Source organism: Oncorhynchus mykiss, chromosome 28 (genome assembly GCF_013265735.2).
Source record: "Oncorhynchus mykiss isolate Arlee chromosome 28, USDA_OmykA_1.1, whole genome shotgun sequence".
Classification (NCBI taxonomy): Eukaryota; Metazoa; Chordata; class Actinopteri; order Salmoniformes; family Salmonidae; genus Oncorhynchus; species Oncorhynchus mykiss.
The window spans coordinates 24547612-25114595 of NC_048592.1; the positions used below are offsets into that span (position 1 = coordinate 24547612).

The window sequence follows — 566984 nt, forward strand, 5'->3', positions numbered from 1 at the left end:
CAAAATGATCCTATTTACACTTTGCAGTCAATTTCGACACCAGAATAAATGCTTCTGACTCGTATTTATTTGTTAACCTTTATTTAACCAGGTTGGCAAGTTGAGAACAACTTCTCATTTACAACTGCCACCTTGGCCAAGATAAAGCAAAGCAGTGCGACAAAAACTACAACAGAGTTGCACATGGGATAAACAAACGTACAGTCAATAACACAATAGAAAAATCTGTATAATTACAATTTAGCAATTAACACTGGAGTGATAGATGTGCAGATGAGGATGTGCAAGTAAAAATACTGGTGTGCAAAAGAGTAGAAAAACAAAAACAAATAAGGGATGAGGTAGGTAGTTGGTTGGATGGGGTATTTTCAGATGGGCTGTGTACAGCTTCAGCGATTGGTAAACTGCTCTGACAGCTGATGCTTAAAGTTAGTGAGGGAGATATTGATGCCACTTAGGCCGTTTTGAAAGGAATTTGTTGTTTTTTAGGGGCAGTCAATCTTTAAAAAGCATTCAGATTTAATTTGCAACATTTCATTTTACCTCCCAAAATGGCACTTACAGCTGAATAATAGTTATTCAGTGATTAATATAGTTTAAAACAAATACCATGATCTGCATCCCAAATGGCACCCTATTCCTTATATGGTGCACAACTTTTGACCAGGGCCTACGATGCACCCATAGGTGTAGGGAAAAGGGTGCCATTTGGGACGTAACCACCATGTTTTTGAGGAATTAAAAAGGGTATAATATACACCTGTGTTTAGTCAGGAATTCATCCGCTGGGTTGTTTTCCCGGCTCACGCTGGCATTTTAGTCACATTCTTGGCAGCAGTACCACAACAGACAGACAGCTGCCTAGCTAGCTAGAGCAGACTGTACACCAGGATGGACTGAAACCTGCCCAGACATCTATCTAGATTACGTCCCAAATGGCACCTTATTCCATATACAGTAGAGTGCACTACTTTTGACCATGGCCCAACTGGTACAATATATATATAGAGAGAATAGGGTGACATTAGTGCCCTTTATAGGGAATAGAGTGCCATTTGGGATGCAAACTATTACCTTCAACAGAGATTGAAGACCTGACTTCAACCCAGCAGAGGCAAAACTCTCTGTCTGTCTGTATACTTTGCAACATATCATTCCCATGACACCTGGCATGATAGGGAGGTTCATGCTTAATCTGCCTCCGCAGCCACTTCATCTAGCATCAGGATTCATTTCAATACAATGTGACTGACAGACAGAGGCGTGTGCTCAAACACGTACACACACACGTTGACAGACACACACACACACACACACACGTTGACAGACAGACACAGACAAAATCATAGATGAGAGCAGTAGACTTCTTTCTTTGCAAACCTTAGATGATAATGACCTCTTCTGACCACGATAGTACACCTACAATATTCAGTTGGACCTGGGAACATTTTCAGATATATTATTATGACACAATTTTAAGATTCCACATCTAACACTTTCCAACAGCTCAGGAAAGTTTAGTTAATTATATGTTGTTTTCCCTGAACTGGTTTCCACCCTGGGCAAATGTACAATGGCTGGGATCAGTAGCAGGACAGAACTCAGCCTCCAGCCCAGAGGGACCACATTACTTGGTGTTCTGGCTAGCATACAGTATAAGAAGATAAGTGTTAAATTGAAGCAACTTTTCTCTTAGAGATTTAACGACCCCTGGTTAAACTAAATAATCCAATGCTGATCTATCGGCTTGGGCCGATGCTGGTGGCGGTGCATTCAGAAGGTCTATGTGAATATGTCTCCTGCACAAGGCATTGTCTGCACCCTATTTCCTATGTAGTGCACAAAAGTAGTGCACTGTATAGGGAATAGGGATTCATTTGGGACTTGTGGAGCCCACTGTTAAAGACTGGATACAGATGGTGACATCATGCCCTGAGGTGAATTGGTTACACACACTTCACTCTCCACTGCCAACAATTAAGACCATGTGGCTTCTGTCGTCAGGTAACAGATGAATGGTTGTTCTAGTCGTGGCACGCTCCTGCCAACTCTGAGGGAGGACTATATTCAGTGTGCATGTGTGCGTGTGTGTCTGCGTCCATGTGTGTCTGCTTATGGTTGCATCCATGGTGAAGCTATGTGTTTTTGTTTCTATGTTTGCCACATAAAGACATAATCTACTGTCAATGTGCCATGGAACCATTGCCAAGGACAAGGGAAAGGAAACCCTAAACAGCAGTACTGTTAAGGCACATATGGTAATTCCGTATCAAATGCCTCTTTCTCTAAACAGTAGAGTGAGTTAGCCTATTATATGTGATGCTGACATGTCAAGGTAACTCTAAAAGTAATATACTTCCAGGGACTGTCCAGTCCAGGACTGCATGGGCTATTGGGTTACTCCTCGGCAGACTAACGTGCAATATCCTCTGAGTGTATTTAATTTCCATTTCCCATTTCACCAGCAGTGTGATTAGGGAGAGGGGGTGGGCATGTAGCCAAGGGTTACCAGTTTCACAGCAGACAGACAGAGGCTGGAATACAGCTGCTCTGCAATACGGTAGGTGAGAAAAGTGCCAAAGCAGTTTCACTGAGGAGCCGTCTCAAATGGCACCCTAATGCCTATGTATAGTGCACTACATTTGACGTTTCCACGTATTTATCCAGGGATTATTGGAGGCTGTTGAATTAAATTAATTCGGTATTCAATATTTTTTGCATGCAGGCAGGTGCTGTATGCACGTGGATTTTTCTTATGGCAGTGTGTTAGGGAAAGGGGGATACCTAGTCAGTTGTACAACTGAATTATTCAACTGAAATCTGTCTTCCGCATTTAACCCAACCCCTCTGCCTTAATCGACATACACGTCACGTGCCCGGGGAACAGTGGGTTAACTGCCTTGCTCAGGGGCAGAATGACAGATTTGTACCTTGTCAGCTCGGGGATTCGATCCAGCAACCTTTTGGTTACTAGCCCAACGCTCCTAACTGCCAGGCTACCTGCCGCCCCTGTTAGTAGTCTCACTGCTGTTTGGGTTTGTACATGCATTAAATACACATGAAATGATGTGAATATTATCTAGTTAGTGCTCATGTTGATGTTTGGGCTTTATCGTGGATACTCTCTCAACAATCATTAGGTCAGCGATGGACTGGGAATACAGATATGCATATGTTAGTCACAGACACCTTAAAAAAACAAGTAGGGGCATGGATCAGAAAACCAGTCAGTATATGGTGTGACAACCATTTGCCTCCTGCAGCGCGACACATCTCCTTCGCATAGAGTTGATCAGGCTCTTGATTGTGTCTTGTGGAATGGTGTCCCACTCCTCTTCAATGGATGTGTGAAGTTGCTAGATATTTGTGGGAACTGTCATACACTTTGATCCAGAGCATCCCAAACATGCTCAATGGGTGACATGTTTCGTGAGTATGCAGGCCATGGAAGAACTAGGACATTTTCAGCTTCCAGGAATTGCTACAGATCCTTGCGACATGGTGCTGTGCATTATCATGCTGAAACATGAGGTGATGGTGGAGAATGAATGGCACAACAATGGGCTTCAGGATCTCGTCACAGTATCTCTGTACATTCAAATTTCCATCGATAAAATGTAATTGTGTTCGTTGTTCATAGCTTATGCCCGCCCATACCATAACCCCACCGCGAGGCACTCCAATCACAACGTTGACATCAGCAAACCGCTCGACAACATGACTGCCATCTGTCCAGGTACAGTTGAAACCGGGATTCATCCGTGAAGAGCACACTACTCCAGTGTGCCAGTGGCCATCGAAGATGAGCATTTGCCCACTGAAGTCGGTTACGATGCCGAGGATGCAGGTGAGCTTCCCTGAGATGGTTTCCGACAGTTTGTGTAGAAATTATTTGCTTGTACAAACCCACAGTTTCATCAGATGTCTGGGTGGCTGGTCTCAGACGATCCCGCAGGTGAAGAAGCCGGATGTTGAGGTCCTTGGCTGTCGTGGTTACACCTGGTCTGCGGTTGTGAGGCCGGTTGGACATACTGCCAAGTTCTCTAAAACGATGTTGGCTGTGGCTTATGGTAGAGAAATTCTCTGGAAAAAGCTCTGTGGACATTCCTGTAGTTAGCATGCCAATTGCAACTCCCTCAAAACTTGAGACATCTGTGGAATTGTGTTGTGTGACAAAACTACACATTTTAGAGTGGACTGTTATTGTCCCCTACAATGTGTGTAATAATGATCATGCTGTTTAACCTCTACGGGATGGGTGTCCACCCCACGGGACTGTAGAGCGAATGTGCGCTAATGTGATTAGCATGAGGTTGTAAGTAACAAGAACATTTCCCAGGACATAGACATATCTGATATGGGCAAAAAGTTGAAATTCTTGTTAATCTAACTGCATTGTCCAATTTACAGTAGTTTTTACAGTGAAAGAATACCATGCTATTGTTTGAGGAGAGTGCACAGTTATGCACTTGAAAATGTATTAATAAACCAATTAGGCACTTTTGGGCAGACTTGATACATTTTGAACAGAAATACAATGGTTCATTGGATCAGTCTAAAACGTTGCACATACACTACTGCCATCTAGTGGCCAAAATCTAAATTGCGAGTAAACTGGAATAATACACTGCCGACTTTCTCCTGCATTTCAAAGATGATTAAAAATAATCTTTAAAAATTAATGTTTTATCTTTGTATTATCTTTTACCAGATCTAATGTGTTATATTCTCCTACATTAATTTCACATTTCCACAAACTTCAAAGTGTTTCCTTTCGAAATTGTATCAAGAATATGCATATCCTTGCTTCAGGTACTGAGCTACAGGCAGTTAGATTTGGATATGTCATTTTAGGACAACATTTTAAAAAAAGGGTCTGATCCTTAAAAGGTTTTAATAAGCTTCTTGATATGCCACACCTGTCAGGTGGATGGATTATCTTGCTAAATGAAAAAGTTCACTAACAGGGATGTAAATGCATTTGTGCATCAAATTTGAGAGCAATAATATATTTGTGAGTATTGGAAAATTTCTGGGATCTTTTATTTCAGAAACATGGGACCAACACTTTACATGTTGCGTTTATATTTTTGTTAAGTGTATTTTTGTGATTCACTCAAGTAGGACACACCAAACTCGATAGCATGGCAATGGCAACTGAAAAAGAAAGTCCCGAATATGGAAGGATGGAGGGTGAGATGGACTTGACGAACAGACTGGAGACTTCACATAAGCCTTTCCTCCAGCAGTTCTCAGTTAACTTTCATCCTTTCTTTCTTTTCAGATGCTTTTACAGTGACGCTGTGAAAGCAGTCTTTGTTGCCACGGTCTGCAGCATATGAAAGGAGCTCGAACAAAACCCCAAGTGTACTGAGCCCCCAAGACTGGACCTGAATTAAATTCTCTGCTCAGCCACACAATGAGAAAACACTCATTTTTTTGTCAGCTTGCACTAATGAATAAGACAATATTTTCCAGAAGGGTGGGGTGGGACATGGGCAGGAGTTCACACTCATTTGCATTTACGCAGTGTGAATCTATTTGTTTCCAAAAATACACAAAAATAAAAGAACGCTTCAGTTGCACCTCAAGTGTTGGCCTGTTTTATTTTCCATTCCATTCTAAATGTGTTATCTCTTCTCTATTCAATCAATTCTCAGATTACTTAAGCTCGGTCAGACTGAGAAAACTAGAGCTATTTGAAGATACATATCTCAATATCAGTGCCATGCAGGTGCACTCTTCAGATGGAAGACAAATTGTGTTTTATACAAGTGCACCAGGTGTTGTTTACTTCATGCAACATTTGTTTGATGGAATTGTTTATGTCTTGCAGCTACTGATAGTATACAACATGGCCTCCTGTGTGGCCTTATCCCATTTCACCATAAAAAAAAGTAAAACTAGTCTCTCAGGTAGGACCCTTCACAGCTGCCATGTCAAGACACATTTTTTTAATTTACCAAATTAATCTAAAACTTTTTCACTTTCAGGAAAAGCCTCAGGCTAAAATTCCTCTTGCTCATGAGTGAGATCAATGCTCAGCTGCTTTAATGGAAAGAGCTTTGACTGAAAAGGGATCTGATGGTGTTGGTGGAGGCCATCCCCATACAGAGTGATAAACATCAAATCTAGTATAGACATCTTTCCACAATATCATTTTCTTAAATTGGATGTTATAGGTTCCTAATAACACTCTGATAATTATCAGGGTGCTGCTTATAAATGTAGCCATGTGTATGGATCGTCACCATAGAAATCACTTCAAATGCAAATCTGTCATGACTGAACTGCAGACTTGTATGCCTAGTCAATGCATCAAATGAACTAAACATGAAAGCTGCAGATAACAGTATTAAAATGAATTGAAGCTGTTGCTAGTCAAAAGTGTATTCACCTTCTAATGCTAAAGAGTGACTGGAGCACAAGAAAAGTTTCAATTGCTACTTTTTGTCATTGTGTTTTAGATGATGATCGGGAAAATGCTTATTATTAGTAACACATTTTCCAAGGTGGTAGCTGCTGTTTTTGTCATTGATTAAAAAAATGTCTGATACTCAGTATGTGCCTGCTTTTAATGGAAGAGATGAAGCATGTTTCTTCTTGTGTGGATATGTATGATATAGACATTCTTCAAGAACCTGTGTGGTTGTATGTATGTATGTATGTATGTATGTATGTATGTATGTATGTATGTATGTATGTATGTATGTATGTATGTATGTATGTATGTATGTATGTATGTATGTATGTATGTGTGTGTGTGTGTGTGTGTGTGTGTGTGTGTGTGTGTGTGTGTGTGTGTGTGTGTGTGTGTGTGTGTGTGTGTGTGTGCAGTTGTTCATTACAGCAACTACATCTATCCCATCTGTATTCTATCTCCAATCGGTTGCTCAACCCCTCCCGTAATAGTTTATCACTGGAAAATTCATGAATAAATAATTTTGCAGCTTAGCTCAAGTTCCCATTTGAAAAGAGCAACCAGTCAGTCATATTTTCAAATAGATGTGTGTCAAACCTGAGCCTTGCAACCCTGGAAAACACATTCACCCACAGAGAAAAAAAGGTACTTTTAGTAGAAGTAGCTATGTACATCTCTGCTGCATATCCACTCCCCTGCCGTTTCACTGTAGCTTGCAGAATATAAACTTAACTGAATGGAATGTTCTGTCTGTTCTCTATGTTCAGAACCACGCTGATGTGTCTATATATTTCAATACTCTGTGTGTTGTTGTGTTGCCCTGTATGTTTTGCCTATAGATACTGGAAAGTGGGAAGTGAAATATCATTCTTATCTGACATTTTCACAGAACTCTATGTCACGAGTCCGACCGAGGGTGGCTTCCCTTCCCGGTCGGGTGGCGCTCGGCGGTCGTCGTCGCCGGCCTATTAGCTGCCACTGATTGTCTTTCCTCCCCCTCCTTGTATGTTTATTGTTAGCACCTGTTAGGGAATCATTAGTTGGGCTTTATTAGACAGCCGGCCCGCCTGTTCCTTTGTGAGGGATTAATTATTGTGACCTTCGGTTAGGTAGTAGAGGAACGTGTTTGTTCCTGGTCGTGTATTCTGCTATACTATTTTCATCCCCTGTGTTTGGGGCATTTTGGTTTTGAGCACCCAGTGTTGCGTTAGTGCATTAAAGAGCACAGTATTGCACTCTCTGTTTCCTGCGTCTGACTCCACACCCACGACACCCGGAGCGTTACACTCTAACTGTCCAGGATCTCTGGGGTCAAGACTCAAAAGCTTAGATAATCAGCAATGTAAAGACACTGTTCCCTAGAAAGGGGGGGAATCTAGAAATGACATGGTCTATGCATTTTCATCCTTATATACTGGAGCAGCAGGTTGCCTAGTAGTTAAGTATCGGGACAGTAACCGAAAGGTTGCTATATCGAATCCTCGAGCTGACAAGGTAAAAATCTGTCGTTCTGCCCCTGAACATGGCAGTTAACCCACTGTTCCCTGGTAGGCCGTCATTGTAAATAGAATTTGTTCTTAACTGACTTGCCTAGTTAAATAAATAAATAAACATACATGGTTTGAACCTGAGAGATTATGCCTACTGTGTTGGCTTTTCATTGTCTCTCAATGTATACCATGATAACTATCAATGTACAAAAATTAAGAGCTAAATTCTAGTCTCTGTGGTTGTCAATGACTAGAAGACGATGCCTTTAATTTTCTGATATAAAGTAATGGTACATGACATGTAACAAAAGATACAGACCTCAAAACACCAGTCATACACAGAGACAGACAGAAGCCTAGTCTGTGTAGTGTGTATTTGCTTTCAGAACAATACCACAGACACACAAACACACACACACACGCTTTACATGTCACTCCTTTAATTACGTAATGGTTTGTTTGACTCTGTAATTGAGGAGGACTTTGGGTGGTCTAGTCTGAGTGACTCTCTGCAGCATAATCATAGTCTGCTTCTCAAATTGCATCCAATTCCCTATATAGTGCACTTATTTTGACCCTGGGCCCTGGTCAAAAGTAGTGCACTACGTAGGGAATAGGGTGCCATTTGGGACACATACATAATCAACCAGAACAGAGACCTGGGACGTGAGTCACTCCAGTTAACATTCCAATCTAAAGAGCAAGTATCTGTTCTCTATACTGAAGAACAAACATGTCACCTGCAAAATCTCTCCTATGATCATTGACACATTAGACATAGTCAAATCTTTCAAATGAAATGTCTTTATATATAGTATATGATTGGAGACCTATGGGCATCTTTGTCCATTTCAGTGAGGTTACACATGTTACAATTAATAGTAATGGGCCATGTCCAAGTATATAGTTACCCCTTCAAATGAGTGGATTCGGCTATTCCACCCTCACCCTTTGCTGACAGGTGTATAAAATCGAGCACACTGCCATGCACTCTCCATAGACAAACATTGGCAGTAGAATGGCCTTACTGAAGAGCTCAGTGACTTTCAACGTGGCATCATCATAGGATGGCACTTTTCCAACAAGTCAGATCGTCAAATTTCTGCCCTGCTAGAGCTGCCCCGGTCACTTGTAAGTGCTGTTATTGTGAAGTGAAATGTCTAGGAGCAACAACGGCTCAGCCACAAAGTGGTAGGCCACACAAGCTCACAGAACGGTACCGCCGTCTGTCCTTGGTTGCAACACTCACTTCTGAGATCCAAACTACCTCTGGAAGCAACGTCAGCACAATAACTGTTTGTCGGGAACCTAATGAAATGGGTTTCCATGGCCGAGCAGCCGCACACAAGCCTAAGATAACCATGCACATTGCAAGCGTCGGCTGAAGTGGTGTAAAGCTCGCCAGCTTTGGACTCTGGAGCAGTGGAAACGCATTTTCTGGATTGATGAATCATACTTCACCCTCTTGCAGTCGGATGAACTAATCTAGGTTTGGCGGATGCCAGGAGAACACTTCCTGCCTGAATGCATAGTGCCAACTGTAAAGTTTGGTGGATGAGGAATAATGGTCTTGGGCAGTTTGGGCTAGGCCCCTTAGTTCCATACAGAAATGGTTTGTTGAGATCGGTGTGGAAGAACTTGATTGACTGAGCCCTGACCTCAAACCTATCGAACACCTTTGGGATGAATTGGAACGCCGACTGCGAGCCATGCCTAATTGCCAAACATCATTGACCGACCTCACTAATGCTCGTGGCTGAATGGAAGCAAATCCCTGCAGTAATGTTCCAACATCTAGAAGAAATCCTTCCCTGAAGAGTGGAGACTGTTATAGCAGGAATGTTATTGCCAATGATTTTGGAATGAGATGTTCAACGAGCAGGTGTCTTTTGGTCACCTAGTGTATGTAGTATGATCAGTTCATACACACCATGTCATTTTAGTAAGAAGTAGTCAAGACATATTTCAGACACAGCTATTTTGTTTAGGTTACAGGGAGAAAGAGCTAGTGAGTGGAGGTCACACAACTAGGTGGACAAAACCCTGGTGGACAGATAAACTTCATTACCTGCATTTTCCACTGATACCAAATATTTATTCAAAGTGATACGACATGATGTCAAAACGATTTCACCCCTGGTCTATCAGACAAGCATGCCAAATAACCAACCAGCACCTTTCCCATTGGCTCCAGATATCAGGCCACTGTCAAACCAGACATTCCCTTCCCTCTCTTCTTGTGTAGGAGATTGAGCCAGCAGAACCAGTCACAGTGAATGAATGTTAGCGTCACCACTACACTACGCAACCCTAGAGTCCTTCTCTGAGGGAGAGAGGCGGTTCTCTTCCCCTCACTCCTCTGGTGCTTTGACTCCTGCCTGACTCTAGGCTGGCTAGTGTGGTGCAACATTCCTGGGCCTGCCTGCATCAAGACAGGCAGACAGAAGTCTTCCTCTTCTACACACACACACACACACACACTCTCTCATGCATGCACGCACACACACACACACATGCGTAGACACAGATACCACACACACACACACACACAAACACACTCCTCTATACAGCCTCACATCTGATTGGTCTTGCACAGGCCAGATAGTCAGACTACATGCCCTGGAGGGAAGTGGCAGGCCATACCACTCACCACGCCTCACTGGCATTCTGCTCATGGACTGAATACTGATTTATATGTAACAGGGGTGATATTAGAAAGTATATATGTTCTATCTAACCAATGGCTTTCTGTAGGTCACCAAAATATAATGTGTCAACCATGACTTGGTTGGTTGGCCGGTAGTAGTTGTTGTTCATGTTGTTTGTCAGTAGGGGATGCTATACACTTCTTAACACAATATTCTTCAAAAGAACAGCACAATATCCTTCAAACGAACAGCACATATTTTGACATAACGTTGCATTTCAGCTATCCTTCCAGCTGTAGAAAGACGCATCACATTTACCAGGATTGTATTCATCAACAGTGGTGATTTTAGCATGTATCTCTTGGTGGTACAAAACAAATAATGTTAGATGCCAGTAAAGCCACTACACAACACTAAACAATACATTAATTGCACTATAATGGTGACAAACGGTGCCCACAAACTGTTAGGGCCCACATAAAGCTGTCCCAACAGCAGAGCTTTCTTTTCAGCACCACTGCTACACCTGGCTATAAGCAGAGCCTTATCTGGCAGCGAAACAGATTAAACAAATGTGTTTTTTACTGACAGTTGAGATGTACAAACTATGGCATAAGGGGATGACAAGCAGATAAGAGGCAATCCGTAATTTCGATAAAGACATTAATGAGCGAGCGAGGATGGACGTAGTCAATGTAACTATTTGTTCAGCACTTTTGAAATGTGCAGCGACAGAATTCAGAAAATGGACCGTTCTTACAGTATGCTCCCTGTACAAGTCAGAACCATAGGATAAATAAAGGGGGCATATAAGCAGACAATGAAAGCTCTTACAATATTTGATTATGACATTTCTCTAAAACATGCTATAGGCTACATTTGCACCACCAAGTCAAAACAGTAGGCTAAGTTATGAGATGGAAGGGGACCAAATTATTAGGGTGAGGCACATGGCCTACTAACAGATTACTACACAGCATACAGTTAGTATTACTTTCTTAGCTAGAGTATACATATCTCCATGGCATATTACATAATTTATGCAGCAGCATACAATATATTTTTGGACTCACCTTGTTGTGCTGTGCTCACTTGAACAGGAAGGTGGCGTGGCGTTCCTTCTTGTGGGTAAACTTTGTCATCAAAGTCTGGCATTCTCTGGATTTATTGTGCTTTCAAGACAACTGGGAACTCCGAAAAACACAAGATTGAATCATGATGTCAGTGATCTTCAAGTCGGAGCTCTAGAAAGAGGCCAGAGTTCCCAACTTGGAATTCCGAGTTGGATGACCGTTCAAAACATAATTTCCCAGTCGGAGCTCATTTTTTTTCGGGTTCCCAGTTGTATTGAACTCACTGAAGTCTGATATTTCCCAGTTCAGAGTTTCCAGTTGTTTTGAACTCAGCAGAAGTTATGCTGGATTGACAGCATGGCCAATGCATTCAATATTTTCTGGCCCATGGTGTTGCATGTGAATCTTTATCCTTTTAAGCTTGGAAAAGAGACCCCTAAACCCAGACTTGGACCACATACCCACCCCACTGAACAGCAGGCTAGTGATTGCTTTACAATGCTTGCAGTTAGCTACTGATTCCTTCAAAACCACTCATTGTTGAATTTGCGATTTCCAACTTGTTGTGTAATGTTTAGAATGAGCACTGATACATTCAATCTATATTTTCTATTCATATGACAAGGATTGAAAAGGATTTGCCAGTAGATTGTCGACTTGATTGATGATGATGAGTGCTTGTCTAGCTTGCTAGCTAAGATTTTGAAAGTATGATGTTGACATGATTAGCACATTCAAAGCTACGGTAGATATAACGTGATTTGGCGTCATTTTATCTGTTGCCAATGGCCTTGAGCCTTCATGGATGGGCATTTCTAATGTACAGTGCATTCGGAAAGTACTCAGACCCCTTGACTTTTTCCATATTTTGTTACGTTACAGCCTTGTTCTAAAATGTATTAAAAAATATATATTCTCATCAATCTACACACAATACCCCATAATGACAAAGTGAACACAGGTTTTTAGAAATGTTTTCAAATTTATTAAAAATAAAAAACAGAAATAACTTATTGACATAAGTATTCAGATAAAATAGCGCCAGAGAAGAACGCAAACGTTTTACATGCCCCCAACCGATTTTGTTTTTTTGTTTTTTTTATTTCCGTTGCTTGTAACTTATTTTGTACATAATGTTGCCGCTACCATCTCTTATGGCCGAAAATAACTTCTGGACATCGGGACTGTGTTTACTCACCACTGACTGGTAGAATCCTTCTTTTCCTTTAATGAGTCTGACTGTCATGTATTGTCATGTTGTGTCTTGTTTCTGTCCTTTCCCTTCACCCTGTCTCCCTCTGCTGGTCGTTATTAGGTTACCTTTTCTCCCCCTCTTTCCCCCAGCTGTTCCTTGTCTCCTCCTAACTACCTCGTCACCCCTTTTCCCACCTGTTCCCTTTTTCCCTCTGATTAGTCCTCTATATCTCTCTCTGTTTTTGTTCCTGTCTTTGTCGGATTCTTGTTTGTGTTTTTCATGCCTGAACCAGACTATCGTCATGTTTGCTGCAACCTTGTCCTGTCCTGTCGGAATCTGCCGGTCCATCTGAGCCTACCTATGTTTTGTTATTAAAGAAGTTCTGTTTACGTTAATTCGCTTTTGGGTCCTCATTCACGCACCGTAACAGAAGAATCCGACCAAGAATGGACCCAGCGACTTCGGATCCTCTCCACTCAGCCGTCGAGATCCAGGGAGCGATGCTAGGCAGACACGAGCAGGAATTGTCTGCTGCTCGACATGCCGTTGAGACCCTGGCCACCCAAGTCTCCAACCTCACAGAACAGGTTCACCATCTCCGCCTCGATCCACCGGCCACTTCCAGGGCTTTCGAATCTCCGGAGCCCAGAATCAATAACCCGCCGTGTTACTCTGGGGAGCCCACTGAATGCCGCTCGTTCCTCACCCAGTGTGATATTGTGTTTTCTCTCCAGCCCAACACTTACTCCAGGAGCACTGCTCGTGTCGCCTACGTCATATCTCTCCTTACTGGACGGGCTCGTGAGTGGGGCACGGCAATCTGGGAGGCAAGGGCTGAGTGTACTAACCAGTATCAGGACTTTAAGGAGGAGATGATACGGGTTTTTGATCGATCTGTTTTTGGGGAGGAGGCTTCCAGGGCCCTGTCTTCCCTATGTCAAGGTAATCGATCCACAACAGACTACTCTATTGAGTTTCGCACTCTTGCTGCCTCCAGTGGCTGGAACGAGCCGGCTTTGCTCGCTCGTTTTCTGGAGGGTCTCCGCGCAGAGGTAAAGGATGAGATTCTCTCCCGGGAGGTTCCTTCCAGCGTGGATTCCTTGATTGAACTCGCTATTCGCATTGAGCGACGGGTTGATCTTCGTCACCGAGCTCGTGGAAAGGAGCTCGCGTTCTCCGTTGCCCCCCTCTCCGCATCACTACCATCTTCCTCTGCCGGCTCGGGTGCTGAGCCTATGCAGCTGGGAGGTATCCGCATCTCGACTAAGGAGAGGGAACGGAGAATCACCAACCGCCTCTGTCTCTATTGCGGTTCTGCTGGTCATTTTGTCACTTCATGTCCAGTAAAAGCCAGAGCTCATCAGTAAGCGGAGGGCTACTGGTGAGCGCTACTACTCCTGTCTCTCCTTCAAGATCCTGCACTACCTTGTCGGTCCATCTACGCTGGACCGGTTCGTCAGCTTCCTGCAGTGCCTTAATAGACTCTGGGGCGGAGGGCTGTTTTATGGACGAGACCTGGGCTCGGGAACATGACATTCCTCTCAGACAGTTAAGGGAGTCCACGGCCTTGTTCGCCCTGGATGGTAGTCCTCTCCCCAGGATTCAGCGTGAGACGCTACCTTTAACCCTCACTGTTTCTGGTAATCATAGCGAAACCATTTCTTTTTTAATTTTTCGTTCACCTTTTACACCTGTTGTTTTGGGCCATCCCTGGCTAGTTTGTCATAATCCTTCCATTAATTGGTCTAGTAATTCTATCCTCTCCTGGAACGTCTCTTGTCATGTGAAATGTTTAATGTCTGCTATCCCTCCTGTTTCCTCTGTCTCTTCTTCACAGGAGGAGCCTGGTGATTTGACAGGGGTGCCGGAGGAATATCACGATCTGCGCACGGTGTTCAGTCGGTCCAGGGCCACCTCTCTTCCCCCACACCGGTCGTATGATTGTAGTATTGATCTCCTTCCGGGAACCACTCCCCCCCGGGGTAGACTATACTCTCTGTCGGCTCCCGAACGTAAGGCTCTCGAAGATTATTTGTCTGTAGCTCTTGCCGCCGGTACCATAGTCCCCTCCTCCTCTCCCGCCGGAGCGGGGTTTTTTTTTGTTAAGAAAAAGGACGGGTCCCTGCGCCCCTGCATAGATTATCGAGGGCTGAATGACATAACAGTGAAGAATCGTTATCCGCTTCCTCTTATGTCTTCAGCCTTCGAGATCCTGCAGGGAGCCAGGTTTTTCACTAAGTTGGACCTTCGTAACGCTTACCATCTCGTGCGCATCAGGGAGGGGGACGAGTGGAAGACGGCGTTTAACACTCCGTTAGGGCACTTTGAATACCGGGTTCTTCCTTTCGGCCTCGCTAACGCTCCAGCTGTCTTTCAGGCATTAGTCAATGATGTCCTGAGAGACATGCTGAACATCTTTGTTTTCGTTTACCTTGACGATATCCTGATTTTTTCACCGTCACTCCAGATTCATGTTCAGCACGTTCGACGTGTCCTCCAGCGCCTTTTAGAGAATTGTCTTTTTGTGAAGGCTGAGAAGTGCTCTTTTCATGCCTCCTCCGTCACATTTCTCGGTTCTGTTATTTCCGCTGAAGGCATTAAGATGGATCCCGCTAAGGTCCAAGCTGTCATTGATTGGCCCGTCCCTAAGTCACGCGTCGAGCTGCAGCGCTTTCTCGGCTTCGCGAACTTCTATCGTCGTTTCATCCGTAATTTCGGTCAGGTGGCAGCTCCTCTCACAGCCCTTACTTCTGTCAAGACGTGCTTTAAGTGGTCCGTTTCCGCCCAGGGAGCTTTTGATCTCCTCAAGAATCGTTTTACATCCGCACCTATCCTTGTTACACCTGACGTCACTAGACAGTTCGTTGTCGAGGTTGACGCGTCAGAGGTGGGCGTGGGAGCCATTCTTTCTCAGCGCTCCCTCTCTGACGACAAGGTCCACCCTTGCGCGTATTTTTCTCATCGCCTGTCGCCGTCGGAACGTAACTATGATGTGGGAAACCGCGAACTGCTCGCCATCCGCTTAGCCCTAGGCGAATGGCGACAGTGGTTGGAGGGGGCGACCGTTCCTTTTGTCGTTTGGACTGACCATAGGAACCTTGAGTACATCCGTTCTGCCAAACGACTTAATGCGCGTCAGGCGCGCTGGGCGCTGTTTTTCGCTCGTTTCGAGTTCGTGATTTCTTATCGTCCGGGCTCTAAGAACACCAAGCCTGATGCTTTATCTCGTCTCTTCAGTTCTTCAGTAGCCTCCACTGACCCCGAGGGGATTCTCCCTGAGGGGCGTGTTGTCGGATTGACTGTCTGGGGAATTGAGAGGCAGGTAAAGCAAGCACTCACTCAAACTCCGTCGCCGCGCGCTTGTCCTAGGAACCTTCTTTTCGTTCCCGTTCCTACTCGTCTGGCCGTTCTTCAGTGGGCTCACTCTGCCAAGTTAGCCGGCCATCCTGGCGTTCGGGGTACGCTTGCTTCCATTCGCCAGCGTTTTTGGTGGCCCACCCGGGAGCATGACACGCGTCGCTTCGTGGCTGCTTGTTCGGTCTGCGCGCAGACTAAGTCCGGTAACTCCCCTCCTGCCGGCCGTCTCAGGCCGCTTCCCATTCCCTCTCGACCGTGGTCTCACATCGCCTTAGATTTTGTCACCGGACTGCCTTCGTCAGCGGGGAAGACTGTTATTCTTACGGTTGTCGACAGGTTCTCTAAGGCGGCTCATTTTATTCCCCTTGCTAAGCTTCCTTCTGCTAAAGAGACGGCACAAATCATCATCGAGAATGTTTTCAGAATTCATGGCCTTCCGTCAGACGTCGTTTCGGACAGAGGTCCGCAATTCACGTCTCAATTTTGGAGGGAGTTTTGCCGTTTGATTGGGGCTTCCGTCAGTCTCTCTTCCGGCTTTCACCCCCAGTCTAACGGTCAAGCAGAACGGGCCAATCAGACTATTGGTCGCATCTTACGCAGTCTTTCTTTTCGCAACCCTGCGTCTTGGTCAGAACAGCTCCCCTGGGCAGAATACGCCCACAACTCGCTTCCTTCGTCTGCGACCGGGCTATCTCCTTTTCAGAGTAGCCTCGGGTACCAGCCTCCGCTGTTCTCATCTCAGTTCGCCGAGTCCAGCGTCCCCTCCGCTCAGGCTTTTGTCCAACGTTGCGAGCGCACCTGGAAGAGGGTCAGGTCTGCACTTTGCCGTTATAGGGCGCAGACTGTGAGAGCTGCTAATAAGCGTAGAACTAAGAGTCCTAGATATTGTCGCGGTCAGAGAGTTTGGCTCTCCACTCAGAACCTTCCCCTTAAGACCGCTTCTCGCAAGCTGACCCCGCGGTTCATTGGTCCGTTCCGTATTTCTCGGATCATTAATCCTGTCGCAGTGCGACTTCTTCTTCCGCGATATCTTCGTCGCGTCCACCCGGTCTTCCATGTCTCCTGTGTCAAGCCCGTTCTTCGCGCCCCCGCTCGTCTTCCCCCCCCCCCCCCCATCCTTGTCGAGGGCGCACCCATCTACAGGGTCCGTAGGATTTTGGACATGCGTCCTCGGGGCCGTGGTCATCAGTACCTAGTAGATTGGGAGGGGTACGGTCCTGAGGAGAGGAGTTGGGTTCCCTCTCGGGACGTGCTGGACCGTGCGCTGATCGATGATTTCCTCCGTTGCCGCCAGGTTTCCTCCTCGAGTGCGCCAGGAGGCGCTCGGTGAGTGGGGGGGTACTGTCATGTATTGTCATGTTGTGTCTTGTTTCTGTCCTTTCCCTTCACCCTGTCTCCCTCTGCTGGTCGTTATTAGGTTACCTTTTCTCCCCCTCTTTCCCCCAGCTGTTCCTTGTCTCCTCCTAACTACCTCGTCACCCCTTTTCCCACCTGTTCCCTTTTTCCCTCTGATTAGTCCTCTATATCTCTCTCTGTTTTTGTTCCTGTCTTTGTCGGATTCTTGTTTGTGTTTTTCATGCCTGAACCAGACTATCGTCATGTTTGCTGCAACCTTGTCCTGTCCTGTCGGAATCTGCCGGTCCATCTGAGCCTACCTATGTTTTGTTATTAAAGAAGTTCTGTTTACGTTAATTCACTTTTGGGTCCTCATTCACGCACCGTAACACTGACGAGCCCGACGCAAACGTAATACTGCTTTTTCGGGAACAGGCCCAGATCCCCGTGATTTGCGTGAAGAGGAGGTGGAGAAAAAGGGGCCGGAGGATGGGCTGCATTCTGAGAATTCGTAGGCGATCGAATAAACCCCCACTTAATTCCATTCTGCCAGCAAACGTGCAATCTTTAGATAATAAAATACATTACCAACGTGGAAGATTAAACTACCAACAGGACATTCAAAACTGTAATATCTTATGCTTCACGGAGTCGTGGCTGAATGACAACATTATCAACATACAGCTGTCTGGTTATACGCTGCACCGACAGGATAGAACAGCGGCGTCTGGGAAGACAAGGGGCAGCGGACTATGTATTTTTGTAAATAACAGCTGGTGCACGATATCAAAGAGATCTTCTGTTGAATCTGACAATTAATCTTAATGTTTGTACAGTCGTCTCAAATAAAACTGAAGGACCTCGGCGTTACTCTGGACCCTGATCTCTCTTTTGAAGAACATATCAAGACTGTTTCAAGGACAGCTTTTTTCCATCTACGTAACATTGCAAAAATCAGAAACTTTCTGTCCAAAAATGATGCAGAAAAATGAATCCATGCTTTTGTCACTTCTAGGTTAGACTACTGCAATGCTCTACTTTCCGGCTACCCAGATAAAGCACTAAATAAACTTCAGTTAGTGCTAAATACGGCTGCTAGAATCCTGACTAGAACCATAAAATTTGATCATATTACTCCAGTGCTAGCCTCCCTACACTGGCTTCCTGTCAAGGCAAGGGCTGATTTAAAGGTTTTACTGCTAACCTACAAAGCATTACATGGGCTTGCTCTTACCCATCTCTCTGATTTGGTCCTACCGTACATACCTACACGTACGCTACGGTCACAAGACGCAGGCCTCCTAATTGTCCCTAGAATTTCTAAGCAAACAGCTGGAGGCAGGGCTTTCTCCTATAGAGCTCCATTTTTATGGAATGGTCTACCTACCCATGTGAGAGACGCAAACTCGGTCTCAACCTTTAAGTCTTTACTGAAGACTCATCTATTCAGTGGGTCATATGATTGAGTGTAGTCTGGCCCAGGAGTGTGAAGGTGAACGGAAAGGCTCTGGCGCAATGAAACCCCTTGCTGTCTCTGCCTGGCCGGTTCCCCTCTTTCCACTGGGATTCTCTGCCTCTAACCCTATTACAGGGGCTGAGTCACTGGCTTACTAGGGCTCTTTCATACCGTCCCTAGGAGGGGTGCGTCACTTGAGTGGGTTGAGTCACTGATGTGATCTTCCTATCTGGGTTGGCGCCCCCCCCCCTTGGGTTGTGCCGTGGCGGAGATCTTTGTGGGCTATACTCGGCCTTGTCTCAGGATGGTAAGTTGCTGGTTGAAGATATCCCTCTAGTGGTGTGGGGGCTGTGCTTTGGCAAAGTGGGGGGGTTATATCCTTCCTGTTTGGCCCTGTCCGGGGGTGTCATCGGAGGGGGCCACAGTGTCACCTGACCCCTCCTGTCTCAGCCTCCAGTATTTATGCTGCAGTAGTTTATGTGTCGGGGGGCTAGGGTCAGTTTGTTATATCTGGAGTACTTCTCCTGTCCTATTCGGTGTCCTGTGTGAATTTAAGTATGCTCTCTCTAATTCTCTCTTTCTCTCTTTCTTTCTCTCTCTCAGAGGACCTGAGCCCTTGGACCATGCCTCAGGACTACCTGACATGATGACTCCTTGCTGTCCCCAGTCCCCCTGGCCGTGCTGCAGCTCCAGTTTCAACTGTTCTGCCTGTGATTATTATTATTTGACCATGCTGGTCATTTATGAACATTTGAACATCTTGGCCATGTTCTGTTATAATCTCCACCCGGCACAGCCAGAAGCGGACTGGCCACCCCACATAGCCTGGTTCCTCTATAGGTTTCTTCCTAGGTTTTGGCCTTTCTAGGGAGGTTTTCCTAGCCACCGTGCTTCTACACCTGCATTGCTTTCTGTTTGGGGTTTTAGGCTGGGTTTCTGTACAGCACTTTGAGATATCAGCTGATGTACGAAGGGCTATATAAAATATATTTGAATTTATCTAAGCAAGTCTCAAGCTATTGCTCGCCTGAGGTAGAGTATCTCATGATAAGCTGTAGACCACACTATCTACCTAGATAGTTTCCCTCTTTATACAGCATTAAATGAGCTGTATTCCGCCATAAGCAACCAAGAAAATACTCACCCAGAGGCGGCGCTCCTAGTAGCCAGGGACTTTAATGCAGGGAAACTTAAATCCATTTTACCAAATTTCTTTCAGCATGTTAAATGTTCAACCAGAGGAAAATAACTCTGGATAACCTTTACTCCACACACAGAGATGCATACAAAGCTCTCCCCTGCCCTCCATTTGGCAAATCTGACCATAATTCTATCCTCCTGATTCCTGCTTACAAGCAAAAATGAAAGCAGGAAGCACTAGTGAATATATCAATAAAAAAGTGGTCAGATGAAGCAGATGCTGTTTTGCTAGCACAGACTGGAATATATTCCGGGATTCCTCCAATGGCATTGAGGAGTAAACCACATCAGTCATTGGCTTCATCAATAAATGTATCGATGATGTCGACCCATAGCACTCACGTCTGTAGCTGGTTGGTTATGGCTCATTATTATCCCAGAAACCCTGGACCCACTCCAATTTGCATACCGCCCCAACAGATCCACAGATGACGCAATCTCTATTGCACACTGCCCTTTCCCATCTGGAAAAAAGGAACACCTATGTGAGAATGCTATTCATTGACTACAGCTCCGCGTTCAACACCATAGTGACCTCAAAGCTCATCAATAAACTAAGGACCCTGGGACTAAACACCTCCCTCTGCAACTGGATCCTGGACTTCCTGATGGGCTGCCCCCAGGTGGTAAGGGAAGGTTACAACACACCCGCCATGCTGATCCTCAACACAGGGGCCCCTCAGTCCCTTCCTGTACTCCCTGTTCACTCAGACTGCACGGCCAGCACGACTCCAACATCATAAAGTTTGTCGATGACACAACAATTGTAGGCCTGATCACCAACAGCGACGAGACAGCCTATAGGGAGGAGGTCAGAGACCTGGCTGTGTGGTGCCAGGACAACAACCTCTCTCTCAACGTGATCAAGACAAAGAAGATGATTGTGGACAACAGAAAAAAGAGGACCGAGCATGCCTCCATTCTCGTCGATGGGGCTGCAGTGGAGCAGGTTGAGAGCTTCAAATTCCTTTGAGTCCACATTACCAACAAACTAACATGGTCCAAGCACACCAAGACAGTCGTGAAGAGGGCACGACAAAACCTATTCCCCCTCAGGAGACTGAAAAGATTTGGCATGGGTCCTCAGATCCTCAAAAGGTTCTAAAGCTGTTGCAACACTGCCTGGTGTGGCAACTGCTCAGCCTCCGACCACAAGGCACTACAGAGGGTAGTGCAAACGGCCCAGTACATCACTGGAGCCAAGCTTCCTGCCATCCAGGACTTCTATACCAGCCGGTGTCAGAGGAAGACCCTAAAAATTGTCAACGACTCTAGCCACCCTAGTCATAGACTGTTCTCTCTGCACGGCAAGCGGTACCAGAGCGCCAAATCTAGGTTCAAGAAGCTTCTAAACAGCTTGTACCCACAAGCCATAAGACTCCTGAACACCTAATCTTATGGCTACCAGACTATTTGCATCCCCCCCCCCCTTTTTTACACCACTGCTACTCTCTGTTGTTATCATCTACGCATAGTCACTTTAATAACTCTGCCTTCATGTACATATTACCTCAACTAACCGGTGCCCCCGCACATTGACTCTGTACCAGTAGCTCCCTGTATATAGTCTCACTATTGTTATTTTACTGCTGCTCTGAATTTACTTGTTGCTTTTATTTCTTATTCTTATCCGTATTTTTAAATGCATTTTTAAATGCATGGTCGGTTAGGGGCTCGTAAGTAAGCATTTCACTGTAAGGTCTACAACTGTTGTAGTTGGCGCGTGTGACTAATAACATTTGATTTTATTTGACCCGTTGCTATGAGACTCGAAATTGAGATCAGGTGCATCCTGTTTCCATTGACCATCCATGAGATGTTTCTACAACTTGGAGTCCACCTGTGGTAAATTCAATTGATTGGACATGATTTGGAAATGCTCACCTGTCTATATAAGGTCCCACAGTTGACAGTGCATGTCAGAGCAAAAACCAAGTCGTGAGGTCGAAGGAATTGTCCATAGTGCTCCAAGACAGGATTGTGCTGGGGAAGGGTACCAAAAAATGTCTGCAGCATTGAAGGTCCCCAAGAAGAGAGTGGCCTCCATCATTCTTAAATGGAAGAAGTTTGGAACCACCAAGACTCTTCCTGGAGCTGGCTGCCCAGACAAACTGAGCAATCAGGGGAGAAGGGCATTGGTCAGGGAGATGACCAAGAACCCGATGGTCACTCTGACAGAGCTCCAGAGTTCCTCTGTGGAGATGGGAGAACCTTCCAGAAGGACAACCATCTCTGCAGCACTCCACCAATCAGGCCTTTACGGTAGAGAGGCCAGACGGAAGCCACTCCTCAGTAAAAGGCACATGACAGCCCGCTTGGTGTTTTCCAAAAGGCACCTAAAGACTCTCAGACAATGAGAAACAAGATTATCTTGTCTGATGAAACCAAGATCGAACTCCTTGGCCTGAATACCAATCGTCACAGCTGGAGGAAACCTGGCAACATTCCTATGGTGAAGCATTGTGATGGCAGTATCATGCTGTGGGGATGTTTTTCAGCGGCAGAGACTGGGAGACTAGTCAGGATCGAGGGAAAGATGAACAGAGCAAAGTATGGAGAGATCCTTGATGAAAACCTGCTCCAGAGTGCTCAAGACCTCAGACTGGGGTGAAAGCTCACCTTCCAACAGGACAACGACCCTAATCACACAGCCAAGATACGTCCCATCGTGCTCTAGCAACTCCTTTTGGCGGGCCGGGCACCTGCAAGCTGACCCTGGTCGCCAGCTGGACAGTCTTTCCTCAGACACATTGGTGCGGCTGGCTTCCGGGTTAAGCGAGCAGTGTGTCAAGAAGCAGTGCGGCTTGGCAGGGTCGTGTTTCAGAGGACGCATGGTTCTCGACCTTCACCTCTCTCGAGTCCATAGGGGAGTTGCAGCGATGGGACAAGATTGTAACAGCCAATTGGATTTAACAAAATTGGTGAGAAAAAGGCATTCCCAATAGATTTTGCAGTGACGTAGGTTCCCCATGAGTGACAGAACACTGAGCCAATCACGGCGCAAGTAAAGAACATTACCAACCGTATTTTCCGCTGGCAGCCCCACCACCTCAGAAAGCACTGAGCTAGGCTGAAACACCTGCATTTTGAAACAGCCTTACTAAAGAAAGCAAAAGAAGAGACCATGTTTGTCTGCATCTTTATCAACTCAATAATTATTATTTTTATATTGTTTGCAAACTGATATGTGACACATATTAATGCCAAAATAACATGCAAAACAGGCAACAACAAAAAAATAATATATATATATATATATACACACAGTGGGGAGAACAAGTATTTGATACACTGCCAATTAATGCAGGTTTTCCTACTTACAAAGCATGTAGGGGTCTGTAATTTGTATCATAGGTACACTTCAAATGTGAGAGATGGAATCTAAAACAAAAATCCAGAAAATCACATTGTATGATTTTTAAGTAATTAATTTGCATTTTATTGCATGACATAAGTATTTGATACATCAGAAAAGCAGAACTTAATATTTGGTACAGAAACCTTTGCTTGCAATTACAGAGATCATACGTTTCCTGTAGTTCTTGACCATGTTTGCCCACACTGCAGCAGGGATTTTGGCCCACAACTCCATACAGACCTTCTCCAGATCCTTCAGGTTTCGGGGCTGTCGCTGGACAATACGGACGTTCAGCTCCCTCCAAAGATTTTCTTTTGGGTTCAGGTCTGGAGACTGGCTAGGCTACTCCAGGACCTTGAGATGCTTCTTACGGAGCCACTCCTTAGTTGCCCTGGCTGTGTGTTTCGGGTCGTTGTCATGCTGGAAGACCCAGCCACGACCCATCTTCAATGCTCTTACTGATGGAAGGAGGTTGTTGGCCAAGATCTTGCGATACATGGCCCCATCCATCCTCCCCTCAATACGGTGCAGTCGTCCTGTCCCCTTTGCAGAAAAGCATCCCCAAAGAAGGATGTTTCCACCTGCATGCTTCTCGGTTGGGATGGTGTTCTTGGGGTTGTACTCATCCTTCTTCTTCCTCCAAACATGGCGAGTGGAGTTTAGACCAAAAATATATATTTTTGTCTCATCAGACCACATGACCTTCTCCCATTCCTCCTCTGGATTATCCAGATGGTCATTGGCAAACTTCAGACGGGCGCTGGCTTGAGCAGGGGGACCTTGAGTGCTCTGCAGGATTTTAATCCATGACGGCGTAGTGTGTTACTAATGGTTTTCTTTGAGACTGTGGTCCCAGCTATCTTCAGGTCATTGACCAGGTCCTGTCCTGTGTAGTTCTGGGCTGATCCCTCACCTTCCTCATGATCATTGATGCCCCACGAGGTGAAATCTTGCATGGAGCCCCAGACCGAGGGTGATTGACCGTCATCTTGAACTTCTTCCATGTTCTAATAATTGCGCCAACAGTTGTTGCCTTCTCACCAAGCTGCTTGCCTATTGTCCTGTAGCCCATCCCAGCCTTGTGCAGGTCTACAATTTTATCCCTGATGTCCTTACACAGCTCTCTGGTCTTGGCCATTGTGGAGAAGTTGGAGTCTGTTTGATTGAGTGTGTGGACTTGTGTCTTTTATACAGGTAACGAGTTCAAACAGGTGCAGTTAATACAGGTAATGAGTGGAGAACAGGAGGGCTTCTTAAAGAAAAACTAACAGGTCTGTGAGAGCCGGAATTCTTACTGGTTGGTAGGTGATCAAATACTTATGCCATGCAATAAAATGCAAATGATTTACTTAAAAATCATAGAATGTGATTTTCTGGATTTTTGTTTTAGATTCTGTTTCTCACAGTTGAAGTGTACCTATGATAAAAATTACAGACCTCTACATGCTTTGTAAGTAGGGAAACCTGCAAAATAGGCAGTGTATCAAATACTTGTTCTTCCCACTGATATATATATATATATATATACAGTTGAAGTCGGAAGATTACAAACACTTAGGCTGGAGTCATTAAAACTAGTTTTTCAACCACTCCACACATTTCTTGTTAACAAACTATAGTTTTGGCAAGTCGGTCAGCACATCTACTTTGTGCATGACGCAAGTAATTTTTCCAACAATTGCTTTTAGCCAGATTATTTCACTTATAATTCACTGTATCACAATTCCAGTGGGTCAGAAGTTTACATACACTATGTTGACTGTTCCTTTTAAACAGCTTGGAAAATTCCAGAAAATGATGTCATGGCTTTAGAAGCTTCTGATAGGCTAATTTACATCATTTGAGTCAATTGGAGGTGTACCTGTGGATGTATTTCAAGGCCTACCTTCAAACTCAGTGCCTCTTTGCTTGACATAATGGGAAAATCTAAATAAATCAGCCAAGAACTCAGAAAAAAAATTGTAGACCTGCACAAGTCTGGTTCATCATTGGGAGCATTTTCCAAACACCTGAAGGTACCACGTTCATCTGTACGTGAAATAATCTTTCTGTAAACAATTGTTGGAAAAATTACTTGTTTCATGCACAAAGTAGATGTCCTAACTGACTTGCCAAAGCTATTTGTTAACAAGAAATTTGTGGAGTGGTTGAAAAATGAGTTTTATTGACTCCAACCTAAGTGTATGTAAACTTCCGACTTCAGCTGTATATTATTACCCCACCTGCCCTGAATGACGGGTCGCCACTGTTCATTAGGCACCCAATGGAAGAAAACAGACTGAAACTGGGAGGGACTACCTGAGCTCCAATAAGAAACACTTGTTTTAATATTCCATTGCAAGACATATTGTTTACGGTTTGCAGATACTACATACAGTAACTAAGGCAATACATAAGGTGACGGCCTACAGGGAGGAGGTGAGGGCCCTCGGAGTGTGGTGTCAGGAAAATAACCTCACACTCAACATCAACAAAACTAAGGAGATGATTGTGGACTTCAGGAAACAGCAGAGGGAGCACCCCCCTATCCACATCGATGGGACAGTAGTGGAGAGGGTAGTAAGTTCCTCGGCGTACACATCACAGACAAACTGAATTGGTCCACCCACACAGACAGCATTGTGAAGAAGGTGCAGCAGCGCCTCTTCAACCTCAGGAAGCTGAAGAAATTTGGCTTGTCACCAAAAACACTCACAAACTTCTACAGATGCACAGTCGTGAGAATCCTGTCGGGCTGTATCACCGCCTGGTACGGCAACTGCTCCGCCCACAACCGTAAGGCTCTCCAGAGGGTAGTGAAGTCTGCACAACGCATCACCGGGGGCAAACTACCTGCCCTCCAGGACACCTACACCACCCGATGTCACAGGAAGGCCATAAAGATCATCAAGGACAACAACCACCTGAGCACTGCCTGTTCACCCCGCTATCATCCAGAAGGCGAGGTCAGTACAGGTGCATCAAAGCTGGGACAGAGAGACTGAAAAACAGCTTCTATCTCAAGGCCATCAGACTGTTAAACAGCCACCACTAACATTGAGTGGCTGCTGCCAACACACTGACTCAACTCCAGCCACTTTAATAATGGGAATTGATGGAAATTGATGTAAAATATATCCCTAGCCACTTTAAACAATGCTACTTAATATAATGTTTACATACCCTACATTATTCATCTCATATGTATATGTATATACTGTACTCTATCATCTACTGCATCTTTATGTAATACATGTATCACTAGCCACTTTAAACTATGCCACTTTGTTTACATACCCTACATTACTCATCTCATATGTATATACTGTACTCGATACCATCTACTGCATCTTGCCTATGCCGTTCTGTACCATCACTCATTCATATATCTTTATGTACATATTCTTTATCTCTTTACACTTGTGTGTATGAGTTAGTAGTTTTGGAATTGTTAGGTTAGATTACTCGTTGGTTATTACTGCATTGTCGGAACTAGAAGCACAAGCATTTCGCTACACTCGCATTAACATCTGCTAACCATGTGTATGTAACAAATAAATGTGATTTGATTTGACATAACACATTTAAAGAAATATGTTTGGCTCTGTTCCATCACATGTAATCACATTTTCAATAATATCACTAAGCAATATAATGGCAATATAACCAAACTGTTTGTTTCCTTTACAATCTCTATAATGTAATTGAATACAGCGGCTTTAAGCGGGGGGAGTTGGAGCTTCCTTAAGTTTGCCTATTTGTTCAGGGGCTTGGAGGAATAGTATTCAGTGTGAATGGGAAGTCAGAGAGAATCTGCTTACATTGGGGTCAATTAACAAGACAATGGGGAGGATTGTAAAGAATCAATGAGGCTATTTGTCAGCACACATCTGATTTGTGTAAATTAGCTCCCAAACTATAATTATCACCGACAATTAGTGGGAGGAAATGTATGTTTAGATTGTTGACAAAACCGATTAACTGGTGAATTCTCCTCCAGTGCCACCCAAAGACTAACCGCTCTGTCTCCTGCAGCAAAGACCTAGTCTGTGTTCACAATGGCACCCTATTCCCTATATCAGGGCTCTCTAGCCCTGTTCCTGTATGTTATCTAGCACACCTGATTCTGATAATTAGCTGGTTGATAAGCTGAATCAGGTTAGTTACAACTGGGGTTGGAGCGGAAACCTACAGGAAGGTAACATGGTTGGAGAGCCTTACCCTATAAAGTACACTACTTTTTCTCAAAAGAAGTATGAAGGGAATAGGATGCCATTTGGGACACAGAGCAAGAGTAGTCACTACTGCCCCTGCAATACACAGCCAGCCTTAAAGACTGCAGTAATACAGTGCCAACTCTTCGATTCAATTCAAAAACACATGAGGACGAAAGGAAAAGCTGTAATGTCATATCGAATAGGTTACAATACATCATGCAATTATGCTCTACAATAACATACAGTTGAAGTCGGAAGTTTACATTCACTTAGGTTGGAGTCATTAACTCGTTTTTCAACCACTCCACAAATTTCATGTTAACAAACTATAGTTTTGGCAAGTCATTTGGGACATCTACATTGTGCATGATGCAAGTTATTTTTTCCAACAATTGTTTACAGACAGATTAGTTCACTTATAATTCAATGTATCACAATTCCAGTGGGTCAGAAGTTTACATACACTAAGTTGACTGTGCCTTTAAACAGCTTGGAAAATGACAGAAAATGATGTCATGGCTTTAGAAGCTTCTGATAGGCTAATTGACATAATTTGAGTCAATTGGAGGTGTACCTGTGGATGTATTTCAAGGCCTACCTTCAAACTCAGTGCCTCTGCTTGACATCATGGGAAAATCAAAAGAAATCAGCCAAGACCTAAGAAAAAAAATGGTAGACCTCCACAAGTCTGGCTCATCCTTGAGAGCATTTTCCAAACGCCTGAAGGTACCACGTTCATCTGTACAAACAATGGGACGCAAGTATAAACAACATGGGACCACGCGGCTGTCATACCGCTCAAGAAGGAGACGCGTTCTGTCTCCTAGAGATGAACGTACTTTGGTGCGAAAAGTGGAAACCAATCCCAGAACAACAGCAAAGGACCTTGTGAAGATGCTGGAGGAAACAGGTACAAAAGTATCTATATCCACAGTAAAACAAGTCTTATATCAACATGAAAGGCCGCTCAGCAGGGAAGAAGCCACTGCTCCAAAACTGCAATAAAAATGCCAGACTACGGTTTGCAACTGCACATGGGGACAAAGATCGCACTTTTTGGAGAAATGTCCTCTGGTCTGATGAAACAAAAACATAACTGTTTGGTCATAATGACCATCGTTATGTTTGGAGGAAAAAGGGGAATGCTTGCAAGCCGAAGAACACCATCCCAACCGTGAAGCACGGAGGTGGCAGCATCATGTTGTGGGGGTGCTATGCTGCATATGAGGGACTGGTGCACTTCACAAAATAGATGGCATCATGAGGTAGGGAAATTATAGGGATATATTGAAGCAACATCTCAAGACATTAGTCAGGAAGATAAAGCTTGGTCGCAAATGGGTCTTCCAAATGGACAATGACCCCAAGCATACCTCCAAATTTGTGGCAAAATGGCTTAAGGACAACAAAGTCAAGTTATTGAAGTGACCATCACAAAGCCCTGACCTCAAACCTATTGAACATTTGTGGGCAGAACTGAAAAAGCGTGTGCGAGCAAGGAGGCATACAAACCTGACTCAGTTACACTAGCTCTGTCAGGAAGAATGGGCCAAAATTCGCATAACTTATTGTGGGAAGCTTGTGGAAGCCTACCCGAAACGTTTGACCCAAGTTAAACAATTTAAAGGCAATGCTACCAAATACTAATTGAGTGTATGTAAACTTCTGACCCACTGGGAATGTAATGAAATAAATAAAAGCTGAAATAAATCATTCCCTCTATTATTCTGACATTTCACATTCTTAAAATAAAGTGGTGATCCTAACTGACCTAACACAGGGAATTTTACTAGGATTAAATGTCAGGAATTGTGAAAAACTGAGTTTAAATTTATTTGGCTATGGTGTATGTAAACTTCCGACTTAAACTGTACATCGGTAGTTGGCTGACGACAAGAGAAATCAAGAGGAAAAACTAGAAAATTAGATACACTTTGCTGAAATCATCATAAGCTTCATGCACTTTTCATGCACAGAAACAAAGTCAATTCCAGTGGTTACCCAAACCTGGGAGTGGACTAAAGAAACCCCAGGGCTAGTCAATGGCTCACAGGCTGTGTACCAAATGGCACCCTATTCCCTATATAGTGCATTACTTTTGACCAGAGCCCTATGGGCCATATGGTCAAAAGTACTGCACTACATATGGAATAGGGTGCCATTTGAGATGGAAGCACAGGACTACCTCAAAGCCTCTGCTTTGCAAGTGGGTCTTGGCTCTACTCTCAATATAAACCACTGAGCTCAGCTGGGTAAAAACATGGCAATGAAATGAGAGAGTATGAATACACAACCTTTCCAAGCAGAAGATGCCGATCAAAATCTGCTCCTAAATGGCAATGTGGTAAACAGCATGGCAGAGTTGGATAGAGAGGGGAATAGAAAACTGATCTCATTTCACTTATCTTCCCTTTAGTTCCTCTGGTGTATCTTCGCAATATTTCTCAAATTCAGAAATGAAAAACCTTGAAATAAGAAAATATCAACCAAAACTGAATGTGAACCCTCCAACAAAGCCAGAATAAACAACTAGCTCTTTGAATGGAATAGTGGAGGGTAAAAGGCTAAATGAATTGGTATTATAAGACTGTAGATAGACATTTATAAATACTATGAAACCCAAATAGATGTCTCAATAGAGTAAATTAGATTTGAGTTATTTACAAATGTTGTTAATTTTATGGATTAACACGCTACTGTAAAACAAGCAGATAATGGGAATAATCTATATTTATTTAACACTAAGTTATCATATATTCATAATCATATTTTAGTTTTAATAAATTCCAGATACTAAACTAACCTAAACCTACTCATTCCAGGGTTTTTCTTTATTTTGACTGTTTTCTACATTGTACAATTATAGTGAAGACATCAAAACTATGAAATAACACATATGGAATCATGTAGTAACCAAACAAGTCAAACCAATCAAATAAATATTTAAGATTTTAGATTCTGCAATGTAGCCACCCTTGGCATTCTCTCAACCAGCTTCATGAGGTAGTCACCTGGAATGCATGTCAAATAACAGGTGTGGCCTTGTTAAAAGGTCATTTGTGGAATTTCTTTCCATCCTAACGCATTTGAGCCAATCAGTTGTGTTGTGACAATGTAGGGGTGGTATACAGAAGACAGCCCTATTTAGTAAAAGACCAAGTGCATATTATTGGCAAGAACATCTCAAATAAACAAAGAGAAACGACAGTCCATCATTACTTTAAAACATGAAGGTCAGTCAATGCGGAACAGTTCAAGAAAAGGAAGACCCAGAGTTACCTCTGCTGCAGAGGATAAGTTCATTAGAGTTAACTGCACCTCAAATTGCAGCCCAAATAAATGCTTCAACAGACACATCACAACATTAACTGTTCAGAGGAGACTGCGTGAGACTGCGTGGCTTTCATGGTCAAATTGCTACAAAGAAACCACTACTAAAGGACGCCAATAATAAGAAGAAACTTGCTTAGGCCAAGAAACACGAGTAATGGACATCAGATTTTTGGTTCCAACCGCCGTGTCTTTGTGAGACGCAGAGTAGGTGAACGGATGATTTCCGCATGTGTGGTTCCCACCGTGAAGCATGGAGGAGGAGGTGTGATGGTGTGGGGGGGCTTTTCTGGTGACACTGTCTATGATTTAATTAGAATTCAAGGCACGCGTAACCATCATGGCTACCAAAGCATTCTGCAACTACACGCCATCCCATCTGGTGTGGACTTAGTGGAAACATAATTTGTTTTTCAATAGGACAATGACCCAAAGCACACCTCCTCCAGGCTGTGTTAGGGCTATTTGACCAAGGAGAGTGATGGAGTGCTGCATCAGATAACCTGGCCTCCACAGTCACCAGACCTCAACCCAGTTGAGATGGTTTGGGATGAGTTGGACCACAGAGTGAAGGATAAGCAGCCAACAAGTGCTCAGCATATGTGGAAACTCCTTCAAGACTGTTGGAAAAGCATTCCTCGTGAAGCTGGTTGAGAGAATGCCAAGAGTGTGCAAAGCTGTCATCAAGCAAAGGGTGGCTACTTTAAGAATCTCAAATATAAAATATATTTTGATTTGTTTAACACTTTTTTGGTTACTACATGATTCAATATGTGTTATTTCATCGTTTTGATGTCTTCACTATTATTGTACAATGTATAAAATCGTTAAAAAAATAAGAAAAACCCTTGAATAAGTAGGTGTGTCCAAACTTTTGACTGGTATTATATCTATATGGGGTGTGAAGGCTGTGTGACTGCTACATCACTAGAAAGAGGGAAGGCATGGTTTTGTGGATAGGCATAATTTGATGGAACAGCTATGCTGATCAAAACAGTAATTTAGCCGGAGAGATAAAATAGACAGATGTTGCAATTAATGAACGTGCCAATATAACAACATATATTGAACAAGGTTAGAAGAGTACACCAAAGACAATCACCAAAATAATGACAAATGAACAAATAACCGATGCACTGAAAACAAATATAACGCATTTTATTTACCAGCTACTAATGAGGGGGTCTTTGTGAAGACACATTCAAAGATACACGTTGTTAAGACATGGTAGGAAGTTTGACTAAGGCTCTTTAAGTCCACATCTCTCCATCTAATGGCTCTTAAATGGAGGCACCCACCACCCAACACCCGTCCCCACCATGTCTCTATACACATTCCTTGTGTTTTCGACAATGGCAACACTTCCTTTTTGGCCTAATGGGCAGGGAGCCCCAGCCATTTTGGTCTGATTAAGCTGGCCCATTCCAGGCTCAGCCTCTCTAATTGCTGTGGCTTTGTGTGGCTCCGCTACTGTAAGAATGAATGAGACACAATTAATCACCCTACAAGTCCTGGGCCTCAGCAAATCCCTGAGTACCCCCATGAAGAGTGGAGAGTAGAGGGAGAGAAATGAGAGGAGGGGAGAGAGAGAGGAGAAAGAGGAGCGCAGACAGGAGAGAGGAGGGGAGTTGGGAGGAGAGAGAGGAGGGGAGAGGAGGGGAGAAAAGAGGGGACAGACGAGGGGAGAGTAGGAGGGGATATGAGGGGAGAGAAGAGAAGAGGATATGGGAGAGAGTAGGAGGGGAGAGGACGGGAGAGAGGGGAGAGGGGAGGGGGGGAAGGGAGAAGCTCAGACCTATTGTCCAAAAAAGGGCTGTGCTGTATTCTTTCTTAGTAATATAGGTGTTTTTACTCAAAGTCGCTCATAATTAGGCGCACGAGAGAGGAAGAGAAAAGGGGGTGAAAGGAGAAGAGGAGGGAGGGATAGGGGTGTTCAATAGGCAATTGCAAAAGGCCTGTAGGTACAAAGGCAAAAGAATGACATGTCAGATGACTGGAGGAGAGAAATGAAGAGAGAGAGTGGTGGAGGAATGAGAGGTAGAGAGGACAGGGAAGAAAGGGGACAAATAGATAGAGAGGTGAAAACACACAGCTAGCCAAAAGGAATAAAACCCTGACAGGACCTTTTCCTCTTTCTGAGCCCATTAGGATATGGGAATGCGCTGACATTGAGTGATGTGTATTCTGAGAGTGAAAGAAAGGCTGAAGTAGACAGCATGTTAAAGGGACCTTTGAGACCAGCCCATAGTCTGACTCAAGAGGGAAATGTTCCTGTGTTCTCCAGGCAGGAGCACGGTGTGGGAAGCAAGCTAGGCTGGTGCTGAGGAGGAGTTGGAGCATTGCTTCCAAATGGCACTCTATTCCCTATTTAGTGCACTACTTTTGACCAGGGCACATAGGGATCTGGTCAAAAGTAGTGTCCTAGGGAATAGAGTGCCATGTAGAACACACTCACATCTTTACAGAGGAGCTCTTGACTAGGACAACTCACAGCATTGTTCCCCTGGCTGAAGTTATAACGTTATTTTTCCGTGTCATTCAAGACTGGCGATTCTGAACAGTTATTGTGTGAAATATACATAGCCCTTCCACTGTCTGGTGGCAGACTGAGACTCCTGAGAATGACACCTGTCCTTGTTAGACTTTCTGTCTATCAAATGGTATGTAAAATGCCTCTCTGCTTGACACATATCCAGTGTCACATGCATTCTTAATCTACGTAAACAGCAAATCTAAATAATATATACAGTGGGTATCAGAAGTATTCACCCCTTGGATTTCTTCACATTTTATTGTGTTACAAAGTGGGATTAAAATTGATTTAATTGTCATTTTTTGTCAACGATCTACACAAAATAATCTAATGTCAAAGTAGAAGAAAAATCTAAATAAAACACCTAATCTAATACCTTGATTAGATAACTATTAGCCCCCCTGAGTCAATACATGTTAGGAACAGCTTTGGCAGCTATTATAGCTGTGAATCTTCTTGGGTAAGTCTCTAAGAGCTTTGCACATCTGGATTGTGAAATATTTTCCCATTATTCTTTTCAAAATTCTTCAAGCTCTGTCAAGATGTTGGGGGATCATGGCTGGACGGCACTTTTCAAGTCTTGCCATAGATTTTCAAACATATTTAAGTCAAAACTGTAATTCGGCACATCAGGAACATTCACGGTCTTCTTGGTAAGCAAGTCCAGTGTAGATTTGGCGTTGTGCTGTAGGTTATTGTCCTGCTGTCCTGTCTGGAACCAAAAGGACCCTGAACAGCTTCTAACCCCAAGCCATAAGACTGCTAAATAGTTAGTTAAACAGTTAACCAATAGCCATCCGGACTATCTGCATTGACCCTTTTTGCATTAACTCTTTTGACTCATCACATACGCTGCTGTTACTGATTATTGTCTATCCTGTTATCTAGCCACTTTATCTCTACCTATATGTACATATCAAACTCAATTACCTCGTAGCCTGCACATAAAGCAGTTTGAAGCAGGTTTTCCTCAAGGATTTTCCCTGTGCTTAGCTCCATCTCGTTTCTTTTTATCATGAAAAACTCCCAGGTCTTTGCCGATGTCAAGCATACCCATACCTTGATGCAGCCACCACCATGCTTGAAAATAGGAAGGCATTCACTCAGTGATGTTTTGTGTTGGATTTTCCCTAAACATAAGGCTTTGCATTTAAGACAAAAAAATGTATTCCTTTGCTGTGTTTTTTTGTAGTATTAAATCAAATCAAATATTTGTCACATACACATGGTTAGCAGATGTTAATGCGAGTGCAGCGAAATGCTTGTGCTTCTAGTTCCGACCATGCAGTAATATCTAACAAATAATCTTACCTAACAATTTCACAACAACTACCTAACAACACACAAGTGTAAAGGAATGAATAAGAATATGTACATAAAAACATATGGATGAGTGATGGCCGAACGGCATAGGCAAGATGCAGTAGATGGTATAGAGTACACTATATACATATGAGATGGGTAATGTAGGGTATGTAAACATTATATAAAGTGGCAGTGTTTAAAGTGGCTAGTGATACATTTATTACATACATTTTTCCATTATTAAAGTGGCTAGAGTCGAGTCAGTATGCTGGCAGCAGCCACTCAATGTTAGTGATGGCTGTTTAACAGTCTGATGGCCTTGAGATAGAAGCTGTTTTTCAGTCTCTAGGTCCCCGCTTTGATGCACCTGTACTGACCTTGCCTTCTGGATGATAGCGGGGTGAACAGGCAGTGGCTCGGGTGGTTGTTGTCCTTGATGATCTTTATGGCCTTCCTGTGACATCGGGTGGTGTAGGTGTCCTGGAGGGCAGGTAGTTTGCCCCCGGTGAGGCGTTGTGCAGACCTCACTACCCTCTGGAGAGCTTTACGGTTGTGGGAGGAGCAGTTGCCGTACTAGGCGGTAATACAACCCGACAGGATGCTCTCGACTGTGCATCTGTAAAAATGTGTGAGTGTTTTTGGTGACAAGCCAAATTTCTTCAGCCTCCTGAGGTTGAAGAGGCGCTACTGCGCTTTCTTCACCACGCTGTCTGTGTGACTGGACCATTACAGTTTGTCCGTGATGTGTATGCCGATGAACTTAAAACTTTCCACCCTCTCCACTACTGTCCCGTCGATGTGGATAGGGGGCTGTTCCCTCTGCTGTTTCCTGACGTTCACGATCATCTCCTTTGTTTTGTTTACATTGAGTGTGAGGTTATTTTCCTGACACCACACTCCGAGGGCCCTCACCTCTTCCCTGTAGGCCGTCTCGTTGTTGTTGGTAATCAAGCCAACCACTGTAGTGTCGTCTGCAAACTTGATTATTGAGTTGGAGGCGTGCATGACCATGTAGTCATGGGTGAAAAGGGAGTACAGGAGAGGGCTGAGAACGCACCCTTGTGGGGCCCCAGTGTTGAGGATAAGCGGGGTGGAGATGTTGTTACCTACCCTCACCACCTGGGGTCGGCCCGTCAGGAAGTCCAGGACCCAGTTGCACAGGGCGGGGTCGAGACCCAGGGTCTCGAGCTTGATGACGAGTTTGGAGGGTACTATGGTATTAAATGCTTAGCTGTAGTCGATGAACAGCATTCTTACATAGGTATTCCTCTTGTCCAGATGGGTTAGGGCAGTGTGCAGTGTGATTGCGTCGTCTGTGGACCTATTGGGGCGGGTAAGCAAATTGGAGTGGGTCTAGGGTGTCAGGTAGGATGGAGGTGATATGGTCCTTGACTAGTCTCTCAAAGCACTTCATGATGACGGAAGTGAGTGCTCCAGGGCGGTAGTCATTTAGCTCAGTTACCTTAGCTTTCTTGGGAACAGGAACAATGGTGGCCCTCTTGAAGCATGTGGGAACAGCAGACTGGAATAAGGATTGATTGAATATGTCCGTAAACACACCAGCCAGCTGGTCTGCGCATGCTCTGAGGACGCGGCTGGGGATGCCGTCTGGGCATGCAGCCTTGCGAGGGTTAACACGTTTAAATGTTTTACTCACTTGGCTGAGGTGAAGGAGAGCCCACAGGTTTTGATAGCGGGCTGTGTCAGTGGCACTGTATTGTCCTCAAAGTGAGCAAAGAAGTTGTTTAGTTTGTCTGGGAGCAAGACATTGTGGTCCGCGATGGGGCTGTTTTTTCTTTTGTTGTCGTGATTGACTGCAGACCCTGCCACATACCTCTCGTGTCTGAGCCGTTGAATTGCGAGTCTACTTTGTCTCTATACTGACGCTTAGCTTGTTTGATTGCCTTGCGGAGGGAATAGCTACACTGTTTGTATTCGGTCATGTTTCCGGTCACCTTGCCCTGATTAAAAGCAGTGGTTCGCGCTTTCAGTGTTGCGTGAATGCTACCATCAATCCACGGTTTCTGGTTGGGGAATGTTTTAAGAGACACTGTGGATACAACATCACCAATTCACTTGCTAATAAACTCGCTCACCGAATCAGCGTATTCATCAATGTTGTTGTTCGGTCCACCAGCCACTGTGGGATGTATACTGAACAAAAATATAAACGCAACATGCCACAATTTCAACAATTTTACTGAGTTACAGTTCTTATAAGGGAATAAGTCAATTGTACTGTTAAATTCTCTAAAATGACGTTGGAGGCAGCTTATGGTAGAAAAATTAACATTAAATTATCTGGCAACACCTCTGGTGGACATTCCTGAAGTTAGAATGCCAATTGCACGCTCCCTCAGAACTTGAGGCATCTGTGGCATTGTGTTGTGTGACAAAACTGCACATTTTAGAGTGGCCTTTAATTGTCCCCGGCACAAGGTGCACCTATGTAATGATCATGATGTTTAATCAGCTTTTTGATATGCCACACCTGTCAGGTGGATGGATTATCTTGTCAAAGGAGAAATGCTTACTAACAGGGATGTAAACAAATAACCTTTTTGTGTGTACGGAACATTTCAAGGATCTTTTATTTCAGCTCATGGGACCAACACTTTACATGTTGCATTTACATTTTTGTTCATTGTAGATTTTTTAAAAATCTACCAGCCAAAATCTCCCAGAATCTCAGTTAAAATATTACATAAAAAAAAACAGAAGACCACGCTTTGGAATGTTTCTAAAACAAGAAATGTATTTGTAAGAAGTAATGTGGTATATTTAAGCAATAAGGCCCGGGGGGGTGTCGTATATGGCGAATATACCACGGCTAAGGGCTGTTCTCATGCATGACGCAACGCCGAGTGCCTGGACACAGCCCTTAGCTATGGTATATTGGTCATATACCACAAACCCCCAAGGCTACCAACGTAATTAGAGCAGTAAAAATAAATGTTTTGTCATACCCGTGGTAAATGGTCTGATATACCACGGCTGTCAGCCGATCAGCATTCAGCATTTCCTTTAACCAAAATATCAGAGAGAAAATGTTCAGCTGCCCCTTTAAGAGTGGGAGGTTACCATGGTAACGGAGCCACTCGGGTCATGTCATGGTGTGTCTGTCTGTGTGAGATTTTGGATCTGACTAGTAGACAGTGTCTCTTCGCTATCAGTTGAAGAAGCAGCAGACTCAAACTAACATTGAAAAACAACAGAGCTGTGAACAAAACACGAAGACAAAGTCTTACTGTTGACTTTTGAGTAAATTAGGCCAAACTTTTAAGCCTGTGCGCAGCGCAGATTCCTTGTGATTATGTTCTTTGTTAAGCCAAATGTTACCTCTGAACTAATTTAAGCTTGCCTAAACAAAGGGAGTTAATACTTATGCAACAACTATATTTTAGTTAGGTGCCATTTAATTTGATTAATTTTATATATGAAAAAAATATTTTGACTTTGACATTATGAGTAGGCTATTTTGTGTAGATCAATGAAATCCAAGGGGTGTGAATACATATGATACCCACTGTGCCTATATGGGTAATGGGTAATGATGGGTAATGATGGCAAAATATACTTATGATAGGTATCAGTATGAAATCAATCCAGATTCTCCTCAATAAGCCTCTCCGTTCAACTACTGTCCTTTATTTAATCATGAATTACCACAGGATATATTAGATTAGAACTATTTTAGAATTACTAATGATAACTGAAGTGAGGAGCTGAAGGATTTCAGGGTGGTGTTTTTTTAATAGCTTGGCAATGCAGTAAAGTAGAGTCATTTATTATTTTGTGTGATAATCCCAAACCAAGCAGGAAAGTAATTTCAGTCTTCTGGCTGTTATTTTATCTCAAACCCTCTCAGTCACATCTCTTTCCTTTGGCTGATCGCAACAGCGAACAAGACAACGATCTCAGTGAAAGTTCAGTCTGTCTGCACACTGGTCCCTCACACACCTTTGTGTGCATCCCAAATGGCACCCTATTCCCTATATAGTGCATTACTTTTGACCAGAGCCTGGGGGGCCTTATGGAGCCTTGTCAAAAGTAATGCACTAAATAGGGAATACGGTGCCATTTGAGATGTACCTTAGTGCCTGGCCAAGTTCTTTTAGTGAGTGCTGCCTCTCAACTCCTGACTGAACCCCCTTTGTTTCTCCTGTGACCCTCTTTAGCACAGGTTGCAGCCTGCAGCAATTCCACTTTGGATTTGGACCCTATCATGTATCACATTGCTAAGTAGACCAGGCCTGGGCCTCACTCCATTCAGCCAGCCAGGATGGCCAGTCAGGGCTATTAGTCTGTCCTGTCCTCCCCATACCTGTCCAAACGGAAGGGAACACTACCACTACCTCGCTCTCCAGTCAAGGTGAATTAAATGAGGATAAAACTGTGAAGAGGAAATTCAGCAACTCTTGGAGGGCAGTGGAAGTGGATAAATGTGTATCTTTATTGTTAAATGTTTTAACAATAAAGAAGCTGTTTAATCCACTGCTCTGTCTCCCCTGTCTCCCCTGTCTGCCAGCCTGCCCTGTCTCCCCTGTCTCCCCTGTCTCCCCTGTCTGCCAGCCTGACCTGTCTCCCCTGTCTCCCCTGTCTGCCAGCCTGCCCTGTCTCCCCTGTCTCCCCTGTCTGCCAGCCTGCCCTGTCTCCCCTGTCTCCCCTGTCTGCCAGCCTGCCCTGTCTCCCCTGTCTCCCCAGTCTGCCAGCCTGACCTGTCCCCCCTGTCTGTCCTGTCTGCCCTGTCTTCCCTGTCTGCCCTGTCTGCCAGCCTGCCCTGTCTGCCCTGTCTGCCAGCCTGCCCTGTCTGCCCTGTCTGCCAGCCTGCCCTGTCTCCCCTGTCTTCCCTGTCTGCCCTGCCTCCCCTGCCTCCCCTGTCTGCCTTGTCTCCCCTGTCCCCCATGTCTGCCTGCCTGCTTGTCCTTACTCCCCTGTCTCCCCTGTCTGCCTGCCTGCTTGCCCTTACTCCCCTGTCTGCCCTGTCTCCCCTGTCTGCCAGCCTTCCCTGTCTCCCCTGTCTGTCCTGTCTCCCCTGTCTGCCTTGTCTGCCCTGTCTCCCCAGTCTGCCCTGTCTCGCCAGTCTGCCCTGTCTCGCCAGTCTGCCCTGTCTCGCCAGTCTGCCCTGTCTGCCCAGTCTGCCTGCCTGCTTGCCCTTACTCCCCTGTCTCCCCTGTCTTCCCTGTCTCCATTGTCTCCCCTATCTGCCTTGTCTCCCCTGTCCCCCATGTCTGCCTGCCTGCTTGTCCTTACTCCCCTGTCTCCCCTGTCTGCCTGCCTGCTTGCCCTTACTCCCCTGTCTGCCCTGTCTCCCCTGTCTGTCAGCCTGCCCTGTCTCTCCTGTCTGTCCTGTGTCCCCTGTCTTCCTTGTCTGCCTGCCTGTCCTGTCTCCCCTGTCTGCCAGCCTGCCCTGTCTCCCCTGTCTGCCCTGTCTCCCCTGTCTGCCAGCCTGCCCTGTCTCCCCTGTCTTCCTTGTCTGCCAGCCTGCCCTGTCTCCCCTGTCTTCCTTGTCTGCCAGCCTGCCCTGTCTCCCGTCTGCCAGTCTGCCCTGTCTTCTTTGTCTGCCCTGTCTCCCCTGTCTGCCGTCTGCCTGTCTGCCCTGTCTGCCAGGTCTGCCCTGTCTCCCCTGTCTCCCCTGTCTGCCCTGTCTCCCCTGTCTGCCCTGTCTGCCTTGTCTCCCCTGTCCCCCATGTCTGCCTGCCTGCTTGTCCTTACTCCCCTGTCTCCCCTGTCTGCCTGCCTGCTTGCCCTTACTCCCCTGTCTGCCCTGTCTCCCCTGTCTGCCAGCCTTCCCTGTCTCCCCTGTCTGTCCTGTCTCCCCTGTCTGCCTTGTCTGCCCTGTCTCCCCAGTCTGCCCTGTCTCGCCAGTCTGCCCTGTCTCGCCAGTCTGCCCTGTCTGCCCAGTCTGCTCAGTCTGCCTGCCTGCTTGCCCTTACTCCCCTGTCTCCCCTGTCTTCCTTGTCTGCCTGTCCTGTCTCCCGTCTTCCTGTCCTGTCTCCCCCGTCTTCTTTGTCTGCCTGCCTGTCATGACTACCCTGTCTGCCAGCCTGCCCTGTCTCCCCTGTCTGCCCTGTCTGCCAGCCTGCCCTGTCTCCCCTGTCTTCCTTGTCTGCCAGCCTGCCCTGTCTCCCCTGTCTTCCTTGTCTGCCAGTCTGCCCTGTCTCCCCTGTCTGCCAGTCTGCCCTGTCTTCTTTGTCTGCCCTGTCTCCCCTGTCTGCCAGCCTGCCCTGTCTGCCCTGTCTCCCCTGTCTGCCAGTCTGCCAGTCTGCCCTGTCTCCCCAGTCTGCCCAGTCTCCCCAGTCTGCCCTGTCTGCCCTGTCTGCCTGTCTCCCCAGTCTGCCAGTCTGCCAGTCTCCCCATTCTCCCCAGTCTGCCCTGGCTCCCCAGTCTGCCCTGTCTCCCCTGTCTGCCAGTCTGCCCTGTCTGCCCCGTCTCCCGTCTGCCCCGTCTCCCCTGTCTGCCCCGTCTCCCCTGTCTGCCAGCCTGTCCTGTCTGCCCTGTCTCCCCAGTCTCCCCAGTCTGTCCCGTCTGTCCCGTCTGTCCCGTCTGCCCCGTCTCCCCTGTCTGCCCCGTCTCTCCTGTCTGTCTGCCCCGTCTCTCCTGTCTGCCCCGTCTCCCCTGTCTGCCAGCCTGTCCTGTCTGCCAGCCTGCCCTGTCTCCCCTGTCTTCCTTGTCTGCCAGTCTGCCCTGTCTCCCCTGTCTGCCAGTCTGCCCTGTCTTCTTTGTCTGCCCTGTCTCCCCTGTCGTCCTTGTCTGCCAGTCTGCCCTGTCTTCCTTGTCTGCCAGTCTGCCCTGTCTCCCTTGTCTGCCCTGTCTCCCCTGTCTGCCAGTCTGCCCTGTCTCCCCTGTCTGCCCTGTCTTCCTTGTCTGCCAGTCTGCCCTGTTCCCCTGTCTGCCAGTCTGCCCTGTCTGCCAGTCTGCCCTGTCTCCCGTCTGCCCTGTCTCCCGTCTGCCCTGTCTCCCGTCTGCCCTGTCTGCCAGTCTGCCCTGTCTCCCCTGTCTGCCAATCTGCCTGCCTGTCCTGTCTGCAACACATGGCTCTCTGTGTCTCTCGGTGTCCTAGTGAAGGGCCATCAATTTCTCCTAGTTATAATGTTTGAATAGTACTATTGCTTTGCTACAGTTGTGTGTCTCTTTGCATTTATCCTAGTTATATTGTTTGGTTGATACCTATTGCTTTATAGTTGTGTCTTTTTGCATTTCTGCATGGAGGGCAAAGTGTTATTCGTCACATGGTCTCTCCTCTGTTATAGGCAACTATGATACAACAACAGTGTAGTAAATATGGCCATAAAACATCATGGCTTTTATACGTGTGAAATGATAAGCATGCCACGCTGCATAATGGTGTAACCATTAACTAAAATAACAATATACTCTGTTGTTCAAGTGCATGGATATGTCATCTGTCACTTTCCCTGGCTGACAATGATGTCACATTTAAAAAGGTGTTAACATTTACTGTTCTGTTGTTGCTTCCTACAAATCAGGACTGCATCCCAAATTGCACCGTATATAGTGCACTACTTTTGACCAGTGCCCTATGAGCTCTGGTGAAAAGTAGTGCACTAAAAAGGGAGCCATTTAGGACGCAAAGCCAGTTGGTGATAAAAATAGTAGATTTACATTATGACGCACATGCATCAGAATCCAGCCACTCTATTGGACATAGAGATTTATTGCAGTTTCTGGAATTTTTAATAAAGAATTTCTTCATGGTTTTATTAGCATGTATTTCATATCTTTATATCCTTTATGCAAAGTGTTGTAAAGTTTGAAGAGCTCAACGGGTCAATCTCTATAACAAAGTGTATTGTACAAAACCTCCCTCAAAATACCATGTGTTTTCACTGCATGGAAATATTTTTGCATGTGTCTGACTGCAGGAGATGCCCATCAAGTAAAACATGGACTCTCAACAGAAGCACGCGTGGACACTTAGCAAGGCAGCCACAGACGGTCATGTGCAGGACTTTTACAGGCGTACCTTCCAGACAGGCCCAGAGGGTCCTCTTTGTGGCTGAACAACATGGGCAATAAGAACGGAGTTTAGTTCTTACTACTGGCTCAAAGGTCCTTCTATAAATGCCATAAACCAAAATGACATCCACTTAATCACGGCGTGGTGTTGTTTACAATCCCTCAACTGTAAATCTATATTGAAATATATCACACCACATAAACCACATTTAGATGTTTTAAAGACATGCTGAAGTGTGACTGCTGAAATGGGAAATGCCTCATAATTGGGCGTTAAGTAAAAATCAGTGTGACACTAAAAATATCTATGACATCTCGCAGAGGACCACAGGGAGTAATTGCATAGTTAATGTATGTTTCAACCACAGGCAGTCCAAGTCAATAGGTGTTTCTATCAGATGCCAGAAAAGTTATTCCCTACAGGTTTTCCCTTTCTCTCTCCCTCCCCCTTCATATCTATTTAGTCCATTTTGAATTCAGCCTGTATCAACAAAATGTGGAATAAGTCGAGGTGTGTGAATACTTTCTGAATACTATGTGTTGATAGGTTCATGGACAGTGCATTATATTTAGCCTATGTGGGACCAGCAATAGTACGAACAACATATGACCGAATTGATTCTCTCCCATTCACAATGGGCAACGAGCCTCTGTCACTTTCAGAGTGAACGTCAAACATATGTATCTATTTCCTGGACAGTAAACACCACGTTACATCCTTATGTCAAGGATAAATATAGCACCTACTATAGAATAACAGAAACAATATCTCCATGGTAACGAAACACAGGATAGAAGCAATACAGGGCTTCTCTGATTAGTAGGTACAGGCAGTCTGGAATCAGACTGGACTGTGTAACTTTGCAATATAATAGTTGATGGTACAGTACCAGTCAAAAGTTTGGACACGCCTACTTAGTCCAATTTAAAAATATATATTTTCTACATTGTAGAATAATAGTGAAGACATCAAAACTATGAAATAACTAATAAGGAATCATCTAGTAACCAAAAATGTGTTTTATATTTGAGATTCTTCAAAGAAGCCACCCTTTTCCTTCAAGTGCAGTCGCAAGTACACACTTAAAAAGAATCTGTCGCAATACTCCTGACCTTTGACCTAGTCTTGGGAACACCCTCCTCATACCTTGTCTTAATGCCTGTATTGTAGGCCTACAGCCATCTCCTTCTCTCTTCGTTAGCCTATGACAACACTAATGTTATCTCACTAATGCAGGTTCTGGCATCAGAGGAAACTGCGCCCTTTATTGACACTTTAACACAGCGATAGTAAGGCCTATTCTGTGGTGAGATAGCTTTAACGACTGAGCTAATGAACGCTGGACGTGTACTTAGTCATTCATAGACTGACAGACACCTCTCTCTCACACACACTGCTCTGTGTTGGCTTTTCTAAAACACTAATTCTGTCACACTGGTTTTCATTTATCCCCTCTCCTCTGCTCCCTCTCTCTCTGCTTATGCTCCTGTTCCAGCCACTAGAGCCTCAGCCGTGCTGTCTCAGGCTGGTTAAGCAGGTATACAGAACTACAACTTTTTCCAGTTTATATTAACACTTTATGATAGGCTTTCCCTCTTTTTCTCTCTCCCCCAGTTCTCCCTCTCTCCCCCAGTCCTCCCTCTCTCCTCATGCTCGTCTGGGGAGGCTGGTTCTGGAGCTCTCGGTTCAATGTGAAGCTGCCAGTGTGTTAGTCCGTGGTTGTGTCCCAAATAACACCCCATTCCCTATATAGTGCACTAAATTTGGCAAATATAGTGCACTCTATAGGGAATAGGGTGCCATTTGGGACTCAACCAGTGTGTCAGGATTATTTCTCCCGTGGACCAAGGGGCTTGGCCCACAGCCGGGGCTGCCCGGTGCCGTCTGGCCTGGTCGGCTTGTCACGGCTGTGTGGAATGTGTCGAGTGGGTTCAACCCATAGGTCCCTGCACCGAGTACATGCTGAAGTAGGGCTGCTGTTAGGCTGCTGTTTGGACCCTGACATGGGCAAACATAGCAGGGCATCGCTGAAGGTTAAGCTGGTCGGTCAACACCCTGGACTGCACTACCGGGGTGGGGCGTTTGTGTGCGTGCGTGCGTGCGTGCGTTCGTGTATGCGCACGTTTGTGTCTAGGTCAGGTGTTTTCAACTCTTATCAGAGCCTGCTGGTTTTCTGTTCTACGTGATAATTAATTCTACACACCTGGTGTTCCAGGTATAAATTGTTCCCTGATTAGAGGGAAACAATGAAAAAATGCAGTGGAACTGGCTTCGAGGTCCAGAGTTGGGGTTGAGGGGTCTAGGTGTTCCAAGATAATGAGGAAACATGCCTATTTAAAAGTACAAGAAAATAACATGCTGAGCATTTTGGTTTGCAATCTTCTCTCATGTTGTTACATATGATCTGATAACCATCTTGAATGAGTTTTCCAGCCCTGCAGCATTGGAAACCAGGGCCTGCGTCCGTAATGGCACACTATTGCCTATTTAGTGCACTACATTTTACGTAGTGCACTAAATAGGGTATTGGGTTTCATTTAGGACTCAGCCCAGAGGTAAAGGGGGCAACAGGTTCACTAGTGGTAAAAACCCACAGTCTACACAGAGGGCATGATGCCAACTCCCCACTTGCCTGAGAGGATGAGGGCAAGGCTTTTTTAGTTCTAAAGTGATGGGATGCTACAAATCTCCTCTTTAACCATAAAACAAAATGGCTTCCGGAGTATAAAGAGTATAAGAGAGTATAAAGATTTTCCAATAGCAGTATTTACTAGTACTAACTCCATTTATCAGAAATATGCTGTAATACATCACATTGACTTTAGAGACTGAGGGGGCACATTATCCCAGAGGTCACTACTGTTAAATCAGGACAATATATACTGTAGCTTAGGATCCCATTATTACTGAGCTCCTAGTCTCTCATGGCCATCCTTCCAAGTCTTGCTTCATTGACTCGACAATTTTGAACAGAACGTGAGAAGCCAGGGATTTCCGAGGTAACTGAAATGTAACCCTGCATAGACATTGTGTGACACAACTGTATCATGTCCAGAAGATTTTAGTTCGATTCCAAGCTGGCTGAAATCTCTACCATGCTGGGAAAAGGGAAAAGTTATATTACAAAATGTCTTCCTTTTCCACAGTGGCTTTGTCTAATTACTCAGAGAAATTATCTCGGTGAGCAGTCGGACTGCCTCCAAAATGTGACCCTATTCGCTATATAGTGCACTACTTTTTACCAGAGCCCACCCTATTCGCTATATAGTGCACTACTTTTTACCAGAGCCCACCCTATTCACTATATAGTGCACTACTTTTTACCAGAGCCCACCCTATTCACTAGATAGTGCATTACTTTTTACCAGAGCCCACCCTATTCACTATATAGTGCACTACTTTTTACCAGAGCCCACCCTATTCACTATATAGTGCACTACTTTTTACCAGAGCCCACCCTATTCACTATATAGTACACTATTTTTTACCAGAGCCCACCCTATTCACTATATAGTGCACTACTTTTTACCAGAGCCCACCCTATTCACTATATAGTGCACTACTTTTTACCAGAGCCCACCCTATTCACTATATAGTGCACTACTTTTTACCAGAGCCCACCCTATTCGCTATATAGTGCACTACTTTTTACCAGAGCCCACCCTATTCACTATATAGTGCACTACTTTTTACCAGAGCCCACCCTATTCACTATATAGTGCACTACTTTTTACCAGAGCCCACCCTATTCGCTATATAGTGCACTACTTTTTACCAGAGCCCACCCTATTCACTATTTAGTGCACTACTTTTTACCAGAGCCCACCCTATTCACTATATAGTGCACTACTTTTTACCAGAGCCCAGCCTATTCACTATATAGTGCACTACATTTTACCAGAGCCCACCCTATTCACTAGATAGTGCATTACTTTTTACCAGAGCCCAGCCTATTCACTATATAGTGCACTACATTTTACCAGAGCCCAGCCTATTCACTCTATATCATCTACTGCATCTTTATGTAATACATGTATCACTAGCCACTTTAACTATGCCACTTTGTTTACATACTCATCTCATATGTATATACTGCACTCAATACCATCTACTGTATCTTGCCTATGCCGCTCTGTACCATCACTCATTCATACATCTTTATGTACATATTCTTTATCCCCTTACACTTGTGTCTATAAGGTAGTAGTTTTGGAATTGTTAGCTAGATTACTTGTTGGTTATTACTGCATTGTTGGAACTAGAAGCACAAGCATTTCGCTGCACTCGCATTAACATCTGCTAACCATGTGTATGTGACAAATACATTTCTTTTTTTTAAATTTGATATATAGTGCACTACTTTTTACCAGAGCCCACCCTATTCACTATATAGTGCACTACTTTTTACCAGAGCCCACCCTATTCACTATATAGTACACTACTTTTTACCAGAGCCCACCCTATTCACTATATAGTGCACTACTTTTTACCAGAGCCCACCCTATTCACTAGATAGTGCACTACTTTTTACCAGAGCCCACCCTATTCACTAGATAGTGCACTACTTTTTACCAGAGCCCACCCTATTCACTATATAGTGCACTACTTTTTACCAGAGCCCACCCTATTCACTATATAGTGCACTACTTTTTACCAGAGCCCACCCTATTCACTATATAGTGCACTACTTTTTACCAGAGCCCACCCTATTCACTAGATAGTGCATTACTTTTTACCAGAGCCCACCCTATTCACTATATAGTGCACTACTTTTTACCAGAGCCCACCCTATTCACTAGATAGTGCACTACTTTTTACCAGAGCCCACCCTATTCACTAGATAGTGCACTACTTTTTACCAGAGCCCACCCTATTCACTATATAGTGCACTACTTTTTACCAGAGCCCACCCTATTCACTATATAGTGCACTACTTTTTACCAGAGCCCACCCTATTCACTAGATAGTGCACTACTTTTTACCAGAGCCCACCCTATTCACTATATAGTGCACTACTTTTTACCAGAGCCCACCCTATTCACTATATAGTGCACTACTTTTTACCAGAGCCCACCCTATTCACTATATAGTGCACTACTTTTTACCAGAGCCCACCCTATTCACTAGATAGTGCATTACTTTTTACCAGAGCCCACCCTATTCACTATATAGTACATTACTTTTTACCAGAGCCCACCCTATTCACTATATAGTACACTATTTTTTACCAGAGCCCACCCTATTCACTATATAGTGCACTACTTTTTACCAGAGCCCACCCTATTCACTATATAGTACACTATTTTTTACCAGAGCCCACCCTATTCACTAGATAGTGCATTACTTTTTACCAGAGCCCACCCTATTCACTATATAGTACACTATTTTTTACCAGAGCCCACCCTATTCACTATATAGTGCACTACTTTTTACCAGAGCCCACCCTATTCACTATATAGTGCACTACTTTTTACCAGAGCCCACCCTATTCACTAGATAGTGCATTACTTTTTACCAGAGCCCACCCTATTCACTATATAGTGCACTACTTTTTACCAGAGCCCACCCTATTCACTATATAGTACACTACTTTTTACCAGAGCCCACCCTATTCACTATATAGTGCACTACTTTTTACCAGAGCCCACCCTATTCACTAGATAGTGCACTACTTTTTACCAGAGCCCACCCTATTCACTAGATAGTGCACTACTTTTTACCAGAGCCCACCCTATTCACTATATAGTGCACTACTTTTTACCAGAGCCCACCCTATTCACTATATAGTGCACTACTTTTTACCAGAGCCCACCCTATTCACTATATAGTACACTACTTTTTACCAGAGCCCACCCTATTCACTATATAGTGCACTACTTTTTACCAGAGCCCACCCTATTCACTAGATAGTGCACTACTTTTTACCAGAGCCCACCCTATTCACTAGATAGTGCACTACTTTTTACCAGAGCCCACCCTATTCACTATATAGTGCACTACTTTTTACCAGAGCCCACCCTATTCACTATATAGTGCACTACTTTTTACCAGAGCCCACCCTATTCACTATATAGTGCACTACTTTTTACCAGAGCCCACCCTATTCACTAGATAGTGCATTACTTTTTACCAGAGCCCACCCTATTCACTATATAGTGCACTACTTTTTACCAGAGCCCACCCTATTCACTAGATAGTGCACTACTTTTTACCAGAGCCCACCCTATTCACTAGATAGTGCACTACTTTTTACCAGAGCCCACCCTATTCACTATATAGTGCACTACTTTTTACCAGAGCCCACCCTATTCACTATATAGTGCACTACTTTTTACCAGAGCCCACCCTATTCACTAGATAGTGCACTACTTTTTACCAGAGCCCACCCTATTCACTATATAGTGCACTACTTTTTACCAGAGCCCACCCTATTCACTATATAGTGCACTACTTTTTACCAGAGCCCACCCTATTCACTATATAGTGCACTACGTTTTACCAGAGCCCACCCTATTCACTAGATAGTGCATTACTTTTTACCAGAGCCCACCCTATTCACTATATAGTACATTACTTTTTACCAGAGCCCACCCTATTCACTATATAGTACACTATTTTTTACCAGAGCCCACCCTATTCACTATATAGTGCACTACTTTTTACCAGAGCCCACCCTATTCACTATATAGTACACTATTTTTTACCAGAGCCCACCCTATTCACTAGATAGTGCATTACTTTTTACCAGAGCCCACCCTATTCACTATATAGTACACTATTTTTTACCAGAGCCCACCCTATTCACTATATAGTGCACTACTTTTTACCAGAGCCCACCCTATTCACTATATAGTGCACTACTTTTTACCAGAGCCCACCCTATTCACTAGATAGTGCATTACTTTTTACCAGAGCCCACCCTATTCACTATATAGTACACTATTTTTTACCAGAGCCCACCCTATTCACTATATAGTGCACTACTTTTTACCAGAGCCCACCCTATTCACTATATAGTACACTATTTTTTACCAGAGCCCACCCTATTCACTATATAGTGCACTACTTTTTACCAGAACCCACCCTATTCACTATATAGTGCACTACTTTTGACCAGGGCTCTGGTGAAAAGTAGTAGTGCACTATATAGTGAAATAGGGTGTGTTTTGGGACTGAGGGCCACTGAGTAGTCTAGCCCAGGCATTCCCTCAGATGAGAGGTTAGCAATAAACCATCATGAATAGCTCAAAGTGCACTAGCTAGTAGGATTCCAGCTTGTCGTCACAGTTCTGATGAATCCCTGGTTGTGTGAAGCCAGAACGGCCCTGTTTCCCTTACTGAGGACGTCATAGCAGCAGAAGAAAGAGTATAATTATAAACATGGCATAAATGTTTCCAGTTCTTCCCTTTAAAATAGCCCCATGCTTCAGGGTTTATTGACGTTTAGAGAAGTGTTCATTTAGAAGGGAACACATGGCACCCTAGGTGTGTTGGGCTCACACGTTACTAAATTAACTATGTAGACTAGGAACATGTTCTCTATTTTTTTCTCAGAGATCCATCATTCGCTTTCCAATGGATTTGTTTATTAGCTATTATTGATGTACCTGTTACAGTATGTTTTTCATTATCATGTTTACCAGCCAGGTACTTTCAGAGACTACATTCACAACAATCCCATCTTTGTAAAGGCAATGCATGCTGGCCAGCTCTCATACTATCCAACGATGTGAGTGAGCGCTAGGCCTAATCAGCAGATTACTGTGTTCACTGACCTGCTCTGCTCTGCTCCTCTCAGCAGCAGACTGATTGGAGGGGTGGGCCTTCTTTGTTAAGGTAACAAGCTGGAGGTATGCTCATTCAATAGATACAACCTTTGTCACCTCAGGGCTACTGGGGAGGGAAGTGTGTGTGTGTGTGTGCGTGTAGTTGGGGGCCCAGATACACCTAAAATAAAATACTATTTTATTTGTCACATGGACATGCACCAAACACAATACAGTGAAATGCTTTACTCACAGGCCTTTCCCCAACGAGGCAGAGTTAAAGAAGAAAAATAGAAAACACACGAGAAATCAAACTGATTAGCAGCAAATCTCTGGGTATACAAAACAGACAGGGGTCTGCTACAACTACAGGTTGGGGAGTGAATCAGCACTTGGAAAGTGTTGGTATTGGGGGTGTAGGGTGATGTTGACCTTAGACACTGATCTTGGGTCAGTATAGCATTTTCCCCACTAATGGTTAAGGTTTTGGGGGAGGGAAAGCTGATCCTAGATCTGTACCTAGGAAGAACTTCACCCTGAAGCGAGGTGGGCAGTACTGAGAGGCACAGCTCGGCTATGTTTGTAAATTGGTTATTCATTGGGTGCTAAGAACTCAGCAACAGTGTCACACCCTGACCATAGTTTGCTTTGTATGTTTCTATGTTTTGGTTGGTCAGGGTGTGAGCTGGGTGGGCATTCTATGTTACATGTCTAGTTTGTCTAGTTCTATGTTTGGCCTGACATGGTTCTCAATCAGAGGCAGGTGTTCGTCATTGTCTCTGATTGGGAACCATATTTAGGTAGCCTGTTTGGTGTTGGGTTTTGAGGGTGATTGTCCTTAGTGTCCTTTTTCTGTTGTGTGTATGTGCACCAGTATTTGGCTGTTTGGTGTTGGGTTTTGTGGGTGATTGTCCTTAGTGTCCTTATGTCCTTTCCCTGTCGTGTGTATGTGCACCAGTATTAGGCTGTTTGGTGTTGGGTTTTGTGGGTGATTGTCCTTAGTGTCCTTATGTCCTTTTTCTGTCGTGTGTATGTGCACCAGTATTTGGCTGTTTGGTGTTGGGTTTTGTGGGTGATTGTCCTTAGTGTCGTGATGTCCTTGTTCTGTGTGTATGTGCACCAGTATTAGGCTGTTTGGTGTTGGGTTTTGTGGGTCCTTAGTGTCCTTATGTCCTTTTCCTGTCGTGTGTATGTGCACTAGTATTAGGCTGTTTGGTGTTGGGTTTTGTGGGTGATTGTCCTTAGTGTCCTTATGTCCTTTCCCTGTCGTGTGTATGTGCACCAGTATTAGGCTGTTTGGTGTTGGGTTTTGTGGGTGATTGTCCTTAGTGTCCTTATGTCCTTTTTCTGTCGTGTGTATGTGCACCAGTATTAGGCTGTTTGGTGTTGGGTTTTGTGGGTGATTGTCCTTAGTGTCCTTATGTCCTTTTTCTGTCGTGTGTATGTGCACCAGTATTTGGCTGTTTGGTGTTGGGTTTTGTGGGTCCTTAGTGTCCTTATGTCCTTGTTCTGTGTGTATGTGCACCAGTATTAGGCTGTTTGGTGTTGGGTTTTGTGGGTCCTTAGTGTCCTTATGTCCTTTTCCTGTCGTGTGTATGTGCACCAGTATTTGGCTGTTGGGTTTTGTGGGTGATTGTCCTTAGTGTCGTGATGTCCTTGTTCTGTGTGTATGTGCACCAGTATTAGGCTGTTTGGTGTTGGGTTTTGTGGGTCCTTAGTGTCCTTATGTCCTTTTTCTGTCGTGTGTATGTGCACCAGTGTTTGGTGTTGGGTTTTGTGGGTGATTGTCCTTATGTCCTTTTTCTGTCGTGTGTATGTGCACCAGTATTTGGCTGTTTGGTGTTGGGTTTTGTGGGTGATTGTCCTTAGTGTCGTGATGTCCTTTTTCTGTCGTGTGTATGTGCACCAGTATTAGGCTGTTTGGTGTTGGGTTATGTGGGTCCTTAGTGTCGTGATGTCCTTGTTCTGTGTGTATGTGCACCAGTATTAGGCTGTTTGGTGTTGGGTTATGTGGGTCCTTAGTGTCGTGATGTCCTTGTTCTGTGTATATGTGCACCAGTATTAGGCTGTTTGGTGTTGGGTTATGTGGGTCCTTAGTGTCGTGATGTCCTTGTTCTGTGTGTATGTGCACCAGTATTAGGCTGTTTGGTGTTGGGTTATGTGGGTCCTTAGTGTCGTGATGTCCTTGTTCTGTGTATATGTGCACCAGTATTTGGCTGTTTGGTGTTGGGTTATGTGGGTCCTTAGTGTCGTGATGTCCTTGTTCTGTGTATATGTGCACCAGTATTTGGCTGTTTGGTGTTGGGTTATGTGGGTCCTTAGTGTCGTGATGTCCTTGTTCTGTGTGTATGTGCACTAGTATTAGGCTGTTTGGTGTTGGGTTATGTGGGTCCTTAGTGTCTTGATGTCCTTGTTCTGTGTGTATGTGCACCAGTATTAGGCTGTTTGGTGTTGGGTTATGTGGGTCCTTAGTGTCGTGATGTCCTTGTTCTGTGTGTATGTGCACCAGTATTAGGCTGTTTGGTGTTGGGTTATGTGGGTCCTTAGTGTCGTGATGTCCTTGGTCTGTGTGTATGTGCACTAGTATTTGGCTGTTTGGTGTTGGGTTATGTGGGTCCTTAGTGTCGTGATGTCCTTGGTCTGTGTATATGTGCACCAGTATTAGGCTGTTTGGTGTTGGGTTATGTGGGTCCTTAGTGTCTTGATGTCCTTGGTCTGTGTGTATGTGCACCAGTATTAGGCTGTTTGGTGTTGGGTTATGTGGGTCCTTAGTGTCTTGATGTCCTTGGTCTGTGTGTATGTGCACCAGTATTAGGCTGTTTGGTGTTGGGTTATGTGGGTCCTTAGTGTCTTGATGTCCTTGTTCTGTGTGTATGTGCACCAGTATTAGGCTGTTTGGTGTTGGGTTATGTGGGTCCTTAGTGTCGTGATGTCCTTGTTCTGTGTATATGTGCACCAGTATTTGGCTGTTTGGTGTTGGGTTATGTGGGTCCTTAGTGTCGTGATGTCCTTGTTCTGTGTGTATGTGCACCAGTATTAGGCTGTTTGGTGTTGGGTTATGTGGGTCCTTAGTGTCTTGATGTCCTTGTTCTGTGTGTATGTGCACCAGTATTAGGCTGTTTGGTGTTGGGTTATGTGGGTCCTTAGTGTCGTGATGTCCTTGTTCTGTGTGTATGTGCACCAGTATTAGGCTGTTTGGTGTTGGGTTATGTGGGTCCTTAGTGTCGTGATGTCCTTGTTCTGTGTGTATGTGCACCAGTATTAGGCTGTTTGGTGTTGGGTTATGTGGGTCCTTAGTGTCTTGATGTCCTTGTTCTGTGTGTATGTGCACCAGTATTAGGCTGTTTGGTGTTGGGTTTTGTGGGTCCTTAGTGTCGTGATGTCCTTGTTCTGTGTGTATGTGCACCAGTATTAGGCTGTTTGGTGTTGGGTTTTGTGGGTCCTTAGTGTCCTTATGTCCTTTTCCTGTCGTGTGTATGTGCACCAGTATTTGGCTGTTTGGTGTTGGGTTTTGTGGGTGATTGTCCTTAGTGTCCTTATGTCCTTTTTCTGTCGTGTGTATGTGCACCAGTATTTGGCTGTTTGGTGTTGGGTTTTGTGGGTGATTGTCCTTAGTGTCCTTATGTCCTTTTTCTGTCGTGTGTATGTGCACCAGTATTAGGCTGTTTGGTGTTGGGTTATGTGGGTCCTTAGTGTCGTGATGTCCTTGTTCTGTGTGTATGTGCACCAGTATTAGGCTGTTTGGTGTTGGGTTATGTGGGTCCTTAGTGTCGTGATGTCCTTGTTCTGTGTATATGTGCACCAGTATTAGGCTGTTTGGTGTTGGGTTATGTGGGTCCTTAGTGTCGTGATGTCCTTGTTCTGTGTGTATGTGCACCAGTATTAGGCTGTTTGGTGTTGGGTTATGTGGGTCCTTAGTGTCGTGATGTCCTTGTTCTGTGTATATGTGCACCAGTATTTGGCTGTTTGGTGTTGGGTTATGTGGGTCCTTAGTGTCGTGATGTCCTTGTTCTGTGTATATGTGCACCAGTATTTGGCTGTTTGGTGTTGGGTTATGTGGGTCCTTAGTGTCGTGATGTCCTTGTTCTGTGTGTATGTGCACTAGTATTAGGCTGTTTGGTGTTGGGTTATGTGGGTCCTTAGTGTCTTGATGTCCTTGTTCTGTGTGTATGTGCACCAGTATTAGGCTGTTTGGTGTTGGGTTATGTGGGTCCTTAGTGTCGTGATGTCCTTGTTCTGTGTGTATGTGCACCAGTATTAGGCTGTTTGGTGTTGGGTTATGTGGGTCCTTAGTGTCGTGATGTCCTTGGTCTGTGTGTATGTGCACTAGTATTTGGCTGTTTGGTGTTGGGTTATGTGGGTCCTTAGTGTCGTGATGTCCTTGGTCTGTGTATATGTGCACCAGTATTAGGCTGTTTGGTGTTGGGTTATGTGGGTCCTTAGTGTCTTGATGTCCTTGTTCTGTGTGTATGTGCACCAGTATTAGGCTGTTTGGTGTTGGGTTATGTGGGTCCTTAGTGTCGTGATGTCCTTGTTCTGTGTATATGTGCACCAGTATTTGGCTGTTTGGTGTTGGGTTATGTGGGTCCTTAGTGTCGTGATGTCCTTGTTCTGTGTGTATGTGCACCAGTATTAGGCTGTTTGGTGTTGGGTTATGTGGGTCCTTAGTGTCTTGATGTCCTTGTTCTGTGTGTATGTGCACCAGTATTAGGCTGTTTGGTGTTGGGTTATGTGGGTCCTTAGTGTCGTGATGTCCTTGTTCTGTGTGTATGTGCACCAGTATTAGGCTGTTTGGTGTTGGGTTATGTGGGTCCTTAGTGTCGTGATGTCCTTGTTCTGTGTGTATGTGCACCAGTATTAGGCTGTTTGGTGTTGGGTTATGTGGGTCCTTAGTGTCTTGATGTCCTTGTTCTGTGTGTATGTGCACCAGTATTAGGCTGTTTGGTGTTGGGTTTTGTGGGTCCTTAGTGTCGTGATGTCCTTGTTCTGTGTGTATGTGCACCAGTATTAGGCTGTTTGGTGTTGGGTTATGTGGGTCCTTAGTGTCGTGATGTCCTTGTTCTGTGTGTATGTGCACCAGTATTAGGCTGTTTGGTGTTGGGTTTTGTGGGTCCTTAGTGTCGTGATGTCCTTGTTCTGTGTGTATGTGCACCAGTATTAGGCTGTTTGGTGTTGGGTTATGTGGGTCCTTAGTATCGTGATGTCCTTGTTCTGTGTGTATGTGCACCAGTATTAGGCTGTTTGGTGTTGGGTTTTGTGGGTCCTTAGTGTCGTGATGTCCTTGTTCTGTGTGTATGTGCACCAGTATTAGGCTGTTTGGTGTTGGGTTTTGTGGGTCCTTAGTGTCGTGATGTCCTTGTTCTGTGTGTATGTGCACCAGTATTAGGCTGTTTGGTGTTGGGTTATGTGGGTCCTTAGTGTCGTGATGTCCTTGTTCTGTGTGTATGTGCACCAGTATTAGGCTGTTTGGTGTTGGGTTATGTGGGTCCTTGTTCTGTGTGTATGTGCACCAGTATTAGGCTGTTTGGTGTTGGGTTTTGTGGGTCCTTAGTGTCGTGATGTCCTTGTTCTGTGTGTATGTGCACCAGTATTAGGCTGTTTGGTGTTGGGTTATGTGGGTCCTTAGTGTCGTGATGTCCTTGTTCTGTGTGTATGTGCACCAGTATTAGGCTGTTTGGTGTTGGGTTATGTGGGTCCTTAGTGTCGTGATGTCCTTGTTCTGTGTATATGTGCACCAGTATTAGGCTGTTTGGTGTTGGGTTATGTGGGTCCTTAGTATCGTGATGTCCTTGTTCTGTGTGTATGTGCACCAGTATTAGGCTGTTTGGTGTTGGGTTATGTGGGTCCTTAGTGTCGTGATGTCCTTGTTCTGTGTGTATGTGCACCAGTATTAGGCTGTTTGGTGTTGGGTTATGTGGGTCCTTAGTGTCGTGATGTCCTTGTTCTGTGTATATGTGCACCAGTATTTGGCTGTTTGGGTTTTCCTTACGTTTTGTAGTTTTTGTATTGGATTCGTGTTGCTTCAGTTTCATTAAACATGGATCACAATAGCCACGCCGCATTTTGGTCTGACTCTCTTTCACGTACAGAAAACCGTGACAAACAGGGCAGTATCCCATCAGAGATGAAGGGTGGCATCCTAAAGACTGTGTTCAAACTAAAGTAAACATTGTTTTGAGAGAGAGGAGGCCCAATCTCTTTTCAGTCCTAAATGAGATCTAGTTACTGTCAGCCCACTTTCCTAATACACATATGATTCCGCTTTACCTTAGGACCAAAATTACATGTTTATTTACTTTTTCCAGACTTCAAAAGATATTCTGAAACCTGATTTAGTTAGCAAAATAGGCCAGGATGCTCAGTTGAAAAATCCAGAGGAAATGCTAGACTAAGTGCTACAGAAATCAATCGTAAATTGTGTATTTATAAATTATTTGTAACACAACAATCGCAAACAAGTATCATCCTTGTAAAATGGTCCAAATATCCAATATGTTACAAATAACTGAGTAGGTTTACATGCACAGTAATAATTCAATATAAAACGGATGATGGCCGTGGGCAGATTATGCAATAGTCATGTAAACACAATAGTAAGCATACACCATTAAAACACCTGGTTTCATGAGCAATCTTTACAATTATTAGGACATGTAAACACCTTAATCTGAGTTCCAGTTGTGTATTTGATATGCGCTGGTGATACCACTATCTGAGCGAGCCTCCCTCTTTAGCCCGACTTTGGAACAACTGACTGTATGTCTTAGAAGTGGTTTTCGCATAGAAACTTTATGTCTGAACTCAGAATCAAATACGCGTCCCAAAAAGAACATGGTCGCTGTGGTTCAACGTCTATGTGTCTCAAATTAGTCTTCCTCTCTCCCTCTTTCTCCTCTCTCTCCTCCACTTCTCTCTCGCTCTCTGTGTCTCTCCCTCTCCCCCCTCCTCTCTCTCTCCTCCACCCCGCTCTCTGTCTCTCCCTCACTACTCCACCCTTCTCTCTATCCCTCTCCCTCCACCCCCGTCTCTCTCTTTCCATGTGTGTCTCTCCCTCTCCCTCTACCCCCCCCCCCCCCCTCTCTCTCTCTCTCAAATCAAATCAATTTGCTTTATTGGCATGACGTAACAATGTACATATTGCCAAAGCTTATTTTGGAGATTTACAATATTAAAATAAGAATCAAAATTGTCAATGGGACAACAGTAACAAAAATAACCAAAGGTCTAAATAACCATACATTGAACAATAACAATAAGCATACAGTAGAGGACATGTGCAGGTTGATTGGTCTGTCAGACACTGTCCCTCATCTTATGGCAGGCAGCAATGTAGTGCGCTGCCAACCCACAGCTCTCTGCATCCTCCCTCAACAGGACGGGTAGCCTACTCTCATCAGAGAGATCTTTGAAATCTTTGAATAATGGCTTCAAATTTAGGGAAATGACACTAATTGTTTTAGATTTTTTTACATTTTGTCATGAAATGCAGCTCTGTCTCAGGTTCTGCTGTTGTGCAGTGGTTGCACAGCCTTTCCTCTACAGGGAGCCAGGTTTTCCTGTGTCTACCTTTCTCAATGGAAAGGCTGTGCTCACTGAGCCTGTACTTTGTCAAGGTTTTTCTAAGGTTTTGATCAATAACCATACTCAAATAGTTAGCCATGTTGTACTGTCGATTTAGGGCCAGATGCACTGCATTTAGCTTTGTGCTTGTTTTTCCCAATAAGTAATGTAGTTTTGTTTTGACTGTGTTGTAATTTGTTTTATTCTGATTGATTGGATGTTCTGGTCCTGAGGCTTCAGTGTGTTAGTAGAACAGGTTTGTGAACTCAGCCCCAGGACCAGCTGGATGGGGGGACTCTTTTCTTTGCCCTAATTCTGCCCTGCATGCATTGTTTGTAGTTTTCCTCTGGACGTTTAGGAGAATCTTACAGAACTCTGCATGCAGGGTTTCAATGGGGTGTATGTCCCATTTGGTGAAATCTTGTTTTGCAAATGGATCCCACACCTCGCTGGCATAAAGTGCAATTGGTTCAATAACATATTTAATGGAGAAGAATGCCCTGCGTGCTTTCTCTCTCAGTTCATTCACTACATCATTAAGGTGTCCAGTTGAGCTTATTTTTAAACCTAAGTATATGTAGTGTGTGCAGTACGCTATATATTTTGTACCAATTGAAAACGTTGGTCTAATTCCCTGAGATCTGGATCTTCTCTGGAAAAATATTATTTTTGCATTTTTGGGGTTTACTGCCAGGGCCCTCTTGCTCTCTCTCAACCCCCCCCCCCCCCTCTCTCTCTCTCTCTATGTGTCTCTCCCTCCACCTCTCTCTCCTTTTTTCTATGTCTCTCTGTCTCTGTCTCTCCCTCCATCTCTCTCTCTGTGTCTCTTTCTCTCACTATAATTTCTCTCTCTCTCTGTCTTCCACCTTTCTCTCTCTCTGTGTCTCTTCCTCTCTCTTTCTCCTCCACCTCTCTCTCTCTTTCTATGTGTCTCTCCCTCTCCCCCACCCCTCTCTCTTTCTATGTGTCTCTCCCTCTCCCCTCTCTCTTTCTGTGTCTCTCCCTCTCCCCTCTCTCTTTCTGTGTCTCTCCCTCTCCCCACTCTCTTTCTATGTGTCTCTCCCCTCTCTCTTTCTATGTGTCTCTCCCTCTCCCCCACCCCTCTCTATATGTGTCTCTCCCACTCTCCCCACCCCTCTCTCTCTCTCCTCCACCCCTCTCTCGCTCTCCCTTTCTCTAGTTCTTTCTCTCCTCTCTCTCTCTCCCTGGCATCATGAACTGTTAGAGCCCTGGGAGAACAGGCCAGAGAACAGAGTAGAAATTGAGTTTTAAACAGATGCAGTAATTCAATTTCCACCCTTTTAAATTTGGAATGCAGGGGGCCATATGTAACCCAACACTTGCTATCGCAGTTACAAACAGGGGCAGTGTTTCAACAGTTGGTGGCTGGACTGCACCTCTATCTGTCTTTTAATCAATACAGGGCCCTATGACTCTAATATACACAGGTTGCATCCCAAATAGCACCCTATTCCCTATTTAGTGCTCTACTTTTGGGTGCCATTTGGCATGCAAACACAATCAGGGTAACTGATGCTGATCCTCATCTGATAGTCTCCATTATGTTGGCCTTTGGTCCTGAGACTGGACACCTGTTATGTTCTGCAGCTTTCACCTCCAGTTCACAGCTTGTGTGCATCCTAAATCGCACCCTATTCCCCATATAGTGCACTACTTTTGACCAATGCCCATAGGGCTCTGGTTAAAAGTAGTGCACTATGTAGAGATTTGGGTGCCATTTGGGACACAAACCCTTGTAATGGGGGCAGGGAAGGAGGTGAAGCACTCAGAGAAATCTATGTCAATGCAGAGTAGCCAGTGGCAGGTGTTGGAAGCACGGCTCTGCCAGCTTTCCTTGAAACAAAATGCATGAAGACCACATAAGCACCATACCTCAATGTTTTAAATGATGTGCCTGTCCTCCTCCATTCTATGATGATCGTAGCCTATTGGAGAATGGTGGTGAAAGAGAGGAAATATGTAGATAAGACCAGGAGACTTGGGCAGTTGGTCACTGTAGTAAAATAACATTATGACTTTGCTTGAGATTACCCTAACCAATTAGTGCACCAACAGAATCACGTTAATGACAGCCGTCACATATATATCCAATCTATCAGCTTTGTTCATCTATTTCCCCATAATCCATCTACTTAGACTATTGACACATATCCTCAGGAAGTTTGTTGGGCGTTGACAGGCATTTCGGTAATCACCTCCTCAGCATGGGGCCTATACAAGCACTAAATTAAACATTGGCACCACAATTAAGACCTCTTTCTTTAGTTTTGGACAACGCCCTGGGGACTCCTAACTCTCCCACATTAACCCCCACTGTCTCCACACTGCCCCAAAGTGCGATGAAATGTGTTCCTTGGGTCTATACAGAGCACAGTGTTAAAGGTTTCCAGTTAATGTGTTACATTTAAAACCATGATATGCCCCACGTCATGAATATCTCTATATTTCTCAAATTGCATCCATGATTGACTGAAATGTAACTATCCTTTTGAATGTGTAAAGGCGTCAACATGCTCCAGTTGGGCTGGCGCCTAGCTGAACCCAGCTAGCAGAACCGAACAAGTGTGCTGGCATACTCTCTTAAAAGACATTTGCTAGTTTTTCAAGCGAATGTATTTTCAGGGAGTATGCGAGCACACTCGTTTGGTTGGGCTAGGCGCCAGCCCAACTGGAGCATGCTGACGCCTTTAGGTGTGCCTCGTGCAGTGTTTCCCTGATTTGAACATGGGGTTACAGAGAAACTCTGGGTTATGTCAGTAACATCCAGAGAGGTTTCTGATTTCTTCCTACAAATGTGGCTCTATCTTTTGAATGGTTTAAGCTACAAAATATTATGACCCCATCACTGACCCCATCACTGACCCCATCACTGAAAGATACGACTCTCAGGAACACGTATGTGTCTTTTGTTTTCTTCTACAATGCCCACATTAGAACAGAGTGGACAAGACCAGGCACTAAATGTGATGGGGGAAAATAACACCATCTCAATGATGTTCTTTTCTACACAGAAAATCATACAACATTATTGCCTGATGATCTTCTGAACTTCCCAATACCTTTCTGATGCATTTCAGTCACTTCAAACCATACTTCCTTCGGACAAATACTGTCAAAAGTACTGACAGAAGGATTTGCAATCATCATAGCCCCAATTAAAAAAGTACATTGACCATTGATTACATCACTTTTTTTACATGGTGGGTCGTGATTTTTTTATTTTATACATTTTGTCGCGGGTCAAAAGAGTTTCTGAACCCCTGGCCTAGTGCATGATTACACTGTGACCTAAAAAGGACCCTGTGAAATAGGCCTTCATTTACCTAACAATTATTGCAATGCAACAAATCAGTCAGCAAAAATGTTTCTATTTCGGAAGCTTAGGCCTGTGTTAATTTACCCATAACACAAGCTCATGTAAAGGTACAATTCAATTCACTGTATAACGAGAAGAATAAACAAAGACGAAGTCATTAAAAAAATATTATTCTATGGAGGGGAACATGTAAACAAACACCTTTGAGAAACACTTGATTGATTTACGCTGGTTCCCCGCCCCCGTCGCTCTGTGATTAGGCGCTCCAATAGAGGGAGTGACTTCGCCTCCCTCCATATATATCCCATTCAATGCATCCGCCAACAACAGAGCATGCAGAGCGATCAAAAACAATGGTGCCATTTACGAACACGGGGAGAAACCGAATGGTATCGGCGCGTAAATCATAGTCTGGCAGTCAATAGCAGACGGAGAAGAGTGGTCGATTTTTACAGAATAACGTCAAATCAATATATAATAAATCGGTGTGCTGTGTGGATTCCCTACCATTTTATCAGACAGACGAGACACCCACAGGCTACTCCCCAAGAACACTGTCTGCGCCAAGGATGAGTTTATCAGCCTCTCTTGATTAATCGGACTTCACAACCTACTTGCAAGCGCTAATTCGTTGGCACTTGGAAGCAGACGAATTCAACAGTGAGTGATGATGGAGTGTAACTTGCTGGGTTTGGGGTGGTGCATGTTTTTTGCACTCGTTCTACACAGGTCGAGCTGCGCCGCGGCGAAGGAGCTACAATGCCAGGAGATATCCGTGCCCTTATGCAAAGGAATCGGATACAACTACACCTACATGCCCAACCAGTTCAACCACGACACACAGGACGAGGCAGGGCTGGAGGTGCACCAGTTTTGGCCCCTGGTGGAAATCAAGTGTTCTCCGGACCTGAAGTTCTTTCTCTGTAGCATGTACACTCCTATTTGCCTGGAGGACTACAAGAAGCCCCTGCCGCCTTGTCGGAGTGTCTGTGAGAGAGCCAAGGCAGGCTGTGCGCCTCTGATGAGACAGTACGGGTTCCCGTGGCCAGACAGAATGAGATGCGATTTATTACCAGTGCAAGGTAACCAAGATACACTATGCATGGACTACAACAGAAGTACAACGACTGTTTCTCCAGTGGTTGCAAAGCCCACACATCGGCCTGTTAAACCAGTAAACCCACGAAAGAAAAATGGACAAGGCCGTTCTAACGACCCCAGTAAACACAAACCTCCGAGTTCTCCATGCGAACCCCAGTGTCACTGCCGCGCTCCCATGGTTCCAGTTAGCAACAGTAATCCTCTATATAACAGAGTTAAAACAGGACAGATACTCAACTGTGCCATGCCTTGCCACAACCCTTACTTCTCCCAAGACGAAAGGACATTTACTGCATTCTGGATAGGACTATGGTCCGTGTTATGTTTTATCTCTACTTTTGCAACAGTGGCAACTTTTTTAATCGACATGGATCGTTTCAAATACCCGGAGCGACCCATTATATTCCTCTCTGCTTGTTACATGTTTGTCTCGGTCGGCTACATTGTCAGACTAATTGCTGGACATGAACAAGTGGCTTGTAACATGGAGCATGATACCGAACACATCCACTACGAGACCACTGGGCCTGCGCTTTGTACCATTGTTTTTCTACTTATCTACTTTTTCGGCATGGCAAGTTCTATTTGGTGGGTCATTCTGTCTCTTACCTGGTTCCTGGCTGCGGGGATGAAGTGGGGGAATGAGGCCATAGCCAGTTACTCCCAGTATTTTCATTTAGCTGCCTGGCTGATACCCAGCATGAAATCAATAGCTGTGTTGGCGTTGAGTTCAGTGGATGGTGACCCTGTGGCAGGAATATGCTACGTTGGCAATCAGAATTTGGATAATCTCCGGGGCTTTGTTTTGGCGCCTTTGGTTATCTATCTTTTCATTGGAACTATGTTCCTCCTGGCTGGGTTTGTGTCACTGTTCCGGATCCGGAGTGTTATAAAGCAAGGAGGGACGAAAACCGACAAGTTGGAGAGACTGATGATCAGGATCGGTATTTTTACAGTGCTTTACACTGTCCCAGCCACGATTATAGTAGCATGTTACTTCTATGAGCAGCACAACAGACAGACTTGGGAAATAACCCACAACTGTTCATGCTTGTCGGAGCATGAAATGCAGAAGCCGGACTATGCTGTGTTCATGCTGAAATATTTAATGTGCCTTTTAGTTGGCATCACGTCCGGCGCGTGGGTCTGGTCGGGGAAAACTCTAGAATCCTGGAGGACTTTTTGTACCCGCTGCTGCTGGGGCAGCAAGGCCACGAGCGGGTCAATGTACAGTGACGTTAGCACGGGATTGACGTGGAGGTCCGGTACTGTGAGCTCTGTCTCTTGTCCCAAACAGATGCCATTGTCACGGGTTTGAAAAGGAAGAATGGACCACTAATTGCGTTGGGATTGACCATCAGCGTGTTCCAATTAGCACATTAACGAGCACCTAATGATTTTTCTTGCACAATGAGACCCGCATCCAGATTAGAACCATATAATCAGAAGAATTAGAGGCTTTGCCTAATTTTTACCTATAAAATGAACTTTTCACCTGCAAAATGAGCTTTTCAAAGATGATTTGAAGTAGGCTATGCCTTAATGTCATACGGGTTTCGTTGGTGCTTAATGTATTTATATAATTATTAATGTACAAACATTGTAAATTTGTATATACAATTTATACGAGATTGAATATATGTATAATTCACTTTGATAGAAGATCTTTATTTTGGTAATAAAAGTCATTTTATTACATTTTTACCTGTGCGTCTTGATAGTCATTCTGCGCCAAAGCTGCGCACCACTTCTATATTTTGCAAATGTAATTTTTGCTTTTCTGTCTTCATGCCGTGATACGATATTTTTGGATAAGTAGAACCCCCTATTCATATTTGTCAAATAGTGATCTAATTATTAATTCACATAAATGTAATAGGCCTACACAACAGTTGGTTGTTGGGTTCTTTTTGGGTAGCATTGTGGAAAAAATTACGCCACACACGAGCAGAGGTGGTTTGGCTGTTGCGTTCCTTTTTGTTATGGTGGGTATCACTGTTAGGTATTCTAGATGCAACCACAAGCAGTGGGGTACGAGGAGGATTCATAGAAACGTTGAAATGGCAGTGAAAGCCCTACATGTGGTCTGTTCAAGTAATCCTCTCTTTAGGGAACCCCTCTGTGCAACAATTATGTTACAACGCTGCGTAATCTGCCCCCAATTAATACTGATGACCCAGTGAAACATGTCACACACTGACCTGCATATGAATATGAAATCAAAGGGATTCTACTACTATTCCTATTAAGGTTTGTGTGGGGCAGAGTTCTGGATACTCACCATTCTTACTGTCAAGATGTCATAGGCCTTATAATTAAGATGTCAGACAGTGAGGGAGGGAAGACTGGTATGAATCCCAAATGACACCCTGTTCCCTATATAGTGCACTACTTTTGACCTGAGCCACATGGGCTCTGGTCAAAAGTAGTGCACTATATGGGGAATAGGGTGCCATTTGCGACTCAACCCACACTCAATAGGTGACCCTATGTTTTCCCAGTCTGGTCTCATAGATTATTCATAGTGCACGTAAATCCGGGACACTCAAAATAGTATGATTTGTTACATTTGGTATGGTTTTATTTAACAAGGCAAGTCAGTTAGGAACAAATTCTTATTTAGAATGACAGCCTACCCCAGCCAAACCCTCCCTGAACCCGGACGACGCTGGGCCAATTGTGCGCCGCTCTATGGGACTCCCAATCACGGCCGGTTGTGATACAGCCCGGGATTGAACCAAGCTCTATAGTGACGCCTCTAGCACTGTGATATAGCGCCTTAGACCCCTGTGCCACTTTTGAGTGATTATGGTTACATAAGACAGATGGTTACTTGTCCGGGTGGTTGGGTAGGTGTATAGCGCGAATGTCTAGTAACCCAAAGGTCGTGAGTTCAAATCTCATCACGGAAAACTTTAGTATTTTCGCTAAGTAAGAACTATTCAACTACTTTTTAGCCACTTTGCAACTACTTAGCATGTTAGCTAAACCTTCCCCCAACCATAACCTTAACCCTTTTAGCTAAACTTTACCCTAACCTTAAGTCTTTAACATAACTCTTAACCCTAATGTTTAGCCTAGCTAACTTTAGAATTCATAACATATTATACGTTTTTCAAATTTGTAAGATATTGTACATTTTGCTAGTATTTCTAATTGGTACAGAATAATGCAATGCTCTGGGACCAGGCTGCAGCTCATGGTTAAAAGGTCATTAAGACTCTGTGTGTGGTCGGTTTACTGTGTATCTGACCATAACAGCGCTTAAACAGCTGGATTATCTTCTTAACAAGCATAAAGAAACTATTACATTTGAAAACTGCAAATAGCACCACTGCCTGGTGCGAACACACTTGTGTTTTAGAGGCCCAAGCCTTCAAAATGAGGCCTCTGTTTACTTTATCAAAGTTAAACAGTGTGTTTACTGTTTAGCCAATACCCAGATATATAATAATATGAAATAAAAATGTATTTATAAATCAATTAAAATGTTCTTATCCATTTGGAGATTTAGAAGAGGTCATGTCCATCACAGATCGTTGGCTTACCTCTTAAAACTGTCCAACCAAACAGCATGATGTTGTTGGGAGCCAGTTGTAATTGCTCTCATCCTAGTTCATAAACTGCAATCCTGACTTAATTTGACATTTATTTAAAAGATAGACTGTATCAACTTGGCTACTGCAGTCAGTGATACCATACTGCCACCCTGTGGACAAAGAATATCCCCATGAGTTACAAGCTTTCAACAAACCTGTAACAAGCACTTAATGAACATTATTTCAAAATAATACAAATGTATTAAATATGCACAATATCACATCAATTGAATACATTTAATTATTTTGTTTTTTAAATACCTTTAAGTAATTGACGTTCCAATAAAATATAAAACAATTTGTAGGCCTATGCTATTTTAACAATATATAGGGAACAAACAGGTGGCTACAACTATGCTTCAGCTCAGAGACAAACTCATATGTTGCTTCCAAAATGGCACCATATTTCCTATATAGTGCACTACTTTTGACCAGCCCTAGTCATTTGGGACGTAGCCAGAGATTCTTCCAATCCAATGCAGAGAGGTCAGGGCATGCGCACGTGTGTGTGTGTGTGTGTGTGTGTGTGTGCAGGTCAGGCTGTGTACACTCTAGGCTAAAATCAACAGAGGAAATGAGATTATGGAGGTCACGCCAGATCCACCTCCTGCCAAGATAAACAGGAAGTTCACTAGTGGGTACAGGAAGGGACCATCACTTAGAGGCCATCCATAGCATGTGTCCCAAATGGCCCAGGTCAAAAGCAATGCACTTCATAGGGAATAGGGTGCCATTTATTAATAAGGGCACATTGAATGGTGTCTTTGTCTACTGACTGATTGAGAAACATCTGTTGAAATTGAATAAGATGGTGCCACAGTTAAAAAGGCCACATAACTGTGACAGAAAATCCAAACGTATACAGAATATTGTACATCAACGTATACAGTACATTGGCTAACATCGAGACAATTCCATAAGGATTCTGCAAGGAAAACATCAAAGCGAGTATTTTATTCAGTTTTAGATGAACTGACTACTGATTTCAGCCAGAGGGACTGCTGGCCACCCCTCGGGTTTTACTAGGATCTGTGTCCCAAATAAAATAAAATTATATTTGTCACATGTAAACAACAGGTGTAGACTAAGAGTGAAATGCTTACATATGGGCCCTTCCCAACAACGCAGAAAAAAATATATATAAGAAAAATGACAACAGAAGGAATAAATACACAATAAGTAACAATAACTTGGCTACAGACACGGGGTACCAGTACCGAGTCAAACCGCAGGGGTACGAGGTAGTATATGTACATATACAGTACAGAGTCAAACCGCAGGGGTACGAGGTAGTATATGTACATATACAGTACCGAGTCAAACCGCAGGGGTACGAGGTAATTGAGGTAGGCAGATATATGTACATATACAGTACCAGTCAAACCGCAGGGGTACGAGGTAATTTCGGTAGGCAGATATATGTACATATACAGTACCAGTCAAACCGCAGGGGTACGAGGTAATTTAGGTAGGCAGATATATGTACATATACAGTACCAGTCAAACCGCAGGGGTACGAGGTAATTGAGGTAGGCAGATATATGTACATATACAGTACCAGTCAAACCGCAGGGGTACGAGGTAATTGAGGTAGGCAGATATATGTACATATACAGTACCAGTCAAAAGTTTGGACACACCAACAGATTCAAGGGTTTTTCTTAATGTTTTACTATTTTCTAGCTTGTAGAATAATAGTGAAGACATCAAAACTATGAAATAGCACATATGGAATCATGTAGTAACCAAAAAAGTGTTAAACAAATCAAAACATTAAAAATGTTAGATTCTTCAAAGTAGCCCCCCTTGCCTTAATGATAGCTTTGCACACTCTTGGCTTTCTCTCAACCAGCTCCATGAGGAATGTTTTTCCAACAGTCTTGAAGGAATTCCCACATATGCTGTGCACTTGTTGGCTGCTTTTCCTTCACTCTGAAGTCCAACTCATCCCAAACCATCTCAATTGGATTGAGGTCAGGTGATTGTGGAGGCCAGGTCATCTGATGCAACACTCCATCACTCTCCTTCTTGGACAAATAGCCCTTACACAGCCTGGAGTTGTGTTGGGTCATTGTCCTAGTGTGGCAAATTATAGTCCAACTAAGTGCAAACCAGATGGGATGGTGTATTGCTGCAGAATGCTGTGGTAGCCATGCTGGTTAAGTGTGCCTTGAATTCTAAATAAATCACTGACAGTGTCACCAGAAAAGCCCCCCACACCATCACACCTCCTCCTCCATGCTTCACGGTGGGAACCACACATGCAGACATCATCCATTCACGAACTCTGCGTCTCACACGGTTGGACACACGGTTGGAACCAAAAATCTCAAATGTGGACAGACCAAATGACAGGTTTCCAATGGTCTAATTGCTTGTGTGTCTTGGCCCAAGCAAGTCTCTTCCTCTTATTGGTGTCCTTCAGTAGTTGTTTCTTTGCAGAAATTCAACCATGAAGGCCTGATTCACACAGTCTTCTCTGAACAGTTGATGTTGAGATGTGTCTGTTACTTGAACTCTGCAATTTCTGAGGCTGGTAACTCTAATGAACTTATCCTATGCAGCAGAGGTAACTCTGGGTCTGGATTGACTGACCTTCATGTCTTAAAGTAATGATGGACTGTCATTTCTCTTTGCTTATTTGAGCTGTTCTTGCCATAATATGGACTTGGTCTTTTACCAAATAGGGCTATATTCTGTATACCAACCTTACCTTGTCACAACACAACTGATTGGCTCAAACGCATTGAGAAGGAAAGAAATTCCACAAATGAACTCATAACAAGGCACACCTGTTAATTGAAATGCATTCCAACTTATCCTCTGCAGCAGAGGTAACTTGGGGTCTTCCTTTCCTGTGGCAGTCCTCATGAGAGACAGTTTCGTCGTTGCACTTGATGGTTTTTGCAACTGCACTTGATTCACTGAACCTCATCTCTTAAAGTAATGATGGACTGTCATGTCTTTGTTTATTTGAATGGTTTTTGCCATAATATGGACTTGGTCTTTTACCAAATAGGGCTACCTTCTGTTTACCACCCCTACCTTGTCACAACACAACTGATTTTCTCAAATGCATTAAGAAGGAAATAAATTCCACCAATGAACTTTTAACAAGGCACCCCTGTTAATTGAAATGCATTCCAGGTGACTACCTCATGAAGCTGGTTGAGAGAATGCCAAGCGTGTGCAAAGCTGTCATCAAGGCAAAGGGTGGCTACTTTGAAGCATCTAAAATATCAAATATGTTTTGATTTGTTTAACACCTTTTTGGTTACTACATGATTCCTTGTGTTATTTCATAGTTTTGATGTCTTAAACTATTATTCTACAATGTTGAAAATAGTAAAAAATAAACCTTGAATGAGTAAGTGTGTCCAAACTTTTGACTGGTACTGTGGGTAAGGATAAAGTGACTAGGAAACTGGATAGATTATAAACAGTAACAGCAGCGTATGTGATGAGTCAAAAGAGTTAGTGCAAAGCGGGTCAATGCAGATATTCCAGGTAGCTATTGCGGTGATGCAGCCAGTCAAGATGCTCTCAATGGTGCAGCTGTAGAACTTTGAGGATCTGAGGGCCCATGTCAAATCTTTTCAGCCTCCTGCGGGGGAAGAGGCATTGTCGTGCCCTCTTCACGACTGTGTTGGTGTGTGTGGACCATGATAATCTTAACACCGAGGATCTTGAAGCTCTCGATCTGCTCTACTACAGCCCCATTGATGTGGATCGGGGCGTGCTCGTCCCTCCGATTCCAGTCCTACCACCATCGTGTCGTCAGCAAACTTAACAATGGTGTTGGAGTTGTGCGCGGCCACGTAGTCGTGGGTGAACAGGGGTTACAGGAGGGGACTAAGCACGCACCCCCGTGTTGAGGGTCAGCGTGTCGAATGTGTCGTTGCCTATCCTCACCACCTGGGGGAGGGCAGTCAGTAAATCCATTGATTGTGGCCTGTGGAATATTGTCCCATTCCTCTTTACTGGCTGTGCGAAGTTGCTGGATATTGGCGGGAACTGGAACATGCTGTTGTACAAGTCGATCCAGAGCATCCCAAATATGTTCAATGGGTGTCTGGTGAGTATGCAGGTCATGGAAGAACTGGGACATTTTCAGCTTCCAGGAATTGTGTACAGATCCTTACGACATTGGGGCCGTGCATTTTGCTGAAACATGAGGTGATGGCGGCAGATGAATGGCACGACAATGGGCTTCAGGTATCCTTCACGGTATCCCTGTGCATTCAAATTGCCATTGATAAAATGCAATTGTGTTCATCGTCCGTAGCTTATGCCTGCCCATACCATAACCCCACCACCACCATGGGGCACTCTATTCTCGATGTGATGTTGACATCAGCAAACAGCTCGCCCACACAACGCCATACAGGCGTCTGACATCTGCATGGTACAGTTGAAATCGGGATTCATCCGTGAAGAGCACACTTCTCCAGCATGCCAGTGGCCATCGAAGATGAGCATTTGCCCATTTAAGTTGGTTACGAAACTGAACTATAGTCGGGTCAAGACCCTGGCGAGGACGGAGACGGTTTCTGACAGTTTGTGCAGAAATTCTTGGCGTGTGCAAACCTACAGTTTCATCAGCTATCCAGGTGGCTGGTCTAAGATGATCCCGAAGGTGCTGTACAAATCTTTTTGCCCATGCTGGCGCTTCAGACTGCTATATCAGTCTGCTAATACATGACTATTAAAGGCCCAGTGCACTATCTTTGTGAGAAATGTTTTTTCTATTAATATATATATATTTTCTTCTAATTTTCCAGGGGGTGCTGCAGAACCCTCTGCACCCATACTTCTCATGGCTATGGCCACACCTGTCAGGTGGATGGATTATGTTGGCAAAGGAGAAATTATCACCAACAAGGATGTAAACAATTTGTGCACAAAGTTTGAGAAAAATGTTTTTTGTGCGTATGGAACATTTCCGGGAACTTTTATTTCACATAATAAAACATGGGACCAAAACTTTACATGTTGTGTTTAAATGTTTGTTCAGTGTATGTTCAGTGTTTGTTCAGTGTATGTTCAGTGAAGCAGGCTCTCTAATTCCTTTACTACTATATCTTCAGACAGGGTTGTACATCGTTCATTAATCACTCAAAATTAGACTAGAGGTGAGGGTTGCAAAGGTCAACGGTTATGGCTATTTCCGTCAGTCCATGTTCGTGAAAGTGTGTATGTATGTGTTTGTGAGTAAGTCAATGTATGCATGACATTTCCATTTCCATATACAGGAAAAACAAAAATGTTGCATATCTATTCTATGTTGCCTCTAATTTTCTAATTCTTCAATACACAGAGAACACTAATAGCCTGTATACTGTCTCTCCACTTATTTACATTACACAACAGAGTCATATTCACTAGGCCCCAAACAAAGAAAACATACTAAAACAGCAAGGGACATCCTGACTTTGTCCTGTAAGAAATGCTCGTTTTCGTTTTCTGTTGCAAAACAGTTTTCTACGTTTTGATACGGTTCGCAATAATGAATGCAACCCTGTAGGCTTGCTGGGAATCGTCCATTGTATGTAGTGATTTCTACATTTACTCCGACATCAACATCCAAGGAGTGAGAATGGATTTTTCTGTCACCAAGGACAACAAACATATAATCCTACTGAATTCTCTTCGCAACATGCAATCTGGTCTCAGAGAAAGACTTATAATACTATACGTCCTCCAAGATGTATTATAAGTTACAACATCCAATTCGTATGCTATTTATTGTATGATCAGGTAAAACATACAGTGCCTTGCGAAAGTATTCGGCCCCCTTGAACTTTGCGACCTTTTGCCACATTTCAGGCTTCAAACATAAAGATATAAAACTGTATTTTTTTGTGAAGAATCAACAACAAGTGGGACACAATCATGAAGTGGAACGACATTTATTGGATATTTCAAACTTTTTTAACAAATCAAAAACTGAAAAATTGGGCGTGCAAAATTATTCAGCCCCTTTACTTTCAGTGCAGCAAACTCTCTCCAGAAGTTCAGTGAGGATCTCTGAATGATCCAATGTTGACCTAAATGACTAATGATGATAAATACAATCCACCTGTGTGTAATCAAGTCTCCGTATAAATGCACCTGCACTGTGATTGTCTCAGAGGTCCGTTAAAAGCGCAGAGAGCATCATGAAGAACAAGGAACACACCATGCAGGTCCGAGATACTGTTGTGAAGAAGTTTAAAGCCGGATTTGGATACAAAAAGATTTCCCAAGCTTTAAACATCCCAAGGAGCACTGTGCAAGCGATAATATTGAAATGGAAGGCGTATCAGACCACTGCAAATCTACAGAGACTGGCCGTCCCTCTAAACTTTCAGCTCATACAAGGAGAAGACTGATCAGAGATGCAGCCAAGAGGCCCATGATCACTCTGGATGAACTGCAGAGATCTACAGCTGAGGTGGGAGACTCTGTCCATAGGACAACAATCAGTCGTATATTGCACAAATCTGGCCTTTATGGAAGAGTGGCAAGAAGAAAGCCATTTCTTAAAGATATCCATAAAAAGTGTTGTTTAAAGTTTGCCACAAGCCATCTGGGAGACACACCAAACATGTGGAAGAAGGTGCTCTGGTCAGATGAAACCAAAATTGAACTTTTTGGCAACAATGCAAAACGTTATGTTTGGCGTAAAAGCAACACAGCTGAACACACCATCCCCACTGTCAAACATGGTGGTGGCAGCATCATGGTTTGGGCCTGCTTTTCTTCAGCAGGGACAGGGAAGATGGTTAAAATTGATGGGAAGATGGATGGAGCCAAATACAGGACCATTCTGGAAGAAAACCTGATGGAGTCTGTAAAAGACCTGAGACTGGGACGGAGATTTGTCTTCCAACAAGACAATGATCCAAAACATAAAGCAAAATCTACAATGGAATGGTTCAAAAATAAACATATCCAGGTGTTAGAATGGCCAAGTCAAAGTCCAGACCTGAATCCAATCGAGAATCTGTGGAAAGAACTGAAAACTGCTGTTCACAAATGCTCTCCATCCAACCTCACTGAGCTCGAGCTGTTTTGCAAGGAGGAATGGGAAAAAATGTCAGTCTCTCGATGTGCAAAACTGATAGAGACATACCCCAAGCGACTTACAGCTGTAATCGCACCAAAAGGTGGCGCTACAAAGTATTAACTTAAGGGGTCTGAATAATTTTGCACGCCCAATTTTTCAGTTTTTGATTTGTTAAAAAAGTTTGAAATATCCAATAAATGTCGTTCCACTTCATGATTGTGTCCCACTTGTTGTTGATACTTCACAAAAAAATACAGTTTTATATCTTTATGTTTGAAGCCTGAAATGTGGCAAAAGGTCGCAAAGTTCAAGGGGGCCGAATACTTTCGTAAGGCACTGTATACTCTACATCCTCTCATTCCTATGATATTGTACAACTGCTATTCCATTCATAATGTAACGTAATGTATCATACTAAATTAAGGAGAACGGAGTTTCTTACCAAATCTTACATGTTGATATTTTCTATATATTTTTGATGTTCTCTTATGCTCAATGCTGAATTCTCTGCCTAAATTAATCTATCACTAGTTCCTGTCAACCATGAGATCTGAGTACTGTACCAACAGCATATAGGACCAGTGAGGGTTGGATAATTTTCAGATGAACATGGCTCTGGTCAAAAGTAGTGCACTATTTAGGGATAGGGTGCCATTTGGGATGCATATGAACAGTGGATCAATAAGGTTGACTCACTGTTGTGGTTTTCCCATGTGAACACCAAACATCATGCTTGCAAAACAAATTCAGAAAATAAAAATGATTTCAAATATAAAAATAATTAAGTTACAATTTACAGTTAAGGAAAAATACCTACATACAGTATGTATAGGTATTTTAAAATGGATTAAGAATTTGGCAGTGGTTCTTTCTTGTATCTGCACTTTCATTTATCTACCAGTGGAGGGCAGTAAAGACAATGGCATACACTTATTCAGATGTTACGCCCCCCTGTTGTTTCATGGACTTTGAATTTTTATTTATTTAAATAGGCAAGTCAGAACAAATTCCTATTTACAATGACAGCCTACCCCGGCCAAACCCTACCCAAACGACGCTGGGCCAATTGTGTGCCGCCCTATGGGACTCCCAATCACAGCTGGTTGTGATACAGCCTGGAATTGAACCAGGGTCTGTAGTGACGCCTCTAGCACTGAGCTGCACCACTCGGGAGCCCTAAAACAAACAAGGTAATGATTATGGCAGCCCCATGTGTACATACATGTTTAATAGTCTGTACAATTACTTAAAAAACAAATTATATAAATGCAGAGAACTTGCCTACGAATTGAACAACGAAACAACATCTCTGTCCCAGACAACTATATCTGAATATAGGCATACATTTAAGATGCATATACCACAACCCCATTCCTTTAATTAACCTTTGACCTACCAGCATCATCACCCACTTACCCGGAGTAAGTTGTTCCAAGAGACCACTTTCTCTGGAAAAGATACACTACTAAAGTATGTGGACGTTCTTTACACCACTCCAGCCGACGCTTGGCATTGCCATGGTGATCTTAGGCTTGTGTGCAGCTTCTCGGCCATGGAAACCCATTTCATGAAGTTCTCGACAAACAGTTATTGTGCTGACGTTGCTTCCAGAGGCAGGTTGGAACTCAGTAATGAGTGTTGCAATGGAGGACAGATGATTTTTACCTGCTACGCTCTTCTGCATTCGGCGGTCCCATCCTGTGAGCTTACGTGGTCTACCACTTCGCGGCTGGGCCGTTTTTTGCCGTATTCACAATAACAGCACTTACTGGCGCAGCTCTAGCAGGGCAGAAATTTGACCAACTGACTTGTTGAAAAGATAGCATCCTTTGTAGCTTAGTTGGTAGAGCATGGTGATTTCAATATCAGGGTTATGGGTTTGATTCCCACGGGGGACCAGTATGAAAATGTCTGCACTCACTACTTACTGTAAGTTGCCCTGGATAAGAGCATCTGCTAAATTACTAAAATGTCAATCCTATGGCGGTGCCATGTTGAAAGTCACTGAGCACTTCAGCCAATCTACTGCCAATGTGTGTCTATAGAGATTGCATGACTGTGTGCTTGATTTTATACAGCAACGGTGTGGCTGAAATAGCCAAATCCACTCATTTGAAGGGGTCCACATACTTTTGTAAATATAGTGTATGTTTTCAAAACTGTTTTTTAAATTATTTACTGGGATGCACAACATACTGAAATATATGTAAATATCTTTGTTAGAAAGAAAAGTATATTTCCCTTGAAGGGGTGATGCTGAATGTAACAAATGGCTTTCCCCTACACTCAAAACCACACGAAGGCTTCGGCCAGGATTGAATCCAAGGCACGTTGTAGAGCAGCATATTGTGTTTGACTTTTAAATGTCATTTACACTTGAGCTGACATCCACAGCATTGTTGACAGTAGGTTGGCTTGCATCCACCACAACTTTTCCATCACTGGCCTCCTGTAAAGCCTCTCCTGACATTTACAATGTATTAATTTAGCAGACACTGTTATTCAGAGTGACATACAGGAGCAATTAGGGTTAAGTGCCTTGCTCAAGGGCACATCAACATATTCTTCACCTAGTCGGCTCAGGGATTCGACCTGACGGTTACTGGCCCAACGCTCTTAACCACTAGGCAACCTGCCACCCTGGTAGAGGAGTAATGTTCCTTTGTTTCCCTCAGTTCTCCAAGTGGTCTTAGCTTCTGATGAGTCAGGGCATGTCAGTCTTGTCTGACTGTTGTTTGGGAACCCAATGAAAGACCGTGTGAGCTGAACAACAGCGGAGTGCGGCCATCATTGCTCTTGAAGGTCAACTAACTGGCATTAATTGGATCACCCATTATAATTCTGTTAGCTAACACATACAGTGAACACATTCTGTTTGTAGAGCTGAAAGTGTGAAGTCACAACAACAAAATGCAATGTAGCCTATTATTACAATTTGGGGAAAAATGAATTTAAGTGTATGTAATGAGTAAATCATCAGAGTTGTTGAACTAAAAAACACAGCTCTCCCATTGTTGTGTTGCTGCCTTGCATAGAATTACATAGGTCTAAATAAAACAATCTACTTTACTGAGCATCTGATGAGGAAGAAGAATCACTGGAAGAGCTTGAGGAGCCCCTTACTTCCTGCAGGTTGACGTCGTCTAGGAGCCTATCACGGGATTCTGCACTATCATGATGCTGCTCCAGGAGTGTTGCGTCTACCATGGTGGACTGGCCATGCCTCCGACCACTGTACATTTGTGAGGGTGTAAATTGGCGTGACACTACTACTGGGTCTCTCTCTAACTGCTGGGAGAGAGGGACGGAAGATGAACGGGAGATGTGGTTGGGATGAACGAAGTGCCCGCTCCATGGAGCCCCCATAGGAATGGGGTGAAATGGCGGTTCAATCTTTGCATCCCTCCGCGGCAGCCTGCTCCCCTGCAGTGGTTGGGCAGCCACCCTAACGCGAGTCTCATCATTTATTCTGACTCTTCTGTGTGAAAGGTCACCGTTTGGGTTACAGTTAGAGGTTGGTTTGTCCATGTGACTTTGTCCTCTCTTGACAGTTTTGGGGGTCTTGTGGTTCTGGTTGTACAGGACTTCCATGTCCTCCCCAACCCCACCTTTCATCAACCGTCTGCCCTTTCTCCTGGTCCTCTGTGTCACCATCCATTGCACAGAGCACACAAGATCTGCCAAGTTCAATAGCAGAGACAGGGAGGCAGCCGCCAGCATGAAGTTGAGCATGATGGTCTTCTCTGTGGGGCTGGAAATGTAGCACTCCACCATGGACGTACAGGGAAATTCATAACACTGGAAGCTCCTGGGGACAGAGAAGCCATAGAGGTAGTACTGGCCGGCACTGAACGCTGCCTCCAGCAGAATCCGCAGTATCACATCCAGAAGATAGGCACTTACAAAGTTAGGTGTTCCTTTTGGTAGAGCGTGTAGAGGGGTGCACAGAGTGCCTGCTCCGGTCTGAATTCTGCTCCCAGAGAAATAGTTCCCTCTGATACGGAGAGTTGACAATACTTTGTGGATGATATAAGAGATGAACATCAGGTGAGGGAGACAGAGCATGATCAGTTGGAACAGCCAGAAGCGGAAGAGGGAGAGGGGAGCAAAACTGTCGAAGCAGACGTTGGTGCAGCCCGGCTGGATGGTGTTGCACACAAAGTGCTCCTGCTCGTCCCGGAAGAGGGGATAGCCAGAGAACAGGAGGATGAGTAACCTCAGGACCACCATCAAGATCAACCATGTCTTCCCTGCAGTAACAGCAAATCAATTAAATATTCACTCACACACATTTAAACATTTTGGTAATTTAGCAGATGCTCTTATCCAGAGCAGCTTCCAGTCAGTGCATTCAACTAAGGTAGGTAAGACAACCACATATCACAGTCATTGCAAGTACAACAAAGATTATTTTAGTGTTAGATACTCTTGAAAAAAATCTTCATGTCAGTAACATGAACTATCCCATACATACAGCATCTACAGGCTCATCTACATACAGTACAGTATGTCCACGTGGCGGAAAGGAAAACCTACCCAGAAAAGTGACGTTGTGATTGAAAGTAATGAAGAGTATTTCCATTAGGCCCGTCTTCTCCATGATAAAAACAACAAGCAGCTCACCCCATAGAGATCCTGTCTGTATACCTTGATCCAATCCAGATTACTCAGCAAGGGTCCATTTCAGTCCAATCAATCCAGTTCAGTTCAACTCAATCAATTCACTTCAATTCAAATCAGTCCAATTCAAATCCAAGTACCTCATTTGGTTGTAGAGAAGTGGCTCCAGAGTAAGTTGTCAGTTCCCCAGAGTGTATGTCTACTAGACTATAGATCTCTCTCAAGTGTTATAAACAGCTCAGTGGTGCCAGGCAGGGTCCTCTCTCTGCTATTATTATCACATCCAAATCATGTTACCATCAAAGCATTGCTAGGATATTTCAACAAAATACACTGATCTAAGACAACTGGACGGGTCTACATAAAAGAAGCATCGTGATTATAGAATGTTATTCGAATTGAGGTGACCAGGTTAAAGGTTATAGGACAATAATGAGAATTGTAGCTTTGTGCCCAAATGGTGGCGATCTTGGCCTCCTGTCCATTAACCTCAATACACAGGCTTCCTCACATTCGTTCGGAAATAGCAGTGATTAATGATACTTGGGTGTGCATCCCAAATGGCACGCTATTTCCTATATAGTGCACTGCTTTTTTACCCGAGCCGTATGGGCCCTAGTCAAAAGTAGTGGACTACATAGGGATTGGGTGCTATTAGGATGCATTTTTGGGGATATGGTAACGCGAGACTACATCTCCATGAAGACATTTTAATGGTCATGTCAAGACGACAGCTGCTACATGTTGGATATGTAACAGTATGGCTTCTGTCCCTCTTCTAACACACAGCCAACTAGCTCGCAATTCCACATTGGCTACAAATAGACTGCTAATAGGGGGATTTAATGATTAGCATACACACGTGATCTAACAAGTTCTCCACATATAAACATAAATGAATACAACAGTCAGACAAACGCTTTGGAAATAAGTGTATTTTACACTTTCATGTGTTGTCCTCTTGGATTTCTAAACTGTACAAATAGTTTTCACCCAAAAATAAATGAATCAAAATCAAAAGACATTTTCTTTTATTACAAACATGGATCAACGGCTTCATATAAATATTTCAAAATTAAGTTAATGATCGCATCATCACTTTAATACTTGATTATACACTGTACAGTTTATTTTCAAAATAATTCATACAATTGTAGTGCTTCAGTTGTCAGTAGGGTCTTCTTGACAAATGAAAAAACACAAATAAAAGTTGATCATGAATATAACAATATTAATATATTTATTAGACAAAATCAAACTGTATAACGTTTGGAGGAGCTATGTTATATAGAAGTTGGCTCAGTGTTCAGGTTTTTGTTCTTAAACAAATAAAGAAACATTGTAGGTTAAAACATCGAGTTCTAAAACAAAAAACACAAGTCATGCTTCACACGGTGTATCAAGTATGATAACCCATTTCTATCCTTTCATTGGTCACCTTCTTGTCAATATAACCTACTTTGAATCCTGTGGATGACACATTCACAGTAGCTAAATAGTCACATTTACACTACATGGCCAAAGGTATGTGGACACATATTAATCATGGGCATTAATGTTGGTCCCCGATTTGCTGCTATAACAGCCTCCACTCTTCTTGAATAGGCCTGGCTCTCAGTCGGCGTCCCAATTCATCCCAAAGGTGTTCGATGAGGTTGAGGTCAGGGCTCTGTGCAAGCCAGTCAAGTTCTTCCACACTGATCTCGACAAACCATTTCTGTATGGACCTCGCTTTGTACACGGGAGCATTGTTATTCTGAAACAGGAAAGGACCTTCTCCAAACTGTTGCCACAAAGTTAGAAGCACAGAATCGTCTAGAATGTCATTGTATGCTGTAGCGTTAAGATTTCCCTTCACTGGAACTAAGGGGCCTAGCCTAAACCATGAAAAACAGCCCAAGACCATTATTATTCCTCCTCCACCAAACTTAACAGTTGGCACTATGCATTCGGGCAGGTAGTGTTTTCCTGGCATTCGCCAAACCCAGATTCGTCCGTTGGACTGCCAGATGGTGAAATGTGATTAATTCCTCAGGAGAACACATTTCCACTGCTCCACTGAGTCCAATGGCGGTGAGCTTTACACCCCTGCAGCCGACGCTTGGCATTGCGCATGGTGAGGCTTGTTTGCGGATGCTCGGCCATGGAAACCCATTTCATGAAGCTCCCGACGAGTTCTTGTGCTGACGTTCTTCCAGAGGCAGTTTGGAAATCAGTAGTGAATGTTACAACCGAGGACAGACTATTTTTACGAGTTACGCGCTTCAGCGGTCCCTTTCTGTGAGGTTGTGTGGCCTACCACTTTGTGGATGAGCCATTGTTGCTCCTTGATGTTTCCACTTCACAATAACAGCACTTAAAGTTGCCCAAGGAAGCTCTAACAGGGCAGAAATTTGACGAACTGAATTGTTGGAAAGGTGGCTTCTTATGACGGTGCCACATTGAAAGTCACTGAGCTTTTCAGTAAGGCCATTCTACTGCCAATGTTTGTCTGTGTGCTCAATTCTATACACCTGTCATCAAGAGATGTGTCTGAAATAGCCGAATCCACGAATTTGAAGGGGTGTCCACATACATTTGGCCATGTAGTAAAGCATTGATGAATTTAGCTGCAGATCTGAATATAACATTCTGAGTATTGGGATGTACAGTAACTAGGGAGATATACTAGTGGAAAGGTACCCACTGGGCACAGACGTCAGTTCAACGTCTATTTCTTATTTACATAAAAAGTTTAGGTTAAAAGTTCAGTGAAAAAAATACTTTTTTCAAATCCAATCAGTTTTCCACATTGATTCAACGTCATCACATTGAATTGTTTCGTTGAAATGATGTGGAAACCATGTTGATTCAACGTCATCACATTGAATTGTTTCGTTGAAATGATGTGGAAACCATGTTGATTCAACGTCATCACATTGAATTGTTTAGTTGAAATGATGTGGAAACCATGTTGATTCAACGTCATCACATTGAATTGTTTCGTTGAAATGATGTGGAAACCATGTTGATTCAACGTCATCACATTGAATTGTTTCGTTGAAATGATGTGGAAACCATGTTGATTCAACGTCATCACATTGAATTGTTTCGTTGAAATGATGTGGAAACCATGTTGATTCAACGTCATCACATTGAATTGTTTCGTTGAAATGATGTGGAAACCATGTTGATTCAACGTCATCACATTGAATTGTTTCGTTGAAATGATGTGGAAACCATGTTGATTCAACGTCATCACATTGAATTGTTTCGTTGAAATGATGTGGAAACCATGTTGATTCAACGTCATCACATTGAATTGTTTCGTTGAAATGATGTGGAAACCATGTTGATTCAACGTCATCACATTGAATTGTTTCGTTGAAATGATGTGGAAACCATGTTGATTCAACGTCATCACATTGAATTGTTTTGTTGAAATGATGTGGAAACCATGTTAATTCAACGTCATCACATTGAATTGTTTCGTTGAAATGATGTGGAAACCATGTTGATTCAACCAGTTTTTGCCCAGTGGGTAGTAAAGTAATATGGTCAATTTGTTTGAACATGAACAAAATAATTGTGTTCATTAAGAACTAAATGTTTCTGGAATTTGAATGTAGATCCCCAGTAGAAACGCCTGCACAGCTAGAATGCTGTTTTCCCTGATCAAATGATGTCTGCAGGTACTTGGGTTTGGTCGGCTATAGCAGTAGGCAGTGAAAACAACCTTATGAACACAAAATGAATATAAACCCTTTCACCAAAAGTTACAGAACCATCTCCAAAGGCAACCAACTGTCCGTCGTGCCACGCCAGCTTGGACAGTCTAGGACCCACGATCCTATTCATTAGTGCACGCCATAGCAAAACCTTTTCAACGGAAACCGTTTCTTAATGGACAAGTTCAGTTCATCCAACCGTTTCAGTCCTTTTTCTTTCGTTTGGTACGACCCAGGAAAAGAGGTCAAATGACACTGAAATGTTGTTTTCTGACAACTTCTCTGTTGGTTTGCTGCTACAACGCATAAAGCTAATGTTTCCACAGTGATGGTTGGCTGGCTACTTCTGATGGTCTTGATGGTCACCTGGCTGCTTCTGTCCACAGAAAACTGTGATGTCATGAGATCTCTTAACAGTCATCTTTATGTTGTATCACAAAGAAGCTTTCATTTGTCTTACTCTTAACAGTCAGTGAACTACCAGTCCTATTGAGAACTCTTCCCTGTGTTACAGGAGCGGAGGCACTGTGAAGGCATCTATCTGTGACAAGGTCGGTCTGTCTATCCAGGTTCGGGTTGCAGAATTCGGGTAACTTTTCCAAAATTCCCCAGGAATCCAGATTGGATGATTCCCGGAAACAGCAGGAAATCGGGAATCCTCCAATCAGGTATTCTGGAAAACCTGGGAATTTTGGGAATTTTACCATGCTGGTCTCTATCCCAGCCTCAGGCCTAGTCTCAGGCCCAGTCTCAGGCCCAGTCTCAGGCCCAGTCTCAGGCCCAGTCTCAGGCCCAGTCTCAGGTGTGGTCTACGTTCCTGGTTGTTAGGAAAGGATGGCAGGGACCCATCGCACCCCGACCAGATTGTCCACGCTCGCTGAGCGCTTCTTGGCAGCTCTCCTGGCATCCTTGTACTTGTCGTCACATAACCTTGAGATCGCCTGCAGGAGCAACAAACATGATGAATCGATAAACAAACTCGCTTGAACAGAACTGTTACTGCCCTTCAGGCATAGACTAAAAGATGTAGTTAAAGTGTTAAACCAAGACTATTCAGAGGATCAGCTGCCATCAACACAAGCCATTTTCAGATCAGCCGTTGACACAAAGTGCTCTATAGTAACCCAGCCTACCCTCTACTGCATAGCCTCTGCTTCTCTTGAGGTCTTGGCCGGGCTACTGTAAAATCACCTTGTGACAGCTGCTAATGTAAAAAGGGCTTTCTAAATAAATCTAGTTATTGATAAACAGCTAAATTGAGCAGTGGCTCACCTCTAGTCTCTGGGCTTTGTCCCGGCTCAGGAGCTCCAGAGGGAAGCTCAGGTTGTTGGTCTCTGACAGTGAGCGCAGGTCAAAGTAATACTTGGCATAAACACTTGATGGAACGTTGATGTTGAACTGCAAAAGCTCCAGAAACTGACGCTCCAGCTCGTTCCTGTTGAGAAAAATTTTAGAATATATGTTTTTCACAACAAATGATGGCACTCAGCTCACTGTCCTAGAGATCGACACCAACATATTAGGGGCACATATCCAAAACATCAGTGTAAAAAACGAATTGCTGAATGTACAGTACATGGTTTTGATTTCACAATGTGGTCCAGTGTCAGACCTACAGTAAGTCAGTCAAGTCTGAGCTTTCCAGAAACACTTTGTACACACTAAATGTGAGCAGCAAAACAGGGCAGCTGAAATTAGCCAGCAGAAGTCCCTGATTTATTTTCTTCTTACATGTCCTCCACGGTGATGTCTTTGAGGATCTGGCAGTAGTCTACGTTCCAAACAGCCTGGTCATCCCAGACCTTAGAGGCCAGCAGAATGGCTCCCAGTACCATACGCTTCCAGTTCTCTGGGCCAATGTCTATCTCTGCATACGTCAGCAGCCTTTCAACGTACACCTGAAAAACACAGTGGGAAAATGAATACTAAAGTTATGAGGTAATTGAGGCAACTAACTTTGTGATATTGGCTGCTTCCCATATAACACCGTATTGCCTAAATAGTATGTTCATCTCCTGATAATGCGTGGCACACGCAGAGCCATATTACAAATCTGACCCGTATCTGAAGCTTGATTCATACAGTAACCTCCTGTGAAATCCCTCTTAACCCACCTCTTCTCACCCGAGGCACACCACCCCCCATCCCTCCTCCATCCCTCACCCCTACTCCCATACAGCCCCCTATCCCTCCCTCCCTCTCCTCACTCCCACATAGCCCCCCTCAGCTCCCCCCTATTCACACACAGCCCGCCCATCCCTCCTCCCTCCCCCTAATCACACACATCCCCCTGATCCCTCATCCATCCCACCTACTCCCACACAGCCCCCCTCAGTCCCCAGGGCCATCCTCCCTCCCTCCCCCTACTCCCCCTCAGCCCCCAGGGCCCTCTCAGGATGACCTCCTGAGAGAAGACAAGGATGTGTGTAAATTGAAGACAAGGCCACAACGTTGGTGCATCGAAATGTCACTTGGTGTGTGGAGAATGTGCTTCTGTGATGCTGACGTTAACTCTGCTCTGGCTGCAGACCATCTGTGTGTTCCTCTGGCAGTAGAGTAGTAGACCCAGGCCTTTTACTGTACATTTGTGCAGTAGAGGACAGAGTGGCTAACTGGCTTTGGCCCCTGGCGGTTGGCCTAATTTTCCTCCACTGCTGCTCATGTCAGTGAATATCACTGGCTCTGACACTGGCTGCCAGCCGCCCACAGACACAGGCTAGTTAGGAGGCTTCTTCTGACAGAATTGGCCTGCATCCCAATTCCCTATATAGGCCTTGGTCAAAAGAAGTGCACTAAATAGGGAAAAGGGTGACATTTGGGAAGCAACCACAGGCTAGTTAGCAGCCTCTGACAGACTGACTGACATGATGATCAGCCTGAGACAGGAACACTCCAAGCCCGAGTCTGACCAAGGATAGACATACAGGCAGTAACCAACAAGACACCAGTTGATCAAACATAAAATGCTGTAGCTAAAGGGGAGAGAATAACTTGGTGGAGAGTTCTGTCTGCCCTGTCTGAGAAGGTGTCAGACGAGTTGAGAATTAACTTTTCTAAAAATATATACAGTGCCTTGCGAAAGTATTCGGCCCCCTTGATTTTTGCGACCTTTTGCCACATTTCAGGCTTCAAACATAAAGATATAAAACTGTATTTTTTTTGTGAAGAATCAACAACAAGTGGGACACAATCATGAAGTGGAACAACATTTATTGGATATTTCAAACTTTTTTAACAAATCAAAAACTGAAAAATTGGGCGTGCAAAATTATTCAGCCCCTTTACTTTCAGTGCAGCAAACTCTCTCCAGAAGTTCAGTGAGGATCTCTGAATGATCCAATGTTGACCTAAATGACTAATGATGATAAATACAATCCACCTGTGTGTAATCAAGTCTCCGTATAAATGCACCTGCACTGTGATAGTCTCAGAGGTCCGTTAAAAGCGCAGAGAGCATCATGAAGAAGAAGGAACACAACAGGCAGGTCCGAGATACTGTTGTGAAGAAGTTTAAAGCCGGATTTGGATACAAAAAGATTTCCCAAGCTTTAAACATCCCAAGGAGCACTGTGCAAGCGATAATATTGAAATGGAAGGAGTATCAGACCACTGCAAATCTACCAAGACCTGGCCGTCCCTCTAAACTTTCAGCTCATACAAGGAGAAGACTGATCAGAGATGCAGCCAAGAGGCCCATGATCACTCTGGATGAACTGCAGAGATCTACAGCTGAGGTGGGAGACTCTGTCCATAGGACAACAATCAGTCGTATATTGCACAAGTCTGGCCTTTATGGAAGAGTGGCAAGAAGAAAGCCATTTCTTAAAGATATCCATAAAAAGTGTTGTTTAAAGTTTGCCAAAAGACACCTGGGAGACACACCAAACATGTGGAAGAAGGTGCTCTGGTCAGATGAAACCAAAATTGAACTTTTTGGCAACAATGCAAAAAGTTATGTTTGGCGTAAAAGCAACACAGCTGAACACACCATCCCCACTGTCAAACATGGTGGTGGCAGCATCATGGTTTGGGCCTGCTTTTCTTCAGCAGGGACAGGGAAGATGGTTAAAATTGATGGGAAGATGGATGGAGCCAAATACAGGACCATTCTGGAAGAAAACCTGATGGAGTCTGCAAAAGACCTGAGACTGGGACGGAGATTTGTCTTCCAACAAGACAATTATCCAAAACATAAAACAAAATCTACAATGGAATGATTAAAAAATAAACATATCCAGGTGTTAGATTGGCCAAGTCAAAGTCCAGACCTGAATCCAATCGAGAATCTGTGGAAAGAACTGAAAACTGCTGTTCACAAATGCTCTCCATCCAACCTCACTGAGCTCGAGCTGTTTTGCAAGGAGGAATGGGAAAAAATGTCAGTCTCTCGATGTGCAAAACTGATAGAGACATACCCCAAGCGACTTACAGCTGTAATCGCAGCAAAAGGTGGTGCTACAAAGTATTAACTTAAAGGGGCTGAATAATTTTGCACGCCCAATTTTTCAGTTTTTGATTTGTTAAAAAAGTTTGAAATATCCAATATATGTCGTTCCACTTCATGATTGTGTCCCACTTGTTGTTGATTCTTCACAAAAAAATACAGTTTTATATCTTTATGTTTGAAGCCTGAAATGTGGCAAAAGGTCGCAAAGTTCAAGGGGGCCGAATACTTTTGCAAGGCACTGTAGGTCTAATTTATGACACCTCTGATGAAACAAGTGTCCCATTGGTAAGCTACCTGGTCAAAAGTAGTGCACTATGTAGGGTATAGGGTCAGGTGCCATTTGGGACGCAAACAATGGAGTCAACCAGTCCCCCTCCTTTACCAGTGTAACAATGGCACATTCTGCAGTGAGCTGAGCAGCGCTGAACAGCGTCCGGACGAAGCGGTAGATCTGCTTCTGCTCGGGGTCGTGTTTGTCATAGTCAGACGGCACTTCAGATTTCTGAGAGAGTAGAAGAACATGAAGGCAATACGAACATGGTCACTGTATAAAACTAAATGTATAGATTCATACATAAAGGCACACACACACACACACACACACACACAGTGGGTCAATATGAATACAGGAACGGATTGCATTGGCTGTTACCGAGAGAGGGTGAAGCTTCTCGTCAAAAATGTCTTGCCGCATTCCTCCATCTGTGTCCCTGAAACAGGTCATTCAGGAACGCTCAAAGGTCAAATGTTTTACTGGACTGTTACACTAGCTAACCAAACTCTCCATTCAAGGCATTGCTTGCTCACAGTGATAGAGTATTCTTACCTATTCTTGATATGGTAATATATTGCAAGAGATACACTGTAAAGAAAGAAGGGTAGCTGTTAAAGCATTTGTCACAACCAGTACTTTCTGTCTGTCCCATAGGTCAACCCATGTAAACGGAACTGGGACATACACTCACCATTTAATGGTGAATTTAAGATTGGGCTGACTGACTGTGTTGTCATCCAGGAAGATGGTGGAACAGGAGCTGTGTTTTCTTCTAGTTGATCCATGCTATAAAAATGAAATAGAATTACAAATACACATCTCTACATTGCTGCAATTATAGAAGTTGACCATTAGTCGAGGGCATTTTGTTACTCTACTGAGGCTACCTCCTCAAATGTAGCATGCGATGGACATGCGTGGCAAATTAAGACATAATTGTGTATTCACTATTTAAAGATTGCTAATCATTGTCAATCATGCAGAGGGTCCTTCACCCCTAACATGTTACCATGAATGATGCAAGTCAGCCCTAACTATATGAATTTAACATGATGTCACATGAGTAGCAATGAAATGGATCCATGGAGGACACACATAAATAATGTTGTACCTTACCTTTGACTCGTCAATGTGTGTTAACTTGTAAAACAATATAAAGAATTACCATGGGCAATTCATACATTATTATGAGTCCGTTACAAAGACTAACTGTCCAATATAAGGAAATAATATATTAGCCTGAATCTATATTTAATACGTATTTAATACTCACATGATTGATGAAGAGGCTCTTTCTTTTTTCACGCACTAAACAGAGATAAGAAGAGAAAGATTGAGAAAGGCTCTTATCCTTTGTTATCAGCATTGTCCTAGAGCAGCGGTATTCAATGCCGGGGTCACGAACTGCAGTGGGGTCGCCAAAATGATGATATTTAGTTTTTACAAAACATGAAGAGTACAGGTTATTTTCTGGGACAATATACAAATGTTTTTGAGAAAGATACATTTTGAAAAATAAAATGTTATTGAGTAAATATATTTATTGGTTGATTAGAGATGAAAATGTAATGAGTTGAAGGTTATTTGTTGATGTAAAAATCTAAATGTACAGATTTTAAGGTTTTGTCATTAGATTTGGGATGGGGTGGGTTTGCGAGAAATTCGTGGCCAAAAAAATGTGGTTAGAAAAAAGCACAATGGCAGATGAGAGTTTCAGCATGTTCAGCAAGACATTCTGCACTGAAACAGCAACGCTTCTATGGACCCTACATGCGTTATTTGCAACATACTGTACAGCGAGAAGCGTAACCAAGTGTGCACAAAGAGGACAAAGTGGTTAATATCACACTATCAGAGATGATTCATTATGGTTAGGGCTGGTGACTGGTTATGAACAGAGAGTATTAGAGGCAGACATTACTCCACAGCTAGGGGGAAACAGAAGCACTCAGTATTACTGTACCTATACACTACTCACCACTTTTGCTGGACAACTCCACTGAAAAACAAACCAAAAGCCATCTACTTAATTTACCGGTTCAACTCAAACACACATCTATCCCTGGCTCTCACTTTAATACAATAGTATGTATCGAATGTAGCTTCTATCCTGGACAATTGTGTCACTTAACCTGCTATGCTAATACTGTCTTGTTACAGTATAACATAGCTAAGCATGACTCAAAGTTTCTAGAATCACTGTGTTGTTCTAAAATCCTCCTAGTAAAATGGAAAGATTTATCAGTGAAAAACAGTGTGATAGGATGAGAATCCCAGAGGCTGTAGATACTGTAGTACTTCTAGGGAAACACCCCAGGGCAAGGCATACATTACCACACAGAGCTGAGCTGGCTGTGTTCACTGGAAGCAGTCTTGTGATCTGGGAATATCCTACTTTATAACATATTACAGAGGTTATACTGTATTGACAGTATCCATGAGTTTTCCCTGATAAACCTGTGTGTTTTCTTGGTCAGGTCACATGGTTAGGAAGAAACCCTGATACGTCCCCAATGGCACCCTGTTCCCTATATAGAATAGAGTGCCATTTGGGACGCAATCCTGGTTTTAGCTAAAGTCCTGAACGTGGAGTACAGGGCCTACCAGTATGTCCAAGTTAAATGCACCCGTTGAGTGACGTCAAAGATTCATAATTTTTTATTGATTGACTGAGAGCCACTCACCATCCGTCTGAGATTTGCTGAGGAATATTGTGCTGGCCCGAGGATGGTCAGAGGGGTTGTACTCCATGTTCAGCTCTGAGAAAACAAAGACAATCACTCTGTCAGTTACTGAATATAACACCCTATTCCCTTCACTTTAGGGCCCCGGTACAGGGAATAGGGTGCTATTTGAGACACAACCTAAATATTAACCTGTCGGATCAGATGTGTGGAGTTCCTCAAGTTACAACACAAATGTTTTGCAAGAGACAGAAAAACACCCTCTTGTTGAATATGAAAACATTTCATTGTAGACAAACACATGCAACTTACAACTGACCGCCAAAATGTAGGGGTGAGATGACATCATTTCAAAGGTTACATTTATACCCAAAGTTTCTCTCTCATCCATGCATTGGCCTCGTTGTTAACTCATTCAGCCAGTATATGACATCAGACAGAACATAGCCACATGCCTATTTCACACAATAGGGCCAAACCGAGCCAAACCAAGCTGAGCTGTACTGGGCTGGCCTGATTACACATCACGATAGTTGCTGGAAGCGTACTGGAAAGGACAATGTGAAAAGAAAATATCCAAACCAGCACAGTACAGTTCAGATGGACTCCATAGACAGACAGGATATGTGTCATACATATAGAGCTGTTGTGAAGGAAGTTGTCAAGGAGATGAGCCTGTGTTTATCCAGGACCTCCTGCCCTCACCTACCATCAACCAATCATGTCAATGTGGAGCTATACGGAGCCCTCTGCATTGTTACACATTTTGAGAGACACACGGTAGTGCGGTATGAAGCTCAATTTGGCCTCTGCATGCCTCCGGAGGCTTCGCAATTGCGTCACACCATCAACACGGAGCCTCCGACCACATTATCGGATCAAGTAAATTGGCTCTTACCTGCCGACGGTCATAAATAATAATAATATAATTAAAATACTAATTAATAGCTTTTCTGAAAAACACAGGCTATAGGAAATGAAAGAGTGAGCTGCCTTAACAGTGAAGCGCCATAGGATGCGTCCCGAATGACAGCCTATTCCCTATTCCATAGTGCACTACTTTTGACCAGAGCCCTGTGTGTTGTTTGTGTTATCTGCTGTCCCCTCTAGTACTCATATATAAATTGTTGTTTGTTTCTCTTCACTCTCACAGAGACATTGAAGAATGATTCATGCTTTGCGATTCAGGGCATTATCTACATCACGGCCTGGGTACAGTGAGACAAAAAAGTATTTAGTCAGCCACCAATTGTGCAAATTCTCCCACTTAAAAAGATGAGAGAGGCCTGTAATTTTCATCATAGGTACACTTCAACTATGACAGACTAAATGAGAAAAAACAATCCAGAAAATCACATTGTAGGATTTTTAATGAATTTATTTGCAAATTATGGTGGAAAATAAGTATTTGGTCACCTACAAACAAGCAAGATTTCTGGCTCTCACAGACCTGTAACTTCTTCTTTAAGAGGCTCCTCTGTCCTCCACTCGTTACCTGTATTAATGTCACCTGTTTGAACTTGTTATCAGTATAAAAGACACCTGTCCACAACCTCAAACAGTCACACTCCAAACTCCACTATGGCCAAGACCAAAGAGCTGTCAAAGGACACCAGAAACAAAATTGTAGACCTGCACCAGGCTGGGAAGAATGAATCTGCAATAGGTAAGCAGCTTGGTTTGAAGAAATCAACTGTGGGAGCAATTATTAGGAAATGGAAGACATACAAGACCACTGATAATCTCCCTTGATCTGGGGCTCCACGCAAGATCTCACCCTGTGGGGTAAAAATGATCACAAGAACGGTGAGCAAAAATCCCAGAACCACATGCAGGGACCTAGTGAATGACCTGCAGAGAGCTGGGACCAAAGTAATAAAGCCTACCATCAGTAACACACTACGCCGCCAGGGACTCAAATCCTGCAGTGCCAGACGTGTCCCCCTGCTTAAGCCAGTACAAGTCCAGGCCCGTCTGAAGTTTGCTAGAGAGCATTTGGATGATCCAGAAGAAGATTGGGAGAATGTCATATGGTCAGATGAAACCAAAATAGAACTTTTTGGTAAAAACTCAACTCGTCGTGTTTGGAGGACAAAGAATGCTGAGTTGCATCCAAAGAACACCATACCTACTGTGAAGCATTGGGGTGGAAACATCATGCTTTGGGGCTGTTTTTCTGCAAAAGGACGAGGACGACTGATCCGTGTAAATGACAGAATGAATGGGGCCATGTATCGTGAGATTTTGAGTGAAAACCTCCTTCCATCAATCAGCAAGGGCATTGAAGATGAAACGTGGCTGTGTCTTTCAGCATGACAATGATCCCAAACACACCACCCGGGCAACGAAGGAGTGGCTTCGTAAGAAGCATTTCAAGGTCATGGAGTGGCCTAGCCAGTCTCCAGATCTCAACCCCATAGAAAATCTTTGGAGGGAGTTGAAAGTCTGTGGTGCCCAGCAACAGCCCCAAAACATCACTGCTCTAGAGGAGATATGCATGGAGGAATGGGCCAAAATACCAGCAACAGTGTGTGAAAACTTTGTGAAGACTTACAGAAAACATTTGACCTCTGTCATTGCCAACAAAGGGTATATAACAAAGTATTGAGTTAAACTTTTGTAATTGACCAAATACTTATTATCCACCATAATTTGCAAATAAATTCATTAAAAATCCTACAATGTGATTTTCTGGATTTTGTTTTCTCATTTTGTCTGTCATAGTTGAAGTGTACCTATGATGAAAATTACAGGCCTCTCTCATCTTTTTAAGTGTGAGAACTTGCACAATTGGTGGCTGACTAAATACTTTTTTGCCCCACTGTATATGAGCTACGGATGGGCGTTCATGTCTCACATCAAACAAATAGTTACACTCATATGCTATACATATGCTATAGTATGGTAAATTACCCTAATGGAGAAAAAGGTACTGAAGGATACTAATAAGCCACTATAGCTACCATTCATTTGGACTGTGTATAATGAAGTCTCCATGATAATGTCTGCAATGTGTCAAAATATACATTTGATACCATTGAACGCTACTCTAGCCCTCACAGAGTTACTTTTCCAGAGGCAACAGCACCTCAACAACACCAACACCTCAACAACACCACAACAACAACACCACAACAACAACACCTCAACAACACCTCAAAAACAACACCTCAACAACAGCTCAACAACAACAGCTCAATAACACCTCAACAACAACACCTCAACAACAGCTCAACAACAACAACACCTCAATAACAACACCTCAATAACAACACCTCAACAACAGCTCAACAACAACAGCTCAATAACACCTCAACAACAACACCTCAACAACAGCTCAACAACAACACCTCCACAACAACACCTCAACAACACCTCAACAACACCTCAACAACAACACTTCAACAACAGCTCAACAACAACAGCTCAATAACACCTCAACAGCACCACAACAACAACAACACCTCAACAGCACCAGGAAATGGGGGTTTCATGCTCAAACAACAGGACTATTGGTACTACCTTAAATAATTGAATAGAATAAACTCAAACCACAAAGCTAGGCCAACTTCATACTCAAGAGTGAGAAAAGTCCCTTGAAGATAGCCTTGTACTGAAATGAGTACCTTGAAGAGCCTTTTTTGTCAATTCTGAATAAAGAACTGCCAGGAATGCAGGGAGGTCCTCTAACTCCTACAGTGGCCCAAACAGCACCCTATATAGTGCACTATTGGGCCCTGGTTAAAAGTAGTGCACTTTAAAGGGAATAGGGTGCCATTTGGTATGCACACAGCTCTACTGTATCCCTTCCCCTGGCAGGCAGACCCAGCCAGTAGATTACAGAACAATATACCACAGAACTGAACAGTCAATGACAAGCTGCAAAGGAGTTGCTATGAGGGGTGTTAAAAGGAAAAATATGCTTTCTGCCTTGTGTCATTTATTCATTGTTTTTTCTTATCATCTTGTTTCAATACAACAAATGGCTACTGTGATGGGTGGAGAGACCTGGGGGTGCTGTTGCTGCTGATGAAGAGGTCTGAGGTGTTAGTCAGCAGCAGAGGGATATGACCTGGCGGCAACCCAGACAGAGAGCATGCTGGGCTGGCTGTAGGCCAACTGACCCGGAGGGGTGTGCCAGAGCTGAGAGAGGCCCTTTTGGTTATAATTTTCGTTAGCTCGCTGAGACGTGGGGCAACTCTAAATGGGCTGACAGTGTGGATTAGTCTTGCATAAAACACAGCCATTCCGTCAATTTAGCACACTTATGCAACAGAAACCCAGGTTGTGTCTGAAATGGAATCCTATTCACTGTATATTGGACTACTTTTGACCAGGGCTAACAGGGCTTAGGTCAAAAGTAGTGCACTAAATAGGGAATAGGGTCCCATTTCGGACACAGACCCATAGTATTACACTGAGAGACGTTTCAACACATTCAGAAATTAGAACCAGGAGGTATTCAGAGGCAGAGGTCACTTGAACACAATTAGCGAAAGGGGGTCAGGCAATCCTCTGACAGAAACAAAACCCTGCAGTTCTGCACCATGGACAAGGAGGCAGGGTAGCCTAGTGGTTAGAGTGTTGGACTAGTAACCTGAAGGTTGCAAGTTCAAATCTCTGAGCTGACAAGGTACAAATCTGTTGTTCTGCCCCTGAACAGGCAGTTAACCCACTAGGCCGTCATTGAAAATAAGAATTTGTTCTTAACTGAGACTTGCCTAGTTAAAGGTAAAATAAATAAAGGTACCAACATAAGTCTCTTTTCTGTAGAGCAAAACTGTTTTTAAATAGATTCAAGTACACAATACGGTAAATCCATTAACCTTAATGGAACCTCATTTTATATGCAATCAATCAACTTCATTTTCCCCTTTCACTTTGCAGTACACAGTGGGTTGCATCGCAAATCCCTAGTGCACTACTTTTGACCAGAGCCCTAGGTGCCATTTTGGACACATTCCAGTGTAGATGAATTGGCATCATCCCTGACAGCATGCAGACAGGAAGGATATGAGAGTTTAGCATTTTATTCCATGCCTGTTGATGCCCACTCACAGCACCACCACAGAGTATAGACCCGATCTGGGACTCGAGCGGGTCCGGATCCAGAATTCTAAATAATGTCACAGGTCTGATCTGATCGGATTGTCACGGGTCTCGGGTATGTGTAATTTTAACAGACTTGTCCGGAAGGGACCATACAGATCAGAACGAGACTGCTGCAGTGTGTAAAGAAAGAGATATTTGATCATTTATGCTGCTCCTCTTGCTTTTCACGAGAGTGGAGCGTGGCGCGTGTAGTTTGTTGATTGCCAATCATGAGTCATCAAAGAGGTAATAGGCTACGGTCATAGAGCCTCGCTCAGTGTGTGGCAAATATGAGGAGATATCTAATCAATGGAAGATGGTTAGTTAATGGAGGCTACAACTACCAGGAGCCAACAGGCAGCCTGCTACTTAATATTCTGAATGGAGTTGTTGTTATTTGTAACTGTAGGATGAGAAAGCACATGCACTGGAGACCTGATGCGTGGGACCGGTACAGGTGACACCAGGCTGATGACACGCACCTCAGCACGCCCGCTCTGCAGCGTTCTCAACGCCAGCACCTCTCTCCGGAATCTTGCATCGAGCTCCTCACTCGACTCCCTGACTGGCTCCATGTGCTCCCCTCAAAAAATTATTGGGGTTTCTGTGAGCTTCCACCCCGACGTTGTTGCTGTCCTCTCATGCTCCTAGGCGACTCCCGCCAAGGAAGGCAATCCTGTCCGCCAGGATTTCCTCCCAAGTCCAGGATCTCTTCCCATCCAGGATCTCTTCCCAAGTCCAGGATACTTCCTCCTCCTGGGCACACTGCTTGGTCCTTTGTTGGTGGGATCTTCTGTCACGTTTGTAGTAATGAGTAGACCAAGGCGCAGCGTGAGTAGAGTTCCACATATTTTAATAAACTGAAACTCACCCAAAAAACAAAACAATAAAGCACAAACGAAACATGAAGCTACTGGTGTGCACTCAAGCAACTAAATGTAGACAAGATCCCACTAATAACCATGGGGAAATGGCTACCTAAATATGATCCCCAATCATATTTAAACAGCTGCCTCTGATTGGGCACCATATCAGGCCACCATAGACATACAAATTCACCTAGATGACCCACCCAAGTCACAATCACGCCCCAACCAACACAGAGAATAAACAGCTTACTATGGTCAGGGTGTGACACCCACATTCTGGGTAGGCTGTTTTCCGGTGGATTTAGGACCGTACAGTCACCATAGAGCTTGCAGACAGGCTGTGTGAAGGCAAAGCTTCTGAAAGGCTGGCGTATAGGACCAGCTCGGGAGAGAGGAACAGAGGCAGCTGCTGTCTGTGTTGTGCTTTTTCTCTGAGTTGTAAAAGCCAGCCGAGCAGAAAATGGCCACTCTTTAGTTCACTAATCTAGCGGGCAAAGTAACTGCTGTTTGACAGAAGAAGAAAAAATATTCCTAGTTCTGAGCTAGTAAAGTAAACTCACATAACCTCGTACATCGCCTTGGTCCGTACAATTGCCTTTATTTTAGCGCACCAAAAACATAATACTTCCAGATCAACTGTAATGTCAATACCATTGCAAAGCACAATTTCTCCCCTTTCCAACATAATCAATTACATGACCTAAACACGGCCCGTTTCTGCATAATTCAAGCAGGCAATGAGCCCCGTCGGGTCTTTTTAAAAATGGCGGGTGGGGAAACGACCCCCCACCCCCGTCACTGTCCATTTCTTGTTTTTAAAGGATGAGCGAAGTGCTACCCCTGGTGGAGAGAGATTGTAAGACAGAAATAGATGCTTTATGCGTGCTGTACGTTACATCGTGGCGTGTCATATTGTAACGGAGGTTCCGTTTTTTCTACTTTTCTCCAATACTACAGAGCCATTACCATGTCGATCAACGCTTGAATAGAAACCTAGTTCACACCCCAGATTTTGAAGTCAACACAGTCGCTACAGTCCAATTAGTTTTCTTTGTAGCCTCGTTTGAATGTTGCGGTTGCGCACATTTGTACGGAATGGGGTTGGTCCGTACAATTTTGCATTATATTATAACAATCAGTGAATGGATACTAAGTTCCATCTTGAGTTGATGGGTAGACTACAGTCTGAGATCTGGGAATAATGGTCATTTCAATTGTTGAACCATTGATTCTATTCATGGATAATACAATGTATAAATGTACACCAATGTAATTATTTGTCATGCCTCATCTGAGCAGGATCAGATGGTGACAGGGGTCTCATCGGGGTCAGGCAGCCAGGGAAGACCAGTCTGAGTGAGATGGGGTGAATTTTTGCAGACACAACACTATTTTCTCTGTGCAGCAAACACTGGACAAGCAAAAAGATTGAAAATATTGTAAGACAGTCTGACAAACCTCTAAAGTTGAGGATGATAAAGGCTTTTCCCGATGACACAAAACATGTAAAACTAAAATGTGAGGAAGACCTGGGAGACGCTATGCTATATTCATGACGACGAATGAATGTTACGTTAGAATGCCCAGTCATGTTCATATAATCTCAGACATAAATTACTGCAGTTTAAGACCATCAATAGAGCAACTACAGTTGAAGTCGAAAGTTTACACTTAGGTTGGAGTCATTAAAACTAGTTTTTCAACCACTCCACAAATTTCTTGTTAACAAACTATAGTTTTGGCAAGTAGGTTAGGACATCTACTTTGTGCATGACACAAGTAATTCTTCCAACAATTGTTTGCGGACAGATTATTTCACTTAGAATTCACTATATAACAATTCCAGTGGGTCAGAAGTTTACATACACTAAGTTGACTGTGCCTTTAAACAGCTTGGAAAATTCCAGAAAATTATGTCATAGCTTTAGAAGCTTCTCATAGGCTAATTGACATAATTTGAGTCAATTGGAGGTGTACCTGTGGATGTATTTCAAGGCCTACCTTCCAACTCAGTGCCTCTTTGCTTGACATCAATGGAAAATCAAAAGAAATCAACCAAGACCGCAGAAAAAAACGTAGACCTCCACAAGTCTGGTTCATCCCTGGGAGCAATTTCCAAACATCTGAAGGTACCACGTTCATCTGTACAAACAATAGTATGCAATATAAACACCATGGGACCACGCAGCCGTCATACCGTTCAGGAAGGAGACGCGTTCTGTCTCCTAGAGATGAACGTATTCTGGTGTGAAAAGTGCACATCGATCCCAGAACAACAGCAATATACCTTGTGAAGATGCTGGAGGAAACAGGTACAAAAGTATCTATATCCACAGTAAAACAAGTCCTATATCAACATAACCTGAAAGGCCACTCGGCAAGGAAGAAGCCACTGCTCCAAAACCGTCATAAAAAAGACAGACTACGGTTTGCAACTGCACATGGGGACAAAGATTGTACTTTTTGGAGAAATGTCCTCTGGTCTGATGAAACAAAAATAGAACTGTTGGGCAGCATCATGTTGTGAAGGTGCTTTGCTGCAGGAGGGACTGGTGAAGTTCACAAAATAGATGGCAACACGAGGCAGGAAAATTTTCTCTCAGCATGTCTACAGATTTTTCCCAGTTTTTTTTGTTTATTGGAAATGTTGATACTGAGACTGTTAACAGAAGAAACAGTGTAACCTAGCATTTATAGGGGCTATAAAATGCATTGCAATTAATAGAAAGGTTGGCTCTCCTCCCACAATGGATGGTAGAAATGTCAAATGATGTATCACTAGATTATATTTATTACAAAGCCTTACAGTGCATTTGGAAAGTATTCAGACCCCTTGACCTTTTCCACATTTTGTTACTTTCCAGCCGTATTCTAAAATTGATTAAATTGTGTTTTCCCCTCATAAATCTACACACAATACTCCATAATGACAAAGCAAAACAGATTTGTAGAAATCTTTGCAAATGTATAAAATAAAATAAACTTAAATATCACATTTACATAAGTATTCAGACCCTTTACTCAGTAGTTTGTTGAAGCACCTTTAGCAGTGATTACAGCCTCAAGTCTTATTGGGTATGACGCTACAAGCTTGGCACAGCTGTATTTGGGGAGTAACTCATTCTTCCCTGCAGATCCTCTCAAGCGCTGTCAGGTTAGATGGGGAGCGTTGTTGCACAGATATTTTCAGGTCTCTCCAGAGATATTAAATCGGTTTCAAGTCCAGGCTCTGGCTGGGCCACTCAAGGACATTCAGAGACTTGTCCCAAAGCCACTCCCGTGTTGTCTTGGCTGTGTGCTTTGGGTAGTTGTCCTGTTGGAAGGAGAACTTTTGCCCCAGTCTGAGGTCCTAAGCGCTCTGGAGTAGGTTTTCATCAAGGTGCTCTCTGTACTTTGCACCGTTCATCCTTCCCTCGATCCTGACTAGTCTCCCAGTCCCTGCCACTGAAAAACATCCTCACAGCATAATGCTGCCATCACCATGCTTCACCGTAGGGATGGTGCCAGGTTTCCTCCAGATGTGAAGGTATTCAGGCCAAATCTTGGTTTCATCAGACCAGAGAATCTTGTTTCTCATGGTCTGAGAGTCCTTTAGGTGTCTTTTGGCAAACTCTGGCTGTCATGTGCCTTTTACTAAGGAGTGGCTTCTGTCTGGCCACTCTACCATAAAGGCCTGATCGGTGGAGTGCTGCAGATATGGTTATACTTCTGGAAGGTTGTCCGATCTCCACAGAGGAACTCTGGTGGTCTGTCAGAGTGACCATCGGGTTCTTGGTCACCTCCTTGACCAAGGCCCTTCTCCCCCGATTGCTCAGTTTGGCCGGGCGGCCAGCTCTAGGAAGAGTCTTGGTGGTTCAAACTTCTTCCATTTAAGAATGATGGGGGCCACTGTGTTCTTAGGGACCTTCAATGCTGCAGACATTTTTTGGTGCCCTTCCCTAGATCTGTGACTCGACACAATGCTGTTGTGTCGAGTCAGGGCTCTAGGGCTCTACGGACAATTCCTTCGACCTCATGGCTTGGTTTTTGCTCTGACGTGCACTGTCAACTGGGGGACCTTATATAGACAGGAGTGTGCCTTTCCAAATCATGTCCAGTCAATTGAATTTACCACAGGTGGACTCCAATAAAGTTGTAGAAACATCTCAATGATGATCAACCAAAATAGGATGCACCCGAGCTCAATTTTGAGTCTCATATCAAAGGGTCTGAACACTTATTTACATAAGGTGAGTGAGCACGCGTGTTCAATGTAAGGACTAGTTGTGAAGTATTTTTGGCAAAGACTGAGAGGTGCAATACAATTATTCATTACAGGGCGAACCACTGTAAAAGCTTCATTACATTTCTGGTTGTCTTTAATTGATTTATATGGTAAAATATAAATAGTAGGTCATTGAGGAAATGCATTTGACTGTGGAAGAGTAGTATGAATATCAGGAATGTAACGTTCATGGCCCAGGCATTAGTAGAGTATCTGAAAGTAGCTAAACTCCTGACAAAGATTAAGCCTAGTTCTGGACTAAGAAAAACTTTCAATGGAAAATGTATGTCTGGGAAATCAGCCCTGAGAGTGTTGACAATTAGTCCATGTTATTACTCAAAACAAGTATTATGACACAAAAAAAAATTGGTTGGCCTGAATAGTATGGTTCAACTGGTTTCAGTTATGTTCTCTTTATGAGATAGAGCGGTGTAAACCAAGGTGCTTTAAGCCAGTCAGTTACCCTGTGTTTTCTTTGACATTCCATTCATTCATAAAACACATGTACAGTGACCACAAGCTTACTGTACAGCTTAATGTAAACATGGTGTGTTTAGGTAAATTCATCACCTTGGTTAAAGGTGACACAGATACAGTATATTATAGAACATGTATGTATTTGGGACTTGTGGTGAACTGCAGCACACTTATCGGGAGTCAACTGTGGAACATTAATGGAATTCATAGACAGCACTGCTGGTAAACTTTAACAAAGATTTAGGGGCACCCTATTCCCTTTATAGTGCACTACTTTTGACTAGAGCCCTTATGACCAAGACCCATAGGGCTCTAGTCAAAAGTAGAGCATTATGCAGAGTTTCCCACCTGAGAATTACCCCAGTGTGACTTTTCTGTTTCTATCTCCACGGACCGGCACACACGGACCGGCACACATGTCGCACTGGGTCATGGCCTCGGTGGACCTGCACTGACTTGGGGGTCAAGCAACTGGACCTGGCAACTGGACCTGGCAACTGGTACTTTTCAGCTTTTATTTACATAACAATGGCTCACTGTGAACATGGGTTAACACCTTTCTAGAACTAAAACATCACAAAGCAACTATCTTGATGATGCAGGGGTTGTTTATTCTGCTCTTTGCAAATCGCCAGTAGTTTATTCTTCCCCAAGTCTTTAGTGTCCCACTCCTGATGGAAACAAAATAACACTAGAGCTAACATTAACATAAACACTGGTGACACACTGGTGCTGGGTAAATCTCAGGTGGAAAATCACCAAATATTATGTAGGGAATATGGTGCCATTTGGGATGCAGCCCGTGTAAGTGAAGGCTATCGCCTGTAGCGTAGGCCTGCTGTTCTCTGATAGGCTTTATGAATTAAGAATGGGACCGTTAAACAGTCCTGTGAACAGAGAGAGAGAGAGAGAGAGAGAGAGAGAGAGAGAGACAGAGAGCGAGAGAGAGAGGCAGAGAGAGAGAGAGAGACAGAGAGCGAGAGAGAGACAGAGAGAGAGAGAGAGACAGAGAGAGAGAGAGAGACAGACAGAGAGAGAGAGGCAGAGAGAGAGAGAGAGGCAGAGAGAGAGAGAGAGGCAGAGAGAGAGAGAGGCAGAGAGAGAGAGAGGCAGAGAGAGAGAGAGAGAGACAGAGAGAGAGGCAGAGAGCGAGGCATAAAGGAGGAAAGAACAGAGGCTGGGGCTACCACAACGCAGGCCACATATCACAGTCACATGTTTGTTTGGAAACATTGGATGCCTGCGGCTGACTAGTGACAGGTGACTGGGGCAGGCAGGAGGGAGGGGGCCATTTTTGTTGTTGTTTCTGTTAGACTTAACAACAGGGATTGAATAGATTTAAGGATTCAATACAGCAACAACACATTTAGATTTGGTCCAAAACAATAGAGTTTTCAGTTTGAGAATATCGGTATGAAGATAATGGGAGAATGATAGAGTAGTCAATTTAAAAAAATAAGCTGTAAAATACTTCCATATAATTTGCGAAAGGTCTTAAGTGTAAGGCAACCCTAGAAAATCCCTGAAGAAATAACAACACTTGTTTCCTCTGCTCTCTGTCTCTGTTGATACTTTACAAGAGGACTCCTCCTAAGGATCTAGTCCAGTAATGTCAACATGAGTATTTACAGTGTTGACCAGATGACTACTGGCTGCCATTCTTTTGTGTGGCTCTCACTACGCTAAAAGGATTCTCTTAATATTACTGACTGATAGTTGCTGCAAATACTTTGCACATAAATGCATCTTTGTGTCAACTGAACAGAATGACACTTCCTTTATAAACTCCTAACCCAAAGCAAAACATGCAAATGTCAGAAGGGATAGAATTAACAAAAACAGCTACTACTACCAAACGACTGTCTGTATCATCCATCCTGTCACTTAGCAAACACAGCCTGTGTCCAAAATAGCATCTTATCCCTTATATAGTGCACTACATTTGACCAGAGCCCTATGGGTGACAAAAGTAGCACTGACAGGGCCAGACTAAGGCCAGAGCACCATTAGTCTTGTCAATCATATATGTAACTAATTGCTTCAGTCTTCCCCTGAGAAGACTATTTCTCTGCAACTAAAGAATCCAAGAATCTTACTCAACACCAGACAACTCAGATTTGTATAATTGCATTATTTGCATAATGGCAAGTGAAAATCAGATTGGCAGTAAATGATTTCCTCTGAGCACGTTATTGAAGGCCAATGACACCAATGCTTCTAAATGGGTTATTCATGTGATGAGATGCTCACTGATGGGAATAAATGACTCTCCTTTTACTGGTCAATAAATCAACTAACCACCTCTCATACTCCTGCCAAGGCTTAATCTGCTAGAAATGATTAATTAGCAGTAAGCGGGAATTTAACTTCTCTCCTTCCTGCAAACTTTAGACATTTCTTTTTGGACAGACACATTCAATGGTTTAAGGCACACTAATTCCAGGTATAGAGATGATTGGTTTGTGATTACAGTCAAAAGGTTATGTAAAAATGCTTACCTTTTCCTCTCTTCAAAACCACCAGTTTTAACAGAATATTAAAAGTATTAAAAGGAAATAGGACAGCGTCTAAGCATCTCTACATTTGCATAATTTCAGATGAGGCCGGTGTCTACAGACAGAGAAGTAGGAAGGAGGAGACAGGAGGGGAGGAATAGGGAGCGAGTGATGAAGAGAAGAAGAAACAGAAATGGAGTTGAAAGTGGTGGAAAATGTATGAAAGAACAGTGAGATTGTCTGTCCCCCGTTTCTCCTACTGTGTCAAACTGTACCATAACAGCTAACTTGTACAGTTGAAGTCAAAAGTTTACATACACTTAGGTTGGAGTCATTAAAACACGTTTTTCAACCACTCCACAAATGTCTTGTTAACAAACTATAGTTTTGGCAAGTCGGTCTACTTTGTGCATGACACAAGTCATTTTTCCAACAATTGTTTACAGACAGATTATTTCATTTATAATCACTACTTATAATTCACTGTATCACAATTCCAGGGGGTCAGAGGTTTACATACACTAAGTTGACTGTGCCTTCAAACAGCTAGAAAAATTCCAGAAAATGATGGCATGGCTTTAGAAGCTTCTGATAGGCTAATTGACATAATTTGAGTCTATAGGAGGTGTACCTGTGGATGAATTTCAAGTCCTACCTTCAAACTCAGTGCCTCTTTGCTTGACATCATGGGAAAATCAAAAGAAATCAGCCAAGACCTCCGAAAAAGAATTGTAGACCTCCACAAGTCTGGTTTATCCTTGGGAGCAATTTACAAATACCTGAAGGTACCACGTCCATCTGTACAAACAATAGTACGCAAGTATAAACACCATGGGACCACGCATCCGTCATAATGCTCAGGAAGGAGACGCATTCTGTCTCCTAGAGATGAACGTACTTTGGTGCGAAAAGTGCAAATCAATTCCAGAACAACAGCAAAGGACCTTGTGAAGATGCTGGAGGAAACAGGTACAAAAGTATCTATATCCACAGTAAAACAAGTCCTATATCGACATTACCTGAAAGGCCACTCAGCAAGGAAGAAGCCACTGCTCCAAAACTGCCATAAAAAAGCCAGACTACGGTTTGCAACTGCACATGGGGACAAAGATTGTACTTTTTGGAGAAATGTCCTCTGGTCTGATGAAACAAAAATAGAACTGTTTGGCCATTATGACCATTGTTATGTTTGGAGGAAAAAGGGGGAGGCTTGCAAGAAGAACACCATCCCAACTGTGAAGCACGGGGGTGGCAGCATAATGTTGTGGGGGTGCTTTGCTGCAGGAGGGACTGGTGCACTTTACAAAATATATGGCATCATGAGGGAGGAAAATTATGTGGATATATTGAAGCAACATCTCAAGACATCAGTCAGGAAGTTAAAGCTTGGTCTCAAATGGGTCTTCCAAATGGACAATGACCCCAAGCGTACTTCCAAAGTTGTGGTCAAATGGCTTAAGGACAACAAAGTCAAGGTATCGGAGTGGCCATCACCTCAATCCTATAGAAAATGTGTGAGCACAACTGAAAAAGCATGTGCGAGCAAGGAGGCCTACAAACCTGACTCAGTTACACCAGCTCTGTCAGGAGGAATGGGCAAAAATTCACCCATCTTTTTGTGGGAAGCTTGTGGAAGGCTACCCAAAACGTTTGACCCAAGTTAAACAATTTAAAGGCAATGCTACCAAATTCTAATTGAGAGTATGTAAACTTCTGACCCACTAGGAATGTGATGAAAGAAATAAAAGCTGAAATAAATAATTATCTCTACCATTATTCTGACATTTAAAATGAAATGTGAAAGAAAGTGGTGATCCTAACTGACCTAAAACAGGAAATTATTACTAGGATTAAATGTCAGGAATTGTGAAAAACCTGAGTTTAAATGTATTTGGCTAAGGTGTATGTAAACTCCCGACTTCAACTGTATATCTCAACAGGCCTGAAGCACACAGAGCTTGTGATACATTACAAGACGTTTTCTTCAAGGCATGAGCAGTGAGCACCATCTTATATCTGATAATAAACCAGTCTATTTGACATATATAGGCAGTGATAAATGTAAGAGAGAATAAAGACAGTTGAGGAAAGGGTTTCTAGTTTTAAAAATGCTGCATCTCACTTCCTGTTGACTACTCCACGTACAATGCACACGCTAGTCACATGGGGGGAGAGAATAACATGGCAAGGGACTCATGCAGAGTCATAATAATATATAGACCGTTTCTGACCATATAATCAATAAAGGATGTTCCTTCTGCACCAAATAATTAGTGCAATGAATGGAATCTAGCCACTACATTGATAAATACAAAGGAGAGGGCATGTTTAGAACACCTCCAGAAGGCTACAGGAGTTCTTCCCCATTACATTCAAGATGATAGAAACCCTTTCCTCACCCTTTCATCATCAATTACTTCCAAGTAATGAGCTATAAGTCGACTTCAAAGCACCCAGCATGTTAGGTCAGTGCGTCCCAAATGGCACCCTATTCCCTATATATTGTGCTACATTTGACCAGAGCCCTATGGGGAATAGGGTTCCATTTGGGACGCAAGCCGTGTCTTAGCTCACCCAACCCTGAGAGCCCATTATGGACTTAATAACAAGATACCATTACACAAACCCCACAGAGAGAAGAGAGGAGAGACTCCCTGCATCTATAAACTTAAATAGGAGCGTCAGCTGATGCCTGCCTGGCGCCCTGGTCTGCAGAATGAGCAATCATCTTAAGGCAGGATTCAGGAACACAGTAAGCTTTGTGTGACAGAGAGAACATAAGACTGCGTTGTCCCCCCCCCACCCCCCCTCTGAGAGTGTCTATTTCTTTGTGACCATCTCTCTCTCTCCCTACCTCTTTCTCTCTCTCTTTCTCTACAAAATAAGTTTTCGCTCAAAGATATTATTCAAATTTTAACTAGAGAGAAATTATATTTATTCTAGGATATTTCCTGAATATAGGACACAGGATCGTTGGTATTGAACATGTTGTCTTCTATACTCAGGTAATGAGAAAAAATGGCCTTGCCAGTCGGCACCATTCTCAACAGAATAATTGTGTCCCAAATGGCATCCTATTCTCTATACATTGAACTACTTTTGACCAGAGCCCAGACACTTGTGAAAGGTAGTGCACTGTAAGGGGTGCGTACTGGTGGCAGAGAAGTCAGGCGCAGGAGAGCAAAAACTGTTACAACGGTGCAGTATAAAAATCACCGTAAACAGAACAATCAATACAATAAGTACAAAACCCGTCGCACACCAGAATAACGCGCACAAACACTTACAATAAACAATTCCGGACAAGGACATGGGGGGAACAGAGGGTTAAATACACAACATGTAATGATGGTATTGAAACCAGGTGTGTGGGAAGACAAGACAAATGGAAAATGAAAAGTGGATCGATGATGGCTAGAAGACCGGCGACGCCGACCGCCAAATGCCGCCCGAACAAGGAGAGGAACCAACTTCGGCGGAAGTCTTGACAGCACTATAAAGGGAATGGGGTACCATTTGTCATGTGCATATGTGAGGCAGATCCACCCAGGAGTCATCTCTGGACAAAGTAAGACATGCTCTGAATTTCTTCAAAAGCAGCCTGCCTGCCTGGCCCGTCAGTCTGAAATCTAATCTTAGTATCAGCCAAGAGATCAGTTCATACAGGGCAAGCATGGGGTTTGAAATAGTGTCGTGATGACCCCTGCTTAAAAACACAGGATGGAGAGAGTCACTTTAGGACAGGGCCACAAAGCCATAAATGGGATGTGACATAACCCAGGCTGCCTGGGTCAGACATAACATAACCCAGACTGCCCGAGACTGCCAGTGTCTGTGATATTATAAGTAAATATGTGCAGCACCAATATTAAATAAAACAATGATGTTATACTAAATTAAGTTGACTAATTATACCACATGGAAATTCAATGAATCAATTGATTTAAATCAAATTAATTTTGTCTTCTTTTTTTTTTACACACTTAACGCCAACATTTCTTCAAGTTGTTACCATCATTGCAAAACCCTAGTTATGTTATTGCTTTGACAGTCATTTCTGAAGATAATTATTTATTTAATATTATTAGTGAATAATTTACATCTGTCCCTCATTTTAAGGTCAACCCTGTTATGTGAACAGAACTCTCGTTTTATTATGGTGAAACTATTCCATTTTAAATGATTTTTTGAAATAATTTTTTAAATAATAATAATGTAGAAGCTGGTTCTACTACTTTGAGCCATTTTCTGGTGTTTGAGCTGAGCGAGTCGAGCATAACACATCAACCCTGTTACCCATAGTTAGGCTAGAAATATTTTAACAATGTCATTTTTGGGGTGAAGCTTACATTCAATTGCTACTCCCGGTTGCCACAACAAGCATCCATCTCCCCCGTCACAAGGAGATTTATGGCTGATTATGATGAAAACCTCAACCCTGTTACCATCAACCCTGTTAAGTTCAAACCTGTTACGTTCAACCCTGTTAAGTTCAAACCTGTTACGTTCAACCCTGTTACGGTCAACCCTGTTACGGTCAACCCTGTTACTTTATTGGCACTTACTATTGTCACTTTTTTTTATTCAACCCCCGGAGATGGGAAAACATGTTTTTTATGAAGTTGAACATGTGCTCATTACATCAGAATGTCATGTTTTTTTACCAAGTTACACAACACAAAATGTACTCTATTCGTGGAACGACCCTGTAGGTCTTTTAAAAGAGGGACCCAGAACTATTTTGACAAGAGTATTCTAATAACAAATACTGAGATTTAGTCCATGAGAGTCTTGGGGTTAACAGTCCATCCTTTCAGAAGTGAATAACCCTCTTTATAGTGTCTCATAAGACTCCCCATCTCTAAATGAAGGCATTAGTTTGTCTCTCTCAGTAGTGATTTGTCCCGCTGGGCATGTAATTTGCATCTACAGGCTTCAGCTGCTGCTGTGGTAAGACAGCTACAGATAACACACACACAACTGCTGTGGTAGGACAGCGACAGACAGCCCCCTGATCAGTCTGCTGTTCAGAAGCACATCGCCATCCTGTCTGTGACCTCACTCGCAGACCTCGTCCCAAATAGCACCCTATTCCCTATATATAGTACACTACTTTTGACCAGGGCTCTGGATGCTGTCTGACAGACACCCAACATTGTATAAGCCGCCTTAATTTAGCTGGACCCCAGGAAGAAGAGCTGCTGCTTTGGCAGCAGCTAATGGGGATCCATAATAAATACAAACACATTCACCAATATGCTCCTTTCAAATCACGAAATGAGCAGTCCCCAGTATCTCTCTCTCTGTCAGTCTCTCTTTAATCTCCCTCCCTCTATTTTTTTCCTCACCATCCATATGTGTAGTAGAGGGATACTCTGTGTCACATTGCTCTCGTCTTCAAGCTAAATCTCAAAAGCAGAGGTGTTATTGGTGGTGTTTCTAGGGACTCGCAAGGCTGCTCCAGAATAACATCCTGGGTGCATTAAACCCACACCACCAGATTATGGGTTTGCTGTTCTGTCCATTCCAGCTCTCAGAAGTAAGAGCCAAGGCAGAGTGAGACAGCCTATAATTAAAACTGTACAGACAGTCACAGCTTCTATCCACCACTGTAGGTTCACTGTGGCTTGGACATACCCCGTGTTTGAATTGGACCGGTACACACCGGTACCACCACCTCAAAATATTCTACTGCTTGAGTAACAGAATATCTTATAGAATATTGGATCAAATATTGTGGAGTACTGTCACCTAAATATATACAATACTGGGCTGGACACAAAGTGAGTACCGGCCTATATTTAAATCCACTTTAAGCACTGGACATAAGAATTACTGATGAATCTTCAGTGGCCTGATGTCGTGACAGGGAATGGAGGAAACCCCAATAGCAGTTGATGTCAAATGTGCAGACTTTGCAGTTCATGGATTTTCAGACATGCGTGTTGCAGAGCAGACCTTACAATATTTAACTTCAGAGAATGTAATCTCTACATGAGTCGGTCCAGCTTGAGTAGGTTATACCCATTTACACTTTGAGAGTAAATGTATACATTTTTAATATATGTTTCTATAAAGAGTGCTATACCATGCCACCGTTGGTGTGTCTTTCATGCTCCAAGTGAAAACAAAGAGAAGCATTTATGAACAGGATGTTGTCTGCTCTGGTGCACCAAGGCTGTCCCCCAAATGGCACACTATTCCCTATAGTGCACCACTTTTGACCAGGACCTATAAAGGCTCAGTCTACGGTCAAAAGTAGTGCTCTTTAATGGGAATAGGGTGCTATTTGGGACAACCCATATTTCAACATGTCACATGGGACTGAGAGGCAGTCTGGATGCCCATGCTGCCTGCCCCCATGTATAGAAATACCTATGTAATAATATATGTAACAACATACATTCAGATAATCTGGCTGGCCTAATATATACATTAAGTCAATCACATAGATCCATTGCCAGGGGGAGGAGAAATCCTTGCTGATAGGACTATGCATATATTATACATTACCAATAAAGGTCCCACACTAGTAAATGTTGCCGACATGCAGCCTGGTCTCATACACTAGATGTAACATAGTAAATATAAATCCTGGATACTAAAATTAGTATGGTATGTTACATGTGGTATGGTTATATAAGACAGCTGGTTATTTAAGGCAAAAAAAATAAATAGGGTGGTTGATCAGGCATATAACACTAACGTCTAGCAACCCAAAGGTTGCGAGTTCAAATCTCATCAGTCAACTTTAGCATTTTTGCTAATTATCCAACCTTTCAACTACATACTACTTTTTAGCTACTTTGCAACTACTTACTGTGTTAGCTAACCCTTCCCCTAACATGAACCCTTTTAACTAACCCCTCAAATAACCCTAATCTTAACCCTTTAGCTAAACCTTCTCCTAACCTAGCTAACGTTAGCCACCTAGCCAGAATTCCTAACATATCATACGAAATGGGTGATGGACATCTACAAATTAATGCATACCTTATGAAACTTAAAATACATTAAATGGAGTGTCTTGGTTTCCGTACAGAATAATACTGTAATGAAACAAGCAGGGAGCAAGTCTCGAACCCTCGACCTTCGAGCCCGAGGTCCGGCGCGCGATCGACTGTGCCGCGAGGCAGAGTCCATTTCCCCGCTTATAAACCCAGTGTATTATAAACCCAGGGTCGTTACAATACGAAATACTCTGAGACCAGGTTGCAGAGACATGTTATATTTATAGCCTATTTGGCAAGCCAAACCAATAAAACATTCAGTGTGAACTTCAAAATGTTGAGTCGTGTTTCAAAACACTCACCACCATCACACGAGAACATTAAACATTAATAGGTCTACATTAGGCAATTATTTTATACTTTACCGTCGACATTCTCTCGGTCGCTGATGTGCTGCAGGTTGCAGCCCGTATCCTCCCTACTCAACTCCGGCTCGGTGTTGTACGACTCCAGCCTCGAATGAGCATTTCTTCGGAGCTTCGGACTTGAAGACACACAGCAAGAGGTCGTGCTCCCCATCTTTCCAATGCGTTACAATGTTGCAATTACCTATTGGAAGAATGACACCGGTAGTTCAAATCGCTACTGAAGCGGGGAGGAGGATCAAAGCAACGAGGGTGAAACCACCGCCGCGACCAGCACATGAATACACTGTCAATGATAAATCCTCCAACAACATCTGCAACTAAGCAGATAAATGATTCGCATTTTACACTGTAAACTGTTTTTAGCCAGCCTACCTTCTTCTAAGTAAATCAATTAAGCTTCCACAGTCGGCCAAGACCACGCATTAAGCACGCTTTTGAACATGACTAACGTTCATTTTTAAATCATCCATGCTTGATGAGGAGGAGACATCGTCGTTTTTATCAGTTGTGTAAAGGGAATGTAAATGAAGCTCTGCGATACACATGATCGTGAAGGCAACACAGTTGTAGCTTGAAAAGGTTCCGGTTCAAGTGGGTGGTTACAATTTAGCTCAGAACCTCCTGTCGGGATCACATCAGAGACACATATTCCCAGATCGCACAGACCCACAAAGAATTCTATAAACTCCCATATCTTTTAGGCGAAATACAGCCATGTGTAATCACAGCAGCAACATTTGTGGCACGTTGCCATGAGAAAAGGGCAACCAATGGAGCACAAACAACATCGTAAATACCACCAATATCTTTCTGTTAATTTAATTCAATTCAAAAGGCTTTATTGGCATGGGAAACGTGTTTACATTGCAAAAGCAAGTGAAATAGATCATAAACCAAAGTGAAACAAATAATATAAAAATGAATAGTAAATATACTCAAAAGTTCCAAAGGAATAGACATTTCAAATGTCATATTATATTATACTGTGTTGTAACGATGTGCAATTAGTTAAAGTACAAAAGGCAAAATAAATAAACATAAACATTATTTATCTTTCCCCACTATTCTTACTACAATTATTTACACATTGCTAAAACACTGCACATAGCTAATATTATAAACTGTGTGGTTCAAGCCCTGAATGCTGATTTGCTGACAGCTGTGGTATATCAGACCTTATACCAGGGGAATGGCAAAACATGTAATTTTACTGCTCTAATTATGTTGGTAACCAGTTTATAATAGCAATAAGGCACCCCGGGGGTCTGTGGTGTATGGACAATATACCATGGCTAAGGGTTGACTCCTTGCTGTCCCCAGCCCACCTGGCCGTGCTGCTGCTCCAGTTTCAACTGTTCTGCCTGTGATTATTATTATTTGACCATGCTGGTCATTTATGAACATTTGAACATCTTGGCCATGTTCTGTTATAATCTCCACCCGGCACAGCCAGAAGAGGACTGGCCACCCCACATAGCCTGGTTCCTCTCTAGGTTTCTTCCTAGGTTTTGGCCTTTCTTGTCACGTTCTGACCTTAGTTCCTTTGTTTTGTCTTTTGTTTTAGTATGGTCAGGGCGTGAGTTGGGTGGGTTGTCTCTGTTAGTTTTTCTATGATTTTCTATTTCTGTGTTTGGCCTGATTGAGAACCATATTTAGGTAGCCTGTTTTCAATTGTGTTTTGTGGGTGGTTATTTTCAGTCTTTGTGTGTCTGCACCGGACAGAACTATTTCAGTTGTTTCTTTGTTGTTTTTGTTATTCAGTGTTCAGTTTTGATTTATTAAATAAGATGAACACTAACCACGCTGCGTTTTGGTCCTCTCCTTCTTCCACCCAAGACAGCCGTTACATTTCTAGGGAGTTTTTCCGAGCCACCGTGCTTCTACACCTGCATTGCTTGCTGTTTGGGGTTTTAGGCTGGGTTTCTGTACAGCACTTTGAGATATCAGCTGATGTACGAAGGGCTATATAAATACATTGGATTTGATTTGATTGCTTAAATATAACACTTGAAATGTCTGTTTTTATGGAATGGATAGATGAGGTGAGCATTGGCTCCACAGAAATCTGTCTTGTAAATCATGAACTCACTGCCATGAAGCTCGGGAACTTAAAAATATACCCATGCACAGATAAGGATTAGACAAAAGGAACCTTATACATTTGAAGTCGGAAGTTTACATACACTTAGGTTGGAGTCATTAAAACTTTTTTTTTAACCACTCCACACTTTTCTTGTTAACAAACTATAGTTTTGGCAAGTCGGGTAAGACATCTACTTTGTGCATGACACAAGTAATTTTTCCAACAATTGTTTAGACAATTGGGAAAATCAAAAGAAATCAGCCAAGACCTCAGAAAAAAAGTGTAGACCTCCACAAGTCTGGTTCATCCTTGAAGGTGAAGGTACCACGTTCATCTGTACAAACAACAGTACGCAAGTATAAACACCATGGGACCACGCAGTCGTCATACCGCTCAGTAAGGAGATGCATTCTGTCTCCTAGAGATGAACGTACTTTGGTGCGAAAAGTGCAAATCAATCCCAGAACAACAGCAAACGACCTTGTGAAGATGCTAGAAGAAACAGGTACAAAAGTATCTATAGCCACAGTAAAACGAGTCCTATATCGACACAACCTGAAAGGCCGCTCAGAAAGGAATCAATCAAATGTATTTATAAAGCCCTTCTTACATCAACTGATGTCACAAAGTGCTGGACAGAAACCCAGCCTAAAACCCAAAACAGCAAGCAATGGAGGTGTAGAAGCACGGTGGCTAGGAAAAACTCCCTAGAAAGAAACCTAGAGAGGAGCCAGGCTATGAGGGGTGGCCAGTCCTCTTCTGGCTGTGCCGGGTGGAGATTAAAACAGAACATGGCCAAGATGTTCAAATGTTCATAGATGACCAGCAGGGTCCAAAAATAATAATCAGAGTGGTTGTCAAGGGTGAAACAGGTCAGCACCTCACGAGTAAATGTCAGTTGGCTTTTCATAGCCGATCATTCAGAGTATCTCTACCGCTCCTGCTTTCTCTAGAGAGTTGAAAACAGCAGGTCTGGGACAGGTAGCACGTCCGGTGAACAGTTCAGGGTTTCATAGCCGCAGGCAGATAAGTTGAAACTGGAGCAGCAGCACGGCCAGGGGAACTGGGGACAGCAAGGAGTCATCAGGCCACGTAGTCCTGAGGCATAGTCCTAGGGCTCAGGTCCTCCGAGAGAGAGAAAGAAAGAAAGAGAGAAAGAAAGAAAGAAAGAAAGAAAGAAAGAAAGAGAAAGAATTAGAGAGAGCATACTTAAATTCACACGGGACACCGGACAAGACAAGAGAAATGCTCCAGATATAACAGACTGACCCTAGCCCCCCAACACATAAACTACTGCAGCAAAAATACTGGAGGCTGAGACAGCAAAGCACCCCCACAACATGATGCCTCCACCTCCGTGCTTCACGGTTGGGATGGTTGGGAAGGAAGAAACCACTGCTCCAAAACCACCATTAAAAAGCCAGACTACGGTTAGCAACTGCAAATGGGGACAAAGATCGTACTTTTTGAAGAAATGTCCTCTGGTCTGATGAAACAAAAATAGAACTGTTTGGCCATCATGACCATCGTTATGTTTGGAGGAAAAATGGGTAAGCTTGTAAGCTGACGAACACCATCCCAACCATGAAGCACGGAGGTGGCAGCATCATGTTGTGGGGGTGCTTTGCTGCAAGAGGGACTGGTGCACTTCACAAAATAGACGGCATCATGAGGTAGGAAAATTATGTGGGTATATTGAAGCAACATCTCAAGACATCAGTCAGGAAGTTAAAGCTTGTTCGCAAATGGGTCTTCCAAATGGACAATGACCCCAAGCGTACTTCCAAAGTTGTGGTCAAATGGCTTAAGGACAACAAAGTCAAGGTATTGGAGTGGCCATCACAAAGCCCTGACCTCAATTCTATAGAAAATGTGTGGGGAGAACTGAAAAAGCATGTGCGAGCAAGGATGCCTACAAACCTGACTTAGTTACACCAACTCTGTGAGGAGGAATGGGCCAAAATTCGCCCAACTTATTGTGGGAAGCTTGTGGAAGGCTACCCGAAATGTTTGACCCAAGTTTAACAATTTAAAAGCAATGCTACCAAATACTAATTGAGTGTATGTAAACTTCTAACCCACTAGGAATGTGATGAAAGAAATAAAAGCTGAAATAAATAATTCTCTCTACTATTATTCTGACATTTCACATTCTTAAAATAACGTGGTGATCCTAACTGACCTAAGACAGGGAATTTCTACTAGGATTAAATGTCAGGAATTGTGAAAAACTGAGTTTAAATGTATTTGACTAAGGTGTATGTAAACTTCCGACTTCAATGTACGTTTCCATACGAAAGTATGAACGTGATAGAGAAGTGCAGGTGTTCCCTCATTTACAGACAGAATGTCATTCGATGCAATCAAATATAGATACAATATCTGTTTTAAGTTGTGACATATCTCAACCAGAGATGTTTTATTGTCATGTATGTTACAGCCCTTGTAAGTAGTTTTGGCTCAACTACATTTAAGTTATTTAAGATCTTTGATGTAATAATACCCTCTGTCCACAAGAGGCCAGTGTGGATCAACTATCAGTGAAGGTAGTGGCTTCAGGATTGACCACTGGAGAGCGCAATTTCCTGTAGTGGAAATTTCCACTTCAACCAGACAGTATGAACTTCAGTAAGATGTTGCAATGCTGCTAATAAAATATTAAACATACACCCACCTCAAGTTGTTCAACTTCTCAGTTTTGATAGGTCCTATCTGACGGGTGCAATCCTCATATAGTAAGCATTGTAGGCAAGCTGCTAAATATACAGTACCGGTAGTTGATTTTCCGTATGACAATGAAACCCTCATCTACGCTCGTTCATTCACTCTTCAAATGGGCACTTTCTGTGTAAGTGAGAATTGGACATAAATTCTGAAAGAATCTATTCACATATAATCCTCTTTAAAATAACCGACCTCTTTAAAGTGAACTCTTTGGTAAAAATATAAATGTGAGAACTCAGTTCTCTTTGTATTCACACTGCCCTTGGCTTTGAATGAGGACTCAACTCTTATGCAGGTTCACTTCACCTATTTTGTGGTCGGAGTTCTCTTTGCGTTCACATTGCTATGTTCAGAAAGGAACCAAGATTTTTTTCCAGTAGAATACCTCGTACTGAAGAGCTCAGTGACTTTCAACGTGGCGCTGTCATTGGATGCCACCTCTCCGACAAGTCAGTTTGTCAAATTTCTACCCTGTTAGAGCTTCCCCGGTCAACTGTAAGTGCTGTTATTGTGAAGTGGAATGGGACCGCCGAGTGCTGAAGCCATAAAAATAGTCTGTCCTCAGTTGCAACACTCACTACTGAGTTCCAAACTGCCTCTGGAAGCAACATCAGCACAATAATTGTTCGTCGGGAGCTTCATGAAATGGGTTTCCATGGCCGAATAGCTGCACACAAGCCTAAGATCACCATGCACAATGCCAAGCGTCGGCTGGAGTGGTGTAAAGCTCACTGCCATTGGGGCAATGGAAATACGTTCTCTGGAGTGATGAATCACGCTTCACCATCTGGCTGTCTGGACAAATCTCTGTTTGGTGGATTCCAGGAGAACGCTACCCGCCCCAATGCATAGGACTGTTTTTCATGGTTCGGGCTAGGGCCCTCAGTTCCAGTGAGGATAAATCTTAACGCTACAGCATACAATGACAGTCTAGACAATTCTGTGCTTCCAAGTTTGTGGCAACAGTTTCCTGTTTCAGCATGACAATGCCCCATGCACAAAGCGAGGTCCATACAAAAATGGTTTGTCGAGATTGGTGTGGAAGAACTTGACTGGCCTGTACAGAGCCCTGACCTTAACCCCATCGAACACCTTTGTGGTGAATTGGAACACCGACTGAGAGCCAGGCCTAATCGTCCAACATCCGTGCCCAACCTCACTAATGCTCTTGTGGCTGAATGGAAGCAAGTCCCCGCAGCAAATGTTCCAACATCTAGTGGAACGACTTCCCAGAAGTGTGGAGGCTATTATAGCATCAAAAGGGGGGGGGGGGGGGGGGGGGGGGGAACCAACTCCATATTAATGCCCATGATTTTTGGAATGAGATTTTTGACGTGCAGGTATCCACATACTTTTGGTCATGTATGTTGTCATTCTCACACTATTCAAACCCCACAATCATTAAACAGCTTATGAAGCTCTCTTAGCCTATAGATCTGTGCATCCTTGACAATCGCTAATCAATATCCAAAAACAGCACACATTTTTTTCAGCGAACCTACACATGTTCATCTTCTCGTGGCACCAATGTGAGGGGTTATGTCAGGGGAAACGCTGTTGCAGTAGTCTAGTGTGTGGTGCGGAAATAATGACAAGCAAACCTGGGGAGCTTTGTGTTCACATTGCCTTAGAAAAGGGAACCGAACCAAGGATTTCAAGTGAACTGAACTCAGACCACCTCTCGATTTGGTCAGTTCGGTTCACTTCAGAGGCTCTTTTGAGGGGTCTAAGTTCCTTTGGAGTGTTCACACTGGACAGAAAAACACACGGAGTTCACAAACATTTGCTGAAAGGGACCAAGTGTGAAAACACCTTAGCACATTGTACTAGATAGACACTTGTATATTGTGTTGACATCACAGAATATAGTGGAGGGTCACAGATTGGCTTTACAACAACAGAACAGTGAGGAAAAACAGAAGTTGTTTTAAGGTTTCATTCCAACGCCCCTGTTCACAGGTCCAGCCCATCCACTCTGCAGTGTCCACAGACCTGAACAGGAGAGAATATTGTACTACACCTTCACACTAATACTTCCAGAGATGAGAAATTCAAGGCTTAAAAATAACAAGAACCTTGAGGGCAGTTAGTAGAGCAGAAACAAGGTATAAAACAGTATTGTTTCCTAGCTACACTATAAAGCAATACACTGTTCTTGTACTTGAGATAGTCTGTATCAAGGCACAAGGCGAGACCCAGATGCAGATGGTTGGAGTCTTACTCTGTTTAATAATCCAAAGGTGTAGGCAAGAGAATGGTCGTGGACAGGCAAAAGTTCAAAACCAGATCAGAGTCCAGGAGGTACAGAGTGGCAGACAAGCTCATGGTCAAGGCAGGCAGAATGGTCAAGCAGGCGGGTAGAGTCCAGAAACAGGCAAGGGTCAAAACCGGGAAGACTAGAAAAAACAGCAAAAAAGAATACAGGAAAAAACCGCTGGTTGACTTAAATACACTGGGGAAAATAAGCCACACCTGGAGGGGGTGGAGACAATCATAGAAACAGGTGAAACAGATCAGGGTGTGACAGTATGTGTGATATAATGGTATAACGATGATATTCCTTCGGGACTCTAGGGGAGAAAATCTATTTCTTATATGCATTTCTGATGCCTGGAGTATCATAATGAATTATGTTAGAGCATCATGAAGATGTAAATTGTCTGGTGTAACACTTCTGTTGTGAAATGTTGTGATGTCAGAGTTAAAGGTATCTGAGGTGAAGAGAAATTATGTTGGTTAGTATTTGTTCATCCTTGTGCTTGTTATTTCAGAGGTGAGCCCAAAGGCATTGTGTGGTACAGACTTCAGTCCATACAGTGTGTAGTTTACTGAATGAGGATTAATCTAACACATCATTTCAGTGTAATTCATACTGTGGTATGGACATTTTATTAGAAATAGTATATTTTGACAATATTCAAACATAAGAGGGATCAATACACATGAGGTGAACATCTGGTTTTAAGAGCTAACCTGTTTGACATACTTTTCAATTCTATCCAAAACATTTACTGAGATCAAATTTATTTTACATCTCACCTGAATTGTATAACTACTGGCCTGACAACAAACATACAAAGGACATATACATGTAAACAGAAAGGTTATCAGGAAATTCAAAGCAAGCGGGAGGCTGCAAAATCACTGCAAGCAGAACTGGTATGAGGAAAGAATAACAAAGCTACATCATTATCATCATCATCTTCATAGTCAGGTCTGTGCTCTCATGGACATACCTTTCAAACAGAGCAGTCATGAACTCTATTTTTACATGCCAACTGGCACACTATTACCTATTTAGTGCACTAATTTTGACCTGGGCCCATAGAACTCAGGTCAAAAGTAGTGCACTATAAAGAAAATAGTGGGCCATTTGGGCCATATCTTATATGTTATGATCAACTAATTCACATAAAACGCTTATAATGAGTATCAAAATACCCAAACGTCAGCTTATCAGCACTTTCAGTGCTTCTTTTGTACAGTACACTGGCACAGCACAGTACTGTTCCGAGACAGACAGACAAAGGGGACAATGACTGGTGAGAGATTCAGTGAACATCAAATGTAGCAATTTTGTGTGGTAAAGCAGTAGTCATTTCAAGATGGTCTTGGTGAGATAAGATTCCTCCAATGGCTAGAAATATATAATTATTTTAGATACACTAATCCGAGGGCCACGCCATGTTAATTTGACATTTTAAATTGAACTGTGTTGTTTGAAGAGACCAAGTGAAAGGCGTATACTCACATCCTCGACACTGGGTTTTACACATTGATTCAGGTAACACGTGAAGTCATTAGACAACCCCGATTGACAGTCAAAAGGACAAATATAGAATTTCAAAACTAAAATAATTTCGGAAAGTGTATTTACTCATCACACTGTCCTGAAAGAAGAGGTCCACCTGATTTAACAAAGGTATGTTGACAACAGCCAAGGTGAGCAGAGAAGTACAGTAATATAAGGAGAACAACTGTAGCTAGCAGTGACAAGTAAAGATATATAGGTTTAGCCTGGTCCCAGATCTGGTTGTACTCTTGCCAACTCAAATGCTTTCATTGTCAAGCCAAATGTGATAAAAAAGTAACAAGGAGTTGGCATGACAGCACAAACAGTCCGGCTGTGGTAGGTTGACTTGCTGGTGAGTCTGCGTGCACTTAATGTGAACTTGCTGGCTGATAGTGAGGCTCTTTCGCAGCTTCTGCTTTTCAAATGCGGTGAGCCAGTGGTGGTGAGCGGTGTGCCTTCAGGAAGCATATCTACTTCCTCTTCCTCTGCAGGCTAGCATCTCATTGGCTACCTCCCTGCAAACAGCAGAAGCAAACGCGGCTGGGCGTCACTTGTGTATTCACATACAAGCGCAAGGACAGACAGGGGTCCTGTCCGGAGCAGGACTTGACTTCAGCCCGGAGAGCACAAGCCTACGGCCACCTAACAACCTCCGGTGCAGCATCAAATTGACTGGGCCCAAACAAGCGGAGTAAACGAGAAACAAAGACAGTGAAAGTAGTTTTCGTCCCAGAGTCTTTTTTTTACAGCAGTCAATCTGTAAACTCCACTCTGTGCATTCTCAGTAGGATCTCTCTCTCTCTCCTGGCACAAGGCTGAGAGCAGCTACTCAGCTACTCATTCTTGTGGCAGTAAATATCCTTTAGCGCTTTGAGTTCCTCAATGAGGGTCTTGTTTTGGTTTTCCAGCACGGCCACACGGTTCTCCAGACACTTGACATACTCTTTCTTTTTCTTGCGGCACTCCCTTGCAGCCTCCCTAGAGAAGACAGAGTAAAAGAGACAGCGGGAGAAATCCCAGCTCTAAGCACCAATCAAAAACACTTTAGAGACTTCCCATAACATCCAGTCAACCTTTATAGATAATCAATTATCAAAGGGGTGCTTTAAAATCTACAGGAAACTGAGAATGAGGACCATGAATGATTTAGAAATCTGTTCCCCTTTTGCAGTTGTTGACCAAATTCAGAGCAACAGAGTAAAACTAGTATGTGTCCCAAAAGGCACCCTATATAGTTCACTACTTTTGATCAGGGCTTCTGGGAAAAAGTAGTGCACCATAAAGGGAAGAGGATGCCAATTTGGGACGCAACCTGTGTCTGTCTCACCTGTTCTTCATGAGGCGGACCTCCCTTTTGCGTGTTACCTCCTCAGTGTGCACCGGGGGATTGTGCATGGACAGGGAGCCTGGGGACGCAGCCATCACCAGACCCTGGGGCAGGCCCGACGAGGTGGGCGAACGGAGCTGGTATGCCGGCATATCTCCAGTGGCAGCTAGGGGACACAGACAGAACACCAGGGTTCATTTTAATAGTACTTCTTTTAACCAAGTTTATCACTTGCACAGACAGACAGGACATCAGAATTGGAAGTGATTACGTCATTTATTCAAGCAAGGTGGTCACTGGAGAACAAATTCTCGCTTGCATTGACCACTTACCTATATTTAGCTCACTGGGGCAAAAACTAAGTGCTGTATTTTTTTACTCCAGTCCTTCAATCACACAGATTTCTCATCTTCTATCTCCTTAGAGGATAAGCGACCATAAATTAGACATAAACGCTGAACACAAATCATGTAGATGGGTCCATTTCACAACAACTAACAACAACTGACCACTTGTTTAATGTTTTTTCAGTTAAAACAACCAGACAAGACCAGATTCCAACAGACATTTAAATGTTATTTTTCTACAGACAGATTTAAGATCACAGCACAGGTGCCAAATTAGGGAGAGTAGGCCTAAGCACAGATCTAGCTTTGTGTGGTTTGAGTACCCACATGAACAAATACTACAGTTTACTATAGAATACTACAGTACTTACTAATGAATTCTGTAGTATACTGTAGAATGCTATACTACACACTAAACTATCCCTTGATCATGTGTAGTACTTTCTATAGAATGTTGTGGTATACTGTCCGGGGTGGGGTGTTACTACAACTACCTCCTTGACATGTCTTTGTCAGACTATGTTAAGACAATCGTCTTTCTGGTAGCTGGGTGGATAACTGCCATCCAAGTGAAAGAGAAAAGACAGTAGCACTGGCTGTAGCCTATGTTTCAGCCTACAATATTTGGTGATGATTCACTACTGATTCATTCATTTTGGGGTCAAACAAATGTTGTACTGTAAAATTGAGTAGTGTACAAAGTAGTCCAAAGCAGCGATGTGATCCTCCATTCCCCCACTCACTTTCCGTACTGTACCCCTCTTATCCATCTCCCAATCTACATTTCTGACTACTATCGGTCAATAAAAAAACTAGAAGAACACAATAGATGTATAAAAAACCCAGAAGAGAACACATGAAAGTATTTCCAATGTGCTCCTTGGTGTAGGAATGTGGTTCTGATCTGACCACTAGTATGTTGATAAATGTCTCTCTGACATTTCCTGATACTCGAGAAAACTATCATCCTTATATGGCAAAAATAAACACTTATTCAAAACAACTATATTTTCACAACAAAACATTTGACAATTTTTTCCATTTATGAATTTATAATAGCCCAAATGCCACCACTGCCCCCGTGTTTTAACGCAAGAGTGAGCAAGTAACAGCTTGCAGATCTAAAGGGATAAACAAGGCTGAATTCTTCTCTCTCCTGTCGTTATCGAAGTGGATGACTAAGCTGGTAGCGCTGAAGCTGTGATCACTGCTCTTTCACTGCTCCCACAGAGGGCTCTGTTCTGTCTGGAATCACAGTATGACTCCCAGCTGACGTCAATGTGAGTCTCACTCGACAGTTAGCATTCTCATTTCCCTGGCCCCATCTGGTTCCAGGAAACCGGAGTGACGTCAACGCCACCCCTCCCCCCTCCCTGGCTGCTCCAGAGAAGCGTTCTGTTTGAGTGTTTTAGGGGGCATTCAGACAGACAGGAACTGGGTTGAGCAAGCTAACTAAACACTTACTACCATGTTCGGTCAACATAATGTCTAGCTTTTCACTATGGGAATGTTGAATGGTAATTATACAGTACTCTTGTAATGTTTTCAAGTCTCAGAGAGAGAACTGTGGGCAGGATGCCTCTGTAGTAGATCTCTATTAACCTGAATTAGTTAGTCAGTGCACATCAGTTTGCTAATACTCTGAAACACAGTTGAGGCTTCCAACTGAGCCAACTGCTATGACTTAATAACTATGGTAGACTACACACACACTTTTGAATACATTTTAAAAGTTATGTAAAGACACTTAACAATCCAAACTTTAAAGTAATTACTCACAAAAAAAAACATGTATTTAGTCCTCTAAATACAGAAACAATGCAAGTAAATCTCTGAATTGAACAACAATGCAGGTATACATTGTTTATCACTGCCAGCATGATACATTTAACTTGCTATAAAAATTAAACTGAGAAATACTGAGAAAGGAAAACAGACAAAGATAGTTACATACCTGATTCAGTCTCATCTCCAGTAACAGCCATATCTTCTACTCTCTAACAATCTGGGATCCACAGTATTACACACTTTCTCTCTTTTTATCTAGCTGACTGTGTGTCTTTCTCTCTCCCTGCCTGCCTGCTCTCTACATGGAGTGGACACCCATCAACTTTGCACAAAATTAAAATTAAGGACACTGACATCACAATGACATCATTGGACCTGCTGAAGTCAATAAGACACTCTGCCTCTAGGCCCCTCCCCTGCTCTGCTCCTGGATCAAATGCTAAAGTGGAGCAACACAATGCAGCAAGATAGGGGAGGGAGGGTTAGCTGGTTATTTTTAGACCCTATGACGCAACTAGGCGATGTAGAACAAACATTAGAATATTGTGCCCAAGTGACAGCAGCCGTACTAATGTGAGCACCCTGATTGAAGCACTCCCAGGCGATTCACTTTTAATACTTGTTATTAATATATGATTATTAAGCTTTTCATTCATTTCTCTGAAAAACAAGGTAAATAAGTTCAGCCTAATAAAGAAGTAGCCTAACAGAAAGGTTTTAAAATAATAAAAAGTGGGAAATGTTCCAGTTGTTGGATTGATAAAAATACTGACGTTTTACTGAAACCCCTCAGGGGGAAAAAGCGTACATTACTCTGGTGGACATTACTTCAACTAACATCATTTGAATCTATTCTACTGTTAAATCATAACACTGGTTCCATAGTAACATTACGGGGTCAACCAGCCAAACTTTACACTTTTTAGAGACAAACTAGTCAAGCTCCAGCCATTTCAAGAGCTTCCTTTTGTTCATTTACCAAATTAATGCAAATCTATAAGTTGATGAATCACACTTTTCCCTACATAGTGCACTACTTTTGAGTTCATTTAGGTATAGGTGTTCCTACCTTGTATCACCACCTGGCCACCTTGTACAGAGAAGAACTGCTGTCCTGAGTCCCCTGCCTGGGTTGCATACTGCAGGATCTGGGGTGTACCAGAGTTGGACATGGCCAGAGTCTGTACGCCCTGCAGACCCTCACTGCCTGGGCTGGTTATCTGGATGGCTCCCCCCTGGGTGATGGCAACTGAGGAGGGACACACATTTTTAGAAGTGATGGGTTACTCAGAGGTATATTGTGAATGTTTGTGTGAATCTTATTAAAACTTATCTGACCAAAATATAGATAGTAAATGTGCAGAGCTAAAATGGAGTGTGCATTTCTGACCACTGCTACAAATAGCTGATTATCAGCTGCTTCTAAGCAAGATGTTTTGGTCCATTAGATTAGATGTTTTGGTCCATTAGATTAGATGTTTTGGTCCATTAGATTAGATGTTTTGGTCCATTAGATTAGATGTTTTGGTCCATTAGATTAGATGTTTTGGTCCATTAGATTAGATGTTTTCCTTGAAATAAAGGAAAGTACTGTACGTTATGGAAGGTCACTGGCTTATTGATGCACAACTGTAACCTGGAGAATTTGGCCTCCACAATGAATCTTCCGTTTAAGATCTCTTACACAATAACACAAACTGGATATAGAAATGAATGTCAGGGTTCTCCCCAGGATAATTTCAGAAGGTGGTGCTGTGGAGTACGGCACGGGGGAGGCCCTGAAAAGGGCCAGTGTCCCGTTTTGGACTCAAATGTATGTGGACATCCCTTCAAATTAGTGGATTTGGCTATTTCAGCCACACCTGTTTCTCTAAGAACGGGATCGGCTAGTGCTGAAAAATCGTCTGTTCTCGGTTGCAACACTCCGAGTTCCAAAATCAGCACAAGAACTGCTCGTTGGGAGCTTCATGAAATGTGTTTTCATGGCCGAGCAGCCGCACACAAGCCTAAGATCACTATGCGCAATGCCAAGCATCGGCTGGAGTGGTGTAAAGCTCGCCACTGGACTCTGGAGCAGTGGAAACGCATTCTCTGGAGTGATGAATCACGCTTCACCAACTGGCAGTCCGACAGACAAATCTGAGTTTGGCAGATGCCAGGAGAACACTACCTGCCTGAATGCATAGTGACAACTGTGAAGTTTGGTGGAGGAAGAATAATGGTCTGGGGCTGTTTATGGTTTGGGCTATGCCACTTAGTTCCAGTGAAGGGAAATATTAATGCTACAGCATACAATGACATTCTAGACAATTTTGTGCTTCCAACTTTGTGGCAACAGTTTGGGGAAAGCCCCTTCCTGTTTCAGCATGACAATGCCCTCGTGCACAAAGTGAAGTCCATAGAGAAATGGTTTGTCGAGATCGGTGTGGAACAACATGACTGGCCTGCACAGAGCCCTGACCTCAACATCTTTGGGATGAATTGGAATGCCGACAGCGAGCCAGGCATAATCGTCCATCATCAGTGCCCGACCTCACTAATGTTCTTGTGGCTGAATGGAAGCAAGGCCCCGCAGCAATGTTCCAACATGTAGTGGAAAGCCTTCCCAGAAGAGTGGAGGCTGTTATAGCAGCAAAAGGGGGGACCAACTCCATATTAATGCCCATGATTTTGGAATGAGATGTTTGACGAGCATCACATAGTGTATATACACTACCGTTCAAAAGTTTGGGGTCACTTAGAAATTCCCCTTGTTTTTGAAAGAAAAGCACATGTTTTGTCCATTAAAATAACATCAAATTGATCAGAAATACGGTGTAGACATTGTTAATGTCGTAAATGACTATTTTAGCTGGAAACAGCTGTATTTTATGGAATATCTACATAGGCGTACAGAGGCCCATTATCAGCAACCATCACTCCTGTGTTTCAATGGCATGTTGTGTTAGCTAATCCAAGTTTATCATTTTAAAAGGCTAATTGATCATTAGAAAACCCTTTTGCAATTATGTTAGCACAGCTGAAAACGGTTGTTCTAATTAAAGAAGCAATAAAACTAGCCTTCTTTAGACTAGTTGAGTATCTGGAGCCTCAGCATTTGTGGGTTCGATTACAGGCTCAAAATGGTCAGAAACAAATAACTTTCTTCTGGAACTCGTCAGTCTATACTTCGTCTGAGAAATGAAGGCTATTCCATGCGAGAAATTGCCAAGAAACTGAAGATTTCGTACAAAGCTGTGTACTACTCCCTTCACAGAACAACGCAAACTGGCTATAACCAGAATAGAAAGAGGAGTGGGAGGCCCCGGTGCACAACTGAGCAAGAGGACAAGTACATTAGAGTGTCCAGTTTGAGAAACAGATGCCTCACAAGTCCTCAAAAGGCAGCTTCCTTAAATAGTACCCGCAAAACACCAGTCTCAACGTCAACAGTGAAGAGGCAACTCCGGGATGCTGGCCTGTGTTCTTTTGCCCATCTTAATCTTTTCTTTTTATTGGCCAGTCTGAGAAATGGCTTTTTCCTTGCAACTCTGCCTAGAAGGCGAGCATCCCGAAGTTGCCTCTTCGCTGTTGACGTTGAGACTGGTGTTTTGCAGTTACTATTTAATGAAGCTGCCAGTTGAGGACTTGTGAGGTGTCTTGTCTATAATTAGATACATGCATTAGCATTCTCTCAAGATGCTGAAAGAAAGAAATCCAATTTTTTCACTCCTGTTTTCAAGTCAACATTTAGCCTTCATTTGGATTATAATTTTACTGCAAGAAATGCTTAATTCTGCAGGAATTATTATAAAGGCTATGTGAGAGGTTATAGACCTACAGTCAGTGTCCAGATTTCAGTTTCCATTCAACCCATCTAAACAGTAGGTTACAGTTCCCTTGATGTGCTATATGCCTATTTGAAGTCCTGTCTTATGACTATCGAATTTGTATAGCGCCTCACAATCATCACACATAACATAGCCTGCTATCATCCTCTTTTACCACTTCACCTAATCTTTCCCAAACATTACTTTTCTGGTCCCCCCTTCTCTTAATGTTCAACTCTTCATTTTGCTGCTTTTCTCTTATTTAATTAAATGTCAATATTGTCCTATTTGCATCTGTGGATCGGCGTTAACATTTTCTGCAATGGTAACGTTTTCTGCCTGTTCCTAAAAGCATTAGGTGATAGGCGTGCAGTCTATTTGGTACGTGTCCAGTTTGGCCCTAAAGGTTAGGCTTACGCACTAATACCAGATAGCCTAAAATAATTTAAGAAAACCCTAAATTTAGCCTATAGATATAATTTGCACACAAATTATACATTTATGTATTTTTTAAGGTATTGTTTTCACTTTATTCAACCACACAATATTTAATAACCCTAAACCCGCCCAGCTCTCAGATATAACTGTGGTTATGAGTCAACCCGTGCATCACCAACTCTTACATTATTTGGGGAGAACCCCCAATGTCACAATAGTGAGTGCACGTCAACATTTTGACCATAGTTGCGTCCTAACTATGGCAACCTATTCCCTGTATGGTGCACTAATTTTGACAAGAGCCTAATGAAACTCACTGTATTGGCCGCTGCTGGTCTGATAGATTGAAGTTGGCACTTGAACTGCAGGCACACTGGAGGATGGAACCTCATCTTCGGGTTTCTCTTCCTCGATTCTCGGAATTGAGGAGGAATCTGATGATAGTTCATTGAGGATTTTTCTGAAAGAAAGAGGAAAGCACATAATAAACTACTCTGCTTCGATTGCTTTGAAATGTCATTGCTTGTTTATCAAATTACATCTTGCTCCCTTTATAGTGCACTACTTTTTGTTTGTTTCATATTTGCAACGTTTTTATGTCTACCAACCGATAAGATGGGCGTCTTGAGAGAATCTCTCTTCTTTTCTGTGTGTCTGTGGCTGTTGACTCCCCATCTTCAAGCCCAGCTATGGAGGTTATCTGGAGCAAAGAAAAACACTATGAAGTCTGAAAGTAATGCATAGATATGATCCCTGTGTACGGTCACCTCCCTCCATTTAAAATACCTTACTGAATACTGAAAAATAAAAGTCATTCCCAGTGCTGAAAACAAATTTGTACAATAGTAGAAACCTCAGGGTGTTTCCGAAATGACACACTATTCCCCCACAGGGCTCTGGTCAAAAGTAGTACACTATATAGGGAATAGAATGCCATTTGGGACAGATTCTCTGTAATTTAGAGAATAAAGGACAACTAGGGTGACATCACGTGCTGATTTGTCTAATGAAAGCAGACAGTGTGTTGTCTTAGAGACAGTCAGACACAATACAACATTCTGTGTACATGAAGGTTAAACTTTGTGCTTTTGCTAACTTCAATGGTGTCATTGTCAAGCCAAGCATGTTTGGAATGATAAAGAGTGACAAGAATTTTGCATGATGGGACAAACAGACTGGCACTCAAGCTAAGAAACTATAGCTACAAGTACGCAAAACCATTCTTTGGTTTTTCTATGGGGAAAAATAACTACTCAGTAAAATAACACAATGCAGATTTGACTGAATTTAGCCAAGAAGACTATAGTGACAAGAGTCTGTATCCCAAATGGCACATATTCCCTATATAGAGCACTGGTCAAAAGCAATGCACTATATAGGAATAGGGAAGGAGCTACCTGTACATTCTGCATCTGTGGTGACTGGATGACAGAGGCCTGAGGAGCCTGGATGACACCCTGAACATGAAGTGTCTGCCCACTAGGTAACTGCACCACTGTCATGCCAGCGGAGTCTCCTGAAACCTAGAGGAAGACGAGAGATGTTCAATTATTTTACAAGCAATTTAAACAATATTTGAGAAATATTTGAGGAAATGCAAACGCCTTGTCATTTATTGTCATATTTGTCTTGACAATGAGTAATGGGAGTTGGCAAAAACATAGACAGAACTGGGACCAGGCTATTTAGACCCCGATACACATCTGAATTATAAGAGTGATGATGAGTGACATTGGCCACAACACACACTTCACAAAGTATCTACCTGAGTGATTACTGCAGTGGGTGAGTTGGATTCACTCTGACTTGGATCCTCATCAGACAGAGAGTCATCAAAACGTCCCTCCTGCTTTGACGACACAACCTCTGTGTCCATGGTCATCGGACTGGAAATGTCAGGAAATTAGGCAAAGTACAATTAAAGTCTACTTAGCTTGGTTTCTTTAAGTTTAAGGTTATTTTAAAATCCATAATTATTGGGACAGTGACCATTTCGTTTTTTTTTACTCTGTGCTCCAGCACTTTGGATTTGAAATTATACAATGACTATGAGGTTAAAAGTCAGCTTTAATTATTTGAGGGTATTTTCATCCATACCGGGTGAACAGTTTAGAAATTACAGCACTTTTGGTACATAGTCCCAATATTTTAGAAGACAAAAAGTATTGGGACAAATTCACTTGTTTTTTTATTTAACTAGGCAAAGAACATTCTTATTTGCGCTGCCCTATGGTACTCCCAATCACGGCCGGATGTGATACAGCCGGGGGCTGTAGTGACACCTCTCGCACTGAGATGCAGTGGCTTAGACCTCTGCACCACTCAGGAGCCTGACTTATATGTGTAAAGTAGTCTAGTACTTGGTTTAGTACTTGGTCCCAAAGTTAGGTCTTCTCCTGTGCTGTAACCATACTAATTAAACAGGGATACACGTGTTTTAAATAGATGCAAGGAATGCTTTTGTGTCTTCGCTTGTTGGAATACATATGCAACAGAGGAGGCTGGTGGGAGGACGTGTAGGAGGACGGGCTCATTATAATGGTTGAAATGGAACAGAATCAAATGTGGTTTCCATTTATTTGATACTGTTCCATAGAATCCATTCCGGCCATTACAATAACCCTGTCCTCCTATAGCTCCTCCCCCCAGCCTCCTCTGATATGCCATCAAAGTTCCAAGAGCTCTTCATAAAGTTTAAGTCAAGTGGCCTTCAAGTCAAGCATTACAAGAACACAGTTCAACCAGAAGGTTGATGTGATTGTGAATCAAATGAATGTATTCAATGCAATGTAGTGTTAAATATGACAGTTGCTATTGCTTGGACCTTGGTTCATATTTTCATTTAACTTCCCCCCCATGGAGCAAACATGCGCCTGTCTGAATTCGAAATGGGAGGAGTCTTGTTTCTAAACTGGTTAGTTTGTACCTGTAGCGAGGTTGTTACATATGAAACTTGCTGCTACATCTGTAGCCATATTCAGCACCTAAAGAAGATACATTTGGTACATTTATTAAAAGGTATTGCTGACAACCACAATGTATTTTCTTCAGTAGCTGGCTAACGTTAGCTTTTCAAAAAGAGAAGAAGAAGAGAACGAGAATGGAGTTGCGTCGTTTAGCTATGCAGCTGTTCGATAGAAATTGCGACTCGCACCGAAAAGCATTAAGGGTGGTAACGTTAGCTTTAGATAATGTAACTAGCAGCTAACTAGTAGCAGGGAGTTACAAAAAAAAGTTAAGTAATAATATACGGTCACTGGTTGGCAAGCCAATTGTCACTGTATACCATGTCAGCTAGCAAGCCAAACACTATTGCATTTGTTTCTGTGCATGAAGTTGTTCAGCTGGCTAGCAAGCAGGAAGTAGATTCGACTGCGAATCGAAAGTTTGTCCATGCGTCATTGTAAACCGTGAACGTTCTGTCTTGTCGCTCCTTTTTTTCTGGGCTTGTGCCGCGAGTAGGCTACAGTGTAATAACTTACCAAAGTTATAAATTACGTAGTCAGACTCGTCACTAATTATGGTAGGAGTGGATGGCTCGAGCCACGTAGTCCCCACGTCAGTCCTGATGATGCAGCGCTAAAATGTCGACCAAGCACTCGTCCCCTCCAACTGAACCCTACAGAAAAACACTACACGTGGGAGGAGCTTCACAGATTACTGTACTCTGCTACTGTAGACTGAGGGCAAATCATTCTGTTCATGTTTAACGTTAGACAACAATGCACTGGATACACTAATAATAATAATCTTAGAATTAACCTTTGACACTGTATATTACTAGCAATACTGTGAGTTAAAAATAGTATAATAGTGTTTAGACCTACTCTTTGAAATTTAAAGAGTTAGCCTAAACATTGTAATTATATTTTACTTCTATCACATGTGCACAGTGAACACTTAACATTGATCGTATTTTTTTCAGATCATGTTGTAACTTGTAATGTAAGCCAAGAGTTGCCTGGCTGCACAAACTTCAGTTGGAGTAGTCAGGCAAAGTTTACAGTATTTCAATTTTATCTGGATGTGCCATCTAGTGGTTGTAAATGGGAAAACAACTCTGGTTTGAAATGTATACATTTTTTATTGATTTAACCTTTATTTCGACAGGGAGTCATGCTGAGAGCAAGGTCTCTTTCTCGAATGAGCCCTGCATACACATAAAACACATCAGTACACCCAGAGAAAAACAATAATAGAAAACACATTCTTAAGGAAAAAAAAATATATATATATTTGAGCTCAGCAGACTTGAAATTTGCTCAGTGCTGAAAATATTGAGAGAACATTGCATATGGCTATTTAAAAAAAATATATATTTAACCAGGCAAGTCATTCTTATTTACAATGACGGTCTAGCCGACGCTGGGCCAATTGTGCACCGCCCTGTGGGACTCCCAATCACAGCCGGATGTGATGCAGCCTGGATTCGAACCAGGTACTGTAGTGATGCCTCTTACACTGAGATGCAGTGTCTTAGACCACTGCACTCTTTTTCCTATATAGTTCACTACTAACCCTAACCCTAACCCACTACCAGGACCGATATGTTACCTACCCTTTTCTGTGGAAAGATACTTTTTGTCATTGGCCCCCCAGGGCCACCATATGGTGGCATTTATGCCAGGTCAGGTCATACTGTTTCTACACCAAGCCAGCTAATGTTAAAGAACGAAGTCATTACAGTAGCACCCTTATGTTGACATATTGAATATGTTAGGCTACGGCACATAAAATGATTAAATAGTTGGGCAAAGTATTGCCTGCCAGGTCCCTTCAAGTGTGTGTATGTGCGTGTGTTTATGTGAGTAACGGTGCTTGTGTTGTGTTGGGCATTGGCTTCCCAAACCACAGTTACAAAATTCCTAAATAAAACACTGACCATAGCTTGGCTTCTGTCCCCTCCTCCACCTTTACCACTCCCTTCCTGTCTCGGAAGATGTACCTGTGTATGGCCCAGATGGCACCCTATTCCCTAAATAGTGCACTACTTTTGACCAGAGGCCTATGGGTCCTGGTTAAAAGTAGTGCACTATATAGGGAATATGGTGCCATTTGGGATGCAATTATGGAGGGCAGTGTCCAGATGGTGAGGCAACAGCAAGGGGACAACAGGAGGTACAAAGAGCGGCAGCAGGGGGTAACACAACCCTCAATCGACAGCTCTGATCAGGAAATTATTATATTAAACAATTTACATTATTTAACATTACATTGACATTTTAGTAATTCAGCAGTTTGTCTTATCCAGAGCAACTTACAGTCAAGGAAAAACAACCACATTTCACAGTTATTGCAAGTAGACCTTAATCAAAATATCTGCTATCAACAGAATCAGTGGCAGGAAAGTTGTCCTTCTGCTGGCCTCATTTACACTATCCTTTCTTAATCTGGTTCTGGCAAAAGGCAAGTTTCCTCAGTACATTGTTCATTGCAACGTCATCTCACCGAGTCGACCTCTACACAAAAAAATGTAACTTGTGAAAGTACAACAGTAACATAACACTCACAGGAATGAACTGTTTTACATTTTGCACATAGATAACAATAAAATACTTCAAATGTTTTACGAAATATCCTTACATAAGGTCATTTTGTACTTTGTCTCTAGAAATATATTGGTACATTTTGTGTAGCGGCATATCTCAAAATACTAGTAAATCAAACAGTACAGTATAAATACAGTATAATGGGCCTATATTTATAAAGGCTACCATTCAATACATAGCTATACAAATAATATGGGTATTGAATGAAAGTTTTTGTCAAATGGCAACGTTTTTTTTATAATCATTTTCCAAACGTACTTAGATCTGCATTTCAGCCAAAGCAGAACTGCAATTATCAACTATCTGATTATTAGGTGGAACTGTTGAAATAAAAGAAATGGATGAAAAATCCAAAACATCTAAAATATATAGAATGCATACAGTTGCAGTCGGAAGTTTACATATATTTAGGTTGGAGTCATTAAAACTCGTTTTTCAACCACTCCACAAATTTCTTGTTAACGAACTATAGTTTTGGCAAGTCGGTTAGGACATCTACTTTGTGCATGACACAAGTAATTTTTCCAACAATTGTTTACAGACAGATTATTTCACTTATAACTCAATGTATCATAATTCCAGTGGGTCAGAAGTTTACATACAGTGGGGCAAAAAAGTATTTAGTCAGCCACCAATTGTGCAAGTTCTCCCACTTAAAAAGATGAGAGAGGCCTGTAATTTTCATCATAGGTACACTTCAACTATGACAGACAAAATGAGAAAAAAAATCCAGAAAACCACATTGAAGGATTTTTAATGAATTTATTTGCAAATTATGGTGGAAAATAAGTATTTGGTCAATAACAAAAGTTTATCTCAACACTTTGTTAAATACCCTTTGTTGGCAATGACAGAGGTCAAACGTTTTCTGTAAGTCTTCACAAGGTTTTCACACACTGTTGCTGGTATTTTGGCCCATTCCTCCATGCAGATCTCCTCTAGAGCAGTGATGTTTTGGGGCTGTTGCTGGGCAACACGGACTTTCAACTCCCTCCAAAGATTTTCTATGGGGTTGAGATCTGGAGACTGGCTAGGCCTCTCCAGGCCCTTGAAATGCTTCTTACGAAGCCACTCCTTCGTTGCCCGGGTGGTGTGTTTGGGATCATTGTCATGCTGAAAGACCCAGCCACGTTTCATCTTCAATGCCCTTGCTGATGGAAGGAGGTTTTCACTCAAAATCTCATGATACATGGCCCCATTCATTCTTTCCTTTACACGGATCAGTCGTCCTGGTCCCTTTGCAGAAAAACAGCCCCAAAGCATGATGTTTCCACCCCCATGCTTCACAGTAGGTATGGTGTTCTTTGGATGCAACTCAGCATTCTTTGTCCTCCAAACACGACGAATTGAGTTTTTACCAAAAAAGTTATATTTTGGTTTCATCTGACCATATGACATTCTCCCAATCTTCTTCTGGATCATCCAAATGCTCTCTAGCAAACTTCAGACGGGCCTGGACATGTCCTGGCTTAAGCAGGGGGACACGTCTGGCACTGCAGGATATGAGTCCCTGGCGGCGTAGTGTGTTACTGATGGTAGGCTTTGTTACTTTGGTCCCAGCTCTCTGCAGGTCATTCACTAGGTCCCCCCGTGTGGTTCTGGGATTTTTGCTCACAATTTTGTTTCTGGTGTCCTTTGACAGCTCTTTGGTCTTGGCCATAGTGGAGTTTGGAGTGTGACTGTTTGAGGTTGTGGACAGGTGTCTTTTATACTGATAACAAGTTCAAACAGGTGCAATTAATACAGGTAACGAGTGGTGGACAGAGGAGACTCTTAAAGAAGAAGTTACAGGTCTGTGAGAGCCAGAAATCTTGCTTGTTTGTAGGTGACCAAATACTTATTTTCCACCATAATTTGCAAATAAATAAATAAAAAATCCTACAATGTGATTTTCTGGATTGTTTTTTCTCATTTAGTCTGCTCAGCAAGGAAGAAGCCACTCCTCCAAAAAAAATAAAAAAGCCATAAAAAAGTCAGACTACGGTTTGCAACTGTACAAGATCGTACTTTTTTGAGAAATATCCTCTTGTCTGATGAAACAAAAATTGAACTGTTTTGGCAATAATGACCATCGTTATATTTGGAGGAAAAAGGGGGAGGCTTGCAAGCCGAAGAAAACCATCCCAACTGTGAAGCACGGGGGTGGCAGCATCATGTTGTGGGAGTGCTTTGCTGCAGGAGGGACTGGTGCACTTCACAAACTAGATGGCATCTTTAGGGAGGAAAATTATGTGGATATATTGAAGCAACATCTCAAGACATCAGTCAGGAAGTTAAAGCTTGGTTGCAAGTGGGTCTTCAAAATGGATAATGACCCCAAGCATACTTCCAAAGTTGTGGCAAAATGGCCTAAGGACAACAAAGTCAAGGCATTGGAGTGGCCATCACAAAGCCCTGACCTCAATCCTATAGAAAATGTGTGCCCAGAACTGAAAAAGTGTGTGCGAGCAAGGAGGCCTACAAACCTGACTCCGTTACACCAGCTCTGTGAGGAGGAATGGGCCAAAATTCACCCAACTTATTGTGGGAAGCTTGTGGAAGGCGACCTGAAATGTTTGACCCAAGTTAAACAATTTAAAGACAGTGCTACCAAATACTAATTGAGTATATGTAAACTTCTGACCCACTGGGAATGTGATGAACGAAGTAAAAGCTGAAATGATTAATTCTCTCTACTATTATTCTGACATTTCACATTCTTAAAATAAAGTGGTGATCCTAATTGACCTAAGACAGGGAATTTTTATTAGGATTAAATGTCAGGAATTGTGAAAAACTGAGTATTTGGCTAAGGTGTATGTAAACCTCCGACTTCAGCTATATATTTGATTTAAAGTGGAACGCAAATTAATCTTTATCTCACCCTGATCGATCTGTAGAGGCTCGGGTAGACTGCTGTGCCCCACGCAACATGAGTAGTTGTGTTTAGTACCAGAGATGAAGATGGTTTTATGCAGTTGGTAAGTCAAATCATGATTAGGTTTGATGTCTGTTGCCACATGTAGAGAGGTTGGCTTCCCATCCAGCTCCCACTTAACAGAGATGTCCTTGACCCGGTCTTCTCCAGTTCTAGGTCTAATGACCACTTCAGGACGAACTGTCAAGGACAGAACATTACAATACAAAATCCCATGCACTCTACAAGACAAAGTGAACTTCCAAATCCTTTATTTCTACAATCATCAGTTTTGTACACTAACCAATGCCCACCTACTTATAATTGTGGGTACAATACAGTACTAAAGTATACAGTATTGTACTATACAAATCAGGAATTAACTTCAAATTTTGCCTAAATATCCTCATTCACATACAACAGATATACAACAAATACAATAAATAAGATAAGTAAGAGATATTGCAGTGTGGATGCACAGGTTGCCAATGCTGCCAAACGGGTCATACAAGATAGTTATTTGTTCCTACGTTGTTCCAGTGTCATTCCAGTGAAATGTGGTTGGACCATCATACGTTGGTATGTCTCAGATTATTTGATTAGCATCATACAGTACAGTTTGTTTGAATGCCATTAGACAACAGTTGGTATAATTAGGCCTATAATCGACGATGGGCACAGATACATCCAACGTGTCTTGTTACAAAATACCCTAAAGACCAACATATCAAAATAAACTACAAAATACTGGTTCCAAAAAAATATTATGCAGGAAATACATTTATAAAAACAACCTGTCTATGACCCTTGGCTAACTGGCTGAACACTACCAATAGCCTAGACAATTGGCACAGTTCATAGTGTTTTGTGGCCCCTATTACTCGAGATTTGCTGCATTGGTGTTAGAATTGTAAAAAATAACTCAGCCCTTTTAAAATGCAAAATGACAAAATACAAAAAAGTTAGTATAGTAAGTATTTCAAATACATCTAACAGAAAAACTGCCCCTATCTGATCAAGCCAAAACTAGATCATATCTGTATGTGAAGCCTTGCTGAACTCTTATAGCAATGTACAATAACTCTATATATTAATATCATGCAACTAATATTAAAAGTTGATAGCTGTAAGAGGATTTTTATATATATATGTTTTACAAATCTATATCAATTGAACCAATGCATGGTCAGAGCCATAACATTTAATAAGTGATTTTACCTTTTCTGTTGATGGCCATCTTACTGTGTGTAAACGTTCTTCAATCTTGGAACACAATCACGTTTCACATAGGGCAAATTACTTTGGTTGTAAAGTTTATACCCATCCAGAATGGTCTTGCTAATGCCATTGCATGGGGAACTGAGTGGCTCCAGAGCATGGTGTCATCATCCAAAGAAAGATAATGTATTTCCCATTGACAGAGAACTTGTACAGTCCCCTCTGGATTCCATCATGGTCTAATTCACAACCATATATTAACTGAATAAGTGGACCTTAAGAAAACAAATGTACGTACATACTACATAACAATAACCTTTCATACATGACACATAGGCTGCATGTTACATTCCTGAGTCATCCGTTTATGTTCTTACTGTGACAAAAATACAATATAATATGCCCATACAATGTGCAGTATATGTAATCAGATAATTATTGTCAATCTACCATTTAGTAAGGCGATGGATTGGGGCTAAGGCCCTGCAGCCGAGTAATGTCCTGTCCAGGGAGTGTACTTGTACATCAAGCTGCCTCACGCTACAGAGGCCCTATGGGCTGTTCCGGCTCAGACAAGGCTTACTTGTCCAAGGCTTACTTACTTACCATTAAATCCTAGAGTGGCATTTGCATGTCTTGTGAAGGATTGAAAGTAGCCAGGTTTAAAACGAGTGCAGTCCTGAGTGTCTCAGGGGACTGGAAAAGTCTCTTACATTGCTTTTATAACTAAACACTCTTTGGTCATCGAGCATTTCAGAAGAGCAGTACTCTGGTAAATGTCCGTGTGCAAACATCCAATATATAATCAAACTATGGTTTCCTAGATGAGAAGGGTGAACATGTTTGTCATCAATATGCCAGGTTCGTGGTAGCACAATATGGTCTGTCAATGCACTAGCAGGATCATGCCGTTAGTCAAGATTAACGGACAGGCAAATTGCTTCATGCTTTTTTGTATGTAATTTAAATAAGTGCTCTCCAGTGTACAACTACAAAACCAACCTGAATAGTTATTCATCTCTACAATGGGGAACAGGCACATGCTAATGCCTAACGTTACCTGTTGGTTTCACAGAACAACAGCTTATTAATAACCACTTTATGATTGTTCTCAACAGAATTTCTCTAAATATAGAAGTTTCATAATGGTTATGTTGTTAAAAATGCACTGATATGGGGTTCCTGAGTGGCACAGGGTATAAGGCACTGCATCTCAGTGCTAGAGGCGTCACTACAAAAACACTGGTTCGATTCCAGGCTGGTCGATTCCAGGCAAGTCAGTTAAGAACAAATTCTTATTTACAATGACGGCCTACCCCGGACAAAGCTGGGACAATTGTCCTCCCAATCACAGCCAGATGTGATATAGCCTGGATTTTAACCAGGGACTGTAGCGACACCTCTTGCACTGAGATGAAGTGCCTTAGATTGATGTGCCACTCTGGAGCCGAAACTTTATATTGGAGTTGTGCCTAATGGATATAACCCATTTTAGCATGTACGTTGAGTGCTACCACAATTTTAAAGTAGGCCTAGTCAACTGGGTGGGTATTCCTATTAGTTGGGAGCAATCATCCAATGAAGAAGAAGACGCCATGATGGCACAGATACTGTACCAACTCCAATTCACATACCGCCCCAAAAGATCCACAAATGGCACAATCTCTATTGCACTCCACACTGCCCTTTCCCATCTGGACAAAAGGAACACCTTCATTGACTACAGCTCAGTGTTCAACAGCATAGTGCCCTCCAAGCTCATCACTAAGTTAAGGGCCGTTGGAATGAACTCCTCCCTTTGCAACTGGATCCTTGACTTCCTGACGGGCCGCCCAAAGGTGGTGAGGGTAGGCTACAACATATTCGCCACGCTGACCCTCAACACGCAGGCCCCTCAGAGTTGCTTGCTTAGTCCCCTTCTGCCCTCCCTGTTCGCCCGTGACTGCGTTGCCGAGCACAACTCCAACATCATCATTAAGTTTGCCGTCAACACGACGGTGGTAGGCCTGATCACCGACGATGATGAGACAGGCTATAGGGAGGAGGTCAGAGAGCCAGGACAACAACCCCCTGTCAAAGTCAGCAAGTCAAAGGAGCTTATTGTGGACTGCAGGAAATGAGGGCCTAGCATGCCTCCATTCACATCAACTAGGCTGCAGTGGAGCGGGATGATAGCGTCAAGTTCCTCTGGGTCCACATCCTTAAGGACCTATCATGGGCCAAACACACCAACACAGTCGTGAAGAGGGCATGACAACATCTCTTCCCTCCCTGGAGGCTTAAAAGTTTTGGCATAGGCCCTCAGATCCTCAAAAGGTTCTACAGCTGCACCATTGAGAGCATCTTGACTGGCTGATTCACTGCTTGGTATGGCAACTGCTTGACATTTGACTGTAAGGCGCTACAGAGGGTAGTGCATACAGCCCAGTACATCACTGGAGCCGAGCTCCCTGCCATCCAGGACCTCTATACCAGGTAATGTCGGAGGAAAGCTCTTAAACTGTTCTCTCTGCTACTGCATGGCAAGTGTACCGGAGCGCCAAGTCCGGGACCAAAAGCCTCCTGAACAGCTTCTACCACCAAGCCATATGACTGCTGAACAGTTAAACAAATGGCTACCCTGACAATTTGCATTGAACCCATGTATTTGCACTGACTCTCTTGTATAGCCGAGGGACATATAATCCCTAATCTTACTACATTTACACACACTGTATATAGACTTTTCTATTGTGTTATTGACTGTACGTTTGTTTATCCCATGTGTAACTCTGTGTTGTTTGTGTCGCACTACTTTGCTTTATCTTGGCCAGGTCGCAGTTGTAAATGAGAACTTGGTCTCAACTAGCCTACCTGGTTAAATAAAGGCGAAACAAAAAAAAAGAAAAACAATTCTAAATACACACAAAACACACATGCCTATTGACGCTACACACATTCACAAATAGAGACACTCTTTCACACTGCTGCTGCCTTGTTTACTATCTATCCTGATTACCTAGCCACTTTTATCCCTACCTACATGTACATATTATTCTGTAACAACCAGGGGGTGGCGTATTAGCATACCTCTTGTACTATCTGATCACATGAACACTTACAAAAAAAAATACTTCTACATGCTGTATAGGAATAAGGCTACATGATGAAATAAGTTATATTGATTGTGCATTGTTACACAATGAAAAATTAATAAAACATTACAAATCAAATCAAATCAAATTTATTTGTCACATACACATTGTTAGCAGATGTTAATGCGAGTGTAGCGAAATGCTTGTGAAATGCGAAATAGCGAATGTAAGACACACACAAAAAGATGCCTTAGTACAGAGGCTAGGATTCAGCGCTTTTAGACTTCTCAGCTTGAAATGCCTCCACCTGTGGCATCAAATGTTTATCTTCTTGGTGGAGCAGTTGTCAAGAGGGCAGCCACCTATGTTTGCGAGATAGGATCCAATATTGAATACCAGAGTGGGCTGGTGAGGAAGGAAACAGTACTTTTATTAAGCAAGCTGTGGGCTATGTGTTACATTTGATTGCCCATAAAGATGTTCATTTGTGTCTGACTGTCAGGATTAAGCCTTAAATGGTGACATGATGAGTTGTGTTGCCCAGGGCCCTGGCTGGCTCAGTTATGGATGTATCTTAAATGGCACCCTATTCCTTATGTAGTGCACTACTTTTAACCAGGGTACCCGGCTCTGGTCAAAAGTAGTGCACTATATAGGGAATGTGGTGCATTCTGGGACACAGGCAGTGTTATGAGTTTGTTGTGATGGAGAAGCCAAGTTTCTATACAGCCCACCAGACCCTCTGGCACTGGGAGAGAATCCTGGGATGAGCCAGGCTGCTGTTTGAACATGCCAAGAGATGGCATATGCCTTCATATTGAGATGTCATCCCAAACTGATGAGAGAGAGGCCGCAACTGGAAAAACTTTCCCTGAACTTAGTGAGAGGACATTCGTCAATGGCCTATGCTTCTTACAGGTCAAGTAAGCCAAGTGCAGTACGTAAACATTCCACAAGGTGTCGCCCAAAACTTGCATGTTGACATTGCAATAAAAACAGTAAAAAACGGAACATTCAAGATGTGACGAGTTCATTGACCCAGTTACAGTTATTACTACAATTCTGTCAGGCAAACAGTATTGAGTAAATGTATAACATCCCATTAAGAAATAAATAAATACAATATTTAAAGGTCATTTTAAAGCATTTGCACCAGCTGGCTTTGGTCAAGATCTTCTTTCAGGTGGTCAATGTTGAAATATTGATAATTGACCCAATTGTTCACGCACACATGGGTGCAATTGCTCGCGAGCGCCATATACCACCTTCGACAGTTCCAGTCTTGACCGGCGTGTGGAGGCCGTTCCCCAATCGAATCCTGATGGAGCTGTTGCTCCCTGCACTAGTCTGGGAACGTGGAAACACAAGGAGAAGGACTAAACAGGTGGTCAGAAACACACAGCTAACAATGTCGTCCCTGGATAAAATGTGAAAGATATTTTGGTCTCATCTCTTTTTAAGGATACAAGATTCAATAACCAAAGATAATTCATGTTTCGGCTGACTTTCAAAGGGATAATTTATCCTCGGTTTTCCTCCGAATCTGGGCAAGATCTATCGGATATTAAACTATGAAAGTGACTGTGTGTTTTGGAAGGACTAGGGTGGTGGTACCGTGCGGAGATGGAAATATCAAAATCCATATTCTCATCCTGCAAGCCGTCATGAGATACAAAAAAGCAATTGCAAAGGTAAGTCGCGTTTACTTTGAATGGCGTGTTTGTTTCCAATGTTCCATTTACAGCATTGGGTCTGGAAACAATGTTGCAATGCCTGGACTGGACGTGAGGCTCGCGCAAATATGGCGCAAATTTGTAAGAGATGAGCTAAAAATGACCAAATTATTCAACATGCCTTTCGTTTTATCCTGCTGACTAAAACAAACAACGCATGTTAGGCTGAGTTGATACATCACCATAGTTGGCAAAGTCCTGTGTAAATCCACGAAAACTTCATTTGGGATTTCACCCTTTCCCAACTGAAGTGCATGGAAAGATGGCACATAACGCTAACTTAAGTAGTTAACTAGCTAACTAACTAGGATATAATATGCAAACCTATTTAGTTCTAGAAGTAAAATGATAATGATATCTACCAATTCGAGATTTGACTCCTTGGAAGCTGCTAGCTGGATGCTTGCTAGTTAGCTGACTTTTATAGCTAGCTAGTTAGCATCAGCAAGCTGCAGGATGGCATTGTTTTTGAAATGGGGATACTGCCTAACTTAATTAAAACATGTCATTTTTAAAAAGCGTAAAATTTCCTATCGATGTCATGCCGATTGTACCTTTTTTATTATTGTTATGCTACCAAGATGTCTATACTACATTTTCACTGGCACCCGAGTTTCTCTTGACTTTGTTACCCCTAGCTAATTAGCCTATTATGTTGTTGGCATAGCTAGCTAGCTAAGAAGCGGTAGCTAGCTTGCTAGCTGGGTCATTCCTAAATATGGGGTGCCTTTTCTGTTCCCAGGAAAAATCACTTATTTAGTGTAAAATGTAGATTCCAAAATGCTTTAAATATAAAACCATTTATCATTTTACCTTAAAAACAAAAATATGGACCTTGAAGTGGAATTCTATGCATTTTTAACACTTTTTGTCTTCTCCTCAGTGGATGTAGGCGTTTTATGCTATGTCCGCCGGTGTTATTCATCCACTTCCACGATAAATATGAATACATTTAATGTCCCATGTCAGTCTCACACTCATAAATGTCCACTCTGTTAGGCTAAATTATTGAGAAAATTAACCAAATTTCAAAATGTTTGATAGAAGTTAAAATCCGATTCAAGTGTTCACCTTTATGCTAGCTCAATCTTGGAAACTCACAGAGCTGTCTAAATTAGGCTCCAGATTTCCACACTGTTAGGTTCCATCCTGTTAGGATTATGCAACTAACAGGTTGGGAAATGCACCTAAAAAAATAATTGCTTAGCTTGACCAATGTGTGTTTTAAAAAAAACTCAATGATGCCCTTTTTTCTGATAGAAATACAATTTAAAATTATACCCAGCTAGGCTAGTATCAATCAAGGAAGAGGGCTTCAAACAAAGATTGTATCTCGAGTCTGTCTCACTTCTACTCACATCCCAAATTCAAATCAAATTTCTAGAATGATGCATGGTGGAACGTCAGAATGTTTCCCAACATGGTTTGTTTCCATTCTGTCTCAATTGTTTGAACTGGAAGTGGGGAAGAATCTTTCTTGAGCCACATGCTTCCTGAGAGCAATTTGCCCTTGAGGAAAGAGGGAAACAGCATGTGCCCTGCATTTTTAAGAGTCGACTGAGGACAGGAGAACCTTCATTGATATTTGTTTGAAGATAAACTTCCATGTCAGGATAAATGGTTCAGCTGACTATAATGATATTGTGCAATTTCTTAGCATATGATGGTTGTACTGGCATGCCTGGACAGCTGAGAACTAGATAATTTGATTACTCAGTTTTGGAGATGCCAAATTGATGCAGTAGCTGGTTATTTGATTCACTTCCACAGAATGCTAATTTCCCTCATACAGGAGACAAGCATAAACTGTTTTTGTATGTGGGTGCAGACCATATTGCAACCTATAAAGCTGCACAATGCAGAAATCGATCCTTCATTTCCTGGTTTCTAAAATTCGAATAATTTGCCTAATATCAGTTTGTGACAAAGCAAGCACATATAGTGTAGTCATTGAACCATTTATACTGCTTTGAAATAGCTTTTCCATAACAAAACAATTTTATTTTCAGCTGTTTGAAGCTGGTGTACAAAAAAAAGATACAAGAACAAAACTTAAGGAAGCATAAAATCGGCACACACATAACATATCTACCGCTTCTTAGACCTGCTTTGAATGCAAATGACAGACTTGAAACTCACATTTCTGTGAAATTGTTTGGGTGTCCCAAAAAGTTAATATGTAACTTTAAATATATATATATATATATATATGGTCATTGATGACAAACTTGATTACATTGATATTAGATCTAGCCATGTATGTAGGATCCAGGAACATGAGGATTCTATAATTAAATCATGCATGGCACAGCGTTGTGTGGCAGAGCAGTCTCATTTGTTTCAATGTTAGTAACCCAGATGACATGGTGCAGTGAGTGCATGTCCTTTCAATAATTCAATGATGTCTGACAGTGAAGCGCTGGAGAAGAATGGGCCTATTTCTATCGTGAGGCTGTGACTGGGAGGCAGACTGGTGGAGCATATCTGGGGGACTTACACTTGGCCTTATCTATATCAATACAATCCTGCATATACTTTGAGTGTTTGGCTGTGTGCTGTCAGTATAGTTTACACTTTGGTAGAAGTTTTTCTTTGCCCTCCGATAGAAATTGTGGTCATTGGGTTTTTTTCCAAGCTGACTTTCTAATGCAATTGGAATGTAACGTATGATAATTGTAACAGACTTCTATCATGGAAGAAGGAGAAGTGTGGAAATACTGAATATTCTCAAGCTGAGAGTGAATTGGTCTTCTAAGCAGTAGTGGTGCATGGGTACAATCACTGGGGAAGCCAGGCCAGAAAAACTAAGCCATATTGCCACCTGTGTTGTGATACTTGTTTGTTCTATAACCTGTAATGGACAGTTTATACTTGGTCTGTCTGTAGGCAATTAGAATGCGATGTGTCGCTGGTCAAAATGTTTCATATATATACCCCTGGGGAATGTCTAGATTGTCGCTTCAACTGTCTGTTTCCTTGTCACACAGACATGGAACAAAGTTTACGTCTCCATTGTCGTGGTTACCGGACTGCCACAGCAACTAGACCAATGATGCAGGAGGTCTAAAATTCTCAGATAGAATGACCTACTTTTATTTGGTCACGCAGTGGCGTTAAGCTTGACATTGCCTTGTAAATAATGATGTTGTGGGTTTATGTAACAGTTTTACTTCAGTCCGTCCCCTCGCCCCGACCCAGGATCGAACCAGGGACCCTCTGCACACATCAACAACTGCCTCCCACGAAGCATCGTTACCCATCGCTCCACAAAAGCGTCGGCCCTTGCTGAGCAAGGGGAGCAAGGGGAACAACTACTTCAGGTCTCAGAGCGAGTGACGTCACCGATTGAAACGCTATTAGCGTGCACCACTGCTAACTAGCTAGCCATTTCACATCGGTTAAATTTATATTTAATTCAAAAGTAGCCAACGTTTTAAGAGACGTTGTCAGGTATACAGTCGTGGCCAAAAGTTTTGAGAATGACACATTCATTTCCACAAAGTTTGCTGCTTCGGGGTCTTTAGATATTTTGTCAGATGTTACTATGGAATAATGAAGTACTATTACAAGCATTTCATAAGTGTCAATGGCTTTTATTGACAATTTACATGAAGTTGATGCAAATAGTCAATATTTGCAGTGTTGGCCCTTCTTTTTTAAGACCTCTGCAATCCGCCCTGTCATGCTGTCAATTAGCATCCGCCAACTCCTGGACAGTCTGGTGCAACGTGGCGTTGGTGGGTGGAGCGAGACATGATGTCCCAGATGTGCTCAATTGGATTCAGGTCTGGGGAATGGGTGGGCCAGTCCATAGCATCAATGCCTTCCTCTTGCAGGAACTGCTGACACACTCCAGCCACATGAGGTCTAGCATTGTCTTGCAGTAGGAGGAACCCAGGGCCAACCACACCAGCATATGGTCTCACAAGGGGTCTGAGGATCTCATCTCGGTACCTAATGGCAGTCAGGCTACCTCTGGCGAGCACATGGAGGCCCCCCAAAGAAATGCCACCCCAAGACTGACCCACTTCCAAACCGGTCATGCTGGAGGATGTTGCAGGCAGCAGAACGTTCTCCACGGCGTCTCCAGACTGTCACGTCTGTCACATGTGCTCAGTGTGAACCTGCTTTCATCTGTGAAGAGCAGAGGGCGCCAGTGGCGAATTTGCCAATCTTGGTGTTCTCTGGCAAATGCCAAACGTCCTGCACAGTGTTGGGCTGTAAGCACAACCCCCAGCTGTAGACGTCGGACCCTCATACCACCCTCATGGAGTCTGTTTCTGACTGTTTGAGCAGACACATGCGCATTTGTGGCCTGCTGGAGGTCATTTTGCAGGGCCCTGGCAGTGCTCCTCCTTGCACAAAGGCGGAGGTAGCTGTCCTGCTGCTGGGTTGTTGCCCTCCTACGGCCTCCTCCACGTCTCCTGATGTACTGGCCTGTCTCCTGGTAGTGCCTCCATGCTCTGGACACTACGCTGACAGACACAGCAAACCTTCTTGCCACATCTCGCATTGATGTGCCATCCTGGATGAGCTGCACTACCTGAGCCACTTGTGTGGGTTTTAGACTCCGTCTCATGCTACCACTAGAGTGAAAGTACCGCCAGCATTCAAAAGTGACCAAAACATCAGCCAGGAAGCATAGGAACTGAGAAGTGGTCTGTGGTTCCCACCTGCAGAACCACTCCTTTATTGGGGGTGTCTTGCTAAATGCCTATAATTTCCACCAGATGTCTATTCCATTTGCACAACAGCATGTGAAATTTATTGTCAATCAGTGTTGCTTCCTAAGTGGACAGTTTGATTTCACAGAAGTGTGATTGACTTGGAGTTACATTGTGTTGTTTAAGTGTTCCCTTTATTTTTTTGAGCTATATATCTCTATATCTAAACAAACAAACACAAGACACCTGTGTTTTTCACGCCCATCTCAGTGAAGTATTCCATTGTGGCAGCTGTGGGCATGGCATACTCCAAGAGGAAGGGGAGTGTGGCACAATGCGTTCTCATTGTGTATCTATAACACCAGACACCTGTCTTTTCCACACCCATCTCAGTGAACTAATCCATTGTGGCGGCAGTGGGCATGGCATACTCCAAGAAGAAGGGGAGTGTGGCTAAAATGCACAATGCACGTCTCTCTCCAGAATGCTCTTTCTCCCTCCAATTTGGGCACATTCTTTATTCATAATTAATTGTGAATTGTTTGCTTGTTAGTCTATCAATTCCCCATTTACATATATAACCAGTAGTACATTTACCATTAATTCCAATTATTTCAAATCTACAATTTTTTGGGGGTTACTGTAATTTCCGTTAATGCAGTCTATTATTCCCGTCTTTACCGTTCTCATTGTCGGAGTGGACACATTGTTTGCAGGGTGGACAACTTATGCTACACTTGTTTCTCACAAGTTTGTTTAAAAAAAAAAAAAAATCCATTTACGAGTTTTGTTAATTTAGTAATTGTCTTTTGTTTGGACGCTCCTGTCAATTTTGAGTAAGGACACCTGATTACGCCTAGAAGTAGGCATATAAGCTTTGGATACCGGCCTATGCACAAGTGTAGGCATATAAATGTGCCCATTTGGGGATCTGATAGTATTTCTGATAGTCTTAACGCACCACCAGTAATGAGCTGTGGAGCTTCTCAAAGTAAAGTTTTCTTCACCTCAAACAGCAAGCAAAGTATTTTTTTTCTATCCATTGAGAATGATAATAGTTACTCAATGTATTTGACAAATATTTCAGTCTCTCTCCCTTTCGATAACCACTCAGCGTGAAATTGAAAAAATGTAATGCTCCTGAAATTGAGAAATGTAATCCTCTGGTCCAGTGGAACCTCATAAAATAGGCCTACCTGATTACTTCTTATTCCTTGCGCAAATAGCTAGCCTACAGCTGTCTGTCCTGAGATCACTGGCACAGGGAAACTCTTGAGGGCCCAGAATATCTTATACAATGTTTCAAGTTTGTTGTAGACTGGCCATGCGTAGCCAATGTGATTTATAGGATATTTATTTTTTTCAGGATATTTTCTACCTGCAGGCTGCAATGTTTTTATTTGTTGGCATTGTAGGCTATTTTCACAGTTGACATGGCAATATAAGTTACTTTTTACTTTGATCATTTATTTGGATAGAATTTTGATTAAGTACATGACAACGATTTTTAGATACGAAGACGTTATAAGTGTGCATGTGAAAACCATAACTGTCACGCAGATCGGTAGTAAGATAAGTTCACATTCCACATGAAAGGTTGCTGACTCCTCTGTAGCCTATACCAGCAACTTCAGGAGAGTAAACAAACGCAGAATCTGCCATTGAGTCATTTTGTCTTATTTCAACAAACAGTGCGCTAAAAGCATCAGACAAGCTCAATGCATGAAGTTGATTTTATTAAAAGCGTGTCTATATATGGAAAAATACACGTTTAAAAAGATGACTTTCGGTCAACCAATTAAAAAAAAAAAAAAATAAAATCCCCTTCGCACAGTCCTATTTCCTATATAGAGTCCAAGTCTAGCAGGTGAAGTGGGAGATTTCTAATGAATGCAAAATTGAATTCAAATGACGGAATTAAGTTGTCTAAATGAGAAAGGGTAGGCTACGATCAACCAACTGGTGTTCTGTCAACACCATTTTTTTCCCTCTCTTTTAGTGGTGGTCATTTTAAATATTTCAGTATTTGACAAAAAAAATTTCCCCCCGATATGTTTTAACGATGTTTTGTTTGAGTGGTGATTTGAATGACCGCATAGACTCTGCTCACCAGAAGTTAAGTGGTGCTGAGCAGTATCCCTGCACCATACTAATGACCATAGCATCAACGCTTTCTTCTCACATGCCCATCCTGAGGCATTGCAGATCAGATCAAAGGCAGTTTCACATTAATCAAAATAGTAATTTGTGTAATAAAATTAAATATACCTGGACAAGACCATCACTTTTGGTGGTTGAAATAATTACCCTGTCATCAGTTTAACTAAAAATAAATCCGAATTGAGATCACCATTGTAAATACCAAGTAGGCCTATGTATGTTATTAATCACAAAACATTCCAAGTTGTTTTCCTCAGGGTCCTTAATCCATCCTTTTCTATCTGAACTTAAGTAACCAGAATTGTCAGCAACTAACATCAGCAATCACTCAGATGAATATGGTCAGAGCACTTTTCCTGTACCTTATCTGGATATTGGGAACAAATATCATATTATTCGAATACTGAAATGCTTTCCCTAAAAGAGAATGGTGTTGACAGAATGCCATTGAGAAGACCACTTAGGCCTACATGCTTGTCTTGAACAAGATCCTCAAACGTGGTGTTCAGATGGAATATTACATTTCGATTTTAGTCCTTTAGCAGATGCTCTTATCAAGAGCAATTATTATTATTATTAAGTGCCTTGCTCAAGGGCACATTAACAATTTTATTTTTTAACCTAGTCTGCTCAGGGATTTAAACCAGCAACCTTTTTATTAACCTTTTTATTAATTGTTTTCCTCAGGGTCCTTAATCAATCCTTTTCTATCTGAACTTAAAGTATCCAGAATTGTCAGTAACACCAACAATTCATATCCAACAGCAACCACTCAGATGAATATGCAGCAAAGTGGCCTGGCTGCTAGCTGCTGTCTGGTGTGAGCTCTGGAGCTTGGCCACCTGAGGTCCCAGGGGAGGACGTCATTCATCCTTTAACACCCGTTACAGACAATGAAAAAGATACGCGGTCGACAAGTGGTTGGAGCGTTTTCCTGTACTTTAATATTAAGCCTACATGTCACATCAGGATTTTTAAAATGTATTTAACTAGGCAAGTCGGTTAAGAACAAATTCTTATTTACAATGGCGGCCTACCAAAAGGCCTCCTGTGGGGGCTGGGATAAAAAAAAAAATAGAACACACACATCACGACAAGAGACAACACAACATAAAGAGAGACCTAAGACAACAACATAGCAAGGCAGCAACACATGACAACACAGCATGGTAGCAACATGGTAGCAGCACAAAACATGGTACAAACATTGGGCACAGACGAGCACAAAGGGAAAGAAGGTAGAGACAACAATACATCATGGAAAGCAGCCACAACCGTCAGTAAGATTGTCCATGATTGAGTCTTTGAGATTAAACTGTCCAGTTTGAGTGTGTGTTGCAGCTCGTTCCAGTCGCTAGCTGCAGCGAACTGAAAAGACGAGCGACCTAGGGATGTGTGTGCTTTGGGGACCTTTAACAGAATGTGACTGGCAGAACATGTGTTGTATGTGAGGATGAGTGCTGCAGTATATATCTCAGATAGGGGGGAGTGAGGCCTAAAAGGGTTTTATAAATATGCATCAACCATTGGATCTAGCATGGGTAGGATGGTCATCTGAATCAGGGTAGGATTGGCAGCTGGAGTGAAAGAGGAGCGATTTACTAGAGGAAACCAAGTCTAGATTTAACTTTAGCCAGCAGCTTTGATATGTATTGAGAGAATGACAGTGTACCAACTAGCCATACTCCCAAGTACTTTGTATGACGTGACTACCTCAAGCTCTAAACCATCAGAGGTAGTAGTCACACCTGTGGGGAGAGGGGCATTCTTCTTACCAAACCATATGACCTTTGTTTTGGAGGTGTTCAGAACAAGGGTAGAGAGAGCTTGTTGGACACCAAGAAAGCTTTGTTGTTGAGCATTTAACACAAAATCCTGGGATGGGCCAGCTGAGTATGAGACTGTATAATTAGCATATAAATGAATGAGAGAGCTTCTTACCGCCTGAGCCATGTTGTTGATGTAAATTGAGAAGAGCGTGGGGCTTAAGATTGAGCCTTAGGGTACTCCCCTGGCGACAGGCAGTGGCTGAGACAGCAGATTTTCTGACTTAATACACTGCACTCTGAGGTAGTTAGCAAACCAGGCCAAAGACACCAATACTCCTTAGCTGACCCACAAGAATGGAATGGTCTACTGTATCACAAGCTTTGGCCAAGTCAATAAAAATAGCAGCACAACATTGCTTAGAATCAAGGTCAATGGTGACATCATTGAGGACCTTTAAGGTTGCAGTGACATCCGTACCCTGAGCGGAAACAGATGTCTATAGTATTCTCTCTGGTATGCCATCAAGAAATTCAGTCAGTTGATTATTGACAAGATTTTCCAACACTTGATAAACAGGGCAAAATAGAAATAGGCCTATAACAGTTAAGACCAGCTTGATCTTTCCCTTTAAATAAAGGAATCATGGCTGCCTTCCAAGCAATGGGAACCTACCCAGAAAGGAGAGAGATGCTTGGCGATGATAGGGGCAGCAACCTTAAAGAAGGAAGGGTCTAAACCATCTGACCCAGATGTTTTTTTTGGGGTCAAGTTTCAGGAGACCTTCTGGCACCTCGGACTCAGTGACTGCCTGCAGGGAGAAACTTTGTAGTGTGGCAGGGGAAAAAAGGGAGAAGCATTGGGGATAGTCGCATTAGAAAGGGTAGAGGATGAGGAAATGTTGGACAGGCAAGGAGGCATGGCTGAGTCAAATAGGAAACCTGACTTAAGTGGTGATTAGAGCTCAGGCATGTGCTTCTTCATTAACAACCACATCAATTTTAAGGGACTTGGGCAGCTGTGAGGAGGAGAGTTTATTCTTCAGGTCTTTAAGTGTTTTGCAGAACTTCTTGAGTTGAGACCAATTAACGCGCAAAATAAATGGGGATATAAAAAAGGAGTTTATCGAACAAAAGGACCGTTTGTGAAGTTTCTGGGACATATTGGAGTGCCAACAGAAGATCTTCAAAGGTAAGGTGTGAATTATATCGTTATTTCTGAGTCGTGTCACACCTGCTTGGGTGAAATATGATTTTCCTGTGTTTGTATGGCTTTTGCCGCAACGCCTTTTTGAAATCTGACACGGTGGCTGGATTAACAAGAATTTAAGCTTTATTTTGGTGTATTGCACTTGTGATTTTATGAAAGTTAAATATTTCTAATAGTTTAATTTGAATTTCGCGCTCTGCAATTTCACCGGATGTTGCAGAACTAGGCGTAACAGGTTAAAGTAACTAACTTTGGCCTTCCGGATAGCCTGAGTACACCTATTTCTCATTTGCCTGAATGAGAGCCAGTCAGCCTGAGTGTGCGTGTGCCGAGCCTTTTGCCAAATGCAATTCTTGAGGTGGATTAACTGCAAGATCATAGTCGAACCAGGGGCTGAACCTGTTCATAATTCTCATTTTTTTATGGTGGTGTGTTTGTTAACAATACCACTGAAAATATCAAATAAGGTCCAATCGTATTTGACAGAGGGGATCAAGCGGATTCTATACCATTTTACAGAGGCCAGTTCATGAAGGAAGGCTTACTCATGAAAGTTTTTAGCAAGCGTCTATAACAAATCAGGAGAGGTTGTTTCACTGAGCAGCCATTACGGACACAGGCTGTAAAACAGTGATCACTAATGTTTCAGTCTGGTGTTTTCTGTAATGACCTATCAGGATTATTTGTGAGGATAACATCAAGAAGAGTAGCCTTTTCTGGGTGTTTGGATTCATACCTTGTGGAATTGGTAATAATCTGAGAGAGATTTTTCATATTGCTTTAGGACTTGGTGGGTTAAGCATGTCCCAGTTTAGGTGACCTAGCAGGACAAATTCAGACTTGGTGTAATGGGCCAGGAGAGCGCAGAGGGCAGGTAGGGTACAGGCCGGTGCTGATGGAGGATAATAGCTCTTTGTTGACTGTTGCTGGGTGCTATTTGAAAGTTTAATACTTAAAACCACCAAGTCTAATTGTTTGGGGAGAGACTTGGAGACAACTGAGCACTGAAGGTGATCCTTGGTAAAGATTGCCACTCTGAACCCACACTTTCAATTGATCCATTTTAGATAATAAGCTTCTAGTGTTAACGTGCCGAAAACCCAGGCTTTTACGAGATCAGAAATTAGTGAAGCAGATATCAGAGCAGAAGTCTTGGGGCTAGCAACAGTAGATGGGCCAGGGTGTACATGCATATTTCCAGATATCATCAACAGTAATACAATCAAGGCACAGCATAGGACAGGGAGAGCTCTGCAGTGCTGATTTTATGACATCTGAATGTGCATCAGATGGCAACAAGATCATATTTTTCAGTAATTTCATCAGTTAACATGAATACAAAGCCGGCCGAGAGGTGGTTAGAATGGGATGCAGGCCAAAAATCTGTGTAACCAATAGAGTCCGAGTCCCGAGAGTGGGAACAGTCTTTCCCACGGTTGGGTAAAGAAAGTTTGTAGTCAACAAAGCATGCAGAAGTCATGAGACAAATAGCGAAATAGCAAACTGCACAAGAAAAACAAAATGTAATATATAACGACTTGGGGCTAGCCATTGTAAGTTCAGAGTCACTTACCCCACCAGTGCCTGTGTGCTGGACGTGAGTGAAAGCTCGGGGGGGGGGGGGGGGGGGGGGGGGGGGGGGGGGGGGGGGGGGTATTCCTGTACCAGTACCAGACGGGGAGACAGGCCAGGGCAGACGGTGAACAGATCACCAGGTGGAATCCAAGCAGCAGTGCAGCAGGCAACGGGAGTAGGTGTCACACCCACTTGGGAGAAGCTTTAATTTCTGTAGGCAGATTTATTGTAGAAAAGCCCTGAACAGCAGGAGGGGGCTTCCAGGCCTCTGGATTTGGGTGGGGTAGCCTGCCATTTGTTGAGCTCAAAGGCTTCGACACCTCTCGCTGAAACAATTGAATCAAAAGTTCTAAATCCATGGATTTCATAGGCTACTCAATCATTAGTCTTGTCATAAGCAATCATGTTCGGCAGGTATAGGAGGGCAGGTGGCCAAGCGGTAAAGATGGTTGGGCCAGTAATGAAGGTTGCTGGTTTAAATCCCCGAGCAGACTAGGTTAAAAAAGAAAATGTCAATGTGCCCTTGAGCAAGGCACTTTAATTATAATTGCTCTTGATAAGAGCATCTGCTAAATGACTAAAATGGAAATTTAATATTCCATCTGAACACCATCAATGGCATTCTGTCAACACCATTCTCTTTTAGGGAAAGCATTTGAAATTATTTCAGTATTTGAATAATATGATATTTGTTCCCAATATCCAGATAAGGTACAGGAAAAGTGCTCTGACCATATTCATCTGAGTGATTGCTGATGTTAGTTGCTGACAATTCTGGTTACTTAAGTTCAGATAGAAAAGGATGGATTAAGGACCCTGAGGAAAACAACTTGGAATGTTTTGTGATTAATAACATACATAGGCCTACTTGGTATTTACAATGGTGATCTCAATTCTGTTTTATTTTTAGTTAAACTGATGACACCAAAAGGGATGGTCTTGCCCAGGTATATTTTATTTCATTACACAAATTACTATTTTAATGTGAAACTGCCTTTGATCTGATCTGCAATGCCTCAGGATGGGCATGTGAGAAGAAAGTGTTGATGCTATGGTCATTAGTATGGTGCAGTGCATCACACGTGCGAGCTACTGCTCAGCACCACTTTTAAAAGTTCTTGTGAGCAGAGTCTATGCAGTCATTCCAATCACCACTCAAACAAGACTTTCCAAGGAAATGGCTCAGTTATGGACTTGTCCATTTTCTTGTTATGTTCGAAAGGACTATCTGAATACAATAGACACTATGGTCTTCACTTCCTACAGTACACGCAGAATGTAATCATAGAATGAGTCCATAGAATGTTGCTAGCCTTGGTACCAGTCTGTTTGTTATCATGCTATTTGCCATGCCAAACAAACATGCAAGGAGTGGCATGATGGCACTAACACTGGTAACCAGGCTATAATATTGCACCTTTTGCTGCTGAACGGTGTTTGATCCTGTCACAGGGCTGTGTGAGACAGTGGTTTGGCTTCGTGCTCCAATGCTGGATTAAACGCTAATTTGATAATGTTTGTTGATCCCTGGGCAATGATTGGGACCCTGGCTGAGTCCAAAATGGCACCACATTCACTATCTTGTGCACTGCTTTTGACCAGAGCCCTTTTGGGGTTTTGCATCCATACTGATTTACACCGTTTCCCAGCTGCATGTAACAGCCTTGCATAAGCCGTCAGATTTGATTTTCCAGCGTTGACATCTTAATGAAGGGGATACCTAGTCAGTTGCACAACTGAATGCATTCAACAGAAATGTGTCTTGCAGCTTTAACCCAACCCCTCTGAATCAGAGAGGTGTGGGGGCCTCCCTTAATTGACACCCACTACCTTGAATAAATGTGTTCTGGTGCAGCCAAAATCATAAAACATCTGGAGTGCTGAGCTAGGATCATGTTTCCATTCTTATTCATTATGATTTAAAATGCAAAACTCATCCTAGATCAGCACACTGAGACGATTTATGAATACAGGCCCTGATTTTAAACCATTTCTAACTGCATGTTACAGGAAGTGACACAGTAGTAGGGATAAGTAGCTCTACTCCAGGGGATGGCATCTCTAAGGGCAGCACTAGTGGCCTCTTGGAACAGAGTTAACGGGAAGTTAAATCATAACACTTCATGACATGGAGTGCTTAAGTGGTTTATAGAGTGCTATGCAAACAGATTACATGCACCCTGGCAAAGATCCAGTCAGCTGAGTGTTGCCTACATACTGTATTTCACTATATATTGATGCATGGACAGGTTTGGGTTTTTACTTGGCCTTGTATAGCAGTATTTCAGTGTTTGTTAAATGTTATGCCACTCCGCCGCGTGTAATGTCAGTTTAAAAAATAATTCTTTACTCCGTTTGCTGCTTGTCGTCTCTCTCCTTCCACACAGCCCCGCCCACTGTCACTCAGAGAGCAGTTTTTGGGCTCTACCACGAGTCACAACCACTTGGAGTCTGCATGGTCAATGTTGCAGATGCAACAAGATGTTGGTGACAACTATGCTGCTTCTTTATAGAAATCTTGTGGATTTATATTAACACTATCTTACTGTCTGTGAAACCGGGGCTATACAGCACCGCTGTAACTCTGCGTTGTGTGTGGTTGATTGAGAATAAAGACGTGGACTTTGGAGATCAGGTAGTTTTAATCAAGCAGAACTCACTTTCTGCATCCTGCATCCAAAAGGAAACAAAACATTTGTAGAGCACATGTTCTGAGAATCGTCGCCTCTTTCTCTCTGTGCATCAATGATTTTCTAATACAAAAATTAATACTCCTTATTATACATAACATATTTTACATAGATAAAACCACATACCTGCATCCAAAAGGAAACAACATTTGTAGAGCACATATGTTCTGAGAATCGCCACCTCTTTCTACAACAGATGCACAATAGGAGGGACTGGGATCATTCGAGGAGCTAGCCATCGTTCACACATACCATAGCTAGCTATTAACCACATGTTGATATCATCCAAAAAAAGTACAATTACAAGAGCATCTTAACAATACCACCCAGTTATGAGTAACCTCTAAATATACATCATTATTCATGAACAAAACACTGTGTGTATGACTTTGTACTTAAAATAATCAAACTTTTCTGAAGACAGAAAAAGCGTGCCTACCTCTCTCAGTGCATCAAAATGATTTGAGCACGAGCATGCAGGGCAAAACGTAAGTACACACTCCCCTTCTCCCAGGATGCAGGCATGCATAATAACAAATCAACACTTGACATAATAATGAACCTGGTGAAATTCAAATAGTACTTTAACAACCGTTACATCTGCAAACATTTAGCATGTTGTGGCTAAAATAAATTGTGTTATCGACTAATGCTAATCGCGAGTTAGCTGGCAAGCTAGCTAGGTAAATGTTCTTAGTCAGAGAAAACGTTGCTAGCTAATACAGCCTGATACCAGTGCTGCTGTAAGCCTAGATCAGAATGAGTTTTTTTTGTGTGTGCAATGGCATATTCTAAATCATAAAGGAATAGGTGATGCATGAATATTTTAACTACTTCAAGGCCGCTTTTCAAACTCAAAGCAGACAGCCTCCTAAACACTCACACCTTGAATTACGTTTTATATCGTCACATCCAGGTGTACCTTAAATGCCCCTTGCCCAAGCGAGGGGGAATGATGATCGGAGAGGCGATGTCCTTGGTGGAAATCTTGCAGTTCAGCTTAAAAACAACCAACCTAAAGCTATTAATGTACCTAGTAAGCTAACATATCTAGCACTCCTGCCAGGTAGCTTGAAGTCTCATTTTTGCATCTGCTGAGAAGCTCTAGCTTTAGGTCTTCTTCCATAAACTGAGGAAGCGCCTGCATATAAACTGGTCATGACGGGGTGAGGCAGCTTTTAATATATATTTTTTTAGCTTTTATATCCGCTCCCTGCTTTGCATGCCTTTGTCCACCTTTGTCAGCCTGCAGAACTTTCTTATACGTGGTTGGGTTGCACAGCCTCAGAGGCTCTGACCTGAGTTTATTTATAAATAAGGTTCTTCGGTTGCCTCCACAGAAGTGTGTGGTAAGTCATGGGCGTTTTCCTGAAGCTGGTGGTCTGTTTGGCCTAACCCTGGCAAGCAGAATATGGCCATATTTGGCTTCCCTGCAGGGTTATTTGGTCTCCTGCATAAGCAGTGGTGTTTTTTCTAGTGTTCTTATTTCTTTATCAATATCTAGGACTGGCCATTGGTGTTGGAGCCGGTCTCCTTGCTGACAGAAGTCTCCATTTTGAGGTTATAAGAAATGTAACCTTAGTTTGAGTTTGTTAATAGAGGATCATTGTGGTTTATGCCTCATGAATATTCAAATTGTTCTGGAACAGTTATTTATTCTGAGGTAGCCACGTATAACTGGATAGCAGCAGCATAGTGCAATGTGTAGGGAACAGGGTGCCATTTGGGATTAACAGTTTTTCCATAATTCACCAGAAACTTGGTTAAATATCGTATCAATGAGACCATTCTTATGAACAATGCACACGGTTGGACTCTACTTGTATCTGGGGTAACATTGAGCCAGTTTACTCTAATTAAACCAGGTGTCAATTAGGACCCTCATGAACATGTATATTGAAGACCACATTTGAAACGAGCCTCTGGTCTTTGTGTGTAATCCTCCATAATGTTAAAGGCTGCGCCACACTAAGAGTACTATGCAGGCTCATTTTAATGATCTAATAAATTGAATCAAATTTGAACCGTTTCATTCTCCATCTCTGGTTTTGTTCCCCAGCTCCATGACTGTGTTCCAATGGCACCCTATTCCCTATATATTGCACTTCTTTTGACTATCGTCCTATGGGCCCTGGTCAAAAGTAGTACAATATGTATAGGGAATAGGATGGCATTTGGGATGGAACCCATCTTTGGTTTTGTTTCCCCAGCTCCATAAATGTGTTCTTGTCCTCAGAAGCACGTTTCTGTGGGGAGGCTGGCCTGTTCAGAGCTCTCCATAACTGAACACTTTGAAATGTCAAGGCCTGTGTGTGGAACACTGAGCACAGGGAGAGGATTGTTTCAGAGGAATGTCTGGCCATTAAATAAACATCTTTCCGTGGCTCAGATGTACTGTACGAACGACTCCACTCTGCAAAAATGCATTGACTCATGATATTTAACTGTTTCATTTCAAGACCCTTTGCACAGACATCACGTGTTTTTACTTCTTGCACAGACATCACGTGTTTTTACTTCTTGCACAGACATCACATGTTTTTACTTCTTGCACAGACATCACGTGTTTTTACTTCTTGCACAGACATCACGTGTTTTTACTTCTTGCACAGACATCACGTCTTTTTTCTTCTTGCACAGACATCACGTCTTTTTACTTCTTGTACAGACATCACGTCTTTTTACTTCTTGCACAGACATCACGTCTTTTTTTCTTCTTGCACAGACATCACATCTTTTTACTTCTTGCACAGACATCACGTCTTTTTACTTCTTGCACAGACATCACGTCTTTTTACTTCTTGCACAGACATCACGTCTTTTTACTTCTTGCACAGACATCACGTCTTTTTACTTCTTGCACAGACATCACGTCTTTTTACTTCTTGCACAGACATCACGTCTTTTTACTTCTTGCACAGACATCTTTATTCTTGCACCGTTCAGGCTGGTGCCGTTTGTTTGAGCAATGCTAGGCTACCATCAACATTCCACAACCAGTTAAGTGTGGTCTGTGTTGTGTGAAATGTGGTGCTTTAGTGATACAATAAGAAACCAGTGCTTGAGCTAGCCTGTAGGTCCTACCACTACCAAAAATCTTCAACCAGCACGGTCTTAAATCTACTTTCTTTGCAAAGTCATTTTAATGAGTAATAAATAATTATGCCCTTTGAAATTGATGTCACTGCTCAGGCTGATGAGACCATGTTTGCGTAACAAATGGCTCCCTATATGCTGCACTGCTTTAGACAAGAACCTTATGGATCCTGGTTAAAATTAGTGCACTGAATAGGGTGCCATTTGGGACGTGCACAATATTTATCTGCTATATATAGCAGGAGATCCTTTTTTTTTTTATATAAAGAGAGCTCCTCTGACAGACTTGATTATTAGCCTATTAAAGGGAATAGGGTGCAATTTGAGATGCAGACATGTAGATTTGAGATTCGTTACCCTGGTGACTGCACCTCCTAAGTTTGAGTTAAGACTGCAGTAAAGCATCACCTAACCCAGACATCTGTACAAAACCACAAGTGCATGTTGATATCTGCAGAATGGTTTTCAGTGACGGGTTGTTAAGTATTAAATCTGGTGTCAGGCTCTCTGAGCTAGTGAGTGCAGAACAGGGCACATTCACAAAGCGTCTAGGATCTGGTCCACCCTTATCCATATAATCTCATTCCTTACGATTTAAAAGGTAAAACAGACCCTAAATCAGCCCTCCTGCTGTGAGATGGTTGACATACAGCCTTGATGTCCTCACCAGTGAGAGTGTACCACAGAACAGAGCTCTAGTACTGGTTGGCCTCAGATGGGAAATGCTATGTATAGCATATATTCAAATCACATTTTATTGGCTCAATACACGTGTTTAGTAGATGTTATTGCGGGAGTAGTGAAAAGCTGCTCCCTTACTGTTTGACCATGAGATGATGCAATGACACATTTCCAATGAGGATTTACCTAGGTGTTTTACCCAAAGCCTCAGACGTTTCTGTTTCCATCTACTCAGGCCGGCACCAGTGTTTCATTGGGCCATGGCTCCGGCAGACCTGCTCTAACTTGGAGCCCAGGCAAGACCCTGGGTAGTTTTCAGCTTGCATTTACAAAACAATGACTAACTGAATTGTAACACGTGCTCACAAAACAACAGTCTTGAATGATGCAGAGGTTGTTGATTTTGCACACCACAAGTCTGTCCATCCAGAATCACAACAACACACGGCCTTCTGCCCCATTTGAAGTGCATGCATTGTTTTCGTGAAGTTGTCAGAAGGGACAAAAACAGTATTTTATTTATTTTTATATATATCAACAAAAAAAAAATCTCAAGGTAAAAATGAATCCATGAAGCAGTTAAACTCTGTAGTCCTTGAAAAACCTGTTATATGTATATATAAAAAATATGTATATATAAAAAAAAAAATATATATATATTTTTTATATATATATATTTTATATATATATTTTATATATACATATATTGTGCACTGTAGCTTGGAAATTAAAGTGACTCTGGATGACAGCATAATGTTTGTTTCCAACATTAGGGCGGTTTTCCTAAAGAAGTTAAGTTTTTGTTTCCTTGCCATGATACTAAGGAGTATTGCAATACTACTATTGTCCTGGCTCTAGTTGTCAGCCAACCAGTCTGTCTATACATAACCACACTAACGATAGTTGAAGGTGCGTTCTGAGCAAAGGAGAGACTGAGTCTAGACACTAGAATGTTCTGTTAAAAGGCATGCGAGTATATTTTCATACAACTCTCCAATGGACAGTTTCACATATGGCCACCTATGTCACTGATGGTCATAATATATTTATTATATGGCAACTTATCTTTATAAATATTTAGTTTGTATTCGGAACTGACTCAAGTTCGCCAGTCATGAATATTTTGACCACCTGCCCCCTGGAAGGTCTGTGCATGGCCCTGAGCAAGGGACAAATTGAGCTCTCTGTATTAGCAATCCCTGGAGTGCTGTTGAGTCCGTGCTGAGGAAATGCTCTATCGCAGCTGGGGAATCAAAGCTGTGCCCCTTAGCCACCAGCCCTCAGCCCTGGCCTGTGTTAACCCAGCCTCTGACTCCTGCCTGCCTCTCCTCTCTTCCTGACAAGATAATGACCGGTTAATAGGAGCTGTTTAACCTTGTGTGGGTGGAAGGAGGACTGTCAAACAAGAAACACAGAGGAAAATGCTTGTTTGGAGGAAGAGTCCTTTTTTCAGAATATGAATAGTTTAGTTGAAGTTTAAGCTGCAGTAGTGATTTGTTTTATTTGATTGAAACTATCTTACTGTGCTGTTTTATAATAGAGGCATGTTGAGTGCAATGCAAAGTGAAATGTGGGAAGGACATTGGAGTTGTTGTTGTGTTAAGAGGAACATATTTAGCAGTGTAGAGGTGTCACCAGCCCAGACTGGGAAATGATTCCTAGTCTGTCCTTGAAGCTCCTACAGATCCTTGTCCTAAATTGATTATACAAATACAATCTAAGTGTATGGGTTGCGTACACAGATGTGCAGATGTTATAGTCGATGCAGCTAAATGCTTAATGTTACTAGCTCCAGCAGTGCAGGAGGTACATATATGACAATGTCACCTCCAATCATTCAGCCAGGGCTATTGGTGCCCTCTGAAACTCTGCATCTATAATGAGACCCGCATAGATGTTTTTATTTCACCTCTAAATTCAACCCACTCACTATTACGTACATGCACACTGTTATAGTCTACCGTCAGTGTATTTCACAAGCCTGTTCAATAGTCTCTGTACTACAATCTCTCAAAACACCATGCTTGTTGTAACAATATTCATAGCATGTAAATACTGTCTTGGCCACCAAAAAGAACAAGGTAACAGTGCACAGTGCTGGGGTTTGACCTCTGGTTTGTCTTTCTGTAAACGCCTTCTAGAAAGCCCCGCAGCTACCGCTGTAGTCGTGAAACCATTAGCATCTCTTGACTAAATAATTCCTATATTGTCAAATTCTGCCATGTGTTCACTGACTGAACAGTCTTCTTAGAAAATAGAAAGGCCCTTATTTATATACAGTATTTCTATTAATTGGCCTGGTCAATTTGAAATGGAAATCCTAAGAACTGTGATGTTAAAAGTGAGATGATGTGTTTGGTTGGAGTTGGACAGCCCAGTTATCAGTCAACATTTTACAGATGTCCTCCGAGGCTGTTTGACAGGCTTTGTATTGCGATGTTGTAGTAAGAACACTGTCCTTTTTCTACCCAGGCTGCCTTTACAGGGATGGGAAAATGGCACATTCATGCCAGTGAATGCAAGACCTAGCTGTCTTACTACAGCTGGCATTAAATACACCGCACATACAGGCCCAGTGTTGTTTTTTTGCTCCCGCTATTTTTATTTTTGGTGAGGATTACGCAAACTCCAGAAAAAAACTGCCGCTTTGTCAAATTTGACATGGCCATAGTATAGGCCTAGTACATTGTTGACATCTCTAGTTGTGGCCTTGATTTCCATGTAATTAACCATTTATGCCTCACATATGATTATATAAAGGTTTGGCCTCAGATATGAGCAGCCTCTTTAGTTCCAGGCCAGTTTTCCATATGGTTTTTATGATACATCTCAAGGTGAAATTGTAGGTGACACCACCAAATGAAACTTTGGCAACAGTAGGCCTATGTCTTTTTTGGTCATGAGAAAAATATCCTTACACCTCGGGTTATTTTCAAACCAAACTACAGTTTGCTATTGGACCTGACAGTGTGGGAGACATAAAGAAGACTGGTCTGTGTAGCTAACATCCTCTGCTGACTGGGGGCAGTATCACTCATGAATGTTAATCATCATTCTCCATCTCCCCTCTCTTCTTCCTACACTACTCCATCTCCCCTCTCTCTTCTTCCTACACTACTCCACCTCCCCTCTCTCTTCTTCCTACACTACTCCATCTCCCCTCTCTCTTCTTCCTACACTACTCCATCTCCCCTCTCTCTTCTTCCTACACTACTCCATCTCCCCTCTCTTCTTCCTACACTACTCCATCTCCCCTCTCTCTTCTTCCTACACTACTCCATCTCCCCTCTCTCTTCTTCCTACACTACTCCATCTCTCTTCTTCCTACACTACTCCATCTCCCCTCTCTCTTCTTCCTACACTACTCCATCTCCCCCCTCTCTTCTTCCTACACTACTCCATCTCCCCCTCTCTTCTTCCTACACTACTCCATCTCCCCTCTCTCTTCTTCCTACACTACTCCATCTCCCCCTCTCTTCTTCCTACACTACTCCATCTCCCTCTTCTTCTTCCTACACTACTCCATCGTCCACCCTCTTCTTCTTCCTATACTACTCCATCTCCTTCTTCTTCCTACACTACTCCATCTCCCCTCTCTTCTTCCTACACTACTCCATCTCCCCCCTCTCTTCTTCCTACACTACTCCATCTCCCCCCTCTCTTCTTCCTACACTACTCCATCTCCCCCCTCTCTTCTTCCTACACTACTCCATCTCCCCCCTCTCTTCTTCCTACACTACTCCATCTCCCCCCTCTCTTCTTCCTACACTACTCCATCTCCCCCCTCTCTTCTTCCTACACTACTCCATCTCCCCCCTCTCTTCTTCCTACACTACTCCATCTCCCCCCTCTCTTCTTCCTACACTACTCCATCTCCCCCCTCTCTTCTTCCTACACTACTCCATCTCCCCCCTCTCTTCTTCCTACACTACTCCATCTCCCCCCTCTCTTCTTCCTACACTACTCCATCTCCCCCCTCTCTTCTTCCTACACTACTCCATCTCCCCTCTCTCTTCTTCCTACACTACTCCATCTCCCCCCTCTCTTCTTCCTACACTACTCCATCTCCCCCCTCTTCTTCTTCCTACACTACTCCATCTCCCCCCTCTCTTCTTCCTACACTACTCCATCTCCCCCCTCTCTTCTTCCTACACTACTCCATCTCCCCTCTCTCTTCTTCCTACACTACTCCATCTCCCCCCTCTCTTCTTCCTACACTACTCCATCGCCCCCCTCTTCTTCTTCCTACACTACTCCATCGCCCCCCCTCTTCTTCTTCCTACACTACTCCATCTCTCTTCTTCCTACACTACTCCATCTCCCCCCTCTCTTCTTCCTACACTACTCCATCTCCCCCCTCTCTTCTTCCTACACTACTCCATCTCCCCCCTCTCTTCTTCCTACACTACTCCATCTCCCCCCTCTCTTCTTCCTACACTACTCCATCTCCATATATATATATATATAAAAAAAAAAAAAAAAAAAAAAAAAAAAAAAAAAAAAAAAAAAAAAAAAAAATATTACGGTACATTGTATCTTTTTTTTTACATTTTATTTTTATTTTTTATATAAAATAATGCAATAATATTTTTGTGGTAGTTGGCTGTACCTGCACCAAAAATCCTGTACTTTTCCTTCATGTCTTGTTCTCAATATTTTTAAACAGGGAGACAATTTGTTTACAGCACTTCTATTTCCATGACTGATCAAAACAACGTGTTTTCTCTTGTCCTTCTGCAGCAGATATATGTGAGCAATGGAGCCTTAATAAAATCAGTTTTGAATCACAATACATAGAATCGTGACAATCGCAAAGTGAAAGTGCATAGATAATAATAAACAGCCAGTAGCAACAGTGTACAAAATAAATGAATTGTGCAGTCTTATGGCTTGGGGGTAGAAGCTGTTAAGGGGCCTTTTGGTCCTAGACTTGGCACTCTGAGTCTGACAATTTTTTGGAGCCTTCTGACACCGCCTAGTACACAACACCTAAGTAAGGCTGGATTGTGATATTGTTTGAGGTACCTGGAAATAGACAGGCAGTAGGGCTGGGTGTCTACTTTATAGTTTGGATTTGGTTAGTTCTCATAGGATCGTATAAAAAAAATATGTAGCTCCATTATCGGTTTTACATACTTTATCTGGTTTTATTCGTTTAAGTTTACACTGAGTGAGGGCAAATGTACGTGTACTTTTTGTGGGCCTGAAAGGAAGCAGAGTGTAGATTAGAGCAGTTGTCAAAGTAAGTACATTGGCCTGTATGTAACGTCTCAGATTAGGAGTGCTAATTTATGATCAGTTTGGCCTTTGTGATCATACTGGATAAGATTACATACAGGGGGGACCTGATCCTAGAACAGCAATCCTACTGATATTCGCAGCCTGGGCTTTTAAAGGAAACTCTGCCAGGACGGAGGAGTAAGCAGCAGCACACAGCAGAATCTGAAGCACGGCTGGACCTAGCTGTCTGTCAGTGACTGTACGTCTGCTTGTCCAAACCGGTCTGTGTGTACGTCTGTCTCTACATGCTCTACAGTCACTCTCCTGAATGATGCCGGCACCTGGGTCCACACCTTAGTGCTAATATTCAAAGTCTTGAGAAGAAAAACAACTTCTACAGGGAGGGCAAGCCTCCAGTACTCTGGCACAGGGATGTTACCACTGCTAATATCGAGTTATTGTTTTGGCAAGTCATCCCCTCTGTTATTGGTTATTTTTTAAAGCCCGTCTCAGTTGTCATAAACATGTCAGTTAATATTCACTTGACCATGATGTTTTTTTTTAGTTAGTTTAGTTAGTTTATTTTTTATTTTTACAGGGACAGTAAAAGTGCCGGTTTTAGCCAGCCGGCTAATTTTCAACCGCAGTCCCTGGGCAGGTTATTAAAAACAATTACAATATAGACAATAGCAGCATAGAACAAGCAAGACATAGCATACAGACAGAGCAACATAGGACAAGCAAGACGCAGCATACAGACAGAGCAACATAAAACAAAAAGCAGCAAGACAAATACATATGTACAATGGTAGTTCTGGATTGAGTATTGAGCTGCATGTAAAGGCTGTAAAATAAACCTATTATTAACATGTTTTCATTTAAAGATGACTAACCTTTAAAATTCTCAGGCTGATGTTCATAGAATTACCCTGAACTGAATATAAAGGCTCAGGCTGAGATAAAACCTAACCTAACTCATTTGTTAGGATAGCCTATTTCTAGCTTTAGTATGATATAAGAATGTGATGTTCCTGACAACCAGCACTTTCGGCAGCAAAAAACTGTTCCGCTTCGTCACTAATCCTCACACAATTGCATCCCAAATGCCACCCAATTCCCCATGTAGTGCACTACTTTTGACTAAGGCCCATAGTGAATAGGGTGCCATTTGAGACATGGACAACATAACTGCATCCTCTGGTTATAATATGCTGTAGATTATGGGTGATATGGACAATGTAACTGCATCCTCTGGTTATAATCTGCTGTAGATTGTGAGTGATATGGACAATGTAACTGCATCCTCTGGTTATAATCTGCTGTAGATTGTGAGTGATATGGACAATGTAACTGCATCCTCTGGTTATAATATGCTGTAGATTGTGGGTGATATGGACAATGTAACTGCATCCTCTGGTTATAATCTGCTGTAGATTGTGGGTGATATGGACAATGTAACTGCATCCTCTGGTTATAATATGCTGTAGATTGTGGGTGATATGGACAATGTAACTGCATCCTCTGGTTATAATCTGCTGTAGATTGTGGGTGATATGGACAATGTAACTGCATCCTCTGGTTATAATATGCTGTAGATTGTGGGTGATATGGACAAATGTAACTGCATCCTCTGGTTATAATATGCTGTAGATTGTGGGTGATATGGACAATGTAACTGCATCCTCTGGTTATAATCTGCTGTAGATTGTGAGTGATATGGACAATGTAACTGCATCCTCTGGTTATAATCTGCTGTAGATTGTGAGTGATATGGACAATGTAACTGCATCCTCTGGTTATAATATGCTGTAGATTGTGGGTGATATGGACAATGTAACTGCATCCTCTGGTTATAATCTGCTGTAGATTGTGGGTGATATGGACAATGTAACTGCATCCTCTGGTTATAATCTGCTGTAGATTGTGGGTGATATGGACAATGTAACTGCATCCTCTGGTTATAATATGCTGTAGATTGTGGGTGATATGGACAATGTAACTGCATCCTCTGGTTATAATATGCTGTAGATTGTGGGTGATATGGACAAATGTAACTGCATCCTCTGGTTATAATCTGCTGTAGATTGTGGGTGATATGGACAATGTAACTGCATCCTCTGGTTATAATCTGCTGTAGATTGTGGGTGATATGGACAATGTAACTGCATCCTCTGGTTATAATATGCTGTAGATTGTGGGTGATATGGACAATGTAACTGCATCCTCTGGTTATAATATGCTGTAGATTGTGGGTGATATGGACAATGTAACTGCATCCTCTGGTTATAATCTGCTGTAGATTGTGGGTGATATGGACAATGTAACTGCATCCTCTGGTTATAATATGCTGTAGATTGTGAGTGATATGGACAATGTAACTGCATCCTCTGGTTATAATATGCTGTAGATTGTGGGTGATATGGACAATGTAACTGCATCCTCTGGTTATAATCTGCTGTAGATTGTGAGTGATATGGACAATGTAACTGCATCCTCTGGTTATAATATGCTGTAGATTGTGAGTGATATGGACAATGTAACTGCATCCTCTTGTTATAATCTGCTGTAGATTGTGGGTGATATGGACAAATGTAACTGCATCCTCTTGTTATAATCTGCTGTAGATTGTGAGTGATATGGACAATGTAACTGCATCCTCTGGTTATAATCTGCTGTAGATTGTGAGTGATATGGACAATGTAACTGCATCCTCTGGTTATAATATGCTGTAGATTGTGGGTGATATGGACAATGTAACTGCATCCTCTGGTTATAATATGCTGTAGATTGTGGGTGATATGGACAATGTAACTGCATCCTCTGGTTATAATATGCTGTAGATTGTGAGTGATATGGACAATGTAACTGCATCCTCTGGTTATAATATGCTGTAGATTGTGGGTGATGACGCATTGGGACCAGTTGAGTAGAGATTTTCTCAATTGGCCCCCTATTCCCTATATAGTGCACTAGCTTTGATCAGAGCCATATGGACCCTGGTTAAAAGTAATGCACTATATAGGGGGCCATTTAGATGTACACGTTCATTCTGACCTGAGATATACACATTCATTCTGACCTGACATGTACAACCTCCCATCCAGCAGTGTGAAGGAGGAGGAAGCTGTAAGGTGTTGGGATATGGACTGTCTGCAGCACCACCTCAGCACTCAATGAAATGAATTGTGACATCTCTCCACTTCCCAATGACCTTTTCAATGGTGAAATATTGTAGTTTGAGTCGGTCTGAGTGGATGGAGCTTGTCCGGGGGGAATATAGTGTACTATATCGGGAATAGCGTGCCATTTGGGACACCTCCCCAGTTGACTCTCCATACTAACATCCTGGCCCTGGGCCCAGGCACTCACTAAGGGAAATCACGGCCAGCGTCCTTAGGATCCAGTCTCAACACGATCTTAGATCTGTTACAGGCGCTGGCGTTTCTCACTACATTATATATCAATGTCCTCAATGGCACCCTATTCCCTATATAGTGCACTGCTTTTGACCAGGGCCTTAAATCTCTGTCAAAAAATAGTGCACTATGTAGGGAATACGATGCCGTTTGCGGTGCACTCTCTTCCTCAGTGGTAAGATTTGAACTTTGATCCTTGGGAGAACCTTGTCAACCGCTAACATGTTTAGCTTTGCCTGTCACCGCAGCAAAATATTCCTAGTTTAGGCTACTCTTAACAGAATGATCGGTTGCTCTTATGAGTCTGCAAACATGGAAATGGGCTGTGTTTGCTCAGCTGCAACTGAAGAACTGATTTTCGCGTTTTTCTATTTTGGGGAGTGGCACCATGTATTCCCCTGTTCCAGTCCTGTTGTTTTGACTTTACTTTGTTTGAGGGGAATAGATTAAACAGAGTGAGCTCATCAGATACACGCCTGGAGCACCTTTGGGAGGCTCTGCACTCTCTTCACTGGAGGGAGGTGGGGGAGAGAGGAGGGAACCCACCAAGAAAATGTCCCAAATGCCACTACTGTCCCTATATAGTGCACTACTTTTGACCATAGCCCTATAGGCCCTGATCAAAAGTAGTGCACTATAAAAACAAAACCCAAGCCTCTGCATAATCAGCTCAACACAAGTTAAATGACACCAGCTGTGGTCCGGGGCTCAATGCTGTTATTCTCTGGTCTGTGTCCCCCAAATGGCACCCTATTCCCTATGCAGTGCACTGCTTTTGAATAGAGACCTATGAGCCCTGGTCAAAAGCAGTACACTGCAGGGAAGTCTAATTCAGACAACTGTCATCACCTCAGCCACCTCCCTGAAGAGCAGAAGGAAGCAGCATTTCCACAAAGGGATAGTTACCCAAATGACAAAATGACTTTGATTTCCTTGCCCTCTAAGCAGTCTATGGACAAGGTTTGACAGAAATTCATGATTTGGTTTAGTTTCCCCGGCACTGTGAGAAGATGAGACTCACAAACTCGACGGTGCTCTACACACACACACACACACACACACACACACACAAGCGTCTTGGGACTCAGTACAGCCCATCTGCCAACTTCTGTCTGTCTGAACAGTTTCGGCTACACACTAATATGACCCCTCTGTGGAGGTGTATTTGTTCGTAAGAAATTCATGTTGGTTGCTAGGACATCCACAAGCCACTCCTCTGAAGACCCCCCCCCCCCCCCCCCCCCCCCCGGTAGCAGTAAAAAATAAAAAAATAATGGAAGTATACGCCGCTGTTCAAACGTTTGGGGTCACTTAGAAATTCCCCTTGTTTTTGAAAGAAAAGCACTTTTTGCCCATTTTTAAAATAACATAAAAATGATCAGAAATAGTGTAGACATTGTTAATGTTGTAAATGACTATTGTAGCTGGAAACGGCTGTATTTTATGGAATATCTACATAGGTGTACAGAGGCCCATTATCAGCAACCATCACTCCTGTGTTCCAATGGCACGTTGTGTTAGCTAATCCACGTTTTCATTTTAAAAGGCTAATTGATCATTAGAAAACCCTTTTTCAATTATGTTAGCACAGCTGAAAACGGTTGTTCTGATTTAAAGAAGCAATAAAACTGGTCTTCTTTAGACTAGTTGAGTATCTGGAGCCTCAGCATTTGTGCGTTCGATTACAGGCTCAAAATGGTCAGAAACAAATAACTTTCTTCTGAAACTCGTCAGTCTATTCTTGTTCTGAGAAATTGCCAAGAAATGGAAGATCTCGTACAATGCTGTGTACTACTTTCAGAGAACAGCGCGAACTGTCTCTAACCAGAATAGAAAGAGGAGTGGGAGGCCCCGGTTCCCAACTGAGCAAGAGGACAAGTACATTAGTGACTAGTTTGAGAAACAGACGCATCAGAAGTCCTCAACTGGCAGCTTCATTAAATTGTACCCGCAAAACACCAGTCTCAATGTCAACAGTAAAGAGGCGACTCCGGGATGCTGGCCTTCAAGACCGAGTTCCTCTGTCCAGTGTCGTGTTCTTTTGCCCATCTTAATCTTTTATTTTTATTGGCCAGTCTGAGAGATGGCCTTTTCTTTACAACATTAACAATGTCTACACTGTATTTCTGATCAATGTTCTTTCAAAAATAAGGACATTTCTAAGTGACCCCAATCTTTTGAATGTAATTTCTTTCATTGATCTTTCTTATCGCTCAGATATAGGACAGACACTTCAGAACAAACTTATTTTAGATTTTTTGGGGGGGACTGTTCCATGTAGTGAATCTGTTATTCAATGCGCTTGTATGGGCTAGTAGCAGTAAGGCCAAATAAAAAAATGTTAGTAAATTTAATATTTTTTGTTGATACTTCAAGGGGTCTTAATTCAAAATCAAATAGCTAAATCATCCTTGGTAGGACCTTCTTGTTGGTAATGACGATTAACCGAAGCCATCACCCAATAGACTTTGCTTGCTCATAAGAAATTATTGTCTTGGTGTAGGATCTCTGATCAGATTTACTGATTTGAACTATTATGTGTAGAAAATGGGACCCTATTCCCTAATATTGGACACTTTTGACCAGGACCCATGGAGTTAGGGAATAGGGTGCCATTTGGGACACAGCCCTTGACCACCTGAAGTCACTGGAGATCAGTCATTATGAAGTGGCAGCCTTATGAAATAGAGGGTTAAGAATCCAGGATGAAACCTGAAGAGGCCCAGAATGAAACGGTGCCGGGCTGGCACCGAACCCCTCCAAAGCTGATCTCAGGTCTGCCAATGCTTTGAGCTGCTGCCTCTTGAGCCTCACTTTGCTGAAGGTCTATAAATGTAATCCAGTTCATTGACCTAGCAGCCAGCTATGTGTGTGTATGAAAGCCATACTTGCTCTCTCTCCTCTCAGCTCTGTTTGTACTTTCTTCCTGACGTTCTTCCCAATCGCTTCCATTGCTTTGTATTCTGCTCTTTCAAGTCAGTCTTTCAGGTATTTTTCTTTGGTGCATCTAGTTTGTTTAATGTGCTGCTATGTTGCTGCAAACTGTATCAATAACCAATGAGACTGGTGATATGATACACTCTATCTAATGTAGCAAGAAGATGGGGGGATTCTCAAGTTGCAGTGTGTGGCCTCATTCAGAACCTCGGGCTACACCCCCCCCCCCCCCCCCCTCAATAGTAACATAACCCATGTCCCAGGAGAGCACGACATCAGCAGACAGCAGGTGTACTGTGTGTAGAATAACAGCAGGTTAATGGGCTGTGGAAGCACCACTGTGCCCTGAAGAGGGTGGAGACATGTCGGGCCTACCAGGTAGTAGTCGGTCTGTCCTTCCCCCAAATGGCACACTGAGCCCTGTTTTTTAAAAGTTGTGGTCAAAATAGGGATAGGGTGACTTTTGGGACACTGTGTGGCACTAACTTTTTTAGTCTGTTTTGCTTGATTTCTTGTATTTTTCAAAAACAATCTGACATAATAAGAATTATTTTTTAAAAGCATGATTAAATGCTTTAATCTTGAACAACTCAGTCCTGGGGTGAAGACGGGCGTGTATCTGAAGATCTAGCCTGGCTTTTCTAGTCTGTTTATTGTAAGCTCTGTAAAGTTGTGTGCAGAACAGATTGGCCTAAAAGACACTGAATTCCTTTTTGTGCACCTTAATTTTTTTTTATAAAAAAAAAATGTTTAGTGTTCTCTGCACTCTAGTCTACAGTACACACACGCATTTGCAAGGGCAATCTTCATTTCCAGTGGATCAGGACTTTGTCTGTTCCTCTCTCTACTTTTACACTGAGCAGACTGTGAGCTCTGCTCGCCTGTTACTCGTCAGAGGTTCTGTCGGCGGCGACAACACGCTCACCAAGGATTATGTTCCCTGTTGAACTCCACATGACTCAATTCAGAGTGCGAATTATATAGTGCTGTTCGGGTAGGGATGGGCGACGTATATAGACTTAATTTAAATGTATGTTTTAGCGCGATGTTCCAAATGCCTGTATCGCAAGAATCAAGGTGTTCATATATTTGTATTTTCATGAGCGTTGTCTCGTCTCCTTCACTCCTGTGCTGTGTGTACTGTGCACCTTCCCACTCACTCACACACCAAGCCCATTCCCCTGCCACTCACAACAACAGACGCAATATAACTACTTCCTCTCTGACACCAAGCAGTTTAAACTCGCTATTTGCATGTTTAAGGCACGTTCACGCAAATGAGCAGGGACCCTGGGCTTCTTTGGTGATTTTCAGAGTCAGTAGAAAGGCTTCTTTAGGGTCCTAAGTTTTCATAACTGTGACCTTAATTGCCTATTGTCTGTAAGCTGTTAGTGTCTTAATGACCGTTCCACAGGTGCATGTTCATTAATAATTTATGCTTCATTGAACAAGCATGGGAATCAGTGTTTAAACTTTTTACAATGAAGATCTATGAAGTAAATGTATAAAAATCAAAATATCTTTGAAAGACTGGGTCCTGAAAAAGGGACGTTTCTTTTTTCAAAAAGAAATGTCAAAAGTTTTGCACTGTATAAGGAAACGGGTCACAGATGCCCTATGGTACACAGCCCTGTTCTGCCTGTTGTTTCCTATCATCTCATGCTAGGACATGTCCCCCTAGCCCAACAGGCTTCCAGACAGACAAATGAATCCATATAGAAGTGATATGGTCTCAAATTGTTATCCATTCAAAATGGCCTAATCCCCTTGACAGAAGAGTGCCTAAAGAATAAAGGATTTGTTTGGGTTATCACTAAAGCACTCCCAAGTCTGCTTTCCTCTTGTTTGGACTTCCTCTCCATTCAGTTAGGATAACGCTCTCTACCTCTTATCCCCAATTTGTGAAGTTCCACTGGATTCATTTGTGTGGGGGAACTTTTCCTATTTATTGAACTGCCATTCAGGCTTATGAGTGTTTGCTGAATTCTGGGCTCTGGCAAACCCCTTTCTCAATTCTGGGATAGTTTGTCTTCCACTAAGACTTCAATCTTCTTTTATTCGCCAACATCAAGCGGTCTAAGTAAGGGGTAGTGTTGGCAGTGTGACAGCCAGTGTAACTGAAGACTCTGACGTGTGTCTTCGGTTTCCCTCCCATTTCTCTCTAATGGACTGACCTTAAATAGAAATTCCAATTGGCTGTATTTTTTTTCTCTGCTCCACTCTGCTTTTTTTTGCTGTCTGCGAAAAATGTTTACATTTGAACTTTAATTTTTCTGTACTTGAAAGGCGATTGCAGACTTGTCGTTGTTTGGAAGGTACTCGTTGCATATTAGTTTTGGCGTGGTTAAATGAATAGCGGTAGGAGGAAACCTGATTTTTCCCTGCTGAAAGGCACTGTGCTGAAATGTTGCTTTAACAGTCACGGTGTCTATACAAATCTTGGAGTATAATACTGTACATTCCCTATCAATTTCTCAATGCTTGCGTTTCCTGAAAAGCAGAAATGTTTGCCCACAGGATGTTTTCTGCCTCCATGCTATTCCACAATATGCTTTTGGATTGGCTGCTTCATTTAGGGGATCGGAAGGCCATTTAATTCCGTCCCAAATGGCACCCTATTCGCGATATTAAAAGTATTGCACCATATAAGGAAGGGAATAGGGTGCCATTTTGGATGCGCATTTATTACAATGAGCTGTTGGCTGTGTTATCTTTCAGAGTAGGCGTAATGGAATGAAAATGTCTAACGTTGACTTAATTCATGAACATTATTGTGATTTAGATTTGTTCTCTTTTGCTCATTTGCTTTAATTGCTGTTTTTTCCAGCTGAAATACCATAGACTTGTATATAATGGTGAAATACCAAACTGCAACTTGAATTTTAATACTAGAATCCTGGTAGGTGCAGATGGCTTACAACTAGTTTTTGTATGCCTACTTGAATTGCGTCATTAACAACTTTAGCTGCCGCAAGGAGCAAAATGGCCAATTTGTGAATGGCGTTTGGGTTACGGCGGGTTGTGGTCAAAGTATGTGCTTGCGTGCCTGTGTAGTGCTTACGCTGACCTGCACAGATGAGGGTCTAATGGATGAATGAGCCACTCTGTGATTGTGGATGGTGTCTTTTTACACACTGGCCCTAGCCTGCCGTCTGAGCTGGGTGTCCTGTGACACCACCTGGCCAGCTCTCTTTCACCCACACCAGAACCTGGGTACAGATACTATTTTAAATCTTTCAAATACTTTGAGCATTTGCACTAGCCTGCCTGGAGTTCCACTCAATGGGCTGCGTTTGGGTCTATTCTTTAAGCCAGGAAAGTTCAGTCGAGCACAAAGTGTGAAATTATTTCAAATCGCATTTAAAACAAGGTCTGACCCACACTGGCTCAACTAGAGAAAGGAATCAGTGAGAAAGATGCCCGTCCCTCCTCCCTCCTCGTTAACACTGAGTTCCCTGTGTCCTCGCTAGGCCTCTAGGGAACACTCCTAATCTCCTCAACACCCATACGAGGGGAGAGAATACTTACGTCTCTCTGTGGCTCACTCTGTGGCTCTCTCTGTGGCTCTCTCTGTGGCTCTCTCTGTGGCTCTCTCTGTGGCTCTCTCTGTGGCTCTCTCTGTGGCTCTCTCTGTCTGCACTAGAGGTCAACCGATTAATCGGAATGGCCGATTTAATTAGGGCCGATTTCAAGTTTTCATAACAATCGAAATCTGTATTTTTGGACACCGATTTGGCCCCTTTTTTTACACCGTTATTTAATCTTTATTTAACTAGGCAAGTCAGTTAAGAACACATTCTTATTTTCAATGACTGCTCAGGAACGGTGGGTTAACTGCCTCGTTCAGGGGCAGAAGGACAGATTTTTACCTTGTCAGCTCGGGGGATTCAATCTTGCAACCTTACAGTTAACTAGTCCAACGCTCTAACCACCTGATTACATTGCACTCCACAAGGAAACTGCCTGTTACGCGGATGCAGTAGAAGCCGAGGTAAGTTGCTAGCTAGCATTAAACTTATCTTATAATAAAACAATCAATCAACCATAATCACTAGTTAACTACACTTGGTTGATGATATTACTAGTTTATCTAGCGTGTCCTGCGTTGCATATAACCGATGCGGTGCGTATCGTTGCTCCAATGTGTACCTAACCATGAACATCAATGCCTTTCTTAAAATCAATACACAGAAGTATGCATTTTTAAACCTGCATATTTAGCTAAAAGAAATCCAGGTTACCAGGCAATATTAACCAGGTGAAATTGTCACTTCTCTTGTGTTCATTGCACGCAGAGTCAGGGTATATGCAACAGTTTGGGCCGCCTAATTTGCCAGAATGTTACGTAATTTTGACATAAAGTTGAAGGTTGTGCAATGTAACAGGAATATTTAGACTTAGGGATGCCACCCGTTAGATAAAATACGGAACAGTTCCGTAATTCACTGAAAGAATAAACGTCTTGTTTTCGAGATGATAGTTTCCGGATTCGACCATAGTAATGACCAAAGGCTAGTATTTGTGTTTTTTATTATATTTGAATTAAGTCTGATTTGATATAGCAGTCTGAGCAGTGGTAGGCAGCAGCAGGCTCGTAAGCATTAATTCAAACAGCACTTTTGTGCGTTTGCCAGCAGCTCTTCGCTGTGCTTCAAGCATTGAGCAGTTTATGACTTCAAGCCTATCAACTCTCGAGATTAGACTGGTGTAACCAATGTGAAATGGCCAGCTAGTTAGCAGGGTGCGCGCTTATAGCGTTTCAAATCGGTGACGCAACTCGCTCTGAGACTTGGAGTAGTTATTCCCCTTGCTTTGCATGGGTAACTCTGCTTGGCTGTTGTCGTTGTGTTCCTGGTTCGAGCCCAGGTAGGGGTGAGGAGAGGGACGGAAGCTATACTGTTACACTGGCAATACTAAAGTGCCTGTAAGAACATCCAATAGTCAAAGGTTAATGAAATACAAATGGTATAGAGAGAAATAGTCCTATAATTCCTATAATAACTACAACCTAAAACTTCTTACCTGGGGATATTGACGTCTCATGTTAAAAGGAACCGCTAGCTTTCATATGTTTTCATGTTCTGAGCAAGGAACTTAAACGTTAGCTTTCTTACATGGCACATATTGCACTTTTACTTTCTTCTCCAACACTTTGTTTTTGCATTATTTAACCTCTTGAACCTCTGGGGGCAGTATTTCATTTTTGGATGAAAAACGTTCCCGTTTTAAACAAGATATTTTGTCACGAAAAGATGCTCGACTATGCATATAATTGACAGCTTTGGAAAGAAAACACTGACGTTTCCAAAACTGCAAAGATATTGTCTGTGAGTGCCACAGAACTAATGCTACAGGCGAAACCAATATGAAATTTCATACAGGAAGTGAGGAAGTTTGCCATGTTTCTGTCGATTATTATGGAGTTAATTTGGAAAAAAGTTCAGTAATGACTGAATTTTCTGTTTTTTTTCTTAGCCAAACGTGATGAACAAAACGGAGCGATTTCTCCTACACAAATAATATTTTTGGAAAAACTGAACATTTGCTATCTGAGTCTCCTCATTGAAAGTTCTTCAAAGGTAAATTATTTTATTTGAATGCTTTTCTTGTTTTTGTGAAAATGTTGCCTGCTGAATGCTAGGCTTAATGCTATGATAGCTATCAATACTCTTACACAAATGCTTGTGTAGCTATGGTTGAAAAGCATTTTTTGAAAATCTGAGATGACAGTGTTGTTAACAAAAGGCTAAGCTTGTGAGCCAATATATTTATTTCATTTCATTTGCGATTTTCATGAATAGTTAATGTTGCGTTATGGTAATGAGCTTGAGGCTATAATTACGCTCCCGGATACGGGATTGCTCGTCGCAACAGGTTAAACCAAATTGAACATGTTTCATTTTTTATTTGAGGCTAAATTGATTTTGATGTATTATATTAAGTTAAAATAAGTGTTAATTCAGTATTGTTGTAATTGTCATTATTACAAATAAATAAATAAAATCCGCCAATTAATCGGTATCGGATTGAAAAATCATAGCATTGAAAAATCATAATCGGTCGACCTCTGGTCTACACCTCCTTTGCTCTCACATCGTGGTGTTGAGAAAAGGCCTCTGCTGTGAAGTGCTGTGTTTTCTCCACTGGTTGACAGTGAATTGATTTAGCGTTCCAGGTTAGTCCCCCTGAAGGTCGTCGTGGCAGTGTGTGCTGCTCTCCAAGTCCTGTTCATCTAAAAAGCTTTTCATGTGGCCTGGTTAAGCAGATTATTTCTTTAGGTGGATTGAGATCAAATGGGGCGACAGAGGTAGACCTAGCTACTCCTCATTGCCAAGCCTCTCTTCCCCCCCAGTTCAAACTCAGCAAAACCTTGCCACTAATATAGGTCAAACTATTCCAACCTTATGTGAAACGGGGTCCTACTAAGTGCTTTGAGGGGCTCTGCTCGACCCTAACGATTGAAGTAACGAGCAAACATCCAGTCTAAGTAATTACAGATATTTGTAGAATCTACTCTGCCTCCTGTTTTTAATCTTTTCATTCTTGATTGGATCAGAGACCCACAACTGCACTTAATAAATCTGAATGTAACATTGTGTGTTGAGTGGGACCCCTTCCAGGAAGGGTATGCTTGGCCCTGTGGCCGGGAGCTCACGAGGGAGGGGGGGGGGGGGGGGGTAGGGTTGGACTTGAGGGGCTAGCTCCTGGCTGTATGTCATGTGGAAGAGGAAGCCTCTGAGATATTGAGTCCTGTCTGATGGGGTTCTGAGGTTACATTCCAAATGGCACCCTTTTCCCTACATAGCAGTGCACTATATAAGGATTAGGGTGCTATTTGGGAGACATTGTCTGCGGGCTGACTGGCCTGGTACCGAGGTGACGAAATAGGGGTGTTTGAGAGAGAGATGGGTTTGGAGGACAGAGTTCTATAGCTGAGAACTATAGCTAGCTCAACTGGTTCATTGTGGCTGTGTTTTTGTGCTGTGTCATTGTGATTTAAAACGAGACATTACCGTTCCTCTTAACCCCCTTTCTCCGTTTCCTCAGATCAGTCTAACAGGAGTTATTGCTGACTACAGTCTCTCTATCACACAGTGTAACACTGGAAAAGGGCGGCCTGGTTGTAAATTGAGTGAATAAGTAGTAGTTCCCACTGAGGACCTGTACTTAAGATTCCGGATGAGCTCCGCACGCGCACACACAGAGGAATGTAACGCACTTGACTTCAGGACTAAGCACAAAGCCATGCCTGCAGAGAGTAATGAACGTAGGCTAGGTAATAGGCATATCTTGTTACTGACACAGGCCCTGGCTATGTCCCAAATGGTAGCCTATATAGTGCACTACTTTTGACCAGCCTCTATGGGCCCTTGTCAAAACTAGTGCACTATATAGGGAATAGGGTGCCATTTGCGGGACACAGTTGGCCCCTCTGCCTGTCATTATTTATCTCCATTTCAAATGGCACCCTATTCCCTATATAGTGCAGTACTTTTGACCAGAGCCCTATGTAGGGAGTAGGGTTGCTATTTAGGACACAAGCATGTGCATGGTGTACGTGACCTTGTGTGGTCGCCGATTTCATAATATATGAACTTGACTTTAGATAGCTACCCAAATTTGTAGCGAGATTTGTCAAAATGGATTTGTGGGTAATTTTTGAGTCATGACACAACGTTGTTCTAATGTTAATTTGTGTTGTGCAGCTCCATTGCTTCACATCTCTGCAGTGTCTGGAAGGCTCTGTTCCCTCACACCACCATGTTTCTCAATCCCAGTTTACACACAGGGTGTTTTACACTACCAAAATATGAAGTAAGATCTTCTTCTACATCTGTTTACATTATTGGAGGTAGTGTGGGCCATGGCCAAAGCTTTATGTGTGTCTAGCTAATAGTCTACCTCACCGGTTGAGTTGTCAGCCTTCTGATCAGATAAACAGTAAAGGCGAGCATAGACTGGTCAAAATGAAAAAGCGTGCCATTTGGGACACAACCTGTTGGAGGGCAGGTACGGTAGAGTGAACGAGTCCTCCAGAATCAACCATGCTAGAGTTGTTCTCGCCAAAGAAATGGTACCTCAGAGAGTTCTATTGTCATGAAGGTCTCTGCTGTTTGTCTTGGCCTAGATGAGACTGGCTGTGCTCAGTTAGCTATTTCTAGACCATGATCAGTTTACTGGAGCCTGGTCCAATCCCAAACTCTTTCACCCCCTAGCAGACTCCTCAGATACCTCCCAAATGGCACCCTATTCCATATATAGCCTAGTGCACAACTTTCGACGAGGCTCCATAGGGCGCATGTTAAAAGTATTGCACTATATAGGGTGCAATGGGGAATCCTTTGTACATTACAGTAGGGTTGGCGTGCTGCTAGTACAGGAGAAAGAAGTATGTAAGGGGATTTCTCTGGATTGTATTATGTTGTAATGTTTGTTAATCTCCCCCCAGATAGTTGCAGTAGCTTTGTCTTCATTTTGTCAGCTCCCAGCCACGTTGCCTAAGTAACTTACTGTCCTCCATCTGTCAACGCAACACACGGAGAGGCTCTCCCTCCATGCTTAATCCTAAATCTACAGTCACTTAATTATGCTCTCAGATGTGTGTGTGTACACGCACGTGTTTCCCCCTCCAATTTGTTCTCTGCATGAATTCAGACCAGAAAGAGAGCACTGCAGCAAAACTAGTTCTCAGGGCTATACTAAAACCTCATGGCAGTGCAAGTTTTTGTCAGTCATACAGTAAACTACATGCAAATGAGCCTACATGACCGAGGAAGGAGGGGAATGGGTTTGGCTACTAAACCTGCCTTTGGTGTTCTTCGCTGTAGGGATAGGGAGAGATTTGAAGATGGATGAGTTTGGCTCTTAAACCTGCATTGGGGCTGCTGAGAAACTGTGTTGTGAGGATGACTTCTGCTGAGCAGAACAAATGCAGCATCAGTACTTTAATATTAATGAAGTATAAATATACAGTGCCTTCATGAAGTATTCATACCTCTTAACTTATTCCACATTTTGTTGTTGCAGCCTGAATTCAAAATTTATTAAATAAGATACAAAATCTCACCCATCTACACACAATAGCTCATAATGACAAAGTGAGAACATGTTTTTAGAAATGTTTGCAAATGTATTGAAAATGAAATACAGGAATATCATTAAATGAGTATTCACACTCCTGAGTCAATACATGTTAGAATCACCTTTGGCAGCGATTACAGCTGAGAGTCTTTCTGGGTATATCTCTTAAGAGCTTTGCACACCTGGATTGTACAATTTTTGCATATTTATTCTTAAACCTCTGTCAAGTTGTTGATCATGGCTATACAGCCATCTTCAAGTCTTGCCATAGTCTTGAAAATCTAAGTCAACTGTAACTCAGCCACCCAAGACCATTCAATGTCATCTTGGTAAGCAACTCCAGTGTGTATTTTTGGGCTTGCATATTAGGTTGTCTTTCAGTGTCTGGTGGAAATCAGACTGAACCAGGTTTTCCTCTAGGATTATGCCTGTGCTTAGCTCTATTCTGTTTATTTTAAGCCTAAAATCCCTAGTCCTTGCTGATGACAAGCATACCCATAACATGATGCAACCACCACCATGCTTGAAAATATGAGGAGTGGTACTCAGTGACATGTTGGATTTGCCCCAAACATGCTTTGTATTCAGGACATAAAGTTAATGTCTTTGCCAAGTATTTTTGCAGTTTTACTTTAGTGCCTTAATGCAAACAGGATGCATGTTTTAGAATATTTGTGTTCTGTACAGGCTTGCTTCTTTTCACTCTGTCATTTTAGGTTAGTATTGTGGAGTAACATCAAATAGGGCTGGGTAATATATCAAATTAGTTTAATTCTAATGTGTGTTTTAACACAATGTTCAAAATGCCTGTATCGCAAGAATCAACGTTTTATATATAGTTTTCGTACTTATGAACATTTTTGGTCTCCTTCACTCCTTCTGTGCTGTGTGCACTGTGTACCTTCCCACTCACACACAGACACCAAGCCCATTCCCCTGCCACTCACAACAACGACAAAAGATAACTTCTTCCTCTCTGACAAGCGGTTTAAACTCGCTATTTGCATTTCAGGTTTGGTCCAACCGAATCGGTCATATGGACACAAACGCCTAGAGACATTTATTTGACTGTAATAGAGGAGAACTCTGCCTTTCTAACGATGCCCTTTTCATGTCTCAACTCCCAAAATGTAGAACAGAGCAGACCCTACTAAAATGAGAGTATCAATGAACTTGATTGTGGAAAATTAATGCTCAGTTTGTCAAGTGTGGCATTGCGGTACCACGTACTCGCTAGCAACATTTTAGCCAGACTTATGTGCTAGCTGTCTAGTTTGTTTTATTAATGTGCAATGAGCATAAGACAAATTTATATAAAGAATTGGCAACTGGTTGTCATTCTGAGAAATAAGCAGCATCTTATCCAGTTAGGCCACTTGATTTCAACATCTAAAAGTGAACAGGTTGTGTTTCAAACAGTTGGAGATGGGAAGGAGGGTGTGTTTATAAATTCCATTGTTTTACTTTGTTAGCAAGCAAATAGATCCACGTTGGCTAGACTTCATATTTAACGTTCAGCTGACTACTCACTGGCACGTGGGCTTGTGCTTCAGAGATTGAGACCTGTGTTAATGTTCTATAATGCTACCAGAAGTTAGTCATTATTAGTGAATGTGCCTTATGCATGTTTCTGGTTTAACTAAAAGGGCATTTTCATAGACTCGAAATTGATTTACTGCAAAAAAGCAGGTTAAACCATTTTGATAAAATAATGAATTTATTAGTGGGTCTTATGGTTGTGGAAGGCTTATATTTAGCCTAGGTATAAGGTTTTGACCTTTTTTTTTTTCATTGAGCAAAAAGCTTATTTTAAAGGTTAAAACATTTTGAGATGTATCGTGAATTGCCCATAAATTTGAAAAAAATATAGATTTTTAGGCCATATTGCCCAGCCCTAACTATGTCGTAGATCCATCTTCAGTTTTCTCCTATCACACTCATCAAACTGTAACCATTTTAAAGTCACCATTAGCCTCATGGTGAAATCCCTGAGCGGTTTCCTTCCTCTCTGTTAACTGTTAGGAAGGATGCCTGTCTCTTCTGTTGTGACTGGGTGTATTGATACATCATTCAAAGTTAAATTAATTACTTCACAATGGTGAAAGGGATATTCAATGTCTACTTTTTTAAATGTTTTAACCCATCTACCAATAGGTGCCCTTCTTTGCGAACCATTGGAAAACCTCAAATCTGTGTTTTTTGAAATTCACTGCTCGACTGAGGGACCTTGCATATAATTCTGCGTGGGGTACAGATATGAGGTAGTCATTTAAGTCATGTTAAACACTATATTGCTCACAGTGAGCCCATGCAACCTATTATGTGACTTGTTAAGCACATTTTTACTCCTGAACTTATTTAGGCTTGCCATAACAAAGGGGTTGAATACTTATTGACTGAAGACATTTTAGCTTTTCCTTTTTTTTATTAATCTGTTAACATTTCTAAAAAAACGAAGTTCCATGTTGATATCATGGGCCATTGTGTGTAGATCAGTGACACAATCTCAATTTAATCCATTTTAAATTCAGGCTGTAACAAAATGTGGAAGTTCTGAAAGAGGGGAGAGTGAGATGCTGGCAGCCAGAAATGTTGGCAGCCAGAAATGCTGGGAGCCAGCAAGGCAGCCAGAGATGCTGAGAGAGGGGAAAAGCGGTATGCTTACTTAGCCTTGTCACACAGTCCATCCTCCCTCCAGCCAGCCTGTTCCTTCAGTACAGCACTGGTCTTTGCATACTGCCCTTAGTGCTCAGCAGTGCATGGCGATGCAGCACACGTCATTGACAGAGTGGCCTATCTGTGCACTGAGCTAGAACCTCCACTGCCTGTTTGGACTGTGCCCAGAACCCATGGTGCTCTGCATTATCCCAGGGAGAGTGTGTATTTTAATTTTATTATATTTATTTATTAATTTGATTTATTTGTAATAATGACAACTTTTTTATTTTAACTTAGTATAATACATCAATAAAATCAATTTAGCCTCATAAATAATGAAACCGGTTCAATTTGGTTTAAATAATGCAAAAACAAAGTGTTGGAGTAGAAAGTAAAAGTGCAATATGTGCCATGTAAAAAAGCTAACGTTTAAGTTCCTTGCTCAGAACATGAGAACATATGAAAGCTGGTGGTTCCTTTTAACATGAGACTTTAATATTCCAAGGTAAGAGGTTTTAGGTTGAAGTTAATATAGTATTTATAGGACTGTTTCTCTCTGCCATTTGTATTTAATATACCGTTGACTGTTGGATGTTCTTATAGGCACTTTAGTATTGCTAGTGTAGCAGTATACAGTGCCTTGCGAAAGTATTCGGCCCCCTTGAACTTTGCGACCTTTTGCCACATTTCAGGCTTCAAACATAAAGATATAAAACTGTATTTTTTTGTGAAGAATCAACAACAAGTGGGACACAATCATGAAGTGGAACGACATTTATTGGATATTTCAAACTTTTTTAACAAATCATAAACTGAAAAATTGGGCGTGCAAAATTATTCAGCCCCCTTAAGGTAATACTTTGTAGCGCCACCTTTTGCTGCGATTACAGCTGTAAGTCGCTTGGGGTATGTCTCTATCAGTTTTGCACATCGAGAGACTGACATTTTTTCCCATTCCTCCTTGCAAAACAGCTCGAGCTCAGTGAGGTTGGATGGAGAGCATTTGTGAACAGCAGTTTTCAGTTCTTTCCACAGATTCTCGATTGGATTCAGGTCTGGACTTTGACTTGGCCATTCTAACACCTGGATATGTTTATTTTTGAACCATTCCATTGTAGATTTTGCTTTATGTTTTGGATCATTGTCTTGTTGGAAGACAAATCTCCGTCCCAGTCTCAGGTCTTTTGCAGACTCCATCAGATTTTCTTCCAGAATGGTCCTGTATTTGGCTCCATCCATCTTCCCATCAATTTTAAACATCTTCCCTGTCCCTGCTGAAGAAAAGCATGCCCAAACCATGATGCTGCCACCACCATGTTTGACAGTGGGGATGGTGTGTTCAGCTGTGTTGCTTTTACGCCAAACATAACGTTTTGCATTGTTGCCAAAAAGTTCAATTTTGGTTTCATCTGACCAGAGCACCTTCTTCCACATGTTTGGTGTGTCTCCCAGGTGGCTTGTGGCAAACTTTAAACGACACTTTTTATGGATATCTTTAAGAAATGGCTTTCTTCTTGCCACTCTTCCATAAAGGCCAGATTTGTGCAATATACGACTGATTGTTGTCCTATGGACAGAGTCTCCCACCTCAGCTGTAGATCTCTGCAGTTCATCCAGAGTGATCATGGGCCTCTTGGCTGCATCTCTGATCAGTCTTCTCCTTGTATGACCTGAAAGTTTAGAGGGACGGCCAGGTCTTGGTAGATTTGCAGTGGTCTGATACTCCTTCCATTTCAATATTATTGCTTGCACAGTGCTCCTTGGGATGTTTAAAGCTTGGGAAATCTTTTTGTATCCAAATCCGGCTTTAAACTTCTTCACAACAGTATCTCGGGCCTGCCTGGTGTGTTCCTTGTTCTTCATGATGCTCTCTGCGCTTTTAACGGACCTCTGAGACTATCACAGTGCAGGTGCATTTATACGGAGACTTGATTACACACAGGTGGATTGTATTTATCATCATTAGTCATTTAGGTCAACATTGGATCATTCAGAGATCCTCACTGAACGTCTGGAGAGAGTTTGCTGCACTGAAAGTAAAGGGGCTGAATAATTTTGCACGCCCAATTTTTCAGTTTTTGATTTGTTAAAAAAGTTTGAAATATCCAATAAATGTCGTTACACTTCATGATTGTGTCCCACTTGTTGTTGATTCTTCACAAAAAATACAGTTTTATATCTTTATGTTTGAAGCCTGAAATGTGGCAAAAGGTTGCAAAGTTCAAGGGGGCCGAATACTTTCGCAAGGCACTGTAGCTTCCGTTCCTCTCCTCGCCCCTACCTGGGCTCGAACCAAGAACACACCGACAACAGCTACCCATCGCTCCACAAAAGCCGCCGCGGCCCTTGCAGAGCAAGGGAAACGACTACTTCAAGGTCTCAGAGCGAGTTGCGTCACCGATTGAAGCGCTATTAGCGTGCACCCTGCTAACTAGCTGTTCATTTCACATTGGTTACACCAGCCTATTCTCGAGAGTTGATAGGCTTGAAGTCATAAACTGCTCAATGCTTGAAGCACAGCAAAGAGCTGCTGGCAAACGCATGAAAGTGCTGTTTGAATGAATGCTTATGAGCCTGCTGCTGCCTACCACTGCTCAGACTGCTCTATCAAATATCAAATCAAACTTATTTCTAATACACTGCTCAAAAAAATAAAGGGAACACTTAAACAACACAATGTAACGCCAAGTCAATCACACTTCTGTGAAATCAAACTGTCCACTTAGGAAGCAACACTGATTGACAATAACTTTCACATGCTGTTGTGCAAATGGAATAGACAACAGGTGAAAATTATAGGCAATTAGCAAGACACCCCCAATAAAGGAGTGGTTCTGCAGGTGGTGACCACAGACCACTTCTCAGTTCCTATGCTTCCTGGCTGATGTTTTGGTCACTTTTGAATGCTGGCGGTGCTTTCACTCTAGTGGTAGCATGAGACGGAGTCTACAACCCACACAAGTGGCTCAGGTAGTGCAGCTCATCCAGGATGACACATCAATGCGAGCTGTGGCAAGAAGGTTTGCTGTGTCTGTCAGCGTAGTGTCCAGAGCATGGAGGCACTACCAGGAGACATGCCAGTACATCAGGAGACGTGGAGGAGGCCGTAGGAGGGCAACAACCCAGCAGCAGGACCGCTACCTCCGCCTTTGTGCAAGGAGGAGCACTGCCAGAGCCCTGCAAAATTACCTCCAGCAGGCCACAAATGTGCATGTGTCTGCTCAAACGGTCAGAAACAGACGCCATGAGGGTGGTATGAGGGCCTGACGTCCACAGGTGGGGGTTGTGCTTACAGCCCAACACCGTGCAGGACTTTTGGCATTTGCCAGAGAACACCAAGATTTGCAAATTCGCTACTGGCACCCTGTGCTCTTCACAGATGAAAGCAGGTTCACACTGAGCACATGGGACAGATGTGACAGAGTCTGGAGACGCCGTGGAGAACGTTCTGCTGCCTGCAACATCCGCCAGCATGACCGGTTTGGCGGTGGATCAGTCATGGTGTGGGGTGGCATTTCTTTGGGGGGCCGCACAGCCCTCCATGTGCTCGCCAGAGGTAGCCTGACTGCCATTAGGTACCGAGATGAGATCCTCAGACCCCTTGTGAGACCATATGCTGGTGCGGCTGGCCCTGGGTTCCTCCTAATGCAAGACAATGCTAGACCTCATGTGGCTGGAGTGTGTCAGCAGTTCCTGCAAGAGGAAGGCATTGATGCTATGGACTGGCCCGCCCGTTCCCCAGACCTGAATCCAATTGAGCACATCTGGGACATCATGTCTCGCTCCATCCACCAACGCCACGTTGCACCACAAACTGTCCAGGAGTTGGCGGATGCTTTAGTCCAGGTCTGGGAGGAGATCCCTCAGGAGACCATCTGCCACCTCATCAGGAGCATGCCCAGGCGTTGTAGGGAGGTCATAGAGGCACGTGGAGGCCACACACACTACTGAGCCTCATTTTGACTTGTTTTAAGGACATTACCTAAGTAATGTCCTTAAATTATCGAAGTTGGATTAGCCTGTAGTGTGGGTTTCCACTTTAATTTTGAGTGTGACTCCAAATCCAGACCTCCATGGGTTGATAAATTTGATTTCCATTGATAATTTTTGCGTGATTTTTGTTGTCAGCACATTCAACTATGTAAAGAAATTATTTAAGAAGAATATTTCATTAATTCAGATCTAGGATGTGTTATTTTAGTGTTCCCTTTATTTTTTTGAGCAGTGTATAATAAAACACACAAATACTAGCCTTTGGTCATTAATATGGTCAAATCCAGAAACTGTCATTTCGAAAACAAAACGTTTATTCTTTCAGTGAAATACGGAACCGTTCCGTATTTTATCTGATGGGAGGCATCCTTAAGTCCAAATATTCCTGTTACATTGCACAACCTTCAATGTTATGTCATAATAGTTGGCATATTAGTTCTCAACGAGCCAGGCAGCCCAAACTGTTGCATATACCCTGACTCTGCGTGCAATGAACGTAAGAGAAGTGACACAATTTCCCTAGTTTAATATTGCCTGCTAACCTGGATTTCTTAACTAAAAATGCAGGTTTAAAAATCTGTAATTCTGTGTATTGATTTTAAGAAAGGCATTAATGTTTATGGTTAGGTACATTCGTGCAACGATTGTGCTTTTTACGCAAATGCACTTTTGTTAAGTCATCCCCCGTTTAGCGAAGTCGGTCTTCACACAGTTTGCAACGAGCCTGGCGGCCCAAACTGCTGCATATAGCCTGACTCTGTTGCACAGAATGCGAGAGAAGTGACACAATTTCCCTAGTTAAAATAAATTCATGTTAGCAGGCAATTATGAATTAAATATGCAGGTTTAAAATGATATACTTGTGCATTGATTTTAAGAATGGCATTGATGTTTATGGTTAGGTACACAGTGGTGCAATGACAGTACTTTTTCCGCGAATGCGCTTGTTAAATAACCGTTTGGCGAAGTAGGCTGTGATTCAATGATAATTTATCAGGCACCGCATCGATTATATGCAACGCAGGACACGCTAGATAGTGATTATATTGTGTTTTTTCTAAGATACGTTTAATGCTAGCTAGCACCTTACCTTGGCTCCTGGCTGCACTCGCATAACAGGTTGTCAGCCTGCCACGCAGTCTCTTCATGGAGTGCAATGTAATCGGCCATGATCGGTGTCCAATAATGCTGATTACCGACTGCTATAACAACTTGAAATCGGCCCTAATTAATCGGCCATTCCGATTAATCGGTCGACCTCTAATCCCAGAACACATCCTCGTGGAGAAGGGCCTTAAAACTGGATATGGATATCTTTAAGAAATGGCTTTCTTCTTGCCACTTACATAAAGGCCAGATTTGTGCAATATACGAGTGATTGTTGTCCTATGGACAGAGTCTCCCACCTCAGCTGTAGATCTCTGCAGTTCATCCAGAGTGATCATGGGCCTCTTGGCTGCATCTCTGATCAGTCTTCTCCTTGTATGAGCTGAAAGTTTAGAGGGACGGCCAGGTCTTGGTAGATTTGCAGTGGTCTGATACTCCTTCCATTTCAATATTATCGCTTGCACAGTGCTCCTTGGGATGTTTAAAGCTTGGGAAATATTTTTGTATCCAAATCCGGCTTTAAACTTCACAACAGTATCTCGGACCTGCCTGGTGTGTTCCTTGTTCTTCATGATGCTCTCTGCGCTTTTAACGGACCTCTGAGACTATCACAGTGCAGGTGCATTTATACAGAGACTTGATTACACACAGGTGGATTGTATTTATCATTAGTCATTTAGGTCAACATTGGATCATTCAGAGATCCTTACTGAACTTCTGGAGAGAGTTTGCTGCACTGAAAGTAAAGGGGCTGAATAATTTTGCACGCCCAATTTTTCAGTTTTTGATTTGTTAAAAAAGTTTGAAATATCCAATAAATGTCGTTCCACTTCATGATTGTGTCCCACTTGTTGTTGATTCTTCACAAAAAAATACAGTTTTATATATTTATGTTTGAAGCCTGAAATGTGGCAGAAGGTCGCAAAGTTCCAGGGGGCCGAATACTTTCGCAAGGCACTGTATATGCGTAACATTACTTTCTGTACATGTTTGAGACCAGAAGGGTGTTCCTGCAGCATTCTGACTCCAGGCCTGTTGCTGCAAGAGTCGGTTGATGAGGACAGAGCCTGTCTGAGATGTTCCCACCGTGTGTGTTGAAATAAGATGCATTTTGATTCAAGCGACTAATTGTCTAATTGGAGAACAAACTATGAATAAAAAATACTGCTGTTTTGGTGCCCGTACAGCTAACAAGCGCAACAATTCTATTGGGATTTTGTCAACGACACGATATATCAACAAAAACAAAAAAATCCAAAATGTAACTGTTGTTTTCCCCCTCCCCCCATCACTAAAGGCTATGGGGTTGATCATTTATGTAATGTGTGTCTGAAGGTGGGGTGTTTAGTAAGGCCAGAAGCTGTGCCGAAATGGAAGAAAACGGACAAACATGGAGTGAACTAGCCTAACCTGAACCTGCTTGTTTTTCGTTGCAAAACTGTTTGTTGCCAAACGATTTGCTACGTGTGCACTAATGAATAGGATCCGGGTTTCCAGCATGCTACACCACCACAACTGTCCTTGTTTACTCCAGATCCAGAAATCCACTGGGACATGTGGTGTGTTATTTACACTTGGCTGTTTTTACTGGACGGACTGGGGCTTCTAGGAATGCATTTTACACACTGCTCTCTGATGTGGCTGACCCTGTTTAAGCAAAAAAGATAGTATCCCCTCAACAGACTACTACACAGAACACGTGCTTGAGGCTAAGCCCCCCAATATTCACTGAAAATCACTGACTGCTCTGGTTCAACCAGGATATGACTGCTCTGAAGCTGTGTATACTGTATATAGGTGTTCTTGTAAGCAACTTAATGGCCACAGAAAGGGAAATAGTAGCCTTTTTAATACTTCAACCTTTTTAATACTTCAGCCTTTTTTAATACTTCAGCCTTGAACAGACCATAAAAGGCCATACCATTGCAGTGTTGAAGTGAGAGGCTGACGAGTGTTGTAGAAGGGGTCAAAGTGGCCTACTCACCTCTGGGCCAGTGTGCTTACTGTGGATCATAGATCAACCTGTCTGTCTGTGTCGGTCTCACGCTCGCTCTAAAATCGTGAGAATAGATCAACATCAATCCAGTTTGTACACTCAGTGTTTTAGAAAATAAATGGGCCACTTGGCCACCCACCACCTCACTCACTCCCCCATTGTGATTTGTTTTGTGTACACTCTGTTTGCACCCTACCCTGAGCCATCTGACCACTAAGGGACTGGCTCTTTAAGGATGCACCGAGTAGGTCCAGTTTGTCAATTTAACTGGTTATGTTAAGGAATCCATTGGTGTAAAATTTGTGCTCTGCTCTCCACTTTTTCCTGTAGTCCACTCCCTCTATCCCCCTGACAGACTGTCATTCTGGCTGCACCCTCATTTGGAGTTACCAAGGTCGTGTTCATTAGGCACCAAATGGAACCAAACAGACAAACAGGGCGGGATGATCTGGTCCAATAAGAAACACACATTCCAAACACTCAGTTTACCGTTGTATGCCCTAAGGAACAAATCTATGTTTTATTGCCATCTGAGACAGGTCCTCTTAATATGTAATTGATTGAACCAAAACCGTTCCTTCAATGGGGTATCAGTGGAGAGGTGCCTCCCCCTCCCCTCCACACTTTCCCCAGGTCTGATGTGAGGGGGTGGGGGCGAGAGGAGTGAGGCTATCAGAATAGGAATGAAGATCTAGGATCAGTTTAGCCTTTTAACTCCATAATGAATAAATAGCTGTCCTGATCTTACAGCACTGCTACTTTGAGACGCTATATGAATACTGGCCCAGATGGTATCTCCAGGGGTCCAGTACTGCCTAAATGTGGTGAGTGACTTGTCTGTCAGAGTCGTAATGATCTTAATGCTATGCGTTAGCTCCACAAGGTCTCCGCCATTGTCCCTCACTGTCAGGGTTTAACACCATGGGGACACATCAGTCACGGTTACAGAATGCAGAATATATTACAGTGCCAGCCAGCCATATTCATCACTCTCTGTATGTCTGCTCTCTCCTCTGTCTCTCTGTGTAGGCCTACCTCTTGGTTCTTCTCACTCTTTCTCTCAATTTCTCAGTCTCCTCTCTTGATGTTTCCCAACACTCTTATTGTTGAATCTGTGGACATGTTGACAGTTGATCTGTGTCTGCTGTGTTACTTGTAAGTGGAACCGATTGTAATGCGGGTCATTCTCCCAGTATTGTGAAAGATTGTCAGTCTATACAGTATAAATGATATGATGTGTCTACCCTCAGGGCTGTCTTCACGTCGCTGTGCTCTTAAACCGTCTCAACCCTGTCAAGACTGTCCCTAAACATCTCTCCCTTCTTTCTCTCCTCTCCCCCCTCCCACTCGCTCAGGCCGTCTCTGTCCTCTCCATGTGTTGTATGGGTATGTTTACCAGAGACAATGGGATATGTAAAATACCCATTTCTCTTGCTCATGCAGTAAATGGACAATGCATGAATCTTCTCCTTCTTCCCCTAGGATGCCAGCTACTGGTTACATGTGCACCGGTTGGAGCATGGGGACGGAGGTATCCTGGACCTGGATGACGTGCTGTGTGATGTGGCTGATGACAAAGACCGGGTAAGGGAACTGAAGCATGGGGTGTTCTAGTGGTTTAAGACAGTGAGAGAGTGGGTTTGAGTCCAACCTGCTGTTTTCTAGCACTTTCTCCTGCCTGTCCTGTCAGGCGTTCACTGTCCTATAGTAAACACGTGGTTGGAAATGCTACTTCAAGCAAGGGCCATGTGTCATCATGCATAAAGGATGACATGAGAGCAAAAACTCAGGGCATAAGTAGGTTTTGCCTACACTGTATGTGAACAACCCTTTTGGCAACAACACTGGCTATCTGGTTATTGCTTGGCATTTGTTGTTTGATACAGGGAGCTAGGTTGCTGCCAAAATAATGGAAATGCATGTTCTGGGGTTCATCCATTGGCATTCAGGAGTATACCACCTCAGTCACTGGCTTCATCAATAAATGCATCAATAATGTCGCCGTCCCCACAGTGACTGTTCGTACATATCCAGTACATCACTGGGACCAAGCTTACTGCAATCCAGGACCTTTATACTAGGCGGTGTCAGAAGAAAGCCCATAAAATTGTCAGGGACTCCAGTCACCCACGTCATAGACTGTTCTCTCTGCTACCGCACGGCAAGCGGTACTGGAGCGACAAGTCTAGGTCCAAAAGGCTCCTTAACAGCTTCTATCCCCAAGCCCTTCTTTGGACACTGTGTTAACAAACTTCCAAACAAGCTTCAATGCCATCCAACTCTCCTTCTGTGGCCTCCAACTGCTCTTAAACGCTAGTAAAACTAAATGCATGCCTTTCAACTGATCGCTGCCTGCCCGACTAGCATTCTGACTTAGAATATTTGGACAACTACAAATACCTAGGTGTTTGGCTAGACTGTAAACTCTCCTTCCAGACTCATATTAACCATCTCCAATCAAAAATACCACCATATACTACCCACCACTGCGACCTGTATGCTCTCGTCGACTGGCCCTCGCGACATATTCGTCGCCAGACCCACTGGCTCCAGGTCATCTTTAAGTCTTTGCTAGGTAAAGCCCCGCCTTATGTCAGCTGGTCACAATAACAACACCCACCCGTAGCACGCGCTCCAGCAGGTGTATCTCACTGGTCATCCCCAAAGCCAACACCTCCTTTGGCCGCCTTTCCTTCCAGTTCTCTGCTGCCAGTGACTGGAACGAATTGCAAACATCTCCCTCACTGACTTTAAGCATCAGCTATCTGAGCAGCTTACCGATCGCTGCAGCTGTACACAGCCCATCTGTAAATAAGCCCATCCAATCTACCTACCTCATCCCCATATTGTTTTTAACTTTTTTGCTCTTTTGCACACCAGTATTTCTACTTGCATATCTATCACTCCAGTGTTAATTTGCTAAATTGTTATTACTTGCTATTATGGCCTATTTATTGCCTTACCACCTCCCGCCATTTGCACACACTGTATATAGACCTTTTCTATTGTGTTGACTGTACGTTTGTTTATTCCATGTGTAACTCTGTTTGTGTCACACTGCTTTGCTGCTTTGCAGTAATTGTCATTCGTTAATCAGTGGTCCCTGATTAGTTTAATGAGCATGAAAATGATTTAAGCCGTATGCCATGGCCGTCTGTCACCTGATCTCAACCAAATTAAAGACTTGTGGGAGATTCTGGAGAATCTATGCCAAGGTGCATTGAAGCTGTTCTGGTTCGTAGTGCCCCAACGCCCTATTAAGACTGTTGGTGTTTCCTTTATTTTGTTTGTTTTTCATCAATAACATAGATGCATAAATAGATCAGGCAATCAGTAAACTGTCTGTCTACTTAAAGGCTTGGGCTACTTCACTCACCCCTCTCCACAGAATAGACTATGACCGCACCCAACCCTATTCCCTATATGATGTACTACTTTAGACCAGGGACCATATGGCTCTCTCTAGGGAAATGAGTCTGATGGAGAGTGAATCCTCTGAGTGATGAACAGCAGAGGTCATCAAGGGGTCACCTTCTCAGCTGGGTCTGCTGTGCGCCAAGGGCACCGGGCTATATCAGAATCCATGTTACCGCAATACACGGGACGGAATGTGACCAACGTAATGTTAACATTAGGATGCTGTAATGAGTTGCAGCTGGGATTTAATATGGGAATCCATGTGGGAAACCTCCACCAGATGTAGGCTTGGTACAGTGTGTATTGCATATACAAGTGAGTAAATTTTAGACTAACGTTCTTCTTACACAGTGGATGTAGCAATCCTGCTTAATGTGAGTGACTCTTACCCGAGTTTACAGCCTGATTCGGGCTCTATCCAGACCATGGTGTGGGTTTGTTTGAGAGTGTATGCATGTTTCCAATCCAATTGGAGACGATTTTCATGCAAATATTCTCAAAAATGCATAAAAGTAGTATGCGCTTTTCCCCACCAGAGATGTTACTATCAAATTGACTTGAGGATAAAAGGCTGTGTGTGATGACAGTGCACATAAAAATACCTTTTGCAGTTAATTTCCTATGTACAGTGGGGCAAAAAAGTATTTAGTCAGCCACCAATTGTGCAAGTTCTCCCACTTAAAAAGAGGAGGCCTCATTGTAGGTACACTTCAACTATGACAGACAAAATGAGGAAAACAAATCCAGAAAATCATATTGTAGGATTTGTTATGAATTTAGTTGCAAATTATGGGGGAAAATAAGTATTTGGTCACCTACAAACAAGCAAGATTTCTGGCTCTCACAGACCTGTAAGAGGCTCTTCTGTCCTCCACTTGTTATCTGTATTAATGGCACCTGTTTGAACTTGTTATCAGTATAAAAGACACCTGTCCACAACCTCAAACAGTCACACTCCAAACTCCACTATGGCCAAGCCCAAAGAGCTGTCAAAGGACACCAGAAACAAAATTGTAGACCTGCACCAGGCTGGGATGACTGAATCTGCAATAGGTAAGCAGCTTGGTTTGAAGAAATCAACTGTGGGAGCAATTATTAGGAAATGGAAGACATACAAGACCACTGATAATCTCTCTCAATCTGGGGCTCCACGCAAGATCTCACCCCGTGGGGTCAAAATGATCACAAGAACGGTGAGCAAAAATCCCAGAACAACACGGGAGGACCTAGTGAATGACCTGCAGAGAGCTGGGACCAAAGTAACAAAGCCTACCATCAGTAACACACTACGCCGCCAGGGACTCAAATCCTGCAGTGCCAGACGTGTCCCCCTGCTTAAGCCAGTACATGTCCAGGCCCGTCTGAAGTTTGCTAGAGAGCATTTGGATGATCCAGAAGAAGATTGGGAGAATGTCATATGGTCAGATGAAACCAAAATATAACTTTTTGGTAAAAACTCAACTCGTCGTGTTTGGAGGACAAAGAATGCTGAGTTGCATCCAAAGAACACCATACCTACTGTGAAGCATGGGGGTGGAAACATCATGCTTTGGGAATGTTTTTCTGCAAAGGGACCAGGACGACTGATCCGTGTAAAGGAAAGAATGAATGGGGCCATGTATCGTGAGATTTTGAGTGAAAACCTCCTTCCATCAGCAAGGGCATTGAAGATGAAACGTGGTTGGGGCTTTCAGCATGACAATGATCCCAAACACACCGCCCGGGCAATGAAGGAGTGGCTTCGTAAGAAGCATTTCAAGGTCCTGGAGTGGCCTAGCCAGTCTCCAGATCTCAACCTCATAGAAAATCTTTGGAGGGATTTGAAAGTCTGTGTTGCCCAGCAACAGCCCCAAAACATCTCTGCTCTAGAGGAGATCTGCATGGAGGAATGGGCCAAAATACCAGCAACAGTGTGTGAAAACATGTCATCGTTGAAGTGTACCTATGATGAAAATTACAGGCCTCATCTTTTTAAGTGGGAGAACTTGCACAATTGGTGGCTGACTAAATACTTTTTTGCCCCACTGTACCTAATAAAAAAAATACTGCCACGCAGTCTCCTCATGGATTGCAATGTAATCGGCGTCCAAAAAGGCAGATTACCAATTTGTTATGAACACTTGAAATCGGCCCTAATTAATCAGCCAACTTGTCTAGCTTGTTTTGTGAACATTTTAAAAGTTTACCGAAAATGTTCTGTTTCCATCAGGCCTGTCGTGAATATATTTAGCTGACATGTACTTTACTTGCATAAAAAGGGTGAATGGAAACTTGGAAAGGGGGATACCTAGTCAGTTGTACAACTGAATGCCTTCAACTGAAGTGTCTTCAGTATTTAACCCCTCTGAATCAGAGGTGCTGGGGGCTGCCTTCATCGACATCCACATCTTCGGCACCCGGGGAACAGTGGGTTAACTGCCTCGCTGTGGTCTATTAGATTAGGGCCCATGTCCGAGTTTTTTTTATTTTTATTTTTTTAAAGCCTGTGATTCTATTCAAGGGGGATGGATGATGAATGAGACTGGGATTGAAAGTGACTGACGGCTTGAATTAATCTGTAGAGGGAGATGGGCGGGGGGAGAGAGCAGCTTCGTTCAGTTATGGGTGTAGTTAGTAAGCATAGTGGCTGACGGAAGCTTCTCTCCACAGTAAATGATTAGTTAGTGGATCAGCATCTCTACAATAAAGGGGGTAAGTGAATGCCGTGACCTTAGTGCTGGCACAATTACCGTATAGCTGTGTAACTGACGGTTATGGATGAAGACAGTCATGAAAATAAAATAATCGTCTCAACCATAAATTAAACTTCAATTCAAATGAACAGCTGACTGAATGACCACAATGCTGCTGCATCAGCAGCAAACGTAGAGGAAGAGAATGAATATAACAGGCTTGGAACCTCTAACCCGGGCAATTTGACTGGTAAACTCACGGGTACACTCATGGGTCGCCTAGGATTGTTATGCAATAATTCCATGGTAATGTCACACGTTCATTCAAGTCATGTTAACCCTTTAGACCCCAATATAATTCTGGAATGCTGCTGTAGACTTCCAAAAACAAAGAACTTGTAATTGTCATTCGTTAACTTAGTTTTAAAGAGCACAACCTCTTCTTTAATGACACCACATTCATGTCGATATGAATAACACTCATCGTCTTCCATTGTGTAGACACTCATTATTAACACAACAATAAACAAGAGTATTTAAATTGTAGTACATTTTGAGTGAGTAATTTAGTCAAATTTACTAAGTATAATCTATTATACTTCTAAATATGTGAAAATGTAACCGGAGGACAATATTCAGGAAGTATTTCAAAACCCACACAAAGTAGGCTATTTGATTGACAACAATTCTTACTTCTGTAACAATGTAAAAATACAAACATCCATTCAGACTATTTCAAAATATAGACACCCTCAATAAGGATTAGTACAGACCATGCCTGAAACCAAATGTAGAAGTAGTAGCCTACTTTGACAACAATTCAGTGAATGCAGACAGATTTCAGAGAAGTACAATTCTAAAAAGTACACAATTTCCCTAATACGATTTGGAGGACAAATTAATATTTCACCCTGCCATTTGAGTGTTTGCATTTAGCCTACAACATGTCATGGATCTTCTGGAAGCACGGCCCCATCCTGCAAAGTGGCACAGAACACGTAGAGCACTCAGAGGAAGTTACTAGATATCTCCCACTCTTTGCCCTGCGTCCACTCTGGATACACACCACACACTGTCTCCTACGCCCTTTAAACTTCACCAGGGAGTGGCCTGCTTTCAAATGATGAGTAACAACTCAGTCCACGCCCCCGGGTGACACACTCTTGTCTCCCCGCTTCCTGCCACTGTAGCCAAGTGAATGCACAAGCTGCATTTTGAATGCCTTCAGGGATGAGCGCATGCGGTTTCTGGGAAGGGGCCTTTGCAGGGTCCCCACACTGGTCTACTGTCGCCGCCCTCAGGACGCCCTAGATGGGTAGCAATATGACACGCCGCCGCTTTGAGCAGCTATGTAGGTACATGCACTTTTCAGATCCCAATTCAACAAATGAGACAGACAAATTGCACAAAGTAAGCGGTGTGCTACAAAGGTGAATGTTGAGATTTGGGGCAGACACATTCCATGGAAACACAGTCTCCCGTTTCTGGTGTCCTTCCTACTCCTCTCCATGTTCCTCTTCCTTGCCATGTCTCCATCGCACACTATTCCCTGTGGGCACCGGTGAAAAGTAGTACGCTATATAGGATACCATTTGGGACACACATTATGTCTGTATATATTGTTGTCAGTCAGTTTAGTCTGATACTCTACAGCCATAGAAATGTAATAGGTAGACTTGAAATGAAGAGTTGATTGTGGATTCCCGTTCTACTCATTCCACTTCTGTGGCTACAGCAGTTCTGACCTGGAGTTAATTACATAGCTGTATGATGCCATAATCGGCTACTAGCCCAATAACCACTCCACTAAACATGACCACTCTCCTGGCAACTCACTCTGCATCTCTGACATGTGTGAGATGCTTTTTAAAGACTGTGGAGAAGGAATGTGTGGCCTGGTGAGCGATGTGGCTTTTTATTGGGTTACAGCATGTCATCGCTGCTGCCAGGAATGGTGGCAGACAGCTCAGGGATTCACTGAGTGTTTTTTCAGATGCTGTGTATCTTTCTGTCTGTCCCTCCCTCCATGAGTTCTCCTTTGGCCCACAGTCCAGCCTTGAGCCTTGATGGTATTCCCGTCTTTAACGGTCAGTCAATGTCCACCCTGCCTAGTAATAATTACCCAGAGATGGAGGATAGGACATTCAACACACACACAACCTTGGTGCCAGGTGACTGGCGTGTCCCAGCACCCTCCTGAGGTCATGAACATTTCAGGGCTATGCTGTTTCAACCCCACATTCTCCATGTGTCTGGGAAGGACACGCGTGCACGCACACACACACACACACACAGTGGAATCCGTGTGTCTGGGCAGGGCAGACAGCTGCACGGGCCATCTCCACTTAATCACTTCTTGACAGACACGCACTTCTGTGTAAATACATTTAAATTCACATACACAATCCATGTCTCAAGACTTAAAAATCCTTCTTTAACCGGTTTCTACCCCTTCATCTACACTGATTGAAGTGGATTTACCAGGTGACATCAATAAGGGATCATAGTTTTCATCTGGATTCACTCGGTCAGTCTGTTATTGAAAGAGCAAGTGCTCTTAATGGTTTGTACACTGTGTGTAGTGCACTACTTTTGACCAGGGCCTATAAGGATAGTCATTTAGGACACACCCCAGCAAGTCAAACCACTCATTGGACACAGTGAAACCACTGTCAAGTGTTTCTATGACTGTAAACCCTGTCTGAATGTTACATACTGATTCCCCCTCTATGGCATGCTGGTCTGGATGGAATGGGGTAGGACTGACTCACTACTGCCCTGTCCTGAATTACAGGACACCTCTAGTTTGAATGCAGGGGCTTGGCTTCAGTATTATTAACTTATTGAGACTGATGTGGAAATGAGCAGGGGGACAGTGGGGTAGGGAGATGCTGAGGTAGCGGTGGCGCCAGGATACGTACCCACGTTGAGGGGTGACCTATCAGGCCAATGTGCTGCATCGGGTGGTGTTACCTGCTATACCAGACTCAGGGTTTGGGCTCAATTGTACACCTGCTGAAAGTGAGACGATGTGGGCTTGTGCTCCATAGAGAACAAGGATGGCGAGGTAACAGCCATTTGTGAAATCAAACAAATCCACTTTTATCGACAAACCCTGCTGTGTTCCCCTTTGGGAGGGTGCTGTTCAATTGTGTTATATCCACGAAAACATAAATGTTTACATGTATTGATTTTGGGGCCTCTATATTTAGCCTGCTTGTTTGTCCACCAAGTGCATTGATTTTTGGAGCACATGTTTTATGATGCTTTAAAAATGAGTATTGACCCCATTATAATACATACTGGTACTTATGAGGAATGTCTTATGTATTCTAAAGCATTCAATATAAATACAGTTGTGTGGAAAGAAAAACACATAAAAAACATGGTTCAAACTGGTGATGAGTTGACTTAGACCATGCCTCTGGGCTGCTTTTATCACTTTCATTAAATCTTCTCTGAAGCCATAGAGAGAGCAGAGATGCCCTCGAGCAGGGATTGGCAACTGGCGGCACGCCAATTTATGAAATAAATAAAAATGTTTAAAAAAAATATATATATTTGAAGTCGGTCGGGGTCTCAACTTACTGTTGAGGGTTGGAATAATAGAATACACAAGGTGCAATTTCCAAATTTGGTTGTGCATCAGTCACTCAATTAGTCTGTCAGCAATTTTTATTTAGATTTGTAAGTTAGCGACTAGCTTTCTAAACTTGTAGTAAGCATGGCTGAATTACCGACCGGGGTAGGGCCCATTTCTTCATCAGTTATCATATTAAAAACGGCAAACGTTTGCCCCCCCATGGCAAAATGTGTAGAATTGAAGGAAATTAAATTTAAAATGTACATTGTTTTTTGTCTTCACTGTCACAAGGGGGGGGGCACTAAAATACTTTGCGCGCACTGTTGGGTGGTGAATGTATGTGGGTATGCAGAACCACGAGCCACTGCGGCCCCTCGTGACGACTTGTTTTTTTGTGGCCTCCACCCCCATCAAATAGTAGGTATACCTGTCTCCACCCATCACTACATAACCTAGTGGTGACCTGTGTGTGTGATATCCTTCATCTGCCTCTCCATCAAATACCTCCTTCAGAGAAGAGCTGCTAACTAATGACCTTCTATTCCACACACCTCCTGCGTCCCGCCCTAATAGGAACAGCATGGTGTCTATTGGACTCTGCTAAGATGTGGTTGATAGAAAGGTCTATAGATGAGGTTAACACACACTAAGGTACCATGCTTTTCATATCCGTGGTGCTGGGTCTTACTGCCCGCGCGCGCACACCATTTTTACCTCAGCACGTGGATTTGACGACTTTCGCTGCAAGACCTTTTTGAAGACTGGGTAGAAAGGTCTCTGTTTGAGCCTCTGTAGTGGTAGACCAGATAGTCTACTGGCTAAGACCAAGTCAGGAACATGATTCATATGATATGTTGGTAGCTGCTGCTAAACACAAGTGGCCATTTCAACACTCAAACACTTGAAGGGGATTTAAACTGAATGGAAGCGGAAAACTCAATATTAATGATGGTTAAATGCTTCTAATGAGGTTAGAGTGGAAAGTTGTGAAAGGAAGCTGTCACTGGGTATTCATCATTTGGGCACTACGCATTAATGATCCCGGGCGGCCAAACTTGCACAAAGGCGGAGGTAGCGGTCCTGCTGCTGGGTTGTTGCCCTCCTACGGCCTCCTCCACGTCTCCTGATGTACTGGCCTGTCTCCTGGTAGTGCCTCCATGCTCTGGACACTACGTTGACAGACACAGCAAACCTTCTTGCCACAGCTCGCATTGATGTGCCATCCTGGATGAGCTGCACTACCTGAGCCACTTGTGTGGGTTGTAGACTCCGTCTCATGCTACCACTAAAGTGAAAGCACCGCCAGCATTCAAACGTGACCAAAACATCAGCCAGGAAGCATAGGAACTGAGAAGTGGTCTGTGGTCCCCACCTGCAGAACCACTCCTTTATTGGGGGTGTCTTGCTAATTGCCTATAATTTCCACCTGTTGTCTATACCATTTGCACAACAGCATGTGAAATGTATTGTCAATCAGTGTTGCTTCCTAAGTGGACAGTTTGATTTCACAAAAGTGTGATTGACTTGGAGTTACATTGTGTTGTTTAAGTGTTCCCTTTATTTTTTTGAGCAGTGTATATTGGGTTTCCTTCTGTAAAGACTGAATATACCTTGTATTTTACAAGCCACATGTTGTACTTCCCAAAAAGTGGGTGTAGTTGGCGAGTTAATGAAAGCCTTATGGGAAATACCTTGCCAGTGCTCTGTGGCTCAATGGTAGCCTTCCTTGTTAGCCTAGGTTTCCATGGAGCTATGATGAACCACATAAAGCAGTGTATGTAGCAATGGTGTGTGTAGGCTACCGTTAAGTCTCACCTTCATTCAGCCCATCCCCCATGAGAGGAACACACCCACGTTTACATGAGTGAGTCATAGATAGTCATACAGCCAGGGAGATGGGGAGCAGTTGCAGGACTGTAGAGAGCGAATGAGCGACGCCTTTGATCTGCTTTGTTGTGATGAGGCTTTTGGTTGGCTCTCCTGCTCTGTCATGGGTCTGTGGCCAGGACCGATAATGTAACAAGCCTTTTTAGGTGCAAACTCTGAGACGAGTGGGGATCTGTACATGGAGGCAAGATACAGTAAGTCAGAGAATGGCTTTACCTCTCTGGGATATGTGGGACGGTAGTGTTCCACCTCGCCAACAGCCAGTGAAATTGCATGGCGCCAAATTCAAAACAGAAATATCATGATTAAAATTCCTCAAACATACAAGTATTTTATACCATTTTAGAGAGAAACTTCTTGTAAATCCAGCCACATTGTCCAATTTCAAATGGGCTCTACAGTGAAAGCTCACCAAACGGTTGTTAGGTCAGCACCTAGTCACAGAAAACCTTAGACATTTTCCATCCAAGGCGTGGGCTCACAAAAATCAGAAATAGCCATTAAATTAATCACTAACCTTTGATCTTCATCAGATGACACTCATAGGACTTAATGTTACACAATACATTTATGTTTTGTTCGATAAAGTTCATATTTATATCCAGAAATCTGTTTACTTTGGCGCGTTATGTTCAGTAGTTCCAAAACTACTGAGAGCCACATCAATTTACGGAAATACTCATAATAAACATTGCTAAAAGATACAAGTGGTATGCATGGAATTTTAGATCCACTTCTCCTTAATGCAACCGCTGTGTTAGATTTAAAAAAAAACTTTACGGAAAAAGCACACCATGCAATAATCTGAGTACAGTGCTCAGACGCAAAAACAAGCCATACAGATACCCGCCATGTTGTGGAGTCAACAGAAGTCAGCATTATAGCATTATAAATATTCACTTACCTTTGATCTTCATCAGAATGCACTCCCAGGAATCCCAGTTCCACAATAAATGTTTGTTTTGTTTGATAAAGTCCATAATCTATGTCCAAATACCTCCCTTTTTGTTCGTGTTTAGCCCAGTAATCCAAATTCATGAGGCGCGATCACTAGGTCCAGACGAAAAGTCTAAAAGTTCCGTTAATGTTTTTAACATAAATCTTCAATAATGTTCCAACCGGAGAATTCCTTTGTCTTTAGAAATGAAAAGGAACGCAGTTAACTCTCACGGGAGCGCGTGAGACTGAGCTCATGGCACTCTGCCAGACACCTGGTTGAAACCGCTCTCATTCCCTCCTCCTTCATAGTAGAAGCCCCAAACAAGGTTCTAAAGATTGTTGATATCTAGTGGAAGCCATTGGAAGTGCAATATGACCCCATAGACACTATATTTGATAGGTAATGACTTGAAAAACTACAAACCTCAGATTTCCCACTTCCTGGTTGGATTTTTTCTCATGTTTTTGCCTGCCATATGAGTTCTGTTATACTCACAGACATCATTCAAACAGTTTTAGAAACGTCAATGTTGTCTATCCAAATCTACTAATTATATGCATATTCTAGCTTTTAGGCCTGGGTAGCAGGCAGTTTACTCTGGGCACCTTTTTATCCAAGCTACTCAATACTGCCCCCCAGTCCCAAAGAAGTTAAGACACAAGCTTTTTCTTTTGCTCCCTCTTTAAAGCTGGGATCCAAGGTGAAACAGCGCCCCAGTCACACTTGTTTTTGTTTTGTTTTTAACTGGAGGAGATGAGCATCTAGCATAATATGTGATGTCCAAAGGAAAATAGTCTTTGTGGTTTGAAGTAACATCTTTGTAATATCGCAAGCGGACGTGGCAGTTTCACCGCTAAGGATTCCATCTTTAAGGTAACATTTGTGTCCCTTTCTTTTACAGCCTGCTCGAGTAGGCTACGCCTAATTTGTAATCAGGAATTGAAAATGATTTAAATTGAGAATGTGTCACTGATCTACACACACACAATGTCAAAGTAGAATTATGTTTTTAGAAATTTTTAGTTTTTATGGCTGTGATAGAACTGAGGATGGATCAAAATTGTAGTTACTACACAATACTAACAAATTACAGTGAAAAGGAAGTCTGTACAGAATAAACATATTCCAAAAGGTGCTTCCAGTTTGCAATAAGGCACTAAAGTTATACTGTAAAAAAAATTGGCGAAAATGTACTTTCTGTCCTAGATACAAAGTGTTATGTTTGGGGCAAATCCAAGACATCACCAGGGATTGTGTTAATGGAGGATTTTGCCATTTTCATGCAGAAAGGGAAAGATAAAACGTAGAAAAAGTATCTTGCTTGGTTTAGTAAATGCAGATCTAAAATGCTTCTTATTGTAAATTCTACTCGGCTTCAGCCACGGTCAAAATCATGAATGTAAAAGGCCAATTTCCTGCTTCAGTTGTACTTCACCACTTGGATGAAATATCTTTGCTCCCGTCATTGGATCACCAGACCTAGTTCTGACACTATCTGATGTGTGGGCAACTTTTCTCCGGTACTTTCCTCCAGTGTAGTTTTTCTTAAGACTGCAATTTAAAATGCAAGTTTAACTTCAAGCAAAACATTAGGGAATTTTGCTGGCTGCATTCTCTGACAATAATGCCTTGCTTTTTCATTGTAAGCTAATGTACCTAGCTATTTGTGGCTGCTAGCCAAATGGCGTTGCACATCTGTTATCATCTGAAAAAATTTCTGCTGAATGTGTTGCACACCTCTTACACTTGTTACAGGTTTAGGATTTTCCATTTGTGTTTTGAGGTTGGACTTTAGCACGTAAAGCTTGTCAGCAGGTCGGGCTCACCGTGTACGTCGGTATGTATTACACATTCGGGTGTCATTAGTGGGAAGGTGTTTCACCTGTGCTGACCCAGGTGCTATTTAAGAGTAGCTGGCTCAGTGCTCCAATTGTTTTGATAGATGCGGAGGGTTAACTCGGCTGAGAGTCAGACTCGGCCGACGTAATGTATTACTAATGTCTACGATGTGGGAATTGGGCTCGGGACGATTCCAGTGTGAGTTATCTGGCCCAAATGTATATATTACTTGGGGTTCAGGCCGATTCCGGTGTGAGTTATCTGGGCCAAAGGTATTGCTTGGGGTTTGGGCCGAGGCTACTCTGGCAGATGATGACACGAGCTGCTTTATATAATTAACATTTCATTATTTATTTTCTCATTGTTTCTGTGATCAAAAAAATACAATTAACATTTAAATTAAATTATTTAAGAGCCCTGTGTAGTATTTTAGTTTTCTGATACTTTGTGCAAGGCAATTGATAAGCATTAACTTTGCATGGAGCCTCCTGAGTGGCTAAGACACTGCCTCGCAGTGCAAACTGCATTGCTACAGATGCTGGTTCGAGACCCGTGCCGGCCGAGACCAGGAGACTCGTGAGGCGACGCACAATCGGCCCAGCGTCATCCGTGTGAGGGGAGGGTTTGGCCGCCCGGGATGTCCTTGTCCCATTGCGCTGTGGTCACCAGGCGTATGGTGTTTCCTCTGATTTTGTGGATGGGTATAATTTGTACGTATAAAATGTATGATAGTAATATTTAAAATTACTAAAACAGATAATTCCGGTAGACTGAAACGGCCCGACATACTTGAGCCGATTCTGGGCAGTCATTCATTTTGATTTCGGGCCGAGTCCATCAGTTGTGCTGCTTCTGGGCCTACTCCTCATTGCTAGCTGGGGTGTAATGGTTTAAAACACCAATTTATTTTCAAGATACAGTATATTAGTGTTTTCCATACATTCTAATGTTTTTGTGAATTATTCTTCTACTTTGACATTAGAGTATTTTGTGTATATTGACAAAAAACAAACACTTAAATCCTTTTTAATCCCCCTTTTGTAACACAACAAAATGTGGAGAAAGTTAAGGGGTGTGAGTACTTTCTCCCAGACTGTGGGTTTTTGTCTGCTGTATGAGGCCACAGGGAAAATCTGATTATTTGTGTGTGAAGTCCACAGGAGTCCATATTAAACAGGGTGCACCATAAAGGGAATTTGGTCCCTTTTGGGACACATCCGGGCTGTAAAAGATGAAGAGCAGATGTTAATCAGATTGGAACCTCCCTTCTGTCCATCTCCCAGCTGAATGTTTTTTTTATGCTCTGAGGGAATTTGGGGTAAAGGACAAACTTTTCTCCTGTGTTTCCTGAAATTGAAGACTGGTTTCTTAGCAAACTCTTCAACATAATCTATTTGACATACCAGTAGTAACAATAAAACCACAATTTTTTTTTTTTTTTTTTTTTTGTGTGTGCTTGTCAAGTTGACATAGCGTCACTACAAACACATCCTTAGCCAGCATGTAGTAAGTCCAGGGTCAGTACGGAGGAACAACGCTGCCCTCCTGAGGTGTACATCTGTAAGTGCAACATGTCTTTCCTTTTCCCCCTCCACTGCTTCATCTCAACTATGGCTGAATGCGCATTTTTCTTCTGGCTGACTGCAATTCTCACCCTGGCTGACTGTAATATCTTAAGCTTTTCAGTGATAATCTGTTGCCTTTTGAAAGCGGTAATAGTACTGCGTGGAAGATTATTCATATTTCTCACCTTTTGTTAAACGTTTGTGTGAATGAAAGATTGAAAAAGTGTTTTATGCTGTTTTCTTAACGTAATAATAAGTGATTATTGGCACCCAAAGACCTTGACTACTGAGACTTCTGTTTTTTTTAAGAGCAGCCACAATGAGCTGTTATTGGCCTATATGTTTTTGGAGCCACGACCACAACTACCCAGCAACACAACACAGATACGCCAACACACAATACAGCCATGGAGATGGGCAAACACTTCTTCTCCAATAGAAGTCTCTGATCACACTTGTAGGCAATGTCATGGTTACGTTGGCTAGTTAAGTTCATGCGCAGAAACACTTAATCGGGTCTAACGGTCGTTTCATGCCGAACTACGCATGTGCAAGGCCGTCAAATCAAATGCATTCTTTAGATTTAGTTTTTGACTAAAATGAAAACGTGTCAGTTTGTCACTCTCAAGGTTGTAGTAATATCATGTTTGACTACTTAAGACATTAGCTCAAATCTAGGTTGTCCCTTTAGATTTGGAGAAAATTAACTAAGGAAGAATTTTTCACTTCTCTCATTGACTTCTCAAACCCTAAACGCCGGCCTGGTCTTCTTGGTCTATTTCACAAGAGGTGCCGGAAGTCGTGATTTTTGCAGCTGTGGGTTTAGAAACTCTGTGATAGCACTTTGTGTTCTGTTCTCAGCTGGGTCCTCATCTCAGATATGGCTTAGTTACATATGAACTGTGGAATGTTTTGTTACATGTTCTGTAGCCTCGCCTCCAATCGAAGGAGGTGTGTGAGAGAATAGTAAACTAACCATCAAAATCAGACTGGGGACATTTCGTTCGTCCCCACAAGGAAAAATGCTGTTTCTGTGGTTTAGGATTAGGGTTTGGGGATAAAGGCTAGGAGTTAGGGTTAGGTTTCCTGTGTGTGAGAGATGTCTGTCACTTCGAGACACATACTGTGTCGTTGATGCTGTTTTAGGTAGAGGTGCCATCCTTGTACCTGTCTGATCGATCCAAGTTAAAGTAATAAATCCTTTGAATGTTCAGGTCCATTCATGAGATTAAGGTCTGTATTCATAAAGCATTTCAGAGTAGGCGTCCTGCTCTAGGATCAGTTTAGTCTTTTAGATCAGAAGGAATAAGATCATATGGACAGGGAGGGGACCTGGTCATAGGTCAACACTGTAATACTGCCCAGTTTTGTGTTCTCTGTTCTCTCTCTGTCAGGACAGTCTAACTTTGACCAACAGAGGTCTCCCTTGGTACATAGTCATTGAGATTGTCCTGCTCTGACATTGCTAGACTAATGTAGTCATTAGTGGGAGAATGTGTACACGCTTTCATCGTTACATGTAACAGCTCATTGAAACGTCTCGCCTAGTAAAACAGGAAACCACTAACTGGGGTTTGGCTCTGTTTCCCACACTTGGCCAGTACTTGTCTGCATCACAAATGGCACCCTATTCCCTAGTATAGTGCAGTTTTTTCTGACCAGAGTTCTATGGGCCCGGTCTAAACTAGTATAGGGAATAGGGTGCCATTTGGGACACATACATGGTTTTATGACAGAGCAAACACTGGACCCTCCATGTTAATCCCAAGAGGCTGTCCTGCCCAGAGAGAAGAGGGCTTGTTACACACACACACACACACACACACACACACACACACACACAGTGCCGTCTAGCCACCGGGTTCCCACAGTGAGTCACCAGTGCCAGCCAGCTGTGGTTTGTTTGTGGGAAGAAATGGCTTGTCGCTGCAGTGAGGATTCAGGAAGTGGTAGCTAGGCCTACATGGCACACAATAAAATCAAGTCCTAATTAAAAATGTATTTGTCACATGCTTGGTAAACAACAGGTATACACTGAGTGTACAAAACATTAAGAACATCTGCTCTTTCCTTGACAGACTGACCGAGTGAATCCAGATAAACTATGATCCCTTATTGATGTCACCTGGTAAATCCATCTCAATCAGTGTAGATGAAGGGGTAGAAACCGGTTAAAGAAGGATTTTTAAGTCTTGAGACATGGATTGTGTATGTGACATTCAGAGGTTGAATGAACAAGACAAAATATCTAAGTGCCTTTGAACGGGGTTGTTGTAGGTGCCAGGCGCACCAGTTTGAGTGTGTCATGAACTGCTCGGTTTTTCACGATCAACAAGTTTCCTGTGTGTATCAAGAATGGTCTACCACCCAAAGGACATCCAGCTAACTTGACACAACTGTGGGAAGCACTTGAGTCAACATTTCGACACCCACCGTGTAGATTCCATGCCCTGACGATTGAGGCTGTTTTGAGGGCAAAAGGGGGTGCAACTCAATATTAGGAATGTGTTCCTAATGTTTTGTACACTCAGTGTAGACTAACAGTGAAATGCTTACTTACGGGCTATTCCCAGCAATGCAGAGAGAACATAAAGGAAACAAATAATGAGGAATAAATACACAATAAGGAATGATAACTTTGCTACTGTACATACACAAGGTTACCAGTACCAAGTCGATGTGCAGGGGTACGTGGCAATTGAGGTAGATATGTTCATAAAGTCACTAGGTAACAGGATAAGCAATAAACAGTAGCAGGAGTGTAGGTGATGAGTCCGGTAGCTAACTATCACGCTGTGGCAGCACGTTCAGTTCACACACCCACACACTGAGACGTGTGGGTATTCTCTTCTGTCTATTACTGTACCCTAGAGGGGACATAGTTAGCCCTCAATTGCCTATTGTGACAACATATCACATTGAGGAATTGTGATAGAAATCTCTTTTGTCATACGACATTTCGTTGGTTCATTCATATGACGGTTCATTCGTTCTCTCCCCACCTGCTTTGTCTCTGTACTCCTGATGGAATGCATCTCACAATGTGGAAGTGTTTGTGTGCTGCTTGCCCAAGCCTTCCTTGAATAGGCATAGGTTTTGCCCATTGTTGATGCTGGGGACACACACACACACACACACACACACACACACACACACACACACACACACACAATGAATATTCTTAACTTCCAGAAGGGGACACTGTGGTGTTAGCATTGAGATGGTGCCGGCCCTTTCTCTTCTCTGGGGGGAGAGCACAGACTCTAAACCCCCATAGACTTGCATCATGTCTTGTGTCTGCTGTGCAGGACAATAGAATACAGGTAGTCAAGCCATTGTTATGCTGCGCTTGCCTGTCCAGTCATCCAAACAGTAGCAGTGTTGTGGTCTTGCCTGTCCGGTCATCCAAACAGTAGCAGTGTTGTGGTCTTGCCTGTCCGGTCATCCAAACAGTAGCAGTGTTGTGGTCTTGCCTGTCCGGTCATCCAAACAGTAGCAGTGTTGTGGTCTTGCCTGTCCGGTCATCCAAACAGTAGCAGTGTTGTGGTCTTGCCTGTGCCTCCCTGCGACGATGACTTCCTGCATTTTCCCCTGTCACTGCAGAAATGCCTTGGACGGGAAGGGATAGAGCAGGAAGTGTATACACGCAGGTCAACAGGATGTGGTGATGTGATGGAGGCAGAGTCAGTCAGAAGTGCGGACTTGATTCCAGAAGAGGTTCCTTCCACTCTAATGACTGGGAAGTCTTTAGAATGGGTCAGAATGGAATTTCCGCCCGGGTCAGAAAACGGAGCCTCTCGTGTCAGCCTTTCGAACTGTCATGGTGGAACTTATAGTGTTTTTAAATGCAGGACCTGAACGCCGGTGTAAAAAATAACAATTTGTGAGATGGGTCTGAACCCAGTGGTGAAACCTAATCAGAGTTAGAGAGGAGCTCCAGACCGGTCTGTCCTTTTTAAGGATAACCTTTTATTTAACTAGGCAAGTCAGTTAAGGACAAATTCTTATTTACAATGACGGCAAAATCTGGCTGACACTGGGCCAATTGTGCGCTGGATTTGAACCAGGTACTGCAGTGACGCCTCCTGCACTGGGATGCCTTGTCTTAGACCACTGCACCACACGGGAGCCCAGGATTAGGATCTCATTAGCTCCATCTAAACAGCATCCCCCCAGCCAGAGAGGAAAGACCACCACTTACCCAATCACACCAAGGAAATCTCGTTTAGCCTACACACAGCCTGAGGAGGAACAGGAGAGGAGAGAGGCACGATGAACTAACCCAATACTGTACCTCCTCAACCTCCACCCACCAACTGCTGGGGACCTTTCATCTTCATTAGGCTGCCAAGAGGAAGCCCAGCTCTGAAGTACACAACAACCCTCTAAGATGTTTTCTGGTGTTGTGATGTTAGCTAGTAGCTACAGTAATATTGCTAGCTGCTCATAGCATTTCACTGTAAGGTCTGTTACAACTACCTGTTGTAGTCAGCGCATGTGACAAACAAAATTAGATTTGATAGTTCACCACCATCACATGTTAATCCCATACAAACAGGGAGATAAAACATGCATCACTGCTCTTAAGATGCTGACCTCAACACAGGCTGCAGCTGCATTGGTGAGAGCTGGGACAAGAGCGTTGGTTGGTAATGGGGTCAATGGAGAGGAGAAGCCAGCCAGCAACCATGGCTGTGTGGCGTGAGCTACGTACTCACAACATCCCCATCTAATTTAACTGTATTTCATGTCTTAGACTTTCTTACCATCTAGGCCAGTCATATAGACTAGTGTCCTGTCCAGGGGGTGTACTTGTACATAAAGCTTCCTCACGCTACATAAACAGGAGATGGCTTCTTGCACTATGGTCCATTCTGGCTCAGACAAGGCTTACTTAGTCATATAGACCCATATTTATGTTTTTATGAGTCCTGGTTTTGATCTGACAACACAGGCATGGGCAGTGTTTTGGCTAATAGTCAATCTGCTGCTTGTTTTAAGGATTGTGAGAAGTGGACAGTTTCTCTGCTTTGTGGGGGAGAAGAAAAACAAACCCACACTTAACAGACAGACAGCGCCAGAGATCCTGGCATGGACTGATTTAGGTCGAATGGTTTTAACATGGGAAGACCAAGTCAGGTGCACAACCAGCCAACTACTAATCACTGCTCTCACCACCCAATGGGACTAAATGGGTCTGTATCTGTGCTCTCTATCTGTGCCCCTCAATGGACTGCAGGCTACTCGCAGATGGATAGGATCGCTGGCTGAGTCTGTCTCTCTACCATGCTGTGTCGCGCTGTGTGCATTAGCCAGTCTATGTAAAAGAGGGAATTACTGGAACAGACCACAGATAGCCAATTTGATCATTACGTCTGGTGTTTTGATGGTGATGGGCATCTTGTCTGGGAAACCTCTTAATCCGCTTCCTTACTGTAAGTGTGTACTGAGACTACATTTGGTCCAGTCTACTGTAGACTAGGCCCTATCATATGAAGCATATTCAATGCCTTGATGATAATCAAAAAGTAAGTAATGACTATAATGCTGAAGTGATGATCATGCAATCTTTTCAATAGGAGATTGATTGGGTCTCTTCTCTGGCAGGCTATCAAAAGTGTGGCACTCATTTTGGTCACAAGGGTTGTCAGCGATTTGCTGTGCGTGGATACTGCTCTTGATACATTTTCTTAGAAGAGAATAAGGTAATTTCACTTTGAAAATCAGAAGCCTTGCGTCAAGGAGAAGCAAATTGCCTGTATAGCATGTCAGCCTTTCATTAAGAGTTGGAGTGTCCGTGAGAGAAAATTTGAGATTTAGGAGGGGGTCAACTGGCTGGGGTGTTGGGCAGACCAGGGCAAGTTTGACCCTTAACATAGAGGGTGTGGATACGGACCTCTGTGGTCCCCATGGTTATATTTGAGCTTGCTGTCAGTATCACTTATTGCAGAGTGAGTCAAGGTACCTCTAAACATTCCCTCTCCTTTCTCTCTGGCTGTTTGGTGTTGGAAGCTAGAAATTGAGGTTTCCAAGGAATTCAAGAAATGAAGAGAAATAATTTTAAGACATTCTAGAGCAAATATGGACTGTTCAGTTTCAGACGAGCTAATAATTTAAAACTGTTTTCCTCAACCCATGTTAACGGTATCGTACATCTTTTATTTGTTTCATCTCTGTAATAATATCACTGAAGGACAGAACTATTTCCTCTGTTTCGAGATCCCCTTTGGAACTGTAAATCGCAACACCATCATGATTGGTCCTGGACTCAATTGAAAGGATTTCTTGGAGCAATTTAAAGTAATATTTGTCTGTCTCAAAAACCTGTATTACAAAACTGCACCCATAATGACCCATTTCTGTCAGCTTATGTCCAATTTCTGACAGGAAATTTTTTTAGAAGCCAGAGACCTTAAGTCTTAATGGGCTTGAGAGTAATTTCTCAGACTTTCAAGAATAGTTGTCTTCTGCAGATAGTGACCCATATGAACAGTACTATGAATGGCAATCTATTCCCTTTTATAGTGCACTACTACTTTTGAACAGAGCCTGGTCAAACAGTGCACTATACAGTGTATTTGTAAAGTATTCAGACCCTTTTGACCTTTTCCACATTTTGTTACGTTACCACCTTATTGTAAAATGGATTCAATTGTCCCCCCCCCCCAATCTACACACAATACCCAATAATGACAAAGGAAAAACAGGTTTCTAGAAATGTTTGCAAATATATAAAATATTAAAACTTTAACACATTTACATAAGTATTCAGACCCTTCACTCAGTACTTTGCTGAAGCACCTATGGCAGCGATTACAGCCTTGAGTCTTCTTGGGTATGACGCTACAAGCTTGGCACACCTGTATTTGGGTAGTTTCTCTCATTGTCTGCAGATCCTCTCAAGCTCTGTCAGATTGGATGGGGAGCATTGCTGTACAGCTTTTTTCAGGTCTCTCCAGAGATGTTCGGTCGGGTTCAAGTCTGGGCTCTGGCTGGGCTACTCAAGGACATTCAGAGACTTGTCCCGAAGCCACTCCTGCATTGTCTTGGCTGTGTGCTTAGTGTCGTTGTCCTGTTGGAAGGTGAACCTTTGCCCCAGTCTGAGGTCCTGAGTGCTCTGGAGCAGGTTTTTATTAAGGAGATCTCTGTACTTTGTTCCGTTCATCTTTGCCTCGATCCTGACTAGTCCCTGCTGCTGAAAAACATCCCCACAGCATGATGCTGCCCCCACCATGCTTCACAGTTGGGATGGTGCCAGGTTTCCTCGAGACATGACGATTGGTATTCAGGCCAAAGAGTTCAATCTTGGTTTCATCAGACCAGAGAATCTTGTTTCTCATAGTCTGAGAGTCATTTAGGTGCCGTTTGGCAAACTCCAAATGGGATGTCATGTGCCTTTTACTGAAGAGTGGCTTCTGTCTGGCCACTCTACAATAAAGGCCCGATTGGTGCTGCAGAGATGGTTGTCCTTCTGGAAGGTTCTCCCATCTCCACAGAGGAGCTCTGTCAGTGACCATCAGGTTCTTGGTCACCTCCCTGACCAAGGCCCTTCTCCCCCCGATTGCTCAGTTTGGCCGGGCGGCCAGCTCTAGGAAGAGTCTTGGTGGTTCCAATCTTCTTCCATTTAAGAATGATGGAGGCTGCTTTGTTCTTGGACCTTCAATGCTGCATAATGTTTTTGTACCCTTCCCAAGATCTGTGCCTCGACACAGTCCTGTCCCGGAGCTCTACGGACAATTCCTTTGACCTCATTGCTTGGTTCTTGCTCTGATATGCACTGTCAACTGTGGGACCTTATATAGACTGGTGTGTGCCTTTCCAAATCATGTCCAATCAATTGAATTTATCACAGGTGGACTCCAAGTTGTAGAACATCTCAATCATGATCAATGGAAACAGGATGCACCTGAGCTCAATTTCAAGTCTCATAGCAAAGGGTCTGAATACCTTTTTTATTTTTTTATATACATTTGCAAAAAAATCGAAACTGATTTTGCTAAGTCATTATGGTGTATTGTGTGTAGATTTGAGGGGGGGAATTATTGAATCTATTTTAGAATAAGGCTGTAACGTAGAAAAAGGGAAGGGATCTGAATACTTTCCCGAGTGCACTGTATATGGAATAGAGTCCCATTTTAGGACACAAACTATTCCTGTCTGTCGTGATAGATCTGTTGGCTGTAGCTCTCTCTGGTCGGGAGGGACAGTCTGCCTGTCATTTATTTATGTGTATAGGGACATCATACACCCATGTTGAGTTTATTATGTCCATGTGTTTGGAGTCAGACTGAGAAATGTACTGAAGCTATGGCCCAGTATGAAAATAGTAAAATACTGTAGGCCTGGTGATTTCTTGCTCAGTCATAGGCCTATTAACTGTGCTTGCTATGCCACTCTAGTCCAAAGCAGTAGTACGGATGAGCATCTACATGCTTGTTATTGAGTGAAAGGATGTAAAAATCATTTATTTTTGTGTACAACATGTATATGCATTGTAAAGCAGGACTTGGAGATGTTTACTTGTGAATGTGCTGTAATATTTCATGTTGTACAGCATTTACACAGGCATCCTTTGTCACTGCAAATTAGCTAGCTTCCTTTTCTCAAGTTTTTCCACAGCTTGTTCTATTCTTTGGGACAATGTGTATTGTATCGTTAGGATTTTCTGCTGTCTTTGCTATACGTAAAAGTGCTTATTTCATGCAGTACAAGGCCAGCCTTGTGTGCTGCTGTGTTCCTCTTCCTCCCCAGACACCGAATAAAGTATACATTTCCTCTTAATATACACGTCTCCATGGGCAAGCCTGAATTCCACTTCTACTCCCTATTTTTCATTTGGTAATTGGCAATAGTCTCTAGTTTAGGCTGTATAGCGTTTCTACTTCCGCTGTTGTAGTACGGTAGTAGTGCCGCGGTAGTACTCTCTGTGGTCTTGTAAGGGAGCAGATAGTGATTGTGTTCAATTTGGGTGCAACGTATTGGCATTCCTTGTTAGTCTGTGTGTGTGCATGTAGTATTAATAATATTAGCAGCATTTTGCTTTAAACATCTTTTGACTTAAGTCTCCTCCCGGTCTTTGTGTTTGGGTGTGGCTATTTTCTCTGGGATCTGATGTGACCATGCAGGCAAGTAATTTCCCAGTCCTTAGTCAGGACTGGGAAGTCAGGCTGTCAGACTGGCAGTCAGTCTCTTATACGTTTCCACAGGCTCCACTTTACTCCAACTGCATCGCATTTGGACTGTATTGTGCTCCAAACAAGTTTCACATGTCCATTGTGGGTACTGCACTGACCTAGAAAGTTCTGTCAATATTGAACTACGGTAGCAACCTGTACTTGAAATTAAAAAAATAAATTAAAAAAAGTACAAATTGAATTTGGACAGTGTCTGACTTTGGCACGGTGGTGGTGATCAGCATCTAGGAACACACTGGGAACTGACCACCTTGTTGAATTACTTGATTTGGGTCAGGGCATCTATGGTACTGTAAATAGCAGAAGATCACATATAATTAAAGTCATAAGTCATTGTCATAAGGACATGCTAAAATGTGAACCGGGACATTATGCCCTTAGTTCTAGCAAAATAGCAAAGTGGGAACTGATTTGTCCCTGTGTGCCACAGTCAGTTTTGTGTCGTCATGCCCCTTCCCCAGTGTCGTCGCGCCCCTTCCCCAGTGTCGTCGCGCCCCTTCCCCAGTGTCGTCGCGCCCCTTCCCCAGTGTCGTCGCGCCCCTTCCCCAGTGTCGTCGCGCCCCTTCCCCAGTGCCGTCGCGCCCCTTCCCCAGTGCCGTCGCGCCCCTTCCCCAGTGTCGTCGCGCCCCTTCCCCAGTGCCGTCGCGCCCCTTCCCCAGTGCCGTCGCGCCCCTTCCCCAGTGCCGTCGCGCCCCTTCCCCAGTGCTAGAACAGCAGACTTTGCCCAGGCAGATGATGATGACTCCTGTGAAAACCATGTATTGCGTTACGCCAGTGTTACCGGGGAGTCTTCAGGTCTCAAACTTTGTCCCAAATTACACCCTATTCCCTACATAGTGTGCTACTTTAGACCAGTGCTGGATAGGGCACTATATAGGGGAGAAGGGTGTCATTTGGGATGCTGCCGGTCTGTCCATCTTATTTTGATTTGTGCCAAACTCCCAAAGACATGACTTTGATTTGACAGTTTAATTTGTGCTTATTGGAGTTTAATTAGGTTTTGTGGCTTAGCTCTGGGAGGTTAGGATGGTGAAAGGAAGAGCGATGTGATTAAGTACGTTGAGGGCTCTCATTGCTCCTAGTGGTCTTCTAGCAGAGAGAAGGAAGAAAACAGAGAATCAAGACAACCTTTGGCAGAGAGAGACAGACTGAAGAAATAGAGCAGGAAAATGAGCTTTTGCAGAGAAAATGTTTTTTTGGGGGGGGTCACATTTGAGTCAGAACCCAGTGCAAAATTAAATGGAGAATTTGCTGAGCAGTCTGAAGTGGACAATATGGAGTTGGTCCTCTCTTGGAACCTCTTGATAACCTAATGCATTTATCATGGTTTGTCAAGACCTTTAATGAGCGCTAATCTCCACTGAGATCTCTATGTATTTGAAGTGTAGTATTTTCTAATCCAAATCCTGCCCAATGTAATGAATCCAAGGGGATAAGTATACTTATCAAACTGAAGTAGGACGGTGTCCTATTTCTGACGGCATCAGCAGAACTATAATTTCTCATTAACAAACTGTCACTCCACCCCCTCAAATGTGCACTCGTCCTCCAATTACAGATAAGGGTGTTTTTACACTTGGTCCCTTTCAGCCAATTTTTGTGAACTCAGTGCGGTTCTCTTAATTTTGTGTTCAGTGTGAACACTCCAAAGGAACTTGGACTACTCAAGAGCCCCTAAGCGAACCGAACTGAGACCATTCGGTTTGATTGAATTCCGGGGTCCGTTTCCCTTTTTTAGGACAATGTGAACGTAAAGCTCCCCGGGTTCACTTGTCATTGGTGTAGGAATACACACTAGACTAGACTACTGCAACACTGTTTCCCCTGACATAACCCCTCACATTGGTGCCAAAAGAGACAAGATGATGTGCAGGTTTGCAGAAGAAAAGGTGTGGTGTTTTTGAATAGGCCTATTGATTAGCGATTTTCAAGGATGCATAAAAATTCCAAAACGTGTGTTTTTAGTTAAGATTATTTGTTTGCAATGTGATCTATAGGCTAAGAGCGCTTCATACGCTGTTTATTTGATTGTGGGGTTTGAATAGTGTGAAAACAACATATTTGGTGAGAAGTACAGTACAAAATCAATACTAGCTCTTAAGCATGAGACACACCAAGAATCTCACTGCCGATAGACTGCCAAATAGATACTGATCACAGTGGGAGGCCTTTCTTTCTTTTGCTATAACATAAGCGGTACCTGCTGCGTGCCGACCTGGTAGCGACTAACCAATTGCAATGCTCGTCAGTGGCCAACAACTTGACTTTGCGCCAATCAGAGAGCACGAACCTCCACGTGGGGGAGCCAACAATGTTTAAAAAAAGTTTTTCTCCGTACATCCACAGATGAGACAGTCACATTTCATATGCCATGTAGGCTATGGGATGGTAAGTGCACAGATGCAATGCACACAACACTAAATACTTCCTCCAAGCTAGCTAACCACTATAGCTAGTATTGTATATAATTAAATCACAATGGATTAGCGAGTTTCCATGAAACAGCTGCCTGTGTTAGCTGCTGAGTTAGTGCAGTGTCTTTAACCAGCTAGTTAGCTACCTACAGTACCAGTCAAAAGTTTCGACACACCTACTCATTCAAGGGTTTTTCTTTATTTGTCCTTTCTACATTGTAGAATAATAGTGAAGGCAACCAAAAAAGTGTTAAACAAATCAATATATATTTGAGATTCTTCAAAGTAGCCACCCTTTGTCTTGACAGCTTTGCACACACTTGGCATTCTCTCAACCTGCTTCACCTGGAATGCTTTTCCAACCGTCTTGAAGGAGAGAATTAGCTCAACTAATTAAATGACTATCTCACCACAGAATAGGCCTTACTATCGCTGTGCTAGTGTCATTTAAGGGTGCCTCTGAGCCTGTATTAGTGAACATTAATGTTGTCAAAGGCTAACCAAGAGAACGGGAGATGGCTGCCAACCTACAATACATGCTTTGAGACAAGGTATGAGGAGGCTGTTTCCAAGACGGGGTCAAAGGTCAGGGGCGTTGCGACAGCTTCTTTTTAAGAAGTGTGTACTTGTACACTTCCTGCCATGGATGAACAAGCATTGGATTGCTGTAAGCATTGGCTAGCAAGAGAAGAGTTTCCGCCATCGTTAACTCCATGATCGGGAAAAGGGTGGAGAATCAGGTTGTAGACTTATGAGAAACTCTTTTAACTCCCTCAGTTAGCATGGAGCCAATGCATAATTCTATATACAGTACCAATCAAACGTTTGGACACTTTTATTTTTAGTATTTTCTACGTTGTAGAATAATAGTGAAGACATCAACTATGGAATCATGAAGTAACCCAAAGTGTTACTAACCAAATCAAAATATATTTTAGATTCTTCAAAGTTGCCACCCTTTGCCTTGATGACAGCTCTGCACACTCTTGGCATTCTCTCAACCAGCTTCACCTGGAATGCTTTTCCAACAGTCTTGAAGGAGTTCCCACATATGCTGAGCACTTGTTTGCTGCTTTTCCTGCAGTCCAATTCATCCCAAACCATCTCAATTGGGTTGAGGTCCGGTGATTGTCGAGGCTTGGTCATCTGATGCAGCACTCATCACTCAAATAGCTCTAACACAGCCTGGAGGTGTGTTGGGTCATTGTCCTATTGAAAAACAAATGATAGTCCCACTAAGCGCAAAACAGATGGGATTGGATATCGCTGCAGAATGCTGTGGTAGCCATGCTGGTTAAGTGTGCCTTGATTTCTAAATAAATCACTTGACAGTGTCACCAGCAAAGCACCCCCACACCATAAGACCACCTCCTCCATGCTTTACGGTGAGAAATACACATGCGGAGATCATCTGCTTCTCACAGACACGGCGGTTGGAATACAAATCTCAAATCTGGACTCATCAGACCAAAGGACAGATTTCCACCGGTCTAATGTCCATTTCTCGTGTTTCTTGGCCCAAGCAACTCTCTTCTTATTATTGGTGTCCTTTAGTAGTGGTTTCTTGCAGCAATTTGACCATGAAGGCCTGATTCACACAGTCTCCTCTGAACAGTTGATGTTGAGATGTGTGTTACTTGAACTCTGAAGCATTTATTTGGGTAACTCTGGGTCCTTTCCTGTGGCGGTACTTATGAGAGCCAGTTTCATCATAGTGCTTGGTGGTTTTTCTGACTGCACTTGAAGGAACATTCAAAGTTCTTGAAATGTTCCGCATTGACTGACCTTTATGTGTTAAAGTAATGAGGGACCGTTTCTCTTTGCTTATTTGAGCTGTTCTTGCCATATGGACTTTGGTCTTTTACCAAATAGGGTAATCTGCCGTATACCCAACCCTACCATGTCACAACACAACTGATTGGCTCAAACACATTAAGAAGGAAAGAAATTCCAATAATTAACTTTTAACAAGGTACACCTGTTAATTTAAATGCATTCCAGGTGACTACCTCATGAAGCTGGTTGAGAGAATGCCAAGAGTGCAAAGCTGTCATCAATGAAAGGGTGGCTACTTTGAAGAATCTCATATCAAATATGTTTTGATTTGTTACTACATGATTCCACGTGTTATTTCATAGTTTTGAGGTCTTCACTATTATTCAATTTTATAGAAAATTGTCAAATTAAAGAAAACCCCTTTGCTATGGGCTGGCACTGGCAGGATTATGGGTCAATTCGAGTCAATTAAATTGTTTCTTCATCTTGCTAGGTAGTTATCCAGCTGTGGCCATCTAGCTAGTAACAAGGGCTTTCTACAAAATAGCCACATTAGAGCAGATAGCTTGGAATCTAGACCGTAAGCAATACGTACGGATATTCATTGCCGAACAACGCTACTGTCACCTGGTTTGGAGTATTTTAAAAGGGCTGAGTGGCTGATGACATCCAAGGTCTTTGCTGTGTGAACACAAAAGAGAGTACGAAACAATTACAGAATAATTTAATCTGCAGTTATTCTTCAGCTATTTATTTTCTTACTATTAACATGCACAAATTATTGGTGTCTTCTGATTTACAATGATTATGGAATGGCTGGTCCTGCACTTTGTCAAAACCCAGAATGCATTGAGTGAATGTTAGGAAAAATATATTGTTTCCTTTCTAAACATAGCAATGTGAACGCAAAGAGGACTCAGACCCCAAAATAAGTGAACCTGCATAAGAGTTGAGTCCTCATTCAACGGCAAGGGCAGTGTGAATACAAAGAGAACTGAGTTCTTTTGTTTTGTTTTACCCCAGAGGACTGAGATTGATTCTTTTAAAGAGGACTGTGAAAAGTCCAATTCCCCAACAAGTCCCCATGGAGTGCCAGTCTCAGACCCCCCATTTTGACCTGTTGACGGGGTTAAGTGTTGGCGCTCACCGTCAGCACTCATCAATAACACAGCGTTGATCTCTTCCAGATGCATCGTGGGTCAGGACGGGGACTTATTCATCTGCTCGAACAATGACCATTAGCTGTTGTCAGCTCACTTATAATAGGTTACGTCCCAAATGGCACCATATTCCCTACATAATGCACCATAGGGCTCTGGTCGAAAAGTAGTGCACTATGTAGGAAATAGGGTGCCAAATTGACTTTTGTAGCTTAGTTGGCTTATGGTGTTACTCTTTAAACCATAGCTCTAGCTGATTCTTCTTCATTAAGTGCGTACTGGTGTAGGCCTTGGCCTTATCAGGGGCCCTGTTACTGCATGAGTTGAGAAAAGCAGAGCTGTTGAGAGGTCGAGAGGGGCTCTGAAGTCATCCCAAATGGCACTCTGCTCCCTTATTGTTCCACTTCTTTTGACCAGGTTCCATAAGGCTCTAGTCAAAAGTAATGCACTACATGGGAAATAGCGTGCCATTTGGGTCAAAGCCCTTCTTTACTGGGGGAAACGCTGACCTGGCCTCACAGGGTGGGAGGTATTGGACACCCGGGACTCTTCCAGACGCTGTATGATGAAACATTTCTGCTTCAGTCCTTTTTCACGCTGATCACTTTTAATTGTACAAATTTATTGCGATAAGCAAAGGAGCTCTTGTTTTCTTTCCTGAGTAGCCTAGTGGCAGGTAGCCTGGTGGTTAGAGCGTTGGGCCAGTAACCGAAAGGTTGCTGGATCGAATCCCCGAACTGACAAGGTAAAAATTTGTCGTTCTGCCCCTGAACATGGCAGTTAACCCACTGTTCCCTGGTAGGCCATCATTGTAAATAAGAATTTGTATTTAACTGACTTGCCTAGTTAAATAAAGGTTACATTTAAGAAAATAAGTTCCGCATTTTGGCTCGTTGCGTTGTGAAACACAATATAATTGCTCAACATTGACAAAGTTGAGCTTAGCCAGCTGTATCGCAATGAATGATGCAACTTCCCTTCTACTCAGCTGGCCAGGCCAGTGAATACAGTACAGTCAGAAGGCATCTGACTCCCACTTGGAGGAAGTGTTATGTTCTCTGGCCAGACAGACACTATGGAGAAAGACTTCATTTATTACTGTAGGTTTTGCAAACTTTCTCTCGACATCGAGAGGAGGGAGCTCAGGATGTCTCAAGCTCCTTTTTGGAAGATGTCCCTTTTTCCAAGGAGCTGGCTGGAAAGGGCAGTCACACACATGGCATTTACCGCACTGCAGGAAAAGCAATCGCCTTTCCTACAGTCCAGGATAGATGTTGCACCACATACAAAGAAGTGCCATGTTCTGCTGGCAGGTTCTCTCTCAAATGGCTACAACTAAGGCCCAGTGTCTCTTTGTACAGGAAAACAAGCTACTCAGACAGAATGTGTGTTGATTAACGATCCGAGGGTAGCGCAGACACCACCTCATAAAAATGTTGTGGACTCACCGTGACTTTTATGAGGGGAATTGAAAAGCTATTGCTGTCGAGAATCGCCTAGCAACATGATGGTAATGGCAGCACCTGCATACTCAAAGATCTGTCTCTAAGCTCTGTTCTCTTCTTGAACCATAGAAATAGAATGTGTAGTGTTCTGTGTCTAGAACACCTTGGCCCATGCTGGGAGTGTGAAGTAGCAAACTGTCTCCATGTCCTCTGCTCTCTTGGGACTCCATAAACCTAGTTAATAACCAAACACCCACCAAAGACCTGGAGAAACCATACACTGCCGCTCTACAGTCACCATGTAAACCTAACTCAAGTTATTTACTGACGTTTCCTTCTTCCTGTGTCTGCCAAGTGGACCGTATTATCAGCCAAGCTCCGTGGGTTCTACTGGATCTGTTTTGATGTAAGAGTTGGGTGAGATACTGTATTTTTAACAAACATCTCCATAGTGCAGTGGAAAGCACGCCAGGATGCCATTCTGACATTCGGCCATAGGTGTTGTCATTGAGCCTTTTAATACAGCCTCCTTTAAGCGCATCCTTCTCTGCCGCAACGCGAGACAAATTGTTCCCAGCTAATTGAACACCCGCATTGTAAAATATGCCCATGATGTCTGATTAAGTGTTGATTGGCTTGAGAAGCTGTTATTGCAGTCCAAACAGGAAAAATGTACCTCCAATGTGATTAAGGGTGATACTGTGTGATGCATGATTCTCATTAACTGTTCTCCCAGCAGGCTTAGGAAGTTAGTTGCTCCTAATTCTTCAGACTATACTGAGGTGCTTAATTGGGTGGTGTTCTGTTGAATTAACCAGTAGGCCTAAAGCAATACACATGGCATAGCTCTTCATTTTTTTTTGTCTACTTCGAACATTTTTCTTAACCAACAGTGCGGTTCTAGAAGAATTAACGGCTTGTAAGTAAGCATTTCATGGTAAAGTCTACTCTTGTTGTATTCGGTACATGTGACCGTTTGATTTAAGTAGGCCTATTGTTTGTGGAGCCTGTTGTTTTGTCTCCGTTCTCCAAGTCTTCTATGTGAGAATGTTAACACAAGCAGCACATGTACAGTAGTTCATGTGAGAACAAACCTTTTCAGGTCTCACGTATCTGAAAGATGTGGACTGTAGTTGAGGTTTACGTTTTAGTTTCAATTTCCTACAGCTTACGTGTAATTTCACTTTGCTATAAATGAAAGCTGTAACATAACCTTTGTCTAGCCTTTTTTTTTTTTTTTTTCCATTTGCATTAGTATAGCTCTGTCCCCTATTACGATTCCATTATCTCTGTAATTTAATGTACACTATATACACAAGTATGTGGACACCCCTTCAAATTAGTGGATTCGGCTATTTTAGCCACATCCGTTGCTGACAGGCGCGTAAAATTGAGCACATAGCCATGCATTCTCTATAGACAAGCATTGGCAGTAGAAGGGCCTTACTGAAGAGCTTAGTGACTTTCAACATGGTACCGTCATATGATTGCTTCCTTTCCAATAAGTCAGTTTGTCCAATTTCTGCCCTGCTAGAGCTGCCCCGGTAAACTTGAAGTGATGTTATTGTGAAGTGGAAACATCTAGGAGCAACAACGGCTCAGCCGCAAAGTAGTAGGCCACACAAGCTCACAGAACGGGATCGCCGAGTGCTGAAGAGCGTAAAAATCGCCTGTCCTCGGTTGCAACACTCACTACTGAGTTCCAACCTGCCTCTGGAAGCAACGTCAGCACAATAACTGTTCGTCAGGAGCTTCATGCTATGGGTTTCCAAGGCTGAGCAGCGGCACACAAGCCTAAGATCACCATGTGCAATGCCAAGCGTCGGCTGGAGTGGTGTTAACGCGTCGCCGTTGGACTCTGGAGCAGTGGAAACACGTTCTCTGGAATGATGAATCACACTTCACCATCTGGCAGTCTGATGGACAAATCTGGGTTTGGCAGATACCAGGAGAAAGCTACCTGCCATAATGCATAGTGCCAACTGTAAGGTTTGGTGGTGGAGGAATAATGGTATGGGTCTGTTTTTTGTGATTTGTCTAGGCCCCTTAGTTCCAGTAAAGGGATATCCTAACAGGATACAATGACATTCTAGATGATTCTGTGTTTCCAATTTTGTGGCAACAGTTTGGGAAAGGCCCTTTCCTGTTTCAGCATGACAATGCCCCTGTGCACAAAGGGAGGTCCGTACAGAAATACTTTTTTGAGATTGGTGTGGAAGAACTTGACTGACCTGCACAGAGCCCTGACCTCAACCCCATCGAACACCTTTGACGAATTGGAACTCGAACTGCGAGCCAGGTCTAATCGCCCAACATCAGTGCTGACCTCACTAATGCGCTTGTGGCTGAAGCAATATTCCAACATCTAGTGGAAAAGCCTTCCCAGAAGAGTGGAGGCTGTTAGTCCCCCCTTTGCTGTTCTAACTCCATATTAATGCCCATCATTTTGGAATGAGATGTTTGACGAGCATGTGTCCACATACTTTTGGTCCACATACTTTTGGCGCAGGTCTTATTCAGATGCACCTTTTCCCCCAGATATTTTCTGTAGTTTCCATTAAGTGAAATGGATAGGGGGTTATTACAGTCAAACTGCTTCTTCCATTCTAGTCACAATTGTTCTACACTTGAACATGATTCTACATTTCGAGTGGGTTGTATGCTCGCTCTCTGACGTGCGTGTGTAAGATTTGCGTCAAGTGTGATTGTACTGTACGTCTACATTTACAAGCCATCTGTCAAGACACTGTGATTTAATGGGCGGATTGGATCGAATTGATGCCTGACTGCTTGTGTGATGTTGACCATATCTTATAATAAAAGTCTATAAACAAGTCATCTCGCCCCTATCATGCCACAAATCAAACAAAACTCATCAAATGGGCTCAGCACCGTATGTATCTCTCCAGTGTCCGCTACTGACCCTCGTGGGTTGTTTTCACCACATCATGATTTGAGTCTTGTTATAAGCAATTTATTTTCCTTGTCTGTAGACAGTGTTTAATCAGCTACTTATGAGGATATTATTGGCCTGGTTGGGGCTCATACATATTGGGTGTTGTGGATGTTGGCTTTAGACCCAGCTGAGCATTGGGTGTTTTGGTTTGTAGATGTTGGCTGTAGACACGGTGATGATTGGTGTTTTGGGTTGTAGATGTTGGCTGTAGACACGGCGATGGTTGGTGTTATGGGTTGTAGATGTTGGCTATGACAGAGACATGGCGTTTAGTGCTGGTTGTTGACCGCTATGTAGGCCAAGGATCTGGGCCATTCCCTCCACTCGCTGACAGCTCTGCTATCTCGCCTCTAGTATTTACCTGGCATACAGTGTCTAGCCAGACAGGTCCTACTTCTGCGGGCAAAGTGTGACATCTGCCTGCTCCCAGTTAGTCAAAGAACACTGTGGACTGCTCTAAGAGAAGTGGACATCCCCTGTTTGGGTTGGTTTCATTTGCCATGTCTACTGAGGCTATGTAAGTAAGTCTTGTTCATGCCAGGACAGCCCATAGGGCAGGAACACGTGTCTGTAGCATGAGGCAGTTTAATGTACAAGTAGACCCCGTGGACCCTGTATTTCAGATGGAGATGAGAGGTTATTAACTTGATGTTTATGGTATGATTTTAATGAGTGTGTCCCAAATGTCACCCTATTCCCCGACCTAGTGCGCTACTTTTGACCACAACCCTATGGGCATTGTTCAAAAGTAATGCACTACATAGGGAAAAGGGTGCCATTTGGTTTGTAACCAATAAATCACAGGGGTAGATCATGAGGCATTGGGCAACTCACTAGAACATGACATTGAAGGATGAAGTATATTGTAATCGAATGAGTGAAATATGATAGACATTGTTATAAAGCACTCCATATGCCTCTATCCATATGTGATTTAGTAGACAGAGTTGAGGACGGTTATAAAGATTTTTTGCGAGTTCATTGCTATGGCCATTGTGTCCATTGTGGTGTTCGCTATCCTTTAGGGAGGTGTAAAACCTGTGTTCAAACTGGGTAACAGAGAATTACACACACACATGCATGCACACTAGCGACGGGATGATACCAGTATCACAATATTTCTTCCATGGCAAAAATAAATAAACACGATGCAGATTTTTTGGTCCTATAAAAATCTGCTCTGTGTAAAATTGTGTGCTATATATTTATTTATTTTACCTTTATTTAACTAGACAAGTGGTTAAGAACAAATTCTTATTTTCAATGACAGGAAAAGCTAACTGCCTCGTTCAGGGACTGAACAACAGATTTTTACCTTGTCAGCTCGGGGATTCGATCTAGCAACCTTTCGGTTACCAGTCCAACACCCTAACCACTAGGTTACCTGCCACCCCTATAGTTTGGAAAATCAATAAATGTGACTCTTGATGACGACAATGATAGTTCCTGACAACACGGTTGTTTACATAAAGCAGTGAAGAGGTGCTTAATGTTTTGTTTCCTTGCCATGATACTAACAAGTAGAGGTCGACCGATTTAATCGTAATGGCCCGATTTAATTAGGGGCGATTTCAAGTTTTCATAACAATCGGAAATCGGTATTTTTGGGTGCCGATTTAAAATAATAATAATTTAATAAAAATAAAATAATATTATAATTTTTTTATACCTTTTATTTAACTAGGCAAGTCAGTTAAGAACACATTGTTATTTTCAACAACGGCCTAGGAACGGTGGGTTAACTGCCTCGTTCAGGGGCAGAAAGACAGATTTTCACCTGTCGGCTCTGGGGATCCAATCTTGCAACCTTACTGTTAACTAGTCCAACACAATAACGACCTGCCTCTCTCTCGTTGCACTCCACAAGGAGACTGCCTGTTACGCGAATGCATCCTGCCAAGGTAAGTTGCTAGCTAACATTAAACTTATCTAATAAAAAAAAAAATAATCATAATCACTAGTTAATTACACATGGTTGATATTATCTAGCGTGTCCTGCGTTGCATATAATCTGACTGAGCATACAAGCATCTAAGTATCTGACTGAGCGGTGGTAGGCAGAAGCAGGCGAATAAACATTCATTCAAACAGCACTTTCGTGCGTTTTGCCAACAGTATAACACTGTTGTACATATACATATACAACATATACTGTTGTAACAGTATAACTTTACGTCCGTCCCCTCGCCCCGACCTGGGCGTGAACCAGGGACGCTCTGTACACGTCAAGTCACCCTCGAAGCATCGTTACCCATCGCTCCACAAAAGCCGTGGCCCTTGCAGAGCAAGGGGAACCACTACTTCAAGATCTCAAAGCGAGTGACGTCGCCGATTTGAAACACTATTAGCGCGCACCACTGCTAACTAGCTAGCCATTTCACATCGGTTACACTCACCCCCCTTTTGACCTCTTCCGCAGCAACCAGTGATCCGGGTCAACAACATCAATGTCACAGTATAGACTCTACGTCCGTCCCCTCGCCCCGACACTGGCAATACTAAAGTGCCTATAAGAACATCCAATAGTCAAAGGTTAATGAAATACAAATGGTATAGAGAGAAATAGTCCTATAATTCCTATAATAACTACAACCTAAAACTTCTTACCTGGGGATATTGAGGAACCACCAGCTTTCATATATTCTCATGTTCTGGGCAAGGAACTTAAACGTTAGCTTTCTTACATGGCACATGTTGCACTTTACTTTCTTCTCCAACACTTTGTTTTTGCATTATTTAAACCAAATTGAACATGTTTCATTATTTACTTGAGACTAAATTGATTTTATTGATGTATTAGATTAAGTTAAAATAAGTGTTCAATCAGTAGTGTTGTAATTGTCATTATTACAAAAAAATACAAAATAAATTGGCCGATTTTAATCGGTAGCGTCTTTTTTGATCCTCCAATAATCGGTATCGGCGTTGAAAAATCATAATCGGTCGACCTCTACGAACAAGTATTACGATACTGGTACCTTCTTGTCACACGCAGACACACATGCACGACATAGCAGACACACACACACACGCATGCATGACATATCAATCATGTAAGTGTGTGCAGAAACACACGTATACAGTCTCTCAGGGCAATCAACACACATTTGAAGTTGAACAGTTATTTTGTAGTCATCCTCAGGGAAAGACCACCCCTGTTGATTGTGTGTGTGTGCGCGCATGTGAATGAGTTATCTTGTGGTGGGGCCAAGTATGTGCTTGTCAACAAATGTAGCAATTAGTACTGAGGAGGGGGAGTTTCCTGCTGTGTAGATTGCTTCACCACACACTCGTGTGAAGTCGCCAAATACCCTGCTGCAGTTTACTGGAGTATTTTAACCATTCTATTACCAAGTTGAGGCCAGGAAAGCGCAACTCCGTTCTCTGATATCGAGGCGGAGTTGCATATTAATAAGTGGTCGCACGATTTGCTAGCAACAAAATGGAGTCATCAGTCGACACTAACAATATTCCGCGGGGTGCTGAAATAAATACTTTTAATAAACTTTTAGCGAATACAACCACCAATTGAATCTCAACTGGCATGTAGAACGGAGTTGAGCGTTCCTCAGCTATCCATTGACCACAAGCATGTAGAACGGAGTTGAGCGTTCCTCAGCTATCCATTGACCACAAGCATGTAGAACGGAGTTGCGCGTTCCTCAGCTCTCCATTGACCACAAGCATGTAGAACGGAGTTGAGCGTTCCTCAGCTCTCCATTGACCACAAGCATGTAGAACGGAGTTGAGCGTTCCTCAGCTATCCATTGACCACAAGATTGTAGTCTCTCACATTCTGGGCACTCCACATAGGGCTGGCACAATGCAGCAGCACACATAGCAATATAAATAATAGATCGGGCTTGGAACCTCTAACCCTGGCAATTTGACTGGTAAACTCATAGATGTGGTAAAGAGGTCAATCGAACTCGACCAAAACAATGGAATTGCCATTTAGTGGGGGAAAGATTGCGAGTCTCCTCATTGCCCCCAGCAAAATTAACATACATTTAGATTATGGTTTATATGTATTTCACAATATGTTGAGGTCAAAATCTGAGTATAATGCTTGTATGGATGTTAAGCCCAACACATGTTAGTCATCGTTACCAATCAACAGCATTACAGTTAAAATGTACTTTGACTCCCACCCACAATTACCGTATGCTTGCTATGCTAACCAGTTTGTTCAAACGGGACTTGAAAAGGGACAAACTGAAAAGGGACCATTTCTACATGTTATGCAGCATAAACTGCCAAATATATCCAAATCGGACTTAAGTAATTACCTTTAAAGCTTTTAAGAAAGCCATTGCACTGTACTTGTGCATGTGACGACATTTAAACCTTGAAACTTGTGGTCCTGTTACAATACATAAATCATGACGGATTTGACGAATATCCACTTTGTTAGATTTGTTGAATATGCCCAAACTCCTTTACCACATCTATGGGTACACTCGCAATGGCTGCCTGGTATTGTATGTTCATTCTAATTATGTTAATTTATTTGGCTCATGCTAGGTTGAAGAAATGTAGGTTAAGACAACGTGGTCACTAATCTGGGACCAGTGCCGCTGCCAACTAGCATAGCTGTTCCCATTGTTGCAAAGTTATATGATATTAGAATCATGTTGTCTTAACTTTTTAGTTTTCTTTAAATTAGGGCTCATGCATTGGCATGTGTTTTCTGTAATGTCAGTTGAGTCGAATCAACAAATCACAGCACATCTTGAGTACACTTCCTGTTTTTACTTCCTGCTTTGCTCCTATGAAGACACTCGCAATGGCCGCCAGTCCACCCAACCATGCCATCATTAACTTGAATGGGGACATGTTCTATTCATTTTATTTTGTTGGCAACGCATGCAGTCAGGAGCATAGCGTTTGCTATTTGAACAGTTATTACGGAGACCGAGGTCATTCGGCTGGCCAATTACCACCATCCAAAATTCAATGACAGTCACCCTAGCTCTGCACACTCAACACTAGTAGTCCCCTACCTGGAGATACAGTGAATGTGATAAGAGTGAAATGCAATTCAAACAACCTGAGAGACAGTGTTGTGATGTAGTGATTAGTATGTTAGTGCATCATTCTCATCCTTACCATGGGATGTAACTTACCAGTAGATATTAACACAGATCCTTTATCATAGGCTTGAGAGTGACACATTCTGGAGACTGGTCAAAAGAAGTGCACTTTACATTGAATAGTGTGCCATTTGGGAAAAAGACCGTATACCTCCAGTGGACAGATACCGGTAGTGTTATTGTGCCCTCAAACTCTGCCTGACTCTGTCTCTGTGGCCAGTACGGGAGTCAGAGACGGACAACAGTTGGTTGCCTTTGGGCCTCTGCTGTACTGCATGGTGAATAAGATCCGTTTCTAATGTGGCTGTCTGCCTGTGTGACTGTGACTGTACTGTTATTGGCCTTTTGAACTATTTTGATCCTTCCTCTCTGCACCGAACCAATAACGCAAGCCAGCTGAACACACGTGGACGTCTTAGTGACGGCTTGAATGTCATATTCAATTAACTGCAGGGGTTCTTGTCCTTGGAAGTAATAAGGCCTCCGTACGATAGGAAGCCTGAATCATACAGTAGATACAATCATTGGTGGGATCCATATCGATTAGAGTCAGACGTCAACTTGAATTCTTAAGTCGTGTTTCTTTTTCCTCCTATCTCTCTTTCTCTCTCCTTCTTTTTCTCTTTGTCTCACACATTTTTCTTGCTCATATTCCCTCCCATCTCTCTCGCTTCTTCCCGACTTTCTATTACTCCTTCACACCACACACTAAGCTTTTCACTATTCTATACAGTACCAGTCAGTCTGGACACCTACTCATTCAAGGGTTTCTCTTTATTTTTACTATTCTACGTTGTAGAATAATAGTGAAGACTTAACTATGAAATAACACATGGTATCATGTAGTAACCAAACCCTTGAACGAGTAGGTGTCAACTTTTGACTGGTACTGTATGTCTTGCTCCCAGATACAGTATATGATTTACAAAAGATACATGTCTGTTGATAATGTAATGATTCCAGGAAGAGTAGCTGCCACTTCTGCATATGTAATACATGTAAATGGTCAATAAAGTAATCAACTTTTTCCCTCTTTCCGGCAGCTGGTGGCGGTGTATGATGAACAGGAACCTCACCATGGTGGTGACGGCACCAGCGCCAGCTCAACGGGCACCCAAAGTCCCGACCTGTTTGCCACCGAGCTCAACACAAGCAGCGTGTCTGCTTTCCAGCCCTACCAGGCCGCCAGCGAGATAGAAGTCACTCCGTCCGCACTCCGAACTAGTAAGTTCACAAATCAAACACCCGGGTTACGTAAAATGAGCATGCTTCCGACATGTACACCAAGGAATCATGTCTGCATGGATTTTGTCTGCAACGTTCGACAACGTTTTGCATCAGAACGTTGCACTGGGTCGAAGGAGCATTAACCATTGATGGGAATTATGTAGCATACAGATACAGTGCCTTGCGAAAGTATTCGGCCCCCTTGAACTTTGCGACCTTTTTGCCACATTTCAGGCTTCAAACATAAAGATATAAAACTGTATTTTTTTGTGAAAAATCAACAAGTGGGACACAATCATGAAGTGGAACGACATTTATTGGATATTTCAAACTTTTTTTAACAAATCAAAAACTGAAAAAATTGGGCGTGCAAAATTATTCAGCCCCAAACTCTCTCCAGAAGTTCAGTGAGGATCTCGGAATGATCCAATGTTGACGTAAATAAATACAATCCACCTGTGTGTAATCAAGTCTCCGTATAAATGCACCTGTACTGTGATAGTCTCAGAGGTCCGTTAAAAGCGCAGAGAGCATCATGAAGAACAAGGAACACACCAGGCAGGTCCGAGATACTGTTGTGAAGAAGTTTAAAGCCGGATTTGGATACAAAGATTTCCCAAGCTTTAAACATCCCAAGGAGCACTGTGTAAGCGATAATATTGAAATGGAAGGAGTATCAGACCACTGCAAATCTACCAAGACCTGGCCGTCCCTCTAAACTTTCAGCTCATACAAGGAGAAGACTGATCAGAGATGCAGCCAAGTGGCCCATGATCACTCTGGATGAACTGCAGAAATCTACAGCTGAATTGGGAGACTCTGTCCATAGGACAACAATCAGTCGTATGGCCTTTATGGAAGAGTGGCAAGAAGAAAGCCATTTCTTAAAGATATCCATAAAAAGTGTCGTTTAAAGTTTGCCACAAGCCACCTGGGAGACACACCATGTGGAAGAAGGTGCTCTGGTCAGATGAAACCAAAATTGAACTTTTTGGCAACAATGCAAAACGTTATGTTTGGCGTAAAAGCAACACAGCTCATCACCCTGAACACACCATCCCCACTGTCAAACATGGTGGTGGCAGCATCATGGTTTGGGCCTGCTTTTCTTCAGCAGGGACAGGGAAGATGGTTAAAATTGATGGGAAGATGGATGGAGCCAAATACAGGACCATTCTGGAAGAAAACCTGATGGAGTCTGCAAAAGACCTGAGACTGGGACGGAGATTTGTCTTCCAACAAGACAATGATCCAAAACATAAAGCAAAATATACAATGGAATGGTTCAAAAATAAACATATCCAGGTGTTAGAATGGCCAAGTCAAAGTCCAGACCTGAATCCAATCGAGAATCTGTGGAAAGAACTGAAAACTGCTGTTCACAAATGCTCTCCATCCAACCTCACTGAGCTCGAGCTGTTTTGCAAGGAGGAATGGGAAAACATTTCAGTCTCTCGATGTGCAAAACTGATAGAGACATACCCCAAGCGACTTACAGCTGTAATCGCAGCAAAAGGTGGCGCTACAAAGTATTAACTTAAGGGGGCTGAATAATTTTGCACGCCCAATTTTTAAGTTTTTGATTTGTTAAAAAAGTTTGAAATATCCAATAAATGTCGTTCCACTTCATGATTGTGTCCCACTTGTTGTTGATTCTTCACAAAAAAATACAGTTTTATATCTTTATGTTTGAAGCCTGAAATGTGGCAAAAGGTCGCAAAGTTCAAGGGGGCCGAATACTTTCGCAAGGCACTGTATATCTACTGTGGCTATGCAGATATTTTCCTGTGGGAGGAATCTAGGGCAGTCAGTTCTTTAGCCACATAAAATTATCACATTAAATGTTTTGGCCCGCTGGTCTTGAGTGGTTACAGAACATCAGGAAGATGCCATTAACTAACATTAGTCTAAGTGGGCTTTTGGTTGGAAACTGTTTTTGAATGGGAGTTCTGTAACAGAATAGCAGTATGTCATCAACAGCAAACAAGACTATGCTACAGTATATACAAACATTTAGTTGTTGTGTGCAGCACAAAAAGAAAATCAACAAAGTTAAGCTCCATTCATTTTCAGCGTTCTTCTCCAAACTATGTCAGAAATCCCAACGGCTTATTTGCTGCTCCACTGGGTCCAATAAATGGACCACAACAGAGAGCAGAACCCTGGAAAATCTGTAGCTAAGACACTGTTTTCATAAAATACCTCTCCAAGGCTTTTGAAGACACCAAGTGTCACATCACCATGTTCTGACTCATGGGAACGTCTCCACTATGCTGCGGCTCCTCAGTGCTACTTCCAATGGCTCCTCTCCCCTGCATGTCTCCCAGAACATTCAGTGACACATCACCATAGAGTTCTGTTTATGACTAGCTCCTTCATCCAAACTGGAACACTGGAACACCGAGCAGGAGTCCCATGACGCTGTGAAAGCGGGCGTCTGTTCACCAGGAGCGTGAGAGACGTGTTCAGAACTATGGTGTCTCTGTCTTAGTCATGGGACAGAGCATTACAGGGAGGGAGGAGAGAACTCCGTCCTAACAGGTCTGACCATCCAGACTCAAACTCCGAGGCCTCTCTGTCGGCCTCTCTAGCTGCCTACTGGAATCAAATTGCTGAAGACAGCATTCCATTAATTGTCAAGATTATAATTAGGAATATGATCAGAAAAACTATTAGAAATATAAGTGTTTACTCATTTTATTCAGTCCCTCCGCTATCCAGTCTTGTTAGCTGTGTATTCTTTACTCTTTGGTCAAGAGCCAATTGTCCAAATTATTCTACTGGCAAAATGTCATCTTCCATTAAAAACTGTTCCAATTTACATAGAGGACCCTGTGTAGATTCATTCAATTTATACCAGTTTTGCAAGATATAGTAATATAAAGTTAGGCCCTGTTAAAAAATATATATATATATACCGCCAGTTAAAACTTCTTAGGGCTGAAATCCCGTTAATGGGATCGATATGACAACAGCCAGTGAAAGTGCAGGGCGCCAAATTCAAAACAGAAATCTCATAATTACAATTCCTCAAACATACAAGTATCTTATACCATTTTAAATGTAATCTTGTTGTTAATCCTACCATAGTGTCCAATTTCAAATAGGCTTAACAGCGAAAACACCACAAACGATTGTTAGGTCAGAGCCAAGTCACAGAAAAACACAGCCATTATTCCAGCCACTGAGTGGAGTCACAAAAATCAGAAATAGAGAGTTAATCACTAACCTTTGATGATCTTCATCAGATGACACTCATAGTGTGTTACTCATGTTACACAATACATGTATGTTTTGTTCAATAAAGTTCATATTTATATCAAAAAAATCTCAGTATACATTGGCGCGTTATGTTCAGTAGTTCCAAAAACATCCGGTGATTTTGCAGAGCCACATCAATTTACAGAAATACTCATTATAAATGTTGATGTTACAAGTGTTATACATGGAAATATAGATAAACTTCTCCTTAATGCAACCGCTGTGTCAGATTTCAAAAAAGCTTTACGGAAAAAGTAAACCCTGCAATAATCTGAGTACGGCGCTCAGAGACCCAACAAGCCAAAAAGATATCCGCCATATTGTGCAGTCAACAGATGTCAAAAATAACATAATACATATTCACTTACCTTTGATGATCTTCATCAGAATGCACTCCCAGGACTCTCAGTTCCACAATAAATGTTTGATTTGTTCAATAATGTCTATAATTTATGTCCAAATAGCTACTTTTGTTAGTGCGTTTGGTAAACAAATCAAAACTCACGAAGCGCGTTCACTAGTTGCAGACGAAATATCAAAAAGTTATGTTACAGTCCGTAGAAACATGTCAAACGATGTATAGAATCAATCTTTAGGGTGTTTTTAACATAAATCTTCAATAATGTTCCAACCGGAGAATTCCTTTGTCTTCAGAAAAGCAAATGGAACGGGAGCTACCTCATGTGAATGCGTGTGACCAGCTCGTGGCTGCTGGCAGACCTCTGACTCATTCCCCTCTCATTCAGCCCCCTTTCACAGTAGAAGCCTTTAACACGTTTCTAAAGACTATTGACATCTAGTCGAAGCCTTAGGAAGTGCAACATGACCAATATCCCACTGTATCTTCAATAGGGGCTGAGTTGAAAATCGACCAACTGCAGATTTCACTTCCTGGTTGTATTTTCTTTCTCAGGTTTTTGCCTGCCATATGAGTTCTGTTTTACTCACAGACATCATTCAAACAGTTTTAGAAGCTTCAGATTGTTTTCTATCCAAATATACTAATAATATGCATATATTAGCAATGGGACTGAGGAGCAGGCAGTTTACTCTGGGCACCTCTGGGCACCTTATTCATCCAAGCTACTCAATACTGCCCCCAGCCATAATAAGTTATTAACTATAGTTAGATGAGGTTAGAAAGTATATTGCTCTAAAAGGTTATAAATTAGGAACCTGCTTGGTCTGATTATGCCGAAAATTTGTCATTATAGCATATTCACATCTAATCTCAAAAATCCAATTTAGTTGACTGACCTGTTTAGTACAATCTAATGTGAAAGCCCTCCGAAGCTACTCAATCAATCACTAACCCAGGGTTTCCCAAACTAGCGGCCACGGCGCCGTGTGCGGTCGCCTGATTTTAAAATGGGGTTGCGAGAGAATTTGCCCTTGTTTCACAAAACTTACGCTAGATGCCGTTGTAATAAAGAAGTTTATTATGACCCCATCACCGAAAAATGACTGTCAGGTACATAATGTTTCCCTCTACTATGCCCACAACCCGTTAGAACCGAGTGGACAAGACAAGGCACTAAATTAGACTGGGGGAAAAAGAACATCAATGTTATTTTCTACACAGAATATAATACACTATTGCCTGATGATCTTCTGAACTTCCCAATACCTTTCTGATGCATTTCAGTCACTTCAAACCATACTTCCTTCAGATTGAAATACTGTGGGTCTGATATGTAATGTCAAAGTAAACATTGGCCGTTGATTACATACCTTTTTTTTACATAGTGGGGTAACAGATGTTTTTTGTATGAAAATGGGGTCGTGGGCCAAAGGTTTTGGAACCCCTGCTCAATATTTTTTATGCAACCTTTATTTAACTAGGCAAGTCAGCCTACACCAACCTCCGATAATTACTGAGCATAGACATAATAGTGGGCTCCAGAACACCAATTTACAGCTGATAGTGGTGAACTCTAAATTCAAATTTTTATTTCTATTGCTGATTTGTGTATTGACGCAGGACTGGGAACCCAGACTGTAATGGCTTTATAAGAGAGAATCACCCACACTGCTCTGGTTCACATTAAGAATGGACTAATTACTACTGTGAGAAGGGAATTGGCAAGAACTGCTGCTGAGCATCATAGTCTGTTTGGGTGTGTTGTAGTCCAAATCAAACATGTGTCCTTGCTGAAACTAAGGTCCTGATTAGGACCAATACACAAACCTAATAAAGTGATATAAAGCAGACATCAATATGGAGGAGCCTAGAGAGAAGGTCAACTGAATGAAACCCAGCTGTTTGCTGGAGCGATGGGTCAAAGTAAGGAAGTACATACTTTCCCAAATAAACTCATTTTGACCTTCTCTGCTGTCTCTCCCTCCTCTCTGTCGTTCACCATCTCGCACGGTCTCTTGTTCTCCTCCAGATATGCCCCTCCATGTGCGTCGCAGCAGTGATCCAGCACTGGCGACGGTCAACGGGCCATTCAGCGACCCCCGTGTGACCCTGCCGCCAGAGGAGCCGTCCAGGAAGAACCCCACCCGCTGGTCCACCACAGCTGGTTTCCTCAAACCACGACACTCTGTTGGAGACACCAGCACTGAAGCCAACAGCCTGGAGAGAAAGGTTGACAACGATCATACAACTCCCCTGTACACTATCAAAGCAGGGGTGGGCAAACTATGGCCATTCAATCTGACCCGCACTCCAGGCCAATAAATTGCCCACTCCTGATCTACAGTGTATGACATTAGCTACTTGTGTCCTCTCAAATGCTCTCCCCTAAGTGTACTGTATGTAGACGTACTTAGCAAGGGCCCCCCACGCTAACAGTGTTTATAGCCTTTGTCTTTAAAGGGAAACTTTGGGATTATGTAAATGAAACCCTTTATCTACCTCCCCAGAGTCAGTTTGAAGGAAGTTGTGTGCAGTTTGAAGGAAGTCACTTACTAGCTCTAGCGCAATTGCTAGCTAGCGTTAACACAGTGACTGGAGGTCTATGGTATCTGCTACCTCCCTTCATACTGGACATACAAATAAAGTGATATGCACAAGTTCATCTTACACTGGGGAAATACATAAAGGGCCTCTTACACTGGGGAAGTACATAAATGGCCTCATTGCCAAAATCCTGAAGTATCCCCTTAAGGGATGGTTTCCCAGACCCAGATTAAGCCTAGCGTATAGTACGACTAGGGATAATCTGTGTCTGGGAAACCAGCCCTAAGATTCTTGTTTGTTCCTTTGTCTATCCAGGGTAAGGTTGTGGACACGTACCGTAGTCTCCCCCGTGACTCAGGGACCTGGGCAAACCAGAGAGAGTTCCAGAGAGAGACGGCCCGCTCCTCCCTGAGCGCCAACCACCCCATGGTAGACCGCTGGCTGGAGAGACAGGAGCAGGTAGCACCACACACTGTACTGTACATGCAAACCTGGTCACATTAACATTATGTATATTTGAGTCATTTAGAAGACTGTATTATCCAGAGTGTGGGGGCCCTTGCTAAGTACGTCCCGCGCTCTCTGCGCCCTCGCTCTCTGCGCCATCTGCGTCCTCGCTCTCTGCGCCTTCGCCCACTGTGCCCCTTGTCCTCTGTGCCCCTTGCCCTCTGCGCCCCTTGCCCTCTGCGCCCCTTGCCCTCTGCGCCCCTTGTCTCTGCGCCCTCGCTGCTTCGCTCCCTCTCCTCCATGTAAACCATGGCATTAGCTGACAGAATGAGTTCAGATGTTCATCTGTCTGTGGGCGCTGGGCCGACTGAGCTGCTCTGCTGTGGAGAAGCCACATTGACGACAACTGGTGGGTCTGTATCCAAAATGGCACCCTATTCCATATAATGGACTTATTTTGACCAGCTCTGGTTGAAAGTAATGCACTATGTAGTGACTAGGGTGCTATTAAGGACACAAGCCGGAAGTTCATAGCCTAGGATGTTTCTCATAATAGTGATCGTCATATAACTTCTTTCTTCCGACCGTTCATTTATTTTGTCAGCGCCATGAGATATGAGCTGATTTTAAAAGGACATGTGGAGCCATGAACGATTTAGTCACTCCATTAATCAGACTGGACTGGAGAGGCATCTTCCAACAGATGTCTGTATTCTATAGGGCTGTAGCCATCACCGTGAAGGGTGTCAGTGGTTGTATCACAAATAATACCCTATGCCCTATTTCATGCACTTCTTTTGACCAGAGCCTTATGGGCCCTGTCTAAAGTAGTGCACTATATAGGGAATAGACTGCCATTTGGGAAGAATCAAGTGGCGCTGCTTTCTCACTGCTGTAAGTGTTTGTTCAGATTTTTTTCAGAGGGGAAGGATGGAGAGATGTTGAAAGTTGGGAGAAATGTCTTGTTTGTCCAGTGATGGAACTCCGTGAAAGTCATTGAGGTTCTGAGAATGCTCTGAAAACTCAAACTGAGTTTGTGATGTGAATCCTGAAATGTTATCTCCTTCATCCGCTCTGGCAACAGGTACTGTTGCTGTGGCAACATGAGAGCGCAGAGATCTGTGTGTGTGTTCATAAATCTGTCATGTGTTTTAATGAGCCACAGCTGGCAGTGCAGGAGCAGGGTGTAATGACCACTTCTCTTGCCAATCTGAAGAAGGACTACATGGGCGACAGTGTGTAAAAAAAACACTTTGTAGGGTCTGTTTTTGTATGCTTGAATACACTTCTTGGTAATGACCGACCACTTCTCACAGCAGACAGAGTATCTCACAGCCAATCTGATGGGGGATCACTTGGATGACAGTGTGGAGAAAACACTATGGTTGTGTCCTAAATGACACCCTATTCTCTCTATAGTGCACTACTTCTGACCAGGACCCAAAGGGGATTCAATACACTTTTTGGTGTGCTTGAATACACTTACTATCTATAAAGTATGGGTGCATATACATTATTGCGTGTGAGTGTCTGGCTCAACATAGATAGCAGAGCTTGAGACTTTCAATTCAATAAAAAAAAATCTATTGAACACCATCATGCAATGTGAACTGTCTCTTTGGCCGGAGTATTGCAGTAACAGCCAGTCCACACACACACACACACACACCCCCAGATGAAAGAGGAGATGCCTGTACAATACCCAATGCCCACCCATATCTTGTTCGCTGCTGTAATTGGAATTCTTTAGAAATGAATATTTATAAGAAATGGGCTTTGGCTTCTCACTTGTATCAGTATTGGCTGAGGTTAGCGTGGATGTGCTTGGTTGCCCCTGGCTGTATACGCTTCATGCAGCTCCTGAATGAATGTTACACATGCAATCCATGTCAGGCGAAAAAAGATACCACCACCGTTCCATGGATTTACCTAATCATCATTCTGTCCGGTTTGTCCTTGTCCATTAGGCCATTGTGTGTATCCATGTCCTTTGTCATGGTTGGACTTGGTTTAGTGATCGGTGCATTAGTTAACCACAGGGGAGATGAGAAGCCTGTTTCACACAGCCGTACAAACAGTAGGTTAATCATCACTGCTGGCTAACTACATGCAGTAGAAACTGCTAGCTAGGGTCCCTCCAGCACTCCCTGATGTCCTGCACACTACAACAAAGATGGGGAAGTCCCTCAGGTGGCACTGGTGCAGAACAGAAGCCTACAGTCACCTGGTTTGTTATGATAAATCATGTGAAGCTAGGCCGTGGAGCCATAAATCATGGCTAATGGAGCTGCTTCAGGAGGATGTGCTGCTGGCTTCCTGGTAGCTAGCGGTGGAGGTGTTTGTATGAGGCTTAATAAGACAGTTGAGGGTGATTGGTCGACTTCTTGTCTTGGCCACTGGGGACCACAGCTCCATAAGCCCATACAGATACTAGAGAGGTACTAGAGTTCTTCTCCGTACGCCCATAGAGCCCAGGGCTCTTCTCCGTACGCCCATAGAGCCCGGGGCTCTTCTCCGTACCAGTAGGTGCTGCTGTGGCCTCAGGATTGTGGAGTACTTAATGGGGGAGTGGTATTATTTGTTCTAGGTTACTCTCACTCTGACTCTCTCTTTTTCCTTCTTATGCTCTTGCTCTCTATACTGTCTCTCTCTCCCCTCCGTGCTGCATCTCAACCCTTGCTTTTCTCTGAGAACCTCTCATTTGCTTGCTCCTCTTCCCCTCTCCTACCTCACCTCATCTCTCTCTGGTCTCCATGGCTGCACCGACCGTACTAGTATCTCGCCGTCGTTCTCTCATCTTTCTCCTCTCCCTGTGAGCTTTGTTCTCTTTTGTTTTAATGTGACACCCCCGCTGAGCAAGATGGGAGTTCCAAGGCTGGTCTCTCCCTGAGGGTCCACTTCTAGCAGAGAAAGACACCTGGGAATTTCTCCCTCCCAGAGGCATTGTGCATATTGTCGCGGCATTCAACCCCACAACACGCTAATTACAACACTAATTAAACCCCCTAGCAATCAATACACTGTTAATGATTTCCAGAAACCATTCTTCAGATTTGTGATTGTCAATACCTGAATGAGAGGAGAACAGGACACTGTTAAATGTGAACAGGGGAACGAGAGCAGGAGAGCAGGACACTGTTAAATGTGAACAGGGGAACGAGAGCAGGAGAACATGACACTTAAATGTGAACAGGGGAACGAGAGCAGGAGAACAGGACACTGTTAAATGTGAACAGGGGAACGAGAGCAGGAGAACATGACACTTAAATGTGAACAGGGGAACGAGAGCAGGAGAACAGGACACTGTTAAATGTGAACAGGGGAACGAGAGCAGGAGAACAGGACACTGTTAAATGTGAACAGGGGAACGAGAGCAGGAGAACAGGACACTGTTAAATGTGAACAGGGGAACGAGAGCAGGAGAACAGGACACTGTTAAATGTGAACCGGGGAACGAGAGCAGGAGAACAGGACACTGTTAAATGTGAACCGGGGAACGAGAGCAGGAGAACAGGACACTGTTAAATGTGAACAGGGGAACGAGAGCAGGAGAACAGGACACTTAAATGTGAACAGGGGAACGAGAGATGTCCTTTATCCTTTTGTGTTTTATAATTGGTTTAAACAGGAGTAGTACTATCAAAGGTAGCGCCAAAATGCCATCTATATCATTAGAACTAATACTCACTTTGACACGATGCAGTGCCCTGGCATGATACCACTTAGTATGGGCCCCTGACTGTGTAACACAAATATAAAAACAGTGCTTGCCGTTCTGTCCTTCTGATTTCCATTCTTACAAGAGCATTACCAGTCGTCAGACCGTGTCTCCCCACAGACGGGACGAGCCCAGTGATATCTGTATCCAGCCCAAATTCAATCCGCAAATGCTGGTTTGTATCCCAAATGGCACCCTATTCCCTTTAGAGTGCACTACTTTTGACCAGGACTCATAGGGCTATGGAGGGGTAGATGTCTGAGAGGGGTGCTGAGGTTGAAGAGCTGCTGTCGTACCTTCACCACGGTCTATTGAAGGCCGAGGTGTAGTCAATAAACAGCATCCTTCTTGTCCTGGTTGAGGGCAGTGTGCAGTGAGTGCGTTGGCAATTGCGTTGTCTGGATCTGACGGGCGGTAGGTGAATTGGAGAGGGTTGAGTGTGTCAGGGAGGATGGAGGTAATGTGGTCTTTGACTAGCCTCTTGAAGTACTTCATGATGAACGAAGTGATGCTACAGGTCGGTAGTCGTACAGTTACTTCTTGGGCACAGGGATGATGGTAATCATTTTGAAGCAGGTGGAGACAACGGCCTGTGCTAGAGAGATTGAAAATGTCCCAAATCACAATACCTAACTGGTCTGCACATCTTCCAAGGGCGCGGCTAGGGATGCCGTCTGGGCCAGCAGGCTTGCGAGGGTTAAGATGCTTGAACGACTTCCATACGTTCTCCGTGGAGACCGTAAGGACGTAGCCCTCATTGTCTTCAGGGGCTCTCCTCGGCAGATCAGTCGTTGTTGTTCGAAGCGTGAGAAAAAGGTGCTTCGCTCGTCTAGTAGGGTGGCATTGATGTCCACGGCGTGACTAGCTTTCTTTTTGTAGTCGTTAGAAGATCATTAGAAGCCTTGCCACATATGCTGAATTGTCTTGGAGTAGGAGTGCTGATCAAGGATCCGAGCCCCCCTGTCTGTATTTGCTACAATCTAAAAGGCACGTCTGATCCTGAATCCTTGCACTCTGAGTCTTTATGGACTGCTTGACGCTATAGCTGAACAGAACCAACTCTATTGAAAAGTGGGGAGCCACAAAGGTGAAATTCCTTCACTTTTAAAGAAAGAAGTTGGTACCATTATAAGCATACTATCATAACCTAGGATAAATGTGACTCCACCAGCCTTTTCTCTAATGAGGAAAAAAGCTGTAGTTTCTCTATCTTCTGCTAGCTCCAAGACTGCCATGCGTCTTCCCTGCTAGCTCCAAGACTGCCATGCGTCTTCCCTGCTAGCTCCAAGACTGCCATGCGTCTTCCCTGCTAGCTCCAAGACTGCCATCTCACAGGACTAGTTGTGTGGGTAATAGGCCTCTTGTGAAATTTGTTTGCTTTTTCTTTCTTGCGATCTCCCCCCCAGCTTTCAGTTGTCACCATTTTTGTAAGTCTCTTATTAGCCTGACATTTTTTGTTTTATGGAACATTTTGTTTAACAAGTCAGTTAAGAACAAAGTCTTATTTACAATGACGGCCTAACCCGGACGACACTGGCCCAATTGTGCACCTCCTTATGGGACTCCCCAATCACGGCCGGTTGTGGTACAGCCTGGATTGAACCAGGGTCTGTAGTGATGCCTCTAGCACTGAGATGCAGTGCCTTAGACCGCTGTGTCACTCGGGAGCTTGTTCCTGCCTGTAACACAATGTTACTCTGATATACCACTGCAATCGAACTTTAGCAAGTGCTTTATGTTAACCAACTAACACTGAAGTGACCTTTGTTGCTTTACGGCTAATCTGTAGATTAATTTCTTAAATATGCAGGGGCCATTTCTGTTGCAGAAATCAACTAGATTCAGCCACGGGACATTTTCTTTCTTGAGCGGACTGTCGGGGGGCCGGAACATAATTACAAATCATTTGTAGACTGCAAATTGACCACAAGAAGCCCAAACAGTAATGTTTGACCTAAACCTTGTTTACATTTCTGTATGATCATGCGTGTGTCTAATATCTGTGGGAATACTTGGCAACAGATTTCTTGAATTTAAGTGACTTGGAGCTGATTTCCTGGTGTTTTTACGGAATTGTGTGTCCAACAATGAATATTTGGAAAAAAAGCAGAACTTGGGCCAAATAAAGGCCCATGGGCAGCCAGTTGGGGAACCCTGTTCTATTGTCACCTCAGTGTAGCGTGTGTATTCTGCTTACGTATATATTTATTCCTCCTCCCCATTGTGTGAAACTATGCATTCATTGTTCTGTTTCATCTTCACCTTGGCTGGCACACACAAGCCTGTTAATTCCTGTTCAGTGTTGTCAGTGTTCGATGTGCTCAGTGGAGTGAGAAATGGCTCCCTCCATGCAAACAGTCTCACACCAGCTTCATTACCACAGTAGAGACACTGTATGTGTCCCAAATGGCACCCTAATCCCTTTATTGTTCACTTCTTTTGCGTAGAACCCTACAGGCCTGGTCAAAATTTGTGCACTGAATACAGAATAGTGTGCCATTTGGGACAGAGGCACAGCGGACTCGGAGACCGTAAACACTTCTGGAATTCACACATTAACAGGTGGAAACAATGCAATATACTACATTTAGTCAGGTTGAAATCAATACAGCTCCAAATGTAAACACATGATTATGCTATTTATTTGTACTGCGCATATATAACTACAGAGAGCCATGATTACATGGAACTCTATTCCACATCAAGTAACTCATGCCAGCGGTAAAATTAAAATAGTTAAAGTAGATTTTATGGAACAGTGGGGATTGTCAAGCAACACAAACAGGCACAAACGCACAGACGATAACATATGCACTATACACACACGTACACATGTATTTTGTGTTGTAGAATAGGGGCCTGATGGCACACACTTAATGTGAATGTATTGTATAACAGCCTTAACAAATACAAATGTGTGTGTGATCCCACCCAACTTTCAGAGATGATCAGGAAGCTCTTATGAAGGATCCCACCTTCTCAGACTCATTAGTTGTGTGTGTGTGTGTGTGTGTGTGTGTGTGTGTGTGTGTGCATTCCAGCTCCTGCAGTGCCTCGTGTCTCATATGTTTCCAATTACGCTGTGTCCTGTACCCCCCAAACACAACATAAACCGCTGCTATGTGTTGGACCATGTTGATTGTTGTAAAAAATAAGCAATGCAGGTATCAGGGAAGGAGTATACTTATAGCAGGGCTGTCCTGTGGTAGTCAGTCTGTCAGAGGAAACCGTTAAAATGGGTTTATGTATAAACCAGCTCTCTCTACAAGGAACTTGCAGTGTTTTCTTGTTGCAGTGTTTTCTACTTTCTACGTCCATTAAAACAGCATTTAACATTTAATTGTATTTGTCACATGCTCTGAATACCGTGAAATGCTTACTTTTACAAGCCCTTAACCAACAAAGCCATTTGAAGAAAATAGAGTTAAGAAAATATTTACTAAATAAGCTAAAGTAAAAAATAAAACATTTTTAATAAGTATCACAATACAATAATGAGGCTATATACAGGGGTATTGCTATGCAGATTCATATCCGGTGTGTCATGTTGGTATTTAGTCCGTAACCTCCTCTCCCCTTGCTCCGTCGGTGATCGTATGGATATCTCCTCTCCCCTTGCTCTGTCGGTGATCGTATGGATATCTCCTCTCCCCTTGCTCTGTCGGTGATCGTATGGATATCTCCTCTCCCCTTGCTCTGTCGGTGATCGTATGGATATCTCCTCTCCCCTTGCTCCGTTGGTGATCGTATGGATATCTCCTCTCCCCTTGCTCCGTCGGTGATCGTATGGATATCTCCACTCCCCTTGCTCCGTCGGTGATCGTATGGATATCTCCACTCCCCTTGCTCCGTCGGTGATCGTATGGATATCTCCTCTCCCCTTGTTCTGTCGGTGATCGTATGGATATCTCCACTCCCCTTGCTCTGTCGGTGATCGTATGGATATCTCCTCTCCCCTTGCTCCGTCGGTGATCGTATGGATATCTCCACTCCCCTTGCTCCGTCGGTGATCGTATGGATATCTCCACTCCCCTTGCTCCGTCGGTGATCGTATGGATATCTCCACTCCCCTTGCTCCGTCGGTGATCGTATGGATATCTCCACTCCCCTTGCTCTGTCGGTGATCGTATGGATATCTCCTCTCCCCTTGCTCTGTCGGTGATCGTATGGATATCTCCTCTCCCCTTGCTCTGTCGGTGATCGTATGGATATCTCCTCTCCCCTTGCTCTGTCGGTGATCGTATGGATATCTCCTCTCCCCTTGCTCTGTCGGTGATCGTATGGATATCTCCTCTCCCCTTGCTCTGTCGGTGATCGTATGGATATCTCCTCTCCCCTTGCTCTGTCGGTGATCGTATGGATATCTCCACTCCCCTTGCTCTGTCGGTGATCGTATGGATATCTCCTCTCCCCTTGCTCTGTCGGTGATCGTATGGATATCTCCTCTCCCCTTGCTCTGTCGGTGATCGTATGGATATCTCCTCTCCCCTTGCTCTGTCGGTGATCGTATGGATATCTCCTCTCCCCTTGCTCTGTCGGTGATCGTATGGATATCTCCTCTCCCCTTGCTCTGTCGGTGATTGTATGGATATCTCCTCTCCCCTTGCTCTGTCGGTGATCGTATGGATATCTCCACTCCCCTTGCTCTGTCGGTGATCGTATGGATATCTCCTCTCCCCTTGCTCCGTCGGTGATCGTATGGATATCTCCACTCCCCTTGCTCCGTCGGTGATCGTATGGATATCTCCTCTCCCCTTGCTCTGTCGGTGATCGTATGGATATCTCCTCTCCCCTTGCTCTGTCGGTGATCGTATGGATATCTCCTCTCCCCTTGCTCTGTCGGTGATCGTATGGATATCTCCTCTCCCCTTGCTCTGTCGGTGATCGTATGGATATCTCCTCTCCCCTTGCTCTGTCGGTGATCGTATGGATATCTCCTCTCCCCTTGCTCTGTCGGTGATCGTATGGATATCTCCACTCCCCTTGCTCCGTCGGTGATCGTATGGATATCGCCTCTCCCCTTGCTCTGTCGGTGATCGTATGGATATCTCCACTCCCCTTGCTCCGTCGGTGATCGTATGGATATCTCCACTCCCCTTGCTCCGTCGGTGATCGTATGGATATCTCCTCTCCCTTTACTCTGTCAGTGATCGTATGGATATCTGAAATGGATGCTCATGAATTAAGTGGATTTACCGACAGAGCTCATTGTAATTTTGAGAGTAGAGAAATCTAATGTTGCGCCTCCGTATTGTTATTGCTCTGCTGCTGTTGCTCTGAAAAAGGCTTAGCTGGATGTTTTATCTTTTGGCTTTTTCTCCACTCTCATTGCCTGTTTTATATACAGACAGTACACCAGGCAGTCCTTAGCTTTACACTACCTCAGACTGGGTGGGGGGGGGGGGGGGGCATTGTCATGTCAGCCTCAGCAGTTTCACCCATCCACCAGGAAAGTGGTTACATGCCTTGCATACTGGTAAGAGCCACTTAACAAAACCGCAACGATGAGGCCTATCTCAGATAATCGCAATGACTTGAGTTGACACTGACAGTCCTACTACACTTAGACTGCGTATCTTAAATCTATCCCCTCTCAATTCTTAGACCGTTTATGAGAATAATTGAATGACGTGATGGGTGTAGTTGAATGTCGTGGCAGGTGTATTTGAATGTCGTGGTAGGGGTAGTTGAATGTCGTGGCAGGGGTAGTTGAATGTCGTGGCAGGGGTAGTTGAATGTCGTGGCAGGGGTAGTTGAATGTCGTGGCAGGTGTAGTTGAATGTCGTGGTAGTTGAATGACGTGGTATAGGGCTCCTATATGATCCTGTGGGAACCTGGAACTCTGTGTATACATATCACATTTCCCAGAAATGGACCCTGAGGGGTTTCCTGAGAGGGGTCACCCAGTCACTGACCCAGAACCTGTTTGTCCAGTGTGTCTCTGTCAAGACTCTGATTGTGGATGAGGAGCATTGTGCTCGCCCAGTGTTTCCTCCTGTTATGAAAACATGGCAGCGAGGCAGGATGGACATATGTGACTCTGGACAGGACAGAAGATGTAGTGGGGTTAAGTGTAAAGGACATTCAGGATAGTCACCTGGGCTAAGAGCATATGTCCAAGTTCCACGTTTACTCCATGTCCTGTGGGTAATGTATGTGTGTTGTGTTTCTTTCTTGTGTCTGTGTCCGTAAACAATCAGCTGTCCATTTCCAGCGGGAGCACACTTCATTAAAGTGCACTTTGGCCGTCTGCTACACGGTCCACTTCATTCACACTGAGATGGATTTTACTATTAAAATGTAATGAGCCCACAGGCCCGAGTGCCATTGTGGCCAAGACACTCGCACTAAGATGAGGAAACAAACAATGACTCAGCTGAAAAATAAAATATGTCCTGTCCTGTGGCTTTCTCAAATGGCCCCCTATTCCCTATATAGTGCACTACTTTTAACTAGAGCCCTAGGAGCTGTCTAAAGCAGTGCACTATAATGGGAATAGGGTGCCATTTGGGCCACGACCTTGCCCTACCTACCCGCCTGTAGCCTGTCTTCCCAGTAGCCATTAACTCCAAGCCCAGCCCTGAATTATAGATGTGATGATCTAACCACTTGGTTAGAATGGGAGGATATGTACAACCTGATGTCACAGGAGGGGCTAGTGCCATAGTGCAGTTAAGTGACTTTTGAACAGTTATTTGGTTGATGTTGTATTAATCAAATGTGAGATCTTCAAAGCACATCTTGTACTGTAGCTGTCTGTGTTGTAGGGGCATTTTTTAATGTGTTTTAGTGCAAACAAAACCATTTGATTCACTCAAGTCACTCCAAACCAACATGAGCTAGTATAGGCAGTTTGTTTGTCATGAGGCCCTATACCCCCGAGCCAGTCGTTTACTGATGGAAAACTGCCACTGTCCCCTCAACATTTTCTGTCACCTCAGTGTCCCTGCGCCTTACCTGGGGGGAGAGACACTGATGCATCCCAAATGGCACCCTAGTCCCTTTAGAGTGCACTTTCTTTTGACCAGGGTCCAGCCGGCCCTGGTCTAAAGTAGTGCACTATAAAAGGAATAAGGGGCCATTTGGGACTCAGCCTGTGATGTTGGAGAGCCAAGTCGAACCCCACTGTGCAATTCAGGAAATGGAATTGTCACTCGATGAATAAAACAAAAGTCCATCGAAGGAGCTACTATTGAAATGTGGCCGTGTGACTTTCCTCCTGTATCTGTGGTGATGAATGTGATTCACATGCTCTTCAAGGAGCATAGTGTTGTCTTGGGGAATAGAATGACCTTTTCATAAATATCTCCCTTTCTATGTCTACACCATGCAAGAATTGTCATGTACGTGTAACCCACAGTGTCCCAAACCGTTTTCCTCTTGTTTAGAAACTCATTCACAACCTGTTAAGTATAGGACACGACTCCTATGAGACATGCTCTGTAGCCACTGTGATCCTGTTGTGAAGGAGACCAATAGGACTGGATTACCGGTGTACTGCAGCCCTCCACTGTACGTCGTCGCCCCCCCCTCGCAGCAGCAAACAGTGCACTGTCATGGCAACCGTACAGGGAACTGTGGCGATGTGTTCATTTTCATACTGATGAGGCGAGCTGTTGCTGCCGTTGCCGCGGCTCCTCTGCCTTCTCCAGTATCACCATGAAATTTTAATGACCCTGTCTAGTCCACCATCTCTCTTTCTCTCTCTTACTCCTTGTTCTCTCACTCTCTCTCTCGCTCTCACAATAGGAATCAGTCCTGAACATTTGTTCAGGTTTTAATAGTGGCATAGGCTGTAATGGGTGCTCATATGCAGGTTACCCGTCTTATGTCATGTTGTCTGCGTACCATTTTTTTGTGACTCATTTCAGCCAGTGTGGAATGGACCATCTTTCAATGTCTGTGCCAATGAGACTCGGGAGGCTTGGTTTGATAAGATGCTCATGTTGCAATCAGAGATCCATAGAATTACATGACTTCTAGGTTGTTGTCTTGTTTTGCAGGAGGAGGGGGGGCACGGGGAGGAAGAGAACGGCAGGATCCAGCCGGTTGGCCGAGCTGACTCCTGTATGGCCCACACCCCTGTGAGGTCACTGGAGTAAGTTGTCCAATTACAGATAGAGGACTACGTCCCAAGTGGCACCCTTTTCCCTTTATAGTGCACTACTTTTGACCAGAGCCTTGTGGATCCTGGTCAGAAGTAGTGCACTATATAGGGAATAAGGTGTCATTTGGGATTCATCCAGAGCTTCTGTCTCAACGTAACCACCTCTCTGATCACCTGACATTGATCCCTAACAAGTACAGGAATAACATTAATCTGTAGCAGTGGAATGAGTACCAGTTAACTACCTACCTCTAAGCTGAACCTAACACTTCTGATCTTATATTGTATTCTCCATGTAATCATTTATTGTCAAGAGTCTTAGATTTAGGCCAATAAATATTGCATTCCACAAGTTTGGAGATAATCTTTTTAAACCCCTGGCTAATGTTCTTTTAAGGAACTTGAGCATAAACCAAATGTCATCATAACCATAAAAGGTACCATGTACTGATCCATTGTCATGGTGATAGTAATAACACTCGTTTTCTAACTGTCATCTCTTTCATGCCATCAGTCTAATCTTCAGGTACAGTATGTTATTGATATTATTTCGCCCAAAAAGGAAGGCGTCCTCGCCTCCTAATAGAATACAACTATATTTTTATGCAAATAACCTTTGTCCTAAAGGTAATAGAAACACAGCTACTAAGCACCAATCTATGGAAACTCGAGGGGTTAGAGGTCAAAGAATACAAGTACAACACTATTTTTTTTAAAGGAATTTGATAGTTTACTTGTCTCAGATTTCCCTATAAAAATCCTATGTGATAGACTGTCTGAAGGTCAAGACATAAGATATGATATGTATATGTAGTGTGTATGGAAACCTCCCTTGACGCTCCTTAGAACTGGGTTCTGAATGATGCGTTTCTGTCACCTGGGATGTTGGGAGAAACCAAAACCTGGCGTAATGCTCATCCCTAGTGGTTTATTCATTTCTTCCTGCTCTATTTGTTGTTGTTTTTCTCCCCTTCCTGATTTCCATGTGGTTTCACCCCTCCCCATCCTCATTGTCTCACAGTGACATTGTAAAGCTGGTAGAAGTGTCCAATGACGGTGGGCCCTTGGGAATCCATGTAGTGCCTTTCAGTGCCCAGGACCGCAGGTAAAGCCCTCCCACTACAGCCACCACTGGATAGGCAGGCAGCAGGCTACTTACGCTACGCAGGCATAACACTGTCACGATTAAGGAGGGGGGAGAGAGAGTGAGAGGGAAGGAGGGGGGAGTGAGAGGGAAGGAGGGGGGAGAGAGAGAGAGCGCGAGCTTAGTCTGCTATGGCACCTGCATCCTCATGTGACCCAGTAAAACAAACACTCTCTCACACACACACACACACACACACACACACACACACACACACACACACTCCCCCTACACATGGACCTACGCAACATGCATGTCATGCTCACATCATGAAGTGATTAGCTAGTTTACAGTGATCAATCAGGATTGTTCAGTGCTTGCAGGTGACTGTCATGTTCCTCCGTCACTCCTGTCTGAAGTATTTCCTTGATGTAAAGGTTGTACTCAGCAGTCCTATACACATTTACAGTCCACACACGTCTCTGTTAGAAGATGTAATGGAATAATTGATTTAATGGTCCAGCTCTTTCACATATGTCCACTAGCACAGAGCTAGGTTTACAATTCCTAGCCTGGTCCCAGATCTGATTGTGCTGTCATGTCAACTCCTTGTCATGCCAAACATGACAAGGTGTGGCAAGGATTGGCATGATGGCACAAACACGGGTACCCAGGCTAGCTTATTCGCTACTGATTCAGAGGAACTTCCAACTAGAAGTTCTGGAAAACATATTTTGTTATAATGAATCTGTGTTTAAACATACCTGTGAACAATAAGTATTATTTTAATAGTTCTAGCACTTTATGGTAATTTGTATGATTTTGGATGACCTACTCTGTATGTTTAGTGAAGTCAGCATTGTATAGCAGTCAGGAAGCCCGAGGCATCTTGCTACTGTATGGAGGGTTACTGGTTTCTCTGACAGCTGTCACAGCTGAAGACTTCCCAAACTCACATGTGATGGAGCAGCATTTCTCTAATTCCTACATGTTACTGTAGATTTAACTGTTTTCTCTGTCAGAACGCTAATGGTCTATTTGTTTTGCATAAGGCAGCTCAGTCAGGAGCAAAACTTTGCATTCAGGTAGAGAGAACGGGCACACCTAGCTACAGTAACTAGACCTATGCTGTTTTAGACGGGCACTTTCATCTAGACACCAAAATTACTACTGACAAACATAACGCCACCAACTTAATAATAATTTATTTGAATTTATGTAACGCTTTTCTACCAACTGAGGTACTCAAAGCGCTTTACATAGTAGGGAGAATTTCACCTCATCCACCCCCAAAGTGAGGCACCCACCTCAGTGATTCATGGCCACCATTTCTGTGCCAGAACGCTCACCACACATCAGCTATCAGGTGGAGAGATGAGGAGTGACATGCCGATTAGGAACGAGGGGGATGACTAGGTGGCCAGAATGGAATGTGACCAGGTTGGGAATCTAGCCAAGACAGTGTCTCATATCTCACTTCCACTTTACACTTTGCATGAATTAAAACCTTACACCAATCAGTGTTAGCCTGTAAACTAAGTAAGGATGCAGATGACATGGAGGACATGTTGCTTATCTCTTCGTTATGAGCCTATGCATGTATCCAAAATGGCTCTAGTGCACTACATAGGGAATAGAGTGCCATTTGCAACACACCTTATTCATGTAGAGCCTAGGTGTTTGCTGGAGCTTCAGTAGTCCTCCCCTTTCCAGGCCTGCTCTGTCTACCCCAACAACCATATTGAACCCTAAGGCCTCCTCCACAGCTGCCAGCCGCATTACACCAACGTCTGCTTCTGAATGTTTCCAGGACTCTCGGCTTGTTGGTCAAGCGCCTGGAGAGGGGAGGCAAGGCGGAGCAACATTGTCTGTTCCAGGAGAATGACTGCATCGTACGCATTAATAATGGAGACCTGCGAAACATCCGCTTCGAACAGTAAGACGCCTGTACCTACCGACCGGGACCACCGGTCCTGAGCCCCCCTCCACTCCCTGCCAGCCCTCCCCTGCTCCTCTCCCTTACTCTCCACTGCCATGTCTTCTAACCAAAGCATGGCCTCTGCTGCTTTCTGTTGCTAAGCTAACCCCATTCCTGTTTGATGATTCCTAAGTCGTTCCTACTGTAGGATCTTGGTAATATGGAGGCTGCCTGCCATTCCTCTCAGCCTCTGTCCTCTCCATACTTGCAATCCTTTCTATATGTATTTAGCAGCTCCATCTGTTGCTACTGGATGCTAACATCTTCCTATTAGACTCCTAGATCAAACCTACCTCTGCTCTACTTGCTTGGCTTCTGACTTTCAGGGCATCCCCGGCTTTGATCGGTCTCTCTCCCTCAGCTCCTCAGTCTGAGCAGATCTTAACGGCCTAGCTAACTGCTGCTGCCTCCCATTGTTCTCTGCTGCAGATACTGTTCCATAGAAATAGAATGATGGCTTCCTGCTTCATTCCTATTTTGTACAGTCAAAATGGCTGCCAGGCCACCCATTATGCTGTCATTGACTTGAATGGGGGAGGCCATTCTATTCATTCTAGTTCTGTTGTACGCTGCTTGCATGCCATTCTAGAATCCAGCTAAAGCTTTTGAATGCAATGTTACATTACATTCCTCATCATGCTTTATGTAATGTGCTTTTCTGAAGCATAAGCACTGGTGTACTGTGAAAAAACAGCTGTCATTTGTTTTGTGTGCACACTTACACACTCACAATAACCTATAGCTATAGTGTAGCCTAGTGGTTGAACAGGATTCCCATGTGATTCTGGGAGGAATGGGAGTGAAGTTCTAGAGTCCAGTTCAGGACAGGAACAACAGGCTACAGCCCTCAAACGCAACTCTGGACCTCAGTCAGTTCCACAGCATTTTTTCCCTTTGTTCCCCTCTAATCAGGGACTGATTTTAGACCTGGGACACCAGGTGGGTGCAATGAATTATCAGGTAGAGCAGAAAACCAGCAGGCTCTGGATGTCTTAGGGTAAGAGTTGAGTACCCCTGGTCTACAAGAATAGTTAAAAACTGAGTTTTATTATATATTTTTTGGGGCGGAAATGTCATGTGGAGTGTTGCACGAAAACGACTGTAGGCTAGGCCTAATATGGTTTATGTAATAAAAAAGAAATGGTCATTTCCCACCTCCCCCTTCCGCCGGGGTCACTCCCGTAGTATTACATTTGTTGTATAAAATGCGGTTTAATCAAATAGGCTACCAGCTGGAGAGTGGGACAAGCAGCATTGCTGCTCTACTCACTTTACCATCAAGCCCAATTGTTTACGTATTTAACTATACCCGTGCCATCTGAGGTGAAGAGTGACATAAAAATAGATCACCTGAGTGGCAGTACTGCATAAGTCTATGTTCAAATGGCCACATTGGGAATTTTCATGTGTGCAGTGCTCAGTTGTAGGCTACAGATTTGTGCTGTTATGTGCAAACCATACCTGCTGGGGGGTCTGCCCTCATCCTTCAGCCTTAATCAATATACATTTAGGTCATTTAGAATACGTTCTTATCCAGAGCAACTTAGGCCTACAGTCAAATCAAACTGTATTTGTCACATGCTCCGAATATAACAAGTGTAGACCTTACCGTGAAATGCTTACTTACAAGCCCTCAACCAACAGTGCAGTTCAAGATTAGTTACAAAATATTTACCAAATAAACTAAAGTAAAACATTTAAAAAAGTAACACAATAACATAACAATACCGAGGCAATATACAGGGGGTACCGAGTCAGTGTGGGGGGGGGTACAGGTTAGTTGAGGTAATTTGTACATGTAGGTAGGGTTGAAGTGACTATGCATAGATAATAAACAGCGAGAAGCAGCAGTGTACAAAACAAATGGGGGGGTGGGGGTGTTGTTGTCAACTTAATAGTCCGGTGGCCTTTTTTATTAATTGTTTAGCAGTCTTATGGCTATGAGGTAGAAGCTGTTCAGGAGTGTTTTGGTCCTAGTCTTGGCGCTCCGGTACCGCTTGCCGTGCGGTAGCAGAGTTAACAGTCTGACTTTGGTGTCTGAAGTCTGCCAATTTTATGGGCTTTCCTCTGACACCGCCTGGTATAGAGGTTCTGGATGGCAAGAAGCTTGGTCCCAGTGATGTACTGGGCCTTACGCACTACCCTCTAGCGCCTTATGGTCAGATGCCGAGCAGTTGCCATACCAGGTGGTGATGCAACCGGTCAGGATGCTCTCGATGGTGCAGCTGTAGAACTTTTTGAGAATCTGGGGACCCATGCCAAATGTTTTCAGTCTCCTGAGGGGGGAAAGGTTTTGTTGTGCCTTCTTCACGACTGTCTTGGTGTGTTTGGACCATGATAGTTTGTTGGTGACGGGGACACAAAGGAACTTGAAACTCTTTACCCGCTCCACTCCAGCCCCGTCGATGTTAATGGGGGGGGGGGGGGGGGGGGGCGCAGATCTGTTGTTGCTACGCTTACCACCTTGGGCAGACTGTCAGGAAGTCCAGGATCCAGTTGCAGAGGGAGGTGTTTAGTCCCAGGGTCCTTAGCTTAGTGATGGGCTTTGTGGGCACTATGGTGTTGAACACTGACCTGTGTTCCCTCAGGGAGACACAAATGTCGGTGACGACACCAGTTGGGCCTGGCAACCGATATCGCGGCGCTACTTCCCAATTTCAGGCTATATCAATTTCCAGACAGGATGTAATAGGTTTCCCAGCACAGGTTACTTACTGCTGTTGAATTAAATATATCAAAACAGACAGGGTTTTCACACATGCTAAATGTCAGAAAAGCTTCTCCATTATATTTTTGAGGAACTTGTGGGAGGGCTACATCATTAGAGGTTGACATGGGAGTGAACATTCATTATTGTTCTGTCATTGTTGGTAATGGGCTTATAAGTACGCATTGTATTCGGAGCTTGTGGCAAATCACATTTGATTTGGGAATATTATTAGTGGCTGGGCATTTTGGCAAGGAATTGCACGGTCGTTGGGAGTGAGGTAATGATGTCTGTTAATCTGTTTTGAGAAAGGAGTTGCCTGTGTGCATCCCATATGGCAACCTATTCCCAATGTAGCACTCATTTTGATCAGAGCCCTAAAGTCCCTGGTAAAAAGTAGAGCACTATATTGGGAATAGGGTGGCATTTGGGACATATCCGAGATGTCTAGCAAAGTCAGCTTTAATCTACTGTAACAGGTGTGGCTAACAAGACTACTGCTATGGCAAGATTACACTAAATAGATGGTTTCAGTTCATATCTACACTACCTAATGTTGAAGGGGTTTAAAATGATTTTTCTCCAAACGTGCTTCAGAAACCCCATTCCTTTCATCTGAGCCATATGAGGGATTACATGATGAAACTGGCAAGCCTATTCTAAAGCTATACATTCTTACTCTCTACAAGCTTTAATCACTGTGCTGTGCAGGTGCCCTACCAGTAGGGTTGATAACCACAACTAATGTAGTGTGTAATGTGTGCTTGAGTCATAAATTGGCACCAAATAATTTTTATTGAGCACTACTTTCAACGAGGCATTCAGGACACTCCTCTTGAGCCATTTGAGATGCAGACTATGTCGGATCCAACATCTGTGTTGAGTTGTTTTGCTTCTCCCTCCTTCCTGTCCTCAGAGCCCAGAACATGTTCCGCCAGGCCATGCGTTCACCAGTCATCATGTTCCATGTGGTTCCCAACCTGATGAAGGCCCAGTACGAGCAGCTGTCACACAGCGAGAGGAACCCCAACGTGGCCTACTCCTCTGGAAGCTTCAGCCCTGACTCCCTAGCCAGCGAGAGAGGCAGCACAACCTCAGGCCTGGACCACACCCCACAGGTCTCTCTACGTTTTGTATATTGTCTGTCGAGTGTCCAGAGTGCTGCAGCGGTCTAAGGCGGAGCATCTCAGTGCTACAGGCGTCACTACAGACCCTGGTTTGATCCGGGGCTTTATCACAGCCGTCCGTGATCGAAAACCCATAGGGCGGTGCACAATTGGCCCAGCGCCGTCCGGGTTACGAGGGTCTGTCGTTGCGTTTATGATGCAAGGCAAATTTCTTTTAAAACTGATAATGAAATGCTGTCTTATCTTATATCACAGAGGATGTCCCGTGGTCCCCACCCTCACCAGCACCCCGAGCAGGGTGACGCCTACACCTCTCTACCTCACCCCCATGGGCTTGCCCATGGGGGCTCCATGGGCAAGCCCCCATTAGGCCACGCCCCTCCAGGCCGCACCCCCTCCCCTCACAGGGTGCTAAACTCCACCCCCACGGCGGGCTTCACCAAAAAGGTCGGCAGGAGACTGAACATCCAGCTGAAAAAAGGTCAGACGACACACATACACACCTAAAAAATATGTGATTGGACCTCACAGAGAAAGCATTAATCTAATCCTCTCCAGCACATCTAATCCTGGCCAGGGGTCTAAGATAAATTGTCTTAAGGCGTCAGCATGCTTCAGTTCGGCTGGCGCCTAGCCGAACTCGGCTTGTAGACTACCGTAAAAGACCATCGCTTGAAAAAAAAGCGGCAATAGTATGCACTTCCTCAAAATAGTCCGAAATAATCTAAGACAACTCAAGATGTCTATTAATTTTGATGTTTTTGCCTTAGAAATATTAGTCGCGCAATTTTACTTCTAGCAAATGTTTGGTACAGTATTTTTCAATAAAAAATGTGCATGAGTTGTCTCGTTGAATGACAAAGATTTTATTGAAGAATCCCCCCTGTTGACCAATCACCGACGAAGGGACTTAGACGTTGGCTCCAAACTTCGGCTTCGCCTCCAGAAAATGTGTGTGCCCGAACAACTGAAAAACCTTGCTTAACTCCAAAACTAACAAAAACACTGCACCAAATACCCTAGTTTCAGACTCTTAATTATCCTTACACCTCTGAAGACTCTTGCCACTTCCATGCCAGGCAGAATAACTTTTGTTTCATCTCCGAACACTCAAACTTGTTTCTCCACCGACTGTTGGATAAGAGGAACCATGGGGTGTTCAGATCCTGACTGCACCTTTGTCCATCCTGAGACATACCATGTGGTTAACCTGACACTCACACCTCACCATTGTTACAGCCCCCCCCCCCCCCCCCCCCCCGCATTTGTTTGTCCAAAAATAACAGGTGTTCAACGGTCAAATTATAAAATGCAACATCTCTAATGAAATGAAACATTAGAAAGAGTGTAAAGATAAGCCAAGACCTACATTAAAAAAAAATCCAAAATTCCCCCAAATAATTAATGAAATAAGCTAAATTTAAATACCCTCCAAAAAAGAACGAATGGCGGAATTAAGTGCAGTTTGCCACGACTACAAAGACTGTAATTGTGGTAGTACCCGTTTCAAGTAGGCTGATTTTTAGGCATTAGGCTACTTGAAGGTGAAACTATGAGAAATCAAGGGGCCTACTGTAGCATTTGGAATTTGACAAAGCTTTAGTTACTTTCTTAAATTATAGCAGGTAAAATGGTTTAATTATTCATTGTTTGTATCATGCTTATATTTATAAGTACTTTGCGTCGTACTGTGAAACTGCTTGAGGTGTTAGGATCCCTTTAATCAATGACGCCTTTGTTTTGGTTATTTTATTAAGTGTGTTATTTTAAATACACTTCAAATAAAGTTTGAATTGAAGTTTGATATTGGGTCTTTAATTGACAATTGTATGAGTATAGACTCTATAAACTAAATAGACTGTCGTTCTTAAGACATTTTTAGAACTCTGTTATATGCCTATTAAATAAATGTTTGGCATAGGTTACCTACTGAGCTGAACTGGGCCGTGATATGAGGACAATAGACAAGGTGTAGGGGCTATTAGTGTAAATATTTAGTGTAACGATCCATGACCTTCCAGAGCCAACTAATCAAGACTGGTCAAGCTCTGATTCAATACTGAGCTTCTACTTCTTATCATTACAGGTATTCTGACTGACTTGTACACGCTTGGAAACAGGCCATTTTACTCAGTGTTACTTTCCCTCAGTCTAAGAATTTAGCCTCTTAGATTCTACAAATAAAATGCTGTGTTTAGGTCTGTGTGATGAGGTTGGATAAATAAATACTTGTTCTGTTAAGGAGGAACGCAGCAAAGGGTTTGGGTGGAAATATATAATTATTACAGTAGCTTCCAAATAAACATATGCCAGTCTCATCTCATTGATTCATGAAGAGATGCACACTTCAGAATCATTCGATCTAGCCATAGACTTGTATAAAGATGGCCAAACAGCTTCACACTTTTGCCTGAAATGGTGGACAGAAAATGTGTTACAGATTGAGCCATAAATTCCTAATGAAACACACTTCAGGGGTGTATGCAGTGACTGACAGCTGGACAGAGTTGGCACGGCACAGGCCTCTGCCATAGGAGACACACACATACCGGTCTCTGCCATAAGGACCAGGTGTGTGTGTGTGTGTTCCTGCCAGGTGTGGTGGGCAAGAGGGCTTGTTGCTAAGCAGCCACTCTGTCTGTGTAGTGTGCACTGTGTCAAATGCAATGTTGAAGATAGAAGGGCCCAGTCCATATGGCACACCAGCACTGTGTTGGGATGTCTCCACTGTCCTGGACTCCTGGCCTGGAACCAAGCCAGAGTACTGAAAGGCCTAGGCCAGAAATCAGGGATGCATCACAACTTTCACTCTATTCGCTATATTATAGTGGACTGGTCAAAATGAGTGCACTATATAAGGAGTACTGTAGGGTGCCATTTGAAAAGCAGCCCGTAACTCCCAACCTGGTTGATTCCTGTTAATAAGATCCCCACTGACCACATCCAGGTGTCTATCGTTCCATTTAGTAGGAGGACAACGTAAACGTAGCTCTGTTATCATCCACCAAGTTCTGGAAGACATTCCTCCTTCCATTCCTTGTTTGCTTTGGTTGAACGAGTACAGTAGTTGCAGATTAAGATTAATTTATGAGACTTTGCCTGGCTTGTTATGTGTCGAGTGCAGACTAAACCTTATTTGGATGATAGATTTACTTGGTTAGTTTGCTTGGTAACTCCAACTCACTGGCCTCTTCACAAAACCCAAGCTGTAACACAATCAATCTGGAATTAGAGCACGTCTTTCCTAATCAAGCTAATGTGTCTTCAAAGATCCTGTGTACCATGTGAAGCATAGCGATGGTTAAGCCATTTACTGGTAAGTGTAATACGTGCCCATACTGTGGTGGGAAGTTGATTGGCTTATTGACATGGAAGGGATTTAGAGTGTTCTGAAACAGAATCCTCTGAGCATTCTGGAATCCTCTGTTTGCGTTCTGCCTTGCTTGCATTACCGTACACAGCTCAGACAGTCAGACAGAGGGATTAGGCTGGGCAGACATTCTGAGACATTCTGAATGTGGTGCCGTCTGGGAGAGAAGCGGTCCGATCCCCATCCTCTACACTCTGAGTTGGTCTCATTAGGGCGGGAGGGTTCTGCAGGTTCAACACTGCGTCTTGTCTCAACATTCCCTACTAGTCCTCCAGATTCCTTCCCATGTTCCATTTTCCTCTTGGAATGCCTGTTTTGGTTTTCTATGGCCATTTGGACTATATGTTTTATTGCTGTGTACGTCCTAGTGTACCTGTGATATGAAGGCAAGTTCAAATATAGGCCATCTCACACTTTTTCTCACACTTCCCTCAGGTCCGGAGGGTCTGGGTTTCAGCATCACATCGCGTGACGTCCCCATCGGCGGCTCGGCGCCCATCTACGTGAAGAACATCCTGCCCCGAGGAGCTGCCATCCAGGACGGACACCTCAAGGCTGGAGACAGGCTGCTGGAGGTGAGACCCGAGATGAAAGGAATAGCGCTCACTGCCTGATCACCCTTCCTGTTTGCGTTGGTTTATGTTATGTTGGCATCATACAGTCTGCCACATAGACATGTTTAGGCTGTAAGGATCATATTAGTGATCTCAGTGGCGTTTAGCGGTCTCAAAATGAATGTGAATCTGTATGTTACTAATGGCCATTTGCCTTCCAGGTGAACGGAGTGGACCTGGTTGGGTTGACCCAGGAGGAGGTGGTCTGTCTGCTGAGGGCCACGCCCATGGGAGGGGCTGTGGGGCTTGTGGTGTTACGACAGGAGGAGACCTTCCTGCCCAGAGAAGTGGTATGTCTCTCTGCTCCCATATCACAGCAAACCCTACTTCCCTCCACTCTAGGACCCTTAGAAAGTAGAGTCCCCATTTGTCATATGTCCCCTACTCTCAGGAAAGTATGTGTGTGTTAGTTTGTATGTATGTTGTTAGGTCCTGTGGTTGTATGTATGTTGTTAGGTCCTGTGGTTGTATGTATGTTGTTAGGTCCTGTGGTTGTATGTATGTTGTTAGGTCCTGTGGTTGTATGTATGTTGTTAGGTCCTGTGGTTGTATGAATGTTGTTAGGTCCTGTGGTTGTATGTATGTTGTTAGGTCCTGTGGTTGTATGTATGTTGTTAGGTCCTGTGGTTGTATGAATGTTGTTAGGTCCTGTGGTTGTATGTATGTTGTTAGGTCCTGTGGTTGTATGTGTGTTGTTAGGTCCTGTGGTTGTATGTGTGTTGTTAGGTCCTGTGGTTGTATGTGTGTTGTTAGGTCCTGTGGTTGTATGTGTGTTGTTAGGTCCTGTGGTTGTATGTGTGTTGTTAGGTCCTGTGGTTGTATGTGTGTTGTTAGGTCCTGTGGTTGTATGTGTGTTGTTAGGTCCTGTCGTTGTATGTGTGTTGTTAGGTCCTGTCGTTGTATGTGTGTTGTTAGGTCCTGTCGTTGTATGTGTGTTGTTAGGTCCTGTCGTTGTATGTGTGTTGTTAGGTCCTGTCGTTGTATGTGTGTTGTTAGGTCCTGTGGTTGTATGTGGGTTGTTAGGCCACGTGGTTGTATGTGTTAGTATGTTGTTTGTGTGTCTTATACCCTGTCACAGATCTAGTTCATCTCCCAGTTCTCCAGTAAGTCTTGTTCTCCTAACACATGACCGTTCAGCGTGTTGATTGATTGTGCTGCTCTTTATCCTGGTGAGTCCCAAATGACACCATATTCCCTGCATAGTGCACTACTTTTGACCAAAGCCCAAAAATCTTGGTCAAAAGTAGTGTGCTATAGGGAACAGGGTGCCAGTAGGCTGCCATTCGGGACGAAACCCCTGATCCAGTTATTCTCAGTGGGAACCTGTAGCGCTCAGCTCCCTCAGAACAGATTAGATGGATGGATGGATGGATAGATGAGGGAACAGTCAGGCCTGGGACAGACTGAGAAATGCACATTGTGTGGATTATCAATCAGATTGAGCAAGCAGCACCAACACACTCCAAACCAGTAGACCTGGGAGTAATGTTTCAGTGACATGAAATACCTCCCAAATGGACCCCTATGCCCTATGCTGCACTACTTTAGACCAGAGCCCAATGACACAGCCACGGTATTGTCTAGAGGGTGACGACACTGTTTGAGATTGACTCATGTAAACATTAACAGTCAAATGTAATGTACATATCATATACATATATTGTGTGTACATAGACGTTCAAGGGGTTAATTTTTTTTACATTGAAAGGTTTTATTGTTTCTTAAATAATACAATAATACAACACATTTGGACTTTTATTAGTGTCTGACAAGCAGGGCGGCAGCGTAGCCCAGTGGTTAGAGCGTTGGACTAGTAACCGGAAGGTTGCAAGATCGAATCCCCGAGCTGACAAGGTAAAAATCTGTCGTTCTGCCCCTGAACAAGGCAATAAGATTTTGTTCTTAACTGACTTGCCTAGTTAAATAAAGGTAAAAAAAAAAAAGTGTTAATGCTGGAGTTATTTATGAGGACTAAGTCAGTTTATACGTCTCAAATGGCACCGTATTCCCTACATAGTGCACTACTTTTAACCAGAGGCACTATAAAGAGAATAGATTATCAATGGCTCCTATATTATGTCCCAACTCAACCGCCAGTGTCCTTAAACACCTGTCGAGTACTGAGCTGAGTTATTCCCCCTGTTGTCATAATAATGGGAAGTGGTTTTCTCCTCTCCATTAGTGGAGCCCAGTCTTCACCACCACCCAACAGCAGGTTCAATCAACCTCACCACCCCCTGTCGATGAGTTATTACAACTGAAGACTCGCACACCATATTGGCTGGCTGTCACTCTGGGTCTATGGCTTTTCATCAGAGCCTTATCGAGATCAATACTCATCCTCTGAATAGACCAGGTTTCTTTCACTCAATATGTATCCCAAATGCCACCCTATTCCCTATGTAGGTGCACTACTTTTTACCTGGGCCCATAGTGCTCTGGTCAAAAGTAGTACACTATATAGGGAATAGGGTGCCCTTTTGGAACGCAGGCTCAATCTATTCATCTGTCTGCTGCCGTCTCATCTGACACATGAAAGGAGAACCTCTTCTACCCCCAGGGTTAGGGTTAGTTAAATTACACATGAAAGGAGAGAACCTCTTCTACCCCCAGGGTTAGGGTTAGTTAAATTACACATGAAAGGAGAGAACCTCTTCTACCCCCAGGGTTAGGGTTAGTTAAATTACACATGAAAGGAGAGAACCGCTTCTACCCCCAGGGTTAGGGTTAGTTAAATTACACATGAAAGGAGAGAACCTCTTCTATCCCCAGGCTTAGGGTTAGTTAAATTACACATGAAAGGAGAGAACCTCTTCTATCCCCAGGCTTAGGGTTAGTTAAATTACACATGGGAAAGAGAACCTCTTCTACCCCCAGGCTTAGGGTTAGTTAAATTACACATGGGAGAGAGAACCTCTTCTACCCCCAGGGTTAGGGTTAGTTAAATTACACTGGGGAAAGAGAACCTCTTCTACCCCCAGGGTTAGGGTTAGTTAAATTACACTGGGGAAAGAGAACCTCTTCTATCCCCAGGCTTAGGGTTAGTTAAATTACACATGGGAAAGAGAACCTCTTCTACCCCCAGGGTTAGGGTTAGTTAAATTACACATGAAAGGAGAGAACCTCTTCTATCCCCAGGCTTAGGGTTAGTTAAATTACACATGAAAGGAGAGAACCTCTTCTATCCCCAGGCTTAGGGTTAGTTAAATTACACATGGGAAAGAGAACCTCTTCTACCCCCAGGGTTATGGTTAGTTAAATTACACATGGGAGAGAGAACCTCTTCTACCCCCAGGGTTAGGGTTAGTTCAATTACACATGAAAGGAGAGAACCTCTTCTACCCCCAGGGTTAGGGTTAGTTAAATTACACATGAAAGGAGAGAACCTCTTCTACCCCCAGGTTTAGGGTTAGTTAAATTACACATGAAAGGAGAGAACCTCTTCTACCCCCAGGGTTAGGGTTAGTTAAATTACACATGAAAGGAGAGAACCTCTTCTACCCCCAGGGTTAGGGTTAGTTAAATTACACATGGGAAAGAGAACCTCTTCTACCCCCAGGGTTAGGGTTAGTTAAATTACACATGGGAGAGAGAACCTCTTCTACCCCCAGGGTTAGGGTTAGTTAAATTACACTGGGGAAAGAGAACCTCTTCTACCCCAGGGTTAGGGTTAGTTAAATTACACATGAAAGGAGAGAACCGCTTCTACCCCCAGGGTTAGGGTTAGTTAAATTACACTGGGGAAAGAGAACCTCTTCTATCCCCAGGCTTAGGGTTAGTTAAATTACACTGGGGAAAGAGAACCTCTTCTATCCCCAGGGTTAGGGTTAGTTAAATTACACATGGGAGAGAGAACCTCTTCTACCCCCAGGGTTAGGGTTAGTTAAATTACACTGGGGAAAGAGAACCTCTTCTACCCCCAGGGTTAGGGTTAGTTAAATTACACGTTGGAGAGAGAACCGCTTCTACCCCCAGGGTTAGGGTTAGTTAAATTACACATGAAAGGAGAGAACCGCTTCTACCCCCAGGGTTAGGGTTAGTTAAATTACACTGGGGAAAGAGAACCTCTTCTACCCCCAGGGTTAGGGTTAGTTAAATTACACGTTGGAGAGAGAACCTCTTCTACCTCCAGGGTGAACATAGGCCTGGTTCTTCTTACTCTGTTGTTGTGGGATAGAGCGCTGGAGCAGGACATTCCTCACCCTAGGCAATGATTACTGATATAATGATATCTATAGAGGGCCTGTAGTGGTGCGTATAGGTGTGCAGTTTGGTAAAGAAATGCTTTCTCTATTGGTATGTGAAACACTTGTTACTGGTACCACTGTACAGTGTACAGTCCAGATAAATGCATGTTACTGAAGATACATGGATCATTATTAGACATTTTAGTTTTCATTGCTGTTCATTTTCTCCAGTGGTATTCATATGAGCCTGGAGGTCCAGAACACTGCTGCTTTTCTCTTCTACCTGATGTTTAATTCCACCCACCTGGTGTCCCAGGTCTAAACCAGTCGTTGATTAGAGAGGAAGAATGAAACTCAGCAGTGGAACTGGCTTCAAGGTCCAGATAGGAGTTTGCCTGATGTACACTGTAGATGCTCCTCCCTCAGTTAGATTTGATGTACAGCGTTGCTGCAAACATCTGTCATTGACTACAGTTCTTCTATCCCCTGTCTCCCCTAGAATGCAGAACCCCAGATGCAAAGCCCCAGAGATTTGGTAAGTCACCTAAACCTGTAGCCTACACTACACAGTGGAGGCTGGTGAGGGTAGGACGGCTCATAATAATGGCTGGAATGGCATCAAACATTTTATTCTGTTCCAGCCATTACAATGAACCAGTCCTCTGATTTAAAGTGTTACCACTGTCCCGGGCCCACCCACCCCTGGCTGCCGCTGCTCAGCACCTTGCCTGGGTCCTGCAGCATGTTAGGAGCTAGCCTGCAACACTGCCAATTAGGGCTGCACGATTATCCACATTTTTATTGGAGTTGGGATGCACAATGTCCATATCGGAAGAGGCTGTGATATTTTGAACCGCCATTGTAACGCACTTTCCATTCTTTTCTTTTTCAGTTTTGATTTATTACTCAAGTTGACAGTGTTCTCTACTCAGTCTTTCCTCTTTAGGCAGCTTCACAATCCCCCTGCCCCCTGTCACTCATGCAGGCAGTTCCTCATGCTCCAGATTCACTCAGCATGCATTGACCAAAAAGCAGCATGCAGTCAATAGATTCCTAACTTGAACTATGCAGCTTTCCACTTTGCTTCTTAATATAAATCCACATTTTCTACATGATACAATTTGTTTGTGTATTTTGCTCTCTGCCAAACTCTAGATCATTCTATTTCTATGATTCCAACAGGTGTTTTGATCTATGATCACAAATAAAATCGCCATATTTGGTACAAAAATTGTAATAATATTTTTTGCCGATATCACGCAGCCCTACTACCAATGTTTGAGTAAAGGGGCACCCAGTACATCACTGGGGCTGAGCTCCCTGCCATCCAGGACCTCTATACCAAGCAGTGTCAGACTCCAGCCATCCAAGTCAAAGACTGTTCTCTTTGCTACTGTACGGGAAGTGGTACCGATGCGCTAAGTCTAGAACCTTCTACCCCCAAGTCATAAGACTGTTAAATAGTTCATCCTGGTGGCTATTGGTTAAGTATTTAACTATCTGCATTGACCCTTTTTGAACTAACTCTTTGTCTCATCACAAACTGCTGTTACTGTTTATTATCTATCCTGTTGCCTAGTCACTTTATCCCTACCTATATGTACATATCTACCTTAATTACCTCATACCCCTGCACATCGACTCGTACTAGTACCCTGTGTATATAGCCAAGTTATTGTTGCTCATTAGCTGTGTTTGAATACCCATACTAACATACTGCGCTCTGGATAACATACAGTATATACTCCATTTCCGTCACAAATAGAATGGTTAGTATGAGTGTATCTGAACACAGCTATTGAGTATTTATTCCTTATTATTTCTCTATTTTTCTCTTTGCATTGTTGAGAAGAACTCATAAGTTGTTGTTTACGAAGCATGTGGAAAATACTGATTTATTGGTTTCGAACCCATTCAATGTTACTGGGGTAACACCTACCTATCCCATGTCAAAGAAAGGCTTAACATGCTGCCGATGCTCATCTGAATTAGAGGGGTAGCCCTAGAATAGAGGGATACTTTGGTATTTTGAGATAGAGGGATACTTTTTACTATTCCTTCATCTACTTCCCCAGAGTCAGAAGAACCCATGGATACCATTTTTGTGTCTCTGCGTTCAGTTTGAGGGAAGTTAGAGGTAGTTTGAGCCAATGCTAACTAGCATTAGGCTTCCAGTCATTGCGCTATGTTGGTCCTCCCTTTGCTGCTATAACAGCCTCCACTCTTCTGGGTAGGCTTTCCAATAGATGCTGGAACATTGCTGCGGTGACTTGCTTCCGTTCAGCCATGAAAATTAGTGAGGTCAGGCACTGATGTTGGGCAATTAGGCCTGGCTCGCAGTCAGCGTTCCATTTCATCAGAAAGGTTTTCGTTGGGGTTGAGGTCAGGGCTCTGTGCAGGCCAGCCAAGTTCTTCCACGCTGATCTCGACAAACTACTTCTGTATGAACCCCGTTTTGTGCACAGGGGCATTGTCATGCTGAAACCAGAAAGAGCCTTCCCCAAACTGTTGCCACAAAGTTGGAAGCACAGAATTGTCTAGATTCTAGAATGTCATTGTATGCTGTAGCATTCAGATTTCCCTTCACTGGAACTAAGGGGCCTAGCCCGAACTATGAAAAAACAGCCCCAGACCATTATTCCTCCTCCACCAAACGTTACAGTTGGCACTATGCGTTAGGGCAGGTAGCGTTTTCATGGCATCCGCCAAACCCAGATTTGTCTGTCAGACTGCCAGGTGGTGAAGCGTGATTCATCACTCCAGAGAATGCGTTTCCACTGCTCCAGAGTCCAATGGCGGCGAGCTTTACACCACTCCAACCGACGCATGGTTATCTAAGGCTTGTGTGCGGCTGCTTGGCCATGGAAACCCATTTCATGAAGCTCACGGCAAACTTTTCTTGTGCTGACATTGCTTCCAGAGGTGGGTTGGGTGTTGCAACCGAGGACAGATGATTTTTACGTGCTTCAGCGGTCTCGTTCTGTGTGCTTGTGTGGCCTACCACTTTTTGACTGAGCCATTGTTTCTCCTAGACGTTTCCACTTCATAATAACAGCACTTACAGTTGACCGGGACAGCTCTAGCAGGGTAAAAATTTGACGAAGTTACTTGTTGGAAAGGTGGCATCCTATGACGTTGGTGCCACATTGAAAGTCACTGAGCTCTTCAGTAAAGGCCATTGTACAGCCAATATTTGTTTATGGCGATTGCATGGCTGTGTGCTCTATTTTATACACCTGTCAGCAACGGTGTGGCTGAAGTAGCTGAATCCGTTTGTGTGTACACACACACACACACACCTACTAGCGTACCATAGAGTCTAGTCATTGCGCTAATACTAGTTAGCATCTTCCTTCAAAATGAACACAGAGACAAACATTTTTTCTCCCAAGACTATACACATCACTTCTTGTCCAGTTCAGATTGTCCTCTGCTTTGCTGTTAGTGACGTGGTTGGTAGTGTCAGGTTTGTAAATATTGAGTCAACCATTGTCAACATTTTATTATTGATGATGGTATGCAATGCAGCCCACAGACAAATGCAATTAACTTTATTGCACGATGTCCATAAATTCTCCATGTCCTCCAATTGTGCACTGATTGATTTAAAAAAAAATAATAATTCAAGAGTTCAGTAGGGTTCTATAGAGGGGGATGTATTTTCACTACTTAAATAATTGGCTCAGTGAATGAAATGATTCAGTGGCATTAACAACCTGGCCAACTCGTCATTTTACCAATCTGGGAGGCAAAGTCATTAAAGAATTCAATAATTCAGCAGTGTATTTCAGATGGAATCAATGCATTAGAATATACTTTGTTTTGAAATAGATCCATGATTAACTATACTGTATCAGTCAGCCATTCAGTAGCGTTATTTATACATTTGGTGCTTCTGTGACCATATCAGTTCGTTCCTCAATCCATACGCCTTGGTTGGAGAGCGAGGTAGCAGTCTAGAGTGGTAGTTCCATGTTCCCTGTGCTCCTGTGATACCTGACCGCTGCCTGCATTCATGGTTCTTATCGCAAGCGTGGTCTGTGGCCAAATGGAGAACAGTCTTGGTTATGATCCCCGCTGGCATATCGAACCAATCTTGCCTTCATCTGACTGATAATCTAAGTATAGGTTTAGTTCAGGGTGGTCCTTCTCCAGTAAACCTGTCATACCAGGACCAGGAGATGTGTAACCAAGAGATGTAGAATTTTCTTATGTGGAAACGGCCCAGTTGTGTGATTTTCCTCAGTAACATTTTACTTGAAGTTATCGTGGTGCCTAGATGAGACCCAATCCAGAGTGGGAGGCACCTTGGATCTCAAAGCAATCTCTTTCCTGTGGGATTTTAAAAGCCCTCGTCAAGCCCTCGTCAATGAATCCCCTTCTCTCCTTCCTGGCATGTTCCTACCACAATGTGAACCTACGCGTTATACACCTTGGACTCATAGCAAGCTCTCTTTCGCTCTCTTTCTCGCTCGTTCTCTCTTCTCTTTCTCAGTTTCTCTTTCCCTCTACTTCCCGAAATATAACCTCCATCTATTTCTCTCTCTCGCTCCCCTTCCCGACATATTGCATTACCATTTCATTCTCTTTTTCTCTTTTTCTCTCTATCTACTTCTCTTTTTCCTGCTCTTTCTCCTTCCGACATACTGTATGACCTTCATCTTATTTTCTCTCGCTTTTTCTCCTTTCTTCCTTTCTCTCTCCTTCCCAACATTCTCTCATCACTATTTCTCTTTCTTTTGATCTCTCGCTCTCTCCTTCCCAACATATTCTCTCCATCTTTCTTTCTATATATTTTTCTCTCTCCTTCCCAACATATTCTCTCTTCTTTCTATATATTTTTATTTCTATCTCTCCTTCCCAACATATTCTCTCCATCTTTCTTTCATTCTATATATTTTTCTTTTTCTCTGTCTCTCCTTCCTGACATATTTATTATCTCCATTTCATTCTTTCAATCTCTCCTTTTTCTATCTTTTCACTCTCTTTCCTTCCCAACATTCCCTCCATCTCTCTTTCTCGACTCTTTTTCTCTTTTCTCACTCTCTCTTTCGCTCTCCTTCCCGAAGTTCTCTTTCTATATTTCTCTCTCTCCTTCCCGACAGAGTTAACTCCATCTCATTCTCTCTCCATTTCTATTTTTCTCTCTCTCCTTCCTGACATATTACCATCTCATTCTCTTTCTATTTTTCTCTCTCTCCTTCCTGACATATTACCTCCATCTCATTCTCTTTCTATTTTTCTCTCTCTCCTTCCTGACATATTACCTCCATCTCATTCTCTTTCTATTTTTCTTTCTCTCTCCTTCCCAACACGTTCCCTTCATCTCTCTCTCGTGTATGAATTTACAAGCCTTGCCAATGAATCCTTTTCTTCTCTCCTTCCCAGCATATTCCCTCCATAATGGGCTCAATTATAAACAGCAGATGTTATCTATTGTTTGAGGCTTTGTTCCACATGACTCTCAACAACACATGAACTTGACTGTTCTGTTGTGGTGCCAGGCAAGACAGCAAGCAGCACTAAGGTTCTTATACCAGTACAGCCAGAATATCTTTGTGAGTCTCAAATGGCACCACGGTATCTATATAAAGCACTACTTATGGTCAGAAGCAGTGCACTCAGGGCTCTGAATTAGAACATGTCATTGGTAGTACTGGTGCATTACATAGGGAACAGGTCAAACACTCAGACAACAGGAAACATCACATAGACCCTCCACAACAAGTGAATCAGAACTTTGCCAATGTTAATCATTAATCATTGTGTAATTGTTGGTAGTAGGTTATTTATCTTTGAGGCAGGAAGGGTGTTAGCCTGAGGACACAATGGGGACAGTTGTCACACATGGAATGTGTTGCAAATGGCACCCTATTTCCTAGAGAATATGCTGGCATTTGGTACTGGGCCTTGGTTTACAGTTGACTTGATGCTGCTGCACTTCTAACATGTTTGGCGCTGTTGCTTGATGGGCATTGGCAGTACCATGGCATATTGGGCCTGTGGTGATCTCTGGGAGGTGTATGGGATGTAACCGTGGGTATTACCGAGTGACGCTGGAGGAAGGGAACAGTGAGGGAGGCCATTGTGGCCGACTGAGGTAACCGCCCCCAACAGTGTCTGTCCCAAATGGAACCCTATTCCCTTTAAAGTCCATTACTTTTGACCAGGGCATAGTTCTCTGGTCTAAAATAGTGCACTATAAAGGGAATAGGGTGCCATTTGGGGGACAGTCTAGGTCAAGCTGGTACCACGAAGCAATCAAGTAACACTGTTTGGCCTGTTGTGCAGACTGAGTGAAGGTCGATTGAGCAGTTTATTGGGAATGCCTAAGTAACAGTAAAGTGAGTAGCTATGTGACCCTGAGTACAGATTACAGGTCACATTACCGTCTGTCACTCTGTACTGATGATTGATGAAGTTACTGCCTTTCACCTACCATCGCAGAGCAACACAACGTAAGTATTTAATATACATGAACTCAACAAAAAAATAAACGTCCCTTTTTCAGGACCCTGTCTTTCAAAGATAATTTGTGAAAATCCAAATAACTTCACAGATCTTCATTGTAAAGGGTTTAAACACTCTTTCCCATGCTTGTTCAATGAATCATAAACAATTAATGAACATGCACCTGTGGAACGGTCATTTAAGACACTAACAGTTTACAGATTAAATTAAGGTCAGTTAAGGTCACAGTTGTGAAAATTTAAGACACTAAGAGGCCTTTCGACTGACTCTGAAAACACCAAAATAAAGATGCCCAGGGTCCCTGCTCATCGGTGCAGGTGCCTTGGTGGAAGAGTGGGGCAACATCTCGCAGCAAGAACTGACAAATCTGGTGCAGTCCAAGAGGAGGAGATGCACTGCAGTACTTAATGCACCAGATAATGTTACTTTTGATTTTGCCCCCCCCCCCCCCTTGTTCAGGGACACATTATTCCATTTATGTTAGTCACATGTCTGTGGGACTTGTTCAGTTTGTTTCTCAGTTGTTGAATCTTATGTTCCTACAAATATGTACACGTTAAGTTTGCTGAAAATAAACGCAGTTGACAGCTAGAGGACATTTCTTTTTTTGCTGAGTTTATATACTGTATATGCCATTAAGCAAATGCTTTTATCCAAAGTGACTTAGTCATGCATGCATACATTTTTGCGTTGGGTGGCCCCAGCAGGAATCTAACCCACCACCCTTGGCATTCCAAGTGCCATGCTCTACCAACTGAGCCACACAGGACCACTGATCTCATACAGTACAGTAGTACCAATCCATCGCTTATTATATCCATAGTGGTTTATATTGTCGCAAACTTCGTTACAGAAAATTACAACAAGTTGAAATTGAAAAACCATCAGTGGCAGTTACCATGTCATGGCAAGCCACATTGATCTATGATCACACACACATTCCCTCTCCCTCGACTCAGTAAGTCATCTCTGATAAAGCATTAACAATAGAATGCAGTTCAGTGCAATTAATTACTGGTGTGGCTCTTTCCGTCTTTCCCTCTCTCACTCACACACAGTGCTATTTGTTCCTATTTGTGCAGATGCGGCTGCATTCATGTTTCTCGTGTGTGAATGTATGTGTTTCAGAGGGCCCAGTGAATGTAGAACATAACAAGCCCTTGCCTTAAAGTGATGTTTCAAGATGACACCTGTTCCTACACATAAAGCACACCGTGACTGCATCAGCTGCTAGTACAGGGGGGAATGGCAGTACGGGGGGGTGTATGGATTAGAGGTCGACCGATTAATCGGAACGGCCGATTAATTAGGGCCGATTTCAAGTTTTCATAACAATCGGAAATCCGTTTTTTTTAAAATCTTTATTTAACTAGGCAAGTCTAGGCAAGTCAGTTAAGTTTTCAATGACGGCCTTGTCATTTACAAAATAGCCTCCAATACCCTACTCAACAAATTGGATGCAGTCTATCACAGTGCAATCCGTTTTGTCACCAAAGCCCCATATACTACCCACCATTGCGACCTGTACGCTCTCGTTGGCTGGCCCTCGCTTCATACTCGTCGCCAAACCCACTGGCTCCATGTCATCTACAAGACCCTGCTAGGTAAAGTCCCCCCTTATCTCAGCTCGCTGGTCACCATAGCATCACCCACCTGTAGCACGCGCTCCAGCTGGTATATCTCTCTGGTCACCCCCAAAACCAATTCTTTCTTTGCCCGCCTCTCCTTCCAGTTCTCTGCTGCCAATGACTGGAACGAACTACAAAAATCTCTGAAACTGGAAACACTTATCTCCCTCACTAGCTTTAAGCACCAACTGTCAGAGCAGCTCACAGATTACTGCACCTGTACATAGCCCACCTATAATTTAGCCCAAACAACTACCTCTTTCCCTACTGTATTTATTTTATTTATTTATTTATTTATCTGCTCCTTTGCACCCCATTATTTTTATTTCTACTTTGCACATTCTTCCACTGCAAATCTACCATTCCAGTGTTTTACTTGCTATATTGTATTTACTTTGCCACCATGGCCTTTTTTTGCCTTTACCTCCCTTATCTCACCTCATTTGCTCACATCGTATATAGACTTGTTTATACTGTATTATTGACTGTATGTTTGTTTTACTCCATGTGTAACTCTGTGTCGTATGTGTCAAACTGCTTTGCTTTATCTTGGCCAGGTCACAATTGTAAATTAGATCTTGTTCACAACTTGCTTACCTGGTTAAATAAAGGTGAAATAAAATCAAAATAAATAAAAAGGAACAGTGGGTTAACTGCCTTGCAACCTTACGGTTAACTAGTCCAACTCTCTAACCAACTGCCTCACGAGGAGCCCGTCTGTTACGCAAATGCAGTAAGAAGCCAAGGTAAGTTGCTAGCTAGCATTAAACTTAATCATAATCACTAGTTATAACTACACATGGTTGATGATATTACTAGTTTATCTAGCATGTCCTGCGTTGCATATAATCGATGCAGTGCACATTCGCGAAAAAGGACTGTCGTTGCTCCAACGTGTACCTAACCATAAACATCAATGCCTTTCTTAAAATCAATACACAGAAGTATATATTTTTAAACCTGCATATTTAGCTAAAAGAAATCCAGGTTAGCAGGCAATATTAACCAGGTGAAATTGTGTCACTTCTCTTGCGTTCATTGCACGCAGAGTCAGGGTATATGCAACAGTTTGGGCCGCATGGCTCATTGCGAACTAATTTGCCAGAATTTGAAGGAATTATGACATAACATTGAAGGTTGTGTAATGTAACAGGAATCTTTAGACTGATGGATGCCACCCGTTAGATAAAATACGGAACGGTTCCGTATTTCACTGAAAGAATAAACGTCTTGTTTTCGAGATGATAGTTTCCGGATTCGACCATATTAATGAATAATATGAAGGCTCGTATTTCTGTGTGTTATTATGTTATAATTAAGTCTATGATTTGATAGAGCAGTCTGACTGAGCGATGGTGGGCACCAGCAGGCTCATGAGCATTCATTCAAACAGCACTTTCGTGATTTTTGCCAGCAGCTCTGCTGTTTATGAATTCAAGCCTTTCAACCCCCAAGATTAGGCTGGTGTAACAATGTGATGTGAAATGGCAAGCTAGTTAGCGGGGTGCGCGCTAATAGCGTTTCAAACGTCACTCGCTCTGAGACATGGAGTAGTTGTTCTCCTTGCTCTGAATGGGTAACGCTGCTTCGAGGGGTGGCTGTTTTCATTTCGAGCCCAGGTAGGAGCGAGGAGAGGGACGAAAGCTATACTGTTACACTGGCAATACTAAAGTGCCTATAAGAACATCCAATAGTCAAAGGTTAATGAAATACAAATGTTATAGAGAAAAATAGTCCTATAATTCCTATAATAACTAACCTAAAACTTCTTACCTGGGAATATTGAAGACTCATGTTAAAAGGAGCCACCAGCTTTCATATGTTCTCATGTTCTGAGCAAGGAACTGAAACGTTAGCTTTCTTACATGGCACATATTACACTTTTACTTTCTTCTCCAACACTTTGTTTTTGCATTATTTAAACCAAATTGAACATGTTTCATTATTTATTTGAGGCTAAATTGATTTTATTGATGTATTATTATTACGTTAAAATAAGTGTTCATTCAGTATTGTTGTAATTGTCATTATTACAAATACATTTTAAAAATCGGCAGATTAATCGGTATCGGCGTTGAAAAATCATAATCGGTCGACCTCTAGTATGGATGGCTGTGGAGTTTCATTCTAATCTCAAATAATTCTAATCTCGTGGACCAACTTTTTAGGCCAACTGGTGTGTGTAATGCACCATCTGAGAGGTGGTGTGTGTGTTTAGGAGGATTTGGTAGGGACAGTTGCTATTTGTGAATATGCCTTAAAGATGGAAATATTAAAAGATACGTTACCTGCATGTTAGCATCACATAATTCATTGAGAGGTGCTCCTTGTCTTTGCTCACAGTTCCACTGTGTTTAATCACTCACTGGCCCGCTCCATGTGGAGTCTGACTTTGACTTCACTCCTGTGTAAGTGAGTGTGTGCAGTTTGCACTCCATGCTGTGAGTTTCTCTTAGTGCGCACGCATGCAGGCACACGCCTCCATGTCAGTCTGCCTGGACTCCTGTCTGTCTATTATCCCAGGTGTTTGATATTCATGCTCTATCAGCGTCCAGTCTCAGGCAGAGAAAGAGAGAGCTGCTTTAAAAAGGGCAGCCAACAGTGCTCTCCACGCATGGGTTCGCTCCAGCAATTACATCCTCCAGCGCCTTCTCTCCTCGCTGCGCTTTTAATTTGTTTCCAAGTGACTTTACAATGTCATCAAATAGACAGGTTTGTGGGAAAGTTGAGAGCACCTCTCTAATAGCTTCAGGTGATGCTGTTCAGAGCGACCAGGGGTGAGGCCAGGGGTGTAGCGGGGGGGGGGGGGGGGTAGTATTCTCCCCCTGCTTAAGGTTGATTCACCCTGTGGAATACAAAGCAGCATGCAGTCTTGGAGAGGGGGGAAGAAGAGGGGAGGAGAGGCAATTCTGCTGTTGTTCCACCTGAATTCATTCTCACTCCTTCTCCTCTTTCTCTTCTCTTGCGTTCTTCCCTCGCCCGCTCTCTCCACAAAGTAATCCGATCTCTCTCTGCAAACAATGGAAGCTAATGAATGTCTGACACTGAGCTTGATTATGACTGCATTCATTACACATGCACATAATTTCCAGTAGTTAAGTGTGCAGATTTATTCAAAGGACAGCTGTCAATTGACAAGGCAGAGAGAATAGCTTTTTTGTTCAATGAGGTTCAAGCACCTGTTGCATTTTGTGATATAGTGTCTGTTTCTGTGTAGGAAATTCTGTGTTTCTAATAGTAGATTGCACAGTAGCAACAATGACCAGTAACACAGTCCTTCCTCCCTCTCTGTTCTAGAAGATTGAGGAGGATGACCTGGTGTTGACCCCGGATGGTACCAGGGAGTTCCTGACCTTTGAGATCCCTCTGAGTGACTCCGGGTCGGCGGGGTTAGGGGTCAGCGTCAAGGGCAACCGCTCCAAGGAGAACCACTCTGACCTGGGCATCTTCGTCAAGTCCATCATCAACGGGGGAGCTGCCTGCAAGGTGAGTCTCATCTCTCACCTTTCATTTGAACTAATGTGCAAGTTTTCATGCTCATACAAGTAATCAATAATATGGTATTTTTGGGATAATAGTGGCCGATATTGCCACTCCTATTTGCCATATCGTTAATCTAAGCTGACTAGAAAGTATGTGTCTGCAGGGAAGCTAAAGTAATTCCCCTACCCAAGAATAGTGAACCGTCCTTTACTGGCTCAAATAACCAACCAATCAGCCTGTTACCAACCCTTAGTACTATTTTACTGTAAACATATTGCCAAGATACTTTCAGCACACGTATAGGGAAGAATGTTCAACAAGCATGCACTTACTCAAATGACTGATTGGCTGAGAGAAATTGATGATAAAAAGATTGGGGGAGCTGTTTTGTTAGACTTCAGTGCAGCTTTTGACATTATCGGTCATAGTCTGCTGATGGAAAAACTTGTTATGGCTTTACACCCCCTGCTATATAGTGAATAATGAGTTACCTCTCTAACAGAACACAGAGGGTGTTCTTTAATGGAAACCTCTCCAACATAATCCAGGTAGAATCAGGAATTCCCCAGGGCCGCTGCCTAGGCCCATTTTACTTTTTTCAATCTTTACTAATAACATGGCACTGGCTTTGAGTAAAGACTGTGTGTCTATGTATGCGGATGACTCAACATAATACACGTCAGTTACTACAGTGAGTGAAATCACAGCAACACTTAGTTGCAGTTTTTTTTTTAAAGAGTTGCAGTTCGTTTTTGAATGGGAGGCAAGGAATAAGTTAGTCCTAAATATTTCAAATTAAAAGCATTGTATTTGGGACAAATCATTCTCTAGACTTAAAAATAATAATGTGGAAATTGAGGAAGTTGAGGAGAATAAACTGCTTGGAGTAACCCTGGATTGTGAACTGTCATGTTCAAAATATGTTAATACAACAGTAGCTAAGATGGGGAGAAGTCTGTTCATATTGAAGCGCTGCTCTGCCTCCTTAACATTATCATTAAGGCAAGTTCTACAGGCCCTAGTTTTGTCGCACCTGGATTACTGTTCAGGTGCCACAAAGAGGGACCTCGGGAAAATAAAAATTGGCTCAGAACAGGGCAGCACAGCTAGCCCTTGAATATACTCTGAGATTTAAAATGAATAATATGTACGTACATTTCTCAAGGCTCAATGGAGGAGAGATTGACTTCATCACTACTTGTTTTTATAAGAAGTTTAAACTACTAGCACACAGCTCAGACAGCCTTGCATACCGCACAAGACATGCCACCAGTGTCTTCACGATCCCCAAGTCCAGAACAGTCTATGGGAGGCACACCTTATGGAACAGTGGGTACTGTGAAGAGACACACACACACACACACACACACACAGGCACATACCCATAAGACACACATACACATGTATTGTAGAGTAGTGGCCTGAGGGCACACGCTTAATGTGTTGTGAAATGTCACGTCATGTAATATTTGAAATAGTATTAAACTGCCTTAATGTTTCTGGACCCCAGGAAGAGTAGCTGCAGCCTTGGTATCAGCTAATAGGGATCCTTAATAAATACAAATATACCAGACTAACCATCCTATTAGCATCTTATGTCTAGCAGTTCTGATAGCTGTTCTGTCTAATTTGACAGAGATACAACTTCATTGCTTTTTCTGCTATTCATTATTGTACTGCCAGTACAGTTGCCTGTGTCTGAGCTCTTGCCAACTCCTTATGGAATTAAGTGACCTGGGCGTCATTTGTTGCTTGGTGTGACAAGGAGTTGGCAAGAACACAAACAGATCTGGGACCAGGCTAACATTATAGTGCTAATGCATTGAACAGCCTGATTGTGCGTGTTGACTGATTCTCATCCTACCTGTCATATCCTGCGTGAACAGGATGGAAGGCTGCGGGTCAACGACCAGCTGATAGCGGTGAACGGGGAGTCGTTGCTAGGCAAGACCAACCAGGAAGCCATGGAGACGCTAAGGAAGTCCATGTCGGTAGAGGGCAACAAGCGGGGGATGATTCAGCTGATTGTGGCCAGGAGGGTCACTAAACGCAACGAGGTAGGCCTGACCATCTCTTAAAGCTGTGGAGATTATACGACTAACACCAGCCGTGGGTGGGCTCATAGTAATTGCTGGAACAGAATGAATGGAAAGGTGTCAAACGCATAAGAACATGCATTCCTTTCCAACCATTACTATGAGCCGTCCTCCTCTCACCAGCCTCCACTGACTAACATGCTTGTATGCTGAAATCTGTTTTTTAACCCACAGGGTGTCTATGTGTGATGTTAGGCTTGTTGGAGGCTTTGGAGGCAGCGTCTGAGAGCAGTGTGGCTCCATTCTTCTTTCCTCAGTCACTGCCATTGCTAATGTATTGTTTGTTTTTTCTCGTTCAATTGTCAAATTAAAGATTCATGAATTCTGTTTTCTATATGCAATTCTTTAGCAGAAAATGGTGTCATTTTTATTAAAATGCACAATATTCCTGAATAAGATAAAGACCACCCGTTACTCTGTCATGATACCTTTTGACATTTCTCTCAAGACTGGTCTTTTAAAATTTTTTTTTTTTTTTTTTTTAAACCTTTTCAAAAACACTTGATAGTTGTTCAGTTACCATTAACACGCACCCTCCCACATGTATTCTCCGTGTTAAATTCCAAAGCCACTATTCTGGACTAGAGAGCTATGTTAGGAATATGATGAAAGATCAGCTAGTCCGGTTGGGTCACAGCAGTTCACATGACATGAACTGCATCCCAAAATGGCTCCCTATTTAATGCAATAATGTTAAACATGATCGATAGGGCTCTGGTCAAGAAAAGTACTACAGTGCCGTGCGAAAGTATTCGGCCCCCTTGAACTTTGCAACCTTTTGCCACATTTCAGGCTTCAAACATAAAGATATAAAACTGTATTTTTTTGTGAAGAATCAACAAGTGGGACACAATCATGAAGTGAAACGACATTTATTGGATATTTCTTTTTTAACAAATCAAAAACTGAAAAATTGGGCGTGCAAAATTATTCAGCCCCTTTACTTTCAGTGCAGCAAACTCTCTCCAGAAGTTCAGTGAGGATCTCTGAATGATCCAATGTTGACCTAAATGACTAATGATGATAAATACAATCCACCTGTGTGTAATCAAGTCTCTGTATAAATGCACCTGCACTGTGATAGTCTCAGAGGTCCGTTAAAAGCGCAGAGAGCATCATGAAGAACAAGGAACACACCAGGCAGGTCCGAGATACTGTTGTGAAGAAGTTTAAAGCCGGATTTGGATACAAAAAGATTTCCCAAGCTTTAAACATCCCAAGGAGCACTGTGCAAGCGATAATATTGAAATGGAAGGAGTATCAGACCACTGCAAATCTACCAAGACCTGGCCGTCCCTCTAAACTTTCAGCTCATACAAGGAGAAGACTGATCAGAGATGCAGCCAAGAGGCCCATGATCACTCTGGATGAACTGCAGAGATCTACAGCTGAGGTGGGAGACTCTGTCCATAGGACAACAATCAGTCATATATTGCACAAATCTGGCCTTTATGGAAGAGTGGCAAGAAGAAAGCCATTTCTTAAAGATATCCATAAAAAGTGTCGTTTAAAGCTTGCCACAAGCCACCTGGGAGACACACCAAACATGTGGAAGAAGGTGCTCTGGTCAGATGAAACCAAAATGGAACTTTTTGGCAACAATGCAAAACGTTATGTTTGGCGTAAAAGCAACACAGCTGAACACACCATCCCCACTGTCAAACATGGTGGTGGCAGCATCATGGTTTGGGCCTGCTTTTCTTCAGCAGGGACAGGGAAGATGGTTAAAATTGATGGGAAGATGGATGGAGCCAAATACAGGACCATTCTGGAAGAAAACCTGATGGAGTCTGCAAAAGACCTGAGACTGGGACGGAGATTTGTCTTCCAACAAGACAATGATCCAAAACATAAAGCAAAATATACAATGGAATGGTTCAAAAATAAACATATCTAGGTGTTAGTATGGCCAAGTCAAAGTCCAGACCTGAATCCAATCGAGAATCTGTGGAAAGAACTGAAAACTGCTGTTCACAAATGCTCTCCATCCAACCTCACTGAGCTCGAGCTGTTTTGCAAGGAGGAATGGGAAAACATTTCAGTCTCTCGATGTGCAAAACTGATAGAGACATACCCCAAGCGACTTACAGCTGTAATCGCAGCAAAAGGTGGCGCTACAAAGTATTAACTTAAGGGGGCTGAATAATTTTGCACGCCCAATTTTTCAGTTTTTGATTTGTTAAAGTTTGAAATATCCAATAAATGTCGTTCCACTTCATGATTGTGTCCCACTTGTTGTTGATTCTTCACAAAAAAATACAGTTTTATATCTTTATGTTTGAAGACTGAAATGTGGCAAAAGGTCGCAAAGTTCAAGGGGGCCGAATACTTTCGCAAGGCACTGTATGTATTGCAGTGTTTCCCAATTCCAGTCCTCCAGTACCCCCAACAGTACACGTTGTCGAAGCCCCGGACAAGCACACCTCATTCAACTTGCCAAATAATCATCAATCCCTCAATAAGTTGAATCTGCTGTTTTTGTCCCGGGTTAAAACAACAATGTGTGTTGTAGGACTGGAGGTGGGAAACACTGAGCGAGTGAATAGGGTGCAATTTGGGAGGCAGTCTTGCTCTCCTCTTAGCCTCCATGTCCCGAGGCATGCTGGGGGAATTAGTGACGACTGGCCATCCAAGTTACACATGACTTTTTTTCATTTAAATGTTATGTTGATACGCTGCAGACTCACTCTGTCCCTTGCTCGCTCCCTCTCTCTTTCTCTCTACCGCCTTCCCTCTCCACATTTCAATGTCATAATATTTCTGCATACTCCATCCTGGCTTGATCACTTATCTATTGGAGGGCTGTGTCTACTCTGCAACGGTGGATTTGGTTGTTGTAGTGTGTACTGTGTGCCTCTTGCTACAGTACATGTCAGACCTGTGATTTCCCATGGTGCAGCTGGTAATTGGAAGCAGAGCGGGGGCTAAGTGCTAAGCCATGCGCTGCCGTCAGGTTGCAGGCTGTGCTGTGGAGAAGCCAAGGGTGAGAGCAGAGCAGAGAACACTGGCTATGAGGTACACACACACAGGAAGACTCATCAATATCTGCATCATGGGTACAGCTGTGGGGATGGCTTAGACTAGAGCATTATGGTTCTAGGTGTCTATATAGAAGGATGCTTTATTGATACATTTTTCTTGCAGTCCACAGAATGTGTGACGTATTTGAGCCATAGTGGAACTCGACCAAGGTCCTAGACATTCATGTGGCACAGCTTGATGGAAAGGTTGTACTCCTGTCTCCCATCAACTCACACCATCCCTCTCTTTCTGACTTATCCTCCTAACTTGACCTCTTCAGGGTAATAATCAGTGGCAAACTATTTTGAATCTGAACTGCTATTTCCTCAGTACTAAACCCCCACGCAGGGCTATTCTATTCAGACAAATGCCTTAATCACATTTCTGACCCAATAGAGTTCAGCCTAGCACCAGTTTAATTATAGGATGGACTATGCAATGAGTAGAGCAGTGATTTGTTGACAGGCACACATGTACAAACGATATGCCCACTCTGCAGCTGGTTTCATTAACCATCTAATTTAAAGTAAAGACAGGCTGACTTCCAACAGTCTGTAGGCATTTGACCTCTCTAGAAATAATTTTCCAGATCTCCACCCCCAGTCATTTGGTTCTACACCCGTTTTTACTCCTACTTCTACACCTGTTTTTACTCCTACTTCTACACCTGTTTTTACTCCTACTTCTACACCTGTTTTTCTCCTACTTCTACACATGTTTTTCTCCTACTTCTACACATGTTTTTACTCCTACTTCTACACCTGTTTTTACTCCTACTTCTACACATGTTTTTACTCCTACTTCTACACCTGTTTTTCTCCTACTTCTACGCCTGTTTTTACTTCTAAGCCTGTTTTTACTTCTAAGCCTGTTTTTACTTCTAAGCCTGTTTTTACTCCTACGCCTGTTTTTACTCCTACGCCTGTTTTTACTCCTACACCTGTTTTTTCTCCTGCGCCTGTTTTTACTCCTACGCCTGTTTTTACTCCTACGCCTGTTTTTACTCCTACGCCTGTTTTTACTCCTACGCCTGATTTTACTCCTACGCCTGTTTTTACTCCTACGCCTGTTTTTACTCCTACGCCTGTTTTTACTCCACCTGTTTTTACTCCTACACCTGTTTTTACTCCTACGCCTGTTTTTACTCCTACACCTGTTTTTACTCCTACACCTGTTTTTACTCCTACACCTGTTTTTACTCCACCTGTTTTTACTCCTACACCTGTTTTTACTCCACCTGTTTTTACTCCTACACCTGTTTTTACTCCACCTGTTTTTACTCCACCTGTTTTTACTCCTACACCTGTTTTTACTCCTACACCTGTTTTTACTCTCATTTTACTAGCTGAGGGAGCAGCCAGGTCTGCTTGGTGAATGTTGAGCAGTTTCTGCATTAAATGAACTGAACCTGCCTGTATCACACCTGTCTCTGTTATCAGCACGTTTATCAAACGTAGGAAATGAAGGCGCTATGGGTTGATTATTCACTGATGACATTTCCTCTTGTTGTGATGCACATCAGTCTTCATGCTAATAAGTCATTTTCTTCACCTTGAGCCATGAATACAGAAACCGTTGCACTTCAATGGCTGGTTTCCCAAACTCATTAAACTAGTCCTGGACTAGGAAGTTCTTTAAATTAAGTCTCTCCACTGTGAATGCGTTTTACACTTGGACTAGGCTTAATATGTGTCAGGATATCAGCGTGTATAGTTAAAATCTGTGAGAGAGGAGATTCTAAGTGCAAACAGTGAGGGCATCCTCACCATAGAGATTCTATTGATTCCATGTAATTCTATGGTCCACACACATTCAACCCCACTTCCTCCCCAGCTCCTCAGTCATGTGTGTTTAAAAGTGTCCAAGGCAGTAAATGACCTATTTGGCCAATAAACAGTGGTGTGTCAGATAGCCCCTTGAGGAAAGTGGCACCTTGCTGCTCTCCTGTGGGGGAATGTTCTTCTCAGCAGGCATCTTAACAGCTATTGAAAATCCATAGTCATTTATCAAGCTATCCTAACCATGGTCGTGGTGGTGTTGTGGATAATATTAGCATGAACCTGCCTGCCTAACCTGCCTCTACAGGTCTGTCATTTATCTATATAGCCTAGCTGTGGTGGTGCTGGGCCTATGTAGCATGAACCTAGCCTGCCTCTGCAGGTCTGTCATTTATCTAGCTAGCCTAGCTGTGGTGGTGCTGGGGCTATGTAGCATGAACCTAACCTGCCTCTACAGGTCTGTCATTTATCTAGCTAGCCTAGCTGTGGTGGTGCTGGGCCTATGTAGCATGAACCTAGCCTGCCTCTGCATGTCTGTCATTTATCTAGCTAGCCTAGCTGTGGTGGTGCTGGGCCTATGTAGCATGAACCTAGCCTGCCTCTGCATGTCTGTCATTTATCTAGCTAGCCTAGCTGTGGTGGTGCTGGGGCTATGTAGCATGAACCTAACCTGCCTCTACAGGTCTGTCATTTATCTAGCTAGCCTAGCTGTGGTGGTGCTGGGGCTATGTAGCATGAACCTAGCCTGCCTCTGCAGGTCTGTCATTTATCTAGCTAGCCTAGCTGTGGTGGTGCTGGGGCTATGTAGCATGAACCTAACCTGCCTCTACAGGTCTGTCATTTATCTAGCTAGCCTAGCTGTGGTGGTGCTGGGGCTATGTAGCATGAACCTAGCCTGTGTCTACCGGTGCAACCGGTCCCTCACAGACGGGGTGATGGATCATCTCTAGGTTTAGCTGTAGTCGCTGCTGCAATCCCACAGTGAGTGAAATAGCCATAATAGGGTTGTGGCTTTGAGCTAGAATGACAAAACACGAGCTCAAATATCAAGATTTAATCCAAATGTACTTAAGGGAGAATTTCTGTCTCATACTGCACATTTCCAGTATAATAAGGATTCCTTCATACAATGTATTGATTGTGCCGGTCTTCCCAATGCCTCTGTATGTGTAGATGGAGGCCTCTGGGAGCCCCCTGGGACCGGAGCAGACCCTCAACTCCACCCTGCTGGACGACAGGGAGCGGCGGATCTCCCACTCCCTGTACGGAGGCATAGAGGGCCTGGACGACAACCTGATGCCACGGCAGACACTAATGGGCCGAATGATGGGTGAGTCAGGTCCCCCCAATAGCTTCTCACAGCCTTACTGCTGGGTTAGCACCAGCTCTTCTCACAGCCTTACTGCTGGGTTAGCACCAGCTCCTCTCACAGCCTTACTGCTGAGTTAGCACCAGCTCTTCTCACAGCCTTACTGCTGGGTTAGCACCAGCTCTTCTCACAGCCTTACTGCTGGGTTAGCACCAGATCCTCTCATAGCCCTACTGCTGGATTAGCACCAGATCTTCTCATAGCCCTACTGCTGGGTTAGCACCAGATCCTCTCATAGCCTTACTGCTGGGTTAGCACCAGATCCTCTTACAGCCGTACTGCTGGGTTAATGCCAGCTCTTGTCATTCACACATCACACTCTACAAACTGTAAACTAACAGGGTTGATAAGAGCCAATTTACACCTGAGCCAAGCTGAGATGTGTGTTACTTAAAAAAAAAAAAGCCCTATTAATTAAAACAGAACTAATAGGACACAGTTTGATTATTCATACGGCTAAAAAAGTATTCACGTCTAACCATGCGTAATATTAGAAGGCAGTTCCATGGTAACAGTGACATTGACTCAGATCTTTGACTTTAAAATGTATGTCAAACAATAACCAATGATTCCAAAGTTAAACAAACCATACAGCTCTATGCACAAGGACTAGTTTGAACAATTTCCACAGAAAATTGCAACGTTTGCAAACAGAATGGCGGTTTGTGCTGTTTGTGCCTTCATTCTGTTACCAAACTGGGTGGACTGGAATAGGTGCAGCACTATCTTCTGTTGTAACACCTGGCCTAGCTGTTGGTTGGCTGGCTGGTATCTAAAACCTGTGATTGATTGAATCTCTGTGGCGCAGTTGTGACCGAACCATTTAAAAGCTGTCCTCCCATCAAACTGCCTGCTGTTCTGTCTGTCTGTCAGCCCAAGGCCCTCACACACACACACACACACAGTATGGACACACACACAGTTTGGTTACACAAACAGTACTGTTCCTCTCTTTCAGGGTCAGCCTGAGGAGCTGACAGAACAGGCAGACTCCAAACAGAGAGCTCAGGGATTCACAGAGCACACAAACCACTGAATCAATCAGAAGGTCTGCACTACACCATACAAGGGCCCTGAGCTGTAAATTGTCTGACCTTTTCCCGTACATTTTCCGAGACATTAAGATCTACTGAAAGTTGAACTCCTAGCACAGTCAGTTACTCCATTTCCTGTGTTGGCAAACCAGGTGGTCGCAGATCATTTAATCTACTGTAAACACACACATTGGGGTCCGCAGGGGAATGTACTACTTTCTCTATTGGAGTAGCCCTAAACTCATTTTCTTAAAGGAAAGGTTCACCCATTTTGAATGTTATATAGTTTTTGTGCATCTCTGAGTGATGTACTATCAATTTTCTGGGTAATTCAATGTGTATCTGAGTTGTTGGCCTTCAAGCAGGGAGAAATCCGTCCTGTATGACGTAGCACCGTGATAGTCGCTCTCACCATACTGGCAGTTAATAGGAATACCACTTTTAGATTGCGAAAACGTCCATCATAGATTTCAATACTGACTGATGTCATAACTTGGGAGGATGTCTTCTATTGAATGAGCTATTGATCATATTTGTCTCAACTTTTTCCCGTTTTGTCTGCCTCTTTAGTCCAGGATGCATTGCATGGTGCCGATGCCAGAGATCCTTTCTAGGGAGTTTTTCCTAGCCACCGTGCTTCTATACCTGCATTGCTTGCTGTTTGGGGTCTTAGGCTGGGTTTCTGTACAGCACTTTGAGATATCAGCTGATGTAAGAAGGGCTTTATAAATCAATTTGATTTGATTATAGAAAAGAGCTAGGAATCCAATGAATGAAGGAACCTATAACGCCCCACCCAGTAGACTGTCGATGAATTGTGTTCACGTTGGCATGCTGCGTCACGTGGTTGCTAATCGTTACTCAATCCCTTCTCAAAGTCAGTGTATATGTCAAGAAAAGTGCCTATTTTCCTTTAAAGTACGTAATGTCATGATAGCAAGTTAATTATTGGACATCTTGGGAAAGATTTGTAATGTTTAACTTCTTGTTGATGTAATTTGTGCTAATGTTTTGTCTGAGCTAGTGCTCAATAGACTCCCATTCACTCCTTGAAGGAGACTGCTCCTTGTATCAGAATCACCTAGAATGCACCGTACAGCCCATTGATGGACAACATTTCCCATCTCCTCAAAAGTATAGATATTCATCTCGGTTGTGTGCCTCACTTGTGGGCCTTATATTCAAGTCATTCTGGTTAGAAAAGCAAATGTTTTAACTTTGACTTTGATTCATAGCGATGCTTATTTAGCGAAGCTTATTTCTCCATATGTCTTGGCAGGCCTAGAGTTAGGAATTGCCAGTGAGGCTTTGTGTTAATGTCAGATTGAAAGTGGTTGGAATAGAGTTAAAGCCCTTTATAAGCCAGAAGATGTTTGTCTCAAATGGTACCTTATTCCCCACAGTAGTTCAGTAGTAGTCTATGGGCCAGGATAGACTGTGCTGCGTTCAGATTACAGTCAGACCAGGCAGCAGGAATACCTGTGGACTAGCTAGTTTAAAAAAACAGTGCGTCCAAAATTCTAAACTGAATAAATACATATCACTTTGTACCTCAACACTTCTATGCTCGACTTGATGATGTTGCTAAATATATCCTGAGAATACAATGGCATAATGAGTTAGTTGTATTGTTTTAGTTAAGACTTAACACCCGGTTTGGCTTCGCCTGATTTCTCTGATCATTTTCCTATTGTTGTGCAGGCCTACCCCACTGCTATGACAATTAGAGGATTAGATGTTTCTTGAGTTAATTATTCTCATCTTTAGGCAACGGCTCGTTCTTCAAGAAGTGGACCGAAGGCAATTTCCCTGCTTATGTGAATTATGCAGATGGACTTGGACAGTAGCAAAATAAAACCCTCCTTTTCCTGCATCCCTCGCCCAATTATTCTCACCTCCAGACTCTATCTCCCATTTAATCTGGCCTGGCATTCCTCTCGGCTATTAAATCCTGCTTCTCTTCAGTATTCACCGGCATGTTGCCACATAAAGTATCTGATAATTGCTTTTACTGAAGACGAGACAATTCTGTAAAAACGCTGCAACTATTGTTCCTTTGTCGCGATGTCTATTTTTATTAGGGCTACTGTAAACTGTAATGAAAGTGTAATAAATAAATCCCACCGAGTCAGGTGCTTTGAGTTCTGCTCACCATTGTTGGTAAAATAGTGACCTTGGATTGGTCTACAAAAGACTTTGTAAGTCTCAAACGCCACCCTATTTCCCATATAGTGCACTACTTTTGACCAGGGCCCATAGAGTAGTAGTGTACTATAAAGGGAATGGGGTGCCATTTGGGACCCATAATAACATTCTTAGGTATGGATGGATGCCTGCCAAAAAAGTTGATTGCTTCTAGAAAAAAGCATGAACAGAAGTAGATTTATTCATTGGTCTACTCGGTGCCTGCCACCTTCATTCCTACTCACCTACAGTCGTGTTTCATTACAGAGCCATTGAGCCTTGTCAACTAATCATCAAGCCCTTGACTAGGTGAATCAGGTGAGCTAGTTCAGGGCTACAACAAAGTTGTGGAACGTCTGGGGGTCCGCGAGGAGAACGTCTGGGGGGGTCCACGAGGAGAGGTTTTAGACCAACTGCCTTAGAAGACCAATGTACACTGCTTTAGGGCTCACACACACCAGAGTTCCCCGAAAAGACACACACACACACACACAGCAGGGATAGAGACGACAGGAACAACACTCTAAATTTACGCAAGCATGCACGCACAAACACACACACACAGTCCCTCTGCTCTATTTACATTGTAGTCATTTAGCAGACGCTCTTATCCACAGTGACTTACAGTAGCAATTAGGTTTCAGTGCCTTGCTCAAGGGCACATCGACAGATTTTTCACGTAGTATGATCGTGGATTCAAACCAGCGACCTTTTGGTTGCTATTGAGACTGGTGAGTCTGTGAACTTTCAGCACACCACGATTCATCAATCCAGCCATGCTAGCTGGCCGGGCAGTGTGGAACTATGGTTATATTTAGTACCACACAGATTCTCAGTGTGAAAGGATATGAGAAACAAACACTAACCCTGGCGCAAGGCCTCACGTCCCGGGTGGAAAGTCCTGTATTCCTGCCATGAGACCCAAGCAGATTTCTAACACAAACTTTTCTCTCCGTCATTGTGGAGTGCTATTATACAGCATTGAAACCACCCTTCTTCAGATGCTCAGTTACCGCCAAAGACAGGATAGCGTCATGCATTGCATAGCAATGTGTTTTTAAATCCCTCTATTGGACACAAAGAAAGGGGAAGGTTTTTTGCCTTGCTCGGTGAGCGTGCCAAAGTCAATAGTTTTCCGTTTTTCACAATGCCACAGCTTGCATTAAGCACACTATAATGACACTTGACAATGTCATGCCAGATGCTGCCAAACACAGCATGGTGATTTAAATAGGAACTGATTGAGAATTTCACTCTGGGTCTGCTTTTAAATGAAAGCATGTATTGTGGTAAATTAGTTACGTGTTATATCAAAGGATCAAATGTCCAATGAATATCAAATGAACGCTTTAAATGTGTTTATTGTGTGATGTATATCAAAGCCTTCTCCAATCATGCTTCTCTGTTTTGTCCTATAGGTAACTACCAGCTCTCCCCTACAGTCAACATGCCCCAGGACGACACAGTCATCATCGAAGACGATAGGCTGCCAGTACTTCCTACCCATCTCTCTGACCAATCGTCTTCCAGCTCACATGACGATGTGGGGGTCCCTCCCCCCTGGGCCAAAGAGATTCAAATTCAGAATGAGAGGTGAGAGGACAAAGTCCCAAATGGCTCCCTACATAGTGGCCTATGGTCCCTGGTCAAAAGTAGTGCACTACGTAGGGAGTAGGGTGCCATTTAGGACTTATTTCAGCACTGGCTCATTACCTTCTGTTACCTCAGTCAAACACACGACACACATTTCATCTCCACGAACACCGCTTAGGGTTTCTGTGTATATCAGCTGTTAGTGTGTCACGCGTAACATTTGTTTTGATAATCGGGACCATGTTTTGCTAAGGTTTCGCAATGGAATGCTAGTATTATTTCAGTTGTACTAATTTAGACCTAGTACTGTGTGTTCAAAATATTCCACTGTTTCTTTCTACGCTGAAATACACTGTAGGTATATATTTTTCTTTATACTGTATGTTGAAACATAAGGTCAATGTGTCTCCTATGTTTGCTGAAGCATCTGATTTTGAAAGGAAACCTGCTACCCACTTAACTGGGACTGCATCCCAAATGACACCCTTTTCCCTATATAGTGCACTACTAGAGCCCAATGACCCTGGTCAAAAGTAGTCCTGTAAATACGAATAGGGTGTCATTTGGGTAGTAGCCTGGACGTGAAGGGCTTTTGCCACCATGTGATGAGGAGGCCCAGTCAGTTCCCATCAGTGGGGCTGGGATGGTCTGAGTGGGTGGTGATTGTAACTGGGCCAGCCCAGTCAAATTAGTCTCTGCTGTAATCAGTGGCTCCTCAGGTATGGTCCTGACTCGAAGAGCTGCAGTGGCTTGATTTGATGATTGGAAGACATTGATGATGACTGTTTGATTTGCACGAGAGTAATCTCATCCTGTCCTTCTCTTCTCTCTCTTTCTCTATCCTTTATCCTCTCACTCACTTTCACTTACTTTGTCTGTCGTTGTCTCTCTCCATCACTGCCTTCCCCCCTCTCCTCCTGTAGCCCTCTGAGCCCTGATGACACCGACCCAGACGGAGCCTTTCAGAGGGAGGGCTTCGGCAGACAGAGCATGTCTGAGAAACGGACAAAGCAGTTTGGAGATGCCGGTCAGCTGGAGATCATCAAGACACGCAAGTCCAAGAGCATGGATCTAGGTACTAACCCAAACATCCACCCATGTCCCTTTCCTACCTCTCATTGACACTCTATAGGTCAGCTCCTCCTGGAACCAATGGCACAATGTTTTAGGTCGGTTTACCAGAGAGATTAAGCCCTAGTCCTCTGTCTGTGAATACCCAAATTAGGCACATACATTACATGACCAAAAGTATGTGGACACCTGTTTGTCGAACATCTCATTCCAAAGTCATGGACATTAATATGGAGTTGGCCCCCCTTTTCTGCTATAACAGCCTTCACTCTTCAAGGAAGGCTTTCCACTAGATGTTGGAACATTGCTGCGTGAACTTGCTTCCATTCAGCCACAAAAGCATTATTGCGGTCAGGCACTGATGTTTGGAGATTTGGCCTGCCTCTCAGTTGGTGTTCCAATTCATCACAAAGGTGTTTGAGGGGGTTGAGGTCAGGGTTCTGTACAGGCCAGTCAAGGTCTTCTACACTAATCATGACAAACCGTTTCTGTATGGACCTCGCTTTGTGCACGGAGGCATTGTCATGCTGAAACAGGAAAGGGCCTTCCCCAAACTGCTTGAAGCACAGAATCGTCTAGAATGTCATTGTATGCTGTAGCTTTCAGATTTCCCTTCACTGGAACTAAGGGGCCAAGCCCGAACTATGAAAAATAGCCACAGACCATTATTCCTTCTCCACCAAACGTTAGTTGGCACTATGCATTGGGGCAGGTAGTTTTCTCCTGGCATCCGCCAAACCCATTTGGCAGATGGTGAAGCGCGATTCATCACTCCAGTTCAATGGCGGGGAACTTTACACCACTCCAGCAGATGCTTGGCATTGCGCATGGTGATCTTAGGCTTGTGTGCGGCTCAGCCGTGAAAACCCATTTCATGAAGCTCCCAACAAACAGTTATTGTGCTGACGTTGTTTCCAGAGGCAGTTTGGAACTCGGTAGTGAGTGTCGCATCCGAGGACAGACTATATTTACGCTCTACGTGCAGCACTCGGCAGTCCTGTTCTGTGGACTTGTGTGGCCTACCACTTCGACAGAGCTGTTGTTGCTCCTAGATGTTTCCACTTCACAATAACAGCACTTACAGTTAACTCGGGACAGCTCCAGCAGGGCAGAAATGTTACATACTGACTTGTAGGAAAAGTGTCATCCTATGACGGTGCCATGTTGAATGTCACTGAGCTCTTCAATAAGACATTGGCAGTAGAATGGCCTGTCTATGGAGATTGCTTGGCTGTGTGCTTGATTTTAACGGCCATGGCGTAAACTGCAGAATCTACTCATTTGAAGGGGTGTCCACATACTTTTGTATATTTACTGTAAATACAGTGCCTTCGGAAGCATTGACTTTTTCCACATTGTTACGTTACAGCCTTATTATAAAATTCATTAAATAAATGAAAATCCTCAATCTACACACACTACCACATAATGATACGTGAAAACAGGGTTTTAGACATTTTTTGCACATTTATAAAAACATAAATACCTTATTTACATAAGCATTCAGACCCTTTACTATGAGACACAAAATTGAGGTCAGGTGCATCCTGTTTCCATTGAATATCCTTGATGGTTCTACAACTTTATTGGAGTCTACCCTGTGGTATATTAAATTGTGGCCTCCATCATTCTTAAATGGAAGAAGTTTGGAACCACCAAGACTCTTCCTAGGGCTGGCCGCCTGGCCAAACTGAGCAATCGGGGGAGGTGACCAAGAAAACCTGACGGTCACTCTGATAGAGCTCTAGAGTTACTCTGTGGAGATGGGAGAACCTTACAAAAGGAAAACCATCTCTGCGGCACTCCACCAATCAGGCCTTTATGGTAGAGTGGCCAGACGGAAGCCACTTCTCAGTAAAAGGCACATGACAGCCCGCTTGGAGTTTGCCAAAAGGCACCTAAAGACTCTCAGACCATGAGAAACAAGAGTCTCTGGTTTGATGAAACCAAGATTGAACTCTTTGGCCTGAATGCCAAGCATCACGTCTGGAGGAAACCTGGCACCATCCTTACGGTGAAGCATGGTGGTGGCATCATCATGCTGTGAGGATGTCTTTCAGCGGCAGGGACTGGGAGACTAGTCAGGATTGAGGCAAAGATGAACGGAGCAAAGTACAGAGAGATCCTAAAGATGTCATATTTTAGTTCATAATGACAAAGCAAAAAAATGTTTTTCCTTTGTCATTATGGGGTATGGTGTCTAGATTGAAGGAAAAAAACAATCCATTTTAGCATAAGGCTGTAAGGTAACAAAATGGGGAAATAGTCAAGTGTTCTGAGAACTTTCCGAAGAACCTACATACCCACTCATTGTTAATTGCATCTGTAAGACTTGTATTGCACACCCTGATATTTGTGGCTTTTACTCTATGTAATCCACGTGTGATGCATTTCTGCCTTTTTTTATGTGACATCAAACAGGCTGCACACCTCAGAATAAGGTTTCAGCTCACTTCAGATGACATTAAACCTTCCTGATCGCTTTGGCTGACAGTCTTCCACCCCACCCACACTGTGCCTGCGTCCCAAATGGCACCCTGTTATATGTGTGTGTGGTGCACTACTTTTGACCAGTAATGCCCTATCAAGAGATTAGGGTGCCATTTGGGACACAGGCTATATCTAATCTGCTTCTGATCCCCACTGAATTATTGTAGTCCTGCACTGTTTATATCACAATAGCTCTGATTGCTATCCTAAACCCCTCCATTTCCCTGTCTTTCTGTCTGTGTCTCGCATGGTATCTGATTGCCCTTGAAGTTGCCCAAAGATGTGATGTACGCACTGTACAGTAACATTGCTGGAATGTTTGCATGTGGAATGTGCTCACTAACCAATCCTAAATGTGTATTGCCCCCCTTTAACAGTAGCCGACGAGATTAACCTCACCCCTCGCAAAGAGAACACACCAGGTAAGGAGTGACATGTCACTGAGGGAGAACGGACACCTCATCCATTCCAGTTGCTACCCACATTCCATCCTGCAAATCCAGACCTGCTTTAGAATCTACCACCTCACTATGAGAAGAGAATAGAATACAAAGAACCTTGAGACAGTTTGAGGTCATTGCGGTGGAATTGTGGGTGGGTGAATATGGACTTGGCAGTGATTTTTCTTAAGACACGGTAGCACTGCTAATTGTTCTGTGGATGGGGATGTGAGGAGGGGGAGAGACTGAGCGCGATAGATTGAGAGAGAGCAAGAGAAAGAGAACGCTCTGTCCTTGGCTGGGCTGCAAACTGACAGCAAGTCATCCGTCATTGTCAGCTGTGTGTTTTCACAGCCACCTCTAAATAGAAGTTCCTTCGAAGGATGGGATTTAGCTGAATGGCACAGTGAAAGCAAGAGAAAGAATTGGATTTAGCAGAATGTACGCCACAGTGAAGCAGGAAAAATGAAGGGAACCATCAGGAAATAGAAGCAGTCTGGTAGAACTACTGTACACATGAACGAGACTAAATATGTCATTAATGTCCCTTGTTTTCTCCAAATATTGTCTGAGCAGTCACTTGCAAGAGAGATACCTGGTATATGTCCCAAATGGCACCCTATTTCGAATTTAGTGCACTGCTTTTGACCAGAGCCCTATGAGTCCTATTTCGGGAATAGGGTTCCATTTGGGAAGCTGCCCCACACTTCAATGTGGGTGGCCGTGGATATTGTGGCTGCTTGGCTGGGAGTGAGAAGTGGAGCGAAGGTGGAAGGCGGTAAATTGAATACATTGCAGCCTGAACAAGCAGGGCTGGTGCCTATTCATTTTCATCAGGCTGTCCTGTCCTCTTAACGTCTCACTGAAGCAGCGGCTGATGGGCTTTCATGCATCAAACCACATTCATTTGGTTTTAGCCTTCAGTCAGCAGCCGCACTGCACGCTTCCCAGTCACACCTCTGTGGTAGTCTTAAAAATGACATGAATTCAGACCTCTGACAGACGGCGTGAGTCAAGAACATCATGCAGCGGTTTGTTTGAGAAGGAGTTTCAGATAGTCAGACCTGGCAACCTCCAGCCTTCTACATATCTGTACTAGGCGTATTTATACAGACCGCCACCCTATTCAAACTGAAGATAACGTGGGTCGTACAGAGATCGGTGGTGCTCCCTTATGATAATAAATACAGGTATCAATCACCCTGCAGTCAGGAGGAATGTCAAACAGGGAATACCCTGGAAGAGTCCCAAATAGCACCCTAAACCTTATAGTGCACTACTTTTGACCAGGTCCCATGGAACTCTGGTCAAAAGTAGTGCACTATGTAGGGAATAGGGTGCCATTTGAGAATCCCTGTGTGACTATAGGACCCACTGGAGTTGCACATGTAGGCACGTAATCGACTGGAAACGTCTTGGAAAGTTTGAAGGAATAACTGTTGCTATTGGCCATTAGGGAGCCCTATAACAGTGGGCAAACACCTCTCCATTGCCCTCTACTAACCTAGTGGACAAACATGTGGATACAGTCTGTGTCAAAAATGTCCTATAGCCAATCAGTGGAGGAGTATGGCCCTCTGGCCCAGGCTATTGTGTCCCACCTCTCGCAGGCTATGCTATGTCTATTCCCTATAGTGCACTACTTTTGACCAGAACTCTATGGGACGTCACTCCCTCTCCCAGGCTGTCACTGTGATCATTTTCCCAGGATTTGGGATTTGTTTTGGGCCTGCTAAATGGACCATGCCTCATTGCTGCTTTAGCTCGGAGTGAATGTGTAGATTAAAGGAGGAGAGTGTAGCACAGGGGCCGGGCAGACAAAATAACCATTGAAATGCTTAAGAAAATAGCCTGAAATCTATTAGCCTATAATAATAGTTATTAGGGTGAAATTACATTCCCACAATTTAAATTGTAATTGAGTGGTTATCGTGCAATGTATTTTTCCGATGAACAGAAATCGTGTTTTACAAATATTTAGTGGATGTAGTCTTGAACTGGAGGCTAGAAACAACAGGCCTGCGTCACAAATGGCACCCTATTCCCTATAGAAAGCACTACTAGTATTAGCTCCCCGGGCCTCTTGTTTACCCAGTTCCAGTAGCTCTGCTACAGTATACTCTGTGGATTAGAGGGCTGTAGAGTCAGCTGGGCTGTTCCCCTGAGGTAATCCATCCCACTCTCTGGTTGCAATGCACATAGCACCCTATTCTGAGTATAGTACACTACTTTTATAAGGGTCCTGGTCAAAAGTAATGCACTACATAGGGTGCCATTTGAGACACATCCTCTCCACGCCTCCATACCACTCTATATTTTATTTATCTACAATACCCCCTCAACCTGTGAGTGATGGACAAGAGATGTACTGTAGACCTACAGGGGTACTCAACCCTACGAGGCCCGAAGCATGCTGGTTTTCTGTTCTACCTGATAATTAATTGCACCCACTTGGTGTCTCAGGTCTAAATCAGTCCTTGATTAGAGAGGAAAAATATAAGGTCCAGATTTGCATTTGTGGGACTTACTCTTATCTAGGCTTTAGCCAAAACACTATCAGTTGTAAAAGTTATTCCACTTTTTTCTCAATGCAACACAACCTGTTTTGGTTACATGTTAGTGTGAGCTCCATTCAAGTTTTCATTTCAACTCACGGGTAATCAAGTAAAATCTCAAGGTGCTTTAGTTGAACACAGCCCTGCATTAACAAAATACAATCTCCTTTAGTTCCCTCACAGCTTAATCAAATAAGTAAGTTTTGATACTGTTGCTCCTCCCCAGGGTCTTCCACCAGGGACGTGGGTCCTTTCTTAGGCCTCAAGAAGTCCAGCTCTCTAGAGAGTTTACAGACAGCCGTTGCCGAGGTAACGCTGAACGGTGACATGCCCTTCCACAGGCCACGCCCACGCATCATCAGGGGGCGGGGCTGCAATGAGAGCTTCCGGGCTGCCATCGACAAGTCATACGACAGGCCAGCCGCTACAGAGGATGACGATGAGGACATGGAGACATGTAAGAGACTTCTGTTGGACATACACTACCGTTCAAAAGTTTGGGGTCACTTAGAAAAGTCATCGTTTTTGATTTTTTTTAATCATTTTGTCCATTAAAATAACATCAAATTGATCAGAAATACAGTGTAGGCATTGTTCATGTTGTAAATGACTATTGTTGCTAGAAACGTCAGATTTTTTTTTTTTAACAATTGTTTAATGGAATATCTACATTTTAAAAGGATAATTGATAATTAATAAACCCACAAATGCTGATGCTCCAGATACTCAACTAGTCTAAAGAAGGCCAGTTTTATTGCTTCTTTAAACAGAACAACAGATTTCAGCTGTGCTAACATAATTGCAAAAGGGCTTTCTAATGATCAATTAGCCTTTTTAAAATGATAAACTATTTAGCTAACACAACATGCCATTGGAACACAGGAGTGATGGTTGCTGATAATGGGCCTCTGTACACCTATGTAGATATTCCATTAAAAATCTGCCGTTTCCAGCTACAATAGTCATTTACAACATTAACAATGTCTACACTGTATTTCTGATCAATTTGATGTTATTTTAATGGACAAAAAATGTGCTTTTCTTTCAAAAACAAGGACATTTCTAAGTGACCCCAAACTTTTGAATAGTAGTGTACCTGTAAGATAGACATCTATTGGACAGATCTTAGTTCAGGAGACATGTAAGATTTAATTATATTGGATAGAAATATTAGCTAACCAAAAGCCAAATACTTTCACACATACTCTATCTTCCATTGATATCTACACACAATTAATGCTAAAGTTCAAGTTACCTGTGTGTATTAAAAGTAAGGATTCAAGATCAAAGATTCAAAGACCATTTCTTCTTTAAAGATTCCAGCAATATAAAACGTTCTGTTACTGTCTGTCCAGTGGAGGAGGACACCGAGGGGAGCTCTCGGTCCGGGCGCGACTCTGTGTCCACCGTGGCAGATCTGACGCCACTGCCTAACACCGAGAGACCGCTGGTCAACGGCAACCGCACCGATGAAGACGAGAAGGACAAGGGAGGGAATGACAAAAAGAAACAGAAGGACAAAGAGAAGGACAGCAAGAACAAGGCTAAGAAAGGCATGCTGAAAGGCCTGGGAGACATGTTCAGGTAGGACGCGTACGCACACATACACTCTCTCCATTCTCCTCTACCAGTCTTTTACCCACCATTATAAGTGGGTCATGCCTTTCATCTGATTGTCTGAGATGGTCTCTGAGATGCCAATGATGCATACATTATTTATTCCTAGTGGTTTTGACGGAGGTTATGTCCCAAATAGCACCCTATTCGCTATATATAGTGCACTACTTATTTAGTAAAAGTAGTGTACAAAAGTGGTTCTGACAGAGAATGCCGATAGTGTAAAATAATAAGGAGCTCCTGTCAGACATGCAGATCAGATGTGTTTTGCTTTAAGGTTTCTGGAAGCTTGAATTGTTTGGCTGCTAGAATTGCAGGGAAAATTAGAATCATTATTGACCTGAGCACTGTCAGTAGTTACACACACACACACTTTAATCAAGCCCAGATAAAGTATTTGAAGTAACTTTGAATAACACAGGTCTGGTTGGAGTGTGTTGTTAGTCGCTCTCTAAACAGAGACACCAGACAGAGGCTAGTCAGAGCTGACCCTCTCAGTTCTCTGGGCTCCACGCACTTACACACACACTGCAGCCCAATCAAAGCCTCATTACCATCGGACCACAGCATCCTCCCTCTCCTACTCTACACCAATCAACACTTGGACTCAAAGCAACACCCAATCTGCTCGCTTTGCAGCCTCCTCAAAATGGCCACTGCCCAGACACACACACACACACACACACGTGTGGATTTGTCAATATAGTTGGTTTTTCAATGCTACGGTGTAGTAAAGTGAAGAACTGTAACTCATGAAAGGTTTCGAGCTGTGCTATAGTCAGACTGTCAAGCCAGACCTTATCACATCAAGATTAATTTGAAATGCGTCTTATGTGATTGCAATGCATTCTGTCTGTCCATCTCATATCTCTGTCGTTTGATGTTAAACTGCCGTGGCTCATCGTTATCTTCTCATGGACATTCTTTATCTGAGAAAATAACTTGACCGCAAATATATAAAGCAATGCAGTCTCTCTCCCTTTCTCTCGCTCTCTTTCTCTCTGTTGACTCAGAGCCGTTGAACTTGAAGTCTCAAGTCGCCTGCTTCTTTAGTTCAAATATCTCTTGTAAATTCCCATCTTATCAGTGGTGTTGAACTCGTGAACAGAGAAGTGATAAGGGTTCTGTGCGCAGAATATTAAGAATATTAAATGCCCTTCTGTCATGATGAATGTCCTCATCTCAAAGTTTCAGTAGTGCCTACTGTCATAAATCTCCAGTGTCCCAAATGGCACCCTATTCCCTAGATACATAGGGGCTCTGGTTGAAAGTAGTGCACTATAAGGGGAACAGGGTACCATTTTGGAGTCCCAATTAATATTGGGACGTGGCTGGTGTTTAAGGAGACTTAATGGAAGCCACTGGCGTGGAAAGAGAAACTGTCACGCGCTGTCTCTGTGATAGATAGGACAATTCTCAATATTAACACCTACACATCACTGTCAACCACTTTATGCTACATTTGAGGCCATTTGTTGATCAATTAATCAGGCAATAGACCTCCCCCTGCTGTATTTCGCTCCGCTCTGTTTCTCACTCTCTGAGACTCTGCAGGCCAATTTCCCTCTGAGTTAGCCTAGGAAAACTCAGTCAAGTAGAATGTAAAAGTTGAGAGCTAAACATTTGGCGTTTTTATCAGAAGTAAGTTGGAGAGAGTGGCAGAGTTGATCACCATTAGTAGTTTACTAGTTATTATCTCTGGGGGAACTGTTTGAATGTGTCCCAAATGGCAATATATTCTATATTCCCTATAAAGTGTACTACTTTTAACCAGATCCAATAGGGCTCTGGTTAAAAGGAGTGTGTTAGGGGTGCCATTTGGGATGCACACATAGAAATACCCAAATCGAAGCCATTTCGGTAAAATTGTCTGCTGAATCCATTTATGTTTCAGGTTTGGTAAACATCGCAAGGACGGAGAGAAAATTGAGCGTAAAGGGTCAAGCAAGTGGAGGCCGGAAGAGCTGCAAGCCTCAGAGGAAGAAACACTGAGGATGAGACTGGAGCAGGAGAGGTCAGTGTCTGTCTACACACACGAGGACACCAGGACACGAGCTCAACTCAGTCTAATGAAGGATAGGGCAGGAGGGCAATGTGCCAGTCATTTGGGCACCAGGTTGTAAATGCCAAAGCTTATTACTGAACATACATACATACATTTGAAGTCAGAAATTTACGTACACTTAGGTAGGAGTCATGAAAACTCGTTTTTCAACCGCTCCACAAATGTCTTGTTAACAAACTATAGTTTTGGGAAGTCGGTTAGGACATCTACTTTGTGCATGACACAAGTAACTTTTCCAACAATTGTTTACAGACAGATTATTTCACTTATAATTCACTGTATCACAATTCCAGTGGGTCAGAAGTTGACTGTGCCTTTAAACAGCTTGGAAAATTCCATAAAATTATGTCATGGCTTTAAAAGCTTCTGATAGGCTAATTGACATAATATGAGTCAATTGGAGGTGTACCTGTGGATGTATTTCAATGCCTACCTACAAACTCAGTGCCTCTTTGCGTGACATCATGGGAATATCAAAATAAATCAGCCAAGACCTCAGAAAATAAATGGTAGACCTCCACAAGTCTGGTTTATCCTTGGGAGCAATTTCCAAACGCCTGAAGGTACCATGTTCATCTGTACAAACAATAGTACGCAAGAATAAATACCATGGGACCACGCAGCCGTCATACCGCTCAGGAAGGAGACGCATTCTGTCTCCTAGAGAAGAACGTACTTCGGTGCAAAAAGTGCAAATCCGTCCCAGAACAACAGTGAAGGACCTTGTGAAGATGCTGGAGGAAACGGGTACAAAAGTATCTATATCCACAGTAAAACCAGTCCTATATCGACATAACCTGAAAGGCCGCTGAGCAATGAAGAAGCCACTGCTCCAAAACCACCATATTAAAGCCAGACTACGGTTTGCAACTGCACATGGGGACAAAGATCGTACTTCTTGGAGAAATGTCCAAAGAACACCATCCCAACTTTGACGCACGCGGTTGACAGCATCATGTTGTGGGGGTGCTTTGCTGCAGGAGGGACTGGTGCACTTCACAAAATAGATGACATCATGAGGTAGGAAAATTATGTGGATATATTGAAGCAACATCTCAAGACATCAGTCAGGAAGTTAAAGCTTGGCCGCAAATGGGTCTTCCAAATGGACAATGACACCAAGCATACTTCTAAAGTTGTGGAAACATGGTTTAAGGACAACAAAGTCAAGTTATTGGAGTGGCCATCACAAAGCCCTGACCTCAATCCTATAGAAAATTTGTGGTGAGAACTGAAAAAGCGCGTGCGAGCAAGAAGGCCTACAAACCTGACTCAGTTACACCAGCTCTGTCCGGAGGAATGGGCCAAAATTCACCAAACTTATTGTGGGAAGCTTGTGGAAGGAAATGTTTGACCCAAGTTTAACAATTTATAGGCAATGCTACCAAATACTAATTGAGTGTGTGTAAACTTCTGACCCACTGGGAATGTGATGAAAGAAATAAAAGCTGATATTAATCACACTCTACTATTATTCTGACATTTCACATTCTTAAAATAAAGTGATGATCCTAACTGACTGAAGACAGGGATTTTTTACTTGGATTAAATATCAGGAATGGTGAAAAACTGAGTTTAAATGTATTTGGCAAAGCTGTATGTAAACTTCCAACTTCAATCACTGCCCCTAAAACATGGTATTTAACACTTGTATTTCACATTATTAGAAAGTTCAGATATCAGTTTTGAGGGTGATTATTCACATTGTGATAACACCCTATAATGTTGAGTAATAACTGGTTTGGCAAAATGCAACTGAATATTGTGATGTTCTCACCTATTTATGACATGTTCTTGTGTACTTACGCTTCTTCCTCTCCTCTCCAACTACTGCATTTGGGACACAACCGTGGATTACTCAAAATTAAAATGGTGTTTAAGTACTACTTAGTTATACAGGCATCATACAGTAAATTATACTACTTAAGGTCAAATAGGATATTGCACAAGACATGGCTGTCTCTGAAATGTACCATTGATGCAAAACTCAACTAAAGCCATTAACAGGGCTTTCTGGTCGCTCACATCGTCTTTTCTATTTCTACCAGGAACCAAAGAAAGTTCAAGGGTCAACATATTGGGAAGCCTCACTGAAAGAGCCTGCTCTGTCTTCGTTCCCCGGCCTGTCTTACTTGCCCCTGTCTCAATGACTACATCCTTTTCTGTGATCCCACAAGTCAACTAAAAGCTACATTCACACATACGCTAGAGACAGGGTGAGAGTCCCAAGTGGCACCCTATTCCCTATATAGTTGCCCTGGTCTAAAGTAGTGCACTATATTGGGAATAGGGTGCTATTTGGGATGCAACTAAAACATAGAGAGAGGGAGTGTGTTGTTGGTGCTTGATGTACACCACCCTACTGCAGCACTGAGTGTTTCCTTTGATTTACCCTCTATTAAAGGACTGAAAGTTTTGGGGGCAATCATTGACATGAGAGATTCTTTTGAAGCCCAGATATTTAGTGCGCTGGCTGTGGGTGATAATGATCACACTCATCACAACACTTCCATTTCTACGTACCATGTCATTACAGTGCTGATGTACAGCCAATCACTTGGACATGGAGACCAAATCAAAGGGACTGCCATTATAAATTCACATCAACAAAATAGCTCCCTCTGCTTTGGGCTCTCGGCTAATAAGTGTTGCAAATTATGGATTCAGAAGGAAATATACTGCAAGGTGAATCAATGCACAATTTATTTAGATCACAAGCCATTGCTATACATATGTTAATGATCTTGTCATGAAATACCGAGAGTTGAGACACCCAGAAATCATTATGATCAGACCTATAGGAAATAGGATAAATCTGAATAAATCTGACGTGACTTACTGTAGATACAAAAGTATGTGGATACCCCTTCAAATTAGTGGATTTGGATATTTCAGACACACCCGTTGCTGACAGGTGTAGAAAATCGAGCACACGGCATGCAATCTCCATAGATAAACATTGGCAATAGAAAGGCCTTACTGAAGAGCTCTGTGACTTTCAACATGGCACCGTCATAGGAGAAAATAAGTCAGTTCAAATTTCTGCCTTGCTAGAGCTGCTCCGGCCAACTGTAAGTGCTGTTATTGTGAAGTGGAAAAGTCTCGGAGCAACAACAGCTCAGCCGCGAAGTGGTAGGCCACACGAGCTCATAGAACGGGACCACTGAGTGCTGAAGCGTGTAGCATAAAAAAATCATTGTCCTCGGTTGCAACACTGATTACCGAGTTCCAAACTGCCTCTGGAAGCAACGTCAGCACAATAACTGTTCGTCGGGAGCTTCATGAAATGGGTTTCCATGGCGGGGCCGCCGCACTCCACCATGCGCAATGCCAAGTGTCAGCTGGACTGGTGTAAAGCTTGCCGCCATTGGACGGGAGTGATAAATCACGCTTCACCATCTGGCAAATCTGGGTTACCTACCTGCCCGAATGCGTAGTGCTAATTGTAAAGTTTGGTAGAGGAGGAATAATGGTCTGGGGCTGTTTTCCATGGTTCGGACTAGGCCCCTTAGTTCCGGTGGAGGAAAATCGTAACGCACAGCATACAATGACATTTTAGACAATTCTGTGTTTCCAACTTTGTGGCAACAGTTTGGGGAAGGCCTTTTCTTGTTTCAGCAAGACAATGCCCCTGTGCACATAGCGAGGTCCAGACAAAAGTGGTTTGTAGAAATCGGTGTGGAAGAACTTGACTGGCCTGCACAGAGCCCTGACCTCAACCCCATCCAACACTTTTGGAATTAATTGGAACGCCAACTGTGAGCCATGCCTAATCGCCCAACATCACTAATGCTAGTGTGGCTGAATGGAAGCTAGTCCCCACAGCAATGTTCCAACATTTAGTGGAAAGCCTTCCTTGAAGAGTGGAGGCTGTTATGGCAGCAAACGGGGAAAAAACTTGTTATTAATGCCCATGATTTTGGAATAAAGATGTTCGACAAGCAGGTATACATACTTTTGGTCTTGGAGTATATATCTGCATCTCTGTGGTACATAGGTCTCTGCATTAAACACAAAATGTCCTCTGTACATTTTTGATCACATTCAATACTAATCTCTAGATGGATCTCAAGTTACAGTAAGTCAGTGTGGGTGTATCATCAATCATGCTTCATTTCTTATCCAGATGAAACACTTGTGTTCTCAGTGTGCTATCTACCTGCTCCTCCACCCCTCTCCCTACAGACCATTCCGTGGTGAACAGCTAAGGTATTCATTTTAAGTGCAAGGAGGGAGTACCTCAACGAGCACATAATTACAGCTACGCCAATTATCAACCTTTAAACTAGCAATTATCATCCCCTTGCTTCTCTCTGGGCCTCTTTACTGCTGGGGAACGAGGGAAAGAGAAAGGAGGACAGACAGGTTTGCCTCATCTAGCACTCAACAGGGAAATCTAAATAATTATGCCTCAAGAAATATGCATAATGAAATGGTAAGTCAAAGAAAAGGGTTTTCCATTTAACTGTGAAATAAAATAGTCATTATACGGGACAATATTTCTCCATAAAGGCAGTAATATTTCCCAGATGAGCTCGAAAAGAGCTCATCACATATTCTAGGCAGTCGCTGAGATGAATAGACTAAGCAATCTTTTGAATAATATTATGTTTAGGATTTGTTTTGGAAACAAAGTCCTCTTATAACACATTAGCACTGTAGCCTGCCCTGAGTGAAGACACTCTAAAGCTTGTTTGTAGACTCAGCGAATATCTACATTACCAGAAGGAAACGGGCCCTTGAGAGATCTTTCTTTAAACCTGGAGAAAACAAGGTTTGTGTTGCGAGTGTAGTAAGCTAGTGATGGGAAACACTGTGCTGCTGATGAGGGCAGACATGGCAATCTGCTCCCTCAGAAGCCTTTCCGTGGAAGGGAGGTAAAGGGGTCACCAATGCTATGTTCTAATCAGGCTAGCTAGACCGACGGAATGAATTTGTCTCCTTACAACAGCAGCTGCCTTGACATGAAAGCCTGTACAATCTCAATCCCTACATCTTCTGAAAGAACCACTACAGCTGAATCATCTTCCTCAAATTCAAGCTCTGTTTACCTTGTACCACAAAAATGCTAATTGTTCCCCAATCCATTCAAATGAGATATTCTATCTTGAGAATAGCAAGTGCCAACACATGTCATAATCCTGAGCCTCTATCCAAGTGGGCCAGCCAGAAAGAAGGACTGAGTTATCCGTAGGACCAAACAATGGCCTCAGCCCTGACATGTTTCTGTGAGGAAACCCTCCCAGGTCTTAATGATTGGCCCTGATGAGAGATGGAAATATCTCTACTTGGCAAAGAGTAGGTGGCTAGGAGCTATAATGGGTTCTACACTAGGGAAGGAGGGGGTAGTAGATGGCATAAGAACCAGGGTTGGTGAGAGACCTTTCCTCATTTTCCACACAGAACAATGTTCCATTGTGTTCACTGTGTAACAATAATGTGATGTCCCTTGGTGACAGTAGTGGAAAAAGTACCCAATTGGCGTACTTGAGGAAAAGTAAACATACTTGAGTCATTTTCTATAAAAAAGTAAGTCACCTAGTAAAATACTACTTAAGTAAAAGTATTAGGATTTAAATATACCTAGTTGCGCTTAGTAGAAATAGTTCTGCCATATTCTGGTTACTAGAACTCTAATAGTTAGCTAATTTTCAGTTTGTTACAAAATAAGATAGTATAGTGTGGAGAATCATTGTACCATCAATCACTGTGAAATATATTTTCAATAACCAAAAATGTTGTTGTTTTAGCTGTTTTGAAGCTGGTGTACAAAACCAAAAGTAAAATACGCAAAACTAAAGAACGGGAAGCATAGAAATAGTGCATATAGAAAAGATCTACCCTTTCTTAGACTTGTTTTCAAGTAGTGAACAATCTATAACTCACATTGCTCTGTGAATTTTGTCTGATCGCCCAAAAAGTTGCATATTGATTTAAGTATCAAATGTGAACGTCATTGCTAAAATATACTTCAGTATAAAAAAAAATGTCAAATTCCTTATTAACCAAACCAGACGGCACTTTTATTTTAATTTTTGATTTAAGGATAGCCAGGGGCACACTCCAACACTGCCATAATTTCTAAACAAAGCATGTGTGTTTAGTGAGTTCGTCAGATCAGAGGACGTACAGGTGATCAGGGATGTGTGAATTGGACCGTTTTCCTGTCCTGCCAAGTGTTCAAAATGTAACGAGGACTTTGGGTGTCAGGAAAAATGTATGGACAAAAAGTATATTTTCTTTAGGAATTTAGTGAAGTAAAAGTTGTCAAATATAAATAGTCAAGTTCAGATACTCCCCAAAAATAGCTTAAGTAGTATTTTTACTTAAGTACTTTACACCCTTGCTTGGTGGTAAAAACTACACAATAATGATAAAACATACTGAATGAAAGGAAAGTGGGATTAGATGTATACATAATATATTCCGGACAGTTGATTCACCAGACAGAAGCTTGTCGGTGTCCCAAATGGTACCGTATTCCCTATATTGTGCACTACTGTTGACCAGGCCTAGTGCACTATATGGGGAATATGGTGCCGTTTAGGATGCACTAAACAATTCTGTTTTTCTGTCTAGCTGTGAAGAGAAGGCCCTGACCCTCACCTGAGGAGTAAATTCATACAGACAGTCAATTAGAGGTGGATTTTCTCTAGCCTCTGGCCTTGACCAATCAATATGTGTTTTACCGGCGGATTTGCAAATCCCAACTGATCCTTGGGAAAGGAACTGCCATTACAGATCAGACATTGATTAGGTTAAAGTTTCTGCTTCTCCACCCTTCCCAAGGTAGCCTACTCAGACCGCCACAGAATTTCTAACTATTTCACTGCAGCAGTGGAAAGTTTACACGAGGGTTTAAAAATACATAAGTGTTATAGAAAGAAGGTGCAGCCGCCTTTTACAATAAGGATGTAAAAATGTTTGTCTCAAATGCACCCTATTCACTGTATAGGGCTCTGGTCAAAAGCTGTACACTAGATAGGGAAGCCTACCAGACGAGCTAAATTCCTTCAATGCTCGCTTTGAGGCAAGCAACACTAAACCATGCATAAGAGCACTAGCTGTTCCGGATGACTGTGATCACACTCTCCGTAGCCGATAGAGCGTAAGACCTTTAAACAGGTTAACATTCATAAGGCCGCAGAGCCAGACTGATTACCAGGACTGCGTACTCAGAGCATACGCCGACCAGCTGGCAAATTACATTTTCAACCTCTCACTGACCCAGTCTGTAATACCTACATATTTCAAGCAGACCACCATAGTCCCTCTACCCAAGAATGCCAAGGTAGCCGGTCTAAGTACTATCTCCCCGTAGCACTCATATCTATAGCCATGAAATGCTTTGAAAGGCAGGTCCTGGCTCACATCAACACCATCATCCCAGACACGCTTGAACCACTCCAATTTGCATACCACCCCAACAGATACACAGATTACGCAATCGCTATTGCACTCCACACTGCCCTTTGCCACCCGGACAAAAGGAACAACTTTGTAAGAATGCTGGTCATTGACTACAGCTCAACAACATAGTGCCCTCCAAGCTCATCACTAAGCTAAGAATTTAACACCTCCCTCTGTAACTGGATCCTGGACTTCCTGATGGGCCATTTGGTGAGGGTAGGCAACAGTGCTTCTGCCACGCTGACCCTCAACACAGGGGCTCCTCAGGGATGTGTGCCTAGTCCCCTCCTGTACTCCTTGTTTACCCACGACCGCGTGGCCAACGACACAACAGTGGTAGGCCTGATCCACAACGACGATGAGACCTGGAAGTGTGGTGCCACGAAAACAATCTCTCCCTCAATGTCAGTAAGACGAGAGATGAACGTGGACTACAGGAAATTAGGTCTGAGCACGCCCCCACTCACATTGACAGCGCTGTAGTGGAGCGGGTCGAGTGTCCAAATCACAAAGGCCCCATCATGGTCCAAACACACCAACGCAGTCATGAAGAAGGCATGACAATGCTTCTTCCCCCTCGAGGCTGAAAAGATTTGGCATGGGCCCTCAGATCCTCAAAGTTATACAGCTGCACAATTGAGAGTATCTTGACTGGCTGCATCACCGCTTGATATTGCGACTGCTTGGCATCCGACCGCAAGGCGCTACATAGGTTAGTGTGTACGGCCAAGTACATCACTGGGGCCGAGCTCCCTGCCACCCAGGACCTATATACCAGGCGGTGTCAGAGGAAGGCCCTAAAAATTGTCAGACTCCAGCCACCAAAGTCATAGACTTTTCTTTTATGATGCAGCTCGGCAAACGCTACCAGAGCGCCAAGTCTGGGACAAAAAAGGCTCCTGAACAGCTTCTACCCCCAAGCCATAAGACCACTGAACAGCTAATCAAATGGCTTCCCGGACTATTTGCATATATTCTATATTTTTTGCACTGGCTCTATGCACTCTCACTGGACTCTACCCACACAGTCACACATTCTACAGTCACACAGTCTACATAGATACTGCATATGCTTACACACACAAAACATACACATGCATATTGACTCCACACAGACACACTTTTAAACTCTTTCACACTGTTTACACATGCTGCTGCAACTCTTTATTTGTTTATAATCTTCTATCATGATTGCCTCGTCACTTTTACCCCTACCTACATGTACATATTACCTCAATTACCTCAGCTACCTTGTACCCCAGCACATTGACTGTACTGGAAGTCCTTGTACACTGAGTATATAATAAAAATGAAGAACTGCTCTTGCCATGACATATAGACTGATCAGGTGAAAGCTTTGGTCCCTTGTTGGTGTAGATGAAGGGGAGGAGACAGGTTAAAGAAGGATTTTAAGGCCTTGAGACAATTGACATATGTGTGCCATTCAGAGGGTGAATGGGTAAGACAAAAGAGCCTTTTAAAGGGGTATTGTAGTAGGTGACAGGCGTACCGGTTTGTGTCAAGAACTGCAATGCTTCTGGGTTTTTCATGCTCAACAGTTTCCCGTGTGTTTCAAGAATGGTCCACTACCCAAAGGACATTCAGCCCACTTGACACAACTGTGGCAAGTATTGAAGTTGAGGCTGTTCTGAGGGCAAAAGGGGGGTGCAAATGTTTGGTATACTCTGTATATAGCCTCATTATTTTATTGTTACTATTTCCTTTTGTGCAAATGTTCTTTTTAATTTAGCATTGTCTGGAAAGGGCCCGTAAGTAAGCATTTCACAGTAAAGTCTACGCCTGTTGCTTTCAGTGCATGTGTCAATTACATTTGATTTCAATAGGGTGTCATCCACTGTTTTCCTTTTGAATCCATGAAGAAACATTCCGTGTCTCCTTTCCTCCAGGATCCAGCTTAAGACCCGGGAGCTGCGGGAGCGGCAGGCACGGGAGAGGGACTACGCTGAGATCCTGGACATCAACCTGAGCCGAGATGAGGAGCACCCCTATGCCGGCATCGGGCCCCTGGACATGTCCCTGGGCAGCGGACACAGCCGTCCCCAGAGCCCCCGAGACAACGACCACCACCACCAAGATTCCTCCCTCTACACACAAGTCGGCAAGGCCCGCAACGCAAACGGACGCCCTCCCTCCGCCGACAGGTAGGGGGCCGAGGGTCGGTCCTACGCTATGAGGGGCAGAACTGGGTTTAAATACTTTGGCCATTTGCTCAATCCTGCCAGGAGTGGCATATGGGCAGTGTTTGTCTTTGAACCCGGGGCTGATGAAGAGAGGTAGTAAAAACACTATAAATACCACTATCAAGAATTACTATTAACTAGCACTTCTGCCTGGTACACTGTTTTTATGGACCAATTCATCATGCTAAAGACCATCATTCAAGCCCTGGTGATGTTGAAGAACTCATTCCTTTATAGGTAAAATAGTATCTTGCTGTGCCTAGGTAACGCTAGGCCAAACACTGTTGCACTGAAGTGTCTTAGTCCAGTCAACACACCTCACCCCAGGAAAATAACCACAGGAATGAAAGGCAGTTAAATATCACCACTCTACTGACAGGGACTCACTGGTGATTACCTTGGTCCGGGGGGGAAAGGGAGGCAACATTTCTACATTTTCACTTACTCACTCCTGTTGCATGATCATAAAATGCATCCCAAATGGCACCCTATTTCCTACATAGCTGCGCTTTTACTTTTATAGGCCCTGGTCAAAAGTAGTGCACTATATAGGGAATATAGTGCTGGTTTAGGACTGTAGATAAACCGTTTGTGACTCAGAATCGAAGTCTGGTCCTCAGGCTGATTCGGTTTACTTTCCTTTAGGATTGGCATCTGTCAATCATCTCACACCATTCCCTAGACTTGTGGAATGGAAGATATATTTTCATTTTACCAACTTCAACTTAATTGTCCCAGATTGGTTTTACAACAATACTCCAACATCATCGTACATCAATGATCTGTATTCCTACCATGTATTCATTCATACTCAATGTACCAGTGACAGTACTGTACATCACACATGAAGCTATGAGAAACCATAAGCCTGTGTGCCCTCTGTCAACAGCAGTAGTCCGTGGCTGCGTCCCAAATGGTACCCTATTCCCTATTGTGCAGAGCTTTTGTGCACTACATCGGGAATATGATACCATTTGGGACGCTGACCCAATATTACAGTGCCATTTGGGACGCAGAACCAGTATTAAATTGTAAGTCTGTATGGCCTGAAGCGTATTACAGAATGAATTATGTGATTTCTCTAGCCAAAGAGAATACAGGGTGTTATTTCACATGTTCCTATACTCACAGCAGTGTGTATATTATTAATACTGTCTGTAGTATTGATTTGTAAATTATTGTGCTGCCACAGTGTTAGTGTTCTGTTATACAGGTAAATGCCAAAATAAAGGAAACAGTGTCAACATAGTGTCTTAATTGGGTGTTGAGCCAGAACAGTTTCAATACACCTTGGCATAGATTCTACAAGTGTCTGGAACTCTTATTGGAGGGATGCGACACCATTCTTCCATGAGAAAACGCTGTCTCAGGCACCGCTCCAGAATCTCCTATAAGTGTTCAGTTGGGTTGAGATCAGGTGACAGACGGCTATGGCATATGGTTTACATCATTTTCATGCTAATTAAACCATTCAGTGATCACTTGTGGATGGGGGCATTGTCATCCTATGGGGGCATAGCCATGGTACCCAAAATAATGGCCTACCCAGTATTTTATACATGACCCTAAGCATGATGGGATGTTAATTACCTTAGGAATCACAGCTGTGTGGAAGCACCTGCTTTCAATATATTTTGTATCCCTCATTTACTCAAGTGTTTCCTTTATTTTGGCAGTTACCTGTAGTTCTAGTGCGAGGATGTGTGAAGAAGTGAATAGCATTACCATGCACTGCTGCTGTTGAACGAGACTAGCAATATCATAGAGCACTTGTTCAATAAACAGTCAAGGACTTCATGTTTGTGTTCATGATGCACCACAACGATTCAGCTCCATGGAGAAAGGTGTAGAATTCCGGGAAATTCTCTACACCGCCAATGTGGGGGCCTCTAAAAATGTTATCTGAAATTACACCGGGCCGACCGCGCCCATTGCCACGCCCACTAAGCCCTTTTTTGATAGAGTAAAAAACCCTGACTTCTACTATGTAGTTCAGGGCTAATGCTAGGATTGAGAGACTGATTTAATTATTGATATGTGACCCACAATATAATATCTACTCATGTCCATGGCACTAACACCTACGGTATGTGTTAATATGATAATGGTTGACATTGGACAGTCATACCCTGTATGTGAGGGGTGATGTGCTTTCTAAACTGCCCTTGTTTGTCTCCGAATGTGAAAGCCAGAATAGTGCCGTTTGGGGACTAGTCTCCTCCCACTTTCATTCCTCTTAGAGCTGGAACATCACCCATTGCCCTTTTTGTCTGCTTGGCAGAGAAGGAAAACCAACCTGCAGCTGCATAAACATGCAGTGGAATTCATTTTCTAATTGCCTACAGTAGTTGCTTGCAAAACTGCGGACCATCAGAACTTTCAATTTAACTGTGCAGCGTAAAATGAGTCTGCCGGGAGCTTCATGAAACCCAGAGGAGAAGTCAGCCATTTCCTCCACCCTGAGAACCATGACTGACTTCTGTCAGCTCAATCATATTGTTGTGACAGACAGAGTCTTAAATGGCACCCTATTTCCTATATAGTGCACTACTTCTGACCCGGGCCTGGTCAACAGTAGTGCACTATATAGGGAATATGGTTCCATTTGAGACACAACCATACTGGTGCAACAGCATAGAGCTTTTTGTGGAGTTCATAGGCATTGGTACTGTGTATTAGCCTACAGTATGGAACTATAACATGGCTGGGCTAGTATGGGCTGCCTGGTAAAGGATTTATAGAGTTAGTGAAAGAAAATAATTTATGTTGAAATTACTCTGTTTGTTGTGCAGTAATTGTTATTTTGGTAGGGGTCCTATATTTATTGTATTGGTGGTACCGTAGCTGTAAGTTAAGAATATTCTCTCTCTGTGAGCTAGTCCTTCATGGTCCTCTGCCAAATTGCATAACCTCTCCTGGATATTGTGGTTGGTCCTACTTGCCCCCTCCGTCTGCCAAAAAAAATATTGTGCAAAGCCCAAACTTATCTCAGTAACCTTTTCCCACAATTACTGTGTATATTTCACAAGGTCTTGAGTTCAAATTTGACATCTGGTAACATTTGTCATAACCTTGTAAGTCCTAAGCCCCCAAATAGACTGAAAATGCAATTATGTACTTGGCAACAACTGTGTTGGCCATAACAATGTAGTCTACTTTAGTGAGAAGCACAGAGCACTGGGAGAATTCTGGGATTTAAACAGCAACAAAGCGGTCACCCAACACTTTTTTGGTAAACAGCTGAGGAACTGGGCTGAAGTAATGTAACAACTCTCAAATTCATAGACCATCCATGAGATCAAAAATACCCCCTGTCCAAAAAAGGATGTTCCAATCCCTGTTTGCCCCTTTAATGTGTTCAAGAGAGGTGGGCTTTCATTGGTGTATATATCGTGAATGCCTGAAATGCAGTGTTCCATCACATGATGGAGTTTAAACTAGTGAATTATCTCCTGTGTCTGTATTGTCTCATCCCCCTCCAGGAGAATAGAGACCCTGGTTGAATGCTCCCTCTGGGATCTTATGTGATTTGATTCTCCTCTGTGGCTGTTATTATTGAATCTGCTATATTGTGTTCAGTTAGGCCTGTAAGAAAACTCCCTCGGAGCAAAGCGACATACAGGAGTGGTCACATCGAGTCACACACACACCCGAAGCATTATATGAAACAGCTAGCCAAGCAGCATCTGAGAGGCAGTCACAAACACACCCGAAGCATTATATGAAACAGCTAGCCAAGCAGCATCTGAGAGGCAGTCACAAATGGCACCCTATTCCCTATATAGTGTCTGGTCTAAAGTAGTGCACTAGTGACATTTGGGATGTATAATGAGGTTCTGGGAGCCTGATAAGGCCCTAGAGTGAGTAACATCACACCACGGGGGGTCACTTCAACCTTGATCCATCTTCTCAGCTTTGCAGATGAATAGAAAAGGCAGTTGAATGTGGGACCACTCGGGGGTGGGGCTGTGTGCGCGTGCGTCCGAGGGCAATTAATTCCCACATAAAACGTGGGTAAACACACGGGTAATCCCCCTTTATTCAGACAGAGGGCTTTCAGATACCCAACAGGAGTCCCTCGAGTCTCTCTCTCACACACACACACATACAGATTCTACCACCTACGATGATGGGGAAAGAATGGGTGTTGTGGAAAACCAAACTGTTAAGAGAAACCGTGAAATCGGTAAGAATGTGTTGAGAGAAAGTCACTGTGGTTGAAATAGTGTTACTAAAACAGCAGGCTGAATAAGCTGTAGACACTACACACAAACCTCATCTCTCATTTAAAATTATACGTTCATTTGATAAACTATAATCCACCTCTTGATAATGTCTTTATCTGCTGATTATCTATCGATCGTGTATATAGGAACGTTCCAAATGGCACCCTTTTTCCAATATAGTGCACTACTTTTGCCGTGCCCTATGGGGTCTGGTTAAAAGTAGGGCAATATATTTGAAGTACTAGTGGCATTTGGGACGCAGTCAGAATGTATAGCTGATGTACTCTTGGACCCGTTACTGTAATTAACGGTTTATTACAGAGTCGTTACTCTTTACTCAGTAAACCATCGTGTGCTGTATTTGGTAATATCAGTGACTGTTTAAATATGTGGCTGTAGAATTTAACGATCAGCTACTGTCATCTCCCATCTGAACTTCTGTGACAGAGTCATCCCTTAGTTAATCTATAGGGGAGACATGCCTTTCTGTTTTCTGCCTAATCCAGGGATCCTTCTTGGCCAACAACCTCTGGGGAGGCAGGACTGGACACTATGGTTCTATAGAAATCCTGTCTAGCTTTGCAAAATCCCGCTTACTTTCCCAAAATATCTAGGTTTCCCAGAAATCCTGGTTAGAGGGTTTTGGATTTCCTGCTGATTCTCTCCTGATTACCATTTAGAGAGAACCTGTGAATTTGGGAAAAGTTACTGGAATTGTGCAGCTCTAATCCTGTCTGAATGTGGGAGAGTATACCTCCGTGGCCATTGTCTTTGTCTTCACTGTTCTGGCTAGGTTGTTGGTGTTTTATACAGCTTAGTTCCAGTCCTAAAAAGGTTTTGAAGCTCTTATTTACCTTGACAACGCCAAGGTTTCAAGCTGAAAAGAAGGTTGTGTGAATGTGAGTGGGATGGGTGACAATGTCAGTAGGTTGAATAAGTGCGATTTGTGGCAAATGGCACACTATTCCCTATACAGTGCACTACTTTTGACCAGTAGTGGCACTATATAGGGAGTAGGGTGCTATTTAGGATGCTACCTGCATCTCCTATCCTTCCCTACTAACATATGATAAGCCTCAAATCTGTTTACTGTATCTGTGTCTGTCTGTTTTCATGCTGGATCAGAATTACTCCTGTTTCTATCACACACACAGTAATGTACAGTAAATCAGGTTCGAGCCCTCCAATATGCTGCTGTTTAGTCAACCCTGAGGTGTTTATTTTAGGATGATCATGTTATAGGACTGGTGCTTTCAGTAATAGCCAGCAAAATTAGGACATCGCAGACAGCAATCTTTTGTATTATGTATTTAATTTAGACTTTATTGAAATGTATGGAATACTGAGATGAGTATAGTTTACCTAAATTATTTTATTATTATTATATTATACTATTTTATAAGCCCCACTGAAACAAAATGGTGGAATACCATTACAGTATGTATTCCCTCAAAGTGCCCATGGATTTTCTATCTTGTCATTTCAATTGAAGGCTGCTCCCTTTGTGAATAATGTGGCTTACTGTTCAGTGCAGGACCCTACCCAGAGAGACAGAACTCCTCTGGGGGTTGGATAATGCATCTGAACCCAACAGACATCTGATTATCAAAGAACCTTTGGCTCAGTGTGGCATGTACACACACACACACACACACACACACACACACACACAGCACAGAATACGTTCTGGTCATTCAGGGACAGTTAGATGGCCATCTGTGCTGCCCAGTGTTGACCCTGTCTGATGTCTGACAGAAAGATGTAATCATCTTTCCTCTCATATCTGGCTCCAGGCGGACGGAGTCCTTATTCGTGCAATAATAGGGGCTTCCCTCTGGGGTCACTGTCTGAAGGCCTATTCCACTGACACGCTAGGCTGGTGGAACAACAGCAATTTTATTACACTACTATGTTCATGGTTTTATGTGTTTGAATCCACTTGTTTTTGATCCATCCTAAAAAACAATCCTTTAAGTGGCTTCAACATTTGCATTTCCAACGTCCTAGCTGTTGTATCTGCTTCATACACACCTTTCTTTCATGCCACTGGCCTCATCATGTACTTCTGACATGATTTCCTCTTGGCTCCATCACTTCTGTATCCATCCAGCTAAAAACACATTTGGTTTGAGTTCTCCTGTGGACTGCCTAGGTTCACTTCACACACCACCACTGACCATGTAACACTGAAGCCTGCCGACCCACATTTACACCAATCACCAGTCGTTGGTGTTTGGATGCTTTTTCTATCAATGTCTGCACCAAATGGTACCCTATTCCCTACTCCTCACCCTATTCCCTATATAGGGCACTGGTCAAAAGTAGTGCCCTATATAGGGAATAGGGTGCCAATTGAGATGCAACCTCTGTGGCTAGACAATCTGGACCCTCTCTTTCTAAAATTATCTGCCGAAATTGTTGCAACCCCTATTACTAGCCTGTTCAACCTCTCCTTCGTATCGTCTGAGATTCCGAAAGATTGGAAAGCTGCCGCGGTCAACTCCCTCTTCAAAGGGGGTGACACTCTAGACCCAAACTGCTACAGACCTATATCTATCCTACCCTGTCTTTCTAAGGTCTTCGAAAGCCAAGTTAACAAACAGATTACTGACCATTTCGAATCCCACCATACCTTCTCTGCTATGCAATCTATTTTCAGAGCTGGTCATGGGTGCACCTCAGCCACGCTCAAGGTTCTAAACGACATCATAACCGCCATCGATAAGAGACGTTACTGTGCAGCCGTATTCATCGACCTGGCCAAGGCTTTCGACGCTGTCAATCACAACATTCTTATTGGCAGACTCAACAGCCTTGATTTCTCAAATGATTGCCTCGCCTGGTTTACCAACTACCAACTTTGTCACCAAAGCCCCATACACTACCCACCATTGCGACCTGTACGCTCTCGTTGGTTGGCCCTCGCTTCATACTCGTCGCCAAACCCACTGGCTACAGGTTATCTACAAGTCTCTGCTAGGTAAAGCCCTGCCTTATCTCAGCTCACTGGTCATCATAGCAGCACCCACTCGCAGCATGCGCTCCTGCAGGTATATCTCACTGGTCACCCCCAAAGCCAATTCCTCCTTTGGTCGTCTTTCCTTCCAGTTCTCTGCTGCCCATGACTGGAACGAATTGCAAAAATCTCTGAAGCTGGAGACTCACATCTCCCTCACTAGCTTTAAGCACCAGCTGTCAGAGCATTTTACAGATCACTGCACCTGTACTTAGCCTATCTGTAAACAGCCCATCTATCTACCTACCTCATCCCCATACTGGTATATATATTTTTTTTCACCCCAGTATCTCTACCTGCACATTCATCTTCTGCCGATCTACCGTTCCAGTGTTTAATTGCTATATTGTAATTACTTCGCCACCGTGGCCTATTTATTTCCTTAACTTACCTCATTTGCACTCACTGTATATAGACTGTTTTCTTTTGTTCTACTGTATTATTGACTGCATGTTTTATTTATTCCATGTGTAACTCTGTTGTTGTATGTGTCAAATTGCTACACTTTATCTTGGCCAGGTCGCAGTTGCAAATGAGAACTTGTTCTCAACTAGCCTACAGTGCCTTGCGAAAGTATTCGGCCCCCTTGAACTTTGCGACCTTTTGCCACATTTCAGGCTTCAAACATAAAGATATAAAACTGCATTTTTTGTGAAGAATCAACAACAAGTGGGACACAATCATGAAGTGGAACGACATTTATTGGATATTTCAAACTTTTTTAACAAATCAAAAACTGATAAATTGGGCGTGCAAAATTATTCAGCCCCTTTACTTTCAGTGCAGCAAACTCTCTCCAGAAGTTCAGTGAGGATCTCTGAATGATCCAATGTTGACCTAAATGACTAATGATGATAAATATAATTTGATTTGATTTGAAATACAATCCACCTGTGTGTAATCAAGTCTCCGTATAAATGCACCTGCACTGTGATAGTCTCAGAGGTCCGTCAAAAGCGCAGAGAGCATCATGAAGAACAAGGAACACACCAGGCAGGTCCGAGATACTGTTGTGAAGAAGTTTAAAGCCGGATTTGGATACAAAAATATTTCCCAAGCTTTAAACATCCCAAGGAGCACTGTGCAAGCGATAATATTGAAATGGAAGGAGTATCAGACCACTGCAAATCTACCAAGACCTGGCCGTCCCTCTAAACTTTCAGCTCATACAAGGAGAAGACTGATCAGAGATGCAGCCAAGAGGCCCATGATCACTCTGGATGAACTGCAGAGATCGACAGCTGAGGTGGGAGACTCTGTCCATAGGACAACAATCAGTCGTATATTGCACAAATCTGGCCTTTATGGAAGAGTGGCAAGAAGAAAGCCATTTCTTAAAGATATCCATAAAAAGTGTCGTTTAAAGTTTGCCACAAGCCACCTGGGAAACACACCAAACATGTGGAAGAAGGTGCTCTGGTCAGATGAAACCAAAATGGAACTTTTTGGCAACAATGCAAAACGTTATGTTTGGTGTAAAAGCAACACAGCTGAACACACCATACCCACTGTCAAACATGGTGGTGGCAGCATAATGGTTTGGGCCTGCTTTTCTTCAGCAGGGACAGGGAAGATGGTTAAAATTGATGGGAAGATGGATGGAGCCAAATACAGGACCATTCTGGAAGAAAACCTGATGGAGTCTGCAAAAGACCTGAGACTGGGACGGAGATTTGTCTTCCAACAAGACAATGATCCAAAACATAAAGCAAAATCTACAATGGAATGGTTCAAAAATAAACATATCCAGGTGTTAGTATGGCCAAGTCAAAGTCCAGACCTGAATCCAATCGAGAATCTGTGGAAAGAACTGAAAACTGCTGTTCACAAATGCTCTCCATCCAACCTCACTGAGCTCGAGCTGTTTTGCAAGGAGGAATGGGAAAAAATGTCAGTCTCTCGATGTGCAAAACTGATAGAGACATACCCCAAGCGACTTACAGCTGTAATCGCAGCAAAAGGTGGCGCTACAAAGTATTAACTTAAGGGGGCTGAATAATTTTGCACGCCCAATTTTTCAGTTTTTGATTTGTTAAAAAAGTTTGAAATATCCAATAAATGTCGTTCCACTTCATGATTGTGTCCCACTTGTTGTTGATTCTTCACAAAAAAATACAGTTGTATATCTTTATGTTTGAAGCCTGAAATGTGGCAAAAGGTCGCAAAGTTCAAGGGGGCCGAATACTTTCGCAAGGCACTGTACCTGGTTAAATAAAGGTGTTCTCAACTAGCCCACCTGGTTAAATAAAGGTGTTCTCAACTAGCCTACCTGGTTAAATAAAGGTGTTCTCAACTAGCCCACCTGGTTAAATAAAGGTGTTCTCAACTAGCCCACCTGGTTAAATAAAGGTGTTCTCAACTAGCCCACCTGGTTAAATAAAGGTGTTCTCAACTAGCCCACCTGGTTAAATAAAGGTGTTCTCAACTAGCCCACCTGGTTAAATAAAGGTGTTCTCAACTAGCCCACCTGGTTAAATAAAGGTGTTCTCAACTAGCCCACCTGGTTAAATAAAGGTGTTCTCAACTAGCCCACCTGGTTAAATAAAGGTCAAATGAATAAAAATCAAAAAAAGAATCCACCGCTGGAGGTTCACTGCCCTGCCCTCTCCTCCAGAGCGTTAACTCTCCCTAAACTGGGCCGTATTATGACATTAACACGTTGAGGAAGGGAATTATAAACTATTTGACTGAAGACCTTTGAACTGTAGACTCCCGTTGCTAGACAACACTGCACATCAGAGAGGACAGGGCATACAGGGCTGTGGCTCATCTCTACTCATAAAGCCCCAGCTCTCTTCCAGACCTGAATTCATATACTATTTGAGATATTTCAAGTACTTTAGCCCTGTTTATTGAGCTTGTCTGGAGAAATTAAACTAATTTAAAGAGCAATCCCTGCTCAACTGACACTCTAGGCAGGCTAAAGCAAACCCTCAAACTATGTAATAGATTTCAAATACTATTTGAACCCAGGTCTGCTCTCTCCTCTGGCTAGATGTCTGGGTCTGATCATAGGGAGAGAGGAGGAGGAGGTTGTGAAGAGTTTTTGATGGTGACACAGTGGTATTTACCTATTTGGGTATGCTGCAATAGAGATGAAGAATCCAAGGAGAGGGACCCTCCCTACACAATCCAGATTTGAATCCTATTGAGAGGAGAGGGATGCTGATATGTAGAGAGAGAGGCTACTGCCTGGCTTTTAAGATGGCTTGGTCTTTGTTAGAATCATTGATCCCATGAAGGCCTGGGCTGTATCACAAATGGCATCATATTCCCTATATAGTGCGCTAGAGCCATATGGACCCTGGTCAAAGCCGTGCTCTATATAGGCAATAGGGTCGCAGCCATAGTGTGAGTCTAAACTTTGGAGCATGGACAGACAGCCCTTGGATGAGCACTGTTCTGAAGGTCATCCTAACAAGATTATAGATTAAATTGTCCAAATGGACAAGTATTTAAAAATCATGCAAAAATCACTATCAAACAATTAGGCTACGCCGTTCAGAATTGGATCAAAGTGTCCTCCGGATGCGATGTGCTGCACACTGTCCCACCAATCTCTGCAGAGTGCATTGTGTAACAACCAATGCTGCAAACTATGATTGTAAACCGTCTCTCAAGCTCTCAAAATTTGCTAGGATTTTCCTCTATTCAATACTAGCTATGTAATTCTGACAAAGTAAAAACAAATATTATTAGATTCCTAACTCCTGTGCTGTCAATATCTCCCTGGCCATCCACCAGGAGATGGGTGTGCAGGCTTTTGCTCCAGCCCTGCTCGAACTCACCACATTGTAAAAAATCAGCTGCTCAACAGGGCCTTGATAAGCTGACTAGTGTGTTTGAGCAGGGTTAGGTCAAGAGCCTGCACACCCAGTAGCTCTCCAGAGGGTTGACAGATCACATGTGTTTTATACAGTAGCCTATTCGTGCAGTATTTTACATTATGGTGGGTTAAGTGCCTTGCTCAAGGCCACACCGGCAGGAGATATAATGCGTGGGATCAGAGACCAGCAGCCTTACATTGTCAATACCAGTGATAATAATGCATGTTATTTTGTGGTTTCTTGCATCATAAAACACAATTTTCAGTCACCTTTTTGGCCCATGGTGTTACAGACCATTACTTTTTTTGGGGACAACTACCTTGAGCTTTTGGACAAGTGAAGAAAAAAAAAAAAAAAGCTGTCCTAAGGACAAGTGGCTAAAAAAGTTAATGTCAAGCCCTGCATTGTTTGCTTTTCCCTGCCACCCGCCCAGCCGTCAACGACACTCTGAATGTGTTATTTGTGGTTGTTTTCCCTCTTCTCTCCAACGTGCTGCGTAATCTTTCAAATGTTCTCAGTTTCCAACCGAGATACCTGGAGCGACAGGGAATTAGAAATCTTGCTCGATTAAATCACTGGCTGACAGGCAGGCGGTGACAGTTTTGAAAGATCACCAGTGAGAGATACCATTATTATGTCGTTCCTGCCTTGGCAGGAATCCCCCTTCATTCTCAATGCTTCTGGGACCATGGGAAATTAAAGAACACAACCAAATCTGAGTATGAAACTCCAACTTTCATCAGCTACTGTTATCAGCCATTCCCTTTCAACTGGATGTGTTACCATGTTGGTATTCCCTCAGGAACGCAGGTAGGGAATTCTGAAGCAAGGAAGTTCTGTGGTAGTTTCACTCAACTCATCTTTTCATGTTTTTGTATTCAAACCTTCTGGTCTATACGTCAAAAGCAGTACAAATGTTTGTTACTTTCCCACCAAAAAACAATATAAAAAATGTATCTACTACACTTTTAATACCGCTAGTCTGTGACATTTATTTATGGATTGAAGTGTGTTCATTAGTACAGTAGCTTCCGGGCTATTCAAATAAATACAATTTATCTCTGAGGTGTTCTGAGGAAATGATCACTGACCCCATCTCGTTAATCATTAATGATAGGGTCCCTTTGAATGAACAGCCCACCGAGTGTTCCCTCTCTCTCCCTCCACAACATGTGATGTCTTCTGCTGCCCCAGGTAGATAATACCAGCTGTGCCATGATGCCTCACTCTGGGATGGGAAAGCGTCTTTGTAAGATAAGAGTTGGCGACATTAGTAGCCCACATTGTATATCTTTTTTAAATGGGACTGACCCGTATTTAATCACACCCAACTAGAGTATTGCATTGTTTTCTGCCACCTGTATTTTACCCACTGGCTTGAATCCATACAATGCCTCCAATTTGCAGTGACACAACAGGAAACATTCATTTCCTGCACTGTAGGTTAACTCTGTCAGGATCTTTTGACTGATGTTCAGATTCAATGCTCAAGAATACACTTTGCCCAATCTGATTATGGAGCTGTAATTCTGAATTCTATCGTCAGTATTTCTGGGCGTGCTGCAACAATGATTGGCACACTGCTTGTACCAGTGATGTGTATTATGTCGTGTGCTGGACGCTGGCACACAACATAATACACAACACTGGTACAAGCAGTGTGCCAATCATTGGTCAGGTGACATAAGTGAAGCTGGGCAGCCAGAGTGAGATGGAGAGGAGCGCGATCTCAATTAGTCTTTCCACAATTCCTTACATCTGCCTTCTCAACCCTATTGGAAGACTGCAGCCTAAAAAGCATTTTTATCGACTTCCACTGTCCTCCAAGACTGTCTGAGTTTCCTCTTCACATCAGCAGTCAGAAAGCCAGCCCTGCGTCTGGACCACACATTTAATTCACCCTCATCTTCCCAACTCCTGGCTGTGACAAGAGAGGGAGAACAGTTTGATGGCATCAGTCTGGATATTACTCACTGGTTGAGGAGAGATGTGTCCCGTATCTCTGCCCCAGAACCAAATCAGCTAACACTGTCACAACTCCCTAAACCACATTACATTTTGAAAAGTGCTTTGTATTTGTAAAATGTTCCCCCATTACCTTGGTCCCCAGTAAAAATTCAAATTCTGCTTTTTGACTCGGACTCATTTGAATATTAATAGTTGAGGAAAATATTGGCTCTGAAGATATTATCTATCTTATTATAATTCACTGATTATTTAGTTTAAAAAAAAGAAATCAGCTTAATGAAAACTCCCTCCCAAAGCAGACTCTGTGCTATTTGGTGTATTTCACTCACCACGGCAGAGCTGTGCAAAGCAATCAAGTCGAACATGTGAAATTAGTTTTCAGGTTTACGCAGTGGAGATAATTCACATCAAGTTTTCTTCCAAATTGAAGTGTTTACGTGCGTGTGTCACTTTTCATCCAAACTGTATTGAAATGAAATGGCCCTGGTGGTCGTTTGCATTCACAGAGCCCTCCTCTAATGAAAATAAGGTAGCATCCCAAATGGCACCCTATTCCCTATATAGTGCACTGGGGTGCCATTTGTGATGTAGCTGAAACTGTTGTGGGCTTAGGGGACCACCGTTTCACCCACTCACTTCAGAGCAATTACTTCTGTTGCCCACACAAGTTCCCTCAAAAAGTTAGTACAAAAAGTCCCCTCTTTATTTAATTAAATGAGATGATTTAACTGAAAAGGCAATTTGGTTAATTTGGAACTGAAGTCAAAGGATCTAAGGCCCAGTGGGTTTTCATTCACAAGATTGAATACATAAAAGAAGTGCATCTGGCGTAGCAAGCGGGTTTTGGATTTTGACTTGAATGTTTGACTTGAATTTCCATGTATTGATATCTGACAATCTAGTGCTTTCTTTTTGTGAGGCCATAGAAATTAGTTAGCACACGGTCTTATGAAACTAGCGTCTGCTGTTTGGAGATTGCAGAGGCAATAACTGTATAGAGCACAACCCAATCACTCCTTTCGAAACCAATCATTTGCTATTCTAATCTGGTATTGTATAAAGTACAGTGCCTTCAGAAAGTATTCATACCCCTTGACATCCACATTTTGTTAGAGCCTCAATTGAAATTAATTAGTAGGGTTTTTTTCTAACTCATTTACACAAATACCTCATAATGACGAAGTGAAAACATGTTTTTATTTTTACTATTTTCTACATTGTAGAGTAGTAATGAAGACATCAAAAAAGTGTTATTCAAATAGCCACCCCTTGATGACAGCTTTGCACACTCTTGGCATTCTCTCAACCAGCTTCATGAGGTAGTCACCTGGAATGCATTTCAATTAACAGGTATGCCTTGTGAAAAGTTGTGGAATTTCTTTCCTTGATACGTTTGAGTCAAACAGTTGTTGTGACAAGGTGTGGGGGGTATACAGAAGATAGCCCTATTTGGTAAAAGTCCATATTTTGGCAAGGACAGCTCAAACAAGCAACGAGAAACGACCGTCCATCATTACTTGAAGACATGAAGGTCAGTCAATACGGAAAATTTCAAGAACTTTGAATGTTTCTTCAAGTACAGTCGCAAAAACAATCGAGTGCTATGTGGACCGCAACAGGAATGGAAGAACCAGCGTTACCTCTGCTGCAGAGGAGAAGTTCGTTAGAGTTACCAGCCTCAGAAATTGCATCTCAAATAAATGCTTCACAGAGTTCAAGTAACAGATGCATCTCAACATCAACTGTTCAGAGGAGACCTTGTGAATGAGGCCTTCATGATCGAATTGCTGCAAAGAAACCATTCCTAAGTGACACCAATAATAAGAAGTCCAATTTGGAGATTTTAGGTTCCAACTGCCGTGTCTTTGAGTGACCTGTTGTGGGTGAACGGATGATCTCCACATGTGTATTTCTCACTGTAAAGGAGGAGGAGGTGTTATGTTGTGGGGGTGCTTTACTGTTGACACTGTCTGATTTATTTAGAATTCAAGGCACACTTAACCAGTATGGCTACCACAGCATTCTGCAGCGATACGCCATCCCATCTGGTTTGAGTTTAGTGGGAATATAATTTGTTTTTCAACAGGACAATGACCCAACACACCTCCAGGCTTTGTAAGGGCTATTTGCCCAAGGAGAGACCTGGCCTCCACAATCCCCTGACCTCAACAATATTGAGATGGTTTGGGATGAGTCGGACCGCAGAGTGAAGGAAAAGCAGCCAAGTGCTCAGCATATGTGGGAACTCGTTCAAGACTGTTGGAAAAGCATTCCAGGTGAAGCCTGGAAAGACCAGCTCATTATTCTACAATGTAGAAAATAGTTTTAAAAAATAAATAAACCCTTGAATGAGTAAGTGTTCTAAAACATTTGACCTGTAGTGTATGGAACCATTTTAAAGTAACTGTTGGCTTCATGGTGAAATCCCTGAGTGGTTTCTTTCCTCTCTGGCAACTGAGTTAGGAAGGATGCCTGTATCTTTGTAGTGACTGTGTATTGGTATTTTATTAGGATCCTCATTTGCTTGTTGCAAAAGCTGCAACTACTCTTCCTGTGGTCCACACAAAACATGAAACATAATACAGAACATCAATAGACAAGAACAGCTCAAGGACAGAACTACATACATTTTTTGAAAAGGCACAAGTAGCCTACATATCAGTGCATACACACAAACTATCTAGGTTATATAGGGGAGAGGCATTGCTTTATCTGTTTTTTGAAACCAGATTTGCTGTTTATTTGAGCAATGTGAGATGGAAGGAAGTTCTATGCAATAAGGGCTCTATATACGCAATACTGTACGCTGTGAATAGACCCCTGGTGGCATGTCTGGTGGGATAAGTGTAAGTGTGTAAGTTTACTATGCAAACAATTTTCAAAACATTGTTTCTTTTTTTATCTTCTTTTTTTTGCAGTCAGTCTCTCCTCAACACTGAGCCAATAGAGACTGGCATGCATAGTATTTATCAGCCCTCTGATTACAATTTAGAACAAAACGTGCCCCTCTGTTCTGGGCCAGCTACAGCGTAACTAGGTCTTTCCTTGTCGACACGACTGGATAATAATCAAGATTAGACAAACTAGAGCTTGCAGAGCTTGCTTTTCGCAGTGTGGTGTCAAAAAACAGCATCTCTTTATTACTGCTAGACCTCTCCCCATCTTTACAACCATTGAATCATTTTTTGTATTTTTTTAATTTCACCTTTATTTAACCAGGTAGGCCAGTTGAGAACAAGTTCTCATTTACAACTGCGACCTGGCCAAGATAAGGCAAAGCAGTGCAACACAAACAACAACAGAGTTACACATGGGATAAACAAATGCACAGTCAATAACACAATAGAAAAGTCTATATAGAGTGTGTGCAAATGAGGTAAGATTAGGGAGGTAAGGCAACAAATAGGCCGTAGTGGCAAAGTAATTACAATTTAACAATTAACACGGGGGTGATAGATGTGCAGAAGATGAATGTGCAAGTAGAGATACTGGGGTGCAAAGGAGCAAAAAAACAACAAACAAACAATATGGGGCTGAGGTAGTTGGATGTTGGAATGTGTAGAGGGGCTGTGTACAGGTGCAATGATCTGTAAGCTGCTCTGACAGCTAATGCTTAAAGTTGGTGAGGGAGATATAAGACTCCAGGTTCAGTGATTTTTGCAATTCGTTCCAGTCATTGGCAGCAGAGAACTGGAAGGAAAGGCGGCCAAAGGAGGAATTGGCTTTGGGGGTGACCAGTGAAATATACCTGCTGGAGTGCGTGCTATGGGTGGGTGCTGCTATGGTGACCAGTGAGCTGAGATAAGGTGGTGCTTTACCTAGCAAAGACTTATAGATGACCTGGAGCCAGTGGGTTTGGTGACGGATATGAAGCGAGGGCCAGCCAACGAGAGCATACAGGTCGCAGTGGTGGGTAGTATATGGGGCTTTGGTGACAAAGCGGATGGCACTGTGATAGACTGCATCCAATTTGCTTAGAGTGTTGGAGGATATTTTGTAAATGATAGTAGGATAGGATAGTCAGATTTATGAGGGTATGTTTGGCAGCATGAGTGAAGGATGCTTTGTTGCGAAATAGGAAGCTGATTCTAGATTTAACTTTGGATTGGAGATGCTTAATTAATGTGAGTCTGGAAGGAGAGTTTACAGTCTAACCAGACACCTAGATATTTGTAGTTGTCCATATATTCTAAGTCAGAACCGTCCAGAGTAGTGATGCTAGACGGGCGGGCAGGTGCAGTCAGCGATTGTTTGAAGAGCATGCATTTATTTTTACTTGCATTTAAGAGCAGTTGGAGGCCACGGAAGGAGAGTTGTATGTCATTGAAGCTCGTCTGGAGGTTAGTTAACAGTGTCCAAAGAAGGGCCAGATGTATACAGAATGGTGTCATCTGAGTAGAGGTGGATCAGAGAATCACCAGCAACAAGAGCGACATCATTAATATATACAGAGAAAAGAGTCTGCCCTAGAATTGAACCCTGTGGCACCCCCATAGACTGCCAGAGGTCCGGACAACAGGCCCTCCGATTTAACACACTGAACTCTATCTGAGAAGTAGTTGGTGAACCAGGCGCGGCAGTCATTTGAGAAACCAAGGTTGTTGAGTCTGCCCATAAGAATGTGGTGATTGACAGAGTCGAAAGCCGAAAGCCAGTATTGTCTTTTATCGATGGCGGTTATGATATCGTTTAGGACCTTGAGCGTGGCTGAGGTGCACCCATGACCAGCTCGGAAACCAGATTGCATAGCGGAGAAGGTATGGTGGGATTCGAAATGGTCGGTGATCTGTTTGTTAACTTGGCTTTCGAAGACATTAGAAAGGTAGGGTAGGATAGATATAGGTCTGTAACAGTTTGGGTCCAGTGTCTCCCCCTTTGAAGAGGGGGATGACCGTGGCAGCTTTTCAATCTTCGGTGATCTCAGACGATACGAAAGGGAGGTTGAACAGGCTAGTAATGCCAAGTAATTTCGTCTCCTCAAATTGTTCAACAGACATTCATTACCAGATTCAGCTGAGGTCTACAACTTAAGGAATGATTTGTACCAAATACAATGCTCTTAGTTTTAGAGATGTTCAGGGCCAGTTTATTACTGGCCACCCATTCCAAAACAGACCAACTCTTTGTTAAGGGTTTCAGTGACTTCATTATCTGTGATTGCTGATGCTTATATGTTTGAATCATCAGCATACATGGACACACATGCTTTGTTTAATGCCAGTAATGGGTCATTGGTAAAAATAGAAAAGAGTAGCATGTTTGACATTAGAGAAGCTTCCATTAAAGATAACCCTCTGAGTTGTATTAGAAAGCTCTGGATCATTTTTTTTTCAACAACATGTTATGGTCAATAATATCAATCTTCTTATTATCAATTTATTTCAACAAGTCTGTTAATTTGTTTACAGGGAAATAGCATTGTATTTGGTCAAACACAATTTTTTCCAACAGTTTGCGAAGAGCTGGCACCAAGCTTATAAGTCTGCTGTTAGAACCAGTAAAGGCAGGTTTACCACTCTTGAGTAGAGGAATTACTTTGGCTTCCCTCCAGGCCTGAGGACAAAGACTCGAGGTTCAGATTAAAATTATGACAGATAGGAGTGGCTGTAGTCAGCTATCATCCTCAGTAGCTTTCCATCTAAGTTGTCAATGCCAGGAGGTTTGTCATTATTGGTCAATGATAATAATTTTTCCACCTCTCCCACACTAACTTGACAAAATGCAAACTTGCACTGGTTTTCTTTGATTTGTGTTTTTATGCATGAATACAATTGCTCACTGTTCGTTGTTGGCATTTCCTGCCTAAGTTTGCCCACTTGGCCAATGAAATAATCATAAAAATAATTGGCAACATCAAACTATTTTATGATGAATAAGCATCTGATTCGATGAAAGATGTAGTTGAATTTGTCTTTCTGCCCATAATTTCATTTAAAGAACAAGTTATTTATATCATTGATCTTGGCTTTGTAATAGTTTCTTCTTTTCGTTGAGTTTAGTCACATAATTTCTCAATTTGCAGTAAGTAAGCCAGTCAGATGTGCAGCTCCTGCTCCTTATTAGCCACTCCTTTTGCCCCATCTTTCAACCATAGTTTTTCAATTCCTCATCAATCCATGGAGCCTAAACAGTTTGAAAAGTCAGATATGCCAACTGAAGTGTAATTAATAACTTCACCATGCTCAAATGGATATTCAATGTCTGCTTTTTTTTTAAGTGCTCTTTGCGAGGCATTGGAAAACTCCCAGGTCTTTGTCGTTAAATCTGTGCTCCACTGAGGGACCTTACAATTATCTGTATGTGTGGGGTACAGAGATAATCATGTTAAACACTATTATTGCACACAGAGTGAGTGCATATTTTTACTCCTGAACTTTAGGCTTGTCATAACAAAGGGGTTTAATACTTAATTACTGAAGCTTTTCATTTTTAATTAATTTGTACAAAATTCTAAAATCATAATTCCACTTTGACATGATGGGGTATTGTGTGTAGGCTAGTGACACGATCTCAATTTTATCAATTTAAATTTCAGGCTGTAACAGAACAAAATGTTGACAAAGCCAAGGGGTGTGAATACTTTCTGAAGGCACTGTATCTGACTAGTTCAGTCTGTTTAAGGAACCTTTTTTTACATTGAAACATTAAATTAATATAACCATGACAAAGTCGGTGACACAACTGTTAAGCTGTGTGTCGAGTCGCTTGTAGTTTTCACAATGTCAACAGCACAAAAACAGATTTTTGAGAAACAGAACTATTATGACCTTGGAGAAACGCCACGAAAGGAATATGTGCACTGTGACCACTATCTGTTAGTGGTTATTCTACCACAGATTGAGTCTAGCTCAGCAGTCACTGTCATACCCCAGCAGTTCCACAAAGGAAACCTAACATTAAAGGAATCATAATTAGTATTTCATTTCCAAGGTCTCTCAGATTGTGGGGCTGTTAAGATGAATATCCATTTCCCTACTCACTGTTGAGAAGATCCAGAACCAGAACTGTCAGTTTTCACTGTAGAGGTCTGACTGGTGCTGTCACAGGCAGGTGTGCGTCCCAAATGGAACCATGTCACTTGTGTAGTACACTAGTTTTGACCAGAGCTCAGTGACTCGGGTGCCATTTAGGAGGCATCCCAGATCTCCTTCCACTGTGTTGTGTGTGTGTGTGTGTGTGTGTGAGGGTGTGTGTGTATGAGGGTGACTGACTGGTTGAAGACGGGCCCCCTGGTTCCCTGGTCCATTTCAGAGCAGACTACAGAGGTCCTATGATCGGTGGTTGGAAGAATTGAGAGCCCATGAGGGGAGAGCAGGGCCAGTGGTGATAGTTCTATCGGTTGTAGTCCAGGGTATTTTCCTGTGTGTGTGCGCGCGCCTCTATGTGCACATGTGTTTAGTTGCAGGTTGTAGCATGGTTTTCCCCTTTTTCTCTTTGATCTGTGATCACTGACACACAGGTTGGTGTAGGGGCATCAGTAGCTAAGAGGTACGGATGCTGATGTTGCGTTCCTTTACAGAAGGATTTGTTGGGAAGAAAAAACAGGACCTGACATACTTGAGGAAGCAAGTCTTTGATCCATCTGTAGCATGTACAGTAAGGGATGCGTTCTGAATTTCACCCTAGTCCTTATGTCATGCACTACTTTTGACCAGGGCCCATCAGGTTGCCATCTGGGATGCTATTTAGATGTTCCAGGGGTGGTTGTAGGAGAATGTATAACAGATGGCTCGTTGTCATGGTGTATGTTTATGGATGGAGCCATTTAACTCCTTTGACAGTCAGCTTAAGGTTACAGAGCCACATCTAAGGACCGTAACATCTCTTAGAACAGAACTGAACCCCTCTGGCTTTGTAAAAACTGCCAAGCCTTGGTCACTTTTTCTTAACCTATCCCTGATGAGAGGAGAAGAAGTGTGTGTGTGCGACAAAAGATGTATGGCCAGACCTATCCTCGATATTGGCTGTTTTGAAATGCAGGCTATTCCTTTTGGGCCCTGGTTAAAAGTAGTGCCCTATTTAGGGAATAGGGTGCCATTTGGAACGCAGACCCAGACGTATTGATTTTGTTTTTTTCCCCCCTTGAGTAATGGATGGCCACTGGCCCCCACCCCTGTTCTGTTAGCACAAATAATGACTAATCAATATGTACTGGAGTCCTGGTGATCATCCTTTTAACACATGATTTATACCACACCAGCACAGGGCAGTTAGTCACTCTACTACCAGCCAATCAATTTAGCCAATCAACTAAGGGGCCCTTCATCATATCCTTTACTTAAGATGCTCCGTGGGTTTTTATTGGTCCATTCGCGATTCCCTGGCTCGTATCCGGGCAGATGTGACCTCAGAGACACCTTCTGATTAGGGCATATTATTTCTCTATTCTCCTATATGATATGTGTGCTTATTGAATATTAATAGCTCACTGTAGTCAGAAAGAGACTGCTAGAGACAGAGTGGTGTATCAATGTGTCCTTTTTCTGCTAAGTACCCACCAGTCACTGTCTGTTTATCTGTGTCTGAGTGATGCTGCAAATTGGACTGTATATGTATTCTCCCTCAGTCAGAGGCATATTATAGAGTGGGTGTGAGGGGGGTGACTTCATCTCAGTCCCAAATGGCACCCTATTTCCTGTATAGTGCACTACCCTATGGGCCCTGGTCAAAAGGAGTGCACTACATAGGGAATAGGGTTTCATTTGAGACTCAATATCTGAGTGAATGAAGGGGATATGATACCTCTCCAGAGGGGTATCCCGTTGACTGTATTAGCCTGCTCAAAGGGAACGGGGTCAGGCAGAGCTACTGGAGGCTACCCGGGCCTTCCCCTCTGGGCTCTGGTTCCATAGGCATATACAGGAAACCGCCATTAAAACCAACCATTTGGAAGTCGCCTCTGTGTGAATTGCCCAATTTTTCCCCAGATGAAATGTTATGTGTCTACGAAATGGAACCTACAACAGTGACTACTAATAGTTCAGTAAAACTTTGACAACGGAAAGAAGCTTCAACAGAGCTTTGGTTGGTTTAGTTCTGTAGTTGTGTGTTATTGTGCAAAAACGTTTTTTTATATCTCTTTAAATTAACTCCATGTTTCTCATAGGCTGCGTTTACACAAGCAGCTCAATTCTGATCATTTTTTCCCACTAATTGGTCTGGTCATTGGAATGCCTGTGTAAACGCAGCCATAGTGATTCTGGCCACTAATCTCTAATAGAAGAGAAGCTTACACCTTTTTTATAACATAGTTTAGGACTTTAATACCATATGTATTTCTGGATAATCCTTCCAAGAAGGAAAGGATTTGGGTGTGACTGAACAGCCATTGGTTTTACTAATCCTTAAAACCTTTATCATACCCCCCTGGTTTCTTTCTTAGTGTTATTTGTGTGGGATTTGTGTCAATTTTGCCCTAAAGCTTAATGTCAATTGGAATAATAACACTTGTGTTGGTTTCCCCCCCATTTCCCTTGTGGCTTTGCATGCTGCTTGAACTTGACAACTCAGTGAGACAAAGAAGGTATTGTATGAGTGCTGTAGTAGGATTGTATGAGTACTGTAGTAGTATATGAAGAGCATGTGTAGTGTGCTTTAGTTCCTTAGAGTTACTATACAATCCACTTCATGGAAGTAGTAATACTGCACATTTCCAGTTTTTGACTATTTCCTTAGTGTTCCCCTTTCTGCCATACCCTGAAGGCTAGTGAAGAGTGAATAAATAATAAGACACTTGTGCATCCATCACTGATTGAATGTATGTAACTAATGCATCATCAATGCATTATTGTGAATAGATATGAAATATCCAGGTATTCCTCATAGACCGGGCATCTCTGAGTAGGAATGCTGATCTGATCCCGTCCTCCCTGTCCATATAATCGTATTCATTATGATCTAAAAGGCAAAAATGAACCTAGATCAGCACTCCTACTCTGAGAGAGTTTTAGGAATACAGACCCTGGGAAATAAACGGATGTGTTATGCTATGTTCTGTAATGTTAGTTGTATTGTTTTGCTGCTGTCTTTTGTGGCTGGTGGGTGGGTGGTCCCTTAGGTGTTGGAAGCTGACAGCTCAATAAGGAGGAGTAATGGGGGTGATCACGAGAGAGGGAGGGAGAGAGAGAGAGGGATGGGGTTGTATGTTCCAGGGGTTCCCTGTGAGCCCTGGTCAAAGGTAGTGGACTACATAGGGAATAGGGTCCCATTAGGGATGCTGGGGCCTGGGCTGTGATCCCTGGGCAGGGGGCCTGGTTGGCCCCCGAGGGCCTGTGACTTATACCTGGCCCAGTGTCAGCATTACAGGCCTACCCTAGTGAGGTTACCACCTCCAGGTCCACACCAGGCTGGTCTGTCTGCACTACAAATGCCCTGGGCTTAGTCTTCTTTGCCCCAAATGTTTCCCTATTCCTTACATATTCCCCCAATGGGCTCTGGTCAAAGTAGTGTATATAAAGGGAATCGGGTGCCATTGGGGACGCAAGGAGATGTCATGACAGTGGGTCCTTTGAAAGTGGCACACTCAAGAGCACCACAGAAGCTCCTCATAGTAAGGGTGTTATTTCTGGGACCCTGTAAGTGCTGAATGAAACAGGCCTGTGTCAGCAGCTGCCCTGAACATCCTCCATGGGTTAGTCATACTATTCCCCAGGTCTTCCCTCACCCCTCCTCTCCATCCTCCATGGGTTAGTCATACTATTCCCCAGGTCTCCCCTCACCCCTCCTCTCCATCCTCCATGGGTTAGTCATACAATTCCCCAGGTCTCCCCTCACCCCTCCTCTCCATCCTCCATGGGTTAGTCATACTATTCCCCAGGTCTCCCCTCACCCCTCCTCTCCATCCTCCATGGGTTAGTCATACTATTCCCCAGGTCTCCCCTCACCCCTCCTCTCCATCCTCCATGGGTTAGTCATACTATTCCCCAGGTCTCCCCTCACCCCTCCTCTCCATCCTCCATGGGTTAGTCATACTATTCCCCAGGTCTCCCCTCACCCCTCCTCTCCATCCTCCATGGGTTAGTCATACTATTCCCCAGGTCTTCCCTCACCCCTCCTCTCCATCCTCCATGGGTTAGTCATACTATTCCCCAGGTCTCCCCTCACCCCTCCTCTCCATCCTCCATGGGTTAGTCAAACTATTCCCCAGGTCTCCCCTCACCCCTCCTCTCCATCCTCCATGGGTTAGTCATACTATTCCCCAGGTCTCCCCTCACCCCTCCTCTCCATCCTCCCATTTACTGACCCTTCCTCATCCCTTCACCCCTGCCTACACCCACCCTCTCTCTCTCATCTAACCTCAATCTCTCCCCCCTCTCTCTCAGCCTTAGTCTTTTCCTTCAAACTCTCTCCATTCACTCCAATCTTACCTTCCCTCCACTGACCCTCTCACCCCAGCCCTACCTTCACTGAGCCCCTTTCTCCCCTCCCCCCTCTGTCCTGCTACCCCCCACACCCAGCCCTACCTTCACTGAGCCCCTTTCTCCCCTCCCCCTCTGTCCTGCTACCCCCCACACCCAGCCCTACCTTCACTGAGCCCCTTTCTCCCCTCCCCCTCTGTCCTGCTACCCCCCACACCCCAGCCCTACCTTCACTGAGCCCCTTTCTCCCCTCCCCCCTTTGTCCTGCTACCCCCCACACCCTAGCCCTACCTTCAGAAGGGAGTCCTGTCAGGCCTCTTATTTGCCGGGTTGTCTGGAGAGTTTTGAACCGTGGAGACATGCGACGTGTGTCTGCCAAACATTTTTAATAACCTGACATGATTTCTAGAGATTTCCAGTCGTGGTCTTTGATGCTCTGCACTTGTCTCATCTCGTGTCTGTCTGGTGGGCTTTGAGTCCAAGCACGCACGCACACACCGCCTAGCCCTCTGACCTTTCAGATACAGAACAGCTGTGCTCAGGCCTAGTTTGGAGATATTTTTTAGAGGGGTCATAGAGGTGAGTCTGTGAAAAGACCAGGGAAGGTTTTTGGTTGGCTATGTTCTTAATTTATCCCCTACCCTTTCAAGGTGGTGTTGTGATAGCTAGGCCTATACCTAGTTTACCTATTAACCTACATTTAGATGACTGTTCAAATAAGATGTCCCATCATGTTGCTTTCAACATATAGCTAAGCAAATACATCTCTATGGGTACTATATATTGCTCCTACAGTAGGACAGCCATGTCTGCTGGACAAGTATAGAATACTGTAATACATGTTTTACATTGGGAGGGGAATCTTTGTGCAGAACATCTGTACAGGCAAGAAGCAGTCAAACCCAGAATGAACAGCATAATGAACTGTATGTATGAATGGCATTGGGTTGGAAGAACCAAGGCCCTATCTCTCGACACAGCAGCACAGAGAGCAGAGCATTCCATCGTATGGCAGTCTGGGTCAGCACAATGAGAGAATAGAATGGCAGCGTTGCCTTTAAAGACAGGAAGGAGACTGGTGTGGGGGAGGAAACCGCTCTACCCTACTGATGTGGTGGGTATTTTGATGGCCTCCTTTTGAAATATTTGTCTTGAGAAACTAAGGCAGGAAAGTCTTTGTGCTGCATCCTGGGAAGACTGATTTAAGCCTGGTTCAGTCCTCAGCACCTGGTTTCCCCTCTAGGCCAAGGCTCCTGCTCCTGGATCGAAGCTCTCTGCTCTGGTGGGATATACAGGAACTAGGTCCAAAATGGCACCCTATACAGTATGGGGCCCTGGTCAAAAGTAGTTTACTATATAGGGAATAGGGTGCCATTTGGGACTACATCTGTTCACTGTCTGTTTTAGTATAGATGTTCATATGTGTTGTATTTGATGTAAAACAGACAGTCCCTTAGTGATCTCTGAGCTTCAGAAATGATTTGATCAAAATCACCCTATGAGCCCTTGTCCAGAAAATGTAACTAATGTTTTGTCCCATACACTTGATGGGTGCTGTGAAATGTTTTGCTTCACAGGGTCAGCCATAGTAGTATGGGGCCCCTGGAGCAAATTAGGGTTTAGTGCCGTGCTCAAGGGAACATTGACAGATTTTGAGTATTCGAACCAGCCACATTTCGAATGCTGGTCCAACGCTTTAACAGCTAGGCTACCTGCCACCCTAAATAAAGTGTGCGCTATAAAGGGAATAGGGTGCCATTTGGGATGCAGATGTTGTGAGAGAGCCAGTTGCCTCACTTCCCATTGGAGTTTCCTAGGCAGGATGTTCTATTGAAGATTGTCCTCTTTCCTTCCCCCTAGCAAATCACATTCAATTCATTTTTGGTCATGTTTTCATTTTTATTTGATAAATGTGCGTTGGATATTGTGTGAACGTGGGGTATTAGGCTTACACTGAACATTCCAATGGTTTACGTCTCAAATTCCCTATATGCTGTAGTGCTCATAGTGCTCTGGTCAAAGGTAGTCCACTATAGGGAATAGGGTCCCATTTGGGTCAGATCCATAGTGTGTTTCCCTTGCAATGCCCTCATAAAATTGACACCCCAGTCAGAATGTGTATCTTTAAAGTGTTAGGAAAGTCCATGTTTCCAATAAACTTGTGGGAACCTACACCAGGGTGAATTGAATACAGACTTTGTTTTTGTTCTTGCTCGTAGCTATAGATAAAACAGCAGGCACAGCTAGGCTTTACTTTGGTTGTCTCAAATGGCACCCTATTAGCTATATAGTGCACACATTTTTGGCCAGAAACAGGAAATAGGGTGCCGTTTGGGACGAAGTCCAACTCTGAACTGTTCCTGTGGCATGCTGGACATACATTACCATAGCAATCATACAGCATCAAAATATGAGTTTTCCAAAAACTCACTGCACTCCCAGAACAAAACCTTGTCTACTTTTCTACCTCCATTTTCACCTCGGTGAGAAGTCCTAGGATGCTACCCAATTGGCACCCTAATCCCTAGATAGTGCACTAGTTTTGACCAGACCCCATAGGGCTCTGGTCAGAAGTAGTGCACTCTATAGGGAATAGGGTGCCATTTGGGATGCTGGCCTAAACAGAGCAGGCCCTGCCTGCTTCGTGATGATAATGGCCTCTAATTTGACTAAATTGTGATTTTTATCAGATGCTAGCCAGGCTTCCTCCAACTCCACAGACATTAAAGCCTCTGAAATGGGAACTATTACCTTGAAAGTGCCATCAGTCACTCCCAGTGTTTTGGACAGAGAAACACATAAGCCATATGCCTGCCTAGATCCAGTTTAGAAATTGGACAGCTCCAATTCCATTTCCCCCTTTCCACCAACCGCATGCTGAAGTTATCAGTGGGCATTAGAATTATACCATCCGTCAGGGCCTTCGCCCATTCCAGAGTTCACATTATAATTATATTTATCCTCCGTCGTCGCTTATTTCACTTTGGCTTCTGTCGCCTTAGCCCAGCCACGGGCGTCTTATCTGTTTCCTGTTGCTGCTTTGGAAAGGATTCTCTTTCATTGCATAGTATTGATGACTGAAATCCGCTTTTCATTTATGTGAGTAATGTGTCCCTTATTCAGAGTATATCCAGATATGCTAAAGCTGAGATCATGATGGATGGCTAACGCTGGCTTCATACCCTGGCTGTGGACCCTCTTCCTTTGACTGTCAGACCCTGGAATGTTCACCTTGAGTGTCCACTTGGGATGTCCACCTGACCTGATCACCTATTGACTGTCCATTGAGTCGTATATGCATTCCATGATCCAGTGGATGAAACATAAGTTCATGCCCCTGTACCCATAGTCATTTACTAAATGACCTGCAAGTAGCACCTTCTAACTGACCAGTGATCCTCTCTAAATCCTCTCACCCCTCTCTTTCTCCTCTCTCTCTCTCTCTGTGTGTGTATGTCGCTCTAGAATGCTATATAGGGAATACGGTGGCATTTGAGATGCAGATTGTGTGGCGTTCTTTTTAATCATATGGAGTGGTCAGTGTATGGTGTAGGGCATCAGAGCCCTCCTTTACTCCTCTCTGGACATGGTGAAAGAATCAGCCTGCTGATTGAGGGTCATTTCCAGTCTGAACAGTCCACCGTATGCTGCTCCCTCCAGCTGCTGAATAACCTGAAGCTGGACATGGCCTATAGACTATGTAAATGGAATCTCAATCTTTGACCTAAATGGATTTACAGTATCTGATTAACTGAAAAAATACCTGGGTAGAACAGGGGAGTATTGTATGAGAATGGGGGAGTATTGTATGAGAATGGAGGAGTATTGTATGAGAATGGGATGAGAATGGGGGAGTATTGTATGAGAATGGGATGAGAATGGGGGAGTATTGTATGAGAATGGGGGAGTATTGTATGAGAATGGGGGGAGTATTGTATGAGAATGGGGGGAGTATTGTATGAGAATGGGGGGAGTATTGTATGAGAATGGGGGGAGTATTGTATGAGAATGGGGGGAGTATTGTATGAGAATGGGGGGAGTATTGTATGAGAATGGGGGGAGTATTGTATGAGAATGGGGGGAGTATTGTATGAGAATGGGGGGAGTATTGTATGAGAATGGGGGGAGTATTGTATGAGAATGGGGGGAGTATTGTATGAGAATGGGGGGAGTATTGTATGAGAATGGGGGGAGTATTGTATGAGAATGGGGGGAGTATTGTATGAGAACGGGGGGAGTATTGTATGAGAACGGGGGGAGTATTGTATGAGAACGGGGGGAGTATTGTATGAGAACGGGGGAGTATTGTATGAGAATTGGGGGAGTATTGTATTGTATGAGAACGGGGGAGTATTGTATTGCATGAGAACGGGGGAGTATTGTATTGCATGAGAACGGGGGAGTATTGTATTGTATGAGAACGGGGGAGTATTCCATTGGGACTCATTGTGGGGTTTGGTGGTTATCTACCTCATCAGAGAATAATCATAATGTGAATTTCTAATAAAATCATTGAGTGAAAGCTTAATTAAAAATCACAGTTTTAATTAAACATTTAATTAAACAGATAAATTATCTGGGATTTATACCCGGAGACGTGACTGTTTTGTGAACTACAATACGAGTATTGAATAAACATTTGCTGATGTAGTTACTGATATACCCGGCTGATGAGGAAAACGGACAGGTCCCAAAGGGATGTCACCCCCCCAAACCAAAGCCAGCAGCAGCTGTAGCTGTTGGTTGAATTTTTTTTATCAGATTCACGGAGAGAAGCACACCATCTCAAAAAGACAACACAGCAGCTGGTAGCTAGCTAGAGCCTCTCTCCACAGTGAAAAATGAAGCTAGCTGATAATCCAGTTGTATTGATTGAGAGCAACTCAAAAAACATTTACTGAGAGACTCCTTGACTGCTGCTCAGTATGTTGTAGTCAGGTGCCTGGCAACAACATTCTGGTTTTCATCCTCTCCTAATCAGGAACTAATTCAGACCTGGGACACCAGATGAGTGCAATTAACTACCAGGTAGAAACAAAAACCAGAAGTGTTTCTCCAGGACCGGAATTAAACAGACCCGTTTTAGATGCTACATGTGCCTCTGTGTTCTACATGATGTCGCTAAAAATGTCATTTTTGACGTTCATTAGGTCTCAGTTTACTACCTGGGATTAAAGGTCATCTCAGGATTATCTGGGATTAACAGTGATCAAATTGCATTGATTCTTCATTTGCAGTAGCAGCTGATCAATACCAAAGTCATCCCACACAGGCTTAGACTATTAATTCAAGGAAATACAGGACATTTGAGGTAGAAACCCAGATCATACTGTGTCTGGTCTAGTTTGTTCTTCAGTGAGAGGAAAGTAGACATCTTTATTTTGATCTACAGTGTATCTATTTACTCAGGGGGTCAGAGGACCTAAGGCTAATGGATTCACCTACTGTCTATGACCCCGGGCCAAATTAGACTCTGTATGCATGTTCCAAACCTTCTCAGACACGACTCAAAACACACACTCTCCTCAAAGGGCAGTTCCTCTGGCCAAAAGCCAAAACACACTGCCAGCTCTGTCTCTCTATGTACATCGGAACAAACACGGAGAGGGCTTACTCACAAGGATGAAACCTAATGTGCATTCCAAATGGCATCCTTTTCCTTATATAGTGTCCATTGGGCTCTGGTCGAGAAGTAGTACACTATATAGGGAATAGGGTGCCATTTGGGATATAGGCTCTGCAGACATTGACAGAACTACCAACCAGCTCCACAGCAGCTTCTTCAAAGTTTCAAGGGAGGACAATTTCTTCCCGAAAGCATGAATCAGGTATTCAAATATCAAAGTGATTTATTATGTACTACTTTTAGAATTGTGTTTATTTACTCAACTATTAAATGGGGACATGTCAGAACGTCATCTTTTGCTTCATCGCCTCTTTCATGTCATAGGGCCAGTTTTGGCCAGTGTAGGCAGTCATTGTAAATAAGAGTTTGTTCTTAATTAACTGACTTGCCTAGATAAATTAAGGTTAAATAAAAAACTGTAAATATATACATAACCATGCCAGCCCATATATAATAAATATATATATATAAATAAATAAATACATATATATATATATATACAGTGCCTTGCGAAAGTATTCGGCCCCCTTGAACTTTGCGACCTTTTGCCACATTTCAGGCTTCAAACATAAAGATATAAAACTGTATTTTTTTTGTGAAGAATCAACAACAAGTGGGACACAATCATGAAGTGGAACGACATTTCTTGGATATTTCAAACTTTTTTAACAAATCAAAAACTGAAAAATTGGGCGTGCAAAATTATTCAGCCCCTTTACTTTCAGTGCAGCAAACTCTCTCCAGAAGTTCCCAGCCTGGTGCAGGTCTACAATTTTGTTTCTGGTGTCCTTTGACAGCTCTTTGGTCTTGGCCATAGTGGAGTTTGGAGTGTGACTGTTTGAGGTTGTGGACAGGTGTCTTTTATACTGATAACAAGTTCAAACAGGTGCCATTAATACAGGTAACAAGTGGAGGACAGAGGAGCCTCTTAAAAAAGAAGTTACAGGTCTGTGAGAGCCAGAAATCTTGCTTGTTTGTAGGTGACCAAATACTTATTTTTCACCATAATTTGCAAATAAATTCATAAATCGTACAATGTGATTTTCTGGATTTTTTTTTCTAATTTTGTCTGTCATAGTTGAAGTGTACCTATGATGAAAATTACAGGCCTCATCTTTTTAAGTGGGAGAACTTGCACAATTGGTGGCTGACTAAATACTTTTTTGCCCCACTGTATATAACAAAAATAAATAAATTCAGTCCGGTGAAATAAGGATTATGTTGCATTTACACTGAACAAAAATATAAATGCAACATGCAACAATATTAGGAAATCAATCAATTGAAATAAATTCTTTAGGCCCTGATCTATGGATTTCACATGACTGGGAATACAGATACATATGGATCTGTTAGTCACCGAAACCTTAAAAAAAGGAAGGGTTGTGGATCCGAAAACCAGTCACTATCTGATGTGACCACCATTTGCATAGAGTTGATCAGGCTGCTGATTGTGGCCTGTGGAATGATGTCCCACTCCTCTTCAGTGGCTGTGCGAAGTTGCTGGATATTGGCGGGAACTGGAACATGCTGTCCTACACATCAATACAGAGCATCCCAAACATGCTCAATTGGTGACATGTCTGGTGAGTATGCAGGCCATGACAGAACTGGGACATTTTCAGCTTCTATGAATTGTGTACAGATCCTTGTGACATGGGGCCATGCATTATCATGCTGAAACATGAGGTGATGGCGGTGGATGAATGGCCTGACAATGGGCCTCAGGATCTCGTCACGGTATCTCTGTGCATTCAAATTGCCATCGATAAAATGCAATGGGGCACTCTGTTCGTAACGTTGACGTCAGCAAGCCACTCACCCACGCAATGCAATACATGCTGTCTGCCATCTGCCCAGTACAGTTGATTCATCTGTGAAGGGCACACTAATCCAGCGTCAGTGGCCATTGAAGGTGAGCATTTACCCACTAAAGTCGGTTACGGCGCCAAACTGCAGTCAGGTTAAGACCTTGGTGAGGACGATGAGCAGTCAGATGAGCTTCCCAGAGACTGTTTATGGCAGTTTGTTCAGAAATTCTTTGGTTGTGCAAACCCACAGTTTCACCAGCTGTCCGAGTGACTGGTCTCAGACAATACTGCAGGTGAAGAAGTCAGATGTGGAGGTCCTGGGCTGGAGTGGTTACATGTGGTCTGTGGTTATGAGGCCGGTTGGACGTACTGCCAAATCCTCTAAAATGACATTGGTGGTGGCTTATGGTAGAGAAATTAACATTCAATGCATTCCTGCAGTCAGCATGTCAATTGCATGCTCCCTCAATTTGAGACATCTGTGGCATTGTGTTGTGACACAACTGCACATTTTAGTGGCCTTTTATTGTCCATTGCCCTGTGTTATGATCATGCTGTTTAATCAGCTTCATGATATGCCACACCTGTCAGGTGGATGGATTATCTTGGAAAAGGAGAAATGCTCACTAACGAATGTCAACAAATTTGTACACAAAATGAGCGAAATAAGCTTTTTGTGCATATGGAATATTTCTGGGATCTTTTATTTCAGCTCATTTTTATTTATTTATTTATTTATTTTACCTTTATTTAACCAGGTAGGCAAGTTGAGAACAAGTTCTCATTTACAATTGCGACCTGGCCAAGATAAAGCAAAGCAGTTCGACAGATACAACAACACAGAGTTACACATGGAGTAAAACAAACATACAGTCAATAATAAAGTATAAACAAGTCTATATACAATGTGAGCAAATGAGGTGAGAAGGGAGGTAAAGGCAAAAAAAGGCCTTGGTGGCAAGGTAAATACAATATAGCAAGTAAAACACTGGAATGGTAGTTTTGCAATGGAAGAATGTGCAAAGTAGAAATAAAAATAATGGGGTGCAAAGGAGCAAAATAAATAAATAAATTAAATACAGTTGGGAAAGAGGTAGTTGATAGGGCTAAATTATATGTGGGCTATGTACAGGTGCAGTAATCTGTGAGCTGCTCTGACAGTTGGTGCTTAAAGCTAGTGAGGGAGATAAGTGTTTCCAGTTTCAGAGATTTTTGTAGTTCGTTCCAGTCATTGGCAGCAGAGAACTGGAAAGAGAGGCGGCCAAAGAAAGAATTGGTTTTGGGGGTGACTAGAGAGATATACCTGCTGGAGCGTGTGCTACAGGTGGGAGATGCTATGGTGACCAGCGAGCTGAGATAAGGGGGGACTTTACCTAGCAGGGTCTTGTAGATGACATGGAGCCAGTGGGTTTGGCGACGAGTATGAAGCGAGGGCCAGCCAACGAGAGCGTACAGGTCGCAATGGTGGGTAGTGTATGGGGCTTTGGTGACAAAACGGATTGCACTGTGATAGACTGCATCCAGTTTGTTGAGTAGGGTATTGGAGGCTATTTTGTAAATTACATCGCCAAAGTCGAGGATTGGTAGGATGGTCAGTTTTACAAGGGTATGTTTGGCAGCATGAGTGAAGGATGCTTTGTTGCGAAATAGGAAGCCAATTCTAGATTTAACTTTGGATTGGAGATGTTTGATATGGGTCTGGAAGGAGAGTTTACAGTCTAACCAGACACCTAAGTATTTGTAGTTGTCCACGTATTCTAAGTCAGAGCCGTCCAGAGTAGTGATGTTGGACAGGCGGGTAGGTGCAGGTAGTGATCGGTTGAAGAGCATGCATTTAGTTTTACTTGTATTTAAGAGCAGTTGGAGGCCACGGAAGGAGAGTTGTATGGCATTGAAGCTTGCCTGGAGGGTTGTTAACACAGTGTCCAAAGAAGGGCCGGAAGTATACAGAATGGTGTCGTCTGCGTAGAGGTGGATCAGAGACTCACCAGCAGCAAGAGCGACCTCATTGATGTATACAGAGAAGAGAGTCGGTCCAAGAATTGAACCCTGTGGCACCCCCATAGAGACTGCCAGAGGTCCGGACAACAGACCCTCAGATTTGACACACTGAACTCTATCAGAGAAGTAGTTGGTGAACCAGGCGAGGCAATCATTTGAGAAACCAAGGCTGTTGAGTCTGCCGATGAGGATGTGGTGATTGACAGAGTCGAAAGCCTTGGCCAGATCAATGAATACGGCTGCACAGTAATGTTTCTTATCGATGGCGGTTAAGATATCGTTTAGGACCTTGAGCGTGGCTGAGGTGCACCCATGACCAGCTCTGAAACCAGATTGCATAGCAGAGAAGGTATGGTGAGATTCAAAATGGTCGGTAATCTGTTTGTTGACTTGGCTTTCGAAGACCTTAGAAAGGCATGGTAGGATAGATATAGGTCTGTAGCAGTTTGGGTCAAGAGTGTCCCCCCCTTTGAAGAGGGGGATGACCGCAGCTGCTTTCCAATCTTTGGGAATCTCAGACGACACGAAAGAGAGGTTGAACAGGCTAGTAATAGGGGTGGCAACAATTTCGGCAGATAATTTTAGAAAGAAAGGGTCCAGATTGTCTAGCCCGGCTGATTTGTAGGGGTCCAGATTTTGCAGCTCTTTCAGAACATCAGCTGAATGGATTTGGGAGAAGGAGAAATGGGGAAGGCTTGGGCGAGTTGCTGTTGGGGGTGCAGTGCTGTTGACAGGGGTAGGAGTAGCCAGGTGGAAAGCATGGCCAGCAGTAGAAAAATGCTTATTGAAATTTTCAATTATGGTGGATTTATCAGTGGTGACAGTGTTTCCTATCTTCAGTGCAGTGGGCAGCTGGGAGGAGGTGTTCTTATTCTCCATGGACTTTACAGTGTCCCAGAACTTTTTTGAGTTAGTGTTGCAAGAAGCAAATTTCTGCTTGAAAAAGCTAGCCTTGGCTTTTCTAACTGCCTGTGTATAATGGTTTCTAGCTTCCCTGAACAGCTGCATATCACGGTGGCTGTTCGATGCTAATGCAGAACGCCATAGGACGTTTTTGTGTTGATTAAGGGCAGTCAGGTCTGGGGAGAACCAAGGGCTATATCTGTTCCTGGTTCTAAATTTCTTGAATGGGGCATGTTTATTTAAGATGGTTAGGAAGGCATTTTTTAAAAATATCCAGGCATCCTCTACTGACGGGATGAGGTCAATATCCTTCCAGGATACCCCGGCCAGGTCGATTAGAAAGGCCTGCTCGCTGAAGTGTTTCAGGGAGCGTTTTACAGTGATGAGAGGAGGTCGTTTGACCGCTGACCCATTACGGATGCAGGCAATGAGGCAGTGATCGCTGAGATCTTGGTTGAAGACAGCAGAGGTGTATTTAGAGGGGAAGTTGGTTAGGATGATATCTATGAGGGTGCCCGTGTTTAAGGCTTTGGGGAGGTACCTGGTAGGTTCATTGATAATTTGTGTGAGATTGAGGGCATCAAGTTTAGATTGTAGGATGGCTGGGGTGTTAAGCATGTTCCAGTTTAGGTCGCCTAGCAGCACGAGCTCTGAAGATAGATGGGGGGCAATCAGTTCACATATGGTGTCCAGAGCACAGCTGGGGGCAGAGGGTGGTCTATAGCAGGCGGCAACGGTGAGAGACTTGTTTTTAGAAAGGTGGATTTTTAAAAGTAGAAGTTCAAATTGTTTGGGTACAGACCTGGATAGTAGGACAGAACTCTGCAGGCTATCTTTGCAGTAAATTGCAACACCGCCCCCTTTGGCAGTTCTATCTTGTCTGAAAATGTTGTAGTTTGGAATTAAAATGTCTGAATTTTTGGTGGTCTTCCTAAGCCAGGATTCAGACACAGCTAGAACATCCGGGTTGGCAGAGTGTGCTAAAGCAGTGAATAGAACAAACTTAGGGAGGAGGCTTCTAATGTTAACATGCATGAAACCAAGGCTATTACGGTTACAGAAGTCGTCAAAAGAGAGCGCCTGGGGAATAGGAGTGGAGCTAGGCACTGCAGGGCCTGGATTCACCTCTACATCGCCAGAGGAACATAGGAGGAGTAGAATAAGGGTGCGACTAAAAGCAATAAGAATTGGTTGTCTAGAACGTCTGGAACAGAGAGTAAAAGGAGGTTTCTGGGGGCGATAAAATAGCATCAAGGTATAATGTACAGACAAAGGTAAGGTAGGATGTGAATACAGTGGAGGTAAACCTAGGTATTGAGTGATGAAGAGAGAGATATTGTCTCTAGAAACATCATTGAAACCAGGAGATGTCATTGCATGTGTGGGTGGTGGAACTAATAGGTTGGATAAGGTATAGTGAGCAGGACTAGAGGCTCTACAGTGAAATAAGCCAATAAACACTAACCAGAACAGCAATGGACAAGACATATTGACATTAAGGAGAGGCATGCTTAGTCGAGTGATCAAAAGGGTCCAGTGAGTGGAGAGGTTGGTTTAGGGTCACGGCGATTTAGACAGCTAGCCAAGCCAACCGGTAGCAAGCTAGCATAGGTTGGAGTCTGTTGTTAGCCACCTCTTGCGTTCGGTCAGTAGATTAGTGGGGTTCCGTGTGGTAGAGGGGATTAATCCAAATCACACAACAACAAAAATAAGAACAATAGATATAGTTATAGAGGCCCGAGAAGAAAACATAATAATTCAAATAAATAAATTGTCCGATTGTCTATTCAGATAGCAGCCGGAAAGACAGCTAACGGTTAGCGGGCCGCAGATGGGCGTTCCGGTAACGTCGCGACAGAGGAGCCAGCCGGATCTCCTTCAGGTAGATAACGTCGGCAGTCCGGTTGTGAAGGCCCGGTGGGGCTCCGCGTAGGCAGTGAAACGGGTCCGGATAGGTGACTGCAGCCCAGGAGTGAATGATGGAACTCAGGCGTGATTGACGGAGCTGGCTAGCACCGGAACAATCGATGTTTGCTCCGGAATCGACGAAAGCCGACTGTCACACGGATAGCAGCTAGCTAGCTGTGAGATCCGGGTATGAATGTCCAGAGAGCAGTTGAAATCCAGGGACATGGAGAGAAAAATTGGTCCGGTATGTTCCGTTCCGAGCCGCGCTGCGCCGTACAAAACTGGCGATAGATTTTCGATAGATTTTCGAACTAAAGGACAGCCGATGACCACAAACCGTGGTTAGCTTCTGATTAGCTTCTGGGCTAGCTCCTGGCTAGCTTCTGGCTAGTTTCTGGCCAGCCTCCTGGAGTTTCTGGCTAGCTTCCTGAAGGATTGCAGATCTGAGGTAAATAATACTTTTTTATAAATATAAATTGGTGAGGCTGGTTGCAGGAGAGTGTTTAGAAGATGAGTTGATGGAAAATAAAAATAAAATGTATGTGAAAAAAGTTGTAAATATATATATATACAGGACACGACAAGACGAGGACAAAAGACGTCTGAACTGCTATGCGATCTTGGATACTTATGTATCATGAAACATGGGACCAACACTTTACATGTTGTGTTTATATTTTTGTTCAGTGTGATTTAAGAAATGGCAGAACAAAACAATGGTTACAGAACAAAACAATGGTTACAGAACAAAACAATGGTTACAGAACAAAACAATGATCCAAAACGCATGTAAATGTCCAACGATAGCCATACACAGCCAAGCTTTCCTCTGCTCCAATAGCACCATGTTAAAGTACTAGCCATTCCATGGGATGCAACCACATGTGTAACATCCTCCACACTAAACATTGGAATCCACAGACATAATGGATTAGATTTAATTGTCTTTTCAGTTTTACAATGTAGCCATATATTTCCAGAGTCACTGCTGTCAGCAGAGACTGTAATGCGATATTTGCCTGATGAAATTGCGCTGTTATGGAGAGAGATGGTTTTTGATGTCAAAGTATGGCGCCACCAGTAGTAATGATGCATGTAACATGGTATAGGCCTGCTTTTAATTTCTGGACAATTTCATGCTTTACAAACCAATATATCAATTGTGTACTAGGTTACAACCAGCAAATACATTGAACTGCTTGTCCTCTTTTTATTACAGTCTCTCCTTTTACTTGGAAGGGAGTTTTCTAAGCAGGACTTGCTATCTGTCATAAGTGCCATATCTCAAATCCTTGCTGTTCCATACAGACAGTTCATCTCATGCGTGCATCATTGTACTTTTTAACGTCTGTTTCACCAAAGCCAGACAATAGTGAAATATCTGGGCCTCCTGCAAAATCCTTCATAGAACAGTAGCCTTCAACCCCTAGGAATCTGTTACACATCACTACATAAATACACTGAATGCACAGACAACATGCAAAATGATCGTGTATACTGTATTAAGTGTTCATCCCCTAGTCTACACCATCACAGAGCTCTGACATAATGTCCTGCAGTCAAGGCCATGATCGACTGGTGAGATGTCATGTGTGATGGATGGCGGTTGGGTGGCTATGAGGGCGTCGTAACAGAGAGATAAAGGTTGCGTCCCAAATTGCATTATATTCCCTTTATAGTGCACTAACTTTGAACACGGCCCATAGGGCTAAAGTAGCTACAGACTGCTATATCGGTCTGCTTCTTTAAAAATTCTGATTTTTCAGGGGGTGCTACCTGGCACCCCTACTTCCTGCGGCTATGGCCTCCATACATCACGTCAAATCAATCAGTCAATGGACCAATCACAGCTGTCAGAAAGAGCACTTACTGAAATATATCTACAGCCCCTAAATATGGTTGTGAACCCACCAATCATAACTTAAGCTCTGCGCGAGTGCCTATCATAATCGCCATGCACTTCACAGCTGATTAAATGTATTAAATTACCTGTATAATCTGCAACAGCTTTGTAAGGATTTTTGGTTAACCATGTTTTTCCATTTCTAATTTCATAAAGCAATAAAGAAATCGTCAGCATCACCAACTTGTCTCTTTAAGGCCGTTAACTTGTACGGGTGCTGTAACATGTCATAGAGGGAGCAAAATGGAGAACTGGGCTGCTTGTGTAAATGCAGCCTTTGAGCTGTGTTCTCTTCCTCTCAGCTTAAAGGTGCAGTGCAGTTTAAAAATGTGATTTCCCTTGTTTAAAAAATATATATATATAGTTCCACACTATGATGTCAAAATAATACTCTGAAATTGTGAAATTATAATAATGCCCTTTTTGTGTAAGATGTTTGAAAAAATAGCTGAAATTTCAGCCTGTTCAGGTGGAATGTAGCATTTGTCCCACATGATGTCAGAATGTGATCTGATTATAATAGACCAATGACTGTTCAGTCTTAGGTTGGGAACCCCTGCTCTAGACCAGCCAACCAGGGCTGTGTATGTAAATCTTCACATTTGTTTCCTAACACCCACATGATCAGACTGAGCATTTCAAGGGCCAATGGAGGCTCAGTTATGAGTTATTTTCATTTATAAATAAACACAGTGAGTTTAGACATACAGTGATGATTTAAAATTACAAATATTGCATGGGGGCTTTAAACAGAAATGCCACTAGTGCTTTCCCCTTAAACCAACGGCACACCACTCACCACAAGGGTGTTCATCACAACAAAGACGGTCTCCATCCCAATGATCATATAATCATGTGTGACTCCTTTTTGTCTGGTTTTATTTGATTTATTTATCCTTTATTTATGCAGGGAAGCCACATGTAGTTGAACTCTTTATTCCAAATGAGCCCTGGCCAAGAAAGCAGCATACATTTATTTACACAACACAATGTAGACTAAAACAACACGAGTCAGTGCAGTGGTCAAGTAAAAATAGTGCACAGAAAGGCTGGCTGGCAACATTGTCAGAACAGCAGCTGGCTTTTACAGCCTGGGATTGAACAGGGATGAACTGCTCATTCAGAGATGGATTCGTAAAGCCTCAATCACTCCCAGTGGTACTCTTCTCTTCCCTCTGGAGTCCAATAAGAACGCTGGTCTCCAACCCCCATATTAATATGACCAGAATGGGTGTTTTCCATTTATGCTGTGCACCAATCGATCTGTGAGGTGCCTCCTGTTGTGTCCTGAGGCTGGGAAGGAAGAGGAGTTCTGAAAGAGGCCATTCAGATGTAATCCAGGGGATCAGGAGCCTTTGGATCAGCTGCTACTGTTACTTACTGTACGTTCTGCTGTAGGGTGTTCCCCTATAGACAGCCTTTGGATCAGCTGCTACTGTCACTTACTGTACGTTCTACTGTAGGGTGTTCCCCTATAGACAGCCTTTGGATCAGCTGCTACTGTCACTTACTGTACGTTCTACTGTAGGGTGTTCCCCTATAGACAGCCTTTGGATCAGCTGCTCCTGTCACTTACTGTACGTTCTGCTGTAGGGAGTTCCCCTATAGACAGCCTTTGGATCAGCTGCTACTGTCACTTACTGTACGTTCTACTGTAGGGTGTTCCCTTATAGACAGCCTTTGGATCAGCTGCTCCTGTCACTTACTGTACGTTCTGCTGTAGGGGGTTCCCCTATAGACAGCCTTTGGATCAGCTGCTACTGTCACTTACTGTACGTTCTACTGTAGGGGGTTCCCCTATAGACAGCCTTTGGATCAGCTGCTCCTGTCACTTACTGTACGTTCTGCTGTAGGGGGTTCCCCTATAGACAGCCTTTGGATCAGCTGCTACTGTCACTTACTGTACGTTCTGCTGTAGGGGGTTCCCCTATAGACAGCCTTTGGATCAGCTGCTCCTGTCACTTACTGTACGTTCTGCTGTAGGGGGTTCCCCTATAGACAGCCTTTGGATCAGCTGCTACTGTCACTTACTGTACGTTCTACTGTAGGGGGTTCCCCTATAGACAGCCTTTGGATCAGCTGCTCCTGTCACTTACTGTACGTTCTGCTGTAGGGGGTTCCCCTATAGACGGCCTTTGGATCAGCTGCTACTGTCACTTACTGTACGTTCTACTGTAGGGGGTTCCCCTATAGACAGCCTTTGATTTGGGGTGGGATGATTAATAGGGACTGTAATGTGACATTAGCCTGGTTTCTAGATCTCTTTGTACTGTCTAGCTCCCATAGGAGTTGGCAAGAACTCACAAACTGATCTTGGACCAGGCTAATGTGATGGCTTCCAACTCCATCGGCATGAAGATGAGTTTTGGTCAAGGGCTCAAAGTTTGACCCACCACTTTCTCTTTGCCACTCAAACCTGAGCTTCAGGTTTTAGATGTATGGCAGCGAACATCTGCTGTCGATTTTGAGGGGAAATAATTAAAGCATTGTTAGCCTTTACATTCACACAGGGCCACACAGACGGGAGTCCGCATCTGGGGGACAGATCCACTGTCTCCTCCAGGTCAAGGCCGGAGACGGTGCTGTGGCCCCATTCCACGGCTACTATTCCCTCAACTGGTGGGCCTCCAAGCACTTTTTTAAGTAGTTTTGTTTGGTTCTCGGCTGACGTCAAGTTATGCTAAACTCACAGCCTCTTTGTGTCCTGACCAAGCTATAAGCCACAGACAAAACTCAAAGGGCACATCCTATCATAACATGAAATAAATAGCTTTCCAGGCTGCCTAGTCAGCAGCCAGGCCAATCCAATGTCCCAAATGGCTCCCTATGTAGTGCACTATTATTGACCAGGGCCTATAGGGCTCTGTAAAGAAACTGAGGGCCATTTGGGATGCAGCCCAAGTCTGTTGAGCCCCAGAGGCTTAAGTCTGTAAACAATGACCCATCAGGCCAGACACAGCAGCAGATATTGAGGGAGCTTGTCCATAGGATGTAACTCATCTAATGTTAAATCTCACCACACTGCAGGGGATTTTCTTAACTCCTTCTGTATTTCTTTTGTTCTGTTTTATCATTGATTTAAGAGTCTTGGCAAACAATAAAAGACTGAGGTAATCTCTCGATCCATGATAATTGAAGTCCATTTTTTTAAGGCTATTTGATGATAGTGGTACATTGAAGCTTCCAAACGTTTCTGTTCCATTTCAAACACAGTGTTGTGATGAAGGAAGGATAGGGCGCGCACACACTTACTTCAATTCAATAATAGCCTGCCCTAGTATTATGAACACTGACTGTCCTCTTAAACTGTCATTCTAAACAATGACTGTTCAAAATAAAATGGTGCTACAGCACTGCCAAATGACACACTATTCCCTACACAGTGCACTATGTTTGACCAGAGGCCTATAGACCCTGGTTAAATAGGGCACTATAGGGAATAGGGCGCCATTTGGGAACAGCCCAGTGCTCTGTTGAGAGCCATATGTTCACAGGTTGCATGGCAGGCTAATATCTGATAATAAAGGGGTTCTGTTGCTGTGACCCCTGATGGGGCTGTGACCTATAGGCAGGGGGGCACACATGGTGTTCAAAGAGTATATGGTTGTGTTACATATCACAGGGATTAGACAGATCACGCATGACAGTTTCCAACCCCATACAGGCTGAATGGGTCTGTTCTTTGGTTTTGGAACCAGTGTTTGTCGGTAATGATTTAGCTATTTATCCAATGCTATGTTGTTAATGATTTAGCTATTTATCCAATGCTATGTTGTTAATGATTTAGCTATTTATCCAATGCTATGTTGTTAATGATTTAGCTATTTATCCAATGCTATGTTGTTAATGATTTAGCTATTTATCCAATGCTATGTTGTTAATGATTTAGCTATTTATCCAATGCTATGTTATTAATGATTTAGCTATTTATCCAATGCTATGTTGTTAATGATTGTGAAAACATATGAGGCTGTTTCATAGATTATCAAACGGCCTTAGGTGGGTCTGTTTTAGTTGTCTGTTTTTGGAATCAGTGCATTATTGGTGATGTTTGGGATCTTGTATTAAGCTATTTCAAAGGTCGTAAAATTAGAGGAGACTGGATACTTTTAAGAGATCATAAAATGATGTCCAGAAAAGTTACTGGCTGTGTTTGAAAGTTGAACAGTAAACTTGGGATTTCTCTTCTGCTGCTGCTCTCTGGTCGCCTGTCCTGACATGGCTGTTCAGAGTCTAACAGTGGTTTTAATTAGCTTCACTCTGAGAACACAGATGACCTCCACCTGTCTGTCCTCTCACGTATGTCTAGATAGCCCACCCCTCCCCTCTCCCCCCTCTCTTGCTCTCCCCCCCATGTAATCTTCATCAGTGCTTCTGGGACGAGGTCTGCTCCATTGGATAATGCAGAGACTTCCGCCCTCTTTCTCTCTTGTCAAACTCAATTCAGTAATTAGTCAGGTGAGCCAGGTGATGTTTTAATGGCTTGGTTGTTATGAGTGGACCTAAAGACAATGGATGGTGAGTGATGAGTGACCTGAGGATGTAGCTAAACTAGTTACTATTGTTCATTACTCTGCTTTGTTCGTCTGCTTCCCAAATGCACCCTATTCCCTTTATAGTGCCAGCACCAATTGGCTGTGGGTAAAAGTGGGGCCATTTGGGACGTACGCCATGGTTATAAATAAAACATGATTATTTATTAGTTTGATTCATGTCTGAGGCTCTACTGTGTGTTAGTCCCTTCACTTATCATAAATATACATTGTATCTACCCGTTTCTGGACCATTTACCAGCTACACTGATCAACAGCATTCTAATTGGCACTTTATTCCCTAATGTAGTGCACTACGGGCTCTGGTCAAAAGTAGTGCACTATATAGGGAATTAGGGTGTCATTTGGGATGTATATTGGCCCACCACCTCGCTCATCTAGTATTTCCTCTCTCTCCCCCCCTGCAGCAACAGACTAGCGCCTAGCAACCACGACCGGATACAGCGGCTGAGGCATGAGTTCCAGCAGGCCAGGGAGGACGATGACCCAGACGACCGGAGACGCACATATAGCTTCGAGCAGCCCTGGGTGAGTGTCTGAGACCGGGCTGAGAACCAGGCCTGCCTGCCTCTCCATGGACCAACCCCTCACTAACCACTTCCACTGCCAGCCTGGGAGGGCTGCTAACACCCTGGCTGGCTGGTTATACTTGCTGGCTGGCTGCACCGTGGAGCCTCCCACTACCACTAACAACACTGGGCCTGGCCTGAGCATGGACTGTCCAGTATGACACTGACTGAACGTCAGCCCATGGAGCCTCTTCTCTTTAACTCCTCTATAGGCCTCCCACCTAACCCAGGCTGTGTAGCTCTGATAACTCTAACAATGTTGCGTCCCAAATGGCACCCTATTCCCTATTTAGTGCACTATTTTTGACCAGAGCTCTATGAGACCTGGTTAAAATAGTGCACTATGTGGGGAATAGGGTGCCATTTGGGACACAAACAACCTCTCCACCGGCATGTGTCCTGGAGCATGTGTCCCTCTGGCACGCTCACCTGACCTCTAACCCCGCCCCCCCCATCACCACCACCACTCCCTTCATACCACCCTTGTCATCCAATCTGCCATCAGTGCCATTTGTTGGTTTGTCTGTCACTCAAACACAAGGATCCCCCCACCTTCACATGGACCAATGGACTCCTATCTGTGTCTGATTGTGTTTCCTTGTTGGGGGTTTCTTTTTTGTGTGTGAAAGGTGGCTTTCTGGTTTTAACTGTGCCTTTTTAGAATAGGTTTAGGTATGATTTTCTCCCTTTTGATGGCATGGCTGTTGGCCACCAAGTTAGAATGAGTGAGAATTCAAACTGAACAAAATTGGAGACCTTTCTATGACCTAATTGAAGGTATTTGGTCCCTCAATTAAAAACAGCACTATTCTTCCATTGCACCAGCAGTATGCCTTAAGTATACATTTTACATTGTCAATTATGATGTAAAAATCTGAATATCAACAAAATGATTTGCCTAATGTTTGAGAGTCGCTACTTTAATATGTCTGTTGTTGTATGATATTGTTTTCCTATAAGCACTAATGTATTTATTGACTTTTGTTGTATTAATCTTATACATTGTCCATATGACGTACATTTCTACTAATTCAACTTTCATCATATAGACCTGTAATTTGCGGTGACGTTTTTAGAGCTGGTTTAGACTGTCAACATGTAGTAGTTCGTGTTTATATTGTGTTGTCTAAGGCTTGATTTGAATGAATTTTCCAACGTTTGTAAACTGATAGCTAATGAACAGACTCCATTGACATCTGGGGCTGTATGTATCAGGTGTCTCAGAGTAGGAGTATGGATCTAGGATCGTTCATTGTGATCTAAAAGGCCAAAAGATCCTAGATCAGCATGCCTACTCTGAGACGCCTGATGCGTACTGATCCTGGGCTTCTCTTATAGGTGATGATAAATCAAATAAAGGGCTTGGTCTTGTTTTGAGTTCTGTTTGATATTAGTACCCTATAATTGAGTAAGTTGTGTGCAATGTGTGGGAGAGAGCTTTCCAACCCCACTCTGTTTCTCTGAACAGTCAACATGCATATAAAGTGCCTTGTAAAAGTTTTCAGACCCCTTTGATTTCTTCACAGTTGGGATTAGTGTTATTAAAATGGATTTAATTGTAAACTTTTTTCAACAATCTACACAAAATACTCTGTCAAAGTAGCCAATGCGTTTTTTTTATTTTTTAAAGATTAAACAAAATGTCATGAAAATATAGTGGTTGCATAAGTATTCATCTCCCTGGGTCAATACATGTTAGAAACACCTTTGGATTACGAATGTCTAGAAGAACTTTGCACACCTGGATTGTGCAACATTTGCCCATTAATTATCTTTTAAATATTCTTTAAGCTTTGTCAAGAGGGTGGGTATCATGGCTACACAGCCATTTTCAAGTCTTGGTATAGGTTTTCAAGGATATTAAATGGCCATTCAGGAACATTCACTGTCTTCTTGGTAAGCACGTTGTTGATCCATCCTCAGTTTTCTCCCATCACAGCCATTGAACTCTAGCTGTTTTAAAATCACCAATAGTCTCATTGTAACATAACTGAGCAGATTCATTCCTGTCCTGCAGCTCAGTTCAGAAGGAAGACTATCTTTGTGTCTGGGTGGTTTAATACATCATCCACAGCATCATTAACTTGACCATGCTTAAAGAGATATTCAATGTCTGATTAGTTTTTGTTACCCATCTACCAATCACTTGTCTTTGAGGCTTTTGAAAAGCTCCCTGGTCTTTGTAGTTGAATCTGGGCTTGAAATTCAATACTTGACACCTTACAGATGTTGTTTGCATGAGGGACTGAGGAAGGGTTAGTCAAATTAAAAGCATGTCAACCCCTATTATTTCACACAGAATGAATCCATTTAACTTATTTTGCCAAATGTTACTCCTGAACTACCTTAGGCTCGTCTTAATAAAGGGGCTGAATACTTAAGCAACGACTATTTTGGTTATGACGTTTTTATTTATCTTTAAAAAAAACTTCCACATTAACATTACTGAGTATTTTGTGTAGATTGTTGATAACAATTACATCCATGTTAATCCTACTCTGTAACACAATAAAATGTAAGGGGTCTGAATACTTCTGTGTAGGTTATGTCCCAAATGTTACCCTATTCTCTAATTAGTGCACTACTTTTGAACAGAGCCCTATGGGAATACCACTGCATTGTTTGTTTACATTACTGATAGAACATAATGTTCCCATGACAGCAACATTAAAGGGACAGTCGGACATTATTGCAATCACAATTTATTTCTGAATAACCAACCTCTTACAGAATCGTAAAGAAATCTAGTCATTTGTGTTATTTTTTCCCTACCATACTAATTGCCACATTATGGAAAACAGGAACATATATAGCTGGCACCCTTTTCCGTATATAGTGCACTAGAAGGTCGACCGATTAATCGGAATGGCCGATTAATTAGGGCCGATTTCAAGTCGATAACAATCGGAAATCAGTATTTTTGGGCACCGATTTGCCTATTTTATTTTTTTATACCTTTATTTAACTAGGATAGTCAGTTAATAACACATTCTTATTTTCAATGACGGCCTAGGAGCGGTGGGTTAACTGCCTTGTTCAGGGGCAGAAGGACAGATTTTCACCTTGTCAGCTCAGGGTATCCAATCTTGCAACCTTACAGTTAACGAGTCAACGCAATAACGACCTGCCTCTCTCGTTGCACTCCACAAGGAGACTGCTGTTACGCGAATGCAGTAAGCCAAGGTAAGTTGCTAGCTAGCATTAAACTTATCTTATAAAAAACAATCAATCATAATCACTAGTTAACTACACATGGTTGATGATATTACTAGATATTATCTAGCGTGTCCTGCGTTGCATATAATCTGACTGAGCATACAAGCATCTAAGTATCTGACTGAGCGGTGGTAGTCAGAAGCAGGTGCGTAAACATTCATTCAAACAGCACTTTCGTGCGTTTTGTCAGCAGCTCTTCGTTGTGCGTCAAGCATTGCGCTGTTTATGACTTCAAGCTTATCAACTCCTGAGATGAGGCTCGTGTAACCGAAGTGAAATGGCTAGCTAGTTGGCGCGCGCTAATTGTCGTGTTGCTGGTTCAAGCCCAGGGAGGAGCGAGGAGAGGGACGGAAGCTATACTGTTACACTGGCAATACTAAAGTTCCTATAAGAACATCCAATAGTCAAAGGTTAATGAAATACAAATGGTATAGAGGGAAATAGTCCTATAATTCCTATAATATCTACAACCTAAAACTTCTTACCTGGGAATATTGAAGACTCATGTTAAAAGGAACCACCAACTTTCATATGTTCTCATGTTCTAAACAAGGAACTGAAACGTTAGCTTTCTTACATAGCATATAATGCACTTTTACTTTCTTCTCCAACACTTTGTTTTTGCATTATTTAGACCAAATTGAACATGTTTCAATATTTACTTGAGGCTAAATTTATTTTATTGATGTATTATATTAAGTTAATAAAATAAGTGTTCATTCAGTATTGTTGTAATTGTCATTATCACAAATACATTTTCTTTTAAATCGGCCGATTAATCGGTATCGTTTTTTTTGGTCTCCCAACAATCGGTATCGGTGTTGAAAAATCATAACCTGTCGACCTCTATAGTGCACTGCTTTTGAGTGCTCAATCAACATCATGCCTTCTGTAGTGGCCACAGTGCCTGATCTAGACTAATGTAAAGTCCAAAGGAATAGAATCGCAGTGGGTTATCTCAATATGTCCGCTGACCCACTCATCATGGAACATACACAAGGTGAATGGAATTCTGGGAATTCTATTCCTGGGCCCATAGGGTAAACAGTGAAGGGAGAGTATAGGTGTTACAGCCATGTGGAAGCACTGACCCTGTCACTGTAAGTGTTCTTAGCAGGTATTGATATTAAAGATCTGGCCAGCTCTGTGCATTATCTCCTCTACAGCCTGCCTGTTGAGGCCTGCTGTCCAATTTCTGTGGGCTGCAGAATAATTTCCCTAATTATCCGGTTCTGCATGCTGTTTAGTTAGGTGTTCCTGGTTAGCTGAAGTGCAGTTAGACAGCTCTACATCCCCTGATTGGTACCCCTGTGGATGGTATATTTCTCACTGTAGAGGAGAGCAAGTTCAGTAGGTAGAAAATGTTTTGGAACTGGGTACTACCTGAACTTGCTAAGTAAGAACACCGATTTTTCACTTTCCGTTACAAAGAGTTTTGCTATGGTGTGCCCTACAGAACACAACCCTAGTTTCCGTGGGCTAATTCCATCACAGTGACTGATGGGTAGATATCCAATCTGTGTTGTGGTTGCATTGGGGACCCTTTATTGAAGTCATTTACCACACAGAGCAGTGCATCGACTGGCTGCTTCCGCCAGCAGCGCTATATTGCCACACTGTATTGTTCATTTTAATACCTCCATTAGCTTTAGGTCTTCTGGGTCATGTTTTATCTACTGGTGTTTCCTCATGTTACTAAGGTATTATTTCAAGACACTAAAGGGATCATTCCCCAATACTTCCCCATATTGCAAATTGTAATTTACATGTACGTGTATAATCACAGTAAAATTCACATCTGAAAATGACTGAGAGCTAGCGACATGGATGGAGGTGAGCTGCCTTTACGTGTCCCTGGCCTTGTTCCATGTTCTGTCTGGTGTCGCCATGGCAACAGATACAGCACGGCAACAGCCCAGGTTATGCCAATCAGTCCCCGATGATTGCAGGGATTCATTATGTTTATGTGCATGTCTCGGAAGTCCTCTCAGCGATGACAGGACTAATCTCTTTATGGCCCTCCCACCACTAGTGTGGCACTGTATGAATAGTTGGCATTGCCCATAAAAATAATTAGATTGCCTTTGTATTATGACTGATCGGCAGCCATTACACCCACCTCATGGCTAATGAAAGATGGGGAAGAAGAACAAAGGTGTGGTCGTTAGTAGTTACGCCGACATGTTCCAGAAAGGATATGGGATGTCTCTCTCAAATGGCACCCTATTCCTTATATAGTGCACTACCTTTGACTAGGACCTTATCCATTCTTGCACTATTTAGGGAATAGGGTGCGATTTGTGATGCAGTCATCTGCCAGGAGGAGCTGGAGATAATTAAATGATGATGCTATTCCAAGGTGCCTTGCTGTACGGTGGTGTACACTGTGTGTTCAGGCGGGTTAATGACCTGTGCTAGGGAGGAGGGAGGAAGCCCTGTCACGATGTCAGCGGAGCAGCTACTTGCTTCTTTTAAGGCCCAGTGCAATCAAAAATGTGATTTTCCTGTTTTATCTATTTCCATACTATAAGGTTGAATTATTCTTAGACATTTTTGATAATGCCCTTTTAGTGAAAGAGCTGTTTGAAAAGACCACCTGAAATGTCAACCTGCTTTGGTGGGTTGGAGTCTAATTTAGTTATTAGACCAATCAGAAAGAGTTCCAACTCTTTCTGCCCTTCCCACTCAGACCATTCCCAGGCTGTCCAAGCAAAAATCATGCTTGAGAAATGACTTTTTTTTCTTTTTTTTTTATTAAAAAGAAAAATAATCACAGTATGGTACTTAATAATTGTTACCCAGAAATGATTTAATACTGAGATAAAAACGGCTGCATTGGCCCTTGCAACATCTACTTGACATTCATCACATCTCACTTGTCCCTACATCTCCAGCATGGTCCTCCATCCTCCCTAACCTCTCTGTCTCTCTGTCCGTTTTACCTGAGCACTATGAAGGACAAGGACAGGTAATGTCATCTCTGGATGCCTCCTGGTAAGTGTACTGCAGAGCTATATATTTAGATAGTTTGGCCAACTTTTAGAATGGACGCCATGTTTGTGCCTTTGAGCATTCCATTTATCCGTAGGTTCATGTCACAGAACTAAAGTTACATTCAATTTCTAAGGGTTCATGTACTGTAAATGCATCATATTACATAACTCAATGTCCAAACACTAAATACATGGCTCTGGTGTACAGTACGTGTCTGTGAAAGTTGTGTGTTGAATAACCAGGATGTTGGCCCATTCCTCTTTCAGCAGAACACCACCAACACCGGTCCAAGCCCGTACCAGACAGACAGACAACAGACAGGCCGACACTCTGTGTCTGTAGAGATGCAGATGCAGAGACAGAGGCAGGAGGAGAGAGACGCCTTCCAACAGGCGCAGAGACAGTACAGCTCTCTGCCACGGTAAGTGTGTATGTGTGTAACACACAGAAAGAACACCCGTAGTCCCTATTTGTTTTCCCAGGTCAAGGTGACATTACATATTAATGACCAATTGGCCATGGTATTATCCATTCATATGGATGACATCAGCCTGATATTATCAGCCGGAATCTACAACCAGGTCATTCCTGTCTGGAGTCCAAAGCACCAAACCCACAGCCAAATCTCAGAATAAGCTCAGTTAAACCACAGTCGAGGACTGCTTCCTAAATGGCCACCTATACCCTACATTGTGCACTACTTTTGACCAGAGCACTATAGGCCCTGGTCAAAAGTAATGCATGATATAGGGAACAGGGTTCTATTTGGGATGCAACAAGGGTGTGTCACATTACCCACCACAGTAATCTGACATGATCGCACTAATCTGAGAATGAAGTTACCTTTGAACTACATGATCTGTGTGTTATTACAGGAAGTGGTGTGTCTGTCTGTGGCCTTACATGCTGAAGAAACCGCACGTGCGCAAGTTGATTTTGTTCACCCACACCAGATGCAATCAGGACACGCAGATTGAAATATTCAAACAAACTCTGAACCAATTAAAATTATTTGGGGACCGGTCAAAAAGCATTAAACATTTATGTCAATTTAGCTTGCTGTTGCTAGGTAATTTGTCTTGGGATATAAACAATGAATCCACAGATAAAAAAGGTAAATCAAATGAGTTTCTCGTCATCGCTCCTCCCTTCAGGCTTATTTTTCTTTGGACTGTATATGGCGGTTGGCAACCAACTTTACGGTGCATTACCATAAAGATGAACTGAGTGTGGACCTCAGTTCATCTTTCAATCACCCACGTGGCTATATGCACCTAAAAACAATGAGATGGGAGAGGCAGGACTAGCAGCGCTTTGAGCGTCACAAATAGAACCAAGTTCTATTTTAGTGCTTGGCCACAACGATTGAATAACACGTATGTGTACATTTATTTTGCGACGTCAGCGATGTGGTCAGCATGTTATTATCTGCTCAGGGTTAGAGGTATAGTTCACGCTTCTGATTGGCTCAGGGATTAGAGCAGGGTTTCCTTAACTTTTTCACTCAGCCGCCCTTTCCAACATTAGAGAACATCCCGCGCCCCCCCCCCCCCCCCCCCCCACGTCTATTTCTATGGGTACAAGTTACTGACAAACTGTTCACACCCCTCTTGTTGGCTGAGATAACATTTTGCAGGTTTAAAGCAAATTTCCTGCAATTATACATATTGTCTTGTGTGTTCATGTGATATTTGAGGTACTCGAACGTTACAACAAAATCAATGGACTAAAAAACCTAGATAAAAAACGTTGGCTGACATGGGTTGAGTTGTTCTGGACATTTCTGACAAGTTCTAAATAGCTCTCTACGGTCTGCAATGACTGACATGACAAGGAAACCTGCTGATGCATTACCCAATTTCAAAATTGAACCATTAGAGGATTGTTCATTCTTGTTTAGCGAGAAGCTAAACATTGGCGCCAGAGGGGATGACTGCCGTCTTATCGGCTCTTAACCAACCATGCTATTTTGTTAAAAACAAAATTGCATTGTTCGTAACTTGTTTTGTAGATAATGTTGTTGCTACCGTCTCATATGACCGAAAAGAGCTTCTGGACATCAGAACAGATTACTCACCTCAGATTAGACGAAGAGTTTTTCTTACACTGAAACCCTGATATTTTTCCGCGAAATCTCAGTTGCCTTTTGAGGATCAGGCAACGAGTAGCTAATCTGCCCATGCCTTCCGTCCTGAAAATCGCTGAAAAAATAAATGGGACGAACTGAAAGCACGTACACTACCGTTCAAAAGTTTGGGTTCACTTAGAAATGTCCTTGTTTGTGAAAGAAAAGCATTTTTTCTTGTCCATTTAAAATAACATAAAATTGATCAGAAATACAGTGTAGACATTGTTAATGTTGGAAATGGCTATTGTAGCTGGAAACGGCAGATTTTTTTTGTAATGGAATATCTACAAAGGCGTACAGAGGCCCATTATCAACAACCATCACTCCTGTGTTCCCATCCACGTTGTGTTAGCTAATCCAAGTTTATAATTTTAAAAGGCTAATTGATCAATAGAAAACCCTTTTGCAATTATGTTTGCAGAGCTGAAAGCTGTTGTTCTGATTAAAGAAGCAATAAAACTGGCCTTCTTTAGACTAGTTGAATATCTGGAGCCTCAGCATTTGTGTGTTTCGATTACAGGCTCAAAATGGCCAGAAACAAAGAACTTTCTTCTGAAACTTGTCAGTCTATTCTTGTTCTGAGAAATGAAGGCTATTATATGTAAGAAACGGAAGATCTCGTACAATGATGTGTACTACTCCCTTCACAGAACAGCACAAACTGGTTCTAACCAGAATAGAAAGAGGAGTGCAAGGCCCCGGTGCACAACTGAGCAAGAAGATAAGTACATTTGTGTCTAGTTTGAGAAACAGATGCCTCACAAGTCCTCAGCTGGCAGCTTCATTAAATAGTACCCCGCAAAACACCAGTCTCAACGTCAACAGTGAAGAGGCGACTCCAGGATGCTGGCCTTCGATGCAGCGTTCCAGAGAAAAAGCCATATGTCAGACTGGCCAATAAAAAGAAAAGATTAAGATAGGCAAAAGGACACTGGACAGAGGAACTCTGCCTAAAAGGCCACCATCCCGGAGTCGCCTCTTCACTGTTGACGTTGAGACTGTGGGATAATACTTTTCGAAACGGTCATCCAACTCGGAATACCAAGTCGGGAACTCGGGCCTCTTTCTAGAGGAAGATCACTGATGTCATGATTCGGCCTATTTTTCCCCCCCAGAGTTCTCAGTTGTATTGAAAGCACCATAAATCCAGACAATACCAGACTTTGACAAAGTTTTATGACAAAATTTGCCCACAAGAAGGAGCACCACACCATCTTCCTGTTCAAGTGAGCACAGCACTACAAGACGAGTCCAAAAATGTATTGTATGTTGCATAAATTATGTAATATGCCAGGGAGATAAGAAAATAAAACTCCCTAGAAAGGCCAAAACCTAGAGAGGAACCAGGTTATGAGGGGTGGCCAGTCCTCTTCTGGCTGTGCCGGGTGGAGATGATAACAGAACATGGCCAAGATTTTCAAGTGTTCATAGATGACCAGCAGGGTCAAATAATAATAATCACAGTGGTTGTCGAGGGTGCAACAGGTCAGCACCTCAGGGGTAAATGTCAGTTCGCTTTTCATAGCCGATCATTCAGAGTATCTCTACCGCTCCTGCTGTCTCTAGAGAGTTGAAAACAGCAGGTCTGGGACAGGTAGCACCTTCGGTGAACAGTTCAGGGTTTCATAGCCGCAGGCAGAACAGTTGAAACTGGAGCAGCAGCACGGCCAGGGGGACTGGGGACAGCAAGGAGTCATCAGGCCAGGTAGTCTTGAGGCATGGTCCTAGTGCCCAGGTCCTCCTCCTCCGAGAGAGAATTAGAGAGAGCATACTTACCATCCTGATACAAGGCCGAGTATAGCCCACAAAGATCTCCGCCACGGCACAACCCAAGGGGGGGCGCCAACCCGGACAGGAATATCACGCCATTGACTCAACCCACTCAAGTGACGCACCCCTCCTAGGGACGGCATGGAAGAGCACCAGTAAGCCAGTGACTCAGCCCCTGTATTAGAGTTGGAGGCAGAGAATTCCAGTGGAGGGAGGGGAACCGGCCAGGCAGAGACAGCAGGGGTGGTTCGTTGCTCCAGAGCCTTTCCGGTCACCTTCACACTCCTGGGCCAGACTACACACAATCATAGGACGTACTGAAGAGATGAGTCTTCAATAAAGACTTGATAAATAAATACTTTTTCCTAGCCACCGTGCTTCTACACCTGCATTGCTTGCTGTTTGGGGTTTTAGGCTGGGTTTCTGTACAGCACTTTGTGACATCAGCTGATGTAAGAAGGGCTTTATAAATACATTTGATTTGATTTTGATTTGAAGGTTGAGACCGAGTCTGCGTCTCTCACATGGGTATGCAGACCATTCCATAAAAATTGAGCTCTATAGGAGGAAAGCCCTGCCTCCAGCTGTTTGCTTAGAAATTCTAGGGACCTTAAGGAGGCCTGCGTCTTGTGTAGGTAGTTACGGCAGGACCAAATCGGAAAGATAGGTAGGAACAAGCCCATGTAATGCTTTGAAGGTTAGCAGTAAAACCTTGAAATCAGCCATTGCCTTAACAGGAAGCCAGTGTAGGGAGGCTAGCACTGGAGTAATATGATCACATTTTGGGGTTCTAGTCAAGATTCTAGCAGCCGTATTTAGCACTAACTGAAGTTTATTTAGTGCTTTATCCGGGTAGCCAGAAAGTAGAGAATTGCAGTAGTTTAACCTAGAAGTGACAAAAGCATGGATACATTTTTCTGCATCATGTTTCTGAGTTTCTGATTTTTGCAATATTACGTAGATGGAAAAAAGCTCATTCATGTCTTAATCGAATTATAGATTGCCTCTTATCTGCTCATCCTTCCTTTGTCATAGTTTGAACATCTTAATTGTCAGTAGAAAACACATTTGTTTAAGCAAGTCATCCATATCAGCTATATATTTTTTTAAAGGCAATAAATGAGGCAGAATTAACTGTTTCGCTGCCAGACAAGGCTCCACTTATAGCCAGGTGTAGCAGGATTCACTCCATGGTGCTGAAAAGAAAGCTCTGCTGTTGGGACAGCTTTATGTAGGTCCTAACGGTTTCTGTGCACTGTTCGTCACCGTTATAGTGCAATTAATGTATTGTTTAGTGTTGTGTTGTGGCTTTGCTGGCATGCATTAAAAAAATGTTTACCCCACCAAGATTTACACACCAAGACATGCTATTATCGCCACTGCTGCTAGCTAGTACTTCATCAATTCAGCTTAGTCATTGGTTGCTGATACAGATTCCCGCTTGATGAATATTTGAAGAAGCAGCTTTGTTTACGGCAGAGATTTATTGTATAAATGTCTCCCCGATGCCTGGTCAAAAAACATCCTGTGGCTTTGTGGTGTCATTTCATTGTAATTCTATTAAGGCCAGTTGTGTTTGGATTAACCTGTTTGTTTAAACATTCCATTGTAATTCTAGGCCATTGACTTGGAGTAATATGGGGCCTGGTATCAGCTTGTGCAATCTTGATTGATTTCATATGGCCCCTTGCTTCTGCAGCACAAAACTCTCCAACACACACAAACACACGCTGCCATTGGTTGAATGGATGAATCATGGCCTATTTGTGATTCATGTTTGTGTGTTCATAAACAGCGTTTTAGATAAAGGTCAGTTTCCTCCTGGTGAAGCTTTGCTAAACAAGGGGTTCAAGTGAAAATAGGCCTTGAACAATGACGCTTGTTGAGAGCCCATGTTCATCATTGACACACAGTATAGATCTCACAGCAAAAGTCTTGTCATTTACATCAGGACCAAAGGGCTTCGGTGTCTGTAGAGAGGCTGTCGAAGTGCTTCCCAAACGGCACCCTATTCTCTTAATGGTGCACTACTTTTAACCAGAGTCAAATAGGTCCTGGCCAAAAGGAGAACACTATGTAGGGAATAGGGTGCCCTTTGGACACAGACGCCATCCATAAGAGATAGCTGGTTTACATTTATTTACAGAGAAACTGTGTCTTACATGTCAATGACATGTGTCCCAAATGGCACCCTATTCCCTATTTAATGCTCTACTTTTAACTAAAGCCTTATGGGCCCTGGTCAAATGTAGTGTGCTATAGAGAATAGGGTGCAGCCCACATGTACAGTACTGGCATAATATCTAATGGAAAAGATAATAGATAGCTGGTTTACATGTATTTACAGAGAAACAGCCCAAGTGTGTCTCTTGTGTCAATGTATGAAATATAATCAGATATGGAGTCGTGGAGCTCCATCTTTTGAAATTGGAATCATTGAAGCATGGGTTTAAAATAAACAGCTGGGTTTGTGTTTCTGTTATTGGTTGAAAGGCCAGCATTTCTGTATCTAACCGCCGGTTGTATTTACACAAAGGTCTGGGTACATTTCTCATTATCATTTTTCCTTCAAATACAGAAATAATACAGTTTCTTCACAGCTGGTTGATAAACCTGCTAATTATGCATGGCTCTGAGACAGAAGGCTGTTTGTTTCAGCCCTGGCTTCAAATACTACTTGAAATCTATCAAATATTTTTTGAGCATTTGCTCTAGCCTGCCTAGAGTGACAGATGGGTGGGGTTTACAGTTGTGGGACTATTCTATTGGTCCATTAGGTCAGACAAGCACAGATTAAGTATTTTTTAAATGATTTAAAATAGTGTTTGAACCCAGGTCTAGTTGGTTGATGTTACTGTGTCTGTTCCATTTGTCCTGCCCCTGCGATAAGCAGTGTTCAAGGCCTGAACACTCATGCATTTCATAAGGGCTGAATACAGAGGTCACAAAGTGCCCAGTCAAGCATGAGTCTGGGTGATGTCACACACACACATATATATATATACATCCTGTGTGGCTCAGTTGGTGGAGCATGGCGCTTGCAACGCCAGGATAGGGGGTTCGATTCCCATGGGGGACCAGTATGGAACAAAAATATGAACTACTGTAAGTTGCTCTGCTAAATGACTAAAATGTAAGATACCATGTCAGATGTCTAGTGTCAAACCGCCGCAGACACATAGTGGGCCGAGTTGAGTCTCATCTGCAACAGGGCTGCTATTACTGCCTATCAAACCCAATGGCCCGGTCTGTGCTTCACAACAGGCCTAAATGGATGAGAATGGCTGTGCCACTGTCCCTCTAGGTGTATGTGTTTATTTCTGGTTTATTGTGTGCTAAATTGCCTATTGGTCATGTGTGGCACTGTGCCTTGTCTGCCCCAGCCTCTCTCTGTGGAATATCCTCTCTTTCTGAACTCCTTCTCTTTAAAACCCTCTTAACCTCTTTACTCGTGTCTCACCCTGTCTCCTTTTTATTCTCTCCCTCCCACCAGACAACCCAGGAAGAACCCTAGCTCCATCTCTCAGGACTCCTGGGTCAAGGTCTACCCGCCGGGCGAGGGCTTCCAGACGACCAAGGAGAACCCTCGCTACTCCAGCTACAAGGGCTCCAGGAACGGCTACCCGGGGGTGAGCAGTGTGAATGCCCGCGTCTTGCTGGAGGCCCAGGAGCTGCTGAGGCAGGAGCAGAGACGCAGGGAGCAGAAGGCCAAAGGGAAGCAGCTACTACTAGCACCCCCGCAGGAGCACCACGGGAACAACACCTACAACGCCACTCCGTCATACTCAGCTCACAAGGACCCTGTGTCGCCTAAGGGCCCCTATAGACAGGACGTACCCCCCTCGCCCTCCCAGCTGGCCAGGCTCAACAGGCTGCAGGGGCCTGAGAAGGGGAGGCCCTTCTACTCCTGAGGGGATAAGGGCGGGGAAGGGACAGGGCAGCCAAGAAGAGGCCACAGTTTGTGGCAACTACTGCAGGAGCTGATTAGCTATAGAATGGGGAGGACCTTCTACTCCTGAGAGGATAGGGACAGGGTGGGCCAGAGGTGCCATAGTTGTGGACAATGTGAATAGGGAATACACAGTGAGTGTTAGTATTAATGGCCTCTTAGTGACGACCGTTCAGTCCCAGTCAGTCCTTTTTTCTCACACAGACTGTTGTTAAATGAGACTTTCAGTGCCTCCTGTGTTCATGGACATGATGCTTTCTGGGGTAGTAATGGTGTTGTGGGATTCATAGACATCTGTCACCCTCACGCTCTGACAATCATACAGGCAAACATATGTTTTTTCAAACAATGGAGGTGTGTGTGTGCAAGTGCGAGACTGTCTTAATGTATGTATGTGCGTTATGCTAGTGTGGTGTGGACACTTACAAGGTCGCCTGGTTTAGTTAAACCATGGCTCCTACTTGACCTGCCCTCCCCTGGACATGAACCTCCCCATAGTTGGTAGTACACTAACACGTCAAAACAACAACGCTGAGCTCTCACTATTCTATTTCTCTGTGTTCATCCTGTTTTTCTTTACTTCAGTAGTCACCAGTGGGCTAGAGAAAAGAGAGGGAGTGTGTAAAAGGAGGGGGAGCATAGCACTGGTTATTAATGAAGGACTCTCATAAATTATTCATGTGTGTGCCATCTCCACGGAGAGAGAGAGAGAAAGATAGAGAGAGAGTCTGATCCACCGCCTGGCCCCTCTGCTCTGGGCATGGCTAACCTGGCCTGCCTGTCTCTGGCTTCCTCCTCTCCCTCACCACCACTTTCTCCTCCTTCTCTCCTCCTCTTTCCCCTATCCTCCTCCCCCTCACCACCTATTTCACCTCTTCTCCTCACCTCTTTCACCTCTCCTCCTCTTCCACCTCTCCTCCTCCCCCTCACCATCACTTCCACCTCTCCTCTTCCCCCTTCCACTCCTAGTTCACCTCTTCTCCTCCCCCTCACGTCCTTTTCCAACTCTTCCCCCGTCAACCCTGCACTGAATTTTGCATCACAAGCTGCCTGCCACAGCCAAAGAACAGAACACAGCACCTAGAGGCTGCTGTGTAGTGGAGGGCCACACCACAGTTTCTCTCCGCAGAGAGACAATCGGAGTACCGACGCAAGACTTAGGTTCAATCTTCCCTTGTTCATAAAAAATAAATAGTGTTTGAGTGGTAATTGCTTTCAGCTGCCGTATAGCGGAGTACTAGTGAGTCGCTCTCCTCTTGTAAATATTGGACCTTTAATGTAACGATGCTCTGATGTCTATGAAATGTACCAAATGGTGGAGATGAATTTCAACCGAACAAAGGAGAGCACAGAAAAGATGAAAAATCTAATGACTGTGGTACGTACTCTGTGTGTTGCCTCGTGGTATACTATAACAGAAGAGTCTGGCACCTCGCTGCTTTGGAGATGTGCTTCAGTGTTCTCCCTATGCCAATTACAGCCATACGAAATGCATTAGCTTCCATTTGTGAGTTAATACAGTGTCTGTGTCCCAAATGGGACCCTACTATCTACACAGTGCACTACGGGCCCTGGTCAAAAGTAGTGCATTAAATAGGGAATCGGCTGTTGAACACGTCTAACATGGAAATAAGACTGTGTTCTGTCGTCTGTACTGCAGTACCTTGCCAATGTCTGCAGTCTGGTTGGAATCTGTTGTATGGTGTCCATTGCTAGCTTAGTTCCAGATCAGTCAGTTTTTCATGTCCCTCACTAAATGGTTAAGGTTAGGATTGGGGGGAGGGGAAGCTGATCCTATACCTGTACCTAGGGGAAACATCACCCCAGAGTAGTAAATAAGACAGGGCAAATAGATCTGGGATCAGGTGGACCATCTGACCACCACTGGCTAAGTTGAGAGTTCAATAATAAGTGCCTGAGATGCCATGCAGTTCCTGAATAGGAAAAACAATGTGGATTGTTCCTTGTTGTAGCTAAATAGACACAACACCATCACACCATGTGTTTTTAACATAATATTCTCATGTCTACAGCACAGTATGTGTTTTGATTGTTTTGGGGCTTTTTTACAGTGAGAGTTCAAATAAGCCTCTGCACAGCTGATCAGTGTATTTGTATCCTGTCTGTTTGACATTGCCTTCACAATGCTGTACGTATCATGACGTTTAAAGTATAAAGCTATTGTAAGCACAGTGCAATTGTTTTTCAGACTTTGACATGATATGTTTAGACATGTATACAGACACGTTTCCTGTACATATCACATTTAGAATAAAAGGAAGGCCGTTTCATCCTGTTTACAACTATCTCTGGGTTGTCCTCGATTTGTCATCCTCTCCTTTGAATAATGAACTGGCAGTGATATCAGGTTATATCCTCATTAGTAGCAGTGAGTCTGGTTTGATCCACTCTTGTATTTGTAATATGATTTTGCCTTTTCTATCAATAGGTTATTGCAGTTATAGCTTCACATCTTTCATGTAAACAGCTCTACGAGTGTCTCTGTATCCTTGTCTCTGTATGCTTGTCTCTGTATGCTTGTGTTTGTGATTATGTGTAAGTGTGCGTGCTTTAGTGCCTGCATGTCGGTGTTTGTATAGTCAATGCAGTCAGAATGGTTTAGAATTTAAGGCTGATGTGTTTCCTGTTGTTAATTGCACTCACATTCCCATTGTCTCTCGTACGGTGTTAAATTACTCGGGCTACTGTGTGTGTTCCTGGGGTTAAAGTTGACGTTCTAAGCAAATACCACTAAGCTGTTTCAGCTACCGAGGGGAGGGGGGGGGGTCTCTTGAAAGGAATATGAGAGAGGAGGAAAAAATATGTTGAAGGAAAGAAATCCTTTCATCTCATCCTGTTCTTTTATCTTCTTAGCTTTGTCTGCTCTTTCATCAATTTATAAAAGAACGCCTCACAGAGAGAGAGGCGTCTCCCTATGCTTTTGGCAAAGCCTCCGGCCAGAGGAGGATTGTCTTTGATTTCTGACTCGTAGATAGTCAATGACCTTCAGGCTTTCCTCTATGGCACAACCAGAGGAACCAGAAATATGTATTATTGCGTAAGGCGTGTCCGTTTGATCCCGTGCTCTGGCTGTTTTACTACTATGACTGACTTGGTGTGTAGTTTGAGTTAGGAAATGTGACACTCAACCATTCTTTTGCTTTCTTGCTGTGTCTTTTCAAACACATGACTACTGGGTCGTATTCACTTGGAACCAAACAGAAGCAAACGGGCCAATTAGAATTTTTCCATAAAGAAACATTTGTTTTTTGCTTTCCATTGCAAAATGTTTTTCTGTGGTGTGCAGTAACTGATATGACCCAGATGAAAGACAGCTGAATGACGAGGGACCTTAGATACATTTTTTTATGCATCACAGTTTCCAAATCTACAGTAGATTTTGCCCTTACACATTCTTGTCCATGATAGTAAAAACACATGTTGAATCCCTCTCAGAACAGCGTGTTGTTGCTGCGGAGGCCTTTTCCTGAGTTCCAGCATTCCGGGCATCGCCCGACATCGCCATGCTGATGTGAAGGTCATCCAGGGTCACGGAGAGGTCAGTGTTCATCCTCAGCTGGCGCTCAGCTCACAGGATACACAGCCTGCTTTGAGTTAACTACATACATACCATACATTTAACAATATGGATATCACCTCTTCTCATTAGTATATAAATATATGTCTGATATAAACGTGCATATGGTATAATGTTATTTAACAATGGTGTTCAGCTTGCAGCTCAGACTGGCATTGATTAACAGTGTTGACCTCTCCAGGACAGTTTCCATGGGATCAGTATGAAGATAGGAGGATAACAATCAGAGGTCTTCATCTGCTTGCCTAGTGATAGAGAATGTGATACATTTTAGATGGGACATAAAATATAAAGAACACTGCATCATGTAAGACAAGCGATGATTAATTTTACAATAGTCTAGAATCCATATGTAAGGGAGCATCCGACGGGTCGATCTCAGTTTTTTGTTGTGTTTTTGTGTTGTTTTCAGCCCAGGTTCACGCAGCAGTCTGGTGTGGACTGAGGGTAATAAGTGTTTGTACCCCAGCCAAGCCAGTGCTGCCATATCATTACTCATACTCTTAACAGCTAACTCTGAGCTTGTAATGCTCTCCTCTCTCCATAACTCCCAGCCACACCACGGATCACTTCCTCAAAGGCCTTTCTCTATGGAGAAATTAATAACAAACACTGGGCTTCATAACCGCCTATTTCACTGATGTTATCACGTCGTCGTAGAGTTAGTGGGGTTCATTATACCCCATCATTCTATATTGAAACGCAATCAAACGTGCTTGAAACGTGCTTCTACACCTGCATTGCTTGCTGTTTGGGGTTTTAGGCTGGGTTTCTGTACAGCACTTTGAGATATCAGCTGATGTAAGAAGGACTATATAGATACATTTGATTTGATTTTATCAAGCTCATGAACACGTCAGACCTGGGTTCATATACTCATCAGTCATTTCAAATACTGTATCTGTCCTTGATTGTGCTTACCTGTTGCAATGGAACCAATAGAAAACTCCAACATTGCAAGTAGAAGTAAAGCTATTTATTAAAAGTATTTGAACACCGGTCTGAAACACGTTTGGAGATCGGGTGGGTTGGTACAGTGAGGGCTGTTGTTACTGAGGTGACACCTGTTTCTGCTTGCTTGCTGGTTTCCCTGTATTTACGCTGTATTCTCTGGGATGGATGGAGTCTTTAAGGGTGTTTCGAGAGGAAGCTGTGCTAGTCACAGAGAATCTGAAGCATAAATCCTGAAGGAGACAAAGGTATTGTCCCAAATGGCACCCTATTGCCTATTATAGTGCACTTATTCTGACCAGAGCACTATGGGCCCTGGTCAAAAGTAGTGCACGACATTGGGAATAGGGTGCTATTTGGGACTGAGACAAAGGAAACCAATAGGAGGAAGTCCCCCAGGTCTAATCTTAACCCTCTGCTGTTGGAGGAACCTCTGGTGGGATTTTACTATGGTTAAACATAGACCATAGTGTTGTCTACTTATCTAGCTACCTACCACACACAGACAGGTTGACAGGCACCCCAATCCTCAGCAAACTGTTTCATCACATCCACATTGGTGCAGTTTTCTATGCTCTAAGATAATCTCATGTCTGTGGCCTGTCATGGAACACCATTAAAAAGGATTGTGGCACTCCTTTGTGGAAGCTTTATAAAAACAATCTCAGTATTTAGTTTGTACAGTATAATTTGTAGCTACTGCTCTTGACTTGTGGGGAAGTAAGAAAAGCAGCCTGGCAGCACTAGCCGAATAAAGCAGAATAAATGACTGAGTCCTGACTCCTAAAGGCATTTATACTCCAAACAGAATTCACCCAGCTTGTCTTTCAAATGCACCCTGAAATGGCTCTAACATGCCTTATTCCCTCTGTTTAACCCCAGTTAGCCATAAAATCATTCTCTGATGCCTGCTGGACAGATACTGGCTGGCATGTTCTCTGTGTTCAAAATATACCATATTCCCTACATAGTTCCTCTATATATCCCATTTGGGATGCCCAGGCAGTCTGGAGAGTTTGCGCCTATAGATAGTTTCCCTTCCAATAAATTACTAGTGTGTAAACTTACTGTAAAAGTTATGGTCATGCTCTCTGTGACAGATATATTTCATATGCAGGAAGTGGCTTCCCACTAAGCGCAAAATGGTTGAATCAACATTGTTTCAATGTACTTTGTCAATGTATTGTGATGTGGATTCTACACAGAAAATACATCAACATAAATTGTTGTTTTGAGGGTAAAATGTCTACCACAGGATTATGGTTACCAAATTTCAGCATAGACAAACCTTGTATAAAATATGTTGAATTTGTACCTTTTTAAAACAACGTCAGATCTTCAGTGTTACATTCACTACCAGAAGAAAAAAAACAACAGGCTGGGCAGCACCTCCTAGGGAATTGATCTATCGACAGCTGTCCTTTGGTCTCTCATCCAGGGTTTTAACCAAGCCCAGCCCTGCTTAGCTATGATATTTGTCACCGACTATTACCAATGTGCTATCGTGAGAATCATTGTTAAGCAATCTCTGCTTAAAAACTAAATAAGATATACTGTTGCTTTTAAAGTCATTTCAAAGGGTAGGTTTAACAGAGCAAATTAAATGTGACCATACTTTATCACTCAAATATCATGATGTTGTTTAGGCCTAAATAGCATTTGCAAATTCATCAACAGCTTTCAACCCAGGATTCAACTAAAAATAGGCAATACATAGGTCTAGGGTTTCAAACTCTGGTTGATTTTACATTGAATGATATTTAGTGATTATTGAATTGTGTTTGGTTGTCAATGCAACCAAATATCAATATTTGAAGGATATTTATCTTGTGCTTGGATAGTTTCATCTGTAGCACTGGCTCAGTCTGGCTTTAATTCCAGTTTGTTTTCAAATTAATAATTGCTATGTTGTAATCAGGTATCCATGTCAACCAAAAATGTAAGTGAAATATTTTTATTTAAAGTGCATTTCAAGTTTGATTTTATTTGATTTAGCCCAATTATTTAAGGTAATTTATTTATTTGGGGGGTGGGGTCGAGGTGAGGAGGGGGATAATTTAAGATACTGTTTGAAGAGGTAGGGTTTCAGATGATTTCAGAAGATTGGCAGGGACTCTGCTGTCCTAGCTTCAAGGGGAAGCTGGTTCCACCATTGTGGTGCCAGGACAGAGAAGAGCTTGGACTGGGCTGTGCAGGAGCTGCCTTCCCGTAGGGAGGCCCAAGAGACCAGAGGTGACAGAACGGAGTGCCCGGGTTGGGGTGTAGGGTTTGAGCATAGCCTGAAGGTAGGGAGGGGGGCATGGGGGAGAGTGTGAGGTGAGAGAGGGGGACACCCCAACACCTGTAGTGGGAGCTGCCCCCAGTGCATGATCATCTGTCTCTGGGATTGGACTGGGCTCTAATGGCCATACATATTTGCAAGCATACACACACAAACACACTTTCTCTTGTTTTTGTTCTCTTTCTCCCTGTAATTTTAGGAGATCCAGATAATGTATTTATTCTTCTGCTTTTATAGAGCGTCTCCTTTACATCCAGTTGAATAATGAGTCTCTTCATTTAATTTATGTGTAATGTCATATGCCCTGCCGTGCCACACTGCTACAGTCTCTGTCGGTGAGTCACTAATAAAGGTTCATAGTCCCTGAGAGACAGTGGGAATATGGTACATTTCTACATTACAATGTATGTGTCCCAAATGGCACCCTATTCCAGATTAAGCGCACTACTTTTGACCAGGGCCCGTGGGGCTGAATGTTTATTAGAACCCCCTCTGGTGATGTTGCCTTTCTAATTACTCTGTATTGCCTATTGGCTGTACCTACAGATGGGTCCGTTTTGGCTCAAGCATTGCACAGTAACACAATCACAAAATGAGCCACTGGTACTGTTGTGGCTCTAGTTTCCCAGCATATTTCCCCCTCCTTTCTTGTTATTGACAGTGACCTGCAGATGAGCCTGTTGCTGGGAGGAGAGCGGGAGTGGCACCCTATTCCCTATGTATTGAATTATTTTGACCAGATCCCTATGAGTAATTGTCAAAAGTAGTGCACTTCATAGGGAATAGGGTATCATTTGGGACGTACCCTGGGTGAATGAAGATTAATGACACCACCAGGACCGTGTCTCCTGTTAATAATGCTTATTCATCACTGTCCATGTCTGCCTCTGGATGCTGTAAACACACACACACACACATTTGTTTTATCTTTCTTGTGGGGACCAAAAAATTGCTTCCCATTCTAAATCCTATTTTCTCTAACCCCTATGTCTAAAATAGCCTTTTTCCTTGTGGGGACTGGTGAAATGTCCCCACGTGTCCAGATTGTCTCAAGATATGAATGCTTATTGGGGAACAGTACCTTTAACAGTATGTGTTTGTATGATGTTGAATTCAAATACACATACACATGGTTAGCAGATGTTAATGCGAGTGTAGCAAAATGCTTGTGCTTCTAGTTCCGACAATGCAGTAATAACCAACGAGTAATCTAACCTAACAATTCCACAACAACTACCTTATGCACACAAGTGTAAAGGGATAAATAATATGTACATAAAGATATATGAATGAGTGATGGTACAGAACGTCATAGGCAAGATGCAGTAGATGGTATCGAGTACAGTATATACATATGAGATGAGTAATGTAGGGTATGTAAACATAAAAGTGGCATAGTTTAAAGTGGCTAGTGATACATGTATTACATAAAGATGGCAAGATGCAGTAGATGGTATAGAGTACAGTATATACATACAGTGGGGCAAAAAAGTATTTAGTCAGCCACCAATTGTGCAAGTTCTCCCATTTAAAAAGATGAGAGGCCTGTACTTTTCATCATAGGTACACTTCAACTATGACAGACAAAATGAGAAAAAAAATCCAGAAAATCACATTGTAGGTTTTTTAATGAATTTATTTGCAATTTTTTTGCCCCACTGTATACATATGAGATGAGTAATGTAGGGTATGTAAACATTATAAGTGGCATTGTTTAAAGTGGCTAATGATACATTTTTTACATAAATTTTCCATTATTAAAGTGGCTGGAGTTGAGTCAGTGTGTTGGCAGCAGCCACTCAATGTTAGTGGTGGCTGTTTAACAGTCTGATGGCCTTGAGATAGAAGCTGTTTTTCAGTCACTCGGTCCCTGCTTTGATGCACCTGTACTGACCTCGCCTTCTGGATGATAGCGGGGTGAACAGGCAGTGGCTCAGGTGGTTGTTGTCCTTGATTATCTTTATGACCTTCCTGTGACATTGGGTGGTGTAGGTGTCCTGGAGGGCAGGAAGTTTGCCCCTGGTGATGCGTTGTGCAGACCTCACTACCCTCTGGAGAGCCTTACGGTTGTGGGTGGAGCAGTTGCCGAACCAGGCAGTGATACAGCCCGACAGGATGCTCTCGATTGTGCATCTGTAAAAGTTTGTGAGTGCTTTTGGTGACAAACCGAATTTCTTCAGCTTCCTGAGGTTGAAGAGGCGCTGCTGCAACTCTACTTTGTCTCTATACTGACGCTTAGCTTGTTTGCGGAGGGAATAGCTACACTGAGGAGGGAATAGCTACACTGTTTGTATTTGGTCATGTTTCCGGTCACCTTGCCCTAGTTAAAAACAATGGTTCGCGCTTTCAGTTTCGCGCGAATGCTGCCATCAATCCACAGTTTATGGTTTGGGAATGTTTTAATAGTTGCTGTGGGTACGACATGGCAGATGCACTTGCTAATGAACTCGCTCACCGAATCAGCGGATTCGTCAATGTTGTTGTTGGACGCAATGCGGAAGACATCCCAATCCACCCCAATCCACGTGATCGAAGCAGTCTTGAAGCATGGAACCAGATTGGTCGGACCAGCGTTGAACAGACCGGACGGGAGGGAGCTTCCTGTTTTAGTCTCGGTCTATAGGCTGGGAGCAACAAAATGGAGTCGTGGTCAGCTTTTCCAAAAGGAGGGCGGGAGAGGGCCTTATATGCTTCGCGGAATTTAGAATAACAATGATCCAGGGTTTTACAAGCCCTGGTTGCACAATCAATATGCTGATAGAATTTAGGAGGTCTTGTTTTCAGATTAGTTTTGTTAAAATCCCCAGCTACAATGAATGCAGCCTCAGGATATGTGGTTTCCAGTTTACATAGAGTCAAATAAAGTTTGTTCAGGGCCATCAATGTGTCTGCTCAGGGGGGAATATATACTGCTGTGATTATAATCGAAGATAATTCTCTTGGTAGATAATGCGGTCGACATTTGATTGTGAGGAATTCTAGGTCAGGTGAACAGAAGGACTTGAGTTCCTGTATGTTGTTATGATCACACCATGTCACGTTAATCATAAGGCATACCCCCCCCCACCCCCCACCCCTCTTCTTACCAGAAAGATGATTGTTTCTGTCAGCGCGATGCGTGAAGAAACCAGCTGGCTGTACCGACTCCGATAGCATGTCTCGAGTGAGCCATGTTTCTGTGAAGCAAAGAACTTTACAGTCTCTGTCTCTCTGGAATGCTACCCTTGCTCGGATTTCATCAACCTTGTTGTCAAGAGACTGGATATTGGCGAGTCGTATGCTCGGGAGCGGTGCGCGATGTGCCTGTCTCCGGAGCCTGACCAGAAGACCGCTTCGATTGCCCCTTTTACGGCGACGTTGTTTTGGTTCGCTGGCTGGGATCCGATCCATTGTCCTGGGTGGTGGGCAAGACAGAGGATCTGCTTCGGGAAACTCGTATTCCTGGTCGTAATGATGGTGAGTTGACGTTGCTCTTATATTCAGTAGTGCTCTTATATTCAGTAGAGATCATGACAGAACACGGCCAAGATGTTCAAATGTTCATAAATGACCAGCATGGTCAAATAATAATAATCACAGTAGTTGACTGTATGTAATGAAACCTAAGATTACCTGGGGTACCAATGTAAGAAGTAATACGTAGGAACGCGAAGAGAGGCGCCGGAAGTGCCTTCCATACAGTTGAGTGTGTTTCAATTTCGTCCTATGTGAATACTCTTATGTCCACTGTGTGTATTTTAATATACAATGCTCAAAAAAATAAAGGGAACACTTAAACAACACAATGTAACTCCAAGTCAATCACACTTCTGTGAAATCAAACTGTCCACTTAGGAAGCAACACTGATTGACAATACATTTCACATGCTGTTGTGCAAATGGAATAGACAACAGTAGGAAATTATAGGCAATTAGCAAGACACCCCCAATAAAGGAGTGGTTCTGCAGGTGGTGACCACAGACCACTTCTCAGTTCCTATGCTTCCTGGCTGATGTTCTGGTCACTTTTGAATGCTGGCGGTGCTTTCACTCTAGTGGTAGCATGAGACGGAGTCTACAACCCACACAAGTGGCTCAGGTAGTGCAGCTCATCCAGGATGACACATCAATGCGAGCTGTGGCAAGAAGGTTTGCTGTGTCTGTCAGCGTAGTGTCCAGAGCATGGATGCGCTACCAGGAGACAGGCCAGTACATCAGGAGACGTGGAGGAGGCCGTAGGAGGGAAACAACCCAGCAGCAGGACCGCTACCTCCGCCTTTGTGCAAGGAGGAGCAGGAGGAGCACTGCCAGAGCCCTGCAAAATGACCTCCAGCAGGCCACAACTGTGCATGTGTCTGCTCAAACGGTCAGAAACAGACTCCATGAGGGTGGTATGACGGCCTGACGTCCACAGGTGGGGGTTGTGCTTACAGCCCAACACCGTGCAGGACGTTTGGCATTTGCCAGAGAACACCAAGATTGGCAAATTCGCCACTGGCGCCCTGTGCTCTTCACAGATGAAAGCAGGTTCACACTGAGCACATGTGACAGACGTGACAGTCTGGAGACGCCGTGGAGAACGTTCTGCTGCATGCAACATCCTCCAGCATGACCGGTTTGGCGGTGGGTCAGTCATGGTGTGGGGTGGCATTTCTTTGGGGGGCCGCAAAACCCTCCATGTGCTCGCCAGAGGTAGCCTGACTGCCATTAGGTACCGAGATGAGATCCTCAGACCCCTTGTGTGACCAAATGCTGGTGCGGTTGGCCCTGGGTTCCTCCTAATGCAAGACAATGCTAGACGTCATGTGGCTGGAGTGTGTCAGCAGTTGCTGCAAGAGGAAGGCATTGATGCTATGGACTGGCCCGCCCGTTCCCCAGACCTGAATCCAATTGAGCACATCTGGGATATCATGTCTCGCTCCATCCACCAACGCCACGTTGCACCACATACTGTCCAGGAGTTGGCGGATGCTTTAGTCCAGGTATGGGAGGAGATCCCTCAGGAGACCATCCGCCACCTCATCAGGAGCATGCCCAGGCGTTGTAGGGAGGTCATACAGGCACGTGGAGGCCACACACACTACTGAGCCTCATTTTGACTTGTTTTAAGGACATTACATCAAAGTTGGATCAGCCTGTAGTGTGGTTTTCCACTTTAATAATGAGTGGGACTCCAAATCCAGACCCCATGGGTTGATAAATTTGATTTCCATTGATAATTTTTGTGTGATTTTTGTTGTCAGCACATTCAACTATGTAAAGAAAAAAGTATTTAATAAGAATATTTCATTCATTCAGATCTAGGATGTGTTATTTTAGTGTTCCTTTATTTTTTTGAGCAGTGTATAATCCTATCAAGGAGTCTGATAGCTGAAGAGCACGTAAAACATATTTTATTTCATTTGAAAGCACTGCACAGTACACACAACCATATGCCTTAGCCAAGATGACAGAAAGACCATAAAATAAAAGGAGCTACATTTTAAGAAATGAAAGGGAGTCCTCAAACTGCTGCTTGATAGAAACCCATTTCAGCTCTGGTATTTCTGCCCATAATGGCAAATAAAGACTGGAGAGTGTCCAAGATGGGGTCTAAATGAAAAAACATGGAGGCTCTGACCCAGGGCCAAGGCCTGTCCATCTCCTCAGCCTAGTACAGCTGCTGACCAGGTCTGCTTCCCAAAAGGTACCCTATTCCCTACACAGTGCATGACTTTTGACCAACATCTTAACCTTCATCACAGACCATATGGACATCTGAAGATATTATCATTGTATGATTTCTTATTTCAGTGGATTGTGTACCGTTTTATTTTAGAAATAAGACAGACATTAAAATTTGTCAGCATTTGAATGAAAATGACAGTTATTACATGATACCATAGTACACAACACGTCATGTTAGATCCAGCTTCATTATCTCAGACATGATGCACCAGCATGGAGAAAGGAGCTCAATGGGAATGTGAGTTAAAATGGTGAGTATCATATTTGATATAATTTAGTTTTATTAGCCACCGCAGTCAACTCGGTAACACTGGCCACTGTTTTCAAGGGGGTCCATGCTCTGTGGGATAAATCCCAACCATGGCCCAGTCAGCAGCCACATCCTTAGAGGGTTTGGCTCAAACCTGGCTGGCTGCATCTCGAGGAGTCACCTGCTTCTATTTCACTGACTGACTGGCTTTAGGATTAGCGACCAGCGATAGGGGGGTGGTGGCTAGGAGAGAGGATGAGCCAAGTATACACATCCTTCTGTCATGACGTTGGCCTGGGGGGTTGGTTTATGACAGTCATAAATATCTCTTCCCCCCTTTTTCCTCTCTCTTCCCTACTCAGGTTACATTTGCAAAACCCTTGGTTAACATGGAGATTCTGGGAACATCAGAAGGTGGGGGGAAATGAACTATATTCTGGTAATCCGACCAATTGAACATATGCGGTGGTACTTAATGAATATGATGTCAGTTCGGTTGTCTTCTGAGACATTCTCATCAATGATAAGATGACATAAACTCTACAGTGGAAAGTCTACACATCAGAGTTATCGGATTCACATGGAATTGTTGTTCAATTTAAATGTTTGAATATGAAATTATTCGTGATGGGATGAAATGTGATTTTAGCTTGTTAAATGTGAGATTTGGGTTTTCATAAGGTAGGGCTCTGCTCAATCAGTGGCCCGCCCCTGTGAAGGGACATGGGCTATAAAACTTTTCAAACACGCCCTCCTCTCCCTTCCTATATAAGCCCTTGACGACAATGTAACCTCCTGTTCCGAGGACGTGAGGACGACGGTCCTATGTCAGAATGGTTCAGATAATAACTACAGAACGAAGCCAACATCAGCGTGAGCTTTGGTTGCGAATGGTATGAACCTTGAACTCTTATTCACTACAGAAGTGATACCTTCTAGCCGTTGAGTTAGCAACAGCAGATGCAAACAAGGGTTAGGAAGGAACAGACAGAGTATCCCGTCTATCACCCAACGACGTTACTACAACGTATCCAATTGACTGTGTTGCCCAACCATCTACCACCAACCTACTGAAGCACAGCTCAGAGTAAACATTTATTGCATTTTCCTTTTCCAAATGGGCGGTAATTTAGAATGCATAAAATACTGTATTGACGATAGCACAGCTTCGCCCTTTGTTCCTCAGTCTTCCCGCTCTTTCACTCAAACCCAGCCCCTTTTCTTTTGTGTAACAAGCTGTCATATCTGTTCCGCCCGCCAGGGCCGTTTTCCTTTATGACGTAATTTCTAATCAAGTTATGATTTAATTATGTGTATGTGTAATTATGTGTGATTAGTTAGGTATTTAGTAAATAAATAATTAAACACAATTTTGTATTGCTGGTTCAACTTGTTAGTCAAGGTTCGTGCAGATACCCAAGAATTTACAACTTTCAGATGAGACTGAATTAAAATGTTGATTAATATGGACTGTTATTGATGTAAAATATTACTAGGCCTTTAAGAGTTTATTCGGAAGATAACCGCTCTATAAATATTATTTTGTGGTGCCCGACTCTCTAGTTAATTACATTTACATGATTACCTCAATCAGGTAATATTGATGACGGAGAAATTATTTAATAGAATAGCATGTCATATCACTTAATCCGGCATAGCCAAAGACACAACACTTCCTTCCAACTTATCAGTGACCACTGAGACCAAATTAAGCATAAACACAAGAGCACATTGAGAAGGACGTGTATGTTGCAGCAGCTAGCACCTCAGAGGATCCCATGCCTTGGGCTGTATGTTCCAGCAGCTAGCACCTCGGAGGATCCCATTTCTTGAGCTGTATGTTCCAGCAGCTAGTACCTCAGAGGATCCCATGCCTTGTCCATCCAGACCGAGGAAGATGGAGATCGTGTCCCAAATGACACACTATTCCCTTTACTGTGCCTTACTTGTCACCTGAGCCCTATGGGCACTATGTAGGATAAAGGTGCCATTTGGAAGGCGGAGACTGTTAGTTCCATGCAGCGCTGGGCCCCTGGTCTGGTCTGATGCCAACAGCTGCTTCTCTCTGAGCCAGGCCCAGCTGTGGACTAGGAAGAAGACTGGTGGTGGCAGTGGGGGGGATATCAAAGGAAGGCAATGAAAATAAAGTAAGAGGGCCAAATCCCAAATAAATTTGTGCCACAATCACTGCAGCCCAGGACTGTGAGAAATGTCCTTGTGATGCCATTGTTTTGTCCCAACTCGCAACCAATTCCCTATATAGTGCACTACTATTGACCAAAGCCCATATGTCCCTGGTCAAAAGAAATGGTACCATTTAGGACACAGAACATCCCAGGCCGGCCCATTGTGCTTGGGGCAGAACATCTAGGGAACCAATGACTCCTTGAATGCATGAATTGTATGTATATCGTATGTAATTGTATTATATATTGTGCTTTTCAGCACCTGGTTCATGATGTGATGAGAAGTCTCACAAAATGACTGGAATATAGATGTAGCATCTTAATCTGGTCACGCTTTTGTCGCTGAGAATATTCCTGTACCGCAGGAAATGTACTAACTAATTTCACTGAAAACCCGCAGTAACACAGTTGATATGATCAGTATTGCACTTTTCATGTAGCATACTTTAGGCCAGCTAATACCCTAACCACCAATCAAGCAAACATTATGGACTAAATGACAGTATAGGTCAAATTTAAGATATTTCCATCTGTAAGCATGAGGAAAAACAATGGTAAGATCTGTTGAATCTATATGGATAAAAGCATTACAAGAGAGGGAAATTATAATCTATGTATGTGTTATGAAGGGAAATGATTTATGGTAGGATGCCCTTCCTACTTATGTGTTTATTAACATGAAATGTGTGGAGGGCAGGCAGTTCAACCTTTGTAATTTTAATGGGATTTCTATCATTTAACCCCATGTTAATGTGAGACAGTCACACATGTGGGTTCATTGTGTCTCCCCGACCTGGTGTCTGTGCCATCACCAGAACAATTACACATCTTCTGGTTAGACATGATTGTAAAATAGCTAATTATTGTGTCTACTGCCGGCATGCCAGCATTCAGATGAGCCAATTGTGTGACAAACTAACAAGCCAATTCAAAAGCAGCCATAAAGGAATGATGTTTCGGGAGCATTGTTGGTGCATTCAATGAACATTCTGCGCCACCATTCAACTGTGTATCTTTTGAAAGACATTCAGCTTTTCAATTCCCACACAGAGGCTCACAGTAGTTCAATTAGGTTTTATTCTATTTCCAATTCCAGTCCCGCTCATGCTGAATTTACGAGATACGCATGTTTTCCAGAGAAAGGAATTCCACATAGTGGATTGTGGGAAGAACGTTCAAAGAGGGTTTAAATGGAGAATGTGGCGTGATTATTGGACAGTTAAGGTTTGTTTCCTTTCATGTCCAGCCCAGTAAACAAAGCTGCCAAACATCAGTGCCTTTTTAAATACTTGCGTATTTTCATTTTTATTTCACCATACCATTTTAAAGGTGCTCCGGTAACACCTTAAGTGACACCCAGCATCATGACACATTATGACACGGTCATAACCATGTCCTCATATGTCATAACAGCTAACATATCCTGTCATAACCTGTTACAGGTTACAGTTAACACTGTCATGACACATATATTTAGACCTGGCTGGTTATGACACCTACATGAGTGTCAAAACTCGCAAAACTTACCACAAGGCAAAACATTCCATCACACCATAGTCTACGTGTCAACAGTATGTTTATATTCCATAACGTTTTCTGAAATGGAACATATTAAATTATAATTGTAATTGCGCACACATTGATGTGACACCTTCACCTTTCCCAATGTTCTGCTGCTGTTGACTGGGATGAATGCAGGAGCAGATTTCAGGAGCAGGACAAGACACCCTCTTTTTGATGATAGGCCTATCTGTCTTATATGATTATGATGGTCCTGACAGTGTAAAATCTCATGGTGTTGACATATTGAAAAACTGTCAGTTCACTCATCATAATAGGATGGACATTAATTGCATTACAGTTTAGGCCTAATTTGGATTCGGCCAATTACTACATTAGCAAAACAACCAGGCTCAAGCCTATCAAAAACAAGTTGGCCATTTTACTGCACTATACCATGGAATATTACTGTGTTTTCCACTGACCTGCTTTACAGCACTCAGATGACGTGACAACGCCATGGTACGATAGATTTCCAAACCAAAGGGCAGTGTGATCTCTGATGCTTTCTACCATGACTGTTGTTTACATCTCGTTAAGTCCATGGAGTGTCAATACTATTGATTTCCTGCACATGTAACTATCCTACCTCTCTCAACCATGGATCTGACTATCTGTGTCCCAAATGACTCACTATTCCCTAAATCGTGCACTACTTTTGACCAGAGCCCTATGGGCATATACTGGGTGCCATTTTGGACGTAACCTGTGTGTCTATTGACATGCAGGCTGGTGCCTGACAGAACCCTGGATCCTTCCTTGGTCTGTTGGAACCCAATGTCGCTGACTGGGCAGAAGAGGGTCTTCTGCATTGCTTGCTGTTTGGGGTTTTAGGCTGGGTTTCTGTACAGCACTTTGAGATATCAGCTGATGTAAGAAGGGCTTTATAAATACATTTGATTTGATCTTCTCTTTAAGATATGCAGTGGTATGTGCTATCTGGTATGTAGAAATAATGAAGCGGTTGAAAACACGTGTTCAGAATCCACTGTCGTTCGATCAGCCTTCAGAATAATGTCACAGGTTTCTAATAGTTACTAAACGTATTTATTTCCCGTTACATGTTCTAGGATCCTGGGCCACACCAACACAGACACCAGAGAGTCAGAGGTAAAGACAGTGACCATTTTTATTTTAAGTTGAATCGACAACTTAAAATCTATTTTTAAATTGACACTTGCCAGAACACAATTCACAACTAAAGAAAAACAATATTCTGTAACACCATTTTCAGAATTCAGTTGAAAACAATAGCATGTGTTCAGAACCCACTGTCATTCCTATTGTAATGTATGTAGGTGGCAGCCAATATCAAATTCTCCCCACCACTCAGTCAACACAGCTTTTCCACTGTTTCTGTTCCCTCTTTAATGCCACCTATTTAACATGCATCAGACGCTATTATCCACGATGCCAATCTACCTTCAGCATAACACATCTCAGATACGTATGAAAAGGTGTGGAGTCTGTCTGAAATGACTGGCCTTTTGTCCTGTCTGAATAGCTGCAATTTTCCTTTTCAATCATCCCTCCACCACATTCAGAAAATGCCCATACAAAGTCCTGCTATCATTCCTTCTGCAACGCCAGATGCATACTGATCAATAGTCGTATTCTCCCGTTCTGATTCTGATGAAAGCCATTGACGGCCAAAATGTCATGATTTTAGCTTGAATTCGATTTTTGTAAAGCATCAAGATTTTAATTGTGAGTGAGAGTTGCGCCTATTCCTTTCAAATGCTCTTATGTCTCATGTTGGTTGAGCACCTTCTACTCTCCACTCTTTAGCTCTGCCCATTCCTCGAGTTCCCCTATTAAATGCTTAGACGGGAGTAACAGACCATTCTATAATTTCCTCTTCTGTTAACTAAGATTATGAGGGACGGCTCATTGTGTCTTTATTGAGGGGAGAAGAAGTTGACCCCTGGGGTCACACTCAGGCTCACAGAGGGAGATGTTACATCACGTCTGCGTCCCAAATGATGCCCTATTTCCAAAATAGTGCAGTATTTTTGACCAGAACTCTATGGGCCCTGGTCAAAAGTAGTTCACTTTTTTGGGAATAGGGTGACATTTGTGACACTACAGGCTCACAGAGGGAGGTATTACATCATGTTTACCGAGGCTGGGAGGGCTGAGGCTCATCTCATCCCTGACCATATGTGCCAGTGTCCAGAGAGAACGACCTTGATCTTGACTGCTGACATTTCCCTTCCCCAGGGTCAGATATGAGCGGCGCCTCAGAACTCACATAAGATTAAGAGCAGTAGCATCCGCTAGAGCCAAGCCCATTGGCTGACCTATGACCTTTGAGTGAACATTCTCCCACAAGGGGAAAACATCTAGGAGGGGAGAGACACAACTGCATCTCTCTAACACCGGATATAAAATCATCTTTGGCTATGTTGGAAATGGTAGTGTAGTATATAGGGAATTGGGTAATATTTCTGACACAGACAGTCTGTGTTGTTTAGCTTTATTCATCCTGTTTTGTTATCTTAGTGTCTGTCCCCTTCACCACATGACACACAGTCAATGCTACTGTGTTACCACCAAACAGAGAGGGGATTCAGAATCTCAAGGTCAAGATCAACTGCCTCGCAGTTGACAGAATGTCCATTCTGTCTACTTGTTGCTCAACTCGCTCCCCTAAAGGTGAGCACACTGAATCCATCCATCAAATTATCCTGGAGAAGACTTCTTCATTCCGACAGATTCTTTCCTTCACTCATCCATTCTTCCTCTCCATGGTAACGGAATTTCGCTGAGGCTCAGATTTATTTTAAAATGTATACCCCCAAAGTTTAATATAACCACACAACTCTATGAACACGGACTACTTTTGAAGGTCCAATGTAGCTGTTTCGATCTTAATATAAAATAATATCTGAGTATATGTACATTATACCCAGAAAAGGCACTACAGAAGGTAGTGTGTACGGCCCAGTACATCACCGGGGCCAAGCTTCCTACCATCCAGGATCTCTATACCAGGCGGTGTCAGAGGAAGGTCTTAAAAATGTCACATTCTTAAAATAAAGTGGTGATCCTAACTGACCTAAAACAAATTTTGAAAAACTGAGTTTAAATGTATTTGGCTAAGGTGTATGTAAACTTCCAACTCCAACTGTAAGTATTCACACCCCTGAGTCAATACATGTTAGAATCACATTTGGCAGAGATTACAGCTCTGAGTCTTTCTCGGTATGTCTCTAAAAGCTTTGCACACCTGGATTCTTTCAAAAAATTCTTCAAGCTCTGTCAAGTTGGTTGTTGATCATTGCTAGACAGCCATTTTAAAGTATTACCATAGATTTTAAAGCTGATTTACTGTAATGTTCTTGGTATGCTTGTAACTGTTAAAGACTGGGGAGTTTTTCAGAATAAAAAAAGAAACCGAATGGAGCTAAGCACAGGCAAAATCCTAGAGGAAGACCTGGTTCAGTCTGCTTTCCACCAGACACTGGGAGATGAATTCACCTTTCATCAAGACAATAACCTAAAGCACAAGGCCAAATACACACTGGTATTGCTTACCAAGACGACATTGAACGTTCCTGATTGGCCTAGTTACAGTTTTGACTATGCTTGAAAATATGCCACTACTGTGCTTGAAAATATGGAGAGTGGTACTCAGTAATGTGTTGTATTGTATTTGGCCCAAACATAACACTTTGTATTCAGACCAAAAGTGAATTGCTTTGCACATTTTTTTGCATTATTATTTTAGTGCCTTCTTGCAAACAGGATGCATGTTTTGGAATATTTGTTATTCTGTACAGGCTTCCTTTTCACTCTGTTCAATTAGGTTAGTATTGTGGAGTAACTACAGTGTTGTTGATCCATCCTCAGTTTTCTCCTTTTACAGCCATTAACTGTTTTAAAGTTTTAAAGTCATTGGCCTTCAAAGTCACCATGGTGAAATCCATGAGCGGTTTCCTTCCTCTCCAGCAACTGAGTTAGGAAGGACGCCTGTATCTTTGTAGTGACTGGGTGTATTGATACATCATCCAAATTGTAATTAATAACTTCACCATGCTCAAAGGGATATTCAATGTCTGCTTTTTTTATTTTTACCCATCTGTCAATAGGTGACCTTCTCTGTGATGCATTTGAAAACCTTCCTGGTCTTTGTGGTTGAATCTGTGTTTGAAATTCACTGCTCGACTGATGGAGCTTGCAGATACTTGTATGTGTGGGGGACAGTGCTGTGGTAGTCATTCAAAAAAAACCTCACAGCTGTAATCGCTGCCAAAGGTAATTCCAACATGTATTGGCTCAGGGGGTTGAATACTTATCAAATCAAGATATATTAGTGTTTTGACATTAGAGTATTTTGTGTAGATCGTTGACAAAAAAACTTTAATCTCACTTTGTAACACAACCAAATGCGGAAAAAGTCAAGGGGTGTGAGTTCTTTCTGAAGGCTCTGTATATGTCCCCATAGTATGTTATACCGAGTGCCCGACTGAAAGGGAATGTACAGTTATGAATATAACTACTGTTCCCTGAAGGAGGAACAGGTTATTACATCATTTGGCCCTGCGTCGTCAGAGGGTTTGGGTTCAAAGAAGAGCCGTATTGAATTGAGGATATTAATGGAGCCCCGGTGCTATAGCCAGGAAGGTGGGGTTTCCGAGGGCGGGCTCTTCATTCATTGGAAATTTGGGTGTGTTTCTAGTTTTTTTCCAGGTGACTGTGATTGGTCGTTGACTCCCCATTTTATGTCATACCTCGTTCCCCCCTTCGGTGAACAGTAGTTATACTCATATTTGTAAGTTTTCAAGAAATCCAGAGAATCCCCTATTCAGGGTAGCAACTTTCAGACACTCAGAGAACCCTTAGTTTCTGAAAAAGACAGCACACTTGAATTTATAGCTGCTTGCATGTTAAACAATCATCATTTAAATTGTGACCTGCTGTTTTTGTCAACTTGATTAGGGACAACATCTGGCACAATCACAGGCAGCCACCACAAATTATTTGTCAAAATAAACCATTATAAACACAACCGATGACCTCCCTGCACTGCAATCAGTGCAGATTCTAGGTTTTAGAATTCTCGATGTTAGAACATACTCAGTAACTGCTTTATGTGTGGCGGGAAAACATGACTGTGATAATGAAATACAGTGGTGATTGAAAAGCTGAAGGTCTTGTGCTGTGTCCCTCCATAGCTGAAGAGGCCTGGGTTAAGTCTCAATTGGCACCCTATTCCCTATATAGTGCACTACTTTTGGCCAAAGCACTATGGGCCTCTGGTCAAAAGTAGAGCTCTATGTAGGGAATAGAGTACCATTTGGGACACAGCCCTGAAGTTGCAGTAAAGCCTATCATTTCCTGCATGGGGGTTCTGTTGCGGTCATCTGATGATTGATAACCAGGCAGCAGATGTTTCAGGAAGCAGACCATTGATGACAGTCCTTGAAGGAGGAGCACGATGATTCGGGTTCATCACCATCACACACCATCTACTGCACAACCACAAGCACATACACACAAGCAGACACACACAAGCACACACACAAGCACACACACACACACAAGCACCATCTCGCCATCCATCACAGCAGTAAATAAGAGGCCTCGTTCTCAGGCCTTTCACAGAAACACATAGAACCGGTGATGATTCATTAAATTATAAGAAATAGATGATTAGAGACACTGATCTTACAATCTTTTACGTCCAGGGGCATGGATGATTGCGTGTAATTGTGGACGACAACAAGACTCATTACATGTATTTTTTATGGAGTGAGGATGGTTCTACATCATGTATGTACGTCTGGGTCTTTGATTCAATCTCAAGATACCATATGAACTTTAAGCATAGATCGCTGGAATTAAATGAAGCGAAATGGCTTAAAAAACGCACATGGAATCATTTTTGAGATAATGACATTGCATATGTAAAACTGCAACCTGATGGGTAAAGTTGCACTCATAAGCGCGCAGAGAGGATGGAGAGAGAGAGAGCCCAGGGAACTGGCAGTGTATTGTTGTTGTGCGTTTTTTCTTACCCACAGTCAGTTTGAGCTTCAGAAGCCTGTCTGCAGGGTAGAAATGCATTCAGCTCTGAACGATTTGAGAAACAATGCAATCGTCCTGAATGTAAATGGGTTCAATGCATGTAATACAGATTGAACAGTCGGAACACAGTCACATATAGTATTCGTTAGTTCAGAAAGCTTTCTCACTCTCTTCTTTCTCTCTCAGATTTCAGATTTGTTTTGCCCTCATGAAAATGGTATCAGCCCCGACAAAAATGTTCATTAATTATAATCCAAATTTCCTGTTGCTGCGGGATTAATTTCCTGCTGTAGCAAACTGGCTCAAATTAAAATCCTGCATCTGTAGCTAGCATTTATTTTCTCTGTTTCTCATTGGGGACAGTGTTCAGACCATCGAGGGAGAGAGGGGGAAAAGTTCACTATCTGCTTAACCAAATGTGCGCGTGTCACATTCTGCCTAACCAAGTCTGACATCAAAAAGTCCCCTTCTTAACAGTGAATAACAGAATAATCAAATGTGGACTGGTGAAGACTTCCAGACGCCTCCCCATGTCTAAACCCTGTGGAAGTGTCTGACGTGTGGGGCCTGGCCCGGCCACCCTATAACCAGATGGTGGACATTTATAACTTTTGAGGAGGAATTCCATACCCACATGTAGGATACAATGCCTCTGGGAGCAAATCCCACTCCAATATCGATTTCTCGTTGGTTTAACGTAATTTCATTGAAATTACATTGATTCAACATTGATTCAACCAGTGTGTGCCCAGTGGGACTTGTATTATCAGTCCACATTCTGTTGCTATTACATTTGATTAAGACTTTAGAATATTAGAAGAGTATACTAATGGACTTTAGAATGTTAGAAAGTGAACAAATGGACTTTAGAATGTTAGAAAGTGAACTAATGGACTTTAGAATGTTAAAGTATACTAATGGACTTTAGAATGTTAAAGTATACTAATGGACTTTAGAATGTTAGAAAGTGAACAAATGGACTTTAGAAAGTGAACTAATGGACTTTAGAATGTTAAAGTATACTAATGGACTTTAGAATGTTAGAAAGTATACTAATGGACTTTAGAATGTTAGAAAGTATACTAATGGACTTTAGAATGTTAAAGTATACTAATGGACTTTAGAATGTTAAAGTATACTAATGTACTTTAGAATGTTAGAAAGTATACTAATGGACTTTAGAATGTTAAAGTATTCTAATGGTCTTTAGAATGTTAGAAAGTATACTAATGGACTTTAGAATGTTATAGTATTCTAATGGTCTTTAGAATGTTAGAAAGTATACTGATGGACTTTAGAATGTTAGAAAGTATACTAATGGACTTTAGAAAGTAAACTCACACTCCTTGACGTGCCAACAGGTGCATGGAGAGAAAGGTATACTGTACTAAATAAAAAAGATAACTCCACCACTCCAGCAGTGTGCTAGAGATTTTCTTATTTTTATTGACGTTAGTATGTTACCCAGCATTTCATCCATAATTTACAGTAATAACCAGCTTGTTAATTACAAATAGCTATTGATTCCTATGTTGAGCACCTTACAGTTTCTCTTTTGTCTTGCAATTACACTGCATTCTTGGTGGTCCATTTGGTTGGTTTGTTAATTGCCTTGCAGGGAGATAAGGGAAGACATTTCATCCGAACAAGTTAATTAGCCAGGAGATTGCATCAGTGCAAATGAGGATAATGAAATTAACACTGTCCTAAAGTAACTGATTAGCAATTAAGCTATTATAATTGAACAAATGGCATTGTTTTATGGTTTGTTTGTTTTATAGCCCTTGCCTTCAGTCAATTACAAACGTGCCATCTTTGGCCTCATGGGTGGAATATTATTCATAGTTTCCATAATTTCATAATGAATAAAGAGTTTTTTTACGACAAAAATCCAGTGTTTTTATGTCAAACAGTTTTGTTATATTTCAGTCTTCTGTGATGTGTATAAAGGGTAATATTGGGATGCAAACTCAAATTTGAACACGTTTCAACTCTGTATCTGACATGGTACAGGTGTCTTCTTTTTTTAAGCCCCCAACCATGTGTGTGAGGTGTATACTTTTGTTTCAAAGTCAATTTGTTTAAGACTACCAAGAAACACTCTGTGTGACCCTGATTTAGCCCACTGCAGTAAAAGGTTTATGTTGTGCAATATTGCAATACGTGCGGAGACTACAGTACTACGATGTGTTTTTACTGTAGCACACATAGCAAAGTTTTTAGGACACAGTATTTCACCAGGAATAAGAAAGGAAGTACAATATGGAAATCATCTTCTCAATAGATACAATCTTGACTCTGTGTACATACAACATTAAATCTTCCTGCATCTGAGAGAAAACTATTTACAATTGTTGTATAAGTTAAGGGTTACTTTTCAGGAGGTTTATTGTTCCATTCGTTGCTGTTTGTGAAATGTGTATATATTTTAAGCCTAGCAGAGAAATGTGTATACTTTAAATGACACGGATCCATTAATTCTGAGATGCTCCACATTCCATTGTTAACTTCGTTTTCCCACAGAATAATTGAGATCAGCAGTATAACATGGTTTGTACTCAAAAACACCATACAGATATGGCAAAAATATATGTATGGTGTGCGTCTCTACTGGGTCCACCCTGTCCTTTCTCTGAGAGGGGAGGCCCGGCAGGCCCTGTATGCCTGATGGATGGAGGGCTGAAGGGTTTATAGTCATTGTGACAGAGGAACTACACGTCTAGTTTATCTCCTCCACCAACCTTCTTCACACACACACACACACACACACACACACACACACACAGCCAGATAATATAATTAACCCACAGTTCTTTGTTTCTCTCCACCACTGCCCAGCCCCTGTATCAGCGCAGAACAACCATTTGAAAGGGGATCTCTCATTTCCGTCCTTAACAATGGGCTGATAGTGTGATCATGTGCCTAAGTGACGGATTCAATCCAGCTTGGTAAAATAGAAAGGCGATGAAGTGGCAGCATCATTAGCTATTATGGCTTCATTGGCAAACAGTCTCTGATGGAAAGTATTTGTAAGAGTGTATAAGGCATCATGTTTGAAGTGTTTGAATGGGCACACAAACAATCAAGCTTAAGACAAAATGATGGTCTGTATAAAAAAATAATTGGATTGAGAAAATACTGCTCGGAGTGGTTGTGAACTGAAATAGCAACGTGTTTTCACACAATAACACTAAACGCGCATGCACTAGGGATAGCAAGTCAAGCTCATAATGTTGAGCAATAGTCCCCTTTGACTGCCTTGGATGGTGGCAGTAGTGTTTGGCCAGCCTATGCTGCATGATGTCATAGCTCAAGGTCTCAATGTCATTACTGGAACACTGAGTCACCTTTGCCCGAGCACGAGATGTCGCAGAAGGACCCATCACTTGTCATATTGTATTAGAAGAATACTCCAAATACAGCCAAGCTGTTAGACTTTGAATCACATTTATGCGACGATGTCAAATGAATGAGCTCACGCTGTGTGAGCTAACCCCAATTACAGTAAATGTAAAAGTAAAGGACTTTGCAAAAACAGAATAATTACATTGAAAAAACTTGGGCAAACTTTCCTGGTTTTCAAGGTCTATATTGGAGGCTTTTTAGTAACTTCAGGACAAGCTGTACTTTGTGATTAATGACTCTACTTTGTGAGGCTCTCTATGGAACAAATAACCACCATAGCAAGAGGCAAGCAGTCTACAGTAAATGCTGTGAATTGTGCTTCACAGGGCTGAAAGTGAACCAGGGGTCCCAAGAGGTTTGCCTAATGGGAATAGGATGGTAAGGTCACAACATAGAGTAGACATGAATTGCAGTATGTATTATGTGTATGACAGCTACTCTGCTTTGTATTGTAGGTCCATTGTGATCCACTCAATGAAACATCATCTTAGGAGCCTGAAAAGATTTGGCTCAGTCATGACCATACACTGAGATGCACCTGAGCCCAGGGAGGCCTATCTCTCTGAACGAAAGTAGGTGTTCGCATCTATTGAAATACAGAGAAGTCATTTTGGATCTGGTTAAGCATGTGTGTATGGGTTAGATGAGGTAGTATAGAGCCCAACATTGGACGTGTCATTATACCCATGGTTCCAATAGTTTTTCCTCCATACATTTTTCCCATAGTGAATTTTAGAAACACTTAAAATAAGGGCTGTGTTTCGTGTAGGCTTATCCTACGTTTTAATAACCTTGTAAATCTCTCTCGGACATGGTGACTTGTATTAATATATTTGGCTCTATTTATTCTCAGATTAAAAAATTTAAATCAGCATAAAATCCCTGCAATCTCCTGCACGTAATCTGTAGCTGGCACCTATGCTAATAGGTACATTTAAATACATTATTTATGCAGAGATTCTTACCTTTGACTCGATTTTGCAGTCTTGTCCAGTTCATCATGGTTTTTGTAGTTCTTTGTGATTGCCACATAAGCAGCTAATTAGCATTTCATTTGTTGAGGACAAATACAGGCAACTGTTTTGATAAAAGTCACCTTGTCCGAAAGGGATTGACACGGTTATCAAGACGCCACGCCAGAGAAAGCCTACACAAAACACTGCCCTTATTTGAAGTGTTTCTAAAATCACCTATGGGAAATATTTATGGTGGAAAAACTATTGGAACCATTTCCCTTTTTTGACCGCTAGGTTTTATGGCTATTATGACTCATTCTGTCATTCTGTATACTGTCTGACTGGAATAGAGAAACTAAAGGAGGCTGTTTGACACTTCCCCACCTGTAGTGCTGTGCATGGACTCTCATCCAACCGCTGCATAAAAACCTCATCTGAATCCTGCTGCAGCCAAGGCCCATTTGATTAGGTCTGCATCTGCGTCCCAAATGGCACCCTATTCCCTATTTAGTGCACTACTTTTGATCAGGGTCCATAGGCTTCTGGTCAAAAGAAGTGCACTACCTGTATGTTGGGATCAGAGTGCCATTTGGGGGTGCAGACGAGTTGCCCCGTGACAGGACATCAGTTTAATGTCCCCTCTTTCATTTTGTCCATCAAATCAAATGCTATTTGTCACATAATTGGTAAACAACAGGTGTAGACTTACAGTGAAATGCTTACTTACAGGACCTTCCCAACAACGCAGAGATATAGAAAATAGAGAGATAAGAGAAAAGTAAAAACACAATAATACAAAGTAATACTAAATACACAATGAGTAACGATAGCTTGGCTATATACACAGAGTACCGAAGTCGATGTACAGGGGTACAAGGTAATTGAATTAGATACAAAAGTATGTGGACACCCCTTCAAATTAGTGGATTCGGCTATTTCAACCACACCCATTGCTGAAAGGTGTATAAAATCGAGCACACAGCCATGCAATCTCCATAGACAAACATTGGCAGTAGAATGGCCTGACTATAGACACATCTAGGTTTGGTGGATGGCAGGAGAACCTGCTACCTGCCTGAATGCATAGTGCCAACTGTACAGTTTGATGGAGGAGGATTAATTGTCTGGGGCTGTTTTTCATGGTCATGGTTCATGGTCCATACAGAAATGGTTTATTGAGATCGGTGTGGAAGAACTTGACTGGCCTGCAGAGAGCCCTGACCTCCCCAACAAACACCTTTGGGATGAATTGGAACGCCGACTGTGAGCCAGGCCTAATCGCCCAACATCAGTGCCCGACCTCACTAATGCTCTCGTGGCCGAACGGAAGCAAGTGCCCGCAGCAATGTTCCAACATCTAGTGGAAAGCCTTCCCAGAAGAGCGGAGGCTGTTATAGCAGCAAAGGGGGGACCAACTCCATATTAATGCCCATGATTTTGGAATGAGATGTTTGACGAGCAGGTGCCCACATACTTTTGTGTATGTACATATAGGTTGGGATAAAGTGACAGAGGGCAAACAGTAGCAGCAGCCACGGAATCGTGGCTGAATGACGACATGGATATTCAGCTAGCGGGAGATACGCTGCACCGGCAAGATAGAACACTCCAGTAAGACGAGGGAGGGCGGTCTGTGCATAAATTTAAACAACATCTGGTGAACGAAATCTAAGGAAGTCTCCAGTTTTTGCTCGCCTGAAGTAGAGTATATTGTGATAAATTGCAGGCCACACTACTTGCCTACTTTTCGTGGCTGTTTATTTACCACCACAGACAGATGCTGGCACTAAGTCTACACTCAGTCAGCTATATAAGGAAATAAGGAAACAGGAAACCACTCACCCAGAGGCGGCGCTCCTAGTGGCTGGAGACTTTAATGCAGGGAAACTGAAATCAGTTCTACCAAATTTCTATCAACATGTTAAATGTGCAACCAGAGGGAAAACATTTCTAGATCACCTGTACTCCACACAAAGATGCGTACTAAGCTCTCCCTCGCCCTCCATTTGGTAAATCCGACCACAACTCTATCCTCCTGACTCCTGCTTACAAGCTAAAAATAAAAGCAGGAAGCACCAGTGACTCGGTCTATAAAAAAGTGGTCAGATGAAGCAGATGCTAAACTACAGGACTGTTTTGCTATCACAGACTAGAACATGTTCCGGGATTCTTGCAATGGGATTGAGGAGAACACCACATCAGTCACTGGCTTTATTAATAAGTGCATCAAGGACGTCGTCCCCACAGTGACTGTATGTACATACCCCAACCAGAAGCCATGGATTACAGGCAACATTCACACTGAGCTAAAGGGTAGAGCTGCAGCTTTCAAGGTGTGGGACTCTAACCAGGAGGCTTACAAGAAATCCTGCTATGCCCTGCGACAAACCATCAAACAGGCAAAGCATCAATACAGGACTAAGATTGAATCATACTACACCGGCTCCGATGCTCGTCTCATGTGGCAGGGCTTACAAACTATTACAGACTACAAAGGAAAGCACAGCCGCCAGTTGCCCAGTGACACGAGCTAAATCACTTCTATGCTCGCTTCAAGGCAAGCAACCCTGAGGCATGCATGAGAGCATCAGCTGTTCCGGGCGACTGTGTGATCACGCTCTCCGTAGCCGACGTGAGTAAGACCTTTAAACAGGTCAACATATACAAGGCTGCGGGGCCAGACGGATAACCAGGACGTGTGCTCCGGGCATGTGCTGACCAACTGGCATGTGTCTTCACTGACATTTTCAACTTGTCCCTGATTGAGTCTGTAATACCAACATGTTTCAAGCAGACCACCATAGTCCCTGTGCCCAAGAACACAAAGACAACCTGCCTAAATAACTACAGACCTGTAGCACTCACGTCCGTAGCCATGAAGTGCTTTGAAAGGTTGGTAATGACTCACATCAACACCATTATCCCAGAAACCCTAGACCCACTCCAATTTGCATACCGCCCAAACAGATCCACAGATGGTGCAATCTCTATTGCACTCCACACTGCCCTTTCACACCTGGACAAAAGGAACACCTATGTGAGAATGCTATTCATTGACTACAGCTCAGCGTTCAACACCATAGTACCCTCAAAGCTCATCACTAAGCTAAGGATCCTGGGACTAAACACCTCCCTCTGCAAGGCTCTAAATATTGTCAAAGACCCCAGCCACCCCAGTCATAGACTGTTCTCTCTACTACCGCATGGCAAGTGGTACCGGAGTGCCAAGTCTAGGACAAAAAAGGCATCTCAACAGTTTTTACCCCCAGACCATAAAACTCCTGAACATGTAATCAAATGGTTACCCAGACTATTTGCATTGTGTGCCTCCCCCCCAACCCCTCTTTTTACGCTAATGCTACTCTCTGTTAATCATATATGCATAGTCACTTTAACTATACATTAATGTACATACTACCTCAATTGAGTCGACCAACCAGTGCTCCCACTCATTGGCTAACCGGGCTATCTGCATTGTGTCCCGCCACCCACCACCTGCCAACCCCTCTTTTACACTACTGCTACTCTCTGTTCATCATATATGCATAGTCACTTTAACCATATCTACATGTACATACTACCTCAATCAGCCTGACTAACCGGTGTTTCCTATAGATCACGATCATCATGCAACAGAATGCACAGTAGGAGGCTGATGGAATCAGTGTGGTTGAACATTAAATTGCAGTAAGAGAAAACACTCAAATAGAATTTGCTAGAAATATAATAATAATAATATGATATTCCATTTAGCAGACGCTTATCTGCATTGTGTCCCGCCCCCCACCACCTGCCAACCCCTCTTTTACACTACTGCTACTCTCTGTTCATCATAAATGCATAGTCACTTTAACCATACCTACATGTACATACTACCTCAATCAGCCTAAGTGGTGTCTGTATGTAGCCTCGCTACTGTATATAGCCTGTCTTTTTACTGTTGTTTTATATCTTTACTTACCTGTTATTCACCTAATACCTTTTTTGCACGGTTAGAGCCTGTAAGTAAGCATTTCACTGTAAGGTCTACTACACCTGTTGTATTCGGGGCACGTGACAAATACACTTTGATTTGATGTGATGAGTCAGAAAAGTTAGTGCAAAAATGGTCCATGCAGATAGTCCAGGTAGCTATTTGTTTAACTATTTAGCAGTCTTATGGCTTGGGGGTAGAAGCTGTTTAGGGTCCTGTTGGTTCCAGACTTGATGCATCGGTACCACTTGCCATGAGGTAGCAGATAGAACAGTCTATGACTTGGGTGGCGGGAGTCTTCGACAATTTTTATGGCCGTCCTCTGACACCGCCTGGTATAGAGGTCCTGGATGGCAGGGAGCTCTGCCTCAGTGGTGTACTGGCCGAACACACTACCCTTTGTTTTTTTTAAATGAGAACACATTCTCATTTACAGCAACAACCTGGGGAATAGTTACAGGGGAGAGGAGGGAAACGAATGAGTCAATTAGTAGCGCCTTGTGGTCAGATGCCAAGCAATTGCCATACGAAGCGAGGATGCAGCCTGTTAAAATGCTTTCAATGGTGCAGCAGTAGAACCTTTTGAGGATCTGAGGGCCCACGTGGCCATGCCAAATCTTTTCAGTCACCTGAGGGGGAAGAGGCATTGTCCTGCCCTCTTCCTAACTGTGTTGGTGTGTTTGGACCATTATAGATCCGTAGTGATGTGGACACAGAGGAACTTGAAGCTCTCGACCCGCTCCACTACAGCTATGGCAATGAAAATGAGGGACTGCTCGGCCCACTGTTTCCTGTAGTTCACGATCATCATGCAACAGAATGCACAGTAGGAGGCTGATGGAATCAGTGTGGTTGAACATTAAATTGCAGTAAGAGAAAACACTAAAATAGAATTTGCTAGAAATATAATAATAATATTCCATTTAGCAGACACTTATCAAAAGCAGCAGTGTGTGACATGCATTTAGAAATCTAGAAAAGATACCGCAGATTCCCCATTTAAGATGCAAAGTGTTTCTGTTACTGTTAAACGCTAGAATACAATCCCTTTTGTGAGCCTGACATGTTGATAGTGTGTGTTTCCATGACAACAGCTACCTTCCATGGTCTGGAATAGGAATATTGACAGAAGGTTATGGGTTGAAGGCGTTGACTCTTACTCTCCCTGGGTGTAAATAAGACAAATAGTAAGGTACTTGGCAAGAATACATGTAATATATTCTCTACCCTGTCATAAGGCTCCATGCCCATGGCTGGTTTACCTTGAGATGAAAAAGATAATGATCAAAGTATTTTAATTGCTCTCTCTTTTCCCTGATCCAAGCATATGGCACATTGATGCTGCAGTTAATGTGGGCTCCCAGGCGAGAGATGTCTTCTGAATGCTCCGTACACACTAACTAATGAACACGTCTGTGATAGATTACAGCGAGTGAACTCTCAAGGGGGTGATAAAGAAAGACTTACTTAAATAGGACACACTGTGTCTAGTTCTACTATCTATCCATCTACCTCAATATACCCATTGACTGAATGCATGGGATTCCCCTTTAGAGAGATGATGCAAGGTCAAATCATGGCAAAAGATCTATGTGATGTACAGTAACAACAAAGTTAAAGCATACTGTAATGGAGGCAGACAAACATGAACTGTCTTTTTGTCTCTTACAAAAAAGAAAGCTGTGAGTCCTCCAGTGAGAATGATGACAGCAGAGTCGAGCATCATGATTGTGAGAATGATGAAGGTTCCAGATTGTCTGATGTACAGCCGAGAGCCCAGCCTGTACGGCCTCTCTGTGATGTGCAATCTGTTACCTGGGTTTGCCCTTCACACACTGGAAAACACAGAGTAACACTGTTTGATGCTGCAGGTTTTCCACCTTTCATTTTCAAGAAGCATATTTCCCGACGCTTCACAACACAAAGGCTAAATCGGATGAAACACAGGAGTTAGTATGGCGACATGGATGGGTTGATTCGTTCCTATTGTTTATGAAAAGGCGTGGAGGCCCAAATTAGCTTGATGCTAATTCAGAAGACAAGCTGATAATTTATCCCATGCACAAACTAAACCAATGGCTTCTTTCACATGGTTCCACATGGCAATACACCAAGCCATAACATTAGCTGACTAATTGCCTCATGAATTCCCGTCTGGGTGAGTGAGTGTAGCCACAGTGTAATGCCTAGTGACAAAGCTGATTTAAACCAATAAAGAGGCACTAGGACTCTAATGAACAAGCTCAACAAGTGATGATTCATTTGTATGACACTGGCCATTTTCACACCTCCTCCAATTCAGGCATGAACCTTAGCATCAGGCAGTGTTATGACTGACCACCAAGTTAGAATTTTGTCACCCAACTCGCTTTTACTCTATGCTTGCGTGTACCACATGCTGTGTGGCTGTGTAGGGTAAACCTCTGAGTTGTCGCTAGTTGGGACTGACATTCAGACACGGGTGTATTGAAATTCAGCTTTAGAAGCACTGCTGTGGGAAGAGATGCATTTCCCTCCACCAAACCCCACCCCAGCTACCATGATAACCCTACCCCATCTCCCATGTTGGCCAGTCAATAGTGGGTGAGTCATGGCCCATTTTAGTTTGTTGAAGATCAAATGTCTCTCACATTGGAATCAATCAGTACATGGGGCAGTGGCTATTTTTTAAAGACTTTAATTAATAAATAAATACATTTTGTTGAATCAATTTAATAGGATCTCTACGGTATCGCCAATGTCTTCTTTTCCACACAGTCAGTTTTAACTGTGATCTAGTGCCAGCTGTAGCAATTAGCCACACAACAAAAATACTGTAATGCTAGAACTCGATTCAGACACTGCTCTTCAACAATTTGCTACATTATTTTACATGTTTTTTTGTGTTCATTAAATAAATGTGTAGCCCTGATGAACTGGTTCCTTTGTATTTAAAATTGCAGTTAGTTGATTTCAAACTGCATTGCAGTTAAACAGATTATGCAAATGTTTAGTGCTGCTGCCTTTATTTTAATACCTGGAATAAAGCATTTACTTCTATGGAGGTCAGAGTGGATCTAAGATGTTTATGTGCTCCTTTGAACATTACATTATCATAGCATAGTGCTCCGCTGCCTCTCACTCTGACTAATCCTAAAGACTAATCCTGTTGTAAACCATTAGTATTTTAAAGATGCACTGCGCAGAAATCGATCCGCCATTTCCTGGTTGCTAAAATTAGAATAGTTTGCCTAATTTCGGTTTATGTGAAAAAACAGGCAAACTATTGTGTAGAGAATCATTGTACCATCTAAACTGCTGTGAAATATACTTTCCATAACAAAAAAAGATTGTATTTTCAGCTGTTAGAAGCTGGAGTACAAAAGGAAAAGACAACAACAAAAAAACACTATGAGAATGACAGATCTATAACCCATTGCTATGTGAATTGGTTGGGTAACCCAAAAAGATACATACTGCAGCTTTAACTCTTATATCTGTTGGTCTGACATGACGTGGTTATTTTATGAATTCTTACTACTTTCAAGTGATAGTGGTTTTATGCTAAACCAGGCCACAAGTTCTCTGTTTCATTCCTGCATGGCTGCCTGCATGTGATTTCTTCCAATCGAAGATGTGGATCTAACCAATCTCCTTGGTTAGATATCAAAGAACACTATTTATCATTCAGATGTTTTCCCCGCAGAGCTGGTGATGCTTGTCACATTATAATTTATGTATTTATTTATTCATAACACTTATTCATAGCACTTTACTGCTAGTTATATGTACATACAGTTGAAGTTGGAAGTTTACATACACCTCAGCCAAATACATTTAAACTCAGTTTTTCACCATTCCTGACCATCCTAGTAGAAATTCCCTGTCTTAGGTCAGGTAGGATCACCACTTTACTTTAAGAATGTGAAATGAGAGTGATTTATTTCAGCTTTTATTTCTTTCATCACATTCCCAGTGGGTCAGCAGTTTACATACACTCAATTAGTATTTGGTAGCATTGCCTTAAACAATTTAAACTTTGGTCAAATGTTTCAGTTAGCCTTCCACAAGCTTCCCACAATAATTTGGGTGAATTTTGGCCCATTCCTCCTGACAGAGCTGGTGTAACTGAGTCAGATTTGCAGGCCTCCTTGCTCGCACATGCTTTTTCAGTTCTGCCCACAAATTTTCTATAAGATTGAGGTCAGGGCTTTGTGGAGGTCAGGGCTTTGTGATGGCCACTCCAAAACCTTGACTTTGTTGTCCTTAAGCCATTTGGCCACAACTTTGGAAGTATGCTTGGGGTCATTGTCCATTTGAAAGACCCATTTGCGACCAAGCTTTAACTTCCTGATTGATGTCTTGAGATGTTGCTTCAATATATCCACATAATTTTCCTGCTTCATGATGCCATCTATTTTGTGAAGTGCACCAGTCCCTCCTGCAGCAAAGCACCCCCACAACAGGATGCTGCCACCCCCTTGCTTCACAGTTGGGATGGTGTTCTTCGGCTTGCAAGCATCAACCTTTTTCATCCAAACATAACGATGGTCATTATGGCCAAACAGTTCTATTTTGTTTCATCAGACCAGAGGACATTTCTCCAAAAAGTATGATCTTTATCCCCATGTGCAGTTGCAAACAGTAGTCTGGCTTTTTTATGGCGGTTTTGGAGCAGTGGCTTCTTCCTTGCTGAGTGGCCTTTCAGCTTAAGTCGATATAGGACTCATTTTACTGTGGATATAGATATTTTTGTACCTGTTTGCTTCAGCTTCTTCACAAGGTCCTTTGCTGTTGTTCGGGGATTGATTTGCACTTTTTGCACCAAAGTATGTTCATCTCTAGGAGACAAAACTCATCTCCTTCCTGAGCGGTATGACGGCTGCGTGGTCCCATGGTGTTTATACTTGCGTACTATTGTTTGTACAGATGAACGTGGCACCTTCAGACTTGTGGAGGTCTACAATTTGATGGCTGGCGGATTTCTTTTGATTTTCCCATGATGTCAATCAAAGAGGCACTGAGTTTGAAGGTAGGCCTTGAAATACATCCAAAGGTACACCTCCAATAGACTAAAATTATGTCAATTAGCCTATCAGAAGCTTCTAAAGTCATTACATAATTTTGTGGAATTTTCCAAGCTGTTTAAAGGCACAGTCAACTTAGTGTATGTAAACTTCTGACCCACTGGAATTGTGATACATTGAATTATAAGTGAAATAATCTGTCTGTAAACAATTGTTGGAAGAATTACTTGTGTCATGCACAAAGTAGATGTCCTAACCGACTTGCCAAAACTATAGTTTGTTAACAAGAAATTTGTGGAGTGACTCCAACCTAAGTGTATGTAGACTTCCGACTTCAACTGTATCTACCTTAATTACATCGTACCCCTGCACATCGACTCGGTACTGGTATATACTCATATGGTGTATATATACAGTGCCTTGCGAAAGTATTCGGCCCCCTTGAACTTTGCGACCTTTTGCCACATTTCAGGCTTCAAACATAAAGATATAAAACTGTATTTGTTTGTGAAGAATCAACAACAAGTGGGACACAATCATGAAGTGAAACGACATTTATTGGATATTTCAAACTTTTTTAACAAATCAAAAACTGAAAAATTGGGCGTGCAAAATTATTCAGCCCCTTTACTTTCAGTGCAGCAAACTCTCTCCAGAAGTTCAGTGAGGATCTCTGAATGATCCAATGTTGACCTAAATGACTAATGATGATACAATCCACCTGTGTGTAATCAAGTCTCCGTATAAATGCACCTGCACTGTGACAGTCTCAGAGGTCCGTTAAAAGCGCAGAGAGCATCATGAAGAACAAGGAACACACAAGGCAGGTCCGAGATACTGTTGTGAAGAAGTTTAAAGCCGGATTTGGATACAAAAAGATTTCCCAAGCTTTAAACATCCCAAGGAGCACTGTGCAAGCGATAATATTGAAATGGAAGGAGTATCAGACCACTGCAAATCTACCAAGACCTGGCCGTCCCTCTAAACTTTCAGCTCATACAAGGAGAAGACTGATCAGAGATGCAGCCAAGAGGCCCATGATCACTCTGGATGAACTGCAGAGATCTACAGCTGAGGTGGGAGACTCTGTCCATAGGACAACAATCAGTCGTATATTGCACAAATCTGGCCTTTATGGAAGAGTGGCAAGAAGAAAGCCATTTCTTAAAGATATCCATAAAAAGTGTTGTTTAAAGTTTGCCACAAGCCACCTGGGAGACACACCAAACATGTGGAAGAAGGTGCTCTGGTCAGATGAAACCAAAATTGAACTTTTTTGGCAACACTGCAAAACGTTATGTTTGGCGTAAAAGCAACACAGCTGAACACACCATCCCCACTGTCAAACATGGTGGTGGCAGCATCATGGTTTGGGCCTGCTTTTCTTCAGCAGGGACAGGGAAGATGGTTAAAATTGATGGGAAGATGGATGGAGCCAAATACAGGACCATTCTGGAAGAAAACCTGATGGAGTCTGCAAAAGACCTGAGACTGGGACGGAGATTTGTCTTCCAACAAGACAATGATCCAAAACATAAAGCAAAATCTACAATGGAATGGTTCAAAAATAAACATATCCAGGTGTTAGAATGGCCAAGTCAAAGTCCAGACATGAATCCAATCGAGAATCTGTGGAAAGAACTGAAAACTGCTGTTCACAAATGCTCTCCATCCAACCTCACTGAGCTCGAGCTGTTTTGCAAGGAGGAATGGGAAAAAAATTCTGTCTCTCGATGTGCAAAACTGATAGAGACATACCCCAACTTACAGCTGTAATCGCAGCAAAAGGTGGCGCTACAAAGTATTAACTTAAGGGGGCTGAATAATTTTACACGCCCAATTTTTCAGTTTTTCATTTGTTAAAAAAATTTGAAATATCCAATAAATGTCGTTCCACTTCATGATTGTGTCCCACTTGTTGTTGATTCTTCACAAAAAAATACAGTTTTATATCTTTATGTTTAAAGCCTGAAATGTGGCAAAAGGTCGCAAAGTTCAAGGGGGCCAAATACTTTCGCAAGGCACTGTATATACATACATACTCTCATATGGTATATAATCGACTCGGTACCATGTACCATAAAGTTATGGTTGCTCATTGTGTATTTTTTTTACAGCTTTTATTATTACTTTTTTATTGTTTCTCTATTTTCTTTCTCTCTCCATTGTTGGGAAGGGCCAATAAGTGAGCATTTAACTGTTAGTCTGCAACTGTTGTTTATAAAGCATGTGACAAATAAAATTTGATTTGATTTTGTCCATTACTTCCCATTTCAGTTTCCGGGACCAATGAGTAACACATAGCCAAGTCCCTTATGGCAACCTATTCCCTACATAGTGCACTACTTTTGATCAGGGCCCTATGTAGGGAATAGGGTACCATTTGGGACACAGTCCCATGCCAGGTGGACACGTGTGTGCCATTTGGACAGACTGATGCTAAGTGGCACTCTAAAACGATCCAGACGGAAATAATTGTAACTTATGTCGACAGAAAATCGGACTCATCAGGGGTCTGCACCCTTCTTCTCCCCCCCTGTTCCTACCCTTATGTCTTCTCGTGTTACCCACGGCGCTGCCAAAATGGGATAACAGGCATCATTTTGTTGAGGCTTTTATGACGGACATGTTTGTTCCCCCAACCATTCAATAGAGTAGTGAATTTAATAAGCAACAGCCTCCTTCCCCTAACGCTGTATACGCTGTATGGAAGCCCCCAGTAATGAAGGTTTATGTGATGTGCTAAACAGCCTAACGTCCTTTGCTCTCATTACAGAGGCTTTCACAGCCTGCTAACAGCTCCTCAGTCAAGCTTGAATAACAGGCCAAGATGAGGAACTACGTTCCAAATGGCACCCCTATTTCCACGGGCTCATAAGGGCTCTGGTCAAAAGTAGTCCACTATGCAGGGAATAGGGTGCCATTTGGGACGTAGTCAAGCTGTACACAACTTCCACTGAATGGAAAGAGAGGCTTTTAGATTGGGTTTATTACACCAAATATCCTTGAATGGAAGGTAGACTCTATGTCCAGGTTAGGACAAGGGATACTTTTGGAAGTAGTGATGACTTCCAAAGGATGTGCTTTATTGATTTTTACTTAATCACATTCTTCTGGATCTTTATGTTCCTGATTCCATTGTGAAATAGCATACCTTACCGATTGTATCCTTAGATGTATTATGAGTGCGTTCCAAATGGCACCCTATTTCTTTTATAGTGTACTACTTCTGACCGGGACCTATAGGTAACTATTAAGGGATTGTGCCATTTGGGAAGCAATCACTGTGTGTAGTCAGGTGAGTAGACATGAGCTCTTAGTAGCAATGTACTAGTGCTTATGTGGCGACGATTATCGCTGTAGTGGCTTGATGTCCACTTATGGGCCTATTTCAATAATTTACTCGAGATTACATTTGGCCATGACTGGTTGTTCGCTGCTCTGAAGTGGCATTGAACAACAAACTGTTCATCTTTGGAAAATAACTGGATTAAACACAGAGGAGGCTTTAGAAAGGCTTGGAATGTGAAAGCAAGCCTGATATGTAAATGTATAGTTATTTTCACCATGACAATCTAATAGCCTGCTGCACATGCTATTTTCTGTATGCATGTGCACAGCCTAAACACTACATTACTGTTTTTTTTTTAAACAAAAAATACACCATTAAACATCATATTATGCAGGAAGGGTTACCATTACAGTTTCTATTCAGCTTTCACTCCACACTGATACTCTACACTCACCAAAAAATGTAATAAATAAATAAAAAACACTCCCCGAAAAATGTACATTTCCAAATTCACCCGATTTCAGCACTAAATAGGTCAGCAGGCCTGAGGCCATAGGTTTCAAGCTCTCAGAGTTTGAGTTTGGCCTCTTAGATCATAATGAGTAACATGACATGGACAGGGGGACCTGGGGCCTTAGTTATCAAGAAATTGGTCCTAACTGCCCGAAGATTCTCAGAATTACCAAATGTGGTCCTAATTTTACGCATAGGAGTAAGAGCATGTTATCAACATCCTTATGAGTAGCCTACTTATATCATATCTCAGGGTGTTTTTAAGAGAGATCAAGAGGTGTCTTAACCGGTTAGGAGTTGCCAGACGACGGCAAGCACGCACATTTAGGGAGAGGAGGTGTGTTTTAAAAACATTTGATAATGATATCAAAAGATATCGGTTAGACTGACCTTGGCCGTGATGCTATTTGTCCATCTATGGGATGAGCGTGTGCTCTCTCTGTAGAGATCAAAGTTATCGCCACTTTATGCTTCTTGGCTACAGAAAAAAATTAGACTGTGTAACCGCGATGATTTGGTTCCATCACAGACTACTATCAGCAAAGCAATCTGCCAAACCCTGATGGCAATTACGGCTTCTCAAATCATCGAAGGTTCATTGATCCATCAGTCAACGCCAGATTATTCAAAAACAAGCTGTTTTAATGCAAATCGCTGGTTTTCCGGGAGTTGTTGGCGTCATTGACTGTACTCCCATTAAAATCATTGCCTCGTTCATCAATCGAAAGCTGTACCACAGTACTGGGCTACAGTATATAGTGGACTTTATTTCAGCATAATTAACATATTAATCTATATAAAATGAGATGTACAATTATTTTATCTGAAGGGCTCACAAGATCACAAGGAGCGTGGTGGAAAGGGGAATTGGCCAGTGGAAGAGATTTCATGTGCTCCATGGAGAGATGCGTCACAGCCCAAGGATAGTCTGCCGCATAATAATGATTTGAGCAATATTGCAGGACATCTACAAACTACGGCGGATCCCTCTACCTTCCGTCAATGGAAACCCAGAAACTGATATTGACGAAAGTGATGTAGACGATGATACTGCGCACCCCAATGCCACAGGTGAAGAGGGAACACTTTTCTGCCAACTGTTTGCCGACCCTCACTTTAGGTAGGCTGGCACAGCAATCTCCACACTTAATTTGGCGCTGTGTGAGCACAGGAGAATGGTCTGGCAGAACCCAATATCTAGCTACTGATAAACATTAAGCTATTGGCATGGGAGAGCGTCATACAGATATGCCATAGTGGACTAACGTAAGTATAGGCTAGATTTCGGTGAACAAATAAGCACACCATATTTTTTAAGCGTTTTTATTGCAAGAGAGTAATATTCCTCCTGCAAATGCAAAACTTGTAAAAATGTTTTGTTTTCTCCAGTTGCGTCTGAGCAATGTCGGGTGGCAGGTAGCGTAGTGGTTGGAGCTTTGGACCAGTAACCGAAAAGTTGCTGGATCGAATCCCCGAGCTGTAAATGTAAAATATCTGTAGTTCTGCCCCTGAACAAGGCAGTGAACCCACTGTTCCCCGGGTGACGTTATGGCAGCCCCCCGCACCTCTCTGACTCAGAGGGGTTGGGTTAAATGTGGAAGACACATTTCAGTTGAATTCATTGTTGTACAAACCTCCTCAGGGTTTGATGGAACCAGACCTTCCAGGGAGCTGCTGGGGCGCCCCGTTTTTATTGTAGGAGAGTAATATTCCTCCTGCAAATGCTAAACTTGTATAAATGTTTTGTGTTCTCCAGTTGCATCTGAGCAATGTCCTCCTCGGGGTTTGATGGCACCAGCCCTTCCGGGGATCTGCTGGTGCATGGTGCGTCCTGCAGCAACAGCGAAGTGGAGATCCCCTCAGACGCTGGAACGAGAGATCCGCTGCAACAATATAATTATTGTTTAGTTTAGCTTACAATAAAACTTTTATTTTTTAAATCAAAATATCATGTGAAGTGTTTTAAATTCAACAGTAAGCTTAAATCCTACTTATCCTACTGCCCATTGGCCCTGAAAAGTGCAGTGTCTTGGCCCTCTCCAATGCCGGAGGGTCACATTTGAGCACCCCAGGTACATTCAGCTATGGCACTGAGGGGTTTGGGTGGAGGGCCACCTCCTGAATGCAGAGAATACCCATTAGACAACACAATAGTCTACTTTACAGTGTGGATAACATATCAATTGAATTTAGGCCTATCTGTTTTTTTCCGTTTGGCTGCAGAAGTTGGCCACCTCCAACCTACAGTTTGATAGGATGGTGTACCAGCGTTTTTCACATTCTTCAGGAGTTCTTACAGAAAAATGAAATTTGTCGTTTATTAATTCAGAGATGGCTCTCCACGAGTCATTCTTTTGCTGGCTGGTCAATGTAGGATTACATTTGCACTTGATAATACTTTGGAATTTCTCAACTTGCCCTGCAAGTAAAATATAGAGCTTTCCTCCTCCCACCAGTTCACTTTTCTTTTAATTTCCAACAATATGACATGATGTGTTTAAAAAAGCTAGAAACTGGAAAGGGATTTGTAGTTCTACAGTATGTAAAGAGTGTAATGTGAGAGCTGTTCATAATGTCCTCTCAAACTAATTTGGTTAGTTAGATTAGCCTATCTCTCACAACAGTGCCAACCTTTCATACGCTGGTGTGCCTGGGATTATTATTTAATCTAAATAGGCCTAATAACAAATTTAATATTGGCCAACACCATTATGATTATATTTTATGATGATTACATTTTAATATAACAATAATAAGAAGAAATAATAGCATACAAAACAAACATCGTAACACTATGTTGCTAAGCCTATAATTGGTTTGATATTAATGTTGCTTAAATGTACCAGTGTTGTTTTTGGAAATGTGGAATCAACTCAGTGTGCCCTTTTTCTACTTGAAAAACTACAAAATGTCATCAGACTTTCACTTAACGGCTCTTCTCATGCCATAAAAACGTGCTGAGATCAAGTCATACGACTGAGTCCTACTCAATGCTGGGACTAGGGGAGAGACGCCCTTTTAGGTCCTACTCTGAACGGTGAGTAAATTAGGTCACAGTCATACACAGTCTTATCGGCAGACTCAGTAGCCTCGGTTTTTCTGATGACTGCCTTGCCTTGTTCACCAACTACTTTGCAGACAGAGTTCAGTGTGTCAAATCAGAGGGCATGCTGTCCGGTCCTCTGGCAGTCTCTATGGGGGTGCCACAGGGTTCAATTCTCGGGCCGACTCTTTTATCTGTATATATCAATGATGTTGCTCTTGCTGCGGGCGATTCCCTGATCCACCTCTACGCAGACGACACCATTCTATATACTTCCGGCCCGTCCTTGGACACTGTGCTATCTAACCTCCAAACGAGCTTCAATGCCATACAACACTCCTTCCGTGGCCTCCAACTGCTCTTAAACGCTAGTAAAACCAAATGCATGCTTTTCAACCGTTCGCTGCCTGCACCCGCACGCCTGACTAGCATCACCAACCTGGATGGTTCCGACCTTGAATATGTGGACATCTATAAGTACCTAGGTGTCTGGCTAGACTGTAAACTCTCCTTCCAGACTCATATCAAACATCTCCAATTGAAAATCAAATCTAGCGTCGGCTTTCTATTCCGCAACAAAGCCTCCTTCACTCACGCCGCCAAACTTACCCTAGTAAAACTGACTATCCTACCGATCCTCGACTTCGGCGATGTCATCTACAAAATTGCTTCCAACACTCTACTCAGCAAACTGGAAGCAGTTTATCACAGTGCCATCCGTTTTGTCACTAAAGCACCTTATACCACCCACCACTGCGACCTGTATGCTCTAGTCGGCTGGCCCTCGCTACATATTCGTCGCCAGACCCACTGGCTCCAGGTCATCTACAAGTCCATGCTAGGTAAAGCTCCGCCTTATCTCAGTTCACTGGTCATGATGGCAACACCCACCCGTAACACACGCTCCAGCAGGTGTATCTCACTGATCATCCCTAAAGCCAACACCTAATTTGGCCGCCTTTCGTTCCAGTTCTCTGCTGCCTGTGACTGGAACGAATTGCAAAAATCGCTGAAGTTGGAGACTTTTATCTCCCTCACCAACTTCAAACATCTGCTATCTGAGCAGCTAACCAATCGCTGCAGCTGTACATAGTCCATCGGTAAATAGCCCACCCATTTTTACCTACCTCATCCCCATACTGTTTTTATTTATTTTATTTTCTGCTCTTTTGCACACCAATATCTCTACCTGTACATGACCATCTGATCATTTATCACTCCAGTGTTAATCTGCAAAATTGTAATTATTCGCCTACCTCCTCAGCCTTTTGCACACAATGTATATAGACTCTCCTTTTTCTACTGTGTTACTGACTTGTTAATTGTTTACTCCATGTGTAACTCTGTGTTGTCTGTTCACACTGCTATGCTTTATCTTGGCCAGGTCGCAGTTGCAAATGAGAACTTGTTCTCAACTAGCCTACCTGGTTAAATAAAGGTGAAATAAAATAAAATACTTTTAGCACAATTCCTAGGAGTCATTCTGAGACGCTTGATAACTACGGGTGCTGATCCAAGATCAGCACTCCTACTCTCAGATACTCTCAGATGCTTTACAGGCCCTGAGCAACGGAAGTTCCCATGATACACATGCAAGCCAAGGAGGTACTGGCACACTCTATTACCTCTGGAATGGCACTGCAATTGAATTATCCCAGATAGGGTATAGGCGTCAGCATTTTGTCTTTGGAGGACCTGTTAACATGAACAGTGTCAGTGTGAGTGAATCATCTTTCACAATCAGCCATCTGTGTGATGTACCCTGGGCTGGGAAATGGGACTACTGCAGATGGAGAGATGTCTCAGCTGTGAAAGGATTGGCTGGGTTTACTTTGGACCGTATCATGCAGATCCAGAAGGAGCTAGGAGCTGGGCGCTAGCAAGAGAGCATACAGCTGTAGGATCTTAAACATCTAAAAGTCTAAACTGTATAGGAGATATAAGAAATCTCAGGAGATTACGCATATTTAACCCCTTATTTTTGATGGCACCGAACTACCTCCATACTTCCATTAGTTTGAATGGGTTACCTTCAGACAAGTCCTGTGACACTTGTGGGGGTCATAGACCAAAAAGTCTCCCCTTTCCATAGAGGGGTCATATTAGTTTGTAGACCGTTCAGATGCTGCAGACGCTTTCGTGAGAAGACCGATTTTCGGGATGTCTCATGTTCTGACAAACATCGCTGTAGCTCGGCCACCTTTTCATCGCAGATGCGGAAGGCCGGCATAGGCGGATGCTGTGGATTGTGCCCATGCAAAAAATTATATATCTCTAGCTTAAACTGTCAGATTTTGATGCAAATGTTTTTATTATATTACTTAGATTAATGCACAGATGTTTTATGCAATCACTCTTTTGTTGCTGCACAGCAGGAAATGAACATTTGTAGTGTGTTTGAGATTTGAAAAAGCTTATACTTTTTGTACTTTTCCACTTTGAAAATTCAGAGTTAATTTGCACTAATGAAAAATGTATCAACCCCTAGAAAAATGTCCATTCATTGTAATCCACGTAATCATTCAAATTTCCAGCAAACTGGCTCAAATTAAGATCCTACATTTATTGTGTAGTTAGTACATGTTTCACTTTTCGATGTTGTTATTGCTTTCTTATTGCGTTTGTTTGTTTTCTAAATGGTGGTGTTTTAGGGGAAGTCTAACAGTCCATCACTTTTTGTGTTTGCAGTTTGTTTTTTTAAAAGTATATTTTCAGTGTGTTTAAAAAACAGTATATTTGCAGTGTGTTTTAAAAACAGTATATTTGCAGTGTGTTTTAAAAACAGTATATTTGCAGTGTGTTTTAAAAACAGTATATTTGCAGTGTGTTTTAAAAACAGTATATTTTCAGTGTGTTTAAAAAAAAGTATATTTGCAGTGTGTTTTAAAAACAGTATATTGGCAGTGTGTTTTAAAAACAGTATATTGGCAGTGTGTTTTAAAAATAGTATATTGGCAGTGTGTTTTAAAAATAGTATATTGGCAGTGTGTTTTAAAAACAGTATATTTGCAGTGTGTTTTAAAAACAGTATATTTGCAGTGTGTTTTAAAAACAGTATATTGGCAGTGTGTTTTAAAAACAGTATATTGGCAGTGTGTTTTAAAAACAGTATATTGGCAGTGTGTTTTAAAAACAGTATATTGGCAGTGTGTTTTAAAAACAGTATATTGGCAGTGTGTTTTAAAAACAGTATATTGGCAGTGTGTTTTAAAAACAGTATATTGGCAGTGTGTTTTAAAAACAGTATATTGGCAGTGTGTTTTAAAAATAGTATATTTGCAGTGTGTTTTAAAAAAAGTATGTGTGCCGTGTTTGCAGTGTTTTCCTCTTTATCAGTGTGCTTTCTAAGGTGACATTTGTGGTTTCTTCAATGCTTACGAAAACTGATACTAGAGTGTTAAAGGGGCATTGGGGACTTTGTTGCTGTTTTCTAGGAGTTTGACCCTGAACTATGTGAAAATCGCAAAGTCTAGTTGACACACACAGGTAGGGCATAGTCACTTTACCCCTACCCAACCACTGCACATTGACTCGGTACCGGTACCTCCTATTGTTATTTTGTTACTTTTTTTAATTATTTTTTTTACTTTAGTTTATTTAGTAAATATTTTCTTAATTATTATTTTTCTTAAAACTGCATTGTTGGTTAAGAGCTTGTAGGTAAGCATTTCACGGTAATACTTTTTGTATTCAGCGCATGTAACACAACTTTTCAAGGCAATGTCAAATGTATATTTCAGACAACATGTGATATCTTTAGCTTGATCTTAGGAAACACTTTGAGTTGCAAAACGGTCTTTAAGAAGGAAGCTTTCATGCTGTTGTTGACAATGTTATCACCTCGTTAGTTCAAGAATCTGTCACTTAAGCAGCACTAGTAAACAGACCAGCAGCTAGCCATATCTCACTGTTCCCATGGGACCCTGAACAGCCTCTCATAACTCTGAGTAGCCCACTGCAGAAACTGCCCTATCACAGGACCAGTCTTACTAATGTCATGTAGGCCCATTTGATATGTCTGAATTGTATAATTAGCAAAATCATTTAAAATGATTTCTCAATAAAGAATTAAACTGTTCGTTAGAAATCGTGAATTGCCTAATGCCTTACCTCTTAGAAGCAGTTAAATAACACATATTTGAGTACATTACAATTTTACATGGATTGATTTGCCCATCAGAAATGAATTGTTTGGCCAAGAAAACCGTTGCTACGGTGCCCATATTAGGACAGCCTCAGTGTCAATGATTGCAGAGTCTGAGGCTGTCGTAATATGTGCACCACATGTGTTTATCATATAAGATTAATCTATCGCTGTGTTTGTCATCTTATAGGAATCTATCACTGATTGGCTAATGTCCAGGGAGTCTTCCAGCAGCAGCTTCCTGTGTGTACATATTGTGAGCCCAGTGTGATATCACAACTGGGATGGATCCTAATCCCTCTCCTGTCCCACCTATCAGCAGACTTAATTACTAACTCTATAGTAGACTCCAATCTAGGCCACTCCCAACCTGTTTGTCTTTCTTTTCTTCTCCTTATGGGAATGTTGCTCCTGATAAAACCCTGATAAAGGCAGCATAGCTGTCAAAACGTTAGTGTTCATTACATGTATTGCATCGGAGCCATGAGAGTTGATGAAAAAAAGGGGTAGGGTTGTGAAGAATCGAAGGTGCAACTGAAGCACAAAATTAGTCTGAGGCAGAGCAGAAATTACAATAAGAAGCATTTTAGATCTGCCTTTACAAAACACAGCAAGATATTTCATATGCCTTTTATAAAAAAGATTTCTACATTAACATGACCCCTAAGTTTAACTTGCTAGTTATCTAAGACAGGGCATCATATACTGTAGCTTTCTGCCGTGTTTGAGAAATCTGTACAGCTGCCACTGCTGTCTTGATTTCCTTGTGTTATTTCTCCTCTCCATTCTCAGCCTGTCTGCTCCCCCCACCACTTCCCAGTCAGAGGAGGCAGGCCCGTTGCCCTAGCGACTCCAGACTCCACACAGATCCAGTACTGTTCTTCCTTCACACAAGTATGCATCAAAACTTTGTTGATCTGTACAATGTCTTTCGTTAGCAATCGCTTGTAACTGTCCAAACTCACCAAAAACTACATTCGGTAGCTCATACCTACGGTGTATTCAGACAGTACCGTACAGTACAGTACCCCATAATGACAAAGCCAAAATAAAAAACAGAAATACCTCATTTACATAAATATTCAGATGCTTTGCTATGAGACACAAAATTGAGCTCAGGTGCATCCTGTTTTCATTGATCATTGTCACTCCCTGGCCTTAGTTATCTTTGTTTCCTTTATTATTTTGGTTAGGTCAGGGTGTGACATGGGGGATTTATGTGTTTTGTCTGGTCTAGGGGTTTTGTATGTTTATGGGGCTGTTTCCTTTCTGGGTAGTTTTGTATGTCTATGGTTGCCTAGGTTCTCAATTAGAGGCAGCTGTCTGTCGTTGTCTCTGATTGGGAACCATATGTTCTTTGGGTATTTTGTGGGTGATTGTCTTCTGTCTTTGTGTCATTGCACCAGACAGGACTGTTTTGGTTTTCACATTTGTTGTTTTGTATTTTTGTAGTGTTCTCGTTTATCTTCTATATTAAAGATGTTGAACACTAACCACGCTGCATTTTGGTCCTCCTCTCCTTCAGTGGAAGAAAGCCGTAGAGAATCACCCACCATAAAAGGATCAAGCGTCGTGGTAACAGGCAGCAGCAGGAGAGGCAGCAGCCAGCAGCAGGAGAGGCAGCAGCAGGAGAGGCAGCACTATTTGGAGAAATGGACTTGGGAGGAGATCCTACACGGGAAAGGACCCTGGGCACAGCCAGGAGATTATCGCCGTCCCAAAGAAGAGCTGGAGGCAGCGAAGGCGTAAGGCACTGGTATGAGGAGGCGGCGCGGATGGAAGCCCGAGGGACAGCCCCAAAAATGTATTTGGGGGGGGGGGGGGCGCACAGGGAGAGTGTGGCAGAGTCAGGAGTCAGACCTGAACCAACTCCCCCTGTTTACCGCGAGGAGCCAATGATGGAATCAGAGCAGTCGGCGAAGTTGAGGTGTGCGTCTGAGAATGTGGAGGAGTTATTGGACAAATTGGAGGAGAGTGAATGGAGGGGAGATTGAGACATTCGAGGAGTTGTTGATAAAATTGGAGGAGAGTGAAGAGAGAGCTGTCGGTTTGGCGCAGTATGCACAGCATTCACCCTGAGGAGTGTGTTAGCTGTCTGATGCCACATGTGTCAGTTCCTAGTACTCATCCTGAAACGTGTTAAAGCTCCTGAACAATTGATGCCGGCTATACACACCAGGTCTCCAGAGTACCTTCACAACCCGGGGCGTTCTGTTCCTGCTCCCCGCACTCGCTCTGAGGTGCGTGTCCTCGGCCCAGTACCACCAGTGCCGGCACCCCGCACCAGGCTTCCTGTGCGTGTCCAGAACCCAGTACTCCCGGTTCCTCCTTCCCGCACTCGCCCTGAGGTGCGTGTCCTCGGCCCAGTACCACCAGTCCCGGCACCGCGCACCAGGCCTACAGTGCTCCTCACCTGTCCAGAGCTGCTAGAGTCTCCCGCCTGTCCAGAGCTGCTAGAGTCTCCCGCCTGTCCAGAGCTGCTAGAGTCTGCCGCCAGTCTGCAAGGAGCCGCCAGAGTCTGCCGCCAGTCTGCAAGGAGCCGCCAGAGTCTGCCGCCAGTCTGCAAGGAGCCGCCAGAGTCTGCCGCCAGTCTGCAAGGAGCCGCCAGAGTCTGCCGCCAGTCTGCAAGGAGCCGCCAGAGTCTGCCGCCAGTCTGCAAGGAGCCGCCAGAGCCGCCAGTCTGCAAGGAGCCGCCAGAGCCGCCAGGATCCGCCAGGGCCGGCATTCAGCCAGGGTCCGCCAGAGCCGCCATTCAGCCAGAGCCGCCATTCAGCCAGGATCCGCCAGAGCCGCCATTCAGCCAGGATCCACCAGTGCCGCCATTCAGCCAGGATCCGCCAGAGCCGCCATTCAGCTAGGATCCGCCAGAGCCGCCATTCAGCCAGGATCCGCCAGTCAGCCAGCCAGAAGCTGCCAGAGCCGTCAACCAGCCTGAGCTACCTCTCAGTCCTGGGCTACCTCTCAGTCCTGGGCTACCTCTCAGTCCTGAGCTACCCCTCAGTCCTGGGCTACCCCTCAGTCCTGAGCTACCCCTCAGTCCGGAGCTGCCCCTCAGTCTGGAGGAGTTTGTTTAGTGGAGTGGGGCCCTTTAGTAGGGTTGCCAATCATAGGTCAGTGGCGAGGGTCGCCGTTCCTAGGAAGAGACTAAAGCGGACAAAGACTATCGTGGAGTGGAGTCCCGCGCCAGAGCCGCCACCGTGGACAGACGCCCACCTAGACCCTCCCCTATGGTTTTAGGCGTGCGGCCAGGAGTCCGCACCTTTGGGGGGGGGTACTGTCACGCCCTGGCCTTAGTTATCTTTGTTTCCTTTATTATTTTGGTTAGGTCAGGGCGTGACATGGGGGATTTATGTGTTTTGTCTAGCCTAGGGGTTTTGTATGTTTATGGGGCTATTTCCTTTCTAGGTAGTTGTGTATGTCTATGGTTGCCTAGATTGTTTCTCAATTAAAGGCAACTGTCTGTCGTTGTCTCTGATTGTGAACCATATTTAGGCAGCCATGTTCTTTGTGTATTTTGTGGGTGATTGTCTTCTGTCTTTGTGTCTGTGCACCAAATAGGACTGTTTCAGTTTTCAGATTTGTTGTTTTGTATTTTATAGTGTTGTCGTTTATCGTCTATTTTAAAGATGTTGAACACTAACCACGCTGCATTTTGGTCCTCCTCTCCTTCAGCGGAAGAAAGCCGTTTACAATCATCCTTGAGAAGATTCTACAACGTGATTGGTGTTCAATTGATTGGACATGATTTGGAAAGGCACACACCTGTCCATATAAGGTCCCACAGTTGATCGTGCATGTCAGAGTAAAAACCAAGCCATGAGGTCGAGGAAATTGTCAGTAGAGCTTCAAGACAGGACTATGTCGAGGCACAGATCTGGGGAAGGGTACCAAAAAATGTCTGCAGCATTTAAGGTCTCCAAGAACACAGTGGCCATCATTCTTAAATAGAAGAAGTTTGGAACTACCAAGACGCTTCCTAGAGATGGCCACCCAGCCAAATGGGGGAGAAGGGCATTGGTCAGGGAGGTGAACAAGAACCCGATGGTCACTTTGAAAGAGCTCGAGAGTTCCTGTGCGGATATGGGAGAACCTTCCAGAAGGAATACCATCTCTGCGGCACTCCACCAATCAGATCGTTATGGTAGTGGCCAGACGGAAACCACTCCTCAGTAAAAGGCATATGACAGCCCGCTTGGAGTTTGTCAAAAGGCACCTAAAGGATTCTCAAAACATGAGAAACAGAATTCTCTGGTTTGATGAAAACAAGATTGAACTCTTTGGCCTGAATGCCAAGCGTCACGTCTGGAGGAAACCTGGCACCCTCCCTACGGTGAAGCATTGTGGTGGCAGCATCATGTTGTGGGGATATTTTTCAGCGTTAGGGAGACTAGAAGGTTCACCTTCCAACAGGACAACGACCCTAAGCACACAGCCAAGACAATGCAGGAGTGGCTTCGGGACAAGTCTCTGAATGTCCTTGAGTGGCCCAGCCAGAGCCCGAACTTGAACCTGAACGAATATCTCTGGAGAGACCTGAAAATATCTGTGCTCCCCATCCAACCTGACAGAGCTTGAGAGGATCTGCAGAGAAGAATTGGAGAAACTCCCCAAATACAGGTGTGCCAAGCTTGTAGCATCATACCCAAGAAGACTCGATGCTGCCAAAGGGTAAAGGGTCTGAATACGTATGAAATGTAATATTTTTAATTGTATAAATTAGCAAAGAATTATTGGGTATTGTGTGTAGATTGATGAAAAAACTATTGAATCCGTTTTTAGAATAAGGCTGTAACGTAACAAAATATGGAAAAAGTCAAGAGGTCTGAATACTTTCCAAAGGCACTGTATACTGCTGGAACAGGTTTATCTATTTTGGATGCAATTTGAATGGAGTTGGTGAGAGAGAAAGACTACAAGAGAGTGCTTGATATTTGAGTGTTAGGCCTGTAGGTTTTAAAACTTAGCCGCTGCAAAACAACAACAAAAAATGAAATCTTTACAATTTCAAAATAAGGTCAGATGGGTAAATTAGAAGCATATTATGTCTTTATACCTGTCACCAGAAAAAAAGTTTGGGGGGAAAAGGGAGCAATTTTGGGCAGTAAATCTCAATAACCAGGTTCCCGCCATTCAACCCTAGCCCGTTCAAAGGCACTTAAATATTTTATCTGGCCCATTCCCCCTCTAAATGGCACACATACACAATCCATGTCTCAATTGTCTCAAGGCTTAAAAATACTTATTTCACCTGTCCCCTCCCCTTCATCTAAACTGATTGAAGTGGATTTATCAAGTGACATCAATAAGGGATCATAGCTTTCACCTGGTCAGTCTATGTCATGGAAAGATCAGGTGTTTTTAATGTTTTGTGCACTCAGTGTATGTATAACTTTCTGAGCTGGATTGCCTGTCTTTGCAATTAGTTTATTTTCGTTTGCGCTCATTAGCACATTTAGCTAACAGCCTCCATGGAAATTCGCTATTACTTATGCTAATTTTGTTAGCATTCTGGTAACAGACACCCAATGTTGTTTTTTGTTTTAAAACGGCAATTCCACAAATCTAGGGATGAGAGAACGATATGAAAATCTGGATACTGATCAACCCTACTATTTGGTTTAAATCTGACTTCAGACCATCCTGTAGGTTTTAACTCCAACCCTGTTCCTGGAGAGCTGCTGTCCTGTAGGGTTAACTTGCTTCAACCCTAATCTAGCGCACCTGATTCTAATAATTATTTGATAAGGTAGGTAAACTGAATCAGCTTAGTTCCAGGATGGAGTAAATCAGATAAAAGTGACAGCAGCTCCTCCAACCACCATGGAAACCATGGGAAACTCCATTGCCTGTGTGATGTAACCATGTACGTATGGGCATACATACACACATATGTAGGATCTTAATTTGAGCCAGTTTGATACAGCAGGAAAATAATCCTACAGCAACAGGAAATGTAAATTATTATGTGGATTATAATTAATGCACATTTTTGTCGGGGTAACGGAAAATCAAGTATTAAATTGCGAAGTGGAAATTACAAACTTCAGAAGCCTTTTTAAACCTCAAATACACAAAACTTAAATATCCTGCATTGCAGGGAAGTTCTGCACAGGGTGATCAAAGTAAGATCCTACATCTGTACCATCTAGAGACCATCTTAATATACATGAAAAAATCGTTTTGGCTCAGACGAGCTTAACCCCCTTACTATCTCAACATATAGGACCTATTAACATTCCAGTGCCAATGCACTCAATGTCGATGATATGAGACCAATCTTAGTGGTAGCATGTTCTTGACTTCAGTAGGCTACAAACGTAAAGCCTAACCTTCCTCTCTTACTCCAACATTTCCTATTTTATCTGCCTCCTTAAAGTCATTTCCTGTTTTATCTGCCTCCTGAGAGTCATGCTGATGGGACAGACTAAAGAGTGATGGTGTTGTTTTGAAAAAAACTAAACTGTGGCACAACACTAGCTAATTCCCCTGTTGACGGCCTAGGAACAGTGGGTTAACTGCCTTGTTATGGGGCAGATAGACAGATTTTTACCTTGTCAATTTTTACCTTCTCGGCTCGGGGATTCGATCTAGCAACCTTTCGGTTACTGGCCCAACGCTCTAGCCACTAGGCTACCTGCCACCCCTGTATGTGTGTATGCCATGAATAGATTTGATTAGAGTTTTGGTGCTCTGAACTCGTTGACAGTGGACTAATGACCGTTGCGTCCTCCTGACTGTTCTTGCAAACAGCCATATAAATTATCCAGCGTCTTCTTCTCCTGACCTGTTAATTGATAGCATCAAATGCTAGCATTGCATCCTTCCAGGATGACTGGGATTATGGAAGTCAACAGATTCTTGATTGATTGCAGAGAAAGCAAACTGAAGTCTCCTACAGACACACAAGGGAACAGTCCCACGTCTAGTGCTGGTGAATTGTGATTGATGACAGCATTCCCCGTCTTCAATGTGTTTAGTTTCAGCTACTGAATACAAAGTGAAAGAACCAACTATATGCTCAAGTTTCTCTCTTGTTCTGCTAACCATCAACCATGGAATGAAGTTCTCCAGTATTAGTTAATTAAAAAAAACTACAGTATAAATGTGTTTCTGCACACAGTATCATCAGTAAAGGTGTTATATCTGCACACTGTTTGTTTAATCAGAGCAGCTAGCTCCTGAATGCTCACCTGTTGTTCAGAACCCAGTCCTCAGTGTATTGGGACTGTCACACAGCAGTCTGGCTTCACTAAAGTACAGTCTTGTCCTCCTGCTCACTGGATCACAGCCTGTAGACAAACATAAAGCTGAGCTACAGAGGAGCAGTGTGCAGCATGGGTAGACCAACAAACAATTATATAAATATATCACATCCAGTGGTTCATTGAGTTCAGTATCACACTGTGTGTCCAAAATGGCACCCTGTTCCCTATATAGGGCACACATTTTTTTTTTTTTACCATGGCTCTGGTCAAAAGTAGTACCCTACATAGGGAATAGAGTGCCATTTAGGATGTCTCTCCATAAAGTTGGTAAACTCACAAAACCTCTCCCTTCAGGAATGAACTCCATCTTCATCTGTTCTTCCAAGGTTTCCTGTTATTTCAACATAGTTTCTTATAGCTGTCATACCCCCCTCAGTCAACATGAACCCTTTATCTCTGATCTGACTGTATGCGTCTAAATATCTGTCTTCTCTCTTTTCTCTCTCTCTGTCTCTCTCTGTCTCTCTCTCTCTCTCTCTGTCTCTGTCTCTCTCTGTCTGTCTTTCTCTCTCTCTCTCTGTCTCTCTCTCTCTCTGTCTCACGGTCTCTCACGGTCTCTCACGGTCTCTCTCTGTCTCTGTCTCTCTCTCTCTCTCCGTCTGTCTCTATATCTCGCTCTCTCTCTCCGTCTGTCTCTATCTCTCGCTCCCTCTCTCCGTCTGTCTCTATCTCTCGCTCTCCCTCTCCGTCTGTCTCTATCTCTCGCTCTCTCTCTCTGTCTCTCTCTGTCTCACTCTCTCTCTCTCTCTCTGTCTCTCTCTCTCTCTCCGTCTCTCTCTCTCTGTCTCGCTCTCTCTCTGTCTCGCTCTCTCTCTGTCTCTCTCTCTCTCTGTCTCTCTCTCTCTCTCTCTCTCTCTGGACCAAGGGTAATATTTGCTAAAGTCCCACTGCTGCTATGACAACGGGCCCAGTGAGGCAAGTGCCTAGTGGATCTCCACTGAGCCCAAATGTCCCCCTATTCCCTTTATAGGGGTTAAGGGCACTGGAGGTTATAGGGTGTACTTTGGAATGCACTTGATTCCACCAGCTACAGTAGCTGATCACTGGGCCGCTGCCTACCACTACCGTGATGATGCATTTTGCAGTGGTACCATTCACCACCACCACCCCATCCCTCCTCAGTCAGTCGTCTGTTTTAATCACCTCCACTGGTCCTCCAGTGGCAGTACGGAGGGAGTTAGTACTAGCCTCGCGAGTCACTCTGATACAGTCAAACTGAAAATTGCAGTGTAAAATAATCAGATCCTAAAGCAGGTTGCGGTTATCCTTGATGACAAGTGTCTGAGTGAAGGAGGCCTCATTGAGATGAATGCTTGACTGTTGATAATTATTTTCATTAGGTTGTTGACTGTTACATAGCTGTAGCATAGCAGGTATACAGTAGCAGTGTAGCCTAGCCCAAAGCCTCCATCCCCCATCTGATCACGTGAAGGTCACGGTTGAAGGTCCCTGTCTGGCTGTTTCACCCTCAGCTGCCATAGGTGACCAGATGACATGAGCCACTCTCCCATCTGTTTCACCCTCTTGACACGTGGCAGAGCAGAAGCAGCACAGATTGTGGCTCCTGAATGACTTCACAGGCCCAGCACTAGAGGATGGACTCCGGGTGATCATAATGACTAGTCCCAAATGGCACCCTATTCCCTACAAAGTGCATTATTTTAACCACAATCCTATGAGCCCCGGTAAAAAGTAACCATTATTAGGAAATAGGATGTTATTTGGGATGTGGACACTGTAGTCTTTCACCCATAGAACAATGACTGGTGAGAGTAGAGCAGTGTGTGGATGCTCTGTTTTCAGACTTTTCAGGCAGGAAACAACTGCCATATTTCACTGTAAGGGTGACTTCATCAGATTATTTAAGCATGTGACATTTTTTGTTCCAATGTGACAAAATTAATGACAAAAAAAACAATTGGACAGTTGTTTAATTAAAAACTATTCATATTTCATCATGGGACATTGTTTTATTACACATAAAAACACTATTTATCTTAAGCCGCTAGAAGTTCCATTTTATGGTTCCCTCTCTCTTTCATTAAGACCATATAACAACACTGTGATACAGTACAAGCACTATGCCAAGGATCATAAAACACAAGCATGTAGGGAATTAATGAGAATCTGCCCATTAGTAGAACCTGTTGTTTAATGACATGGAAGACCTCCCTATAACATGCCATAACCCTGCTCATATAGCCTTTAACTTGCCTCAACCCTGGAGTAAAGGACTGTATCTGCCCTAAGATGTTAGATGACAAGGGACCCCAGAAAGACTAGGGTCTCGATTAGATCCATATCATGGAAGTTTGGCGCTATAGCGAGATTGAAATGTAAAGGTAATTTCAGATTGAGCCGACATATGCAGCGTTGAATGCATACCTTGAATGCTAGAGAAGAAGGGCTAGAGAAGAAGGTATAGAGAAGAAGGGCTAGAAAGAACAATTGGAGAATAATAGCTAGAGGGGAAGAGCCAGAGAGAAAATTTGGAAAGGAAGGGCTAGAGATAGAAATGGGAGAATAAGAGATAAGAGCAGAGAAGAAGGGCTAGAGAGGAAGGGCTAGAGAGGAAGGGCTAGAGGGGGAGGGCTAGAGAGGAAGGGCTAGAGAGGAAGGGCTAGAGGGGGAGGGCTAGAGAGGAAGGGCTAGAGAAAAGAGCAAGAGAAAATAGCAAGAGAAGAAGTGCTAGAGATGAAAATTGGAGCAGAAGAGCTAGAGGGGGAGGGCTAGATGGGGAAGGGCTAGAGGGGAAGGGCTAGAGGGGAAGGGCTAGAGGGGAAGGGCTAGAGGGGAAGGGCTAGAGGGGAAGGACTAGAGTGGAAGGGCTAGAGTGGAAGGGCTAGAGTGGAAGGGCTAGAGTGGAAGGGCTAGTGGAAGGGCTAGAGTGGAAGGGCTAGAGTGGAAGGGCTAGAGTGGAAGGGCTAGAGTGGAAGGGCTAGAGTGGAAGGGCTAGAGTGGAAGGGCTAGAGTGGAAGGGCTAGAGTGGAAGGGCTAGAGAGGAAGGGCTAGAGAAGAAGGGCTAGAGATAAAATTGGAGAAGAAGGGCTAGAGAAGAAGGGCTAGAGAGGAAGGGCTAGAGATAAAAAATTGGAGAAGAAAGGCTAGAGAGGAAGGGCTAGAGAGGAAGGGCTAGAGAAACGAGCTAGGAAAGAAGGGCTAGAGAGGAAGGGATAGTTAAAAATTGGAGAAGGAGGGCTAGAGAGGAAGGCCTAGAGAGGAAGGCCTAGAGGGGAAGGGCTAGAGGGGAAGGGCTAGAGAGAGAAATTAGAGAAGAAGAGCTAAAGAGGAAGGGCTAGAGAGGAAGAGCTAGAGAGAAGAATTGGAGAGTATGACCTGGAGTGGAAGGCTAAAGGAAGCAGAGCTAGAGATTAATGGATAGAATAGACGGGCTAGAGAAGACGGGCTAGAGAAGACGGGCTAGAGAAGACGGGCTAGAGAAGACGAGCTAGAGAGGAAGCGGAGCTAGAGAGGAAGCGGAGCTAGAGAGGAAGCGGAGCTAGAGAGGAGGAAGGGCTTAGAGAGGAGGAAGGGCTTAGAGAGGAAGAAGAGCTAGAGAGGAAGAAGGGCTAGAGAGGAAGCAGAGCTAGAGAGGAAGCAGAGCTAGAGAGGAGGAAGGGCTTAGAGAGGAAGAAGAGCTAGAAAGGAAGAGCAAGAGAAGAAGTGCTCTAAACACATTGTCCTTAAGCCACTTTAAAACACGTATATCTGTATGTACAGCTGGTTATATGATTGGAATTCCTAAAGTATACCTAACGTAACACCTATGATGTTGATCTGGCTGGTGGGGAAATAGTGTTCAATCTAAATGAGAGAGTGAACTAAGGAAAAAGGTAGAATGACATTTCAGTGTGACGTGTGACTGCTCAGTGCCGTGACATTTAGAAAAAAGCCCAGTAGACAGCCTGGGAGAAGGGCCTTATTGGTGTGGGATTCATACAGAATGAGAATGTGAAGCCTATCCCACCATGACTCTTTCCTCTCAGCTCTGGCTCTCTCGCTGCATGACCTAGCTATCTCTCATTTCTATCAAGACCCAGTATGATAGGAGAGGAATGTGTTTCACGTTGTGGAAAAGGCTATATTGTCATGAAGGAATGTGATGGAAGGGAGGCAATAGACTGAACTGAAAGGCTTGTGTGTGTCTGTGTGTGTGTGTCTGTGTGTCTGTGTATGATTGGTGCGTGCGTGCGTAGATACGGGTGTGATGGACAGAGGTTCAGTGGATACAGACACAACAAAAAGGTCAGAGGGTATATCCAGACACTCTACAGGAACACTGACCGTCTCAGGAGAATGGATATATGACTGGGCCTGTGTCTTAAATAGCACCCTATTCCCTATTTAGTGCACGACTTCTTACCAGGTCCCATAGGGTCAAAAGTAGTAGGGTCCGTTTTGAACGCTTCCTGGGTGTCCCCGGCCTGCTCCAGTAAACTCACCTGCATCTCTCTGATGTCTGATAGGTAATAACCATGTAATGACACTAGAACACAGTCAGATGTGAAATATGTTACATATGTTTCACATATCATTTGTTTGGATTTTCAACACTGTCATATCGGGGTCAAGAAAATACATGACTGAAACAGGTTGATAAGTTGTTTACATGCACTTTCTCAAGGTTGAGTGAGAATGATGACTATTGCATACAATGTTCAAATGTGATATGTTTGAATCACCTGTTTTTATCACAGGGCACAAACTTGTCATGATTTAAGTCATATGTGATAAACTTCCAACCATTTTATGCATTTGGTGAAAAAAAATCTAGTCCTCTAGCTTGGCACTTTTCACAACATTGTCTCTGAGGAAATAAAAGAGAGAAAAGTGAATTTTGTATTGAGGTTTTATTTTGAGCGATGACTTGTTGGTTTATCTCTTTCTTTCTGCGTGTCCATTAATTTGATGGATGAGAAATACGCTGCTGTTACAGGTCCTGTTTGAACTCAGGGGTAACGTCTCTGTGTTATTGTGTCATGACTCATGTTGTCTGTCTGACAGAGGGAAACGAGGAGCAGCGAAGAAATGGTTCCACGGCTGTTCATGCCTCAATATACCCCCGACACACACGCATGCACCCTCCACATGCACACACATGCGCATACACACCATCCATACACAAACACACACACAAACACCTCTCCCCCCACACACACACTCTCGACTAAATGAGTCATCTGGTGGGCTTCACGTTTGCCCAGAGAGAGCAGTTTGCTGCTGTTGCATTCTGGAGCTGAGAGGATGAGAGGCTGAGAGGGGCAAAGCCTCTCAATCCTCCTCTCTGTACCAGAAACCCATTTCAAGGTCCCCTGGTCTTAAACACCACAGGCTGGCTGTCTGTCAAATAGATATGCTGAGGTAGGGTGGACTGGAACAGGGCTGTGTCTACAATGGCACCCAAGTGCATTATAAAGGGAGTAGGGTGCCATCTGGAAGGAAATAGGGTGTCGTTTGGGACACATCCCATTGTTTACTAGAACAACGGCAAGATGACACACAGACATGTTGACACAGGAGATTGGTTGACACACTCACACCCTCTCACTCGTTTTCTGTTCTCCTCTCTCTATTTCTCTCTTTCTTCATCTCTCTCCCACTGAACTTGGAAGGGATGGTGTATGTTTCATACATAACAGAATTGACAGAATATTTGTAACCATTGAACGTAACAATCACCAAAACCTGAATCGTGGATTATTTTCCAGCTGAATGTTGCTAACAAGATGACAACCTTCACAATGTGTGTGCCTGATCTAGTTTATCTATGCTCTTAATGTAGACATCACAATGTGTGTGTCTGATCTAGTTTATCTATGCTCTTAATGTAGACATCACAATGTGTGTGTCTGATCTAGTTTATCTATGCTCTTAATGTAGACATCACAATGTGTGTGTCTGATCTAGTTTACGTACTGTATGTTCTTAATGTAAACATCACGGAGGTGGATGGAAATGTCAAGTAAATGTCACAGGCATGATGTCATGCACACGGCAGCCTACAAGTGGATACTGATAAAAGTGATTTAGGGCTGTCGTGTATGGATGCATATTTGGCACAAGGGAAAGTTATATATTTGAATTGGGACTGGTGAGCTGACATAATTAGAGGCTACGTTTATCCAATGTGCACTTAGCTCCACTGTATGAGTGTGTGAGCTTATACCATCTCATGATAGTTTGCCTTCCTGATGATAGAGTACAATAAGCTTAATGGTGAGATGTCCTAACACACCCCTCATCATCTATTCTGAATACAGATGAAGACCTCACTACCTCAGGGTTTTCCTGACTGGGACTGTCTGGACTCCAAACCAGTATTAACCCTGAACCCTACCCTTCTGGGCTCCTGCTATTGAGGTCCATGTCGTCTCTGTGTTGAACTGTCAGTGAGGTGGTAAATAGCCAAATAACATTCTAATGTTCTAGAAGGCCATCTGCTTTCAGAATGGAGTCGGTCCTTTCCACAAGCCTTTACTGCTTGGACATCATTGCCAATGCATTCATAAGTAGCATAGCAGTATGGTCTATAGAGGAAATGTACACTTCAATGTCCAGTCAATGACAATAGCATCACCACAAAATGAGTGTCAATTTGTTTTTGTTAAGAGGTGTGGCAGAAAATTGCAATGGCCATCTTAAGTAACTGTAAATGTCATTCTCCTCAGTGTTGAGTGTTGAGAATGAGTGTGACAGACAGGCAGAGGTGATTCTGCAGTAGGCTATAATGAGAGTGTTTGTGTCCCAAATGAGTCCCTATTGGCTATGTAGTGCACTACCTTTGACCAGGGCCCATAAGGCTCTGGTCTGAAGTAGTGCAACAGATCGAGAAAATGGTGCCATTATTGGGATGCATCCAATCTGTTCTCTTCCCTAGTCTGGTGTGTCTAGCTAGGTAATCACACTAATGCAACAGCCATCTTTCATGACATTTTTCATTCCATCATTCCTCCACTCTCATCAGTGGTCTGAGCGATCCTGCATAATCCCCAGAAATGGGAAGAGGCAAAGGCTTAGTCAAACGATAGTGAATGTCATTATCACTTGTGACCAAGGGGAGATTTTTGTGTGTGTGTGTGTGTGTGTGTGTGTGTGTGTGTGTGTGTGTGTGTGTGTGTGTGTGTGTGTGTGTGAGAGAGAGAGAGAGATTGACAGTGGAGGATAAGCTCGTGAGGGTTATTGATTGGAGGCCAGTAGAAGCTAGTCAATCACCAGTGGCCTAGATAGTGTTAGCGAAGCAGACTGTATTAATAAGATACCGGTCTTCTACTTTAACCACCTTGAGAAGAGCGCTTTCAGTTGATTAAATACTCTTAAATTCAATCAGGGCTATTGATATTCTTTATCATTGATGTAAGGTTTGAAATGAATGTTTTTTTAACCAGAGGAATAGGTTGGACTATGGGAAGTAAGAAAGAGAGCAGCAAGAGAAAAATAATTAACAGACAGGTGGACGGACGGACAGACAGACGGACAGAGAAAAGACCTGCAGTAGACATAAGGGGAGAGACAGAGAGGCAGTGAGTTGGGTGAGCAGGTTGAGTGAGAGTGCCTGAGTGACAGATGCTCCCTGAGGGCAAAGCTGGAGCTGGTGTGTGTTAACGCTAGCAGATGATAGCACTGAGTGAGCAGACGGAGGGTGTGTGTTTGTGTGTGTGTGTGTGCGCTCATTTATGTGTGTGTGCGCGTGTGTACGTGTGTATGTTTGCATGTGCGTGTGTCTGCTCATGTCTGCCTGTGTGTGTGTCTGTTTGTGAGTCTGTTTGTGTGTGTGACCTACTATAGTAGGGATATTATGAAGAAAAAGAAAATTCAAGGGGTCTGAATTCTTTCAGAATGCACTATCCCTACAATGGACATATAGCCCTACCATAGACATATAGCCCTACTATAGACACACAGCCCTACTATTGACATATAGCCCTACTACAGACATACAGCCCTGCTATAGACATATATTCCTACTATATAGATATACATTCCTACTATATATCCTGCCTGTTTAGCCTTGTCCGGGGGTATCATCGGATGGGGCCACAGTTTCTCCTGACCCCTCCTGTCTCAGCCTCCAGTATTCATGCTGCAGTAGTTTGTGTCAGGGGGCTAGGGTCAGTCTGTTATATCTGGAGTATTTATCCTGTCATATCTGGTGTCTTGTGTGAATTTAAGTATGTTCTCTCTTTCTCTCTCTCGGAGGACCTGAGCCCTAGGACCATACCTCAGGACTACCTGGCATGATGACTCCTTGTTGTCCCCAGTCCACCTGGCCGTGCTGCTGCTCCAGTTTCAACTGTTCTGCCTGCGGCTATGGAACCCTGACCGGTTCACTGTGGTTATTATTATTTGACCATGCTGCTCATTTATGAACATTTGAACATCTTGGCCATGTTCTGTTATAATCTCCACCCGGCACAGCCAGAAGAGGACTGGCCACCCCTCATAGCCTGTTTCCTCTCCAGGTTTCTTCCTAGGTTTTGGCCTTTCTAGGGAGTTTTTCCTAGCCAGCGTGCTTCTACACCTGCATTGCTTGCTGTTTGGGGTTTTAGGCTGGGTTTCTGTACAGCACTTTGATATATCAGCTGATGTAAGAAGGGCTGTATAAATAAATTTGATTTGATATACCATAGACATATAGCCCTACCATAGACATATATTCCTACAATAGACCTATAGCCCTACTATAGACATATATCCCTACTGTACAGGCATACAGTTGAAGTCGGAAGTTAGGTTGGAGTCATAAAAACCCGCTTTTCAACCACTCCACAAATTTCTTGCTAACAAACTATAGTTTTTGCAAGTCGGTTAGGACATCTACTTTGCCCTGACCATAATCCCATAGAAAATGTGTGGGCAGAACTGAAAAAGTGTGTGCGAGCAAGGAGGCCTACAAACCTGACTCAGTTACACCAGCTCTGTCAGGAAGAATGGGCCAAAATTCACCCAATTTATTGTGGGAAGATTGTGGAAGGCTACGCGAAACGTTTGACCCAAGTTAAACAATTTAAAGGCAATGCTACCAAATACTAATTGAGTGTATGTAAACTTCTGACCAACTGGGAATGTGATGAAAGAAATAAAAGCTGAACCAAATCATTCTCTCGACTATTATTCTGACATTTCACATTCTTAAAATAAAGTGGTGATCCTAACTGATCTAAGACATGGAACTTTTACTAGGCTTGAATGTCAGGATTTGTGAAAAACTGAGTTTAAATGTAGTTGGCTAAGGTGTATGTAACCTATGACTTCAACTGTATATCCCTATTATAGACATATATCCCTACTATAGACATAAACTCACCAAAAAAATAAATGCCCTGTCACTGTGAACTGCGTTTATTTTCAGCAAACTTAACGTGTAAATATTTGTATGAACATAACAAGATTCACGAACTGAGACACAAACTGAACAAGTTCCACAGACACATGACTAACAGAAATTGAATAATGTGTGCCTGAACAAAGGGGGGGGGGGGGGGGGGGGGGTTAATCTGCAAAATTTTAATTATTTGCCTACCTCCTCATGCCTTTTGCACACAATGTATATAGACTCTTTTTTTCTACTGTGTTATTGACTTGTTAATTGTTTACTCCATGTGTAACTGTGTTGTCTGTTCACACTGCTATGCTTTATCTTGGTCAGGTCGCAGTTGTAAATGAGAACTTGTTCTCAACTAGCCTACCTGGTTAAATAAAGGTGATATATATATATATATATTTTTTTTTTAATAAATGTACTGCACCAGATTTGCCAGTTCTTGCTGTGAGATGTTACCCTACTCTTCCACCAAGGCACCTGCAAGTTCCAGGACATTTCTGGGGGGAATGGCTCTAGCCCTCACCCTCCGATCCAACAGGTCCCAGGCGTGCTCAATGGGATTGAGATCCGGACTCTTCGCTGGCCATGGCAGAACACTGACATTCCTGTCTTGCAGGAAATCACACACAGAACGAGCAGTATGGCTGGTGGATTTGTCATGCTGGAGGATCATGTTAGGATGAGCGTGCAGGAAGGGTACCACATGAGAGAGGAGGATGTCTTCCCTGTAACGCACAGCGTTGAGATTGCCTGCAATGACAACAAGCTCAGTCCGATGATGCTGTGACACACCGCCCCAGACCATGACGGATCCTCCACCTCCAAATCGATCCCGCTTCAGAGAACAGGTCTCGGTGTAACACTCATTCATTCGACGATAAACACAAATCCGACCATCACCCCTGGTGAGACAAAACCGCGACTCGCCAGTGAAGAGCACTTTTTGCCAGTCCTGTCTGGTCCAGCGACGGTGGGTTTGTGCCCATAGGTGACGTTGTTGCCGGTGATGTCTGGTGAGGATGTGCCTTACAACAGGCCTACAAGCCCTCAGTCCAGCCTCTGTCAGCCTATTGCGGAGAGTCTGAGCACTGATGGAGAGAGTTTGCGTTCCTGGTGTAACTTGGGTAGTTGTTGCCGTCCTGTACCTGTCCCGCAGGTGTGATGTTCGGATGTACCGATCCTGTGCAGGTGTTGTTACACGTGGTCTGCCACTGTGAGGACGATCAGCTGTCCGTCCTGTCTCCCTGTAGCGTTGTCTTAGGCTCCTCACAGTACTGACATTGCAATTTATTGCCCTGGCCACATCTGCAGTCCTCATGCCTTCTTGCAGCACACCTAAGGCATGTTCACACAGATGAGCAGGGACCCTGGGCATCTTTCTTTTGGTGTTTTTCAGAGTCAGTAGAAAGGCCTCTTTAGTGTCCTAAGTTTTCATAACTATGACCTTAATTGCCTACCATCTGTAAGCTGTTAGTATCTTAACAACCGCTCCACAGCTGCATGTTAAATAAGTGTTTAAGGTTCCTTGAACAATCATGGGAAACAGTGTTTAAACTAGATGATAGGAACACTGTGGACAATTTTCAGCAAGTTGCAGCATTGAAATACAGAAATAAACCCTTTTCCATAAACAAGGTCTAAATCCTGTTTGATGCACTCTGTGAGTATTTTTTTTTGCTGTACTGTTTAATAAATCCTGTTAAGGATATGGCAGACATACGCCCCCTTTGGAGAGATTGGGTACCCCTAGTAAACTGGAAAAAAAATCTGTCAAAAATTGCTAATATATGCAAATAAAAATTATTATTGGATAGAAAACACTCTAAAGATTCTAAAACCGTTGGAATTATGTCTGTAAGTATAGCAGAACTCACAGGGCAGGCATTCTTCCAAACTAGTTTTTGTGGCCATGAAAGTTGGAGCAACTTTGACGTCATGGCCCCCACCCTTCCCAACCAGCTATGATTCTGGGGACACTTTCTATCTCTTCCGCTAGATGTCCTCTTTCATTAGAGTCGTTCAAATCCCGCGAGAATTGACCCTATGGGAGTGAAATTAGTGCGTGCCACGAGAGAATAGGCTGTGCGTATGGGCGCGAATTGGTCCCAGCCATTCCTTTGTTTCCAGCACTCAAGAGAAGGGCAGACGATGGCCGATTGAATTGAAGTTTGTTTTGCATGTCTAAAACATCATAAAGCTTGCTTCTGCACTTAGTTTGACCTGTTTAGTCGACATATAATGTGTAATTTTGAAGTTTTGATGCGCAACTTATCCGGACCAGAGGACGTTTTGGGTGCATTTCAGCTGTAGCTAATACAAAGACGCAAGACTTGAAACCAAACGATGTATTGGGTAAGTATGAAGCCTTCCAGAACATTCTGAACGAAGACCATCGAAGGTAAGGGAATATTTATGCTTAAATCTGTGTTTCTGTTGACTCCAACATTACGTGGAAATGTAGCTTGGAACTGAGCGCTGTCTCAGCATATGGAATAGTGTGCGATTTCTGTAACGTTAAAAATAAATCTAACACAGCGGTTGCATAAAGAAGCCGTGTATCTTTCTAACTATATGTAGAACATGTATATTTAGTCAAAGTTTGATGTCTATTTACGTTATCTTGCCGCGCTACATAGATTTCCTGCGGGCATTTTTGAGTAATTTCTGAAGGTGAACTCACTGTAAATGGACATTTATGGATATAAATGGCATATTATTGAAAAAAAAAATATGTACTGTGTAATATGTCATATTACTGTCATCTGATGAAGATTTTCAAAAGGTTAGTGAGCGATTTATTTTTTAATCCTGCGTTTGTTGATTGCATGTTTTGGCTATTGAAATGAGCTGTGTCTGGTGGTGGTTTTACATATATATGTGCTATGTTTTCGCTGTAAAACATTTTAGAAATCTGACTTGCTGGCTAGATGAACAAGATGTTTATCTTTCATTTGAGCTATTGGACTTGTTAATGTGTGGAGGTTAAATATTTTTAAGAATATTTTTGCGTTCCATGCGCCACCGTTTCAGCTGAACGTGGGAGGGTTGATCCCCAATTGGGAACCAGTATCGTAGACAGGTTAAATTAAGATCTATGAAGTTATTTGGATTTTTATGAATTATCTTTTTTAAACAGGCCGTTTATTTTTTTGCTGAGTTTATGTCCCTATTATAGACATATATCCCTACTATAGACATATATCCCTACTATAGACCTATAACCCTACTGTAGGCATATAGCCCTACTATCGACATATAGCCCTACTATAGACATACAGTTGAAGTTGGAAGTTTACATACACTTAGGTTGGAGTCCTTAAAACTCCTTTTTCAACCACTCCACACATTTCTTGTTAACCAACTATAGTTTTGGCAAGTTGGTTAGGACATCTACTTTGTACATGACACAAGTTAGTTTTCCCACAATTGTTTAAAGATAGATTATTTCACTTATTCACTGCATCACAATTCCAGTGGGTCAGAAGATTACATACACTAAGTTGACTGTGCCTTTAAACAGCTTGGAAAATTCCAGATAATGATGTCATGACTTTAGAAGCTTCTGATAGGCTAATTCACATCATTTCAGTCAATTGGAGGTGTACCTGTGGATGTATTTCAAGGCCTACCTTCAAACTCAGTGCCTCTTTGCTTGACATCATGGGAAAATCAAAAGAAATCTACCAAGCCCTCAGAAAAACAATTGTAGACCTCCACAAGTCTGGTTCACCCTTGGGAGCAATTTCCAAACCCCTGACGGTACCACATTCATCTGTACAAACAATAGTACGCAAGTATAAACACCATGGGACCACACAGCCATCATACCGCTCAGGAAGGAGACGCGCTCTGTCTCCTAGAGATGACGTACGTTGGTTCGAAAAGTGCAAATCAATCCCAGAACAACAGCAAAGGACCTTGTGAAGATGCTCGAGGAAACAGGTACAAAATCTATATCCACAGTAAAACAAGTCCTACATATATTTTTTGTTTTAATGAATTTTTTATTTAACCTTTATTTAACCAGGTAAGCTAGTTGAGAACAAGTTCTCATTTACCACTGCGACCTGGCCAAGATAAAGCAAAGCAGTGCGACAGAAACAACAACACAGAATTTCATGGAATAAACAAGCGTACAGTCAACACAATAGAAAAAAGAGTACATACAGTGTGTGCAAATGGCGTGAGGAGATATGGCAATAAATAGCAAAGTAATTACAATTTAGCAGATTAACACTGGAGTGATAGATGAGCAGATGATGGTGTGTAAGTAGTGATACTGGTGTGCAAAAGAGCAGCAAAGTAAATAAAAACAGTATGGGGATGAGGTAGGTAGATTGGGTGAGATATTTACAGATGGACTATATACAGCTGCAGCGATCGGTTAGCTCCTCAGATAGCAGATGTGTAAAGTTAGTGAGGGAAATGGAAGTCTCCAGCTTCAGCGATTTTTGCGATTTGTTCCAGTCACTGGCAGCAGAAAACTGGAAGGAAAGGTGGCCAAAGGAGCTGTTGACTTTGGGGATGACCAGTGAGATATACAGTGCCTTGCGAAAGTATTCGGCCCCCTTGAACTTTGCGACCTTTTGCCACATTTCAGGCTTCAAACAAAAAGATATAAAACTGTATTTTTTTTGTGAAGAATCAACAACAAGTGGGACACAATCATGACGTGGAACGACATTTATTGGATATTTCAATTTTTTTTAACAAATCAAAAACTGAAAAATTGGGCGTGCAAAATTATTCAGCCCCAGTGAGGATCTCTGAATGATCCAATGTTGACCTAAATGACTAATGATGATAAATACAATCCACCTGTGTGTAATCAAGTCTCCGTATAAATGCACCTGCACTGTGATAGTCTCAGAGGTCCGTTAAAAGCGCAGAGAGCATTATGAAGAACAAGGAACACACCAGGCAGGTCCGAGATACTGTTGTGAAGAAGTTTAAAGCCGGATTTGGATACAAAAAGATTTTCCCAAGCTTTAAATATCCCAAGGAGCACTGTGCAAGCGATAATATTGAAATGGAAGGAGTATCAGACCACTGCAAATCTACCAAGACCTGGCCGTCCCTCTAAACTTTCAGCTCATACAAGGAGAAGACTGATCAGAGATGCAGCCAAGAGGCCCATGATCACTCTGGATGAACTGCAGAGATCTACAGCTGAGGTGGGAGACTCTGTCCATAGGACAACAATCAGTCGTATATTGCACAAATCTGGCCTTTATGGAAGAGTGGCAAGAAGAAAGCCATTTCTTAAAGATATCCATAAAAAGTGTTGTTTAAAGTTTGCCACAAGCCACCTGGGAGACACACCAAACATGTGGAAGAAGGTGCTCTGGTCAGATGAAACCAAAATGTAACTTTTTGGCAACAATGCAAAACGTTATGTTTGGTGTAAAAGCAACACAGCTGAACACACCATCCCCACTGTCAAAAATGGTGGTGGCAGCATCATGGTTTGGGCCTGCTTTTCTTCAGCTGGGACAGGGAAGATGGTTAAAATTGATGGGAAGATGGATGGAGACAAATACAGGACCATTCTGGAAGAAAACCTGATGGAGTCTGCAAAAGACCTGAGACTGGGACGGAGATTTGTCTTCCAACAAGACAATGATCCAAAACATAAAGCAAAATCTACAATGGAATGGTTCAAAAATAAACATATCCAGGTGTTAGAATGGCCAAGTCAAAGTCCAGACCTGAATCCAATCGAGAATCTATGGAAAGAACTGAAAACTGCTGTTCACAAATGCTCTCCATCCAACCTCACTGAGCTCGAGCTGTTTTGCAAGGAGGAATGGGAAAAATGTTCAGTCTCTCGATGTGCAAAACTGATAGAGACATACCCCAAGCGACTTACAGCTGTAATCGCAGCAAAAGGTGGCGCTACAAAGTATTAACTTAAGGGGGCTGAATAATTTTGCACGCCCAATTTTTCAGTTTTTGATTTGCTAAAAAAGTTTGAAATATCCAATAAATGTCGTTCCACTTCATGATTGTGTCCCACTTGTTGTTGATTCTTCACAAAAAAATACAGTTTTATATCTTTATGTTTGAAGCCTGAAATGTGGCAAAAGGTTGCAAAGTTCAAGGGGGCCGATTACTTTCGCAAGGCACTGTACATCCATACTACAGACATATAGCCCTACTATAGACATATATCCCTACTATACAGACATATAGCCCTACTATAGACATATAGCCCTACTATAGACATATAGCCCTACTGTAAACATATAGCCCTACTACAGACATATAGCCTTACAACAGATATATAGCCCTACTATAGATATGTAGCCCTACTATACAGAGGTATAGTTCTACTATAGACATATATCCCTACTATACAGACATTAGCCCTACTATAGACATATAGCCCTACTATAGACATATAGCCCTACTATAAAGACACCTACTCCTATAGACATATAGCCCTAATATGGACATATATCCCTACTACACAGAGATAAAGTTCTACTATAGACATACATCCCTAATATACAGACATATAGCCTTACTACAGACATATAGCCCTACTATAAAGACATATAGCCCTACTATAAATACATATAGCCCTACTATAGACATAAAGCCCTACTATACAGACAAATAGCCCTACTATAAAAACACATAGTCTACTATAGACATATAGCCCTACTATAGACATATAGCCCTACTATATAGACATATAGCCCTACTATAAAGACATATAGCCCTACTATACAGACATATAGCCCTACTATAAAGACACATAGTCTACTATAGACATATAGCCCTACTATAGACATATAGCCCTACTATATAGACATATAGCCCTACTATAAAGACACAGTCTACTATAGATATATAGCCCTACTATAGACATATAGCCCTAATATGGACATATATCCCTACTATACAGAGATATAGTTCTACTATAGACATACATCCCTACTACAGACATATAGCCTTACTACAGACATATAGCCCTACTATAAAGACATATAGCCCTACTATAAAGACATATAGCCCTACTATACAGACATATAGCCCTACTATAAAGACACATAGTCTACTATAGACATATAGCCCTACTATAGACATATAGCCCTACTATATAGACATATAGCCCTACTATAAAGACACAGTCTACTATAGATATATAGCCCTACTATAGACATATAGCCCTAATATGGACATATATCCCTACTATACAGAGATATAGTTCTACTATAGACATACATCCCTACTACAGACATATAGCCTTACTACAGACATATAGCCCTAATATAGACATTTAGCCTTACTATAGACATATAGCCCTACTATAAAGACACAGTCTACTATAGATATATAGCCCTACGACAGACATATAGCCTTACAACAGATATATAGCCCTACTATAGATATGTAGCACTACTATACTGACTTATAGCAGTTTTTGATTTGCTAATATGGACATATATCCCTACTATGCAGAGGTATAGGTCTACTATAGACATATATCCCTACTATACAGACATATAGCCCTACTATAGACATATAGCCCTACTATTGACATATATCCCTACTATAAAGACACCTAGTCCTATAGACATATAGCCCTAATATGGACATATATCCCTACTACACAGAGATAAAGTTCTACTATAGACATACATCCCTACTATATACATATACAGTGCCTTGCGAAAGTATTCGGCCCCCTTGAACTTTGCGACCTTTTGCCACATTTCAGGCTTCAAACATAAAGATATAAAACTGTCTTTTTTTGTGAAGAATCAACAACAAGTGGGACACAATCATAAAGTGGAACGACATTTATTGGATATTTCAAACTTTTTTAACAAATCAAAAACTGAAAAATTGGGCGTGCAAAATTATTCAGCCCCCTTAAGTTAATACTTTGTAGCGCCACCTTTTGCTGCGATTACAGCTGTAAGTCGCTTGGGGTATGTCTCTATCAGTTTTGCACATCGAGAGACTGACATTTTTTCCCATTCCTCCTTGCAAAACAGCTCGAGCTCAGTGAGGTTGGATGGAGAGCATTTGTGAACAGCAGTTTTCAGTTCTTTCCACAGATTCTCGATTGGATTCAGGTCTGGACTTTGACTTGGCCATTCTAACACCTGGATATGTTTATTTCCATTGTAGATTTTGCTTTATGTTTTGGATCATTGTCTTGTTGGAAGACAAATCTCCGTCCCAGTCTCAGGTCTTTTGCAGACTCCATCAGGTGTTCTTCCAGAATGGTCCTGTATTTGGCTCCATCCATCTTCCCATCAATTTTAACCATCTTCCCTGTCCCTGCTGAAGAAAAGCAGGCCCAAAGCATGATGCTGCCACCACCATGTTTGACAGTGGGGATGGTGTGTTCAGCTGTGTTGCTTTTACGCCAAACATAACGTTTTACATTGTTGCCAAAAAGTTCAATTTTGGTTTCATCTGACCAGAGCACCTTCTTCCACATGTTTGGTGTGTCTCCCAGGTGGCTTGTGGCAAACTTTAAACAACACTTTTTATGGATATCTTTAAGAAATGGCTTTCTTCTTGCCACTCTTCCATAAAGGCCAGATTTGTGCAATATACGACTGATTGTTGTCCTATGGACAGAGTCTCCCACCTCAGCTGTAGATCCAGTTCATCCAGAGTGATCATGGGCCTCTTGGCTGCATCTCTGATCAGTCTTCTCCTTGTATGAGCTGAAAGTTTAGAGGGACGGCCAGGTCTTGGTAGATTTGCAGTGGTCTGATACTCCTTCCATTTCAATATTATCGCTTGCACAGTGCTCCTTGGGATATTTAAAGCTTGGGAAAATCTTTTTGTATCCAAATCCGGCTTTAAACTTCTTCACAACAGTATCTCGGACCTGCCTGGTGTGTTCCTTGTTCTTCATAATGCTCTTTGCGCTTTTAACGGACCTCTGAGACTATCACAGTGCAGGTGCATTTATACGGAGACTTGATTACACACAGGTGGATTGTATTTATCATCATTAGTCATTTAGGTCAACATTGGATCATTCAGAGATCCTCACTGAACTTCTGGAGAGAGTTTGCTGCACTGAAAGTAAAGGGGCTGAATAATTTTGCACGCCCAATTTTTCAGTTTTTCATTTGTTAAAAAAGTTTGAAATATCCAATAAATGTCGTTCCACTTCATGATTGTGTCCCACTTGTTGTTGATTCTTCACAAAAAAATACAGTTTTATATCTTTATGTTTGAAGCCTGAAATGTGGCAAAAGGTCGCAAAGTTCAAGGGGGCCGAATACTTTCGCAAGGCACTGTATCCCTACTATACTGACATATAGCCTTACTACAGACATATAGCCCTACTATAGACATATAGCCCTACTATACAGACATATAGCCCTACTATAGACATATAGCCCTACTATACAGACATATAGCCCTACTATAATGATACATAGTCTACTATAGACATATAGCCCTACTATAGACATATAGCCCTAATATGGACATATATCCCTACTATACAGAGGTATAGTTCTACTATAGACATACATCCCCAGTACAGCCATATAGCCTTACTACAGACATATAGCCCTACTATAGACATTTAGCCTTACTATAGACATATAGCCCTACTATAAAGACACAGTCTACTATAGATATATAGCCCTACTATAGACATATATCCTTACTATACATACATATTGCCCTGCTATAGACATATAGCCCTGCTATAGACCTATAGCCCTACTATACAGACATATAGACATGCCGCTACTATACTGACACATAGCCCTACTAGACATATAGCCCTAATATAGACATAGCCCTACTATACAGACACATACAGCCCTACTATAGACATATAGCCCTACTATAGACATATAGCCCTACTATAGACATATAGCCCTACTATAGACATGCCGCTACTATACAGACATATAGCCCTACTATACAGACACATACAGCCCTACTATAGACATATAGCCCTACTATAGACATGCCACTACTATACAGACATATAGCCCTACTATAGACATATAGCCATTATTTAAAGACACATAGCTGTACTATAGACATTTTTCTCTACAATAGACATATATATAGCCCTACTATAGACATATATAGCTTTACTATAGACATATATAGCCCTGCTATGGACATAAAGCCCTTTTATAGACATGTATAGCCCTATTATAGATATGTATAGCCCTACTATAGACATATAGCCCTACTATAAAACATATATAGCCATACTATAGACATATATAGCCCTACTATAGACATATAGCTCTACTATGGACATGTATAGCGCTATTATAGACATGAATAGCCCTTCAATAGACATATAGCCCTACTATAGACATATTGCCCTACTATAAAGACACATAGTCCTACTTTAGACATATACACATACAGACGTATAATGCAGATCACCAGCAGGATAAGTGTTTGACATTGATATAAACAGGAGACATTACTGATACAGACACTCGACTGTTGGTCACAGTGGCTTGAGATGAAAAGTAAAGTGTGTAAACTTTCCCCTTCAAAAAACATAAGTCCAAGTCTACCAATGTCACTATCTGTAAATAGGGTTTATTACCTTGAAGACAGTAGTCAAGCTTTAAAACCATATTGCAATTCTCCAATAAAACAAATGGAATCAAGTAGATTATCAAAGCATTTGCTTCAGACTCAAGAGGAGTTCCTTCCTCTTATTCCTCAGTTCTAAGAATAGAGATATCGAACGATTCTCAATCGCCCCAGTTTTTCCCAAAATGTGATGACTTTCCATTCCAGGTGACCTTTCAACAGTGGCTAATATTAGCGCTGTGCTCAAATCTCTGCAGGCCCCTTTAGAGAGGGGGGACGGGGGGAGATACCTCTTCTCTCCCCGTGGAGCATCTGTTTGAACCAGACGCACAGCAGGGGATAATGGCACAATGCCACCAAAAGCAGGGGGATCCTTCCAACCATGGGTATCACACTGTATATCTGCCATTGTGCCCCTCAATACCCAGTAGTTATTTGTCCAATTTTATGTTAATATTGTGGCAGACGGCAGGGAGAGGTGAGGGGAGTTGTTATTGAGGGGAGATGCCTGTTGACTCCACCCCTGGGCCCTATATGGAATTCCTGCCCCAACGAGGCAAGGCTGTGATCGTTAAGCCAGGGAATGCTTGGGGATAAAAGGGGAAGCAACCTGCACAAAGGGGCAGAGTAGGAGAGAGCCACGTGCGTGATGAAGAGTGGAAGAAGAGCAAGCAATACCTGTGTGATTACCCATTGTGACTTGGCCAGCGATCTCCAGCAGGTGACCATAGTTGACGGAAAGCCCGTGGAGAGGGTAAGTCAAATAACCTACACCCCCATTTCGCTATAAGGAAGAAGTTGCTGTATCAGGTCGTGAAGAAGAATGACAAATGTCTGGAGTTGTTATTAGTGCCCCGTCCCTTTGTACATATTTCCTGCAGTTTGCGCACTCCCACCTTAGACAGAATCAAGGCACGATTTTACTGGCCAGAGGTGAAGAAAGCAGTGGAGGAATACTGCCGCAGTTTACCGGAGTGCCCGCAGGTGGCTCCAAAACCACATTTCCGCAGTCCCTTAACCTCTTATGGCTGCATCCCTTGTTCTCAATTTCCGCCTGAAGAAATACCCTAATCTAACTGCCTGTAGCTCAGCCCCAGAGGCAAGGATATGCATATTCTTGGTATCATTTGAATGGAAACATTCTGAAGTTTGTGGAAATGTTAATTGAATGTAGGAGAATATAACACAGTAGATCTGGTGGAAGAAAAGAGAAAGAAAGAGCATACGTGTTCTGTTTTTTATTGTTGTAGCATCTTCTTTCACATGTACTAGAATAGCCACACAGTCAGATAGGATGCTGGAGATACTTTTGATGGATAACACAAGAGGGCAACTGTAGGTGTGCAAAGTTTGAGACTGATAACTTCAGGAATGTACCCAAAGCGGCCAAATTGGTGAAATGACCTATAACTATATACAACAGTGCAAATAACTATATATAACATATCAAAAAGCAATTCTAATACACACACACCATTTAAAAAATAAATATTATATTAGAAAATAAATATTTAAAAAAAACAGTACTCCCTTTGGAAGTCCTCTACCAATATTTTGCTGCCTGTGCCATGTCCCATAGCAGTCTCTTTCTGATGTAAAGCAGAGGCAAATTGAACATGTGGTGCAGTTCATGCGACACAGAGCACAACGACGCCTCCATACTGTGCCCTTTTGGCCCTGAGGCACAGTCATGCCTGCAGTAATGAACTGTGGCATATGAACACCACTGGGGGGAGAGGTAGAGCGGGCAGCTTGGCACCGGGGGCTCCCAGTCGGAGTCGCTATCATTTTAAATAATTTTAACATTTTAAAAAAATTGTATTTTATGAGCCTTTTATCATCACATAAAATAAACAGATATGTATTGTATAGAGCATAGGGAACAGTCACTAAGGTGAAATGCTGTTCCATTCAACTCCGGCCTGAACAGCACCCAATGGCTATTTCATATGGAAATGGAGAGGAGTAGCAGGCGCAGTGGCCATGTGTGTGTTTGCTGTTGAAAATATAATCTGACATGGAAAATATATATATCTGACATGGAATATATATATATTTATATATTTATATATATATACACATACATACATACATACATACAGTGGGGCAAAAAAGTATTTAGTCAGCCACCAATTGTGCAAGTTCTCCCACTTAAAAAGATGAGAGAGGCCTGTAATTTTCATCATAGGTACACTTCAACTATGACAGGCAAAATGAGAAAAAAAAATCCAGAAAATCACATTGTAGGATTTTTAATGAATTTATTTGCAACTTATGGTGGAAAATAAGTATTTGGTCACCTACAAACAAGCAAGATTTCTGGCTCGACTTGTAACTTCTTCTTTAACTTCTTGCGTCGCGCAAACCCGTTTCCGGGAGCGTAATCATAGCCTCAAGCTCATTACCATAACGCAACGCTAACTATTCATGAAAATCGCAAATGAAATGAAAGAAATATACTTACTCACAAGCTTAGCCTTTTGTTAACAACACTGTCATCTCAGATTTTCAAAATATGCTTTTCAACCATAGCTACACAAGCATTTGTGTAAGAGTATTGATAGCGATAGCATTAAGCCTAGCATTCAGCGTGCAACATTTTCACAAAAACAAGAAAAGCATTCAAATAAAATAATTTACCCTTGAAGAACTTCATATGTTTTCAATGAGGAGAAACTCAGTTGGATAGCAAATGTTCATTTTTTCCCAAAATATTATTTGTGTAGGAGAAATCGCTCCGTTTTGTTCATCATGTTTGGCTAAGAAAAAAAACAGAAAATTCAGTCATTACAACGCCAAACTTTTTTCCAAATTAACTCCATAATATCGACAGAAACATGGCAAACGTTGTTTAGAATCAATCCTCAAGGTGTTTTCACATATCTATTCGATGATAAATCATTTATGGCAGTTGGGTTTCTCCTCGGAAGCAAACAGAAAAATACATGCAGCTGGAGATTACGCAATAATTGCGACTGAGGACACCAAGCGGACCACCTGGTATATGTAGTGTAAAATGGTCAATCTTCCAATGATATGCCTACAAATACGTCACAATGCTGTCAACGCTATGGGGAAACGACAGGAAGTCTAAGCTCATTCGTGACCCATACACAGCCATATAAGGAGTCATTGAAACACAGCGCCTTCAAAATCTGGGTGCACTTCCTGTTTGAAATTTCATCTTGGTTTCACCTGTAGCATCAGTTCTGGGGCACTCAGATACAATATCTTTACAGAGTGTTTTCTTTCCAAAGCTGTCAATTATATGCATAGTCGAGCATCTTTTCGTGACAAAATATCGCGCTTAAAACGGGAACGTTTTTTTTTATCCAATAATGAAATAGCGCCCCCAGAGTTCCAAGAAGTTAAGAGGCTCCTCTGTCCTCCACTCGTTACCTGTATTAATGGCAGCTGTTTGAACTGGTTATCAGTATAAAATACACCTGTCCACAACCTCAAACAGTCACACTCCAAACTCCACTATGGCCAAGACCAAAGAGCTGTCAAAGGACACCAGAAACAAAATTGTAGACCTGCACCAGTCTGGGAAGACTGAATCTGCAATAGGTAAGCTGATTGGTTTGACGAAATCAACTGTGGGAGCAATTATTAGGAAATGGAAGACATACAAGACCACTGATAATCTCCCTCGATCTGGGGCTCCACGCAATATCTCACCCCGTGGGGTCAAAATGATCACAAGAACGGTGAGCAAAAATCCCAGAACCACACAGGGGGACCTAGTGAATGACCTACAGAGAGCTGGGTCCAAAGTAACAAAGCCTACCATCAGTAACACACTACGCCGCCAAGGACTCAAATCCTGCAGTGCCAGACGTGTCCCCCTGCTTAAGCCAGTACATGTCCAGGTCCGTCTGAAGTTTGCTAGAGAGCATTTGGATGATCCAGAAGAAGATTGGGAGAATGTCATATAGTCAGAAGAAACCAAAATATAACTTTTTGGAAAAACTCAACTCGTTGTGTTTGGAGGACAAAGAATGCTGGGTTGCTTCCAAAGAACACCATACCTACGGTGAAGCATGGGGGTGGAAACATCATGCTTTGGGGCTGTTTTTCTGCAAAGGGACCAGGACGACTGATCTGTGTAAAGGAAAGAATGAATGGGGCCATGTATCGTGAGATTTTGAGTGAAAACCTCCTTCCATCAGCAAGGGCATTGAAGATGAAATGTGGCTGGGCCTTTCAGCATGACAATGATCCCAAACACACTGCCCGGGCAACGAAGGAGTGGCTTTGTAAGAAGCATTTCAAGGTCCTGGAGTGGCCTAGCCAGTCTCCAGATCTCAACCCCAAAGAAAATCTTTGGAGGGAGTTGAAAGTCCGTGTTGCTCAGCAACAGCCCCAAAACATCACTGCTCTAGAGGAGATCTGCATGGAGGAATGGGCCAAAATACCAGCAACAGTGTGTGAAAACCTTGTGAAGACTTACAGAAAAGGTATTGAGATAAACTTTTGTTATTGACCAAATTTCTTATTTTCCACCATAATTTGCAAATAAATTCATTAAAAATCCTACAATGGGATATTCTGGATTTTTTTTCTCATTTTGTCTGTCATAGTTTAAGTGATGAAAATGATGAAAATTACAGGCCTCTCTCATCTTTTTAAGTGGGAGAACTTGCACAATTGGTGGCTGACTAAATACTTTTTTGCCCCACTGTAAATACACACACACACATGTAACAGTATTAGTTTAGACCGTCCCCTCGCCCATACCCGGGCGCGAACCAGTGACCTTCTGCACACATCAACAGTCACCCTCGAAGCATCGTTACCCATCGCTCCACAAAAGCCGCGGCCCTTGCAGAGCAAGGGGAACTACTACTTCAAGGTCTCAGAGCAAGTGACGTCACCGATTGAAACGCTATTTAGCGCGAACACCGCTAACTAGCTAGCCATTTCACATCCGTTACACTCACCCCCCTTTTGACCTCCTCCTTTTCCGCAGCAACCAGTGATCCGGGTCAACAGCATCAATGTAAGTAACAGTAACCGTCCCCTCGCCCATACCCGGGCGCGAACCCAGAGCAAGGGGAACTACTACTTCAAGGTCTCAGAGCAAGTGACGTCACCGATTGAAACGCTATTTAGCGCGAACACCGCTAACTAGCTAGCCATTTCACATCCGTTACACACACAAACAAACGACACATTTCATTGCAAATTGCAAAATATATATATATATTTTTCTTGTTGCAAAAATATATATATATATTTATATTTCATAAAACGGCATTAGCACCCATCCAGAAGTACGTCCTGTCCTTGCAGAAAACACCTCCTCAGTTCCTGTTTGAATCATAACACTCAAAGATTCCTCAAACAAAAAATCTGTCTCACTTTCACTTTTTCACTTTCACTTTAGACTTTGACTTCGCTTTTCCTGATTTATTTGCCATGATATCTTCAATGAAATAGTTGAAAATACAACTCTCCGAAATACTGCTGCGCGTAACAAGCCTCAGAGCAACTCCTCTGATAGTCAAGGCGAGAATGGAGTTCCTTACGCGTGCATTTACAAACATGGAATGGTGGTCCAACCCAAAACCATTACATACTGGTGTTTACCTCAGCTCATTGGCTATCTACCCAGCTAGATTTCAAGAAGATCATTGGGCAGAAATACAGTCAATCAATGAAGCTTTGCTAAAATGTTTGGTGCGCAAGGAAGTAATTGCTCTTTGTCTTCAAATCAGTTCACTTCGGTCAATACTCCCCGTAAAAAAAAGACAATGATGTTTGGCTGTGTTGCAAACATCCATAGGAATGCACTGAAACCAACCATGACTAGATAAACGATTGTTTACGGTGTGTAATTACGGTGTCGAATGCTCCGTAAAAAATTTATAGAGATGGAATTCACGGCATAAACGGTTTACAAAATGTTTCGATTTAGGCTATAAAAATGGATTTTATCAAAGAAAACGGCACTTCATTTGATCACTGGGACCCTCAGGAAGAGAAATAAGAGCAAGATATCAGAATGTAAGTCATAATTTTACCTTCAGATGTGAATGTGTAAAAACTGTCATGGCGGAAAATGTTTCTGTTGTTGATTGCTCTTCTCAAACAAAAGCATGGTATTTGTTCTCTGTAATAGCTATTTTAAATCGGAAAACGTAGTTTGATTACCAAGATTCAAATATTTTGAAGGATGTGAGACCCTTGCATTTTCAAGAATTTTTAATGGTACGACGTTGTATTTTTAGTTGTCACTCTGAAATTTCCCCTGATGTTGATCCCAGGTGACAATGGGAGAGCAGTTGAGCCAAGCCCAGAAGCAGGAGCTGAGGGAGTTGGTCAGCCGAAACCAGGATGTGTTCTCCAGTGAACCAGTAGACAATGATTTGGTACAGCACCGCAACATCACCGAACCCGGGAAAAAGGTGAAGTTGAGACCCTACCGCATACCAGAAGCAAGGAGAGAGGCTGTCAGGACTAAGGTTAAACGATGTTGGAAGCTGATATAATCGAAGAGTCGAATAGTGAGTGGTGCAGCCCCATAGTGTTGGTGCCAAAACCAGATTGCACTTGCAATTCTGTAAAGATTTTAGAAAAGTAAATGAAATCTCAAAGTTCGACACCTACCCCATGCCCCGAATTGATGAATTTATCAAATGGCTAGGGACTGCCCTATTTATCAGCACGCTCGACCTGACAAAGGGATCCTGGCAGGTGCCGAGGCATGGGAGAAAACTGCTTTCGCCACCCAGGATGGTCTGTTCCATTGCAAGAAGCTGTCCTTTGGACTGAACAGGGCCCAGGAAATCTTCCAGAGGTTGATGGACCGGGTTCTCTGACCCCATTGGAAGTACGCGGGGGCATACATCGATGATATTGTGATCCATGGGAGTGAGTGGGAGACCCATCTAAACAAGGTGAGCACATTAGTGCAGGCCTTACGGGAGGCAGGGCTAACAGCAAACCCAAAGAAATGTTGGCTTGGCCTGCGGGAGGCTGAGTACCTGTGGTACATGATTGGGAGGGGATGTGTCAAACCCCAGATGTAGAAAGTGGTGGCAATTTGGGACTGGCCCTGCCCCCTCACCAAGAAGCAGGTGTGCACGTTTGTGAGGTTGACTAGTTACTACCAGAGATTTATTCTCCACTTTGCCTCCCTAGCCAGCCCCCTTACATATCTGACCAGGAGCCGTCTGCCCGCCCAGGTGAAGTGGACCAAGGAGGCAGAGAAAGCTTTCCAGGACCTAAAGGGAGCACTGTGTTCTGGACACGTGCTGGTGACATCGGACTTCTCCAAACCACTGGTGGTACAGACCGATGCATCTGAAACGGGTGGGTGCCGTCCTAACACAGCTCCAAGAAGGTGAGGAACACCCAGTCATGTACATTAGCCGGAAGCTGTTGCCGCGGGAACAAAGATATTCCACGGTGGAGAAAGAATGTCTGGCAATCAAGTGGGCTCTAGAAACGTTGAAGTATTACTTATTGAGACGGCACTTCACCCTCGTATCGGACTATGCACCACTGGTTTGGATGTCACGGAATAAGGACAGTAATGCCTGGGTCTCCCGCTGGTTCCTATCCTTACAGCCCTTTGCTTTCTCTGTCGTCCACAGATCAGGTGCAGCCCATGGAAATGCCAATGCCCTCTCCAGGAGGAATGCTCTAGGGAGCTAGACCGCCCCTCCCTCCCGGTCGGAGCTGAGGGGGGTGGCAGATGGCAGGGAGAGTTGAGGGGAGTGGTTATTGAAGGGAGAAATCTGGCAGCCCATTGGCTCCACTCCTGGTCCTTATATGGACGAGGCAAGGCCCCAATGAGGCAAGGCATTGATCGTTAAGCCAGGGAGTGCTTGGGGATAAAAGAGGAGGCAGCCTGCACAAATGGGTAGGAGAGAGCCAAGTGCGTGATGAATAGTGGATAATAATAGGAGAGAGCAATACCTGTGTGAATACCGTTGTGACCTGGACTGTCGGACTACCTCCCTTGTGTACCGGACCGGATTGTCTGAGAACCCGAGTGTGAGGATTACCCCTGGAAAACGGAACTGACAACGTGAACGACTTGTGGACTGTGAGGTGATTGGTGAATTCCCCCTTCTTCCCCGTGTTCAAATATTCGTAATCAACTTCCCATTTGCATTCTATTTGTGCTCATGGTAGATGTTTTGATATTGAACTTGGTGACAATATAGAGTATGGGTGGATACAAAATGATAATGTGTAAATCAACATGAAAACATTTGAATCAACTACTATAGTAGTCATACTGTAGCACAGAAAGCACACTTGACATTTGGAGTGAAGAGCTTTTCTCAATGAGTAACAAGATGCTTGGAATGGAAGCACTGTGGTTATTTCTCGTCTTGAGGCACCAGAGGACTTTGAATCACCGAGAAGGCCTTTGCTCCATCATTACTCCCTTCTGTCCAATCAGCAATCAACAGTCGGGCTCTAGTAATGTGCTTCCCAAATGGGACCCATTTTCCAACATAGGGCTCTAGTCAAAAGTAGTGCACTGAAGGAGGAGGGTGCCATTTTGGACGCATACCATGGGGAGCCGCAGCCATGCTCCAACGCCAGGCAGAAATTCCCCATTGTCCTTCACGCCATGCAGTGTTAATCCTTAGAGCAAACTTCCATATGTCTGGACAAACTTAATTAACACCAGTCACTTCCTAGCAGAGCTGCATTAGTCTAAGCTGTTTTTTTTCTTCTAATTAGATCATTTTTACACGTGTGACAATGTTCAGCCGATGTTTAACGGCCATCGAACACTATTAACATATATTGTGGTCTTCATTTCAATTCCTCCTCTGGCTTTTGCATCAGCCATCAGTCATCAGCCATCAGCCCAAGTGATGCAAAGCCACAGCACCAAGGCAATTAATCACTAAGTCATTAGCTATGCATCAATTACTCAAGACGCCTGCCACGTTTTTGATTAGAGTGAACGAATCATGGAAGGCTGACTAACTGAATATTTAACAGTCCGCTCCAATAAGCTCTTTAATCCCTCTCTGTCTGACGACCCCTGACAGAAGGCAGAGCACATCTGTCCATGATGCAGGAACTTATTGATCAGAACAACCCTATATCAATAGACTGATACACATACATTCCAATGGTGGGTTTCCCAGTTCCTTTTGTCAGAAACTTAGTCCACTTGCTGCATGGTGCCCTCTCAGTGAAGTGGCTGTATACCTGTCTGCCAGATACCTATATGCTGCTTCTTGTAGATTAAATCATAACTTTAGTTGAACAATAATCAGATCTGTAGCCCGTAGCCTGTATGGTTCAAGTATCATTGCCCCTCCCCTGGGATGTGTGCTCACTGTGCTGCTATGGGCTATGGACCCACTCAGTACTCAATAGTGGTACAAAACATAACCCTGGGTATTAGTTAATAATTGTTTACTAGTCAGATGATAGGAAGTCATTGCTCATATGTTGGGCCATAAACAAAAACAGATACATTAACAGTAGGGTTACATCCCTGGCACCCGATTCCCTATGTAGTGCACTACTTTGGACCAGGACCCATAGTGGGGTGCCATTTGGGACACAGTCATTGCTCACCAGACGAAGTCATTGCTCATCAGTAGGGCCATAAACAAAAGCAGATACATTATATTACAATTTGATAATAGGACTGGTCCTGCATGAAATGGAATCTTCAACACCAATGGCTTTTGCAGACCAAAATACTAATGCAGATGTGAATATGAAAATATAATGTTTGTAAAGAGGTAGTAATAGAGGACAAAAAAAACAGAAATCTGTGGCTCTGTTCATCCTCCTGTATCCCCCAAGGCCAGTGATATCCAAGTAGTGGTCCAGTGTAGATTGGAGGAAGGGCACCTTCAGGGTGGAACACAGTTGGTGTCTGGGAATTGTCTTGCTTGAAGGCTTTAATGAAATTGATGAAAAGTACAGGCTTCAGTTCAGAAAAGTGTTTTTAATAAATAGAGCAATGGTTGACATGAAAAAAGGTTCTCAAACATTAATTGGCACTCCCAGGTCTATTAAATACGTGGCAATAGCCGGGTGTAATTTCTCTCCATCACAGGCACTCAATACACTGAGTTCAAAGTGATTGCAGACGTTAATTATGTTCAAAAGAGCTGTGTTGTTTCATCACACTAGATTGCAGGCAAATTAATGGCAGCAGGGGTGAAAGGAAAACCCAATAGAAGCATCATTAACATTCTCCTTTGAGATACTCATGCAGGTTCAGTGTATTGCTCAATAATCACTGCATACTCTCTGTTCATCATCATAGTCACTAACCATATATAAATGTACATACTACCTCAATCAGCCTGACTAACCGGTGTCTGTATGTAGCCTCGCTACTTTTATAGCCTCGCTACTGTATATAGCCTGTCTTTTTACTGTGGTTTTATTTCTTTACCTACCTATTGTTCACCTAATACCTTTTTTGCACTATTGGTTAGAGCCTGTAAGTAAGCATTTCACTGTAAGGTCTTCTACACCTGTTGTATTTGGAGCACGTGACAAATAAACTTTGATTTGATATTCCTCTTCTCAATACTGAACATGTAATTCCCTCCCAACAGGAGAGTATTTTGTATCAGTGATATGAAGTACAAAATCATTTTGATGGAAAAAAAATTCTGTTTCACCAAGGGTTTTTTGTGACTCTATATAGATACAGTATCGTTCTTAATTTTACTGTAAGGTACCTGTTATTAGCTATTGTAGCAGGAGAGTTTGATTATTTGGTTGTCTTCCAGAAAGGTAGCGGGGTCACATTGCTGAGAACGACACTGCTTGTCTGGTTGAACAGACCTTGCAGCAAAGGTCAGCCCCCATGCCTGTATCTCCTTCCCCCCACCTCAGACACATTTCTGAAGCCCTGCATCTTTCAGAGCTGCACCAGGCATTGCTAACGGTGCTCAGGCATTCGCCCCTCTCCTCCCATGTGGTGTTCAAGCCCTGAAATGCTCCTCCTCCCATGTTAAGCTCTGGGCTAATTTTATTTATATTTATTAGCATAAATATATTTTACCAGACACTCTTATCCAGAGTGCATTACAGAAGCAATAAGGTTTGAGTTCCTTGCTCAAGGGCATATCGACAGATTTGTCAGCTCGTTAATACGAACCAGCGACCTTTCAGTTACTGGACCAACACTCTAAAACCACTAGGCCACCTCTATGTATATGAGTCCTCCTCCCCCCTCTCCTCAACCAAACTCCCATGATCCAATATGCAAATATAATTGCAAATCAATGTATTTCGAAGAAGCTCTATCGTAATGACATCCCTGGGGTACCTGATGGTGAACCTGTAGACTAAGGATCCTACTGCAGCCTCGATACTTAAGCATCACTGTAGGGTGTTGACTCTGAGATATAGGGTGATTTACATTTCCGACAACTGTCATATTACTGTTGCAAGTTACATTATGGTTAGTAACCTATTCATTTCCCCCTTTCCACTGAACTGACTTAATTCCTGATCAATGAAATAAAGACACAGTCGATACACTGATGAATGCTCCTGCAGTTTATACTGGGCAAAGTTACAACCCGGAGGTGTTCGTCAGGCTTTAATGATGAAGACCTAGTCAGTTTTTTTTAATTATAAAGACCCAGTGGTCGAAATGTTGTCTAATAATTTCACATGGTAACATAAAACAAGCTGCCATGATGACAGTAACTGTCTGTTGTGGCACAGAGGTCTGCTGTGAATGAGAACCTACATGGTTATGTGTCAACAATTAGGGATTCTCGTTCACACTTTGTATGTTGTGTCGCGGCTGTCACCATCAAACTAATGGAAATGTCACTCCGCTGAATGACACATGACAAATTGAATCTCTTGACAATTTGTTGTCGACTAAATGGAGTCTCTGGCCTCCATATCTGAAATAAATAAATTTCAATGCTTTTCTAGGATACACCAATACCTGGTCAAGCCGGATTAATCTGATAAGGACTATGTTTGCATCCCAAATAGTACCCTGTGGGCCCTAGTCAAAAGTAGTGCACTATATGGGGAATAGGGTGACATTCGAGAAGAGCCTTAAAACTAACATGGTACATATTTGACACCAACCTAAATACAGTGTAATTTTATCGTTTTCCCCCAAACCCTGCCAATCAGTATATCCTAGTACTGGATCTGATCTGCTAGCATGCAGCACTAATCATGTTAGAAACCAGTTCCTACAGAAAGACACCCATCTGGTAAACACTTCGAATGGAACCATGCAAATGAACTCTGGCTGATTATCAGTTTGATGGATAGGGAGGGGAGGTGACAAAATTACAACTCACCTGTTGATGCTGTTGGGCTAAGTGATGAATATCGACATTGCCATGGAAACGGCGAGTTGCATGTTTACTGTGCTGGAACTGGAATGTTAGGGGTGGTGTGGGTGCTGGGTGTGGAGGGGGAGCTGGGTGGATGTTTCAGAGAGAGGTGGCATAGCAGCACGGAGGGTGTCAAGGATTTGTGCATCCCAAATAGTTCCCTATTCCCGATATAGTGCACGGCCCTGGTCAGAAGTAATGCACTACATAGAATAGGTTACCATTTGGGACTGAGCAAGGGTGTCAAGGATTAGTGCTCCAACCTGCCGGTGGTAAATAACATGGGCATGCTGATATTCCCCTGCTAGAAACCCCTCATATTTTAAGTGGTTACCTAGGAAACCAGAGCGAGAGAGAATGCCCCCTAATTTCATGTTGGACTCTGAGACAGATGAGCTCTTGAGTGCACAGGGTGGGTGGATGGGGAGGGGTTTGTTTTGTGGACTAGGTCTAGTATAGTTACAGTAAAATGCATGCAAAAGCACTTCATATACAGACAATCAATATAGGGCATAATAGCAACATAAACATGCTGTAATGCTCCTGTATCATAGCTACAGCTACGGTAAATGACGTACCTCCTCAAACTGCATAGCGGTCAAATTGAGTCTTGAGATTGATTCTCAATCTACAGAGGATGATGTATTGTACAATGTCTCTCTTTTTCTCATTCAATAATTCATTTGCCAATCATGTTCATCAAGAAATGACCTTGGCAAGTTTAGCTATCTCTAATTCGTCAACGTGACCGCTTAATGCTCTAAATATTGAACAACAGCTTACAGCTCTAGAAAATCCCTCAGGACTTGGAGGCATTCCATAATGAGAAGAAGTCTCCCTGGTTCAGTTTCTACATGGTATGTTCTACAGCAGACTAGAAATCAATACTGTATCAGTGGGAATGACATCTGTGGGAAGGCTAGGGAATCAATACCTTTAGGCAGAGAATGTGGATATGGGGAGACATGTTATCAAATGATCAAATAATGAGCATCTCCAAGAAATGTGAGTGTGTGTGACAGACGCAAAGAGAGTTCAGTGGATTAAACTCTGTCAAGTTGAATCCATTGAAAAGGTGCACACGTTGTGTGTGTGTGTGTGTGTGTCTTGCAACGTGCGTGTGTAAGGTTTTGGCTGGATTTCTGAGTTCATTCATAATGTATCAAGGAGAGTGCTCATAAAGTATTACCACGCTGATCATCTCTCGAGAGTCGTCTGGCACTGATCCCAGTGCTGCCGTGGGCAACACAGGGCAGGACACACTGGGGAGGAAACCAAAGCACTTCTATTCAAATATTGATCAAACGCCAGCATCTCCCACCCAGTCAGACTCAAACTTCTGAAATCCACATCCACTTCTTACAGCAGGACAAAGAGAAAAGCAGTGGCCATAAAGTGAACTGTATCAATGAAAAGGGCTAACGTCTATATCAATGGAGAATTGAGATGACAATAACATTTTACACACCTGAAGGTAAAGGCTGCTATGAGTTGGTTTGTTGTGTTTGATTGTGTTTTTCTTACCCTGAATTGATTTATTTGTAAACACATTCTATATGATAAATGTTGACAGTTCTCTAGTCAATGTTTTCTCTCTGCAGACCCACCCAGCAATGGACTGGGACCAGAAATTCGCTCTGGCGTTTCTAACATGAACCATTTCTTTCCTCAAGGCCCCCACACCTGCCCATTTCTTTCCTCAAGGCCCCCACACCGGCCCGTTATTATCCTCAAGGCCCCGACACCTGCCCATTTCTTTCCTCAAGGCCCCCACACCTCCCCATTTCTTTCCTCAAGGCCCCCACACCGGCCCATTATTATCCTCAAGGCCCCGACACCTGCCCATTTCTTTCCTCAAGGCCCCCACACCTGCCCATTTCTTTCCTCAAGGCCCCCACACCTGCCCATTTCTTTCCTCAAGGCCCCCACACCTGCCCATTTCTTTCCTCAAGGCCCCCACACCGGCCCATTATTATCCTCAAGGCCCCGACACCTGCCCATTTCTTTCCTCAAGGCCCCCACACCTGCCCATTTCTTTCCTCAAGGCCCCCACACCTGCCCATTTCTTTCCTCAAGGCCCCCACACCGGCCCATTATTATCCTCAAGGCCCCGACACCTGCCCATTTCTTTCCTCAAGGCCCCCAGACCTGCCCATTTCTTTCCTCAAGGCCCCGACACCTGCCCATTTCTTTCCTCAAGGCCCCCAGACCTGCCCATTTCTTTCCTCAAGGCCCCCAGACCTGCCCATTTCTTTCCTCAAGGCCACCACACCTGCCCATTTCTTTCCTCAAGGCCCCCACACCTGCCCATTTCTTTCCTCAAGGCCCCCACACCAGCCCATTTCTTCCCTCAAGGCCCCCACACCAGCCCATTTATTTCCCCAAGGCCCCCACAACAGCCCATAGCCTCAAGGCCCCCACACCTGTCAATTTTCCTCCTCAAGGCCCCCATTTTAGCCAAATAATGATCACTCTTCACACCAAAAAATATATATATTTAGACCAGCCCACTGGGCTAAAGATAAGGACCAGACCATCTGGCATTTGCCCAAACTACCCTATTTCTGGATCTGGACCTGCCCCCAGTGAATCAGTAACTAAGTGAGTAAGTGAACCTCCACCTGTTCAACCCTCCATAGCCTAAAGAGTAGAAGACAGATGAGTGGCCTGGAACGGTCTGGTCCTAATGGACTGTGTGGAAACAGCGTAATGAGGCGATGTGTCTTCTGTAAAGGAGGGAGTCTATGGCTGTTGTCTTCATTAACCCCCAACACTGGGCTTGTGTTACATCATTCAGTTACAAAGCAGCAGGGAGAAGGTAGAGTACAGAAGTATTCCTAAAGGAGTTCTGTTGCTGGTAAATGTAATGAACCACAAGGGATTTTAACACTAAACTCCTGATGGTCTGTGGGTTAAACCGAACAGAATGGAAAATCTGTGTAGTATGTCTTAATTGTTCAATGGCCTAATGCTTGAAAGTGGACGTTAGGAATATGACCTATTCTCCATGTATTGTTTTAACGGAATAGAAACATGCATGTACAGCAGAGGCTTCCACAAGACATTTCTGCTTCCCTGAAATTATTACTGATTGAGATGTAGACCCAGGCTGTGTCTCAAATGGCACTCTATTTCCTGTATGGTGCACTACAGTAGAAAGGGAATAGGGTGCCATTTGGGACACACACACCCTGTGAGCAAACTCACCCTCTCACCACCCCCATACCTTACCATGGAGAGCTGAGCTGAGACCATCTCAGAGAGTGAACAAATGTGCTCCTTCAAAGCCCAGTAAACCATTAACTCAGAAACCACTGGAGCCAGTGGAGCAGGAAAGATGCATGGTCCTTTAAGCCATTCCAGCTCTCCTGTCCATGCGGTGAGACTGTAACCCGGCACCGTGGCACTACGCATCACATTCAGAATAAAAATGAGGTGAGGCAACACAAACATTGAAAATGTTGTCAGCTGGGAATGGCCGTTCTGGGTGATTTAGTAACTGTGCTGGAGTCCATTACTGCCATTTATTACGCAAATGTAAATACTATGGCAAGGTTGGTCAGGTGGTTGGCTAGGGCTACTTTTAGAACTGTTGATGGTACTAAACTGAACTGAATGGGAGATGTTATGGAAAATAAAGTGGGTTACTCCCATTTTCTGTTTTCTGAACTGCCAACTACTGCTTTTAATATGGTCTGAATGGTATTCGATTGAAATCAAGTAGCATTGAGTCACTCTATCTATGGCAAGTTGGCTTTGAAATGTAGATCCTTTTTTGAAAGATCAGTAAGTTTCCACATTGAATTCATACAACATGATCCAGCAACATCAGGAAATGTGAATTATCGTGTGGATTATAATGAATGGACCTTTCTGTCGGGGTTGATACATTTGTAGTTAGGGCAATCAAGTCTGACATTTTTAAATGGAAATCAAACTTTAGACACTTGGAATACACATACTGGTTTTGAATTTCCTGCAACAACAGGGTGATCAAATGTAAACCCTACACCTGTGCACTGTGCAAAATGTTTCTGTCTTGCAACCTGTAGAGCACAACCTGTAGATACACAATCGATAAAATCGAAAAATAATTCAAGATCAGAGTTAAATCCTTTGCTTATAAAGAAGTATTTGAGCGTAGCTCAGAATCAGTACAAATTTACTCAGTCCCTCAGTATAAGAGCATCAACCAGCTGCCTTATTTTTTGATAATAATATATCCCCTTGATAATGATATATCCCTTTGATAATAATATATCCCTTTGATAATAATATATCCCTTTGATAATTATATATCCCTTTGATAATATCATGCATTGTGTATCAATAACAACCATGAACTCTAATGAAATCAACAATCATCTTATCTTGCTACATAAAACTGAATTTCAGAAAAGAGGTTTTACGTTACCTCCTGATGGCAAATAGAGCTGTATTAAAGTGTCTTCCTCCACAGTTTCGAGATTTGACACAAATGAAAACACTACAGATGACCTTAATACTCTGACAGCCATAGGAAGTAGGGATGCTGAGGGTGCTGCAGCACCCCCTGGAAAATCTGAATCCCAAAAATATAGAAATAATATTTTTTTCACAAAGTACTACACCGGGGCTTTACTAGTCTCAGTGGATCAATATAGTGTGGATCCCCCCAAAATGTAAGCATCCCCCCACCCCCAAACTTCCTGCCGCGGCTATGTACTCTGAGCCAAATATGAGCTACTGCCAAATAGTCTTGATCTTTTTATATCATCCAGCTGTCTGGGTTTAATATGGAAAATAGATGGCTATGATATTGTGGGAGTGATGAATAATGAAAACTAATGTCAAAATAGGCCTAAACTTTTTATATATATTGTCAAATACTGCCTTAATAAATTGAAGGCATTTGGTCATTAGTAATTTCTGGATTGTTAAAGGTTAACATTTTATTTCTGAACTCTGTTCGCTTGGTGCTTGTCAGGGCATGTTTTGAGAGGACAGGCAACCAGGCCAACCAACAGACCAGTGAGACAACACTATCTGACCAGGGTAAACCCAACCAACAGGCCAGTGAGGCCACACTATCTGACCAGGGTAAACCCAACCAACAGGCCAGTGAGGCCACACTATCTGACCAGGGTAAACCCAACCAACAGACCAGTGAGACCACACTATCTGACCAGGGTAAACTCAACCAACAGGCCAGTGAGGCCACACTATCTGACCAGGGTAAACCCAACCAACATGCCAGTGAGGCCACACTATCTGACCAGGGTAAACCCAACCAACGGGCCAGTGAGGCCACACTATCTGACCAGGGTAAACCCAACCAACATGCCAGTGAGGCCACACTATCTGACCAGGGTAAACCCAACCAACATGCCAGTGAGGCCACACTATCTGACCAGGGTAAACCCAACCAACATGCCAGTGAGGCCACACTATCTGACCAGGGTAAACCCAACCAACAGGCCAGTGAGGCCACACTATCTGACCAGGGTAAACCCAACCAACATGCCAGTGAGGCCACACTATCTGACCAGGGTAAACCCAACCAACAGACCAGTGAGGCCACACTATCTGACCAGGGTAAACCCAACCAACAGGCCAGTGAGGCCACACTATCTGACCAGGGTAAACCCGACCAACAGGCCAGTGAGACCACACTATCTGATCAGGGTAAACCCAACCAACATGCCAGTGAGGCCACACTATCTGATCAGGGTAAACCCAACCAACAGGCCAGTGAGGCCACACTATCTGACCAGGGTAAACCCAACCAACATGCCAGTGAGGCCACACTATCTGATCAGGGTAAACCCAAACAAAAGGCCAGTGAGGCCACACTATCTGATCAGGGTAAACCCAAACAAAAGGCCAGTGAGACCACACTATCTGACCAGGTTAAACCCAACCAACAGACCAGTGAGGCCACACTATCTGACCAGGGTAAACCCAACCAACAGGCCAGTGAGGCCACACTATCTGACCAGGGTAAACCCAACCAACATGCCAGTGAGGCCACACTATCTGATCAGGGTAAACCCAAACAAAAGGCCAGTGAGGCCACACTATCTGATCAGGGTAAACCCAAACAAAAGGCCAGTGAGACCACACTATCTGACCAGGTTAAACCCAACCAACAGACCAGTGAGGCCACACTATCTGACCAGGGTAAACCCAACCAACAGACCAGTGAGGCCACACTATCTGACCAGGGTAAACCTGACCAACAGGCCAGTGAGGCCACACTACCTGACCAGGGTAAACCCAACCAACATGCCAGTGAGGCCACACTATCTGACCAGGGTAAACCCAAACAACAGGCCAGTGAGGCCACACTATCTGACCAGGGTAAACCCAACCAACAGGCCAACCAACAGACCAGTGAGGCCACACTATCTGACCAGGGTAAACCTGACCAACAGGCCAGTGAGGCCACACTACCTGACCAGGGTAAACCCAACCAACATGCCAGTGAGGCCACACTATCTGACCAGGGTAAACCCAAACAACAGGCCAGTGAGGCCACACTATCTGACCAGGGTAAACCCAACCAACAGGCCAGTGAGGCCACACTATCTGACCAGGGTAAACCCAACCAACATGCCAGTGAGGCCACACTATCTGACCAGGGTAAACCCAACCAACAGGCCAGTGAGGCCACACTATCTGACCAGGGTAAACCCAACCAACAGGCCAACCAACAGACCAGTGAGGCCACACTATCTGACCAGGGTAAACCCAACCAACATGCCAGTGAGGCCACACTATCTGACCAGGGTAAACCCAACCAACAGGCCAGTGAGGCCACACTATCTGATCAGGGTAAACCCAACCAACAGGCCAGTGAGGCCACACTATCTGACCAGGGTAAACCCAAACAACAGGCCAACCAACAGACCAGTGAGGCCACACTATCTGACCAGGGTAAACCCAACCAACAGGCCAGTGAGGCCACACTATCTGACCAGGGTAAACCCAACCAACAGGCCAACCAACAGACCAGTGAGGCCACACTATCTGACCAGGGTAAACCCAACCAACAGGCCAGAGAGGCCACACTATCTGACCAGGGTAAACCCAACCAACAGGCCAAACAACAGACCAGTGAGGCCACACTATCTGATCAGGGTAAACCTGACCAACAGGCCAGTGAGGCCACACTACCTGACCAGGGTAAACCCAACCAACATGCCAGTGAGGCCACACTATCTGACCAGGGTAAACCCAACCAACAGGCCAGTGAGGCCACACTACCTGACCAGGGTAAACCCGACCAACAGGCCAGTGAGACTACACTATCTCACCAGGGTAAACCCAACCAACAGACCAGTGAGGCCACACTATCTGACCAGGGTAAACCCAACCAACCGACCAGTGAGGCCACACTATCTGACCAGGGTAAACCCAACCAACAGGCCAGTGAGACCACACTATCTGACCAGGGTAAACCCAACCAACAGACCAGTGAGGCCACAATATCTGACCAGGGTAAACCCAACCAACAGGCCAGCGAGGCCACACTATCTGACCAGGGTAAACCCAACCAACAGGCCAGTGAGGCCACACTATCTGACCAGGGTAAACCCAACCAACAGGCCAACCAACAGGCCAGTGAGCCACACTATCTGACCAGGGTAAACCCAACCAACAGACCAGTGAGGCCACACTATCTGACCAGGGTAAACCCAACCAACAGGCCAGTGAGGCCACACTATCTGACCAGGGTAAACCCGACCAACAGGCCAGTGAGACCACACTATCTGATCAGGGTAAACCCAACCAACATGCCAGTGAGGCCACACTATCTGATCAGGGTAAACCCAACCAACAGGCCAGTGAGGCCACACTATCTGACCAGGGTAAACCCAACCAACATGCCAGTGAGGCCACACTATCTGATCAGGGTAAACCCAAACAAAAGGCCAGTGAGGCCACACTATCTGATCAGGGTAAACCCAAACAAAAGGCCAGTGAGACCACACTATCTGACCAGGTTAAACCCAACCAACAGACCAGTGAGGCCACACTATCTGATCAGGGTAAACCCAAACAAAAGGCCAGTGAGACCACACTATCTGACCAGGTTAAACCCAACCAACAGACCAGTGAGGCCACACTATCTGACCAGGGTAAACCTGACCAACAGGCCAGTGAGGCCACACTACCTGACCAGGGTAAACCCAACCAACATGCCAGTGAGGCCACACTATCTGACCAGGGTAAACCCAAACAACAGGCCAGTGAGGCCACACTATCTGACCAGGGTAAACCCAACCAACAGGCCAGTGAGGCCACACTATCTGACCAGGGTAAACCCAACCAACATGCCAGTGAGGCCACACTATCTGACCAGGGTAAACCCAACCAACAGGCCAGTGAGGCCACACTATCTGACCAGGGTAAACCCAACCAACAGGCCAACCAACAGACCAGTGAGGCCACACTATCTGATCAGGGTAAACCCAACCAACAGGCCAGTGAGGCCACACTATCTGACCAGGGTAAACCCAACCAACAGGCCAACCAACAGACCAGTGAGGCCACACTATCTGACCAGGGTAAACCCAACCAACATGCCAGTGAGGCCACACTATCTGACCAGGGTAAACCCAACAAACAGGCCAGTGAGGCCACACTATCTGATCAGGGTAAACCCAACCAACAGGCCAGTGAGGCCACACTATCTGACCAGGGTAAACCCAAACAACAGGCCAACCAACAGACCAGTGAGGCCACACTATCTGACCAGGGTAAACCCAACCAACAGGCCAGTGAGGCCACACTATCTGACCAGGGTAAACCCAACCAACAGGCCAACCAACAGACCAGTGAGGCCACACTATCTGACCAGGGTAAACCCAACCAACAGGCCAGTGAGGCCACACTATCTGACCAGGGTAAACCCAACCAACAGGCCAAACAACAGACCAGTGAGGCCACACTATCTGATCAGGGTAAACCCAAACAAAAGGCCAGTGAGACCACACTATCTGACCAGGTTAAACCCAACCAACAGACCAGTGAGGCCACACTATCTGACCAGGGTAAACCCAACCAACAGGCCAGTGAGGCCACACTACCTGACCAGGGTAAACCCGACCAACAGGCCAGTGAGACTACACTATCTGACCAGGGTAAACCCAACCAACAGGCCAACCAACAGACCAGTGAGGCCACACTACCTGACCAGGGTAAACCCAACCAACATGCCAGTGAGGCCACACTATCTGACCAGGATAAACCCAACCAACAGGCCAGTGAGGCCACACTATCTGACCAGGGTAAACCCAACCAACAGGCCAACCAACAGGCCAGTGAGCCACACTATCTGACCAGGGTAAACCCAACCAACAGGCCAACCAACAGGCCAGTGAGGCCACACTACCTGACCAGGGTAAACCCAACCAACAGGCCAGTGAGGACAAACTATCTGACCAGGGTAAACCCAACCAACAGACCAGTGAGGCCACACTATCTGACAAGGGTAAACCCAACCAACAGGCCAGTGAGGCCACACTATCTGACCAGGGTAAACCCAACCAACAGGCCAGTGAGGCCACACTATCTGACCAGGGTAAACCCAACCAACAGGCCAGTGAGGCCACACTATCTGATCAGGGTAAACCCAAACAAAAGGCCAGTGAGACCACACTATCTGACCAGGTTAAACCCAACCAACAGACCAGTGAGGCCACACTATCTGACCAGGGTAAACCCAACCAACAGGCCAGTGAGGCCACACTACCTGACCAGGGTAAACCCGACCAACAGGCCAGTGAGACTACACTATCTGACCAGGGTAAACCCAACCAACAGGCCAACCAACAGACCAGTGAGGCCACACTACCTGACCAGGGTAAACCCAACCAACATGCCAGTGAGGCCACACTATCTGACCAGGATAAACCCAACCAACAGGCCAGTGAGGCCACACTATCTGACCAGGGTAAACCCAACCAACAGGCCAACCAACAGGCCAGTGAGCCACACTATCTGACCAGGGTAAACCCAACCAACAGGCCAACCAACAGGCCAGTGAGGCCACACTACCTGACCAGGGTAAACCCAACCAACAGGCCAGTGAGGACAAACTATCTGACCAGGGTAAACCCAACCAACAGACCAGTGAGGCCACACTATCTGACAAGGGTAAACCCAACCAACAGGCCAGTGAGGCCACACTATCTGACCAGGGTAAACCCAACCAACAGGCCAGTGAGGCCACACTATCTGACCAGGGTAAACCCAACCAACAGGCCAGTGAGGCCACACTATCTGACCAGGGTAAACCCAACCAACAGGCCAACCAACAGGCCAGTGAGGCCACACTATCTGACCAGGGTAAACCCAACCAACAGGCCAACCAACAGGCCAGTGAGGCCACACTACCTGACCAGGGTCAACCCAACCAACAGGCCAGTGAGGACACACTATCTGACCAGGGTAAACCCAACCAACAGACCAGTGAGGCCACACTATCTGACAAGGGTAAACCCAACCAACAGGCCAGTGAGGCCACACTATCTGACCAGGGTAAACCCAACCAACAGGCCAGTGAGGCCACACTATCTGACCAGGGTAAACCCAACCAACAGACCAGTGAGACCACACTATCTGACCAGGGTAAACCCAACGTACAGACCAGTGAGGCCACACTATCTGACCAGGGTAAACCCAACCAACAGACCAGTGAGACCACACTACCTGACCAGGGTAAGCCCAACCAACAGGCCAGTGAGGCCACACTACCTGACCAGGGTAAACCCGACCAACAGGCCAACCAACAGACCAGTGAGGCCACACTCTCTGACCAGGGTAAACCCAACCAACAGGCCAACCAACAGGCCAGTGAGGCCACACTATCTGACCAGGGTAAACCCAACCAACAGGCCAACCAACAAGCCAGTGAGGCCACACTATCTGACCAGGGTAAACCCAACCAACAGGCCAGTGAGACCACACTATCTGACCAGGGTAAACCCAACCAACAGACCAGTGAGGCCACACTATCTGATCAGGGTAAACCCAACCAACAGGCCAGTGAGGCCACACTATCTGACCAGGGTAAACCCAACCAACAGGCCAGTGAGGCCACACTATCTGACCAGGGTAAACCCAACCAACAGGCCAACCAACAGACCAGTGAGGCCACACTATCTGACCAGGGTAAACCCAACCAACAGGCCAGTGAGGCCACACTATCTGACCAGGGTAAACCCAACCAACAGGCCAGTGAGGCCACACTATCTGACCAGGGTAAACCCAACCAACAGACCAGTGAGACCACACTATCTGACCAGGGTAAACCCAACCAACTGACCAGTGAGGCCACACTATCTGACCAGGGTAAACCCAACCAACAGGCCAGTGAGACCACACTATCTGACCAGGGTAAACCCAACCAACAGACCAGTGAGGCCACACTATCTGATCAGGGTAAACCCAACCAACAGGCCAGTGAGGCCACACTATCTGACCAGGGTAAACCCAACCAACAGGCCAGTGAGGCAACACTATCTGACCAGGGTAAACCCAACCAACAGGCCAACCAACAGACCAGTGAGGCCACACTATCTGACCAGGGTAAACCCAACCAACATGCCAGTGAGGCCACACTATCTGACCAGGATAAACCCAACCAACAGGCCAGTGAGGCCACACTATCTGACCAGGGTAAACCCAACCAACAGGCCAACCAACAGACCAGTGAGGCCACGCTATCTGATCAGGGTAAACCCAACCAACAGGCCAACCAACAGGCCAGTGAGGCCACACTATCTGACCAGGGTAAACCCAACCAACAGGCCAACCAACAAGCCAGTGAGGCCACACTATCTGATCAGGGTAAACCCAACCAACAGGCCAGTGAGGCCACACTATCTGACCAGGGTAAACCCAACCAACAGGCCAGTGAGGCCACACTATCTGACCAGGGTAAACCCAACCAACAGGCCAACCAACAGACCAGTGAGGCCACACTATCTGACCAGGGTAAACCCAACCAACAGGCCAGTGAGGCAACACTATCTGACCAGGGTAAACCCAACCAACAGGCCAGTGAGGCCACACTATCTGACCAGGGTAAACCCAACCAACAGACCAGTGAGACCACACTATCTGACCAGGGTAAACCCAACCAACAGACCAGTGAGGCCACACTATATGACCAGGGTAAACCCAACCAACAGACCAGTGAGACCACACTACCTGACCAGGGTAAACCCAACCAACAGACCAGTGAGGCCACACTATCTGACCAGGGTAAACCCAACCAACAGGCCAACCAACAGACCAGTGAGGCCACACTATCTGACCAGGGTAAACCCAACCAACAGGCCAGTGAGGCAACACTATCTGACCAGGGTAAACCCAACCAACAGGCCAGTGAGGCCACACTATCTGACCAGGGTAAACCCAACCAACAGACCAGTGAGACCACACTATCTGACCAGGGTAAACCCAACCAACAGTCCAGTGAGGCCACACTACCTGACCAGGGTAAACCCAACCAACAGGCCAGTGAGACCACACTATCTGACCAGGGTAAACCCAACCAACAGGCCAGTGAGGCAACACTATCTGACCAGGGTAAACCCAACCAACAGGCCAGTGAGGCCACACTATCTGACCAGGGTAAACCCAACCAACAGACCAGTGAGACCACACTATCTGACCAGGGTAAACCCAACCAACAGACCAGTGAGGCCACACTATCTGACCAGGGTAAACCCAACCAACACGCCAGTGAGACCACACTATCTGACCAGGGTAAACCCAACCAACAGACCAGTGAGGCCACACTATCTGATCAGGGTAAACCCAACCAACAGGCCAGTGAGGCCACACTATCTGACCAGGGTAAACCCAACCAACAGGCCAGTGAGGCCACACTATCTGACCAGGGTAAACCCAACCAACAGGCCAACCAACAGACCAGTGAGGCCACACTATCTGACCAGGGTAAACCCAACCAACATGCCAGTGAGGCCGTACTATCTGACCAGGGTAAACCCAACCAACAGGCCAGTGAGGCCACACTATCTGACCAGGGTAAACCCAACCAACAGGCCAACCAACAGACCAGTGAGGCCACACTATCTGATCAGGGTAAACCCAACCAACAGGCCAACCAACAGGCCAGTGAGGCCACACTATCTGACCAGGGTAAACCCAACCAACAGGCCAACCAACAAGCCAGTGAGGCCACACTATCTGACCAGGGTAAACCCAACCAACAGGCCAGTGAGACCACACTATCTGACCAGGGTAAACCCAACCAACAGACCAGTGAGGCCACACTATCTGATCAGGGTAAACCCAACCAACAGGCCAGTGAGGCCACACTATCTGACCAGGGTAAACCCAACCAACAGGCCAGTGAGGCCACACTATCTAACCAGGGTAAACCCAACCAACAGGCCAACCAACAGACCAGTGAGGCCACACTATCTGACCAGGGTAAACCCAACCAACAGGCCAGTGAGGCCACACTATCTGACCAGGGTAAACCCAACCAACAGGCCAGTGAGGCCACACTATCTGACCAGGGTAAACCCAACCAACAGACCAGTGAGACCACACTATCTGACCAGGGTAAACCCAACCAACAGACCAGTGAGGCCACACTATCTGACCAGGGTAAACCCAACCAACAGGCCAGTGAGACCACACTATCTGACCAGGGTAAACCCAACCAACAGACCAGTGAGGCCACACTATCTGATCAGGGTAAACCCAACCAACAGGCCAGTGAGGCCACACTATCTGACCAGGGTAAACCCAACCAACAGGCCAGTGAGGCCACACTATCTGACCAGGGTAAACCCAACCAACAGGCCAACCAACAGACCAGTGAGGCCACACTATCTGACCAGGGTAAACCCAACCAACAGGCCAGTGAGGCAACACTATCTGACCAGGGTAAACCCAACCAACAGGCCAGTGAGGCCACACTATCTGACCAGGGTAAACCCAACCAACAGACCAGTGAGACCACACTATCTGACCAGGGTAAACCCAACCAACAGACCAGTGAGGCCACACTATATGACCAGGGTAAACCCAACCAACAGACCAGTGAGACCACACTACCTGACCAGGGTAAACCCAACCAACAGACCAGTGAGGCCACAGTATCTGACCAGGGTAAACCCAACCAACAGGCCAACCAACAGACCAGTGAGGCCACACTATCTGACCAGGGTAAACCCAACCAACAGGCCAGTGAGGCAACACTATCTGACCAGGGTAAACCCAACCAACAGGCCAGTGAGGCCACACTATCTGACCAGGGTAAACCCAACCAACAGACCAGTGAGACCACACTATCTGACCAGGGTAAACCCAACCAACAGTCCAGTGAGGCCACACTACCTGACCAGGGTAAACCCAACCAACAGGCCAGTGAGACCACACTATCTGACCAGGGTAAACCCAACCAACAGACCAGTGAGGCCACACTATCTGACCAGGGTAAACCCAACCAACAGACCAGTGAGGCCACAATATCTGACCAGGGTAAACCCAACCAATAGTCCAGCGAGGCCACACTATCTGACCAGGGTAAACCCAACCAACAGGCCTACCAACAGACCAGTGAGGCCACACTATCTGATCAGGGTAAACCCAACCAACAGGCCAGTGAGGCCGCACTATCTGACCAGGGTAAACCCAACCAACAGGCCAGTGAGGCCACACTATCTGACCAGGGTAAACCCAACCAACAGACCAGTGAGACCACACTATCTGACCAGGGTAAACCCGACCAACAGGCCAAACAACAGACCAGTGAGGCCACACTATCTGACCAGGGTAAACCCAACCAACAGGCCAACCAACAGGCCAGTGAGGCCACACCACCTGACCAGGGTAAACCCAACCAACAGGCCAACCAACAGACCAGTGAGGCCACACTATCTGACCAGGGTAAACCCAACCAACAGGCCAGTGAGGCAACACTATCTGACCAGGGTAAACCCAACCAACAGGCCAGTGAGACCACACTATCTGACCAGGGTAAACCCAACCAACAGACCAGTGAGACCACACTATCTGACCAGGGTAAACCCAACCAACAGTCCAGTGAGGCCACACTACCTGACCAGGGTAAACCCAACCAACAGGCCAGTGAGACCACACTATCTGACCAGGGTAAACCCAACCAACAGGCCAGTGAGGCAACACTATCTGACCAGGGTAAACCCAACCAACAGGCCAGTGAGGCCACACTATCTGACCAGGGTAAACCCAACCAACAGACCAGTGAGACCACACTATCTGACCAGGGTAAACCCAACCAACAGACCAGTGAGGCCACACTATCTGACCAGGGTAAACCCAACCAACAGGCCAGTGAGACCACACTATCTGACCAGGGTAAACCCAACCAACAGACCAGTGAGGCCACACTATCTGATCAGGGTAAACCCAACCAACAGGCCAGTGAGGCCACACTATCTGACCAGGGTAAACCCAAACAACAGGCCAGTGAGGCCACACTATCTGACCAGGGTAAACCCAACCAACAGGCCAACCAACAGACCAGTGAGGCCACACTATCTGACCAGGGTAAACCCAACCAACATGCCAGTGAGGCCACACTATCTGACCAGGGTAAACCCAACCAACAGGCCAGTGAGGCCACACTATCTGACCAGGGTAAACCCAACCAACAGGCCAACCAACAGACCAGTGAGGTCACACTATCTGATCAGGGTAAACCCAACCAACAGGCCAACCAACAGGCCAGTGAGGCCACACTATCTGACCAGGGTAAACCCAACCAACAGGCCAACCAACAAGCCAGTGAGGCCACACTATCTGACCAGGGTAAACCCAACCAACAGGCCAGTGAGACCACACTATCTGACCAGGGTAAACCCAACCAACAGACCAGTGAGGCCACACTATCTGATCAGGGTAAACCCAACCAACAGGCCAGTGAGGCCACACTATCTGACCAGGGTAAACCCAACCAACAGGCCAGTGAGGCCACACTATCTAACCAGGGTAAACCCAACCAACAGGCCAACCAACAGACCAGTGAGGCCACACTATCTGACCAGGGTAAACCCAACCAACAGGCCAGTGAGGCCACACTATCTGACCAGGGTAAACCCAACCAACAGGCCAGTGAGGCCACACTATCTGACCAGGGTAAACCCAACCAACAGACCAGTGAGACCACACTATCTGACCAGGGTAAACCCAACCAACAGACCAGTGAGGCCACACTATCTGACCAGGGTAAACCCAACCAACAGGCCAGTGAGACCACACTATCTGACCAGGGTAAACCCAACCAACAGACCAGTGAGGCCACACTATCTGATCAGGGTAAACCCAACCAACAGGCCAGTGAGGCCACACTATCTGACCAGGGTAAACCCAACCAACAGGCCAGTGAGGCCACACTATCTGACCAGGGTAAACCCAACCAACAGGCCAACCAACAGACCAGTGAGGCCACACTATCTGACCAGGGTAAACCCAACCAACAGGCCAGTGAGGCAACACTATCTGACCAGGGTAAACCCAACCAACAGGCCAGTGAGGCCACACTATCTGACCAGGGTAAACCCAACCAACAGACCAGTGAGACCACACTATCTGACCAGGGTAAACCCAACCAACAGACCAGTGAGGCCACACTATATGACCAGGGTAAACCCAACCAACAGACCAGTGAGACCACACTACCTGACAAGGGTAAACCCAACCAACAGACCAGTGAGGCCACACTATCTGACCAGGGTAAACCCAACCAACAGGCCAACCAACAGACCAGTGAGGCCACACTATCTGACCAGGGTAAACCCAACCAACAGGCCAGTGAGGCAACACTATCTGACCAGGGTAAACCCAACCAACAGGCCAGTGAGGCCACACTATCTGACCAGGGTAAACCCAACCAACAGACCAGTGAGACCACACTATCTGACCAGGGTAAACCCAACCAACAGTCCAGTGAGGCCACACTACCTGACCAGGGTAAACCCAACCAACAGGCCAGTGAGACCACACTATCTGACCAGGGTAAACCCAACCAACAGACCAGTGAGGCCACACTATCTGACCAGGGTAAACCCAACCAACAGACCAGTGAGGCCACAATATCTGACCAGGGTAAACCCAACCAATAGTCCAGCGAGGCCACACTATCTGACCAGGGTAAACCCAACCAACAGGCCTACCAACAGACCAGTGAGGCCACACTATCTGATCAGGGTAAACCCAACCAACAGGCCAGTGAGGCCGCACTATCTGACCAGGGTAAACCCAACCAACAGGCCAGTGAGGCCACACTATCTGACCAGGGTAAACCCAACCAACAGACCAGTGAGACCACACTATCTGACCAGGGTAAACCCGACCAACAGGCCAACCAACAGACCAGTGAGGCCACACTATCTGACCAGGGTAAACCCAACCAACAGGCCAACCAACAGGCCAGTGAGGCCACACTACCTGACCAGGGTAAACCCAACCAACAGGCCAACCAACAGACCAGTGAGGCCACACTATCTGACCAGGGTAAACCCAACCAACAGGCCAGTGAGGCAACACTATCTGACCAGGGTAAACCCAACCAACAGGCCAGTGAGGCCACACTATCTGACCAGGGTAAACCCAACCAACAGACCAGTGAGACCACACTATCTGACCAGGGTAAACCCAACCAACAGTCCAGTGAGGCCACACTACCTGACCAGGGTAAACCCAACCAACAGGCCAGTGAGACCACACTATCTGACCAGGGTAAACCCAACCAACAGGCCAGTGAGGCAACACTATCTGACCAGGGTAAACCCAACCAACAGGCCAGTGAGGCCACACTATCTGACCAGGGTAAACCCAACCAACAGACCAGTGAGACCACACTATCTGACCAGGGTAAACCCAACCAACAGACCAGTGAGGCCACACTATCTGACCAGGGTAAACCCAACCAACAGGCCAGTGAGACCACACTATCTGACCAGGGTAAACCCAACCAACAGACCAGTGAGGCCACACTATCTGATCAGGGTAAACCCAACCAACAGGCCAGTGAGGCCACACTATCTGACCAGGGTAAACCCAACCAACAGGCCAGTGAGGCCACACTATCTGACCAGGGTAAACCCAACCAACAGGCCAACCAACAGACCAGTGAGGCCACACTATCTGACCAGGGTAAACCCAACCAACATGCCAGTGAGGCCACACTATCTGACCAGGGTAAACCCAACCAACAGGCCAGTGAGGCCACACTATCTGACCAGGGTAAACCCAACCAACAGGCCAACCAACAGACCAGTGAGGCCACACTATCTGACCAGGGTAAACCCAACCAACATGCCAGTGAGGCCACACTATCTGACCAGGGTAAACCCAACCAACATGCCAGTGAGGCCACACTATCTGACCAGGGTAAACCCAACCAACAGGCCAGTGAGGCCACACTATCTGACCAGGGTAAACCCAACCAACAGGCCAACCAACAGACCAGTGAGGCCACACTATCTGATCAGGGTAAACCCAACCAACAGGCCAACCAACATGCCAGTGAGGCCACACTATCTGACCAGGGTAAACCCAACCAACAGGCCAACCAACAAGCCAGTGAGGCCACACTATCTGACCAGGGTAAACCCAACCAACAGGCCAGTGAGACCACACTATCTGACCAGGGTAAACCCAACCAACAGACCAGTGAGGCCACACTATCTGATCAGGGTAAACCCAACCAACAGGCCAGTGAGGCCACACTATCTGACCAGGGTAAACCCAACCAACAGGCCAACCAACAAGCCAGTGAGGCCACACTATCTGACCAGGGTAAACCCAACCAACAGGCCAGTGAGACCACACTATCTGACCAGGGTAAACCCAACCAACAGACCAGTGAGGCCACACTATCTGATCAGGGTAAACCCAACCAACAGGCCAGTGAGGCCACACTATCTGACCAGGGTAAACCCAACCAACAGGCCAGTGAGGCCACACTATCTAACCAGGGTAAACCCAACCAACAGGCCAACCAACAGACCAGTGAGGCCACACTATCTGACCAGGGTAAACCCAACCAACAGGCCAGTGAGGCCACACTATCTGACCAGGGTAAACCCAACCAACAGGCCAGTGAGGCCACACTATCTGACCAGGGTAAACCCAACCAACAGACCAGTGAGACCACACTATCTGACCAGGGTAAACCCAACCAACAGACCAGTGAGGCCACACTATCTGACCAGGGTAAACCCAACCAACAGGCCAGTGAGACCACACTATCTGACCAGGGTAAACCCAACCAACAGACCAGTGAGGCCACACTATCTGATCAGGGTAAACCCAACCAACAGGCCAGTGAGGCCACACTATCTGACCAGGGTAAACCCAACCAACAGGCCAGTGAGGCCACACTATCTGACCAGGGTAAACCCAACCAACAGGCCAACCAACAGACCACTGAGGCCACACTATCTGACCAGGGTAAACCCAACCAACAGGCCAGTGAGGCAACACTATCTGACCAGGGTAAACCCAACCAACAGGCCAGTGAGGCCACACTATCTGACCAGGGTAAACCCAACCAACAGACCAGTGAGACCACACTATCTGACCAGGGTAAACCCAACCAACAGACCAGTGAGGCCACACTATATGACCAGGGTAAACCCAACCAACAGACCAGTGAGACCACACTACCTGACCAGGGTAAACCCAACCAACAGACCAGTGAGGCCACACTATCTGACCAGGGTAAACCCAACCAACAGGCCAACCAACAGACCAGTGAGGCCACACTATCTGACCAGGGTAAACCCAACCAACAGGCCAGTGAGGCAACACTATCTGACCAGGGTAAACCCAACCAACAGGCCAGTGAGGCCACACTATCTGACCAGGGTAAACCCAACCAACAGACCAGTGAGACCACACTATCTGACCAGGGTAAACCCAACCAACAGTCCAGTGAGGCCACACTACCTGACCAGGGTAAACCCAACCAACAGGCCAGTGAGACCACACTATCTGACCAGGGTAAACCCAACCAACAGACCAGTGAGGCCACACTATCTGACCAGGGTAAACCCAACCAACAGGCCAACCAACAGGCCAGTGAGGCCACACTACCTGACCAGGGTAAACCCAACCAACAGGCCAACCAACAGACCAGTGAGGCCACACTATCTGACCAGGGTAAACCCAACCAACAGGCCAGTGAGGCAACACTATCTGACCAGGGTAAACCCAACCAACAGGCCAGTGAGGCCACACTATCTGACCAGGGTAAACCCAACCAACAGACCAGTGAGACCACACTATCTGACCAGGGTAAACCCAACAAACAGTCCAGTGAGGCCACACTACCTGACCAGGGTAAACCCAACCAACAGGCCAGTGAGACCACACTATCTGACCAGGGTAAACCCAACCAACAGGCCAGTGAGGCAACACTATCTGACCAGGGTAAACCCAACCAACAGGCCAGTGAGGCCACACTATCTGACCAGGGTAAACCCAACCAACAGGCCAGTGAGGCCACACTATCTGACCAGGGTAAACCCAACCAACAGACCAGTGAGACCACACTATCTGACCAGGGTAAACCCAACCAACAGACCAGTGAGGCCACACTATCTGACCAGGGTAAACCCAACCAACAGGCCAGTGAGACCACACTATCTGACCAGGGTAAACCCAACCAACAGACCAGTGAGGCCACACTATCTGATCAGGGTAAACCCAACCAACAGGCCAGTGAGGCCACACTATCTGACCAGGGTAAACCCAACCAACAGGCCAGTGAGGCCACACTATCTGACCAGGGTAAACCCAACCAACAGGCCAACCAACAGACCAGTGAGGCCACACTATCTGACCAGGGTAAACCCAACCAACAGGCCAGTGAGGCAACACTATCTGACCAGGGTAAACCCAACCAACAGGCCAGTGAGGCCACACTATCTGACCAGGGTAAACCCAACCAACAGACCAGTGAGACCACACTATCTGACCAGGGTAAACCCAACCAACAGACCAGTGAGGCCACACTATATGACCAGGGTAAACCCAACCAACAGACCAGTGAGACCACACTACCTGACCAGGGTAAACCCAACCAACAGACCAGTGAGGCCACACTATCTGACCAGGGTAAACCCAACCAACAGGCCAACCAACAGACCAGTGAGGCCACACTATCTGACCAGGGTAAACCCAACCAACAGGCCAGTGAGGCAACACTATCTGACCAGGGTAAACCCAACCAACAGGCCAGTGAGGCCACACTATCTGACCAGGGTAAACCCAACCAACAGACCAGTGAGACCACACTATCTGACCAGGGTAAACCCAACCAACAGTCCAGTGAGGCCACACTACCTGACCAGGGTAAACCCAACCAACAGGCCAGTGAGACCACACTATCTGACCAGGGTAAACCCAACCAACAGACCAGTGAGGCCACACTATCTGACCAGGGTAAACCCAACCAACAGGCCAACCAACAGGCCAGTGAGGCCACACTACCTGACCAGGGTAAACCCAACCAACAGGCCAACCAACAGACCAGTGAGGCCACACTATCTGACCAGGGTAAACCCAACCAACAGGCCAGTGAGGCAACACTATCTGACCAGGGTAAACCCAACCAACAGGCCAGTGAGGCCACACTATCTGACCAGGGTAAACCCAACCAACAGACCAGTGAGACCACACTATCTGACCAGGGTAAACCCAACCAACAGTCCAGTGAGGCCACACTACCTGACCAGGGTAAACCCAACCAACAGGCCAGTGAGACCACACTATCTGACCAGGGTAAACCCAACCAACAGGCCAGTGAGGCAACACTATCTGACCAGGGTAAACCCAACCAACAGGCCAGTGAGGCCACACTATCTGACCAGGGTAAACCCAACCAACAGACCAGTGAGACCACACTATCTGACCAGGGTAAACCCAACCAACAGACCAGTGAGGCCACACTATCTGACCAGGGTAAACCCAACCAACAGGCCAGTGAGACCACACTATCTGACCAGGGTAAACCCAACCAACAGACCAGTGAGGCCACACTATCTGATCAGGGTAAACCCAACCAACAGGCCAGTGAGGCCACACTATCTGACCAGGGTAAACCCAACCAACAGGCCAGTGAGGCCACACTATCTGACCAGGGTAAACCCAACCAACAGGCCAACCAACAGACCAGTGAGGCCACACTATCTGACCAGGGTAAACCCAACCAACATGCCAGTGAGGCCACACTATCTGACCAGGGTAAACCCAACCAACAGGCCAGTGAGGCCACACTATCTGACCAGGGTAAACCCAACCAACAGGCCAACCAACAGACCAGTGAGGCCACACTATCTGATCAGGGTAAACCCAACCAACAGGCCAACCAACAGGCCAGTGAGGCCACACTATCTGACCAGGGTAAACCCAACCAACAGGCCAACCAACAAGCCAGTGAGGCCACACTATCTGACCAGGGTAAACCCAACCAACAGGCCAGTGAGACCACACTATCTGACCAGGGTAAACCCAACCAACAGACCAGTGAGGCCACACTATCTGATCAGGGTAAACCCAACCAACAGGCCAGTGAGGCCACACTATCTGACCAGGGTAAACCCAACCAACAGGCCAGTGAGGCCACACTATCTAACCAGGGTAAACCCAACCAACAGGCCAACCAACAGACCAGTGAGGCCACACTATCTGACCAGGGTAAACCCAACCAACAGGCCAGTGAGGCCACACTATCTGACCAGGGTAAACCCAACCAACAGGCCAGTGAGACCACACTATCTGACCAGGGTAAACCCAACCAACAGACCAGTGAGGCCACACTATCTGATCAGGGTAAACCCAACCAACAGGCCAGTGAGGCCACACTATCTGACCAGGGTAAACCCAACCAACAGGCCAGTGAGGCCACACTATCTGACCAGGGTAAACCCAACCAACAGGCCAACCAACAGACCAGTGAGGCCACACTATCTGACCAGGGTAAACCCAACCAACAGGCCAGTGAGGCCACACTATCTGACCAGGGTAAACCCAACCAACAGGCCAGTGAGACCACACTATCTGACCAGGGTAAACCCAACCAACAGACCAGTGAGGCCACACTATATGACCAGGGTAAACCCAACGAACAGACCAGTGAGGCCACACTATATGACCAGGGTAAACCCAACCAACAGGCCAGTGAGGCCACACTATCTGACCAGGGTAAACCCAACCAACAGGCCAACCAACAGACCAGTGAGGCCACACTATCTGACCAGGGTAAACCCAACCAACAGGCCAGTGAGGCCACACTATCTGACCAGGGTAAACCCAACCAACAGGCCAGTGAGACCACACTATCTGACCAGGGTAAACCCAACCAACAGACCAGTGAGGCCACACTATATGACCAGGGTAAACCCAACCAACAGACCAGTGAGACCACACTACCTGAACAGGGTAAACCCAACCAACAGACCAGTGAGGCCACACTATCTGACCAGGGTAAACCCAACCAACAGGCCAACCAACAGACCAGTGAGGCCACACTATCTGACCAGGGTAAACCCAACCAACAGGCCAGTGAGGCAACACTATCTGACCAGGGTAAACCCAACCAACAGGCCAGTGAGGCCACACTATCTGACCAGGGTAAACCCAACCAACAGACCAGTGAGACCACACTATCTGACCAGGGTAAACCCAACCAACAGTCCAGTGAGGCCACACTACCTGACCAGGGTAAACCCAACCAACAGGCCAGTGAGGCACACTATCTGACCAGGGTAAACCCAACCAACAGACCAGTGAGGCCACACTATCTGACCAGGGTAAACCCAACCAACAGACCAGTGAGGCCACAATATCTGACCAGGGTAAACCCAACCAATAGGCCAGCGAGGCCACACTATCTGACCAGGGTAAACCCAACCAACAGGCCTACCAACAGACCAGTGAGGCCACACTATCTGATCAGGGTAAACCCAACCAACAGGCCAGTGAGGCCGCACTATCTGACCAGGGTAAACCCAACCAACAGGCCAGTGAGGCCACACTATCTGACCAGGGTAAACCCAACCAACAGACCAGTGAGACCACACTATCTGACCAGGGTAAACCCGACCAACAGGCCAACCAACAGACCAGTGAGGCCACACTATCTGACCAGGGTAAACCCAACCAACAGGCCAACCAACAGGCCAGTGAGGCCACACTACCTGACCAGGGTAAACCCAACCAACAGGCCAACCAACAGACCAGTGAGGCCACACTATCTGACCAGGGTAAACCAAACCAACAGGCCAGTGAGGCCACACTATCTGACCAGGGTAAACCCAACCAACAGGCCAACCAACAGACCAGTGAGGCCACACTATCTGACCAGGGTAAACCCAACCAACAGACCAGTGAGACCACACTATCTGACCAGGGTAAAGCCAACCAACAGGCTAGTGAGGCCACACTATCTGACCAGGGTAAACCCAACCAACAGACTAGTGAGGCCACACTATCTGATCAGGGTAAACCCAACCAACAGGCCAACCAACAGACCAGTGAGACCACACTATCTGACCAGGGTAAACCCAACCAACAGACCAGTGAGGCCACACTATCTGACCAGGGTAAACCCAACCAACAGGCCAGTGAGACCACACTATCTGACCAGGGTAAACCCAACCAACAGACCAGTGAGGCCACACTATCTGATCAGGGTAAACCCAACCAAAAGGCCAGTGAGGCCACACTATCTGACCAGGGTAAACCCAACCAACAGGCCAGTGAGGCCACACTATCTGACCAGGGTAAACCCAACCAACAGGCCAACCAACAGACCAGTGAGGCCACACTATCTGACCAGGGTAAACCCAACCAACATGCCAGTGAGGCCACAATATCTGACCAGGGTAAACCCAACCAACAGGCCAGTGAGGCCACACTATCTGACCAGGGTAAACCCAACCAACAGGCCAACCAACAGACCAGTGAGGCCACACTATCTGATCAGGGTAAACCCAACCAACAGGCCAACCAACAGGCCAGTGAGGCCACACTATCTGACCAGGGTAAACCCAACCAACAGGCCAACCAACAAGCCAGTGAGGCCACACTATCTGACCAGGGTAAACCCAACCAACAGGCCAGTGAGACCACACTATCTGACCAGGGTAAACCCAACCAACAGACCAGTGAGGCCACACTATCTGATCAGGGTAAACCCAACCAACAGGCCAGTGAGGCCACACTATCTGACCAGGGTAAACCCAACCAACAGGCCAGTGAGGCCACACTATCTAACCAGGGTAAACCCAACCAACAGGCCAACCAACAGACCAGTGAGGCCACACTATCTGACCAGGGTAAACCCAACCAACAGGCCAGTGAGGCCACACTATCTGACCAGGGTAAACCCAACCAACAGGCCAGTGAGACCACACTATCTGACCAGGGTAAACCCAACCAACAGACCAGTGAGGCCACACTATCTGATCAGGGTAAACCCAACCAACAGGCCAGTGAGGCCACACTATCTGACCAGGGTAAACCCAACCAACAGGCCAGTGAGGCCACACTATCTGACCAGGGTAAACCCAACCAACAGGCCAACCAACAGACCAGTGAGGCCACACTATCTGACCAGGGTAAACCCAACCAACAGGCCAGTGAGGCAACACTATCTGACCAGGGTAAACCCAACCAACAGGCCAGTGAGGCCACACTATCTGACCAGGGTAAACCCAACCAACAGACCAGTGAGACCACACTATCTGACCAGGGTAAACCCAACCAACAGACCAGTGAGGCCACACTATATGACCAGGGTAAACCCAACCAACAGACCAGTGAGACCACACTACCTGACCAGGGTAAACCCAACCAACAGACCAGTGAGGCCACACTATCTGACCAGGGTAAACCCAACCAACAGGCCAACCAACAGACCAGTGAGGCCACACTATCTGACCAGGGTAAACCCAACCAACAGGCCAGTGAGGCAACACTATCTGACCAGGGTAAACCCAACCAACAGGCCAGTGAGGCCACACTATCTGACCAGGGTAAACCCAACCAACAGACCAGTGAGACCACACTATCTGACCAGGGTAAACCCAACCAACAGTCCAGTGAGGCCACACTACCTGACCAGGGTAAACCCAACCAACAGGCCAGTGAGGCACACTATCTGACCAGGGTAAACCCAACCAACAGACCAGTGAGGCCACACTATCTGACCAGGGTAAACCCAACCAACAGACCAGTGAGGCCACAATATCTGACCAGGGTAAACCCAACCAATAGGCCAGCGAGGCCACACTATCTGACCAGGGTAAACCCAACCAACAGGCCTACCAACAGACCAGTGAGGCCACACTATCTGATCAGGGTAAACCCAACCAACAGGCCAGTGAGGCCGCACTATCTGACCAGGGTAAACCCAACCAACAGGCCAGTGAGGCCACACTATCTGACCAGGGTAAACCCAACCAACAGACCAGTGAGACCACACTATCTGACCAGGGTAAACCCGACCAACAGGCCAACCAACAGACCAGTGAGGCCACACTATCTGACCAGGGTAAACCCAACCAACAGGCCAACCAACAGGCCAGTGAGGCCACACTACCTGACCAGGGTAAACCCAACCAACAGGCCAACCAACAGACCAGTGAGGCCACACTATCTGACCAGGGTAAACCAAACCAACAGGCCAGTGAGGCCACACTATCTGACCAGGGTAAACCCAACCAACAGGCCAACCAACAGACCAGTGAGGCCACACTATCTGACCAGGGTAAACCCAACCAACAGACCAGTGAGACCACACTATCTGACCAGGGTAAAGCCAACCAACAGGCTAGTGAGGCCACACTATCTGACCAGGGTAAACCCAACCAACAGGCCAGTGAGACCACACTATCTGACCAGGGTAAACCCAACCAACAGGCCAGTGAGGCCACACTATCTGACCAGGGTAAACCCAACCAACAGGCCAATGAGGCCACACTATCTGACCAGGGTAAACCCAACCAACAGGCCAACCAACAGACCAGTGAGGCCACACTCTCTGACCAGGGTAAACCCAACCAACAGGCCAACCAACAGGCCAGTGAGGCCATACTATCTGACCAGGCTAAACCCAACCAACAGGCCAGTGAGGCCACACTATCTGACCAGGGTAAACCCAACCAACAGGCCAACCAACAGGCCAGTGAGGCCACACTATCTGACCAGGGTAAACCCAACCAACAGGCCAACCAACAGGCCAGTGAGGCCACACTATCTGACCAGGGTAAACCCAACCAACAGGCCAACCAACAGGCCAGTGAGGCCACACTACCTGACCAGGGTAAACCCAACCAACAGGCCAGTGAGGCCACACTATCTGACCAGGGTAAACCCAACCAACAGGCCAGTGAGGCCACACTATCTGACCAGGGTAAACCCAACCAACAGGCCAGTGAGGCCACACTATCTGACCATGTTAAACCCAACCAACTGACCAGTGAGACCACACTATCTGACCAGGGTAAACCCAACCAACAGGCCAGTGAGACCACACTATCTGACCAGGGTAAACCCAACCAACAGACCAGTGAGACCACACTACCTGACCAGGGTAAACCCGACCAACAGGCCAGTGAGGCCACACTACCTGACCAGGGTAAACCCGACCAACAGGCCAGTGAGACCACACTATCTGACCAGGTTAAACCCAACCAACAGACCAGTGAGGCCACACTATCTGACCAGGGTAAGCCCAACCAACAGGCCAGTGAGGCCACACTATCTGACCAGGGTAAACCCGACCAACAGGCCAGTAAGGACACACTATCTGACCATGTTAAAGCCACTCAATTAGGGTCTCAGTCAGTCAGATGCCCAGGCTGTGTCAGATCGCTGACCTCTGCCTAACTGATTCCACTGTCATCTATTAACTTGAACCTTTGAGCTAGAAGCTGCTTTAGCTTTTTCTCCCATTATATCTAACAGGGGACTTTTCGAGTAAAATCATTGTCGAACCCGCACAAAAAGCAGGTTTAGTCACCGAATTCAGGCACTTCATCCGAATGAAGTTACATTTAAACTAATTATAGCAGGGGTGTCAAAGTCAAATGGACGGAGGGCCAAATAAAAAAATCAGCTACAAGACGAGGGCCGGACTGTTCGAATGTTCATTGAAAAAATTTTAAATGACGCATATAGTCTAGTGAACCTAATTGAACCTACTGAAAACCTAACAAATATATTACAATATGATCAGATAAATAAAGCAATATTTTCTTATGGCTCTGTCAGTAATCTTTAATTTTCAACAGACACAAAAGACAAATTTCCTTTATATAAATATCCCCATAACATGAACATTAAATGAAAGAAACCGGTATTCAAGGCACCATCAGTAGACTATATTTTCTATTTTAGCAAAAGTGGGCTAAATTTACTTCAAAGAAAAAACAATAATAGCAATTTTCTATCATCCACTCAACTGAAATATTTTTAAAATATAATTGGATTGAAATACAAAAAAATAAAGTGCAAAAATCTATTAATCAAAAACAACACTTTGTTTAAGGAGAAGTAACATGCAGTGAAAACAAATATTAAATTTTAACTTTTAAACTTGAACTGAGTAAAAACTCTAAATATGTGATTGCACAGTAATGTTCACTTGTTTGAGGTTGAGGGTGATACTTGGTGGTGTCCCATCTTTTCCACAAGTTCATCAATGTTCGGGGTAAGGCTCTGAGCTGAAGAAATCCTCAGAATTGAGTGGAGGTGTTCAGCAGTAAGTCGACTTCTGTGTGATGTTTTGTTCAGGTTCATCAAAGAAAACAGTTGTTCACACAGGTATGTGCTGCCAAACATAGACAACGTTTGAGCAGCCTGGATGCGCAGCTGGGGCATTGTGCCGGGGAGGAAACGGGCGAACTCCGCAGCACCCACTGCCGCATATTTTGCCCTCAGTGCATCATTGCATTGGAGGTCAATCAACTCCATTTGGAGGTTTGGTGGTGAGCTTTCCATGTCAACAGCAAATGGGTTACCGAGCAGTTCCAACCTGCTTTTTTGTGCTTCAAAGTCAGCAAATCGGCGTCGAAAGTCAGCGGCAAGCATACCTATTTTATCAGCCAACTGTGTGCTCGGGAACGCACTGGTAGAGAGCTTCTCTTTCATGGTCTGGCAGCTGGGAAAGTGGCTCAAATTTTCTTTCCGCATCTGCGTCTCCCACAGAGTCAGTTTGGTTTTAAATGCCTTCACTGTACTGTACATATCAGAGATGACACGATCCCGACCCTGCAGCTGCAAGTTTATTGCATTCAGATGACTCGTAATGTCACACAGAAAAGCCATTTCACACAGAAACATTTCGTCTCGGAGTTGTGTTGTGTCTTTCCCTTTGCTGTCCAAGAACAGACAAATCTCCTCACGAAGCTCGAAACATCTTTGAAGCACCTTTCCCTGGCTTAGCCATCGCACCTCTGTGTGATAAGGCAAATCACCATGCTCCGTTTCTAACTCCGTCAGAAATGCCTTGAACTGGCGGTGATTCAAACCTTTGGCTCTGATAAAGTTAACTGTGCGCGTGATGATGCTCATTACATGCTCCATTTTCAAGGCTTTACCGCACAACGCTTCCTGGTGTATGATACAATGATAAGCTGTCAGCTCACCTGTCGCGTTTTCCTCTTGCATCTTTTCCCGTATCTTCGCCACCAGTCCGCTCCTGTGTCCACACATCGCAGGTGCTCCGTCGGTTGTCAAACCCACGAGTTTTTCCCAAGGCAGCTCCATCTCATTTACACATCTTGACACCTCTTCATACAAATCATGCCCCGTAGTTGTGCCATGCATAGGACGTAAAGCCAAAAACTCCTCTGTCACGCTTAGGTTGGAGTCCACTCCGCGGATGAAAATTGACAACTGGGCAATGTCAGAAATGTCGGTGCTCTCATCCACAGCCAAGGAATATGCAATAAAATCTTTTCCCTTTTTCACAAGCTGCTCTTTTAGATTGATGGACAACTGGTCTACTCTCTCGGCAATGGTGTTTCTGCTCAGACTCACATTTAAAAAGAGTTGCCTTTTTTCTGGGCAAACTTCGTCACAAACTTTAATCATGCAGTTTTTGATGAAATCCCCCTCCGTAAATGGCCGGGCTGATTTAGCGATCTCTTCTGCCAAAATAAAACTGGCCTTTTGTAGCCTTTGTTCCATGTCCATATTCTTGTTTTTGTCCGCGTGTTTCGTTTCATAATGTCGTCTCAGATTATACTCTTTCAGTACCGCCACACTTTCTCCACACAGAAGACACACAGGTTTTCCAGCTACCTTCGTGAACATATACTCCGACTCCCACCTTGTTTGAAACCCCCGGTTCTCAGTATCCACCTTCCGTTTTGCCATTTTTGATGGGTATCTGAAAGTTAATTTTACTGTGATGCTGACGACTGCTGTGCCAATAAATATTGAAATGAAGCAGCCTACTGCTCGGTGCGTCACCTTTGCATTGTGGGAAATGTAGTATTGGTGCGTGTAAAAGATCTGCGGGCTGCCGGCTTGCTGCGGGCCGGTTCTAATAATAAATCAAGATCATCCCAGGGGCCGTAAAAAACCTTCTTGCGGGCCGGATGTGGCCCGCGGGCCTTGACTCTGACATATGTGAATTATAGGTTTTCTCTTTCTCAGGGCAGTCTTATCCTTCCTGATGCTTTGAATCTAACAGGTTAGTTAGAGGTAACATGATCAATATGGATGGTATGATTTGTAGAGGCAGAGTGTATACGCTTATCTGTCGTTCTTTTCTCTAATACAGAGTTTTATTTTGAAGAATGTGTAGGCCTTCAGAACTTGTGAGACACCATACGATACCCTAACCTTTCAGAGACCTCAGAGCTATAGGTCCCTCTAGGGAGGGACTTAACTTTCTGAAAGTTTCAGCCCTCTAAAACAGAGGTAATTGCAGACAGGCGATTTGCCAGCAATTCCTTTGAAACCGGCACTAATACACAAACACACACAATTTCAGGATAAAAAAAAAAAAAACCTAACTTTAACCCCAAAAGCCTAATCCTAACCTTAACCCTAATCTTAACCCTAAACCTAACCTTAACCTCAAACTTTAAACCTAACCCTAAACCTAACCCTAACCCTAACCTTAACCCGAAACCTAACCCTTAATCCTAAAATAGCATTTTAACAAATTCAGGACCTGAAAAAGGTCCTGACTTTTCAAAATGTTTCTTGTTTTTCTACCTTATCAGGACATTCTGGTGACTTGTCAGGACAATCTGGTGACTTGTCAGGACAATCTGGTGACTTGTCAGGACATTGTGGTGACTTGTCAGGACATTGTGGTGACTTCAATTCATTCAATCTCAATTCAACGGCTCAGACACAAGAGGCATGTGGCAGGGTCTACAGTCAATCACGGACTACAGGAAGAAATCCAGCCCAGTCACGGACCAGGATGTCTTGCTCCCAGGCAGACTAAATAACTTTTTTGCCCGCTTTGAGGACAATACAGTGCCACTGACACGGCCTGCAACGAAAACATGCGGTCTCTCCTTCACTGCAGCCGAGGTGAGTAAGACATTTAAACGTGTTAACCCTCGCAAGGCTGCAGGCCCAGAAAGCATCCCCAGCCGCGCCCTCAGAGCATGCGCAGACCAGCTGGCCGGTGTGTTTACGGACATATTCAATCAATCCCTATACCAGTCTGCTGTTCCCACATGCTTCAAGAGGGCCACCATTGTTCCTGTTCCCAAGAAAGCTAAGGTAACTGAGCTAAACGACTACCGCCCCGTAGCACTCACATCCGTCATCATGAAGTGCTTTGAGAGACTAGTCAAGGACCATATCACCTCCACCCTACCTGACACCCTAGACCCACTCCAATTTGCTTACCGCCCAAATAGGTCCACAGACGACGCAATCTCAACCACACTGCACACTACCCTAACCCATCTGGACAAGAGGAATACCTATGTGAGAATGCTGTTCATCGACTACAGCTCGGCATTCAACACCATAGTACCCTCCAACCTCGTCATCAAGCTCGAGACCCTGGGTCTCGACCCCGCCCTGTGCAACTGGGTACTGGACTTCCTGACGGGCCGCCCCCAGGTGGTGAGGGTAGGCAACAACATCTCCTCCCCGCTGATCCTCAACACTGGGGCCCCACAAGGGTGCGTTCTGAGCCCTCTCCTGTACTCCCTGTTCACCCACGACTGCGTGGCCACGCACGCCTCCAACTCAATCATCAAGTTTGCGGACGACACAACAGTGGTAGGCTTGATTACCAACAACGACGAGACGGCCTACAGGGAGGAGGTGAGGGCCCTCGGAGTGTGGTGTCAGGAAAATAACCTCACACTCAACGTCAACAAAACTAAGGAGATGATTGTGGTCTTCAGGAAACAGCAGAGGGAACACCCCCCTATCCACATCGATGGAACAGTAGTGGAGAGGGTAGCAAGTTTTAAGTTCCTCGGCATACACATCACAGACAAACTGAATTGGTCCACTCACACAGACAGAATTGTGAAGAAGGCGCAGCAGCGCCTCTTCAACCTCAGGAGGCTGAAGAAATTCGGCTTGTCACCAAAAGCACTCACAAACTTCTACAGATGCACAATTGAGAGCATCCTGGCGGGCTGTATCACCGCCTGGTATGGCAACTGCACCGCCCTCAACCGTAAGGCTCTCCAGAGGGTAGTGAGGTCTGCACAACGCATCACCGGGGGCAAACTACCTGCCCTCCAGGACACCTACACCACCCGATGTCACAGGAAGGCCATAAAGATCATCAAGGACATCAACCACCCGAGCCACTGCCTGTTCACCCCGCTATCATCCAGAAGGCGAGGTCAGTACAGGTGCATCAAAGCTGGGACCGAGAGACTGAAAAAAAGCTTCTATCTCAAGGCCATCAGACTGTTAAACAGCCACCACTAACACTGAGTGGCTGCTGCCAACACACTGACACTGACTCAACTCCAGCCACTTTAATAATGGGAATTGATGGGAAATGATGTAAATATATCACTAGCCACTTTAAACAATGCTACCTTATATAATGTTACTTACCCTACATTATTCATCTCATATGCATACGTATATACTGTACTCTATATCATCGACTGTATCCTTATGTAATACATGTATCACTAGCCACTTTAAACTATGCCACTTTGTTTACATACTCATCTCATTTGTACATACTGTACTCGATACCATCTACTGTATCTTGCCTATGCTGCTCTGTACCATCACTCATTCATATATCCTTATGTACATATTCTTTATCCCCTTACACTGTGTACAAGACAGTAGTTTTGGAATTGTTAGTTAGATTACTTGTTATTACTGCATTGTCGGAACTAGAAGCACAAGCATTTCGCTACACTCGCATTAACATCTGCTAACCATGTGTATGTGACAAATAAAATTTGATTGGATTTGATTTGAATTTGACTTGTCAGGACATTCTGGTGACTTGTCAGGACATTCTGGTGACTTGTCAGGACAATCTGGTGACTTGTCAGGACAATCTGGTGACTTGTCAGGACAATCTGGTGACTTGTCAGGACATTCTGGTGACTTGTCAGGACAATCTGGTGACTTGTCAGGACATTGTGGTGACTTGTCAGGACATTTTGGTGACTTGTCAGGACAATCTGGTGACTTGTCAGGACATTGTGGTGACTTGTCAGGACATTGTGGTGACTTGTCAGGACATTGTGGTGACTTGTCAGGACATTTTGGTGACTTGTCAGGACAATCTGGTGACTTGTCAGGACAATCTGGTGACTTGTCAGGACAATCTGGTGACTTGTCAGGACAATCTGGTGACTTGTCAGGACATTTTGGTGACTTGTCAGGACAATCTGGTGACTTGTCAGGACATTATGGTGACTTGTCAGGACATTCCGGTGACTTGTCAGGACATTTTGGTGACTTGTCAGGACAATCTGGTGACTTGTCAGGACAATCTGGTGACTTGTCAGGACATTCTGGTGACTTGTCAGGACAATCTGGTGACTTAGCAGGACATTCTGGTGTCTTGTCAGGACATTCTGGTGACTTGTCAGGACATTCTGGTGACTTGTCAGGACAATCTGGTGACTTGTCAGGACAATCTGGTGACTTGTCAGGACATTCTGGTGACTTGTCAGGACATTCTGGTGACTTGTCAGGACATTTTGGTCCTGGTAATGTAGGAAAACATTTACGCACGCAAACGCACACAAACACACTCCCCCATACATAACCTATTCTCTGAGCCTGTCTGTCTCTGTGTGACTAGGACAGCAGGACTATCTTCATTAACATCTCCCCTGATCACCAGGGATTGGATCCGGGACGATAGACATAGATCTCTAGTCAAAAGCAGTGCACTATTTAAGAAATCCTGTGGGATCCGGGCCCAGTCATGGTGTGGACTATTAGGCTACTGACACCATGCGAAGGCCTTCGATATATTTGGGCATATATATTTCAATAGTTTGTTTGTTTGGATCCCCATTAGCTGTTGTTCATGCAGCAGCTACTCTTCCTGGGGTCCACACAAAACATAAAACGTAAACTAATACAAAACCTGAATAGACAAGAACAGTTCAAGGACAGAGCTACATACGTTTTAAATAAGAATAATAGAAGATGCACATAAAAAAGTCCTGTACTGACACAATACTAAGGCCTATCTACAGTATTCACTGTTAATTATATACTGTACATGCCTATATACATATCAGCATACATATCCATACATACACTCTTATAAAAAAAAGGTGCTATCTAGAACCTAAAAGGGTTCTTCAGCTGTCCCCATAGGTGAACCCTTTAAAGAACCCTTTTTGGTTCCAGGTAAAAACCCTTTTGAGTTCCACGTAGAACCCTTTCCACAGAGGGGTTCTACATGGAACCAAAAATAGTTCTACCTGGAACCATTAAGGATTCTGCCTGGAACCAAAAAGGGTTCTCCTATGGGGATAGCCGAAGAAGCCTTTTGGAACCCTCTTTCTAAGAGTGCATCATACATATCAGCATACACATGTACATATCAACATCATCATCAACGTCCTCTCACTCTGAAAACCTATGACACATGCTGTATTTCTGGAGACACTTTTATAAAAATAACATTTCCATAGCAAGTTCCATAGCAAGTTCCAAAGCAAGTTTTCATGCACATACTGTATGTCTTGAGCATATCATTAATCATGTCATAGGAAGGTGGGTGTTTAGGGGTGTTGGTTGGAAAATACAGAGTACTGTAGTAGGAAAGTAGTTAACAGATGTACAATCTCAAAAGGGTTACAAAAGGGTTCTGTCCCCATAGGAGACGCCTTTTGGGTTCCAGGTAGAACCTTTCTGAGTCCTGCAGAACCCTCTATGGAAAGGGGTTCTACATGGAACCAAATGTGCTCTACGTGGAACTAGAAAGGGTTCTTCAAAGGGTTCTCCTATGGGGACAGCCAAAGTTCCCTTAAAGGTTATAGATCACAGGAGGCTGGTGGGAGGAGCTATAGGAGGACGGGCTCATTATAATAGTTGGAATCACATGTTTGAGTCCATTCCATTCATTCCATTCCAGCCATTACAATCAGCTCGTCTTCCTATGGCTCCTCCCACCAGCCTCCACTGTTGTAGATTGCACCTTTTTTTCTGAGTGAGTAGAGTGCTTAAGCTATTATACACAACAGCAATGTCATATACGACTTTATAATACATTCACCATACAAACGTTGATAACCAAGGCTCCGAGGAGAAAAATGAACATTTGAAACAGCTGTTACTTCAAATATGTGAGCTGACTTAAATCTCCCACAGGAATGTGTCACAGACATTAATATATCACCCTGTAAGACCTGTCATGTAAATTATGTGAGGAAAGAAATCTTGTCAGTGGTGGTGATAGCTGACATGACTGTATTTAGAAAATATTTTGGATTAATTCACTAATTCAGCAACACCCTCAATGGTATTAGACAACATTTTGAAAAGGTAGGCTGTGGCCCAATGGCAAAAGTATTCTCTACACAGCAGAGGAGACAAGAGACTCATATATCCACTTCACATTAAGATCAAACTGATGAGACAACAAAAAGACAGGAGCCAAGGAAAGATAGAGTCGCAAATGAACTGTAGAAGGGTGCCTGGGTCAATGATAGAGAATAAACAGTGAGCTAAACCTGGATCCTATGACAATGGGTATTTTAGCCTGAACAGGAGGTTGCTTCCCTATCTGATCCCCTTGCTGGTCCCTGAAGCTCTAGGCTGCGTCTCGCATGGAACCATGTCCTCTGTGTATTGCATTACTCTTCACCAAAGCCTTCATCAAAACTAGTGCACTACATAGGGAATAGGGTGACATTTGGGAAACAATCCCTAGTCTTGGCAGGGCGGTTCACCAACAGACAGCACCGCTGGCAGCTTGGCCTTTGTCTAAGCTGGGTGTGAAACGATGACAGTTCCCTGGATGAGATCCACCTCAAACACTATGTTCTTATCACGGCTATATGACCTCATGATGTGTCCAACCATAGAAATAGGATGACTATTATTTGAATGTGTCCAGATGTCTTCCTCTGCTAGAAATGTGGTGTGATTTGACTAGGTTAAAGGAGATCAAACAAGAGGTGGTTCTTGGCAGCAGCAGAAAAGGCTTCTTCCAAGGTAGTACTTGTGTTATTTGCTCCATGTGTACAGGCGTGAGTGTAGATATGTGTGTCTACAGGGCTATACACCACTGTGAGCGGTACCTTCAAGATGGTGTTCCACCTCAAGTCCACCATAACTGTGTAACGCATCACTGTCCCTCAGCCTGTAATTATGGTGATATGAATATGTAATTACAGAAACTGCTCCTCTCCTCCGTCATTCCTGGCTTATTACCTGGCAGTCATTGAAAAATGCACACACACACACACACACACACACACACACACACACACACACACACACACACACACACACACACACACACACGTCAACATTGTGAATGTATTCAACCTATAGTTCAACCCACATTATCAGGAGGATTTACACCAACGGCACAGGTGTCCCGATGACTGACCATGTGGAAATACTTGTCATCGAGTGTATTAGAGGCGAAGTCAGGTGCAGGAGAGTAGAGTGATGTAAACAGGCGCACTTTTATTTTAGTTCTACAACGAGAGCACTACATAAATCAAATGTTCTCAAAATACGGAACATAACAAAAGTAAAGCACATAATAAAACACCACAAAAACATGAAACAATTACACACAAAACATGATGGGAAACAGAGGGTTAAATACAAGTAGATTGATTGGGGAAATGAAAACCAGGTGTGTATGGAAACAAGGCAAGACAAATGGATATGTGAAAAACGGAGCGGTGATGGCTAGAAAGCCGGTGACGCCAAACGCCGCCCGAACAAGGAGAGGAGCCCACTTCGGCGGAAGTCAATACTATGAAGAACCCTCACAAGAGCCTTAACATCCCATTATCAGTGTGCTAACATGTGTGGCCCAAATGGCACACTGTTCCCTGTATAACTAGTCCACTATATTTGACCAGGGCTCTGGTTTAAATTAATGGATTACGTAGTTAATATGGTGACATTTGGGACACACACATTGTGTAATTACCGTTAAAATACGACGTTGGGGACAGAGTCGAGCTGTCGTGTGTGTGTGTGCGTGCGTGTGTGTGTCTTTCGTAAATCAGTGAGGCCTAAAACATAAATGATGCAATTTATGTTGATGAAGTTCTCCCTCCATTGAGGCCCTCGTGGCTTTGATCTACTCTCCCCAGAGAAAGAAACCCCCTCTCCCTCTTTCTGTCTTTCTCGCACTCTTTCTCTCTCTCTCTCTTTACTCTCTCTCTCAGTGCTCTGCTGTTGGCTGGGATGGGGGTTGGCTATTTTAGAGCTAAACTAGCTAGCTACAATAGTGAGCTTCTTCTCACACATACACATCCCTTGTTAGCTCACTCTCTCTGTAAATCTCCCTCTCTATCTCTGTAAATATCTCTCTGTAAATCTCTCTCCCTCTAAATCTCTCTCTGTAAATCTCTCTCCCTCTAAATCTCTCTCTGTAAATCTCTCTCCCTCTAAATCTCTCTCTGTAAATCTCCCTCTCTATCTCTGTAAATCTCTCTGTAAATCTCTCTCCCTCTAAATCTCTCTCTCTCTGTAAATCTCTTTCTCTCTAAATCGCTCTCTGTAAATCTCTTTCTCTCTGTAAATGTCTCTCTCCCTCTAAATCGCTCTCCCTCAATCTCTCTCTCTCTCTGTAAATCTCTCTCTCTGTAAATCTCTCTCTCTATAAATGTCTCTCTCTCGCTCTCTGTAAATCTCTCTTTGTAAATCTCTTTTTCTCTCTCTTTCTCTCTGTGTTACTACTCTCAATCTCACACACACACCCACACACAAGAAAGACAGGGCCGGGGGGTGGGGGCAGGTGCTCAAATAAAATAATCATATCTTAATGGCTAATTAAACTACACATTTAAAGCTAATTTAACAACGTCTTGCGGGCAGTAGGTTCAGGACAAAAGCGATAAGAAGTCTATACAAATAAATATATATACTGTATATATGTATTTTCTTTTACCCATAACAAAGGGGCACTTTGGAGACTGGTAGGGTAAAAGGCATGGGCTCTTCTCAGGTAGAGCCCTATCTATGCATGTGCCTGATGGTATTCTACAGCTACCATTAATCTTGTGTGAAACAAAAGTGGGTTCAAATTACAGCATAACCATATTGGTGAAAAAGCTGCTGCCTTGGTCATGTTTAGGATTATTATGTGTCTTTAAGTTGTGCATGATTGATTTTGAAATCCCAAGGTAAGATCATTTTTCACCATACACACACACACACACACACACACACACACACACACACACACACACACACACACACAGTGTAATTCTGTCACATAAAATGTGTAACAGTACAATGACATGCCTTTCACTCAACATACTCAGTCCAGGATGACTGTATACACCTTCATATTCTGTCTATATACACCATGATATGTGTATATACAGTATATATATATTTATATTCCGGTCTCTGACATAGCTCGTTCTGCTATTTCTTTATTTCTTTATTATTAATCATTTTAATCTGTATTTTGTGCCTATGTTGTTTTTTAGGTTTGTTATTACTCATATATTACTGCACCGTTGGAGCTAGAAACACAAGCATTTTGCTGCACCTGCGACAACATTGAAAATCTGTTTACACTTTAATTTTATTTAATTAGATTTGATTTGAACAGTGAGGACCATCCCCTGGCCAGTCTCCACACACCACTGCCTGCTCTGCTCCCACTCACCCCACAGGTTAAACTGTGCCTCTGAAGGCACTGAGGCTCGTCCCCTGTTTCCTGCCTGAATTAACGGAGGGCTTTTGCTGTGGTTTCAAGCATGTTCATATGTGTTGTTCCAGAGCTTGCACAGTTATACCACGTTATTTTAGGTGCTGATATGGGTTTAAGATGTATTCCTGCAAAATGAGGATGTTACTCATGACAATATGGGGGGGGGGGGGGGGGGGGATATTCATAGCCAGTGTGCTGATGATTGAGTTACTTTCTTTCTTTGTCACTCCCTTCAGAGATAAAAGCCTGCTTTTTTCAACAGACTGTTGCGTGATGGTAATTTAGTAGTGGGCCTACGCACTCTCTGATAAGCAATTGGCTACAGAACAACTGCTAGGGACATAGCAGCATTCTTAATAGGAACAGAAGACTGGCTTTGCACAGATCAAAATATTCCTCTTTGTGTATAGAATTTAAGTGGTGTTATAACAATACATATATAAAATACTGATATTAAACTACTGTAATTGAATAAGAATAATGCGTATCCTATTCCAGGTGCAAGGAGCTATCAGTAAAGGAAAACATCGAGTGCATGAAGTAACAATTCCCCATAAACCCTTATGCCGTTGTTATAAGGGCCCATTGTTATATTTTAATCACTTGTTGTTTTTTAATTTGCAACAGCTTAGGTTTCTTATCAAAATGAATGCCTTTGTGTGCAATGTCCATTATGTTCCTTCCTTCCAATTCAGCCCTCTCCCTCTGCTGTGCACGAGCGGGAGGAGGGCGCACCGGTGTCATTCGCTCCTGCCCACTCGTCTCATAGTGATCAGTCTGTGCGTGTTCGCGTCTTGGAGCTGGAATTTGGGGAGTGGAAATACCACTCACTGTTACTTTCACAGTTGGCGTCAAGTCGAATGAGAGTGACTCCTCTGACATTCTACTCTGTCGGTCAGTCAGCGCGCTTCGGAAAAGGGGCGAACCTTTACCGAACGGAACGCAGTCAAGAGGATTAGGAATTGGGTAGTCCGCTCGCACTCTCAGTACGCAGGTGTTTGTAGCTAACTCATGCCTTGGTTCATTTTAGACGGGATAGTGAGTGTATGAGATATTATTGAATTCTGGAACTTTTTCGTTACATTTTTTTATGTAAAAATATCAATTTTCGATTGATACCTGCCGGGGCACTTTAGGTGACTGGGTTTTCTTAATCAACAATTGTTTTCTGCGTTTGGATTATTATAATTTTCCTTGGAAATGGCACATTCTTATTCTGGGAGAGATACACGACTTCCAGAGAGAGGAAACCGTAGTTGAATAATAACACAGGATGCTGCTTGCGACCTGAAGCACTCAGAATAATTTAGACATTTCTGAGACGTTTGTTATTTTGCTTTGCGCACTATAAGAAGGTGGACATATCAAGTATTTTTTACTTTTTTTTTTACACGTGTGTATTTTACAGCACAATGATGTATTGTGGATTTATACTTTTCTTTTCAACCCAACTCCTCTTTGTGGCTTCATTGACTCAAAGTTGTAAGTGTGGACTCTTGAAATATATTTTCTAACATTAGCCTTATAAAAAAATCCTTAATTTGCACCATTTGTCATCACAACTCACCTGTTTTCGGGTCGTCTACCGAGGTGCATCTTGGCAACAGTAGGCTGGAGGGTTTTGCTGGGCGCATCTGTAGCTCTGTTCTCTAAATCAAATGGAAGTCAGGTTATCCAAAACGGGAGAGTGTATTATTTGTTTATTTATTTAAAGGTGTCTTTCCATCAACAGCGGAGAGAGGGAATACTGTACATTAATCAATGACTTTTGTTTTTGAAAAGCTGTTGGTTGTCCTTTATCGTTTATGGTGTGGGTACGTGCGGGTTCTTTTGCGAGCATGTCTTCATATTTGATGTTATTTACTATTCATGTAGAAAAAAAAGAAGGATATGAAAATGACAAAGTACCCTATTTCTGATTCATAACACATGTTTCACTACTAGTTTTGAAACACGCACACTGGTAAATGTGTATTTTAACATCTTCCCCTGGTTAATTATTTCCATGTAGGATTCACTGAGTGTATCAATATTGTTTCTGAATGATCACATCGTTTTTTTAGAGGGGAGACTATAGGCCTACACATCACCCTACTGTTTTTCTTTTGTTATAAAACAGATTGTATGTGTAATTTCCCTGTTGAATAGTTATCTCTATCTGTTTTTGTTTGCAGATAAATGTGGAGATAACATTGAGATAACCAGTGCAGATTATCTCACCTCTCCTGGCTATCCGACCTCATACCCTCCATCACAACAATGTATGTGGGTGATATCGGCCCCAGACCCAGGACAGAAAATACTCATCAACTTTAACCCTCATTTTGATCTGGAGGACAGAGACTGCAAGTAAGTAACGTGCTCTTTTCTGGATGAAGTGTGAAACTCTGCCACCTATTGGTCAAAATAAGAACAATGTTCAGTATTTCAAAGATGTTTCACTTCCTTCCCTCTGGGGCCATATGTATCAGAGTAAGAGAGGGGATCTAGGATCAGGTCCCCTCTGGCCAATTTATAATTTATTTGTATTGATTGTTGTCAAAAGGCTAAACAAATCCTAAATCAGCACTCCTACTATGAGACGTGATGCATACAGTACTGATTTGTACTGATCTGTATGTGACGAATGCAATTTGATTTGATCAATTTGATCATTTGATTATGAAAGAAAACTAGACTGGAGCATCATCCATTACTTCTGGATATTGGCAGTTGAGAGGAAATATAATTGTAATGAAGTGTTTTGTTTTTGATATTTGATTTTATATATTTTTTTTGCTGTGTAGTGCTGTCTACAATATTGTTGGGTCAATTATATAATGTATATTTTGCCTAGTTGTGGGTGAATGTTGCCTAGTCACATTCTTGAGCTGTGCTATCTAGTCCTGATCATTGATTATGATTTGGGTTACACATACAGTATCACACACACACACACACACACACACACACACACACACACACACACACACACACACACACACACACACACACACACACACACACACACACACACACACACACACACACACACACACTATGCACCTCGGGGTAAGAATGCCTTCTCACAAAAGCCCATATGTTCACAATTTACCATAAATAAACCCATTTTTATTATGGTCCCTCTGTCTTTTTAAATGCTTCATAAACTATGTGTAAATCATAGGCTCACTGCCTCGCGCTGGGGTCCTTAACTGCTATTGGATCACGTTTCACCACCAAGGGACCTATAAAATGTTAGCAGTGTTTAGCATTCTGACAGATCCTGTAAAGTGTATAGCTGTAAGGATAGTTGTTGTTCTCTGGAACCATGGTTGAAATGCTTCCAGTTCCAACATGGAATGGAGGCATTCTCTACTTGTATCTTTAAGTTCTGTGTGACGACAACCTAGCCTGTCCTAGCCTGTGTTTTTGACTGTGATGATAGGTTTACTCTGATATTTGTTGTGAGGATTTATATTATAGTTCATAGTCATTGTTTGGCAGAAGTGAAAGTTGTGGTAAGAGACTATGTTTAAAATGCCAAATGAGGGGCCTGGGCTAAATCACAGTTTCCTAAGAGAAAAACTTGCAATTTTTCCTCCCATTAACAACATCTGCTAATCAAACTCCAAAACATGATATTTCAATATCATCTATAAAAGTCATAGTTGCAACGGTTAAGGTCATTGTCCTATGGTGGTTCCACTCTATTCAAATGTCTCCTTTTAATTCAAATGTATTGTCACAACTGAATTCCTTCCTTCAGATACAATGTCCGGGAAAGCTGCAGTGCATGGTTGCATCGCAAATGGCACCCTCTTCCCTATATAGTGCACTACTTTTGACCAAGGCCCTGGTCAAAACTTGTGCACTAAATAGGGAATAGGGTGCCATTTGGGTCGCAACCCATGAGGCGCATGTCATCATCACCCTATATTATTAATTCAATTAAAGAACCAAATAGAACACACATGTCCCTGGAATATGGCTGTAATTAACTAGCTATCCAAACATAGGAAGTAAATAGAACAAACATCAGGTTTTTTTTTTCTTCTAAGGAGGTGTTGGTCTATAATTATGTTTCCAAATGCTACATTTTTATGCAATCTTGAGCTCTTCCCTTGATATCATAGTCGGAACTGACCACTTTACATTCCTTGAGTGGTCAGACATCTAAATAACATCAACCAGGCTTTTGTGAAGATGCTCTGGTGTCCAATGTGGAGCAGTAGCAAAGTCAGTGTCCCAAATCAGGCCCTGTTCCCTATTTATCAAGCAAATCACACACTATTCCCTATGTGCCCTGGTCAAAAGTAGTGAACTATATAGGGAATAGGGTGCAATTTGGGACACAGCCCTGAGCCTAATCAAAAACAGAGTTACCTCACACTGACACTAAAATAGCATGACCGATGAAAAAAATCCCTCAACAGAAACTGGAGCAGACATATGGATTATAGAGTAATCTGAGGCATATTCTTTTGAGGTTGTTTGAACTTTTTCCTCAAGTGTGCGATAATGACCAAGTTTTTGCTCGCAAAGAACATTTTCTTTCTCAGAATCTGAGTTTTTGTCTGCTTTCAATTATGTTGCAGCTACTTAGTACATGGAAAGAAAAGGAATCTCAGAAGTAACTTCCATGGTATGGCAGACTCTTACAGCACCGATCCCAATAGTGACAGTAAAGACATGAAGACGTACACGGTAACAGAGCTACTAACGGTGTTTACATACAAGACTTTACATACAAGACGGGAGATAAACAAAGGATAACATGACCCTCTACGGCTCTAATATAATCAGTCTCTGTCACTTATAGAGTTTAGCTGTTAAGACCCCTGTCAACTTCACTGTGGTGAAATAAAGGGGAAATGCCCATGGAACTGAGCACAAACAAAGAGATTATTGGAGTTCATAGCCCAATTTACTTCCTTAGAAACTGAACCTCAAACAAATCATGTTGTATCCAATAGTACACTTGGCCTTCCTGTTTTTGCCTCCACTGCCGAGAAAATGTAAAACAAGATGTCGGAAAGAGTCATTCTACTTCAAATCAAATTTATTTATATCGCCATTCTTGGCTGATATATCAAAGTGCTGGACAGAAACCCAGCCTAAAACCCCTAACAGCAAGAAATGCAGGTGTAGAAGCACGCTGGCTAGGAAAAACTCCCTAGAAAGGCCAAAACCTAGGAAGAAACCTAGAGAGGAAACAGGCTATGAGGGGTGGCCAGTCCTCTTCTGGCTGTGCCGGGTGGAGATTATAACAGAACATGGCCAAGATGTTCAAATGTTCATAAATGACCAGCATGGTCAAATAATAGTAATCACAGTGAACAGGTCAGGGTTCCATAGCCGCAGGCAGAACAGTTGAAACTGGAGCAGCAGCACGGCCAGGTGGACTGGGAACAACAAGGAGTCATCATGCCAGGTAGTCCTGAGGCATGGTCCTAGGGCTCAGGTCCTCCGAGAGAGAGAGAGAGAAAGAAAGAAAGAGAGAAAGAGAGAATTAGAGAGAGCATACTTAAATTCACACAGGACACTGGATAAGACAGGAGAAATACTCCAGATATAACAGACTGACCCTAGCCCCCCGAAACATAAACTACTGCAGCATAAATACTGGAGGCTGAGACAGGAGGGGTCAGGAGACACTGTGGCCCCACCCGATGATACCCCCGGACAGGGGTACAACCATATTGAAACCAACACATTGAGGCTTGGGGAAGGCCCTTTCAGTTTGGGGAAGGCCCTTTCCTGTGCACAAAGGTCCATACAGAAAAGGTTTGTCGAGATAGGTGGGGAAGAACTTGATTGACCTGCACATAGCCCTGACCTCATCCCCATCGAACACCTTTGGGATGAATTGGAACGCAGACTGCGAGCCAGGCCTAATCGCCTAACATCAGTGCCCGACCTCACTAATGCTCTTGTGGCTAAATGGAAGCACAATGTACCAACATCTAGTAGAAAGCCTTCCCAGAAGAGTGGAGGATGTTATAGCAGCAAAGGAGGGACCAACTCCATATTAATGCCCATGATTTTGGAATGAGATGTTCAAAGAGCAAGTTTCCACATACTTTTGGTCATGTATTGTACATACTTGTATACACACATGCATACATTCGATTTTACTCTGGTGTTCATTATATTATATGTTGTGTTTGTGTTCAATTGCTTTCATGAGCTTTTCTCTCACTGCTCTGAGTTTAAGACAAGGGTTTAGCTATCTTGGAATTAAATACATTTCTAAAAACGTTATTTTCAAGACTCGAATTTCTTCTTAAATTTTTGCTGAAGGAGAAACATAAGAAATAGCGCAAGAATATTTCCAATAACCTTTTCGAGGAACAGCAACTTTGCTTAACTTTCTTCTTAAGTCTATAGTTAAGGAAACAATGGCAGTTAAGAAGTAATTCCTTCTTAAGAAGGTTTTGTGAATCTGGGTCCAGGCCCACGAGGGCACTCTGTCTTCATGTATTTACTGTCGCTATTGGGATCGGTGCTGTAAGAGTCTGCCATACCATGGAAGTTACTTCTGAGACTCTTTTTTTTCTCTCCATGTACTAAGTAGCTGCAACAACACTATTACATTACCCGGTACGTAAATAAATAGTTGGTGATTATATCTTGTCTTTTCGTGACATCGGCCTTTATATACCAATTTTAAAACAACAATATCAGAGTTGTAAATAGATTATTGTAAAACCCCTCTTTACATAATCTAATAAATCCAAGAGATAGTTTGCTGTAGGAATTTCGGGACAAATCCTAATTTAAGATATTTGGAGCTCGTGATTTTAATTTCAACTAAAGCCTCCCAATTACATCAATGAAAGATTTATGTGAACTTCAGAGTTGCGACTGGCGTGCTTATCTGAAGTTATTCTCTCTTGAACTTCAAGTCATGTAATTTAATGAAATCTAAATGCCAGGATGTAGGGTGATTACAGGACTAAACCCAGCCTGCAGGCTCCTAAACTACATGGATGAGGCACGTGCGTTAGTACTTTAGTCACACGTTATATCTCAAGTCGTCCCCCTCTGCATCATTTGTGGGGGACGACATTTTTACTCTTGCCTTGTTTTCCCTTGTTGTCTGTAGTTGGCATAACCTTTGTGGTATGACCTATCAAATAAAACCACAGCTGCAGACCTACAGACTCCCAACCAGCAGTGCCGCTACTAACCTGGTCAGAGACAGTGACTGTCCCAAATGCACTCTATTCCCTATGTTTTGCACTACTTTTGACCAGGACCTTGGGGAAGTAGTGCACTATGTAGGGACTATGTAGGGTATAGGGTGTCCTGCAGGAGATGAAGGGTCCAGTGAAGGATACAGCCCTAATTGAATGATCCTCTCCGTGTGGTCAATGGACATTCCCACTGCTCCACTGTTCTGTGGTCATTGTGGTCAACCAGATTAAATACTTATTTAGACTGCTGGTGGTGAGTGTTATAGAGCCATAGGCTAGTCAGCCTGATGGGCTGTCGTACTATGACCTCTTGGACAGACTTCTGGATTTCATCTGGATTCTCTCTTTTCTTATGATTTCATTTCTCACTTTGTACTGTGTGCACACTGAACTGTCTATACACTCATCAGTTTCCAGTTTTTCTTCTCCACAAGCCATCTCTCTGTCTCGGTCTCTCTCTCTCTCTGTCTCTGTCTCGATCTCTCTCTCTCACTGTCTCGATCTCTCTCTCTCTCTCTGTCTCTGTCTCGATCTCGCTCTCTCTGTCTCTGTCTCGATCTCTCTCTCTGTCTCTGTCTCGATCTCTCTCTCTCACTGTCTCGATCTCTCTCTCTCTCTCTGTCTCTGTCTCGATCTCTCTCTCTGTCTCTGTCTCGATCTCTCTCTCTCTGTCTCTGTCTCGATCTCTCTCTCTGTCTCTGTCTCGATCTCTCTCTCTCTCTCTCTGTCTCGATCTCTCTCTCTGTCTCGATCTCTCTCTCTCTCTCTGTCTCGATCTCTCTCTCTCTCTCTCTCTCTGTCTCGATCTCTCTCTCTCTCTGTGTCTCGGTCTCTCTCTCTCTCTCTCTCTCTCTCTCTCTCTCTCTCTCTGTCTCTGTCTCTGTCTCTCTCTGTCTGTCTCTCTCTCTCTCTGTCTCTCTCTTGATCTCGATATCTCGATCTCTCTCTGTATTGGTGCAAAGTGCACACCATGGACACCAAGCATTTTTTAATCCCGGTACATTGGCACTGCAGTTGACCCATTTTTTAACCTTATGACTGGCTTACACTGAATAGCCACATCATTGGAGCCACTTACATAAACATAACAGAACAGCCCCAATTAGGGGCATGGTGTTCCACAGGGATGGTGGCCCATGTTGACTCAATGCTTCCCACAGTTGTGTCAAGTTGGATGGATGTCCTTTGGGTGGTGGACCATTCTTGATACAACGGGAAACTGTTGAGCGTGAAAAACCAAGCAGCACTGACAGAAACCGGTGCGCCTGACACCTACTACCATACCCCGTACAAAGGCACTTAAGTCTTGCCCATTCACCCTCTAATTAATGGCACACATACACCATCCATGTCTCAATTGTTTCAAGGCTTTCTTCTCTAACCTGTCTTCTCCCCTTCAGCTACACTGAAGTGGATTTAACAAGTGACATCAATAAGGGATCATAGCTTTGACCTGGATTCACTTGGTCAGTCGGTGTCATAGAAAGAGCAGGTGTCATGATTGTTTGGATGCGTTTTCCCAAATAAATGTTGTCACTCACCACTTGGCTTACGCCAGACGAAACATTGTGGATGCATCCCAAATGGCACCATGTTCCCTATCAGGTGCACTACCTTTGATGGGTAATGCACTATATAGGGTGCACTACCTTTGATGGTAGGGTGCCATTTGGGACAAAAGCTTTGTGTGTTTTGTTAACCGACAGACACAGGCAATGGGTCTAAAATGTGCTCTTCAGTCATCTTCAGTCTAAAGTGCACTTTAGTAATCAGAGCATCCAGAGGCCCTCTGCCTCCCTACTCATGGGCAGGCTGAAGTTTTGCACAGCCAAATGAAAACACATGTCAGATTACAGCCTAACGAGCAGATTAATGAGGAGAGAGTTAAGACAAAACTCAGATTCAGAGCGGTGCTGCGCTGCAATCTCACAGCTGCTGTCCCTCTGTGGACAGAAAGCACCCCCTTCCAGATGTCTTCAAGACTTAGGAAATACTTCACGAGTCACAAGAACTGTGTACCAGACCTGGGTTTAAGGATTATTTGAAATAATTTCAAATACTTCATCTGTGTTTGATTGAATTTATCTGCCTTTCATAGACCAATAGAATAGTAGCATAACTGTAAACCCAGCTCATCTGGCACTACAGGCAGGCTTAAGCAAATGTTCAAAGTAATTAAAAGATTTCAAATAGTGTTTGATCACAGGTCTGCTGTCTACAGCATGTACACAGTCTGTCCCCCTTGATAGTGGGTTTCTCCAAGGTTCACTGTGAATAGTAATATTGTCCTATTACCATGGCAATGTGATGTGTGTGTGTGTGTGTGACTGTGCCAACAACAATCATGAGACACTGAACAACAAACTCAATGAACTAATCAGTTAAAAATAGTGCCTTTTTACTCTGTTTGGATCATGTCATTGTAGCTTCAGGTGATTTCATAATGGACAGAAAAGACCATAGGGATGCAGGGAGACCTCTTACTGCTGGGGTCAGGGTCCCTTAAGGGGTCAAAGGGGAGTCCGACCGTCACCCAGTTAGTGTCCTCAGGATGAGAGGGTGAGCCGATGGTCTATATCACTTCAGCATTGCAGTGGATGTCTCAAATGGCACCTTATTCCATATTTAGTGCACTACTTTTGACTAGGGCCCATAGGGCTCTGGTCAACAGTAGTGAAATCTATACAGAATAGGGTGCCATTTGAGACTCATCCAGAGTCAGACAGACAGGAAGCCCATCCTCTGGAGCCAGGGTTATGGTTAGCCGCCCACCAACAGCAGGGACCCTGGTGGATAATAACTCTCTATCACGAGTGGCATGGAGGAATGCCTTGTATCTGCTCCCAACACAAGAACAGGCCCTCAGGCTGACCCCCCAGTCTGTCTGAACTCATAAAGCAGCATTGTTTATAGGAGAGGAGAGGACAGCAGACGTCTTTGATTCTTGACTGCTGAGACTCATTCTCGATACGGCTGTGGAGAAGTTGGAGATCAGACCTGCATCCCAAATGGAACCCTATTCCTTATATACAGATATACTATCTTAATTTGATCACTCGCTTGTCACAGATTATTTTAGTGTATTCAAGGTTTAAAAAGGCTTCTAAAGTTTGTAATTTCCACTTTAAAATGTCAGACTTGGTTTATCCTAACTAAACATGTAAAAACCCTACACAAATATATATTATAATCCACATATTCATTTCCTGTTGATGCAGCTTTATTTTCCTGCTGTGAGAAACTGGTCAAATTAAGATAGGACATCTGTAGTGCTATAAGCCTTATGACCCTGGTCATAAGTAGTGAACTATACTGTATAGTGAATAGGGTGCCATTTGGGATGGATATCAGGTCCCCCCGGCCACTCTTTTCTCTGTATACATCAATGTTGTCGCTCTTGGTGCTGGTGATTCTCTGATCCACCTCTACGCAGACGACACCATTCTGTATACTTCTGGCCCTTCTTTGGACACTGTGTTAACTAACCTCCAGACGAGCTTCAATGCCATACAACTCTCCTTCCGTGGCCTCCAATTGCTCTTAAATGCTAGTAAAACTAAATGCATGCTCTTCAACCGATCGCTACCTGCACCTGCCCGCCTGTCCAACATTACTACTCTGGACATCTCTGACTTAGAATATGTGGACAACTACAAATACCTAGGTGTCTGGTTAGACTGTAAACTCTCCTTCCAAACTCACATTAAGCATCTCCAATCCAAAATTAAATCTAGAATCATCACAGTGCCATCCGTTTTGTCACCAAAGCCCCATATACTACCCACCACTGCGACCTCCATGCTCTCGTTGGCTGGCCCTCGCTTCATATTCGTCGCCAATCCCACTGGCTTCAGGTCATCTCTAAGTCTTTGCTAGGTAAAGCCTCGCCTTATCTATATTTCACCTGTCACACCAAAGCCAATTCCTACTTTGGCCGCCTTTCCTTCCAGTTCTCTGCTGCCAATGACTGGAACGAATTGCGAAAATCACTGAAGCTGGAGACTCATATCTCCCTCAATAACTTTAAGCATCAGCTGTCAGAGCAGCTTACAGATCATTGCACCTGTACATAGCCCATCTGTAAATAGCCCATCCAACTACCTCATCCCCATATTGTTATTTATGTTTTTTGCTCCTTTGCACCACAGTATCTCTACTTGCACATTCATCTTCTGCACATCTATCACTCCAGTGTTTAATTGCTAAATTGTAATTATTTTGCTACTATGGCCTATTTATTGCCTTTACCTCCCTAATCTTACCTCATTTGCACACACTGTATATAGACTTTCCTATTGTGTTATTGACTGTACGTTTGTTTATCCAATGTGTAACTCTGTGTTGTTGTTTGTGTCGCACTGCTTTGCTTTATCTTGGCCAGGTCGCGGTTGTAAATGAGAACTTGTTTTAAATAATAAATAAAAACTCAACCGCTTGTATTTAGGAAGGGCTATAGGACTATCTATCACCACAGATGGTTATGTATCTATCTGGCCTTCCTCCTGTATTTAAACAGAATAAGCAGTGGACTGGAGTACAGCTGCAGTCTAAAAATAAGAGTTACTGCTGTGTGGCTGGCTGGCTAACCATGTGGATGGTGTAGAAATATATTATTGGCATCTACATAATGATTGCCAGGACAAGCATTAAAATGATCTGCCAGGACAAGCATTAAAAGGATCTGCCAGGACAAGCATTAAAATGATCTGCCAGGACAAGCATTAAAAGGATCTGCCAGGACAAGCATTAAAAGGATCTGCCAGGACAAGCATTAAAAGGATCTGCCAGGACAAGCATTAAAAGGATCTGCCAGGACAAGCATTAAAATGGTCTGCCAGGACAAGCATTAAAAGGATCTGCCAGGACAAGCATTAAAAGGATCTGCCAGGACAAACATGAATGTCTAGATAACTGTGTTGTTGTTGTGCAGTAATATGGATGAAAAAAAGCCTTGGTCACCAGTCATCATGAGGACTCCAGTCACTATGTTCATGTTTCCATCTCTGGTTGTGTCAGACACTACAAGGCTGAAACCAGAGGTGTTTGTGGCCAGCCGGCTGCAATCAGAAAGCCCAGTAAGTCCCATTAGATAACAGTGCTTTCCTTTCAGAGTAAAAGTAACAGCTTGTTCCTCTCCTCCCTGTCTGTCCGTCTGTCCAGGATGCGTCCCAAATATAAAGTATTCCCTATATATAGTGCACTACTTTTGAGCAAGGGCCCTTTTCATCTTACCTCTCCCAGGTATATGAGTGTCCTTTCTCAGGATTTAGACTTGGGAACACCCTTTAAATGCTTGTTAAACCTACGGGGTACGCTGACTGAGGCTTGGGGTATAGATAGTGACACATTTTATGTGGTTGGCCCCATAGGTTCGATTTTACTGTATTCATTTGTTCAATGCCAGAACAGACAGCTATTTGGTTATGTTGTGCTCATTAATAGTGTCTTTCACTGTTTCTGGACACCTTTGGTAGACCTTGTAAAATAACATTCTGTTGTTAAAGAGGTAATAATGGTATATTGTTCTCCGACACCCAGCATGTGATCTACTGTGTGTGGCTGACATTCGCTATGCCATGTCGTGTCCTTAAGGGAGTCTGTCTATTATCCTCTGCCCATGTGCCTTGTTTAGCTCATAGTCAACTATGCAAACACGGAGTAATTGACACATCAGGCAAGAGATCCTCGCAATCAAACAATAACATCAATCACTCCAAACAGTAATTATGACGACAATCTTCACACCTGACTGCAGTTTATTGGTCACAGACAGCTTAGGGCATAAATATGTTTCCAATGCTTAAATGAACACTCTGCATTATAACATCTATTCATTCTGTTCACAGCAGGCTTTATGTGACCTGTGGGAAGCATTTGAAGTGCCCTCTAGTAAAGCACTAGCGCCTAGCTTACAGTGATGTTATGTACGTATGGCATTTTATTCCTGTGCATCATGCCCCCCTTAGATAGACTTGTAAAAGCGCTGCCGTGGGGAGAGAGTATGCAGATGGCTACACACTTGGGGCTTTCATTGCTCACTGAGACAGCCCTATTAACCAACTGAAACTCTTTCCTCTCACCCTTGGTAATAGAAACTCAGACTACAGCTACAGAACATAGCCTAACTGCCCTCATATTGCCCAGTAGAATCACTGGTTAGGTTATTCATGCCCTCTTGTGAGGATGGTCTGGTAAGAGCTTTGCACACACACACACACACACACACACACACACACACACACTCTACAGTAGCAAGTCCATCTGGGGCTTGAAACCATAGTAGCCCTCTGGTCTACAGTAAGGATTTTCTTAACAACTCAACGTGCTAGTCTAACACCTCTATAGAGTCGTATGCTAGTTGTGTTACCCTCCCTTCCAACAACTGTGTTCAATCCATATTCCATCATCTGAAAGGCACCATGGGAATGTTTACAGGCCCAGCTTATCTTTAATTTAGCCACCCTCACGCACACATACTTGCAAGGAACACACACACACACACACACACACACACACACACACACACACACACACACACACACACACACACACAATGACTCAGTGTGCCTGCTAGGCTAGAAGCCTCCCTCCCTCCTCTCCTCTCACTGGGAGAAGTTAAGGCATTAGTTATTCCACTGACCTAGCCACACTCAGGGTTAATCCAGGCTGCAGTGTCGAACAGGCTGAAAACTGCAAACTGACGACAGACGGACACACTCTGTCTCAGCTGGGTCCTGCATTAGGGCAGAGTAGTCTCATCAAACAGTCAGACATACCACACATTTCTATGAGAATTTGGTCAGGTCGCCCAAAAAGTGACATATTGCAGCTTTAACCAAAGCCTAAAAGACCACAGGCATTGAAGGAAGCGAAGGTAATTTCACTGCCTAAAAATAGTAAAGCCTCCTTTCAGTTTACTGCCTATTCTTAATAAACTGTTCTTAGTAAACTGATGGAGAGGATTGTGTTTGACCAAATACAATGCTATTTTTCAGCAAACAAGTTAACTACTGACTTTCAATATATACTTTTTTTACAATCACTTTGGCACTAATTTCGGAACCTTGATGTAATTTTTCAAAACTCTAGACACAAAACTCGCAACCAATGATCAAAATGCAAATTTTTCAAAACTCTTAACACTTTTTTCCCCCAATTGCTTGGATACAATACACATAAAGCTAAGATCATTTGTTCATTGAACTAAAATCACCTGTTCAAAATGACACAACATAACATCAAAGTATTACCATTTCAAAATGCAATTCACACATTACATCTGAAATGACTGTCTATTCATTTCATTACAATGATCTAACTATCAATCAATACAACTGCTCAAAATGATAAGTAACTGTTGTATTACTCTTAATTCATAGTTTTGTGGAAACTGACAAACAATATTCCATGTTTATATCAGAAAGTTTCAGGATAACGAGAACCATTGACACCAATTACCGTGGAACATAAACCAATTGGACTACATTATCTATGGATGTAATATTTCATCATCATTCTTTATCACTGTCTCTATGGTCCCATGTACTACTTTTCCAGACCATGTTTTCAGATTTAACATTACTGTACACCCCCCTGCCACTTTATTAGGGACACCTATCTAGTACTGGGTAGGACCCCCTTTTGCCTCCACAACAGCCTGAATTATTCACGGTGTTGTACGTTAAGAGATGCCCTTCTGCACACCACTGTTTTAAACAGCTGTTATTTGAGCATTTGTGGCCTTTCTGTTAGCTTGAATGAGTCTGGACATTCTCCTCTGACCTCTCTCATTAACAAGGTGTTTTTGCCCACAGAACTGCCGCTCACTGAATGTGTTTTGTTCATCGTACCATTCTCTGTAAACTCTAGAGACTGTAGTGCATAAAAATCCCAGGAAGGTAGCTGTTTCTGAGATGCTGGAATCACCATGTGTGACATTAACATTCATACCACGGTCAAAGTTGCTTAGATTACTCATCTTGCCTGTTCTAATGTTTGGTCGAACAACATCTAAAGCTCTCTACTCTATATACTCTATATATTGAGTTGCAGGCAGCCACATGATTCGCTGTTCGAATGTAACCTTCCTTGATGAGCTAAATCAGGTCTGCAGAGCTGATGGCATGACCTATGTCATTGTGTGGGATAATGTCAGGTTCCACCATGCTCAAATGGTGCAAGCATGGTTTCAGGCCCATCCACAATTTACCACCCATTTACCACCCTGTGCTTACCCCCAAACTCTCCTTTCCTTAACCCGATTGAGGAATTTTTCTCCACATGGAGATGGAAGGTATATGATAGGCGCCTTCACGAACAAGGCGCCCTTCTCCAGGCCACGGATGACGCATGCAATGACATCACGGCAGATCAGTGTCAGGCCTGGATTCACCATGCAATGACATCACAGCAGACCAGTGTCAGGCCTGGATTCGCCCAAAGATTCTTCCCAAGATGTTTGGCTAATGAAAACATCCATTGTGATCTAGATGAGAACCTGTGGGCCAAATCCACAAGACAGGGTTGAGGGAAATATGGAAGTACAGTAATCAATCTTTTGTTTTGCTTTTTACAGTAAGCCAGGTGAGGAACATTGCAGTGATGTTTTACAGTAAGCCAGGTGAGGAACACTGCAGTGATGTTTTACAGTAAGCCAGGTGAGGAACACTGCAGTGATGTTTTACAGTAAGCCAGGTGAGGAACACTGCAGTGATGTTTTACAGTAAGCCAGGTGAGGAACACTGCAGTGATGTTTTACAGTAAGCCAGGTGAGGAACACTGCAGTGATGTTTTACAGTAAGCCAGGTGAGGAACACTGCAGTGATGTTTTACAGTAAGCCAGGTGAGGAACACTGCAGTGATGTTTTACAGTAAGCCAGGTGAGGAACACTGCAGTGATGTTTTACAGTAAGCCAGGTGAGGAACCTGCTGTTGACCTTTAACTGTTTTTAATTTTTTTGTTGCTAATTATTTTTGCTTTGATTCAAAGAAACCTATGTTGTGATTTTATTGTATTTCATCAATAAATGTCATATTTTGTTCAATGATTCCACTGTGTCTGTAGTATTCTCTCTACTAGTCCTTTTACAGTGATGCATTTACGTGTAGTAGGATAATGAAACATGTATCACATATTTTGTACTACAATATTTAATGATTGTATGAACAACGACACAGTGAAACTATCGGTATCTTGTGTGTGGGTGATCTAAATGAATGTTCCTATGGTATTTCACGATAAATTAGTTATTTGAACCAATGATTCTGCAAGTGCAAGGTTTCTTTAACGATATGAATGCACAATGCAATGATTTCAACATTGGACAGCCTGTATTACAAGTGACGACCGTTTTGAGTTTTGTGTCTAGAGTTTTGAAAAATGACCACAATGTTCTGAAATTAGTGCAAAAGTGATTGTTAACAACTGTAATATGATCAATACAAGTGGATGCCAAAGATCCAACACTATTGGAATGCACTCTAGTTGGTTGAGTAATAACCGGGGTCATGTTACAGTCATTAGTCACAGTTAGAACCTCTTGAGAGGAAAGCTAGTTGCTAACCAGTCAAGTCACCCAGAAAATAGACCTCTCTGTTAACATCACACACATTATCAAGCTTTGCAGACATATGATCCATTATCAGTTGCCAGAGAGGAAGAAATCCACTCAGGGAATTCACGATGAGGCTAATGGTGACTTTAAAACAGTTAGATTTGAATGGCTGTGATAGGAGAAAACTGAGGATGGATCAACAACATTGTAGTTACTCCACAATACTAACCTAATTGACAGAGTGAAAAGAAATGAGCCCGTACACAATTAAAAATATTACAAAACATGTCCTGAATACAATGGGTTATGTTTGGGGCAAATCCAAAACAACAAATTACTGAGTACCACGCTCCATATTTTACAGCATAGATGCATCATGTTATGGGTATGCTTGTAATCATTATGTAGTTTTTCAGGACAAAAAAATAAACGGATTGGAACTACTATAAGCACAGGTAAAATCCTAGAGGAAAACCTGGTTCAGTTTGATTTCCACCAGACACGGGAAGATGAATTCACCTTTTAGCAGGGCAATAACCTAAAACACAAGGCCAAATCTACACTGGAGTTGCTTACCAAGAATACAGAGAATGTTCCTGAGTGGCTGAGTTACAGTTAAATCTGCTTGAAAATCTAGGGCAAGACTTGAAAATGGTTGCCTAGTATTGATCAACAACCAATTTGACAGAGCTTGAAGAATTTTGAAAAGAATAATATTGTACAATCCAGGTGTGCAAAGCTTTTAGAGATATACCCAGAAAGACAATAGGCAAGAGAGACACTCACAGTGCAAACTCACTCTGTCACTCCCCAGCCCTAAAATTAGATGCAACCCTACAAATGGTGTGTCAGTTGGGCCAACCCCATTTTTCCCTCTCCTCCAACCCCCACTCTTTTAGCAGTTCAGTTGTGCCAACCCCATCTTTCCCTCTCCTCCCACCCCCACTCCTTTAGCAGTTCAGTTGTGCCAACCCCAGTATTCCCACTCCCTTCCCATAGATTTTTTTGTAAGCTTTATTTATTCACACCAAAGAAAAGAAGTGAAAGGCATAACAGTGCAGATTGAAAACACGGGTAAAAACGGTGTGCTGGTGAGGTTGGAAGCCCAAAAGGGCTTATATGAAAACCACACCAAAAAAGTACAAAAAAATGTCAATCGTTTGTTCAATCAGTTAAACAAAGCATATTCATTATAATTGTACTTGATGTACTCAGTGTGTGTGTGTGTGCAAGTATGTGAGTGTGACAGTTAGGCTATATGGAGGCAGCCAGGCTACATACAGGCAGCCATGCTACATATAGTCAGCCAGGCTACATATAGTCAGCCAGGCTACATATAGTCAGCCAGGCTACATATAGTCAGCCAGGGCTACATATAGTCAGCCAGGCTACATATAGTCAGCCAGGCTACATATAGTCAGCCATGCTACATATAGTCAGCCAGGCTACATATAGTCAGCCATGCTACATATAGTCAGCCATGCTACATATAGTCAGCCATGCTACATATAGTCAGCCAGGCTACATATAGTCAGCCATGCTACATATAGGCAGCCATGCTACATATAGGCAGCCATGCTACATATAGTCAGCCATGCTACATATAGGCAGCCATGCTACATATAGTCAGCCATGCTACATATAGTCAGCCATGCTACATATAGTCAGACATGCTACACATAGGCAGCCAGGCTACATATAGTCAGCCAGGCTACATATAGTCAGTCAGGCTACATATAGTCAGCCATGCTACATATAGGCAGCCATGCTACATATAGTCAGCCATGCTACATATAGTCAGTCAGGCTACATATAGTCAGCCAGGCTACATATAGTCAGCCAGGCTACATAGTCAGCCATGCTACATATAGTCAGCCATGCTACATATAGTCAGCCATGCAAAAAGTGGAGAGGTGGAACCCTTTATTGGTGTTCTTTAATCCAACCGAGGATGGGAACTTTTTTTGAGTGGAACAGAGACAGCTGTCGTCATCATCAAGCCTGCTTAGACATAGCGGTCATGGGATTGGGAAGAAACAACTATACAGGATTCATAAAATGCTGAACTGTTAATGTGTTCACATTAAGAGTTCATGTGGTTAGAGTAGATGCTATTGGTCCACATGTCCGGGCCGTAATTGGAAATAAGAATGTGTTATTTATTGACCTACCTGGTAAAAAAAAAGGTTAAATAAACTAAAATTAATAAATGTGTTAGCAGTCTGATTTAAACAAAGAAACCCAAACCCAGAGAGCTCAGTTGAGAACGCAATTACACACACACACACACACACACACACACACACACACACACACACACACACACACACACACACACACACACACACACACACACACACACAGAGAAAGAGAGAGGTGCCTGAGAATCAAACTCCTGGGCAAACTGATGAAGTAGCTGTGTGTAAAGCCTAGGATATGTCCCAAATGGCACCCTATTACCTACAGTGCCTTCAGAAAATATTCACACCCTTGGACTTTTTCCACATTTTGTTGTGTTACAGCCTGAACTGAAAATTAATTAAATTGAGATTTTGTTTCACTGGCCTTCACACAATTCCCCAAAATGTCAAAGTGGAATTTGGCTTTTAGATTTTTTTACAAATTAATTTAAAAAAATGAAAAGCTGAAATGTCTTTAGTTAATAAGTTTTCAACCCCTTTGTTATGGCAAGCCAAAATAACTTCATCAAAGTATTTGTAAGGTCCCTCGAGCAGTGAATTTCAAACACAGATTCAACCACAAAGACCATGGAAGTTTTCCAATGCCTTGCAAAGAAGAGCACCTATTGGTAGATGGGTTAAAATAAAATAAGAAATGAGACAATAAATATCCCTTTGAGCATGGTGAAGTTATTAATTACACTTTGGATGGTGTATCAATACACCCAGTTCACAAAGATACAGGCGCCCTTCCTATCTCAGTTGCCAGAGAGGAAGGAAACCGCTCAGGGATTTCACTATTAGGCCAATGGTGACTTTAAAACAGCTACAGAGTTGAATGGCTGTGATAGATGAAAACTGAGGATGGATCAACAACATTGTAATTACTCCACAATATTAACCTAAATGACAGAGTGAAAAGAAGGAAGCCTACACAGAATACAAATATTCCAAAACATGCATCATGTTTGCAATATGGCACTAAAGTAAAACTGCAAAGAATGTATCTTTATGTCCTGAATACGAAGTGTTATGTTTGGGGCAAATCCAACACAACACATCCCTGAGTACCACTTCATATTTTCAAGCATGGTGGTGGCTGCATCATGTTATGAGCATGACGCAGCCATGCTCACCATACTACTCTATGAACATGTATTTTCCTTAATTGCAGTAGGTTGAGGCCCAGTGCTGTGGTCAAACCTCCAAACCTAAATAATGATCTATTTCACTATTGTTTAGCTACTGTTTACCTATTGTTTACCTATTGTTTAGCTACCTTTTACCTATTGTTTATCTATTGTTTATCTATTGTTTACCTATTGTTTACCTATTGTTTTCCTATTGTTTACTTACTGTTTACCTATAGTTTACCTATTGTTTAGCTACCTTTGACCTATTGTTTAGCTACTGTTTACCTATTGTTTACCTATTGTTTAGCTACCTTTTACCTATTGTTTAGCTACTGTTTCTCTATTGTTTACCTATTGTTTAGTTACTGTTTACCTATTGTTTACCTATTGTTTAGCTACCTTTTACCTATTGTTTAGCTATTTTTTAGCTACCTTTTACCTATTGTTTAGCTACCTTTTAGCTATTGTTTAGCTATTGTTTAGCTACCTTTTAGCTATTGTTTAGCTACCTTTTAGCTATTGTTTAGCTATTGTTTAGCTACTGCAGCAGTGTTGTACAATAAGTAAGTCTTACTCCCCTCTCTGTGTCCTCAGGTATGACTATGTGGAGGTGTTTAACGGCGGGGATGAGGAGGCTCCGACCCTGGGGAAGTTCTGTGGGAAGATAGCCCCCTCCCCCATCATCTCCAGCGGCAACGAGCTCCTAATCAAGTTTGTGTCCGACTACGAGTCTCCCGGTGCTGGATTCTCAGTGCGCTACGAGGTCTTCAAGACAGGTCAGCCTCTTTGGATACGGTGTTGAACCGTTTCTAAAGTATTTCTCACTATTATGTGTTATTACTTGTTTCACTCTGTTCAAATACAGACAAGGCTGAATCCTAACTTCCACCTAAGAGGAATTTTCACTTAGTCTCCCATTGCCGTCAATGCATGACTAAGGGCCAATTAGAATTTGCAGCTAAGAGGCTAAATCTTTTGTTCAAGGTCTTACAAGCTAAAGTTAAAGCTATTTCATCCTTTCCTATACAACTAGCGTCAGTACTGTGGGTCACCCTTGAAGCCAAATGAAGCCAAATGAACCCAGGGACCCTGAATGGCCCTCGGGGGGCAGGATGCAGGACAGGGAGAGTACTGTAAACATTCATATCAGCCTTTAAAGGAAGGAACCCCATTCCCATGTCCTTTATCCAATCCCTATTAGCCCGGCCAGTCTCTCTCTATCCAGCTGACTGAGAGCCAATCATAACAGATCTGATAAGGAAGGTACAACACACACTGACTCTCCTGAAAAGACTCATCTTGGAACCAATGGTGGCCAGGTTCATTGTAATGGCTGGAATGGAATGGAAAGGTATCAAACACATCCAACACATGTGTTTGATACCTTTCCATTCCATTCCAGTCATGACAATGAACCCATCTTCTGATTTCTTCCTCTATCAGTCATCACTGCTTGGAACCCATTACCTGGCTGTCTGAGTCTCTGCCTGTATCTCTCCCGTCCACGCCTGGTGCTTGTGGTTGTTACAGAATGGGGATGGATGCAGTAGGAGCAGGTTTCCTGTTGTTGCTAAGTCTTCCTGCTGAGTTGTTCCTGCTCCCGTTTGGCTCTAGAAGTGCTAGTGGGAGAAGCTGGGAATTTTCCACTGGAGCGGACAGACGGACGGAGGGAGGGAGGGACAGGTGCGGTAGCCTCAGGCTCATTTAGTTAATGGACAGTTTATCCTTGGAGGCTCAGGGGTGACCTGCACATTAGATGAATGCTCTGGCAAAGATAGGCTGAATCTGAATCTAGGACAGGGGTGTTGGGGGAGGGTGTTAGAGAGACGAACCCTATGGCACCCTATTCCCTATATAATGCACTGTTTTAAAAAAGTAGTAGTCAAAAGTAGTGCACTATAAATGGAATAGGGAACAATTTGGGATGCATTTAAGAAATAATCACACGTGTGTAAGTCCCCCTGAGACACCCACGAGGAGTGGGGTCACAGCCAGGATCACCATTGTCCAGCACCCCTGGAGGAATTAGGGTTAAGTGCCATGCTCAAGGGCACAGCAACAGATTTTTCACCTTGTCGGCTCCTGTATTTGAACCAGCGACCTTTCGGTTACTGGCCCAACACTCTAACCTCGAGGCTACCTGCCATATGTATGACTTAAAAATTGTGCCTGCATTGGCCTCTCCTCCCTCTACGGCTCTTCTCCCTCTACGGCTCTTCTCCCTCTACGGCTCTGCTCCCTCTACGGCTCTGCTCCCTCTAAGGCTCTTCTCCCTCTACGGCTCTCCTCCCTCTACGGCTCTGCTCCCTCTACGGCTCTTCTCCCTCTACGGCTCTTCTCCCTCTACGGCTCTGCTCCCTCTACGGCTCTGATCCCTGTACGGCTCTGCTCCCTCTACGGCTCTTCTCCCTCTACGGCTCTTCTCCCTCTACGGCTCTGCTCCCTGTACGGCTCTGCTCCCTCTACGGCTCTGCTCCCTCTACGGCTCTGCTCCCTCTACGGCTCTTCTCCCTCTACGGCTCTTCTCCCTCTACGGCTCTGCTCCCTCTACGGCTCTGCTCCCTCTACGGCTCTGCTCCCTCTACGGCTCTTCTCCCTCTACGGCTCTTCTCCCTCTACGGCTCTTCTCCCTCTACGGCTCTGCTCCCTGTACGGCTCTGCTCCCTCTACGGCTCTGCTCCCTGTACGGCTCTGCTCCCTCTACGGCTCTGCTCCCTCTACGGCTCTGCTCCCTCTACGGCTCTGCTCCCTCTACGGCTCTGCTCCCTCTACGGCTCTGCTCCCTCTACGGCTCTGCTCCCTGTACGGCTCTGCTCCCTCTACGGCTCTGCTCCCTCTACGGCTCTGCTCCCTCTACGGCTCTGCTCCCTCTACGGCTCTGCTCCCTCTACGGCTCTGCTCCCTCTACGGCTCTGCTCCCTCTACGGCTCTGCTCCCTCTACGGCTCTGCTCCCTCTACGGCTCTGCTCCCTCTATGGCTCTGCTCCCTCTATGGAACCTCTATGGCTCTGTTCCCTCTACGGCTCTGCTCCCTCTACGGCTCTGCTCCCTCTACGGCTCTGTTCCCTCTATGGAACCTCTATGGCTCTGCTCCCTCTATGGAACCTCTATGGCTCTGCTCCCTCTATGGAACCTCTACGGCTCTGCTCCCTCTACGGCTCTGCTCCCTCTACGGCTCTGCTCCCTCTACGGCTCTGCTCCCTCTATGGCTCTGCTCCCTCTACGGCTCTGCTCCCTCTACGGCTCTGCTCCCTCTACGGCTCTGCTCCCTCTACGGCTCTGCTCCCTCTACGGCTCTGCTCCCTCTATGGCTCTGCTCCCTCTACGGCTCTGCTCCATCTACAGCTCTATTCCTTCTACGGCTCTGCTCCCTCTATGGAACCTCTATGGCTCTGCTCCCTCTATGGAACCTCTATGGCTCTGTTCCCTCTATGGAACCTCTATGGCTCTGCTCCCTCTATGGAACCTCTATGGCTCTGTTCCCTCTATGGAACCTCTATGGCTCTGTTCCCTCTACGGCTCTGTTCCATCTACGGCTCTATTCCCTCTACGGCCCTGTTCCTTCTATGGCTCTGCTCCCTCTACGGCTCTGCTCCCTCTACGGCTCTGCTCCCTCTATGGCTCTGCTCCCTCTATGGCTCTGCTCCTTCTATGGCTCTGTTCCCTCTATGGCTCTGCTCCCTCTATGGCTCTGCTCCCTCTATGGCTCTGCTCCCTCTATGGCTCTGTTCCCTCTATGGAACATCTATGGCTCTGCTCCCTCTATGGCTCTGTTCCCTCTATGGAACATATATGGCTCTTCTCCCTCTATGGCTCTGTTCCCTCTATTGCTCTGCTCCCTCTACGGAATATCCATGGCTCTGTTCCCGCTTTGGCTCTGTTCCCTCTATGGCTCTGTTCCCTCTATGGCTCTGTTCCCTCTATGGCTCTGCTCTCTCTATGGCTCTGCTCCCTCTATGGCTCTGCTCCCTCTATGGCTCTGCTCCCTCTATGGCTCTGTTCCCTCTATGGCTCTGTTCCCTCTATGGAACCTCTATGGTTCTGTTCCCTCTATGGAACATCTATGGCTCTGCTCCCTCTATGGCTCTGTTCCCTCTATGGAACATCTATGGCTCTGCTCCCTCTATGGCTCTGTTCCCTCTATGGAACATATATGGCTCTTCTCCCTCTATGGCTCTGTTCCCTCTATTGCTCTGCTCCCTCTACGGAATATCCATGGCTCTGTTCCCGCTTTGGCTCTGTTCCCTCTATGGCTCTGTTCCCTCTATGGCTCTGCTCTCTCTATGGCTCTGCTCCCTCTATGGCTCTGCTCCCTCTATGGCTCTGCTCCCTCTATGGCTCTGCTCCCTCTATGGCTCTGCTCCCTCTATGGCTCTGTTCCCTCTATGGCTCTGTTCCCTCTATGGAACCTCTATGGCTCTGTTCCCTCTACGGCTCTGTTCCCTCTATGGCTCTGTTCCCTCTATGGCTCTGCTCCCTCTATGGCTCTGTTCCCTCTATGGAACCTCTATGGCTCTGTTCTCCCTATGGAACCTCTATGGCTCTGTTCTCTCTATGGAACCTCTATGGCTCTGTTCCCTCTATGGCTCTGCTCTCTCTATGGCTCTGCTCCCTCTATGGCTCTGCTCCCTCTATGGCTCTGCTCCCTATATGGCTCTGTTCCCTCTATGGAACCTCTATGGCTCTGTTCTCTCTATGGAACCTCTATGGCTCTGTTCTCTCTATGGAACCTCTATGGCTCTGTTCTCTCTATGGAACCTCTATGGCTCTGCTCCCTGTATGGAACCTCTATGGCTCTGCTCCCTCTATGGCTCTGTTCCCTCTATGGAACCTCTATGGCTCTGTTCTCTCTATGGAACCTCTATGGCTCTGTTCTCTCTATGGAACCTCTATGGCTCTGTTCTCTCTATGGAACCTCTATGGCTCTGCTCCCTGTATGGCTCTGTTCCCTCTATTGCTCTGCTCCCTCTACGGAATATCCATGGCTCTGTTCCCGCTTTGGCTCTGTTCCCTCTATGGCTCTGTTCCCTCTATGGCTCTGTTCCCTCTATGGCTCTGCTCTCTCTATGGCTCTGCTCCCTCTATGGCTCTGCTCCCTCTATGGCTCTGCTCCCTCTATGGCTCTGTTCCCTCTATGGCTCTGTTCCCTCTATGGAACCTCTATGGTTCTGTTCCCTCTATGGAACATCTATGGCTCTGCTCCCTCTATGGCTCTGTTCCCTCTATGGAACATCTATGGCTCTGCTCCCTCTATGGCTCTGTTCCCTCTATGGAACATATATGGCTCTTCTCCCTCTATGGCTCTGTTCCCTCTATTGCTCTGCTCCCTCTACGGAATATCCATGGCTCTGTTCCCGCTTTGGCTCTGTTCCCTCTATGGCTCTGTTCCCTCTATGGCTCTGCTCTCTCTATGGCTCTGCTCCCTCTATGGCTCTGCTCCCTCTATGGCTCTGCTCCCTCTATGGCTCTGCTCCCTCTATGGCTCTGCTCCCTCTATGGCTCTGTTCCCTCTATGGCTCTGTTCCCTCTATGGAACCTCTATGGCTCTGTTCCCTCTACGGCTCTGTTCCCTCTATGGCTCTGTTCCCTCTATGGCTCTGCTCCCTCTATGGCTCTGTTCCCTCTATGGAACCTCTATGGCTCTGTTCTCCCTATGGAACCTCTATGGCTCTGTTCTCTCTATGGAACCTCTATGGCTCTGTTCCCTCTATGGCTCTGCTCTCTCTATGGCTCTGCTCCCTCTATGGCTCTGCTCCCTCTATGGCTCTGCTCCCTATATGGCTCTGTTCCCTCTATGGAACCTCTATGGCTCTGTTCTCTCTATGGAACCTCTATGGCTCTGTTCTCTCTATGGAACCTCTATGGCTCTGTTCTCTCTATGGAACCTCTATGGCTCTGCTCCCTGTATGGAACCTCTATGGCTCTGCTCCCTCTATGGCTCTGTTCCCTCTATGGAACCTCTATGGCTCTGTTCTCTCTATGGAACCTCTATGGCTCTGTTCTCTCTATGGAACCTCTATGGCTCTGTTCTCTCTATGGAACCTCTATGGCTCTGCTCCCTGTATGGAACCTCTATGGCTCTGTTCCCTCTATGGAACCTTTATGGCTCTGCTCCCTCTATGGCTCTGTTCCCTCTATGGAACCTATATGGCTCTGTTCCCTCTATGGAACCTCTATGGCTCTGTTCCCTCTATGGCTCTGCTCCCTCTATGGCTCTGTTCCCTCTATGGCTCTGCTCCCTCTATGGCTCTGTTCCCTCTATGGAACCTCTATGACTCTGCTCCCTCTGTGGCTCTATTCCCTCTATGGAACATCTATGGCTCTGTTCCCTCTATGGCTCTGTTCCCTCTATGGAACATCTATGGCTCTGTTCCCTCTATGGAACCTCTATGGCTCTGTTCCCTCTATGGAACCTCTATGGCTCTGCTCCCTCTGTGGCTCTGTTCCCTCTATGGAACATATATGGCTCTGTCCCTCTATGGCTCTGCTCCCTATATGGTACCTCTATGGCTCTGTTCCCATTTAGGAAGTGTAATATACTGTGACAAGCCAAGCTACGACTCTGGCTATAGGTCTATCTTTACGACGAGAGAAAAGTGACACTGGAAATTGTCATAAACTGCTCTCATGATGAAGACAAGCACCATTTGTGTTAAAGATAGTGTATCGTCAGGGTGACTGATGAATGTGGTTGTGTCCCAAATGGCACCCTATTCTCTCCATTGCGCACTACTTTTGATCTGAGCCCTATAGGCCCCCAGTCAAAAGAAGTGCACTCAATTGGGAATAGGGTGCCATTTGGACTGCAGAACGATTGGAACACATCCGGCCGCCATATCCAGAGCTCCTCCCCTCATTGACCACATAATACGCACCAGTGGTCTTATAAATGATACACACTGGGTGTTCCACAGAACCATGAGTCTATATCTGTCTAGGCCTCTCCTCTCACTATTGTTTCACTGACATTCCTCAAACCAAAAACACATGTCTGGTGGTTTTGAAAGACGGACATTTTTCCAGGACCACATCAAACTGTGGCTTAGACAGGGAAAGTTCTCCGTCCAAGTGGGTGGAGTTTGGCAGGAGGTTAGTTGATAGACACAAAGTACAGGCAAGATCACACACTCTCTCTCTCTTTCTCTCTCACAGACACTCTCTCTCACACCAGCTGAGCCAGATCAAAACCTGCCGCCTCTCCTCTGCCATTCATCATGTCACCCATATAATGACGCCACCTGTGTGAACATCAAGTGAGAGGAACCCTTACTCTTCTCTGTTATGTTGCATGCTCTCATGTATCAGAGGTCACATCTGGCACGGCAACACGAGAGACACATCTCTCTCCTGTGGGTCAGTGACCCACATCAACACTGTGTGCGTCTGTCATCTCATCTTCTCTACATCAGTCAACATTACAACAGTAACCTGGGCTTGCACATGTTATTTTATGACAGTCGACTGACTCCCTGACTTTTGGACTGTGAACTGTGTCTGTCATCATAGGCATCTTTGTGTAGACAAACTCTGTTGTGTCGAACGTCTTGTACATCAGTTGTAGAACTTGAATGTGTAAAATGCCATAATGTGTACAATGCCAAGCAAGAGTGACTTTATCTCCTCAAAGCGGTTTGTTGGGGTGGAGTGGGGGTGAGCGGTTAGTTGGGGTGGAGTGGAGGTGAGCAGTTTGTTGGGGTGGAGTGGGGGTGAGCAGTTTGTTGGGGTGGAGTGGGGGTGAACAGTTTGTTGGGGTGGAGTGGAGGTGAGCGGTTTGTTGGGGTGGAGTGGAGGTGAGCAGTTTGTTGGAGTGGAGTGGAGGTGAGCAGTTTGTTGGGGTGGAGTGGAGGTGAGCAGTTTGTTGGAGTGGAGGTGAGCAGTTTGTTGGGGTGGAGTGGAGGTGAGCAGTTTGTTGGAGTGGAGGTGAGCAGTTTGTTGGGGTGGAGTGGGGGTGAGCAGTTTGTTGGGGTGGAGTGGAGGTGAGCAGTTTGTTGGGGTGGAGTGGAGGTGAGCAGTTTGTTGGGGTGGAGTGGGGGTGAGCAGTTTGTTGGGGTGGAGTGGCGGTGAGCAGTTTGTTGGGGTGGAGTGGCGGTGAGCAGTTTGTTGGGATGGAGTGGAGGTGAGAAGTTTGTTGAGGTGGAGTGGAGGTGAGCGGTTTGTTGGGGTGGAGTGGAGGTGAGCAGTTTGTTGGGGTGGAGTGGAGGGGAGCAGTTTGTTGGAGTGGAGGTGAGCAGTTTGTTGGGGTGGAGTGGAGGTGAGCAGTTTGTTGGGGTGGAGTGGGGGTGAGCAGTTTGTTGGGGTGGAGTGGGGGTGAGCAGTTTGTTGGGGTGGAGTGGGGGTGAGCGGTTTGTTGGGGTGGAGTGGAGGTGAGCAGTTTGTTGGGGTGGAGTGGAGGTGAGCAGTTTGTTGGAGTGGAGGTGAGCAGTTTGTTGGGGTGGAGTGGAGGTGAGCAGTTTGTTGGAGTGGAGGTGAGCAGTTTGTTGGGGTGGAGTGGGGGTGAGCAGTTTGTTGGGGTGGAGTTGCGGTGAGCAGTTTGTTGGGGTGGAGTTGAGCAGTTTGTTGGAGTGGAGGTGAGCAGTTTGTTGGGGTGGAGTGGAGGTGCGCAGTTTGTTGGGGTGGAGTGGGGGTGATCAGTTTGTTGGGGTGGAGTGGAGGTGAGCAGTTTGTTGGGGTGGAGTGGGGGTGAGCGGTTTGTTGGGGTGGAGTGGAGGTGAGCAGTTTGTTGGGGTGGAGTGGAGGTGAGCAGTTTGTTGGAGTGGAGGTGAGCAGTTTGTTGGGGTGGAGTGGAGGTGAGCAGTTTGTTGGAGTGGAGGTGAGCAGTTTGTTGGGGTGGAGTGGGGGTGAGCAGTTTGTTGGGGTGGAGTGGCGGTGAGCAGTTTGTTGGGGTGGAGTTGAGCAGTTTGTTGGAGTGGAGGTGAGCAGTTTGTTGGGGTGGAGTGGAGGTGAGCAGTTTGTTGGAGTGGAGGTGAGCAGTTTGTTGGGGTGGAGTGGAGGTGAGCAGTTTGTTGGGGTGGAGTGGAGGTGATCAGTTTGTTGGGGTGGAGTGGAAGTGAGCGGTTTGTTGGGGTGGAGTGGAGGTGAGCAGTTTGTTGGGGTGGAGTTGAGCAGTTTGTTGGAGTGGAGATGAGCAGTTTGTTGGGGTGGAGTGGAGGTGAGCAGTTTGTTGGAGTGGAGGTGAGCAGTTTGTTGGGGTGGAGTGGGGGTGAGCGGTTTGTTGGGGTGGAGTGGGGGTGAGCGGTTTGTTGGGGTGGAGTGGGGGTGAGCGGTTTGTTGGGGGTGGAGTGGGGGTGAGCAGTTTGTTGGGGGTGGAGTGGAGTGGCGGTGAGCGGTTTGTTGGGGTGGAGTGGAGTGGGGGTGAGCGGTTTGTTGCGGTGGAGTGGAGTGGGGGTGAGCGGTTTGTTGGGTTGGAGTGGGGGTGAGCGGTTTGTTTGGGTGGAGTGGGGGTGAGCGGTTTGTTGGGGTGGAGTGGGGGTGAGCGGTTTGTTGGGGTGGAGGTGAGCGGTTTGTTGGGGTGGAGTCGAGGTGAGCAGTTTGTTGGGGTGGAGTTGAGTGGCAGTGAGCGGTTTGTTGGGGTGGAGTGGAGTGGGGGTGAGCGGTTTATTGGGGTGGAATGGAGTGGGGGTGAGTGATTTGTTGGGGTGGAGTGGTTTGTTGGGGTGAGTGGTTTGTTGGGGTGGAGTGGAGTGGGGGTGAGCGGTTTGTTGGGGTGGAGTGGGAGTGAGTGGTTTGTTGGGGTGGAGTGGAGTGGCGGTGAGCGTTTTGTTGGGGTGGAGTGGAGTGGGGGTGAGCGGTTTGTTGGGGTGGTGTGGAGTGGGTGTGAGCGGTTTGTTGGGGTGGAGTCGGGGTGAGCGGTTTGTTGGGTTGGAGTGGGGGTGAGTGGTTTGTTGTGGTGGAGTGGGGGTGAGCGGTTTGTTGGGGTGGAGTGGAATGGGGGTGAGCGGTTTGTTGGGGTGGAGTGGAGTGGCGGTGAGCGGTTTGTTGGGGTGGAGTGGAGTGGCGGTGAGCGGTTTGTTGCGGTGGAGTGGAGTGGGGGTGAGCGGTTTGTTGGGTTGGAGTGGGGGTGAGCGGTTTGTTTGGGTGGAGTGGGGGTGAGCGGTTTGTTGGGGTGGAGTGGGGGTGAGTGGTTTGTTGGGATGGAGGTGAGCGGTTTGTTGGGGTGGAGGTGAGCGGTTTGTTGGGGTGGAGTGGAGGTGAGCAGTTTGTTGGAGTGGAGGTGAGCAGTTTGTTGGGGTGGAGTGGGGTTGAGCGGTTTGTTGGGGTGGAGTGGGCGTGAGCGGTTTGTTGGGGTGGAGTGGGGGTGAGCGGTTTGTTGGGGTGGAGTGGGGGTGAGCGGTTTGTTGGGGGTGGAGTGGGGGTGAGCGGTTTGTTGGGGGTGGAGTGGAGTGGCGGTGAGCGGTTTGTTGGGGTGGGGGTGAGCGGTTTGTTGCGGTGGAGTGGAGTGGGGGTGAGCGGTTTGTTGGGTTGGAGTGGGGGTGAGCGGTTTGTTGGGGTGGAGTGGGGGTGAGCGGTTTGTTGGGGTGGAGTGGGGTTGAGCGGTTTGTTGGGGTGGAGGTGAGCGGTTTGTTGGGGTGGAGTCGAGGTGAGCAGTTTGTTGGGGTGGAGTGGGGGTGAGCAGTTTGTTGGGGTGGAGTGGGGGTGAGCAGTTTGTTGGGGTGGAGTGGGGGTGAGCAGTTTGTTGGGATGGAGTTGAGTGGCGGTGAGCGGTTTGTTGGCGTGGAGTGGAGTGGGGGTGAGCGGTTTATTGGGGTGGAATGGAGTGGGGGTGAGTGGTTTGTTGGGGTGGAGTGGTTTGTTGGGGTGAGTGGTTTGTTGGGGTGGAGTGGAGTGGGGGTGAGCGGTTTGTTGGCGTGGAGTGAGTGGTTTGTTGGGGTGGAGTGGAGTGGGGGTGAGCGGTTTGTTGGGGTGGTGTGGAGTGGATGTGAGCGGTTTGTTGGGGTGGAGTCGGGGTGAGCGGTTTGTTGGGTTGGAGTGGGGGTGAGTGGTTTGTTGTGGTGGAGTGGGGGTGAGCGGTTTGTTGGGGTGGAGTGGAATGGGGGTGAGCGGTTTGTTGGGGTGGAGTGGAGTGGCGGTGAGTGGTTTGTTGGGGTGGAGTGGAGTGGCGGTGAGCGGTTTGTTGCGGTGGAGTGGAGTGGGGGTGAGCGGTTTGTTGGGTTGGAGTGGGGGTGAGCGGTTTGTTTGGGTGGAGTGGGGGTGAGCGGTTTGTTGGGGTGGAGTGGGGGTGAGCGGTTTGTTGGGGTGGAGGTGAGCGGTTTGTTGGGGTGGAGTCGAGGTGAGCAGTTTGTTGGGGTGGAGTGAGGTTGAGCAGTTTGTTGGGGTGGAGTGGGGGTGAGCAGTTTGTTGGGGTGGAGTGGGGGTGAGCAGTTTGTTGGGGTGGAGTTGAGTGGCGGTGAGCGGTTTGTTGGGGTGGAGTGGAGTGGGGGTGAGCGGTTTGTTGGGGTGGAATGGAGTGGGGGTGAGTGGTTTGTTGGGGTGGAGTGGTTTGTTGGGGTGAGTGGTTTGTTGGGGTGGAGTGGAGTGGGGGTGAGCGGTTTGTTGGGGTGGAGTGGGAGTGAGTGGTTTGTTGGGGTGGAGTGGAGTGGCGGTGAGCGTTTTGTTGGGGTGGAGTGGAGTGGGGTTGAGCGGTTTGTTGGGGTGGTGTGGAGTGGATGTGAGCGGTTTGTTGGGGTGGAGTCGAGGTGAGCGGTTTGTTGGGTTGGAGTGGGGGTGAGTGGTTTGTTGTGGTGGAGTGGGGGTGAGCGGTTTGTTGGGGTGGAGTGGAATGGGGTTGAGTGGTTTGTTGGGGTGGAGTGGAGTGGCGGTGAGCGGTTTGTTGGGGTGGAGTGGAGTGGCGGTGAGCGGTTTGTTGGGGTGGAGTGGAGTGGGGGTGAGCGGTTTGTTGCGGTGGAGTGGAGTGGGGGTGAGCGGTTTGTTGGGGTGGAGTGGAGTGGGGGTGAGCGGTTTGTTGGGGTGGAGTGGGGTGAGCGGTTTGTTGGGTTGGAGTTTAGGTGAGCGGTTTGTTGGGGTGGAGTGGAGGTGAGCGGTTTGTTGGGGTGGAGTCAAGGTGAGCAGTTTGTTGGGGTGGAGTGGAGGTGAGCAGTTTGTTGGGGTGGAGTGGTTTGTTGGGGTGAGTGGTTTGTTGGGGTGGAGTGGAGTGGGGGTGAGCGGTTTGTTGGGGTGGAGTGGAGTGGGGTGGAGTGGAGTGGATGTGAGCGGTTTGTTGGGGTGGAGTGGGGGTGAGGTGGTAGGGGCAAGGGGTTTGTGGGGGTGAGAGGTGTGTTGGGGTGAGGTGGTGGGTGTGAGGGGTTTGTAGGGGTGAGGTGCTAGGGGTGTGTGGTTTGTTGGGGTGAGGTGGAGTGGTGGTGAGAGGTTTATTGGAGTGAGGTGGAGTGGGGGTGAGGGGTTTGTTGGGGAGAGGTAGAGTGGGGGTGAGGGGTTTGTTGGAGTGAGGTGGAGTGGGGGTGAGGGGTTTGTTGGAGTGAGGTGGAGTGGGGGTGAGGGGTTTGTCGGGCCACAAAGTCTCCAAAAACAACCCAGGGTGTTTGTGTCTGACTGCAGCAGTCAGTAAATACCAGGCGCCCCCCAGTCAAAACACAGACAGAGCCAGCCAGTGGCACTGAAGGTGTGACCAATAGGAACAGGCTCAGTGGACACCTCAGTGGTAATTGAGTAAATGGACTCAGGAACCCATGAACCCCTGCTAACAATGGTTTATATAAATCCAAGTGACAGCATTGTAGTTATGTCAACATATTGCTTGCTTTCAGATCCTCAACTGCTGTATGATCAGTGTTACAGACAAATACAGTGATTATGGTGATAAATAACAGCATTAATACATTTAATACAAACATAAAGCCACAAAACTACAGCCATGGACCCAAATATTATATGTCAGAACAGGATAAAGACATGCAAAGTTTCACATACAATGCATATTTTTTTCCATCTTCTCATCAGGACCTGAGTGTTCTAGAAACTTCACCTCGTCTAAGGGCGTTATAAAGACACCAGGCTTCCCTGACAAGTACCCCAACAACCTGGACTGTACCTTCATGATCATCGCCCCCAAAATGTCAGAGATCGTGGTGGACTTTGACACGTTCGACATGGAGCCTGACACCACCCCTCCACCCGGGGCACTGTGTCGCTACGACTGGTTGGAGATCTGGGATGGGTTCCCTGCAGGTGAGAGTGTGACCCAACCAAATCATGAGAAAATATCATTACTTGACACACTAGAAAGAATTAACAAAAAAAACAGAGCAAACCAGACTGCTCTTTGTCCCTAAACAAAGAGTATACGGTGGCAGAATACATGATCACTGTGACTGACTTAAACTGAAGGAAATCTTTGACTATGTACAGACTCAGTCAGCATAGCCTTGCTATTGAGAAAGGCCGCTGTAGGCAGACCTGGCTCCCAAGAGAAGACAGGCTATGTGCACACTGCCCACAAAATGAAGTGGAAACTGAGCTGCACTTCCTAACCTCCTTTAAAATATATATATATATATATATTTGACCTTTATTTAACCAGGTAGGCCAGTTGAGAACAAGTTCTCATTTACAACTGCGACCTGGCCAAGATAAAGCAAAGCAGTGTGACAAAAACAACAACACAGAGTTACACATGGGATAAACAGACATACAGTCAATAACACAATAGAAAAGTCCATATACAGTGTGTAGAAATGAAGTAGGATAAGGGGGTTAAGGCAATAAATAGGCCATAGTGGTGAAATAATTACAATGTTGCAATTAAACATCCTGCCAAATGTATGACCATATTAGAGAAACATATTTCCCTCAGATTACATAGATACACAAAGAATTTGAAAACAAACCCAATTTTGATAAACTCCCATATCTATTGGGTGAAATTCCAGTGTGCCATCACAGCAGCAAGATTTGTGACATGTTGCCACAAGAAAAGGGCAACCAGTGTAAAATACAACCCATGTTTATGTTTATTTATTTTCCCTTTTGTACTTTAAATATTTGCACATAATATGACATTTGTAATGTCTTTATTCTTTTGGAATTTTTGTGAGTGTAATGTTTACTGTTCATTTTTATTGTTGATTTCACTTTTGTTTATTATCTAGTTCACTTGCTTTGGCAATGTTAACATGTGTTTCCATGCCAATAAAGCCCTTACATTGAAATTGAATTGAATTGAGAGAGAAAGAGGGAGAGTTGTTTCACCAGCCAGCAGCTCTGTTGTTTTTCATCCACCAGGCCACACAGATTGATTTAGCCCAGCACATTAAGGAGACAGGCATAACCTACACTATTCATTGTCTACAATGATGTTGTTTCAATGACCGCATTGCCCAGTCTCCATTGTTGTGTGATTGGGTCTGAGGAGAATGGGAGGAAATGTACATTGACAAGCATCAGAGGAGTGCCTGGCTGGGTACATTGCTTTGTCTGGCTCCCTGAGACTTCTTCCTCTATACAAGGGCCTTGCCAGGCTAGGGATGCGTCTCCAATGGCACCTTGTTCACTATTTAGTACACTACTTTTGACCAGATCGCAATGGGCCCTGCTCAAAAGTAGTTCACTTAATAGGGAATGGGGTGCCATTTGGGAAACAGCCCTATAGAAACACACAAGGACCAAACAATCACACACCTCACAGCTGGGTTAGTGCTGTAAACATGCCCGGCCGGCCATGTCTCTCAATAGACCTGTGTGTTTTCTGTCCTGGGTTCTGCCAAAGCTTTGTGTTCGAGGTGTGTACATGTTTGACATCTCAGATGGTAGGCGACACAATCTATTTGAAATGGAAACAAAAAGGGAAATGGGAGAAGCATCAGACAATTCTTGACACATAATTGGAGATGAGATATTTTTTCTTCTGTACCAGACCTGTTATACATTGGCTGTGAACACGTGTTAATGATAAACACTGTGAACGTGCCATAGTCTCTGCTACCTGTCACGTCTGTTTTTGACACAAGGTGTAAAGTCACAAACGAGGTGAGACCTGAGGTCATCGGAAAGTTCCAACCTGTTATCCTCTAATGGTTGTCACACGATCACGATAGAATGTTTTGTCAGATGACAGAGTGAAAGTTAGTGAAACATACAATGGAGGGAAGTTCATTCTAGAATATAGACTTTGTGCAGTAAATTAGGCTATTACTACAGATTATAAACTGGTTGGTTCGAGCCCTGAATGCTGATTGGCTGACAGCCGTGGTATATCAGACCGTATTTTCAAGTTTTCTACTCCGCTAGCCAGCACCTCGCCCAAATAGGTGTGCGTTTCTTTTTCTTCTATATCAGACCGTATACCACAAATATGAGAAAATATTTATTTTTACTGCTCTAATTACGTTATAAGACACTAGCAATAAGGCACCTTGCGGGTTTGTGGTATATGACTAATATACCACGGATAAGGGCTGTATCCATAAGAACAGCCCTTAGCCATAGTATATTGGCCATATACCATACCCCCTCGTGCCTTATTGCTTAATTGTAGAAAAACTGAATCAATCGCAACATGGGATATTGAAGGAAGTAATTGTGATGTTGTAGCTGTGATGGATTTACATTGCTCTCTCTCTTAATTTCTCTCTTTCTCTTTCTTTCTCTCTCCCACCCTCTCTCTCTCTCTCTTCATTTCTCTCTTTCTCTTTCTTTCTCCCCCCCTCTCTCTCCCCTCTCTCTCTCCCCTCTCTCTGTCTCCCCTCTCTCTCTCTCTTAATTTCTCTCTTTCTCTTTCTTTCTCTCTCCCCTCTCGCTCTCCCCCCCCCCTCTCTCCCCTCTCTCTCTCTCTTAATTTCTCTCTCTTTCTCTCTCTCTCCCCTCTCTCTCCCCCCTCTCTCTCTCTCTTAATTTCTCTCTCTCTTTCTTTCTCTCTCCCCTCTCTCTCTCTCCCCTCTCTCTCTCTCTCTTCATTTCTCTCTTTCTTTCTTTCTTTCTCTCCCCTCTCCCCTCTCTCTCCCCTTTCTCTCTCTCTCTTTCACCCCCTTCTCTCCTTCTCCCTATCCCAGTGGGACCCCACATTGGGCGGTACTGTGGTAACAGCAGTCCTGGCCGAGTCATCTCCTACACAGGGATCCTTTCTATGACCATCAACACAGACAACGCCATCGCCAGAGAGGGCTTCTCAGCCAACTACACTGTCAGAGAGAGGAGCCTACGACAGGGACCAGAGGGTTAGTATGACCTACTGCCTTACGGCCCAGGGTCGTTCTAGCCCAGGGCGTTCGTAAATTCTCTCTGGCCATCTACTCCGATTTCAGAGCGCTCTCGTCTCAGCGTGCCAGAGCACAGAATAACTGACAAATTTATGAACGCTCAACACGCATTGAATATGTCAGTAAATGTTCGCAAAAAATCATAATTCAATTGTTGCCAGCAGCACAGTTACAGTCACCAACTAGGTAACAGGAAAACAGCCTAACCAGCTCTGCTAGGGCGAGTAAAATGGTCTGGAATTAGCTAGCTAACTTTAGCCGGTTAGCTTGGTTGCTTGACTGCCATTGTGAGGTTAGAACGCTAGGATCAACTCTACCCCTTGGCCAGAGCGTCCAGTGTGCGCTCTGAATGCTCCGAGAGTGAAACACTCTGAATTTTACTAATGGGCAATCTGACAACGCTCTGAATTTACAAACACCCAGAGCGCACTCTGAGCACACACTGATGTGTGTGTGACTGACATAAGGTCTGTTTAGATGCCTCTCATACACACAGAGGCAGGATGGACTTACTCCCATCGCAGAGAATCCAAAACAGTCTCTGTTCTTTCTTCCATCTCTCTTCAGTGCTCTGCTAATTCTCTAATTTCTATTCATGCGTTTCCTTCACTTCCATTTGCTCAGCAGGCATTGACAGAACATCAAAATGTCCACATATCATTGCAATCCAAATGAAAGACCTTATCAGAGACTATTTCAACAGTTCATGCGATCAAAGTCACAGTATGGGGTGTTTCCGACTGTTATAGATAAGATAACGCCATCGGGGAAATAGTATAGTACTGATTTCTGAGAATTTTACATTCCACCAACCTTCCTCCCACGAAATGGAAAAAAGTATCTGAAGTTTTCCCAAAACAGTTTTAAGAACATTTAGGCACACACATTTCTACTACCAAACAGACTGATAGGGAGCTAATGCTGTGGAAAAGGCAATGTGATTGGGTTCACCATGGAGCCTTCATTTCAATCTGTCACGCTTAGCTGGAGGCCTGGTGACAAGACCAGTCATCACTCTGCTCTGTGTGGGTCCACTGTGAAAACACACAGCTAGCCAGCCACAGAGGGTGTGTGTGTGTATTTATGTGTGTGTGTGCGTTTCTACAGCCATCTGGGATAATTAGAGATTTTTCTAACACCAGCACTGCTCTTAACCATCCAGAGAAAGGCTATGTGGACAGATTTACAATCTGATGGGAGCCGTGTGAGTGTGCACACACAAACACAAACAAACAAACACTCGCACATACACACATTCCTTCAACCAGGGTCAGAGGGACAGGTCGCAAGGCCCTAAATCACTGTAGTCTGGGGGAATTTCAATGTGGAGTCTGTTTGTGATGTTTTTGTACAACCTCCTGATGAGTTTTGGTCATCCAACATGAACATGAACACCAACCACTGGTATTTTACAGCGGTAAAGAGTAAATAGAAATGGGACCCAGTCCCCCTCTGCTTGGCACTCAGCATTAAGGAGATTGAATTGGGGTTAAGGGTGCATGCATCAGGGCAGTGAACCTAACCTGAACCTGTGTCTGGAGAAAGGGTCACCAAACAGACACCAACAAAGACAGGCATTCGACGTACTACTCCGGGGGTGTTGAGAGTGAGGAATTTACAACCACGACTAATCAGAGGAATTTGGTACGCTCTAGCTTCTTACAAAATGTTCTGAATGGGTCATCTTTTAACATGTCCAGTTGAGATACACAATGCTCTGCTTTTCTTCTGAGCATTTCACTGTAAGGTCTACCTGTTGTATTTGTATTTCGATTTTGAGCAAGTAACTTTTAGTTTCCAGTAAAACACAGTTAATATCACATTACACATGAATTGTCTTTGTGATTGAGACCCCTATGAGTCACACTAATACAGAGAGTCTCTTTAGACCAGTGGTATTGTAACGATTGTCGTATGAAGGAGTGGACCAAAACGCAGCTTGGTAAGTGTTCATGACAAATGTAATACTCAAAACACTCGAACAAAATAACAAAAAGGGAAAACCGAAACAGTCCTGTCAGGTGCAGACACTAAACAGAAAACTACCCACAAAACCCAAACAAAAAATGACAACTTATATATGATCCCCAATCAGAGACAACGATAGACAGCTGCCTCTGATTGGGAACCACACCAACATAGAAATAAAGAAACTAGAATGTCCACCCTAGTCACACCCTGGCCTAACCAAAATAGATAATAAAAACCTCTCTATGGCCAGGGCGTGACAGTACCCCCCTACCCCCCAAAGGTGCGGACTCCGGTCGCAAAACCTGACTCTAAAGGGGAGGGTCCGGGTGGGCATCCCTTCATGGCGGCTCTAGTGCGGGATGTAGATAATCGCCGGAGGAACCAGACCACCGATCATCGGCGGAGGTTCCGGACCGGGGACCGTAGCCGGAGGCTCGGACTGGGGACCGTCGCTGCAGGCCCAGGACTGGGGACCATTGCTGCAGGCCCCAGACTGGGGATGGGCTCTGCAGGCCCTGGACTGGGGACCGGCTCTGGAATGGGGACCGTCTCCGGACTGTGGACCGTCGCTTAAGGTTCCGGGACTGTGGCCCGTCGGTGGAGGTTCCGGACTGTGAAACGTCACCGGAAGCTCTGGACTGGGAACTGTCGCCGGAAGCTCTGGCCTGTGGAGGCGCACTGGAGGCCTGATGCGTGGGACCGGTACAGGTGGCACCGGGCTGAAGACATGCACCTCAGGGCGAGTGCGGGCAGGAGGCACAGGACGTACTGGACTGTGGAGGCGCACTGGAGGCCTGATGCGTGGGACCGGTACAGGTGGCACCGGGCTGATGACACGCACCTCAGGGTGAGTACACGGAGGAGGCACAGGACGTACTGGACTATTGAGGCGCACAGGAGGTTTGGAGCATAGAGCTGGCACAACCCGTCCTGGCTGGATGTTTATCTTCGCCCTGCAAATGCGGGGCGCTGGCACAGGCCACACTGGGCTGTGCAGACGCACCATAGACACAGTGCGCAGAGCCGGCACAGGATATCCTGGTCCAAGGAAGTATACTGGAGACCAGGAGCGCTGAGCTGGCACCATCCGTCCTGGCTGGATGCCCATTCTAGCCCGGCCAATGCGGGGAGCTGGAATAGAGCGCACCGGGCTATGAATGCGCACTGGAGATACCATGCGCATCACTGCATAACACAGTGCCTGACCAGTCTTACGCTCCCCACGGTAAGCACGAGGAGTTGGCTCAGGTCTGAACCCTGACTCTGCCACTCTCCTTGTGTGCCCCCCCAAAAAATATTTTTGGAGCTGCCTCTCGGGTTTCCGTGCAAGCCGTGTCCCCTCATATCGTCGCTGTTTCCACCTGTTTCCATGACAGGGTCTTGTCCCCTGCCATAACCTCCTCCCAGGTCCAGGATGTCCTCCACTCTCTTTTCTCCCTGGCCCAGGATCCCTGCTCCTCTTGAACACGCTGCTTGGTCCTTTTTTGGTGGGTAGTTCTGTAACGATCGTCGTATGAAGGAGTGGACCAAAACGCAGCTTGGTAAGTGTTCATGATAAATTTAATACTCAAGACACTTGAACAAAATAACAACGAGGGAAAAACCGAAACAGTCCTGTCAGGTGCAGACACTAAACAGAAAACAACTACCCACAAAACCCAAATGAAAAAGGACAATTTATATACGATCCCCAATCAGAGACAACGATAGACAGCTGCCTCTGATTGGGAACCACACCAACATAGAAATAAAGAAACTAGAATGTCCACCCTAGTCACACCCTGGCCTAACCAAAATAGAGAATAAAAACCTCTCTATGGCCAGGGCGTGACAGGTATTCAAAATGAGTAACAAAAAATTAAGAGTACAGATTATTGTATGGGACAATATACAAATGTTTTTGAGAAAGATAATTAGACAAATACTATTTTATTGAGTACATGTATTTATTGGTTTCTTTCATTTTAATAAGAGATGAAAATGCAATGAATTGAAGGTTATTTGTTGATGTAGATTTGAGGTTACGAGAAATTATTTGGGGAAAAAATGGGGTCCCCTGAAATTCTGCCTGAAAAAATGGTGTCCCTGCTGAAAAAAATGTAACACTGCTTTAGACAAACAATCACCCTAACCCTAACACTAAACCTAACTCTAACTATAACCCCAGCAAGTTGTTGTGTAACAACAGAGTTGTTGCAGTTAATCATTTGTTGAAAATTGAATCGGTATTATGTTGATCATCTCTAGGGGAATGTCCAAATAAAGTGTAACTCATGTTGTGTTTCTCCCCTGACAGAATTTACCTGTCTGGAGGGCCTGGGGATGGAGTCAGGAGAGATCACCTCAGATCAGATCACTGCCTCCTCTCAGTACAACCCCAACTGGTCCCCAGAACGCTCCAGACTCAACTACAAAGAGAACGGATGGACCCCCTCAGAAGACTCTGCTAGAGAGTGGATACAGGTATGATAGAGAGACAGCCCTGGGGAAGCTGGGTTACATGTGTGGTGTCTGAGTCCCAAACGGCACCCCATTCCCTTTTTACCCCTATGGGCACTGTTCCCTACATAGAGGAATAGGGTTCTGTGTGTCTGTCACTGACATTACTTATCCTATTGGTGCCTATAAAACATTATGGCTGCATAGTAAGCACTGGATTGAGCAAGAGTTGGGTATTCATACTCTTTGGGACAGTGTGTTTAGTCCTTTACAGCTCCCTGTTCAGCTACTGTCATGTGAAGTGAGTGTGTGTGTACTGTACGTGATTGTAGGTGTGCATGTGTGAGTATGATTGTGTGCGTGTGTGTATACACTAGTGTGTGTGTGTGTGTGTCTGCGCAAATTTGATTGTGTGTGTGCGTGTGTGTATGAGAGAGAGAGAGAGAGATTGTAGTAGCACAGGTCATGAGGGTGTTTGTGAATGACGCCAGACCTACAAAGGCCAAAAAAGAAACAACACCAAGTCACAAACAACACCGATTATGATTGAGAAGCCAGACTGACTGGACTAGTTGGTGTTTGGGTTGATTAAGCTCCTACCTATGCACGCTGTAAACAAACTGTCCAACAGGGACATGGCTTCTATAATCTAGTTTTGTATCAGCAACAACCTCAGGGGGAGGCCTCTTGTGGTAAATGCAGATTGTTATATGAGGCCGTTATGTAACACGACACACACACACCAAACACTATGAACTGAACAGGAACATGTCAATCAAGATTTCACTAGTTTCACGAAACAGAACAGAATTCCAGGAATAATGCAGGGATTATAACGCCTGCTCATCGAACATCTTATACCAAAATAATGGCCATTAATATGGAGTTGGTCCCTCATTTGCTGCTATAACAGCCTCCACTCTACTGGGAAGGCGTTCCACTAGATGTTGGAAATTTGCTGCGGGAACTTGCTTCCACTCAGGACAAGATTAGGCCTGGCTCACAGTCAGCGTCCAATTCATCCCAAAGGTGTTCGATGGGGTTGAGGTCAGGGCTCTGTGCAGGCCAGTCAAGTTCTTCCACACTGATCTCGACAAACCATTTCTTTATGGACCTTGCTTTGTGCACTGGGGCATTGTCATGCTGAAACAGGAAATGGCCCCAAACTGTTGCCACAAAGATGGAAGCACAGAATAATCTAGAATGTCGTTGTATGCTGTAGTGTTAAGACTTCCCTTCACTGGAACTAAGGGGCCTAGTCCGAACCATGAAAAACAGCCCCAGACCATTATTCTGCCTCCACCCAACTTTACAGTTGGCACTATGCATTCGGGCAGGTAGCGTTCTCCTGACATCCACCAAAAACCCAGATTTGTCCATTGGACTGCCAGATGATGAAGCATGATTCATCACTCCAGAGAACACGTTTTCACTGCTCCAGATTCCAATGGCAGCGAGCTTTATACCACTCTAGCCGACACTTGACATTGGAAACCCATTTCATGCAGCTCCTGATGAACAGTTCTTGTGCTGACATTGCTTCCAGAGGCAGTTTGGAACTCAGTAGTGAGTGTTGCATCCAAGAACAGGCGGTGGTCCCGTTCGGTGAGCTTATTGGGCCTACCACTTTTCAGCTGAGCCTATTCAGCTGAGCCGTGCTCCTAGACGTTTCCACTTCACAATAACAGCACTTAAAGTTGACCGGGGCAGCTCTAACAGGGCAGAAATTTGACGAATTGTCTTGTTGGAAAGGTGGCATTCTATGACGGTGCCACGTTGAAAGTCACTGAGCTCTTCAGTAAGGTCATTCTACTACCAATGTTTGTCTATGGAGATTGCATGGCGGTGTGCTCAAATTTCATACACCTGTCAGCAACGGGTGGGGCTGAAACAACCGAATCCACAAATCTGAAGGGGTGTATATATAGCGTAGTCTGAAGGCACTCCCTCTTTCTTTTCTAGGAGAGGAAGAAATAGCCTATCGTGGATTTGTGTGGACTGTGTGAATGACCGAGTACCCCTGGGAACTGGGCTGTTGTGTTCCTTACTGTAGCCTATCCTGGTAAAATCCCTAGAGTTTCTATATATTCCCCTCCGCCTTCTATAAATGAATGGCAACCTACTTATAGCACACAAGCTCCGCTGTTAGACTCTTTGAGCCACTTGGACATTTGATACACATACTTGTTATCTCTTTGAGAATCATAATCATGCACAGCATTGTATACAAAGTGCCCATCAACAAATCTGTACAAATTGAAAAATGCTGAGAATGTTTGCCAAAAGGTGGACAGACAAGCAGCTTGAGTACAAACTAGAGGGGTTTTGGACAATGTCCTGGACTGTCCTGGCAGGAAATACCTTGTTTCTCAGCTTCAGTCTCAGTCTCAGCTTGATCTCGCAAACGAACCAGAGCCCTTTATCGCAATAGATGGCTCTGAATCGAACGTTCTGTCCAGCAACCGAACACTCTGTCCAGCGCCTCCTATTCTATCTGACATGAGCTCCACAGTGGCCAGCCAAGCATATTGGCCAGACTTCCTCTATGAAAAGACTGATGCTAATTACTCTCCCGTATTCCTAATTACTCCACACTTGGCAGTGCTAACACTCTGCGGTTGAAAATTAAACCCTCCGCTCAGGCCTTTAATGGAGAAAACAATAAGAGGCAGACACAGCTGCATTCATCAGCCGGACCTTCACTAAATGAGATTCAACAAAAACATTGGCACATCCTTCAAAACAGGATATTGGTGTTTTTATGGCGAGGAGAGGAAGAGCTTGTAATCAGCACTAGGCCACTGTGACTGACTGCTGTGACCCACTTTTTCAGACCTCTCCGGGTTTTCTCAAGAAAGTGATGTGCTATAATATTGGGTTTAGACTGCTTAAGATCAGGACAGGAAAAGGGGTTCCGACCACATGGAGGATAGTCAGCGAGGATAAATACTGCTCCAGATTGCTTCCAGAGGCAGTTTGGAACTCAGTAGTGAGTGTTGCATCCAAGAACAGGCGGTGGTTCCGTTCGGTGAGCTTATTGGGCCTACCACTAAACAAGATTCTCTAAAGTGACAGGGTCAATCATGGTCAGGTCAGTTGAGATGTGAGCTGTCGGTTTTGGCCATGTTAACATATTCTACATGGACCAGCTTTGAATGCATTGTAAAGAGCTTATTACACATCTCTTCTGTTCAGTTTTGCACTAACAATGCAATTATGTTAAAGACTGCATAGCACAGAATGCTTCCATTCTTCTACCATGACATCCAAAATTCCAAAATAAAACTCACGCCCTGCCTAAGTATAATACATTTTAGTGTCTGATTCTGATATGTGCACATCGACACTGGATCATATGCGACCTAACTAAGTATTGCATTCTTCACTTCCTCTTAGGATGATGGGAGCTCCTCCAACAGTCTCTGAGGACTGGTTGTTTTCACTTTTCCTCTCTGTCCTGGAACAACATGTTCACTCACAGCACAGCCAGGTCCAAATGTGTTCTCCAGATGTACAGCCCTTTCCTGGTTCCCTACATCACAGACCCATGACAAACGTTTCTCCTCAAGCAGTATACCTCTATAAATGCTTTGTCTTCGGTGAGGAAGGAAACCTTTCCTGCATGAGGATACTTCACAGGGTTCAATTACATGTCAATCTCACTACAATTCAACTCTTATGTACAACAATAACGGCCATGTTGGGGATTAATTACACACAGTGATGGGTTGGTAGTTTCATTCATACCTGTGGCATCCGGGGGAAACTGGTTAAAAGCCAAGATGAGGCAATGAATCAGCATAATACCTATATGGTCAAAGATTCATAACAAAGGAGTCGAAGCACCAATTCCTGTCCTCCACCATCCAGGCCACATTAAAATGACAACATGGTGAAGAATTGTATCCTGGAAATAGTATCAATAATATATAAACTGTCGACACATGAATAATATAATTTTATGTAGCGAAGGCACGCATGCATGAATTAGGTAACTCATTATATTCAGCTGAAGTAAGAAGAATGGAGCATTACTCTGTGTTCCAAATGGGACTGTATTTCCTACATAGTGAACTCCTTTTGTACTTTTGACCAGAGCCCTAGTCAAACGTAGTGCACTATAGGGAATAGGGTGCCATTGGGGACTTAGCCTCTGGCTAGCTGCACCCTGCTGCGGAGTGGGACACTTACTGTAGCATACTTCATCATAACAAAATGGAAAATGATGTACCTAGAAAACACCTCATAATTCAAACCCCCTAAAAGAAGAAGGCATGGAGTTGCACTGTTTTTTGTCTATAAATCAATATTACCTCAAAGACACTCTATCGGTTCTTCTGGAGGACACTATCGGTTCTTCTGGAGGACACTATCGGTTCTTCTGGAGGACACTATCGGTTCTTCTGGAGGACACTCTATCGGTTCTTCTGGAGGACACTCTATCGGTTCTTCTGGAGGACACTATCGGTTCTTCTGGAGGATACTCTATCGGTTCTTCTGGAGGACACTATCGGTTCTTCTGGAGGACACTCTATCGGTTCTTCTGGAGGACACTCTATCGGTTCTTCTGGAGGACACTATCGGTTCTTCTGGAGGACACTATCGGTTCTTCTGGAGGACACTATCGGTTCTTCTGGAGGACACTCTATCGGTTCTTCTGGAGGACACTCTATCGGTTCTTCTGGAGGACACTATCGGTTCTTCTGGAGGATACTCTATCGGTTCTTCTGGAGGACACTATCGGTTCTTCTGGAGGACACTCTATCGGTTCTTCTGGAGGACACTCTATCGGTTCTTCTGGAGGACACTCTATCGGTTCTTCTGGAGGACACTATCGGTTCTTCTGGAGGACACTATCGGTTCTTCTGGAGGACACTATCGGTTCTTCTGGAGGACACTATCGGTTCTTCTGGAGGATACTCTTGAAAGAAAATGCTTTCATTTGACAAAGCAAAAAAGCATGCCACTGACTCAAGACAAATGCACAGAAACAAACGCATCTACAATATTATCACATAGCAACCAACCACGCTGTGCTCCAGCTACTTTAAAGCACATCAATATTTAATACATGAAGCCAACAGCAGCAGTGTAGCCAGCAGGCAGCCCTGCCCTCCATGCCCCTGTGCCCTTGAGAGACCAGGGTTGAGCCCCATATTCCATATATTGACCACTACCTTATAGGCCCTGGTCAAAAGTTGTGCACTATAGGGAATAGGGTGCCATTTGAGATGCAGCCATAGAGAGACCAGCAGCTCAGGAATTCCCCAGACAGACAATTGAAATCCCCAGGCAGTGGAGCTGACTTCCTGTGGATCTGCCCCTGCTCCCAGAGGAAGGGCCAACGCTCCTGTACTCACCGTCAGGGGCATTGTGTGCCTTCCGACTGGTTTCATCCTGTCCACCACAATTGTACTAGCAGGCCCCGCCCTGCTCAGAATGCAAGCCCAGCCTCTCTGTTTATTCATTCAGAGTGTCTTAACATGATCAACACTTACAACCCATATCTTAACTGACCATGAGTGGCTCTGTCACTTTAGGGACAAACAATAGCGGCCCGGACATGTAGCTCAAAGTGGCTTCTGTCAGCTCTTTTCTAACACAGTTAGTAGGCCTGTATTGCATGTTTGCAATTTTCTTCTTATATTCCCTGTACAGGCCTTTCATTTCTTTATATCTGATTGGCCTAATAATGCATGAGCTAACAGGGTTCTAGCTAACTGGATGTTCTTTCCTAATTTGTGTTGCCAGGTGGACCTGGGATTCCTCCGTTTTGTTTCAGCTGTGGGAACACAGGGAGCAATCTCCAAGGAGACAAAGAAGGAGTACTTTGTCCACTCCTACAAAGTGGACGTGAGCTCTAATGGAGAGGACTGGGTCACAATAAAGGAGGGATCCAAGCAGATGGTAAGACTGACTGATAAGATATAAGTTAAGCCTTTTTATATCAGCAGTTGTCACAAAGAGCTTTAAAGTAACCTGCCGTGAACTCAAAGAGCAACCAAAGCAGAAGCGAGAGCACAGTGGTCAGGAAAAATGCCCTAGAAGGGTGTAACCCAGAGAGGTTGCAAAATAGTGATACATTGTAACTAATAGAAAGAATGAGTTCAGTCTGAACATCAAGACCACACATTTCACAATACTTTAGGCAAGAGTTCCTGTACTCTGGACAAATAATGCCAGACATTTTTTTTTGCCATATTTTACACAACTGTTTCAGACAGTTCTATAAAACAAAAGTGACTATGTTGTCTATTATTCTGGAATAAAGCAGAATATATGTTTCTGTTGGACAATAAAGTCATCTTGTTCTTGTTTTTTTCTTCTTCTCCTCCAGATTTTCCAGGGGAACCACAATCCTACAGAGGAAAAAAGGTCGTTCCTACCGAAGCAGACTCTAGCCCGTTACGTCCGCATCAGACCCATGTCTTGGGAGATAGGCATCTGCATGCGCTTCGAGGTGTACGGCTGCAAGACATCAGGTACACACACACAGCTGTAGACATCAGGTACACACACACAGCTGTAGACATCAGGTACACACACAAAGCTGTAGATGTTTGCAGCTGTGTGTGTGTGTGTATGCACATATGCGCACACACACACACACACACACACAATTGCATAAGCATATTTTGGCTCTTCCCCTAACTTCTAATATATACCATATACTGTTACCGGGTTCCCTAGTAAGTGCGCTAAGAAATCTAATGAATTCTGTTCTTGGTTGTAAAGAAGAAGAATCACTGCCTCCTAAGCCGGTTGACGGTCATGCTTGGTTGTTATTGTAAAAGTGCAATGGAAAAAGGCAAAAAGGCAAGTTGAGTCATCGTACATACAGTATTTACGATGTTACAAAGCACAGCACATGGTTCATTCCAGAGATCCATATCCTCCCTTATTTCTCTCAGCAGGAGAACATCATGGTATTATACTCTTTCTCACTGCAGGGCTAGTGTGTGGTGTGTGTGTGTGTTTGTTTTACTGTGCAAGGCCCAGGTGATTAAGAGGTTAGAATGACACAGGGAGGAAGTAGACAGTCTGTCTCTGTGTCCACTTATATTTCATGCAGTATACCCATGTACACACACACACACATAGAGGGAGTTCCCACAAAGAGCAGTGGTAAAAACAAATCACACAAGAACTCACATAGACCTCAACACTGAACGACTGGGAACTAGGGGGAGTTGATCTCCACAGGGAAAGCTGTTACATACTGTCTCACTCAGACTCAGGATGTGTCTGAAATGGTATCCTATTACCTTATCTAGCCCCAGAGGACACAGCAGCTTCACCCTGCCCTCTCTCTCTCGCTCTCTATTTCACAGACTACCCTTGCTCCGGCATGCTGGGGATGGTCTCTGGTCAAATCTCAGACGCCCAGATCAGCGCGTCATCGCACGCAGAGCGCGGCTGGGTACCAGAGAATGCCAGGTTGCTGACAGGGAGGTCGGGCTGGACCCAGCAACAGACCAGACATCCCTTCCGGAACGAGTGGCTGCAGATGGACCTGGGCCAGGACAAGCTGGTCAGCGGCCTGCTCATCCAAGGAGGACGCCACAGGTAGGTAATATGGAGGTTAGATAGGCGGGTCAGCAACCGGAGGGTTCGAGCCAGTGTGTGTTTGTGTCTTTCGCAGAGCTTGGGATCTTGGCAGAAGATGAACTTCAGTGGCCTGTAGAATGGATTAATGAAGTATTCCTCTTCTTCTACAGAGACAAGAATGTGTTTATGAAGAAGTTCAAGGTGGGCTACAGCAACAATGGCTCTGACTTTACTATGGTGAAGGAAGACAACAGCTCTAGGCCTAAGGTAAGGGAAGCAACCTGGGAATTCATGTTTGGTATTGTCACAAATGTTGTTGTAAGAATCGGACCAAAATAAAGCGTGGGTTGGTTCCATCATCTTTATTTAACGTGATCCGGCAAAAAAACAATAAAGACGAAAGTAACGAACGTGAAGCTACTGTACGCAGTGCTCAAGGCAACTATACACAAACAAGATCCCACAACAAACATGTGGGAAAAAGCTGCCTAAATATGATCCCCAATCAGAGACAACGATAAACAGCTGCCTCTGATTGGGAACCATACCAAGCCAACGTAGAAATAAAGAAACTAGAATGCCCACCCTAGTCACACCCCGACCTAAACAAAGGTCAAGGCATGACAGGTATCCTGTGCATTCATCTCCTCTCTTTTCAACAGAGACCCACAGATCAGTAGAAAGTAGGGCTGTCAGAGATGACTGTTTGTAATTTTAGTGCACACATTTTCTTTCATGACGATTAAACACATTGTCTGAAAGCATTCAAAATACATTGAAAACATCCACAATACATAATATATACAGCTAAAAACAACAATGCGCTGTCTAAACAAGCTGACATTGAGGTTAAAGAAAGTGTGCTTTATCTATTTACCTGATTCTGCTTACCGTTACTTTGGGAAAAATCAAGATCTCAATATTCTTGTAATTGCTTTTGTATGAAAAATCTTGAATTACAGCTCAAAATCCTATAATTAACTCGCTAATTTAGAAAAATATTTTGACAGAGTGCAACATATCCTATTGGTAAAGTCAAGGATGAAATGTGTTTGTGTGCAAACCACCAGCACCTAGCTATTCAAAACATCCAGCAGTACTCTCTGTACTCCCTGTCCCCTTCATAAGACAGTCTGACTTTAATTATCTGTCCTAAAGTGCACCATATTCCCTATGTAGTACACGCCCTTGTCAAAAGTAATATACTTACTACATAGGGAATAGGGTGCAATCTGGGATGCGGCGTTAGATATCCCCTGTCCTTTTTCCTGTCTTTTTAAAAAGCTAATTTCCAGCCTCCAGTCTTCAAAGATAACAAACAGTAAGTCCATTTCTGTGGCTTCAGCTATACATCCAGGCTGCATCCCAAATGGCACCCTATTCCCTATAAAGTGCACCACTTTTGACCGGGGCACTGGTCACAATTAGTGCACTATATAGGTAATAGTGAGCCATTTGGGAGGCAGACAAAGTGTTTTTCAAACTGCCACTTCAGGCTTCACTTAGATTGGAAACATAAGAACCTACCCAGCAAACCAAAATTGGTTCTGTGAAGATTCCCAGAACATTTGTTAAGTCACGGCAAATGTTCTCATAACACAAAAACTGTCCAGTTGTGGTGATGTTTATATAAAACATTCACTTGATGTTTCAAGAACGTTCCTAGAACACATTTAATCTGTTCTTTAAAGGTTCACAGAATGTTTAATTTGGTTGCAGGAACAGTCTGTTGAGAACAATGTGGGGACATCACAAGAGATATGTTCCTAAAACACAAAAACTGTCCACATCACAAGAGATATGTTCCTAAAACACAAAAACTGTTCAGCTGTGATGATGATTCTACAATGTTTCTTTTAGGGTGCAAAACACATTCACGAGATGTTACAAGAATGTTCCCAGAACAGATTTAATCTGTTCTTTAAAGGTTATCTGTGTAGGGTATGACACCATGGTGGTAGCAGGCCTGGTGTCCCAGACATCTGCTACCTGCTCACAGCAGGGGCTAACTATTTTCACATGTTCTCTCACTTAAAATACTAAATTAAGGATAATAATATATTAATAATATATTAAGGATGTAATATTAGTTTCATAACCCTGCTAGATCCTAGATGTCATCCTCCCAAAGGTTTTGTTTTGATAGAAAGTAATGTCAGCTCCAGTGTGTGTACGGTCTGGAAATGGTTTGGTCTTCATCGCTGTTCTGTTCTCCTGGCTCTCTTCCAGATCTTCATTGGGAACCAGAACCATGACACCCCAGAGCTGCGTACGCTGGGCCCTCTGCTGACTCGCTTCCTCAGGGTCTACCCAGAGAGAGCCACCCCCGATGGCCTGGGGCTCAGACTGGAGCTGCTGGGCTGTGAGATCCATGGTGAGTTAGCACAAACATCTCAGCACACACACACACGATCACAGACAAATAGAAAGACAGACAAACATGTGCACACACACGCATGCACATTAATTGTCATGGCAACAGTTTTACTTAACAACGACAGCCACAGAGTCGACTAAACGCACAAACAGATCTAGGACCAGGCTAGGGTTATTTCAGCATTCAGTTATTTTCAGTATTAAAAGACCCCTCTGACAGGGTCTAGATTTAGACATCAACCATAGTGACCACACACAAATGGAATCCCAGATAGGTTTCACTTACCTACTCCTAACTACAGACCCGAGACCTGCGTTAGTGGCAAGACTTGGGCATTTAGCCTTTGCTGCATGCTTGATGACAGTCGTATACTGTACCCTGCCTGTCAGTCAGTGTGGGAAGTGTAATGAGTGTGTTATGTGCTATGTGTTATGTGGGAGGGTTAGGACATAAAAGACATGAAAGGCTGACGCGTGCCAGAGCAGGCTGCCCTGACTGGGCTGGAGGGGGAGGGGGGATGGACCAGTCACAGTGGGAGGGTGAGGGAGGGGAGGTGGACCAGTCATAGTGGGTGGGTGAGGGAGGGGAGGTGGACCAGTCATAGTGGGAGGGTGAGGGAAAGGAGGTGGACCAGTCACAGTGGGTGGGTGAGGGAGGGAGGGGAGGTGGACCAGTCACAGTGGGTGGGTGAGGGAGGGAGGGGAGGTGGACCAGTCACAGTGGGTGGCTGAGGGAGGGAGGGGAGGTGGACCAGTCACAGTGGGTGGGTGAGGGAGGGAGGGAGGGGAGGTGGACCAGTCATAGTGGGTGGGTGAGGGAGGGGAAGTGGACCAGTCATAGTGGGAGGGTGAGGGAGGGGGGATGGACCAGTCACAGTGGGTGGGTGAGGAAGGGGAAGTGGACCAGTCATTGTGGGTGGGTGAGGGAGGGGAGGTGGACCAGTCATAGTGGGAGGGTGAGGGAGGGAGGGAGGGGAGGTGGACCAGTCATAGTGGGTGGGTGAGGGAGGGGAAGTGGACCAGTCATAGTGGGAGGGTGAGGGAGGGGGGATGGACCAGTCACAGTGGGTGGGTGAGGAAGGGGAAGTGGACCAGTCATTGTGGGTGGGTGAGGGAGGGGAGGTGGACCAGTCATAGTGGGAGGGTGAGGGAGGGGAGGTGGACCAGTCATAGTGGGAGGGTGAGGGAGGGGAGGTGGACCAGTCATAGTGGGAGGGTGAGGGAGGGGGGATGGACCAGTCACAGTGGGAGGGTGAGGGAGGGGAGGTGGACCAGTCATAGTGGGAGGGTGAGGAAGGGGAGGTGGACCAGTCATAGTGGGAGGGTGAGGGAGGGGAGGTGGACCAGTCACAGTGGGTGGGTGAGGGAGGGAAGGTGGACCAGTCACAGTGGGTGGGTGAGGGAGGGAGGGGAGGTGGACCAGTCATAGTGGGAGGGTGAGGGAGGGGAGGTGGACCAGTCATAGTGGGAGGGTGAGGGAGGGGAGGTGGACCAGTCATAGTGGGAGGGTGAGGGAGGGGAGGTGGACCAGTCATAGTGGGAGGGTGAGGGAGGGGGGATGGACCAGTCACAGTGGGAGGGGAGGTGGACCAGTCATAGTGGGAGGGTGAGGGAGGGGAGGTGGACCAGTCATAGTGGGAGGGTGAGAGAGGGGAGGTGGACCAGTCATAGTGGGTGGGTGAGGGAGGGGAGATGGACCAGTCATAGGGGGAGGGTGGGTGAGGGAGGGGAGGTGGACCAGTCATAGGGTGAGGGAGGGGAGGTGGACCAGTCATAGTGGGAGGGTGAGGGAGGGGAGGTGGACCAGTCATAGTGGGAGGGTGAGGGAGGGGAGGTGGACCAGTCATAGTGGGAGGGTGAGGGAGGGGAGGTGGACCAGTCATAGTGGGAGGGTGAGGGAGGGGAGGTGGACCAGTCACAGTGGGAGGGTGGATGAGTGAGGGGAGGTAGACCAGTCATAGTGGGAGGGTGAGGGAGGGGAGGTGGACCAGTCATAGTGGGAGGGTGGATGAGTGAGGGGAGGTAGACCAGTCATAGTGGGAGGGTGGATGAGTGAGGGGAGGTAGACCAGTCATAGTGGGAGGGTGGGTGTGAGAGGGGAGGTGGACCAGTCGTAGTGGGAGGGTGGGTGAGGGAGGGGAGGTGGACCAGTCGTAGTGGGAGGGTGGGTGAGGGAGAGGAGGTGGACCAGTCGTAGAGGGAGGGAGAGGAGGTGAACCCGTCATTGTGGGAGGGTGAGGGAGGGGAGGTGGACCAGTCATAGTGGGAGGGTGAGAGAGGGGAGGTGGACCAGTCATAATGGGCGGGTGAGGGAGGTAGTGGAGGTGGACCAGTCATAGTGGGAGGATGAGGGAGGTAGTGGAGGTGGACCAGTCATAGTGGGAGGATGAGGGAGGGGAGGTGGACCGGTCATAGTGGGAGGGTGAGAGAGGGGAGGTGGACCAGTCATAGTGGGCGGGTGAGGGAGGGAGTGGAGGTGGACCAGTCATAGTGGGAGGATGAGGGCGGGGAGGTGGACCAGTCATAGTGGGAGGATGAGGGAGGGGAGGTGGACCAGTCATAGTGGGAGGGTGAGAGAGGGGAGGTGGACCAGTCATAGTGGGAGGGTGACTGAGGGTTGGGGATATCTGTGTCTGGTATGGGGTATCTGGATAAGAATCAGGCGGTGGAGTTGGGGAGAGGTGGACCAGTCATAGTGGGAGGGTGAGAGAGGGGAGGTGGACCAGTCATAGTGGGTGGGTGACTGAGGGTTGGGGATATCTGTGTCTGGTATGGGGTATCTGGATAAGAATCAGGCGGTGGAGTTGGGGGGAGGTGGACCAGTCATAGTGGGAGGGTGAGAGAGGGGAGGTGGACCAGTCATAGTGGGTGGGTGACTGAGGGTTGGGGATATCTGTGTCTGGTATGGGGTATCTGGATAAGAATCAGGCGGTGGAGTTAGGGAGAGGTGGACCAGTCATAGTGGGCGGGTGACTGAGGGTTGGGGATATCTGTGTCTGGTATGGGGTATCTGGATAAGAATCAGGCGGTGGAGTTGGGGAGAGGTGGTAGACCAGTCGTAGTGGGAGGGTGGGGGAGGAGAGGTGGTAGAATGTGTGGCAGGTAGCGTAGTAGTTAAGAGCATTGGGATAGTAACCAAAAGGTTTCTCATTCAAATCCCCGAGCCGACTAGGTGAAAAACCTGTTGACGTGCCCTTGAGCAAGGCACCTAACCATAATTGCTCCGGTATGTCACTCTGGATAACATTGTCTGATAAATGTAAAAAAATTAGAGAAGAAGAAGAGTGTGGCTGGCTGCTTACATGCTCCAACTTCTTTTATCTGTCCCAAATCAATACAATCTCCACATCAAAGAGCATCTGCATGTACACACTTACTAGGGAGTGGACACACACACACATACACACACACTCACAAGGGCGCATAGGAAAATTGACTATGAGCAATCTATTCCAATTTATTTCCCAAATCACCTTCTCACCTTCATTTCAAACCCTCTGTTCCACCACTCTCTGCCTGCGTCGGACTAGGGTTTATCTGTAGTGATCATGCTACCAGTAGCTACCAGCCTCTCTCCATAGTCTCATGTTACTGAATAATTTCCTATCTCCACCCAGACCATGTGGCCTGGAAGCCTGCTTGGTGTCACCATGTCAGGCACATTGCCATCTAAAACCCCATATCCCCTAATCCAATCACAGAAGGTTGACCTGTAGACGGTCTGCTTGCTACAGCAGAGGTATCATTTCCCTGAAGGATTCTTATCCTCTCTCACCCAATTTCAATTCAATTTCATAGCTTTATTGGCATGGGAAACATGTGTTTACATTGCCAAAGCAAGTGAAATAGATACAACTAAAGTTAAACAATAAAAAATAAACAGTAAATATTACCCTCACCAAAGTTCAAAAAGAATAAAGACATTTCAAATGTCCCATTATTTATTTATAAATAAACATAAATATAGGTTGTTTTTATAATGGTGTTTGTTATTCACGCGTTGCCCAATTCTTGTGGCAACAGGTCACAAATCTTGCTGCGCGTGGTATTTTAGTTTATCAACATTTGATTTGTTTTCAAATTCTATATGTCTCTAATATGGTCATACATTTGGCAGGAGGTTAGGAAGTGCAGCTCAGTTTCCACTTCATTTTGTGGGCAGTGTGCACATAGCCTGTCTTTTCTTGAGAGCCATGTCTGCCTATGGTGGACTTTCTCAATAGCAAGACTATGCTCCCTCTGTACATTGTCAAATATTTCCTTAATTGTGGGTCCGTCACATTGGTCACGTATTCTGCCACTGTGTATTGTCTGTTTAGGGCCAAATAGCATTCTAGTTTGTTCTGTTATTTTTTGTAAATTATTTCCAGTTTGTCAAGTAAATATCTTTTTGTTTTCTCATGATTTGGTTGGGTCTAATTGTGTTGCTGTCCTGGGACTCTGCGGGGTGTGTTTGTGAACAGAGCCCCAGGACCAGCTTGCTTAGAGGACTCTTCTCCAGGTTCATCTCTATGTAGGTGATGGCTTTGTTATAGAAGGTTTGGGAATCGCTTCCTTTTAGGTGGTTAAAGAATTTAACGTCTCTTTTCTGGATTTTGATCATTAGCAGGTATCGGCCCAATTCTGCTCTGCATGCATTATTTTGTGTTTTACATTGTACACTGAGGATATTTTTGCAGAATTCTGCATACAGAATCTCAATTTGGTGTTTGTCCAATATTGTGAATTCTTGGTTGGTGAGCGGACCCCAGACCTCACAACCATAAAGGGCAATTGGTTCTATAACTGAAGTATTTTTAGCCAGATCCTAATTGGGATGTCAAATTTTATGTTCCTTTTGATACCATAAAAGGCCCTTCTTGCCTTGTCTCTCAGATCGTTCACAGCTTTGTGGAAGTTACCTGTGGCGTTGATGTTTAGGCCGAGGTATATATAGTTTTTTGTGTGCTGTAGGGCAACGGTGTCTAGATATAATTTTTTGGAACACCATTATTTTTGTCTTCCTGAGATTTACTGTCAGGGCCCAAGTTTGACAGAATCTATGCAGAAAATATAGGTGCTGCTGTAGGCCCTCCTTGGTTGGGGACCAACTCACTCTCTCTCTCTTTACCTTTCTCTACCTCCAGAGCCCACAACTCTCCCACCGACCACGGCTGTAGCAACCATGTTTGCTGTAACCACGTTCGCTGCCACCACAACCGCATCTGTGACCATGCCCACCCTGACGTCAGAGTGTGACGACCAGGAGGCCAGCTGTCACAGTGGAACAGGAGGAGGGGAGGACTATGACACAACAGGTGGTGACCACTACCCTCCTCTTCTCTCACTCACTCACTCACTCACTCACTCACTCACTCACTCACTCACAACCCCCCATTCAATTCAAAGGGCTTTATTGGCATGGGAAACATATGTTTACATTGCCAAAGCAAGTGAAGTAGATAATAAACTAACGTGAAATTAACAGTAAACATTACACTCACAGAAGTTCCAAAAGAATAAAGACATTTCAAATGTGATTATGTATATACAGCTGAAGTTGGAAGTTTACATATTTAAACTCAGTTTTTCACCATTTCTGACATTTAATCCTAGTAAAAATTCCCTGTCTTAGGTCAGTTAGGATCACCACTTTATTTTAAGAATGTGAAATGTCATAATAATAGTAGAGAGAATGTTTTATTTCAGTTTTAATTTCTTTCATCACATTCCCAGTGGGTCAGAAGTTTGGGGCTGCTTTCGAGAGCAATGTCCTTTAGGGTCTGAGCGAAGGTGGAGACTGCTGCCTTGTATAGGTGGGCCTGGTCATAAAGGCTGTTCAAGTCCCTGGTGGAGTGGTGGGCCAGGTAAACATTTGATTTTGAGGCACAGTCACGGGAAATACTTGCGTTTACCCACTGTATGGTAGCAGGATGGGCAAAGTAGAAGAAGCTTTTTCAATCACTCCCTTGAGTACTGTGGCCACCCTTTCCTGCTGTGCTCTCAGGTGGTTTGTGCCTGTGTGTATTAATATGTGGCTGGGTGACCCTAGTTGGTCCTCAGACAGAAGGTCTAGGGCGCGCTGGGTGAACCTAGTTGCTCCTCATACAGAAGGTCTAGGGCGCGCTGGGTGAACCTAGTTGGTCCTCAGAAAGAAGGTCTAGGGCGCCCTGGGTGAACCTAGTTGGTCCTCAGACAGAAGTTCTAGGGCGCGCTGGGTGAACCTAGTTGGTCATCAGACAGAAGGTCTAGGGCACGCTGGGTGAACCTAATTGGTCCTCAGACAGAAGGTCTAAGGCATGCTGGGTGAACCTAGTTGGTCCTCAGACAGAAGGTCTAGGGCGCGCTGGGTGTTTGGACACCAGAGTTTAGACACTCCTTTTTTTTCTCTTGTATATATTTTTTGTTTGAGTCCATAAGGAGAACAATCTGTGTCTTGTGTATGTCCTCAGTGGGTGTGTGTGGGGGGGGGGGGTCAGGAGGGCTATCAGGGTGGCTGACAGGGGGGGGGGCTGCTCAGAGGGGGTGAGATCCCCTGAGCTTGGGGTTCTTCATTTGTCTGTCTCCCTGGGTTGTTGACGTGGTCAGGGTCTGGGGTGGACTGTTCTGCTGTGGTGTCGAGACTTTTGTCAGGAGCTGAGGTGGGCTGTTCTACTGGCTTCTCTGCGGGGGTGACCACCTCGCTAATGGGTTGTCTGTCACACGCCATTCCCCTTACCCTCTCCTCCAGCAGTCTGATCCTCTCCTCTAGTGCTCTGTTCTCCTGCTCCTGCTCTTCTCCTGTTGAAGTTGTCTCACTACAGTCCAGAGTGCAGATACAGTATGTCTCTCTCCACCTCCAGCTCTCCAGGTCTTGTTAAGGGGGTGTTGTTGTGCTGGACTGTTGTCTGGGTCTGTGCTGACTGGGGTGTAATCACCTGCTGTTCTATCTCCACCTGCCTTACCTCCAGCTCGGTGAATGTCTCCCTCATTTCAATGAGGGCGTAGTACTCTGTGCTGGGAGGTTGACTTTCTGCATAGGGTTGCTCGTCTGTGGGGTTATGTTATGAAGAGGTCTGGTCTGACCCTCTTGGGTTGGGGGTATCTTTCTCAAGGGAGAGCTTCTCCTGCTGAGCTATTTCTTAGATTAGGTGAAAGTCCATCTGAAACTGTTTGCGGTTGCCCTGTACCATTACTGTTCCAGATTTATCGAGGTTTATATTAGTATCCTGAGTTTCCACCCATCGGTAACACCCCCTCCCCCTCTTAACAGAGGTGTACTGTGTTAATATAGCACTGCACCATGCCAGGGGATGGTCTGAGTGGAAGATAAGGTTGCTTATGTTCCCATTTTTACAATAGTCAGCAAAAATTGTCTCTTGATTTTGCATAAAGAGGTTAATTTTGTACTATTTTCTTGTCTTATTATTCTTTACATTCAAAGGTTACTGTATTTTAATTACCTCTGAACAGCAGGAGGGTGCTTCTAAGGCCTCTCCATTTGGTTGGGGCTCTCCTGCCATTGTTGGGCTCAAGGGCTTTAAAACCTCTCGCTTCACACATCAGTGATAATTGAAGTTGTATCTCTTTGTCCTAGCAAGCTTTGTAGCATTAGCATTCAGTCCTTATAAAGTAAAATATATCATGGTAATGTATTTTTCTTCTTGGCTTTTGAAAGTAAAAAATAGCTTCAGACTAAGCATTACTCATTCAGTTCCAGGTTGGATGGTGTTTTCAGGTTTCTGTTTGTTTGACAGAGCATTTTCTGTACCGTTTGGGAATAATAATCCTTGGGTGTAGGAAGCATTCCAGGTAATTCCAGGTAATTCCGTCCAAAATCAGGTTGTAGGTTTAGAGTTTTGATTTGGAGTGAAGGTTATGTTGTTTAGGGTAGCATCCTGAATATGTCCCTGCCAAAAAAATCTAAGTTTGTCTAACTCTAAATGTAACAATTTTTTGAAACATGCTGAACAATGTGGGAGCTCATCTGCTCATGACCTCTCTCTCTCCATCCCTCCTTCTCCGCTAACAACCTCTATCTATCTACAGGATCTATTTTGTTTGCATCCCTGACTGTGCCCGTCTGTGTCTGACAGGTGGCACCACATTGGCAGACCCAACCCTGGAGGAAGAGCTTGTGCCAGGTGAGAACGCCCATAAAGTACCGCCTCATTCACTTCATCCATCCATCCATCTCTCTCTCTCTCTGTGCTTTGGCCCACTCCTCTGTTGTTTGTTAGCATGTTGGGTATGACATAGACCAACAGTGGAGTTGGCTAAAGGACAAACAGATCTGGCAACCAGGCACAAAAGAGAAGGAACATTTCTGTTACTGTTCTACATTAGTCTACTTTCAGCAGGTGGCTCCCAAATCAGATTTGAAATTCCCTTTATAGTGCATAACTGTTGACCAGCAACCAGTCTTTGGCTTTGAGATGGAAAAAACTGAACTACAGAAACAGGAATATTGGGTTTCAATGAACTGAGTAAAGGAGTCAATTGTCAACAACCAGAGGGCAAAACAACAGTTACTTATTCTCTGACTGCTACAGCAACGTCTGACAACTAAACAAACACTCTTTGTATTCATAGCAGTAGCATTCATTTGGATGCGTTGGTTAATCACCACTGTGTAATGTTTTGCCACAAATAGCCCCCTATTCCCTTTATAGTGCTCTACTTTTGCCCAGGGCCCACAGGGTTACTGTGCAGAGCTGGCATAGTGGGAATGGAAAACGAGTTTCTGTCTCGTAGTGTACGGTCTGGAAATGGTTTGGTCTTCATCGCTGTTCTGTTCTGATGGCACTCCTCCCTTCTCTCTGGAAGGTCCCTTCACTCTTCCTTCTCTCTGGAAGGTCCCTTCATTCTTTGAATCTTTCTTTAGTCAAAAATGAAATACTGTATCTATGTTTGAGTGCCTTCAAGAGACTGTAAGGAAACTAGAAGTTTAAATTGTCATTAGGAAATGAGAAATTACATGTTTTCACTTCCTTACCTCACCCTCTTTTCACATTGTGTAGAGTAGTTACACTTAGCCAGAGGAAACGAGCGTGGTTACTTACAAGGTTGACCTCTTTTCCAGAGTACCTGTGGTTTGCTTGTGACTTTGGCTGGGCGGGCAACCCGTCGTTCTGTGGCTGGACACTGGAGAAGGATACTGGTGCTGAGTGGATGATTCAGACCAGCGGGGCCCCCACCGTCCACAAAGGGCCCAACCTGGACCACACAGGTGGGTGGGAGGAGAAGGGAACAGAGAACAGAGTACACACACACACGCACGCACACACACACGCACGCACGCACACACACTGTAGTAAATAAGGACTAACACAATGAACATGGACTCAGAAAATACTTTGCTTGTATCTTACTGCCCGCTACAGGAGTTCCAGGGAACTTCATCTACATGCAGCTGGCTGTTGAGACTGAAATGGAAGAGGAGGAGGACGAGCAGGAGGAGGACGAGCAGGAGGAGGACGAGGTGGAGGAGAGGGTGGCACGCCTAGCCAGCCTACCTGTCACCGCCCCAGACACCAACCTGTGTATGTCCTTCTGGTACCACATTTTTGGGGAGCACGCTGGCACCCTGCACATCAAACAGAGGAGACAGACAGAGGAGGGGCGGGCGGAGGCACTACTCTGGACCGTCAGTGGACACCAGGGTAGCAGATGGAGGGAGGGACGGCTGTTGGTGCCCCACTCCAGCACACCCTATGAGGTAAAGCACTAGGCTAGGTTACGAGTCTCTTCGAAATACAGATGTAGGATCTTAATTTGAGCCAGTTTGCTCCAGCAGGAAAAAAATCCTGCAGCAACAGGAAAAGTGAATTATTATGTGTAATATAATTAATACAAAATGCAATAAAAAAAGGAAAACGCTGCACAATGCTGTTCAGGCTCCCAGGTGATTTTATTTACACGTTTTGACCCTTAGGTCTTCATCAGGCATCCAAGTTAATTAATGGACATTTTCTGGGGGGGTTGAAACATTTTTTCATATGGTAAAATCAAGTCTGAAATTTTTAAGTGGAAAGTACAAAACTTCAGAAGCCTTTTTAAACCTCAAATACACTAAAAGTTGTAAATGTACTGCATTGCAGGAAATGTCTCCTGCAACAGGGTGATCAAATTAAGATCTTACATCTGTAGGTTACAGGCATCTTAGGCCTAGGTTACGAGCTTCTTAGACCTAGGTTATGAGCCTCTTAGACCTAGGTTACGTTCCAAATGGCACCCTATTCCCTATATACAGTAGTGTGCTACTTTTGACAAGAGCAGTATGGTCCCTGGTCAAAAGTAACACACTATGTAGCAGTATTTCACCTGTGTGTTTGTGTTGTTGTTCCTAGGTGGTGATTGAGGGAGTGGGAGACAGGAGCACAGGACACATCGCGCTGGACAATATAAAGATCCTGGATGGACTCACACCAGAGGAGTGTAAGGGTAAGTGTCACTGCTAGTGTTGAATATTTTCCTAGTATTTTGCCAATGTTCAATCCTGAGAATAAATAACATTTTTTCCCAGGTAACACAGTATTTCCCGCCAAAACCGGAAGTGCCATTCAAAATAATATAAATAGGCCTATGTCTGGATTTGATTAGAGCTTAGATTTTTTTTTTTATCAAGCCTGATGCTACCTGAAAATAGCTGTGCAGTAACGCTCTCCGTCCAACCTGACAGAGCTTGAGAGGATCTGCAGAGAAGAATGGGAGAAACTCCCAAAAAATACAGGAGTGCCAAGCTTTTAGTGTCATACACATAAAGAATCAATGCTGTAATCTGAATCCGGCTGTTCTTAATTATACTAAATACTACATTTTTTGACAAAGCAGAGGTGCGTTTTCAAAAACATTATGTTTTCTTATTAAAATATATTTAGATTTTTCAGGTGGTGTTGCAGCACCCTCAGCACCCCTACTTCCCGTGGCTATGCTTGAGTCCATCTTCAGATAGTCTATTGGTATAACAAGTGCAAAAAAAATGTATGTCCAGCAAGCTATTCTAGTCTAGCTTTTCCTGCATGGGACTCCAAGAGCAAAGGAGCATTTTTTAATAAGAGAGGCCAGCGGAGCACAGGTGCGTGCGTATTGCACAAGTGACAAAGGTTATAAATTAGAAACTTATTATTATTAACCCATCATTAATTAGCTAAATGTAAGGCTAATACTGCATTGAAAAAAGGTAGGCTAGGACATCTACAGTGGGGAGAACAAGTATTTGATACACTGCTGATTTTGCAGGTTTTCCTAATTACAAAGCATGTAGAGGTCTGTCATTTTTATCATAGGTACACTTCAACTGTGAGAGACAGAATCTAAAACAATAATCCAGAAAATCACATTGTATGATCTTTAATTAATTAGCATTTTCCTTGCTCGCACACACACTTTCAGTTCTGCCCACACATTTTCTATGGAATTGAGGTCAGGGCTTTGTGATGGCCACGCCAATACCTTGACTTTGTTGTCCTTAAGCCATTTTGCCACAACTTTGGAAGTATGCTTGGGGTCATTGTCCATTTGGAAGACCCATTTGCGACCAAGCTTTAACTTCCTGACTGATGTCTTGAGATACATCCATATATCTATATATCCACATAATTTTCTTTCCTCATGAAGCCCTCTATTTCATGAAGTGTACCAGTTCCTCCCCACAACATGATGCTGCCACCCCCGTGCTTCTTGGTTGGGATGATGTTCTTCGGCTTGCAAGCCTGCCCCTTTTTCCTCCAAACATAACGATGGTCATTATGACCAAACAGTTCTATTTTTTGTTTTATCAGACCAGAGGACATTTCTCCAAAAAGTACAATATTTGTCCCCATGTGCAGTTGCAAGCCGTAGTCTGGCTTTTTAATGTGGTTTTGGAGCAGTGACTTCTTCCTTCCTGAGCGGCCTTTCAAGTTATGTCGATATAGGACTCGTTTTACTGTGGATATAGACACTTTTGTTTCCTCCAGCATCTTCACAAGGTCCTTTGCTGTTGTTCTGGGATTGATTTGCACTTTTCACACCAAAGTACGTTCATCTCTAGGAGACAGAACACATCTCCTTCCTGAGCAGTGTGACGGCTGCGTGGTCCCATGGTGTTTATACTTGCGTACCATTGTTTGTACAGATGAACGTGGTACCTTCAGGCATTTGGAAATTGTTTTGCCCTGAAATACATCCACAGGTACACCTCCAATTGACTTTTCCAAGCTGTTTAAAAGGCATAGTCAACATAGTGTATGTAAACTTCTGACCCACTGGAATTGTGATACAGTGAATTATAAATGAAATAATCTGTCTGTGAACAATTGTTGGAAAAATTACTTGTGTCAAGACATTTGTGGAATGGTTGAAAAACAAGTTTTAATGACTCCAACCTAAGTGTATGTAAACGTCTGACTTCAACTGTATAGCTCTTGGTTCATTCCAGACTTGACTGCCCTTGACCAATACATAAACATCCTGTGGCGTACTGCATTAGCATTGAACAGCCCCCACGATACGCAACTTTTCAGGGAAGTTAGGAACCACTCTACACAGTCTGTTAGGAAAGCAAAAGCTAGCTTTTTCAAACAGAAATTTGCATCCTGTAGCACAAATTCCAAAAGGTTTTGGGACACTGTAAAGTCCATGGAGAATAATAGTACCTCCACCCAGCTGCCCACTGTACTGAGGCTAGGAAACACTGTCACCACCGATAAATCTACAATAATCAAGAATTTCAATAAGCATTTTTCTACGGCTGGCCGTGCTTTCCACCTGGCTACACCTAGCCAACAACTCTGCAACCCCCGCAGCAACTTGCCCAAGCCCCCTGCTTCTCCTTCACCCAAATTCAGATAGCTGATGTTCTGGAAGATCTGCAAAATCTGGACCCCTACAAAAAAGCTGGGCTAGATAATCTGGACCCTCTCTTTCTATCCGCCCCAATTGTTGCAACCCATATTACTAGCCTGTTCAACCGCTCTTTCGTATCGTCTGAGATTCCTAAAGATTGGAAAGCTGCCGTGGTCATCCCCCTCTTCAAAGGGGGAGACACTCTAGACCCAAACTGTTACAGACCTATATCTATCCTGCCCTGCCTTTCTTAAGTCTTCGAAATCCAAGTTAACAAACAGATCACTGACCATTTCGAATCCCACCGTACCTTCTCCGCTATGCAATCTGGTTTCCGAGCTGGTCATGTGTGCACCTCAGCCACGCTCAAGGTCCTAAACGATATCATAACCGACATCGATAAAAGACAGTACTGTGCAGCAGTCTTCATCGACCTGGCCAAGTCTTTCGACTCTGTCAGTCACCGCATTCTTATCGGCAGACTCAACAGCCTTGGTTACTCAAATGACTGCCTTGCCTGGTTCACCAAATACTTCTCAGATAGACTTCAGTGTGTCAAATCGGAGGGCCTGTTGTCCGGACCTCTGGCAGTCTCTATGGGGGTGCCACAGGGTTCAATTCTCGGGCAGACTCTTTTCTCTGTATATATCAATGATGTCGCTCTTGATCACTGAGTGAGCTGCCCTAACTTATGAAAACCCACATCTCACATTTTAGAAGCTAAAGTCACATTTCATCCCGTCACAAATAATTTCATATTCAAACATTTAAATTGAACAACAATTCCATGTGAATCCGATAACTCTGATGTGTAGACTTTCCACTGTAGAGTTTATGTCATCTTATCATTGATGAGAATGTCTCAGATGACAACCGAACTGACATCATATTCATTAAGTACCACCGCATATGTTCAATTGGTCGGATTACCAGAATATAGTTCATTTCCCCCCACCTACTGATGTTCCCAGAATCTCTATGTTAACCAAGTTTTTTTAAAACGTATTCTCAGTAGGTTAGTGTTGTGAGATGGGCTGTCTGTCTCCACCCTGAGCATTGATGATTCATCATGCAGAGGCCGTAGAGTAGCCAGATTTAAACATTGCATATAATGTAACAGTTCCATTTCACGCCATGCTGTATATAAATAATACATTTAAATAATTTATTATAATTGACTGGATTCTCAAAGCTATTTATCCCGCGAAAAGGGAGTGGTTTTGGGCTGTAAATCCCGGTAAATGGGTTCCCACCCATCAACCCTGGTCACTGCCCACCTTGACTCTGCTAAGGTTCAAACCCTTTTGGAAGGGAACAGGCAGGAAATATGAAATCCTTCAACCAGGACTTCTGGACATCTTTGGGAAGGTAACCAGAATGGTAGTTTGTTACAATACTGATCCTGCTTATGATGTAGAACAACTTTGTTTCTCCTCCAGATCCAGATATACCAGAGGCTCCTACGTCCCAGCCAACAGAGATCTGCATATACCGTGAGTGCAGTACCTCACTGCTCATTGAGCTTGTAATATAAAAAAAAAAAAACTCTAACATTCTAAATTCGAGCTCATGCTAGGCCATATACTGTATGTATCCAACTGTCAAAGTGTTTTAAAAGGATCTTCCATCCTTAACAACTAAAGTAAAGAGGGACAAGAAAGTAAAGAGGAGAGATGCTGTGTTAGAAGGACGTAGGCCAGATTCAAACCCATGCCAGCACTGGCATACAGTACATGTGTGCATTGAAGGCAGCAGTATTAACTGCTTGTCTAGACCACCCCAGGCTACTAAAGGTATTTTTTTCCATCTCTATTTCAGCGATGGACCCCTACTACCCAGAGGAAGTGGAGAATAGCGAGCTGGGTGGCCCAGGCAACATGCTGAAAACCCTGGACCCCATTCTCATCACCATCATCGCTATGAGCGCACTAGGGGTTTTCCTGGGAGCTATCTGTGGTGTCGTCCTCTACTGTGCCTGCTCGCACGGACACATGTCCGACAGCAGGAACTTGTCGGCTCTGGAGAACTATAACTTTGAGCTGGTGGACGGCGTCAAGCTAAAGAAGGACAGCAAGCTGAATGCACAGAACAGCTACTCAGAGGCATGAGCGTCATCCTTTGAGGGAAGAGAACACAAGCAGCCTCATGGCTGGAGGAACTAGACCACCGGACAGAGGGTTGTGAGTTGTGACTGAAGTGTTGTCCTATTCCTTATATAGTGCACTATGTAGGGGATAGGGTGGCATTTGGGATGCAGCTGGCTATAGTGATGGTGGGAGGTTGTGACTGAGCCATGCTATTCTCAGGAGCTGCAGTGAAAGGAACCTACCCGTAGTGGGCACTGTGTATAAATAAAACGTGTACAGCAAAAATGATTGTTTTGTTTTTTGTTTGTTTTGCGACGTGCTTTGTTTTTCTGTAATCAGATGCTGGTGATGAGACCAATTGAGATGGAAATATTTATCATGTTTTTGTTATTTTTCTTTCGGAAGGATATTTTATTTTTCATCAGAGGTCATTATTATTCACAGAAAGAGCATAGAAACGTATATTCACTATCCTGACACGTGGCTCTTCGGCTGGCCATGTTATCAGTTTGTATGTCTGCATCGATTTGTGCATCTTGTTTGTGCGTGTGTGTGCGTGCATGTACGCATGCATGTGCGTGCGTGAGCAAGTGTATGTGCATGCATGTGTGTATGCATCCAGAGGGTGCTTGCCCTGGCCCTAGACCTGTGTCTAGTTCCACAGTGCCTTTTTGAAAGTTTCTGTTGCCTTTTCTCCACTGATTCTGTTCTGATCATAGCAGTACGTTAGGCATCGGCTGGTAGAGTCTGATTCTGATCATAGCAGTACGTTAGGCATCGGCTGGTAGAGTCTGATTCTGATCATAGCAGTACGTTAGGCATCGGCTGGTAGAGTCTGATTCTGATCATAGCAGTACGTTAGGCATCGGCTGGTAGAGTCTGATTCTGATCATAGCAGTACGTTAGGCATCAGCTGGTAGAGTCTGATTCTGATCATAGCAGTACGTTAGGCATCAGCTGGTAGAGTCTGATTGTGTTTTGGTCGTACCAATACGTAGACATCAGCTGGTAGAGTCTGATTCTGTTTTGGTCCTATCAGTACGTTAGGCATCAGCTGGTAGAGCTTGATTCTGTTTTGGTCCTACCAGTACGTAGGCATCAGCTGGTAGTCTGATTGTGTTTTGGTCCTACCAGTACGTAGGCATCAGCTGGTAGTCTGATTGTGTTTTGGTCATGGCAGTACGTTAGGTATTGGCTGGCAGTGTAATTCTGTTCTGATCATGGCAGTACATTAGGTATGGCTGGTAGCCTGATTCTGTTCTGATCATGGCAGTGCATTAGGTATTGGCTGGTAGTCTGATTCTGTGCTGATTTTAGAGTCTGATTCTGTTCTGATCATAGCAGTACGTTAGGCATTGACATATAGAGTCTGATTCTGATGATAGCAGTACGTTAGGCATCGACATATAGAGTCTTCTGATGATAGCAGTACGTTAGGCATCGGCTGGTAGAGTCTGATTCTGATCATAGCAGTACGTTAGGCATCGGCTGGTGGAGTCTGATTCTGTTCTGATCATAGCAGTATGTTAGGCATCAGCTGGTGGAGTCTGATTCTGTTCTGATCATAGCAGTATGTTAGGTATCGGCTGGTGGAGTCTGATTCTGTTCTGATCATAGCAGTATGTTAGGTATCGGCTGGTGGAGTCTGATTCTGTTCTGATCATAGCAGTATGTTAGGCATCGGCTGGTAGAGTCTGATTCTGATCATAGCAGTATGTTAGGCATCGGCTGGTAGAGTCTGATTCTGATCATAGCAGTATGTTAGGCATCGGCTGGTGGAGTCTGATTCTGATCTGATCATAGCAGTATGTTAGGCATCGGCTGGTAGACTCTGATTCTGATCATAGCAGTATGTAAGGCAACGGCTGGTGGAGTCTGATTCTGTTCTGATCACAGCAGTATGTTAGGCATCGGCTGGTGGAGTCTGATTCTGATCATAGCAGTATGTTAGGTATCTGCTGGTGGAGTCTGATTCTGTTCTGATCATAGCAGTACGTTAGGCATCGACTTGTAGAGTCTGATTCTGTTCTGATCATAGCAGTACGTTAGGCATCGGCTGGTAGAGTCTGATTCTGATCAATGCAGTACGTTAGGCATCAGCTGGTAGAGTCTGATTCTGATCATAGCAGTACGTTAGGCATCGGCTGGTAGAGTCTGATTTTGATCATAGCAGTACGTTAGGCATCGGCTGGTAGAGTCTGATTTTGATCATAGCAGTACGTTAGGTTGGTAGAGCAGGTTCAGATTGGCAGGAGTCCATGCCATCCCTCCATAGCACATGACACATCCAACTTATTGTACATAGGTTTTAATATATTTGAGCGCCTTTATAAAAAGAGACAAAATGCTGCAGTATCCTTTCTTTGTGGTTTATGTATCATAGGCAATGTTTTCTGGCTGTCATCATGTATGTAACAGGCATTTTGTGTTGTTATGTTCCATTGGTGCTCTCCCAATGCTGCCTGGGAAATGAGGGTTATTAAAGCCAATGGTTATGGCCTTTTGAGAGATGTTCGGATTCAGCCATGATCATCAGTATTGAGCCTTATTAATAGGGGCAACAATTGGCTACAAAGGCCTAACAAGGAGAGAGTGAAGTGTCCAAAATGACACCCTATTCCCTAAAGAGTGCACTACTTTCTACCAGAGCCCTATGGGCTATACAAAAGTAGTGTACTATATATGGAATATGGTGGTATTTGAGACGTAGTCAGACAACAGACTGGGTGGCTGAAGCATCTCTACGAAGAAAATGCTATGACAATACCTGGGACATTATGGGCCAGTTTCTCAGACATAGATTCAGAATCTCTTTGAGAATGCTTTCAAGTCCTGGACTAGGCTTAACCTATGTCTGGGAAACCGGCCCTACATGTCTGTGGTAGAATGATGGCCCTTGATGGAATGAAAGAGACCCGTGTGTCATCATGCTGTTTTTATGTACTGTAGCCTACATCCCCTTTGCTCTCCTTTTTGTCTGTATTGAATGTTAACGTGAAGAGTTCAGCCAAAACAAAGCACTGTATGAAATGGCGAAGACATAGGTCCAAAGTTTAATCAATGGATGTGATGTAGCTTATTCCTTCCGACGGGGTCTATGAGCTTCTATGTTTAGATTCCTTCATGTTTTCCTCATGCGGTTGTAGCTAGTTAAACAGCTGTTTCATAGTTCTGCTTCGAGCTCACAACAGTATTCCACATTCCATAGGATTAGAATGATTGGAATTCAAATGAGTCATTCTATTTCTATGGTTCCACCCCTTGTAAAGGCATAATGTTTTGGTGTTGTCTTCGTCAACAGGAAAGGATGCTGCAGCACTAGATGTGAAAACAATGTTGCACTGATATATTTAAAAGATCTTTGTGTTGTTTATGATATTCACTTGTGAAAAAAGAGAAAGAAAGCAAAAGAAGGATAAGACAGTGTTACAGATAACTCTTTTATATGGTTTCAGATGATATAGTTCTGAAATGTACAATTATGGAGATGTTTTTCGTTATTGAAAAAGCTATACATGTCTCTTTACTTACGTAATGTTTAACTTGGTATGTTATATCACCTTGTGTTTTTTGTACGGTCACAAATGTCTGTGCCATTTTTTTTTCTACAAAATGTTCCATTTTCAATACTGCTTCTGTAATTTGCAGTCCCAGATAAAAAAAGAAAAAATACGTAAGCAGTTGAGGCCTTAATGACTCAAGTAATGTTTCTTTACTTGGACTCCGTCCCAAATGTCCCTATTCCCTATATAGTGCACCTATAGAGCTCTGGTCAAAAGTAGTGCACGATGTAGGGAATAGGGTGCCATTTGACTCCCTGGTCAGCTTCAAGACCCATCTGTCTATGTTGTTTCTGACTTTGATCAATGACTACTACATTCCAAAGAATTGGATCAAATAAAAGTTTGAATAAGATTAACTATTTCAAGTTGTTTTGGTTCAGAAAGTGATAATTGTGTAGTTGCCCCATCATATACCCAAAGTTGTACCCTTTTAATGTGTCCTTTGTCATATCCACATTGAACACTGGAGGGCGGTGTTGTATAGAATGCTGCACGTGACAGGCCACTCCAAATCAATAGCAACAATCAAGTAATCTAGTGCATTGTCAGTGTGTTACAGTTTCTCACACATACAGTTATTGGGGGTTTACGTGATCAAATACAGTGAATTACCAGCACAGCTCAGTTCCTGTAAAGTATAGTTGTTTACGGGTAGAGATACTGTACCAATGTGCGAAGAAGATGTGTGTGGTTAAGGAGAAATGTCCTGATAAAGCCACCATCACCATAGAGCTATCAGATATAGAGCTATTCTTAATATCACCATAGACCAGAGGTCCTTAAGCTTTTTCAGCTCAAGACCCAAATTAGAAATGTGGGGTTCTCGAACTACCCAAATTCTATTTGCCATTTATTTTTCAACTGTGCTGTGATGTTTCTCAAAGGTTCTGAACCTTTCCTTTCTCATAGATTCTACATATTGTAAATTCAAGATAAAAAATTTTGCTGAGAGTATTACATTATTGATCGATTGACTATGACTTTTTAAATCACCCAGCAGTGCTATTTGCAGAGTTAGCTCCAGGTAAATGTTACAATTCTTCAGCCATTCCTGAACCTGCGACCAAAAACAAGCTACATATGGACAGTACCAAAACGATGTAATGATGTAATGAGTCTCTTCTCAGCAAAATCTGCAGAGCTTCGATGGTTGTATCTCCTATATACAACTGAAGTCGGAAGTTTACAAACACTTAAGTTGAAGTCATTAAAACTCATTTTTCAACCACTCCACAAATTTCTTGTTAACAAACTATAGTTTTGGCAAGTCGGTTAGGACATCTACTTTGTGCATGACACAAGACAGATTATTTCACAGACAGATTATATTTCACATATAATTCACTGTATCACAATTCCAGTGGGTCAGAAGTTTACATACACTAAGTTGACTGTGCCTTTAAACAGCTTGGAAAATTACATAAAATTATGTCATGGCTTTAGAAGCTTCTGATAGGCTAATTGACATCATTTGAGTCAATTGGAGGTGTACTTGTGGATGTATTTCAAGGCCTACCTTCCAAATCACTGCGTCTTTCAAAAGAAATCAGCCAAGACCTCAGAAAAAAATGGTAGACCTCCAAAAGTCTGGTTCATCTTCGGGAGCAATTTCCAAACGCCTGAAGGTACCACGTTCATCTGTATAAACAATAGTACGCAAGTATAAACACCATGGGACCACGCAGCCTCGTTCTGTCTCCTAGAGATGAACGTACTTTGGTGTGCAAATCAATCCCAGAACAACAGCAAAGGACCTTGTGAAGATGCTGGAGGAAACAGGTACAAAAGTGTCTATATCCACAGTAAAACGAGTCCTATATTGACATAACCTGAAAGGCCGCTCAGCAAGGAAGAAGCCACTGCTCCAGAACCGCCATAAAAAAGCCAGACTACGGTTTGCAACTGCACATGGGGACAAAGATTGTACTTTTTGGAGAAATATCCTCTGGTCTGATGAAACAATAATAACTGTTAGGCCGAACTACAAAAATCTCTGAAACTGGAAACACTTATCTCCCTCACTAGCTTTAAGCACCAGCTGTCAGAGCAGCTCACAGATTACTGCACCTGTACATAGCCCATCTATAATTTAGCCCAAATAACTACCTCTCCCCCTACTGTATTTATTTATTTATTTTGCTCCTTTGCACCCCATTATTTCTATCTCTACTTTGCACATTCTTCCACTGCAAATCTACCATTCCAGTGTTTTACTTGCTATATTGTATTTACTTCGCCACCATGGACTTTTTTTGCCTTTACCTCCCTTATCTCATTTGCTCACATTGTATATAGACTTATTTATCTACTGTATTATTGACTGTATGTTTGTTTTACTCCATGTGTAACTCTGTGTTGTTGCATGTGTCGAACTGCTTTGCTTTATCTTGGCCAGGTTTCAATTGTAAATGAGAACTTGTTCTCAATTTACCTACCTGGTTAAATAAAGGTGAAATAAAATGACGACCATCATTATGTTTGGAGGAAAAAGGGGGATGCTTGCAAGCCGAAGAATACCATCCCAACCGTGAAGCACGGGGGTGGCAGCATCATGTTGTGGGGGGTGCTTTGCTGCAGGAGGGACTGGTGCACTTCATGAAATAGATGGCATCATGAGGGAGAGGTGAAAATGATGTGGATATATTGAAGCAACATCTCAAGACATCAGTCAGGAAGTTAAAGCTTGGTCGCAAATAGGTCTTCCAAATGGACAATGACCCCAAGCATACTTCCAAAGTTGTGGCAAAATGGCTTAAGGACAACAAAGTCAAGGTATTGGAGTGGCCATCACAAAGCCCTAACCTCAGTCCTATAGAAAATGTGTGGGCAGAACTGAAAAAGCGTGTGCGAGCAAGGAGGCCTACAAACCTGACTCAGTTACACCAGCTCTGTCAGGAGGAATGGGCCAGAATTCACCCAACTTATTGTGGGAAGCTTGTGGAAGGCGACCCGAAACGTTTGACCCAAGATAAAAAAATTCCCGGCAATGATACTAAATACTAATTGAGTGTACGTAATATTCTGACCCACTGGGAATGTGTTGAAAGAATTAAAAGCTGAAATAAATCATTCTCTCTACTATTATTCTGACATTTCACATTCTTGAAATAAAGTGGTGATCCTAACTGACCTAAGACAGGGAATTTTTACTAGGATTAAATGTCAGGAATTGTGAAAACTTAGTTTAAATCGATTTGGCTAAGGTGTCTGTAAACTTCCGACTTCAACTGTATATAACATTCTATTGGTTGCAATAATTTTGAATAATTATTGAAATTGGAAAAACTCAAAGTTTTGAATCCAGCGTCGTTTTGTGTATCAGTTCATAAACCATACACCATGAATCGATACGTCGAAATCTCTTCCCAACTATTTTGCAATCTACAGTGTATTCCGAAAGTAATCAGACCCCTTTTTTAGTTTTTCCACATTTTGTTTTGTTACAACCTGTTTTTTTCTTTCTTCTCCTCATCAATCTATATACTCCATCGTGACAAAGCAAAACAGGTTTTTAGAGATTTTTGCAAATGTATTTTAAAATAAAATACTGAAATCACATTTACATACCCTTTACTCAGTACTTTGTTGAAGCACCTTTAGTAGCGATTAAGGCCTCGAGTCTTCTTGGGTATGATGCTACAAGCTTGGCACACCTGTATTTGGGGAGTTTCCCCCATTCTTCTCTGCAGATCCTCTCAAGCTCTGTTAGGATGGATGGGGAACGTCGCTGCACAGCTATTTTCAGGTCTCTCCAGAGATGTTTGATTAGTGTTCAATTTCGGGCCCTGGCTGGGCCACTCAAGGACATTCAGAGACTTGTCCCGAAGCCGCTCTTGCATTGTCTTGGCTGTGTGCTTCGGGTCGTTGTCCTGTTGGAAGGTGAACCTTTGCCCCAGTCTGAGGTCTGTATCTCTCTGGAGCAGGTTTTCATCAAGGATCTCTCTATACTTTGCTCCATTCATCTTTCCCTCGATCCTGTCTCCCAGTCCTTGCAGCTGAAAAACTTCCCCACAGCATGATGCTGCAACCAACGTGCTTCACCGTAGGGCAGGTTCCAGGTTTCCTCCAGACGTGACGCTTGGCATTCAGGCCAAAGAGTTCAATCTTGGTTTCATCAGACCAGAGAATCTTGTTTCTCATGATCTGAGAGTCCTTTAGGTGCCTTTTAGCAAAGTCCAAGCTGGCTGTCATGTGTTTTTTACTGGGAGTGGTTTCTGTCTGTCCATTCTACCATAAAGGCCTGATTGGTGGAGTGATGATGATCAGTGTAAAACTTTTCACATACACTGCTGCCATCTAGTGGCCAAAATCTCAATTGCATCTCTTTTTTTTTCTCTTTGTATTATCTTTTACCAGATCTAATGTGTTACATTCTCCTACATTCCTTTCACACTTCCACAAACATCCACAAAAGTGTTTCCTTTCAAATGGTATCAAGAATATGCATATCCTTGCTTCAGGGCCTGAGCTATAGGCAGTTAGATTTGGGTATGTCATTTCATGCGAAAATTGTAAAAAATATTGTTTTGTTTGTGACTAATTATTTGGCTACACAATAATGTTATCCTAACATCAAATACATTGATTTGAATACAAAGGACTATTGTTCTGTGTTAACGTAATGTCTTTCATTTACAGCTTCATTGGAACCTAGATTAATGAATCATTACTTAGTTTACTCATAATTTATATATTTAGTTTTATTGAATTATTGTCACGTCCTGACCATAGAGAGCCCTTGTTTTCTATGGTAGAGTAGGTCAGGGCGTGACTGGGGGGGTTTTCTAGTTATTATTTCCTCCAGTATTTTTGCTGCAGTAGTTTATGTGTCGGGGGGCTGGGGTCAGTTTGTTATATCTGGAGTACTTCTCCTGTCCTATTCGGTGTCCTGTGTGAATTTAAGTGTGCTCTCTCTAATTCTCTCTTTTCTCTCTTTCTTTCTCTCTCTCGGAGGACCTGAACCCTAGGACCATGCCCCAGGACTACCTGACATGATGACTCCTTGCTGTCCCCAGTCCACCTGGCCGTGCTGCTGCTCCAGTTTCAACTGTTCTGCCTTATTATTATTGGACCATGCTGGTCATTTATGAACATTTGAACATCTTGGCCATGTTCTGTTATAATCTCCACCCGGCACAGCGAGAAGATGAATGGCCACCCCACATAGCCTGGTTCCTCTTTAGGTTTCTTCCTAGGTTTTGGCCTTTCTAGGGAATTTTTCCTAGCCACCGTGCTTCTACACCTGCATTGCTTGCTGTTTGGGGTTTTAGGCTGGGTTTCTGTACAGCACTTTGAGATATCAGCTGATGTACGAAGGGCTATATAAATACATTTGATTTGATTTGATTTGGGGTTCTAGTTTAGTTTTTCTATGTTGGTGTTTGGTATGATTCCCAATTAGAGGCAGCTGGCTATCGTTGTCTCTAATTGGGGATCATATTTAGGTAGCATTTGTTCCACCTGTGTTTGGTGAGATATTGTTTATGTGTAGTTGCATGTTAGCACTCCATTGTCGTCACGTTTCGTTTAGTCTTTATTGTTTTGTTGTGTGGTTCACTTATTTTTAATAAAAGATGTGGAACCCAGATCACGCTGCACGTTGGTCCAAGTATGCTTTCAACAAACATGACAGAATATCCCATCAAACCAGGACCAAGCAGCGTGCCCAAAGGGGGAAGGATTTCTGGACATGGGAAGAAGTGATGGGGAGATGCGAAAGCCTTCCTTGGCGACAGACTGAAGGATATTAAATCAAAATCAAATCAAATCAAATTTTATTTGTCACATACACATGGTTAGCAGATGTTAATGCGAGTGTAGCGAAATGCTTGTGCTTCTAGTTCCGACAATGCAGTAATAACAAGTAATCTAACTAACAATTCCAAAACTACTGTCTTGTACACAGTGTAAGGGGATAAAGAATATGTACATAAGGATATATGAATGAGTGATGGTACAGAGCAGTATAGGCAAGATACAGTAGATGGTATCGGGTACAGTATGTACAAATGAGATGAGTATGTAAACAAAGTGGCATAGTATAGTATAAAGTGGCTAGTGATACATGTATTACATAAGGATACCGTCGATGATATAGAGTACAGTATATACGTATGCATATGAGATGAATAATGTAGGGTAAGTAACATTTATATAAGGTAGCATTGTTTAAAGTGGCTAGTGATATATTTACATCATTTCCCATCAATTCCCATTATTAAAGTGGCTGGAGTTGAGTCAGTGTCAGTGTGTTGGCAGCAGCCACTCAGTGTTAGTGGTGGCTGTTTAACAGTCTGATGGCCTTGAGATAGAAGCTGTTTTTCAGTCTCTCGGTCCCAGCTTTGATGCACCTGTACTGACCTCGCCTTCTGGATGATAGCGGGGTGAACAGGCAGTGGCTCGGGTGGTTGGTGTCCTTGATGATCTTTATGGCCTTCCTGTGACATCGGGTGGTGTAGGTGTCCTGGAGGGCAGGTAGTTTGCCCCCGGTGATGCGTTGTGCAGACCTCACTACCCTCTGGAGAGCCTTACGGTTGAGGGCGGTGCAGTTGCCATACCAGGCGGTGATACAGCCCGCCAGGATGCTCTCGATTGTGCATCTGTAGAAGTTTGTGAGTGCTTTTGGTGACAAGCCGAATTTCTTCAGCCTCCTGAGGTTGAAGAGGCGCTGCTGCGCCTTCTTCACGATGCTGTCTGTGTGAGTGGACCAATTCAGTTTGT

General features: G+C 43.8%; 6 protein-coding genes across 20 annotated transcripts; 3 read left to right on the top strand and 3 right to left on the bottom strand.

The window, feature by feature from the left end:
* The first annotated feature begins 61867 nt into the window (after positions 1-61867).
* On the top strand, positions 61868-64346 carry LOC110508779 (frizzled-8). Its single transcript, XM_021589594.2, has one exon. It carries the CDS (start codon positions 62209-62211, stop codon positions 63958-63960), a length of 1752 nt encoding a protein of 583 aa, XP_021445269.1. The 5' UTR covers positions 61868-62208; the 3' UTR covers positions 63961-64346.
* An 11995-nt stretch (positions 64347-76341) lies between these two features.
* Positions 76342-79539, bottom strand: LOC110508780 (gap junction delta-4 protein). Its single transcript, XM_021589595.2, has 2 exons — positions 77826-79539; positions 76342-77539 (listed from the first exon to the last, which is right to left on the bottom strand). Exons 1-2 carry the CDS (start codon positions 77887-77889, stop codon positions 76356-76358), a joined length of 1248 nt encoding a protein of 415 aa, XP_021445270.2. The 5' UTR covers positions 77890-79539; the 3' UTR covers positions 76342-76355.
* Positions 79540-81310: 1771 nt separating this feature from the next.
* On the bottom strand, positions 81311-110256 carry LOC110508781 (cyclin-Y). Of its 4 annotated transcripts, XM_021589597.2 has the most exons (13): positions 109968-110256; positions 109593-109776; positions 89022-89096; positions 88316-88336; positions 87611-87645; positions 87454-87477; positions 87029-87123; positions 86890-86925; positions 86716-86773; positions 86446-86565; positions 83348-83514; positions 82889-83051; positions 81311-82557 (listed from the first exon to the last, which is right to left on the bottom strand). In XM_021589597.2, the coding sequence occupies exons 2-13, from the start codon at positions 109744-109746 to the stop codon at positions 82441-82443; spliced, it is 1065 nt and encodes a 354-aa protein (XP_021445272.2). In that variant the 5' UTR covers positions 109747-109776; positions 109968-110256; the 3' UTR covers positions 81311-82440. The 4 variants fall into 4 exon arrangements, with proteins under 4 accessions (XP_021445272.2, XP_036822646.1, XP_036822647.1 ...); XM_036966751.1 differs by lacking the exon at positions 88316-88336; XM_036966752.1 differs by lacking the exon at positions 87454-87477 and having other exon boundaries at positions 109968-110253.
* Positions 110257-117257: 7001 nt separating this feature from the next.
* Positions 117258-129541, bottom strand: LOC110508783 (cAMP-responsive element modulator). Of its 3 annotated transcripts, none has more exons than XM_036966397.1 (8): positions 129387-129541; positions 127670-127790; positions 127302-127427; positions 126513-126604; positions 126222-126364; positions 122727-122906; positions 119523-119688; positions 117258-119217 (listed from the first exon to the last, which is right to left on the bottom strand). In XM_036966397.1, exons 2-8 carry the CDS (start codon positions 127784-127786, stop codon positions 119058-119060), a joined length of 984 nt encoding a protein of 327 aa, XP_036822292.1. In that variant the 5' UTR covers positions 127787-127790; positions 129387-129541; the 3' UTR covers positions 117258-119057. The 3 variants fall into 3 exon arrangements, with proteins under 3 accessions (XP_036822292.1, XP_021445273.1, XP_021445274.1); XM_021589598.2 differs by having other exon boundaries at positions 117258-119173; positions 129387-129540; XM_021589599.2 differs by lacking the exons at positions 122727-122906; positions 126222-126364; positions 126513-126604; ... (1 more) ...; positions 127670-127790; positions 129387-129541 and adding an exon at positions 121824-122018 and having other exon boundaries at positions 117258-119173.
* A 10332-nt stretch (positions 129542-139873) lies between these two features.
* LOC110508784 (partitioning defective 3 homolog) lies at positions 139874-367834 on the top strand. 9 transcript variants are annotated; one of them, XM_036966639.1, is made up of 27 exons: positions 139874-140332; positions 190107-190208; positions 229609-229789; positions 235444-235643; positions 236274-236417; positions 248127-248221; positions 248745-248756; positions 249252-249335; positions 251125-251250; positions 254916-255117; positions 255382-255607; positions 258932-259071; positions 259272-259400; positions 263797-263832; positions 274697-274882; positions 276766-276936; positions 282948-283104; positions 287780-287954; positions 288878-289029; positions 291893-291937; positions 294737-294967; positions 295866-296094; positions 298022-298141; positions 307510-307764; positions 351310-351430; positions 357948-358102; positions 365073-367834. In XM_036966639.1, the coding sequence occupies exons 1-27, from the start codon at positions 140213-140215 to the stop codon at positions 365488-365490; spliced, it is 4212 nt and encodes a 1403-aa protein (XP_036822534.1). In that variant the 5' UTR covers positions 139874-140212; the 3' UTR covers positions 365491-367834. The 9 variants fall into 9 exon arrangements, with proteins under 9 accessions (XP_036822534.1, XP_036822532.1, XP_036822533.1 ...); XM_036966637.1 differs by having other exon boundaries at positions 139875-140332; positions 274694-274882; XM_036966638.1 differs by having other exon boundaries at positions 139875-140332; positions 274694-274882; positions 357951-358102.
* A 124204-nt stretch (positions 367835-492038) lies between these two features.
* Positions 492039-560620, top strand: LOC110508191 (neuropilin-1a). Of its 2 annotated transcripts, XR_005040120.1 has the most exons (19): positions 492039-492744; positions 493437-493611; positions 511902-512083; positions 524241-524468; positions 527288-527452; positions 531762-531928; positions 537656-537811; positions 538242-538386; positions 539236-539470; positions 539623-539719; positions 541682-541826; positions 546955-547125; positions 549883-549930; positions 550869-551015; positions 551170-551504; positions 552136-552229; positions 556054-556107; positions 556433-558329; positions 558379-560620. XR_005040120.1 is itself a non-coding variant. In XM_036965890.1 (18 exons), the coding sequence occupies exons 1-18, from the start codon at positions 492675-492677 to the stop codon at positions 556720-556722; spliced, it is 2904 nt and encodes a 967-aa protein (XP_036821785.1). In that variant the 5' UTR covers positions 492039-492674; the 3' UTR covers positions 556723-560620. The 2 variants fall into 2 exon arrangements, 1 of the variants encoding a protein (XP_036821785.1); XM_036965890.1 differs by having other exon boundaries at positions 556433-560620.
* Positions 560621-566984: the final 6364 nt, after the last annotated feature.

Bases quoted from the DNA above. Each gene is read 5' to 3' on its own strand.
- LOC110508191 (XM_036965890.1), top strand. From the start codon at position 492,675: ATGATGTATTGTGGATTTATACTTTTCTTTTCAACCCAACTCCTCTTT. The intron at 547,126-549,882 runs GTGGTGACCACT...TGTGTCTGACAG, and splicing joins GGAGGACTATGACACAACAG to GTGGCACCACATTGGCAGAC. The intron at 551,505-552,135 runs GTAAAGCACTAG...TGTTGTTCCTAG, and splicing joins ACTCCAGCACACCCTATGAG to GTGGTGATTGAGGGAGTGGG.
- LOC110508784 (XM_036966637.1), top strand. From the start codon at position 140,213: ATGAAAGTGACTGTGTGTTTTGGAAGGACTAGGGTGGTGGTACCGTGC. The intron at 259,401-263,796 runs GTATGTCTCTCT...TGTCTCCCCTAG, and splicing joins CCTTCCTGCCCAGAGAAGTG to AATGCAGAACCCCAGATGCA. The intron at 287,955-288,877 runs GTGAGAGGACAA...CTCCTCCTGTAG, and splicing joins ATTCAAATTCAGAATGAGAG to CCCTCTGAGCCCTGATGACA.
- LOC110508780 (XM_021589595.2), bottom strand. From the start codon at position 77,889: ATGGAGAAGACGGGCCTAATGGAAATACTCTTCATTACTTTCAATCAC. The intron at 77,540-77,825 runs GTAGGTTTTCCT...CTGTTACTGCAG, and splicing joins TCACAACGTCACTTTTCTGG to GGAAGACATGGTTGATCTTG.
- LOC110508783 (XM_036966397.1), bottom strand. From the start codon at position 127,786: ATGACCATGGACACAGAGGTTGTGTCGTCAAAGCAGGAGGGACGTTTT. The intron at 127,428-127,669 runs GTAGATACTTTG...GTCTTCCTCTAG, and splicing joins CCACTGCAGTAATCACTCAG to GTTTCAGGAGACTCCGCTGG. The intron at 122,907-126,221 runs GTGAGTTTCATT...GTCCCTCCTCAG, and splicing joins GACCAGCAGCGGCCAATACA to TTGCCATCACCCAGGGGGGA.
- LOC110508781 (XM_021589597.2), bottom strand. From the start codon at position 109,746: ATGGGGAGCACGACCTCTTGCTGTGTGTCTTCAAGTCCGAAGCTCCGA. The intron at 83,052-83,347 runs GTAAGAAGAAAA...TTTTCTCAACAG, and splicing joins GACATCACCGTGGAGGACAT to GAACGAGCTGGAGCGTCAGT. The intron at 82,558-82,888 runs GTGAGCCACTGC...TTGCTCCTGCAG, and splicing joins ACAAAGCCCAGAGACTAGAG to GCGATCTCAAGGTTATGTGA.
- LOC110508779 (XM_021589594.2), top strand. From the start codon at position 62,209: ATGATGGAGTGTAACTTGCTGGGTTTGGGGTGGTGCATGTTTTTTGCA.